Source organism: Pelodiscus sinensis, chromosome 2 (genome assembly GCF_052426305.1).
Source record: "Pelodiscus sinensis isolate ZL-2025 chromosome 2, ASM5242630v1, whole genome shotgun sequence".
In the NCBI taxonomy this organism is placed as follows: domain Eukaryota; kingdom Metazoa; phylum Chordata; order Testudines; family Trionychidae; genus Pelodiscus; species Pelodiscus sinensis.
Window position 1 is genome coordinate 262581571 of NC_143053.1, and position 572507 is coordinate 263154077.

Consider the following 572507-nt stretch of genomic DNA (forward strand, 5'->3'; position numbering starts at 1 on the left):
TCCCTTTCCAGCAGGATTTAGAACCGTTAACAACAACTCTCTGACTACGGTTATCCAGCCAATTATGCACCCACCTTATCGTGGCCCTATCTAAGTTATATTTGCCTAGTTTATCAATAAGAATATCATGCGAGACCGTATCAAATGCCTTACTAAAGTCTAGGTATATGACATCCACCGCTTCTCCCTTATCCACAAGGCTCGTTATCTTTTCAAAGAAAGCTATCAGATTAGTTTGGCATGACTTGTTCTTCACAAACCCATGCTGGCTATTCCCTATCACTTTATTACTTTCCAAGTGTTTGCATACGATTTCCTTAATTACCTGCTCCATTATCTTCCCTGGGACAGACGTTAAACTGACCGGTCTATAATTTCCTGGGTTGTTCTTATTCCCCTTTTTATAGATGGGCACAATATTTGCCCTTTTCCAGTCTTCTGGAATCTCCCCTGTCTGCCATGATTTTTCAAAGATCATAGCTAAAGGCTCAGATACCTCCTCTATCAGCTCCTTGAGTATCCTGGGATGCATTTCATCAGGACCTGGTGACTTGCTGACATCTAACTTTCCTAAGTGATTTTTAACTTGTTCTTTGTGTATCCTATCTTCTAAACTTACCCTCTCTCTGCTTGTATTCACTACGTTAGGCACACCTCCAGACTTCTCGGTGAAGACCGAAACAAAGAAGTCATTGAGCATCTCCGCCATTTCCAAGTTCCCTGTTACTGCTTCTCCCTCCTCGCTAAGCAGTGGGCCTACCCTGTCCTTGGTCTTCCTCTTGCTTTTAATGTATTTATAAAAGGTCTTCTTGTTTCCCTTTATGCCTGTAGCTAGTTTGATCTCATTTTGTGCCTTTGCCTTTCTAATCTTGCCCCTGCATTCCCGTGTTGCTTGCCTATATTCATCCTTTGTTAGTTGTCCTAGTTTCCATTTTTTATATGACTCCTTTTTTATTTTGAGATCATGCAAGATCTCCTTGTTAAGCCAAGCTGGTCTTTTGCCATATTTTCTATCTTTCCTACACAGCGGAATTGTTTGCTTTTGGGCCCTTAACAACGTCCCTTTGAAATACTTCCAACTCTCCTCAGTTGTTTTTCCCTTCAGTCTTGCTTCCCATGGGACCTTACCTACAAGTTCTCTGAGCTTATCAAAATCTGCCTTCCTGAAATCCATAACCTCAATTGTGGTGGTCTCCCTTCTACCTTTCCTTAAGATCATGAACTCTATTATTTCGTGATCACTGTCCCCTATACTGTCTTCCACTTTCAAGTTCTCAACTAGTTCCTCCCTATTTGTTAAAACCAAATCCAGAACAGCTTCTCCTCTGGTAGCTTTTTCAACCTTCTGAAACAGAAAGTTGTCTCCAATGCAGTCCAGAAACTTATTGGATAGCCTGTGCCTCGCTGTGTTAGTTTCCCAACATATGTCTGGATAGTTGAAGTCCCCCATCACCACCAAATCTTGGGCTTTGGATAGTTTTGTTAATTGTTTAAAAAAGGCCTCATCCACCTCTTCCACCTGGCTAGGTGGCCTGTAGTAGACTCCTAGCATGATATCACCCTCGTTTTTTACCCCTTTTAGCTTAACCCAGAGACTCTCTACACAGCTATCTCCTACGTTCATCTCCACTTCAGTCCAAGTGTGTACATTTTTAATATACAAGGCAACCCCTCCTCCCTTTTTTCCCTGTCTGTCCTTCCTGAGCAAGCCGTACCCTTCCATACCAATATTCCAATCATGCGTCCCATCCCACCAGGTTTCTGTAATACCAATGATATCATAGTTGTATTTATTGGTTAGCAATTCCAGTTCTTCCTGCTTATTACCCATACTTCTCGCATTTGTATATAGGCATCTAAGATACTGATTTGATCTTGCCTCCCTGTTGTGCCCTGACCCTCCTTTCTCCTTGCCATTATAGGCCGTAGTCCCCCCCATTTCCAACCCATCTCCCAGTCCCGCACATTCAGCACTTACCTGTGGGCTTTGCTCACCTGCCCCCGACAAACCTAGTTTAAAGCCCTCCTCACAAGGTTAGCCAGTCTGTGTCCAAACAAGGCCTTCCCGCTCCTGGAAAGGTGAACTCCATCTCCGCCAAGCAGTCCTTCCTGGAAGAGCACCCCGTGATCAAGGAAGCCGAATCCCTCCTGGCGACACCATCGTCGCAGCCAGGCATTCACCTCCAGGATGCACCTCTCTCTGCCCGGGCCCCTACCTTTGACAGGAAGGATAGAAGAGAATACCACCTGCGCTCCAAACTCCCTCACCCGTACTCCCAAAGCCCTGTAGTCACACTTGATCCGCTCAGTGTCACACCTGGCAGTATCATTTGTGCCCACGTGGATGAGTAGCATGGGGTAGTAGTCAGAGGGCCGGATAATCCTCGACATTGCCTCCGTAACATCTCGGATACGGGCCCCTGGCAGACAGCATACCTCTCGAGATGAGCTGTCAGGGCGACAGATGGGTGCCTCCGTTCCCCTCAGAAGAGAGTCTCCAACCACCACTACTCTACGTTTCCTCCTCGCAGTGGTGGCAGGAGACTGCTCAACCTTGGTGGTGCAAGGCCTGGTCTCCTCCACTGTGGGGGGTGACTCCTTGTCTCCTGCTGAAAGTAAAGAGTAACGGTTATGTAACAACACAGTGGGAGGGTTAGGAGCAGGGGTGGAACACTGCCTGCTGCCGGAAGTAACCAGCTGCCAGTGCTCACCCTGCACCACTGCCTCCTCCATAAGTGGCTGGTCAACAGTCCCACATCCTAGGACAGTGACCTCCGTGGACTCCACAGGAATACTGTCCAGGAATTCCTCATGGCTTCGAATGCTCCTCAGCCTGGCCACCTCCTCCTGTAGCTCTCCCACCTGCTGCCTGAGAGATTCCACCAGCAGGCACCTTTCACAACGGTTGTCTCCCCCAGCCTGGAGATCACTCAGTGGGAATTGCAAGCCACAAATACAGCAAGACCACACCAGGACCTGGGTAGAGGCATCCATGCTCAGGTTCTCTGTCTGGATACAGGCACAGGTGGAGGAGATAGGAGAAGTACTGGCACAAGCGCTTCGGGTCTTCATCACCATCAGTCACTCCCTCTGCCCAACTCCCTCTTCAACTCCCCTGTCTGCAGTCCCCTGTCCGCTTCGCTCCCCTGGTCGCACTACTTCTTCCCATTCCTGGAGGGCCTCGGAAGCGGGCCCACAATATCCATTGACACTCGGGCAAAGGCTTCCCCAGTAATGGGCAGAGGCTGCAGGGGCGCCTTGCGGGGCCCCCTAGATCCCTTCCGCTTCTGGCACAACTCGCAGCTTCGGCAATATTCCCTCACCGACCCGAACATGCGCGGCCAGTAGAAGTTCTGCTCCAGCCTGCCACAAGTCTTGCCCACTCCCAGATGCCCTGCGAACGGACCGTCATGGGCCACCCTCAATAATTCCTCCCTGTACGCCTCCGGCACCACCAGCTGCCTGCGCGTCGCTGCCTGGGGACCCTTCTTCCCCAGGGGGGGCTCCCTGTATAGCAGCCCCTCTTGTGTGAGAAATCTGCCCCTCTCCTCAGTAGCCAGGGTCTGGTTCTGGGCCTCCTCCCTGGCTCTCTCCAGGGACTCATCGCTCTGCTGGGCCTCCTGGAACTCCTGCTGTGTGCCCCTCAGCGCTGGAGCAGCATCCGCCCCCTCGGGCGCCCCCTCGACCTCCCCCGCCTGGGGCACACTCTGGGCCTGATCTCCCTCCGCCCCGCTGCTACCTGCCGGGGCATCGGCTTCACCCCCATATTCCTTCTGTGACCTGGTCACCACGTTAACCTGGCTGGGCATATCTGCTAGGTCGTTCCCCACCAAGACATCCGCGGGAATCAAGTCCCGGACAGCCACCAACACCTGCCCCCTGAAGTCCCCCCACTCAAGATGGACTCTAGCTACAGGCAGGCTCACCGAGTACTCCGACAAGGCCACTATGGTTATACTGTCCCCGGGCACCATGTCCTCCGGTCTCACCAGGTGCCCCTTGACTATTGTGATGTCCGAGCCAGTGTCCCGCCAGCCACTGCATCTAACTCCATTGACCTTCGCCTCCCCCATAAACTTCTCACTGCCCTTCCACGCCTCCGTCCTGACATACCGGGTGAGCTCACTGCCCCCCCTCACTCCTCCGTAGATTACATTGTTAACATTAGCTACTGCATCGCTCACATCTGGACTCAGGGCGGTGTCAGGGGCCTCGCTGGGGTCCAAGAGCCCAGCCTGCGTGCACACTGGAATTGAATTGGTGCTTATAGAACGGCTGGGAGCCCCCGGCCTGGGGCCGCTCCTTAGGTCTGGACAGTCAGACCTTATATGGCCAGATCGGCCACAGTGATAGCACTTGGCCTGCCTATCCCTGAGGGGGGCACCCCTGCTCTCGGGGCTCCTCTGCATCCCCTCGATGGATTCTGGGCCAGGTCTGCTCCTGAACCCCTCCCTCCGTTTAGACTGGGGGGATAGGAGCCGAGTCTTCCCCCCGGGTCTGTGCCCATCCCGCGCCCTGTTCTGGGTGTGGGCGTCTGCGATCTCTGCAGCCCGTAGGACCGACTCGGGCTCTCGATCACACACAGCCGCCCTGACCTCGTCAGGCACCACATTCAGAAACTGCTCCAGGGGGACCAAATCCAGCAGTTTCTCATAATCCCCGTTTACCTTCGCCCCCATCACCCACCTTTTAACAAAGCCCATCAGCTTATGGGCACATTCCACATAAGAACAATCATTGGACATCCTAAAACTCCTGAACTTAACCCGGTGGGACTCAGGGGTAACCCTGAACCGCCTCAGTGCATAGTCCTTGAACCGCCCGTCGTCCAACGCTTCCTCCTCCCCCATGTCATTGATACCTCCCTGGCCTTGCCAGTCAGTCTGGTCCTCAGGACAGGCCTGCGCTGCTCGTCTGGGATCCGGTTCACGTTGCAGATGCGCTCGAAGGTGGCCAAAAACTCCTCGATATCGTCATTATCGCTGTAGACGGGACAGATCCTCTCCCAGCTCTTGTTGGCAAGCAGGGCTGGGCTCGCAGGTTGCTGGACCCTTTGTTGTGCCTCCAGTATCTGGAGTTGGCGCCGCTGGGAACTCTCCTCCGCCGCCCTCTCCTCCATGCGCCGTGCGTGGGCCTCTCTCTCCACCTTTGCACGTATCTCTGCCAGGGCCCTCTCGTGTTCTAGCTCCCTTTCCCTCGCTGCCTGTTGCCTCTTGATTTCCTCCGTAACCGCATCTGTAGCCTCGGGTGGGGGCCGCTCCTTGACCCGCAGGTCGTCCTGCAGCAGCAAAATTGTCAGCTGCTGCTTAGTAGTCTTCTGTAGGAAGCCAATGCCCCTCTGTGAGCACAAATCCTTCAGAGCCTCTCTGCTCAGGCTCTCATATGGGCGCTGCTGACTCATTTCGGCTGCCCTTTACCCAACCGCACTCTCAGTACTAAAAATCAAATTTAGACAGCGTGGGGTCTTGATCCCAAAGCTCAATTGACCAAGATCTGTGGATCCTGCCAACTACGCCACTGTGACTGTCCGGGCCGTGTCTGGGCACAGCTGAGGGCGTCCACTCAGGGCGAATTGCTCGAATCTGGGGCTTCTTACAGCCCCCGATTTGTGACCTTTCCACACAGGCCACAAACCAGTCCCACAGAGCACTTCAGCTACCTGCCTGAAGCCTCCTGAGCAAAACCCCTCCGACACCCCAGCAATATCCGTGCCCCAGATGGCCCCGGGCCTATACACAGGTGGGGGGTCCTAGCACCCAATCCCACCTACCCCGAACAAGTTCTGTCCGGTTCCAAGAAACCAGCCACAGATCCCTGGTCAATTTACCCTCTGGACCTTACCCACAAATCACGCTGGGCCAATCCTTTAGAATCTATATCTAAAGGTTTATTATTACAAGAAAGAAAAGCATGAGAGTAAGGTTATTAAAGTACAGTACGTTACATGCACCGAATCTCCCAGTTCTCGATGCAGGCTCTAGCAGAGATGTTGCAGCTGCTGGTTTAAAAGTCCTTATTGCACATCCTACGATCAGGATGGGCCCACAGGTCTTCCGGGCTCTTCAATCCCTGCAGTGCTGCCTCTGAGATGAAGTGCTGAGCTGAGAACCAAAATGGCCTCGACCACATGGCCTCTTTATCTCCTTCCTGGCCTCTTCTGGTCTCAGCCGGTCACCTGGTCCTCAGCCTCTCTCTGCTGGCAGCTCTTGGGTCTCCACCCTCCTGCTTTAGGTGTGTCTTTGGGCCATCAAGGGCCATTGTTCTACAGGGCTTCACTACTCAGCCTGTCCATAGCCATGCTCAACCACATTCACAGAAATATTCAGCTTCCACACAGATTACAGATTCCTACCTACACACATAGACATTATACACTCACATAAATAGCGTACATAAGACCAACAAACAATTCAATCCCCATTCAATCCCCCCATACCAATTTCTGGGGCCAACACCCCCACCCAGGGGTGCAGCAGCGATCTGGCTGCTTCCCTCCAATTCAGCAACGTGACAGATGTTACTATAATAGACCCTGGTTTCAAATTTGTCACAAATATTCTTTCATTTTTCAAACGCTGATTTGAATAATGATTCCTTATTATACTTTCTCCTCCTCTTGCCACTTTCACACTTCTTCAATAGTCAGGAATGGTGTTTCAGTGCTTTGTCTCACCCTAACCTCCTAATTTTTTCTGCATTGGAATTTACATTTCTACCAGCTTCTTAGTTAGCCTTGAACTTGCACACCCTATGCTATGAAAGCAGGAGGAAAACAAGCTCTTAGCATTTCTTCTTTATTAACACTGCATGTTGGTTCCATTAAAGATTCTACAGCTATTAGATCTCTTCTAGAGCAAGAGTTAGAATAAGCTTGGATTGATGTATCATTGGGACCAATATTATTGTCAATATGCTGGTAAAAGTAGAACCTGTTTCTGTTCAGGAATCATGTACAGAAATCAGACTCTCTTCATAAAAATAACTATTCCTGTGTATTTACGGATCAGTTTGGATGAACAGGTCTCTGCTCATTGGCTGTTTGCGGGCAGTTCATTCTGACTAGTCAGTATTCACTATGTGTAACTTGTCACTGGCCACTTAAGTCAGTTAGGTTATGTCTACACTACAGAGTTTTTGTGGAAAAACAAGTGTTTTCCCACAAAAAGTCACGGAGCGTCCACCCTGCAAGCGTATTCTTTCGACAGTAAATTGAAAGAACAGAGGGGTTTGTCTGTAATTGGTATTCCTCATTCTATGAGGAAGAAGCCTTTTTGTGAAAGAGCGCTTGTACAAAAAGCCGGGTGTAGAAAGTCAGGAGAAATGGCCTCCAGGAAAAAGCACAGATGCTCTGGTGGACACTCCGTTAAACTCATCACTACTCTATAATCCTGCCTCCTGGCCCCTCCTAAAGCTGCAGGCCCTTGGACTAGCCTCATGGCAGGAAGCTGGACAAAAAGCAGCACCTCCCTGTGCAGCTCACCCTGCCACTGACCTGTTGATCCATGGCATAGCCACAAGCTCCCTGAGACTCCTCTGGCCTGCACAAAGAGCAGACCCAGGGGTCCCAGGACCCACCCGGGGGCGGGGGGGAGCAAGAGGCAGACACCCTCCTGGTCAGGCCCAGAGATAGAGTCCCTCCGGAGCTGTGGGGCCAGGAGGAGACTTTGCAGGATCCCCGGACCAAGCAGCAGAATGCCATCTCTTATGGCTGGATGGCGCAGTCCTTGGCAGAGTGCGGACACCCACACTGGACCTTGGAACAGCTCTGGAGTAAGGTCAAAGAACTCCACCAGGGATATGCCCACGCCACCAAGCATTCAGGGGCAGGACCCCAGACCTGCCCCTACCACCGGGAGCTGCATGCCATCCTGGGGAGTGGGGAAATGCCCTCCACATACACCTTCATGGACTCTGGGCTGCCAAACCCCATCATCGCCCAGCTGGGGGAGGAGCAGGAGTGGGAGGGCCAGGCAGCCGCGGAGTGAGAGAGGGGCGCTGTGACGGACCAGGCCAGGTCTGGGCACCACTGAGGGAATCCGCTCAGGGCGAATTGCTCTAACTCGGCTCCTTACAGCCCCAGACTGGAGACCTTCCCAAATAAGCCACAAACCAGTCACACTGAGCCCTCCAGCTGCCAGCCAGAAGCCTCACGAGCAAATCCCCTCTGGCACCCCAGCTCTTCCTTTGCCCCAATCAGCCCCGGGCCTAACACAGGAGAGGGGTTATAGAACCCAATCTCCCCTTCCCCAAACAGGTTCTTCCGGTCCCAAGAAACCAGCCACAGGACCCGATGGATTTACACTCTGGATCTTACCCACAAGACCACACTGAGCCAATCCTTTAGAATCTAACATCTAAAGCTACGTCTAGACTGGCATGATTTTCCGGAAATGCTTTTAATGGAAAAGTTTTCCATTAAAAGCATTTTCGGAACAGAGCGTCTAGATTGGCAAGGATGCTTTTCCGCAAAAGCACTTTTTGCGGAAAAGTGTCCATGCCAATCTAGACACGCTTTTCCACAAAAAAGCCCCGATCGCCGTTTTCGCCATTGGGGCTTTTTTGCAGAAAACAAGTCTGAGCTTCCTACCCTGGCCCTTTTGCGCAAAAGGACTTTTGCCTGAACAGGAGCAGCATAGTATTTCCACAAGAACACTGACAATCTTACATGAAATCGTCAGTGCTTTTGCAGAAATTCAAGCGGCCAGTGTAGACAGCTGGTAAGTTTTTCCAGAAAAGTGGCTGATTTTCCAGAAAAACTGGCCAGTCTAGACACAGCCTAAAGGTTTACTAAGGCTGTGTCTAGACTGCAGGGTGGTTTTTCTTTTGACAGTGGTACTCCTCATTTCACAAGGAAGAACGCTTTTTTTCTAAAGTGCTCTTTCGAAAAAAGGCGCTCTTGAATGCAAACAGAGCTTTTTCAAAAGAGGGCATCCAGACTGCCTGGGTGCTCTCTTTCGAAAAAGCAGCTCACTTTTTCGAAAGAAGAGGTTGCAGTCTAGATGCTCTTTTTTGAAAGAAGCTTTTTCAAAAGTATCTTTCGAAAAAGCCTCTTTCAAAAGAGGCTTGCAGTCTAGACGTAGCCCAAAAGAAAGAAAAGCAGAATGCTGTGTCTACACTGCACCCCTTTTCCATAAAAGGGGAATATCCCCCGCGGCAATTGCATTTACATGGCTGTCGCTTTTTTCCGGCTCAGGGTTTTTGCTGGAGAAAAGCGCCAGTCTAGACGTGATTTTCCGGAGAATAAGTCCTTTTCCGGAGGAGCCCTTATTCCTACTTTCAACCTCACTGCTTCCCCTCGCCACTTGGAATTACTATTTTAAACCAAGCCTCTGCTCTCCTTCCTCCTCCCCCACCCCACAGGGCCTTCAACACCAAGAAACATGGCACAGTAGCTGGCAGACCCCACATTGCAGCCATGACAGCCCGGGAGGTGGGGGGGGGGGGACATTTCTCTGGTTTAGAGCAGTTTAGATCATTTGGTAAACTGGCACAAGCAAACGATATGGCTGCGTCTAGACTGGCAAGTTTTTCTGCAAAAGCAGCCGCTTTTCTGGAAAAACTTGCCAACTGTCCTCACTGGCTGCTTGAATTTGCGCAACACTGATGATCTGATGTAAGATTGTCAGCGATCTTGTGCAAATGCTGCTCCCATTCGGGAAAAAGCCCTCTTGCGCAAATACATTTGCGCAAGAGGACCAGTGTAGACAGCACAGTACTGTTTTGCGCAAAAAAGCCCCGATGGAGAAAATGCCAATTGGGGCTTTCTTGCGCAAAACCGCGTCTAGATTGGCACGGACGCTTTTCCCCAAAAAGTGCTTTTGCGCAAAAGCATCCACGCCAATCTAGACGCTCTGTTCCGCAAATGCTTTTAATGGAAAATCATGCCAGTCTAGACGTAGCCTATATGTTTTAATATGTCTATATATTGGAAGCAAGAACACGGGACACACTTATAGGGTGGGAACCTCCACCCTGCGATGCTGGGACTCTGGACTAGATTTTTCAGTGTGGTGAGTAAGCAACTGAACTTGAGCTCCCAGTGTGTGGCCAAAGAGGCCGAAAGGGTAACCACCATCCTGGGCTGTATCAACAGGGGTATCTCAAGTAGGAAAGGAAACGTTATTTTTGCTCTCTCTCTCTAGCACTCATGAAACGATCGTATCTAGTTCCGATGCCCTCCATAATAGAAAGATGTTATTAAATTAGTGAGGGTTCAAAGAAGAGCCACGAGAAGTATTAAAAGGTTGGAAATCATGGCTAAAGTGTCAGATTCAAGACTAGACAAAGTGAGCGAGGCAATATCATTCAGTGGACCAACTTCTTTTGGTGGGTGTCATGGCTCCTTCCCCACTCTGGCACGATGAATGCAGAAGTGGGGGCCAGCAAGTACCCTAAAACCTTATCTACCTTATCTCTTTGTATAAAACTTCCCCCCAAAATTTTAAAACTCTAGATTTGGGGAATAAAACTTCTGCTGCCACCACTGAAGTATTGATGTAAAAAATCAGGGGAGAGATTACTTGGGAAATCTCAGCCCTAAAGTACAAAGCCAGGACACAACCATTAATCAATGCCAGGTTAATAAAAAGAGAAGAGAAAACTTTTATTATCACTGTAGGGAATAATTTCTGGACACACTGGGTGCAGGTGAAAACAAGCAGAGGATTTATTGGTTCACACAGCTGGTGGAGTACCCATCGGGGGTTAGCCTGGTGAGCACTAACTTAACCAAAACATACATTAGATTATATAGGTAGCAGATGGACAGAGGAAAAGTGATTTGATAGGACTGCAGCGGAAGTGAGATATGCACATAACCCAATGGTCTATGACAGTTACACAGTATCTCCGCCCATTGCCAATTAAACATGTTATCACTAATACAGGTAGTTATTCCTAACAAGCTAAATAAGTCAACATAAACAAAGACATGTTGATGGTCATTTTGTCGGCCGGAAATATAATGCATCTCCTGTGGGGGTGGTATTGCCTTGGCGCGATCTTTGGGATCCAAGCTTATTTTCTAGGAACAAAGCAGACAATGAAAAACAATCCTGCACGGTTGTTTGGTTGTTTGGTACCGGCCTTATCAAAGTGAGGCCCTTTTGGAACGTGGTTGCTAGGGGAACCAGGGTCACAATAATTGCTGTACTGTATGTTTCTCAGGGCTGGCTTAATACTTTCAGATTTGAGTTTGTCAGTTCTCAGCAAGATACGATGGGCTGCCTCAATTTACCCTACAATCACCACAATATTCCTGTTGCAAGCATAATGACTAGATGGAAAATTAACCAATAATATACTCATGGGCTGTGTCTAGACTGCATCCCTTTTCCATAAAAGGGATGCAAATTAGACACATCGCAATTGCAAATGAAGCGGGGATTTAAATATCCCCCGTGGCATTTGCATGAACATGGCTGCCGCTTTTTTCCGGCTTGGAGCTTTGCCAGAGAAAAGCGCCAGTCTAGACGGGATCTTTCGGAAAATAAAGCCTTTTCTGGAAGATCCCTTATTCCTGATTTTAAGAGGAATAAAGGATCTTCTGGAAAAGGGTTTATTTTCCGAAAGATCCCATCTAGACTGGCGCTTTTCTCTGGCAAAGCCCCGAGCTGGAAAAAAGCGGCAGCCATGTTCATGCAAATGCCACGGGGGATATTTAAATCCCCCACGGATTTGCAATTCTGAAGTGTCTCATTGGCATCCCTTTTCCGGAAAAGGGTGCTAATGTAGACACAGCCAATAAGTGTACTCTCTTTGAAGTCCAGATCTCTTGAACAATCCAGGCAGGTGCTCTTCTGCATCCCCGGGGAACTGGAGCCTGGGGGAGCAGAAGTGCTTGCAGTCGTCAGGATGTCTGAAGGAAGTCTGGAACTCATGACCTCATTTGCCACAATGTGTTGCTCTCTGGCAATGCTGGCCACCTGCAAAAGCCATTTTACTGTGGTGGGGGGAGAGTGGGCATTGAGCTCAGCAGGAGAAAAATTGTGGCAGATGTTGTGGCTGAGCCTCAGTCAGGGGGAGGGGCTACCAGAGCTATATAAGCCGGTGACTCAGCTACCAGGGAGTTTGCAAACAGGAACAGCTAACAGGAGAGTTTGGAGAGGGAGTTTAGAGGGCATTAGTGACTTCTCACCTTCTTTAAACATAACTATTATAATCGATATTCTAGACATTTAATAAGAAGCCCAGTTTATACTTAAACTTATTCATAAGAAAATTGGAGACAGAAGCCCAGCAGCAGACTGGGGGCTATCCTGTTTATTGCGTCGAGTGTAACATGTATGATTACCTGCCCTGTGGGCGGGTGGCGTATGTGTGCACTCATTGCAAGGAGCTCCTGACCCTCAGAGACCGAGTTCGGGCTTTGGAGGCCAGGGTGGCTGAACTGGAGGAGCTAAGGGAGGTAGAGAGCTATGTTGATGAGACTTTCCGGGACACTGTAGTACTGTCCCACCTCCAGTCTGAGAGCCCCAGTGTTTTTAAGGAGGATGAAAGTCTCGAGGGAACAGAGCATTCAATGGGAGCAGAGGGAAACCATCCCGTAGTTGGGACCCTCCTCCCAGAGGATGTTGCGGTCTCCTCTCACACTGAGGATACCTCTGAGGGGGAGGGAATGCCAGTTAGGAAGAGGCAGGTGTTAGTAGTGGGTGATTCGATCATTAGAAACATAGGGTATGTCTACACTACCCCGCTAGTTCGAACTAGGAGGGTAATGTATGCATACCGCACTTGCTAATGAAGCCCGGGATTTGAATTTCCCGGGCTTCATTAGCATAAGCGGGGAGCCGCCATTTTTAAATCCCCGCTGCTTCGAACCCCGTGCAGCGCGGCTACACGGGGCTCGAACTAGGTAGTTCGGAATAGGCACCCTAGTCCGAACTACCTAGTTCGAGCCCCGTGTAGCCGCGCTGCACGGGGTTCGAAGCAGCGGGGATTTAAAAATGGCGGCTCCCCGCTTATGCTAATGAAGCCCGGGAAATTCAAATCCCGGGCTTCATTAGCAAGTGCGGTATGCATACATTACCCTCCTAGTTCGAACTAGCGGGGTAGTGTAGACATACCCATAGATAGCTGGGTTTGTGATGACTGGGAGAACCGTATGGTCACTTGCCTGCCTGGTGCGAAGGTTGCGGATCTCTCAAGGCATCTAGATAGACTTATGTGTAGTGCTGGGGAGGAGCTGGTGGTCGTGGTACATGTAGGTACCAATGACGTAGGGAAGGGTAGGAGAGATGTCCTGGAGGCCAAATTTAGGTTGCTAGGAAAGAGACTGAAATCCAGGACCTCTATGGTGGCATTCTCAGAAATGCTTCCAGTTCCACGCACAGGGCCAGGTAGGCAGGCAGAGCTTCAGAGTCTCAATGCATGGATGAGACAATGGTGTAGGGAAGAGGGGTTTGGATTTATTAGGAACTGGGGACATTTTTGGGAGAGGGGGAGCCTATACAGGAAAGATGGGCTCCACCTAAACCAGGGTGGAACCAGACTGCTAGCACTAAAAAATAAAAAGGCCATAGAGCAGTTTTTAAACTAAAAGATGGGGGAAAGCCGATTGGTGCGGAGATGCACGTAAATTGGAGGGAGACTTCTCTTAGAGGAGAATCCATTGATAGAGATTATCTAAGCTGTAGTCGGAAAGAGAGGAGGGGAGAGGACAAACCATGGGCCAGAGCAGACAACCGCATACAAAGGAATCCAATGTATCAGGGAAGGGCAGACAAACAAGCAGTGGCAAATTTTTAAAGTGCTTCTACACAAATGCTAGGAGTCTGACTAATAAGATGGGTGAACTAGAGTACCTCGTATTAAAGGAGGAGATTGACATAATAGGCATCACTGAAACCTGGTGGAATGAGGAAAGTCTGTGGGACACAATCATACCGGGATATCAAATATATAGAAAGGATAGAGCAGGCCGGCTGGGTGGCGGAGTGGCACTGTATGTGGAAGATAATGTAGAATCAAATGAAATAAAAATATTAAGTGAATCAACATGTTCAATAGAATCACTATGGATAGAAATTCCATGCTCCAATAATAAGAAATTAGCAGTAGGGATATATTACCGACCACCTGACCAGGACAGCGATACTGACATTGAAATGCTGAGGGAGATTAGAGAGGCTACCAAAATAAAAAACTCTATAATAATGGGGGATTTTAATTACCCCCATATTGACTGGATATATGTCACCTCAGGAAGAGAAGTGGAGATAAAATTTCTCAATGGCTTAAATGACTGCTTCTTGGAGCAGCTGGTGCAGGAACCCACAAGGGGAGAGGCAATTCTCGATTTAGTCCTGAGTGGAGTGCAGGATCAGGTCCAGGATATAACCGTTACAGGACCGCTTGGGAATAGTGACCATAATATAATAACATTCACCATTCTTGTGGTGGGAAGAACACCTCAGCAGTCCAACACCCTGGCATTTAATTTCAAAAAGGGGAATTACACAAAAATGAGGAGGTTTGTTAAACAGAAATTAAAAGGCACAGTGACTAGAGTCAAATCCCTGAAAGCTGCATGGAAACTTTTTAAAGACACCATAATAGAGGCCCAACTTAAATGTATACCCCAAATTAAAAAACATAGCAAGAGACCTAAAAAAGAGTCACCGTGGCTTAACCATCATGTAAAAGAAGCAGTGAGGGACAAAAAGGTATCTTTTAAGAAGTGGAAGTCCAATCCTAGTGAGATAAATAGAAAGGAACATAAATACTGTCAAATCAAGTGTAAACATGTAATAAGAAAAGCAAAAAAAGATTTTGAGGAACAGCTAGCCAAAAACTCAAAAAAAATAACAAAATGTTTTTTAAGTACATTAGAAGCAGGAAGCCTGCTAAAAAACCTGTTTGTCCCCTAGATGATCGAGCTATAAAAGGAGCAATCAAGGACGATAAAGCCATTGCGGATAAACGAAATGATTTCTTTGCTTCAATCTTCACGGCTAAGGACGTTGGGGAGATTCCTGAATCTGCACCGTCCTTTGTGGGTGATGAATCTGAGGAACTGTCCCAGATTGAAGTGTCATTAGAGGAGGTTTTGGAACAAATAGAAAAACTTAATGTTAACAAATCTCCGGGACCGGGGGGCATTCATCCAAGGGTTCTAAAAGAACTAAAATAGGAAATTGCTGAGCTATTATCTGTGGTTTGTAACCTATCCTTTAAATCGGCTTCTGTACCTAATGACTGGAAGGTAGCCAACGTGACACCAATATTTAAAAAGGGCTCTAGAGGCGATCCTGGCAATTACAGACCGGCAAGTCTAACTTCAGTACCGGGCAAATTAGTCAAAACAATAGTAAAGAATAAAATTGTGAAGCATGTAGAAGAACATAATTTGTTGGACAAAAGTCAACATGGTTTCTGTAAAGGGAAATCCTGTCTTACTAATCTATTAGAGTTCTTTGAAGGGGTTAACAAACATGCAGATAAGGGGGATCCAGTAGATATAGTAAAATTGGATTTTCAGAAAGCCTTTGACAAGGTTCCTCACCAAAGGCTCTTGTGTAAATTACATGGCCATGGGATAAGAGGGAAGGTCCTTTCTTGGATTGAGAACTGGTTAAAAGACAGGAAACAACGGGTAGGAATAAATGGTAAATTTTCAGATTGGAGAGGGGTAACTAGTGGTGTCCCCCAAGGGTCAGTCCTGGGACCAACCCTTTTCAACTTATTCATAAATGATCTGGAGAAAGGGGTAAGCAGTGAGGTAGTAAAGTTTGCGGATGATACGAAACTGTTTAGGATAGTCAAGACAGAAGCAGACTGTGATGGACTCCAAGAAGATCTCACCAAACTCAGTGATTGGGCAGCAAAATGGCAAAAGCAATTTAATGTGGATAAGTGTAAAGTAATGCACATCGGGAAAAATAACCCCAACTATATGTACAGTATGATGGGGGCTAACTTGGCTACGACAAATCAGGAAAGAGATCTTGGAGTTATCGTGGATAGTTCTCTGAAAACTTCCACACAGAGTGCAGCGGCGGTCAAAAAGGCAAATAGGATGCTAGGAATTATTAGGAAAGGGATAGAAAATAAGACCCAGAATATCTTACTGCCCCGTATAAAACTATGGTACGCCCACATCTTGAATACTGTGTACAGATGTGGTCTCCTTACCTCAAAAAAGATATTTTGGCCTTGGAAAGGGTTCAGAAAAGGGCAACTAAAATGATTAGGGATTTGGAACAGGTCCCATATGAGGAGAGGTTAAAGCGACTGGGACTTTTCAGTTTAGAAAAGAAGAGACTGAGGGTTGATATGATATTGGTTTATAAAATCATGAGTGGTGTGGAGAGGGCCGATAAAGAAAATTTATTTATTAGTTCCCTAAATAGAAGAACTAGAGGACACCAAATGAAATTAATGGGCAGTAGGTTTAAAACTAATAAAAGAAAGTTCTTCTTCACACAGCGTGTAGTCAACCTGTGGAACTCCTTGCCAGAGGAGGCTGTGAAGACTAGGACTATAACAGAGTTTAAAGAGAAGCTAGGTAATTTCATGGAGGTTAGGTCCATAAAAGGCTATTAGCCAGGGGATATAATGGTGTCCTTGGCCTCTGTTTGTCAGAGGCTGGAGAGGGATGGCAGGAGACAAATCACTTGATCATTGTCTTCAGTCCACCCTCTCTGGGGCACCTGGTGCTGGCCACTGTTGGCAGACAGGATACTGGGCTAGAAGGACCTTTAGTCTGACCCAGTATGGCTGTTCTTATGTTCTAAAATGGCCACCGGAGCTTTCTTGCGCAAAACCACGTCTATACTGTGCGCAGATGCTTTTGTGCAAAAGCAAATCTTTAGCGCAAAGGCACTTTCCAATCTAGATGCTCTTTTGCGGAAATACTTTTAACGGAAAAGTTTTTCCGTTAAAAGTATTTCTGCAAAATCATGCCAGTCTAGATGCATCCCTAGTGTTTACTCAGATGCACTGGTACACATGTAGGACTGATTTTCAGTCTTCAGCTTCTGGTCTTCAGGTCTTATTGTTCTACTTGTGTGTGTGGATTGAAGTGCCCATCTTACACGTGTGGGCTACACATTTGCTCCAAGAGCTATAATATTACATTAGGAACTGAAATGTGCAGTGGTGGTTTGTGCACAGCTTGCCAGGAGATCCAGACTGCTCTGTATTAGTGATTTGCCCTCGCCACATTTTTGCCACATCCTCAATCTCTGTGTCATCTGACAATGTTATGACCAATGCTTTTATGTTTTCTCCCAGGGCACTGATTAAAATGACAGTGTCAGTGGGAAACAAACCTAAGTGATTATGGTTCTGTGTTTAGTCACAATTCCTGGTTCTAAGGCCTTTCACCCCACTGTAGCTCAGACCTGAGTCCATCCCATGCTTCTCAGTGCACTGGCTACCCACATTTCCTAGGCTTGCATATCAGCTAACACGTGACATAAATTCTCCCACTTCAAATTAAAGCGGTCTATGTTGTTAATACCCATACACATCCAAATCATCCTAGAGCTACCCCTCTTCCTTGCTGGATTTTCTGGCTTCCAGCTGAGAGCCATGGCAGATATCCAGCCAGTTATGCACCCACCTTACAGTAGCCCCATCTAGGCTGTTTTTCCCTAGTTTATTGACAAGCGAGACTGTATTAAAAGTTTTACTAAAGTTTAGGTATACCACATCCACCACTTCCCCCTTATCCACAAGATTTGTTATCCTATCAATGAAAACTATCAGATTGGCTTGATGTGATTTGTTCTTTACAAATCCATGATGGCTTTTACCTGTCACCTTATTACCTTCCAGATGTCTGCGGAGAGATTCCTTAATTATTTGTCCCATTATCTTCAGTGGCATTGAAGTTAAACTGACTGGGCTGTAGTTTCCAGTGTTGTTCTTGTTTTATAGATAGACACTAGATTTTCCCTTTTCCAGTCTTTTGGAATCTTTCCTGACTTCCATGACTTTTCAAAAAGATCAGAAGTTAATTTAATTTCCCAGAATTGTTATCAGATTGACAGGCCTATAATTACCCAAGTCATTCCATTGACCCTTTTAAAATATTGGAACAGCATGAATTTTCTTCCATAATTCTGGACCCTTCCCAGTGTTCCAAACCTTACTGAAAACCAACATTAAGAATTCAGTGAGCTCCTTGGTCAGATCTTAACACTCTTCTATGCAAGTTGTCCAGACCCCCTCATTTAAAATGTCTCTTGTTAGTTGCTGCTGCTTAACGTCCATATGTTATGACTTTATCCTCTGGCTTCTCTCATATAGAGAACAGAAATATTTACTGAACTCTTCTACCACATACACACACACCACTATATGGCCTACCATTTCCATATTGTAATGGAATAAAACCATTGTTAGGTTTGGGGTTTTTTTTGGTTCCTGTGTAATTTAAGAACTCCTTTTTGCCTTTAACTCAGCTAGCCATGGATTTTTCCTTTTATCATAGAATCCTAGGGCTGGAAGGGACCTCAGGAGTTATAAAGTCCAGCCACCTGCCCAAAGCAGGACTCAATCATCCCAGACAGGCCTTTGTCAAGCCGGGACTGAAACATCTCTAGGGATGGAGATTTCACCCCCTCCTTAGGAAACCCCTCCCAGAGCTTCCCCACCCGCCTAGGGAAATAGTTTTTCCTAATATCCAACCTAGACCTCCCCAACTGCAAATTGAGCCCATTGCTCTTCGTTCCGCCATCTGCCACCACTGAGAACAGCCTCTCTCCAGCCTCTTTGGAAATCTCAATTCAAGTGGTTACAGGCTGCTCTCAAATCACCCCTCACTCTTCTTTTTTGAAGATTAAACAAGCCCAAATCCCTCTGCCTCTCTTCTTAGGTCATGTGCTTCAGCCCCACTCATAATTTTGCTTGCCCTCCACTGGTCTCAGACCAATTCATCAACATCCTCTCTATAATGGGGGGTGGCGCAAAACTGGACACAATACTCCAGATGTGGCCTCACCAGAGCCGAATAAAGGGGAATAATGACTTCTCTGGATCTGCTGGCAATGCTCCTCCTAATGCACCCCAATATGCCATTAGCCTTCTTGGCTACAAGGGCGCCCTGTTGACTCATATCCAGCTTCTCATCCACCATAATCTCCAGGTCCTTTTCTGCCAAACTGCTGCTTAGCCAGTTGGTCCCCAGCCTGTATCTTTTTGGTTCCCTTGCAGTTTTTTTTGCAGTTCACAGCCTGTGATTTTTATTCATTAGTGTCTTCTTTCTTTCATTTGTGTGTGTGTGTGTGTGTGTGTGTGTGTCTATATATATAAACACACACGTACCTTCACTTCCCCTTGAAATCAGGTTATTGGGATTTTTTCGCTATCGGTGTGTCCTTCTTTCCTGATTATGGGTTTGTGGCTTTTGAGACATCTAGGAAAATGTTCTTAAACAGTTTCCACATCTCAGTCACATTCTTCTGGTCCAATTCACTTCTCCATGCTGATTTGCCTCATAATTCTGTCCGGTTTTGTGCAGGCCTCAGAGCTCTGGGCCATGCTCAGGTTTACGCTCCCACTGGGTGTGACAGGGACTCTGAGGTAAACTTCTTCCAGAACCAAGTCAGAGCTGCCACAGAGCTAGCTCCTGAACTGACTAGAAACCAGATCACACACTCATAGCCTGGGCAACAACTAAGGAGCCAAGTGCTCCCAGTTGAGAGACATCAGGGGAAGGAAATTCCACCTCAAAGCTCGGAATGTTCCTGCCCTCCCACCCCACCTCCGCCCTCATCAATTGTGCAAATGCTGCACAGTCACAGGGAAGAGGAAGAGAAACTCGTCTCTGGGGTAGGGAGCAAGGACCTGCAGCTAGAGCTGGTTAAGCCAGAGAAGGAACAGATGCCTCAGCAGAGCGTGACTGGCGACCACAGGCCCAGAAAGGTGGGTATGCAAGTGCTACACAGACACAACTCAGGCAGGGAAAGATCCAGGAACAGTGCAGATGCCCATCCCCCCTCAGCTATCACACTGAACCTAGAGACAGAGACAAAAGACGCAAACAGCAGCATGTTTAATTGTATTTCAGCAGAAAGAAGAAGACATTTCCCTCTCCGCCTGCCCTTTCAGACATCCCAGCGTGTGAGTGGACAAAAATGCATTTCAGGGAACACAGTAGCATGTTACAATGCCAGTCACCCGGCTCTCTCACTTCCTCAGATGACCAGGGGAACAGTGGAACTGGAGAGGTGGGTAGAACTGGCAAGGAGCCCTCGGATAAAAGGTAACAGAAGTGCTGGGGTTTACCTGCATTTTCAGAGGGACAGGGGAAACAGAGAAGCCAGGGAGCCGGGCAAAGTGTCCCAGAAAGCTGGTTGCCAGGAACATAGAGTCCACCCCTGTGAGAGGAGAGACGGAAGCAGGGGACTGGCAGGGAGCAAAGCTGAGAGAGGAGGAATCCAACAGGACTTTCTGGCACCTAAGTAAGTGACCAGAAACTGGTGATGCTGTAGGAAAGTCCAAACCCTTCCCCTGAGTTTTGGTCCTTGCATGCTCATCTGTGGCTGCAGCCTGCCCAACACCCTGGTTCCCACTCTCTGGTAACAACTTCCCACCACTTGGACTCTCATGGCTGTCAAAGCTTTCTGGAAAGGGCTATTCATGGATTTTAAGGCCAAAGAGACAGCTTTGATGATCTAGTCTGACTTCTCATTCAATGCTGTCACGGGACTTCACCCAGTGACTTCTAAAGAGCTTTGTCTGGAATTAGAACATCCATTTTAGAAAGACTGCCAAACCTGGTTTGAAGGTGTCGAAAAACTATATTGGCATTGGAAAAGTATCAGAGAAGGGCAACAAAAATGATGAGGGGTTTGGAACAGGTCCCATATGAGAGAGATTTAAAAGACTGGGACTTTTCAACTTAGAAAAGAGGAGATGGAGGGGGGATATGATAGAGGTCTATAAAATCATGACAGATACGGAGAAAGTGAGTAAGGAAGATATTTACTTATTCCCATAAGAACCAGGAGTCACCAAATGAAATGAATAGGTAGCAGGTTTAAAACAAACAAAAGAAGTTTTTCTTCATACAGTGCACATTCAACCTGTGGAACTCCTCGCCAGAGGATGTTATGAAGACCAGGACTTGAACAGGGTTCAAAAAAGAACTGGATACATTCATGGGGGGTGGGAGGGGAAAGGTCCATCAATGACTATTAGCTAGAATGGGTAGGAATGGTGTCCCTAGCCTCAGTTTGTCAGAAGCTGGAAATGGGTGACCGGATCACATCTGGCTCCTATTCCAAACTCCTAATCATTTTTGTCACCCTTTTCTGAACCTTTTCCAATGCCAATATAGCTTTTTTTAGATGAAGCAACCACATCTGTACGCAGTATGCAAGATGTGGGTGTACCACGGTTTTATAGAGAGGCAATAAGATATTCTCTGTCTTATCCTCTATCCCTTTGTCAGGGCTGTTTCCTACTCTGGCACTCCAAGTGCAGAAGATGGGGGCCCATAAAGAGCTCAAAAGAAAAAAAAATTGCCTCTATAGGCCCTGGTTACAACAACTTCCCCCCAGAATCACACCATACAGATTTTGGGGGATCACTGCCACCATCAAGTGATGTGTCCCTAAAACCAGGGGTGAACACTTGAAACCCCAAACTCTTTTGCCCCAAAAGAGCTTGAAAAAAGAAAAGAGAAAAACAAGCTGCCGTCTCTGGTAAATGACCTCTCAGTCAGAGGACTGCAGATACCCACAGACAGACCTTCCAGGACACAAGAATCAAATCATCACCTTAAGAAAAGTGATTTTTATTACAAAACAAAAGACATACTTGAGAAAGCAGACTTGGTTGCTAGGTGTTACAAAGCAACTGAGGAAAACAAATTAAAAACACAGAGAAAAATCTCTGGGACCAATGCTTAGATGGTAAAGGGGGAAGGGAGGCATAGATTCACACAGAGCAGTTCAAATCAAAGCACAAAATTAAGACACATTACCCTGAAAGCAATTGAATTCACTTTTCCTTTTACTTACTTCCAATTTTCTCTTTGTTCAGTCCACTCCCATGCCCCAAATTTCTTGGGGACATGGTAGTCCTGCCTGGGTATGTCTACACTAGCCCCCTAGTTCGAACTAGGGAAGCTAATGTAGGCATTTGAAGTTGCAAATCAAGCCCGGGATTTAAATATCTCACGCTTGATTTGAATCTTCCCGGTGGGTCGCCATTTCTGAAATTTACAAGTCCGGACTAATTGCCCGTGTCTATACGCGGCAGGGACCCGGTAGTTAGAATTAAAGCCCTAGCTCGAACTACCTGTTATTCTTCCTGTCGGTTACACCCTTTTTAAATGATTCCTAACATTCTGTTTCCTTTTTTTTAAAATTTTGATGGCTGCTGCACCCTGAGTGGGTGTTTTTCAGAGAGCTCTCCACAATGACGCCATGATCTCTCTCTTGAGTAGCTGTAGCTAAATTAGTCCCCATCATTTTGCATTATTTTTCCAATGTGCATTACTTTGCATTTATCAAAGATGATGGAAACTTCCGTATGCCCCCCGCTTGTGCCACCACAATGAGGCATCACTCACAGGAAATGGGGCACATTTGGGTCTCTCTCCTTCCTCAGGGTTTGACAGTTCACCATGCAGACATTTATATCATCAAGGCTGCACATCTGAGCGAAAGTCTCTCTGAGCTACATATGGCAGGACACACCCCACAAAGCGCTTGTCCCAGGCATGGCAGCAGATTCAGGTAAATGTTGCTGCATCATCATCTCTGAAAGGTTCTATCTGAAACCATAACCGTCAGAGAACTTCCCTTTTTCTAAGAAAACAATGAACGCTGAGGCAGTGGGGAACATGAGGGTGTATTCAGTAAAGCGCTGCTGTGGGCTCCTTCTGTTGAAATCAAAACAAAATCTCTCCTGGACTTCAGTCGGAGGAGCAGCAGGACCAAAGGAAGGAATTAATAAAACATGATGTTTTTTATTAACCTTGTGCAACCCTTCTGCTGGTAGCAATCGGCAGCCAGAAGGGCCGGGCTCAGTATCTAGGGGGGTTTTTTCAACAATGTAACCAAACCGGCTTAAGCCCCCATCTAGTAAACTGGGAAAGTTCCAACCTCCCCTGGGTACCTTTAGAAGCAATTCTTCCCCGCTTGCAAGCACCGAGTCAGAGATAGCAACAGCCTGTTTAATAACAGTCATCTAGCATCAATCTACGGAAACACACACAAAGAAAACCTGTAAGCAAGGTACCATCCCCGGAGTCTGCAGGGCAGAGTCCAACCCCCAACTCATAGAGTGCATCTTCCCTCCACTTCTAACAACCCACTCACAGCTGTGTCTAGGCAGTGCAGACCCAGAGCCCATAGGTACCCCATCAGGTCACCAACCCCCTTGTTAAGCATGTGGCGATGTCGCCCACTTGCTGCTCCTGCCGGCTGCCTGCCTACTGCTCCCGCCAGCCGCCCTCCTATTCCCGCTGCCCCTGTGATGGATTTGGCTCTGGGCCAAACCTAGTGATTTCAGCTCTTGGCCCAAAGCACAGTCCAGCCAGAGATTCCAGCATTCACTGGAATATATTTTAAGATAATAAAAAAATCCCTTATGGAGTCTGCTCTAGTTCTATCATTAGAAGGCAGGGGAGGCAGAGAGAAACAGGTTGAACCCATCGTATAGCTAACGCCTGCAGGGCATGCAGCCTGCTGGTTCAGAGCCCTGCCTTTCCCCCCAGTTGACTTCACAGAGTCTGACAGAGGAGGTCTTGTCCATCCACGATTCTTTACACGGACAGTTTCTCTCCTTTGAACTGAGAGAAGCACAGTCTGACTTTCCTGCTTTCCCGATAACGGCAAGTATTGGCAGTCATATCTTACAATTCCTGCATGTAGAGTTAACACAGTTTGTGACCCCAGAACAGCCGGCACCTTGGTGAGACCTCTGTGGCTTATACCCGTCAGTTCCCCTTCACTCTGCACTTCCTCCTAACCGGTCTGTCTCTGTTCTCCTTCCCCCACCTTACCTGAGGGGAAGCCTTTTATAGTGGCCCAGCAGGCTTTACCTGGCTGCAAAAGTCCCATTAGGCTGCTGCTGCAGGCCAGCTCTTAATAAGTTCCAGGTGCCAACCTGTGCTGCCTGCCTGGGCAGAGTCTCTGGCCACCTACACAGGGATCAGGAACCCGCTCACCCAACTCCCAGGGTACCTGCCACCACTCAACTCCTGCAGCCCATTGCCTTCGGCCTTCCCCACATTTCTAACTCAAGTTCTGTTTGTGACCAGTATAATCACCCAGGCCCTTTTCAGCGTGGCTCCCACCTCATCCAGCCATCCCCATCTGGACGCTGTGCAGCTTTTTCATCCCGGAAGGATGTATGTAACACGCGTCTTCTCTGATTTTTGTCTCATTGAATTCAGACCAATTCTCCAGTTTGTCAAGGCCATTTTGACTGTTAAACCTGTCCTCTGTAGTGCTGGCGACCTTTCCCGCATTGCTATCATCTGCCAGTTTCATAAGCATGCTCCCTACTGCATTAATGTTACTTGCCACTCCGACAATGTTTCGCACATTTCTTATGTGTGGTTAATTTCTGTGATCAGTTAACTGGCTTTCAATTCATCTTATATTGGCCACAATGAGCATAGTACTAATTTTTTTAGCAACATTTCATGCAAGACTGTCAAATCGATTGACTGGCAGTCCTTACTAGCCAATCAGTGAAGAGATTTATTTAATACTGTTAATGACCAATAACCATTGCATGATTATGGAAATAACATAACCATAACCAATCACAGAGTAGGGTTATTCATACTTAGGAAAAAATGTAGATACACTTCAGTGACAGTGCCGCACCCCAGTTCTCTAAGTGAGATTTTCCATTTCTGCATAATAAGTAATAAATACCGATGTGTGATTCTATTCATGCTGCTGGAGTTGCCCCATGCTACCATGGCTGTGAGGTTAGCAGAAGAATTAAGTGTACTATTTCAAACAGTGGGTGAATCTTCATTAATAACAAACCAGATTAACCACTGAGGAAAATGCAAACAAACACGATTCATTCACCACGAGTTCCACAAACTGTTAACATCCCAGCTCCAGTATGAACATAGTGATAGAGATGTAGCCGTGTTAGTCTGGTGTAGCTGAAACAAAATACAGGACTATGTAGCACTTTAAAGACTAACAAGATGGTTTATTAGATGATGAGCTTTCGTGGGCCAGACCCACTTCCTCAGATCAAATAGTGGAAGAAAATAGTCACAACCATATATACCAAAGGATACAATTTAAAAAAATGAACACATATGAAAAGGACAAATCACATTTCAGAACAGGAGGGAGTTGCGGGGGGGGGGGGGGGGGAAGGAAGGTGAATGCCAGTGAGTTAATGATATTAGAGGGGGGGAAGGGGAAATGTCTGTGAGTTAATAGAATTAGAGGTGATAATTGGGGAAGCTATCTTTGTAATGTGTAAGATAGCCGGGGTCTTTGTTAAGTCCGGTGCGGAGGGTGTCGAATTTTAGCATGAATGCCAGTTCAGAGGATTCCCTTTCAAGTGCAGATTTGAATGTCTTCTGAAGTAGGATGCAGGTTAGCAGGTCATTAAGGCTGTGTCCTTTCTGGTTGGAATGACAAGCAACTGTTTTTTCTTTGTGATCCTGTCTAATGTCTGTTTTGTGGGCATAATGACTCATACAGACTCCAAAGCATATTAAAGATGCTGTAACTGTTCTCAGCTGCTTCTCTGATTCGCCTTTGTTTTCCCTCATAACGTTTCCATACTCTTTCCAAATCTTCCAGCAGCTCTTGCTCCATGGCTTCCTGTTCTTTTTGTTTCAAATGTGTGAGCTACAGTAAAGAAGCTTCTTTCTCCTTCTCTTGACTTTCGAGTTTTTCCTTTAGTTCCTCTTCTTTCAAGTTGGACTCTTTCTTTATCCTGTCGCTGTTCTCCGTAAAGCACTGCATTATTTCTGCTCTCTTCCTTCCCATCTCTTCTCTGTACTGGTCTGCAAATCTCGCATTTTCGATTGGAACTTCTCCTCCACATATCGATATGGCTTGTTTGTATATCGGCCTCCATTCTCCCACACCACCCGCTCCACCATGTCCATCAGCTCTTTGACCTGGACATCCTGCTCTGCACCGGTGGCCTTGTTGTTGAAGGTGCAGTATCGGCCCCCACACGCAGCGAGCAGCCTGTGCAGATCGCTATTGGATTGGTGGGTCACATAGTCACTCAGTGACTCACCCCTTAAATCTTCCTTTCGAGTGAATAAAACGATGATGTGTTTCATTACCTCAGCTCCAAAAATCCCCTGCACTCGCTGGGCTGCGTCCTCGTCTTCTGCAGTGTAACGGCCCAGCTGGGTCACCAGCACCAGCGCGTGGGGGCCTGGGGAGGAGAGCACCACACAGCGGCTGATCTCCAGGGAGGTGTCATCATCTGGTACCTGTGTGTCAAAAATGGCAGCTGAATCAATAACCACGAGCTCCTTCCCCTTCCAGTGCCGGCTCTCTTTAGTGCACTTCCTAGTGACTGTCGCAGCTCCGAGTCTGGACTCAAACGTCTCCGGCCCAGGATGCTGTTCCCAGTCGCGCTTTTCCCAGCGCCAGTCTTACCAACAAGGATGATTTTCAGTTCCAGGGCAGGTTCGGCAGAGCATGGGCCTTCCTGGGGGTGGGCTGTGGGGAACAAACAGGACAGAATTGATGGGGGCTAATTTAGCTACAACTAATCAGGACAGAGATCTTGGAGTCATTGTGGATAGTTCTCTGAAGACGTCCACACACAATGTGCAGCGGCAGTCAAAAAAGCAAACAGGATGTTAGGAATCATTTGAAAAGAGATAGAGAATAAGACAGAGAATATCGTATTGCCTTTATATAAATCCATGGTACGCCCACATCTTGAACACTGTGTACAGATGTGGTCTCCTCATCTCAAAAAATATATTTTGGACTTGGAAAGGTTTCAGAAAAGGGCAACTAAAATGATTTGGGGATTGGAATGGATCCCATATGAGGAGAGATTAAAGAAACTGGGACTTTTCAGCTTGGAAAGGAGGAGACTGAGGGGGGACACGATAGAGGTCTATAAAATCATGAGTGGTGTGGATATAGTGAATAAGGAAGTTATTTACTTGTTCCCATAATAGATGAAGAGGAAGTTACTCGCCTTCGTGCAGTACCGATGGTTCTTCGAGATGGGTCCCTGTGGGTGTTCCACTCATGGTGTCGGGCTCGTCCCAGCGCTGCAGCTCGGAGGCTTTGCATGGCTGCTTTCAGCCAGGTCACACTCCCTCCCCTAGTGCAAGTAATAAAAGTCAAAAATAGACACTAGAGGATGAAGGGATTCCAACCTGTTAGGTCTTTGAGGGGTTGGTCTGGTTCCAGAGCTACCGCTGGGAACAAGGATTGTAGGCCCCAGGTACAGGGTGGGGGAAGCAGAGACTCTGACATTAGCGGGGGTTTGGTGGATAATCATTGGAACAGGAGCTCCCAGGATGATCCTCTGGCCAAAAGAGCTAATGGCGTCCTGGGAGGCATAACGAGGGGAATCTTGAGCAGGAGCAGTGGGATTATTTTACCTCTGCATGGGCACTGGTGTGACTGCTACAGCAATGGGCAGACCCCAGGAGTAGGAGGGGGAACTGAAATCACAGGGACACTGCACAGCAAGACTGAGGTCCATTGGCCCAGCAACAAAACTTGCACAAAGACGTTCTGCCCCATACCGGGCTCTATGCAGCTCCAGCATCAGTCTCTTCCTTTTCGTAATTCCAGAGTCATCCAAAATAAAACCAGCGCGTTTCTTAAACCTGCCATATGGCCAGAAGCACAGAACACCTGGTAGCCCTGGAAATCTGGATTTCACACTCATGCTTGAGGGGCTCCCATGGGATAGCCTAGTCCTATCTTGCGGGGCAGGGTGGGGCGGGGGCGATATTCCTCTGTTCTGGAGCCACTGCAGCCATGCAGGTAAGTACTGATATTGTTCAACTTGTTCCCCTCATAAAAGAACTAGGGGTCACAAAATGAAATGAATAGGCAGCAGGTTTAAACAAACCAAAGGAAGTTTTTCTTCACTCGGTGCTCAGTCAACCTGTGGAACTCCTCGCCATAAGATGTGGTAAAGACCAAGACCTTAATAGGGGTTCAAAAAAGAATTAGATAAATTCATGGAGGTTGGATCCATCAATGGCTATTACTCAGGATGGGTAGGAATGGTGTCCTAGCCTCTGTTTATCAGAAGCTAGGAACGGGTGACAGGGGAGGGATCACTGGATGATTCCCTGTTCCGTTCACTCCCTCTGGAGCAACTGGTATTGGCCACTGTCGGCAGACAGGACACTGAGCTAGATGGACCTTTGGTCTGACCCAGTCTGGCCGTTCTTATGTTTTTAATCCTATAGAAGCATGGAATTGGCAGGGACCTCAAGATATCAAGACCTGTCCCATACCCTCACATATGGACCAAGCACCATCTAGACCCACCCATTACAGGCAAAGAGCCAGAATAGTTGTTAATATTGTGCAAAGAGGCAGTGGGGGGGAGGGGAGGAGTTGTTGAGAAAAAAAAAGACTGCAAAAAAAAGGGCCTGTCCCTTTAAGAAACGCGTTTAGAGACTTTTTGGCCACATCAGGCTCCCACTGGCCAACACCATCTTGAAGATGCCATTTTTAATGGCGGTGCCAGATGGCTCTCCTGCTAGGAGGCAGGGACTATTTACAGGGGCACAGGGGTGGCTTCGCAAGCCGCACCCTGGGGGTTGAGGGAAGAGCTACATGTGGCTCGGGAGCCACGGGTTGGCCACAGCTGATCTAGACCCTCCCTGACAGGTGTCTGTCCAGCCTGCTCTTAGGCTTGCCAACAAGGAGAGGCAAAGGGGACAGTTACCTGGGCAGGCAGGAACTTTTTCCTAATGTCCACCTGAAACCTCCCTTGTTGCAATTTAAGCCCATTGCTTCTTGTTCTATCCTCAGAGGCCAAGGTGATCAAGTTTTCTCCCTCCTCCTTATGACACCCTTTGAGATACCTGAAAACTGCTATCATGTCCCCCCTCAATCTTCTCCTTTCTAAACTAAACAAACCCAATTCTTTCAGTCTTCCCTTCTAGGTTCTCTAGACTTTGCATCATTTTTGCTGCTCTTCTCTGGACCTTCTCCAATTTCTCCACATCTTTCCTGAAATGTGGGGCCCAGGACTGGACACAATACTCCCCGTGAGGACTAATCAGCGCAGAGTAGAGCGGAAGAATGACTTCTCCTGTCTTGCTTAGAACACTGCTGATAATACATCCCAGACTGATTTTTTTGACCCATTTAGCTTATGGTCCACTAGGACACCCGAGATGCCATTTTGCCATACTCCTTCCTAGACAGTCACTTCCCATTCTGTGTGTGTGAAACTCGTTATCCTTTCCTAGGTCGAGTACTTTGCATTTGTCATTATTAAACTTCATCCTATTGACCTCAGACCATTTCTCCAGCTTGACCAGATCATTCTGAATTGTTATAGAATCCTCAAAGCACGTGCCACCCCTCCCAGCTCGGTATGTCCTGTCAACATTATTTACTGTCTGGGACTTTCATTTCCACTACGGGGAAGGCTGTGTGGAGCATAAAGGCCACAGCGGGGTCACAGCAAGGGCGCTGACTTCGCTCTCTTACCATGGGAAAGTTCATCTCCTGACAGTTTTCTTCCTCATTTGCCTGAGCCATCTGTGGGAAAAGCACAGACCCTGTCACAAGCAGCTGGCCGTGGCGCTCAGCACAGGCTGGACGGACACGCAGACAGAAGAGAACCATCGAGTGCCTCTTTGTCACCTCCCTGCTCTTGTGGGAAGGGTCATGGCTGAAAACTGAACCTTCTCTGGGCTCTCCCCCTGCTGCCCTCCAGCAACGGCTGCCCACTAATACATCTCCTGCCACCTCAGCAGCTCTGCCCAGTGTTGTGCAGCTGGAGGGGACATTTCAGGCAAATAATGTAGCAGCACATCGGCATGGAAATGTGACCTGCCGCTCTGTGCTCTTGTGCTGGTTTAAGGAAAGGCGCTGTCCCGCCTGAGCTCTCTCGCGGCAGCGGGGCCCCTGAATGCGGGTTCTCCCCCCGAGCCATCGCTGGTCTCCAGAGAGGGGAGGAGACAAAGGCACAGAAGTCTGGCAAATCATCGAATCCCAGGGCTGACAGAGACCTCAAAGGTCATTGAGTCCAACCCCCTGCCCAAAACAGGACCAACCCCAACTCAATCATCCCAGCCAGGGGTTGGTCAGGCCAGGACTTAAACACTTCTAGGGATGGAGATTCCACCGCCTCCCTAGGGAACCCATCCCAGTGCTTCCCCACCCTCCTAGGGAAATCCTGTGGCCACAGTAAATAAACACTTCTGCCTGACCTGAATCTGTAAATCAAACTGTTTATTCCACGACACACCCCAGACTTTTGTCTTTTCCCCTCCCTTTATTGTTGATAAAGAGCCAGTGCGGACTCTGCTGTTTGTTTTGCTGAGAGAACTGGCTTCCACCAGTATCCCACCATACCTGCCCTGATGGCTCTGCTCAGTGTTCTGTGAGCTCTGCTGCCCTGAAGGTAGGCACCCCACCCCTTTCACAGCTCCAGGAAGTGTCTGGCAGCTGAGTGAGCTGCTCCCTTTGAGGAACCAACAGAGAGCAAATCATTGGAACACTCCTGTTCTGCCCTGCTAGGAAGCCAGCAACAGGCAGGCTGCTGTTACAGGGGAGGGCTGGAGAGATGGCTGTGCTGTTTTGACATTCCTCAGCATGGAGAGCTCACAGAGCTATGTGGGAATCCCAAGAAGTGCAGGGATCAGCTCTGCCTTCCCTCTACACTGCCCTGTGGGATGCTCATCCACAATGCTTTGTTCTGTCAACAGGGGAGCAGCCACGTGGCCATGGAAAACGGTTTCACCTGTTTTCACTTTTGCCGACTTTTGCATATTGAGAGCTCTTTTGTCGTCAAACCTTCCCTATGTTGACGAAACCCTAGTCACCCTTACTGTTGTGCATGTTGTGTAGAGGTGCCCACAGCTCACACAAGCTGCAGTGTTGCTGTGTGCCAGTGACAGGAGCGACTAGTGGCCCTGGTCACGACAGCCAGCCCTGTTTGCTAGGGGCTGTGGATATAGATGCAGTAAAATACAACCCGTGCTCAGAAGAGCTCACTGAACAACGGGACAGACAGGGCCAGCGGGAGCCAATGAGAGTGCAGGGAGGCCAGCGATCGGTACCTGTTATTAAACAGGCAAGTGAGGGCCCAGCTCGGAGAGTCTGTTTCCTTACTTCGGAAATAGATGGAGACTTCTGTGGTGGCAGGCCCAGGCCTGGGCTCCTGAAGGAATCTCTAGGCCGGGAGCACAAGGACCGATTTAGCTCCCTGGGTGGAAGCTGCTACTCGCTTTCCTGGGGCAGGACGTTCTCTGCCCTGTGGAGCCACGCGGCCCTGCCGGACCGCGCATGGAGGTGGGAGTGGGGAGAAGATAAGGGGGCAGAGCAAAAGCTTAGTCTCCTCTGTCTCCTTCCCCCCTCTTGTGGGGCCTTGGAGATTTGTTAACATTAAGTTTTTCTATTTGTTCCAAAACCTCCTCTTATGACACTTCAATCCGGGACAGTTCCTCAGATTCGTCACCCACAAAGGACGGTGCAGATTCAGGAATCTCCCCAATGTCCTCAGCCGTGAAGACTGAAGCAAAGAAATCATTTAGTTTCTCCAATGGCTTTATCATCCTTGATTGCTCCTTTTATAGCTCGATCATTTAGGGGACCCACAGGTTTTTTAGCAGGCTTCCTGCTTCTAATGTACTTTAAAAACATTTTGTTATTTCTTTTTGAGTTTTTGGCTAGCTGTTCCTCAAAATCTTTTTTTTGCTTTTCTTATTACATTTTTACACTTAATTTGACAGTGTTTATGTTCCTTTCTATTTATCTCACTAGGATTGCACTTCCACTTCTTAAAAGATACCTTTTTGTCCCTCACTGCTTCTTTTACATGGTGGTTAAGCCACGGTGACACTGTTTTAGGTCTCTTGCTATGTTTTTTAATTTGGGGTATACATTGAAGTTGGGCCTCTATTATGGTGTCTTTAAAAAGTTTCCATGCAGCTTTCAGGGATTTGGCTCGTGTCACTGTGCCTTTTAATTTCTGTTTAACTAACCTCCTTATTTTTGTGTAATTCCCCTTTTTGAAATTAAATGCCAGGGTGCTGGACCGCTGAGGTGTTCTTCCCACCACAGGAATGTTGAATATTATTATATTATGGTCACTATTCCCAAGCGGTCCTGTAACGGTTATTTCCTGGACCTGATCCTGCACTCCACTCAGGACTAAATCTAGAATTGCCTGTCCCCTTGTGGGTTCCTGCACTAGCTGCTTCAAGAAGCAGTCATTGAAGCCATTGAGAAATTTTATCTCTGCTTCTCTTCCTGAGGTGACATGTATCCAGTCAATATGGAGGTAATTAAAATCCCCCATTATTATAGAGTTCTTTATTTTGGTAGTCTCTCTAATCTCCCTCAGCATTTCAATGTCAGTATCACTGTCCTGGTCAGGTGGTCGGTAATATATCCCTACTGCTAATTTCTTATTATTGGAGCATGGAATTACTATCCATAGTGATTCTATGGAACATGTTGATTCACTTAATATTTTTATTTTGTTTAATTCTACACTATCTTTCACAAACAGTGCCACTCCGCCACCCACCCAGCCTGCTCTATCCTTTCTATATATTTTATATCCCGGTATGATTGTGTCCCACAGATTTTCCTCATTCCACCAGGTTTCAGTGATGCCTATTATGTCAATCTCCTCCTTTAATACGAGGTACTCTAGTTCACCCATCTTATTAGTCAGATTTCTAGCATTTGTATAGAAGCACTTTAAAAATTTGCCACTGGTTATTTGTCTGCCCTTCCCTGATGCATTGGATTCCTTTGAATGCGGTTGTTTGTCTGCTCTGGCCCATGGTTTGCCCTCTCCCCTCCTCTCTTTCTGACTACAGCTTATGTTCTTATGTTCTTCAAGGGAGCTTCTGGTGGCCCCCTAACCTCTGGGACTGGGGTGCAGGCTGGTCCCTGTGTGGGCTGTGCGGGTGGGGGCCTGTTTACTCCTTCCACCTTCTCATCTTAGAGCTGCTCTTCCGGCCGTGGCTGCAAGTTAAATGTCGACCCTGATACTGAGACGGGGCCTTCGGCTCACAAAGCCTCCTTAATCCTCATGTTTCCTTCCCCTGCCTGGGGCGAGTGAATCCATCCCAGAAACGCAGGGATTCCCTGCACAGGACTCCGCCCGCCTGAACAGTGAGTGAATGGACCAGCCTGCCTCAGCGTCCCTGTGAACAGGGACAATTCCCAAGGTGACTATTAGACGCGCACTTCTCGTGAGACCTTCCTGTGCGTTCTCGCTTCCCATTGAAACAGATTTGAATGTTCAGCACAAAGCTAAAGCCAAATTCTGCTCGGTTACACCACTGTAAATGGAGTGAGACACCAAACACAAGCAGAAACAACCTCTAATGACAGGTACAGAGGCATCGGAAAGCACCTGACGCCAACATAGACAGCCTGGGCAAAGGCAGCTGAGGGAAACGTCTCCCGCACTCTTTGTCTCCTTTGCGTTTTCTGCAACACTACGAGTAATGCGCCACCACTCACAGAAAGCGTTCGCTTCAGTGTTGTCCAGCAGCTAGCAAGCAGTCATGCGCTTCCTCAGTACCCCCCCTGCCCTCTATTTCTGGGGGGGTCTCCCCCCTGTGGGTGGATAATGTCGTCATGCAGCGGGTTCAGCCTGATGCTTTTATTTGCTCTTATCAGGGAATCTTTCTCCCCCCTCAAAAACAGGCTAAGTGGCAAAGATAAAGCACTGTTAAAACAGCCAGCAGTCCTACGCACCTTGGAGACTAACAAAAATACATAAATAGCATCATGAGGTTTCGTGGGCTAAATCCACTTCCTCAGAGGAGAAGATCTACAGATAAAACCCAGACGCTCCCAACTTGTTTTCATTCATGAGTGAGATAAATCCCAGGGGAGGTTATAAAGTAATTCTGGCATCAGAGTAAACCACAAAAAGCAGCCACGGGCCTGCTGCATTTGGCAACAGAGTCCTTCTTACAAAAACAACTGTCCCTTCACCCCTTTGTGAGCACACCCCACTTTCAACCTCTCTCCCCCCCCCCCCCGTGTCTGCCTGTTTGACTCCCCCCTGCACACCACAGTCACCGGGTAGGTCAACTGGCTGGTGCTGCCGCACAGAAATCCCGAACACCAGCTTCACTGCGGGGTCACAGCAGCCTCCTCAGCGTCGCCTCAGAGCTGTGGCACCGAGCGCAGAGCCTGGCCCCTCTCGCTGAAGAAGGACGTCTCCTAAAACCTGCTTCCCCACTGTGCCTGCCCCTCACCTGCAACTACACAACCCCATTCAAATGGGCCACTGGTACTTAAACACGTTGCCTCTGGGCGGCTGTCCCCTGGCACAGGACACTGCTTCACGCTTCTCCCAGGGCTGGCAGCTCCGCGTGAGCAGGAAACTGGTGTGTTAGCAGAACAGCCACTTGCAGTTCCACTCCACAGGCTTTTGGAGACTCTGAGAAAAATGCCTGTGACAACGGTGAGAGAAAACATGAGCTGTGATGTGTTTTCTATGGGGGCACACTGTTCCGTTACTGATTTAGAATCATCACAGTTCTCTGGATGTTATTATTTCGGCATCATGAAAAGGCATCAGTGAGACAAAGCTATATATGTGTGCATGAGAAAAAATGCACAAACGGATTCATCTGAGATCTATACACGTGTGTGTGTACATGTCGATACTACAGCTACACCTGCTTTTTCTCAGAGGATCAAAAATCTTTTCCGTGCCTTTTTCATAAGAAGGAAGTATGGATTGCACAGGAGGTGCCTTGGTGCACAGCAGTAGTAACACCTGAAAAAACTTACCCCCAACATTTCCTGTGGGCAAACACACAATAACAGCAACGACCACAAAGGGAGTCAGTATCAGGAGTTATGTTTTTCACACGTGTCCCACACTCACCGCCAAAAGCTGGGATTGTACCAGGGAACACTGGGGCCAGCTGAGTTTTTCAGATGCTACTTGCACAAAACCACTTCCTGTACAATTCAGACTTCTCTCTTCAGGGCGAGGCCGTTCTCAGTCAGGACATCAGCTCATTTCGCTGCATTCACTGAGAAACTTGGGTCCCTGGCTGATTCATTTTCGTTTTCAGAGCAGTTCCATCAGCTGTTCATATGAAGTGGCTGTGGAAGAGAAAAAACCTGACGGCTGCCAATATTTCGGTATAATATCACTGGCTGGGAGGACTGAGCAGAGGTTGGAAACATCTGCCCCATCTGAAGAGACATCACAGGTTTGGGCTCCAAACTGAGCTGATATTGAAAAGGGTGTGTGTGTGTGTGTGTGTGTGTGTGTGTGTGTGTGTGTGTGTATAAGAGAGGGGGGGGGGTGGAAGGCTGGCGGGGGGTGTATTTTAAACTGGCTACAAAGCTCACCAAGTGAAAATGCTCGTGAGTGTGCAAGAGGAAAAGCAGGGGACAAGCCGCTGTCTCTGTTTGATACTTGGGTGCCTAAAGTCACACCGGGGGTGGGCGCATGTGACCCGGGGAGGGAATAAAGTGATGACTGAGAAAGCTTGTAGTTTACAGATAATGCAACTTGTTTCCAACTGCTGCCCCCGCCCCCGCAAGGCAGCCGGGAGTAATCTTGGACCCAACGGGGGCTCCTCTCCCCTGGAGCGAGTCCAGCCCTGCCCTTGTCCATGCTAGGAGAGGAACAAAAGTATTATAAAGCCACCTTCTTCCCTACCCAGTCCCTTTGCTCTGTTGGGGTGCAGCAGCCCAGTCCCTCAAACCTTCCCTACAGGTGCTTAGCACCCCATAGGAACAAACCTCGTCTGACTGTCTAGACCAAGGCTGGGCAGTAATTTTTAATGGGGACCACTCCAAGATTTTTGCAAGTGGTCAAGGGCCGCACTTCTGTGCAGAGAGTGGGGGGTCTGGGGTGGAGGTTGGTGCAGAAGGGAGCCTGGGGCAGAGGGATGCAGTGTAGAAGAGTGTGAGGGGTCTGAGGGAGTGTGGGTGAAGGGGAGGATGGTGATCTGGGGCTGGAGCTTGGGTGCAGGGTCCAGGAGGGGGTATGGGTTCAGGAGAAGATTCTGGCCTGGGGGAGGAGTGTAGGAGGAGGTGCAGGGTTTGGCAGGGAGTTTGGACCTGGAGGTGGTGGGGAGAGGGGGTGCAGAGGATACGGGTAGTGACCAGGGCAGGAGAGGGTTGTGGCCTAGGTCAGGTAGTGCGGGGCAGGAGGGGTGCCAGAGACAGGCTCTGGCTGAGAGGTGCTTACCTAGGCAGCTCCCAGCCAGCAACCCTGCAGGAACCTGATGCAGGCTGTTTGCCTGTCTGCTGCAGTCCCAGGCTGTTTGGCTGGCTGCTCCATGTGGCTCTGCTCTGGGCAAGGGGGAGGGAAGGATGTTTCACATGCTGTCCCTGGCAAAATTTCTCAGCTCCTATTGGCTGGAAACTGGCCCATTAGAGCTGAAGGAGCTTTCTGGGGGAAGGTGTAGAACATAAGAACATAAGAATGGCTGTACTGGGTCAGACCAAAGGTCCATCTAGCCCAGTACCCTGTCTGCCAACAGTGGCCAGCACCAGGTGCCCCAGAGAGGGTGGACCGAAGACAATGATCAAGCGATTTGTCTCCTGCCATCCCTCTCCAGCCTCTGACAAACAGAGGCCAAGGACACCATTTTATCCCCTGGCTAATAGCCTTTTATGGACCTAACCTCCATGAAATTATCTAGCTTCTCTTTAAACTCTGTTATAGTCCTAGCCTTCACAGCCTCCTCTGGCAAGGAGTTCCACAGGTTGACTACACGCTGTGTGAAGAAGAACTTTCGCTTAGTAGTTTTAAACCTGCTACCCATTAATTTCATTTGGTATCCTCTAGTTCTTCTATTTAGGGAACTAATTAATAACTATTCTTTATCTGCCCTCTCCACACCACTCATGATTTTATAGACCTCTATCATATCCCCCCTCAGTTGCCTCTTTTCTAAACTGAAAAGTCCCAGTCGCTTTAACCTCTCCTCATATGGGACCCGTTCCAAACCCCTCATCATTTTAGCGACGAGGAGTCCTGTGGCACCTTATAGACTAACTGAAGTGTAGGAGCATAAGCTTTTGTGGGCAAAGACCCACTTCGTCAGATGCAGAGGATACGGGTGGGTCTTTGACGAAGTGCATCTGACGAAGTGGGTCTTTGCCCACGAAAGCTTATGCTCCTACACTTCAGTTAGTCTATAAGGTGCCACAGGACTCCTCGTCGCTTTTGCAGATTCAGACTAACACGGCTACCCCTCTGATACTCATCATTTTAGTTGCCCTTTTCGGAACCCTTTCCAAGGCCAAAATATCTTTTCTGAGGTGAGGAGACCACATCTGTACACAGTATTCAAGACGTGGGCGTACCATAGTTTTATACAGGGGCAGTAAGATATTCTGGGTCTTATTTTCTATCCCTTTCCTAATAATTCCTAGCATCCTATTTGCCTTTTTGACCGCCGCTGCACACTGTGTGGAAGTTTTCAGAGAACTGTGCACGATAACTCCAAGATCTCTTTCCTGATTTGTCGTAGCCAAATTAGCCCCCATCATACTGTACGTATAGTTGGGGTTATTTTTCCCGATGTGCATTACTTTACACTTATCCACATTAAATTTCATTTGCCATTTTGTTGCCCAATCACTCAGTTTGGTGAGATCTTCTTGGAGTCCTTCACAGTCTGCTTCTGTCTTGACTATCCTAAACAGTTTGGTATCATCTGCAAACTTTACTACCTCGCTGCTTACCCCTTTCTCCAGATCATTTATGAATAAGTTGAAGGGGATTGGCCCCAGGACTGACCCTTGGGGGACACCACTAGTTACCCCTCTCCAATCTGAAAATTTACCATTTATTCCTACTCTTTGTTTCCTGTCTTTTAACCAGTTCTCAATCCAAGAAAGGACCTTCCCTCTTATCCCATGGCCATGGAATTTACACAAGAGCCTTTGGTGAGGGACCTTGTCAAAGGCTTTCTGAAAATCCAAGTATACTATAACTACTGGATCCCCCTTGTCTGCATGTTTGTTAACCCCTTCAAAGAACTCTAATAGATTAGTAAAACAGGATTTCCCTTTACAGAAACCATGTTGACTTTTGTCCAACAAATTATGTTCTTCTACATTCTTTACTATTTTATTCTTTAGTATTGTTTCGACTAATTTGCCCGGTACTGAAGTTAGACTTACCGGTCTGTAATTGCCAGGATCGCCTCTAGAGCCCTTTTTAAATATTGGTGTCACGTAACATGCACCTCTCCCTCCCTCCCCAGCATCCAGAGCAGAGAGCAGCCAGCTGTTTAAAGCCTGAGCTGCTCTGTCCATAAGGCTCCTCCTGAGGTGTCCGTGGGCTGGACCCGGGGACTTGTTGGGCTGGATCCATCCACAGGCTGTATCTTGCCCACCTCTGCTCTAAATCACCTGTGGTACATGTCGAATCATCAGAATAGATGATGAAAGCACAATGGAAAAGTGAGATTTTGACTGATTCCAACAGTTCCTGGCAGAACAGAACTTTCTCAGTTCCTGCAGAATCATCCAGACCCTACAGTTTCATTCATTTCAGTGGACTGTAGGCACGTAATCTGCTTAGGTACTTTTGGAAATTGCACTCAGCGGCTGTCTGCCTTGTTAGGCAACAAAATACTGTTACAAATCCGGACCTTGATGCGTAAATCAGAATGTGTTAAGAACTTGCAGGGAGAAAGGTGATTCCCTTTGGAAGAGCTGCGTGGTGATGAAACGTGGGTATAGAATTCCACAGGAGATGTTGAATCCCAGCAGAACCAGGTGATTGGCAGCAAACATGTAAATCCCGAATGGACACTGGGTTTCTGGGGAATTCTTCGTGTGTTTCAAGTTTCCCAGATCCACCCAGTCAAGATGCCAGTCGCTCCCAACTGTGCAGATGTCCTGACTACAGCCAGATGTGCCCTGGGCTCCCTCTCAGTGGGTCTGAACATGTGCCAGGGCTCTGCTGTGCTAGTCACACTTCGGCCAGGTCTGCCCTATAGGGGAAGGTCAAATTCAGAGACGTGACTGCAGCTGCGTTAATCACGGAAATGGAGTCAACGTCCCTTCACTGGACTTTTTCCATCATTCCCACAGCAGGAGGCCAATGAGAGCAAATGCTCCCGTCAGCTTCCCTTACTCCTCGCCGGAGCGGGGCGCTGTGGGAAGTGTCCTCTGAGTTTGATTTAGCGGGTCTTTAGGAATCCCTGTTCCACCCCCTTCTCCTCAGGCACCGGGCAAGCCGGGAGCTGGTTTCTCCTGCCTCCTGGGGGATTGCCTCATCACTGGGCTAACGGGCACAAGGGAGCTGTTGGCCTCCTACCACCCGCCATTTTGGATAGAGCGAGGTTGGTGCCTCCGCCGCCTGACTTCAGACGAGTGGTTTCCAGCTGTGGGTTGCTCCACCTTGGGATTTAGACACCAAAGGCCTTCAGCAGGCCAGGCTTAAGGCTGCAGCCTTCTTGCCAGCAGTTCCACTGGCTCCATGCCGGCTTTGTGGCTTGCGGTCTCAGGTGCCGTCTCTCCCCATGCTGGGTGTAGAGAGCTGAGGCATCTCACCCGGCATGTGGGGATCCCAGGGATTTGCAAGCTGCCTCCACCTGAGCTGTTGCAACAATCAGCCCCTTTGTCTGTTGGTTTTCCAGGAAGAAGCTGTTTCTGGTCCCTGCTTCAGGGGAGGAATGGCTGACTATCAATCGTTTGGAAAAACTACCTGGGTAAGTACCAGCCATGGAGAAATCCACAGAGGTTCTCAGGTGCGGTTCCTGTGGTTCAGAACCAGTTCGATAGAGACACCAGTCTTGTGATCTCATGAGAACAGGCCCTTCTGTGACGGCCCGTGGTTGGTAAGCTTGGTAATAGGCTAGGACAGAGGCCTGCCACACCTGCTGGTACTGCAGCCCAAATTGGTCATCTCCTGCAGCAGCCAGCCTGGCCAGACTGAAGGAGCCGGCAGCGGGGAGGGGCTACAGGCTGAAGGGCAACAATTCCCCTTATCCAGCAAATTCCCTAATCTGGGATCAGTCAAGTCCCGAGGGTGCCGGGCCAGGGAGGTCCCACCTGTAACTGGGGGTTCCTCCATGCTCTGGTGGATCCCACTGCTGGAGCTGGACTGGAGCAGTGACAGATGCACAAAGAGCCGAGCTCCGGCACTGCTGGGAACGGGGGTCTCCAAGCTGGCGGGGGAGGGCGGACAGTGTTACCCGCAGCTGCTGCATGTCTAAAAGTCTGAGCAGGGAGCCATGTTAGCCTGTAACTAAAAAAAACGGCATAAACAACAACAGCTAAGGTGCTAGAGGACCGCTGCTGTTTTGCGGTTTCTGTTATGGGACAGCTTAGGGCACGGAGAAATCCAGGAGCAGCCCTAAGCTACAGATTGCTTCGGCCTATACTGGGTGCGTGATTCAGCCACGGACACTGCGCCATGCCTGCCAGCTCCGCAAAGTGCTGCCCTCGTCCAGTCCTCCCACCAGCTGGGTGCTCCAAGCACGGGGCTGCCCTGGCGGTGCTTCGGCCATATGCAGCAAAGGACAAACAGAGCAGCGCATCATCTGCATGTTGCTAACACTGGCAGCCCACTGGCGAGCACATGGGACAGGCCCCCTCTGTGCTGGATCCCCAGCAAATAGGAGCGTGGGTGGAGGCCGAGTCTTGGGCCAGCACCTGCCCCGTTCCCAGCCTATGTAAGCCCGGGGCAAACAAATGTGCCCTATCCAATCCAGGGGCCCCAGCCTGTGGGCCGGGCAGGCTGCAGTTGTAACCCTGTGTTCTTCCCTGGGTCACCCAGGGGCAGCCACACTCACCCATGGGCCTGGGCGCCAGATGGTTTCACATGAAAGGAGACCCTGAGTACCCCAGGGGTGATGTTGTTCAGTTGGGGATCCCCTCTCCACCCCTTGCTGCAGCCCCTTGCTCCTACAGGAATATACAGTGGTGGTGCCTCCACCTGCTGGCCCTGTACACACTTAAAGCTGCGCCTTGGGAGCCTCCAGGAACCAGCTTTTCCCAGTACTAATCTGGATTAATTCCAGACAACCATTATAACTAACACAGAGCTACTGGCTTACACTAGAATTAACCACGTTCAGTCACAGGGTGTAACAGACTAAATGCGAATAAGGTCGATTGACAAAGGACACTGAAATAAAGGGAACTTGTCTCAGGGGCATTTACACTGTCCCTGTTCATCCCTGCGTGTGCCCTGCTCCGGATCTCAGAGTCCCAGACTCGTGCTGGCCTGGGCGCTTACAGATCAGCAGCTGGAGGGGAGGGTGTGTGTGTGTGTGTGTGTGTGTGTGTGTGTGTGTGTGTGTGTGTGTGTGTGTGTGTGTCAGTCCAGCCTGAGCAGCCAGGCCAGGCCAACCAGCAGCTCTGGTTCCCTGGGCTGCTCCCCCTGACTCCCTCTGGACCCAGAGTCAGTCTGTTTGCTGGGCTCCGTCCCAGGCAGCCCTGGGCCAAACAGCCACAGTTACTCACAGCACCTTCCAGGCAGGGTTCTGCAGGCCCTGCCCAGCCACAGGCACCGCCAGGGTCCCTTCCCTCTGGGGACAATCCCCACCAGCCCCTGAAGTAGCCTGCTACATCCCAGCCACAGCAGGCTCCAGCTTCCAACAGCATCTCCAGGTCTGGAAAAGGCTCCACACCAGCCATCTGGCTCCTCTCCCTAAACTGGAGCCTCAACTCTCACCCTGCACTGCCTGGAAGAGAGCAAAAGTTTCCCTCCTCTCCCTCCCAAGGCATCCTGGGAGTTGTAGTCTCCAGGGCCAGATTGCAGCACCAAGGTTCCTCCCAGTAAATGTCAGAGGCTCCTTTAATAAAGGGTCCTACGCCGCCTGTAAGCCCAGCCCTTGGGGCCAGGCTAGGCAAACAAAAACCCCAGGGTCCCCTTCGGACAGGGCAGGGCCAACACACGAACACAGGCAGCAACAATTCTTGGGCCAGGCCCTAGCGCAGGGTGGTGCAGACAGTCAGACGCAGTTTGTAGTGGCAAGGGGGAGCAGCCACCCAGGAATTGGGGTGACAGGGGGGCACAGCCTCCCCACACACACTCCACTGCATCCCGGCCCAGGGCCCTGGCACAGGCAGGACTGGCTGCTATGGGGGTCAGCGGGGATCCAGCCCATAACACGCTGACTCCCTCCAGCACCATTAACTCAGCCTGACTCCCATTGGCTGGACCCCCTCCACGCTCTCCCTCAGGGTATACCAGGCTCCACGGCAGGTCGTCAGGGTCAGCAGGGTCCGATCCCTTGGGGAAGATCAGCAGGGTTCCCTCATCGGTCTGGGGGCCCAGCGGTCCGGGCCAGTCCTCAGCACCCTCCCAGCTTGGGAGCGTAGGGCTGGCCTCTCCTTCCTCTTAGGAGCCCTTATTTCTACAGCCCTCAGCTGGGCCCTAACTGGCTGTACCTGCCTCAGCAGGGGGCTTTGCTCTCAGCCCACCCCGCGCGCGGAGCGTTAACCCTTATGGGGCCAGTGCAGGGCAGACACCCTGTCATAGAGCACTGCGAAGACAATGCCGGCGCCAAAGCACAAGCTCCGTTCCCTCTGCCTCAGGGACCAGCCATCAAACTAGTTCCAGAGCCCTTTGCTGATGGAAACGTTGGTGTGTCCAAGGCTGCAGTAACAGGACTGACTTTCCCAGACTCCGTTTGAGCCGACCTGTACTTAGAACAGCCATTCTGCCCCATGCCGGCCCACACGCAGATGTGCTGCAAACACTGACGGTGGTTAAACATGAATATCAAGGTGCCATGTTCATGAGCTCCCTTCACTGACCAGAATCAAACTTATAGCAGTGACTAAGAACATAATCCAGCCAGACTGGGTCAGACCAACGGTCCATTTAGGCAAGTGTCCTGTCTGCCCACAATGGCCAATACCAGGTGCCCAGAGGGAGTGAACAGAACAGGAAATCATCTTGTGATCCCTCCCCTGGCATCCATTTCCAGGCAAACAGGCTAAGGAAACCATCCCTACCCATCCTGCCTAATAGCCAGTGACAGACCTAACCGCCAGGAATTTATCTAGGTATTTTTTGAACCCTGTTAAAGTCCTGTCTTCACCATATCCTCTGGCAAGGAGTTCCACAGGTTGACTGTGCACTGAATTAAGAAAAACTTCCTTTTTTTTTGTTTTATTCTTATTACTATTCATAATTGTCATTGATGCATTTTTCTAGGGAGTTATTTTGCCATATGTTGAGTTCCTTGGGTAAAGCATGTGTTTGAATAACACATTTTATTGCAACTATTTCAGAGCAAGACGGAGGAGGGGATGCAGAGAGGAGACGAAGGTAAGAGTTACCCAGGATTTGGTCAGCTCAGATGTCCCTGAACTGTAAAAGCGTGCCACCCATCATTATTTTAGAGGCCCCAGCATGGTTGCAGTTCCAGGGGGACTGGCAGTGACATGTCCCAGAGAACCCCCACAGAGAAAATCTTTCCCCCCAGGGTCTGTACTTCCATCCACATGTCGGGCTGCTGCAGGAGCTGCCCCTGTACCCAGCCCCTGCAGCTTGTGAGAAAGGGGATGAGAAGGGAGGCAGGGCAGGGCCTTGTCCCCGTCCAGGAAGAGTCTGTGTGCCAGCGATGTGCCATCCCCAGCTCTCTGTCATTTCCGCCGAGCTGGACAATGCTTGTTCTACAGACTCCAGCCCAGCACCGTGCAAACAAACACATGTGAGGCAGGCTGGCCCGTTCGCCCCGCTCCACAGCGCGAGGGAAGAGCATGAGGCCATTTGTAGCCAAGATCACCTGGCTCCCTGTGTGCAGCAACACAAGTGGGCTGTGCAGGGAGACTTTGGCGTGGGCACGGCAGGCGTTTGGCAGGGAGCCCAGCAAGGCCGCGCCCTGCCCCGGGGGATGAAAGAGGAAGGCCCAGAGCGGTTGTGCAATACTCTGAAAAACGCGTGTGAGGAGCGTTGGTGCAGAGGACGGGCTGGGACAGCGCAGGGGCTGGCGAGGAAGGAGGCGCAATGAGGGGGCGGCGTTCTACAGACATTTCTTGAGGGTGGCGAGAAGGAGCGGAAATACGCTGGGGAAATGCTCAGAGGTCTGAGAGGCCCGAGCTCCGTCCGGAGGAGGACGTGGCCTGACCAGAACAAGGGTTTCTTTGGATGCGCTTTGTGTTTGTATCTGACTCTCGGATCCAGGACAAAGAGCATCAACCCCAGGACCAGGGCTTATCTGTGTCCCACCAGAGACAGGTGCTGTGGTTGGACAGTGAGGAGTGTGGTGTAAGAACCGGCCCTGTTGGCCAGGGGCTGACTAGAGAGAGAGAAGTTGCAGGCTCAGCCCAACGGGGAAGGGAGACACATTCAGGGGCCATGTTGTGACTGGACAGAGGCCCTGGGGCGTGTTGGGGAGGCCAGAGAGGAGAACGGTGCATAATCCAGGCAGAACACATGGGCTCTGGGATGGAACTCGGAGGTCAGACTGGAGAGGGAAGGAAGCTTCTGGAGGGGCTGAGGGGAAGGACAAGGTGGATTTGCACGTGGCCGACGTGCGCAGAGTGAAGGTGGGAGAGGGCTCAACAACTGCCCCCAGATTGCAGGGTTGAGGGGTGGTGGGAATGGGGGGGGGGGTTGAGAAAAGTGTCAGAAGGAAGAAGAGACGTGCAGGAGAGAGGAGAAGGGGCTCAGGTTTGGTCACGTTCAGTCTAGAATGAGAGGACATCCACGGGGACAGAGCCAAGCAGAGATGTGGGGCGGGAGGGACATTAGTTACTCTGGGCCTCTCGGCCCCAGGGCACGCTGTGCACGTTAATTAGCAGTTGTATAAATAGTACATGTGTAGGACTTGTCTCTTTTATCTGTGCAATGACGCTCTGACTGTCCAACCTGTCGCCAGCAGCCACAGACGACGGCAGGAGATCCGAGCTCAGAATCATCCTCGTTGGCAAAATCGGAGCTGGGAAAAGTGCCACGGGAAACACCATCCTCGGAGAAAGAACATTTGAATCCAAACTTGGAGCAACACCAGTGACCCTGACGTGCAAAAAGAGGCGAAGGAGCTGGAAGGGGAGGGAACTCGTGGTGATTGACACACCTGCCATCTTTGACCAAAAGGCTCACGACATGATAACTTGTCGAGAGATTGTTCATTGTGTGAGGCTCTCCGCCCCAGGTCCCCACGTGCTGGTGCTGGTGACCCAGCTGGGCTGTTACACTGTGGAAGACATGGAAGTTGTGAAGCGAGTCCGGGAGATCTTTGGAGATGGAGCCATGAGGCACACAGTCGTCCTGTTCACCCGGAAAGAAGAATTAGGGGTCGGCTCCCTGCATGACTACGTGAGACACTCAGATAACAAAGATCTTCAGGCGCTGATTCAGGCGTGTGGGAACCGCTACTGCGCTTTCGACAACAGAGCAACCGGGGCAGAGCAGACGGAGCAGGTTTCGGAGCTGGTGGAAATGATCCAGAGAATGGTGCAGGAGAACGGGGGCGGGTATTACACCAATGAGATGTACCTGGAGCCCCGTTTAACTGAGCAGAAAGTGAGAGGTTACATTGGACTCAATAAGAGAACCGGGCTGCAGACCGAGGAAGCTGCTTGCATCAAGCACAGGAAAGAGATTTGGGGCGTCGTGGCAGTTGTTGCGCTTATTGTCGCACTTCTTCTGATGTTACTGTTTCATGCTTTCTGATTTTCCTCAGTTACTAACAGCCACTGATAGCGTCTCAGTGCAACCGAACCTGACTGCTTCCCAAACCTCGCACCTCGGCTTCTCAGCACCCGCACCGTCTCCAGTGCTGCCCATTCACACAGAACATGAACAGACTCTGTGCTCTTTATTAACTCTCTGCTCTTTAATAACAAAGTCGATTAGGATCGTTTCAATGTGCGGAGCCAGTTTCTATGCCCAGTGCTGAGCGCAGCAACGCCTAAATACGTGCAAAGTGGGTGTCTGCAAGGCATTTAACGTGGAGTCAGCCTTGGTTTTTTACGCATCTAGCAGCGACAATGCTAAGATTGTTTCCTTAGTTTACTTACAAATCTAGAACATAAGAATGACCAGACGGGGTCAGACCAAAGGCCCATCTAATTCAGTGTCCTGGCTGCCCACAGTGGTCAACGCCAGATAGCCTAGAGGGAGGGAACCATCATGTGATCCCTCCCCTGTGACCCATTTCCAGACAAACAGAGGCTAGGGACACCGCTCCTACCCATCCTGGCTAATAAGAGTTGATGGACCCTGTCATGGGTCCTTCCCCACTCTGGCATGATAAATGCAGAAGTGGGGGCCAGCAAGTGTACCCCAAAGCCTTATCTACCAGGCTTTGGTATAAAACTTTCCCCAAAATCTTAAAACCCTAGATCTTGGGAATAAAACTTCCGCTGCCACCACACAAATGTTGCTAAAGAAACCAAGGGAAAGATCATTTGGGAAATCTCACCCCTAAAACAAAAATCAGGGCACACCATTAACCACTGCCAGGTTAATAAAAAGAAAGGAAAGAACTTTTATTATTACAACAATATTCCTGTTGCAAGCATAATGACTAGATAGGAAGGTAACAAAATATACTCATGGAGAAACTCCATGGGCCTAGAACTTAGTTACAAAGAAAAGCCAAAACATCTTTTAAACAGTGCCAGATCTCAGATCCCAGACCCAACCCTTAAAACAATAAAACCTAACGAAACTGCCTAAACTTTACCCTACTTACAGAAAATGAGGAATGGTGTCTTGGAGAGAGAGAGAGAGATGCTTGTCCCTCTCTGTAGCTGCACAGAACTCACTCAGAGAGACAAAAGGAGAAAGGAAAAAACCCAAATTCTTTTGTCCCAGGTTGAAAGTCCCACCTACATTCCTATTGGTTACTCCAAATGGCTAGGTGTAGTTAACCCCTTAATCCTCAGGCTGCTGGCTAACCCTCATAATCATGACAGACCCAACCTCCATGAATTGTCTAGTATCTGTGATTATTAAATTAATTTCTCCTGCCAAATCCAGGCTGTGAAGCTAAGAAAACATGAGTCCCAATTGGCAAAGGGTCACTGTCCTATAACAGCAACTCCCATGTCACCTGGCTACCACCTGACACTCAGAGGCCTGGTTTACACTAGACCAGGCAGGTCAGCTTAGATACACAACTCCAGCTACACAAAACGCACAGCTGGAGTTGGCTTACCTTAAGCTGTGTCGTAGCGGTGTCCACATAGTGAGAGGCTCATGGGAGCACACATTCCTGTCAGCTTCACTTACTCTTCGCAGAAGGAGAAGTACCAGCCAGCAGGGGCTTTCTTCAGTGTTTGATTGAGCAAGTCTACACTAGACCCATTAAATCAAATGCCAGAAGATGGATTTTTGGAGCATCGATCTTCTTATAAGTGTAAAATGTATCTTTGTGAAGAAGGTCACATGAGTGATCAAATGAAAGCTTTTAGCACATTGGTCACTATAAGCATCACATGGTATGTACAGGAAATAATTCAGTCGTATGGATGTACTAAAGTGTGTCAAAGACAGGGTTTGACAAGGACAGTTGACGAAAGGCCTTTGCATTCATGAAAGTCAGATCTTGGCCATGTCAGCCAGTGATGCTGCGAAGTAGCTATAAGCAAGACACTGATTTGATGAAATTAAATTGCTGGAGTTGAAATCTAACTTTGTAGAGGCATAAGAACATAAGAATGGCCATACTGGGTGTGTCTACACTGGCCACTTATTCCGGAAAATCAGCCGCTTTTCCGGAATAACTTGCCAGCTGTCTACACTGGCCCCTTGTATTTCCGGAAAAGCACTGACGATCTACTGTAAAATCATCAGTGCTTTTCCGGAAAAAGTATGCTGCTCCAGTTCGGGCAAAAGTCCTTTTCTGGAAAACTGTTCTGGAAAAGGGCCAGTGTAGACAACACAGATTTCTTTTCCGCAAAAAAAGCCCCAATCGCGAAAATGACGATCGGGGCTTTTTTGCGGAAAAGCGCGTCTACATTGGCATGGACACTTTTCTGGAAAAAGTGCTTTTCTGGAAAAGCATCCTGCCAATGTAGATGTGCTTTTTCTGGAAATACTTATAACGGAAAGCTGTTCCGTTTTAAGCATTTCCGGAAAAGGGTGCCAGTATAGACGTAGCTGGTCAGACCAAAGGTCCATCTAGCCCAGTAGCCTGTCTGCTGACGGTGGCCAGCACCAGGTGCCCCAGAAGGGGTAGACTGAAGACAATGATCAAACACTTTGTCTCCTGCCATCCCTCTCCAGCCTTTGACAAAACAGAGGCTGGGACACAATTCCTTACCCCCTGGCTAATAGCCTTTTATGGACCTAACCTCCATGAACGTATCTAGCTCTTTTTTAAACTCTGTTATAGTCCTAGCCTTCACAGCCTCCTGTGGCAAGGAGTTCCACAGGTTGACTATGCGTTGTGTGAAGAACTTTCTTTTATTAGTTTTAAACCTGATACCCATTAATTTAATTTGGTGTCCTCTAATTCTTATATTATGGGAACAAGTAAATAACTTTTCTTTATTCACCTTCTCCACACCATTCATGATTTTATAGACCTCTATCATTTCCCCCCTCAGTCTCCTCTTTTCTAAACTGAAAAGTCCCAGTCTCTTTAGCCTCTCCTCATATGGGACCCGTTCCAAACCCCTGATCATTTTAGTTGCCCTTGTCTGAACTCTTTCTAAGGCCAAAATATCTTTTTTGAGGTGAGGAGACCACATCTGTACACAGTATTCAAGATTTGGGTGTACTACAGTTTTATAAAGGGGTAGTAAGATATTCTTCATCTTATTTTCTATAACTTTTTCAATAATTCCTAGCATCCTATTAGCTTTTTTGACTGATGCTCCTCCCCAGCACTACACATAAGTCTATCTAGATGCCTCGAGAGATCTGCAATCTTCGCACCGGGCAGGCAAGTGACCATACGGTTCTCCCGGTCATAACAAACCCAACTATCTATGTTTCTAACGATCGAATCACCCACTACTAACACCTGCCTCTTCCTAACTGGCATTCCCTCCCCCTCAGAGGTATCCTCAGTGCGAGAGGATACCACAACATCCTCTGGGAGGAGGGTCCCAACTATGGGATGGTTTCCCTCTGCTCCCATTGACTGTTCTTTTCCCCTGAGCCTTTCATCCTCCTTAACAGTGCTGGGGCTGTCAGACTGGAGGTGGGACAGTACTACAGTGTCCCGGAAAGTCTTATCAACATAGCTCTCTGCCTCCCTTAGCTCCTCCAGTTCAGCCACCCTGGCCTCCAAAGCCCAAACTCGGTCTCTGAGGGCCTGGAGCTCCTTGCAACGGGTGCACACATACGCCACCCGCCCACAGGTCAGGTAATCATGCATGTTACACTCGACACAATAAACAGGATAGCCCCCACTCTGCTGCTGGGCTGCTGTCTGCATTTTCTCCTATGAATAGGCAGGTTATCCTTTTGAGTGATTTGTACTTACTCAGAATCACTGAAATCTCTGTTTTTGTTAATAAACTTCTTGTTGCTCACAAGTACAACTCGATGTTGTAATAATGAAGCCAAGTGTGAACCCTCAGTTGAATCAAACAGGCTGGTGTGTACACTAGGAGGGCGGTGAAGCACTGGGCTGGGTTACCAAGGGAAGTGGTGGAATTTCCATCCCTAGAGGTGTTTAAGTCTCTGCTTGACCAAGTCCTAGCTGGGATGATTGAGTTGGGGTTGGTCCTGCCGTGGGCAGGGGGCTGGATTTGAGGACTCCTGAGGTCTCTGCCCGCCCTGGGGTTCTGTGAGTCTACAGTGTCTCCTTGGAGCCGGTGAACTTGGTGAGTCCAGGGAGAGCCCAGTGACCGGGGCTGGGCAGTGAAAGGAAATGTTCTTACTGGGGATTGGGGAACTGGGGTGCAGCAGGGTTCCCCACAAGGCAAGGCGGAGGCTCAGGCAGAGAGGTACCAACGTGACTCAGAACTCTTGGCGGCCTGGGAAAGCATCACAGTGAGGTCGCATTGGCAGGACTGGCACTTGGCTGAGGTCCCCGCTCCATGCCCTGGTCCATCAGAGTCTGCAAGAGTCCCGGCTGAGACGGCTGGAAACAGACCCCCCCACCACCACCAAAAGTTCCAGTTTTGCTCTTTTCTCTTTGCTGGTCTCGGGGGATAGCAGTGAACTCGAACAAGTATGTAACGCGCGGGGCAGAGAGACCGTGAGGCTAGAGCTGGCCAGACGGGGTTAGAGACGCGGGCGAGGAGCATGGGCAGGTGAAAGGAGCAGCCGAGCCGAGACGGAGGCAGAAACGCAGCAGCCAGTGGACGCCCACCAGACGGCCCTGGGACCAGAAGAGAGGAAGGGGGTGGGGGAAACCGCTCAAAATGCTGTCGACAGAGATGCAACCCCCCAAGCTGTGGTCAGACGTGTCCAGAAGCCTCCCAGACAGGACACGTCGTGCTGGAGTCACAAGGAAGTGATTGCGTGGGAGAGCTCCACATTGGGAAGAGTCTGTAACGTTCGGAACATTCCCGATAACCGTCCTTCTAAGCACTGCAGGGTGTTCAGTTGTCTCGGGGGGAGGGGGGAAGGTTTCAGCAGCAAAGGGCAGTTGGTGGCAGGTCCAGGAGTATTGGGGTGAGGATCAAGTCAAGTCCCTTGTCACATTTGAGGGTGACTTTGTCCCAAACGTCTTGCAGAAGAAGGTTGGAGCCACCCGAGAGGCAGCCCCTGAGCAGAGCGGAAGACAAGCCCTGCGTCCATGGCCCAGCAGAAAGGAAGGAGCCGCGCATGTGCAGTCACCCCCAATTCAGAGACTACAATGATCCAGGTTTCTGTGGGTATCACCAGGGTGGTGCATCCCCCAGGCCTGTGATACGCCAGCTGTCAACGAGATGGCCTCATGCCGAGGGTCCCAAACATTCCTGCTGCGGCCTCCTCCGGAGATTCCTGTCCCCTGCTTGCTCCCATCCGTCCATGCATGAGCAGGGTCCGCCTGAGCTTTCCCCGGCATCGATGGGACCGGGGTGAGAGGACAGCAGGAGCCTGCCAGGTTTGCACAGACCCAGCCGCTCTGCCAGGTCCTGGCTGTAAATCACTGTAGGACTCTGGCTGTCCTTGGCGCCCAATCTCGAAAGGTGCAGAAACGCCCCCAGGAGAGGGGTTATGAGGATCAAACACGAGTGCTGGTTGCCAGAGCCCGTAGCACAGGGGTCCCGATGGGTGAGTGTTCCCAGACTGCGCAACTGGCTAATGCTATGCCCAGCTCATGTGGCACCTGCTGGTGCTGGACATAATCATGGGTGGTGGGTGAAGGCCCCACTAGGGAAGGCAGCTGAAGCCCTGCCCCTTCTGCCCAAAGCCACACCCCTTCCCTGAGACCACACCCCTTCACAACCTTTCCCCCTGCCCCAGCCAAACCCCACCCAACCCCAGCTGAGGGCCAGGGCTGCCACGTGGCAGGGCCCTGGGCTTCCCCCAGCCTCCGGGGAGTCCGGCTGCCATGTGGCCTGGCGACTGCTCCTCGCAGGTGGCTGGGCAGTGCAGGCAGTTTTGGGAGGGCTATGCCTTCCCTTACCTACATTCCCTGCTGCCCAGGCTCAAAGGCCGCCCCCCCCTCAGGGGTTGGAGGTGGCTGCACCCCTGAACTCTGTGTCTTCTCAGGCCAAGGGCAGCCAATCAGCAGCGGGGTGCAGTGAGGACAGGCTCTCATCTGACTTTCACACACCAAGGAGGGAAACTGAGGACACCGCCCAGCACACCGGGCGGGGTGAGGTGCATGTTTGATCTGGCTCCCTGCTTTGGAATCGTGGGTCTGGTATTTTCCTCGGCCCAGGACACGCTCCAGGCATGTGGCCCCAGCAAACGCAGGGAGCCCCCCTCCGCCCCAGCACCGCACAGAGAGCGCCCAGGTGCCCCGGCCTCTCGCCTCTTCCTCCTTGTTCTCCCAGCAGGGCTGCAGAGGCGGGAGCTGAAGCAGGCTCTCCTGCCCCTCCTCCGGGGGTCCCACCTCCCAGGGTGCAATGCAGGGCTCTAATGGCCTTCCAGCCCGAGCTGCTCGGCACCCAGCCCCGAATGCAGAAACAGGAAGGGAAAGAGAAACTGGCCTGGAGGCGGAGGGGGGTCGGGGACAGGGAGCCTCAGTGGCAGCTGACCCAGGGGAAAGGGAACAGAAGCCACTGCAGCCTGTGGCTGGTGACCAGACGCCCAGTGGCGTCAGTGCCTGCTACGGGGACAAGACCAGGAATGGAGCTAGAAACCCACCCGGGCAGGTGGCCTCTGTCCCTGGGTTACTGCCCTGCAAAGAGAGCCTGGGCCAGATCCTGCACCGCACTCAGGACTACATCAAGAATAGCCTCTCCCGTTCTGGGTTCTGTACAAGAGGCTCCAGCAAGCCGTCATTTAAGGCATAGAGAAATGTTATCTCTGCATCTCGTCCTGAGGGGACATGTACCCAGTCAATATGGGGATAATAGAAATCCCCCATTATTACAGAGTTCTTTATTTCGGTAGCCTCTCTAATCTCCCTCAGCATTTCAGTGTCACTATCACAGTCCTGGTCAGGTGGTCGATAATAGATCCCTACTGTTATGTTCTTATTAGGGTATGGAATTACTACCCATAGGCTATGTCTACACTCGCGGCTTCTTGTGCAAGTAATATGCAAATGAGGCTAAGCATGGAATATTGCCAAGCCTCAATTGCATATCTAATGAGCCACCATTTTTTTCAGAAGAGGCTCTTGTGCAAGAAGGAGAGTCTACACTGCCCCTTCTTGCACAAGAAAAACCCTCTTGTGCAACGCCGTTCTTCCTGAGAAGTAATAGGTGTCACGGCGTTGCACAAGAGGGCTTTTCTTGCGCTAGAAGGGGCCGTGCAGACGCTCCTTCTTGCGCAAAACCCTCTTCTGAAAAAAATGGTAGCTCATTAGGTATGCAAATGAGACTCGGTGATATTCCACGCTGAGCCTCATTTGCATATTACTCGCGCAAGAAGCCGCGAGTGTAGACATAGCCATAGTGATTCTATGGAACATGTTGATTCACTTAAGACATTTACTTCATTTGAGTCTACATTGTCTTTCACAGATAGTGCCACTCCGCCACGCACACGGCCTATTCTGTCCTTCCGATATATTTTGTATCCCGGTATGATTGTGTCCCACTGATTGCTTTCATTCCACCAGGTTTCAGTGATGCCTATTACGTCAATCTCCTCCTTTAATACTAGGTACTCGAGTTCACCATCTTATTACTTAGACTTCTAGCATTTGTGTAGAAGCACTTGAAAAAATTGCCACTGCTTATTTGTCTGCCCTTCCCTGATATATTAGATTCTTGTATATGTGATTGTTTCTTGTCTGATCTGGCCCATACTTTATCATCTCCCCTCCTCTCTTTCCGACTGAAACCATCAATGGATTCTCTTCTAAGAGAAGTCCCCATCCGATCCTCTGCACCAATCAGCTTTCCCCCATTTCTTAGTTTAAAAATTAAGATGAATTTCTTAATTACATGCTCCATTATCTTCCCTGGCACAGAAGCTAAACTGACTGATCTGTAATTTCCTGGGTTGTTCTTATTTCCCTTTGTATAGATGGGCACTAGATTTGCCCTTTTCCAGGCTTCTGGAATCTCTCCCGACTTCCATTATTTTTCTAAGATGATAGCTAGAGGCTCAGATACCTCCTCTATCAGCTCCTTGAGTGTTCTAGGTGCATTTCATCCTAGGTGAAACTTGATGATTCCCTGTTCTGTTCAGTCCCTCCTGGGCACCCAGCATTGGCCACCGTGGGCAGACGGGATACTGGGATGGTTGGACCTTTGGTCTGACCCAGCCTGGCTGTTCTCACAAGTGCAGGTACCTGCAATAATCTCATTATCAGCTCTTGGAACTGCTCTAGGTGATCAGCCAAATGTAATCATGTCCTTTTCATCGCTGTTATTCTTACCCAGACACAGAGGGTATTTCTACATTACATGGCTCCGTCGACGGAGCCATGTAGATGAGCTTTGTAGACATAGCAAAATGAAGCGGAGATTTAAATAATCGCCACTTCATTTACATCAAAATGGCTGCCGCACTGTGCTGTTTTTCGGCTCAGCGTGATAGTCTGGACGTTCAGTGGTCGACTTCAAAAGCCTTTGTTGACTGCCCTGGTAAACCTCATCCCACGAGGCATAATGGGGCAGTCGACAAAGGCTTTTGATGTCGACCACCGAGCATCCAGACTACCGCGCTGAGCAGTCACACAGCTGATCGGCAGAGCGCGGCAGCATTTTCGGAAAAGCACAACTGAAGGGGAAGTACGAGAAGGCGTCTGGGGAGGTGCTGTCCACACAGAGCGTGGCTGAGAAGTTGTCTCAGGAATACGCTGCAGTGGAAGAGATACTAATGGAGTTTATTGATAAATCATCTCGCAACTTCCAACATCTGCAAGAAATCGCTCTGAAACCCAACCCGCTGTCCACCCCGGAATACATTGACCTGCTGATCATGTTGGAGCAACAGGAACTGAAGCCTGGGTACCAGGAAAGAATAAAATCACTGAAGGACATGAAGGAAATGGCAGAGATTGTAAGAAAGATTGCCAATAAGGAGCCCCTGCTGGAAGTAGAACACAGTCTGTACAGGAAGCTTGAAGAAAAAAAGGCTGTGTTCAAAAAATATGTGAAAGGAACAGTAAATTTAATTAAAAGCTTTTTCGATAATTACTGGCTGCAGCTCCCCATGCGAAAGAAGCAGCCGGTGTAACAAAGCCTGTAGCTTAGCCCGGATTCAGGACTGGCCTCCTCTGCTCTGTAACATTTTCCTGTAATATCCAGTGAACCTGAGCCTCTTTGCCTGGCCCCCTATTACTGCGCTGACTTCCATTTATTGCAGTGTAACTGGCAGCAGGACCTGGCCCACAACGTGAATGTGACGTCATAGTAGGAAACGGCGTCAGTGTCAGATGTTCACAGGGGGATGTCTCCGGTCGTGGCGAGAGCCCCATGCCCAGCCCATCATGCGCCCTCTTTCGACTGCCTGTGTTGGGACTGCACCAGTAAGTGCAAGTGCTAGCAGGGCCAACGCTTGGCTTTGTTATTTCTCTGAGCACCAAGCTCTCCCAGCGCTGGCGGAGCATGTGAGCCATTGGCAAGATGCCAGGACACAAGTCATCAGCGGGAAGACAAAACTGGCCCCAGAACTGAACCTTGGGGCACTCGGCTAGGAACTGACCAACCAGACACCACTGAACATTACCTGCCAAAACCCTGAAACCAGTGCGGCAGCCCTTCCTCAGGAAGCCCCCTCCAGTTCAGCGGCAGTGAGACAGCCCGTTCTCAGGGGGTCCCTCCAGTGTGGTGACCCTCTCTTGGGGGGCCCACTCTCACCTGGGGGGTCTGCCCCTCTGCCGCCTGCTTCCCCCATGAATCCCCTTGGGGTGGTCCTCTCACTCTGAGCCCCGGGGCCTCCACCCCCAGAGGGAATAGCGCCCCCCTGTTCTCTAGACATGAGCGACTCCCAGCCAGCCCCAAACAGGTGGGCTTATGGAGCTTTGAACAGAGCCAAGGATCCCTCAGGCCAGTCCTGGGCCCTCAGCCCTCACGTCAGTCTCCCTGCAGCCAGCTGAGTCCTGCCCGCCCTGCTCTCAGTCACCAAAAAACAGCCCCAGTCTCCCAGAAGAGCCCCCAATATCCCCAGAAACAACTCCTCCCCTGTCCATTATCTTCCCCCAGGTAACAGGGTCACCTGGGCCCCTCTTCTCCACCCCATCCTCCATCCAATGCTCTCCCCTTGCTGGGGTCAGCTGATCTGGTTGCTGGGGTCCCTCTCTGCAGCCCCTTGTCTGTCATCTGTCCGGACCCAAGGTCCTCTGAGCAGGGCTGGGGTCACCAGGGTACCAGACACCATAGCTCCAAGTCTAGGCTGTTCTCTGCAACAACAAACTCCCCCCCCCCCTTCCTCTTTGTTACATTAAACCAGTAACTTCTGGGCACTGAGCGCCCCCTTTCAACTATTTCCCTGGGAGGGTGGTGAAGCCCTGGGCTGGGTTCCCTAGGGAGGGGGTGGAATCTCCATCTCTAGAGGTGTTTACGTCCCGGCTTTACAAAGTCCTGGCTAGGATGATGGAGTTGGGCTTGGTCCTGCTTTGGGGAGGGGGCTGGACTCAGTGACGCCCGAGGGCTCTTCCCACCCCAGGATTCTATGATTCCATGTAGCTCCTATTGGCCAGAAACCATCCAATCAGAGCTGCAAGATTTTGCTGGGGGTGGGAACAGTGTGAGAAGCATCCTTCCCTCCTCCCCTGGGCTCCCAGGAGCTGTGGCCCTAGACAAACGCCTGGGAATGAGCTGTGGAGGCCGGGCCACATGGCTAGGAGGGGGGAGGGAAGGGTCACTAGCTAGGAGCAGCCCGTTGCAGGTAGGGGTGCAGTGATGGCCAGGGCTGGTGGCTGCTCAGGAGGGGCCTGCGAACAGGACCTGAGCCAGATGGCCCAAGGGCTGGGCAGTGGCTGCGGGATCTGCAGGTCCAAGGGAGAGAGGTCCAGTATCCAGTAATGTCTTTTACTGGCACATGACCCTGATCACCAGGTGCTCGTGACCTGTGGCAGAGGCAGCAGTAGCCAGCTGGGACAGAGGACCCCGGGATTCATTCCAGCATCAGTCCTGATGGCTCCGTAACTTCCTAAGAAATGATTTTGGAGGTTGAGAAATGGTGATAATTAACCCGCAAGTACTCCAGATCTGAGTGGGGGAGGGGTGTATTGAGGTCTGGATGGGGATCGGGGGTCTCCGTTCTGTTGGGCTGGCATTAGACTGAGGTCTGAAAAAGACACAAATGCCTGATTGGCAGCAAATCTGGTTTTATTGATCTATAAACTACGGCTCCGTGAGTGACTAAAACCACAGAATACAAGAGCACGTAGAGCCCCGAGTAAAGCTCGTCTGGTTATACAGGGGATTACTGCAGTGCGGTTCTGAACAGATGCAGGTAACTCGTTCCCAGCAGGGACGGGTCCGATCACCCAGCAAAGCGAATAACGCGCCTGAGCAGCTGGGCAGGGACGAGTACAATGTCCTCTGTGTGATTTCAGCGGGACCGGTCACTTCCCACCTGCTGGGAATCCTCGGATACGGCTGTAGCGGTCGGACTGTTCCAGACTCATCCTGAGTCAGAGCTTCATTACAGCTAGAGCATGAAATAGTCTTAATCAGCCTTTCAGCCACTCCCCTTTAACCCTCCTCAACCCAGACAGAACAGAACACGCACTAGGGAAGGGAAGAAGCAGAGAGGAGAGAAAATGCAGCTGCGCTTGGTGGTGCCAGCTTTGCTGTCTTGCTGCTGCTGAAAAGCCACTCACAGGCCTGATCAGCCCCTCCGAGCCCTGTCAAATTGGTACCAGCTGGAGCTGTTTCAGCCAAGAGGTGGGGAACAATTTTGGGGTCGGGACCAATGACCCACAGAAAAATCAACCGGGGGCTGCACACAAGTGAGAACATGAAACAAAACAAACAAACCCGTCACGGATGTGGCCCCTGGCTGGGAAGGAGAAAGATCCACCCCACATTCCCCACACCCCAGAGACTGGGGGTGCAGCCTCGTAGATTTTATGTACTCCCGCCCCGTGGCAGGGCAGCAGGGGGGCTGGAGCACCAGTGCAGGCTCCCCAGTGCCGGAGGGAGGGGGGGCTGAGACTCGGGGGCCAGATCCAAGCAAGCCAGAGGCCACTTCCAGATGCCAGGCTTGAGATTCATTATCCCTGGCTTAAGGCTTTGCTGGATGCCCTGGGACAGATTGTCCCGGGCAATGTTTTACAGAAGTGCCACCCCCTGTGCTTCAGCTGAGCTGCTCTGGTTTGCGGCAGCAGCAGAGAAGAGCCGGGGTCAGGGGGACGTTTCTTATGTCTGATGACTTGTGTCCTGGCATCTTCCCTACGGCTCACACACGCCACCAGCGCTGGGAGAGCTCGGTGCTCAGAGCAATAGTAAAGCCAAGTGTTGGCCCCGCTAGCACCTGCGCTTACACTGGTGCAGTCCCAATGCGGGCAGTGGAGAGAGGGTAAGTGACGGGCTGGGCATGGGGCTCTCGCCCCAATCGGAGACACCCCCTGCAAACATCTGGAACTGAAGTTGTTTCCTCCTACGTTGTAGCTTGTTCCATGTTCTCCCCCAGGTGGAGTGGGCCAGGTCCTGCCGTCAGTTTCACTGCAATAAATGGAAGTCAGCGCAGTCACAGGGAGCTCAGGGAAAGGGACTCAGGTTCACTGGATCTCACAGGAAAATGTTACACAGAGCAGAGGCGGCCAGTCCTGAATCAGGGCTAAGCTACAGGCTTTGTTAAACCGGCTGCTTCTTTTTCATGGGGAAATTGCAGCCAGTTATTAGTGAAACCAGCTTTTAACTAGATCCACTGTTTGCATACGATCCGCTTTTCCTTTTACAAAGTTTTTCAATGCAGCCTTTTTTTCTTCAGTCTTCTTGTACAGACCCTGTTCTCCTGGCAGCAGGGGCTCATTATTGGCAATCTTTGTTACTATCTCTGCCTTTTCCCTCACGTCCTTCAGTGATTTTATTCTTTCCTGGTACCCAGGCTTCAGTTCCTGTTGCTCCGACATGATCAGCAGGTCAATGTATTCCGGGGTGGACAGCGGGTTGGGTTTCAGAGCGATTTCCTGCAGACGTTGGAGGCTGCGAGATATTTTATCAATCAGCTCCATTAATATCTCTTCAACTGCAGCGTATTCCTGAGACAACTTCTCAACCACACTCTGTGTGGACAGCACCTCTCCAGACGCCGTCTCGTACTTCTCCTTCAGTTGTGCATAGGTCTGTTTCACTTTCACTACTTTGTATTCCCACTTGTACCTTTGATTGAAATGAACATTCCAGACACATCTCCCAGGGCACACCCTGCAACATCCTGTGTTCTTGTCCATAGCTGCACACCCGCGCTTATCAGCATCATTAGAGGACGAACAGGGATAGTGACACGTATAGTGACAGTTCTGGCAGTTGGTTATGTAGTTCCCTGTCCCAGAGATGTCTATTTGCTCTGGCACTGTTTTCACCACCTCATACTCAAAGTCTTTATTGGCCTCCATGTCACCCTTATGCTGCTCCAGAGCTTCCTGTGTCTTGCGCAGTTCTTCCAGCTTCACCAGGCTGGCTTTGATTTGGGGCTGCAGCCCTTCCACAGCCACCTCCAGCTCCTTCCGCTCCCTGAGAACCTCCTGCGTTAACATCAGACTTCTAGTTTCCAATTTTAATAAAACCCCAAAAAATGTCTGCATGCTCCCGGCTCCCATTCTCCAGAACATTTCATCAAAATTACTACTGCCCTCGTCAACTGCAGCATTACAGGCAAAGAGGACGGAGTTATTGAATTTGAAATACACAGGGTTGCCCTGAGCATCCTTAGCACAAGGGACATCAGCTGTTTTAATGGCCTCTAGCACAGGGGAGGTCTGCCCATCGGCGAAGGTGACCAGGATTAGGATGTTGTCTTTTATGTCCTTCCCAAACATGGAGAGCACCGAGTCAAACACGTACCTCTGGGCGTGGGTCAGACGAGCTAGTGAGGCCTGAACCACAACGCAGACGGCGTCAATGTGATCAATGGCCCCTGGGGTGGAGAAGAACTCTCGGACTTTCCTTATTATCTCCTTGTCATGTTCTATCCCTCTGGTGTCGCCAAATCCCGGCATGTCTATTATAGTCAGCGAGTAGGGGACTTGGAAGCCCTCTGTGTGATTAACTTCATAGGCCGTCACCTCGGATGTCTGGCTCTCAGCCTGGCTTCTTTTTGTTCTTTCATGGATGAGCTTGAACCTGAATTCGTCCTTCCATTGCACACCCAGGACGTAGTTGATCATCCTGTTGATGAGAGTCGTTTTCCCCGACCCGGTGGCTCCCATCACCATAATCACTTTGTTAGGGATCTCCAGGGTCTCCTTCCCCAGCCTGTACTTTGGATGTTCTGCGTTAGAATCAAACACCTTCTCTATGGGCAGTGCACACACCGTGGGCTGCCCTTCTTCTATCCGAGTGCTCTTCTTGTAGAAATCTTGTGCTAGTGTCTTTAATTCTGTTGTTGTGATTGACACCTCCTCCCCGGGGTCACTCCCAGCCCCATCTGCACACACGGCTGACACCTGGAATCTGTAGGGCGCCCCAGACCTCAGTCCATCAATGGTGCAGGACTCAGTTCTCTTTCCTGTCCTTCGCTCAAGCCATTTGGCTTCTCCAGACTCCTCTCTGTATTGCACCTTGTACTCGCTTATACTGACTCCATCTCCAATGACACATGGACTCTCCCAGGTCAGAGTGATGGCTGATGATTCTACTATGACTTTCTCTGGCTTCCCAGGGGGGCTGGTAGGAGGAAGCGTCTTCACCGTGTCGCTCACGTCGCTGCTCTCGCTGAGCCCTGGTTTGCTCACGGCCGCGTATCGGAACTGGTACTGGGTGTTTGGACGGAGCCCTGTGACTGTGAGTGTCTCTTGTGTGTTACTGACATTCACAGCCACCCAGTTATCCTGCCCGACAAGTCTGTACTCTGCCCAGTAGCCGCATATCTCAGCCTTGCCATAGGCTGCCGGCTTCAGCATGAGCTGCACACGGTCATGTCGGACTCCACCAATCAGAGGAGGAAGAGGCTTTGATGGAGGCTGGAAGTCAGTGCTGACCCGCTCTCCATCCTCATACAGGTAAATGGAAGTGCCTGGATTGTCCTTGTCTGGAACAGAGGCCACAATGAACCGGGTCTTCCTGTTAGATTCATTGACACGGGCAAAATCTGAAAAGCACTTTGCAGCTTTTCGAGCTTTTTTACGTATTTCCTTGTCCTCAAACCAGGCCTTGGATTTTGGTTCCTCACTGGCAGAACTGGCTGGTGCAGGATCCTGAGTGTCCTTAGTAGACTGGGTATGAAGCCAGAGATGCAAATCTGATAAATATGGCTCCTCGTCGTGTAAGGAGATGAATGTAAAAGAAACGACAAAGTCAAGCCTAGGGTCCAGCACTATTTTCTGTAGTTCACTCTTGGAGGTCACCACCTCTACATTGCTTAGGGCACTAAGGTAGGAATCCACATAATTCATCTCCCGCTCCTTTGAGTCCAGGAATTCATTAAGTTTCTGAGTGTTGAAGGGTGACAGGTTTTTGCGTGACAGAATGTCCACCAGGGCTCCTTCCTCTTCCCCCCCTCCACGGATGGAGGGTAAGTGTCCTGCCAGCTCTTTCTGGAAAGTCTGTCTGTGTTGCTTACACAGACCTTGGAACTGTTGGACTTTCCTCTGGATTTCAGGGAAGGTTCTGGCAATCGGATTCTTCCCCATGTCGTTGCATCGCATGTCCAGTTCTGCCAGGTCCTCCATTGCAGTCTGAGCATCAGAAATCAGCACTGTACTGATCTCACGCACCAGCCGAGCAGCTCTGGAATCCAGCTTGGTCAGCGGGTACAGCCAGACTCTCACGGGTACGGCCTTCTCCCCATTCTCACCCAGCCACGCTGGGAGGGTGGAATAAATGGTCATGGCATCTTGGAAATTAGTTGGATTTTTCTCAAGTGCAAAATCACCATGGAACTTGCAGTTAAATTTGTCAGCATTTGATTTGTCTTTTTTATCCATGTTGAGATCCCCTGCCCCTTCTGCAGAAAACAAGGGTAACTTTTTAATTGCAATCTGGAGCGATCCCTCGATCTCTCGTAGACTCTCAGTAGAAGAAACTTCTCGATTGAACACAAAGAAAGCCTGGGCGCCGTACAGCACAGCCGTGACCACGTGGGTGGCCGTGCCTTGGTCAAACACAGCAGGATAAGAGACGTTCTCTGCTCCTAAATGGCTCATCGTTAATTCCTCAAACCTTGTTGTGGTCAAGTACTGGAGAGTGACTCGGGCCTGGTGTTTGGATGTTTTGGTGTCATGTAAGTATTTGGCAGATCCACTTACTTCAACCAAGCCCCCCAGGAAACTGGCTTTGAGCGATGCCGTGACATTGAGGGCGCTGGCCTTGTCCTCAATGGTGTCAGATGCGATGATCTTATAGTTAGTCCAGGGCTGTGGTTTTGTGTTTACATCCATGCGAAGCTCTTCCAAGCCCCACAGCGTGATCCCTGCAATGTCAGAGAGAAGCACACGGTAATGTAGCTGATGGGATACCCAGCACACAGCGTCTATGCAGGGTTTAACTGTGTGTCATTTCTGAGACTGACAAGTAACGAGCGAGGGACACCACGTGAACTGGCCAAGTCACAAACGTGCCTAGTCAAGGCTGAACGACATGGCTAACGGCTAACAACCTCCTGTTACTCCTGCCTCCATACAGGACTTGGGAGGACGTCATCGTGTGTGATTTATTTTGAATAAAGCCCTCTCCAGAGTGACCGAGTTCATTCCCCATGCTGGGTTCGCTGATCCAGGGAGCAAGTGCTACACTTACGGTTGAAATGCCGCATCCATTAGAAACACCTGGCTCTTCAATTTAGGCAGCTCGGAATTGCCATGTTTGCCCTGGTCCGTGGTCTGTGTAGGCCAGTGATCTCTCTATGAGAGTGGCCAGCCCCGGGTCCTTCGCCAGAAGGTGCATGTAACCCTGCTCTACTCTGGGACAATCTGCCCTCATGAAGGTCTGGCTGCTCTCCTGGAAATTGACTTAAACCTTGGGCCTGAGGTTTTCTATCCCTTCCCCCACGTTTCTTTCATTGTTACAATCCCCCTATTCTGGCTACCCCCATGAACGTCCAGTCCCACCGAACGTCTAACCTGGCTCAGAGCACGTGGCCGGTGAGACGGCGGCAGCTGGCAGATGAAGGACGTTACCAGCTGCGTTTGTTCAGGCAGGACATCAGGGGGATGGGCTCTCTAACGTGACGGCTTTGCACAAGAAGACCCTGCAATGGCCCTTGCCAAGCCCACTGCTAGCCCTTGATCTGCCTGCACCTGGGGAGCCCTGACCAGACAAGGCCTCCTGGCTGGAGGTTTCTACCCAGACCCCCCTCCTCGCTGGCTGGGAATGCACCCGGCACATCCCTGTGAAACAGCCCAGCAGGGGGAACCCACCAGCAGGGACGTCCCCGGGGGAGTGGATGGTCAACAACAACCCTCTCTCCACTCCGGGACCCACCCCCACCCCACCTCTTCCCACCCTTCCCTTCTTCCATCCACACGATCCCAGGGGCATATTTCAGATTTTGCTGGGGACGGGGCGGGAATGACCTGTGCATGCCCTGATTGGGGGGAGAGAAAGTGAGAGCCTGGGGGGGGGGGGGGACAGCACCTTTCGCAGTGTTACTGAGCATGCTCAGTACAAGCCAAGCACCAAATTGGGGGGGACCAATTCTATTCACCTTGCACACACACACACCCCCATCACCTCTTTCTAGGGCTACTCAGGCACTGGGAAAATCTAGGGTTTTTGGCTGATAACTAAGCAGTGAGCTGAAAGGAGCACTGCATCTAATTCCTGTATAACAGAAAGAAAACTAAATAAACATTAGACCCACTCAGCACTAACACCAACATCCTCTGACATCCTGTGGCAAGTCACCTGAGGGACACTGGTTAGCTTCAAATGGCAATATATATTCCTACTTCGTTACTGACTCTGTGGAGATGGGCAGACCCAGTCAGGACTCGCGGACTCGGTCTCAGCGCTGGTAGGGGAGTGGGGTCTAGTGCGTTACAGCAGGGGCAGAGACATTTGGGCTCTATCTGAAAAAATAAGAATGACCCACTGGGTCAGAGCAAAGGTTCATCCAGGCCAGTGTCCTGTCTGCTGACAGTGGCCAATGCCAGGTGATTCAGACGGAATGAACAGAAGAGGGAATCATCAAAGGATCCATCCCCTCACCCGCCCGTTGTCCATTCTCTATTGCTTCTGGGCACCATTCCTGCCCATCCTGGCTAGTAGCCACTGATGGACCCAACCTCCTTGAACTTATTTTGTTCTTACTGGAACCCTGTTACGATTGGGCCTTTCCACCATCCCCTGGCAGAGAGTTCCACAGGTTGACTGTGAAGAAATAATTTGTTTTAAATCTGCTGTCGATGTATTTCATTGGGTGAGCATCTTGGCTTTGTCTACACTACGAAGTTTTTGCACAAGAAGCATTTTGCGGAAGAATTCTTCTGCAAAAACATCTTGCACAAAGGGGTGTCCACACCTCAAAAGCACACTGCAATGCGCTTTTGCGGAAGAGAGTGTCCACACTCATTGGATGCTCTCTCGCATAAAAACCCCTGGGAATTGGATCTAGCCGGGCCCTAGGTCAATAGTTGCTCTCGAGTGCTGTTGCCAGAGCCCTCCAGAGATGCATGCTTAAAGGGACTCCCCTGGATAGCCGCTTCTCTGTTTCTGCTGCCTGCTTGTTATCCTCTTTGTGAAAGCAAACCTTCAGCAGTGCCTGCTGTGTATGCTCTGTGCCATACTGGGTCAGATCTAAGGTCCATCCAGGCCAGTATCGTTTCTGCCGACAGTAGCCAATGCCTGGTGCCCCAGAAGGAGTGAATCGAACAGGTAATGATCAAGTGATCTCTCTCCTGTCATCCATCTCCACCCTCAGACAAACAGAGGCTAGGGACACAATTCCTTGCTCATACTGGCTAATCACCATTCTTTTAAACCCTGTTATAGTTCTAGCCTTCACAACCTCCTCAGGCAAGGAGTTCCACAGGTTGACTATGCGCTGTGTGAAGAACTTTCTTTTATTTCTTTTAAACCTGCTGCCCATTACTTTCATTTGGTGGTCCCTAGTTCTTATATTATGGGAACAAGTAAATAACTTTTCCTTATTCACTTTCTCCACACCACTCATGATTTTATAGACCTCTATCATATCCCCCCTTAGTCTTCTCTTTTCCAAGCTGAAAAGACCCAGTCTCTTTAGCTTCTCTTGATATGGGACCCGTTCCAAACCCCTCATCATTTTAGTTGCCCTTTTCTGAACCTTTTCTAATGTCAGTAGATCTTTTTTGAGATGAGGAGACCAGTATTCAAGATGTGGGAGTACCGTGTATTTATATAAGGGCAATAAGCTGATTTAATGTATTGGTTAATAGTTCCACACTTTTATAACTGAGTTTTTTCAGAACACGTGGGTGAATGCCACCTGGTCCTCATTACTTGTTACTGTGAAGTTTATGAATTAATTCCAAAATCTTCTCTGACATTTCAATCTGTGACAAATCCTCAGATTAGTCACCTTGGGTACGTCTAGACTACATGACTCCATTGATGGAGCCATATAAACTAGTTTCCTTGGCATCAGGGCCGGCCTTAGGCCGATTCGACCGATTTGGCTGAATTGGGCCCCACACCTAAGGGGGCCCCGCGCACTGCATCTGGAAGATGGCTTGGCTCCCCCTTGCCTGCGCATGCCGCCGACTGCTGCTGCCATGTGTGGCGTTTGCAAGTGGGTGGAGAGACGCCCGGACATGACGTGATGTCATGGCCCGGGATTTTAAAACTGAAAACTGCAGGCGGTTTGGAGTCCGGCCCCGCAAACTAGACGGCAGAAGGTAAGGGAGGGGGAAAACTAGGGGGAAGGGAAGCGAGAGGAAGGGGCAGTCAGTTCTGTCGGTTCTCGGTGGGCTCACATGCCTCGGTTTCCCCAAGGAAATGTGGCGCCCAGAACTGGACATGATACTCCAGCTGAGGCCTAATGTAGATGGCTCATTCCCTGCCTAGGGGACATGAGACTGGGCGGGTTAATTTTCCAGTCCTCGTGTTTATTCTTTTCCTAAGTCAGGTAGTTCTGACGGGGGCTCTGCAGGAAGGCAGACCGCACTGCCCCCTGCCTGAAACCGTATGCAGGTGTTAAACAGCTGTCTAGCCCACCCTAGAGGTGACTGCATTTCAGTGTGCCTGAAAAAACACAGCACCAGCAATGGAAAGGAGAATGGCTCCCAGGCATGGCTTGCTCATTACTGCTTCAGTCCCATTGGATGGACCTTAGCCTCTTTTTTTCCCCTCCCCTGCTTTGCAATGGGGCTGTAGACTCTGGGGGAGAGGGGCAGAGGCAGGCAGAGGTGTCTCCCTGCAGCAGATGTAGGCACATCTCTGTATTAATTCTCTCATTGAAGTTTTTAGCTTTGTAGTGAGTCATAGAATCATAGAATAATAGGACTGGAAGGGACCTTGAGAGGTCATCGAGTCCAGTCCCCCGCCCTCAAGGCAGGACCAAGCTCCGTCTACACCGTCCCTGACAGATGTCTATCTAACCTGTTCTTAAATATCTCCAGAGAGGGAGATTCCACCACCTCCCTTAGCAATTTATTCCAATATTTGACCACCCTGACAGTTAGGAATTTTTTCCCAATGTCCAATCTAAACCTCCCCTGCTGCACTTTAAGCCCATTACTCCTTGTCCTGTCCTCAGAAACCAAGAGGAACAAATTTTCGCCTTCCTCCTTGTGACACCCTTTTAGATATTTGAAAACCGCTATCATGTCCCCCCTTAATCTTCTTTTTTCCAAACTAAACAAGCCCAGTTCATGAAGCCTGGCTTCATAGGTCATGTTCTCTAGACCTTTAATCATTCTTGTCGCTCCTCTCTGTACCCTTTCCAATTTCTCCACATCTTTCTTGAAATGTGGCGCCCAGAACTGGACACAGTACTCCAGCTGAGGCCTAACTAGTGCAGAGTAGAGCAGCAGAATGACTTCACGAGTTTTGCTTACAACACACCTGTTGATACAACCATATTTGCTTTTTTTGCAACAGCATCACACTGTTGACTCATATTCAACTTGTGGTCCACTATGACCCCTAGATCCCTTTCCGCCATGCTCCTTCCTAGACAGTCACTTCCCATCTTGTATGTATGGAACTGATTGTTCCTTCCTAAGTGGAGCACTTTGCATTTCTCTTTATTAAGCCTCATCCTGTTTACCTCTGACCATTTCTCTAACTTGCTAAGGTCATTTTGAATTATGTCCCTATCCTCCAAAGAAGTTGCAACCCCACCCAGTTTGGTATCATCTGCAAACTTAATAAGCGTACTCTCTATCCCAATAGCTACATCATTGATGAAGATATTGAACAGTACGGGTCCCAAAACAGACCCTTGCGGAACTCCACTTGTTATCCCTTTCCAGTAGGATTTAGCACCGTTAACATCTGTCAACGGTTATGACTACGGTTATCCAGTCAATTATGCACCCACCTTATCATGGCCCTATGTAAGTTATATTTGCCTAGTTTATCAATAAGAATATCATGCGAGACCGTATCAAATGCCTTACTAAAGTCTAGGTATATGACATCCACCACTTCTCCCTTATCCACAAGGCTCGTCCTTTTACATGGAAACTTTGTATTACGTCTTGGTAGAACAATCCCTAGGACAAGTGAGGCAGAGACTGTCCCTGTGGGGTGAGTGACGTGGGAATGGATAAGGCGGAAGGTGAGCACCTCTGGCAGTTGCAAGGGTTGGAGAGGGGATTGAAGCCAAATCCAAGATCAATGAGCCCTGTGAAGTGGGCCCATTGAAAGGAGACTGGACCTGTGGATGCCTTGGGGGTCAGCAGCAAGGGCCTGTTTTGGGAAGCCCCCTCTTTGGAGGTGAATGTGGCAGCACTGAGACACCACCCAGAAGCAGGTGCCACAGACACTAACTGCAGAGTCATGGGACGGCTCTCACAGATCTTGCACATGCATAAGATGATAGATCTGCAGGAGAGGGGGCAGTGGTGTAGTGAGGGGGCGAGAGGGGTCAGTTGCCCCTGGGAGAAAAATAATATAACATTTAGTTAAAAATAGATGTCACACGCTTTTGTCTATTTTTGTCTCTTTAGGCCCCCAGTTAAAATTTTCAAAAGCACTTGAGTTCAAAAGCAACTCAAGGTGGTGGAATCTCCCTCTCTGGAGATATTTAAGAACAGGTTAGATAGACATCTGTCAGGGATGGTGTAGGTGGAGCTTGGTCCTGCCTTGAGGGCGGGGGGCTGGACTCGATGACCTCTCGAGGTCCCTTCCAGTCCTATTATTCTATGATTCTATGATTCTATGAGTGACTAAAGTCATTTTTGAAAATTGGACCTGGAAATCTAAGCTCAGATTTTCAAAGGTAATTAAGCTCCTAAAGAGGCAGCTGCCAACTCGGATCTTCAAAGATATCTATCTGATCTTTACGCACCTTTGAAAAACTGGTCATAAGTGTCCTAGTCAGTTCTGAACATGAGATGTAGGAGCTCAGTTCTAATTCCTTCAGGCTTTTTTTTTTTAATTTGAACATTTATCTACACTAGTTCCCCTCCTTTCTCTTTCACTATCCAATAAATGCATGGATCAAAATTATAGGTGCTTTGTGAATATGCTGACTTGAGAATGGAAAGATTTCATATTGTCATGTAAGATTCCTGGTAATCTATCTCAAATATGAAAAACTCCTGTTCATATCAGGAGCTGTTAAATTCAGGTCACCAATTGCAGTATCTCATTAGGATGTTTAGTGGAGAAGATACTGTGGTTTTTTTATTTATACTGGGCAAATCATGGGCTCATAAGAATTCCTCCATTGTTTTACCATGAGTCTCAAAACATTTGGGCTACGTCCAGACTGGCATGATTTTCTGTAAGTGCTTTTAATGGAGAAGGTTTTCCATTGAAAGCATTTGCGGAAAAGAGCATCTAGATTGGCATGGACGCTTTTGCACAAGCGGAAAAGCGTCCATGCCCATCTAGATGTGGTTTTGCGCAAGAAAGCCCCGATCGCCATTTTTGCCATCGGGGCTTTTTTGCGCAAACCAGTCCTGAGCTGTCTATACTGGCCCTCTTGCACAAATACATTTGCGCAAGAGGGTTTTTTCCTGAATGGGAGCATCATAGTATTTGCGGAAGAACACTGACGATCTTACATCAGATCTTCAGGGTTCTTGCAAATTCAAGCGGCCAGTCTAGACGCAGCCTTGGTGTTTTTCTAAAGGCCTGGAGTCAATTGATTATGTAGGAATGTCAGCTTTCATTTAAAAAAAGTTCTCTATACTTCTGGGCCTTACAGATAAGGAGGAAAGCTTTAAAACATGAACCCTAAATACTCAAGAAACAGAAGGCCAATAAAAATACAACATGTTTTATTTTTTTAAAAAAATCTTATGATTTGTAGACCATTCTCATAACTTTGTGTACGTGTTCCTTGTGATTTTCGGGTTGGCAATACTGCTCTTTGACTGGTGAATTTAGAGAGGTCTCTCCCTTCAGTTTCTCTTTCCACCCTCCTTTTTTGTCACAGGTCATCAGAGAATCATAGGGTATGTCTACACTAGCCCCCTAGTTCGAACTAGGGAGGCTAATGTAGGCATTCGAAGTTGCAAATGAAGCTCAGGATTTAAATATCCCAGGCTTCATTTGCATCTTCCTGGGCACCGCTATTTTTAAATGTACCTTAGTCCGAATTCCGTGCCCGCGGCTACACGCGGCACGGAGTAGGTAGTTCGAATTAGGATCTCTAATTTGAAGTACCATTACTCCTCGTTCCACTTGCCTGGTAACCTCAGTCGTGCAGATCGCAATGCCATCCACAGCCTCCGGAACAACTCTGACATTATAATCAAAGAGGCTGACAAAGGAGGTGCTGTTGTCATCATGAACAGGCCTGACTACCTAAAGGAGGCTGCCAGACAACTCTCCAATACCAAATTCTACAAGCCACTTTCCTCAGATCCCACTAAGGTATACACTAAGAAACTGCACCATCTGCTCAGGACACTCCCTAAACAAACACAGGAACAAATCGACACACCTTTAGAGCCCCGACCAGGGTTGTTCTATCTATTACCCAAGATCCACAAACCTGGAAATCCCGGATGCCCCATCATCTCGGGCATTGGCACTCTTACTGAAGGACTGTCTGGCTATGTGGACTCTCTGCTCAGACCCTACGCCACCAGCACTCCCAGTTACCTTCGTGACACTACGGATTTCCTGAGAAAACTACAATGCATAGGTGATCTTCCAGAAAACACCATCCTAGCCACCATGGATGTAGAGGCTCTCTTCTCAAACATCCCACATGCAGATGGAGTACAAGCTGTCAGGAACAGTATTCCTGATGATGCCACAGCACAACTGGTGGCTGAACTCTGTGAATTTATCCTCACACACAACTATTTCAGATTTGGTGACAACATATACCTCCAGACCAGTGGCACTGCTATGGGCACCCGCATGGCCCCACAATACGCCAACATTTTTATGGCTGACCTGGAACAACGCTTCCTCAACTCTCGTCCACTTACACCCCTTCTCTACCTACGCTACATCGATGACATCTTCATCATCTGGACCCATGGGAAGGAGACTCTGGAAGAATTTCACCATGATTTCAACAGCTTCCACCCCACCATCAACCTCAGCATGGACCAGTCTACACAGGAGGTCCAATTCCTGGACACCACGGTGCAAATAAGTGACAGTCACATCAATACCACCCTATACCGAAAGCCTACCGACCGCTACGCTTACCTGCATGCCTCCAGCTTCCATCCCGGACACACCACACAATCCATTGTTTACAGCCAAGCACTGAGGTACAACCGCATATGCTCCAACGCCTCCGACAGAGATCTACACCTACAAGATCTTCAACAAGCATTCTGTAAACTACAATACCCACACGAGGAAGTGAGGAGACAGATTGACAGAGCCAGACGTGTACCCAGAAGCCTCCTGCTACGGGACAAGCCCAAGAAAGAAACCAACAGAACACCACTGGCCATCACCTACAGTCCTCAGCTAAAACCTCTCCAATGCATCATTAGTGATCTACAACCCATCCTGGACAATGATCCCTCGCTTTCACAGGCCTTGGGAGGTAGGCCAGTCCTTGTCCACAGACAACCCGCCAACCTGAAGCATATTCTCACCAGCAACTACACACCGCACCATAATAATTCGAATTCAGGAACCAATCCCTGCAACAAACCTCGGTGCCAACTCTGCCCACATATATACACCAGCAACACCATCACAGGACCTAACCAGATCAGCCATACTGTCACTGGTACATTCTCCTGCACATCTACTAAGGTAAGATACGCCATCATGTGCCAACAATGCCCCACTGCTATATACATCGGCCAAACTGGACAGTCCCTACGTAAAAGAATCAATGGACACAAATTAGATATTAGGAATGGCAACATACAAAAACCTGTAGGGGAACACTTCAATCTCCCTGGACACACAATTGCAGATCTAAAAGTAGCCATACTGCAGCAAAAAAAACTTCAGGACCAGACTTCAAAGAGAAACTGCTGAGCTACAGTTCATCTGCAAGTTTGACACAATCAACTCTGGATTAAACAAAGACTGTGAATGGCTCGCTAACTACAAAAGCAGCTTCTCCTCTCTTGGAATTCACACCTCCAGATCAGCTGCTAGAAGTGGGCCTCATCCTCCCTGATTGGATCCACCTCGTCATCTCCAGCCTGATCCTGGCCTGCATATTTATACCTGCCTCTGGAAATTTCCACTACATGCATCTGACGAAGTGGGTCTTTCCCCACGAAAGCTTATGCTCCTACACTTCAGTTAGTCTATAAGGTGCCAGAGGACTCCTCACCGCTTGTCTAGAAAGGAATATGGCAGAAAGGGATCTAGGGGTTATAGTGGACCACAAGCTAAATACGAGTCAATAGTATGACACTGTTGCAAAAAAAGCAAACATGATTCTGAGATGCATTAACAGGTGTGTTGTGAGCAAGACACGAGAAGTCATTCTTCCGCTCTACTCTGCGCTGGTTAGGCCTCAGTTGGAGTATTGTGTCCAGTTCTGGGCACCGCATTTCAAGAACGATGTGTAGAAATTGGAGAGGGTCCAGAGAAGAGCAACAAGAATGATTAAAGGTCTAGAGAACATGACCTATGAAGGAAAGCTGAAGGAATTGGGTTTGTTTAGTTTAGAAAGAGAAGATTGAGGGGGGACATGATAGCAGTTTTCAGGTATCTAAAAGGGTGTCATGAGGAGGAGGGAGAAAACTTGTTCATCTTGGCCTCTGAGGATAGAGCAAGAAGCAATGGGCTTAAACTGCAGCAAGGGAGGTTTAGGTTGGACATTAGGAAAAAGTTCCTAACTGTCAGGTCGTCAAACACTGGAATAAATTGCCCAGGGAGGTTGTGGAATCCCCATCTCTGGAGATATTTAAGAGTAGGTTAGATAAATGTCTATCAGGGACGGTCTAGTCAGTATTTGGTCCTGCCATGAGGGCAGGGGACTGGACTCGATGACCTCTCGAGGTCCCTTCCAGTCCTCGTATTCTATGATTCTATGAACACCTTCTAACACCTCTCAGTCCTGGCCGTGAGTCTGCACCTCACCCACCTCAGCAGAAGGCCTCTGCTCCTCTGCGCGGACCTATCAATGTCTCTCCCTCTGCTGTTAGGGTTCTTATTTAGCTGTAACTTATGCCAGGCCACAAAGCATTCTGGGATGTTTGTCCAACAGAGCCAGGTAAATGATGGACCAGTTGAGGCCCTGCAGGGGGAGTAGTGTGTGTCACCTCCTGTGATGCAGTCACTACCAGCCCCCGTTAGGCCCTTGCATGGGACAAGCACACTCTAGGGGTGTGTCTAGACTACATGGCTCCATCGACGGAGCCATGTAGATTAGGCTGATCTGCAAAGGGATATGAAGCCGCGATTTAAATAATCGTGGCTTCATTTAAATTTAAACGGCTGCTCCGCTCTGCTGATCAGCTGTTTGTCGACTCAGCGTGCTAGTCTGGACACTCCGCACCGACCTGAAAGCCCTTTATCAACCTCCCCGTTATGCCTCGTAGGATGAGGTTTACCAGGGAGGTCGATAAAAGGCTTTCATTTCGACAGCGGAGTGTCCAGACTAGCGCGCTGAGCCGACAAACAGCTGATCAGCTGTTTGTCGGCTCAGCGCGGCAGCCATGTAAATTTAAATGAAGCCGCGATTATTTAAATCGTAGCTTCATTTCCCTTTACCAAACAAACAAATCTATATGGCTCCGTTAATTCGAACTAAACTAATTCGAATTAATGCATCCAGACTAAAAAACTAGTTCGAATTAGCGTTTTGCTAATTCGAACTAGCATGTCCACATTAAGTGTACCCTGAACCGGGGTTAAGGATGGCCGGAAGCAGTGCTGGCAGGGCATCAGAGGAGGACTTAGAGCGAGGAGCTGCTGTCTCAGGCTAGCCGAGGGCTGTGCTTAAAGGGACCCAACCCCCACCCCGGACAGACAGTTCTCAGGGGTGCCCCGCTTGCAAAGCAGTCCTGTCTTGGAGTGCCCAGGGTACCCACACTCGGCACATCATAGCACTCGGCCATCAACCCGGCTGCACTTGCCGCAGGCTGCCATCTGGGAAGAGGGTGCAATTGGGGGGCTGCAGGAGAGCTTCCACCCCCAGAAGCCCGCAGAGCCAGCCCAGTCCTCCCCATCGGGGGCTCGTGCCCCATTCCTCCCTCACCTCCTTCCACTTACCCCTCCCTAGCCCCCCTTCCTGATGTACAAAATAAAGAAAACGTGTGGTCAAAAATAGAAACTCTCTTTATTGAACAAAACTGGGGGAGACTGGGAAAAGGAGGTGGGAGAGGGGAAGAGAGAGGGTGGGAGAGGGGAGGGCAACTAAAATGATCAGAGGTTTGGAACAGGTCCCATATGAAGAGAGGCTAAAGAGACTGGGACTTTTCAGTTTAGAAAAGAGGAGACTGAGGAGGGATAGGATAGAGGTCTCTAAAAGCATGAGTGGGGTGGAGAGGGTGCATACAGAAAAGTTCTTCATTAGTTCCCATAATAGAAGGACTAGAGGACACCAAAGGAAAGGAATGGGTAGCAGGCTTCAAACTAGTAACAGAAAGTTGTTCTTCACAAAGCAAAGAGTCAACCTGTGAAACTCCTTGCTGCAGGAGGCTGTGAAGGCTAGAACTAGAACAGAATTTAATGAGAAGTGAGATAAAGTGATGGAGGTTGGGTCCATGGAGTGGTATTAGCCAGGGGGTAGGAGTGGTGTCCTTGCCCAAATTTTGTGGAAGGCTGGAGAGGGATGGCACGAGACAAATGGCTTGGTCACTGTCTTTGGTCCATCCCCTCCCGGGTCCCTAGGGTTGGCCGCTGTCGGCAGACAGGCTACTGGACTAGATGGACCTTTGGTCTGACCCAGTACGGCCATTGTAAGCTCAGGGCTCAGGGTTGGGGGTCTCAGTGGACCACCTTGATTTTCATGCACACCTGCTCCTGGGTGGCCAGGCTGGCAGCTCTCCTGCCCTAGACGGCCACTTTCCTGTGCCTAGTGTGGAGGTCGTGGACGAGGTCCACGATGTCTGCACTAGCCCAGGCGGGTTCCTGCCTCTTGCGGTCCCGGGCAAGCTCCCGGGAGCCGCCAGCCTGGTCCCGGGAAGAGGGGAAGGACTGGGGGGCATCGGGTGGGTGGCTCGATCTGTGCCAGGTGCAGGGTCTGCTGGCTGGGTGCTGGCAGGCTTGCACCTGGCACAGGCACCGTAGCCAGCCCGTGCCCCTTTAAGGGGTCCGGGGCCGGGAGGGGGGCAATAGAGTTTCCCTGGTGGTGCCCAGAGTGGCCACCAGGGAAAGCTGGGGAGGGCTAGCCTCCCACTAGTTCGAATTAAGGGTCTACACAGTGCTTAAGTCGAGCTAGTAAGTTTGAACTAGGCTTAATCCTCGTAGAATGAGGTTTACCTAGTTCAAACTAAGCGCTCCGCTAGTTCGAATTAAGTTTGAACTAGCGGTTTGCATGTGTAGCACCTATCAAAGTTAATTCAAACTAACATCTGTTAGTTCGAATTAACTTTGTAGTGTAGACATACCCCAGCAGGGGAACTGGGAGGGCAAAACAACCACTCTTCCCAGCTAAGAGATGGGCAGGGAAGGGGGGTGCTAAATTTGGGGGTGAGTTGGAGGGAGGTGCCAGCCACTCCTACCCTCTGGATTGGCGGCTCGGGAGGAGGGCACTGAACTTTGGGGGAGGGGGGAACAGAGGGAAGGGGGCAGCAGTCACTCATCCCCACTGGCTGAAGGCAGAGGAGGGCACAAAGCGAGGAGTGGTGGGGAGGGGAGACCAGAGGAAAAGGGGAAGCAACCGCTCCCTCCCGCTGAGTTGTTGTCAGGGAGGGAGGGTGCCAGCAAAGGAAGGGCTCTTGTAGGAAAACTGTGGAAGGGAAACTAGCAGCCACTCTTCCTCGTAAGTATGCGGTGGCGGGGGGGGGGGGGGCGCTAGGGCGGGGGTTTGCGAGTAGGGAGGGAAGGGGAAGGGGAAGGGGAAGGGAAAAGCAGCCACTCCCTCCCACTGGACTGTTTGCAGGAAGGGAGGGTGCTAGTGGGGGCTGGACACAAGTGGGGGAACCGTGGGTGTCTGGAGCCAGCAACCACTCCTGCCCGCAAGGCTGGAAGCAGAGGAGGAGGGTGCCAGCACGATGGGCAGGGGGCGAAGTAACGGGTGCAGGGCAGGGGCCGGCTCCTCCGGCTGCACTGGGTACAAAAGGATATTATGGGGCCATCGAGGGGGTGCAGTGTGCAGGGGGGCTAACTAAGAAGGGGAGGGGTACAAGCGTACGGGGCAGGGGCCACGTGCTCTGGGTAGAGGCAGAGGGCTACTGGGAGACTGGGGGAAGGGATAGTGCTGGGTGAGCATAGGTGGGGCAAGCAAGATGACAGGAGCAGACAAAGCTCAGTCTCAGTAAACAAACCCCCTCCACAGTCCAAATGGTGGTCACCTTCTTTTCCTCCTCGGCGGGGTGCAGGTGGTTCAGCAGCAGCAGGCGGGTGGCAGCCAGTCAGGGAAGGCCTCTGAGTGGTGGGTGCTGGTAGAGTTCTCTTCGCTTCTCCCTCTGGGGGGGAAAGGAGGGAGGCCGGCAGCCCCCCCCCCAGACAGCAGCAAGCTGTGGGTGGTTGTGGTGGCAGCAGTCCAGGGAGGGAGGAAGGGGCTCAGCTACAGCAGGGGGTGGGCTCTAGAGGACTTCCAGCAGCAGGCAGGGCAGGGGAGAGAGGGAGGGAAGGGCTCTCCAGAGCACAGGAGAGGAGAGCAGCCGCCACCTTCCTCCTCCTTCGCTGGGGCGGTTCTGAGTGGCCACCCACTGACCCCAAAGGGGAGGCGCCCCTCCCAGAGCTGACCAGCTTACACCCCTTCACCCAGGAAGCTTCCTGCCCTCCCTCGGCCCTCAGAGAAGCTGGGTGAGAACTGGCCAGGGCCCAGCCCATCAGATTCTGCCTCGCACCACCAGGTGCAGCATCCTCCGGTGCAGGAATGGGAAGGGGAAGGCCCACCCCCACTGCTGGGCTGACCAGGGGAAGGGCGCAAGCTGTGGAGACAAGAGCCAAAAAGGGAGATTTGCAGAGGCACAAGGGGCCACTAGGCTCCTAATTCCCATGGAAAGTCAACAGGAGTTAGGCACCAAACAGCAATGGGAGACTGTTACTCTGCCCTGAATTGCCCAGGTCTCCTGCTCACAGCTCCGACTCCACCCTCCAGAGCCTCCCTGGCCGTGCCGGGCTCTAGGATTTCCCAGCAAGGCAGGTATCATGCAGAAGGGGCATTGCTGGAGCTCCTGTCTCTAGATTTAAATCCCCCGCGGATTTCCCTATTACGATCTGAAAAATTAGCATGCCCCTTCCAGAAAAGGAGCCAATGTAGACGCAGCCTGGCTGCTTGAATTTCCGCAAGAACACTGATTTCTTACTGTCTGAAATCAGTGCTTCTTGCGGAAATACATGCTGCTCGCGTTCGGGCAAAAGTCCTTTTGCGGAAAGCTTTTGCGCAAAAGGGCCCATGTAAACAGCTCAGATTTGTTTTGCGCAAAAAAGCCCCGATCGTGAAAATGGCGATCGGGGCTTTTTTGCGCAAAAGCGCATCTAGATTGTCACGGATGCTTTTCCGTAAAAAGTGCTTTTGCAGAAAAGCATCCGTGCCAATCTAGACACTCTTTTCTGAAAATGCTTTTAACGGAAAACTTTTCCGTTAAAATCATTTGCGGAAAATCATGCCAGTCTAGACGTAGCCTTAGTGTGGGTCGCTGTCCCATGTAATGGCACTTAGAGCACTTAAAGCCAGAGATAAGAACAAGGGAGCTCTACATCCTAAGCTGAGTGCCCACTGGCTTTCAGCACAAGCTGTAGAGGCTCCTACAATAAGCTCCATAGGTCCCAGGTTCAAATCTGCTGGTGGTGGCTACACAGAGTTTGGGAGGGGTATGGGAGGCAGTTGTGATCTGGGGTGGGGGAGGAGGCTGCAGAGGGTTTGAGTGGTGATGTGGGGCAGGGGATTTGAGTGCAGGGTCCAGGAAGGGTAGAAGAAGGGGTGCAGGGTCTGGGAGGGGCAGGCTCTGGTCAGGAGATACTTACCTAAGCAGCTTCCTGCCAGCATCACTCTTAAGGGAGCTTCTGTGCCTGTCAGCAGCCCCCAGCTGGCTGTTCCATGTGACACTTTGCCCAGCCAATGAGAACTGAGAAATTGTGCTACACTGTCCCTGCCCCCAGCACAGTCTCTCAGCTCCATTTGGCCAGTTTGCAGCCAATAGGAGTTGGGATATTTTGCTGGGGCAGAAGCAGTGTGCAAAGCCTCCCCACTGCAGAGCAGAGTCACAGGGAGCAGCCAGCCACTTTGAGCGGTGCTGCTCTAGGTGACGGGCAGATTGGCTGGGTTAAAGGCTTGGCAGGACCCACCCAGCCTGGGGACCGTATCTTGCTCACCCTTGCTCTAGTAATACACAAAGTCCCAGGATAATGACCACAGACACCAACACAAAGTTTTATCTGTACAAGTTTTATTAAAGCAGTACGTAAGGTTTCAATGACCCAAGCATGTTGAAATCCTACAAAGCCCTGCACAATAAGTATAACTGTAGTCACTCACATCCCCAAAATTATTTGAGAATCCAATGAACCTATCGCCAACTGATCGTCAGTGGAGGGATACTTCCTGCTGGGGCTTTTCCCATGGATGATCCCACTTTCACCAAATCAGGGAACCCTTTATATACTGTAATTCTAACTCTGCCTAGCAGCTTATGTGTATCCCCGAACAAGTCAGCTCTCCTTCCCTTATCTGTGCTTTCACATCCCTTGCATATTGGGACACCATATATTTCATAAGTTGTTTGTAGCTCCTCTTATTCTCATGGTATGTACCCTACAGCTAAGACAGATAATCCAGGATATTTCAACCAAGTGTCCTCAGACAACATGTTGTGGTCTATTGCACTCACTTATTGGCACATTTTTATAGTAATCTTGTGACCTTTGGGACACAGGGCTATTCCTAGGTTACCCACTCATGTCCATCAATCATTCTTAAGCCTATAACCTAGTGCAGCTAAGTAAACATCTTACAGGTCTTAGCCTATAGGCCTGACATTTCAGCCAGGCTACACTTATATACTGATACATACACATCACTGCTAAATATTTAATTCTATATGTCTATAATTCTAAAGTTAAATCTAATCAGCAGACATTGATTATATATGAAATAGCATATAAATTAACCATAACATAGCATAATGATAAATGGGTGATAATATGAACTAATTGACTTCATAAATGATATTGGGATTAATTAATGTGTCCTAAAATTCAGCATGAAACTATGTTGAGTCAGCCCAGTCTAAAAACCCAAGTGCTCTCATGAAGTTAAAAACAAATAATATTTCTTTTCATAGTATCATTCATAATTCATGTAAATTATTTCAAGACAGTTCACAGCAAATCAGAAGCTACACAGGAAAGTGCAGTAGAATGACATTACCTAATTGCAGGTAGGCTATATCCACAGGTACGTTGTAGGACTGTGGAAGTTATGTGGAATTAGAACTAGGTGTGTATTTTAAAACTGGGAATGGGCAACAGGGGAGGGATCACTGGATGGTTTCCTGTTCTGTTCACTGCCTCTGGGGCACCTGGCACTGGCCACTGTCAGCTGACTGGACACTAGGCTATGTCTACACTACAGAGTTTTTGCTCAAAAACTTGCGGAGCGTCCACACTGCAAACGCGTTTTTGCATTAAGTAAACTTACATTAAATCAGAAGAAGAGAGGGGTTTTGCACAATAGTTACTCCTCTTTCTATGAGGAATAAGCCTTTTTGCGCAAGAGCTCTTGTGCAAAAGGGTGTGTGTAGATGGGCAGCAGGGTCTTTTTGCGCAAAAAAACCCTATTGAAAAAAGCACAAGTGCCTTGGTGGCAATTCTGTTAATGGCAATCAGAGCTTTCTTGCGAGAGAGCAACCATGCAGTGTGGACACTCTCTTGCGCAAAAGCGCAGTGCTTTTCCGGTGCACTTCTGCAGTGTGGACGTGCTCTTGTTCAAGAAGTTTTTGCGGAAGATCTCTTCTACAAAAAGCTTCTTGTGCAAGAAGCCTGCAGTGTAGACATAACCTAAACTAGATGGATCTTTGGCCTGACCCAGCCTGGCCATTCTTAGGTTCTTATGTAGTCACATAGGAAATGTCTACACTACAGGCTTTTTGCACAAGAAGTTTTTGCGGAAGTTTTTATGGATGATCTCTTCTCGCATAAGTGCGCGTCTACACTGCAAGAGCTCATCGCAAAAGCACTGTGCTTTTGCACAAGAGAGCAAACAGACTGCATGAACACTCTCAAAAGGAAACTCTGATTGCTATTTACAGAATGTCCATCAGGGCACCTGTGGTTTTTTTTATTGCCTCTTTTTGTGCAAAAAAACCCTCTTCCCTGTCCACACATGCCTTTTTGTGCAAGAGCTCTTGCACAAAAAGGAGTTATTCATTATAGAAAGAGGACTACCTAAAGTGGAAAAACCCCTCTGCTCTTTCAAATTTTTTTGCACAAAAATGCACGTGAGGTGTGGATGCTCCGCTAGGATGACTCTGTAGTGTAGACATAAACACAGGGTTTAATGAATAAAAAGGCAGAATTGAATATAAAAAAATTGTTAAACTTCAATGTTTCATGAATTTTCAGATTATTGGCTGAAATACCACATCATGCATCTTTGTTATTCTCCAGTTCGCTAAATTTCAATCTTGAAGCTGAAACAGTATAATATGATATGAGTGGCCAGTCACAAGTTACGCATGCTGAATACTGACTAATAGGGTGAACAGCCAATGAGCTTAGAACTGTTCATCCAAACCGATCAATGAATAAACATGAATGGTTATTTTTATGAACAGTTCCTGATTTCTGTAAACAATTCCTGAACAGAAGTAAGATCTATATTTACCACAATACTGATTGACAATATTTGCACAATGCATATACACACATCAACCCAAATTTATTCCAGCTCTTAGTTCAGAAGAGATCTAATAGCCATAGTCAGGATCTTTAAAGGATCCAACATGCAATCTTAATAAAAACAAATGCTAAGAGCTATATTTGCTCATGCTTTGCATGCAGTAGGTGTAGGGTATGAAAGCATGCGGTTAACTATAAAGCTGATGCAAATACAAACTTCCATGCAGAAATAATTAGCAAATAAATGTGTTCCAAATACTGATTATCCTGTCAGAACTACTGAAAAACTGGAAAAATGGCAAGAAAATACAAAAATACAGAAAGTCAATCATTACTCAAACCCGTGTTTCAAAATTGAAAATGTCTTTGAGAATGATTTATAAATAGCTCCTGGGATAGTAACATCCTCGTCAGCCCTTTCTCTGAGTTCTCGCAGTTGTTCCCGGTAGCGGTTGTTTATTTCCTCTAAATCTTTGTCCAATATTTGTCGCAGGGCCTCCTTCTTTTCTGTCAAAGTTTTATCATAAGAGCCTCCCTTTAATTCTTCCTCTATTTTTTTACATTCCTTCTCATACTGAGATCTCACTTCTCCTGTTTTTCTTTTCATCTCTTCCTTACAAGCTTCTTTGAGCATCTTGATTTTTTCTTGACGTTCCTTCTGTGCATGTTCATACATCTCATTAGTATAATGAGAGCCTCCATTCTGCTGCAACATCTTATCGATTATTGCAATCAGCTCTGACACCTGGGCTTCCCGCTCCTGGCCTCTTGCTTTGTTGTTGAAAGCGCAGCATCGATTCCTGCACCTTTTTATCAATGTCTCAAGATCTTTGTCATTAAACTCTTTTATATAATCATGTAAAGGCATTCCTTCTATGCCCTCTTTTCTGGTGAACAGGAGGACCATGTGCTGTGCAGCTTTGTCCCCAAAAATGTCTTGTATTCGTTCAATTGTTTTTTTTTCTTCTTCAGTGAAACGACCCAGCTGCATCACCAGGACGATAGCATGGGGGCCTGGGGTGGAGAGTGCGACACAACACCCGATTTCTTGCATAGTTTCCATTAAAGCGACTCGTGTGTCAAACAGACCAGGAGTATCAATGACAGCAATGTCCCTGCCCTTCCAATGCCCTTTCCTCTTAGTACATTTCACTACCAATGATTGTGCTGAGATTCTATACTCAAACACTTTCTCCCCAAGGATGCTGTTTCCTGTTGCACTTTTCCCAGCTCCCTTTTTGCCAACAAGAACAATCCGTAGTTCAGGTTTCTCGGTGCACTGTCCGGCAAATTGTGGGCCTGTAGGAAGGACATTGGAAAGGTAATAGAGTAATAGTGTGTGAGTTTAGGGATTTTCTTTTCTGTAAATATAACTGTTGTGAGGTCTAAGTTAACTGTCATGGAAACTAGGGGTGTTTGCATATAGTGGTTTAAACAATTACCCAATAAGCATAGGTTTATTGGTTCATCCAAACAACTACATAACCCCTCCCCCCCGTCCTCCAGCTGCCTCTGGGCTTGCTGCAAACAGAGGAAGTTCTGTGGGATGCTGGAGCCGCCTCTGAAGGCAGGGAGCTTGGACCCCCTTCCCCAGACAGGGGCAGCTGCAGGGACTTGCAAACTAGCTCCACCTCCCCAGGACGGGGCTGGAGTGATTAGAATCACAGAGCTAGAAGAGACCTCAGAAAGTCATCAAGTCCAGCCCCCCTGCCCAAGGCAGGACCAATCCCAACTAAATCACTGAGGGGATAGCTCAGTGGTTTGGGCATTTGCTTGCTAAACCCAGGGTTGTGAGTTCAATCCTTGTGGAGGCCATTTGGGGCAAATATTTGTCAGGGATGGTACTTGGTCCTGCTATGAAGGCAGGGGACTGGACTCAATGACCTTTCAAGGTACCTTCCAGTTGTAGGAGATAGGCAATCTCCATTAATTTAACCCAGCCAGGGCTTTGTCAAGCTGAGACTTAAACACCTCTAGGGATGGAGATTCCATCTCTCTAGAGAACCCATCCCAGAGCTTCCCCACCCTGCTAGGGAAATAGTTTTTCCTAATCTCCAACCTGGACCTCTCCCACCACAACTTGAGACCTGCCTCCACTGAGAACAGCCTCTCTCCATCCTCTTTGGAACCTCCCTTCAGGAAGTTGAAGGCTGCTCTCAAATCCCCCCTCACTCTTCGCTTCTGCAGACAATACAGACCCAACTCCCTCAGCCTCTCCTCATAAGTCATATGATCCAGCCCCCTAATAATTTTGGTTGCCCTCCACTGGACCCTATTCAATGAGTCCACATCCTTCCTGCATTTGGGGGCCCAGAACTGGACACAATACTCCAGATGTGGCTTCACCAGAGACGAATAAAGGGGAATAATCACTTCTCTGGATCTGATGGCAATGCTCCTACTAATATGCCATTAGCCTTCTTGGCTACAAGGGCACACTGTTGACTCATCTCCAGCTTCTCATCCACTGGAATCCCATGGTCTTTTTCTGCAGAACTGCTACTTAGCCAGTCGGTCCCCAGCCTGTAACAATGCTTGGGATTCTTCCATCCCAAGTGCAGGGCTCTACACTTGTCCTACATCGAATGCCAACATTAGCCTCCCTAGTTCAAACTAGGTGGCTAGTGTAGACATACCCAAAGATAATGGCTAAAGGCTCTTGAATGACATTTGCCAACTCCCTCAGTACCCTCGGATGCATTAAATCCCGGGCCCATGGATTTGTGTACGTTTAGCTTTTCTAAGTAGTTCCTAACCTGTTCTTTCCCCACCAAGGGCTATCCACCTTCATCCCATATTTGCGTCACCTAGTACATTTGTCTGGGAAGAGAGAAGCAAAGAAAGCACTGAGTACTTCAGCTTTTCCCATCCCTCCCTAGTCATCTGTTCAAGTTTCCACTTCTTGTAAGTTTCCTTTTTGTGCTTAAGTTCACCAAGGATTTCCCCTGTAAGCCAGTCCGGTCTCCTACCATGTTTGCCTCTCTTGCTACGCGTCGGGATGGTTTCTTTCTGTGCCTTCAGTAAGGCTTCTTGAAAATACTGCCAGCTGTCCTGGACTCCTTTCCCTTTCATGTTAGCATCCCAGGGGATTCTGCCCATCAGGTTTCTGAGGGAGTCAAAGTCTGCTTTTCTGAAGTCCAAGGTGTGTGTTTTACTACTCTCCTTTCTTCCTTTGGTCAGGATCCTGAAATCTACCATCTCATGGTCACTGCTTCCCAGGTTGCCACCCGCCTCTACTTCCCCTATTAGTTCCTCCCTGTTTGTGAGCAGCAGGTCAAGCTGCGCACAGCCCCTGATCGGTTCCTTCAACACTTGTACCAAGAAGTTATCCCCAACATTCTCTAAAAACTTCCTGGATTGCCTGTGTACTGCTGTATTGGTCTCCCAACAGATGTCAGGGGATTAAAGTCCCACATGAGAACCAGGGCCTGTGATCTGGAAGCTTCTCTCAGTTGTCTGAAGAAAGCCTCGTCTACCTCATCCACCTGATCCAGTGACCTGTAGCAGACACCAATCAGAACATCACTGCTATTGTTTGCACCTCTAAACATAACCCATAGACTCGCAACTGGCCTTTCTCCCTCTATATACTAGAGCTCTGAGCAATCATAGTGCTCTCTTACATACAGTGCAACTCCTCCTCCTTATCTCCCCTGCCTGTTCTTCCTGAACAGTTTATACTCTTTCATGACAGTGCTCCAGTCATGCGAGTCATCCCACCAAGTCTCTGTTGTTCCAATCAAATCATAGTTCCTGCACTGAGCCAGAGCCTCTAATTCTTTCTGTTTGTTACCCAGGCAAGTATTTTAGTAACTGTATAATTGATTAAAATTTTCAGTGGCTACACGATTGCTAAAATAAACATTATCTAACATCCCTCAAGACATTGCATTTTGGAGTGGAGCAGCACAGTGAGTGGGTCTTGGTGGCCTCTGTTCAGATCTGAGTGAGCTCTAAGCCGACATCAGGGCTACGTTTACACTGGCACCCCTTTCCGGAAAAGGGATGCTAATGTAGACTTTGGAATAGGCAAATCCGCGGGGGATTTAAATATCCCCCGCGGCATTTGCATTTACATGGCTGCCGCTTTTTTCCGGCTTGGGGAAAAGCCGGAGAAAAGCGCCAGTCTAGACGTTATTCTCCGGAAAATAAAGCCTTTTCCAGAGGATTTCTTATTCCTACTTTCAAGTGTTTCACCAACCTCACAGTTAGGAAGTTTTTCCTGATGTCCAGCCTGAACCTCCGGGTCACGTTATTGGATTTTAAGGGGAGAAGCCAGATCACTGCTGCATCCAGGGGAGGGGGAGTTGCCCTAAAGTCTGTACAAAGGGGGCCATGTGAGGTGTCAAATGAAAGCTTATGTCCTACTGATTGTATGTGTGCCACTCATGTACTTGTATGATATCTATGTAGAGTTATGAATATGGACTCTAGACTGCCTGTTGGAAAGAACAATTATTCAGCCGATGACTATGCTAATTAACAGTGCCCCGAGGACAATGAGTCTCAGAGAGGCCAATACACACCTGAGGAATGCATCTGGGAACATGCAAATCAGCCAGGGGAAAATGGCTGCTGGCATATGAAACAGGGACAGGTCACTCAACTGTGTTACCTGCTCCATTTGAAAGATACCAGGGATGGATATAAAGTGCCATGAGGCAGACTCCATCTTGTCTCCAATACTGCTACTGATCCCAGATGCAGCCTTTTGAGGGACAGAGAGCTGGGAAGAATTGCTGACCCATTCTGACATAGGATGTACACCAGAGACATCTCTGCAAGATGGTGATTCGATGCATGTAATGTATTCTCAACAACTTTATTCTCATGCTTTTCTTTCTTTCTTTCATTAATAAACCATTAGATTTTAAATTCTAAAGGATTGGCCAAGCATAATCTTGTGGGTAGAGGCATAACGAGGGTGTTATGCACCCAGGGGCAAAGGAAAAATTTTTACCCCCCCACATCCCTGCTGTCACTGCCACACTCCCCTCTGCCACCTCCCCACTGCCACTGCCATGCACCAGGGGTGATAGGTCCAAAGCACTCATGTAACATTGGACCACTGCTGTGTACTCACCTCGAGTGGAGCACCCTCGGGGACACTACTCAATGAAGAAAAGCGAGTTACTCACCCCGTGCAGTAACGTCTGTTCTTCGAGATGTGTGTCCCATAGGTACTCCATGTCCCACCATCCTCCCTGCTTCAGAGCTTCTATTTATATCTTTCAGGTGCTTCCGGTTGGGAGGAAACTGGCAGGACCGGACCACGCTCAGATGAAAGGCGCGAAGGGGAGCAGTCCGGTAGGGGGGCTACTGCTAATGAAAATTCCTCCGGTTTGCAGTGCTGGGACGAGCCCAGCACCTCAAGTGGAGCACCCATGGGGACACACATCTCGAAGAACAGACGTTACTGCACAGGGTGAGTAACTCTCTTTTTTGTTGCAGATTTTCCATCTCCCAGTCATAGCAGAGACTTGGGATTAATGTGGCTTTCTCAACTAAAAGTCTTACACATGTTTGGATGTTGTGATTGTGAACACCCGGAGAGGCAATCTGCTCAAGGCAAGATTGGCCTTGAATCTTGACATCTATGGCTTCAGTTGAATGGCTTGTGTGAAATTTGGAAGAGCCGATCAGAGAGACCTCTCTGCTTTACTTAATGGTAGAATCTCACGGCAGCCTGAAGGAGAAAGTCCTCAGGCAGACAGAAAGCCTCGCTTGCCGGGTATCCTCAGCCTTAGGCTATTTATTGCTTCAAGTACCTTTGAGAAAGTGAGGGTGATTCTTGTGTTGTGTGTTAGTTTTATTTAAAAAAATTTCAGAGTGTTATTTTAATAGGTAAATTAATCTCTTAGGGTATGTCTACACTACCCCCCTAGTTCGAACTAAGGGGGTAATGTATGCATACCGAACTTGCTAATGAAGCCCGGGATTTGAATTTCCCGGGCTTCATTAGCATAAAGCCGGCGCGCCATTTTTAAAAGCCGGCTAGTGCGAACCCCGTGTCGCGCGGCTACACGCGGCATGGACTAGATAGTTCGGATTAGGCTTCTGAACTATCTAGTCCGTGCCGCGTGTAGCCGCGCGGCACGGGGTTCACACTAGCTGGCTTTTAAAAATGGCGGCGCGGCTTTATGCTAATGAAGCCCGGGAAATTCAAATCCCGGGCTTCATTAGCAAGTTCGGTATGCATACATTACCCCCCTAGTTCAAACTAGGGGGGTAGTGTAGACATACCCTTACATTCTTAAGTCTCATGTAGTTTTTCACTGTGCGATAATGTGAAAAACAATTAGGTTAACTAAGTAAGTAAATGAGCAGTTAGGAAGCATTACAGATTGCTTACAATAAATGTATTAGGTATCTTGTTAGTCTTTAAAGTGCTACATGACTTTTTTTTCTTTTTATTTTACCAAGATCAGACTAACACGGCTACCCCTCTATTACAATAAATTTGATATGCTCAAAATCTTTTTTACTTTTTCTTCATTAAAGCAATGTGTTATTCATTTGCTGTAACAGTGGTTTTAAATGCTTGAATGAAATATAGTGATGAAATTCATATTTAGGTTGTATAACATTAATTTCTCTTGTGTTTTATAAAATTTACATATTTAAGGATTTGACATTTTTAATGTAAAAGACATGAACCTAATGAAAATGGGATATGAACAAATTAAAGAGACAAAAATATGTAGCAGAATGTAAACCACAACACTTGATAATTTATAAGTCTATAGTTAGTAAAATAAGTACAGTAGACTTCCGATAATCCGGAACCTATGGGACCTAGGCGGTGCCGGATTATCAGATATGCCGAACTATCAGGAGGTATTATAAGATGGTTATATATATACTGTATACATTATATACTGTATATAAAGTGTTCTTATCCCTTTTTACTGTACATACTGTATACAGTATACTGTAATGTTTTAGTTTTTTTAAGCCTTTTTTACCCTTTTTGCTCAGTTCAGCTGCTGCCGTTGTTACCTTGTGACTCATTTTTTGCCACAGCTCGCTCACTAGGCTCTTGCCATTTTGATGCCGGACTATCAGGAATGCCGGACTATTGGATGACGGACTATTGGAGTTTTACTGTAATTCATTAAACAATAAATATCCTAAGAGGCAGATTATTTACAGTGGTGTAGTGAGGAAGGCTGGAGGAGGGGAAGTGGCCCCTGGGTGCCACACTAGTGAGGTGCCAGAATAGTCCCCCTACACTCCCACTGTCATCCCTCTGCTCGCCTGCTCCTCCCCTGCCCACCACCACTGGCTGGAGCTACCTCCTTCCCCACCTTTCTGCCCCCAGCCCGACCCCCTCCACATCTGCCAGAGGGTTAGTGCTTGTGGGACTCAGCCCCAAACTGGATGGGGTTGGGTAAGACGCGATACAAGCTCCCCACACTCCTCCCAGGGTCGGGCTCAGCTGTGGGCCAGGTTCGGGGCCCCACCATTTGGTGGTGGGGGGGGTGCCAATTTTGCCTTTGCCCCCGGGCTCATAACACCCTCGCTACGGCTCTGGAACCCACTTCCCAGGGCTCATTGTTATTGGATCTGGCTTCCCTCCCCTCTCCAACCCTTGCAACTGCCCAGAGGTGTCACCTTCCGCCTTATCCATTACCACCTCACTCGCCCCACAGGGACAGTCTCTGCCTCACTTGTCCTAGGGACTGTTCTACCAAGACGTAATTCAAAGTTTCCATGTAAAAGGACTCAGTACAAAGCTAAACACTTCAATGAGAGAATGATGAATACAGAGACGTGTCTACATCTGCTGCAGGGAAACACCTCTGCCTGCCTCCAGCCCTCTCCCCCAGAGTCTACAGCCCCACTGCAAAGTGGGGGAGGGGAAGAAAGGGGCTGAAGCCCATCAACGGGACTGAAGCAGTCATGAGCAAGCCATGCCCGGGAGCCATTCTCCTGTCCATTGCTGGTGCTGTGTTGCTTCAGGCACGCTGAAATGCAGTCACCTCTAGGGTGGGCTGGACAGCTGTTTAACACCTGCACAAGGTTTCAGGCAGGGGGCAGTGCGGGCTGCCTTTCTGCAGAGCCCCCGTCAGAACTACTGTGCCCTCCTGGCTTAGGAAAAGAATAAACAGGAGGATTGGAAATTAACCCACCCAGTCTCACGTCCTCTAGGCAGGGACTGAGCCATCTACATTAGGTCCCAGCTAGAGTATCATGTGCAGTTCTGGGTGCCACATTTCAGGAAACATGTAGTGAAACTGGAGAAAGTCCAGAGAAGAGCAACACAAATGATGAAAGGTCTAGAGAACATGAGATATGAGGCAAGGCTGAAGGAATTGGCCTTGTTCAGCTTGGAAAAGAGAAGACTGAAAAGGGACATGAGAGCATCTTTCAAGTACCTAGAAGGGTGTCATAAGGAGGAGGAAGAAAAATTATTCTCCTTGGCCTCTGAGGATAGAACAAGAAGCAATGGGTGTAAACTGCAGCAAGGGAGGTTTAGGTTGGACATTAGGAAAAACTTCCTACCTGTCAGGGTGGTTAAACACTGGAATAAATTGCCTAGGGAGGGATTGTGGAATCTCCATCACTGGAGATATTTAAGAGCAGGTTAGACAGACACCTGTCAGGGATAAGCTAGGGTAACTCAATTTTGGAAGCCCCAGGTAGGTGCTGGTGCCCCCTAGAAGGGACAGATCCCCAGAGCCCATCCATACCTCCGTGAGCCAGCCTGTGCCCCCAGCCCTGGGACTGAACCAGAGCCAGCGCCCCCTAGAGAGGCCCTGTAGCCTCCAGTGCACCAGTGGGATTTTGGTGCCAGGCCCCTTCCTCAAATGGATCCCTTGAACTGGGGGTCAGGTCAGGCCCTGTTCTCTCCCGCACTGTGGGGTCCAGGGGCCGGGCCCTGTGGTACCTCTAGGCAAGTGTTGTGGCACGAGGAAAGTGAATTGGTTAGGTCCGAAGCATTCTCCCCACAGGGCTCAGTAAGCCTGGGGGTGGGGCTGAGCAGATGGGAGAAGCGGGGGCAGGGGGTGGCTGCTGGGTTTGTTTCTGCCCCTTGCTGTCATTAGTTGGGCTGCAGCGTAGGCTGGCGGGCAGCTCCCAGGACTGTCTCCTTTGAGCAAGGGGTGGCTTGATCGCAGCACGAGCTAGGCAGGGCATGATTGCTGAAGCCCCCCACCCCGCGGTTGTTCCCCACATTAGTCAGATGGCAGCAAGGCGGGTTATGCTGGGCTGTGCTGCAGTCACATCTTCACTACCCCTGTAGACAGCCCCTGAACCACTGGAAAGTGAGCTGCTAGTCCAGTCTGGTGTGTGACCTCAGGCATGTCACAGTCTCCATTGTGCCTCAGTTTCCCCAGCTGTAAAATGGGAACACTGCTGGCCTCCTTGGGAAAGCCCTCTGAGTGCTACCAATGGGGAGCTCAAGCACTTGGACCTGTAATCCCGCACCCTGCTGTTGTTGCCCCAATGGCACTAGCCTTGCCTTAGTCATGTGGGCTTGGTACTGTTCCAGTGGGTGGATGGCACCATCGGTTGCTTGACAGCGCTTTGTGTCCGTATGAAATCAAGTGAGGTGGTCCAGTGACAGGCGGGTGAGTGGCTGAAAGTCAGTGAGCAGGGAACCGAGTGCCAGGTGCTGAGTCACTGGCAAATTCAGCGTACGGGGAAGGGAGCTGCCCACACCTCAGCCCCCAGCACTTGCGGGCGGAGTTCACAAATGACAAAGCTCTTCTCACTTCTCCACCATCCAATCCATCACTTTCCTGCGGGTCCTTAGCACAGGCTGTCCTTTGCCTTGGCTGGGCACTGCTCTGGGGTGGGCCCAGCTCTCCAAGCCCAGAACCACAGAAGTGACCAAAAAGTGGGGCTGGGGAGCTCAAGCACCTGGACCTGTGATCCCCCACCCTGCTGTTGTTGCCCCAAGGCCCCACCCACACACTGTTCCTCCCTCCCAAAATGCTCCTGAGCTACCTCTTCCTCCCAAGACCCATCCCCACCCCCACTTGTGCTCTCCCCCTGCCATTGCCTGACCTTACATGCCTCTGGGGCCCCAACCCCTGCTCCTTGCCACCTGGCCCTGGCCAGCCTGACCATGGGCTGCCACTGGAGACTGGCAGGTTTTCTACCAGCTGATGCCAGAGCCAGGCATCCCTAGCACCTCCAACAACCAAATGCCCCTCCCTCAGAGCTAAGCAACTCCAGCCCTCCCATTCCCCTCCTTCAGAGCCAGGCACTGGAGGAACCAGTCCGGTAAGTTCATCTTACCAGCTGCCAGCTGCCTCTGCTCCCAGTGTGTTCCAGGGGCAGCACGTGGCCCAGCTGCCAGCTCACTGACCTGAGCATCACATGGTCCTGTGAGACATGCGCTACGCTCCCACCCCGGCCTGGCGCCCCCCTAGCCCAAGGCTGACTGGGGCACAGGGAGAGCTGGGGTATCAGAGGGGTTTTGCTCATGAGGCTTCCTGCTGGCTGGATTGGCAGCTGAAGCGCTTGGTGTGGCTGATGTGTGGCCTATTTGAGAAAGGTCTCCTGTCAGGGGCTGTAAGTCGTCCTGGTTTTGAGCAATTCACCCTGAGTGGACGCTGTCAGCTGTGTCCAGACCCAGCCCTGACTGTTACATTCCCTTGCTGCAGTTTAAGCTTCTTCTCTTATCCTCAGAGGCCAAGGAGAACAATATTGGTCCCTCCTACTTCTGAAACTCTTTTAGATACCTGAAAACTACTATCATGTCCCCTCTCAGTCCTCTCCTTTCCAAACTTGCAGGAGGAATAATGTTAGTTCGAATTAGGAGCTTTAATTCAAACTACCTAGTCTGTGCTGTGTGTAGCCGCGGGCAGTTAGTCTGGACGAAGGGGCATTTAAAAATGGCGGCGCCCGGGAACATGAAAATGAAGCCCAGGATATTTAAATCCCGGGCTTCATTTGCAAGTTCGAATGCCTACATTAGCCACCCTAGTTCGAACTAGGGTGGCTAGTGTAGACATACCCTTAATTACTTGCTCCATTACTTCCCTGGCACTGAAGTTAAACTAACTGGTCTGTAGTTTCCTGGGTTGTTCTTATTTCCCTTTTTATAAATGGGCACTAGATTTGCCCTTTTCCAGTCCTCTGGAATCTCTCCCAACTTCCATGATTTTTCAAAGATTATAGAAGAGGTATCTGAGCCTTTAGCTATTAGCTCCTTGAGTATTCTAGGATGCATTTTATGAGGCCCTGGTGACTTGCAGACACCTAACTTTTCTAAGTGATTTTTAACTTGTTCTTTTTTAAATTTTATCTTCTAAACTTACCCCCTTCCCACTAACATTCACTATGTTAGGCATTCCTACATCAGGCTTCTTGGTGAAGACCGAAACAAAGAAGTCATTAAGCATCTCTGCCATTTCCAAGTTTCCTGTCATTGTTTCTACATCCTCACTGAGCAGTGGGCCTACCTTGTCTTTGGTCTTCCTCTTGCTTCTAATATAATTGTGAAAAGTGTTCTCATTTCCCTTTATGTCTGTATCTAGTTTGAACTGATTTTGTGCCTTTTCCTTTCTAATCTTGTCCCTGCATTCCTGTATAGTTTGCCTATATTAATCCTCTGTAATTTATCCTACTTTCCACTTATGTGACTCCTTTTTTATTTTTTAGATCATGCAAGATCTCCTGGTTGATCCAAGGTGGTCTTTTGCCATATTTTCTATCTTTCCTACACGGCGGAATAGTTATCAGTCCATGAAAGGACCGGCGGTGGCACTAGGAGGGGTTCTGGAGTGCAGTGGGACTCTGGAAACAGGAAACCAGCACTGGGGGTAGTGGTCTGGTAGTTCTTCTGGCCTCCTGGCCACCATCCTTGCTAGCCCTTAGTCACCAGACACTGGTCAGCACTCCTCCTATCTATTACTAGAGATCAATAAACATGTGGACAAAGGGGATCCAGTGGCTATAGCGAACTTAGATTTCCAGAAAGCCTTTGACAAGGTCCCTCACCAAAGGCTCTTACGTAAATTAAATTGTCATGGGAAAAGAGGGAAGATCATTATGTAAGCGGGGGAATGATCCCGCTATTGTGGGGAACTTTCCTGGCTTCTATACACCCCGGTGAAATGAACCAGCGAAAGGATCTGAGTCCCCGCTCCCACTTCCTTTACCCCACGGCTCCCTGATCCTGAGGGCTCCCCCTCCACTCTCCTGAGTAGCAGAGCCCTTGAAACCCCAACAAGGCAGGGCCCAGGTTTCCTGGGGCTTAATCCCTGACCTTGTAGTCACTAGGGGCAGGAGTTAGGGTGTCCCCACTCCGAGGTGCTCTCTTTACACTGCAGGCCTTCTTGGCCCAGTGATCACTTCATAAGGTTCAAAGCAAATACAATTTATTAAACAACAACTGATTAAAGAGAATAAAATAAGACAAAATGAGAATGGTTAAATGAGAACACACAGCCCTGCTCTGTAGCACAGGGACATCAAAACAGCAGTCTGCAGGGTGTAAGGACAATTCACAGTATCTTTCTTAGAGGCCCTAGATATGCTGCAGGGGGGGCTACAGGCTGGACACGCTAGCTCTGGCAGTGACCACACAGTCTCAAGCTCGAAGTGGCCAGACCCCTCTCCCAGTCCAGAGCCTTTCCCCACACTTTGCTGGTCCCAGGTGCTCACCACATCCAGCTGCAGGCTGTGCTGCTTGGCCAGTTCCAGCTCCTTGTGTTGCTTCTCTGTCCCTTTTGGCTCTGAGCACTGCCAGTCTGCTGCTCAACACAGGCTCTGCACTCCCTGTGCTGTGTATGCCTGGCTCTGCTGCTGCAAAAACTGCCCCTCAGCACAGCTTGCACTCCTCTTAGCAGTGTCTCAGCTCTCTGTTCCTTTTTCAGGACTCCTTCATACAGCTTGCACTGCTCTTTTCAGCTCTCTTGTCTTTGCAGGACCTCTTCTGCACACAGCTTGTTTGTTCAGAGAGAGAGAGAGACCCAGAACAATCCCAGCTCACAGGGAGGACGGGGCCTGGCTTCTCCCCTTCCTCACTGGCCTGTCCAACCTGTCAATCAGGCTGAGCTGGAGAGTTGGCTGCTTTCCATTGTCTCTGGGGTCAGTCAGTCTCATGAACCCTTCCCCTTCAGATACAGTGAGCTGGCAAACCAAAAACTCCCACAGAGTTTTAGTAAGGGGTAACAGTCCCCTTACACTTTCATGGGCTAAGAACTGGTCTGGAATGGCTGCCATGTAAGGAGAGGTAAATAATACTAGGACTTTTCAACTTAGAAAAGAGGAGGCTGGGGGAGGGGGGGGGGCGGAGAGAGGATATGACAGAGGTGTGGAAAAAGTGAATAAGGAAACATTATTTACTTGATCCCATAATATAAGAACTAGAGTCTACCAAATGAAATGAATAGGCAGCAGGTTTAAAACAAAGAAAAGGGAGTTTTTGTTCACTCAGTGCACACACAGTCAACCCCTGGAACTCAATGCCAGAGGATGTGGTGAAGACCAGGACTTTAACAAGGTTCCAAAAAGATCTAGATAGATTCATGGAGGTTAGGTTCATCAATGGCTATTAGCCAGGGTGGGTAGAGATGGTGTCTCTAGCCTGTGTCTGGAAATGGGTGACAGGGGAGGGATCACTTGATAATTATGTTTTGTTCCCTCCCTCTGAGCATCTGGCATTGGCCACTGTCGATAGACAGGATAGTGGGCTAAAGGTAAATAAAATTAAGTTAAATAAGGACAAATGCAAAGTACCCCACTTAGGAAGGAACAATCAGTCTCAGACATACAGAATGGGAAGCGACTGTCTAGGAAGGAGTATGGCAGAAAGGGATCTAGGGGTTATAGTGAACCACAAGCTAAATATGAGTCAACAGTATGACGCTGTTGCAAAAAAAACCAAACATGCTTCTGGGATGCTGTGACGTAGTGGGGGTACTTGCTGGGCTGTGGTGACCCCTGCTGTCTGGAGCAAGACCCAGCAGGGAAAACCTCACTAGGCAGAGGTAATGCCAAACTTGTTGAACCAGTGGCCAGACACCCCCCATGGAGAGGAACAAAGGAAGGTGGAATGCTGCCCTGACTGGGGGGCAGGGCTGGTGGAGGGTTAGTTAGTTCCTGGCTGGAAGGCAGGGAATAAGGAGCTGGGGAGGGGGCTGGGACTCCCCTATCTCAAGGGGGGGCACTGAGGCCTCTTAGCCCCAGTTCCTGTAACCAGATTACATCTGTGCTGTGCTGTGCTGTGCTGTGCTGGAGGAGTAATAAACCACCCTCAATTCCACTGGCTGGTGCAGTCTGTTTGTGCCATTTCGGGGTGCAGGAGACGGGGAACCCCCAACGCACCGTCACAGATGCATAAACAGGGGTGTTGTGAGCAAGACACGAGAAGTCATTCTTCCGCTCTACTCTGCGCTGGTTAGGCCTCACTTGGAGTACTGGATCCAGTTCTGGGCACCGCATTTCAAAAAAAATCTGGAGAAATTGGAGAGGTTCCAGAGAAGAGCAACAAGAATGATTAAAAGTCTAGAGAACATGAGCCATGAAGGACGACTGAAAGAACTGGGTTTGTTTAGTTTAGAAAAGAGAAGACTGAGGGGGGACATGATAGCCGTTTTCAGGTATCTAAAAGGGTGTCAGAAGGAGGAGGGAGAAAAATTGTTCTCTTTGGCCTCTGAGGATAGGACAAGAAGCAATGGGCTTAAACTGCAGCAAGGGAGGTTTAGGTTGGACATTAGGAAAAACTTCCTGCCTGTCAGTGTGGTAAATACTGGAATAATTTGCCTAGGGAGGTTATGGAATCTCCATCTCTGGAAATGTTTAAGAGCAGGTTGGATAGACATCTATCAGATATAGTCTAGACAGTACTGGGTCCTGCCATGAGGGCAGGGGACTGTACTCAATGACCTTTTGACATCCCTTCCAGTTCTAGTGTTCTATGATTCTGTGGACCATTGGTCTCACCCAGCATGGCCATTCTCATGTTCTCTTGGGTGAAAGAAGTCAGCAGTCTAGACATAGCCTAAGTAAGCATGAAAGGGACAAAAATGTCTCTGTTTTTGGAGAACCATCTCTCTGCACTTCTAACATATGAATCCCTTTTGTAGGTGAAGTGGAGGCTGTGACACTTAGTCAGAAAGAATATTATAAGATTTGGGAATGGTACAGGAAAGGGCAACAAAAATGATTAGAGGTAGGGAACAGTTTCAATATAAGGAGAGATTAAAGAAACTTGGACTGGTCAGTTTGGAGAAGAGATGACTAAGGGAGGAAATACTAAAGGAAAAAGCGAGTAAAGAAATGTTGTTTATTTCTTTACATAGCACTAGGACAAGAGATCACCAAGTGAAATTAATATGTAAGGGTATGTCTACACTACAGCGCTAATTCGAACTAAGCTAATTCGAACTAACGCGTCTAGAACTAAAAACTAGTTCAAATTAGCGTTTTGCTAATTCGAACTAGCAAGTCCACACTGAGTGGACCCTGAACAGGGCTTAAGGATGGCCGGAAGCAGTGCCGGCAGGGCATCAGAGAAGAACTTAGAGCGTGGAGATGCTGTCTCAGGCTAGCCAAGGGCTGCGCTTAAAGGGTCCCGAACCCCACCCCGGACAGACAGTTTTCAGGGGTGCCCCGCTTGCAAAGCAGTCCTGGCTTGGATTGCCCGGAGTACCCACACTGGGCACATCACACCACTCGGTCATCAGCCCGGCTGCACTTGCCGCAGGCTGCCATCTGGTGAGAGGGGACAATCGGGGGGCTGCAGGAGAGCTTCCACCCCCAGAAGCCCGCAGACCCAGCCCAGTCCTCCCCATCGGGGGCTCGTACCCCATTCCTCCCTCACCTCCTTCCACTTACCCTTCCCTAGCCCCCCTTCTTATTGATGTACAAAATAAAGATAACGTTTCTTCCAACATTGACTCTGTCTTTAGTGAACAAAACTGGGGGAGACTGGGAAAAGGAGGTGGGAGAGGGGAAGAGAAAGGCTGGGAGAGGGGAGGGCAACTAACATGATCAGGGGTTGGGAACAGGTCCCAGATGAAGAGAGGCTACAGAGACTGGGACTGTTCAGCTTAGAAAAGAGGAGATGGAGCGGGGACAGGATAGAGGTCTCTAAAAGCAGGGGTTGGGTGGAGAGGGTGCATTCATAAAAGTTCTTCATGAGTTCCCATAAAGAAGGACTAGAGGACACCAAAGGAAAGGAATGGGTAGCAGGCTTCAAACTAGTAAGAGAAAGTTGTTCTTCTTCACAAAGCAAATAGTTATCCTGTGGAACTCCTTGCTGCAGGAGGCTGTGAAGGCTACAACTAGAACAGAGTTTAAAGGGAAGTGAGATCAAGTCATGGAGGTTGGGTCCATGGAGTGGTATTAGCCAGGGGGTAGGAGTGGTGTCCCTGCCCAAATTTTGTGGAAGGCTGGAGAGGGATGGCACGAGACAAATGGCTTGGTCACTGTCTTCGGTCCATCCCCTCCAGGGTCCCTACGGTTGACCGCTGTCGGCAGACAGGCTACTGGGCTAGATGGACCTTTGGTCTGACCCAGGACGGCCATTGTAAGCTCAGGGCTCAGGGTCGGGGGTCTCAGTGGACCCCCTTGATTTTCATGCACACCTGCTCCTGGGTGGCCAGGCTGGCAGCTCTCCTGCCCTAGACGGCCACTTTCCTGTGCCTAGTGCGGACATCGTGGACAAGGTCCACGATGTCCGCACTAGCCCAGGAAGGTGCCCGCCTCTTGCGGTCCAGGGCAAGCTCCCGGGAGCCGCCAGCCTGGTCCCGGGAAGAGGGGGTGGGCTGGGGGACATCGGGTGGGTGGCTCTGTGCCGTGCCAGGTGTAGGGTCTGCTGGCTGGGTGCTGGCAGGCTTGCACCTGGCACGGGCACCGTAGCCAGCCCGTGGCCCTTTAAGGGGTCTGGGGCCGGGAGGGGGGCATAGAGTTTCCCTGGTGTTGGCCAGAGTGGCCACCAGGGAAATCTGGGGAGGGCTAGCCTCCCACTAGTTCGAATTAAGGGGCTACACACCCCTTAATTCGAACTAGTAAGTTCGAACTAGGCTTAATCCTCGTAAAATGAGGTTTTCCTAGTTCGAACTAAGCGCTCCGCTAGTTCGATTCAAATTCGAACTAGCGGAGCACTAGTGTAGCGGCTATGAATGTTAGTTCGAACTAACGTCTGTTAGTTCGAACTAACATTGTAGTGTAGACATACCCTAACACGGTTAAATGAAAAGGGGAAATACTTCTTCACACAGCCCAGTCAACCCAGGGAACCTACTGCCAGGGAATATTGTGAAGGCCAGAAACAATTAGAGAAGTTCTCAGAGGACAGATCCATGAATGGCTATTAGCCAAGATGATGAGAGAGGCAACCCCAAGTTGTGTGTGTCCCTAACCTTTCTGCAGAAGCTGAGGGCAAACACTGGGATGGATCACTCTACGATTCCCAGATCGGTTTGTTCCCTTTTAGGCACCTGGCACTGGCCAGATGGAAGTCAAGGATGTTGGGTTACTGACTCCATATGGCCTTTCTTATGTTGAACCTCTCTTGGACATGGGCCTGGATCACTGGTCATCTAAGCCACCGAGTCCATGCACAGGAACCAGCTTAGGTGTTTCCCTGGAAGCTAGGATGTCTTTGTAATTTCATTCATTATCTGTATGGAAGCTGAGCCCACATTATACACCCAGATGATTTAGATTCATTCCCTTGGTAAGGAATCTCTTACCTGATCGAGTAGCTCCAGGCACAAGAGGCCTGTAGGGGAAGGAAGAACATGCTGGTTTATATCAATATTTACCTTTCTTTATTGTTGAGATCCAGCTCTCCTCACTCGGGTCACTCACAGCCCCGTCCGCACACACGGCCGACACCCAGAATCTGTAGGGCGCCCCAGGCCTCAGTCCATCAATGGTGCAGGACTCGGTTCTCTGTCCCGTCCTTCGCTCCAGCCATTTGGCTTCTCCAGCCTCCTCTCTGTATTGCACCTTGTACTCGCTTACACTGACTCCATCTCCAATGACACGTGGACTCTCCCAGGTCAGGGTGATGGCAGATGATTCTACAGTCGCTGCTACAGGTTTCCCGGGGGGGCTGGTAGGAGGAAGCGTCTTCACCGTGTCGCTCACGTCGCTGCTCTCGCTGAGCCCTGGTTTGCTCATGGCCGCGTATCGGAACTGGTACTGGGTGTTTGGACGGAGCCCTGTGACTGTGAGTGTCTCTTGTGTGTTACTGACATTCACAGCCACCCAGTTCTCCTGCCCGACAAGTCTGTACTCTGCCCGGTAGCCGCATATCTCAGCCCTGCCATAGGCTGCTGGTTTCAGCGTGAGCTGCACATGGTCATGTTGGACTCCTCCAATCAGGAGAGGAAGAGGCTTTGATGGAGGCTGGAAGTTGGTGCTGAGCAGCTCTCTGTTTTCATACAGGTAAATGGAAGCACCTGGATTGGCCTTGTCTGGAACAGAGGCCACAATGAACCCATTAGATTCATTGATATGGGCAAAATCCAAGAAGAAATTTACAGACTCTTGTGCTCTTCGGTGACTCTCTTTGTCCTCGAACCAGTGACTGGATTTGGGGGTTTCACATGCAGAACTGGCTGATGCTGGCTCATGGGTTTTCTCTGCATGTGAGGTCTGCAGCCAGGCCTCTAAAGCGGATAAATATGGCTCCTCCTCATGTAAGGAAGTAAATGTGAAGGAGATGATGTACTTATGCATAGAGTTCGACAGTAGCTGCTGGAGCTCAGTGGCGGAGGAGGCAACATCCACGCCACTTAGAAGAGTGAGGTACGAGTCCACTAACTTCATCTCCTGCACCTTTTTATCTAGATGTTCACTGAGTCGCTGAGCACTGAACGAGGATCGCTCTTTGCTGCTTAGCACGTCCAGCAGGGCCCCTTCCTCTGCTCCCCCGCCGCGGACAGAGGGTACGATTTCTGCCAGCTGCTGCTGGACCGTCTGTCTGTACCGATGACACAGAGCGTGGAACCGCTGGACTTTCCTCTGGAGTTCCGGGAAGGTTGTGGCCGGTTTGTCCATTGCCATGTCATTGCAGCGCATGTCTAGTTCTGTGAGGTGCTCCAGGGCAGCGTGGACACTGGGAATCAGCCCTACACTGACCTCACGTATCAGCTGAGGGCCGCTGGAATCTTGCCTGACCAGCGGGTACAGCCAGACTGTCACTGGAACGGCCTCCTCCCCGTTGTCTCCCAGCTCCTTGGGGAGGGCAGAATAAATGTTTATGGCTTCTTGGTAAGTAGCCGGCTTGTTCTCAAGCCCAAAGTCACCGTAGAACGTGCAAGTGATTTTTTCAGTGTTTTCTATTTCCTTAGTGTCCATTTTGGGTTCTCCGTCTTCTGAAATCTTGGGGATCTTTTTTACCAAAACTTTCATCTGTCCCTGTATCTCCTCCACACTCTCACACGAAGAAGCTTCCCGATCGAACACGAAGAAAGCCTGAGCCCCGTACAGCACAGCCGTGACCACGTGGGTTGCTTTGCCTTGGTCCAACACAGCAGGATAAGGGGCTTGCTGCCCTACATGGCTCATCGTCAGCTGCTCAGACCTTGTTGTCATTTTGTACTGGAGAGTGACTCGGGCCTGACGCCGGGATCGCCTGGTGTCCCTCAGATACTCAGCAGAGCCCTTCACTTCAACCATCCCGCACAGGAAACTGGTCTGCAGCCATTCACCCACCTGGAGTGCAGAGGCCTTAGCTGCAATCGTGTCCGAGTCAATAACCTGAAATTCAGCCTTGTCCTCTTTCTTTATGTTCACGTCCTTTCTAAGAGCCGCCCTGTCCATCAGCATGAGGCCTGCAAAATTCCAGACATATAGTGACTAATCAAGAAGCTTGGAAATCTTTTGCGAGTGTAACATGGACAGGGAGATCCAAATCTGGGACCTCTGGTGCTTAGTGTATGAGCTTCTTCCACTACTGCCTTCTCAGACTCTTTGGCCTGCAACCCACCTCCCACAATACAAACCTTTCCATGTATCATCAGCCAACCACGCATGACACAGAATGCCTTCACTTATAGCTAAATACCATAGATACCAAATTATTTATATTAGGGTACAGGAACTATTATGTAAGGGGGCATACGTAACCAATAAAAAAGGAAATATTATTAATCCAAAATTAAAATAATTAAATGGATAAAGAGATAAAGGGTATGTCTATACTACCCTCTTTGTTCGAAATAGGAGGGTAATGTAGGCACACCGCACTTGCAAATGAAGCCCGGGATTTTAATTTCCTGGGCTTCATTTGCATAAGCGGGGAGCCGCCTTTTTTAAAACCCCGCTCATTCGAACCCTGTGCCGCGTGGCTACACGGGGCACGAACTAGGTAGTTTGAACTAGGTTTCCTATTCCGAGGTGTACCGGTAGTTCGGAATAGGAATCCTAGTTACTCCTCATTTCATAATAACTAAATTTGATTTAATAACTCCCAATATAACAGAATTGAGCTAGTATGTCCCCACTATGAGGAGCCTTGAAATGAGTCCGAGGCAGGCTCTGTTAATGTGGATACTCTACCTCGACGTAGAGCCTCAGGAAGTGCTGAGGAGAAATTAGTTTGAATTACTCTGGGGAGTCGTTATTTTGAAATAGTGGCACCGGAGCATCCACATGACCCGCTGTTTCTAAATAACTATTTAGAAATAAGCATTATTCCTTGACGAAAGCAGGAGTAAATATTTCAAAATAATGGGCTTGGTAGTGGAGCTGATCTGCTGATATGATACTAGTATTATCTGCCCCATTGTGACGGTAGATGCATACTCAGGATGGTCTGGCAAGGAGGCAAAAGCAGATCTGGCTGCCATCCTGGCTAATAGCCATTGATGGACTTAACCTGCATGAATGTATCTAGTTCTTTTTTAAAACCCGTTATAGTCCTAGCCTTCACAGTCCTAGGCAAGGAGTTCTATGGGTTGACTGTGCACTGTGTGAAGAAGAACTTAGAACATAAGAACATAAGAATGGCCGTACTGGGTCAGACCAAAGGTCCATCTAGCCCAGTATCCTGTCTGCTGACAGTGGCCAGCACCAGGTACCTCAGAGAGGGTTGACCGAAGACAATGATCAAGCGATTTGTCTCCTGCCATCCCTCTCCAGCCTCTGACAAACAGAGGCCAAGGACACCATTTTATCCCTTGGCTAATAGCCTTTTATGGACCTAACCTCCATGAATTTATCCAGCTTCTCTTTAAACTCTATTATAGTTCTAGCCTTCACCGCCTCCTCTGGCAAGGAGTTCCACAGGTTGACAACACGCTGTGTGAAGAAGAACTTCCTTTTATTAGTTTTAAACCTGCTACCCATTAATTTCATTTGGTGTCCTCTAGTTCTTCTATTATGGGAACTAATAAATAACTTTTCTTTATCAGCCCTCTCCACACCACTCATGATTTTATAGACCTCTATCATATCCCCCCTCAGTCTCCTCTTTTCTAAACTGAAAAGTCCCAGTTTCTTTAGCCTCTCCTCATATGGGACCCGTTCCAAACCCCTAATCATTTTAGTTGCCCTTTTCTGAACCCTTTCCAAGGCCAAAATATCTTTTTTGAGGTGAGGAGACCACATCTGTACACAGTATTCAGGATGTGGGCGTACCATAGTTTTATACAGGGGCAGTAAAATATTCTGGGTCTTATTTTCTATCCCTTTCCTAATAATTCCTAGCATCCTATTTGCCTTTTTGACCGCCGCTGCACTCTGTGTGGAAGTTTTCAGAGAACTGTCCACGGTAACTCCAAGATCCCTTTCCTGATTTGTCGTAGCCAAATTAGCCCCCATCATACTGTACGTATAGTTGGGGTTATTTTTCCCGATGTGCATTACTTTACACTTATCCACATTAAATTTCATTTGCCATTTTGTTGCCCAATCACTCAGTTTGGTGAGATCTTCTTGGAGTCCCTCACAGTCTGCTTCTGTCTTGACTATCCTAAACAGTTTGGTATCATCTGCAAACTTTACCACCTCATTGCTTACCCCTTTCTCCAGATCATTTATGAATAAGTTGAAAAGGATTGGTCCCAGGACTGACCCTTGGGGTACACCACTAGTTACCCCTCTCCAATCTGAAAATTTACCATTTATTCCTACCCTTTGTTTCCTGTCTTTTAGCCAGTTCTCAATCCAAGAAAGGACCTTCCCTCTTATCCCATGGCCATGTAATTTACACAAGAGCCTTTGGTGAGGGACCTTGTCAAAGGCTTTCTGAAAATCCAAGTATACTATATCTACTGGATTCCCCTTGTCCGCATGTTTGTTAACCCCTTCCAAGAACTCTAATAGATTAGTAAGACAGGATTTCCCTTTACAGAAACCATGTTGACTTTTGTCCAACAAATTATGTTCTTCTACATGATTCACAATTTTATGCTTTACTATTGTTTCGACTAATTTGCCCGGTACTGAAGTTAGACTTACCGGTCTGTAATTGCCAGGATCGCCTCTAGAGCCCTTTTTAAATAAACTTCCTTTTATTTGTTTTAAATCTGCTGTCCATTAATTTCATTTGGTGATCCCTAGTTCTTATAATATGGAAACAAGTAAATAACTTTTCCTTATTTACTTTCTCCACACTACTCATGATTTTATAGACCTCTATCATATCCCCCCTTAGTATCCTCTTTTCCAAGCTGAAAAGTCTTTGTCTCTTTAATCTCTCCTCATATGGGACCTGTTCCAAACCCCCTAATCATTTTAGTTACCCTTCTCTGAACCTTTTCTAATGCCAGTATATCTTTTTTGAGATGAGGAGACCACATCTGTATGCAGATTCAAGATGTGGGCATACCGTGGATTTATATAAGGGCAATAAGATATTCTCCGTCTTATTCTATCCCTTTTTTAATGATTGCTAACATCCTGTTAGATTTTTGACTGCTGCTGCACACTGCGCGGACGTCTTCAGAGAACTATCCATGATGACTCCAAGATCTCTTTCCTGATTAATTGTTGCTAAATTAGCCCCCATCATATTATATGTCTAGTTGGGCTTATTTTTTCTAATGGCTACATCTAGACTGGTATGATTTTCTGGAAATGCTTTTAACGGAAAAGTTTTCCGTTAAAAGCATTTTTGGAAAAGCGCATCTAGATTGGCACGGATGCTTTTCGCAAAAGCACTTTTTGCAGAAAAGCGTGCATGCCAATCTAGATACACTTTTCCGCAAAAAAGCCCCAATTGCCATTTTCGTGATCGGGGCTTTTTTGCGCAAAACAAATCTCAGCTGTCTACACTGGCCCTTTTGCGCAAAAGCTTTGCTCAAAAAGGACTTTTGCCCGAATGGGAGCAGCCTAGTATTTCCACAAAAAGCACTGATTTCTTACAGTAGGAAGTCAGTGCTTTTGCTGAAATTCAAGTGGCCAGTGTAGACAGCTGGCAAGTTTTTCCGGAAAAGTGGCTGATTTTCCGGAAAAAGTGGCCAGTCTAGACACAGCCAATGTGTATTACTTTACACTTATCCACATTAAATTTCATTTTCCATTTTGTTGCCCAGTCACTCAGTTTGGTGACATCTTTTTGAAGTTCTTCACAGTCTGCTTTGGTCTTAACTACCTTGAACAATTCAGTATTGTTTGCAAACTTTGCCGCCTCACTGTTTACCCTTTTCTCAGATCATTTATGAATAAGTTGAAAAGGGTTGGTCCCAGGACTGACCCTTGGGGGACACCACTAGTTACCCCTCTTCATTCTAAAAATTTAACATTTATTCCTACCCTTTGTTTCCTGTCTTTTAACCAGTTCTCAGTCCATGAAAAGATCTTGCCTCTTATCCCATGGCAACTTAATTTACGTTAGAGCCTTTAGTGAGGGACCTTTTCAAAGGCTTTCTGGAAATCTAAGTACACTAGATCTACTGGCAGGGGCAGATGAGAGTTTTGCGTGGCCCAGGTTACGGGGCCTATTGAAGTGCAGGGCCCCGGGCAGCTGCCCTGCTTACCCTGCCCTATATCCGCCGCTGTCTCATGGATTCCCCTTTTCACATATTTGTTGACACCTTCAAAGAAAGCTAATAGATTAGGAAGACATTATTTTCATTCACAGAAACTATGTTGCTTTTTGCCCAACAAATTATGTTCTTCTATGTGTCTGACAATTTTATTCCTTATTATTGTTTTAACTAATTTGCCCGGTACTGACGTTAGACTTACCGGTCTGTAATTGCCGGCAACGCCTCTAGAGTCCTTTTTAAATATTGGCATTACATTAGCTATCTTCCAGTCATTGGGTACAGAAGCTGATTTAAAGGATAGGTTACAAACCATAGTTAATAGTTCCGCAATTTCACATATGAGTTCTTTCAGAACCCTTGGGTGAATGCCATCTGGACCCAGTGACTTGTTCTGTTAAGTTTATCAATTAATTCCAAAACCTCCTCTAATGACACTTCAATCTGTGACAATTCCTCAGATTTGTCACCTACAAAGGATGGGTCAGGTTTGGGAATCTCCCTAACATCCTCAGCTGTGAAGACTGAAGCAAAGAATACATTTAGTTTCTGTGCAATAACTTTATCATCTTTACGTGCTCCTTTTGTATCTCAATCCTCCAGAGGTCCCACTGGGTGTTTAGCTGGCTTCCTGCTTCTGATGTATTTAAAAAAAACTTTTTGTTATTACCTTTTGAGTTTTTGGCTAGTTGTTCAAATTCCTTTTTGACTTTTCTTATTACATTTTTACACTTTATTTGGCAGTGTTTATGTTCCTTTCTATTTACCTCACTAGGATTTGACTTCCACTTTTTAAAAGATGTTTTTTTATCTCTCACTGCTTCTTTTGCATCATTGTTAAGCCACGGTGGCCCTTTCTTTGTTCTTCTACTGTGTTTTTTAATTTGGGGTATACATTTAAGTTGGGTCTCTATTATGATGTCTTTGAAAAGTGTCCATGCAGCTTGCAGGGATTTTACTTTAGTCACTCTCCTTTTAATTTCTGTTTAACTAACCTCCTCATTTTTGCATAGTTCCTCTTTTTGAAATTAATGTTATTATATTATGGTCACTACTTTCAAGCGGTCCTATTATAGTTACGGCTTGGACCAGATCCTGCACGCCACTCAGGGTTATATTTTATCTTTTGTCCATGCTGTAACAAGCCGTTTGCAAGATCAGCAGAGGCTAAGGTTTGCAGACTTACGTGCTTGAAACCCAGTCTCAACCAGATACTGGTCATAACTTATTTATGGTTTCCCGGGCCTGAAGAGGGGGAACTTAGGTCTGGACCTTTCACCCACACAGGATGGCCAGAAAAATATCCTCAGACTCAGCAGAAGTATTATTAAATATAAGTCCCAAATAACTGGTTCAGGCTAAGTAAAGTAATCAGACACAGGTTGCAATAGATAATCACAAAGACCCAGGGCAACAAACTGATGTATATGGGTATGTCTACACTACAGCGTTATTTTGAAATAACCTCATTCCTCATTTGAAATAGTTAATTCAAAAAAGTTATTTCGAAATAACGCGTCTACACACAAAATGCATTTCAAAATAGCGTTTTGCTATTTCGAAATAGCGCTTCTGCACTGAGTGGACGCTGAATCACATTTAAGGCCGGTCAGAATCAGGTCCAGCAGGGCATCAGGTCAGGAGTTACTTTGTGTGGCTGCTGCCTGAGGCTATCTGAGGTCTGTGCTTAAGGGGCCTCCCCTTTCCAGACAGCTGGTTCTCAGGTTTCCCTGCTTGCTTGCCTACCTCGATGAGGGACAGCAAAGCATTGTGTCTCTGCAGGCCCTGGTTGCCCTCACTTGGGATACCACAGCACTCTGCAACATGGAGCCAGAGCTGCCCCTGGGCACTCTGGTGCTTCTTGTGGACACATTGCTGTGAGCCTGGATGCACTTTCTGCAGGCTGCCATCCAGGAGGTCCATCAGGGGGCTGTCAGTATCCAGGAGGTCCTGCAAGAAAGCTTCCACCCTGAGGAGCACTAAGAGCCTCCCTGGTCTGCCCACTGGGGGCTTGTGCCTCATTCCTCCCTCACATCCTTCCACTTACCTCTCTCTACCCCCCTCCCCTTCCTGATGTCAAATAAAATACACCTATTTTCTTGAACACAAACTCTCTTTATTTAACAAAACTGGGAGCGGGAGAGGGAGGGTGGGTCACCCTAGGAAGGCTGGTGGCCCCCTATTTCGAAATAAGTGTCTACACAGCACTTATTTCAAAATAGTTATTTCAAATTTGGCATTATTCCTCATGGAATAAGGTTTACCAAATTCAAAATAAGCGCTCCACTATTTCAAATTAATTTCAAAATAGCGGTTTGGCTTTGGAGATGCTAGTAAAGTTATTTCGAAATAATGGCTGTTATTTCAAAATAAATTTGCTGTGTAGACATACCCTAAGATAATAAGTTAAGAGAAATGATACATTGACCAATAGGAAAAAAAACCTTCATCATTAGAAATGTTCTCTATTGAATATGCATAAAACATATTATCGTCAGGGTCACTTGGTATGAAAGTGGGACCCCAGCCAAGAGGCAATGGGGAGGAGAAGATGTAGTCCTTGGAAGGACTAGAATGATGGCCCCTGGTGATGATTGGGAAGGTGAAGGTAATGAGAAAGATGATGGGCTAACATCTAAGATTGTTCTAGAAGGAATGATGTAAGTATATGGTAAGGAAATATGGATGTACATTCCCTATCTTATGAAACTGAGGTGTTTGTGACTGTGCTAACTGTATTAATAAACTATAAATATTGTAAATATTCAAGAGTTTCTATATTGTGAGTGTTAGTACCGTGCACATCAGAGTTCCAATCATAGAATAATTGAACACTGGGCCTGATCCTTGGACAGAGAACCTGTAAAACCCAAAGGTGGGTAATTAGAATTTAATATAATCTTAAATCAGGCTACACCAGGCCAACAAGCCCCCAACTGAAGTACAGGATCTGCCGAAAAAGCTCCCTGATGTCGGCAGAGCTGCGGCTAGACTTTAATTTCACTTTCGAAATGGTGCTTTATCGGCACAGCGCCAGAACGTGAATATGCAAATGAAATCCGGGATATTTAAATCTGGGCTCATTTGCACTTTCAAATGGCAGAGGGATGTAGCCTACATGTAGCCTGAGAGTGAGTAAGGGCTGTGGACAGCAAATGATGGCAAGGAGGGGAACAGAAAGGCTTGGGCCTCAAGGAAGTCTTGGGGAAGGGATGGAGTAGATCTTGGCTTGTCCTGACATTTACAAAATGATCTTGGGTGTAAAAAGGTTGGAGACCACTGCCATACGGAGTCTCTTTGTTATTTTGAACTATTGTTCCAGTGGAAGCTGGAGTCTTTTGGCTAGCCTAGGCGGTGGGCTGAGAGCTGAAATCACTGAGGGTATGTCTACACTAGCCACCCTAGTTCGAACTAGGGTGGCTAATGTAGTCATTCGAACTTGCAAATGAAGCCCGGGATTAAAATATTCCGGGCTTTATTTGCATGTTCCAGGGCGTCGCCATTTTTAAATGCCCCCTAGTTCAAACTCCGTACCCACGGCTACACACGGCACGGGCTAGGTAGTTCGAACTAAAGCCCCTAATTCAGACTAGAATCATAGAACCATAGAATAATAGGACTGGAAGGGACCTCAAGAGGTCATCGAGTCCAGCCCCCCGCCCTCAAGGCAGGACCAAGCTCCGTCTACACCATCCCTGACAGATGTCTATCTAACCTGTTCTTAAATATCTCCAGAGAGGGAGATTCCACCACCTCCCTTGGCAATTTATTCCAATATTTGACCACCCTGTGGTCATTGCAGGAGGAGTAACGGTAGTCCAAATTAGGGGCTTTAGTTCAAACTACCTAGCCTGTGCCGCGTGTAGCTGCGGGCACAGAGATCGAACTATTGGGCATTTAAAAATGGCGACGCCCTGGAACATGCAAATAAAGCCCGGAATATTTTAATCCCGGGTTTCATTTGCAAGTTCAAATGACTACATTAGCCACCCTAGTTCGAACTAGGGTGGCTAGTGTAGACATACCCTGAGAAACTGACAAAGAGCTGAAATCACTAGGTTTGGCCCAGAGCCAGACCCATTGTGGAAGCAGGAGCCAGTGGTCAGAAGGGTGACTGGTAGGAGCAGCAGCAGGTGGGAATGAGTGGACAACAGGAGCAGCACACAGGTGGCATTGCCACATGTTCAATGAGTGAAGACATCAGGGTGATGTGTCTGGTCTGCACTGCCTGGACAGAGCTGTAAGTGGGGTGTTTGAAGTGGGGTTGGACTAAAGGCTTTGTGCTGCAGACTGGGCATGGCACCTTGCTTACTGATTTCTTTCATGTTATGGGTTTTCTTTGTTTATGTGGGGTCATGTGGGTTGACGCTAGATTACTGTGATTAAACAGACTGTTTCTATCTCCGACTCAGTGCTTGTGAGTAGGGGAGAATTGCCTCTAGAGGCACCCAGTGGGTAGACTGGAATTTTTGGAGTTTACTGGGTGGGGACTCGAGCCAGATTGTCACCTTATTGAAAGAATCTCCCTAGATACTGAACCCAGCCCTTCTGGCTGCTGACTGCTACTGGCAAAAGGGTTCTAGATCTAGATCTAGAGCTGGATTTCTTAAACTATAGTCAAGTACAGGCAGTCCCCGGGTTACGTACAAGATAGGGACTGTAGGTTTGTTCTTAAGTTGAATCTGTATGTAAGTCGGAACTGGCGTCCAGATTCAGCCGCTGCTGAAACTGACCGCCAGTTCTGACTTACATACAGAATCAACTTAAGAACCCCAGGCGTCCCCAAGTCAGCTGCTGCTGAAACTGATCAGCAGCTGATTCCAGGAAGCCCGGGGCAGAGCAACTCTGCCTGGGGCTTCCTGTAGTCAGCGCTGGTCAGTTTCAGCAGAAGCTGACTTGGGGACGCCTGGGGCAGAACAGCTGGGGTGCTGCTGGGTTGCTCCAGTAGCGCCGCTCCTGGGTGCTACTGGACCAACCTAGCAGCACTCCATCTGCTCTGCCCCAGGCGTCCTGATTCAGCCGCTGCTGAAACTGACCAGCAGCGGCTGAATCAGGACCTGGGGCAGAGCAGCTGGGGTGCTGCCGGGTTGGTCCAGTAGTGCCCAGAGCGGGCGCTGCAGGACCAATCAGCAGCGCCCCAGCTGCTCTGCCCCAGAGTCCAAAACAAAAGCCTGGTCTGCTGGGGGGGGGGGAGCACACTAGCTGCCCCCCCCCCCCCAGCAGACCAGGGACACGGGGAGCAAAGCCTCAGAGGCGCGGGACCCCCCTGCGGCTGCGGCTTCAGTCCGGGAGCCTGTGGTCTGCTGGGGGGGGGGCAGCTAGTGTGCTCCCCCCCCCCCAGCAGACCAGGCTTTTGTTTTGGACTCTGGGGCAGAGCAGCTGGGGCGCTGCCGATTGGTCCTGCAGCGCCCGCTCTGGGCACTACTGGACCAACCCGGCAGCACCCCAGCTGCTCTGCCCCAGGTCCTGATTCAGCCGCTGCTGGTCAGTTTCAGCAGTGTCTGAATCTGGACGCCAGTTCCGACTTACATACAGATTCAACTTAAGAACAAACCTACAGTCCCTATCTTGTACGGAAGTCGGGGCGAGAAAGCCCCGTTCGTAAGCTGCTCCGGTGCCCCTGGTCTGCTGGAGACCGTCTCCAGCAGACCAGGGGCACCGGGCGGGTTCCCGCGCTTCTGAGGCTTTGCTCTAGCAAAGCCTCTGAGGCGCGGGACCCCCCCGCGGCTGCGGCTTCAGTCCGGGAGCCTGTGGTCTGCTGGGGACGGTCCCCAGCAGACCACAGGCACCCAGATTGAAGCGGCAGCAGCGGCGGTTCCCCGCACCTCTGAGGCTTTGCTCTGGCAAAGCCTCAGAAGCGCGGGAACCCGCCCGGTGCCCCTGGTCTGCTGGAGACGGTCTCCAGCAGACCAGGGGCACTGGAGCAGCTTACGAACGGGGCTTTCTCGCCCCGACTTCCGGGGCGAGAAAGCCCCATTCGTAAGTGCGGATCCGACATAAGTCAGATCCGCGTAAGTCGGGGACTGCCTGTAGTAAGTGTTGTATTTATTATTTGCTATCAGTTCTGCCACTTTACATTTCATATTAATTTAGATGGTATTTCCTTAATGATAACTACTCAAACTATGTTGTTTATCATTTATCTAGAAATGAGATCTCCTAGAATTTTATATTTCATTAAGCAATATAATTTCTTTCTTTACAGTCAGTGTACTATTAATTTAATATTCTTATTTCGTTGTTCAATTTTAATTTCCAATTTGATAAAAAAAAGGATTTTTATGTTATGCTTCAATAAACAAATTTCTTTATTCAATTATTAAATTTTCTTGTCTATCTTTAGTCACAGTGCATATGAAATGAACTCTTATGCACTTATTTACTGTAAGATAAAGAAGGTTTTCTAAAAGGTGTCAGCTAATATGGTTTTAAAAATATCTTTTTTTCCTAGTTGGGAAATCTCTTAGGTGATAAAGTGAGAGACATAATCCCTGGAATAGTGTGATAGTTATTGTCTCCTCACATTAGCAGTTTCACATTTTTAGTATTTACAATTATTTGTCATCCAACACTAACTTACTACACAGAGGGGTCCAACGAGCAGCCCACAGGTTGGATTCATCTTACAGGATGATTCCATCCTCTTTCCTAATCTGTCCACCCACAGAGCAGATGTGCTCTGCAAAATGGGGTCCTCTGCCCAGCATGGCCTCGCATGCACCGTATGTGTCAGGTCACATCACATGGAATCTTACCCCACAATAAATCACTGGGATCCGTGTTTTGTAGAGTTACCTGGGAGGATGGAGTCTGTGCGGCGGTCGTACAGCATCCCCAGCTGGAAAGGACGGCCCAGCGCCGGCATCGCAATGGCTGCTTCCTCAACCGAGGCCAGGCTTGTAACTGGGAGATTTGCCCACACCTAGAACACAAGGCCAATGTATTTACAGCTCACAGCACAGACCCTCGTGACGGCCCAGTTATCTGTATACGAGAGGTCTGCTTCCACTGCTGTTCATTATTCCGCACCTCACTACCATTACATCAGAGTGGAATGCACTGGCAGGGCTTGAACTATAGGCTGGTCTTTTTAAAAGTTATTGAAAAGTTTTGACCTGAAAGCAGGATAAAGAAGGCTGAGAGCAGCAGAGAACAATTTCAATCAAGTGTCATTGATATGAGTCAGGTAGCATAATATAGTAAAATCTAATTCCATGGACAAATTAGTGATAGACAAACCAGGAAGGTGTCATTTGATTTGTAAAACTCTACAGAATCATAATTTTAATGGCATCACCCTTTATGGTGTCGCAGAAGTGACTCTCTGTCTACTTGGCTCCCAGCCACAAGGCCGTCAGTTGGCAGACATTTTCATAATACAAAGTTGTCAGAAGTAGAATAATAGAATCATAGAATACTAGGACTGGAAGGGACCTCGAGAGATCATCGAGTCCAGTCCCCTGCCCACATGACAAGACCCAGTACTGTCTAGACCATCCCTGATAGACATTTATCTAACCTACTCTTACATATCTCCAGAGATGGGGATTCCACAACCTCCCTGGGCAATTTATTCCAGTGTTTGACCACCCTGACAGTTAGGAACTTTTTCCTAATGTCCAACCTAAACCTCCCTTGCTGCAGTTTAAGCCCATTGCTTCTTGTTCTATCCTCAGAGGCCAAGATGAACAAGTTTTCTCCCTCCTCCTTATGACACCCTTTTAGATATCTGAAAATGGCTATCATGTCCCCCCTCAATCTTCTCTTCTCTAAACTAAACAAACCCAATTCCTTCAGCCTTCCCTCATAGCTCATGTTCTCTAGACCTTTCATCATTCTTGTTACTCTTCTCTGGACCCTCTCCAATTTCTCCACATCTTTCTTGAAATGCGGTGCCCAGAACTGGACACAATACTCCAACTGAGGCTAACCATCTCAGAGTAAAGCGGAAGAATGACTTCTCGTGTCTTGCTCACAACATACCTGTTAATACATCCCAGAATCATGTTTGCTTTCTTTGCAAGAGCATCACACTGCTGACTCATATTCAGCTTGTGTTCCACTATAACCCCTAGATCCCTTTCTGCCGTTCTCCTTCCCAGACCGTCACTTCCCATTCTGTATCTGTGAAACTGATTGTTGCTTCCTAAGTGGAGCACTTTGCATTTGTCTTTATTAAACTTCATCCTATTTATCTCAGACCATTTTTCCAATTTGTCCAGGTCATTTTGAATGATGACCCTATCCTCCAGATTAGTTGCAATCCCTCCCAGCTTGGTATCATCTGCAAACTTAATAAGCGTACTTTCTTTACCAATATCTAAATTGTTGATGAAGATAGTGAACAGAGCCGGTCCCAAAACAGACCCCTGTGGAACCCCACTTGTTATACCTTTCCAGCAGGATTGTGAACCATTAATAACTACTCGCTGAGTACGGTTATCCAGCCAGTTATGCACCCACCTTATAGTAGCCCCATCTAAGTTGTATTTGCCTAGTTTATTGACAAGAATATCATGCGAGACCGTATCAAACGCCTTACTAAAGTCTAGGTATACCACATCCACCGCTTCTCCCCTATCCACAAGACTTGTTATCCTATCAAAGAAAGCTATCAGATTGGTTTGACATGATTTGTTCTTTACAAATCCATGCTGGCTGTTCCCTATCACCTTGCCACTTTCCAAGTGTTTACAGATGATTTCCTTAATTACTTGCTCCATTATCTTCCCTGGCACAGAAGTTAAACTAACTGGTCTGTAGTTTTCTGGGTTGTTCTTATTTCCCTTTTTATAGATGGGCAGTAGATTTGCCCTTTTCCAGTCCTCTGGAAAAGTAGTTGTAGTTTGTATCACTCAGTGACGCTGTTGGATTCCAATACGATCACACAAATCATTGTTGCAACCACTGTTCTATGTTTGCCCCAAATCATGTACAAAGTGGGCCAAGTGAGGTTCTATTGAAAGCTGGAGCTTCACTGAATCTCTTTATATTATCCATGTGCATGTGTCCTTTTTGTATTTGAAGTTATGACTCTTGAATTTACTTGTGGTTCAGATGTTTGCTTCTGGGAGACACCAAACAGGAAGCTTGTCCAGCCTGTTGTGTCCTGTGAATAGAAGTACTCGACTGACAATGGGCCATGGGAGGTGCCAGTCCTCATCTGAGGAGCTTTTCTGAGAATGTTGAGGCCAGCGGGGGAAGAATAGCTGCTGCCTGAAAAGGGCTGAGTCATGTCTGGGTAGAGGACATGCTCATGTGACAAATTCCATTTTATGGCTGCACTTTTCCACAGAGAGCAATGGGCTTCCCTCCACATGGCCAAGGATACCAAAAGGGCCCTGAAGTTTCCTACATTTTGTCTTTAATTAGGATTCTCCACCTAGAATCATGGAACCATACAGCTGGAAGAGACATCAGGAGGTCATCAAGTCCAGCCCCCTACCCAACACAGGACCAGTCCCAACTAAATCATCCCAGCCAGGGCTCTGTCAAGCTGAGACTTAAAAACCTCTAGGGATGAAGATTCCACCCCCTCCCTAGGTAACGCATTCCAGTACTTCACCACCATACTAGTGAAATAATTTTTCCTAATATTCAACCTACATCTCTTCCTCTGTAACTTCAGACCATTGCTCCTTGTTCTGCCATCCATTTCTACTGAGAACAGCCTTTCTCCATCCTCTTGGGAACCTCCCTTCAGGAAGTTGAAGGCTGCTATCAAATCCCACCTCACTCTTTGCTGCTGCAAACTAAACAGACCCAAATCCCTCAGCCTCTCCTCGTAGGTCATATGCTCCAGCCCCCTAATCAGTTTGGTTGCCTTCTGCTAGACCCTCTCCAATGTGTCCACATCCTTCTTGTAATTGCTCCAGATGTGGCCTCACCAGAGCCAAATAAAGGAAAATAATCGCTTCCCTAGATCTGCTGGCAATGCTCCCTAGGGAACCCAGCCCAGTGCTTCACTACCCTCCTAGGGAAATGGTTTTTCCTAATATCCAACCTGGACCTCTCCCACCACAACTTGAGACCATTGCTCCTTGTTCTGCCATCTGTCACTACTGAGAACAGCCTCTCTCCATCCTCTTTGGAACCTCCCTTCAGGAAGTTGAAGGCTGATATCAAATCCCCCCTCACTCTTCTCTTCTGAAGACTAAACAACCCCAAATCCCTCAGCCTCTCCTCATAAGTCATATGCTACAGCCCCCTAATCAGTTTGGTTGCCCTCCGCTGGACCCTCTCCAATGCGTCCACATCCTTTTTGTAGTGGGGGGCCCAGAACTGGACACAATACTCCAGATGTGGCCTCACCAGAGTCGAATAAAGGGAAATAATGACATCTCTGGATCTGCTGGCAATGCTCCTCCTAATGCAATCTAATATGCCATTAGCCTTCTTGGCTACCAGGGCGCCCTGTTGACTCATGTCCAGTTTCTCATCCACTGTAATCCCCAGGTCCTTTGCTGCAGAACTGCTACTTAGCCATTCAGTTCCTAGCCTGTAACAATGCTTGGGATTCTTCAGTCCAAAGTTCAGGATTCTACACTTGTCCTTATTGAATTTCATCAGATTTCTTTTGGCCCAATCCTCTAATCTATCTAGGTCACTCTGAACCCTATCCCTGCCCTCAGGGTATCCACCTCTCCCCCTAGCTTAGTGTCATCCACAAACTCGCTGATGGTGTATTCCATCCGCTCACCCAGGTCATTAATAAAAATGTTCAACAAAACTGGACCTCGAACTGATCCTTGGGGCTCTCCACTAGAAACCAACCACCAACCTGACAGTGAGCCATTGATCACTACCCATTGGGCTCGACAGTCTAGCCAGCTTTCTATCCATCTTATGGTCCATTTATCCAATCCATATTCCCTTAACTTTCTGGCAAGAATATTGTGGGAGACCGTATCAAAAGCTTTGCTATAGTCAAGGTATATCACATTCACCAACTTTTCCATGTCTATAGAGCCAGTTACCTCATCATATAAGCTGAGAAAATGTGATGGAGTCTAGTTGAGCTCCTACAACCTTGAGAGCCCGTTTGGGCAGCAATTTGGTTTTAGACGGTTGATATGGAATCCAAGGCTGAGTAGTAGAGTGATAGTCTTGTTGACCATGTCCTGGGTATCTCGATATGATGTGCCTTTGATAAGGTGATTGTCCAAATACAGAATGATTATCACCCCTACACCTTGGAGGTATGCTACTACGACAGCTAGGGTTTTTGAGAAGACTCTTGGTGCTATTGATAAGCCAAATGGAAAGACTTGATATTGTTGGTGGTCAGTTCCTTATGTAAGATGTAGGAAATGTCTGTGTGCTGGGTGGATCATTATATGAAAATAGGCATCTTGGAGGCTGAGGGCTGAGAATCAGTCTCTGTTGTCTAATGCCAATATGAGATCATCTTGAACCTTCAATATATTATGTATTTGTTGAGTTTTCTGAGCTCTAATATGGTCTTCACCCCATGTCGTCTTCTGTGTGAGGAAGTATTTTGAATAAAACCCTCCTCCTTGTTAGCCCAAAGGGACTGGTTCTATGGCCTTGATTTGTAGCACCTGTTGAACCTCTGATTGTAGGAGGTTTTTGTGAGGGGGTCCCTGAAGAAGGACAGGGAAGGAGGTGGGTAGGGGAAATATATGTGAAAAGTAAGGAGTAGCCCAGACTGATGATATCTAAGACCCACTGGTTGGATTTTATCTCAGGTCATTGTTAGAAAAAGGACCATAGCCAATGGGTAAATTGAAGGTTGGATGCTGTAGATGGTGGTTTAGTGGGGATGTTTCTTGAGCCCTCGACTAAATCTTCAAAACTGCTGCTTTGGCATGGATGGTTGATTTACATAAGATTGTTGCTGATTATGTAGTCTGTGCTTTTGTTGTCTGTGCCTTTGTCTGAAGTTGTATGGCCAGTTAGACTGCTTATATGACTCTCTTGGCCTTGAGATGGAGGTATTCCTCTGGCATTTATTTGGCAGGGTATACATCCCCAGTGTCATAATGGGATAAGAGGGAAGGTCCTTTCATGAATTGAGAGCTGGTTAAAAGACAAGAAACAAAGGGTAAGAATACATGGTAAGTTTTCAGCATGGAGAGCTAGGGGGACCCTCAAGGGTCAGTCCTGGGACCAATCCTATTCAACTTAGAATCATAGAATCATAGAATAATAGGACTGGAAGGGACCTCAAGAGGTCAACGAGTCCAGCCCCCCGCCCTCAAGGCAGGACCAAGCTCCGTCTACACCATCCCTGACAGATGTCTATCTAACCTGTTCTTAAATATCTCCAGAGAGGGAGATTCCACCACTCCCTTGGCAATTTATTCCAATATTTGACCACCCTGACAGTTAGGAATTTTTTCCTAATGTCCAATCTAAACCTCCCCTGCTGCACTTTAAGCCCATTACTCCTTGTCCTGTCCTCAGAAACCAAGAGGAACAAATTTTCTCCTTCCTCCTTGTGACACCCTTTTAGATATTTGAAAACCGCTATCATGTCCCCCCTTAATCTTCTTTTTTCCAAACTAAACAAGCCCAGTTCATGAAGCCTGGCTTCATAGGTCATGTTCCCTAGACCTTTAATCATTCTTGTCGCTCTTCTCTGTACCCTTTCCAATTTCTCCACATCTTTCTTGAAATGTGGCACCCAGAACTGGACACAGTACTCCAGCTGAGGCCTAACTAGTGCAGAGTAGAGCGACAGAATGACTTCACGAGTTTTGCTTACAACACACCTGTTGATACAACCTAGAATCATATTTGCTTTTTTTGCAACAGCATCACACTGTTGACTCATATTCAACTTGTGGTCCACTATGACCCCTAGATCCCTTTCCGCCATGCTCCTTCCTAGACAGTCACTTCCCATCTTGTATGTATGGAACTGATTGTTCCTTCCTAAGTAGAGCACTTTGCATTTCTCTTTATTAAACCTCATCCTGTTTACCTCTGACCATTTCTCTAACTTGCTAAGGACATTTTGAATTATGTCCCTATCCTCCAAAGAAGTTGCAACCCCACCCAGTTTGGTATCATCTACAAACTTAATAAGCGTACTCTCTATCCCAATATCTACATCATTGATGAAGATATTGAACAGTACGGGTCCCAAAACAGACCCTTGCGGAACTCCACTTGTTATCCCTTTCCAGCAGGATTTAGAACCGTTAACCACAACTCTCTGACTATGGTTATCCAGCCAATTATGCACCCACCTTATCGTGGCCCTATCTAAGTTATATTTGGCTAGTTTATCAATAAGAATATCATGCGAGACTGTATCAAATGCCTTACTAAAGTCTAGGTATATGACATCCACCGCTTCTCCCTTATCCACAAGGCTCGTTATCCTATCAAAGAAAGCTATCAGATTAGTTTGGCATGACTTGTTCTTCACAAACCCATGCTGGCTATTCCCTATCACTTTATTACCTTCCAAGTGTTTACATATGATTTCCTTAATTACCTGCTCCATTATCTTCCCTGGGACAGACGTTAAACTGACCGGTCTGTAGTTTCCTGGGTTGTTCTTATTCCCCTTTTTATAGATGGCCGTAATATTTGCCCTTTTCCAGTCTTCTGGAATCTCCCCTGTCTGCCATGATTTTTCAGAAATCATAGCTAAAGGCTCAGATACCTCCTCTATCAGCTCCTTGAGTATCCTGGGATGCATTTCATCAGGACCTGGTGACTTGCTGACATCTAACTTTCCTAAGTGATTTTTAACTTGTTCTTTGTGTATCCTATCTTCTAAACTTACCCTCTCTCGGCTTGTATTCACTACGTTAGGCACACCTCCAGACTTCTCGGTGAAGACCGAAACAAAGAAGTCATTGAGCATCTCCGCCATTTCCAAGTTTCCTGTTACTGCTTCTCCCTCCTCACTAAGCAGTGGGCCTACCCTGTCCTTGGTCTTCCTCTTGCTTTTAATGTATTTATAAAAGGTCTTCTTGTTTCCCTTTATGCCTGTAGCTAGTTTGATCTCATTTTGTGCCTTTGCCTTTCTAATCTTGCCCCTGCATTCCCGTGTTGCTTGCCTATATTCATCCTTTGTTATTTATCCTAGTTTCCACTTTTTATAGGACTCCTTTTTTATTTTGAGATCATGCAAGATCTCCTTGTTAAGCCAAGCTGGTCTTTTGCCATATTTTCTGTCTTTCCTACACAGCGGAATTGTTTGCTTTTGGGCCCTTAACAACGTCCCTTTGAAATACTTCCAACTCTCCTCAGTTGTTTTTCCCTTCAGTCTTGCTTCACATGGGACCTTACCTACAAGTTCTCTGAGCTTATCAAAATCTGCCTTCCTGAAATCCATTACCTCAATTGTGCTGGTCTCCCTTCTACCTTTCCTTAAGATCATGAACTCTATTATTTCACGATCACTATCTCCTATACTGTCTTCCACTTTCAAGTTCTCAACTAGTTCCTCCCTATTTGTTAAAACCAAATCCAGAACAGCTTCTCCTCTGGTAGCTTTTTCAAACTTCTGAAACAGAAAGTTGTCTCCAATGCAGTCCAGAAACTTATTGGATAGCCTGTGCCCCGCTGTGTTAGTTTCCCAACATATGTCTGGATAGTTGAAGTCCCCCATCACCACCAAATCTTGGGCTTTGGATAGTTTTGTTAATTGTTTAAAAAAGGCCTCATCCACCTCTTCCACCTGGCTAGGTGGCCTGTAGTAGACTCCTAGCATGACATCACCCTAGTTTTTTACCCCTTTTAGCTTAACCCAGAGACTCTCTACACAGCTATCTCCTACGTTCATCTCCACTTCAGTCCAAGTGTGTACATTTTTAATATACAAGGCAACCCCTCCTCCCTTTTTTCCCTGTCTGTCCTTCCTGAGCAAGCCGTACCCTTCCATACCAACATTCCAATCATGCGTCCCATCCCACCAGGTTTTTGTAATACCAATGATATCATAGTTGTATTTATTGGTTAGCAATTCCAGTTCTTCCTGCTTATTACCCATACTTCTCGCATTTGTATATAGGCATCTAAGATACTGATTTGATCTTGCCTCCCTGTTGTGCCCTGACCCTCCTTTCTCCTTGCCATTATAGGCCGTAGTCCTCCCCATTTCCCCCATCTCCCAGTCCTGCACATTCAGCACTTACCTGTGGGCTTTGCTCACCTGTCCCCGTCTAACCTAGTTTAAAGCCCTCCTCTTACTTATTTATAAATGATCTAGAGAAAGGGGTAAACAGTGAGGTGGAAAAATTTTCGGATGATTCCAAACTGCTCGAGAGAGTTAAGACCAAAGCAGACTGTGAAGAGCTTCAAAAAGATTTCACCAACCTAAGTGATTGGGCAACAAAATGGCAAATGAAATTTAATGTTGATAAATGTAAAGTAATGCACACTGGAAACAAATAATCCCAACTATACATACTATATGATGGGGACTAATTTGGCTACAATGCCTCAAGAGAGAGAGAGATCTTAGAGTCATTGTGGATAGTTCTCTGAACACAGCCACTCAGGTTACGTCTACAATATGGAATTTTTTGCGGAAAAGCAGATGGGCTCTTTCGGAAGCTCTGTAAACCTCGTTTCACGAGGAAGAAGGGCTCTTCTGAAAGAGGTTTTTCTGAAATTTGGCCCAACATAGATGGGCCAAATTTTGAAAAAGCCACTTCTGAAAAAATAACCAGAAAAAGGTACACAAATTGTGGAATGCAATTTGCATACCTTTTTCCAAAAAAGAAGTGTAGTGTAGACGTATCCTCAGTGTGCCGCAGCAGTCAGAAAAGCAAATAGAATATTAGGAATCATTTAAAAAGGGACAGAGAATAAGACAGAAAATATGTTTCTATATAAATTCATGGTTCACCCCCATCTTAAATACTGTGTACAGATGTGGTTGCCTCATCTCACAAAAGATCTATTGGCATTAGAAAAGTTTCAGAAAAGAGCAACAAAAATGATTAGGGGTTTGAAATGGGTGCCATATGAGGAGAGACTAATAGGGCTGTGATATTTCAGCTTGGAAAAGAGAAGACTAAGGGGGACATGAGAGAGGTCTATAAAATCATGACTGGTGTGGAAAAAGTGAATAAGGATGTAGTTGGGGGGTAGCAGGAGTGGCTTTGTGAGCTGCACTTTTGGGGGTTGAAGAGCTGCATGGGGCTTGCAAGCCGAGGGTTGGCCACAGCTGATCTAGATGATCGTGACTCCCAGGGAAGGTGTCTCTGTGCTAGTGAGGAGAGTTGGGACAAAAAAACTTTGTGATGCTGTGTCTGCCTCACTCATTGATATTGATGGTGCTGGAGATCCGGGGGAAAATATTGAATGGACAGACGATGCCGGTGAATGCAGTGCTCATCAGACATCAGCCTGAATATGCTGACTGGGTACCGGGGTGTGTCTTGGTGCATGCTTATGTGGTGCCATCTTGGTTGGTGCCAATGATGGTTCCATCAGAGCCAGAGGCAGCATTGGCGTCGGTGCCCCAGGAGGTGGCAATCGGCACAGGTCAGCTTTGATGCCGTCTTCTGTGCTGATTTCGTTGTAGTTTTAGGCGCCGCATCAGGTGTCGGTGCTGATATTGATGCCAGTGCTGAGGACTGGTGCCTAGATTCTGAAGCACACATTTATGAGGTGCACTGTGCTTCGTCAGCACGGTGCTGGAAGTGCTGGGCTTATTGGCAGACCTTGCTCCAGAGGAGCTCAGTGCCAAGGCCAGGGGTCTGTCTGGAGAAGTCCTGGCCTTTGTCTTTGCCCTGTCTGATGAGGAGGAGGGATGGTTCTTGTCTGAGATTGGGAGATTTTCCCTCTCTTGAGTCCTCGTTGAAACAGGGGAGTCGTCTCGAGCTGTCTGGAGGGACTTTTCATAGGGGAGAGTCTTAAAGCTGGGATTTAGTTGAGATTGGTCCTGCCTAGGGAAGCGGGCTGGACTTGATGACCATCTAAGGTCTCTTCCGGTTCTATGGTTCTATGATTCTAAGGTGGTTGGCTCAGTCCTGTCTTGTTTATGTGGTGAGATTAGAGCAATGAGGGCACCTCTGGGAGCCATGGCATTATATACAAGAGGAATGCCTTCCTCTCCTTCTCTCAGGCATTGTATACAAGAAGAATGCCTGTTAGAGACAGGCACAGTATCTCTGCATGAGTCACATCTCTTGAATCCTGATGAGCCAGACATCTTCAACTGGAGAGAGTGCAGGAAAACCAACTTTAATTTTTTTTAAAAAAAATTAAAGAAAAAATAGGGAGAAGAATTCAAAAACTTGGAAAAGAATAAAAACTAAAGAAGTTTAACTTTTTTGATGTTTTACATCTGAGGAGGGTGACTGCAAAGGAGCTCCTCTGCTGTCGAGGATAATAATAAGTTCTTCAATCCATCAGAAAAAGGTCGAACATGATCCAATGTCTGGAAGCTGAAGACAGACAAATTTATACTGTACGTTTTTAGCAGTGAGAGTAATTAATCAGTGGGACAATTTATGAAGGACTGTGGTGGATTCTCCATCTCGAACCATTTTTAAATTAAAACAGGATGTTTTCCAAAAGATATGCTCTATACTGTGGAACAGGTCTCTAGCTTGTGTTATACAGAAGGTCAGACCAGGTGATCACAGTGGTCCCTTCTGTTCTTGGAATCTAAGAAGCTGTGGTTTAGCCCTTTGTTCCTAGCTATCTCATCTTGAAATTATAAGATAAAGCTTGGCATCCATCAATTTTACCCTATAGAGATAAACCAAGAAAAATACTTACATTGATAATAGCAATTTACAGATAGGCAAAACAGGAAAAATGCTCTGGACATTATATTAGTGTTGATTTGAATAAATATACTTTGCATATTTTGACACATGATGTTGGATCCCATATAATTTTGCACAACTATAAACATTTACACAAATGAAAGTTGCAAAACAATGCTTGACAATTAAAAATCATTATCCATAGGAATTAAAGAAACATAACAATTGAATTCTGCTAAGTCTATTGATTTATGGGCTTGTGTTTGGCTGTGTCTAAACAAGCCCTCTGCGGAAGCCTGGTTCTCAGGAGAGTCAAGTTCTTTTGCTTGCCTAAACAATGACAGAGCTGCATATGGCTCTGAGGGAGTAGAGAGTGACCTTGTCATGGAGGATGCCAGGATGACGATAGGGTCTCCACCAGACGTGCAAGAGGAGGGAGAGAGGGAGGCTGGCAGGGAAGGCCAGTTGTGTGAGGGGGGAAACAGAATGAAGAATGCCTGTGACACAGTCAGGCTGGAGAGCTGCAAGAGGGCAGATCTGTTAGCCACAGGGGATACGTGTAGACGACACGGCTCTGTTGACGGAGCCATGGAATCTAGACACACCCAGGATGTGAAAGGCCTCTTCAGTATTAGCTGAAATGGGACCACTCAGGTCAGTGAGGGACACCTGATGTCTATTATGGCCTGCTGAAGCCTTTAACCCCCATCCTTTGGGCACAGATGGAGGGGGAGGGAGAGACAGGGGCAATGAGAGGCTGTGCTCTTCCCACAGGAGAACAGCCACACCGGAGTCTCTGCTGCAGGAAGAGCTGACACCCCAGGGCAACTGACAGGATGACGCCCTGCACCAGTGAGAAGACAACAAAGGGTTCTCCTGTGGGCTTTTGTTCATGAGACTGTTTCCTTTATGTCTGGTGAAGTGCCACCCCCTTAGGCCAACTTTTAGGTCTTCCCTAAATGAGCACAGCCAGGGAAAGGCAAACCCTGCCCTGAGTGGGGGCTGTTTACCCCAGGCCCACCAACACCAGAGGGGGAAGTGACAATGTGGTAAGAGAAAGCAGGTGCCTTGCTGTCACCGAATGTGGGGGAGTCACCAGGCCCCGCACCCCCATCCACAGCCAGACGTGACTCTCAGGCAGCAGGTAGAAGAGAAGTGTTATTGGTTCCCAGGGACACAGCATAGCACTGACTTGTTGTTAGAGGGACTAGGAGCAGATAATACAACCCATCTTGGGGGCAGGGGGCCCAGAGCCCCAGACCTAGGCCCCTACCCCAGCCCACCAGGCCAGTGAGGCTCCCTTCTCCTTAAACCAGCTGAAAACTAACCTACACCCCCAGCAACTGGCACAGCACCCAGGCTGCCTCCCCTTTGTTCAGAGTTCCAGGCAAGGCGTCACCTGATTGAATTCTCCAACTAGCTCAGGTGTCAGGCCAGCCAGGGCCATTGCCTGCGGGCTTCCCGTTAGGAGGCCTTCCCCCAGAAACCCATCCCCCGTTGGGCACTGCGCACGCACGCGTGCACACACACACACACACACAGAGTCAATGGAGAGCCGCACAGGACAGTAAGATTCATGGCACAATGAAGCAAGCGGTAAATGTAAAACAGAATGACATTGTGGCTACACAACTGAATGCAGTCCCTGCTACATCACACTTGGCACATGGTGAAGAGGACAGAGAGGGGAGACAATGACTGCGTCAGTGCAGGCGATGGAAGAGTGGGAGGAGAGGGCAGCCTGGAGAAGAAGAATAGCCCCCAACACTGATTGGCTGGAAAAGACACGAGGACCAGATGCCAGGATGAGAGGCAGTGAGCAGGCAGGTGATATTGGAAATGTGCGCTTAAAGTTATACGTATGCACATTTATTGCATTTTCTCTTACCTTTGGAGTTGAAATAGATGTCTCCTCACTTGGGTCACTCACAGCCCCGTCTGCACACACAGCCGACACCCGGAATCTGTAGAGCGTCTGAGCAGTCAGGCCTTGTATGGTACAGGACTTGGTTCTCTGTCCCGTCCTTTGTTCCAGCCATTTAGATTTTCCCTCATCACTCTTGTCTCCAGCCTCCTCTCTGTATTGCACCTTGTACTCGCTTACACTGACTCCATCTCCAATGACACATGGACTCTCCCAGCTCAGGGTGACGGCAGATGATTGTACAGTCTCTGCTACAGGTTTCCCAGGGGGGCTGGTTGGAAGGGTCTTCACTGTGTCGCTCACGTCGCTGCTCTCGCTGAGCCCTGGTTTGCTCACGGCCGCGTATCGGAACTGGTACTGGGTGTTTGGACGGAGCCCTGTTACTGTGAGTGTCTCTTGTGTGTTACTGACATTCACAGCCACCCAGTTCTCCTGCCCGACAAGTCTGTACTCTGCCCGGTAGCCGCATATCTCAGCCCTGCCATAGGCTGCCGGTTTCAGTGTGAGCTGCACACGGTCATGTCGGACTCCACCAATCAGGAGAGGAAGAGGCTTTGATGGAGGCTGGAAGTCAGTGCTGAGCAGCTCTCTGTTTTCATACAGGTAAATGGAAGCACCTGGATTGGCCTTGTCTGGAACAGAGGCCACAATGAATCGGGTCTTCCCGTTAGATTTGTTGACCTGGGCAAAGTCAGAGAAGGACTTTACGGCTCTTTGGGCTTTTCTCCTTATCTTGTCATCCTCAAACCACTTTGCGGAGTTTGGCATTTCACCAGCAGGACCAGCTAGGGCTGGATCGAGAGTTTTCGTCACAAATTGTCTCCGCAGCCACAGATTCAGTTCTGAGAAGTAGGGTTCCTCGTTGTGCAATGAAGTGAGCGTGAGAGACACCACGAAGTTGTGCCTGGGGCTGAGAACTACGCGCTGTAGCTCACTCCTGGAGGATACAATTTCCACCCCCTCCAGCTCGGCAAGGTAGGAACTGACAAAATCCAGCTCTTCCTGTGTCTTATCCAGAAATTCATTGAGTTGCTGGGCACCAAATGGAGATTGCTCCTTGCTGGTTAAAATCTCCACCAGAGCCCCTTCCTCTGCTCCACCCCCACGGATTAAGGGCAAGGTTCTCGCGAGCTCTTTCTGGAAGCTCTGTCTGTGCTGTGTGCACAGCTTTCTGAACTGCTGGATTTTCCTCCCGATCTCGGGGAAGGCTGTAGCCGCTCTGTCTTTCACCATGTCATTGCACTGGATGTCGCACTCAGTCAGATGCTCCAGGGCACTTTGTGCATCATCAACCAGCACCGAGCTGATCTCACGCACCAGCTGAGTGGCTCTGGAATCCAGCTTGCTCAGGGGGTACAGCCAGACACGTACTGATACAGCCTTTTCCCCAGAGTCACCAAGCAGCTTAGGGAGAGTCGAATAAACTCCCAGGGCATCTTGATAAGAAACCGGATTGTTCTCCAGAGCAAAATCACCGTAAAATTTGCAACTGAAATTTTCATTTTTTTCTATTTCTTTGTTCTTCATTTCTCCAGACCCCTCTGCTACTCCAGAAACCTTTGGGATCTTTTCTACCATCAGCTTCATTTCTACCTCTACCTCTCTCACACTCTCTGATGAAGAAATTTCTCGATCAAAGACGAAGAAAGCCTGTGCCCCATACAGCACGGCCGTGACCACATGGGTGGCCGTGCCTTGGTCAAACACAGCAGGATAAGAGACATTCTCTGGTCCTAAATGGCTCATACTCAGCTCCTCGTAGCTGGTTGTTACTGCGTAGTAGAGAGCAACACGAGCTTGGTTCTTTGATTTCTTGGTATCACTTATAAATGCGGCAGATCCACCTATTTCCACCAACCCGCCCAGGACACTGGCCTTCAGGGACCCAGACAAATTGAGGGCAGAGGCCTTATCTTCCATGGTGTCAGATGCAATGATCTGGAATTCAGTCTTGGGATTTGGCTTTGTCACCACGTCATTCTTAAGAGCCTCGATGCCCCATAATGTGACACCTGGAAAATACCCCCCAAGGACATTGTCAGTGACCACTGGAGAGAATGAGAAATATTTTCAATTTATTTTAATAATATGACTGCATTTTTAAGACATGTAATGAGCAGAAAATACCATCCCTGGAGGCTCAAATCACTGTTGCCTGTTATCTGATTCTCTGTTTAGGGTGACCATATTTCCCTCCACCAAATACAGGACACCTGGCAAATTGCTTTGATTCAAGTGAATCCAACAGCAACCAATCAGCTTTGTAGCACTGGCTTTTAAAACAGCATTAAGCTGGCACAGACACCATTGAAAAACACACTGCATCATAAGAACATAAGAACGGCCGTACTGGGTCAGACCAAAGGTCCATCTAGCCCAGTATCCTGTCTGCCGACAGCGGCCAGCACCAGATGCCCCAGAGAGGGTGGACCGAAGACAATGATCAAGCGATTTGTCTCCTGCCATCCCTCTCCAGCCTCTGACAAAGAGAGGCCAAGGACACCATTTTATCCCCTGGCTAATAGCCTTTTATGGACCTAACCTCCATGAAATTAACTAGCTTCTCTTTAAACTCTGTTATAGTCCTAGCCTTCACAGCCTCCTCTGGCGAGGAGTTCCAAAGATTGACTATGTTCTGTGTGAAGAAGAACTTTCTTTTATCAGTTTTAAACCAGCTACCCATTAATTTCATTTGGTATCCTCTAGTTCTTCTATTAGAAGGTGGATTTTGGAAAGCTCAGAGATCTCATAGGTAAGGTTCCATGGGAATTGAGAATGAGGGGAAAAACAACTGAGGAGAGTTGGCAGTTTTTCAAAGGGACATTGTTAAGGGCCCAAAAGCAAGCTATTCCGCTGTGTTGGAAAATACGGCAAAAGACCACCTTGGCTTAACTACGAGATCTTGCATGACCTAAAAATAAAAAAAGGAGTCATATAAAAAATAGGAAGTTGGACAAATTACAAAGGATGAATATAGGCAAAGAGCACAGGAATGCAGGGGCAAGATTAGAAGGGAAAGGCACAGAATGAGCTCAAACTAGCTACGGGAATAAAGACAAACAAGAAGACTTTTTATAAATACATTAGAAGCAAGAGGAAGACCAAAGACAGGGTAGGCCCACTGCTCAGTGAGGAGGGAGAAGCAGTAACAGGAAACTTGGAAATGGCGGAGATGCTCAATGACTTCTTTGTTTCGGTCTTCACCGAGAAGTCTGTAGGAATGCCTAACATAGAATCATAGAATACTAGGACTGGAAGGAACCCAAGAGGTCATCGAGTCCAGTCTCCTGCCCTCATGGCAGGACCAAATACTTTCTAGACCATCCCTGATAGACATTTATCTAACCTACTCTTAAATATCTCCAGAGATGGAGATTCCACAACCTCTCTGGGCAATTTATTCCAGTGTTTGACCACCCTGACAGTTAGGAACCTTTTCCTAATGTCCAACCTAAACCTCCCTTGCTGCAGTTCAAGCCCATTGCTTCTTGTTCTATCCCCAGAGGCCAAGATGAACAAGTTTTCTCCCTCCTCCTTATGACACCCTTTTAGATACCTGAAAACTGCTATCATGTCCCCTCTTGGTCTTCTCCTTTCTAAACTAAACAAGCCCAATTCTTTCAGCCTTTCTTCATAGGTCATGTTCTCTAGACCTTTAATCATTCTTGTTGCTCTTCTCTGGACCCTCTCCAATTTCTCCACATCTTTCTTGAAATGTGTCAGCCGCTTTTCCGGAAAAACTTGCCAGCTGACTACACTGGCCGCCTGAATTTCTGCAAAAGCACTGACTTCCTACTGTAAGAAATCAGTGCTTTGTGCAGAAATACTATGCTGCTCCCATTCAGGCAAAAGTCCTAAGTTAGTTCGAATTAGTGCTGTAGTGTAGACAGGTGCCACAGGACTCCTCGTGGCTTTTGTTTTGCCATGGTAAGAGCAGGTCTCATGCTGGTATCCTGATGCCTCAGGGCAGGGGAAGCCATTCACAAAGTTCCAAGAAAGTGTCCTTCTGCATTCAGAAGTTCTGCAGCCATTGCCGCCGGCCCTGCTTCCCCTGCTGCTTTTCTGTACTTACCGCTTTTTAACCCTGAGGCACCCACTACCTAGCTCAATCATTTGCAAGGGGATGTCTTTGCCCTTTTTACATGCATTTTTCTTCCCCGCTCTGTCTTTTAATATTTCAGAATAACTCTTCTTTACTCGCAGTATATTTACCATTTAAAGCTTTTCTAAACATTTCTCTCTTTACGCACCTTTATAGAATAAGCCTTTTCTCTAAAGCTTTTTATCATGTGCTTACTAAACAATCTCCACTTTCTAAGGGTATGTCTACGCTACAAAGTTAATTCAAACTAACAGCCGTTAGTTCGAATTAACTTTCATAGGGGATACACATACAAACCGCTAGTTCGAATTTAATTTGAACTAGGTAACCCTCATTCCACGAGGACTAACGCCTAGTTCGAATTAACTAGTTCAAATTAAGGGCTGTGTAGCCACTTAATTCGAACGAGTGGGAGGCTAGCCCTCCCCAGCTTGCCCTGGTGGCCACTCTGGGCCAAACCAGGGAAACTCTTCTGCCCCCCTCCTGGCCCCAGAGCCCTTAAAGGGGCATGGTCTGGCTATGGTGCCCGTGCCAGTTGCAAGCCTGCCAGCACCCAGCCACCAGACCCTGCACCTAGCATGGGATGAGCCAGCCACCCGCTGCCACCCAGCCCTCCGCCTCTTCCCGGGACCAGGCTGGCGGCTCCCGGGAGCCTGCCCGGGGCTGCAAGTGGCGGGCGCCCACCTGGTCTAGTGCAGAGATCGTGGACCTCATTGAGGTTTGGGGGGAGGCCGCCAATGCCCACGATCTCCGCACTAGGCACAGGAACGCAGCAGTCTACAGCCGCATGGCTGCCAGCCTGGCCACCAGAGGCCACATGCGCAGCCAGGAGCACTTGCGGCTACTGGAGCAGCAGCTCCACACCCAGGAGCACTGGGTCTGCGAGGACCTGTGGCTGCGGCTGCGGCAGCGGAGCTTGCATGTGCTGGAGGAGCAGGGCCATGCCCTCCGAGGTCACCTCCAGATCCTGGTGGACAGGTTCCTGACTCCTCCTGCTCCAGCCACTGTGGCTGCCCCAGCTCTTGCTCCTCCTCCCACCCATGCTCCCCCTCCCTCTTCCTCCAAAACCCCCATCCCTCCTGCCCCACGCTCCACACCCACTCCCCCCTGATGCCCCCGCACCCACAGTGCTGTGAGATGGGAGGGCCAGCAGGACCCCAAACCCTGAGCTTTCCCTTCTCTTCCCTTCTCTTCCCTTCCTCCCCCTTGCAGCTTCCTCCTCCCAGGTTTCCCGCTCCCCTTTCCCACCCTCTCTTTCCTCCTTTCCCCTGTCTCCCCAGAGTTTCATTCCCCCTCCCCAGTTGTATTAAATAAAGAGAGTTTCTGTTTTTGAAAATGTCTTTTATTTGACATCAGGAAGGGGGGGCTAGGGAAGTGGAAGGACGAGAGGAGGAATGGGGCACAAGCCCCCCAGGGGGCAGACTGGGGAGACTGTTAGCACTCCTCAGAGTGGAAGCTCTCCCGCAGCGCCCCTGGATCCTGACATCCCCTCGATGGTCCTCCCGGATGGCAGCCTGCAGACAGTGCACCCAGGCTGCTGGCAACGTGTCCACAAGATGGAGCAGAGTCCCCGGGGGCAGGTCTGGTTCCATGTTGCAGAGTGCTGTGGTGCCCCAAGGGAGGGCAAGCAGAGCACTCCGACACAAACGCTTTGCTGTTCCTCAGCGAGGTGGACCAGCAAGCAGAGAAACCTGAGAACTGTCAGTCCGAGATGGGGGGATCGGGTCCCTTTAAGCACAGCCCTCAGCTAGCCTGAGGCAGCAGCTCCACGCTCTAAGTCTGACCCTGATGCCCTGCTGGCACTGGTTCCGGCCATCCTTACCTTCGATTCAGGGTCCACTCAATGTGGACGTGCTATTTCGAATTAGCAAAACGCTAATTCGAATTAGTTTTTAGGTCTAGATGCACTAATTCAAATTAGTTTATTTCGAATTAACTAATTTGAATTACATTAGTTCGAATTAGCGCTGTAGTGTAGACATACTCTAAACTATTTTGAAAGTTCCTTTTTTTCTGCCATGTTTTCTCTTTGAATTTCAAAATAACTCTTTTAAATGCTCTTTTCTTCACCTGCATTTTTATTTAATAAATTTAAAGGCTCCTCTCCCAACTTATCTTTAAATTTAATATTTTATAGCTTTTTAATTGCCCCAGGAAGATCTGAGTTACATGCTGACCTATCTGTGTGACTCGTCTCTTCAGATCTGAAGAACACTTAGTTTGATGAAACTGGTTTTCATCAACCACTCATCATAACATCTAGTGCAGGGCTGGGGAACTGTTTTTTGGACAGAAGGTTGATGACCCCCAGAAAAACCAGTCAAGGGCTGCTCTCAAGTGAGATGCCCACAAAACCCAAAATTCCTCTCTGACATGACAGTCCCCACATTCCCCTTGCACATGAGAGCCTGGGGGTCGAGCCTATTAGATTTTGTGTGCTTCAGTCCCATGGAAGGATTGAGGGGGTCGAGTCCTGAGCCTTGGAGGCCAGAACCTGGCACGCTTGGCAGGGGCGGATGAGAGTGCCGCGGGGCCGCGGGCAGCAAAATTTCACGGGCACCCCCCCTTTGACACAGCGCATATGCCGTGGTGCCAAGGCGCATGCACAGGGCCTCGGGAAGCGCGGGGTCCAGGGCAGCCGCCCCGCTCGCCCTGCCCTAAATCAGCCGCTGACGCTCGGGACTGCATCCAGCTGCCACACCTTAGGCTTCCTACCTCTGATCTAGTGTCTGGGAGGTGAGATGAGGACTGGGACTGCCTATGGAGCCGGCATTTCTGACTCTTTGTTAATCAGTGTGGCAAGATAGAAGTTGACTTTTGGTTTTGGTTTGGTATAATGTAATTATAGAAACCCCACCTGTGTGGAGTGAGTCTGTGCTCCAGCTCTGCTGTTTGCCCTGAGTCTGGTATTCTCAGCTGTGACCCACTGAGGCACAGTGACACCATCCCAAAGGAGCAAAGGCTTAAACAGGTTCTTCTGCTGAAAAGGCCCTGCAGGGTGGCTAAAGCCAGAGGTCTGTAAACAAGAAATACAAGTGGTGTTCAGTGCATCTGTACCTGGTATGAAAGCGTCGCTGCGGCAGTCGTACAGCATCCCCAGCCGGAGAGGGCGGCCCAGGGCTGGCATCTCAATTGTGGAATCTCCAATGTTAGCCATGGTGGTAGCTGAGAGGTTGATCCAGCCCTAAAACACACCAGCAGCCCAGTTACACAGACACAATGTGATCTCCTATCATTGTTCTCACCGTGTGAATTTTATCCTCTATGATCTTCAGATTCCTGTGGCACCTTATAAACTAACAGATTTATTGGTGCATAAGCTTTTGTGAGCAAAGACCCACTTTGTCAGATGCACGTAGTGGAAATTTCCAAATCTGACGAAGTGGGTCTTTGCCCACGAAAGCTTATGCGCCAATACACGGGACTTCTCATTGCTTTTGCAGACTCAGACTAACCCGGCTTGATCTTCAGATTGTTACAGAGTGAATCCATCAAGGATAACAGAAGGTGCAGCATCATAACAGCCAATCCATGGAGTTTGCTGAGCTACAGGTATTTCTCTAACCTGTGTTTAAAAACTTCCAGTGCTGGAGATTCCACAGCTGCCCCAAGCAATTTATTCCAATGTTCAACCACCCTGACAGGAAGCTTTTACTAATGTCCAACTGTCACAGACTCACAGGACTTGTGCTCACTCTTGGCTCTGTACACTCCCTGTTCAGTTCAGTGAGGGTACGTCTAAACTACATGGCTCCGTTGATGGAGCCATGTAGATTTGTTTGTTCGGCAAAGGGAAATGAAGCCGCAATTTAATTAATCGCGGCTTCATTTAAATTTACATGGCTGCTGCGCTGAGCTAACAAACAGCTGATCAGCTGTTTGTCGGCTCAGAGCGCTAGTCTGGACGCTCCCCTGCCGACATGAAAGCCCTTTATCGACCTCCCCGGTAAAGGGTTTTCAGGTTGACATGGGAGCATCCAGACTAGCGCGCTGAGCCGACAAACAGATGATCAGCGCGGCAGCCTTTTAAATGTAAATGAAGCTGCGATTATTTAAATCGCGGCTTCATTTCCCTTTGCCGATCAGCCTAATCTCATATGTTGACTCATATTCAGCTTCTCCTTTCCTTCAGAACTGTCACTTAGCCAGTTGATCTGCCTGTGGCAGTTCTTGGGATTCTTCTGTCCAAAGTGCAGGACACGGCATTTGTTCTTAGTGAACCTCATCAGATTTCAATTTGTCACTCTGCTCTCTCTCCCTACCCTCCAGTATCTATCTCTCGACCCAGTTCAGTGTCTTTCACAAACGTGCTGAGGGTGCAATCCAGCCCCTCATCCAGATTATTAATGCAGATAAAAGTTCAGATGGGTTGCCGTGTTAATCTGTAACTTTAGAAACAACAAGTAGTCCTGTAGCACCTTAGGGTTTGTCTACACTAGCCTGTCCGGTCACCATTTTTAAACCCCCTTAGTCTGAACTAACTGCCCGCGGCTAGACGTGGCAGTTAAGCGTTAATTTGAACTAAGCCCTTAGTTCGAATTAACTATTACATCTGATTCCATGAGGAGTTCCATGTTACACCTCATTCCATGAAGAGTAACAGTTAATTCAAACTAAGGGCTTAGTTTGAATTAACGTTTAACTGCTGCGTCTTGCCGCGGGCAGTTAGTTCGGACTAAGGGATTTAAAAATGGCAACCGGATGGGAATATGCAAATAAAGCCCAGGATATTTAAATCCCGGGCTTCATTTGCAATTTCGAATGCCTACATTAACCTCCATAGTTCGAACTAGAGGGCTAGTGAAGAAATACCCTTCGAGACTAACAAAAATACCATTATATAGTATCATGAGCTTTTGTGGGCACAACCCTCATCTTCAGATAAACAGTGTGGAGAGAAAATCACCTCCCAACCTTCTCATGTCCAGACCCTGCATGCCCATCCCCCTCATGTACTCTCCCTCCCTCCCAGATCACACACCTCCCGCAATAACAGTTTAAATACAGCACATTAAGGATTTCTCTTACGCCATATTGTCCATGTACAGTACCCTACAATGCTTTACAAATACAACAGCTTTAGTAATAGACTTTGTTTGCCCTTCATTATGGCAAACACCCAGGGTCTGGAAAATTCCATAATCTGGCATAGCCCATTTCCTAAAATTGCTGGATTAAAGAGCTTCAAGTGTGTAATCAGGAGACAATCCTAAGTGCAGAAGGAATTCAAAGTAAAGCACAGGGGCAGCAGGATAAACAACATGCACAAAAGAGAATTCAATGCAATGGATTGTATTAAAGATCCAGCTGCCCCTCCCTCCAGAAAACTAGACACACAGCAGCCTCTGGAATAACGTATTCCATCCAGCACTAAACACAAACTCTCGGGCTTAGTTAACTCTACATTTCTACAATTGGGAGAAAATGCAGTTTAGCTCCCAACACTTACTGCGCTGCTTTCTACAAAAGAATTGAAAGTCCAGCAGCTCGTCAAGACCTCGAGGCTGCATTAAACAGCCCAGCCCCAGAGCTGAGTGGCTCAGAGTTATTCCTGGAGACCAAGCTGTCCACAGGGAAGGAACAAGCACTGAATTCAGAAGTTTGCAGAGGCCATTAGAGTTACATTTGGATACAGGTATTGGCATCAGTCCTTACCTGGAGGGTCGATCCCCCGGCTTTAGTAGCACGAATAGGCAGAGTTCAGGGAACGTCACTGCTTTCTCAGCTGCTTCCCACTGCTCAGAGAAGGCAAAGAGCAAAACTGAAAGTGTAACTTGTCCTTGCATAAACTTAAAAAACAACCAATGGTCTGGTAGCACTTTATAGACGAACAAAACATGTACGTGGGATCATGAGCTTTCATGAGGACTGCCCACTTCTACAGATGACCAGAGTTTTTGCACTGTTTCTCAGAACGCCCTTAGTCACACAGCAGCTCTGTCCTGCTGAGGGTGGGGATGTGAAACCTAGTGAGACAAAGGTTCTGTCTGAAGGAGACCACCCAGAAGAATGTGCCTGGATACAAACCCCAAATCACAGAGGCACCAATGAGCTGGTAGGGTCACAATCCCAACCCCGCAACAGGTAGAGTAGGGTCAGTGTGTGAGGGTGGCAGAGATCAGAGAGATTCCAGGGTTTGATAAAATGGTGACAGTGGGAAACTTCAGATCCTAATACATGGACTGACCCAGAGTGCCATGAACAGGCCATCCCTGTGGGGCGTCTCAGCACTGACTCTGGCCCTGGCATCTTTCCTGATGCATTTTCCTTGTTTGGGATATTTTGTCATTCCTTTTCTCCTTGGCCATCACCAGGGCCCTCATCACTGCATTCACTTCTCCTGGATCAGGGACTTACACAGCGCACGTCTGTCAGCCTGTCAGCGCCAATCACAGTAAAGGGATCAATGCTGCTCATTGAATCATAGAATACTAGGACTAGAAGGACCTCGAGAGGTCATCAAGTCCAGTCCCCTGCCCTCATGGCAGGACCAAATACTGTCTAGATCATCCCTGATAGACATTTATCTAACCTGCTCTTAAATATCTCCAGAGATGGAGATTCCACAACCTCCCTGGGCAATTTATTCCAGTGTTTCACCACCCTGACATCTTTTAACAGCCTCCTGAAAATACCCCAGAGTTCATAACAAATAGTCTAATGCCCACCATAGACACCTTCACCGCTCCAGTCAACAAGCTGACTAATGAGATACCTGAGCCATTAGCCAATATATCTGAAAAGTCATGTAAGAGTGGAGAGATTCCAGAAGACTGGAAAGGGCCAAATATAATGTTCATCTATAAAACATGAAATAAGAACAACCTGGGAAACTACATTCTGTGCCAGGAAAGGTAATGGAGCAAGTAATTAAGGAATTAATCTGCAAACACAGCCAGCATGGATTTGTCAAGAACAAATCATGTCAAACCAACCTGATAGTTTTCTTTGACAGGATAACAAGCTGGAAAGGACTGTTTAACCAGCCCAGGCTGACAAGGGGGCACCTGCCCCAATGCCCTTTATAACTAAAAGACAGAAACACCAATGCCTGAGATGATGGGGCATCCAGGATTTCTAGTATCAGGTGACACTATGCAATAGCACATTTTTCACCTCAAAGCGCATCGCAGAAGTGATGTGCTTTTGTGCAAGAGATCATCCACACTGCATGGACACTCTTGCACAAGACAGCTCTGATGGCCATTCACAGAATGTCCATCAGAGCTCCTGTGCTTTTGCCAATAGGGGTTTCTTGTGCAAAAACCCCTCTGGAGCATCCACACCTGCCTTTTTGTGCAAGAGCTGTAGTGCAAAAAGGAGTTATTCCTTGTGGGGAGAGGAATAACTTTACCAACAAAATCCCTCTGTTCTGACAATTTTCTTGCACAAATTGAGGTGTGGACGCTCCACTGGTTTTTGCCCCCAAACAGCTGTTCTTGTGCCAAAACCTTGTAGTGTAGATGTAGCCCAAGGGAATAGGAGAAAGACAGTTCCTAAATTATGGGGCTTTCTTTTCTGGCTTGAGCAGGAAGTTTGCAACACATATGGAGTGCAGAGGGGAGGGAGGGGCTGTCATATTATGTGTCCTTTGCAGGAAGCATTAAGACCAGCATTAGCAAACTAGGGATGTAACTTCACCCTCATACAAACTCTAAGCAGTTAATATATCCCAGGAACTTTTTGTTCTGTTTACATTGCATCTTTAAGATAAGATTGTTGTTTGCAACGCACCCAGGCTGTCAGCCATGCAAATGTTTTCTCTGCTATCTACCTATGTCCCTTTTGAAATAAACAAACTCATTTTTCCCCTAGATCCTATTTACTCTCAAAGAGCCAACAGGATTTTGAAAAAAAAATTCTTAAGTCTCGTAAAGACCATCTCAGGATTTTGGAGTCTGTAGATGGTGTGACAAAGTCCCTTGGTAGCTCCCTGGGGTTCTACCCTTCTTGGAAGTTACTTGGGTGCCTCAGAGACTCACTGAGCCCCCTTTGTTGCCCTGGGATTTCCCTAGAGGCAAGGGTCCCTGCTTAATGAGTCATTCTCATCACAGGCCACTCGGTGGGGTGGGGTGGGGTGGGGTGGGGTGAGGTTGGGTTCGGTTCGGTTCGGTTCGGTTCAGTTCAGTTCAGTTCAGTTCAGTTCAGTTCAGTTCAGTTCAGTTCAGCCTTGTGCACCTCCCAAAAACTCTCCCCTCTGCTGCCTGGGAGGAATGCTTTTATAGGAACCCAGAGGCCTTAACTGGCAGCAGGTGCTTAATTAACCCCAGCTGCAAGCTGCCTCCTACTTAGGCTTGTATTCCCTACCCTGGCTGCTGGGCTGTGTTGAGGGGAGGCTAATTGGAAAACAAGAAAGCATTAACCCACCTCCCAGTGTGGCTGCCTTCTATAAGGCTATGTCTATACTGGTGGATTATTGCGCAAGAACGTCTGTTCTTCTGCAGAGCATCCACACTGCCTGCCCGTTCTTGTGCAAGAAGATTTAAAGTGAAGAGTGGGAAGAAAGGGCTTCGTGCACAAGAGCTATGCTCTTTTCTAACAAGGGGTCAACAAACATGTAGTCAAGGGGGATCCAGTGGATATAGTGTACTTAGATTTCCAGATAGCTTTGACAAAATCCCTCACCAAAGGCTCTTAAGAAAAGAAAGTTGTCATGGAATAAGAGGGAATGACCTTTCATGAATTGAGAACTGGTTAAAAGACAGGAAACAAAGGGTAGGAATAAACGGTAAGTTTTCAGAATGGAGAGAGGTAACTAGTGGTGTACCCCAAGGGTTCATACTGGTGAGGAAAACGTGAATAAGGAAAAGTTATTTACTTGTTCCAATAACATAAGAACTAGGGGCCACCAAATGAAATTAATATATAGCAGGTTTAAAACAAACAAAAGGAAGTTGAAGCAAAATGCAGGACAATGTAGCACTTTAAAGACTAACAAGATGGTTTATTAGATGATGAGCTTTCGTGGGCCAGACCCACTTCCTCAGATCAAATAGTGGAAGAAAGTAGTCACAAACATATATACCAAAGGATACAATTAAAAAAAATGAACAAATATGAAAAGGACAAATCACATTGCAGAACAGGAGGGGGATGCAGGGGGGGGGGAGAAAGGAAGGTAAGTGTCTGTGAATTGATGATATTAGAGGTAGGGAGAGTGGGATGTTTGTGAGTTAATGGTATTAGAGGTGATAATTGGGGAAACTATCTTGGTAATGGGTGAGATTGTTCAAATGTTTGTTGAGTCCTTTTTGGAAAGTGTGGAATTTTAACATGAATGACAGTTCAGAGGATTCCCTTTCAAGTGCAGATGTAAAAGATCTATGTAGCAGAATGCAGGTGATTAAGTCATTGAGAGAGTGTCCTTTCTGGTTAAAATGGCAAAAACTCACGGAGCATCCACACTGCAAGCGCATTTTTGTGCAAGAAAATTTACAGTAAATCAGAGGAAGAGAGGGGGGTTTGCACAATAGTTATTCCTCTTGCCCAAAAGAGGAATTGAAAAAGGCTATGATTGAAAAAGGCCTGTATGTACAGCAAACAGGGGTTCATTGTGCAAAAAGAGCCTATCAAAAGAAGCACCGGTGCCCTGACAGCCATTCTGCTAATGGCAATCACAGCTCTCTTGTAAGAGCGCATCCATGCAGTCTGGACACGCTCTTGAGCAAAAGTGCATCACTTTTCCGACGTGCTTTAGCAGTATGGACGTGTTCTTGCCCAAGAAGTTTTTGCGGAAGATCTCTTCTCCAAAAAGCTTCTTGAGCAAGAAGCCTGAAGTCTAGATGTAGGCAGGGAGAGGCACTTGCCTGGTTTGAAGGCTTAGCTTAAAAAGGAACAGTTTTAGGGTGAGTTTGTAATACATTTGCACTGACATTTCAGTGGTAGAGTTAGCTCAGCATTTTCTGTTATTTTGAGTTTGTGATCTACTTTACTCTGCCTGCTCACACTTATTATCACTTACAACCTACTGCTTGTACTTCATAAAATTACTTTTATTTACTATCAAGCCCAGTGTAAATAATTGTTACCTGGTGGAGCCCCCCATTCATTGCTAATGGGGGGCTCACTTCTATAATTCATGTGGAGTTCTGATCCCATCTGGGGAGTGGTATTCTGGGAAGCTGGGCCCTAAACTGGATTTTCCTTGGACCTGAAGAGGTTCAGTGTCTGTGCTGCTTGGCGGAGGCAGGGACCTCATCTCTGGGTCTTGGCTGCAGGAGATCAGGGAGCTGGCCCAGCAGGACTGGGTGGTGAGAAGCCCCAGAGACCAGGAAAGGCAAGTGGCAGTGGCCTTGTCAGCACCCTGGGGAGCCTCCCAAGGGGGTCTTCTGTGACTACATCTCATTACAGATGCACTGGAGAGGGTCCAGCGGAGGGTGGCGAAAATGCTGAGGGGACTGGAGTGCATGACCTACGAGGAGAGGCTGAGGGATTTGGGTTTGATCAGTCTGCAGAAGAGAAGACTGAGGGGGGATTTGAGAGCAGCCTTCAACTTCCTCAAGGGAGGTTCCAAAGAGGCTGGAGAGAGGCTGTTTTCAGTGGTGACAGATGGCAGAACAAGGAGCAATGGGCTCAAGTTACAGCGGGGAAGGTCTAGGTTGGATATTAGGAAAAACTATTTCCCTAGGAGGGTGGGGAAGCACTGGGATGGGTTCCCTAGGGACGTGGTGGAATCTCCATCCCTACAGATTTTTAAATCTCGGCTTGAGCCCTGGCTGGGTTGATTTAGTTGGGATTGGTCCTGCCTTGGACAGGGGGCTGGACTTGATTATATGATTTTAACTCATGGAAGCGATTGCAACTCGTAAAAGGGATCTTTTACATGAAAACAATAATCCCATCAGAGGAACAGATCCAACAAGTTGTGCTGCCAGAGAAACTCCAGAGAGAAGTGTTCGAGGCTCTGCACCCAGACCTGGGACACATGGACATTGATCATACAGTGGACCTCATCTGCACTCTGTTATTGGCCAGGCATGCAGTCCACTGTCCAGAAGTGGTGCCTCTCCTGTCCAAGGTGCTGTCTAAATAGGAGGTATCTTTGGAAGCAGAGCTCAACTTGTCTCAGTCCATACCAGTAGGCCCCTGGAGCTAGTATGTATTGACTTTCTCACCCTGGAACCATCCCAGGGGGGCATCGAAAATATCTTTGTAACTACTGATCACTTCAGTTGCCATGTTCATGCATAACCTACTCGTGACCAGCGGGCATCTACCCTGGCCAAGGTGATGTGGAAACAGTTCATTTGCAGCTACGGCATCCCCAAAAGGAAACATGAAGACCAGGGGATGAATTTTGAAAGTAATCTCCTTGTTCAGCTCTGGAAACTGTTGGGGATCTCAAAAAGCAGAACCGCCCCCTACCACCCACGGGGGAATGGGATTACTTAGCAGTTCAACCGAACACTCATGAATATGCTGGAAACCCTGTGTGCAGAGCAAAAGGCAAACTGGAAGGACTATGTTGAGACTATGACTCACACCTACAACTGCACTCGACATGCGTCTACTGGGTTTTCCCCATTCTTCTTGATGTTTGGCCAGCACCCAAAGCTGAAGGTAGATTTGGCTCTTGGTCTCCCCCTCTGAGGAATTGAGGGGTTAAAGGTGGAGGAATACATCTCCCAGCTCAGAGAATGACTAGAGAAAGAATACCATTGGGATGCACAGGCATCTGAAGCTGCCAAGCATGACCAGAAGAAGTACTATGACCACCAGACATGAAAAACCCCATTGATTCCTGGAAATTGGGTGCTAGTAGCCAAGGGAAAAGAAAGGGAGAGAGAAAGTAGGAGACAGATGGGAACCAACTCCCTATATTGTGATAAGAAGACAAGGGGACTTGCCTGTCTATGTAGTGCAGTCAGAATCAGAAGGGAGAGGGAGGGTAACTGTAACTGAATTATGCCGTGCCTGTTTCTACCTATCGGTGGAGTCAGTCAACCAGCTGGCAGGGAAAGTGACATGCAGGGAACCTTGCCAGAACTTAAGGGAAGCCTCCCGTTGGAGGCAGGGGCAGGAATAGAACTTGCTGAAGGCTCTGTAGATAAGCCAGGGCGCTGTAGAGGAAAGAAAACTCATAGGGGGATGACATACACAGGGGATACCTGGGGGATGGGCAGTTCAATGAATGGGAGCCAGGATAACACTGCAGTGAGTCCCCAGAACCAGCCCATTTTGACTCAGACTCTCAGTGCTCTGACCTGGAGGAGCCCGACCAGACCACGGGGGCAACAGAAGAGGCCGACCAAACTGAGGAGAGTCTGAACAACCCAAATTGGATCAGAGAAGGGCAGACTGAGAGGGACCAGACTGAAGTGGTGCCTGGAGAGAACCCACCAGCCCCACGGCACTCAACAAGACAGCACAGGGCACCTGCCCAGCTCATTTTGGAACCGAGGGCTGCCTGACGGAAGAAGAGTAGAGACGGGGGCTTGGCCACAGCTGCCGTGGGAAGCTCTTGGAAATACGAACGTATGGAAAGAGAGGCTGCAGGTAACATTCAGCTGAAGGGGTTTTCTCACTGAGGGAAGGGACGAGGTCGCCCTTTCAGTAAGTGGGGGAAGGTGCAGCCCAAGGCCCCGGGCGCTTCAGCAGCAGCCCTGGAGCAACAAGTTGTGGGCTACAAACCGGCGTGTTGGGAGAGCTGCCTGGTCGCTGCCAGGACGGACCCTCTGCCCCAGCAGGGCTCAGCAGGGACTGAGCTGGGAGCAGCCGCAGGCTCATGCAGAGAGGAGGCTGCTGGACTGTGATCCTGGTCCATGGTTTTTACAGAATAAAGCCTGTTCCAGGGTGTTGTGTGAATGGGGCTGGGTTGAGGTGCAGACACACAACACACAACACACAACACACAACACACAGCACACCATGCAGCCTCAGGACCCGCCTTGCATGGCTGTGTAAGAACTCACAAGGTTCCCCCTGTGCTGCACAACTTCACACTGGGCTAGCAAATAAGAGGAGTTACATATGGACCATAGCAAGGTGCTGGCAGGCAGAGACTGTTGCCGGTCACGTAGTCAGAGCTGCCTCCTTCCTGGCGTGTGCTCCCCCTCGGGCTCTTTATACATCTGTGGGGTCCTGATGTAGAGATGCAGTGAGAGCCCTTTGCGCCAGGGGCACTGTGTTGTGCTGTTTGTGCTGGCCCTAGCGCAATGGGGCCCTGGGCTCTGAGGTGCTCCAGCCCCACGAATAGGAAATAATCACAATAAAACCACCCAGGAAGAAAATCAAAAAACCCCAAAAGTCACTTGTCTTGGGATTTTTAGGGCCTGACTCCTGGTGCTGGGTGTGTGACGTTGGGGACACTGTAGCTGTAGGTTTCCCATATTCTCATCTAGCTCACTTTGCCTGCGTTCCCAGCTGGAATCACACCACAGTCCGGCAGCGTCCCACTCCCTAACTGTTGGGTGTTGTGGGGGAGCTGCAGGAACAACACACTACACACCACTGTTGTGTTACATGACATGCACCCACAGGATTTCATGTGCTAGGATAGCTAAAAATCCCCCAAAGATTTGTGCATAATAACGTGGAGCTACATAGTCAGGTCTCTCCTGCCCAGATACCTGCTCTGTGACAGCGGAAGGGCGGTGATTAGCGACACTGTGCTAGTTCCACTTTCCCTTCCTGTTTTTGTATCTGTATCCTGCACAACACACACGTCTCTGAGTGGCTGGGTCCCCACCTGCCCTCTGCTGCGGTTTCTGCTCCCTCTCCCCTGCGGTCGCTGCCTCAGCAGCAGCTACAGGCTCTGAGTTCCCCCTCAGATGGGTTTCTCTTTCCCCTCCTGCCACTGGTGTGTGTGTGTGTGTGTGTGTGTGTGTGTGAGAGAGAGAGAGAGAGAGAGAGAGAGAGAGACAGGGACAGACTGACCCATTGAGTTGGCATTTGTGTCCTTGCTGTCTCTGCAGTGGGAGCACATGCTTGTGTCCAGGTGCTTTCTTTCTGCCCAGGCTGCTGTCACTCTAAGGGTACATCTACACTAGCCCCCTAGTTCGAACTAGGGAGGCTAATGAGGGTGACCAAAATTGCAAATGAAGTGTGGGATTTAAATATCCTGTGCTTCATTAGCATGTTCCCGGGAGGTCGCCATTTTGGAAACTGATAGCTCCCCATGGAATGAGGTTTAACAGCTAATACGAGTTAAGTGGTTTACTTCGAACTCCCGTTTCTCTGCCGCGTGTAGACGCGGGCAGTTATTCCGGGCTAGTCAGTTTCCAAAATGGTGACCACCTGGGAACATGCTAATGAAGTGCGGGATATTTAAATCCCACGCTTCATTTGCAATTTCGATCTCATTAGCCTCCCTAGTTCGAACTAGGGTCTAGTGTAGATGTACCCTAACAGTAGGCCTGGATCCACTCAATGAAGCCACACCGGGTGCATAAATATAAGGGGGTTTATTGTCCAGACATATTGCACTTCACAGTCTTCATGTGTAACTAAATCTGTGCCTCTCAGTGTGGAGAAACAAGCAGCAAATCAAGCAAGCCAGCAGGCAAGCACAAATCCAATCCTTACGCCCCTTCTGCTACAGACAGTCCCAGACCCTCCATCTGTGCTCTTGAGGGCTAGTAGCGGGTGCTGCTCCAGTGTGGGGAGTCCCTGGGTACCCACACGGCCTAGGTCCATGGGAGAGACTGTTCTCCCGATCCGTGCCTTTCGGTCTCTTAGAATTATTCGTTTCTTAGGGGCCTAACTATCTGTAAGGAAGCCAGCCGGCTCCACCCTCCCAGGATCCCCGATAGTGCGGGGTTCCTTCACCCCATCGCAATATCCACAGGCAGATTCTGGCAGGAAACACCACCGCTATTTAGTTCTCATATCTCATGTCCTTGGGTCTAATTATCTCGCAACTTGTTTATGTTGCTAAGGAGGCCAAGAGCCAGCTCATCACCGGTTAAAGCCAGCTCACCACTGACTCTAGCCGGACCTTGTGCGATAAGGTGCAGGGTAACTGGCGGTCAGCCCTGACACTCCAGCCCTTCTTTCCTGGTAGAATCGTGCCTGTGGAGGGCCATATATGGCCTCATGATAGGCCATAAGCATTTGCAAATGCTGGGCCATTTGTTTGTTGCAACAGCACAAAACAACCCACAAATAAAGCAGCCCCCTATTACTACAACAACAACAATTGGATGCAGCATCAATTTTAAAACATCTGTGGCCTTTGGAGACCACCCATAAAATATATCCCACCAATGATGAAGAGTCAAAAATGCCTCCAGGGACAGCCCTGAGCTGAACCCGGGGAAGCCTTTGAAGGCCTGGAAGACAACGGTCAATCTCAGAGAGCCAGGAACAAGCCTTGTACTTGTCTTCAAGGGGCTTCATCACTGTTTTTACTCTGTTGCTGCTATTTTATTTGTGTTCCAGTAGCTCCCACAGTGCACTAGCCATGGTCTAATTCAAATGGAGAAGATAGGACGATCAACTGGTTACCTGAAGTGTTTGTACACTAATGCGAGAAGCCTGGGCAACAAACAGGGAGAACTGGAGGCCCTGGCCCAGTCCAAGAAATATGATTTAATTGGGATAACAGAGACTTGGTGGGATGACTCGCATGACTGGAGTGCTCTGGCCAAGGTACTCTCATGTCGAGGCTGCACATGGGAAGCACCCAGGCACAGACCCAGCGAGGAGCAGGCATCCTGGTTTCTGGGATGGGGCGGTTCTGCTGGCCCACAGAATTCTAATTCTGGACAGAGTTCGGAGGCTGCTCAAGATCATGGGCAGCTCAGGAGCTTTGCTGCTGGGTCGTCCTTTATCCACCCACCACTACTGCACCCCATGTTCAGCCATGGACTGCACCGAGTGGCCGTATGGGATGAGAACTAGGCAGAGGCTCAGACTGAGCCCAGTGCAGCAGACGCCTCCGCCTGTCTCCCTCTGAGCTCAGCAGTGAACCCCATCTCCCCCACAGCTGTTCTGCAGGGAGGGGAGTTCACCAAAGGAGTCTCCTGGGCTGCAGATGGGGCAGCTGCTGGGGAGGGAGGGCCAGTGGGGGCCAGGTGAATCATAGAATCATAGAATCATAGAATAATAGGACTGGAAGGGACCTCGAGAGGTCATCGAGTCCAGCCCCCCGCCCTCAAGGCAGGATCAAGCTCCGTCTACACCATCCCTGACAGATGTCTATCTAACCTGTTCTTAAATATCTCCAGAGATGGAGATTCCACAACCTCCCTTGGCAATTTATTCCAGTGTTTGACCACCCTGACAGTTAGGAACTTTTTCCTAATGTCCAACCTAAACCTCCCTTGCTGCAGTTTAAGCCCATTGCTTCTTGTTCTATCCTCAGAGGCCAAGATGAACAAGTTTTCTCCCTCCTCCTTATGACACCCTTTTAGATATCTGAAAACGGCTATCATGTCCCCCCTCAATCTTCTCTTCTCTAAACTAAACAAACCCAATTCCTTCAGCCTTCCCTCATAGCTCATGTTCTCTAGACCTTTCATCATTCTTGTTACTCTTCTCTGGACCCTCTCCAATTTCTCCACATCTTTCTTGAAATGCGGTGCCCAGAACTGGACACAATACTCCAACTGAGGCTAACCATCTCAGAGTAAAGCGGAAGAATGACTTCTCGTGTCTTGCTCACAACATACCTGTTAATACATCCCAGAATCATGTTTGCTTTCTTTGCAAGAGCATCACACTGCTGACTCATATTCAGCTTGTGGTCCACTATAACCCCTAGATCCCTTTCTGCCGTTCTCCTTCCCAGACCGTCACTTCCCATTCTGTATGTGTGAAACTGATTGTTGCTTCCTAAGTGGAGCACTTTGCATTTGTCTTTATTAAACTTCATCCTATTTATCTCAGACCATTTTTCCAATTTGTCCAGGTCATTTTGAATGATGACCCTATCCTCCAGATTAGTTGCAATCCCTCCCAGCTTGGTATCATCTGCAAACTTAATAAGCGTACTTTCTTTACCAATATCTAAATTGTTGATGAAGATAGTGAACAGAGCCGGTCCCAAAACAGACCCCTGTGGAACCCCACTTGTTATACCTTTCCAGCAGGATTGTGAACCATTAATAACTACTCGCTGAGTACGGTTATCCAGCCAGTTATGCACCCACCTTATAGTAGCCCCATCTAAGTTGTATTTGCCTAGTTTATTGATAAGAATATCATGCGAGACCGTATCAAACGCCTTACTAAAGTCTAGGTATACCACATCCACCGCTTCTCCCCTATCCACAAGACTTGTTATCCTATCAAAGAAAGCTATCAGATTGGTTTGACATGATTTGTTCTTTACAAATCCATGCTGGCTGTTCCCTATCACCTTGCCACTTTCCAAGTGTTTACAGATGATTTCCTTAATTACTTGCTCCATTATCTTCCCTGGCACAGAAGTTAAACTAACTGGTCTGTAGTTTTCTGGGTTGTTCTTATTTCCCTTTTTATAGATGGGCAGTAGATTTGCCCTTTTCCAGTCCTCTGGAAAAGTAGTTGTAGTTTGTATCACTCAGTGACGCTGTTGGATTCCAATACGATCACACAAATCATTGTTGCAACCACTGTTCTATGTTTGCCCCAAATCATGTACAAAGTGGGCCAAGTGAGGTTCTATTGAAAGCTGGAGCTTCACTGAATCTCTTTATATTATCCATGTGCATGTGTCCTTTTTGTATTTGAAGTTATGACTCTTGAATTTACTTGTGGTTCAGATGTTTGCTTCTGGGAGACACCAAACAGGAAGCTTGTCCAGCCTGTTGTGTCCTGTGAATAGAAGTACTCGACTGACAATGGGCCATGGGAGGTGCCAGTCCTCATCTGAGGAGCTTTTCTGAGAATGTTGAGGCCAGCGGGGGAAGAATAGCTGCTGCCTGAAAAGGGCTGAGTCATGTCTGGGTAGAGGACATGCTCATGTGACAAATTCCATTTTATGGCTGCACTTTTCCACAGAGAGCAATGGGCTTCCCTCCACATGGCCAAGGATACCAAAAGGGCCCTGAAGTTTCCTACATTTTGTCTTTAATTAGGATTCTCCACCTAGAATCATGGAACCATACAGCTGGAAGAGACATCAGGAGGTCATCAAGTCCAGCCCCCTACCCAACACAGGACCAGTCCCAACTAAATCATCCCAGCCAGGGCTCTGTCAAGCTGAGACTTAAAAACCTCTAGGGATGAAGATTCCACCCCCTCCCTAGGTAACGCATTCCAGTACTTCACCACCATACTAGTGAAATAATTTTTCCTAATATTCAACCTACATCTCTTCCTCTGTAACTTCAGACCATTGCTCCTTGTTCTGCCATCCATTTCTACTGAGAACAGCCTTTCTCCATCCTCTTGGGAACCTCCCTTCAGGAAGTTGAAGGCTGCTATCAAATCCCACCTCACTCTTTGCTGCTGCAAACTAAACAGACCCAAATCCCTCAGCCTCTCCTCGTAGGTCATATGCTCCAGCCCCCTAATCAGTTTGGTTGCCTTCTGCTAGACCCTCTCCAATGTGTCCACATCCTTCTTGTAATTGCTCCAGATGTGGCCTCACCAGAGCCAAATAAAGGAAAATAATCGCTTCCCTAGATCTGCTGGCAATGCTCCCTAGGGAACCCAGCCCAGTGCTTCACTACCCTCCTAGGGAAATGGTTTTTCCTAATATCCAACCTGGACCTCTCCCACCACAACTTGAGACCATTGCTCCTTGTTCTGCCATCTGTCACTACTGAGAACAGCCTCTCTCCATCCTCTTTGGAACCTCCCTTCAGGAAGTTGAAGGCTGCTCTCAAATCCCCCCTCGCTCTTCACTTCTGCAGACTAAACAGACCCAAGTCCCTCAGCCTCTCCTCATAAGTCATATTAATCATTTTAGTTGCCCTCCGCTGGACCCTTTCCAATGCGTCCACATCCTTTTTGTAGTGGGGGGCCCAGAACTGGACACAATACTCCAGATGTGGCCTCGCCAAAGCCTAATAAAGGGGAATAATGACATCTCCGGATCTGCTGGCAATGCTCCTCTTAATGCAACCTAATATGCCATTAGCCTTCTTGGCTACAAGGGCACATTCTTGACTCATATCCAGCTTCTCATCCACTGTAAACCCAGGTCCTTTTCTGCAGAACTACTACTTAACTGGTTGGTCCCCAGCTTGTAACTATGCTTGGGATTTTTCCGTCCCAAGTGCAGGACTCTGCACTTGTCCTTGTTGAACCTCATCAGATTTCTTGTGGCTCAATCCTCCAATTTGTCTAAGTCACTCTGGACCCTATCTCTCCCCCCCAGCTTAGTGTCATCTGCAAACTTGCTGAGGGTGCAATCCATCCCCTCATCCAGGTCATTAATAAAGATATTGAACAAAACCGGTCCTAGAACCGAACCTTGGGGCACTCTGCTAGAAACCGACCGCCATCCTGACATCGAACCATTGATCACTACCCGCTGGGCCCAGCCTTCTAGCCATCTTTCTATCCATCTTACCGTCCATTTATCCGATCCACATTCTCTTAACTTGCTGGCAAGAATATTGTGGGAGACCATATCAAAAGCCTTGCTAAAGTCAAGACTTTCCCAAGTCCACAGAGCCAGTTACCTCATCATAGAAGCTAATCAGATTAGTCAGGCACGATTTGCCCTTTGTGAATCCATGATGAGTATTCGAAATCAGTTTCCTCTTTTCCAAGTGCCTCAAAATGGATTCCTTAAGGATCCCTTCCATGATTTTTCCAGGAACCGAGGTAAGACTATAGTTCCCTGGATTGCCCTTTTTCCTTTTTTTTGAAGATGGGCACTACATTTGCCTTTTTCCAATCTTACGGGATCTCTCACGATCTCCACGACTTTTCAAAGATAATAGCCAAAGGCTCCTCAATGACATTTGCCAACTCCCTCAGTACCTTCGGATGCATCAAGTCCGGACCCATGGACTTGTGTATTTTTAGCTTTTTAAAATAGTTCCTATCCTGTTCTTTCCCCACCAAGGGCTGTCCACCTTCCTCCCATACTGCATCACCTAGTACATTAGTCTGGGAGCTGACCTTGTCTGTGAATACAGAGGCAAACAAAGCATTGAGTACTTCAGCTTTCCCCACATCATCTGTCACTAGGTTACCTCCTTCATCCATTAGGGGCCGCACCCCCTCTCTGATCACCTTCTTCTTGTTAACATGCCTGTAGAAACCTTTCTTGTTATCCTTCACATCCTTAGCCAGTCGCAATTCCATTTGCGCTTTCGCCTTCCTGATAACCCCCCGGCATTCTCGAGCTAGACATTTAAACCCCTCCCTGGTCATGTGTCCAAGTTTCCACTTTTTGTAAGCTTCCTTTTTGTGCTTAAGTTCACCAAGGATTTCCCCTTTAAGCCAGTCCGGTCTCCTACCATGTTTGCCTCTCTTGCTATGCGTCGGGATGGTTTCTTTCTGTGCCTTCAATAAGGCTTCTTTAAAATACTGCCAGCTGTCCTGGACTCCTTTCCCCTTCATGTTAACATCCCAGGGGATTCTGCCCATCAGATCTCGGAGGGAGTCAAAATCTGCTTTTCTGAAGTCCAAGGTGTGTATTTTACTACTCTCTTTCCTTCCTTTGGTCAGGATCCTGAAATCTACCATCTCATGATCACTGCTTCCCAGGTTGTCACCCACCTCCACTTCCCCTATTAGTTCCTCCCTGTTTGTGAGCAGGTCAAGCTGCGCACGGCCCCTGGTCGGATCCTTCAGTGTAGCCGCGGGCACGGAGTTCAGACACAGGGGAATTTAAAAATGGCGGCGCGCGGGAACATGCAAATGAAGCTCGGGATATTTCAATCCCAGGCTTCATTTGCAACTCCAGTTGCCCTCATTTGCCTACCTACCTCTTACTAACGAACTAGTGTAGACATACCCTGAGCGAAGCTTCCAGATCGCAGGCCCTGGTTCTCGTGGGGGACCTTAATCACTCTGACATCTGCTGGGAAACCTATACGGCAGGACACAGACAGTCCAGGAAGTTTTTGGAGAACGTTGGGGATAACTTCTTGACACAAGTGCTGAAGGATCCGACCAGGGACCGCCCCACACTCCTCTGGGCCCTACTGTCAGAGATCTGTTTGCCAGCTCCTTGTGCCTCTTCACTGTACCCCTCTCACTGCCCCTTCAGACTCCCCAGCTCCTCGCGCCTATTCCCTCCACTCCTCTCACTGGGCCCCTCAGACTCTCCAGCCCCGTTCTCAGCCCTGCCCTGCCGTGGGAGAGCTGGGTGAGTTACACTGTGACTGGGCTGGTGCCCCTGAAACGGGTCCCTACGACCTCATATGCTGGGGGCTGGAAGGGCAGGCTGAGAGGAAACGGCCATTTTGTTTGGGGTGACACACAGGGAGGTACCTTCCTGGCTGAGTCTCTGGCCTGACTCTAGCTGCAGGGTGAGAGCTGGAGAATGGGATGTTACCTGCTCTGCTCTGGCCTCTCTTGGCCTTCCTGTGTGTGTCACTGTGATACGTGCCTGGAAATAGCTGTGAAGAGTTGTGGTCACCAGCCCCTGCTGTGAGGCTTCTACTTCCTCTCCCGAACCAGCAGCAACTTCCGATCTCGCTCTGTTTCTCGCACTCAGAGCAATTTCTCTTTCAAGCTTTGTTACTCGCAGTCAGATGTGCCCCCATCCAGATTGCACAAAGGCGCACTCAACCAGAGCCATGGCTACCTCTCTAGCATTCCTCCACAAAGTATCCATAAGAGACATTTGTGTAGCTTCTACATGGTCCTCTGACCACATGTTTGCAAAGCACTACGCACGTACGCAGGGGCCTCTCTACAGCCTGAAACTAGCTAAAGTGTCTCTTTCCACCACTTTTCTGACAGATCTGAAGTCCCTACCTCTCTAACCAGAAATAGCTTTGTAGTCACCTAATGTGGAGCACCCACGGGGACCTCTCTCTCCCTCGAAGAGGAGGTTACTCACCTTGACAGTAACTACATAGTCCTGTATTTTGTTTCAGCTACACAAGACTAACATGGCTACATTTCTATCACTTGACAGTAACTGGCGTTCTTCTAAATGAGTGTCCCTGTGGATGCTCCACAACCCTCCCTTCCTCCTCTCTACTTCAGGATCCTGGTCTTCTCTTAGGTGTTGTTCCAGGGTAGAGAAGAAACTGAGGAGTGTGTGTGGGAGGAGGAGGCTCACGCATGCACAATGCCAGCCACCTAAGAGATACGCGGCTGTAGATGCACGCATGCATGACTCCAAGGACACTTCTCTGAAATCTCTGATCTAAAGCTCAGCAGTGGCGCACCAACCTAATGTGGAGCACCCACAGGAACACTTGTCTGGAAGAATGTCAGTTACTATCGAGGGAAGTAACCACCTCTTTTTTCACCTTCGTCTACAGCATGCAGCAAAGGACATTTGCAGATTTACACTGCTGCAAATGGTGTCTTCTCTGTAACTTGGAGTCTTTTAACTGAGGTTTGAGCACATCGGCCACTCAGCCAGAAGTGAGGGGTTACACCCAGTACTGTATGAGTGGGGTTCTATGACCTGCAGCGGGCATGAGATCAAGTAGATCCCGATGATCCCTTATGCATATCTGAGTAAACTCTGCATTATAATTTTAAACATAACCAGTGTTGCTTAAGTGACTTGTCACAAAACTTCTGTGCAAGGAAAGATAATGGAGCAAGTAATTAAGGAAATCATCAGCAAACACTTGGAAGATAACAAGGTGATAGGGAACAGCCAGCATGGATTTGTAAAGATCAAATCATGTCAAACCAATCTGATAGCTTTCTTTGATAAGATAGCGAGTCTTGTGGATAAGGGAGAAGCGGTGGATGTGGTATAACTAGAATTTAGTAAGGTGTTTGATACGGTCTCGCATGATATTCTTATCAATAAACTAGGGAAATACAACTTGGGTGGGGCTACTATAAGGTGGGTGCATAACTGGCTGGATAACCATACTCAGAGAGTAGTTATTAATGGTTCACAATCCTGCTGGAAAGGCATAGAATCATAGAATCATAGGACTGGAAGGGACCTCGAGAGATCTTCGAGTCCAGCCCCCCGCCTTCAAGGCAGGACCAAGCTCCGTCTACACCATCCCTGACAGATGTCTATCTAACCTGTTCTTAAATATCTCCAGAGAGGGAGATTCCACCACCTCCCTTGGCAATTTATTCCAATATTTGACCACCCTGACAGTTAGGAATTTTTTCCTAATGTCCAATCTAAACCTCCCCTGCTGCACTTTAAGTCCATTACTCCTTGTCCTGTCCTCAGAAACCAAGAGGAACAAATTTTCTCCTTCCTCCTTGTGACACCCTTTTAGATATTTGAAAACTGCTATCATGTCCCCCCTTAATCTTCTTTTTTCCAAACTAAACCAGCCCAGTTCATGAAGCCTGGCTTCATAGGTCATGTTCTCTAGACCTTTAATCATTCTTGTCGCTCCTCTCTGGACCCTTTCCAATTTCTCCACATCTTTCTTGAAAACAAGTGGCATAACAAGTGGGGTTCCACAATGGTCCATTTTGGGACCAACTCTGTTCAATATCTTCATCAACAATTTAGATATCAGCATAGAGAGTGCATTTATTAAGTTTGCAGATGATACCAAGCTGGGAGGACTAAAGGGGGCTTACCCAATTCTTTCGGGTTTGATCCCATTTGGGGAGAGGGATCCCAGGAAGTTGGACCTTGAACTACACTTTCCTCAGGCCTGAAAACCAAAGCCTGCACCTCTCACCCCCTCCCAGTGCTTTTTGAGGGAGGGGGGGGCGGTATGCCCCATGACCATGTACTGGCACCTATTTTCCCCTGGCACGGCTTTTTTTTCCAACAACCACCACCACCGGTACATGGCTCTTCCCACTCTATCCACCACTATTTTGGCTCTTCGTCTGGCCACCCCTGCCATAAAGGCTGCATGTAACATTCAGCTGAAGGGGTTTTCTCACTGAGGGAAGGGACGAGGTCGCCCTTTCAGTAAGTGGGGGAAGGTGCAGCCCAAGGCCCCGGGCGCTTCAGCAGCAGCCCTGGAGCGACAAGTTGTGGGCTACAAACCGGCGTGTTGGGAGAGCTGCCTGGTCGCTGCCAGGACGGACCCTCTGCCCCAGCTGGGCTCAGCAGGGACTGAGCTGGGAGCAGCCGCAGGTGCATGCAGAGAGGAGGCTGCTGGACAGTGATCCCGAGCCGTGGTTTTTACAGAACAAAGCCTGTTCTGGGTGGTTTGTCTGAGGGGGTGGCTGGGTGACGTGGAGCACACAAGGAGCCTCAGGCTTCACCTCCCACAGCTGGCGTGTGCTCCCCTCAGGCTCTTTGTAGCCCTCTCTGGGGTCCTGATGTAGAGATACAGCGAGAGCCCTTTGGGCCAGGGGCTCCATGTTGTGCTGTTCGTGCAGGGCCTAGCGCAATGGGGCCCTGGGCTCTGAGGTGCTCCAGCCCCATGAATAGGAAACAATCACAATAAAACCACCCAGGAAGAAAATTAAAAGACCCCAAAAATCACTTGTCTCAGGATTTCTAGGGCCTGACTCCTGGTGCTGGGTGTGTGAGGTTGGGGGCACTGTGGCTGTAGGTTCCCCATATTTCTACCTAGCTCACTTTGCCTGCGTTCCCAGCTGGAATCACACCACAGTCCGGCAGCGTCCCACTCTCCTAACTGCCGGGTGTTGTGGGGGAGCTGCAGGAACAACACACTACACACCACCATTGTGCTACATGACATGCGCCCACAGGGTCTGATGTGCTGGGACAGCTCAAAAGCACCCAAAGATTTGTGCATAATTACATGGTGCTACATAGTCTGGTCTCTCCTGCCCGGATGCCTGCACTGCGACAGCGGAAGGGCGGTGATTAGCGACACTGTGCTAGTTCCACTTTCCCTTCCTGTTTTTGTATCTGTATCCTGCACAACACACACGTCTCTGAGTGGCTGGGTCACCAACTGCCCTCTGCTGCGATTTCTGCTTCCTCCGCCCTGTGGCCTCTGCCCCAGCAGCAGCTACAGGCTCGGAGTGTCCCCCACAGGCGGGTTTCTCTTTCCCCTCCTGTCACTGGTGCGTGTGTGTGTGTGTGTGTGTGTGTGTGTCAGAGACATACAGACCCTCACTGAGCTGGTGTTCGTGTCCCTGCTGTCTCTGCACTAGGAGCACACGCTCCTGTCCAGCTGCTTCCTTTCTGCCCAGGCCATGTGCAGGGGCTCTGGTTTCCAATCGGTTCGGGAGCTGGCTCGGTGGTGGGTTCTCTCTTGGCTCTGAGGAATTTCACCTCAGCGTCCCTGCCACACACCCCAGGAGCTTAAAACTGAGCATGGCCCTGAGCCGAGACCTGCACCTGACAGGCCCCTGGCTGCTCTGTGCTGCCGAGACCTTCCCACGTCACTGCTGCCAGACCTAGTACCCTCCCCTCAGACCAGCCTCTCCCCCCCAAACATCCCCTCACACCCTCACGCAGGGACAGGTGCCCTGGCCAGCTGTCACTTCCTGCCTCAGCTCAGCTGGGGTCCCTCGCTCGCTGGAGCAGCCCTGGTCCCCCATGCAGGATTTGATGTGGGATTGTGCATCCCTGTTCACTGTCCCAGTGGGGGGTTGTTCAGGGTAGAGGAAGCTTGTGAGTGTTCACATAACCCTGGGAGACTCTTTTTGATATTTGAAAACCGCTATCATATCCCCCCTTAATCTTCTTTTTTCCAAACTAAACAAGCCCAGTTCATGAAGCCTGGCTTCATAGGTCATGTTCTCTAGGCCTTTAATCATTCTTGTCGCTCTTCTCTGTACCCTTTCCAATTTCTCCACATCTTTCTTGAAATGTGGCACCCAGAACTGGACACAGTACTCCAGCTGAGGCCTAACTAGTGCAGAGTAGAGCGGCAGAATGACTTCACGAGTTTTGCTTACAACACACCTGTTGATACAACCTAGAATCATATTTGCTTTTTTTGCAACAGCATCACACTGTTGACTCATATTCAACTTGTGGTCCACTATGACCCCTAGATCCCTTTCCGCCATGCTCCTTCCTAGACAGTCGCTTCCCATCTTGTATGTATGGAACTGATTGTTCCTTCCTAAGTGGAGCACTTTGCATTTCTCTTTATTAAACCTCATCCTGTTTACCTCTGACCATTTCTCTAACTTGCTAAGGTCATTTTGAATTATGTCCCTATCCTCCAAAGAAGTTGCAACCCCACCCAGTTTGGTGTCATCTGCAAACTTAATTAGCGTCCTCTCTATCCCAATATCTACGTCATTGATGAAGACCTTGTGAGGTCACAAACCCCAGTGCAAGCTGGGTGTAAAATAGGACTCCTCTGATTGGGCGGCGTTTCACACCCCTCTCACCTCCCTCTGCTCTGGTGTCTCCACAGCGTGCAGAGCTGCAGTGAATCTGGTCCCTCGTGCTCACCCTCCAGGCCCTGCTTGTCCTTCCCTGCCTGCATCTCCCCTCCCGCTCTCCCCGACCCTCCTTCGTGCTGTTTCCCCGGGCTCCTCCCTGCTGAGAGCCTGAGTCTCCCCTGCCTCCTGCTGGGGTCATTCCCGACACCTGTGCAAAGGATTTCACACTCACTTTTCAGCTCGGTGACAGCCCCAGAGGAAAGCAGAGGAGAATCAGGCCTCAGTCTCTGCACCAGCTGCCTCATCCTGCCCAGCCATCTCCTCTCGCCCTTCCACTCCCTCCTTTAACTCCACTTCTCCCAGCCGCCCTTCCCGGGCTGAGCTCCCCAATGAGCTGATGCTGCAGCCACAGGGCCAGCACCTCCCACCCAGAGCTCTGCTCACACTGGCCAGTGGGACCCCGGCGTCTCACAGTCGTGACAGTGACGCACCCAGGAGTGAACCCAGCCCTGTGGCCGGGCTCCACAAGGGCGAGTTCCCGCTGGGGTAGGAGGACAGGCCTAGAACCTTCTAGTCCCATTAAGGGAGGGGTAAGTGGAAGGAGGTGATGGAGGAATGGGGTACGAGCCCCCGATGGGGAGGACTGGGCTGGCTCTGCGGTCTTCTAGGGGTGGAAGCTCTCCTGCAGCCCCCCAATTACCCCCTCTCCCCAGATGGCAGCCTATGGCAAGTGCAGCCGGGCTGATGGCTGAGTGGTGTGATGTGCCCATTGTGGGCACTCAGGGCACTCCAAGCCAGGACTGCTTTGCAAGCGGGGCACCCCTGAGAACTGTCTGTCTGGGGTGGGGGTCGGGACCCTTTAAGCGCAGCCCTCGGCTAGCCTGAGACAGCATCTCCACGCTCTAAGTCCTCCTCTGATGCCCTGCCGGCACTGCTTCCGGCCATCCTTAAGCCCTGTTCAGGGTCCACTCAATGTGGACAGGCTAGTTCGAATTAGCAAAACGCTAATTCGAACTAGTTTTTTAGTCTGGATCCGTTAGTTCGAATTAGCTTAGTTCGAATTAACTAATTCGAACTTAAGTTAGTTCGAATTAACGCTGTAGTGTAGACGTACCCCTGGAGATTGCCTTAAACCAGTGGTCCCCAACGTGGTGCCCGCGGGCGCCATGGCACCCACTGAGCCATTTCTGGCACCCGCCAAGTAATCGGGGCCAGCCCCGCCCCTGGGCACGCAGCATAGGCGCGGTGCCAGCCCCAGGCACACGGTGTATGGGCATCCCTGCCTCTGGGCGCGTGGCACAGGAGTGGAGCCATCCCCAGGCGCGTGGCACATGGGTGCTGCCAGCTCCTGGGCGCGCGGTATATGGGCAGCCCTGCCCCTTGGCACGCGGCACAGGAGCGGCACCGGCCCCGGAAGTGCGGCGCATGTGTGGTGCAAGCACTGGGCATGCGGCGTAAGGGTGGCTCTGCCCCTGTGTGCCCAGCGCATGAGTGGTCCCGCCCCCGGGCGCCCGGCAGCCCCAAAAGGTTGGGGACCACTGCCTTAAACCTTGGGCCTCAGGTTTTCTATCCCTTCCCCCATGTTTCTTTCATTGTTACAATCCCTGTATTCTGGCTACCCCCATGAACGTCCAGTCCCATCGAACATCTAACCCTGGGGCTATGTCTACACTGCAGAGTTTTTTCAGACAAATGGTAATCGCATTCTTTTGAAAAACCATTGGAAGTACAGAGGGGTTTTTCTGACACTGGTAAACCTCTTTCTACGAGGAAGAAGCCTTTTTGCGAAAGAGCTCTTTCAGAAAAAGGCGAGTGTGGACGGGGAAGGGGGAGTTCTTTCGGAAGAAGAGGAACGAGGAAAAAGCACAGGTGCCCTGGTGGCCACTTGATCCATAGCAATCTCAGCTGAGATGTGACAGAGTGTCCAGTCAGTGTAGTCTCTAGCTTTAGAAAAAGCAGGAGTCTGTTTCGATGCGCTTTGGCAGTGTGGACTCTCTTTCAGAGGAAGATTTTTCGGAAGATCTCTTCTGGAAAAGCTTCTACCAAAAGGAGCCTGCAGCCTAGACATAGCCTGGCTCAGGACATGTGGCCAGTGAGAAGGTGGCAGCCAGCAGACGAAGGGAATTACCAGCCATGTTTGCCAGGGCAGGAAGGCGGGGGCAGAGGGAGGGGAGGGGGGTTCTTTAACATGAAGGCTTTGCACAAGGAAGACCCTGCAATGGCCCTTGCCAAGCCCACTACTAGCCCTTGATCTGCCTGAGCCTGGGGCGCCCTGGTCACACGAGGCCTCCTGGCTGGAGGTTGCTACCCAGACCCTCCTCGTCGCTGGCTGGGAATGCACCCGGCACGTCCCTGTGAAACAGCCTGGCAGGGGGAACCCACCAGCAGGGACGTCCCCAGAGGGGTGCAAGGTCCACAACAACCCTCTCTCCACCCTGGGGCCCACCCGCACCCCGCCTCTTCCCACCCCTCCCTTCTCCCACTCCACATGGTCCCAGGGGCATCATTCAGATTTTGCTGGGGGGGGGGAGGGGCCGTGCATGCCCTGATTGGGGGAAGAAAGTGAGAGCCTGGGGGCAGACTGAGGACAGTGGCTTCAGCAGTGTTACTGAGCATGCTCAGTACAAGCCAAGCAGCAAACTAGCGCGATGTGTGGGGGGGAGGGGGAGAGACTGATTCCACACCCATCACCTCTCTCTAGGGTGACTAAGGCACCGGGGAAGTTGTTTTTTGGCAGATAACGAAGCGGTGAGCTGACAGGAGTGGAGAGACAGACCCCCAGGACTGCTGGGCTCTAGCTCAGCTCTGGCAGGGGAGTGGGGTCCAGTGGGTTACAGCAGGGGGCAGAGACATCTGGGCTCTATATAAAAACATTAGAATGGCCAGACTGGGTCAGACCAATGTCTCTCCTAGCCCAGTGTCCTGTCTGCCCAGCATGGCCAATGCCAAGTGCTTCAGAAGGCACCAACAGAAGAGGCAGCCAGCGAATGATCCACCCTCTATTCATCCCCTGTTGCTTCTAGCACACAGAAACCAGGGGCGCCATCCCTGCCTGTTCTGCAGCCTTTGATAGACCTGTCCTCCTTGAGCTCATTTTGTTCTTATTGGGACCCTGTTATGTTTGGGCCTTTCCACCATCCCCTGGCAGAGAGTTCCACAGGTTGACTATGAAGAAATAATTTGTTTTAAATTTGCTGCTGATGCATTTCACTGGGTGAGCATGTTGTATTGTTGGTTAAGGAGTTGTTACCTACCAGCCCTGTGCTTTTGGGATCCAGGGAGTGACATTCATGGAAAACCTTCCCCCCTTCACCTAAGCCTTTGCTGGAATCAAAGCAATGAAAAGGCCAGGGCAGACACACACAAATTGATCAAGGAAACACCTCAGCCTCATCTGCATTGAAGATAGAACTCATTAGCATACAGAATGGAGAGCAGCTCTTCCAAGGCAGGAACCGCAGTGAACTATGGGATACCGAAAGCAGAGAAGCACTGCCTGATGGGAAATCTCTACTCCAGATGCTAATGAACCCAGGCCTGCTCACATCCAAATTAGTCATTATCAGACCAATTCTAGTAACGATCCTATTGACATCTAAAATACTGACACTGCCTAGTTGCATTGTGAGCTCGTTCAAGGAACATCCCCCATAACCAGGGGTGATCAGTCTCTATTGTCTCTCCTCTTTCTCTTTGAACTATCTCTATAAAACTCCTCTCCTTGCCCCAAGAAAACTGTTCTGATACCTGGACTTAAACTGCATCAGTTCCATGGAGACTTCTTCATCTCCTGTCTGATCGTGCTGGGGGCTCTGTCCTGCTTGTCTCCTGCCCTCTGGACCCCCGGCTACCATCATCATCTGGGAACCCCGATCAGTGCAAGCTCCGTGGAGTGGTGAGGTCTCTCCCCCCCCCCCCCCCGCACTCCCCCATCCCTTCATCAACTACCTCTCTAAGCATAGCCTCCTGACCCTGCCCTATGTAAACTGTTCTATGGTTACCTAACATTTGTAATCAGTTTCCATTTAGATTTAATATTGTAACTGTTTGATATCTATTCACTACTCAGAAATAAATCACTTTCATTGGTAAGCTGGTTGTTTCTCTCTCTTTCTTTCTCTTTTGCTCACTCTTCCTGAAGGGGTGTTGTTTTGGCTTCCTCATTCGCTCTGCGACAACGCTTCTTGTACCCAAGCAAAAGATCCCTGTGGTGCCCAAAATCCTGTGGGGTTTGCTCATCGTGTGGTTTACCAGTGAATGACTGTGGTGTGAAAGTGGGGATAGGGGGTGCTGAACTTGGGTGTTTATGAGGATGGCAGCTTAACGTGCTGTTTAATCCAGCCCACGGAGTCCAAAGGCACATGAGGGTGCAGTGTGGCATTGCTGTGAAACCAGCCAGCTGAGACTAGCTTGTGAGTGCTGATCAGTCCTCTCAGACGTGCTCTGGTAGTGTGTGAGAGTGTCTGGGTGTGTCGCTAAGTTGGGAAGAACCCAGCCTTGAGGATCTAGTTCATGCAGGAGAGCTCCGGTGGGAGGGGGAATTGGCAGCAGGGAGAATTCAGCTCCATATGAGAGCACAAGTAGCACAAGCAGCACACGAATAGAATTGTTAACCTTCCCCCAGTCCCATAAGGGTAACCCTGATAAATGAGCATACCCCAGAGTACTGGGCAAATCTGGTAACAGAGTCAATAGCATTTCCTTATTCCATTTTCCTGCAACAGTCGTGATTGTCTGGACCTCTAACATATCTCCCCAACCCTTCAGTCATTCCTTTTCCAAGCTGAAAAGTCCCAGCTTTGTTAATCTCCCCTCATAGGGAAGCTGGTCCTTACCCCTCATTATTTCTGTTGCCCTTTCTGGACCTTTTCCAAATCCAGTAGATCTTTTTGGATGGGGTGCCTGGATGTGCCACTGTATTCAAGATATAGACACACCATGACTTGATATAGATGCAATATGATCTGTTCTGTCTTATTATCCGTTCCCTTTCTAATGATTCCAACATTCTGTTGGTTTTATAGTTTTTTGGCTGCCACTGCACACTTAGAGTGTGCCTAGACTATAGGGTTTTTTTTGTTTTTGTTTAAAGTGGCCTTTTTTCAAAAAAACTTCCCCTGCATCTAGACTGCTGCTGCGTTCTTTCGAAAGTAAATTGAAAGAACGTGGAAGTTTTTCGGCTGCGGAAAACTTCATTTTACGAGGAAGAACACCATTTTTCAAAAGTGCTCTTTGGAAAAAAGGCGCTATAGAATGCAAACTGGGCTTTTTCAGAAGTACTGGTTGTTGTCTAGACGCTCTTTTTCGAAAGAGGCTTGCAGTCTACACGCAGCCTGAGTGGATGTTTTCAGGGATCTGTCCACAATGATTCCAAGATCTCTCTTGAGTGGTAACAGCTAATTTAGACCCCATCATTTTTGTATGTTGTGGCAAGGGCCCCTCTTCCCCAGGCCACTGCTGGGGCCAGCCTCTCACTCCCAGCCCCAGAGTTCGGGTTTGCAGCAGGTCTTGGTGGTAGGGAGCCTGGCGGCACTTCCTTAGGCTCCCTCCCTGGCTGTTTCTGTTCTAGTGCTGGTGTAAATCGCTCTTGAACCTTTTCCTGCCCGTCTCTCCTTCACCTCCCTCCCATCCTCTCACTCTCCCTCCAGCCTCCAACTGCTGAGGCTTTGAAAGGCCTTCAGCCAGCCAGCAGAGGGGTCAGCTGGCCCCCATCCGCCCTAGCCAGCTCCTCCCCAGCTGCATCTAATTGTCCTGCTGCCCCCTGCTTCTAATGACAGGGGTTACCCTTTGGGGCTGCCTTGTCCCCTCTGCAGCAGCTGTCTGGCCTGGCCCTGCCACAGCGTAGAGTTGGGATTTTATTTTCCCATGTGCACCACTTTGCATTTCTCACTGAATTCCATCTGCCCCTGTGTTAACCAGTCACCCAGTTTGGTGAGGCCCCTTTGTGACTCTTTGCTCCCTGCTTTAGACTTAACTATATTGAGTCATTTTGTAGAATCTGCAAATGTTGCCACCTCACATTCCACGAGGAGTAACGGAAGCCTAGTTCAAACTACCTAGTTCGTGCCCCGTGTAGCCGCGCTGCACGGGGTTCGAATGAGCGGGGATTTAAAAATGGCGGCTCCCCGCTTATTCAAATCCCGGGCTTCATTTGCAAGTGCGGTATGCATACATTACCCCGCTACTTCGAACTAGGAGGGTAGTGTAGACATACCCTTCTTTAGTGTCCCATTGAACCCTCCCACCAGCCCGCTGGACTGGAGTCGATATGAGCCAGATCCCGCACTTCTCCCACAAGCACCAGAGCAGGGTGGACATGAAGTTGGACCCCTGGTCCGTGAAGACCTCCTTGGGAAACCCCACCCTGCTGAAAATGGCCAGCAGCGTGTCTGCGCCGTATCTGCCTTGGTAGAGGGCAGAGCCACGGCCATGGGGTAGCAGGGAACGTAACCCACCACTACCAGGATGTATAACTTTCCCGACTGGGTCACCTTGCTCAGAGGCTCCACTAGATTCATCACCAGCATCTGGAAAGGCTCCTCTATGATGGGCAGGGGCCTCAAGGTGGCTTTCTTCTTGTCCCGGGCTTCCCCCACCCTCTGGCAGGAGTCTCAAGCCCGGCAGTACCGCTGCACAGCTGCAAAGACCCCGGCCAGTAAAAGTTCTGCAGTAACCTCTGCCAGGTGGCATAAACAAAGCTGATAATTAACCTCACTGAACAGCTTCCTTCTTCTTCTTTTTTCCTTTCTTTTTTTTGCCAGTGAAGGTGTGACGTATTGGGGGTACCTGGCTGGTTTCTATGCTGCTGGCTCTGGGGTAACCCCCACTGGCTGCCGTGGGTACCACGACCCAGCAAAACAGGATGAGTCACTATGCAAACCAGTGGCCAGACACCCCCCATGGAGAAGAACAAAGGAAGGTGGATGCTGCCCTGGCTGGGGGGCAGGGCTGGAAGAGAGTTAGTTAGTTAGTTGGCTGCTGGCTGGGAGCATGGAGGAGACAGCCTAGGGAAAGGGGCTGGAGTTTAGGGGCCCAGTCTCCCCCATCTCAAGGGGGCCTGAGGCATCCTAGCCCAGCTCTGTGACCAGATTCCATCTGTGCTGTGCTGTATCCTGGAGAGGCAATAAACTTCCTCTATTCCACCGGCTGGTGCAGTCTGTTCGTGCCATTTCGGGGTGCAGGAGACGGGGGACCCCCAACGCGCCGTCACAGAAGGCAAATCAACTTGGTCTGTTTTTTCATTTATTGCAAGCTGCAACTTTATAAATGTTATCAGATGTGCAGCCTGGAGGGTGAGGAATAATGTAATTTATTATCTGGGTACAGCTCCCCTAATGGGACTAGAAGGTTCTAGGCCTGTCCTCCTACCCCAGCTCACAGAGGTGGAGGGCGATAAAGTTCTGTTTCTGGAGGTAGATGTGGGGCCCACAACAGCAGCCACACTTAGGATTGTACCAACTTTTATTATGACCGTATTAAGACGGAAAACAACACAAAGCTCACAGCACTGATCACACAGATTAATTCAATCACCACGGAGGGCAGCATTAACAAAGCGTGGTTATATAATTGTACTTATCTAAGCATACAGATATAGTTAACTAACACAGAACCGTACTCACATACCCTCTCCCAGGAGCCCTGGGCATTGGAAGGCTCAGCCTCCCTCCCCTGGAGGCACTTGGATCTCAGTGGGATGTGAAGTACGGAAAACTCAGAAGCAGAGAAACTTGGAACGAATAAGCAGCGCAAAGCAAAGGGCTTCAAAATACGTGAACGTTAAGGAGGGAAATGTTTGATGAGGAAGAAGATTCCTGTCTCTCAACTTCTGCCATTCCATTGTGCAGGCCTTTTTGTATCGTCCATACCCGGCCCCTAACTGCCAAAACAGATTTCCGCACCCTGAGAGTTTGTGGGTGCAGACTTGACTGGCTGGTGATACTGGGACACTTTCTCAATATGCATGAATAAGATCACTTGATGCCCTTCTTAGACCCCTTCCCTGAAGTGGGAAAGGTGGGAACCTGCGGTTAAGTAAAAGGCCTTCACATCTCCTTCTGTTTCCTTGGTCAGGGTATCACTTTGGCTGGGTCTTGCAATTTCAGACCTAGTTGAGGTCTCACGAGGCACTGACTCACATACATCACCTGTCTGGCCCTTATGTGTGTTCTGGCCCAAGTGAGGATTCACTGCAAAGACTTTTTAAAACTTCTAAAAAGATTTTAGAGGCTATTAAGTTAAATTCTAAAAAGATATTAACCCTTATCACACTGCATTACTGCTACAGCTAACTGCACACAGGATACATTCCTGCTAAAGTATAATAGAAGGGATAAGAGAGGAAAGTACAGAGCTTTGCAGGCTACTGAGGGCAGGTGTCATGTTCTGAGCATTAACCGATAACATTACCTGAAATGGAGGGCTGCAATGCAGCTTTCTGAGGGCTGCACATCTGACATACCCGTGGTAAGCTCTACATTTATAGCTATTGGCTTTTACTGTTTTTTCTTAAGATACAGCTACATCTTTGTTCTAGGTTTGCCATGCTTGGTACCACTGCATGCCTGGGAGAAAGGACCCCAAGAGATACTCAGCTCAACCCATTTCCAACAACAGTGTCACCAAAAAGTCCACCAACCTTGGAGGACCTCAAACTGAGCGAGTGAGCAACTTGAATGAGGACATGATTAGAAACTATCCCTGTGATGGGGTGGACTAGGCCTGAAGCCACCGCTGGAGGCTGGAGGCCTTGCCCCGCCCCGCCCCAGGGAGCAGCTACAGTAAGGGAGTAAGAAGAAGCCTGGTTCCATGTGACCAACCAGAAAAGTCATTCGGGACCCTCCTCCCAGCGCCAGTCGGGGCAGAGAAGTTGTGGATGCGCCCTCAGCCACAGAGGGGCACCCGTGAGAGGGTGAATCCCTTCCTAAGGTCTTTTAGTGACCCACTCGGACAATTGAGTCTCTTTATCTGCACAAAGGGAGCCTAAGGGAGCCCCTGGACACAGCTGTGATGGGTGGAGAGGAAATTACAGAGGCAGGTATAACTACATTAGCACACAAAAAGAAGGGTGTTACCTTGTCACATGAAGGACCAGTGCTAACAAGCCCAACTCAGTCAGGGTAGCTACAGCCATTCCCAACCGATATTCTCTCTCCATCCATGTGCTTGGAGGCACAGACTTAGCTGTGTTGGTTTGCTAATGGGAAAGCCGCACAAGTGCCCAGTTTACAGGGAACACTGTTCTCAACATCAGCTGTCGAGGTGTGAATACCAAGAGAGGGAAAATTGCTTTTGGAATGAGCCACCCATTCCCAGTCTGTATTTAAGCCCAATAGTCAAGATTGCAAATGAATGCAACTCTGCGGGTTCTCTTTGAAGTCTGATGTTGATGTTTGTTGTTGAAGGATGGCCAATTTATATCTGGCACGGAGTGTCCCAGGAGATAGAAATGTTCTCCTCTTGGTTTTTGGATATTGTCATTCTTGATGTCTCATTTGTGTTCATTTACTTTTTTTGTATGTAGAGACTGTTTCATTTGTCCGATGTACATGGCAGAGGGACATTGCTGGTGTAACCCACACACCTAGGCTATGTCTACACTCCAGGTTTCTTGTGCAGAGAAGCATTTTGCAGAAGAGGTCTTTTACAAAAATGTCTTGCACAAAAGTGCATCCACACTACAAAAGCTCATCATAAGAGCAACGTGCTTTTGTGCAAGAGAGCATCCAGACTGCATGGACACTCTCTCTCAAGAAAGCTCTGATTGCTAGTCACAGAATAGCCCCCAGAGCACCTGTGCTTTTTTTCCATTGGCACTTTTTGTGCAAAAACCCCCTGTTGCCCATTGGCACACACCTTTTTGTGCAAGAACTCTTCCGCAAAAAGGAGTTATTCCTCGTAGAAAGAGGGGGTATGTCTACACTACCCCCCTAGTTCGAACTAGCGGGGTAATGTATGCATACCGAACTTGCTAATGAAGCCCGGGATTTGAATTTCCCAGGCTTCATTAGCATAAAGCCGGCGCCGCCATTTTTAAAAGCCGGCTAGTGCGAACCCCGTGCCGCACGGCTACACGCGGCACGGGCTAGATAGTTCGGATTAGCTAGCTATTCCGAACTATCTGTACGCCTCATGGAAAGAGGCCTACAGATAGTTCGGAATGGCTAGCTAGTTCGAACTATCTAGCCCGTGCCGCGTGTAGCCGCGCGGCACGGGGTTCGCACTAGCCGGCTTTTAAAAATGGCGGCGCCGGCTTTATGCTAATGAAGCCCGGGAAATTCAAATCCCGGGCTTCATTAGCACGTTCGGTATGCATACATTACCCCCCTAGTTTGAACTAGGGGGGTAGTGTAGACATACCCAGGAATACCTACAGCACAAAAACCCCTCTGTTCTGTCAATTCACTGTAAATTTTCTTGCACAAAAATGTGCTTGAGGTGTAGATGTGCCACATGTTTTTGTGCAAAAATGTCTGGTTTTGTGCAAAAACTCTGTAGTGTAGACATAGCCCTAGTGTGGGTCACACTTCTTTTGTGTAGAGACTGTCAGGTTTGTCTGATGCACGTGGCAGACACATTTCTGGCACATGAGGCAAATATCCCATTAACAGGCTTGCAGATGAATGAGCCTCTGATGGAGAGGCTGATGTGATTAGTACCACCGTGAGGACAAGAATTTCGGAAGCTTGGATTTTTGTTTTTTCTCATAGGATTCCTGCGTCTTCATCAACTCTTTCAGCTCAGCCTCCTCCTGTTTTCCCAATATACCTGTTCCTTCATCTCTCTCACAGCATGCGGCTTTTAGTTTCGGAAGCTTCTCGACCTTTTCATACACCTCATTCGAGTAGAATGGTCGATCTCTGTGCCTCCCCTCCATCTCCACAATCTTTCCCAGCAGCTCATCCACCTGGGCATCCTGCTCCTGCCCTGTAGCTTTGTTGTTGAACGCGCAGTATTGGCCAGCACACCATCCAATCAGCTGTCCAAGCTGCTTGTTATCTCGGTGGTAGAGATACTCCTCCAGGGTCCCACTCTGCAGGTCTTCTCTGCGGGTGAATACTATGATCACGTATTTCATGGCCTCAGAGCCAAAGATCTCTTGTACTCTCCTCACTGCATGCTGGTCTTCCGCAGTGTAACGGCCCAGCTGGGTCACCAGCACCAGCGCGTGGGGGCCTGGGGTGGAAAGCGCGACACAGCGACTGATCTCACGGGTGATTCGTTCAGAGTCGTGCAGGTCAAAAATAGCTGGGGTGTCGATAACCAAAACCTTCCTTCCTCGCCAGGTCCTGCTGCCTCGGCTGCAGCTCTCAGTGACGGGTATTGCTTCAAGTTCAGACTTAAACGTCTCCTCACCCAGGATGGTGTTTCCTGTGGCACTTTTCCCGCCTCCCGTCTTACCGACGAGGACGATCCTCAGCTCCGATTCTCCAGGGAGGTGTCTGCTGGTCCCCAGCCCTGCTGAGAGCAAATGTGACAGATTCAGAACATCCCTGGCCAGACCCCAAGGGGACGGGTGAGAACTACAACATGTGGCCCTGTGCTCACAGGTGTGTTGCTGCTTTCACTGCCAGTGGCAGGGTAAGTGGTGGCCCAGGCGGTTACTGAGCTAGTCCTTAACTACTGGCGGCCTTGGGCCCAAGCGAACGCTGCAACAGAGCCGTGTGCTCATCTCAGCCTAGTGGCACGTCCCTGCCCAGGACAGCACATTTACCCAGCTGGCTAGGGCAGAGCGAGCCGCGAGGACTAGTCAGTGCTGCAGTTCAGGACATAGCCTGCTCATGGAGCCATGCTGCCCGAGACTGCAGCAGCAGAGGACTGGGGGGTTGTGGCATTGCCGTGGAGCCAGGCCTGGAGAAGTGCAGGTCATGGCGGGTTGGGGCTGATTGGAAAGGAAGGCTGGGCCAGGCTGCCCGGAGGTATCAGGGTGGGCAGGACTGGAAGAGGACGGGCACTGGGAGGTCAGAGTGCAGCTCATAAGCAGAGCCTGGCCTCACATCACTTGACCCCGCGCCCAACACTGGGCATGAAAATCCCTAAGAGCAGGCTGGGCACTTCCTGAGAGACTCAGAAGCATCAAAAGCAGATCCCCCGGCACCCGCCTAAGCAAGATAATCCTGCCATGCCCAGGAGCCTCCCACTCACCTGCAGGCTCTGGGTCTCATAACACCATAAGGGGGAGAAGCTAGCCCTGGAGCGGAGACAGCGCCTATCAATGACCTCCTCCAACCCAGGTCTGCCCCTCCCCTGGGCCAGGCTGTGGAGCTGGGTGTCACTGAGCCCAGCACATGCTGCCTGCAGGCTCAGTGCTGGGAGCCCCCTGTGTCAAGCTCAGCATCACCCACACTAGCCCCCTTCTCCCCGATACCAGGGCGGGGCAGGACAGGGAATGGGAGGAGATGCACACAAGGGAGGAGAGCAGAAGGACGGGACAGTGGTCCCTGAAAGCCGGGCACTCACTACGCAGGAAAGATTCCAGTGCTGCCCAGCTGATTAGCAGAGCCCACACCCAGGTTGTGTTTCTCCTGGTGGTGCACATTTGCACATCCCTTGGCACAAAAATGAAAATTGATTCTCCATATGGTTGGAAACGATTAGAGGGAACAGTGGGGCAGGGTGGGGCTGGTAACTGATGCGAGAGTGAAGGGGTCACAGGGAGAGGAGGGAATGGAGGCTGAAGGAGGAGCATGTGGCTGAGAGAAGCTGCCTGGCTCCCAGCCTACCACTAGGGCATACTGAGCTGCTCCTGGACGGGACTGTCCTGGCCATTGCTCAGGGTGCAGGTGGAGGGTCAGGCCTTATCTCCTGCAGGCAGCAAGAGGTGAGGAGGCAGCGGAAGGAGGAGCTGGGGATCACACGGGTAACCTGGAAGCAAGTGGGGGAAAAGAGTGAATGATCGGGAAGGAGAGGCGATGGCAGTGAGCATTGGGGTGGAATGAGCAAGGCGGGAGCAAGGGGGCTGGAGCACAAGTGTTGCTGGCAGAAGGGCAGGATACAGAAAGAGGCAAGAGAGAGAAAGGGGGGCTGTTGTGAGCTTGAACAGAGCCCCTCTGCTGCTACTCCCACTCCCCAGAGCTGGGGGTCCTCCCTGGGGATCCCTGCTACCACCAGCTCTGTGACTCAGGGGTGGGGGCACGTGTGTGACCTGCTCCCCGCCTCCCCTTGTCTACATTGGCTACTCAGGGGCCTGGGCTGGGGCCAGGGCCAGATTTCCAGCCACACATGCCTAGAGGCGCCAGCTTTCGAGGGGCACCTCCATTTAGAAGTGGGTTAAAAGGTTCATCATTCTGGAAGACACAAGGGTCAGCCATGGGGACCACTGAAGTTGCTGCAACTGGGGGCACAAAGTGGAAATCTATCCCTGAGAGGGGCAGCAGGCACTTTGCTCGGAAGGGGGGGGGGTGAATCCTCCCAGGCAGGACCCATCTGCCTGAAGACCAGAAAAGGGTTAGAAGCAATGGCAGAACCCACCAGCCCAGCAGGGAAGCTTGTGCAGCTGGTCCCTCCCTGCCCCATCCTAGAGCAGGGCTGCTGGGGCACAGACCCACAGGAGGTGTGGCTAGGACCCTGGGTGGCTGTAACCTGGCCCCAGTTACTGCTCTGGGAGGGTTTCAGAATGCAGATCCATGAGCTGGGGGGCTCAGGAGGCAACAAATAATGGTGGATCAATGGAATGACTTTGGATGCATGTGGGTGTGACTCAAGGAAGATGGAGGGGGGTGGGGATAATGAGGTGGATGTTTTGTGGCTGTGGAGCTGGTGGAAGCTAGAGAAGAGGCAGGAACTGATGAGGAAGCAGGGAAGAGTAGGAGAGCTAAAAGACTGACATGCAGATCTGGGCACCCTTTGTGTGGGAATAACACCCCGTGAGGTCCAAACAAGAGATGGCCAGAGGGGTGGCAGAGAGAGGGAGAGAAGAGTTAAACCGAGAGAGAGGAAAGCGTGTCACGAAAGAATTGATGGTGAGAAAGCCCAAAGCAGTTGCAGAGAAGACGCACTTAGTTCCTTAGAGCAAGACTCAGGCCTGTGTTCTGCGGCAGGGTGCTAGAATCACTAGGAGATGTTTGCATGCTCTAAGGAGAGAATAGGGCCTCTGCCAGGCATGTGCATTCCATCTGTCAGCAGTCTGGGCCAGGAGTTCAAGAAGAAGAAAACTATTTTTTAGGGCTGTCAATTTATCACAGTTAACTTATACGATTAACTCAAAAATTAATCATGTTTAAACAAATTAATCAGTTTTAATCACACTGTTAAACTATAGAATACCAGTTGAAATGCATTAAATATTTTTGGATGGTTTCTACATTTTGAAATATATTGACTTCAATTATAACACAGAATAGGAAGTGTACAACACTCACTTGACATGATTGTTTATCACAAATGCCCTGTAAAACCGATAAAAAAGTTGTATTTTTCAATTCACCTCATACAAGTATTATAACACAATCTCTTAATTAACATGCAAATGTAGAATGATTTGTTACATAATTGCACTAAAAAACAAGACGGCTGTGTCTAGACTGGCAAGTTTTTCCGCAAAATCATCTGATTTTGCGGAAAAACTTGCCAGTTGTCTACACTGTCCGCTTGAATTTCCGGAAAAGTACTGACGATCTCCTGTAAAATCATCAGTGCTTTTCCGGAAATACTATGCTGCTCCCGTTCAGGCAAAAGTCTTTTTCCAAAAGACTTTTGCGCAAAAGGGCAAATGTGGACTGCATAGTACTGTTTTCTGCAAAAAAGCCCCGATTGCGAAAATGGCGATCAGGGCTTTTTTGCAGAAAACCGCGTCTAGATTGGCCATGTATGCTTTTCCACAAAAAGTGCTTTTGCAGAAAAGCATCCTGCCAATCTAGACATGCTTTTCTGAAAATGCTTTTAATGGAAAACTTTTCCGTTAAAAGCATTTTTGGAAAATCATGCCAGTGTAGACGTAGCCAACAAGTCCACTCAGTACTGCTTCTTGTTCAGCCAATTGTTCAGACAAACAAGTTTATTTACATTTTTGGCAGATAATGCTGCCCACTTCTTATTTGTAATGTCATATGAAAGTGAGAATAGATATTTGCATGGCACTTTGGTAGCAGGCACTGCAAGATATTGACATGCTAGAATGCTTACAAAAACAGTTACAGACCCTTTTGTAACTGTTCAAGACATGTTGTTCATATCCATTCCGATCAGGTGTCTGTCTGTGCATGTGCATGTTTACTTGAAGATTTTTTCTTGTAGCAGCTAGTTATAGGGTCTTTCTGGGTGCCCCAGATGCTGAAATTGCATCCAAGACAAAGCCCTTCCAATTTCCTGTCCCCTTTACTTCCTTCTTGCTGGCTACTCCAGCAGTGGGAGGAAGGGCAGGTATTGGAATGGACATGAAGACCACATCAGGAAGAACAATGGCTAAGAAAGGTTTGTGACTGTTTTTTCATCGTGCAGTGTCCATGCTTGTGCTTTCCAATGAGGTGAGCGCCAACCCAATTCAGAAGGTGAGGCGGGAGCCCTGACTGACTGGAGCGCTGCTCTTCCAAATGCTGCATCACCTCTAGACTGGTGAGTGAGCACGTCATGGGCAGTGAGCGTGTGAGTGGGGGAGCATGTTGCCGCTCTGCAAACGTCCTGGGTAGGAATCTGGGCCACAAGGCTGCTGAGGCAGACCGGGATCTGGCAGAGAGCACAGAGAGCAGCAGAGGAGATCTCCCTGCCAAACTAGAGCATTCCCTGACACACGAAACTACCCATGAAGAAATACACTGGGCCGAAACAGGTTGGCTCTTTGTGCTGTCTGCTAGTGTGACACACAGTTGGGTCAACTTCCTGAATGGACATCCAGCACTCCGGTCATCTGAAGAAGTGGGCTGTGCCCATGAAAGCTCAGGATCCCATCTACATGTTCTGTTAGTCTGTAAAGTGCTACCAAACTATTGGTTGTTTTTAAGTTTTCCCTGTTACAGAACTCAGCTTTTGAATGGCTTAGTTCTTTCAGTGCAAAAGACCAGAGCTCATCTTACACATAGAAAATGGAGTCTCTGCTGGCATGAGTTGGCATGTGGTTTGGGAGAAAAATGTCTTGGCTCAGATGGACATCACCTTGGGAGGGAAAGCTGCACCTTGTCCTCATAGAACACAGTATAACACGGCTCGGAAGTAAAGGCCTTCAGCTCAGAGTCTCCTAGAGCAGGCTATCGCCACTAGAAATGCTGCCTTGAAGAAAAGGTGGAGCAGGGAGCACCTGGCTACTGGCTCAAATGGGTGACCCATAAATTTGAAGAGGACTAAATTCAGGTCCCAAGGAAGGACAGGGGCCCTGACAGGTGAGTAAAGTCTATTGAGGCCTTGTAGAAAACAGGGACCATTGGGTCAGTGAACACAGAGGAGCCCTGTAACCCCTGGTGCAAAGCTGAAATGGTGGCCAAATGCACCTGGATAGAGGATCTTGAGAGACCTTGTTGTTTGAGATGCAAGAGAGAATCCAGGATCAAAGGAAGAGATGCCTGCATGGGGGAAGAGCATCCAATTGGGGCATCTCTTCCATTTTGCAACACAGTTAGCTCTTGCAAAGAGGTTTCTACTGTCCAGGAGGACCTCTCATTTGCTCTGAGCAAGACAGCTCTATAGGGTTTAGCCACGGAGCTTCCATGCTCTGAGGTGGGGAGACTCAAGATTGTGTGAGGGGGTTAGGCATGGCCCTGGGCCAGCACGTCTGGAACCAGGGGAAGCACTTCCAATTGTGTTGAGTCAGAAAGAGATCTGTCTGGGGAGAGCCCCAGCTCCAGAAAATTGGATGGAGGGACAACTCATGAAACTAAAAAAATGGCTGAGTGTTCTCTAAGTTGCTCTGTGTCCCTGGGAGGTACTTTGTTTGAAGGTTTATCAACTGGCCTACATAGAAATCCATACCAGACTTCCAGACAGAGTAGAGAAGGACGCACCCCCTGTTTGTTTCTATAATGCACCTTTGTTTTACTGTCTGTTAAAACCAGGACACAGTGGCCCAACAGGTGGGATCTGAATGTTTAGCACCAAGTGGACTGCTCATGAGAACAGCCAGACTGGGTCAGACCAACGGTCCATCTAGCCCCGGGTCCTGTCTGCCCACAGAGAGCCCTCAGCTCTCTGCAATTTATGCACAGAGCTCGGTCCCCCATGGTCCATAGACCCTGAGTTCTGAGGCCCCCTAGGTGAGCTCCCCACCCCAGGTCTGAGGCATCTGTCACCAGAGTCAGTGAGAGGTGTCGGGCTGTGACGGGCACCCTCGAGCAAACTTGTTCTTGTTGGAACCACCAAAGGAGGGAATCCCACACCGCTGGCAGTAGTCACTAGTCCCTGCAGTCTGTCCCTGGGACGCAGATACTAATCGCAGCTGTAGAGGTCTGTGCTGAGTCGTGTATAATGTATGATGTACGTTCACAAGACCATCATGTGAAAGAAAAGCTTGAGCCAATTTCTGTCCTTGGTCATAGGAAACTGTGTGAGGCACCAAAAGTCACTGGACATGGTCTGAAAATGTTCTGGGGAAGGCATTTCCTCACCTGGGACTGCTCCTATAAACCTGATCCTCTGCACTGAGCAGGAGGCCAAACTTGTTGTCACTTGAGTCTGTACCTGGCCTCTGGGGCTGGCCTGGATGAGCCAATCAGCCAGACAGGGGCACACCTGAACGTGTTGCCTGTGTAGGAGAATAAATCTTAGGTGCTTCCTGGGAGGGTGGCAGATTTCAGCATGGAAGTACGCATCCCTCAAGGCAGCAATGTATCACTTGTCTGGATCCAGAGCGGGGATAATAGATGCCACGGAAACCAAGCCCACCTTTGGCTATTGGGAAACAGGAGGAGTAGAACCTTTGCCCCTGTAGTTCCAGAGGACCCTGGAGATAGGAGCATGCACCACCTGAAGCAGGAGCTGCTTGTGATAAGGGTGCCTGAAGAGGGGCAGGGAAAGTGGGCAGGAGGCGGGGAGAGAGGAAACTTGGCTTATGAGCAGGACCCAAAGATCTGTGGCAATAGGGTTCTGTGCATAGTAAAAATGGGATAACCGAAATGGGGAGGATGTGTAGTGATGACAGGCACAGCATCCTCAACCACACTTCAGAACTGCGGCTTACGACCGGGGTGGGCTTCAATTGACCAGAACCCTAGTCCTGCTGAGAGGACTGATGCCCGGCTACTCCTATTTCTCCGTTGGGATCCATATGGCCTGTTTTGAGGTGCATACGGTCTGAATGGAGGACCAAGTATAAAACGCCTTCTCTGAGTGGAGGGGATATGTAGGTCCAGCGACCTCAGTGTTTGTCCGTTAGGCCATGAACCCTTTTGTCCTTTTCTAAAAACTGGGTGTGGCCTTCGAATGGGAGGTCCTGAATGATCCGTTGCAGTCCAAAGGGCAAACCAGAAACTTGTATCCATGCTCCCCTGCGTGTGGCTATTCTTGTGACCATAACCCTTGTAAGGAAGCCCTGGACACCAGTCAACTCTCTTCTACTAAAGCAGAGAAATACGCTCCGGAGTCTTAGGGGAGCAGCTCCAGGAACTTGTACGATGAGCTGCAAGTATTAAACCTACTGCTTCTAACCAGCTCCTGCTGGTTAGCAATACCGAACTGTAGGCCCCCAGTGTGGTAGATCTTCAGTCCATATAGGTCCAGACTTTTGGCATCTCCATTTTTGGGCAACAGGCCTCGAAACCTGTTTCTCCCAGTGGTTCGCTGCACCGATTACCAAGAAGTAGGGAGGCAGGTGAGTGTTTAAATACTGAAAACCTGAGATAGCACAAAGTCCCGTCTTTCTTCCTTTCAGCATTTAGTGGTACAAAGACTGGGCATTTGTCACAGAGCTCTGCTTGTGTCTGTGACCGATTTTATCAGTGGGAGTGCAATTTGTCCCAAAGCTGAGGAGGACAAAATGTCCACCACTGGACCTGTATCCTCCAAAACTTCTGCCTGCACACTGAGGGGCTGTTGAAATGCCCTATTGTCCTCCAAGATGGGCCAGAGTGGAGTCAGCCACCACTTTACTGGGGGAAAAGAGGTGGAGACCAGTGGAACAACTGACTATATCCAGGTTCCATGGTTACCGCTGGGGCCGTTGGCACCAACCTTCTGGTGCCAGCAGTGGACATGGTGCCTGCACCAGTGCTGAGAATATCAACAGTGCAGGTATCCATGTTGGCACCAGGTCCCCATCAGTGCTGGAGCAGATGTTGGTAGCAGAGTTGAAGCTGGCACTGATGTCAGTGCTGGCGTTGGTGCTGGGCTGCACAGGAGGGGCTGGGGTCAATACTGCTGGTGGTGCTGAAGCACAAATCGGCATCTGAGCAAGGGTTCCCAGTGCCACGGCTGACGGTGTCGACAGTAGCACAAAAATGGCCGATACCAGTGAAGATGCCCTGCCGAGGTGCCCTTGACTGTTCTCCTGGCTCTGATGACAAACCAGGGGGTTCAAAAAGGCCGTTGTGGTGCTGTATGGTGCTGCTGTTGTTTATTCAGTGTTGATGCCCAGCTCCTGTTCAGTGTCGATCTTCCTGAATGCGACTCCAAGGGGTTTATACAGGACGAGCAAGGAGGAGCAGAAGTTCTCAGCAGTGACTCCACATGGGAAGTCATCCTGGTCTGGTGGACCTGCAGCACGGGGGGAGCATGGTGCTGGGGAAGGAGATGACTGAGACATCACATTAGAGACGGTGCCTTTGGCGGGGCCGGGTGGCTAAGGGAAGGGTGCCTTGGGGTGAAGGAGCCTGAGCAGTCTGGGATGCTTCAGGAGTAGAAGGAACAGAAATGTCACTAGGCACCTCAGGGGAACGAGGCTGAGGAGGTGTCTGGTCTTCTCAGTGGTGCTGAGGGACAGTTGTGGAAGGCTGGTGGCCTGATTCGGGTGGCAGCTTTGGCCCATCTTTGGCAGGGACCTGTCCCTTTCTGACCTGTTCTTACACTGTGATGCTGGTGGCGGGGCTCGGTGCTGGCAATGGGAGCCTCGACTGAGCCTATAAGGAGCCGAGAGCTCTTGGTCGGGGCTTGTCCATGTGCTGATGGCAATGGTGCACTGCGGACCAACGAGGTGCTGCTCGGTGCAGTGTCTGTCATCACACAGTCAGGCTGAGGCCTAAGAGCCACCTCTGTTACCAGAACTGTGATGGGTGCACCAGCCCCACATTGAACAAGCAGGGTTTAACCAGGCTGCCCTGGCTGGAAGAGCCCTGCCCCTGAAGCCCTGTCGGGCATGCTCAGACTGTACCCTGCTATAAAAGCCTGGAGCGAGGCTCCATCTGGGCTGGCGGTTGGAGGAGGAGGACCACTTGAGCTCCTGAGCAGCAGCAGCCAGCCACCTGAACTGAGAGGGATGGAGGCATTGAGAAAACACCACAAACATAGTTCAGAACAAAACCACAAGTAAACATCCCAGCTCGAATAGGCTGGGCAGTGTCCTTTTGGCGGGAACGCAACCCCAGCAGATTCCCAGTGATACGTGGCACCCAGAGAACCAGAGGACCTGGCTACTATGTGGGATGTCGGCCTGTCGGATCTGGTAGGAAGTTGCCCAGGGAGGGTGCAGGAGCGGCCTCTCCCATCCCGAGACCCTTGGTGTGCTCCAGTAGGATTTCCCTGCCAAGGGAGTGGTGAACCGTTCCACCATGCACAGGGCCCTGGCCTGGGACCCAGTGGAGTAGGGTGGCCCTGGGTCCCCCTGCCGGGGCACAGCCCTTCTCCCTCTGTGAATCTGGCCAGTGGGCAGTCCAGCTCTGTGTTAAAGGGCCAGCTTTGACTTTCGTTTACAGACTCTGGCTGCCAGACTATCCAGCCCTGCGGGGAGGGGCCTAACTCCAGGTGTTTTACAGGTCATGCGGGGTGGGGTGCAGACTCAGACAGCCCAGGGACATGGGATCCTGCCCCCGGGAGAGAGAATGGAGGACTGCCCTGTGACAAGGACCTTCAAGTGCTGATCCCTGCCTTTGCCATACGGGGCTGGATGGGCTCACAAAGAGGGCTGAGATCTTTTTCCCAAACACTTTACACAAGAAGTGAGAAGGTCACTTTGGGGCACACACTTGCCGCAAGATCCCCAGGCTTTAAAGTTTGGAATCTCAGGCATGGCCTGATGCCAAAGAACATGGAGGGAGAAAACCTGCCACTTAACTAATTTTCAAACAAATGACTTAATATTCAGAGTGGGAGCTGTGTTAGTCTGTAACTGGAAAAACTTAAAAAACAATGAAGAGTCCTGCAGCACCTTAGAGACTCACAAAACATCTAAACCACTAAATGTAACCCTTCTGCCAGGTGGCACCAGCAGCAGCAAGGGCCGGGTTCAAGATCTAGGGATTTCTCTCCAGCCATCCAGCACAGAACAACAGCCCCCACCCAGTAGCCTGGGAAATTCCCACAACACCCCTGCGAGGGCAGGCTTCCCCACTCACAAGCACAGAGTCTGAGTGTGGAAAACAATCTTTTAATAAAGGGGCGGGAAGTAACATGGCATTGAGAAAACACCACAAACAGAGTTCACAATCAAGCCACAAGTAAACATCCCAGCTCGAGTAGGCTGGGCAGTGTCTTTTTCAAGGCTCTCCAGTCCAGCTATGTAATGTCCCTTCCCATGCCCAGCCCTTCTTTGCACCCCACTGAGTCCCGGCCCTTGGTCAGGGCACACCAGAGCTCAGAGGGGATCTGCAGAGGTCCCCTCCCCTCCTAGGGGGGTAGGAGGCATCTCCCCCACTGTGCTGTCACTCGCCAGCCACCTGCTCCCTGATCTCTGGTATCGCCCTGCTGGCCAGTCGTCGCCCTCTCACTGCCGCCGCTCTGCTGGCTGCTCCTCACCTCTCCATCACCTCCCTGCTGGCCGCTCCTCCCACCTCTCCATCACCACCCCGCTGGCTGCTCCTCACCCCTCTCCATCACTGCCCTGCTTGCAGCTCCTACCACCTCTCCATCACCGCCCCGCTGGCTGCTCCTCCCACCTCTCCATCACTGCCCCGCTGGATGCTCCTCCCACATCTCCATCACTGCCCCACTGGCCGCTCCTCACACGTCGCCATCACCGCCCTGCTGGCTGCTCCTCACCTCTCCATCACCTCCCTGCTGGCCACTCCTCCCACCTCTCTATCACCACCCCGCTGGCTGCTCCTCACCCCTCTCCATCACTACCCTGCTTGCAGCTCCTACCACCTCTCCATAACCGCCCCGCTGGCCGCTCCTCCCACCTCTCCATCACTGCCCCGCTGGATGCTCCTCCCACCTCTCCATCACTGCCCCACTGGCCGCTCCTCACACGTCGCCATCACCGCCCTGCTGGCTGCTCCTCCCACCTCTCCATCACCGCTCCACTGGCCGCTCCTCACACGTCTCCATCACCACCCCGCTGGCTGCTCCTCACACCTCTCCATCACCGCCCTGCTGGCTGCTCCTCACACCTCTCCATCACCGCCCCGCTGGCTGCTCCTCACACCTCTCTATCACCGCCCCGCTGGCTGCTCCTCACACCTCTCCATCACCGCCCCGCTGGCTGCTCCTCACACCTCTCCATCACTGCCCCGCTGGATGCTCCTCCCACCTCTCCATCACCGCCCCGCTGGCCCCTCCTCACACGTCTCCATCACTGCACCGCTGGCCGCTCCTCACACCTCTCCATCACCGCCCCGCTGGCTGCTCCTCCCACCTCTCCATCACTGCCCCGCTGGATGCTCCTCCCACCTCTCCATCACTGCCCCACTGGCCGCTCCTCACACGTCGCCATCACCGCCCTGCTGGCTGCTCCTCCCACCTCTCCATCACCGCTCCACTGGCCGCTCCTCACACGTCTCCATCACTGCACCGCTGGCCGCTCCTCACACCTCTCCATCACCACCCCGCTGGCTGCTCCTCACACCTCTCCATCACCGCCCCGCTGGCTGCTCCTCACACCTCTCCATCACCGCCCCGCTGGCTGCTCCTCACACCTCTCTATCACCGCCCCGCTGGCTGCTCCTCACACCTCTCCATCACCGCCCCGCTGGCCGCTCCTCACACCTCTCCATCACCGCCCCGCTGGCTGCTCCTCACGCCTCTCCATCACCGCCCCGCTGGCTGCTCCTCCCACCTCTCCATCACCGCCCCGCTGGCCGCTCCTCACACCTCTCCATCACCGCCCCGCTGGCTGCTCCTCACACCTCTCCATCACCGCCCCGCTGGCTGCTCCTCACACCTCTCTATCACCGCCCCGCTGGCCGCTCCTCACACCTCTCTATCACCGCCCCGCTGGCTGCTCCTCACACCTCTCCATCACCACCCCGCTGGCTGCTCCTCACACCTCTCCATCACCACCCCGCTGGCCGCTCCTCACACCTCTCCATCACCGCCTGCTGGCCGCTCCTCACGCCTCTCCATCACCGCCCCACTGGCCGCTCCTCACACCTCTCCATCACCGCCCCGCTGGCTGCTCCTCCCACCTCTCCATCACCGCCCCGCTGGCTGCTCCTCCCACCTCTCCATCACCACACCGCTGGCTGCTCCTCACACCTCTCCATCACCGCCCCGCTGGCTGCTCCTCCCACCTCTCCATCACCGCCCCGCTGGCTGCTCCTCACACCTCTCCATCACCGCCCCGCTGGCTGCTCCTCCCACCTCTCCATCACCGCCCCGCTGGCTGCTCCTCACACCTCTCCATCAGCGCCCCGCTGGCTGCTCCTCATGCCTCTCCATCACCGCCCCGCTGGCTGCTCCTCGCGCTGCCACCTCGTCCCATCTCTCCGCCAGTTCTCAGCCTCCATCCATTCACTGCTTCTGCCAGCTTGTGGTGGGTTTGGCTGTGGGCCAAGCCTAGTGATCTGAGCTCTCAGTGACCTCAGCTCTTGGCCCACAGCACAGTCCAGTGACAAGAGAACCCAGCATTCACAGGAGAACATTTACATGCTATCAGAGATGCCTTATGAAGCCTTTCCTCAACTCAATCAGTGAAACAGTGGGGAGAAACAGGTTGAGCGAATCTTACAGCTCACGCCTGGAGGGCCATGCAGCCTGCTGACTCACCTCCCTCCCCAGCTTCATCTATAGGGCTCTGATAATTGAGCCTCTGTCCATCCAAGTATATTTACATGTCCAGCAGCTCTCTCTCTTTTGTGCCAGGTTGAGCACAGACTTTCTTTTTGTGTATCCCCCCAATAATAGCAGACATTGCAATTAGTGTTGACAAAATTTGTGATCCAACACGAGCCCAGTTGATTACAATGAGCAAAACACAATTCCATCCACTGACTATCTAACACATCTCAGTGGAGCAGGGTCAAACTGTATACACATAGACACACCCAGGGTTTCTCTCCCATTCCAGAAAGCTGTAACGGAAGCCTTCATTCAAACCCTGCTTACTAGAAAACATTTTTAAAATTAACTGTAACTAACTGTAACTGTAACTATAACAGTAACTATGTAAAGGATGAGGAAGAAGAAATGAGCCCTTGCTAATGAGCAACGGGGAGTCCCAGCTAACTGTGAGAGGCAGAAAGAAGGAACTGAAGTGATGCATTAGGTGGAGCATTGCCAGCAGACCCAGAGATGTCATTATTCCCCTTTATTCAGCTCTGGTGAGGCCACATCTGGAGTATTGTGTCCAGTTCTGAGTTCCCAAATACAGAAAGGATGTGGGCACATAGCAGAGGGTCCAGCGGAGGGCGACCAAAATGCTTAGGGGGCTGGATCACATGACCTATGAGGAGAGACTGAGGGATTTGGGTTTGTTTAGTCTGCAGAAGAGAAGAGTGAGGGGGGATTTGAGAGCAGACTGCAACTTCCTGAAGGGGGTTCCAAAGAGGATGGAGAGAGGCTGTTCTCAGTAGTGACGGATGGTAGAACAAGGAGCAATGGGCTCAAGTTACAGCAGGAGAGGTTTAGGTTGGATATTAGGAAAATCTATTTCCTTGGAAGGGTGGTGAAGCACTGGGCTGGATTCCCTAGGGAAGTAGTGGAGTCTCCATCCCTAGAGGTGTTTAAGTCTTGGCTTGACAGAGCCCTGGATGCGTTGATTCAGTTGGGATTAGTCCTGCGTTGGGCAGGACTTGATGACCTTCTGAGGTCTCTTCCAGCCCTTTGATTCTAAGAGGGGAGGGTGTGCAGGACTCTGTATTGGGTTCCATTTCAGCCACTTCAGGGGGCATCCAGTCCAACCCTATGGCTCGCCTCAAGAGACAAAATCTTTCAGCTAATGTGTATGCAGAGACACCTAATTGGAATGCACATGAACAAACTCTTGAAGGAGAAATGTGTTCGCGTCTTCGTGCTTTGGCCACCACTCCAGAGAACATGCTCCATGTTGATGACGCTTGTTAAAAAGGGAAAGTGCTAATTAAATTTGTGACTGAACTCCTGGGGGGTGGGGAGAACTCTATGGCTCCTTCTCTGTGGTTTTACCCACATTTTGCCGTATGTTCCATGTTGCAACAGCCTCTGATGATGACTCAGCACATGTACATTTTAAGAACACTTCCGCAGCAGATTGGTACTCGCTTTGCATTTTGTCCAATCTGAGATGTCTCAAGACAGCAGTGACACTCAGATTATGGCTGAAGAATCTGAAGTGTCTTCCAAAATCTGAGAAGCCTGTTTTCACTTGCAGGTGACACTGTAAACAAGAAGGCAGCAGTGTCTCCTTCAAATTGTAATCAACTTGGTTTGACTGAGTGACTGTCTGAACAAGAAATAGGGCAGAGTGGATGTGTAGACTCTGAAGTTATACACTGTTTTCTTTTGAGTGCATAATTCAACATTTGTAAGTTTAATTTTCGCAATAAAGAAATTGGACTACAATACAGTAAAACTCCATTGGTCCGGCATCCAATGCTCTGGCACTCCTGATGGTCTGGCACCATCAGGAACCCAGAAGTGCTCCGGGCAGCCGGATAATTGGAGCTGCTCTGCACCGGTTCCCCAATTCAGCTGCTGTTGAAACTGACCAGCAGCTGAATCAGGGAAGCCAGGGACAGAGCAGCTGGGGTGCTTCCCGGTTGGTCCCGTAGAGCTGCCCCTTGGGGCTGCAGGACCAACCCAGAAGCATTCCAGCTGCTCTTGGGGATGCTTGGGGCAGAGCAGCTGGAGGGCTGCCTGGTTGGTCCCACAGCGCTGAGGGGTGGCGCTACAGAACCAACTCGGCAGCACATCAGCTGCTCTGCCCCAGGCATCCCTGATTCAGCCGCTGCTGAAACTGACCAGCAGCTGATTCCAGGAAGCCGGGGGCAGAGCCGGACTATCGAAAGGGGGGGCTATGTGAGGTCTGGGGTGGCATCCCCCTCCACCCCACCCCAGACCCCTCATAGCCCCCCCCCTTCCGATAGTCTGGCATATTTGATAATCCGGCATCCCCTGGGTCCTAAAGGTGCCGGATTATTGGAAGTTTACTGTATTTGTAAGAGGAGAATTGAAATAAAGGTTGGATCTCCCTGGTCCAGCACCCTCAGGACCTGATTGGTCCCAGAGGAAGGATTTTTCTGGATCAGAAGAGGTCATCTGCCTGGCCCCCTGAGCCCTGGACCCACTGCAGGCCCCACTGTCCTGCTAGTCCACATACTCTCTTGCCTCCCACACCAGCCCTGCTGCAGCACTGGGGCACACCCGGCAGTCCAGCTGTGGGGAACTGGGCTCCTCGCCTTGCTGGCAGCTTGCTGCCAACAGCCTGCAACACCAGTGCTCCACTGGGACTCTCTGGCCCTGGAACATCCGTGGTCCAATGTTGCTGGACAGGAGGGTGCCGGTTTACAGAGGTTCCACCTGCACTGTTCCTTTTGCTTTGTTTTTACAGTGCAAATATTTGTAATAAAAATAAAGTTAGCCCTGAACACTTGGTATTCTGTTTTGCAATTGAAATCAATGAAAAAATGTCAACAATTAAATAAACATATTCAATTAGTAACGAGGGACCCCTAGTTTTTTCATTTTATAATTAGGGTAGAAGATGAAATTGGGAAAGGAGGGGTCCAAAAAGAAGGGTGAGAATGGCTATGACAACTGGGCACGCGTGTTCTAGAACCATGACAGTACTAGTGAGTGATCACAGTTTGTTTGGTCAGTGAGAAAAGTTAAACTCTTACAAACAGTTGCTAAAAATGCTGGGGAGAAGGGCAGGAGACGGTGAAGGAGGGGGGATCTTGGGAGGGTTTTGGGAAAGGATGAGGACAGGCACTATGAGGGGAGTTATCAGTGTACCATGAATGGCGATTGCTGCAATAAGAAACACACCTGGCAGGAAGTCATAAAAGAGCTACATGAGTTTAGGGTGACATATTGCGATCATGCAAGGCATGGAGGTCAGGTCCATCAATGGCTATTAGCTGGGATGGCAGAAATGGTGTCCATGGCCTCTGTTTGTCAGAAACTGTGAATGGGCGACAGGGGAGGGCTCACGGAGGGTTTCCTATTGAGTTCCCTCCCTCAGAGGTTCCTGGCGCTGACCACTGTGGGCAGACAGGACACTGGACTGGATGGACCTTTGATTTGATCTAGGGTGGCCGTTCTTATGTTCTTAATCCTTACCCGGGGATTCACACAACGGAGTACACAGTCAGGGGAATGGCAAGCCCAGCCAGTCTAATGGTTCTTTGTCTAGCACTTCAGCTTTACATCTGGGTGCTGTGTTTGTTTCCTCCCCACCAACAGAAATTAACGTACCCCTCCCGTCATTGAGCGCAATCTCACAGGCCTGTCTATAATTAACTGACATCAAAGGGAGGGACGCTTCTCTTAAACACCTTTCAAGAGTGGGACAGACTGGTTGCTTAACGGAAATAGCTGTTTAATATTGGTAGAATTGAATTGGGTTCTGTACTTTTGGGAATTTTTTCAAGATCTGTTTGTCTGATAAGTTGCTCTTTTGCAAAGGATTCTCTGTCTATGATGTTGGTAAAGAACAACTGCTAGTTTCATTTACTGATCCTTATAAAATGTTCTATCCTGGTATAGTCTACACTGGAAAGTTAGGTCACCTCCTTAAATCACTCAGGAATGAAATAGCCGTACCTCACCTAAGCTCCAGTGTAGCTAATACTTGGTCAATGGAGTCTCAGAGGGGGAGCTGAGCACCTGAAAGTAAGTAACACCCAATGAAACCTACCTTTGTTGTCTTCTGTCTGACGTTTTGTTTTTTTCCAGTGGGACTTCTCTGTTTCCATGGATGGCTGCTCTTTTTCCTGAGCTCTTTCTAGTGTTTCCATTAGCATATCAACTTCCATTTCATCCTTGGGAGCCTTTTTAGAAGGCCCCAGAGATTGTTTACACACTGGATATTGTTCATTCTTCTCCACCATCTCCACAATCTTACCCAGCAGCTCATCCGCCTGGGCATCCCGCTCCATCCATGTAGCTTTGTTGTTGAAAGCACAGTATCGGTCGTCGCACTCTCTGATCAGGCTCAGAAGCGGTTTGCTATCCTGGCAGGAGAGATACTCCTCCAGGCTCTCACTGCCTAGATCTTCTCTGTGGGTGAATACGACGATCGTACATTTCATGGCCTCAGAGACAAAGATCTCTTGTACTCTCCTCACTGCCTGCTGGTCTTTCGCCGTGTACCGGCCTAGCTGAGTCACCAGCACCAGTGCATGGGGATCTGGCCTGGAAAGTTCCAGACAGCGACAGATCTCACGTGTGGTTTGTTCATCAGAGTCATTGGTGTAAAAAATAGCAGGGGTGTCGATAACCAAAACCTTCCTTCCTCGCCAGGTCCTGCTGCCTCGGCCGCACCTCTGAGTGACGGGTGATGCCTGGAGTCTGGACAGAAATGTCTCCTTACCCAGGATGGTGTTTCCTGTGGCACTTTTCCCGCCTCCCATCTTACCGACGAGGATGATCCTCAGCTCTGGTTCCCCAGGGATGTGGCTGCCAGTCCTCAGACCTGCTGGGAGCAAATGTGACAGATTCAGAACATCCCTGGCCAGACCCCAAAGGGAGGGGTGAGAACCACAACATGTGGCCCTGTGCTCACAGGTGGCTTGTGGCTTTCACAGTCAGTGACAGAGTAAGTGGTGGCCAGGGGGCTACTGAACTAACTCTTAAATATTGGAGGTCTTGGGTCCATCTGAGTCATGCTGGAAGTGAAGTGACCCTTTACCACATTGGATAGACATAGCACAAGACAGCACCTTTGACTGTCTGGTTAGGACACACCAGGAGCAGAGGACGAGGGAGTTCTGCATTCGGGGCTGAGCCCGGTAAATGGAGCTGTGTTGGACCCCGGACTGAAGCAGCAGGTGAGGAGTGGCAGAGCCACTAGTGGCAGAGCCCTGGGATCTGGGAAGCAGCAAGGTGGTGTGGTTTGAAATGAGACTGGAACAGGGTAAATTGGAGATAAGGAGGGACGTTTGGAGCCCCAGGACTGAAACAGGAGGGGTTGCTGAGAGTTCACGCTGAGGTTCATGATTGGAGCTTTGAGACACATTTGCATGTCATGTGATTCAGTGCTCATAAGGATCCCTGGGCTTGTATCCAGTTCCAAACATGAAACCAGCTGGCCCTGCCATGAATTCTACTCCAGCTCGTCAAGAGTTCAAAACCACACAATATCTGGACATCTGTTTGGGGAAAACAGATGGCCAGGAGAACAGGGGCATACTGCAGTTCTAGACCAAAGGTACAAAAAGAGCCATGTAGGACGCCCGAGGACTGAAAGAGGAAGCTGGGGAGGACTGAAGTTCATGAGCCAAACTGCAAGAAAATTTTGATTCTCACTGAAGAGCTCTGGCCTGTTATGCTTGGTAGAATGGTGGTCCCTTTGCTTAGCAGTGGCTTGTGGTGGGAGGCAGTCCTGTGCAAAAGGGAGGGCAGAAGACTGGCAGCCTGTGGGGTAGTGTTAGGCCTGATACACAGAAGCTGAAGTCATGATAAAGTGTGTATCCATGGCTGGAGGAGTAGAGATTACTGCCAAGTGGTTTAACTGTTATTCAGCTTCAGGGGGTAGCTGAGTTAGTCTGCTACAGAAAAAAATAAACCAATGGTCTGGTGGCGCTTTATAGACTAACAAAACATGGAGATGGGATCATGAGCTTTTGTGGGCACAGCCCAGTTCCTGTATGTATGTATTTAGCTTTTGGGGGATTTTGAGCCCACATCTCCACTATGAAATTAGGTTGAATTTATTATGGTTGATTTCTTACCACCCGATTGTGTAAAGGTGAGTGTGTATATCCCCACTGTGTGCAAGAATTCAACACACTCTGAAGTAGAGCCTCTCTAGTAAAGAGGCTACTATTGACTTTGAGAGGGATGCACTGTGGGTAGCTATTGTGCAGTGCCTGTGCCCCTTTGCATTCTGGGTTCTGCTCCCAGTGCATGCTGGGACCAACAATGAGCAGCAGATGAGTCTGGATGCATGTCTTCAGTGTCCCATAATGCACTAATCTATGCCCCCTCCTCTCCTTGAGAGCAATGGCAAGCAGCCTTTTTGCATCCTTCCCCCCGTTACCCACACAGAGGCCGTAGAAGTCTAACTATGGACCCAGGGGCAGTCACTGCAGCTGGGGTTGGGGAAGGCAGGCCCTCAGCTCCACCTACTGCCCTGCTTCCTCCACTGAGGGGAAGAGGAGGAGCAGTGTGACAAGTGAGTGTGCCCCCCCTCACTGTAAGGAGGGGAAGAGCACACACGCGTGTGCCCCAGCATTCCTGGAGCAGTGCACACTGAAGCAGCTGCATGGCCTGAGCCAGCCCAAGCCTCCCTGGCCCTGGGAGTAGCAGGAAGGGAGGTGTCCACACGGCCCAAGCCGGCCCAAGCTTCCCCAGCCCCTGGAGCAGTGGGGAGAGAGGCAGCGTGTGGCCCGAGCCAGCCCAGAACACAGGGAGCTGGGCACTCAGGGCCAGAAACACTCTGCCCCCAGCACACTGGCAGCAGACATTCGGGGAGGAGGGGAGGAGTGTGGGTGGGGCCAGGCTGGCAGGGTGGGAAGGTAGAGCCCACACACTGCGTAGACCGCCTGTGACAATGCAAAACTGTGCACAGACGACCAGTTGCCAATGAAAACTCACTATTAATTACATAATTACACCTGAGCCATTTTGCTAGTGTTGCAGCCGGGGAGAACAGTTTAACTTAAATTAGAATAAATGTTTTAACTTTCCCATGTTGGTTTATCAAACTTAGAATCAGACTCATAGAACACTATGGCTGTGTCTAAACTGGCATGATTTTGCACAAATACTTTTAACTCTCCAATTTCTCCACATCTTTATTGAAATGCGGTGCCCAGAACTGGACACAATACTCCTAGGCTACGTCTACACTGGCACCCTTTTCCGGAAATGCTTGAAACGGAATAGTTTTCCATTATAAGTATATCCGAAAAAAGTGCGTCTACATTGGCAGGATGCTTTTCCGGAAAAGCACTTTTTCTGGAAAAGCGTCCACGGCCAATATAGCTGCGCTTTTCTGGAAAAAAGCCCCGATCGTCATTTTCGCGATCGGAGCTTTTTTGCGGAAAAGACTACTGTGCTGTCTACACTGACCCTTTTCCGGAACAGTTTTTCTGGAAAAGGACTTTTGCCCAAACGGGAGCAGCATAGTTTTTCCGGAAAAACACTGACAATTTTACAGTAGATCGTCATTGCTTTTCTGGAAAAGCAAGCAGCCAGTGTAGACAGCTCGCAGCTTATTCCAGAAAAGCAGCTGCTTTTCCGGAATAAGTGGCCAGAGGAGAAGAATGACTTCTTCTGTCTTGTTACTACATCCCAGAATCATATTTGCTTTTTTTGCAACAGGGTCACATTGCTGACTCATATTTAGCTTGTGGTCCACTATAATCCCTAGATCCCTTTCTGCCGTACTCCTTCCTAGACAGTCGCTTCCCATTCCGTGTGTGTGAAACTGATTGTTCCTTCCTAAGTGGAGCACTTTGCATTTGTCTTTATTAAACTTCATCCTGTTTTCTCCAATTTGTCCAGATCATTTTGAATTATGATTTACTATGAATTATTTAAAACTTCAGTTTAAATAATGTAAAATATTATGTCCATAACAAAAGGTTTCAATATTTCTTTATGGCAGGAGTGGAGAACCTGTTTTGGGTTGGGAGTCACTCACCCCACAGAAAAATCAGTTGCAGAATGGCACAAGTGAGAACCAAAAAAAACCTCTTCCCCAAACCCCCAACCGAGATACCTCACCCCTCTGTGCTCTAGCCCTATGGAGTGAAGGAAAGGGACAGGGAGGACTGAGGTTCAGGGTTTCCCATATGTCAGTTTTACTTTTCTGGGGTTCAGGATTTAGTGGTTTTTGGGGATCCCTTTGGGCTCTACAGAGGGGACAAAAATGAGGGGTTCAATGTGTGGGACAGAACTGCCAGTGAATGGGATGCAGGACAGAGTGAGGAGGGCAGGACCTGGAAGGGAGTTTGGTGGCAGGAGAGGTGTGGGGCAGAGGGTATGAGAGCAAGACTGGGGGAGAGAGGAGTTGGGGGAGTAATGCAGAATAGGTGCGAGGGGGAAAATGCAGCCAAAGGGCTAGTTGGGGAGGGAGGCAAAGAAGTGGGCAAGTAAAGGAAAGTGCAGCTTCTGCAAAGTAAAATTGTATCCCCCTCACATCTTCCCTCTGCTCCAGCCTCGCTCCCCTGAGCCCCATGATTTCCCTCAATCTTCTGCATCACCTATGCCCCCCAATGCAAGACCTGCCCCCTCCAATCCTGGTGTTTTGCTAATTCGAACTAGCGCATCCACACTGATTGGACGCAAGGGGGCATTTAAGGGTGGCTGAAACCGGTTCCAGCAGGGCATCAGGTCAGTAGTTGCTTTGTGTGGCTGCTGTCTGGGGCTATCTGAGGCTCGTGCTTAAAGGGACCCCTGGACAGCCGGTTCTCAGCTTTTCCTGCTTCCTTGCCAACCTCGCCAAGGAACAGCAAAGCGTCGGTCTCTGTGCCCGTCTGTGTCGGTGCTTCCCTTCGGAGCCGCTGCCGCAGGTGGCAACATGGAGCCAGAGCTCGCCCTGCACCTTCTGGTGCACTGTCTGGACTTGATGCTGCAAGCCTGCCAGCAATGGCTCGAGGCTACCTGGGTGCACGTCAGCCCCCTGGAAAAGGACTTTTGCACATCCTGGTGCATGTCAGCCCCCTGCCTCTCTGCCTGGCCGCCCTGGGGGCCGTGGAGGAGGCGTGGCGGTGCCCCGGCACCGGCATGCCCTGCCGCATCTGGCGTCTGGACACCAGCAGCGACTGGTGGGACCGCATCGTCCTGGAGCGCTGGGAGGACCGACAGTGGACCCAGAACTTCAGGATGAGGAGGGACACCTTCCTGGAGCTCTGCGAGTGGCTCGCCCCTGCCCTGTGCAGAAGGGACACTCGCATGAGGCCCGCCATCCCCCTCCAGAAGTGGGTGGCCAAAGCGCTCTGGAAGGTCTCCACGCCGGACAGCTACCGATCAATCGGGAACCAGTTCGGCGTGGGGAGATCCACCGTCGGAGCGGTGCTCATGCAAGTATGGCACTCGTCGGCCACTGCGCCGGGCAGGAGGGGGGGCTGCGAGGAGGGGATGGGCCGCCCCAGGGACAAAGGGGGGGGGTGAGAAGAGGCGAACGCGCCCCGCACCGGAGGGGTCGGTCTGTCCCGGTCGTACTACACGCCGCCAGGGGGGTTGCTTCCAGGAGTGGGGCACGGGGCACTGCCAGGGCACGAACGCTCCCAGCCACCCGGGCGCCCCATTGATTGGCGCTTTGCTGTGTCTCTCCGCAGGTGGTCAAGGCCATCAACCGGGTGCTGCTCCGCATGGTGGTCCGCCTCGCCGACCCGGACGCCGTCATCCAGGGATTCGGCGCCCTCGGCTTCCCCAACTGTGGGGGGGGGGGGGCATCGACGGGATGCACATCCCCATCCGTGCTCCGGAACACCAGGCGTCCCGGTACGTCAACCGCAAGGGGTACTTCTCCGTGATCCTGCAGGCCGTGTGTGACCACCGGGGACAGTTCACGGACATTAATATGGGCTGGTCCGGCAATGCACACGACGCCCGGGTGTACCTCAACTCCTCCGTGTGCCAGCGGCTGCAGGACGGGACCTTCTTCCCCGACCGCCACATCAGGGTCGGGGACGTGGACATGCCTGTGTCCCTGGTGGGGGATGCCGCCTACCCACTGCAGCCGTGGCTGATGAAGCAGTAAATGGGGCACCTCGATCCCTCCCACCAGGCCTTCAATGCCAGGCTGACCAGGGCCCGCATCGTGGTGGAGGGGGCCTTCGGGCGACTGAAAGCCCGCTTTTGATGCCTCCTCACCCATCTGGACCTGGCCGAGCACAACATCCCTCCCGTGGTGGCAGCATGTTGTGTGCTCCACAATTTGTGTGAGCGAAAGGGGGAGGCTTTCCTGCCAGCCTGGATGGCTGAAGCTGACCGCATGGCTGGACACTACGGTCAGCCCCACACCATCCGGATCTGGGAAGCCCTGCGAGAGAGCTTCCAGGTGGAGGAGGAGGACTGACCTCTCCCTTGCATGCCCCACTGGGGCCTTCTTCCACCCTACCCTCCTTCCCCTTTCCCCTCCCTACCTACTGTCAAATAAAGACACTTGTTTATTTCACATAACTGGGGTGGGGGGAGGGAGGGAGGAGGGTGGGAGAGGGGAGGGGGAAACCTGGGACGAGGGAGCTGGAAGGGGAGGGAAGGGAGGAAGGGAAAGGAAAGCTCAGGGGTGGGAGTCCGGCTGCCTCTCCCGTCTCGCCACACTGCGAGTGGGGAATGGTTGTGGAGGGTGGGGCAGGAGGGACAGGAGGTGTGGAGGAAGCAGGAGCGGAAGCAGGAGGGGGAGCTGGGGGAGCAGGGGGAGCAGGGGGAGCAGGGGGAGCAAGAGGGGGAGCAGGAGGGGGAGCAGGGGGAGCAGGAGCAGGAGGAATTAGGAAGCGGTCGAGCAGGCTCTGGAGGTGGCCTTGCAGGGCACGGCCCTGTCCTCCAGGGCCTCCAAACTCCTCTGGCGCAGCCTCAGGTCCTCCTGGACCCAGTGGTCCTGGAGACGGAGCTGTTGCTCCAGGATCTGGAGGTGCGGCCTCTGGTACTTCTCCTGGTTCCTGGATCTCCTGCTGGCCTGAGGCGTGGGCGGCTGCTGCAGGCGAGGTGGTGCGCCCTGCAGGCCCCGGTGCTGCAGCTGTGGTGCAACAAGACCAGCGGTCAATTACCCTAGGGGCCCAGGTGTGTGAAACCCAGCTCCCCTCTGCAAGGCCAGGGCCCCTGCAGGATCCCCAGCTGCTGCTCCGTGGTGGGCAAGGCCCAGGCGCACGGTCCCTGGGCTCCCTCTCACCCCAGCCCCCTGTACACATAAGGGGAGCATGATGGTACTCACATGTGGATGCCTCCCCGGCCTCGGACGACACAGGCGAGTGGCTCTGTGGGGTGCCTCAGGGGTCCCAGGTCCTGGGCAGGCTTCCGGCAGGCTCCTGGCTCTTGGAGCCCTCCTCCTCCTCCTCCTCCTCCTCCATCTCTGGGAGCGGTCCCTCTGCCCCGGGGTCTATCACGTCCCGGGGGCAGGGACGGCATGAGCTCCCAGGAGGTGGTCCAGAGCCTGGAAGTGGGGGCAGGCCTCCGGGTCAGCCCCTGGCAGGCAGGCCCGGGAGTAGGACTGCCGCAGGTCTTTGATTTTGCAGCGCACCTGCTCCCGGCTGCGCTGGTGACCCCTGGCGGCCAGGCTGTCAGCCATGCGGCCATAGACTGCCGCGTTCCTGTGGCTAGTGCGGAGATCATGGACATTGGAGGCTTCCCCCCAAACCTCGATGAGGTCCACGATCTCTGCACTAGACCATGCGGGCGCCCGCCTCTTGCGGCCCCGGGCAGGGTCCTGGGAGCCGCCAGCCTGGTCCCGGAAGATGGGGAGGGCTGGGTGTCATCGGGTGGCTGGCTCGTAGGTGCCAGGTGCAGGGTCTGCTGGCATGGGTGCTGGCAGCCTTGCAACTGGCACAGACTGTGTAGCCAGCCCGTGGCCCTTTAAGGGCTCCGGGGCCAGGAGGGGGGCAGACAAGTTTGCCTGGTGTTGGCCAGAGTGGCCACCAGGGCAAGCTGGGAAGGGCTAGCCTCCCACTAGTTCGAATTAAGGGTCTACACAGCCCTTAATTCGAACTAGTAAGTTCGAACTAGGCTTAATCCTCGTAAAATGAGGTTTACCTAGTTCGAACTAAGCGCTCCGTTAGTTCGAATTAAGTTCGAACTAACGGAGCGCTAGTGTAGCGCCTATGAAAGTTAGTTCGAACTAACGTCCGTTAGTTCGAACTAACTCTGAAGTGGAGACATACCCTAAGGGGCTAACTCAGGGACCTAGAAAAGATGTTGGCTAGGGTGGGTTCGGGCAATTAGCCAATAACAATGCAGGTAGTAACATCAAACTAGGACTGGGCGTTTTTTTCTCTCTCTCTTCTTTGTTTGAGGTCAGAACAGTTTCTCTCAGAGATTGGGGGAGTGGGAGACACTTCTCTCTCCAAAAACAGACTCCTTGAAATGTGTAAGTAGGGAAAAGTTTAGATAGTCCATCACACTTTACCGTTTTCCTTGTTTGGAAATCATTGTCTGAGCTGGGTGATTGTTTTTGTCTTTTGTAACTAAGGATTACAGCCCAGGGACTTTCCCTGAGTCTGTGTCATTTCATGGCTATTTACCACCTAGTCAATTTACTATGCTTGCAGCAGTAGTTTTGTTTTAATAATAAAAGATTGTTTCTTTTCTAATTAACCACTATTGGTTGATTGTTGTGTCCTTAGGACTCACTGCCTAGTCACAAGGAAAGATTCCATTGCTGTCTGTGGATTCCTTCTGTTTGTTTTCCCAATGCCAAGCAAAATGGAGGTTGGGCCAGAGGGGAGCTGTGCCTTAGGGAGGGGATTTCCAAGTGATCTCTTCCCTGATTTTCTTGGAATCACTTGGGTGGGTTCAGCCGGAACCAGTCTTGTCTTTTTTGGATCTCAGTAATCAGAGATCGAGTAAGTTTGTCTCTGGGAATCACAGAGACAGGTTCTGCAGAGATTATTCAGGTAGCGGACCCATCTCTGCACACAGAGTGTCAGGTTGGGGGATTGAGCCATGACAGAGACCCACTCTGGCAGTGAAGCGAGTAGCAGTTGCCCTCTGGAAGCTTGCAACACCAGATAGCTACCAGCCAGCTGGGAGTAAATTCAGAGGGGGGAAATCTACAGTGGGGGCTGTAGTGATTCAAGTGGACAAGGCAATCAATACTCTCCTGCTATGGAGGGCAGTGACTCTGGGAAACGTGGGTGCCATTGTGGAGGGCTTTGCTGAGATGGGGTTCCCCAACTGTGGTGGGGCGATGGATGGAATGCACATCCCCATCTTGTCTCCCAACCACCTTGCCACAGAGTATATACACTGCAAGGGCACTTCTCCATGGTGCTGCAGGAACTGAGGGATCACAAGGGCTGTTCCACTGACATCAGCATTGAATGGACAGGAAAGGTGCATGAGGCACACATCTTCAGGATCGTCTGTCTGTTCGCACTAGGTTAGTCCTCAGTCCTAGATAATGGTCTAGATCAAGAGGGGCAATAGAGCTTCTGTGGGCGTGATCTGGTCCACCAAGTGGTTAATCCAGCCTGTAGATGCCCTGCCACTCCCCCATTCCCAGGCCAATGAAGGCCTGGGAACGGGGAAGCATATGAAGTTCATTCTAAGTGCTGCACTCCCCTTGCAGGGTGGGAGCAGGAAGTGAGAGACTTTGCGTCCTTCCCCTGCCCTCAGGCCCTGATTGATCTGTGGGAAGGAGGAGCACGCAAAGTCTCCTCTCGCCGTCAGGAGCGCAGGCGCGTAGAGGGAGCTGCCAGCTGTTCTGAACAGCTGGCAGTTCTCTCTGGGAAGAGAGGGTATGTCTACACTACCCCGCTAGTTCGAACTAGGAGGGTAATGTAGACATACCGCACTTGCAAATGAAGCCCGGGATTTGAATTTCCCGGGCTTCATTTGCATAAGCGGGGCTCCGCCTTTTTTAAATCCCCGCTCGTTCGAACCCCGTGGCGCGCGGCTATACGGGGCACGAACTAGGTAGTTCGAACTAGGCTTCCTAGTTCGAACTACCGTTACTCCTCCATTCCATGAGGAGTAATGGTAGTTCGAACTAGGAAGCCTAGTTTGAACTACCTAGTTCGTGCCCCGTGTAGCCGCGCGGCACGGGGTTCGAACGAGCGGGGATTTAAAAATGGCGGAGCCCCGCTTATGCAAATGAAGCCTGGGAAATTCAAATCCCGGGCTTCATTTGCAAGTGCGGTATGCCTACATTACCCTCCTAGTTCGAACTAGGGGTATGTCTACACTACAAAGGTAGTTCGAACTAACAGACGTTAGTTCGAACTAACTTTAATAGGCGCTACACTAGCGCTCCACTAGTTCGAATTTGAATCGAACTAGCGGAGCGCTTAGTTCGAATTAGGTAAACCTCATTTTACGAGGATTAAGCCTAGTTCGAACTAGCTAGTTCGAATTAAGGGGTGTGTAGACCCTTAATTCGAACTAGTGGGAGGCTAGCCCTCCCCAGGTTTCTCTGGTGGCCACTCTGGCCAACACCAGGGAAACTCTATGCCCCCTTCCCGGCCCCGGACCCCTTAAAGGGGCACGGGCTGGCTACGGTGCCCGTGCCAGGTGCAAGCCTGCCAGCACTCAGCTAGCAGACCCTGCACCTGGCACGGCTCAAGCCAGCCACCAGATGCCCCCCAGCCCACCCCCTCTTCCCAGGACCAGGCTGGCGGCTCCCGGGAGCTTGCCCTGGACCGCAAGAGGCAGGCACCTGCCTGGGCTAGTGCGGACATCGTGGACCTCGTCCACGATCTCCGCGCTAGGCACAGGAAAGTGGCCGTCTAGGGCAGGAGAGCTGCCAGCCTGGCCATCCAGAAGCAGGTTTGCATGAAAATCAGGGTGGTCTAGTGAAACCCCCGACCCTGAGCTTAGAATGGCCGTACTGGGTCAGACCAAAAGTCCATCTAGCCCAGTAGCCTGTCTGCCGACAGTGGCCAACACTAGGGACCCTGTAGGGGATGGATCGAAACAATGACCAAGCCATTTATCTCGTGCCATCCATCTCCAGCCTTCAACAAACAGAGGCCAGGGACACCACTCCTACCCCCTGGCTAATACCACTCCATGGACTCAACCTCCATGACTTTATCTAACTTCTCTTTAAACTCTGTTCTAGTTGTAGCCTTCACAGCCTCCTGCAGCAAGGAGTTCCGCAGGTTAACTATTTGCTTTGTCAAGCTGAACAGTCCCAGTCTCTGTAGCCTCTCTTCATCTGGGACCTGTTCCCAACCCCTGATCATGTTAGTTGTCCTCCCCTCTCCCAGCCTTTCTCTTCCCCTCTCCCACCTCCTTTTCCCAGTCTCCCCCAGTTTTGTTCAATAAAGACAGAGTCAATGTTGGAAGAAACGTTATCTTTATTTTGTACATCAATAAGAAGGGGGGCTAGGGAAGGGTAAGTGGAAGGAGGTGAGGGAGGAATGGGGTACGAGCCCCCGATGGGGAGGACTGGGCTGACTCTGCGGGCTTCTGGGGGTGGAAGCTCTCCTCCAGCCCCCCGATTGCCCCCTCTCCCCAGATGGCAGCCTGCGGCAAGTGCAGCCAGGCTGATGGCCGAGTAGTGTGATGTGCCCGGTGTGGGTACTCCGGGCACTCCAAGCCAGAACTTCTTTGCAAGCGGGGCACCCCTGAGAACTGTGTGTCCGGGGTGGGGGTCGGGACCCTTTAAGCGCAGCCCTCGGCTAGCCTGAGACAGCATCTCCATGCTCTAAGTCCTCCTCTGATGCCCTGCCGGCACTGCTTCCGGCCATCCTTAAGCCCTGTTCAGGGTCCACTCAATGTGAACTTGCTAGTTCGAATTAGCAAAACGCTAATTCGAACTAGTTTTTAGTTCTAGACGCGTTAGTTCGAATTAGCTTAGTTCGAATTAACGCTGTAGTGTAGACGTACCCTAGGAGGGTAGTGTAGACATACCCAGAGGAGGCAAAGACTTCACACACTTGCCCACCCGAAGGCCAATCAGGGTCTGTGGGTGAAGGGAGAATGGAAGTGTTCTGGCCCCACCCCTTCTGCTCGAGGCCCCACCCCTTCCAAGGCAGCCTGTAGCCACTTCAGAAATTTGTGAATCACCCCTTCACCCCCATCTAAAATTATTGCCCACTCCTGTCTAGATGGACATTTGGTCTGACCCAATGTGGCCATTCCTTTGTTGTTGTATTGTGAGTCTGGGAGGAGGTTTTAATCTGGGCCACAGGAAATGGGTCAGGAGCAGATGTCCATTTCTGGTTTGCTGGCATAGGGCTGGTAGGTATAGTCATATTTGCAGTTCAGACTGACCAGAGACAAAGTGTGGAGTGAAAAGGGGAGGGGCATGAGGACCCAGCTTTGGGCTACCCTCAGAGAAAGGAGGTGGTGGGGAGAGAGAGGCTTACCCTCTGGCAGACACTCTGAGCGAGTGATTAGAGGGGTGGGAGAAGAGGAAGAGATTGCAGATGGCCAGGGAAGTCAGGTTTCCAGAAGAGCACAGCTGACGGTGCTGAAGGCAGGGAGCTAGTTGAGGGGTGGGTGATTGGAGTCCTGGTTCTGAGCTTTGGCCAGGCAGTGGTCATCACAGACCTTGCTGAGAGCAGCTTTGGTGACGTGCAGCTGGCAGAAGCCAGATTAGAGAGTCTGGGATGAAGCTGGAGGAGGGAAACTGCACAGCAACTGTAACCATCCCCATCAACGAGCGTAGGGACGACAGGGAATGGGGTGGCAATAGAGAAGCAAGAGGGGTCTTATTGAGACTGAAGCTTGTTGGTCTGTGAGGGGAGGGGCCGGAGAAGGTGAGAGGCTGAGCACCAGAGTAACAGAGGGGATGGGTGCAGGGCATCAGGAGATGCTCTGGTTCCTGTCCCGAGGGGCTGGGCCTGACTTCCTGCTCCAGGTGCTGTGACCCACCGAGTGGGGTTGCAGTGACAGTCACTTTTGGCCCAGCTGCCCTGCCCTGCAGCATGATTGAGGGAGTGAGGGGGAGGCAAGAGGTGGCTGGGACAGGTAAGAGTGGCTTTGTCACCTGTCAGAGGGGTAGCCGTGTTAGTCTGAATCCGCAAAAGCGACGAGGAGTCCTGTGGCACCTTATAGACTAACTGAAGTGTAGGAGCATAAGCTTTCGTGGGCAAAGATCCACTTTGTCAGATGCATGTAGTGGAAATTTCCAGAGGCAGGAATAAATATGCAGGCCAGGATCAGGCTGGAGATGACGAGGTGGATCCAATCAGAGAGGATGAAGTTTTTTGCTGCAGGATGGCTACTTTTAGATCTGCAATTGTGTGTCCAGGAAGATTGAAGTGTTCCCCTACAGGTTTTTGTATGTTGCCATTCCTAATATCAGATTTGTGTCCATTGATTCTTTTACGTAGGGACTGTCCTGTTTGGCCGATGTATATAGCAGTGGGGCATTGTTGGCAAAAAAACTTCAGGACCAGACTTCAAAGAGAAACTGCTGAGCTACAGTTCATCTTTAAGTTTGACACAATCAACTCTGGATTAAACAAAGACTGTGAATGGCTCGCTAACTACAACAGCAGCTTCTCCTCTCTTGGAATTCACACCTCCAGATCAGCTACTAGAAGTGGGCCTCATCCTCCCTGATTGGATCCACCTCGTCATCTCTAGCCTGATTCTGGCCTGCAGTTAGTCTCTAAGGTGCCACAGGACTCCTCGTCGCTTTTGTCACCTGGGGTCCCTCTGTCAGGAGGGAAGGGTACCCAGGCCTAACATGAGTGACACTGACCCTGTGCTCCAGGTTGTGATGCCCAGAGAGAGGGGGCAGGCCCAGATGTCTGTGGGTGCGTGATTCTCACAGACCTTCCCGGGAGCTGTCACTGGCTGGGACCACTCCTAACTGTGTTTTTACCGGTATAGCTTCTGACCAACAACTCTCCTACAAGAGTCACTAGGCCCACACCAGGGGCTGCACTAATTTAATTCAATCTTTTCATTGCACTGGTACAAATGTTGAGTGTGAACCTGTTTCGGAGTGTGCAGGTGAACACCAGCCTCCAGACGAACTCCAGGAGCTTCCACGACAGGCTTCTGACCAGTGCTCTGGGGAACATGACAGTGAATCTACCCCTCTGCGGTATTACTTCTGCCTCGTAAAATACACATAGGTCATTGGAGAGCCTAAGCTCTCCCGGTGCACATATTGGGTACGTCTAGACTATAGGGTTTTGTTGACAGATACTGTTGACAAAGCTTCTGTCGACAAAGAGCGTCTAGACTACATTCAGTTCTGTCGACAAAGCAAGCTGCTTTGTCGACATAACAGTGTGGATGCAAAGGACAGTTTAGATGTAATAATGCCTTCTGTCGTAAAATGAGGTTTACCAGCGTCGACAAAACTGCTGAGTTCTGTCGACGTTATGTCGACAGAACTCAGCGGTAGTGTAGACGCAGGTTTAGTTTTGTTGACAAAAGTCCACTTTTGTCGACAAAACCCTGTAGTCTAGACACACCCATTTAGTCCTAACAGTCTTTAATAAGCTTCAGAGGGGTAGCCAAGTGAGTCTATAACATGAAAAACTTAAAAATCAACAAATAGTCTAGTAGCATCTTAAAGACTAATAAGAACCATTAGTTTGAACTTGGCAAGAATTCTGGGCCCCCGCACTACAGGAAGGATGTGGACGCATAGAATCATAGAATCATAGAATAATAGGACTGGAAGGGACCTCGAGAGGTCATCGAGTCCAACCCCCCACCCTCAAGGCAGGACCAAGCTCCGTCTACACCATCCCTGACAGATGTCTATCTAACCTGTTCTTAAATATCTCCAGAGAGGGAGATTCCACAACCTCCCTTGGCAATTTATTCCAATATTTGACCACCCTGACAGTTAGGAATTTTTTCCTAATGTCCAATCTAAACCTCCCCTGCTGCACTTTAAGCCCATTACTCCTTGTCCTGTCCTCAGAAACCAAGAGGAACAAATTTTCTCCTTCCTCCTTGTGACACCCTTTTAGATATTTGAAAACCGCTATCATGTCCCCCCTTAATCTTCTTTTTTCCAAACTAAACAAGCCCAGTTCATGAAGCCTGGTTTCATAGGTCATGTTCTCTAAACCTTTAATCATTCTTGTCGCTCTTCTCTGTACCCTTTCCAATTTCTCCACATCTTTCTTGAAATGTGGCGCCTAGAACTAGACACAGTACTCCAGCTGAGGCCTAACTAGTGCAGAGTAGAGCGGCAGAATGACTTCACGAGTTTTGCTTACAACACACCTGTTGATACAACCTAGCCAATTATGCACCCACCTTATCGTGGCCCTATCTAAGTTATATTTGCCTAGTTTATCAATAAGAATATCATGCGAGACCGTATCAAATGCCTTACTAAAGTCTAGGTATAGGACATCCACCGCTTCTCCCTTATCCACAAGGCTCGTTATCCTATCAAAGAAAGCTATCAGGTTAGTTTGGCATGACTTGTTCTTCACAAATCCATGCTGGCTATTCCCTATCACTTTATTACCTTCCCAGTGTTTGCATATGATTTCCTTAATTACCTGCTCCATTATCTTCCCTGGGACAGACGTTAAACTGACCGGTCTGTAGTTTCCTGGGTTGTTCTTATTCCCCTTTTTATAGATGGGCACAATATTTGCCCTTTTCCAGTCTTCTGGAATCTCCCCTGTCTGCCATGATTTTTCAAAGATCATAGCTAAAGGCTCAGATACCTCCTCTATCAGCTCCTTGAGTATCCTGGGATGCATTTCATCAGGACCTGGTGACTTGCTGACATCTAACTTTCCTAAGTGATTTTTCACTTGTTCTTTGTGTATCCTATCTTCTAAACCTACCCTCTCTCTGCTTGTATTCACTACGTTAGGCACACCTCCAGACTTCTCGGTGAAGACCGAAACAAAGAAGTCATTGAGCATCTCTACCATTTCCAAGTTCCCTGTTACTGCTTCTCCCTCCTCACTAAGCAGTGGGCCTACTCTGTCCTTGGTCTTCCTTTTGCTTTTAATGTATTTATAAAAGGTCTTCTTGTTTCCCTTTATGCCTGTAGCTAGTTTGATCTCATTTTGTGCCTTTGCCTTTCTAATCTTGCCCCTGCATTCCCGTGTTGCTTGCCTATATTCATCCTTTGTTAGTTGTCCTAGTTTCCATTTTTATATGACTCCTTTTTTATTTTGAGATCCTGCAAGATCTCCTTGTTAAGCCAAGCTGGTCTTTTGCCATATTTTCTATCTTTCCTACACAGCGGAATTGTTTGCTTTTGGGCCCTTAACAACGTCCCTTTGAAATACTTCCAACTCTCCTCAGTTGTTTTTCCCTTCAGTCTTGCTTCCCATGGGACCTTACCTACAAGTTCTCTGAGCTTATCAAAAACTGCCTTCCTGAAATCCATTACCTCAATTGTGCTGGTCTCCCTTCTACCTTTCCTTAAGATCATGAACTCTATTATTTCAGGATCACTGTCCCCTATACTGTCTTCCACTTTCAAGTTCTCAACTAGTTCCTCCCCATTTGTTAAAACCAAATCCAGAACAGCTTCTCCTCTGGTAGCTTTTTCAACCTTCTGAAACAGAAAGTTGTCTCCAATGCAGTCCAGAAACTTATTGGATAGCCTGTGCCTCGCTGTGTTAGTTTCCCAACATATGTCTGGATAGTTGAAGTCCCCCATCACCACCAAATCTTGGGCTTTGGATAGTTTTGTTAATTGTTTAAAAAAGGCCTCATCCACCTCTGCCACCTGGCTAGGTGGCCTGTAGTAGACTCCTAGCATGATATCACCCTCGTTTTTTACCCCTTTTAGCTTAACCCAGAGACTCTCTACACAGCTATCTCCTACGTTCATCTCCACTTCAGTCCAAGTGTATACATTTTTAATATACAAGGCAACCCCTCCTCCCTTTTTTCCCTGTCTGTCCTTCCTGAGCAAGCATTGGAGAGGGTCCAGCGGAGGGCAACCAAAATGCTGAAGGGGCTGGAGCACATGACCTATGAGGAGAGACTGAGGGATTTGGGCTTGTGTAGTCTGCAGAAGAGAAGAGTGAGGGGGGATTTGATAGCAGCCTTCATCTCCATGCAAGGGGGGTTCCAGAGAAGCTGGAGAGAGGCTGTTGTCAGTAGTGACGGATGGCAGAACAAGGAGCAATGGTCTCAAGTTACAGCGGGGAAGGTCTAGGTTGGATATTAGGAAAAACTATTTCCCTAGGAGGGTGGGGAAGCACTGGGATGGGTTCCCTAGGGACGTGGTGGAATCTCCATCCCTAGAGGTGTTTAAGTCTCGGCTTGACAAAGCCCTGGCTGGGTTGATTTAGTTGGGGTTGGTCCTGCTTTGGGCAGGATGCGATGACTCCTGAGCTCTCTTCCAGCCCTGGGATTCTATGATTCTAATGGTTCTTATCAGTCTTTAAGATGCTACTAGACTATTTGTTGTTTTTTAAGTCTTTCCTGTTACAGATTCACTCAGCTACCCGCCTGAAGCCTCTGTCTTTTTTTCTTCCTCCCCTTCAATTTTTTCCTCCCTCCCTCCTTCCCTTATTTATTTTTGGATCTGGACTTCCAACACTATGCTCATCTGAAGAAGTGGGCTGTGACCATGAAAACTCATGGTCCCATGTACATGTTTTGTTAGTAATTAATAAACGAGCTGTATAAATATCTTAGTGCCAGATATCTTGCCTGAAGAGGAGATTACTCACCTTCCTGTAACTGATGTTCTTTGAGATGAATGTCCCTGGGGGTGCTCCACATTGGATACTGAGCATCCCAGTGCCTCTGGACAGATTTGTCTCTAGCAGTGCATTGGAGGCCATGCATGTGCAGTGCGCGGGGACTTTCCCCGGTGCCATTGCACATGCTCCCCTCCCCCCGTCAGTTCCTTCTCTATCTGGAACCTGGCAAAAGAGATTGTTGATATCTTATTATTATAGTTTTCTGAAGTAGAGGGGAGGAAGAGAGGGTATTAGAGCACCCTCAGGGATGTTCATCTTGAAGAATGTCAGTTACAGGAAGGTGAGTAACCTCCTCTTCTTCTAGAGGTGTCCCTGAGGGTGCTCCACATTAGGTGATTAGAAAGCAATATATTTTTATGGAGGTAGGGACTTCAGATCCGGTAAGTACGCCATTTGTAAAACAGCTTTTGCTAGTCTAGTGTACTGGAGGGGTCTTGAGGCAAGTGTGAAGTGTCTTTCAAAGGTGTATTCTGAGGTTCACATGGCTGCTGCACGTATGTCCTCAATGAGAACTTTCCTCAGATAAGCAATCGACATGGCAACCATTCTTGTCATGTGCGCTTGGATTGAAACCAGCAGAGGTAAGTCATTCAGCGAATAGCATGTAGCAATGCAGTCTGAGATCCAATGTGATAATCTCTGTGATGATATTTGTTTTCCCTTGCTGTGATCTGCAATGGAGACGAAAAGTTGTGGAGACGAGCTGAAAGGTTCAGTTCTATAGAAGGAAAGTGTCCTTCTGACATCTAGGGTGTGTATCTGTGCTTCAAACACATTGGCTTTGGAAAGAATATAGGCAAGTATATCATTTGATTAAGGTGGCAAGAGGAGCGCATCTTAGGTAAAAACTTAGGATGTGGGGACATGGAGACTATATCTTTGAAGAAGACAGTAAAAAGTGGGTCAGCCAAAGGGCTGACATCATGCTCATGCTACATGCTGAAATTATTGCCACCAGGAAGTGGCATAGGGAGCATGTAGCCTTAGGTTCAACTGGTGGCTTTGTCAGTACCATGTGCAGGTCCCATGGTTCTTGAGGGGCTGCAACGTCTGGATATAGAGCCTGTAGACCTTTTAGGAATTGCTTGGTTATAGGGTATGCAAACACTGTGGTGTTGACCACTGGTATATGGAAGATTGTAATAGGTGACAAGTGTATTCTGATAGAGCTGAGAGAGAGTTGTGATTGTTTGAGGTGTGGTAAATATTTTAAAATTGCAGGGAGCATAGCATCCTGTGGTGGTATATTATGGGAAATCACCCAGTGTGTGAAGCAGATCCATTTATTAATGTATGTTTTTTCTCATTGTAGGAGCCCTGCTTTGTAATAGGACATCACACACCTGTTGTGAGCACTGTAATTCTATGCCCATGAACCATCGAGGTACCATGCCTTGAGGTGGAGTGTTGGGAATTGAGGGTGAGGAGACGTGAATCCCGGTTGGTATAGAATGTTTGGATCGTGTGGGAGCGTGATCGGGTGGTGTCGTGCCATCTCGTGTAGGACGGGAAACCATGGTTGGTGAGGCCAACAAGGTGCAATGAGAATGACTTTGGCTTTGTCTGTCAGTGTCTGAGGACTCTTGAGGTGGGGAAACGGGGGAAATGCAAAAAGTAGGGGAGCACTCTATTTTAGGAAGGGAACATCCCCGAGAGACTGTTTCCTCATGCCTGCCCTGGAGCAATACATTGGGCATTTTTTTTGTTGGCTCTGGTGTTAAATAGGTCTAGGTATGGGAAGCCCCATTGACTGAATATGTTGTTCAGGACTGTATAATCGAGTTCCCACTCACGGTCCCACGGTAGAGCTCTGCTGAGGGCATCTGCTGTCTAGTTGAGGACTCCAGGGAGGTGGCATGTGATTATGGGGATGTCAAGGGCTAGACACCAGTTCCAAAGCGCAATAGCTTCCTTGCAGCGAGTCTGTGATTGGGTAGCACCTTGCCTCTTTATATAAAACGTGAATGCCGTGTTTTCCGTATATATTCGGATACGAATCCCCATGTTATGGGGGAGTAATTTTTGACATGCTAGTGGAAACTCCCTGAGTTCAAGGACATTTATGTGAAAGATGGGGGCGGCTGAGGACCATAGGCCTTGTGCTGTTCAGCCTTTCATATGAATGCCCCATCCAGTTAATGAGGCATCTGTAGCAATGATTACTGGGGGGTCTGGGATTTGAAAAGGTATGCATGTGCATAGGTTGGATGATTTTGTCCACCATTGTAGGGATACCTTCACTGCATGTGGGAATGTTAACGTTTTGGTCATCTGATGTATGTGTGGCTTGTATTTGAGTCTGAGCCAGCCTTGGAGACATCGCATGAATAGTCGAGCATTGGGCACCACGGTGTTAAACATATGACCTAGGAGTTGTAAATAGTCATGAGCTATGCCTGATAGCATCTCTTGGAGGGGCGTAAAGACAACTTAGGTCCATGAGAGTATGTTGGTGGCACTCATGTTTGGTCCTTGCTTTGATAAAACACTCATCTAAATAAGTGAGACAAATGGCGACAAGTGCTAATACCCTGGAAAATACCCTGGGTAGCCCAAAGGATAGGAGTGTGTATTGGTAATGTTGTGGACCTAAGGTAAAACAAAGGAAATGTCTGAGAGTCAGTCATATTGATATGTGGAAGTATACATTCTGTAAGTCAAGAGATGAAAACTAGTTGACAATCTCCACAGGCACATGGAATGGAAGTCCATCAACTTCATAAAGAAACTCGCACAAGCACATCCTAAACTCAAAACTCTGGTCATCTGAAGAAGTGGGCTGTGCCCACAAAAGCTCATGATCCCATCTACATGTTTTGTTAGTCTAGAAAGTGCCACCAGCCCATTTGCTTTTTTTAAGTTTATTCAATAAATGTGTTAAACTTAGCATAGTCGTTAAAATTGCATTTGCTGAGTAATGCAGAGTAGTTCAGTACTCTCATTTGAAGTGTAGCTGAGGTGTAAACCTCTTTGGATTCATTCATCAGTCTTTTATTGTCCTTCTCAAATGGAGTGGATCTGTTCGCTTTATTTCTCTGCTGTGCAGCATCCACTAAAAAGGAGTTGGGCAGAGATTATGTAAAAAGAAATTCAGAGCCTTTGGGAGGGACATAATATTTCCAATCTGCATTTTTGCATATAGGTGGGATGAAGGCAGGTGTCTACCATAAGGTTTTAGCTGGTTTAGGCATGGCTGGATTGATTGGTAATACTATCTTTGTGGATGGAGTTGCTTGGAGGATGTTTGTGAGCTCATGGTGAGAGTCCTGTACCACTTCCATGGTGATATTTAAGTCAGGTGAGACTCTTTTAAGAGGTCTTGGAAGGAAGAAGCAAAATGCAGGACAATGTAGCACTTTAAAGACTAACAAGATGGTTTATTAGATGATGAGCTTTCGTGGGCCAGACCCACTTCCTCAGATCAAATAGTGGAAGAAAGTAGTCACAACCATATATACCAAAGGATACAATTTAAAAAAAATGAACAAATATGAAAAGGACAAATCACATTGCAGAACAGAAGGGGGATGCGGGGGGGTGGGAAGGGGGAGGAAGGAAGGTAAGTGTCTGTGAATTGCTGATATTAAAGGTAGGGAGAGTGGGATGTTTGTGAGTTAATGGTATTACAGGTGATAATTGGGGAAACTGTCTTGGTAATGGGTGAGAAAGTTCAAAGACTTGTTAAGTCCTTGTTGGTAAGTGTCGAATTTTAACATGAATGACAGTTCAGAGGATTCCCTTTCAAGTGCAGATGTAAAAGGTCTTTGTAGCAGAATGCAGGTGGCTAAGTCATTTAGAGAGTGTCCTTTCTGGTTAAAGTGGCAAGAAACTGTTTTCTCTTTGTGATCTTGTCTGATATCTGTTTTGTGGGCATTAATCCTTTGGCGAAGTGTCTGAGATGTTTGTCCAATGTACATAGCAGACGGACACTTTCGGCACATGATAGCGTAGATTATATTTCTGGATGCGCAGGAATATGTGTTCTTGATCTTATAACTCACTTGGTTAGGTCCAATAATGGTATCAGCAGAATGAATATGTGGACAAAGCTGGCAACGGGGTTTGTTGCAAGGGAAGGTACCAGGGTTGGTATTAGTGTGGTATGTCCTGTGGTGGTTGGTAAGAATCATCTTGAGGTTAGGTGGTTGTCTATAGGAGACTATGGGTCTGTCTCCCAGAGCCTCTTTGAGTATGGTATCCTGTTCCAATATAGGCTGTAGTTTATTGATAATGTGTTGGACAGGTTTAAGTTGGGGGTTGTAGGTGATGACAAGTGGTGTTCTATTGTTGGTTTTCTTGGGTCTGTCTTGAAGTAGATGGTTTCTAGGTATTCGTCTGGCTCTTTCAATTTGCTTTTTTGTTTCTCTGGGTGGGTAGTTGAGATTTATAAATGCTTGGTAGAGATCCTGAAGCTTCTGGTCTCTGTCAGTGGGGTTAGAGCAGATGCGGTTGTATCGAAGGGCTTGGCTATAGACGATGGATCGTGTGGTGTGTTCTGGATGGGAGCTGGATGCATGTAGGTAACTGTATGAGTCAGTGGGTTTTCTGTAGAGAGTGGTGTCTAATTTTCCATTGTTGATTTGTACGGTGGTGTCCAGGAAGTGGATCTCTCGTGTAGAATGGTCCAGGCTGAGGTTGATGGTGGGGTGTAGGTTGTTGAAATCTCTGTGGAATATCTCCAGTGTTTCTTGGCCATGTGTCCAGATCATAAAGATGTCATCGATGTACCGTAGGTAGAGGAGGGGTGAAAGGGGACGGGAGTTGAGGAAACGTTGTTCTAGGTCAGCCATAAAGATGTTAGCATACTGTGGGGCCATGCGTGTACCCATGGCTGTGCCGCTGATCTGGAGGTATAAGTTGTTCTCAAACCGGAAATAATTGTGGGTGAGAACAAAGTTACATAGGTCTGCTATCAGGTTGGCAGTAGTGTCCTCTGGGATAGTGTTTCTAATTGCTTGTAATCCGTCTTCATGTGGGATGTTGGTATATAGAGCTTCTACATCCATGGTGGCAAGGATGGTATTATTGGGGAGGTTATCGATGTTTTGTAGTTTCCTTAGGAAGTCAGTAGTGTCTCGGAGATAGCTGGGGGTATTGGTTACGAAGGGTTTGAGAAGAGTGTCTACATAGCTGGATAGACCAGTAGTGAGCGTGCCAATACCAGAGATGATGGGACGTCCGGGGTGCCCAGGTTTATGGATCTTGGGAAGTAGATAGAACAAACCTGGTCGGGGGTCAGAAGGTGATTCTGTGAGGATTTGTTCCCGAGTAGCTGTGGGGAGGCTTTTAAGGAGACAGTGTAGTTTCTTTTGGTAGTCCAAGGTGGGATCAGAGGGGAGAGGTTTGTAAAATGTGGTGTTCGAGAGTTGTCTGGTTGCCTCCTGGTTATAGTCGGCCTTATTCATAATGACCACAGCACCCCCTTTGTCAGCTGGTTTGATTACAATGTCCAGGTTGTTTTTGAGACTCTGGATGGCATGGTGTTCAGCGCGGCTAAGATTGTGTGTCGCTTGTTGTCGTTTGCGAATAATGTCAGTCTGTGCGTTGTTGCGGAAGCTGTGTATATAGAAATCCAGATTGTAATTCCGACCGTCAGGGGGAGTCCATATAGAATTATTTTTCCTTTGGTGTTGGTAGGAAGAAACATTCTCCATATTGTTAGAGGATGGTGGTAGGATTGCTTCCTCCCTGGCAGAAAGTGAGTTAGCCTGAAGTAAAGTTGCAGAAGATGAATGTGGGGAATATTGATCCACAATATCATTTCTATCAATAGGCATTTGAGGTGATTGGGTCAGGGAAGAGCGAGGTTTCATCGTATGTTTGGTTTTAAATGGCCTCTTCCTATGTTGTTCGGGCCATTGGTTCCACATTTGCCGCTGTGGGGGGTTGAGGGACGGGCAGATGCATACATGGATATGGCACCTAAGGAGCCATTCGTGCTCTGATGAAATCTGGTTGCGCAGGATTAACTGGCATTCCTGACCTCTCTGAGTATGTGCGGATAGCTGAGGTGAAAACACAGCCAAGTCATCTCTCTCTTCCATTGAGAGGGGGAAGGTGAATCTGTATGATCAGAAAATGGAGAGTGGAGATATCTATTGTCACTCAGAATAGGAGATTGGAATGTAGAAGAAATTGCTAAGTCTTTGTGCTCCCTGCAATTCACGACAAGCGTGTGTGGCATGGAGAGAAGTGGTATGGCTGTAGAAGAAGAGCTCGCAGCAGGAGGGGATGCCCCTGACAACAGGGGGAGGAGAAGTACCGAGTGGGTACCCAGAGCCCCGCGAGTGCTGTGGTGTCCTGCTGCACTCCTGAGGCGTTGCTGGAGCTGGTACTGAGGCAAGCAGTGCCTTGCTTGGTGCTGCATTGTTCAAAGCTGGCACAATGTGGCCTGTTGCCTCTGAGGGGGGCAGCTGTTTTAGTGCTTTTTCGTTTGATGTGCTGTTTGCCTGAGGTACCTGGGTGGTCAAAAGTGCTCAGGTGGCATTTATCAGAGGGAACCAATTGACAACCAGCACAGTGCCTCTTAGGCTAATGCTGAAGCAGAGAGTTTGACTGTTTCTTTGTGGTTTTAGGGGATTTATCCCTTTTTGCCACATTACTCTGTTCCGAACCCAGGTCAGAGGAAGGGTGTTCGCACCTGTCAGTCATAAGGAACGATCAGTTTCACACATACAGAATGGGAAGTGACTCTCTAGGAAGTAGTACGGCAGAAAGGGATTTAGGGGTCAGAGTGGACCACAAGCTGAATATGAGTCAGCAGTGTGAAGCTGTTGCAAAAAAAGCAAACATGATTCTGGGATGGATTAACAGGAGTGTTGTGAGAAAGACACGAGAAGTCATTCTTCCGCTCTACTCTGCGCTGGTTAGGCCTCATTTGGAGTATTGTGTCCAGTTCTGGGCACCGCATTTCAAGAAAGATGGGGAGAAATTGGAGACAGTCCAAAGAAGAGCAACAAAAATGAGAACATGACCTATGAGGGGAGGCTGAAGGAATTGGGTTTGTTTAGTTTGGAAAAGAGAAGATTGAGGGGGGACATGATAGCTGTTTTCAGGTATCTAATAGGGTGTCATAAGGAGGAGGGAGAAAACTTGTTCATCTTGGCCTCTGAGGATAGAACAAGAAGCAATGGGCTTAAACTGCAGCAAGGGAGGTTTAGATTGGACATTAGGAAAAAGTTCCTACCTGTCAGGGTGGTCAAACACTGGAATAAATTGCCCAGGGAGGTTGTGGAATCCCCATCTCTGGAGATATTTAAGAGTAGGTTAGATAATTGTCTATCAGGGATGGTCGAGACAGTATTTGGTCCTGCCATGAGGGCAGGGGACTGGACCCGATGACCTCTCGAGGTCCCTTCCAGTCCTAGTATTCTATGATTCTATGATAAGCATTTTGAGCCTGAGCTCTCCATCCTCATATGCCTGCACTCTGAGCTTCGTGTAATGTAGACAGTCTTCAAGAGTGCAAGTAGCCAAAGCACTTGACACAGTTTGTGTGTCCATCTGATGCTGGCATTACCTGATTGCAGAGCCTGCAGCATTTGAAACCAGGTGATCTCATGGCATGATTATGATCTGAAGAACTGTCTGCAGTCCAAAGGTTTTTTAAATGCTTAGTGTTACTAATACAACACTAACACAGCTTCCAAAAATTTCAATTATGTCCACACTGCAATAGCGTTCTTCTGAAGGAAAATCAAAAGAACAGAGGGATTTTTCCAACAGCAATAATCCTCATTCTATGCGGAAGAAACCTTTTTCCAAAAGAGCTCTTTCAGAAGAAGGCATGTGTGGACGGGGAAGAGGGAGTTCTTTCGCCAGAAGAGGAAAGAGGAAAAAGCACAGGTGCTCTGGTGGCCATTCTGCCCATAGCAATCATAGCTGACATGTGATCATTCAGTGTGGATGCTATCTTTTGAAAAAGCAGATAACTTTTTTGATTTGCTTTTGCTGTGTGCACAATCTTTTTGGAAGAAGTTTTTAGGCTGAAGTCTAGACATAGCCTAAGTAAGCATGAAAGGGACAAAAATGTCTCTGTTTTTGGAGAACCATCTCTCTGTACTTCTAACATCTGAATTCCTTTTGTAGCTGAAGTGGAGGCTGTGACACTGAGTGAGAAAGAATATTATAAGATTTGGAAATGGTACAGGAAAGGGCAACAAAAATGATTAGGGGATGGAACAGTTTCTATGTCAGGAGAGATTAAAGAAACGTGGACTGGTCAGTTTGGAGAAGAGACGACTAAGGGAGGAAATGCTAAAGGAAAAGGTGAGTGAAGAAATATTGTTTATTTCTATACATAACACTAGGACAAGAGATCACCAAGTGAAATTAATAAGTAGCAGGGTTTAAAGAAAAGGGGAAATACTTCTTCACACAGCCCAGTCAGCCCAGGGAACCTGTTGCCAGGGAATAGTGTGAAGGCCAGAAACAATTAGAGAAGTTCTCAGAGGACAGATCCATGAATGGCTATTAGCCAAGAAGATGAGGGAGGCAACCCCAAGTTGTGTGTGTCCCTAACCTCTCTGCCAGAAGCTGAGAGCAAACACTGGGATGGATTACTCTGAGATTCCCAGATCTGATTGTTCCCTTTTAGGCACCTGGCACTGGCCAGATGGAAGACAAGGACGCTGGGTTAGCTGGCTCAATATGGCCTTTCTTATGTTGATCCTCTCTTGGACATGGGCCTGGAGCACTGGTCACCTAAGCCACCCAGTCCATGCACAGGAACCAGCTTGAGTGTTTGCCTGGAAGCCAGGATTTCTGTGTAATTTTATTCATTATCTGTATGGAAGCTGAGCCTGCATCAGACACCCAGATGATTTAGATTCATTCCCTTGGTAAGGAATCTCTTACCTGTTCGAGTAGCTCCAGGCACTAGAGGGCTGTAGTGGAAGGAAGAACATGCAAGTTTATATAAATATTTACCTTTCTTTAGTGTTGTGATCCAGCTCTCCTCGCTTGGGTCACTCACAGCCCCGTCCGCACACACGGCCGACACCCGGAATCTGTAGGGGGTCCCAGACCTCAGTCCAGGAATGGTGCAGGACTCGGTTCTCTGTCCCGTCCTTTGCTCCAGCCATTTGTTTTCTCCAGCCTCTTCTCTGTATTGCACCTTGTACTAGCTTATACTGACTCCATCTCCGATGACACATGGACTCTCCCAGGTCAGGGTGACAGCAGATGATTGTACAGTCATTGCTGCAGGTTTCCCAGGTGGGCTGGTAGGATGAAGCGTCTTCACTGTGTCGCTCACGTCGCTGCTCTCGCTGAGCCCTGGTTTGCTCACAGCCGCGTATCGGAACTGGTACTGGGTGTTTGGACGGAGCCCTGTGACTGTGAGTGTCTCTTCTGTGTTACTGACATTCACAGCCACCCAGTTCTCCTGCCCGACAAGTCTGTACTCTGCCCGGTAGCCGCATATCTCAGCCCTGCCATAGGCTGCCGGTTTCAGCGTGAGCTGCACACGGTCATGTCTGACTCTGTCTATCTTGGGAGAAAGAGGCTTTGATGGGGGCTGGAACCTGGTGCTGAGCAGCTCTCTGTTTTCATACAGGTAAATGGAAGCTCCTGGATTGGCCTTGTCTGGAACAGAGGCCATGATGAACCGGGTCTTCCCATTAGATTTGTTGACATGGGCAAAGTCAGAAAAGGACTTTATGGCTTGTTGCGCTTTTCTTCTTATCTCGTCATCCTCAAACCATTGTGCGGAGTTTGGCATCTCACAGACAGGACTGGCTAGGGCTGGATCGTGAGTTTTCTTCACAAATTGTCTCCGCAGCCACAGGTTCAGTTCTGAGAAGTAGGGTTCCTCGTTGTGCAATGAAGTGAGCATGAGAGACATCACGAAGTCATGGTTGGAGCTGAGAACTACGCGCTGTAGCTCACTCCTGGAGGGTACGACTTCCACCCCCTCCAGCTCGGCAAGGTAGGAACTGACAAAATCCAGCTCTTCCTGTTTCTTATCCAGAAATTCATTGAGTCGCTGGGCACTGAATGGAGATTGCTCTCTGCTGGTTAAAATCTCCACCAGGGCCTCTTCCTCTGCGTTGCCCCCACGGATTGAGGGCAAGGTTCTCGCGAGCTCTTTCTGGAAGGTCTGTCTGTGCTGTGTGCACAGCTTTCTGAACTGCTGGATTTTCCTCCCGATCTCGGGGAAGGCTGTAGCCGCTTTGTCCTTCTCCATGTCATTGCACCAGATGTCACACTCAGTCAGGTGCTCCAGGGCACTTTGTGCATCATCAACCAGCACTGAGCTGATCTCACGCACCAGCTGAGCAGCTCTGGGATCCAGCTTGCTCAGGGGGTACAGCCAGACGCGCACCGGTACAGCCTTTTCCCCAGAGTCGCCAAGCAGCTTAGGGAGAGTCGAGTAAACTCCCAGGGCATCTCGGTAAGTAACCGGATTGTTCTCCAGAGCAAAATCACCGTAAAATTTGCAACTGAAATTTTCAGTTTTTTCTATTTCTTTGTTCTTCATTTCCCCAGATCCTTCTGCTACTCCTGAAACCTTTGGGATCTTTTCTACCATCAGCTTCATTTCCCCCTCTACCTCTTTCACACTCTCTGATGAAGAAACTTCCCGATCAAATACGAAGAAAGCCTGCGCCCCGTAAAGCACAGCTGTGACCACGTGGGTGGCCGTGCCTTGCTCAAACACAGCAGGATACGAGATGTTCTCTGCTCCTAAATGGCTCATACTCAGCTCCTCGTAGCTGGTTGTCACTGAGTACCACAAAGCAACTCGAGCTTGGTTCTTTGATTTCTTGGTATCACTTATAAATGCGGCAGATCCACCTACTTCCACCAGCCCCCCCAGGACACTGGCCTTCAGGGACCCAGACAAATTGAGGGCAGAGGCTTTATCTTCCATCGTGTCAGATGCAATGATCTGGAATTCAGTCTTGGGATTTGGCTTTGTCACCACGTCTTTCTTAAGAGCCTCGATGCCCCATAATGTGACACCTGGAAAATACCACCCAAGCACATAATCAGTGACCACTGGAGAGAATGAGAAATATTTTCAATTGATTTCAGTAGTATGATTGCATTTTTAAGGCATGTCATGAGCAGAAAATAAAATCCCTGGAGGCTCAAATCACTGTTGCCTGTTATCTGACTCTCTGTTTAGGGTGACCATATTTCCCTGTGCCAAATACAGGACACCTGGCAAATTGCTTTGATTCAAGTGAATCCAACAGCAATCAATCAGCTTTGTAGCACTGGTTTTAAAACAGCATTAAATTGGCACAGACACCATTGAAAAACACACTGCATCATAAGAACATAAGAATGGCCGTAATGGGTCAGACCAAAGATCCATCTAGCCCAGTAGCCTGTCTGCCGACAGTGGCCAGCACCAGGTGCCCCAGAGAGGGTGGACCGAAGACAAAGATCAAGAGATTTGTCTCCTGACATCCTTCTCCAGCGTCTGACAAACACAGGCCAGGGACATGATTTCTATCCTCTGGATAATAGCCTTTTATGGACCTAACTTACATGAAATTATATGAACTTACATGACCCATGAAGGAAGGCTGAAAGAATTGGGTTTGTTTAGTTTAGAAAAGAGAAGATTGAGGGGGGACATGATAGCAGTTTTCAGGTATCTAAAAGGGTATGATAAGGAGGAGGGAGAAATCTTGTTCATCTTGGCCTCTGAGGATAGAACAAGAAGCAATGGGCTTAAACTGCAGCAAGGGAGGTTTAGGTTGGACATTAGGAAAAAGTTCCTACCTGTCAGGGTGGTTAAACACTGGAATAAATTGCCCAGGGAGGTTGTGGAATCCCCTTCTCTGGAGATATTTAAGAGCAGGTTAGATAAATGTCTATCAGGGATGGTCTAGACAGTACTGGGTCCTGCCATGGGGTCAGGGGGCTGGACTTGACGACCTCTCGAAGTCTCTTCCAGTTCTAGTATTCTATGATTCAATGAAACACCCCTGCTGCCCCCCACCCCTGGGAAGGGAAAGAGGGAGAAAGAGAGCTCCTGTAAGCCCCCACTGCCCGAACAGGGGCAAGGGGAATGGAAGTGAGCCCTCTGTCTCAGAAAGTGCTGGGGGGAAGGAGAGTCTCCCCTATGCTGGGCTGGGGGGAGGGAGAGGGCCCCCACAGGTCCCCAGGGACAAGCTGGAAACTGGGGTGCACAGTCCCTGTTGACTTTTGACACCCCTGGTTAGAAACAAGCAGGATCCCCTGCCCGGAGCCCGCCCCCACCCTTTGCCCTGAGTCCTGCACCTTCCCATACTCCCTCTGCCCGGAGCCCCCCTCAGGTCCCCAAGATCTTCCCTGACTCCTACACCCCCACACTGTGAGCTTGTTTCCATGAAGGACCTGAGTAGCGCAGGGTAAGTCTTCTAGGTATCATGAGAACTAAGGCACTGATCACCATGGCTGTGTCTAGACTTGCAAGTTTTTCCAGAAAATCAGCCACTTTTCTGGAAAAACTTGCCAGCTGTCTACACTGGCCGCCTGAATTTCCGCAAAAGCACTGACTTCCTACTGTAAGAAATCAGTGCTTCTTGCGGAAATACTATGCTGCTCCCATTCAGGCAAAAGTCCTTTTGCGCAAAAGGGCCAGTGTAGACAGTTCAGATTTTTTTTTCTGCAAAAAAGACCCGATTGCGAAAATGGCGATCGGGGCTTTTTTGCGGAAAAGTGCATCTAGATTGGTCACGGACGCTTTTCTGCAAAAAGTGCTTTTGCGGAAAAGCGTCCGTGCCAATCTAGATGCTCTTTTCTGAAAATGCTTTTAACAGAAAACTTTTCCATTAAAAGCATTTTTGGAAAATCATGCCAGTCTAGACGTAGCCAATGGTGTATAAGTGCAAGTAGTGATGTCATCTCAGCATCAGCAAGAGTTTGGTCAGACCAGGTGTGCTGCACCCTAGTTCAGAGAGCAAGGAGGAGAAAGGACTAACAATCTATGGATGTTTAAAAAGGAGGGTTCATTTAGTAAGAAGAAATTTTATTTGAGCATATTAGAAATGTTCTTTTCCTCACATCACAAAAGTCACAGCTCTGATTCGCTGAGCATGTCTAAAATAAAAATGGTCGCACTGGGTCAGACCAAAGGTCCATCCAGCCCAGGGTTCTGTCTGCCGACAGCGGCCAATGCCAGGTGCCTCAGAGGAAGTGAACAGAACAGGGACTCACCAAGGCTTGGCCTACACTAGGACTTTACATCAACTTTTGCTGCATATGATCGATTTTCTAAGTGATACATCTACATTTTCAAACCTGTTACATCACCTTCTGAGGAGCTGTGGAAGTCGATGTCTGTACTCCTGCTTTTCATCAGGAGGAATGTTATTCCTGACCTTGCATAGTCAAAGTGATGCTAGTGTAGACACAACATTGCCAGAAATGTGATGTTATTGGCCTCTAGGAGACCCCTTCACAGTTGTCTGCTTTGACTGCTCTGGCCACAAATTCTGCCATTTCTATTCTCCCACTGAGCTTAAAAAGCCCTGGGAATAGTAGAGTGGCCTGTCCCATGTAGCCATGTAGTCTGTTGCTGTCTGTTGATGTACACCAAGTCACAGTGGTCAGGGGCTAGGATGGGAATGTGTCTGGCCTCACCACAGTTAGGGAAGCCCATTGCAGCAAAGCTGTCTACTGTGTTGTCCATGTTCCCCACAGTCAGCACCTTCCATAGCAGAAGGGTATTGATGACCGTGGCAACTTGTAGGAGAGCAGCCCCCACTCCAAACTGTTTCCTGACTGAGCGGTACCTGTCTAGCATGGCATGATTCCATAGGGCAATTGCCACTTGCTTTGCCATGGTAAGAGCAGGTCTCATGCTGGTATCCTGATGCCTCAGGGCAGGGGAAGCCATTCACAAAGTTCCAAGAAAGTGGCCTTCTGCATTCAGAAGTTCAGCAGCCATTGCCGCCCGCCCTGCTTCCCCTGCTGCTTTTCTGTACTTACCGCTTTTTAACCCTGAGGCACCCACTACCTAGCTCAGGTTTGCAAGGGGCTGTCTTTGACCCATTTACATGCCTTTTTCTTCCCCGCTCTGTCTTTTAATATTTCAGAATAACTCTTCTTTACCTCGCAGTATATTTACTATTTAAAGCTTTTCTAAACATTTCTCTCTTTACGCACCTTTATAGAATAAGCCTTTTCTCTAAAGCTTTTTATCATGTGCTTACTAAACAATCTCCACTTCCTAAGGGTATGTCTACGCTACAAAGTTAATTCAAACTAACAGCCGTTAGTTCAAATTAACTTTCATAGCGGCTACAAATGCAAACCGCTAGTTCGAATTTAATTGGAACTAGCAGAGCGCTTAATTTGAACTAGGTAAACCTCATTCCACGAGGACTAAGCCTAGTTCGAATTAAGTAGTTCAAATTAAGGGCCGTGTAGCCCCTTAATTCGAACTAGCGGGAGGCTAGCCCTCCTCAGCTTGCCCTGGTGGCCACTCTGGCCAACACCAGGGAAACTCGTCTGCCCCCCTCCCGGCCCCGGAGCCCTTAAAGGAGCACGGCCTGCCCACAGTGCCCGTGCCAGGTGCAAGCCTGCCAGCACCCAGCCAGCAGACCCTGCACCTACCATGGGATGAGCCACCCACCCTCTGCCACCCAGACCTCCACCTCTTGCCAGGACCAGGCTGGCGGCTCCCAGGAGCCTGCCCGGGGCTGCCAGAGGCAGGCGCCCGCCTGGTCTAGTGTGGAGTTTGTGGACCTCTTCAAGGTTTGGGGGGGAGGGGCCTCCAATGCCCATGATCACCGCACTAGGCACAGGAATGTGGCCGTCTACAGCCGCATGGCTGCCAGCCTGGCCACCAGAGGCCACATGCGCAGCCAGGAGCACCTGCGACTACTGGAGCAGCAGCTCCGCACCCAGGAGCACTGGGTCCGCAGGACCTGTGGCTGCGGCAGTGGAGCTTGGAGGTGCTGGAGGAGCAGGGCCGTGCCATCCGAGGTCACCTCCAGACCCTGGTGGACAGGTTCCTGCCTCCTTCTGCTCCAGCCCCTGCGGCCGCCCCAGTTCTTGCTCCTCCTCCCCTCCCTGCTCTGCCCCCCTGCTTCCTCCACACGCTCCGTCCCTCCTGCCCCACACTACACACCCACTGCCCCCAGATGCCCCTGTACCAGCAGTGCTGCGAGACAGGAGAGCTAGCAGGACCCCAAACCCTTCCTCCCTGTTCTAGCTCCCTCCTCCCAGGTTTCCCCCTGCCCTTTCCCACCTTCTCTCCTACCCTCTCCCGCCTCCTTTCCTCTATCTCCCCAGAGTTTCATTCCCCCTCCCCAGTTGTGTTAAATAAATAAAGTTTCTATTTTTGAAAATACGTGTCTTTTATTTGACATCAGGAAGGGGGGCTAGGGAAGGGTAAGTGGAAGGATGAGAGGGAGGAATGGGGCACAAGCCCCCAGTGGGGCAGACCAGGGAGACTGTTAGCGCTCCTCAGGGTGGAAGCTCTCCTGCAGGGCCCCATGGATCCTGACAGCCCATCGATGGTCCTCCCGGATGACAGCCTGCAGCCAGTGCAGCCAGGCTGCCGGCAACGTGTCCACAAGATGCAGCAGAGTCCCCGGGGGCAGGTCTGGTTCCATGTTGCAGAGTGCCGTGGTACTCCGAGTGAGGGCAAGCAGAGCACTCCAAGACACAAATGCTTTGCTGTCCCTCAGCGAGGTAGACAAGCAAGCAGAGAAACCTGAGAACTGTCTGTCCGAATTAGCGCTGTAGTGTAGACATACTCTAAACTATTTTGAAAGTTCCTTTTTATCTGCCATGTTTTCTCTTTGAATTTCAAAATAACTCTTTTAAATGCTCTTTTCTTCACCTGCGTTTCTATTTAATGAATATAAAGGCTCCTCTCTCAACTTATCTTTACATTTAATATTTTAAAGCTTTTTCATTGCCCCAGGAAGATCTGAGTTACATGCTGACCTATCTGTGTGACATGTCTCATAGACTCATAGATTCATAGACTTTAAGGTCAGAAGGGACCATTATGATCATCTAGTCTGACCCCCTGCACAGCGCAGGCCACAGAATCTCGCCCTCCCCTCTTAGAATAATCCTCTCACCTATGTCTCAGATATTGAAGCCTTCAAATACTTTGAAGGCCCCAACATGCAGAGAGTCCTTCAGCTGTGATCTGTGCCCAATGCTACAGAGGAAGGCGAAAAACCTCCAGGGCCTCTGCCAATCTACCCTGGAGGAAAATTCCTTCCTGACCCCAAATATGGCGATCAGCTAAACCCTGAGCATGTGGGTAAGACTCACCAGCCAGACACCCAGAAAGTTCCCTATAATGAATGGTCAATTAGTTACCAAGATCATGTTATTTCATCCAACCATCCCCTTATCATAGAATCATAGAACTGGAAGAGACCTCAGAAGGTCGTCAAGTCCAGCCCTCCGCTCTAGGCAGGACCAATCCCATGTAAATCAACCCGGCCAGGGTTTTGTCAAGCCGAGACTTAAACACCTCTAGGGATGGAGACTCCACTACTTCCCTAGGTAACCCATTCCAATGCTTCACTACCCTCCTAGTAAAATAGTTTTTCCTAATATCCAATCTGGACCTCTCCCACCACAACTTGAGACCGTTGCTCCTTGTTCTGCCATCTGTCACTACTGAGAACAGCCTCTCTCCATCCTCTTTGGAACCTCCCTTCAGGAAGTTGAAGGCTGCTATCAAGTCCCCCCTTACTCTTCGCTTCTGCAGACTAAACAGACCCAAGTCCCTCAGCCTCTCCTCGTAGGTCATATGCTCCAGACCCCTAATCATTTTGGTTGCCCTCCGCTGGACCCTCTCCAATGCGTCCACATCCTTTTTGTAGTGGGGAGCCCAGAACTGGACACAGTACTCCAGATGTGGCCTCACCAAAGCCGAATAAAGGGGAATAATGACATCTCTGGATCTGCTGGCAATGCTCCTCTTAATGCATCCTAATATGCCATTAGCCTTCTTGGCTACAAGGGCACACTGTTGACTCATATCTAGCTTCTCATCCACTGTAACCCCCAGGTCCTTTTCTGCAGAACTACTACTTAACTGGTTGGTCCCCAGCCTGTAACTATGCTTGGGATTCTTCCATCCCAAGTGCAGGACTCTACACTTGTCTTTGTTGAATCTCATGAGATTTCTAGTGGCCCAATCCTCCAATTTGTCTAAGTCACTCTGGACCCTATCTCTGCCCTTAAGCGTATCTACCTCTCCCCCTAGCTTAGTGTCATCTGCAAACTTGCTGAGGGTGCAATCTATCCCCTCATCCAGGTCATTAATAAAGATATTGAACAAAACCGGTCCTAGAACCGAACCTTGGGGTACTCCACTAGAAACCGACCGCCATCCTGACATCGAGCCATTGATCACTACCCGCTGGGCCCGGCCTTCTAGCCATCTTTCTATCCATCTTACCGTCCATTTATCCAATCCACATTCCCTTAACTTGCTGGCAAGAATATTGTGGGAGACCGTATCAAAAGCCTTGCTAAAGTCAAGGTATATAACATCCACTGACTTTCCCATGTCCACTGAGCCAGTTACCTCATCATAGAAGCTAATCAGATTGGTCAAGCACGACTTGCCCTTTGTGAATCCATGCTGACTATTCCTGATCACTTTCCTCTCATTCAAGTGTCTCAAAATGGATTCCTTTAGGATCCCTTCCATGATTTTTCCAGGAACCGAGGTAAGACTGACCGGCCTATAGTTCCCTGGATCGTCCTTCTTCCCTTTTTTGAAGATGGGCACTACATTTGCCTTTTTCCAATCATCCGGGATTTCGCCCGATCTCCACGACTTTTCAAAGATAATGGCCAAAGGCTCCTCAATGACATTTGCCAACTCCTTCAGTACCCTTGGGTGCATTAAGTCTGGACCCATGGATTTGTGTACATTTAGTTTTTCTAAATATTTCCTAACCTGTTCTTTACCCACCAAGGGCTGTCCATCTTCTTCCCATCTTGCGTCGCTTAGCACAGAAGTCCAGGAGCCGACCTTGTCCGTGAATACAGAGGCAAAGAAAGCATTGAGTACTTCAGCTTTCCCCACATCCTTTGTCACTAGGTTACCTCCTTCATCCATTAGGGACTGCACACCCTCTCTGATCACCTTCTTCTTGTTGACATGCCTGTAGAAACCTTTCTTGTTATCCTTTACATCCTTAGCTAGTCGCAACTCCATTTGCGCTTTCGCCTTCCTGATAACCCCCCAACATTCTCGAACTATACATTTAAACTCCTCCCTAGTCATTTGTCCAAGTTTCCACTTTCTGTAAGCTTCCTTTTTGTGCTTAAGTACACCAAGGATTTCCCCTGTAAGCCAATCCGGTCTCCTACCAGGTTTGCCTCTCTTGCTACGCGTCGGGATGGTTTCTTTCTGTGCCTTCAATAAGGCTTCTTTAAAATACTGCCAGCTGTCCTGGACTCCTTTCCCCCTCATGTTAACATCCCAGGGGATTCTTTCCATCAGATCTCTGAGGGAGTCAAAATCTGCTTTTTTGAAGTCCAAGGTGTGTATTTTACTACTCTCTTTCCTTCCTTTGGTCAGGATCCTGAAATCTACCATCTCATGATCACTGCTTCCCAGGCTGTCACCCACCTCTACGTCCCCTATTAGTTCCTCCCTGTTTGTGAGGAGAAGGTCAAGCTGTGCACGGCCCCTGGTCGGATCCTTCAGCACTTGTACCAAGAAGTTATCCCCAACATTCTCCAAAAACTTCCAGGATTGCCTGTGTACTGCCGTATTGGTTTCCCAACTGATGTCAGGGTGATTAAAGTCCCCCATGAGAACCAGGGCCTGCGATCTGGAAACTTCGCTCAGTTGTCCGAAGAAAGCCTCATCTACCTCATCCACCTGATTTGGTGGCCTGTAGCAGACACCAACCACAACATCACTGCTGTTTGCTCCTTTAAACCTGACCCATAGACTTTCAACCAGTTTTTCTCCCTCTTTATACTGGAGTTCAGAGCAATCATAGTGCTCTCTTACATATAGTGCAACTCCTCCTCCTTTTCTCCCCTGCCTATTCTTCCTGAACAATCTATACCCTTCCATGACAGCGCTCCAGTCATGCGAGTCATCCCACCAAGTCTCTGTTATCCCAATTAAATCATATTTCTTGGTCTGGGCCAGGGCCTCCAGTTCTTCCTGCTTGTTGCCCAGGCTTCTCGCAGTAGTGTACAAACACTTCAGGTAACCAGTTGATTGCACTATCTTCTCCATTCGAAACTGGGGTCCCTTCAGATCTGAAGAACACTTGGTTTGATGAAACTGGTTTTCATCAACCACTCATCATAACATCTAGTGCAGGGCTGGGGAACTGTTTTTTGGACAGAGGGCTGATGACCCACAGAAAAACCAGTCAAGGGCTGCTCTCAAGTGAGATGCCCACAAAACCAAAAATTCCTCTGACATGACAGTCCCCACATTCCCCTCGCACATGAGAGCCTGGGGGTTCAGCCTATTAGATTTTGTGTGCTTCAGTCCCATGGAAGGATTGAGGGGGTCGAGTCCTGAGCCTTGGAGGCCAGAACTTGGCACGCTCGGGACTGCATCCAGCTGCCACACCTTAGGCTTCCTACCTCTGATCTAGTGTCTGGGAGGTGAGATGAGGACTGGGCCTGCCTATGGAGCTGGCATTTCTGACTCTTTGTTAATCAGTGTGGCAAGACAGAAGTTGACTTGTGGTTTTGGCTTGGTATAATGTAATTATAGAAACCCCACCTGTGTGGGGTGAGCCTGTGCTCCAGCTCTGCTGTTTGCCCTGAATCTGGTATTCTCAGTTGTGACCCATGAGGCAAAGGACACCATCCCAAAGGAGTAAAGGCTTAAACAGGTTCTTCTGCTGAAAAGGCCCTGCAGGGTGGCTAAAGCCAGAGGTCTGTAAACAAGAAATACAAGTGTTGTTCATTGCATCTGTACCTGGTATGAAAGCGTCGCTGCGGTAGTCATACAGCATCCCCAGCCGGAGAGGGCGGCCCAGGGCTGGCATCTCAATTGGGGAATCTCCAGTGTTAGCCATGGTGGTAGCTGAGAGGTTGATCCAGCCCTAAAACACACCAGCAGCCCAGTTACACAGACACAATGTGATCTCCTATCATTGTTCTCACCGTGTGAATTTTATCCTCTATGATCTTCAGATTCCTGTGGCACCTTATAAACTAACAGATTTATTGGTGCATAAGCTTTTGCGAGCAAAGACCCACTTCGTCAGATGCATGTAGTGGAAATTTCCAAATCTGACAAAGTGGGTCTTTGCCCACAAAAGCTTATGCGCCAATACATCTGTTAGTCTATAAGGTGCCACGGGATTTCTCATTGCTTTTGCAGACTCAGACTAACCCAGCTACCCCTCTGATACTTGTTACAGAGGGAATCCATCAAGGATAACAGAAGGTGCAGCATCATAACAGCCAATCCATAGAGTTTGCTGAGCTACAGGTATTTCTCTAACCTGTGTTTAAAAACTTCCAGTGCTGGAGATTCCTCAGCCTCCCCAAGCAATTTATTTCAATGTTCAACCACCCTGACAGGAAGTTTTTACTAGTGTCCAACTGTAACGGACTCACAGGACTTGTGCTCACTCTTGGCTCTGTACACTCCCTGTTCAGTTCAGTGAGGGTACGTCTAAACTACATGGCTCTGTCGACAGAGCCATGTAGATTCGTTTGTTCGTCAAAGGGAAATGAAGCCACGATTTAAATGATCGCGGCTTCATTTAAATTGAAATGGCTGCCGCGCTGAGCTAACAAACAGCTGATTAGCTGTTTGTCAGCTCAGCGCGCTAGTCTGGACGCTCCCCTGCCGACATGAAAGCCCTTCATCGACCTCCCCGGTAAACCTCATCCTACGAAGCTTAACGGGGAGGTCGATAAAGGGCTTTCAGGTCAGTGCAGGAGCATCCAGACTAGCGCGCTGAGCCAACAAACAGCTGATCAGCTGTTTGTCAGCTCAGCGCAGCAGCCATTTAAATTTAAATGAAGCCGCGATTATTTAAATTGCGGTTTCATTTCCCTTTGCCGATCAGCCTAATCTACATGGCTCCATTGATGGAGCCATGTAGTTTAGACACACCCTGACAACCCTTCTTGGGAATCCACTTTCATTTGGAGGTTAACAAAAATACCTGTATATAGTATCATGAGCTTTCGTGGGCACAACCCTCATCTTCAGATAAACAGTGTGGAGAGAAAATCACCCCCCAACCCTCTCATGTCCAGACCCTGCATGCCCATCCCCCTCATGTACTCTCCCTCCCTCCCAGCCCATACACCTCCCGCAATAACAGTTTAAATACAGCACATTAAGGATTTCTCTTACGCCATATTGTCCATGTACAGTACCCTACAATGCTTTGCAAATACAATAGCTTTAGTAATAGACTTTGTTTGCCCTTCATTACGGCAAACACCTGCCAGGGTCTGGAAAATTCCATAATCTGGCATAGCCCATTTCCTAAAGTTGCTGGATTAAAGAGCTTCAAGTGTGTAATCAGGAGACAATCATAAGTGCAGAAGGAATTCAAAGAAAAGCACAGGGGAAGCAGGATAAACAACATGCACAAAAGAGAATTCAATGCAATGGATTGTATTAAAGATCCAGCTTCCCCTCCCTCCAGACAACTAGACTACTACTCACCCCGCAGCCTCTGGAATAATGTATTCCAACCAGCACTAAACACAAACTCTCGGGCTTAGTTAACTCTACATTTCTACAGTTGGGAGAAAATGCAGTTTAGCTCCCAACACTTACTGCGCTGCTTTCTACAAAAGAATTGAAAGTCCAACAGCTCGCCCAAGTCCTCGAGGCTGCATTCAACAGCCCAGCCCCAGAGCTGAGTGGCTCAGAGTCATTCCTGGAGACCAAGCTGTCCACAGGGAAGGAACAAGCACTGAATTCAGAAGTTTGCAGAGGCCATTAGAGTTACATTTGGATACAGACATTGGCATCAGTCCTTACCTGGAGGGTCGATCCCCCGGCTTTAGTAACACGAATAGGCAGAATTCAGGGAATGTCACTCCTTTCTCAGCTGCTTCCCACTGCTCAGAGAAGGCAAAGAGCAAAACTGAAAGTGTAACTTGTCCTTGCATAAACTTAAACAACCAATGGTTTGGTAGCACTTTATAGACGAACAAAACATGTACATGGGATCATGAGCTTTCATGAGGACTGCCCACTTCTACAGATGACCAGAGTTTTTGCACTGTTTCTCAGAATGCCCTTAGTCCCACAGCAGCTCTGTCCTGCTGAGGGTGGGGATGTGAAACCTAGTGAGACAAAGGTTCTGTCTGAAGGAGACCACCCAGAAGAATGTGTCTGGATACAAACCCCAAATCACAGAGGCACCAATGAGCTGGTAGGGTCACAATCCCAACCCCGCAACAGGCACAGTAGGGTCAGTGTGTGAGGGTGGCAGAAATCAAAGAGATTCCAGGGTTTGATAAAATGGTGACAGTGGAAACTTCAGATCCCAATACATAGAATCATAGAATCACAGAATAATAGGACTGGAAGGGACCTCGAGAGGTCATCGAGTCCAGCCCCCCGCCCTCAAGGCAGGACCAAGCTCCGTCTACACCATCCCTGACAGATGTCTATCTAACCTGTTCTTAAATATCTCCAGAGAGGGAGATTCCACCACCTCCCTTGGCAATTTATTCCAATATTTGACCACCCTGACAGTTAGGAATTTTTTCCTAATGTCCAATCTAAACCTCCCCTGCTGCACTTTAAGCCCATTACTCCTTGTCCTGTCCTCAGAAACCAAGAGGAACAAATTTTCACCTTCCTCCTTGTGACACCCTTTTAGATATTTGAAAACCGCTATCATGTCCCCCCTTAATCTTCTTTTTTCCAAACTAAACAAGCCCAGTTCATGAAGCCTGGCTTCATAGGTCATGTTCGCTAAACCTTTAATCATTCTTGTCGCTCTTCTCTGTACCCTTTCCAATTTCTCCACATCTTTCTTGAAATGTGGCGCCCAGCACTGGACACAGTACTCCAGCTGAGGCCTGTGCCATGAACAGGCCATCCATGTGGGGCGTCTCAGAACCTGGCATCTTTCCTGATTAATTTTCTTTGTTTGGGATATTTTGTCATTCCTTTTCTCCCTGGCCATCAGCAGGGCCCTCATCACTGCATTCACTTCTCCTGGATCGGGGACTTACACAGCGCACGTCTGTCAGCCTGTCAGTGCCAATCACAGTAAAGGGATCAATGCTGCTCATTCAACTATAGAGTACTAGGACTGGAAGGGACCTCGAGAGGTCATTGAGTCCAGGCCCCTGCTCTCATGGCAGGACCAAATACTGTCTAGACCATCCGTGATAGACATTTATCCGCTCTTATGCAAGAAGATTTACAGTAAAGCGTGGGAAGAAAGGGCTTGCACAAGAGCTATGCTCTTTTCTAACAAGGGGTCAACAAACATGTAGTCAAGGGGGATCCAGTGGATATAGTGTACTTAGATTTCCAGAAAGCTTTGACAAAATCCCTCACTAAAGGCTCTTAAGAAAAGAAAGTTGTCATGGGATAAGAGGGAATGACCTTTCATGGATTGAGAACTGGTTTTAAAAGACAGGAAACAAAGGCAGGAATAAATGGTGCATTTTCAGAATGGAGAGAGGTAACTAGTGGTGTTTCCCAAGGGTTTGTACTGGTGAGGAAAACGTGAATAAGGAAAAGTTATTTACTTGTTCCAATAACATAAGAACTAGGAGCCACCAAATGAAATGAATAGGTAGCAGGTTTAAAATGAACAAAAGGAAGTTTTTCTTCACTCAGCGCACAGTCTACCTGTGGAATTCATTGCCAGAGGATGTGGTGAAGGCTAGGACTTTAACAGCTTTAAAAAAGAGATAGATAGATTCATAGAGGTTAGGTCCATTGATGGCTATTATCCAGGATCGGTAGGAATGGTGTCCTCTCTTTTTCTGGAAATGGATGACAAGGGAAGGATCAAGTGCTGATTACCTGTTGTGTTCACTCCATCTGGGACATCTGGCATTTGCCACTGTCGGCAGACAGGATACTGGGCTAGACAGACCTTTGGTCTAACCCAGCATGGCTGTTCTTATGTTCTGAAGTTATGTTTAAGCTCGCAGAAAAGGGACAAATGTTTGAGTAGATTAACCCATGCCCAGAAGCCTTTCTAAAAGTAAAATAGATGCTTGTATCTGCAGCAATATTGGGCTCTCCAGATCCCCAACTACCATCCTAAATAGAGATGCCAGCAAAGTTGGCACTGGCAATACTTTGGCTCATCCATTTGGAGACAAAGAAAGAATATGTGCGTATGCCAGCATGACCCTGAACAAAACAATGCAGAATTACTTCACAACAAAAGGAGACTTTCACCAAACATTTTTACTCAAGGCATTCAAAATCAGCACTCATAAAGGTGTCCTCAGACTTTTCTTGAATCCCAAGAACAACTGGCTTGGTGGCTTGAACAGCTGGCTCCATTCCCAATACATAGAATCATAGAATCATAGAATAATAGGACTGGAAGGGACCTCAAGAGGTCATCGAGTCCAGCCCCCCGCCCTCAAGGCAGGACCAAGCTCCGTCTACACCATCCCTGACAGATGTCTATCTAACCTGTTCTTAAATATCTCCAGAGAGGGAGATTCCACCACCTCCCTTGGCAATTTATTCCAATATTTGACCACCCTGACAGTTAGGAATTTTTTCCTAATGTCCAATCTAAACCTCCCCTGCTGCACTTTAAGCCCATTACTCCTTGTCCTGTCCTCAGAAACCAAGAGGAACAAATTTTCACCTTCCTCCTTGTGACACCCTTTTAGATATTTGAAAACCGCTATCATGTCCCCCCTTAATCTTCTTTTTTCCAAACTAAACAAGCCCAGTTCATGAAGCCTGGCTTCATAGGTCATGTTCTCTAAACCTTTAATCATTCTTGTCGCTCTTCTCTGTACCCTTTCCAATTTCTCCACATCTTTCTTGAAATGTGGTGCCCAGAACTGGACACAGTACTCCAGCTGAGGCCTAACTAGTGCAGAGTAGAGCGGCAGAATGACTTCACAAGTTTTGCTTACAACACACCTGTTGATACAACGTAAAATCATATTTGCTTTTTTTGCAACAGCATCACACTGTTGACTCATGTTCAACTTGTGGTCCACTATGACCCCTAGATCCCTTTCCGCCATGCTCCTTCCTAGACAGTCGCTTCCCATCTTGTATGTATGGAACTGATTGTTCCTTCCTAAGTGGAACACTTTGCATTTCTCTTTATTAAACCTCATCCTGTTTACCTCTGACCATTTCTCTAACTTGCTAAGGTCATTTTGAATTATGTCCCTATCCTCCAAAGAAGTCACAACCCCACCCAGTTTGGTATCATCTGCAAACTTAATAAGCGTACTCTCTATCCCAATATCTACATCATTGATGAAGATATTGAACAGTACGGGTCCCAAAACAGACCCTTGAGGAACTCCACTTGCTATCCCTTTCCAGCAGGATTTAGAACCGTTAACAACAACTCTCTGACTACGGTTATCCAGCCAATTATGCACCCACCTTATCGTGGCCCTATCTAAGTTATATTTGCCTAGTTTATCAATAAGAATATCATGCGAGACCGTATCAAATGCCTTACTAAAGTCTAGGTATATGACATCCACCGCTTCTCCCTTATCCACAAGGCTCATTATCTTATCAAAGAAAAGAAACTGGACTGACCCAGAGTGCCATGAACAGGCCATCCATGTGGGGCGTCTCAGCACCTGGCGTCTTTCCTGATTCATTTTCTTTGTTTGGGATATTTTGTCATTCCTTTTCTCCCTGGCCATCAGCAGGGCCAGATAAGGCACTGCCCAGGGAAAGGACCCACTAATACTGATGCACTGTCTAGGAAACCAAGTCTGGACAGCTCAGTGAGGAAACCAGGACTGGAAAACAAAAAGCTGCACAGCAGCTCCCTGCTGAGGGCAGAGCAGTGAGTGTCTTACACCCAGTAAGGACAGAGGGGATTCTGCAAAATAGTTTGTTCATGTGCACTGGAACGACCCAGGAATCTTTATAGAGATTGTCTCAAGGACGTATTTTTGGAGGTGGTCGATGTTCCCCTAATTTTTGCCATCCGTGTGTGGAATAAATTTTGGTATGAGCACCAAGGCCTGGGAGGATACGCCCCACCACTTGAAACACATGCTGCCAGCTTTGGGTGCTGTGGACTCTCTGCCAATCAGTTGGTCAGCAATTCAGTCTCTCCTGAGTAGCCACACGCTTCCATGATGTTAATGGAGGAGGGGCAGGGCTGGGATGGAGGTTGGCTGTAGAAGGGAGCTTGCGGTAAGGGATTGGGGTGCAGGAGGGACTGTGGGGTCAGGGAGGGAGTTTGGGTGAAGGAGGCAGTTGTGACATGGCACTTGGGAATGGGGTGCAGAAAGGAGTATAGGGGTTGGGCTGTGACCGGGGCAGGGGATTGGGGTGGTGGGTCTGGCGGGAGGTATGGGTTCAGGAGGGGGACAGGCTTATGTGGAGTTGGGGGCAGGAATGGAGGGTCGGAGGGATGGAAAGGGCGGGGCTGGGGTGCCAGAGGTGACTCCTGGTCAGAAGCCTAGCATGTTTCTCAGGCAGGCTCCCTGCCTGCTCTGCCCCTCACATAAGAGCCTGGCGGGGAGGGGTGCTTCACATGCTGCCTGTATGAAGAGCAGGCAGCTCCCATTGGTTAGAAACCAGCCAATGGGATTGTGCTGGAGTCGGGGACAGCACATGGAGTCTCTCCCCTCTGTCCTGGCTCACAGCTGTGAAACACAAATGGCCCAGCAGCTGCTTTTCTGGGTGGCAGGGAGGGACAGGCAGGGAGTCTGCCAGGGTACGTCTACACTACAAGGTTAGTTCGAACTAACGGACGTTAGTTCGAACTAACATTCATAGGCGCTACACTAGCGCTCCACTAGTTCGAATTTGAATCGAACTAGCGGAGCGCTTAGTTCGAACTAGGAAAACCTCATTTTACGAGGATTAAGCCTAGTTCGAACTTACTAGTTCGAATTAAGGGGTGTGTAGCCCCTTAATTCGAACTAGTGGGAGGCTAGCCCTTCCCAGGTTTCCCTGGTGGCCACTCTGGCCAACACCAGGGAAACTCTATGCCTCCCTCCCGGCCCCGGACCCCTTAAAGGGGCACGGGCTGGCTACGGTGCCCGTGCCAGGTGAAAGCCTGCCAGCACCCAGCCAGCAGACCCTGCACCTGGCACGTCACAGAGCCACCCACCCGATGTCCCCCAGCCCACCCCCTCTTCCCGGGACCAGGCTGGCGGCTCCCGGGAGCTTGCCCGGGACCGCAAAAGGCAGGCACCTTCCTGGGCTAGTGCGGACATCGTGGACCTCGTCCATGATCTCCGCACTAGGCACAGGAAAGTGGCCGTCTAGGGCAGGAGAGCTGCCAGCCTGGCCACCCAGGAGCAGGTGTGCATGAAAATCAAGGGGGTCCACTGAGACCCCCGACCCTGAGCCCTGAGCTTACAATGGCCGTCCTGGGTCAGACCAAAGGTCCACCTAGCCCAGTAGCCTGTCTGCCGACAGCGGCCAACCCTAGGGACCCTGGAGGGGATGGACCGAAGACAGTGACCAAGCCATTTGTCTCGTGCCATCCCTCTCCAGCCTTCCACAAACTTTGGGCAGGGACACCACTCCTACCCCCTGGCTAAGACTACTCCATGGACCCAACCTCCATGACTTGATCTCACTTCCCTTTAAACTCTGTTCTAGTTGTAGCCTTCACAGCCTCCTGCAGCAAGGAGTTCCACAGGTTAACTATTTGCTTTGTCAAGAAGAACAACTTTCTCTTACTAGTTTCAAGCCTGCATTCCCATTCCTTTCCTTTGGTGTCCTCTAGTCCTTCTTTATGGTTACTCATGAAGAACTTTTCTGTATGCACCCTCTCCACCCAACCCCTGCTTTTAGAGACCTCTAGCCTGTCCCCGCTCCATCTCCTCTTTTCTAAGCTGAACAGTCCCAGTCTCTGTAGCGTCTCTTCATCTGGGACCTGTTCCCAACCCCTGATCATGTTAGTTGCCCTCCCCTCTTCCAGCCTTTCTCTTCCCCTCTCCCACCTCCTTTTCCCAGTCTCCCCCAGTTTTGTTCAATAAAGACAGAGTCAATGTTGGAAGAAACGTTATCTTTATTTTGTACATCAGGAGGGGGGGCTAGGGAAGGGTAAGTGGAAGGAGGTGAGGGAGGAATGGGGTACGAGCCCCCGATGGGGACGACTGGGCTGGCTCTGCGGGCTTCTGGGGGTGTTAGCTCTCCTGCAGCGCCCCAATTGTCCCCTCTCCCCAGTTGGCAGCCTGCGGCAAGTGCAGCTGGTCTGTTGGCCGAGTGCTGTGATGTGCCCAGTGTGGGCACTCAGGGCACTCCAAGCCAGGGCCGGTTTTCAAGCGGGGCACCCCTGAGAACTGTCTGTCCGGGGTGGGGGTCGGGTCCCTTTAAGCGCAGCCCTCGGTTAGCCTGAGACAGCATCTCCACGCTCTAAGTCCTCCTCTGATGCCCTGCCGGCACTGCTTCCGGCCAGCCTTAAGCCCTGTTCAGGGTCCACTCAATGTGGACTTGCTAGTTTGAATTAGCAAAATGCTAATTCGAACTAGTTTTTAGTTCTAGACGCGTTAGTTCAAATTAGCTTAGTTCGAATTAACTAATTCGAACTAAGTTTGTTCGAACTAACTCTGTAGTGTAGACATACCCCCAGAGGCTCCCCCCTGTGTCCGCAGGCTGGATCTGGTATTTTGCCCAGCCCTGCCCTGCCTGAATGGGTGAGATAACAGCTAAAATAACTACTCTTTATGGAAAGTGATGCCAGTTCAATGCTATATGCACATGTTTAATGCCCACGAGCTGTCCCCCCATATTTCCCCAATTCTTGCTAGTATGTGCTCATCATAAGGGGCTGTGAAGTAGTCTAGAAATCCCAAGACGTGAGAATATAGAAATGTTACCGTATGTGGATGAAGGGAGGTGAAGTTTGTGCAAAAAGTTTCCATTTATCTCATAAATAGACTCACAATCGTAACTTGTGAAGATGGAAATGTGGCTTTGCGGGTCTCTCCATCCACCCCGGTGAAGCATCTCAGTCAGATAATGCAGTTCTGGGCACAGCATTCAGGAAACCAGCCCCATAATGGTATCAAACCCCCAAACAAATCCATCTTTCACTGTGTGAGAGTTTCCCATGTCGAAAGCCCTTTCAGGTAAGCCCCCTTTAACAGTGAAAGGAGGGTGTACCCACTGATTGCTCCCCCAGGGAACATGGCAGCTCTAAGGCTCTGAGTCCCATCACTGCCCTGGTGTGCAGGCTATAGCCTGTGTCCGGGTCACCCTGTGTCCTTGGACATGTACTGTACCAGCCTGGTGCCCTGGTGCTGGATGCTGGGTGTTGATGCCAGTCTCAGGTCTGGATCCACGTGGTCCAGTCACAACATGGTGCATCAAGGGACTCAAAACACCTGGGACCCTGCTTGCAAGAGGTGGGATGGAACCATAAACACCAGGCCCAGCTCCTGATCTCAGTGGGGCTGTGGCTCCCACTCAGTGCCTGGCGAAGGGGCTCTGCCTGGACAGAGGGGCTGTGGGAGTTGGGGACATGACGGGGAGAGGGGCGGACAGCAGCCCAGAACACTACAGCTCTGACAGCATCAGGCTCACAGAGCAGAGGGCTCTCTGGTTCCCAAGGCCTTTCAACACAGGGCCTGTGGCAGGCAGTGGTCCAGCCTGGTACAGGACAGATGGAGGGAATGAGGAGCTGCCAGTGAGTGATGGTGCCTCCCAGCCACTCAGACACAAGCCGGAGGCCATCAAACCCACCAGCCCCAGCTACTGCTGGTGGTGTGTGCCCCAAGAGAGCCAGAGGGCGAGAGCGAGCACCAGCAGCAGCCATGAGAGGAGGGGGGAGCCAGTGTGAGATGGGGCGCAGAGGGGAACTCACTGCCCTAACCGTAGTCCTGCGCTCTCTCACTGGGCCTGGGTGGCTTCGCTTGGCAATAGAGTATTAGCCGGGCTCTGCAGAGTTTCCTGCTCTGGAGGTGGGTGGGGGCTGGACAGGCCTTTGCCATTTCGAAGGGCTGGTAAATCTCCCTCCAGAAGCATCTCTCCCCACAAGGGCAAGGCAGAGAAACCAGATCTCTCTGTGCTGGGAGCATCTGGGCACTCGTCACTGGGGGCTGGGGCCATCGTGTGGCCTCTTCCTTCCCCAGGTCAGGCTGGGGCATTGTCAGTGTTGATCCAGCTGCTATTACCTCACTAACAGTAGGAGAGAGAGAGAGATGTTCTTCACTGCATGTGCCAGGTCCCTGGGGTCCCACGGGTGGATCCTGGGCTGTTTCACATAACAGCACTAATACAGACAGGGGACAAAGACAAAATGAATTTTGGTAACTGCAGGGTCTGATTCTGAAGGAACAAGCGGCCAGTTGGCTCGGAAAGCAGCCGCACACCCAGGAGAGCAGAACTTGTCTTCCTTTGTCTCTTGTGCAGCATCCGCCAATGAACCGCCAGCAAGGACTAAACCCAGGTCTCTGACATGAAACCAGGAGTAGCAGCAGCTCACCAAGGAAGCAGAGACACAGCCAGGCCCTAGCATATACTGAACACATCTCTACAGTCTGGAAAGAAGTGGTGAGCAGTGGTTAGTCGTGGCGCTCAACAGTTACACTGAGGAAAAATCAATTAGGTCTACTTCAAAGGCTCCATCATGGCCTATTGTTGGCCTATGGACACCCAGCTGTCAACAGAAGGCCTGGGACTGTATAAAGGTGTCTTAGGTCCTGATCCTTTTTATCTCAGTTCTGTTTGATGCTTTATGCAGGGGAAGCTTGAGCCCTAAGACTGAGATTTCTGGCCCTGAGTTGGACGGTTGCTGCTGCTGCAGCGCAGAGACTTAGAGAGTTTTTGGCGGGAAACTCTGAGGAGATGGAACCCTCAGGCCGGTCTCTGGCGGGAAGAACCGGATCGATCTGGTTCCAGCAGGCCCAGGCCAGACCCAAAGGCCCTTTGTGGCTGAGGTAACAACAATATGGAGCTCACGGTCTCTGTGTCTAGACTCCATTTTGGTTTCACAAAGGCAGGATCATGGCATATAAAACCCACAACAATTAACATTATGAAATGATTAACAGTGATTAAAAACAAAATATATTTAATCCGACCAAAAGCAACAGTCACCTCCTCCTGTGGCGTTAGATGCAGAGCCTCTAGGAGCTCATGAGAGGATGGACAGTGACACAGACATTCACAAGTACCATGTCTAGTCTGTATTATACATTTTATTAGAGACAAGCACAGTTACAATTACCCAAGTGTATAGAAACCCTGTGAATTCCCATGCCCAAGTGATCAGTGTTGTCACACTCATAACCTTACAGATACCCCTCGAGTGATGGATTCCTCTCCACTGAACATCAGGAGAGGGATGGTTCCCTGGGGCTCCTCCAGTTTTACTCACCCCAGGAACCACGTCTAACTCTGCCCACATGCACGAAAGTGTCAGGCCTCTTTTTCCTTGTCTGTAGAAACATTGGGATGCCTTGTTTTCCACAGACTGTCTGTAGTTCCTCTTATTTCCAGTAGCATCTATGCACAACATGTTCCCTGTGGTCAGGACGCGTATTGTGAATGAAATTACAGTTAGGGATGTGAATGGTTAAATAGCTAACTGGTTAGCCTCACCCTTAGTGGTTCCAGTTAACCAGTGGGGGCTGGAACAGGGGAGCTCCAGCCTGGCCAGAGCAGCCAGGGAGACCACCCACCTGCCTCCCATTTAATCAGTTAACCGGTCGAACATTACATGTAACTGGTTAATCAATTAAATGGGATTTCACACTCCTAGATACAATGAGGCACCTCGTTATCTCACACAGACACTGAATTAGGGGCCCCCTTCCTGGCACGTGTACCAGTGCATGGGCCATGCCCCAGAGATGGTTCCTGTCCTGGGACAGAGAATCTCATGGACTTCCCAAGGATTTCCTAAGGAGACTCCACGGACACAGAACTCTGATCCAGCTCTGTGTGCTGTGCCAGGCCCCTGCAACTCCTCCTTCCAGCTGTTCAATTCGTTACCCATCCTCCATCCCTCCCCCATCCCTCCCTCCAATCCCCCCCTCTTCCCCTGGCTGTTTTTCTGAAAAAAAATCTCTGTAGTATAGATGCACCCCCAGTCACAGGGATGCAGGGTCAGCTGGGTTCCTCGGCTGCTGACCCAAAAGAAAGGGAAGATTTTCTCCCCATTGAAAGAAAGTGAAGGTTGCAGCCAGATCATCAGCATCATTCAGTGTCACCAGCCCCCCTTCACCATCTGGAGAGACCTGAACCCTTCTGAGTTCTCATCTCAATGGAGGCAGGGCAATAGACATCCCGTGGGCCTCATTGGTTCTGGTCCTGTCCCACTGCCACATCCATCCCCAGGTCCCTTTCTCAGGCTTAAACTCAACCTCTCCATCCCTCTGCAGACTCCCAAGTGACCCCCACAGCCCATCTCCGGTGCCCCCTCCCTCCAACCTTTACCTCCCAGGAATGTTCCCCCGAGGTGAAGCCCTCAGAGCCAGCACACAGAGCAAATTACCGAATCTCCCCTAATTGTCAGGCAACGTCTGGCTCTTTTCTCCCCGGCTCATACTTCTTAAGTCTGCAGACAGGACAAGCCCGGGATCTGCTGTGGCTGGATACAAAGTTAGGGTATGTCTACACTACCACCCTAGTTCGAACTAGGGTGGTTAATGTAGTCATACAAACTTGCAAATGAAGCCTGGGATTTGAATTTCCCGGGCTTCATTTGCATGTTGCCGGGCGCCGCCATTTTTAAATGTCCGCTAGTGCGGACTCCGTGCCCGCGGCTACACGCGGCACGAACTAGCTAGTTCGGACTAGGCTTCCTATTCTGAACTAGCTGTACACCTCATTCCACAAGGCGTACAGCTAGTTTGGAATAGGAAGCCTAGTCTGAACTAGCTAGTTCTTGCCGCGTGTAGCCACGGGCACGGAGTCCGCACTAGAGGAAATTTAAAAATGGCAGCGCCCGGCAATATGCTAATGAAGCCTGGGAAATTCAAATCCCGGGCTTCATTTGCAACTCCAGTTGCCTACATTACCCTCCTAGTTCAAACTAGGGTGGTAGTGTAGACATACCCAAAGGGCTTTTAACCACCATCCTCCTACCAACAGGGATTAGTTTGGACCCCACCAACCCCCCCTCATGCAACTATCCTGCAATTGCATTAACCCAATGTGTGTGACATTAACTCGGGGGCAGAGAGGCTGGGGGAAGTGTTCCCTCTAAGGCTATATCTACACTTGCGGCTTCTTGCGCAAGTACAGCCACTCTTGTGCAAGAACCCACAGAGCATCCATACTGCCCGCCTGCTCTTGCGCAAGGAAATTTACAGTACGGCGTGGGAAGAGAGGGTGTCTTGTGCAAGAGCTACTCTCTTTTCTAACAGGTGTAAGCTCTCTTGTGCCAGAGGGCAGTGTGGATGCTCGGCAGGGATTTCTTGCACAAGAAACTCATAGGGGCTAGCTAAAATGGCCATTGGAACTTCCTTGGGCAAGAGAGCGTCCACACACTGCCATGGATGCTCTTGTGCATAAGCACAGCTCACACACAGAAGTGAGGACATGTTCTTGCACAAGAACCCTTGTGCAAGATGTTCTTGTGCAAGAAACTGCCAGTGAAGACATAACCTAAGAGTTTCCTCACATGAGCAGAATGAATTTTGTGTTGTGCACCAGTACTGAGTTCATGTGGCTTGTTTGGATGTGCCACTGTGGTACCCAAGTTATTAATAAATATTTTTAAACCTTTACCTTTTCTCTCTGCTGCCATGTCTCCTCCCCTTGCTCCATCAGCTCCCCTGGTGCCTGCTGCCCCCCAACCCCTCTGCTGTCCTTACTCCTGCCCTTCTCACTGCCCTCAGCCCTCTTGCAACCTGCCCCCTCCCCCATCCCTTCTCTCCCCCTTGTGTCCACTCCTCCAGTAGCCCCACTCTGATCACATGACCTACCCCTCCTCATCCCCTCTCCTAACACCTCCCTCTACACCCCTGCCCTGCCTCTCTCCTCTGGTGCTGGTCCCTCCACTGCAGGTGTCTGCCCTTCTGCTTCACCCCAGAATCCCCTGGCACCTGCACCTTCCCTTAGCCATGCACCCTCCTGGTGCCTCCCCCTTCCCTCACTGCCCCTGCCCCTTTTTCCCTGATGCCCCTGTGCCCTCACACATGACTTGCTCCATCCCCACCTTTCTCATGCCCACCCCTTCTTTCAAGACTTCTCCCAGAACCTTCCCCTCCCCCCTCTAGCCCCCAATGCCCTTCCTCTCTCCTCTCCCAGCATCACCCTGTCCCCCTCCCACTGACACCTCCCCTCCTGCCCTTTTCCTTATTGTCCCCCCCAGCATTTGTGTCTCCTCCACCCTGTCCGTTGGTGCCTGCCCCTTTCTTCTCCTGACCTGCCCCCTTCCCCTCAGCACCAGCCCCTTCCTCTCCCACCCCTTGCTCCTGTTTTTCCCCCTTCCCCTCCCCCACCTTTTGCCTTCCAGTTTGCGGGGCTGGAGTCTGCGATCAGGCCCTGCCGCCCCTCTGTCCATCGAGGGGGTTTAGGCCACTCTGGAGTCCGCTGCCCATTCCTCCTGGGGCTGCGGAGTCTGGGTGTCCACCCCGCGGGGTTGCTCGCCGGGTCCTGGCTCCTGCAGGAGGGTGGGCGCTTCCCTGAGCTCACCGCCCAGGTCCCAGGTAGACCCCGTCCCCGTTGCCTGCCATGCCGCCAGCATTTAAAATACCCAGCACGTGGCATAAGCATGCGCTGCAAGCGTGCGGGGGCGGGGCTGGCCTGCCGTGCCCACTTGCTGAAGCGTCCGCCCGGGGCGAGGCCTTCGCATACCGTCACCCCTGTCTTGCCGTGGCATCTGTGGGGGCCGGGGTAGGAGGATGCGTCGGCAGATGGGGGCCAGGGCCCACTCCAGGCAGGGCCGGGGGCTAGACCCAGCTCCAAATATTGCTGGAGCAGGGCCCCTGGCTCTGAATATTGGTGGAGCATGGGTACCACGAGCCCATATAACTCGCAACCCATGCCCATGATCCCTGGTGCAGGCAGGGCCGGCCCGAGGTATTCTGGTGCCTTAGGCATGGGCGCGTGGCACCACCCCGCATGCGCAGGCCCGCCCGTGGTGAGCAGGCCCGACCCCTAGGGTGCGCAGGCGTGCCCCCGGGGCGCACGGCACATGCACGGCCCAGCTACAGCTGCTGGCTCGCAGCCGAGGGCCCGCCCCCGGGGTGCATGGCGTATGCACGGCCCAGCTACGGCCGATGGCACGCAGCCTGGGTCCCGCCCTTAGAGCACACGGTGCAAACGCAGCCCAGTCCAGCCTGACCGCCACAGCTGGCACGCATTCCTGGCTGTGTAGGGCCCCGCAGCTGTGGGGGAAAGGGCGTTGGTGGCCGGCGCCATAGAAGCCAGGCGCGCAGCGCCTGATGGCAGCCATAAGGGATGCAGCGCGCCCCTTACAGCTGCCATCAGGTGCCCCCCATCGGTTGGTGCCCTGGGCAGCTGCCCGGCTCGCCCATGCCTCCGTCCAGCCCTGGGTGCAGGGTTAACACCATCACTACCTGCTGCAACATGCTGCAGAGTGAGGGGCAGCAGCCAGTTCTCTGCTCCTGCCTCCACTTCTCCCAGCTCACAAGGATTTCAACAACTTCCACCCTACCATCAACCTCAGCCTGGACCAGTCCACATGGGAAATCCACTTCCTGGACACTACAGTACAATTAAATAGTGGACAAATTTCCACCACCCTATATCAGAAACCCACCGACCGCTACACTTACCTTCATGCTTCCAGATTCCATCCCAGACACATTTCTCAGTCTAGTGTCTACAGCCAAGCCCTAAGATACAACCGGATTTGCTCCAACCCCACAGACAGAGACAAACACCTACAGGATCTTTACAGAGCATTTCTAAAACTGAAATACCCACCTGGGGAAGTGAAAAAACAAATCGACAGAGCCAAAAAAGTACCCAGACATGAACTACTTCAAGACAGACCCATCTCTAGGGTTTCCAGGTGTCCGGTATTGACCCCAACAGTCCAATATTTTTGCCTCCTGTCCAGTAAAAAAATTCAGAAAATACCAGACACCTAAAATATCCGGTATTTTCTGATTTCCCCCTCCCCCCCAGCCAGGAGGCAAAAATACCAGACACCTGGCAACCTACAAACACTCAGCCCCCAGGCTTCCCTGGCCCCAACACCCCCATCTCCCCGCTCAGACCCCCTGCTTACCTGGTTCCTGCATTCTTGCTTGATCAAAAACACAAAATGACTGCCAGCAAAAAGCCTAAAGACCAAGGGGAAGCCATGCCTCCCCTGCGTCTTAGTGCTCAACCGCTCCCCTGTTCCTATCCCTATTCTGACTGCACTCACTCTGAAAGGGGCCATGCTGTTTTAATAGTGCAGTTTTATTATTTAATTTTTTTTAACTGTCTGAGTCATTTCTTTTCTTTTTTTTTTTTGTTCAACAACTTTGCCCCCCCCCAACAGAATTTTTTTTCCCGTGGTTTTTTTTGAGGGGGGGAGGATGTTCGGTATTTTTGGTTAAACCATCTGGCAACCCTATCCATCTCCTCTGCACCATCCTGCCTCACATTGGGGAAGCAGCAGCAGCCCCCCACCCACTCCAACAAAGAGAGTAAAACTTCTGAGCCAGTCAGGGAAGCAGGAGGACAAGGCCAATTGCTCAATTTAAAGGTCTCCCCCCAACAGCCCTAAGTGTTATACCCCTCTCCCCAGCCAGTAGCCCAGCTTTCCTCAGTTCCCCTATGGGGCTTTTAGGGGGAAAGGGGAAAAAAAGCGGGAGGGACTGACCCACACCTGCTCCACAGTAGCACATACCCAGATAGCAGGGTTGCTCCAAACCCCAGCCAGCCAGTGCACAGAGGAAAGATGCGCACACAGACACAATTCTTCAATCCCCACTGCACTAAAATTCGTGTCCCTGCAAAAGAGGCCTGGTTTGGAGCCCCTGGTCTCTAAGATGGTGGTGTTCTCTGGCTGAAAGCTTTCCCAGAAATGCAGTAACAGGGTGGGGTGGTGACGGCTGTGCTGATGGTTTCACTTTCAGGTTTGCTGAAGTGCTACATTGTCCTGCATTTTGTTTCAGGTTTGCTGAAGATTCTGTGGCAAGCTGCTGGAGAAAGTAGTAAAGTTTCCTGAACTCCTCTGCTGAAGTTGTATGAATAGAGTCAAGAGACTGATCCAGGTAAGAATTTAAGCAAGTCGCTTCGTCAGAATGGAAGCTATGGGCCTCTGCAAACTTTGGAATTTTTTTTTTATTAGATTGTTCTTTTCCTGGTGACACTTTTATCTGCTATTTAACGGAGTCTGAGGGTTTGTGTGTAGTCCAGAAGCTTTTTGTATTCTGGGAAGAGTCTGCATTTCTCCGGGGGCAGTATATTTCAATGCTGTTCGTTACAATCACATGGATTTGTGCATGTTGATTGTACTGATGCCTTAGTGAGTTGGGCTGCGCTATGTGAAGGGGCGTTCAGTCCCTGAGCCAGACAGGAATTGCGCAAGGAATCCCCCTGGAAATGAGCAGCCTCTCCCCCCACATCTCCCAGTCATGTCTGTGGAGGGGTGTTCCAGGTGTGGGACGTGGGGCTCTGAGCTGGGCTGCTCTGGGGGAAGCGGGATGCTGAGACCCAGCAGAGAGGCCTGGCAGAGAGCAGGTCCCATTCCCTTGCCCAAAGGAGGGGCCGAGACCCCAGAGGTGAAGGGGAGCGAGGAGCTACTTTGTCAGTCCCAGGCCCAGTGTGGCCTGCGGGGCAGAGGTGAGGTCACTTGCCCATGGTGCAGCGCTGGAAGCTGGAGAACTGGCTCACCAGTCAGTGCATCTCTGACTGTGACAGGTCAGGCCGGCACCCGGTCACCGAGATTTATAGTAAAAGACAGGGATGGATCCCAGTCTCCAGCCCTGACTAAGCCGGGGGAAGAGGGGTCACTGCTGGGGACACCGTTGCTGCTGGAGGCCCAGGAGCCACTGCTCAGGCAGCCCCAGAGCCGGCAGCTCAGAGCAGCTCCAGGAGCAGAGGGCAGAGATGGTTGCAGGGCCGCCAATGCACTTGGCTGCAGAACCGCTCCAGCAGTGACAGGGAAGTTTGTCCCTGTGGCCATCCCAGCAGCTCGCCCTGGGGCCAGGCCTGGGCAGCCATGAGGTCAGCCAGAGCAGCCAGTGCAGAAGTCACTGTGTCTACACAGCACTTATTTCAAAATAACTATTTCGAATTTAGCGTTATTCCTCGTAGAATGAGGTTTACCAAATTCGAAATAAGTGCTCTGCTATTTCGAATTAATTTTGAAACAGCGGTTTGGTTGTGTAGATGCTAGTAAAGTTATTTCGAAATAACTTTGCTGTGTAGACATACCCTTGAGCCACTTTCAGACGCCCCTTCAGGATGCGCCTGCCTCCACAGCCAGTCGTCAGGCCTGTCAGGGTCCAAACCCTCAGGGAAGGTCAGCAGAGTTTCCTCTCTATCAACCTGTCTATTGGATAGACACCTGTCAGAGATGATAGCTGGTGCTTAGACCCACTGTGAGGGCAGGAGACTGGACTCGATGGCCTCTCAAGGTCCCTTCCAGTTCTAGGATTCTATGATTCTCTCCGGTTTGGGGGTACAGTTGCCTGGGCCCATCCCCAGTGTACACCATGTCCCCAGCATCCTCCCAGCTTGGAAGTATAGATCCGTCCTCTGCTTCACCTGGCATCTGGGCTCTTACTGAGCTCCTGGCCAGGGTTTTTATACAGGTAGTCCTGCCCCTGACTTCCAGCCAGGTAAAGGGATGGGGCTAGGGTCAGCCCAACAGGACTCAGAGATTGGTTCTCTCCCCTCTTGGTCTGTGAGTGACCACGCCTGCTCACTACACACATACCCCTTAAGTACAGCTCCTGGTGTCCAGGGCTGGGTCCATGATCCTCCCCCAGGCAGGTTAGAAAGTTTGCATTACTGTACTCTGTCCCTGATCTATGCTGCATGATAAAGACAGCCTGTTGCACGGGGGAGGGACCACCGCATCACCCTGGCATTGGTTCCTTTCATTGCATGCAGCCATTTAGGGGCTCTTGAACTACTGAGATACTAAAGGAGCACTCAAAGATGATCAAGTTATTGCAGAGAAGCTAAATGAATTCTTCGCTTTGGTCTTCACAGCTGAGGATATTAGGGAGATTCCCAAACCTGAGCCATTCTCTTTAGGGGTATGTCTAGACTACATGGCTCCATCGACGGAGCCATGTAGATGAGTCTACTAGACATAGGAAAATGAAGCAGCAATTTAAATAATTGCCTCTTGGTTTACATCAAAATGGCCTCCACACTGTGCCGATCAGCTGTTTGGCAGCACAGTGGGGCAGTCTGGATACACCAAGGTCAACAAGGGAAGCCTTTGTCAACTGCCAGAGTATGTATTATGATGCAGTGGGAGCGATAGCTCAGTGGTTTGAGCATTGGCCTGCTAAACCCAGTGTTGTGTGTTCAATCCTTGCAGAGGCAATTTGGGGCAAAAATTTGTCAGGGATTGTAGTTGGTCCTTCTGTGAAAATAGGGGACTGGACTTGATGACCTTTCAAGGTCCCTTTCAGTTCTAGGAGATAGACGATCTCTGTTAATTAAATGTAATAAGTGGTTAAAAGACAGGAAACAAAGGGTAGGATTAAATGGTCAATTATCTGAGTGGAGAGAGGTAACTAGCAGGGTCCCCCGCAGGTCTGTCCTGAGACCAATTTTATTTATAAATGATCTAGAGAAAGGGGTAAACAGGGAGATGGCAAAATTTGCAGATGGTACCAAACTGCTCAGGATAGTTAAGACCAAAGCAGCCTGTGAAGAACTTCAAAAAGATTTCACCAAACTAAGTGACTGGGCAACAAAATGGCAAATGGAATTTAATGTGGATAAGTGTAAAGTAATGCACATTGGAAAAAATAATCCCAACTATACAAACAGTATGATGAAGACTAATTTGGCTTCAGCCACTCAAGAGAGAGATCTTGGAATCGTTGTGGATAGTTCTCTGAAAACATCCACTCCATGTGCAGCGGCAGTCAAAAAAGCAAATAGAATGTTAGGAATCATTTTAAAAGGGATAGAGAAGAAGACAGAAATACCTTATTGCCTCTATATAAAACCATGGTACGCCCACATCTTGAATACTGCATACAGATATGGGCACCTGTTAGCCAATGCCCAGGTGCCAGCTAATGATCGGGTGAGGCAAGGTGTATGCCACTCAATAACAACGCTAGGCAGTCAGGACAGGCGGGGGTTCTTTTGTTTGTGTTCGGTTCTGGTACAGAAGCATAGGTTCAAGTTAGAAACTTGACACACACTTGCTTATTTGTAGGAGAAAGAAAGAGAAAGAAAGGAAAGAAAACTTGGTTCAATATATAAAGTGAATGAGGGCACAAACTTATTTTTACTATAATTTAGGCAGCAGTCCGAAAGCAAACAGGGTGGCAATTTGATTGACAGAACAATGATTTCTTGGGGCTTTAAAAATGGCCGCCCAATTTATGAATGAAGCAAAATGGCTGCTGCACCTTTGATTGACAAGCTAATGATTTTTCTGCGGTCTGATTGGATAATTGCTGACCGCAGGTCTCCAATGAAACAAAATGGCCACCTGCAGTGCTTCTATTAAGGAGAAAGTTTCTTAAATATGATTGACAGCCTAACAAGATACTGGAGTTTACATAGAAGGGAACAGCTGTTCATGGTTTCTAATAGAAGTTAAGTGTTTATTGCAGTTTACAGGTAGATACAAAGACTCCCTGCGGTTTGATTGACAAATTAATTGGGTTCCACAGTTTATAGCTAAATCCAGGGGTGGATATAGGGCAGGGCGAACGGGGCGGCCGCCCCGGGCCCCGCGCTTCAGAAAGCCCCGCACATGCGCCGTGGCACCACTGCGCATGCGCATGGCGTCACTGCGCATGCGCCGTGGCAAAGGGGGGGCCCCGCAGAGTTATACTGCCCGGGGCCCCGCAAAACGGTCATCTGCCCCTGGCTAAATCACAATACCAAAGGCAGTTTTACAATAGAAATGAAACAGTTGACTTAAGAAACTATAATAGAGTAACTAAACTTATAACATAGTAACAATTAAAGTGTACACATAAAGACACACATTGCAGGTATAATTCTCACCCCTGCATTCCAGACTTGGCGTGGCCAGCGTCTTTCTCTCAATCCCTAGGGAAGAAGTAGGGCGAGGTTGGGCATCCCATGGACCTCGGGAGACAATCAATACCTGCCAGCAGGTGTAGGTGATTGGAGCTCAAATGGGGTGGGCTACTAAACCCCTCTTTATACCCCTTTGGTCACGTAGGCTTCTTCCTGGTCTCAAGTGGCCAATTAGGAAAAATGGCTTTGAATGCCAAGTTTCCCATGAAGGGTGCAAAGCATAATTCACACCTAGGAAAATGCAGACAATGGGGATTTCTAGTATGTGATGGGCGAAGATTCCTCTCCTGGGACAGTGCAGGCGTGTCAATTACTGGTACTAGCCATCAGGGCGATGGGAGGCCCCCGTCAGCTATCCCATTTAATGTCTGGTTTCTGTTTATGGTAGAGTCAGGGACAGGCAGCACACCTGCATTCCCAGGGCATCAAACTCTGACTGCCTTTCTCTTGCTTTCGGGGGGAGGGTGGAAGGGAGAAAACAAGATGGGGTTCATGTCTGGCTACATCACCTCATCTCAAAAAAGATATTTTGGCATTGCAAAAGGTTCAGAAAAGGGCAACAAAAATGATGAGAGGTTTGGAACAGGTCCCATATGAATAGAGATTTAAAAGACTTGGACATTTCATCTTAGAAAAGAGGAGAATAAGGTGGGATTTGATAGAGGTCTATAAAATCATGACTAGTGTGGAAAAAGTATACAGGCAGTCCCTGGGTTACGTACAAGATAGGGACTGTAGGTTTGTTCTTAAGTTGAATCTGTATGGGTATGTCTACACTACCCCGCTAGTTCGAACTAGCGGGGTAATGTATGCATACCGCACTTGCTAATGAAGCCCGGGATTTGAATTTCCCGGGCTTCATTAGCATAAGCGGGGAGCCGCCATTTTTAAATCCCCGCTGCTTCGAACCCCGTGCAGCGCGGCTACACGGGGCTCGAACTAGGTAGTTCGGACTAGGGTGCCTATTCCGAACTACCGGTACACCTCGTTTCACGAGGAGTAACGGTAGTTCGGAATAGGAACCTAGTCCGAACTACCTAGTTCGAGCCCCGTGTAGCTGCGCTGCACGGGGTTCGAAGCAGCGGGGATTTAAAAATGGCGGCTCCCCGCTTATGCTAATGAAGCCCGGGAAATTCAAATCCCGGGCTTCATTAGCAAGTGCGGTATGCATACATTACCCCGCTAGTTCGAACTAGCGGGGTAGTGTAGACATACCCTGAGTAAGTCGGAACTGGCGTCCAGATTCAGCCGCTGCTGAAACTGATCAGTTTCAACAGCGGCTGAATCTGGATGCAAGTTCTGACTTACATACAGATTCAACTTAAGAACCCCAGGCATCCCCAAGTCAGCTGCTGCTGAAACTGATCAGTGGCTGATTCCAGGAAGCCCGGGGCAGGGGCTTCCTGTAGTCAGCCACTGGTCAGTTTCAGCAGCGGCTGACTTGGGGACGCCTGGGGCAGAGCAGCTGGGGTGCTGCTGGGTTGGTCCAGTAGCGCCGCCGCTCCTCGGCGCTACTGGACCAACCCAGCAGCACCCAAGCTGCCCTGCCCCAGGCGTCCTGATTCAGCAGCTGCTGAATCTGACCAGCAGTGGCTGAATCAGGATGCCTGGGGCAGAACAGCTGGGGTACTGCCCGGTTGGTCCAGTAGCGCCCAGAGCGGCGCTACGGGACCAAGTGGCAGCGCCCCAGCTGCTGTACCACAGGTGTCCGGAGCAAAGCCACGGAGCACGGGGGCAGCGGGACAGCCCAGACACGCCGTGGCTGTCCTGCTGCCCTCGGGCTCCGTGGCTTTGCTCTGCTTTGCTCCCTGTCCCCCGGTCTGCAGACCAGGGGGATGGGGAGCAAAGCGGCGGAACACGCAGGCAGCGGACAGCCCAGACGCGTCTGGGCTGTCCACTGCCCGCGCGCTCCGCGGCTTGGCTCTGCTTTGCCCCCCGTCCCCCTGGTCTGCAGACCAGGGGGACGGGGGGGGGGGGAAACAGAGCCAAGCCGCGGAGCGCCCAGCCAGCTGACAGCCCAGATGCGTCTGGGCTGTCAGCTGACCGCGCGCTCCGCGGCTTGGCTCTGTTTTGCTCTGCTTTGCCCCCTCCCCGTCCCCCTGGTCTGCAGACCAGGGGGACGGGGCGGGGGGCAAAGCAGAGCCAAGCCGCGGAGCGCGTGATCAGCTGACAGCCCAGACATGTCTGGGCTGTCAGCTGGCCGGGCGCTCCGCGGCTTGGCTCTGTTCCCCCCCCCCGTGCCCCTGGTCTGCAGACCAGGGGGACAGGGGGGGCAAAGCAGAGCCAAGCCGTGGAGCGCGTGGGCAGCGGACAGCCCTGTCCGCTGCCCACGTGTTCCGCCGCTTTGCTTCCTCTCCCTGGTCTGCTGGGGACCAGGGAGAGGAACGGCCCCGTTCGTAACTGCGGATCCGACATAAGTCGGGGACTTCCTGTATAAAGAAAAGTTATTTACTTATTCCCACGATAAAAGAACTAGGGGTCACCAAATCAAATTAATAGGCAACAGGTTTAAAACACACACAAGGAAGTTTTTCTTCACTAAGTGCACCTTCAACCTGTGGAACTCCTTGCCAGAGAATGCGGTGAAGGCTAGAATTTTATCAGGCTTCAAAATAGAGCTAGATAGATTCATGGAGGTTAGGTCCATCAATGGCTGTTAGCCAGGCTGGGTAGGAATGGCATCCCTAGCCTGTTTGTCTGTTGGTGGGTGACAGGGGAGGGATCATGTGAGAATTATTTGCTGTGATCCCTCCCTCTGGGGCATCTGGCATTGGCCACTGTTGGCAGACAGGACACTGGGCTAGATGGACCTTTGGTCTGACCCAGTCTGGCTGTTCTGATGTTTCTCATGTGGGGGGAGGGGGGGAGAGATTACACCATTATCGTACATAGTGTCCCAGTAATGTTCATGTGTCAACTGACTTGCCAGAGCAGAGCAGGTTAGATTCAGGTAAAACTTGTCACTCTCAGGCCATGTCTTCACGAAAGAGAAGACTGATGCTGCTGTGATTGATCTTCCAGAGTTCTATTTAGTGAGTCTAGTTAAGACTCGCTACATTGAACTCAGAAGGTACCCCCATTGGTGGCTGGTTCTCCTGGGCCTGCGAGATGGAAGGGAAGCCAATGGGAGCATTTGCTCCCTTCCTCCCCTCCCCCCATGGGGATGGTGGGAAAACTCAAAACAAGGTATGTTGACACCATAACTAATGTAGCTAAAGTTGCTTATCTTGATTTGACCTTCCCTTGCAGTGTGGGCCTGTCCTCAGCCATTTGGAGAAGAGTGGTCAGTTCAGGAATGCAGGGCAGATTTAAAGATTCCTTTATACCTTGAATGGCTAATGGTCACTAGACCAATGTGGGCACAATGTTGTCACTTCTGGGCCTCCTCCCACCTACAGTAAAGCATGCCAGACAGGAAGCTCCCCCCCTTGAATGCCGAATCAGAAAGAGACACAAGAGTATGACTGAGGAGCTTAGGCTGTGTCCAGACTCAGGGGTTTTTTCGAAAAAAGTAGCCTTTTTCGAAAAAAACTTCACCTGCGTCCAGACTCAAGCCGCGTTCTTTCGAAATTAAATCGAAAGAACGCGGCTTTTCTTTCGATGGCGGTAAACCTCATTTCACGAGGAAGAACGCCTTCTTTCGAAAGTTCCTCTTTCGAAAGAAGGCGTTCTTCAATGTAAATAGGGCTTCTTCGAAAGAGAGCATCCAGACTCACTGGATGCTTTCTTTCGAAAAAGCAAGCCGCTTTTTCGAAAGTTCAACGTGCAGTCTAGACGCGCTCTTTCGAAAGAGGCTTGCAGTCTAGACATAGCCCTAGTGTGGGAAAGAGAAACCAGGAGGGTCCAGCTCTCAGTTTATTCCGGCCATTGAAACAAAGTCTCTCTTTGGGAGAACACACCCACAGTGAGCAGAGGAGAGCTCTGAACTCAGAGCTCCTATAATCACAGGCAAGTTCCCAAACTACAGAGCTCTGCAGAGAATCTCGCAATGTTGTGTCTGCCACTTTCCCTTCCTCCTGCTGCACCTGCGCTCTATTACATGAGCATCTTTCAAGGGTCTCAGTTTAATTCTGCACTGGAACCAAACCCCACTTCAAACCCTCACTGTGTCACAGAACAGTCTGCTGTTCTCTGGCCAGCCCTGCTGGGGGAGATGTTTGCTCCATGATGTGTCATGTGCAGAGAACGAAGAGGGGATAAAAGTCAAATAGGGAGAACATAAGAAGAGATCACATTTTCAACAGTGTTACTGGTGTGTTTTAGGGGCTGGAGGAACAGCTGTTACCAACATGGCTCAAAGTCAAACTGCAGCTATTGAGGTGCCGGCACTGGGCCGCCCTCTCCGGCTGGGGATGCTGTACGACTGCCGCACGGATGCCCTCATCCCAGGTACAGTAACAGTTGCACCAAACACCACTTTGCATTTTACATTTGGTGTAATTTACATATATCTGTCTTGTCAATTCATCCACACAGCTAAATCTTTGCAACAGACAATCCAGCTCACTTGTTAGACTTTACGTTGAGTTGCATAATGTGTTCCCTCGAACATCATAGAATACTAGGACTGGAAGGGAACTCAAGGGATCATCAAGTCCAGTCCCCTGCCCTCACGGACCAAGCACCATCTAGACCTGTGGTGGGCAATAATTTTTGCCGGGAGGGGGGGCACATTTACAAATGTTGCTGTGTGATTACAGGTCAGCTCTGGGTCCCCTGGCATGGTAAGGGCCTTGAGTGGAAGGGGTGGGGCTGGAACTACAGAGAGAGAGAGAGAGAGAGAGAGAGAGAGAGTGAAAGAGAGACCCTCTCTGTGTGAGAGAGAGACTTTGTGACACAGTTTGAATGTGTGTGGCACAGAGATGGAAGAATGTGTGTGGTAGTGTATGTGTGGAGGTGATTGTGTTTGTAGTACAGAGACAGAGTGGCACAGATTGTGTGTGTGTGACAGTGATACAGAGTGTGTGTGCTGGCTGCTGCTGTCTAAGGGTATGTCTACACTTGATTCCTCATTCGAGGGAGGAATGCAAATGTAGACATCCGAAACTGCAAATGAAGCAGGAATTTAAATATCCTGCACTTCATTTGCAGAATTGCGGACTGGCGCTATTGCAAAATAGCGCTATTACGAGAGAAATAACCCTTAAACCTCATTTTTTTTGAAGAGCAAGGGTTATTTCAAAGGAAGGATTTTGCATCGAAATAACCCCATTTTTTCTCTTACAATAGCACTATTTCGCAATAGCGCCAGTCTGCAATTATGCAAATGAAGCGTGGGATATTTAAATCCCCGCTTCATTTGCAATTTAGGATGTCTACATTTGCATTCCTCCCTCGAAGGAGGAATCAAGTGCAGACATACACTAAGTTTCTGAGGGTATGTCTACAGTACAAAGTTAATTCAAACTAACAACTATTAGTTCGAATTAACTTTAATAGGCGCTACACATGCAAACCGCTAGTTCGAATTTAAATTGAACTAGCAGAGCGCTTAATTTGAACTAAGTAAACCTCATTCTACGAGGAGTAACGCCTAGTTCGAATTAAGTAGTTCGAATTAAGGGCTGTGTAGCCATTTAATTCGAACTAGTGGGAGGTTAGCCCCTCCCAGCTTGCCCTGGTAGCCACTCTGGGCCAAACTAGGGAAACTCTTCTGCCCCCCTCCCGGCACCGGAGCACTTAAAGGGGCATGGTCTGGCTACCGTGCCCGTGCCAGTTGCAAGCCTGCCAGCTACCAGCCAGCAGACCCTGCACCTGGTATGGCACAAGCCAGCCACCCGCTGCCACCCAGCCCTCTGCCTCTTCCCAGGACCAGGCTGGCAGCTCCCAGGACCCTGCCCAGGGCTGCAAGAGGCGGGCGCCCGCCTGGTCTAGTGCGGAGATTGTGGACCTCATCGAGGTTTGGAGGCAGGCCTCCAACGTTCACGAACTCCACACTAGGCACAGGAACATGGCCATCCACAACCTCATGGCTGCCAACCTGGCCACCAGAGGCCACATGCGAACCCAGGAACAGGTTTGCATGAAAATCAAGTTGGTCCAGTGAGACCCCCGACCCTGAGCCCTGAGCTTAGAAAATAAGAACATAAGAATGGCCGTACTGGGTCAGACCAAAGGTCCATCTAGCCCAGTAGCTGTCTGCTGACAATGACCAAGCCATTTGTCTCATGCCATCCATCTTCAGCCTTCCACAAACAGAGGCCAGAAACTCCATTCCTACCCCCTGGCTAATAGCACTCCATGGACCCAACCTCCATGAATTTATCTAACTTCTCTATAAACTCTGTTATAGTTCTAGCCTTCACAGCCTCCTGTGGCAAGGAGTTCCACAGGTTGACTATGTGCTGTGTGAAGAAGAATTTTCGCTTATTAGTTTTAAACCTGCTTCCCATTAATTCCATTTGGTGTCCTCTAGTCCTTATATTATGGGAACTAATGAATATTTTTTCTTTATTCACCCTCCACACCACTCATGATTTTATAGACCTCTATCATATCGCCCCTCAGTCTCCTCTTTTCTAAACTGAAAAGTCCCAGTCGCTTTAACCTCTCCTCATATGGGACCCGTTCCAAACCCCTAATCATTTTAGTTGCCCTTTTCTGAACCCTTTCCAAGGCCAAAATATCTTCTTTGACGTGAGGAGACCACATCTGTACACAGTACTGAAGATATGGCGTACCATAGCTTCTTACTTCCCCTCCTCCTTCTTCCCCTGGCTTCCCCCTTCCAGATCTGAGGAAGTGGGTCTGGCCCACGAAAGCTCATCATTTAATAAACCATCTTGTTAGTCTTTAAAGTGCTACATTGTCCTGCATTTTGCTTCAGCTACCCCAGACTAACACGGCTACATTTCTATCACTATTCTTTACCTTAATCATTCTTTGGGGCTATAACATTGTACTAAGGTCCATACAAAGTTTTTTGTATAAAAAAGATTTAATACAAAGTTTCTATAAAAAGACCTAATGCAAGGTTATATGAAAACGATACAGTTATATGAAAATGCTTAATACAGAGATTTATCTACATTCTCACTACCCTGTCATGCTGGACCAGATCTCCTGGTCTCAGAGCTGAGATCACATCCCTACCCAAAAAACACCACCACAGATGCTGAACCTCTTCAGGTCTGAGGAGAATGCACTTTGGTGCACAGCTTCCTGGAAACCACTCCCCAAATGGGATCAAACCTCCAAATAAACCATTCAGGTAGGCCCCCCTTTGACAAGGAAAGGGGGGATGTACACACTGATTACACCTCCAGAGAGCAACTGTTTACACTGAGCTTGATAGTAAATAAAAGTGATGTTATTAAGTACAAGCCATAGGATTTAAGTCAGGGCTGGGGAACCTTTTCTGGATGGTGGGCCACTGAAAAAAAATCACTCAGGGGCTGCACACAAGTGAGAAGTGGAAACAAATTCTCAGAGTGGCACTCAACTGAGAAGCAGAAAGACCCTCCCCACAATCCCCTCACATAGCAGAGCCTGGGGCCCAGCCTAGTAGATTTTGTGCAATCCAGCCTCCAGGGAGGCAGAAGAGGGGCTAGAGCACCAGCTCAGGATCATCCAGGCAAGCTGAGGACTGCATCCAGCCCCCTGGCCTGAGGTTCCCCGTCCCTGATTTCAGTGGTTGCAAGTGAAAACAGGCAGAGCAAAGTGTACTACACATTTAAAACAACAAATGCCACATAGCTAGATCTAAAACACAGTCAGGCTTATTAGAAACTCACCTTATTCCAGCTAATCCTCCAAACCTGGGATGTTCCTCTTTCCCCTGGGGTCTTTAGTTATCATTTTGGGTGTGCTACGTCAGCCAATGACCAAGAACTAAAAAACTTTGCATCTTAAATAGCCTCCCTTTTGGTAATTAATATCTAACAGCTTGTGATCTTTGGTTGTGGATTGCATCTCAATACTCTCTAATGATTGCAAATGTCCACCATACTGTGTGCATAAAAATCTCTTTCACCAGTTTCGCCAGCATTTATTCCCTTTCATTGGCTATATATATTTTAACCTGGTGGGTGTGAGGTTTCTGGCCCTCTTTTCCAGACAAAAACTCTTTTCTTTAGAGTAATTAGTCTATCCACATTTTTTTCTCTGTGTGTCATAAGGACAGTTTTTGGTTAGGAAAACTGTCAGCAAAGATTGATATATATTAGTAATAATTTTTGTATTCTGGCTGATCAGACTCTATCACTTCTATTAAAGTTGGCTTTCTGTATCAAGCATGTTTTCTAGAAGTTTAAGAAACATAATGCCTGACTTGAAAGTACTGGTAGCCGTGGAGAGTGGGCTAGGTAATGTTAGTTTTGATCTCTAAATGAATTAGAAAAAACTGTCCAACTGTGTTTATTCCATGGCTTTCCAAACCTGGAAGTTCTCTGGTTCAGAATCCGAGTTCAGATTAGAATTATTTGCAACAGGTGTCAGTCATAATATTGTCTCCAGTTCTATCCCATACAGTGCTCACAGATTATTCTCTGCTAAAAGATGTGCTTACATTTCTGGCAGACATGATTTTTTTATTAATCCCTAGTAGCAGTGTTCCCTCTAAGATTTTCCATCCATGAGCGGAATGAGTTTTATCTTGTGCGCTAATGCTGTGGTCACGTGCACTTGTTCAGATGGGTGCCACCACAGCATCCAAGTTATTAACAAATATCTGATATCTATTTTCAAATGTTATGGAAGCAAGAATATTAAAACATGGGATAATTAACAAGGGGTATGGCTTGAAATGTTTATTTAATATGAAGTCAAATAAAAAGAAAATGAATACTGCTGGGCCCAGTTGCTGAATGTGTGTAGGGTTGCCAGGTGGTCACTATTTTTGCCTCCTGGCAGGGAAAAAAATTAGAAAATACCGGAAATTGTGTGTCTGGTATTTTCTGAATTTATTTACCAGACAGGAGGCAAAAATTCTGGACTGTCCGGGTCAATATGGGACACTGGGAAACCCTATATAGGGGGAGGTGTTCACTGCTTAGCTCCCAAGAGCTGTGCAGCCAGACTGTAGCCCCAGAGACGTGCGCACGTCTCTCCTGCCCTCTCTCCCCCAGCAGTTCCGGCCCCCACAGCAGCCTCATTCCACCATACGGCCCTGCCAGCTGGGCCGCATGGCTGCCACAGAGCTGTGTGGCTTCCCCCAGCAGGGACAGCCTCACCATTGCTGAGCTGGAATGCACCACTCACCCTCCAGCAGGAAAGTGAGTGGTGCGTGCTGCTGTGTGGCTTGGCAAAGGAGGTGGCTGGGCTTAGAATTTTTTGTGTGTGGCTGTGCAGGTGTGCACCTGAGAAGAAACGCTGCCTATTTGTAACAGCTGGTCCACACCGGTCAGTGCAAAGTGTCTGGTCTCAGTCTTAGTCTTTTCTTATTCCATATAAATTCCAGTAGCGTCCTCTGTATTCCTGCTTGGGTTCTGAGATCATGAAATAAGAAAAATATCCTTGGCACAATAATCATTTGGACGGTAGCTATTCTCTCCTACCAAGAGATTGCACAACTGCTAGTCCTTTGTCAGTTGCTGAAACAGTGCTCTGTGTAGTTTTAAAGGATGACACAGTAAACATAAAACACTTTAATTCCTTGTGCCATAGATGATGGGAAGTGAAAACTTTCCTTCTTATATTGCCTCAGATGGTGTTCGAATTCTTCATTCTGCTATCTACGCTGCTGATATACTAGCATTCCAAACTCACAATAACTGTAATATAACGTCAATAGGTGTTACCGGCCCTTAGACACAATGATGACAGAGGCCAAAGAATACTAGGAAAGACAGACAGTCCTTCCACAAGAGCACAGTCTTTCTACACATCTTACTAGTATTGTGTTATTTTAATGTGAGACAAATTAAATGAGACGGTTTTCATATCACACTCTGGTCACTAACTGGGTGTTTGTGGCATTCTCAGGTATCACACTATGGAACACTGATACTCTTAACAAACAAGTGGGGACAACGATGCAGCACAAGACTGAATTTCAAATCATCGCTTCTGACACCATAGAAGCTAAGGCCTCTGCTCTCAACCTCTCAGGATCCCTGAAGGCCAGTTTCCTGGGTGGCCTAGTGGAAGTGAATGGATCAGGAGCCTTTTTAAATGACACCAAGAAATCCAAAAATCAAGCCCGAGTTACATTGCAGTATTCAACAACAACCAGGTTTGAGCAGCTGGCCATAAGCCATTCAGAGTGCCAGAATATCTCTTATCCTGCTGTACTTGACCAAGGCAAAGCAACCCACGTGGTCACGGCTGTGCTGTACGGAGCTCAGGCTTTCTTTGTGTTTGATCGGGAAGTTTCTTCATCAGAGAGTGTAGTAGAGATTCAGGGACACATGAAAGCTATGATAGAAAAATTACCAAAGATTTCAGCAAGAGGGGAGGGGTCTGTGAAAAAGGAGAACAAGAAAGAAGAAAAGGCTGAAAATTTCAGTTGCACATTCTATGGTGACTTTGCTCTTGAGAACAATCCAGTTACTTACCAAGATGCCATGGAAATTTATTCCAGCCTCCCAAAGCGACTGGGTGAGAAGGGGGAGAACTGTGTACCAGTCAGAGTCTGGCTGTACCCGCTGAAGCTGCTGGATTCCAAAGTTGCTCAGTTGGTGTGTGAAATCAGCATAAAACTGATCTTTGATGCTCAAACAGTCTTGGAGCAGCTGACCGAACTGGAGATGCGATGCAACGACATGAAGAAAAATCCAATTGCCACAACCTTCCCAGAAATACAAAAAAAAAATCCAGCAATTCAAAGATCTATGTCAACAACACAGACAGATTTTCCAGCAACAACTGGCAGGAATCTTACCTGCTATCCGTGGAGGTGGAGCAGAAGAAAGGGCCCTAGTGGACATTTTAAGAAGCAAAAAGCAATCACCGTTCAATGCAGATAGACTCAGTGAATATCTGGATACAAAAGAACAAGAGATGAATAACGTGGATTCCTATCTTTCTGTGCTAAAGAATGTGGATGTCATATCCTCAAAGAGTGAACTAGAAAAGGTAGTACTCAGCCCTGAGCATGATTCTGTTGTGTCTTTCACACTCACTTCATTGCACAACAAAGAACCATATTTATCAGATTTGAATGTTTGGCTGGAGAACATTCATGATTCAGCATTGGCCAGTTCTCCCTCTGGGAAATCAAATGACAAACAGTGGTTTGAGGATGAAAAGATAAGAAAAAAAGCACGAAAATTCGCAAAGTCCTTCTTAGACTTCACCAACCTGAATAAATCTCAAGAAAAGACCCGGTTCATTGTGGCCTCAGTTTCAGATGAGGGCAATCCAGGCACTTCCATTTACTTGTATGCAGATGGAGAGCTGGTCAGCACCAACTTCCAGCCTCCATCAAAGCCTCTTCCTCCTGTGACAGACAGAATCAGACATGACCGTGTGCAGCTCACGCTGAAACCGGCAGCCTATGGCAGGGCTGAGATATGCGGCTACCGGGCAGAGTACAGACTTGTCGGGCAGGAGAACTGGGTGGCTGTGAATGTCAGTAACACACAAGAGACACTCACAGTCACAGGGCTCCGTCCAAACACCCAGTACCAGTTCCGATACGCGGCCGTGAGCAAACCAGGGCTCAGCGAGAGCAGCGACGTGAGCGACACAGTGAAGACGCTTCTTCCTACCAGTCCACCTGGGAAACCTGTAGCAGCAACTGTAGAATCATCAGCCATCACCCTGACCTGGGAGAGTCCACGTGTCATTGGAGATGGAGTCAGTATAAGCGAGTACAAGGTGCAATACAGAGAGGAGGCCGGAGAAGCCAAATGGCTGGAGCGAAGGACGGTACAGAGAACCGAGTCCTGCACCATTGAAGGCCTGACTGCTCAGACGCCCTACAGATTCCGGGTGTTGGCTGTGAGTGTGGACAGGGCTGTGAGTGACCCGAGTGAGGAGACATCTGTATCAACTCCAAAGGTAAGAGAAAATGCAATAAACGTGCAAAAGTCTAACTCTAAGCGCACATTTACAATATCACCAGCCTGTCCTCTGCCTCTCATCCTGGCATCTGGTCGTAGTGTCTTTTCCAGCCAATCAGTGTTGGGGGTTTTCTTCTTCTCCAGGCTGCCCTCTCCTCCCACTCTTCCATCGCCTGCACTGACACAGTCATTGTCTCCCCTCTCTGTCCTCTTCATCATGTGCCAACTGTGATGTAGTAGGGACTGCATTCAGTTGTGTAGCCACAGTGTCACTATGTTTTACATTCACCGCTTGCTTTGTTGTGCCATGAATCTTACTGTCCTGGACAACTCTCCAGTGACTGCATGTGTGTGTGCGTGTCCGTGTGAACGCACAGTGCCCAGTGGGGGATGGGGTCTCTGGGGGAGGGCTTCTGAGGGGAGTCTCACAGGCAACAGCCCAGGCTGGCCTGACACCTGAGCTAGGTGGAGGATTCTATTGGGTGACTCTTGGCCTGGGACTCTGAACAAAGGGGGGGGGGGCGGGGCGGCCTGGGTGCTGTGCCAGTTGCTGCAGGTGTGGATTAGTTTTCAGCGTGTTTAAGGAGAAGGGAGCCTCGCTGGCCTGGGGGGCTGGGGCAGGGGCCTATGTCTGGGGCTCTGGGCCCCCCTTCTACCAAGATGGGTTGTATTATCTGCTCCTTGTCCGTGTAACAAGTCTGTGCTACACTGTGTCCCTGGGAACCAATAAACCTTCTCTTCCACTTGCCGCCTGAGAGTCACGTCTGGCTGTGGATGGGGGTTCAGGGCCTGGTGACTCCCCCACATTCGGTGACAACAAGGCACCTGCTTTCTCTTACCAGATTGTCACTTCCCCCTCTGGTGTTGGTGGGCCTGGGGTAAACAGCCCCCACTCAGGGCAGGATTTGCCTTTCCCTGGCTGTGCTCATTTAGGGAAGACCTAAAAGTTGGCCTAAGGGGTGACACTTCACCAGACATAAAGGAAACAGTCTCATGAACAAAATCCCACACGTGTATCTTTTGCTGCCCTCTCACTGGGTCAGGGTGTCTGTCAGTTGCCCTGGGGTGTCAGCTCTTCCTCTAGTAGGGACTCAGTTTTGGCTGTTCTCCTGTGGGAAGGAGCATAGCCTCCCATTTCCCTTGTCTCTCCCTCCCCCTCCATCTGTGCCCAAAGAATCATTAGGATCTCTAATTCGAACTACCTACTCCGTGCCGCGGCGCCCAGGAAGATGCAAATGATATTTAAATCCCAGGCTTCATTTGCAATTCCTGTTGCCCTCATTTGCCTACCTAGCTCAAACTACCGAGCTAGTGTAGACATAGCCTAACTGACCTAAGTGGTCCCATTTCAGCTAATACAGAAGAGGCCTTTCACATCCTGTGGCTAACAGATCTGCCCGCTTGCAGCTCTCCAGCCTGACTGTGTCACAGGGATTCTTCATTCCATTTCCGCTCACACACAACTGGCCTTCCCTGCCAACCTCCCTCTCTCCCTCCTCTGGCACATCTGGTGGAGACCCTACCATCATGCTGGCATCCTCCATTACAAGGTCACTCGATCCTCCCTCACTCCGTCATCGGCTGGGCAGTCAACAGAACTTGAGTCTCCTGAGACCCAGGCTTCCAAAGAGGGCTCGTTTAGACACGGCCAGATACAAGCCCATAAATCAATAGACTTAGCAGAATTCAATTGTTATCATTCCTTAATTCCTATGGATAATGATTTTTAATTTTCAAACATTGTTTTGCAACTTTCATCTGTTTAAATGTTGTGCAAAATTATAGTGGGATCCAACATCGTGTCAAAATATGCAAAATATATTTATTCAAATCAACACTAATATAATGTCCAGAGCATTTTTCCTATTTTGCCTATCTGTAAATTATCAATGTAAGTATTTTTCTTGGCTTATCTGTATGTGGTAAAATTGATGGATGCCAAGCTTTATCTTATAATTTCAAGATGAGATACGGAGGAACAAAGGGCTAAACCACAGCTTCTTAGACTCCAAGAACAGAAGGGACCTCTGTGATCATCTGGTCTGCCCTTCTGTATAGCACACGCCAGAGACCTGTCCCATAGTAAGTCCTCCAGCAGTTCTTTTGGAAAATATCCTGTCCTAATTTAAAAATTGTTAGGGATGGAGAATCCACCACAGTCCTTCATAAATTGTCCCACTGATTAATTACTCTCATTGCTAAAAACGTACAGTATAAATGTGTCTGTCTTCAGCTTCCAGCCATTGGATCATGTTAGACCTTTTTCTGCTCGATTGAAGAACTTATCATATATATAGTAGCCCAGTGTTTGTGAGTCTGTAACACTGAAATGCTGGCTGTTCCCTCTGGGCGGCCCGTGCTGCATGGGAAGTGCGGGGCCCAAATGGCTGCTTGCTCCACTTGCTCCCCCGCGGTGGCCCAGCTGAGTGGTGCAGAAGTCAGATGATCACCTCGGCGGGAGGAGAAGGGGCGCGGGGCAGTGACCTGCGGCGTGAGAGCGGCTCCAGGCCCTGCCCCCTGGCCGTGAATGTCACCGCCCCGCCCCCCTTCACCTCCCACCATGGCACTCGGCTGAATTTTGCGCCGCTCAGCCATGTAGGAGCAAGTGGCGCAAGCGACCGTTTGGGCTCCGTGCTCCTCATGCAACACAGGGAGTGCAGAGCCCAAATGGCCATTTGGGCTCCATGGTCCCCTGAGTGAGAGGCAGGAGGGGGAGGAGAAGTGAAAGAGAGAGGCAGGAGGCAGAGGAGAGCTGAGAGAGAGGGAGGGGGAGGCAGTAGGTGGAGGAGAGAGAGAGAGACGGAGTGAGAGACCGGAGGCTCAGGAGAGAAGACCGACATGGAGGAGAGACCAGAAAATCTCGTCTTATGATGGGCTAATTGGCTAGTTATTAAATATTTGTTCTTCTTTGAGTGATGTCCCCATGGGTGCTCCACTCTAGGCAGTGCTGGCCCGAGTCATTCGTGTGCCCTGGACCTTGGGAGTGTGGGACGGCCTCCGGGAGTGTGACGCATGTGTAGCCCCGCCGTGGGCACCTGGAGCATGCATAGTGCCACCCCCGCCTGGCCCAGTAGCCCTGTGTGGTGCCCCTACAATGGGGTGCCCCGGGCGGTAGCCCGCCTCACCCATACCTTGCGTCGACTCTGACTCTAGGTGCTGGTGCATCCTCATGCCACTGATCAGAGATCTTTTCAACAGTGCCTTGCTGTACTACACATGTGCAGTTAGTTGTGCACATGGTGTGGAGCCTCAGTTCCTCCTCTACCGCCATCAACAGCAGATGGAGCTCCTTTGCTGTCACTCTCCTCAGACCCAAAACATCAAAAAAGTTAAAAACTTCTTCAGTTTTCATCCTTTTCCAAGTTTTTGAATCCTTCCCCCTATTTTTTCGTCAAAAATTAAAAAAAAAAAAGTTTGTTTTCCTGCATTCTCTCCAGTTGAAGATATCTGGCTCACCAGGATTCAAGAGACGTGACTCATGCAGAGATACTGTGCCTGTCTCTAACAGGCATTCCTCTTGTATATGTAACCCTTCTTCCGGGTAGGCCTGGCAGCAACCAGGGCTGGGTTCAATATCTTGGGGTTCATCTCACACAGAACCGGCTCAAACTCCCACCCAGTAGCCTGGGAAATTCACACACCCCTGGGTGCCTCTGAGAGGCAATGCTTCCCCACTCGCAAGCACTGAGTCTGAGTGAAACATTTAATGAAAGAGAGAGAGAAGTCAAACGGCATTAACTTGGGAAAATACCACAAACAGAGTTCATAGCCCAAACATGAACTAAGCCCCCCCCCAGCCAAGAATCGCCCGAAGTCCCAAAGTCCAACACCCCTAAAGTCTCTGTCCCTGGTCAATGCTGCCCAGAGTTCAAAAGGTCACCTGCAGGTTTTTACCTCCCAACCTGGGTGGAAATGGGGGTGGGGGAATAGATACGGGCACCTTACATGGTCCGAGGCCGACAGCCCCACCTCTCCGTAGGTTCTGCTGCAGTCTTTTACGTGAGCCACTCCGCCACGCTCCACTGGATGCTCTGCTGGTCGCCTGCTGCTGCTCCTAACAGCTGCGCCGTGCCACTGCTTGCCTGCCGCCACTCCTACTAGCTGCCTGCCAGTCGATCCCACCAGCCACTCCACTGGCCGCCGCCACTCCTACCGGCTGCCCACCACTTCGCTGGCTGCAATGGGTCTGGCTCCCAGCCAAAGCAGTGATTTCAACTCTTTAGACACCTCCTAGACTGGCAAAGGAATCCAGCTTCCACTGGACTAGCAAAAAGACTCCTCATGGAGTCTGCTTTAGGTCTGTCCTTAAAACAAAGGGGCAAAGGTGCATGTTGGGCCAGTCTTACAACTCACACCTGGCAGGTGTGAGGCAGACTGACTCAAGCCCTTTAGCCCTTCCTATGCAGCTGAGTCCACTCAACTCTGGAAGCAGGGAGGCTTGTTCCTTGGAGGCCTCTTACAGTGATGGTGTCTCTCCTGCAAGCACTGGTGGCATATTTTACAGTTTCCACATTTAGGGGTAGCATGGTTTGTGACCCCCTCAACAGCCCCAAATTAGTTACAGTTCTCCACATTCCATTCCAACACTGATCCTCCATCAGCCCTGGCTGAGTTGGATTTACATAGCCACACCTCGGATTCCTTCCCCATCTCGACATGAGCTGTATTTACATATCAACAGTTAACAGTTAATTATCTTGCAGAGCTAAACAATTGTAGTGGGCTCACCCACGCCCTGGGCAGCTTTCTCCTTTTAGCTGACTGATAGCAAGCAGCAGTTCAGCCCCTGCTTACATATAAAATGCCCCATTGCTGTAATCTCACCACATGAGCAAGACAGGACCGAGCCAACCACCTGAAGATTCTTCCTATGAAAAGTCCCTCCAGCCAGCTCAAGATGACTCGCTTGTTTCAGCAAGGACTCAAGAGAGGGAAAACTTCCCAATCTCAGATAAGAACCATCCCTCCTCCTCATCAGACAGGGCAAAGACAAAGGCCAGGACTTCTCCAGACAGTCCCCTGCCCTCGGCACTGAGCTCATCCAGAACGAGCACTGCCGATAAGCCCAGCACCTCCGGCACCGTGCTGATGAAGCATAGTGCACCTCGTAAATGTGTGCTTCAGAATCTAGGCACCAGTCCTTAGCACTGTTATCAACATCAGCACTGATGCCTGATGCGGCATCTAAGACCACACCAAAATCAGCACAGAACATGGCATCAAAGCTGACCCATGGGCTGTGTCTACACTGGGCCACTTATTCCGGAAAATCAGCTGCTTTTCTGGAATAAGCTGCGAGCTGTCTACACTGGCCCCTTGAATTTCCGGAAAAGCAACGATGCTCTACTGTACAAAATCAGCCTCTATTCCGGAAAAACTATTCTGCTCCAGCTCGGGCATAAGTCCTTATTCCGGAACACTGTTCCAGAAAAGGGCCAGTGTAGACAGCCCAGTAGTCTTTTCCGGAAAAAAGCCCCGATCGCGAAAATGGCGATCGGGGCTCTTTTCTGGAAAAGCGCATCTACATTGGCCACAGACACTTTTCCGGAAAAAGGGCTTTTCCGGAAAAGCAGCCTGCCAATGTAGACGCTCCTTTTCCAGAAAAACTGAAAATGGAATAGTATTCCGTTTTAAGCATTTCCGGAAATTCATGCCAGTGTAGACACAGCCCTCCTGATTACCATCTTCTGGGGCTCCGACACCAATGGTGCCTCTGGCACTGACTGCACCATCATTGGCACCAACCAAGATGGCACCACAGAAGGATACACCAAGACACACCCTGGTACCCAGTCAGCATATTCAGGTTGATGTCTGATGAGCACTGCATTCACCGGTATTGTCTGCCTATTCAATATATTCCCCTGGATCTCCAGCACCATCAATATCAATGAGTGAGGCAGACACGGGATCACAAAGTTTTTTGTCCCAACACTCCTCATCGACACAGAGACACCTTCCCTGGGAGTTACGATCAACTAGATCAGCTGTGGCCAACCCGTGGCTTGCAAGCCACATGTGGCTCTTCCCCCAAAAAATGCAGCTCACAAAGCCGCTCCTGCTCCCCCCATTGGCCCCAGCTCTTCCCACCCCCAGCCCCTGGCGATTCAAAATGGCACCCAAGATGGCGGCCATCACCTGCACAGCGCTCCAAGTGGCCTTAGACATCATGGATCCTGCTGCACATAGCAGTGCCATGGCAATTGTCATGCACGGGGCCTCTTGAGCAGTTTGGAAACCTTTGCAGATTTTGCCTTTCACTATTTACTTCTTTATCTAGATCATTTATAAATAAGTTGAATAGGATTGGTCCCAGGACTGACCCTTGGGTGATCCCCTAGCTCTCCATGCTGAAAACTTACCATTTATTCCTACCCTTTGTTTCCTGTCTTTTAACCAGTTCTCAGTCCATGAAAGGACCTTCCCTCTTATCCCATTACAACACTGGGGATGTATACCCACCAAATAAATGCCAGAGGTATAACACCTACTCAAGGCCAAGGGAGTCATAGAGTCAGTCTAATAGGCACAGACAGTAAAAGCACAGACCTCATCATCAGCAACAATCTTATGTAAATCAACCGTCCATGCCAAAGCAGCAGTTTTGAAGATTTGGTTGAGGGCTCAAGCAACATCCCCACTATACCACCATCTACACCATCCAACCTTCAATTTACCCATTGGCTATGGGCCTTTTTCCAACAGTGACCTGAGATAAAATCCAACCAGTGGGTCTTAGATATCATCAGTCTGGGCTACTCCATACCTTTCACATATATTTCCCCTACCAACCTCCTTCCCTGTCCGTCTTCAGAAACCCCCTCACAAAAACCTCCTACAGTCAGAGGTTCAACATCTGCAAAAAATCAAGGCCATAGAACCAGTCCCTTTGGGCTATCAAGGAGCAGGGTTTTATTCAAAATACTTCCTCACGCAGAAGAAGACACAGGGGTGGAGACCATACTAGAGCTCAGAAAACTTAACAAGCACATAATATATTGAAGGTTCAGGATGGTCATATATTGGCATTAGACAACAGAAACTGGTTCTTAGCCCTCGACCTCCAAGATGCCTATTTTCATATAATGATCCACCCAGCACACAGATGTTTCCTACACTTTATGTTAGGAACTGACCACTAACAATATCAAGTCTTTCCATTTGGTTTATCAGCAGCACCAAAAGTCATCTAAAAAACCCTAGACATCATAGCAGCATACCTCCTAGGCGTAGGGAAGATAGTCATTCTGTATTTGGAAAATCACCTTATCAAAGGCACATCATATCAAGATACCCAGGACACGGTCAACAAGACTATCACTCTACTACTCAGCCTTAGATTCCATATCAACCATGTAAAACCACATTGTTGCCCACACAGGCTCTGAAGATTTTAGGTGCTCCATTAGACTCCATCACAACTTCTCAGCTTGTATGATGAGGTAACTGGCTCTGTGGATATGGGGAAGTCAGTGGATGTAATATACCTTAGCTCTAGCAAAACTTTTGATACCATCTCCCACAATATTCTTGCCAGCAAGTTAAGGGAGTATGGATTGGATAAATGGACTGTAAGGTGGACAGAAAACTGACTAGACTATTGGGCCCAATGAGTAGTGATCAATGGCTCGATGTCAGGTTGGTGGTCGGTTTCTAGCAGAGTGTCCCAAGAATCGGTTCTAAGGCCAGATTTGTTCAACATCTTTATTAATGACCTGGATGAGGGGATGGATTGCACCATCAGCAAGTTTGTGGATGACACTAATCTAGGAGGAGAGGTAGATACTCTCAAGGGTAGGGATAGGGTCCAGAGTGACCTAGACAAATTGGAGGATTGGGACAAAAGAAATCTGATGAGATTCAACAAGGACAAGTGTAGAGTCCTGCACTTGGGAGGGAAGAATCCCAAGCATAGTTACAGGCTAGGGAATGAATGGCTAAATAGCAGTTCTGCAGAAAAGGACCTGGGAATTACAGTGGATGAGAAGCTAGATATGAGTCAAGAGTGTGCCCTTGTAGCCAAGAAGGCTAATGGCATATTAAATTGCATTAGGAGGAGCATTGCCAGCAGATCTGGAGAAGTCATTATTTCCCTTTATTTGGCTCTGGTGAGGCACAACAGGAGTATTGTATCTAGTTCTGGGCCCTCTGCTATAGAGAGGATGTGGACACATTGGAGAGGGTCCAGCGGAGGGCAACCAAAATGATGAGAGGGCTGGAGCACTTGACCTATGAGGAGTGGCTGAGGGATTTGGGTTTGTTTAGTCTGCAGAAGAGAAGAGCGAGGGGGGATTTGAGAGCAGCCTTCAACTCCCTGGAGGGAGGTTCCAAAGAGGATGGAGAAAGGCTGTTCTCAGTAGTGACAGATGGCAGAACAAGGAGCAATGGGCTCAAGTTACAGTGGGGGAGGTCTAGGTTGACTATTAGGAAAAACTATTTCACTAGGAGGGAGGGGAAGCACTGGAATCAGGGCTGACTTATAAAATCAGAAGTAGAAAAAAGAACTTTTAGGGTCGAAGAAAATGTTTTAATTTTTTTCTCACATCAGAAATCTATTAATTTTTGCCCAAAACAGAAATAAAATAAAATGTTGAAGTATTTAAAGTTATATCAAAAATAATTTTTAATATTTTTTTTATGGAGGAAGGGGCCCACAAAGGCAAATGTGCCAAAGTGCCTAGGGCCCACGAAAGTCATAAAGCGGCCCTGACTGGGATGGGTACTCTAGGGAGGTGGTGGAATCTCCATCCCTAGAGGTTTTAAAGTCTCAGCATGACAAAGCCCTGGCTGTGTTGATTTAGATGGGATTGGTCCTGCCTAGAGCAGGGGGCTGGACTTGATGACCTCCTGAGGTCTCTTCCAGTTCTATGACTATATGACTCTATGACAAACAGAACAACACTACTCGAACACAGGTTCAAGTCACTCACTACCCTCAAGTACAGGCTTTGCTAAAGTGACACGGAGTCCTGTAGCACCTTATAGACTAACAGATGTATTGGAGCATAGACCCACTTCGCTTTTGCAGATCCAAACTAACACTGCTACCTCTCTGATACTTGAGTACAGGCTTTGTCAGTTACAACAGTATGCAGCTGTTATGAAATAGTTGGTCACATGATGGCCACAACATAGGTGGTGAGACTAGCCAGACTCCATATGAGATGCCTTCAAGCATGATTGGCCACTGTTTACATCCCTTACAAGGACTTGCTACACAAAACAGTCAATATACCACCACAAGTTCTGGTGACACTACACTGGTGGACACAGCCATACAACATGCTAGAGGGCATTCCATTTCAACAATCTTCCCCACTGATTACCATAACTACAGACATTTCCTTATGAGCTAGGGAGCACATCTGGACTCCTATACAGTGCAGGGCTAATGGTTTTATCATGAACAATAACTTCACATCAACCTCCTGGAGTTAAGAGCAGTACGCTACAACCATGCCTCTATTTTCTTCCACAACCATGCCTCTATTTTCTTCCATCAAAAGCAAGACCATCCACATCCTAACAGACAACACATCATGCATACACTACATCAATTGCCGGGGAGGAGCATGGTCCAACTCCCATTGCACTGAGGCAAGGAAACTTTGGCACTGGTGCATACAACACCACTTCACATGCATGGTGTGGCAGGGCACTGCTAGAAAATATCTCTGGTCACCAGTGCGAGGATGTACCAGCACCTAGAGTGGAACATCCATGGGGACACACATCTCAAAGAACTCCCATTACTGCACAAGGTAATGCTCTCTGCCCCATATATATCTGTAGACTGTCATCAAGTGCCCCTTTAGCCTTCTGTTATGGGGTCCACGGGCTCACACCGCCCCGAGCAGGCCCGCCGCCCTGTTCGCTGTCTCAGTCACTCCTGGTCTTCATTAAACGGTGCCCGGTCAACCCTCCCTTCGGTCGCCCAGACGATCCCTTGAGCGAGGAGGTGAGGGGAGGTCCAGGCCCTCCCTCTCTCCAGACCCCAGCCCAGGGCCCTAAGGTGGGGGAGACTAACCTCTCTCCCCCAACCTGGCTGATGGGGCAAAGAGCCTCAACACATCAGCCCGCGGGCTCCTGTATGCACCCGCCCTGGGCTGCTTCCTCACGCTCTCGCTCGTCCGCTCACCAGTCGGCTTGTCCCGTTGCTTCCTCGTGCCTCTCAGTCCCTTCATCCAAAGTCTTCCTCCTCACCTCCCCCTCCCCTCCTGACTCTGTGGGTTTTATACCTGGGGAGGGTGCCGCCTCCACCCCTCCAGAACGCCTGCACCGGTTTTCGCCCGCGGCTCCACCTTCTCCTCCCCAGCTGTCTCCACTCACCCCCGGCATCCTCCTTGCCGCCAGCATCAGTGGGGAATAAGGCTGATTGGGGACGTCTGCGGGGCCGCCCGCTCCGCGGCTGGTGGAGTGGCGTTCCTCCCCCATTGCCACCGTCTCTCCCAACGTGGGGGGCACTTCCCCTACGGTGCTCAGGGCTGCGCCGGTTAAGCCGCCTGCCAAGCGGTGCGTCCCGGCTGCCCCGCCGACTGTGTCCTCGGCGGCGGCGAGAAAAGCCGCGCCGCTTCTCCCTGCCTCACTGGGGGGGGCACCCTTAGCATGGGGTTGCCTCACCCCGTCACCCCCCACGGTGCTCGGGGCCGTGCCGGTTAAGCTGCCTGCCAAGCGGTGCGTCCCGGCTGCCCCGCGGACCGCGTCCTTGGCAATGGCGAGCAAAGCCGCGCCACTTCTCCCTGCCTCGCTGGGGGGGGGCACCCTTAGTGCGGGGTTGCCTCACCCCATCACACCTTCCCTTTGTTCACGTAAAGAGAGACTTGGCCCACTTTGTACGTGATTTGGGGAAAACATAGAACAGTGGTTGCAACAATGGGTTGTGTGATCATATTGGAATCCAACAGTGTCACCGAGTGATACCCACTACACCCATTTCTGACAACATTGTATTATGAACATGTCCACCAACTGAAGGCCCTGGGGTTGGGAGCCAAGTAGACAGAGAGTCCCTCCTGCTACACCATAGAGAGTGATGCCATTAACATTGTGATTCTGTAGATTTTTACAAATCAAATGACACCTCCCTGATTTGCCTATCACTAATATGTCCATGGAATTAGATTTTATAACATTATGCTCCCCGACTCATATCAATGACACTTGATTGAAATTGCTCTCTGTCGCTCTCAGCCTTCTTTATCCTGCTTTCAGGTTAACATAAAAACATAAGAATGGCCGTACTGGGTCAGACCAAAGGTCCATCTAGCCCAGTAGCCTGTCTGCCGACAGTGGCCAGCAGCAGGTGCCCCAGAGGGGGTGGACTGAGACAATGATCAAGTGATTTGCCTCAAGCCATCCATCTCCAGCCTCTGACAAACAGAGGCCAGGGACCCATTTCTATTCCCTGGCTAATAGCCTTATATGGACCTAACCTCCATGAAATTATCTAGCTTCTCTAAACTCTGTTAGAGTTCTAGCCTTCACAGCCTCCTCTGGCAAGAAGTTCCACAGGTTGACTACACGCTGTGTGAAGAAGAACTTTCACTTAGTAGTTTTAAACCTGCTACCCATTAATTTCATTTGGTGTCCTCTAGTTCTTCTGTTATGGGAACAAATAAATAACTTTTCTTTATTCACCTTCTCCACACCACTCATGATGTTATAGACCTCTATCATATCCCCCCTCCGTCTCTTCTTTTCTAAACTGAAAAGTCCCAGTCTCTTTAGCCTCTCTTCATATGGGACCCGTTCCAAACCTCTAATCATTTTAGTTGCCCTTTTCTGAACCCTTTCCAAGGCCAAAATATCTTTTTTGAGGTGAGGAGACCACAAGGTTAAAACCTTTCAATAACTTTTCAAAAGGCCAGCCTATAGTTCAATCAATGCCTGTGATAGTCCCTAGAATGCATTCCTCTCTGATGGAATGGTAGTGACTTGCAGAATAATGAACAGCAGTGAGATCAGCGCTCTCATGCAAAGAGAACGGGGCCGTCACGAGGGTCTGTGCTGTGAGCTGTAAATACATTGGCCTTGTGTTCTAGGTGTGGGCAAATCTCTCAGTTACAAGCCTGGCCTCGGTTGAGGAAGCAGCCATTGCGATGCCGGCACTGGGCCGTCCTTTCCAGCTGGGGATGCTGTACGACCACCGCACAGACTCCATCATCCCAGGTAACTCTATGGAACACGGATTCCAGTGATTTATTGTGGGGTGAGATGCTATGTGATTTGACTTGACAGGTACGGTGCATGCAAGGCCATATTGGGGAGATGACACCACTTTTCTTAATGGTCTTAGTCTAACCCCACTTAAAACACCCCAGGTACAGTTTTGTCCAGTCAGTGTAGACCAGACACATCACCCTGATGTCTCCATTCATTGAGCATGTGACAGTGCCACCAACAAGTGCTCCTGTTGGCCATTTGCTCCCGCCAGCCACCCTGCTGGCTGCCTGCTACTGCTCCTGCCAGCCGCCCTGCTGGCTACCTGCCCCTGCCATCTACCCCTCTGGCCGCCTGCTGCTGCTCCTGCCAGCCAACCTGCTGGATGCCTGCTGCTGCTCATGCCAGTAGCCCCACTGACCCTCTGCTGCTGCTTCTGAGATGGGTCTGGCTCTGGGCCAAACCTAGTGATTTCAGCTCTTTGTCAGTTTCTCAGTGATTTCAGCTTTCAGCCTACAACCTAGGCTGACCAAAAGATTCCAGGTTACACTATTTCAAAATAATAAAGTGATTCCTTATGGCAGTGGTCTCCAACCTTTTTACACCCAAGATCACTTTTTAAATGTCAGGGAAAGCCAAGATCTACCCCATCCCTTCCCCAAGACCCCATCCCTTCTGTGAGGCCCTGTCCTCTCCATTCCCCTCCTCTCCATCACTTGCTATCCTCAGCCCTTATACGGGCTCACTGGGTTGAAATAAGATGTGCAAGCTCTGGGGTGGGAATGAGGGATTTGGGTGTAGGAAGGGGTGAAAGGTTCAAGATCTGGGAGGGAATTTGGGTGCAGAAGGTGGAGAAGGGGCTCCAGGCTGGGGAGTGTTGGGGTCAGGTGGAGGATTGGGGTACTGAGCAAACCACAGGCTTGCAGATGTGGGGGTGCAGGAGTTTGGGTTGGCGTGTGTGAGGGGCTCAGGACAGAGAGGTTGGGAGTATGATGGGCTCAGGGCACAGGTTTGCAGTGAGTGGGTGATGCACAAGATTGGGGATGTGGGGTACAAGTGTTTGACAATGTGAGGGGCTCACGGCAGGGGGTTCAGGTGTATGATGGGATCAGGTTTGTGGCCTGGAGGCAGTGCAGGAGTGTTATGATGCTGCGGCTAGATGGGGGCTTGGCCCCAATTGGGGGCTTGTTGGCCAGGCTTCATTTTTAAATAAAATATTATGTCAAACACAAAATGTTTCAGTGTTGTATTTCTTTATGACAGGGGCAGGGTACCTGTTTTGAGTCAGGTGTCACTGACCTACAGAAGAGTCATTTGCGGACCACACAAGTGAAATGCAAAAAAAACCCCTCCAAACCCCCCAAGTCTCACTAATGTGCCCCCAACTGAGACACCTCCCTCCCCTGGCATCCAACCTGATGGGGAGGGTAAGTAGGACTGAGGTTTAGGGCTTCAGGCCAGATTAACTCTTCTGGGGTCCCAGGGTTAGTGGAATTTGTGGGCCTCTCTACATTCTGAGATGGAGCCAAAAATGAGGGATCCAGTGTGCGGGACAGGGCTTTCAGTGAGTGGAATAGGGATGGGGGTGTAGAATCTGGGTGGAAAATAGGGTACCAGAGCAAGGTGGGGGTAGGTGTCTGGCCAGGAAACAGGGGGCAGAAGCAGGGTGCCAATGGGTTTCTGGCCACGAGGCAGGAGCGGGGGTGCTAGCGGGTGTCTTGCCATGAGGTAGGTGCAGGGGTGCTGGTGGGGGCCTGGGCAGGGGGCAGGTGTCGTATGGTGTCTGGCTGGGGGAAGGGTGCTGGTGAGGGCTGGGGCAGGGTACTCGTGGGGTCTGGCTAGGGGAGAAGACAGAGACAGCTCAGCTGGTACCCAGGGATCCCGCAGCTGCATGCCAAGTCTGGGGTCTCAGGCTGCTCCTCCCGTCCCCTAAACAGCCGAAAAGCTTCATGAAAAGCTGAGTCTGTCGCACCCCCAGGGACTTTCTTTCCCCTGCCGCCTGCCTTTCTTCCTGTGTGGAGGGCAGAGAGAGGACTAGGAGTCCTGGGACTGCACTCCAGCTCCAACTTCTCAGGAAGCGCACACACCGCTCCTCCGCTCCCCAAACAGCCAAGAGGTGTCTGTCATAAAGAACATTTGAGAATACACTGGAAGACTTGAGAAGGGTGGGTTTGCGGTGGATCCCATGGTGGCCTAATGCATAAGTCTGTAAAACGTGGGATTGTGGGTTTAAATCCCACCCCAGGGACAGCTGCCTCTAGCTTTTCCCCAGTGGTAGGGAGGTGGGTTACCAGCTTTCCCCAGGGCTGGGGCTGGCAGAGATGAGCAGCTGACTGTGGGGCTCCTTGCGCTGGCTCAGCAAGCAGAGCAGTGACTGTCACGCCGACTGATCCCACTGGGACAGAGCTCCAGGGCCTATAGCAGGGGTTATTTATTTTATCAAAAGTTTCAGAGGGGGAGCCGGGTTTGTCTGTAACAGGAAACACTTAAAAAACAACAAATAGTCTGATAGCACCTTATAGACTAACAAAACATGGAGATGGGATCATGAGCTTTCATGGGCACAGTCCACTTCTTCAGATGACTGGAGTGTTAGAAGTCCAGATCCAAGAATAAAAAAGGGAAGGAGGGAGGGGGGTAGAATTGGGGGAAGGGTGTGTGTGAAAAAAGACAGTGGGTAGAACATTATCAACCAAACAAACAATGAAGGTGCCAATGGTTCTTGTCTGTGTAGAATCTGGTGTTAGTTCTCTTCCTTTCCCAGTGCAAAGTAATGGTTCTTATCAGCCTCTTTTAACTATTTAGTCCTTAAGGTGCTAATACACTGTTGGTTGTTTGTCAACTTTTTCCTTTTACAGACTGGCTTGGCTATCCCTTTGAAACATATCTACCCACTGTCTTTTTTCACACACACACCCCTCCAATTTTTTTCCCTCTTCTCTTCCCTCCCCCACCCTCACCCTCCCTTATTTATTCTTGGTTCTGGACTTCCAACACTCCTGTCATCTGAAGAAGTGGGCTAAGCCCACGAAAGCTCTTGATCCCATCTACATGTGTTGTTAGTCTCTTAGGCTATGTCTAGACTGCAGGCTTCTTTCGAAAGAGGCTCTTTCGAAAGCATCTTTCGAAAGAGCCTCTTTCGAAAGATCGCGTCTAGACTGCAGGCGGATCTTTCGAAAGAGCAATCCGCTTTTTCGAAAGAGAGCACCCAGCGAGTCTGGATGCTCTCTTTCGAGGAAGCCCTATTTACATTGAAGAATGCCTTCTTTCGAAAGAGGAACTTTCGAAAGAAGGCGTTCTTCCTCGTGAAACGAGGTTTACCGCCATCGAAAGAAAAGCCGCGTTCTTTCGAAATTATTTCGAAAGAATGCGGCTTGAGTCTGGACGCAGGGGAAGTTTTTTCGGGAAAAGGCTACTTTTCCCGAAAAAAACCCTGAGTCTGGACACAGCCTTAGGGTATGTCTACACTAGCCCCCTAGTTCGAACTAGGGTGGCTAATGTAGCCAATCAAAGTTGCAAATGAAGCTCGGGATTTAAATATCCCGGGCTTAATTTGCATCTTGCTGGGCGCCGCCATTTTAAAATCCCCCTTAGTGCGGACTCTGTGCCCGCGGCTACACAAGGCATGGAGTAGGTAGTTCAAATTAGGCTCTCCAGTTTGAACTACCGTTACTCCTCGTGCTCTGTCCTGTACCATTTCCAAATCTTATAATATTATTTCTGACTGAGTGTCACAGCCTCTACTTCAGCTACAAAAGGAATTCAGATGTTAGAAGTACAGAGAGATGGTTCTCCAAAAACAGAGACATTTTTGTCCCTTTCATGCTTACTTAGGCTATGTCTAGACTTCAGCCTAAAAACTTCTTCCAAAAAGATTGTCCACACAGCAAAAGCACATCAAAAATGTGATCTGCTTTTTCAAAAGATGGCATCCACACTGAATGAACGCTCTCTCACATGTCAGCTATGATTGCTATGGGCAGAATGGCCACGAGAGCACCTGTGCTTTTTTTTTCTTTCCTCTTCTTGCGAAAGAACTCTCTCTTCCCCGTTCACACGCGCCTTCATCTGAAAGAGATCTTTTGGAAAAAGGTTTCTTCCTCATAGAATGAGGATTATTGCTGTTGGAAAAATCCCTCTGTTCTTTTGATTTTCCTTCAGAAGAACGCTATTGCAGTGTGGACATAATTGAAATTTTTTGGAAGCTGTGTTAGTGTTTGCTTAGTGTTACTAATTGTAAGGCGCCCCACAGACGAAAAAGGGGGGGCCCCCCCTTAGCCGCTCTGTCGCCGAGCACGCCCCTCCTGTCCCCCAAAGGTCCCGCAATTCCGGCTAGTCCCGCCGGGTTACGCAAAGCACCAGCTACCCCACAGCCTTGGTAGCTGAAACACATGGGGGGGGGGAGAAAGGGGGTCCGGGCCTGCCCTCGCTCCGGACCCCGACCCAGGGCCCTGGAGTCAGGACACTGGTCCTCACTCACAACGGGGGTGGGGTGGTGTCTGCGAACCCTAAACTCCCCCACTCACGGGTTCCGCGGTCCCGCCCTGGGCCGCTTCTTTCTCCCCCGGTCACGTCGCTCTTTAGTCTCGGCCCCCTGGGTTTAGTCACACCCAGGGCCGCCAGTACCCCGTCTTTCTCGGCTCCTCCAGAGCTGCTCCTTCCCTCCGCTCGCCTCCTCCTCCTGCGGGTGCAGCGGCTATCTTTAAATCCTCCGCCCGGTGCGGGTCGATGATGCCTCGCCCCACGTCATCAACAAGCGCCCCGCCCCCGCGACACGCTGGTGACGTCACGCTCGGCGTGGGCCCACGCAGGTGCCGATCCTCCCTGGCGCCCGGACCTCCGGGTCCTAATGGCGTCCCTCCGGGTTCGGGGTGCCCCCGTGCCGCGTCTGTTTCCGGGAGTGGCGGGGTTACCCCGTCACACACCTTCCCCCTCAAGTCTGGGTCCCTCCTTACCGTCTCACCCCTCGGTGTCTCGGTTATTCATGACAGGCAGTCCGCATTTCCGTTCGCGATTCCTGCCCGGTGTGTCACCTGAAATTGATATGGTTGTATGATGGGATCAGGTTTGTGGCCTGGAGGCAGTGCAGGAGTGCCGTCTTGACGCAGGAGGAGGGGGGTGATGGGCACCCTATCTTATATCTGAGCCGCAAACTTTTTCCCCGGGAGAAGGGGTACGTGACAATAGAGAAGGAGGCCCTGGCCCTAAAATGGGCAATCGATTCATTACGATATTTTCTTTTAGGGAGGAAATTTACCGTGGTGACGGATCACGCTCCCCTCCAGTGGATGCAGAATAAGAAAGAGACAAAACCCCGAATATTGCGATAGTACCTCAGTTTAACGTCTGTCCCAGGGAAGATAATGGAGCAGGTAATTAAGGAAATCGTATGCAAACACTTGGAAAGTAATAAAGTGATAGGGAATAGCCAGCATGGGTTTGTGAAGAACAAGTCATGCCAAACTAATCTGATAGCTTTCTTTGATAAGATAACGAGCCTTGTGGATAAGGGAGAAGCGGTGGATGTCATATACCTAGACTTTAGTAAGGCATTTGATACGGTCTCGCATGATATTCTTATTGATAAACTAGGCAAATATAACTTAGATAGGGCCACGATAAGGTGAGTGCATAATTGGCTGGATAACCGTAGTCAGAGAGTTGTTGTTAATGGTTCTAAATCCTGCTGGAAAGGGATAACAAGTGGAGTTCCTCAAGGGTCTGTTTTGGGATCCGTACTATTCATCAATGATGTAGATATTGGGATAGAGAGTACTCTTATTAAGTTTGCAGATGATACCAAACTGGGTGGGGTTGCGACTTCTTTGGAGGATAGGGACATAATTCAAAATGACCTTAGCAAGTTAGAGAAATGGTCAGAGGTAAACAGGATGAGGTTTAATAAAGAGAAATGCAAAGTGCTCCACTTAGGAAGGAACAATCAGTTCCATACATACAAGATGGGAAGCGACTGTCTAGGAAGGAGCATGGCGGAAAGGGATCTAGGGGTCATAGTGGACCACAAGTTGAATATGAGTCAACAGTGTGATGCTGTTGCAAAAAAAGCAAATATGATTCTAGGTTGTATCAACAGGTGTGTTGTAAGCAAAACTCGTGAAGTCATTTGCCGCTCTACTCTGCACTAGTTAGGCCTCAGCTGGAGTACTGTGTCCAGTTCTGGGTGCCACATTTCAAGAAAGATGTGGAGAAATTGGAAAGGGTACAGAGAAGAGCGACAAGAATGATTAAAGGTCTAGAGAACATGACCTATGAAGCCAGGCTTCATGAACTGGGCTTGTTTAGTTTGGAAAAAAGAAGATTAAGGGGGGACATGATAGCGGCTTTCAAATATCTAAAAGGGTGTCACAAGGAGGAAGGAGAAAATTTGTTCCTCTTGGTTTCTGAGGACAGGACAAGGAGTAATGGGCTTAAAGTGCAGCAGGGGAGGTTTAGATTGGACATTAGGAAAAAATTCCTAACTGTCAGGGTGGTCAAATATTGGAATAAATTGCCAAGGGAGGTGGTGGAATCTCCCTCTCTGGAGATATTTAAGAACAGGTTAGATAGACATCTGTCAGGGATGGTGTAGACGGAGCTTGATCCTGCCTTGAGGGCGGGGGGCTGGACTCGATGACCTCTCGAGGTCCCTTCCAGTCCTATTATTCTATGATTCTATGATTCTATGCAGGGGCCCTGGCCTTGCAGAGGGGAGCTGGGTTTCATACACCTGGGCCCCTGGGGTAATTGACCACTGTTCTTGTTGCACCACAACCGCAGCACCTGGGACTGCAGGGCGCACCACCCCGCCTGCAGCAGCCGCCCACGCCCGGGCCAGCAGGAGAGCCAGGAACCAGGAGGACTACCAGAGGCGGCACCTCCGGTTCCTGGAGCAACAGATCCGTATCCAGGACGACTGGGTCCAGGAGGACCTGAGGCTGCGCCGGAGGAGTTTGGAGGCCCTGGAGGAGCAGGGCTGTGCCCTGCGAGGCCACCTCCAGAGCCTGCTGGACTGCTTCCCAAATCCTCCTGCTTGTGCTCCTGCTCCCACTGCTCCCACTGCTCCCCCTGCTTCCCCTCCTGCTCCTGCTTCCTCCACACCCCCCGTCCCTCCTGCCCCACCCTCCGCAACCATTCCCAACAACGCCCCTGGACCCACAGTGTTGCGAGACGGGAGAGGCAGCCGGACCCCCACCCCTGAGCTTTCCTTTCCCTTCCTCCCTTCCCTCCCCTTCCTGCTCCCTCGTCCCAGGTTTCCCCCTCCCCTCTCCCACCCTTCTTCCTCCCTCTCTCCACCCCAGTTATGTAAAATAAAAAGACGTTTTTGTTTGAAAATCAGGTGTCTTTATTTAACAGTAGGTAGGGAGGGGAAAGAGGAAGGGGGGTAGGGTGGAGGAAAGCCCCAGTGGGGCATGCAAGGAAGAGGTCAGTCCTCCTCCTCCACCAGGAAGCTCTCCCGCAGGGCTTCCCGGATCCGGACGGCCCCCCACTGGGCTTCCCGGACGGCGGCGGTGTGGGGCTCACCACAGTGTCCAGCCATGCACTCACCCTCAGCCATCCAGGCTGGCAGGAAAGCCTCCCCCTTTCTCTCACATAAATCGTGGAGCACACAACATGCTGCCACCACGGGAGGGATGTTGTGCTCGGCCAGGTCCAGGCAGGTGAGGAGGCATCGAAAGCGGGCTTTCAGTCGCCCGAAGGCCCCCTCCACCACGATGCGGGCCCTGGTCAGCCTGGCATTGAAGGCCTGGCGGGAGGGATTGAGGTGCCCTGTGTAGGGCTTCATCAGCCATGGCTGCAGTGGATAGGTGGCATCCCCCACCAGACAGACGGGCATGTCCACGTCCCCGACCCTGATGTGGCGGTCGGGGAAGAAGGTCCCGGCCTGCAGCCGCTGGCACACGGAGGAGTTGTGGAACACCCGGGCGTCGTGTGCTTTGCCGGACCAGCCCACATTAATGTCCGTGAACTGGCCCCGGTGGTCACACACGGCCTGCAGGATGACGGAGAAGTACCCCTTTCTGTTGACGTACCGGGACGCCTGGTGTTCCGGGGCACGGATGGGGATGTGCGTCCCATCGATGGCCCCCCCGCAGTTGGGGAAGCCGAGGGCGCCGAATCCCCAGATGACGGCATCTGGGTCGGCGAGGCAGACCACCCTGCAGAGCAGCACCCGGTTGATGGCCTTGACCACCTGCGGAGAGACACAGCAAAGCGCCAATCAGTGGGGCGCCCGGGTGGCTGGGAGCATTCGTGCCCTGGCAGTGCCCCGCGCCCCACTCCTGGAAGCAACCCCCCTGGCGGCGTGTAGTACGGCCGGGACAGACCGACCCCTCCGGTGCGGGGCGCTTTCGCCTCCTCCCTCCCCCCCCCCTTTTTCCCTGGGGCGGCCCAACTCCTCCTCTCACTCCGGCTCGGTGGCCGACGAGTGCCGTACCTGCATGAGCACCGCTCCGACGGTGGATCTCCCCACGCCAAACTGGTTCCCGACGGATCGGTAGCTGTCCGGTGTGGAGAGCTTCCATAGGGCGATGGCCACCCGCTTCTGGAGGGGGATGGCGGGCCTTATGCGAGTGTCCCTTCTGCGCAGGGCAGGGGCGAGCCACTCGCAGAGCTCCAGGAAGGTGTCCCTCCTCATCCTGAAGTTCTGGGTCCACTGTCGGTCTTCCCAGCGCTCCAGGATGATGCAGTCCCACCAGTCGCTGCTGGTGTCCAGACGCCAGACGCGGTGGGGCATGCCGGTGCCGGGGCGCCGCCGCGGCTCCTCCACGGCCCCCAGGGCGGCCAGGCGGAGAGGCAGGGGGCTGACGTGCACCAGGTGGTGCCAGGCAGCCTCGAGCCATTGCTGGCAGGCTTGCAGCAGCAAGTCCAGAAAGTGCACCAGAAGGTGCAGGGCGAGCTCTGGCTCCATGTTGCCACCTGCGGCGGCGGCCCCGAAGGGAAGCACCGACACAGACGGGCACAGAGACCAACGCTTTGCTGTCCCTCGGCGAGGTTGGCAAGCAAGCAGGAAAAGCTGAGAACCGGCTGTCCAGGCGGGTCCCTTTAAGCACGAGCCTCAGATAGCCTCAGACAGCAGCCACACAAAGCAACTACTGACCTGATGCCCTGCCAGAACCGGTTTCAGCTGCCCTTAAATGCCCCCCTGCGTCCAATCAGTGTGGACGCGCTGGTTCGAATTAGCAAAACGCTAATTCGAATTAGTTTTTAGTTCTAGACGCGTTAGTTCGAATTAGCTTATTTCGAATTAGTGCTGTAGTGTAGATGTACCCTGAGACAGGTTCACACTCAACATTTGTACCAGTGCAATGAAACTGGTCAATGAAAAGATTGAATTAAATTAGTGCAGCCCCTGGTGTGGGCCCAGTGACTCTTGTAGGAGAGTTGTTGGTTAGAAGCTATACCGGTAAAAACACAGTTAGGAGTGGTCCCAGCCAGTGACAGCTCCCGGGAGGGTCTGTGAGAACCACGCACTCACAGACATCTGGGCCTGCCCCCTCCCTCTGGGCATCACGGCCTGGAGCACAGGGTCACAGTGTCACTCATGTTAGGCCTGGGTACCCCTCCCTTCTGACAGAGGGACCCCAGGTGACAGAGCCATTCTTACCTGTCCCAGCCACCTCTTGCCTCCCTCTCACCCCCTCAATCATGCTGCAGGGCAGGGCAGCTGGGCCAAAAGTGACTGTCACTGCAACCCCACTCTGTGGGTCACAGCACCTGGAGCAGGAAGTGAGGCCCAGCCCCTCGGGACAGGAACCAGAGCATCTCCTGATACTCCCCCCCACCTGTCCCCTGTTACTCTTGTGCTCAGCCTCTCACCTTCTCTGGCCCCTCCCCTCACAGACCAACAAGCTTCAGTCTCAATAAGACCCCTCTTGCTTCTCTGTTGCCACCCCATTCCCTGTCGTCCCTACGCTCGCTGACGGGGATGGTTACAGTTGCTGTGCCGTTTCCCTCCTCCAGCTCCATCCCAGACTCTCTAATCCGGCTTCTGCCAGCAACACTTCACCAAAGCTGCTCTCAGCAAGGTCTGTAATGACCACTGCCTGGCCAAAGCTCAGAACCAGGACTCCAATCACCCACCCCTCAACTAGCTCCCTGCCTTCAGCACAGTCAGCTGTGCTCTTCTGGAAACCTGACTTCCCTGGCCATCTGCAATCGCTTCCTCTACTCCCACCCCCTAATCACTCTGCCAGAGTGTCTGCCAGAGGGTAAGCCTCTCTCTCCCCACCACCTCCTTTCTCTGAGGGTAGCCCAAAGCTGGGTCCTCATGCCCCTCCCCTTTTCACTCCACACTTTGTCTCTGGTCAGTCTGAACTGCAAATATGACTATACCTACCAGCCCTATGCCAGCAAACCAGAAATGGACATCTGCTCCTGACCCATTTCCTGTGGCCCAGATTAAAACCTCCTCCCAGACTCACAATACAACAACAAAGGAATGGCCACATTGGGTCAGACCAAATGTCCATCTAGACAGGAGTGGGCAATAATTTTAGATGGGGGCGAAGGGGTGATTCACAAATTTCTGAAGTGGCTACAGGCTGCCTTGGAAGGGGTGGGGCCTTGAGCAGAAGGGGTGGGGCCAGAACACTTCCATTCTCCCTTCACCCACAGACCCTGATTGGCCTTCGGGTGGGCGAGTGTGTGAAGTCTTTGCCTCCTCTCTTCCCAGAGAGAACTGCCAGCTGTTCAGAACAGCTGGAAGCTCCCTCTATGCGCCTGCGCTCCTGACGGCGAGAGGAGACTTTGCGTGCTCCTCCTGCCCACAGATCAATCAGGGCCTGAGGGCAGGGGAAGGACGCAAAATCTCTCACTTCCTGCTCCCACCCTGCAAGGGGAGCGCAGCACTTAGAATGAACTTCATATGCTTCCCCGTTCCCAGGCCTTCATTAGCCTGGGGATGGGGGAGTGGCAGGGCATCTACAGGCTGGATTAACCGCTTGGTGGACCAGATCAGGCCCGCAGAAGCTCTATTGCCCCTCTTAATCTAGACCATTATCTAGGACTGAGGACTAACCTAGTGCGAACAGACAGATGATCCTGAAGATGTGTGCCTCATGCACCTTTCCTGTCCATTCAATGCTGATGTCGGTGGAACAGCCCTTGTGATCCCTCAGTTCCTGCAGCACCATGGAGAAGTGCCCTTGCAGTGTATATACTCTGTGGCAAGGTGGTTGGGAGGCAAGATGGGGATGTGAATTCCATCCATCGCCCCACCACAGTTGGGGAACCCCATCTCAGCAAAGCCCTCCACAATGGCACCCACGTTTCCCAGAGTCACTGCCCTCCATAGCAGGAGAGTATTGATTGCCTTGTCCACTTGAATCACTACAGCCCCCACTGTAGATTTCCCCCCTCTGAATTTACTCCCAGCTGACCGGTAGCTATCTGGTGTTGCAAGCTTCCAGAGGGCAACTGCTACTCGCTTCACTGTCAGAGTGGGTCTCTGTCATGGCTCAATCCCCCAACCTGACACTCTGTGTGCAGAGATGGGTCCGCTACCTGAATAATCTCTGCAGAACCTGTCTCTGTGATTCCCAGAGACAAACTTACTCGATCTCTGATTACTGAGATCCAAAAAAGACAAGACTGGTTCCGGCTGAACCCACCCAAGTGATTCCAAGAAAATCAGGGAAGAGATCACTTGGAAATCCCCTCCCTAAGGCACAGCTCCCCTCTGGCCCAACCTCCATTTTGCTTGGCATTGGGAAAACAAACAGAAGGAATCCACAGACAGCAATGGAATCTTTCCTTGTGACTAGGCAGTGAGTCCTAAGGACACAACAATCAACCAATAGTGGTTAATTAGAAAAGAAACAATCTTTTATTATTAAAACAAAACTACTGCTGCAAGCATAGTAAATTGACTAGGTGGTAAATAGCCATGAAATGACACAGACTCAGGGAAAGTCCCTGGGCTGTAATCCTTAGTTACAAAAGACAAAAACAATCAGCCAGCTCAGACAATGATTTCCAAACAAGGAAAACGGTAAAGTGTGATGGACTATCTAAACTTTTCCCTACTTACACATTTCAAGGAGTCTGTTTTTGGAGAGAGAAGTGTCTCCCACTCCCCCAGTCTCTGAGAGAAACTGTTCTGACCTCAAACAAAGAAGAGAGAGAGAAAAAACGCCCAGTCCCAGTTTGATGTTACTACCTGCATTGTTATTGGCTAATTGCCTGAATCCATCCTAGCCAACATCTTTTCTAGGTCCTTGAGTTAGCCCCTTAGTCACTGGGTACTGGTCAGTGCTCCTAACCATGACAGTCTCATTCTGGTTTTCTTACGCTTCAGAGTAGAGCAGGGGTCGACAACCCCCAGCATGTGATCTGATTTCCAGAGGCACGTGGGGCAGAATCTCAGCCCCCTCCACCCCGCACAGTGGGGAGCCAAAGCTGTGGCTCCAGCTCAGCCATGCAGCTGCAGCTGGCGCAATAGATCTGGCTTCCTGCTGAAAGAGGGGGCAGGAGAGGCATGTGTGTCCCTGGGGCTGCCCCTGCCTGACCAGGGCATGCAGATCCCAGAACCTAAGGTGTTAACACCCCACTCCCAGCTTCAGACTTCCTGCTTCAGGAAGGAATGGGACTGGGCAGCTGGCACATGTGATGTATCGGGGCCTGTGCTGCTCTCCATGGGCTCTTTGCAGAGTTAGGGAGTCCCTCCCTCAGTGTCCCTCTGCGCCCAGCAAGGTTAGAGCCAGCCCTGGGAAGCCCGGGCTCTGCCTCTCCCATCCTTGGAGCTGCAGGCAAAGAGCTGGTTTGGGGAGAAAAGAGACTCTGGCCCCCTTCTCCACCATCTCTCCTTGCTCTAGCACTGATGTCCTGTGGGTGAGTGTGTTGCGGGCACAGGGATCTAGGGGTAGGAGCGGGGGATGAAGGAGGATGCAGAGGCAGGATGCGAGGGGGCAGGGCTTGCATTGGGGGGCATAGGTGATGCAGAAGATCGAGGGAAATCATGGGGCTCATTCACTGGCAGTTCTGTCCCACACATTAAACCCCTCATTTTTGTCCCCTCTCTAGAGCCCAAAGGGATCCCCAAAAACCACTAACTCTGGAACCCCAGAAAAGTAAAACTGACATATGGGCAACCCTGAACCTCAGTCCTCCCTGTCCCTTTCCTTCACTCCATAGGGCTAGAGCACAGAGGGGTGAGGTATCTCGGTTGGGGGTTTGGGGAAGAGGTTTTTTTTGGTTCTCACTTGTGCCATTCTGCAACTGATTTTTCTGTGGGGTGAGTGACTCCCAACCCAAAACAGGTTCTCCACTCCTGCCATAAAGAAATATTGAAACCTTTTGTTTTGGACATAATATTTTACATTATTTAAACTGAAGTTTTAAATAATTCATAGTAAATCATAATTCAAAATGATCTGGATAAATTGGAGAAAACAGGATGAAGTTTAATAAAGACAAATGCAAAGTGCTCCACTTAGGAAGGAACAATCAGTTTCATACATACAGAATGGGAAGCGACTGTCTAGGAAGGAGCATGGTGGAAAGGGATCTAGGGGTTATAGTGGACCACAAGCTAAATATGAGTCAGCAGTGTGACCCTGTTGCAAAAAAAGCAAATATGATTCTGGGATATAGTAACAAGACAGAAGAAGTCATTCTTCTCCTCTGGCCACTTATTCCGGAAAAGCAGCTGCTTTTCTGGAATAAGCTGCGAGCTGTCTACACTGGCTGCTTGCTTTTCCAGAAAAAAAATGACGATCTACTGTAAAATTGTCAGTGTTTTTCTGGAAAAACTATGCTGCTCCCGTTCGTACAAAAGTCCTTTTCCAGAAAAACTGTTCCAGAAAAGGGTCAGTGTAGACAGCACAGTAGTCTTTTCTGCAAAAAAGCTCCAATCGCGAAAATGACGATCGGGGCTTTTTTCCCGAAAAGCGCAGCTATATTGGCCGTGGACGCTTTTCCAGAAAAAGTGCTTTTCCGGAAAAGCATCCTGCCAATGTAGACGCGCTTTTTTCGGAAATACTTATAGTGGAAAACTGTTCCGTTTCAAGCATTTCCGGAAAAGGGTGCCAGTGTAGACGTAGCCTAGGAGTATTGTGTCCAGTTCTGGACACCGCATTTTAATAAAGATGTGGAGAAATTGGAGAAGGTCCAGAGAAGAACAACAGGAATGATGAAAGGTCTAGAGAACATGAGCTATGAGGGAAGGCTGAAAGAATTGGGTTTGTTTAGGGACACGATAGCAGTTTTCAGGTATCTAAAAGGCTGTTACAAGGAGAAGGGAGAAAAATTGTTCTCCTTGGCCTTTGAGGATAGAACAAGAAGCAATGGGCTTAAACTTCAGGAAGAGGGGTTTAGGTTGGACATTAGGAAAAACTTCCTGCTTGTCACAGTGGTCAAACACTAGAATAAATTGCCTCGGGAGGTTGTGGAATCTCCATCCCTGGAGATATTTAAGAGCAGGTTGGACTGACACCTGTCAGGGATGATCTAGACAGTACTGGGTCTTGCTGTGAGGTCAGGGGACTGTATTTGATGACCTCTTGAGGTCCCTTCCGCTCGGCGGCTGTGTCTACATTGGCAAAAAATCTTGCTGCCTGTCTACACTGGCCGCGAGAATTTGCGCAAGAACACTGACTTTATACTGTACAAAATCAGTGGTTCTTGTGCAAATACTCTGACGCTCCCGCTCAGGGATAAGCCCTCTTGAGCAAGAATACTTGCGCAAGAGGGCCAGTGTAGACAGGAATGTTAATTTCTTGTGCAAGAAAACCCAATGGCTAAAATGGCCATTGAAGCTTTCTTGCGCTAGAGAGCATCTACACTGGCACAGATGCTTTTGCGCAAAAGATGTATTTTGCGCAAAAGCATCTGTGCCAGTGTAGACGTTCTTTTGCACAAATACATTTAATGGAAAAACTTTTCAGTTAAAAGTATTTGTGCAAAATCATGCCAGTTTAGACACAGCCATAGTGTTCTATGAGTCTGATTCTAAGTTTGATAAACCGACATGGGAAAGTTAAAACATTTATTCTAATTTAAGTTAAACTGTTCTCCCCGGCTGCAGCACTAGCAAAATGGCTCAGGTGTAATTATGTAATTAATAGTGAGTTTTCATTGGCAACTGGTCGTCTGTGCACTATTTTGCATTGTCACAGGCGGTCTACGCAGTGTGTGGGCTCTGCCTTCCCACCCTGCCAGCCTGGCCCCACCCACACTCCTCCCCTCCTCCCCGAATGTCTGCTGCCAGTGTGCTGGGGGCAGAGTGTTTCTGGCCCTGAGTGCGTGGCTCCCTGTGTTCTGGGCTGGCTCGGGCCACACGCTGCCTCTCTCCTCACTGCTCCAGGGGCTGGGGAAGCTTGGGCTGGCTTGGGCCATGTGGACACCTCCCTTCCTGCTACTCCCAGGGCCAGGGAGGCTTGGGCTGGCTCAGGCCATGCAGCTGCTTCAGTGTGCACTGCTCCAGGAATGCTGGGGCACACACGTGTGTGCTCTTCCCCTCCTTACAGTGAGGGGGGGCACACTCACTTGTCACACTGCTCCTCCTCTTCCCCTCAGTGGAGGGAGCAGGGCAGTAGGTGGAGCTGAGGGCCTGCCTTCCCCAACCCCAGCTGCAGCGACTGCCCCTGGGTCCATAGTTAGACTTCTAGGGCCTCTGTGTGGGTAACGGGGGGAAGGATGCAAAAAGGCTGCTTGCCATTGCTCTCAAGGAGAGGAGGGGGCATAGATTAGTGCATTATGGGACACTGATGACATGCATCCAGACTCATCTGCTGCTCATTGTTGGTCCCAGCATGCACTGGGAGCAGAACCCAGAATGCAAAGGGGCACAGGCACTGCACAATAGCTACCCACAGTGCATCCCTCTCAAAGTCAATAGTAGCCTCTTTACTGGAGAGGCTCTACTTCAGAGTGTGTTGAATTCTTGCACACAGTGGGGATATACACACTCACCTTTACACAATCGGGTGGTAAGAAATCAACCATAATAAATTCAACCTAATTTCATAGTGGAGATGTGGGCTCAAAATCCCCCAAAAGCTAAATACATACATACAGGAACTGGGCTGTGCCCACAAAAGCTCATGATCCCATCTCCATGTTTTGTTAGTCTATAAAGCGCCACCAGACCATTGGTTTATTTTTTTCTGTAGCAGACTAACTCAGCTACCCCCTGAAGCTGAATAACAGTTAAACCACTTGGCAGTAATCTCTACTCCTCCAGCCATGGATACACACTTTATCATGACTTCAGCTTCTGTGTATCAGGCCTAACACTACCCCACAGGCTGCCAGTCTTCTGCCCTCCCTTTTGCACAGGACTGCCTCCCACCACAAGCCACTGCTAAGCAAAGGGACCACCATTCTACCAAGCATAACAGGCCAGAGCTCTTCAGTGAGAATCAAAATTTTCTTGCAGTTTGGCTCATGAACTTCAGTCCTCCCCAGCTTCCTCTTTCAGTCCTCGGGCGTCCTACATGGCTCTTTTTGTACCTTTGGTCTAGAACTGCAGTATGCCCCTGTTCTCCTGGCCATCTGTTTTTCCCAAACAGATGTCCAGATATTGTGTGGTTTTGAACTCTTGACGAGCTGGAGTAGAATTCATGGCAGGGCCAGCTGGTTTCATGTTTGGAACTGGATACAAGCCCAGGGATCCTTATGAGCACTGAATCACATGACATGCAAATGTGTCTCAAAGCTCCAATCATGAACCTCAGCGTGAACTCTCAGCAACCCCTCCTGTTTCAGTCCTGGGGCTCCAAACGTCCCTCCTTATCTCCAATTTACCCTGTTCCAGTCTCATTTCAAACCACACCACCTTGCTGCTTCCCAGATCCCAGGGCTCTGCCACTAGTGGCTCTGCCACTCCTCACCTGCTGCTTCAGTCCGGGGTCCAACACAGCTCCATTTACCGGGCTCAGCCCCGAATGCAGAACTCCCTCGTCCTCTCCTCCTGGTGTGTCCTAACCAGACAGTCAAAGGTGCTGTCTTGTGCTATGTCTATCCAATGTGATAAAGGGTCACTTCACTTCCAGCATGACTCAGATGGACCCAAGACCTCCAATATTTAAGAGTTAGTTCAGTAGCCCCCTGGCCACCACTTACTCTGTCACTGACTGTGAAAGCCACAAGCCACCTGTGAGCACAGGGCCACATGTTGTGGTTCTCACCCCTCCCTTTGGGGTCTGGCCAGGGATGTTCTGAATCTGTCACATTTGCTCCCAGCAGGTCTGAGGACTGGCAGCCGCATCCCTGGGGAACCAGAGCTGAGGATCATCCTTGTCGTTAAGATGGGAGGCGGGAAAAGTGCCACAGGAAACACCATCCTGGGTAAGGAGACATTTCTGTCCGGACTCCAGGCATCACCCGTCACTAGGTGGTGCAGCCAAGACATCAGGACCTGGCGAGGAAGGAAGGTTTTGGTTATCGACACCCCTGCTATTTTTTACACCAATGACTCTGATGAACAAACCATTGAGGAGATCTGTCGCTGTCTGGAACTTTCCAGGCCAGATCCCCATGCACTGGTGCTGGTGACTCAGCTAGGCCGGTACACGGCGGAAGACCAGCAGGCAGTGAGGAGAGTACAAGAGATCTTTGGCTCTGAGGCCATGAAATATACGATCGTCGTATTCACCCACAGAGAAGATCTAGGCAGTGAGAGCCTGGAGGAGTATCTCTCCCGCCAGGATAGCAAACCGCTTCTGAGCCTGATCAGAGAGTGCGACGACCGATACTGTGCTTTCAACAACAAAGCTACAGGGGAGGTGCGGGATGCCCAGGCGGAGAAGCTGCTGGGTAAGATTGTGGAGATGGTGGAGAAGAATGAACAATATCCAGTGTGTAAACAATCGCTGGGGCCTTCTAAAAAGGCTCCCAAGGATGAAATGGAAGTTGATATGCTAATGGAAACACTAGAAAGAGCTCAGGAAAAAGAGCAGCCATCCATGGAAACAGAGAAGTCCCACTGGAAAAAAACAAAAAGGCAGACAGAAGAAACCAAAGGTAGGTTTCATTGGGTGTTACTTACTTTCAGGTGCTCAGCTCCCCCTCTGAGACTCCATTGACCAAGTATTAGCTACACTGGAGCTTAGGTCAGGTACGACTATTTCATTCCTGAGTGATTTAAAGAGGTGACCTAACCTTCCAGTGTAGACCAGCCCAGGATAGAACATTTTATAAGGATCAATAAATGAAACTAGCAGTTGTTCTTTACCAACATCATATACAGAGAATCCTTTGCAAAAGAGCAACTTCTCAGACAAACAGATCTTGAAAAAATTACCAAAAGTACAGAACCCAATTCAATTCTACCAATATTAAATAGCTATTTCCATTAAGCAACCAGTCTGTCCCACTCTTGAAAGGCTTTTAAGAGAAGCGTCCCTCCCTTTGATGTCACTTCATTGTAGACAGGCCTGTGAGATTGCACTCACTAACGGGAGAGGTAAATTAATGTCTGTTTGGTGGGGAGGAAACAAACACAGCACCCAGATATAAAGCTGAGGTGCTGGGCAAAGAACCATTAGACTGGCTGGGCTTGCCATTCCCCCGTCTGTGTACTCCGTTGTGTGAAACCCAGGGTAAGGATTAAGAACATAAGAGCGGCCACCCAGTGTAAGACCAAAGGTCCATCCAGCCCAGTGTCCTGTCTGCCAATACTGGCCAGTGCCAGGTGCCCCGAGGGAGGGAACAGAACAGAGAACCATCATGTGAGCCCTCCCCTGTCGCCCATTCACAGTTTCTGACAAACAGAGGCCACGGACACCATTCCTGCCATCCCAGCTAATAGCCATTGATGGACCTAACCCCCATGACTTGCATGATTGCAATATGTCACCCTAAACTCATGTAGCTCTTTTATGATCTCCCGCCATGTGTCTCTTTTATTGCAGCAATAGTCATTCATGGTCCATTGATAACTCCCCTCCAAGTGCCTGTCCTCATCCTTCTCAAAAACCCTCCTAAGATCCCCCCTCCTTCACCATCTCCTGCCCTACTGCCCAGTGTTTGTAGTGATTGCTTGTAAGAGTTTAACTTTTCTCACTGACCAAACAAACTGTGATCACTCACTTGTACTGACATTGTTCTAGGACACACATGACCAGTGGTCGTAGCCATTCTCACCCTTCTTGTTGGACCCCTCCTTCCCCCATTTCACCTTCTACCCTAATTATAAAATGAAAAAACTAGGGTTCCAGCACATTGTTACTAATTGAATATGTTTATTTAATGTGTTGACATTTTCCATTGATTTCAATTGCAAAACTGAATACAGAGTGTTCAGGGCTCACTTTATTTTTATTACAAATATTTGCACTGTAAAAACAAAGCAAAAGGAACAGTGCCCATGGAACCTCCATAAACTGATTCTCTCCTGTCCAGCAACATTGGACCATGGATGTTCCAGAATCAGAGAGTCCCAGTGGAGCACAGGTGAGTCTCTGGTACTTAAGAGACCTATTGTCCCTGGAGCCTTGCTAATTAGCATGTCCATAGGCTGAGCCCGTTGATCAACCACACACAGAGTACATATTCATAACTCCACACACAGACATTATACCGATATATGAAGAGCATATACAGAATGGGTACGTCTACACTGGCCCCTTTTCCAAAAGGGGCATGCTAATTTTCCAGGTCGTAATAGGGAAATCCGCAGGGGATTTAAATATCCCCCGCGGCATTTAAATAAAAATGTCTGCCGCTTTTTTCCGGCTTGTAGAAAAGCCGGAAAAGAGCGTCTAGACTGGCCCCGATCCTCCGGAAAAAAGCCCTTTTCCGGAGGATCTCTTATTCCTACTCTGCATACACATTAGCTGGAAGATTTTGTCTCTTGAGGTGAGCCATAGGGTTTGTCTGGATGCCCCCTGGAGTGGCTGAAATTGAACCCAATACAGAGTCCTGCTCACCCTCCCCTCTTAGAATCAAAGGGCTGGAAGAGACCTCAGGAGTCATCAAGTCCAGCCCCTACCCAAGGCAGGACCAATCCCAACTAAATCAACCCAGCCAGGGCTCTGTCAAGCCGAGACTTAAACACCTCTAGGGATGGAGACTCCACTACTTCCCTAGGTAACCCATTCCAGTGCTTCACCACCCTCCTAGGGAAATAGTTTTTTCTAATATCCAACCTAGACTTCCTCCACTGCAACTTGAGCCCATTGCGCCTTGTTCTGCCATCTGTCACTACTGAGAACAGCCTCTCTCCAGCCTCTTTGGAACCTCCCTTCAGGAAGTTGAAGGCTGCTCTCAAATCCCCCCTCACTCTTTGCTTCTGCAGACTAAACAGACCCAACTCCCTCAGCCTCTCCTCATAAGTCATATGCTCCAGCCCCCGTGTCCAATCATTTTGGTCACCCCTACTGGACCCTCTCCAATGCGTCCACATCCTTTCTATAGTGGGGATCCCAGAACTGGACACAGTACACTAGACGTGGCCTCACCAGAGCCGAATAAAGGGGAATAATCATTTCTCTGGATCTGCTGGCAATGCTCCTCCTAATGCAACCCTTCAGTTCCTTCTTTCTGCCACTGACTGTTAGCTGGGACTCCCCGTTGCTCATTAGCAAGGGCTCGTTTCTTCTTCCTTGTCCTTCACATAGTTACTGTTATAGTTACAGTTACAGTTAGCTACAGTTAATTTTTAAAAATGTTTTCTAGTAAGCAGAGTTTGAATGAAGGCTTCTGTTACAGCCATTTGGAATGGGAGAGAAACCCTGGGGCTACGTCTAGACTGGTATGATTTTCCGCAAATGCTTTTAACTGAAAAGTTTTTCCGTTAAAAGTATGTGAGGAAAAAAGGTCTAGACTGGCATGGAGTTATCGTTATAACGATGCGCTTTTGCGCAAAAGCACGTCTACATTGGCGGTGCACTTTTGCACAAAAGCAGAAGCCTGGAACCATTTTGCAGAGGGCAAAAGGGCACCAGCCCTTTCCGGGGGCGGGGCTGGAGCTCCGTTCAGACACGTGCTTAAAGGGGTCTCGCCGGGCAGCCGTTTGTCTCCTGCTCCCTGCGTTAGGACCTGTTGCAGGGACTGACAGCCCCTAGCAGGTTTGGTGGTTTCCCTCTGACTTTTGGACACCACTGCCTTTTGCCACCTAGTGCTTTTGCCTGTTTTTTTGTCTTTTTCCTTGTTTTGTCTGCCATGGAGCCAGGGGTGGCCCTGTGCCCGCTCTGGCCCCTGTCGGCCATTTTCGAGTGCCTGCAGCTGGTGCTCCAGGCTGGTGCCCTCCTGTTCCAGGACATGGAGGCGCAGATCACTCTGGACTCCCTCACCAGGGAGCCCATGGCGACCCTGTGGCATCTCCACCCCAGCGTGGAGAGGCCACTCTGGAGACTGGACACCAGTACAGACTGGTGGGACCGGCTGGTCCTGGGGCAATGGGACGACCAGCAATGGCTCCGGAACTTCCGCATGCGAAAGCGGACCTTCCTGGAGCTGTGTGCCTGGCTCACCCCTGCGCTCCAGAGAGCCACCACCCGGCTGCGGGCACCCATCCTCATCAACAAGAGAGTCGCCATCGCGCTGTGGAAGCTGGCCACCCCGGACAGCTACCCATCGGTGGCACAGCAATTCGGGGTGGGCAGATCCACCGTCAGTGTCGTCGTAATGGAGGTAAGTCCCAGGGGTAGTGGGGAGTGGGGTGGGGGTAGGGTGCTGCACTCCATGCCATGGGGCAGCCAAGACTCCAGGCTGGGTCACCCAGAGGTTTGGGCCGTCCCTCCCTTGCAAAGGACTGCTGGTGGGGATTTGGGGGGCTGTGAGACGAGGGGGCCCTGGTGTGTGTGTGTGTGCGTGTGCATGCATGAGGACAGAGGGAATCACGGGGGGGGGGCCCAAGGGAGCGCACACTCACCCCTGGCTGTATGTGATGTGTTCTCTTGTGTTTCTCTGCACCCTTCTGTAGGTCGTCCACGCCATCAATGATGTCCTGCTCCCAAGAGTCATCCGCCTGCGCGACGTGGACACTACGCTGGCCGGCTTCGCTGCCCTCGGGTTCCCCAACTGAGGGGGAGACCTGGATGCAACCCACATCCCCATCCGGGCCCTGAAGCATCGAGCAACCCATTTCACGAACAAGAAGGGGTACGGCTCGATTGTTCTCCAGGCCCTCGTGGACCACTGGGGCCGCTTCCTGGACGTCTACGCGGGCTGGTCCAGCAGGGCACACGACACCCACATCCTCCGCAACTCCGGACTGTTTTGCAAGCTGGAGGCGGGCACCTACTTCCCTCGGTGGGAATTGACGGTCAGGGATGTGTCTATGCCCATCTGCATCATCGGGGACGCAGCCTACCCCCTGCTGCCCTGGCTAATGCGGCCCTACACGGGGCGGCCGGACCAGAACCGGGCCCGGTTCAACGACCGCCTCAACTGGGCCCGGTATCAAGTGGAGTGTGCCTTCGGCTGCTTAAAAGCCCACTTCCGTTGTTTGCTCACCCGTCTCAAGATGGGTGAGCGGAATGCAACAGAGGTACTGGCCGCATGCTGCATGCTCCACAACATTGTGAAGCAGAGTGGGAAGGCCTTCCTCCCTGCATGGGTGGCAGGCACAGATGTTTGAACAGCCCCACACACCTGCCATCCGCCAGTCGCACCAGGATGGGGTGCGCATCTGAGAGGCCCTAACGGTCATGTTCGCACAGGCCTCAAAGTAGGGTCACCTCGGTCTCCCCATACAACTCCCTCCTATCCTCTATCCTTCCCCGACCCCTCCCCTTACCTCCTAATTGTACATTTACTGCATTCAACAAACAAACTTTGGTTATACTTATTTGTGTACGAAGACTCCTGGTAGTCTTGTCTGTCAGGTCAGGTCAAGTGGAAGGCTTGCACCTACCAATTTAAATTGAGTCCAGAGTTAGGTTTAGTTAAATTAGCTATCGTCATCGTGACTGTTCATCAGGCAGTGTTGGTTCGAAGCATATCGGCCGTCATCGTGCATGTTTGTCGGGTTTGTCAGATGTAGTTCGGGTTTTTCTTTTTAGTTTAGGCTAGGGTTTAGGCCACCATCGCCTGTCCAAGCTGTCCCGAAGAACAGGAAGAGGATTCGTGGTTCGTGCGGAAGTCTTGAGTCAGCGTACCCGATTCCAGTCGTCTTCGAGGGATCTTCTGGTAGTTCCTCATCTGAGGCCTGGAAGGACCAAAGGATTGAGGTCGCCAGAAACACTACAATCGTCCCTGCGTCTAGACTATGTACATGTTCTTTGTGTTTGTGTTTTAACCTTTCTTGCTTGTTTGTGATCTATGTTAATATAGTCTTGTGGTTTAAATTTTACTTACAGTGTCAGTATTTATATATGTGCCACAAACCACTGACCAATTAAAGGAATGACCAGTGATAGATATGGTATTTGGTGTCCGCATTTTGTAATCTTCTTAAATTTAGTTGGCTAATTGGCATCTCAAATCAATTATTTAAGTTACCTTGAGTAACACAATAACCAACACAGTTTTGTTTAACAGAAAAACTTGTATGTTTTTATTTACAAGGGAGAGAGGGGGAGGAGACCTTCAACTGGGAGGGGGAGGAGCTACTCCTTGGAGGGGTGGCCCCTGCGACCACTCCTGCGGGGGCAGACCTGGACATGGGGGGCAGTCCTCATCGGGGCAGGCTGCACGGGGAGGTGGGCAGAAGGGGCAGGAGCAGGGGCAGGAGGGGCCATTGCAGGAGGGCATGGGCAGTGCTAGGGGAGGGATGGCGGGGGCGTGGGGCAAGGCCATGCCCAATGTGAGGGTGGAGATGGAGTCGGCCATCCTTGTGCACTGGGCCTGGAAGGTGGCCCAGGCCTCCTGGCGCCATTGCAGGTCCGCCTTGATGCGTTGCGTAATGGCCGCCTCGATGCGCTCGACAGCCTGCACGTGGCACCGAAGGAGCTGGTCCCAGTGGCGAAGCCTCTGCCTGGATGGTTGGGCAGCTGGGGATGCTGCTGCTGCCACTGCTGCTGCCGGACTGGAGGGTCCCCAGCTTGTGCTTGGTCCCACTGCAGGGAAGAGAAGAAAGGATGGGTCAGTCAGGCAGGCTGGCCACTGTCCCCGCACCTCATGCCCTCCACCCCTGAGCCCCAGTGACCCCACAGTAGTGGGGCTTGGGCCTACTCGGTTCTTCCTCCTGCCCCCTGTGTGGTATGTTTGCAAGGAGGACCGCCCCTGGAGTAGGGTTCTCCTCCGTGTATTGTAACCACCGGTCTGTGTCCTGGCCCCGTGGAGGGCAGGAGGGCACTTGTGTTGCGTTAACCTGTGGAACTCGCTGCCGGTTGAGGCTGTGAGGCTTTGGGCTAATCGCTGGTGTTTGACAGGGAGCGAGATGAATCCCTACACAGTACCTGGGAGCACGTCTGGCAGAGGCGGTCTGGGCTCTCAGATCCCCATCGCGTGGGATATCTCCTGGATGGAACCAGGAGAGTGACTGGGGGGGTGTCTCATCCTTGCAGCAAAACTCAGGCAGCCCTAGGGGCGTCCCAAGCACTTACCCCCTTCTCCCTCCCACTATCCCTCACACATGGTAGCCCAGGGACATGTGTGGCCCCAGTGGGGACTTCTCTCGGGGAGCCAGCCAAGGCACCGGGAGCAGGCGAGGGGCTCGGTGGGGGCCACGCTCACAGGACTGTGATGCTGCGGTTTACCCAATAGCAGCTGGCTGTGCCTCACAGCCAGGCATGGGGCAGTGTGCCGGTCTCCGTGCTGCACCCTTGCGGAGGTGCGGGCTCTGGCCTGAGTCCCTGGGGCCCTGGCTGGTCCTGCCAGATGTGTGTGAGCAGCACGGTCCAGGCGTGCCCTGCAGCTGCCTGCTGTGGCCACATGCCACTCCGTCACCAGGCTGCAAGTGGTTGCACATGCTGCTTCCTGCCTAATGCTACACAGCGTGCAGCTCATGTGGCCTGAGTGACGTGTTCTCCCCTCCCCCCTCCGGGCTCCTGGCTCTCTTCCCGCCCGCCCTTGTGAGTGCAAAGTGCAACACTCACCGGTGGATCCTTCCCCGGCCTCCGAGGACGCGTGGGAGACATCGGGGCTGCCGGAGGGGACCTGCTTGGTGGCACTGCTGGCCTCGTCCTCCGATGCACTGCTGCTGCTGTCTCCCTCCCCTGTCGTGGTGGTCCTGGTGATTGGGGGGCACACACAGGTGTCTGCTGTGACGTCTGGGGCTTGCGGGGCTGGCTGGCCCAGGATGGTGTGGAGCTGGTCATAGTGGGGGCAGGTGTCTGGTCCTGCCCTCTGGCCCTTGCTGGCCCGCACATAGCCCAGGCGCAGTTCTTTCACTTTTGCCCAGACCTGTTCCAGGTTCCAGGCTGGATGTCCCTGCTGGGCTAGCGTGTGGACCACGTGGCCAAAGATGTCAGCGTTGCGGCGCCAGGACCGGGTGTCGTGGAGGCCCTCCTCCTCCTGCCACAGGTCCAGGAGGGTCTCCAGCTCCCCCGAGGACCAGGATGGGGCTCTTCTTTTGCGGCCCCTGGGGGCCTCCTGCGCTGGCGGTGCGGGTGGCTGAGCGTCTGGAGCTGCCATGCTGAGCTGCGAGGTGGCTGCTGGGCACGGCAGGGGCACCATGGCAGACCTCAGGCCAGAGGTCTGAGGCACCCTCCTGCCACGTGCGCTCAGCAGCCTGCGTCTGCTTTAAGAGCTTGGGTTACCAGGAAGTCCAGGGCGGCTACGGGGTCTCCCAGCGTCCAAATGGCTTTTTTCCGTTTAGCCTGCTTTTGCACAAAAGTCTCAGCTGACTGTCTACACTGGCCCTTTTGCACAACAGTTTTCCGCAAGAAGCACTGATTTCGGACAGTAGAACGTCAGTGCTTTTGCAGAAAATCAAGCAGCCAGTGTAGACAGCTGGTAAGTTTTTCCGGAAAAGCGGCTGATTTTCCGGAAAAACTGGCCAGTCTAGACACAGCCTGTGTGAACTCGCCTTGAATTTGCCAAATGTTTCAGATGGATTTTTCTTCAAACTAGTCAAAATGTTTTCATTCAAAATAACTTTTTCTTTCAAAATTTGCTTTCATTTTCTTTATTTATGTCGGCTATTTAGCCCATTAACAGGCGGATCTAGTAATTGTTGCAAAAATGAGACGAAGAGATCGAGTATCTGATCCCAGACTCCACTTCTGGCAATTTCAGGAGGTCTTTCAGCTAGGAAAGTGCAGATTCCATCCTCTTCTTCTTAAGCTATAAGGAATTCCTGGCTCAGCTGTCCCAGTTCTCCAAGGGCTTACTGAGTGTGCATAGAACACTAGGACTGGAAGGGACCTCGAGAGGTCATCGAGTCCAGCCCCCCGCCCTCATGGCAGGAGTGTTGAACACTCTTAAGTAACCCAGGGAGAAAAGCGTTCCTGAAAGGGCAATGGTGAAATACATTAAAAAAACAACAACTTTCGCTATAAGCCGCCCTGACTTAGCCTGGGGGTGTCACTGCTGGGGACACCGTTGCTGATGGAGGCCCAGGAGTCATCGCCAGGTCAGGCTGGCACTCAGTCACCGAGATTTATAATAAAAGTCAGGGACGGGTCCAAGGCACCAGGCACAAATGCCACGTTACTTCTCTCTTTCTTTCATTAAAAGTTTCTTTTCTACACTCAGACTCTGTGCTTGTGAGTGGGGAAGCATTACCTCTCAGAGGCACCCAGGGGTGTGTGAACTTCCCAGGCTACTGGGTGGGGGCTTGAGACAGTTCTGTGTGAGATGGAGGAAAAGGGACCCCTAGATATTGAACCCAGCCCTGGCTGCTGCCGGTGCTACCTGGCAGAAAGGGTTACACTGCAAAGTTCCAAAACCTCCTCTAATGACACCTCGATCTGGGATAATTCCTCAGATTTGTCACCTACAAAGAATGGCTCAGGTTTAGGAATTTCCCTAACATCCTCAGCCATGAAGTCTGAAGCAAGGAATTCATTTAGTTTCTCCCCTGGTCTCTAGGACGGTGGTGTTCTGTGGCTGAAAGCTTTCCCAGAAATGCAGCAACAGGGCGGGGTGGGGAGGGATGTAATGATGGTTTCACTTTCAGGTTTTCTGATGATTGTGTGCAAAGCTCCTGGAGAAAGCAACAAAGTTTCCTGAACTCGCCTGCTGAAATTGTCAAGGGACTGGTCCAGGTAAGGATTTAAGCAAGTCGCTTTGTCAGTATAGAAGCTATTGGCCTCTACAAACTTTGGAATGTTTTGTTTGTTAGATTGTTCTTTTCCTGGTGACACTTTTGTCTGCTGCTTAACAGAGCTTGAGGGTTTGTGTGCAGTGCTGGGTGGGACATGTTATTCTGGAAGCTTTTTGTGCTGGGGAGAGTCAGTATATTTCTTTCAATGCTGTTCATTACAATCAGGTGTATTTGTGCATGTTGATTGTACTGATGCCTTAGTGAGTTGGGCTGCGCTATGTGAAGGGACGTTCAGTCCCTGAGCCAGACAGGAATTGCGCGAGGAATCCCCCTGGGAAGGAGGAACCCCTCCCCCCGCTTCCCCAGTCATGTCCGTGGAGGGGTGTTCCAGGTGTGGGACATGGGGCTCTGTGCTGGGCTGCTCCGGGGGGGGGGGGAGGGGAGCTGGATGCCGAGACCCAGTGGAGAGGCCTGGCAGAGAGCAGGGCCTCTGCTCCTGCCCAAAAGAGGGTGAAGGGACCCCGGACGGGAAGGGGAGCGAGAAGCTACTTTGCCAGTCCCAGGCCCAGCGTGGCCTGTGGGGCAGAGGTGAGGTCACTTGCCCATGGCGCAGCGCTGGCAGCTGGAGAGCTCCTCCCCCCCTCCTCCCTCTGCTGCCACTTCCTGCTGGATGGGAGGGAGCAAACGCCCCCCTGTGACAAGCAGCCCCCCGCCCGCTTGTGTCCCTGTGCACAGATGTGCTGAGAGGGGCCTGCGGCAGGGCCTGTCCCTGCAGGGTGAATGCAGACGAGTCCTGCTGCCGACCGATTGCCGGGTGCGGCCGTGCACGTTAGGCAGAGAACGGGCTCACCGGTCAGTGCATCTCTGACTGTGACAGGCCGGCTCTCAGTCACCGAGATTCATAATAAAAGTCAGGGATGGAGCGGAGGCACCAGGCACAAATCCCCAGCCTGGGACCTGTCGGGACTTTTGCTCTGAACAGCCCTGACTAAGCCCGGAGGGGGGGGGGTCACTGCTGGGGACACTGTTGCTGCTGGAGGCCCAAGACCCATCGCACAGGCAGCCCCCAGGCCGGCTGCTCAGAACAGCTCCAGGAGCAGAGGGCAGAGATGGCTGCAGGGCTCCCGGTGCGCTTGGCTGCAGAACTGCTCCAGCAGCAATGGGCGTGTCCGTCCCTGTGGCCGTCTGAGCAGCTCGCCCTGGGGCCGGGTCTGGGCAGCCCTGGGGTCGGCCACAGCAGCTAGTGCAGAACTCACTGAACTCGTGAGAGATTTCTGCAACCTCCTTGAAAGACACAAAACTCTGTTCCTGTTTGTGCTGCTCTGAAGTGGTGTCAGCGCCCCCGGGCGTTCTGAGCCCACGGCCTCCCCACTGCAAAATCAGCTCTACAATCATGAGACTGCACAATGGGCATTTATTGGCATTTTTGTTTCTGAGCCCTCAGGACTCAGGATTTCTCTGCACTCGCAAAGTCTAGAACCTTGTCTAACAAGGAAAGCTCAGGTTCTCAGGTGGCTCTGGGACCTGGCACTGAAATCAGACACCAGATCTCGTGAACCCAGCAAAGACTTAAACACCTCTAGGGATGGAGATTCCACCCCTCCCTAGGGAACCCAGCCCAGCGCTTCCCCACCCTCCTCAGGAAACAGTTTTTCCTAATCTCCAATCTAGGCCTCCCCCACTGCAAATTGAGACCATTGCTCCTTGTTCTGCCATGTGCCACCACTGAGAACAGCCTCTCTCCATCCTCTTTGGAACCTCCCTTCAGGGAGTCGAAGGCTGCTCTCAAATCCCCCCTCACTCTTCGCTTCTGCAGACTGAACAGACCCAACTCCCTCAGCCACTCCTCATAGGTCATGTGCTCCAGCCCCCTCAGCATTTTCGCTGCCGTCCACTGCAGAAAAGAACCTGAGGGTCTTAGTGGATCAGACCCGCAGCTAAATACGGGTCAATAGAGTAACACTCTTGCAAAATAAGCAAACACCATTCTGGGATGTGTTAACTGGAGTGATGGAAACAAGGAACTAATATCAGAGGGGTAGCCGTGTTAGTCTGAATCTGCATAAACAACGAGGAGTCCTGTGGCACATGTTAGTCCAGGGGTGGCCCACCTGTGGCTCCAGACCCACATGCGGCTCTTCAGAAGTTAATAGGTGGCCTCCTGCATAGGTACCAAATCCAGGGCTGGAGCTACAGGTGCCAACTTTCCACTGGGCTGGAGGGTGCTCACTGTTCAACCCTCAGCTCTGCCCTAGGCCCTTTCTCCCTACGGTCCTGCCAGGTCCCACCCTCTCCCCTGAGCCTGTCACACGCAGGTTTCCCCCTCCAGTGTCTCCCATGGAGAGAGAGCTGATCCCAGTGGGCAGGCGAAGGAGGCGCTGACCAGTGGGGCTGCCAGTGGGTGGGATGTTCTGGAAATAGGGGTGGGGAGATGATCAGGGCTGGTGACATAGAACAGTTGCTCTTTGGTAATGTGCATTGGAAAATTCTGGCTCGTTCTCGGGTTCAGGTTGGTCACCCCTGTTCTAGACTAACATTTATTGGTGCCTAAGCTTTTGTGGGCAAAGACCCACTTCATCAGATTTATGAGTGACATGTCTAGGGGGAAGGATAGCTCAGTGGTTTGCGCATTGGCTTGCTAAACCCAGAGTTATGAGTTCAGTCCTTAAGAAGGCTGATTGGGGCAAAAATCTGTCAGGGATGGTATTTGGTCCTGCTGTGAAGGCAGCAGACTGGACTTAATGACCTTTCTAGTAGATAGGCAATCTTTATTCATATTTAAAAAAAGCTTATGCTCCAAGGAACTAGTAGAAATTCTTCCATGCTGATTAATCCTCAGCTAAGAATCAAGGCCCATTTTGGGTGCACGTTTCAGGGGAGGGGTGGGCAAAGTAGAGAAAGTCCAGAGAAGGACAACAAAGATGAGTCCAGTCTAGAATGACCTGTAAGGGGAAATTAAAACCCCGGGATTTGTTTTCTTTGGAGAAGGGAAGACTGAGAGGGGACATGGCCACAGCTGTCAAGGGTTATAGAAGAAGGTGCAGAAAACTCATTTTTATCGACCTCTGAGGACAGGACAAGAAGCAAAAGGGCCAAAACTGCAGCCAATAAGATTTAGGCTGATGTGACAACGTGGCATTTCTTGTTTTTTTCACTGGTTTGCGCACAGAGAGTGCAGGACTCAGGTTCACTGGATATTGCTGGTTTAATGAGGTGGTGGGGCAGGGAATTTAGTCCTATAGATCAGTGGGTTGCAACCTTTTTTAAGCACGACCCCCACAGCTAGGCCCAGCCATTGGTGGCTGCGAGGCACAGCGCTCAAATCTGGGTGGCTGGGAGCAGAGCCTGGCTATTGGTGGCCACGTGGCACTCAGATCTGAGAGGCCAGGGGCTGGGCCCAGTTGTTGGTGGCCACATGGCGTAGTGCAGTGATCCCTCAGAAAGTCATTTGCAACCCATGAGCTCCACGGGTTGAGCACCCCGTTATAGAGGACCAGCAACGGAACTTAGTACTTAGCCAATGCCTTGGAGAATCAATACTGCAACGACTAGTGACCAGGTGACCAAGAGACCCAGCTAGAATTCACCCAGCTCTGGTCAGTGTTAGGACAATGGTCTGCGGAGGGAGAATCTCAGTGAAATTATTTAAAATGCTAAACACCTTGAGGGATGGAGAGTCCACCCCTTCCCTAAGTAACCTGCCCCAGTGCTTCCCCACCCTCCCAGGGAAAAAGTTTTTCCGAATATCCAACCTAGACCTCCCCCACCACAGCTTGAGACCATTGCTCCTTGTTCTGCCATCTGTCACCACTGAGAACAGCCTCTCTCCAGCCTCTTTGGAACCCCTCCCCTTCAGGAAGTTGAAGGCTGCTCTCAAATCCCCGCTCACTCTTCTCTTCTGCAGACTAAACAAACCCAAATCCCTCAGCTTCTTCTGGTAGGTCATGAGCTCCAGCAACAAATCATAAAAGACGAACTTTTTGTTTAGGCTACATAAAAGGGAAAATTGCAAGAGACAAGTAAAAAATATTCTTTTGTACAATTGAAAGGTGTGACAATCACTAGCTTGTGGGTAACAAAGGCAGCCGCCTTGTCCTAAGATACTTTCTGTCCTAACCTGCCTCCCTGTGGGGCTGGAACACAGAAAATCTAGTAGCCTGGCCCCTGTCCCCAGGCTCTGGTGTGTGAGGGGGATGTGGGGAGGGTCTTTCTGCTTCGCAGTTGGGGCCACTCTGAGGGGTTATTTCTGCTTCTAACTTCTGTGTGGCCCCCAACTCATTTTTCTGTGGGTCAGCAGCCCCTGACCCAAAAAAGCTTCCCCACCCCTGAGAGGTGTCTGTCCAACCTACTCTTCAGTATCTCCAGGGATGGAGATTCTGCAGCCTCCCCGGGCAACTTATTCCAGTGTTTCACCACCCTCACAGGTAGGAAGTTTTTCCCTCATGTCCATCCTATTTCTCGCAGGCCAGAGAGACGAGCGAGCGTCTGGGTGCAGAACAATGGATGGGTCAGGAGACACGATTGAGATGCCGGCGCTGGGCCGCCCCTTCCAGCTGGGGATGCTGTACGACTGCCGCACGGACGCCCTCATCCCAGGTAAGTGTCGCCAGGAGCAAAGGAGGCGTTTGGCACCTGTTTGTTTTCGGCACATTTGGGTTGGGATTTGAGCTGGGGGAGAAAAGGGAAACTGCCCATCGGCTCCCCGGCCACGGCAGCGTCAATGCAGCGCCCTGGCAGCGCTGTCAGACTAGGAAAAGGGGCAGAGCCTCTGATCTGGCTCCTCCCTCCCCCATTTCGCTGTCAGAGGGGGCAGGTCTCGTTGGAAAGGGCCCGCTCTGCTCACAGCCCTTTGGGGCTCACTGGGAGGTGCCGGAAGGAATAGCTCCTGCTACGCACACACCTCCTGGTGCCCATGGTAACAGTAACCACCCGGGAAAGGCCACCACATGACACCACATGATCCCAAGGGTTTTATGTACATAACTCTCCTGCCAGGGGGAGCTGGCAGCAACCAGGGCCAGGTTCAATATCTAGGGGTGCATGTTCAAGAGTGCAGCACAGAACCGGCTCCAGTGGAGTAACTTGGGAGAATTACACCTCACCTCAGACATCTATAGGAGACAATTCTTACAATCATAGAACCCTGGAGCTGGAAGAGACCTCAGGGGTCATCGAGTCCAGCCCCCTGCCCAAAGCAGGACCAATCCAACTAAATCAGCCCAGCCAGGGCTTTGTCAAGCTGGGACTTAAAAAACTCTAGGGATGGAGATTCCACCCCCTCCAGGGAATCCATCCCAGCGCTTCACCCCCCTCCTAGGGAAATAGTTTTTCCTAATATCCAACCTTGCATTGATCGTTTTTGTTGTCTCCTCTCATCATAATTGTCATCATCATCGTCGTTCACACCCACTGGCGCTTAGGACAGTAACTTGTGTCTGCCGCTGGCCAGCCTCCCAATAGTGCCCCAACTGTGATTCGTGCTCTTCATTTCTACTTCAACGGTCCGGTGCCGTGGTGTCTTGGGTCCTCCTCCTTTCTGCTTCCCCTCAGGGGTCCTGTGTTCAGCAGCCTTTGTGATGGAGCTTCCATCTTTCCTGAGCACGTGCCCAATCCATCTCCAGCGTCTCCTCTGGACTCTCCAATTTCTCCACATCTTTGCTGAGCTGTGGCTGCTACAGATTCGTGGGGACCACGCTCCAGCACTGCTCTGTCAGGACTCGGGGCAGCCCCTCCTCACTCGGAGCTTGCTGTCACCAGCCAAGAACCTTCCCCAGCCTCAACCCTCCTGGGTCTCACCTCAGAGCACTCAGCATCCTTCTCTGCACGCGATTCCCGCAGCGCGTCTGCCCAGGCAGGGTCCAGGGGAGCCAGAGGCTGCGCCCCACTTTGCAGCCAGCAGGGACTCAGCCAGCGTGTCAAACGGAGGGGTTGTTAGTCGACAGGGACACAGCGCAGAGCAGAGCTTGTGAGCCCAGAAATCCAGAGCAGTCGGTAAGGTCCATCTTGGGGGGGAGGGGAGTCAAGAGCCCAGGCTCCAGCCATCGCCCTGAACCCGCAGCCAGCCACGACTGATTTGCTTCCAGTGGTCTGGCCCCTGACACACCCATTGCTCCTCCTCCGGCCTGTGTTACCTGGTCGCATCTCTCCCTGTGACTCAGGCTACACAGAGCAGTCATTTGAGGCATGTTAGCCATCAGGTAGTAGAATAGCCAAGTAACAGCGTCAAATCTTAGCAGCCAATCGCTCCTGGCCCCACTGCCAGGGAGCCCCCTGCCACCTCATGCTGCTACCTCTGTATCAGAGACAGCAGCGCAGGGTAGAAAGAGAGCTGGTTGGCCAGGGCAACCATTTAAAAACCAGCTCCCCACGCAGTACGGCTGCCTGTCGCCCTGTGCTGCTGCCTCTGATACAGAGGGAACGTGTGGGGTGGCAGAGACCAGAGCAGCCCCTGTCTGCATGGAGCCTGGACCCCGCGGACAGAGGCTGCTTCACATCAGTCTCCCTTTCCTTCCCCTCCCCCCCACACTGCTGCCTCTGACAGAGCTCCTGGTGAAGTCCCCTTGTCCTGCTACTTTCCCTTCACATCAGGGGAGTTTGCATTTGTGCCTTTAAAACTGTCTCCCTGAGAACCTGCCAGCTCTGCTGGACGCCTCTTTCGCTTCAGACTTTTCCCCTGGCGACCTCACTAGTCTGTTTTTTACGTCTGTTGTTTTAATTCTCCTCTTGCTCTTTCCTTTCCTGACAATAGGAAATAAGCCCCAGCTACATCAGCGCTCTGGGCGGGTCGCTTTCCTGATTCTTCCCAGTGGGCTTTTATCCCCAGCTCCTCGGAGACTGGCTTTCAGCCCTGTTCTCTAGACTGGCCAGTCAGTGCTCGGGGATGCTCGGCCCCTTCCTGGTCCGATAGACCCCATCTCTTCCCAGCCGGTTTCCTCCTGGAACCGAACCCCCGGGCTTCGGAAGCCCTGGTCGGCCATTAGACACCACTGGCCCCGCCGTGCACCATCCCCGGGCTGCGTGTCTCTGCCTGGCCCTCACCCTCGGCCAGGCAGACGGAGAACACACCGTGACCCTGACTCCTTTGCCCTCCCCCCACGCCCTGGACCCGCTGCTCACCTGAGGGTCAGGCTGAGAGCACCGTCAGCACCCACACTGGTGAGCAGCATGTGCAGTGGCCAGAGGCGTCTGGGAGCCTCCCCGCTGTGGGAGCAGGCGTCTCCTCTTCCTCAGCTGCCCTGGGGTCTGCTCTTCTCCTGCTGATGCCAGTTCATCTGCCCGTTCTCACTCTCGCTGGCTGGGGAGCCAGGGTGGGAAGGGAGCCCAGTGGTGCGGCCTCCCAGCTGTATCGCTTTGGGGAGGGGCCTCAGGCAAGGGCCGCACCAGGGCTGGGGAGCAGAGCAGTATGGTGGGGAGCTGGCAGGGCAGAGTGGGCTGGGATCGGGTTGCTCTGCTCCCCATCCCCACCGGTGAGTGTTGGGCAGCCCAAACCCTGATGCCAGCACAAGGCTCCCCGCTGATCCCTGGGCCATGTCGCTCAAGGGAGAGGGCTGGGGGGATGGGCAAGGGTGCCATTGGGTGGAGGGTTGGGGGCAGTAACCCCCCCCACCTGGATTTCATACCTGAGGTCCCCGGGCCATGAGGGAACAGGCAGGGGCACCACTGGGGGAGGGCTGTGAGTTCTGCTGGAAATTAGAGATCCTAATTCGAACTACCTACTCTGTGCCGCGTGTAGCCGCGTGTAGCTGCGTGTAGCCGCGTGTAGCCGCGGGCACGGAGTCCGCACTAAGGGGGATTTAAAAATGGCGGCGCCCGGCAAGATGCAAATGAAGCCCGGGATATTTAAATCCCAGGCTTCATTTGCCACTTTGAATGCCTACATTAGCCACCCTAGTTCGAACTAGGGTGGCAGTGTAGACATACCCCACAGAGGGAGGAGTAGCAATGAGGGTTGTGCTGCTGGGATTTGAATTTGGATCTGTGCTGCTCATGTTTTACATGGTCTTGACAAGGGGTAAATTTTGAGGTGGCAACATCTGCAGATTCTACAAAATTACTCAATATAGCTAAGTCCAAAGCGGGGCGCAAAGAGTCACAAAGGAACCTCACCAAACTGGGTGACTGGTTAACACGGGGGCAGATGGAATTCAGTGAGAAATGCAAAATGATGCACATGGGAAAATCAAATCCCAGCTCTACGCTGTGGCAGGGCCAGGCCAAACAGCTGCTGCAGAGGGGAAAAGGCAGCCCCAAAGGGTAACCCCTGTCATTAGAAGCAGGGGGCAACAGGACAATTAGATGCAGCTGGGGAGGAGCTGGCTAGGGCAGACTGGGGCCAGCTGACCCCTCTGCTGGCTGGCTGAAGGCCTTTCAAAGCCTCAGCAGTTGGAGGCTGGAGGGAGAGTGAGAGGATGGGAGGGAGGTGAAGGAGAGATGGGGAGGAAAAGGTTCAAGAGTGATTTACACCAGCACTAGAACAGAAACAGCCAGGGAGGGAGCCTATGAACTCTGGGGCTGGGAGTGAGAGGCTGGCCCCAGCAGTGGCCTGGGGAAGAGGGGCCCTTGCCCCAACATACAAAAATGATGGGGTCTAAATTAGCTGTTACCACTCAAGAGAGATCTTGGAATCATTGTGGACAGATACCTGAAAACATCCACTCAGGCTACGTCTAGACTGCAAGCCTCTCTCGAAAAAGAGCGTCTAGACACCAACCAGTACTTCTGAAAAAGCCCAGTTTGCATTCCATAGCGCCTTTTTTCCAAAGAGCACTTTTGAAAAATGGTGTTCTTCCTCGTAAAATGAAGTTTTCCGCAGCTGAAAAACTTCCACGTTCTTTCAATTTACTTTCGAAAGAACGCAGCAGCAGTCTAGATGCAGGGGAAGTTTTTTTGAAAAAAGGCCACGTTAAACAAAAACAAAAAAACCCTATAGTCTAGGCACACTCTAAGTGTGCAGCGGCAGCCAAAAAACTATAAAACCAACAGAATGTTGGAATCATTAGAAAGGGAACGGATAATAAGACAGAACAGATCATATTGCATCTATATAAAGTCATGGTGTGTCTATATCTTGAATACAGTGGCACATCCAGGCACCCCATCCAAAAAGATCTACTGGATTTGGAAAAGGTCCAGAAAGGGCAACAGAAATGATGAGGGGTAAGGAACAGCTTCCCTATGAGGGGAGATTAACAAAGCTGGGACTTTTCAGCTTGGAAAAGAAATGACTGAAGGGTTGGGGAGATATGTTAGAGGTCCAGACAATCACGACTGTTGCAGGAAAATGGAATAAGGAAATGCTATTGACTCTGTTACCAGATTTGCCCAGTACTCTGGGGTATGCTCATTTATCAGGGTTACCCTTATGGGACTGGGGGAAGGTTAACAATTCTATTCGTGTGCTGCTTGTGCTCTCATATGGAGCTGAATTCTCCCTGCTGCCAATTCCCCCTCCCACCGGAGCTCTCCTGCAGGAACTAGGTTCCTCAAGGCTGGGTTCTTCCCAACTTAGCGACACACCCAGACACTCTCACACACTCACAGAGCACTCCTGAGAGGACTGGGTACTCAGCACTCACAAGCTAGTCTCAGCTGGCTGGGTTAACAGCAATGCCACACTGCACCCCCATGTGCCTTTGGACTCCGTGGGCTGGATTAAACAGCACTTTAAGCTGCCATCCTCATAAGCCCCCAGGTTCAGCACCCCCTATCCCCACTTTCACACCACAGTCATTCATTGGTAAACCACATGATGAGCAACCCCACAGGATTTTGGGCACCACAGGGATCTTTAGCTTGGGCACAAGAAGCGTTGTTGCAGAGCGAATGAGGAAGCCAAAACAACACCCCTTCAGGAAGAGTGAGCAAAAGAGAAAGAAAGAGAGAGAGAAGCAACCAGCTTACCAATGAAAGTGATTTATTTCTGAGTAGTGAATAGATATAAAAAAGTTACAATATTAAATCTAAATGGAAACTGATTACAAATGTTAGGTAACCATAGAACAGTTTACATAGGGCAGGGTCAGGAGGCTAAGCTTAGAGAGGTAGTTGATGAAGGGATGGGGGAGTGCGGGGGGGGGGGGGGGAGAGAGACCTCACCACTCCATGGAGCTTGCACTGATCGGGGTTCCCAGATGCTGATGGGAGCCAGGGGTCCAGAGGGCAGGAGACAAGCAGGACAGAGCCCCCAGCACGATCAGACAGGAGATGAAGAAGTCTCAATGGAACTGATGCAGTTTAAGTCCAGGTATCAGAACGGTTTTCTTGGGGCAAGGAGAGGAGTTTTTATAGGGATAGTTCAAAGAGAAAGAGGAGAGACAATAGAGACTGATCACCCCTGGTTATGGGGGATGTTCCTTAAAGGAGCTCACAATGCAGCTAGGCAGTGTCAGTATTTTAGATGTCAATAGGATCGTTACTATAATTGGTCTGATAATGACTAATTTGGGGGTGAGCAGGCCTGGGTTCATTAGCATCTGGAGCAGGGATTTCCCATCAGGCAGTGCTTCTCTGCTTTCAGTATCCCATAGTTCACTGCGGTTCCTGCCTTGGAAGAGCTGCTCTCCATTCTGTATGCTAATGAGTTCTATCTTCAATGCAGATGAGGCTGGGGTGTTTCCTTAATCAGTTTGTGTGTGTCTGCCCTGGCCTTTTCATTGCTTTGATTCCAGCAAAGGCTTAGGGGAAGAGGGGAAGGTTTTCCATGAATGTCACTCCCTGGATCCCAAAAGCACAGGGCTGGTAGGTAACAACTCCTTAACCAACAATACAACATGCTTACCCAGTGAAATGCATCAGCAGCAAATTTAAAACAAATTATTTCTTCATAGTCAACCTGTGGAACTCTCTGCCAGGGGATGGTGGAAAGGCCCAAACATAACAGGGTCCCAATAAGAACAAAATGAGCTCAAGGAGGACAGGTCTATCAAAGGCTGCTAGGCAGAAAGTGCAGGGATGGCGCCCCTGGCTTCTGTGTGCCAGAAGCAACAGGGGATGAATAGAGGGTGGATCATTCGCTGGCTGCCTCTTCTGTCGGTGCCTTCTGAAGCACTTGGCATTGGCCACGCTGGGCAGACAGGACACTGGGCTAGGGGAGCCATTGGTCTGACCCAGTCTGGCCATTCTAATGTTTTTATATAGAGCCCAGATGTCTCTGCCCCCTGCTGTAACCCACTGGACCCCACTCCCCTGCCAGAGCTGAGCTAGAGCCCAGCAGTCCTGGGGGTCTGTCTCTCCACTCCTGTCAGCTCACCGCTTCGTTATCTGCCAAGAAACGACTTTCCCAGTGACTTAGTTGTCCTAGAAAGAGGTGATGTGTGTGTGTGTGGAATCATTCCCCCCCGCTGGTTTGCTGCTTGGCTTGTACTGAGCATGCTCAGTAACACTGCTGAAGCCACTGTCCTCAGTCTGCCCCCAGGCTCTCACCTTCTCCCCGCCCCCAATCAGGGCATGCACAGCTCGCCCCCCCCCCCCCCAGCAAAATCTGAACGATGCCCCTGGGATCATGTGGAGTGGGAGAAAGGAGGGGTGGGAAGAGGCGGGGTGCGGGTGGGCCCCAGGGTGGAGAGAGGGTTGTTGTGGACCTTGCACCCCCCTGGGGACGTCCCTGCTGGTGGGTTCCCCCTGCCGGGCTGTTTCACAGGGACGTACCGGATGCATTCCCAGCCAGCGATGAGGAAGGTCTGGGTAGCTACCTCCAGCCAGGAGGCCTCCTCTAGCCAGGGCGCCCCAGGTGCAGGTAGATCAAGGGCTAGTAGTGGGGTTGGCAAGGGCCATTGCAGAGTCTTCCTTGTGCAAAGCCTTCATGTTAAAGAACATCCCTCCCATCTCCCTGCCCCCGCCTTCCTGCCCTGGCAAACATGGCTGGTAATTCCCTTCGTCTGCTGGCTGCCACCTTCTCACTGGCCACATGTCCTGAGCCAGGCTACGTCTAGGCTGCAGGCTCCTTTTGGTAGAAGCTTTTCCAGAAGAGATCTTCCGAAAAATCTTCCTCTGAAAGAGAGTCCACACTGCCAAAGCGCAACGAAACAGCCTCCTGCTTTTTCTAAAGCTAGAGACTACACTGACTGGACACTCTGTCACATCTCAGCTGTGATTGCTATGGATCGAGTGGCCACCAAGGCACCTGTGCTTTTTCCTCGTTCCTCTTCTTCCGAAAGAACTCCCTCTTCCCTGTCCACACACGCTCTTTCGCAAAAAGGCTTCTTCCTCGTAGAAAGAGGTTTACCAGTGTCAGAAAAACCCCTCCGTACTTCCAATGGTTTTTCAAAAGAATGCGATTACCATTTGTCTGAAAAAACTCTGCAGTGTAGACATAGCCCCAGGGTTAGATGTTCAGTGGAACTGGACGTTCATGGGGGTAGCCAGAATACAGGGATTGTAACAATGAAAGAAACGTGGGGGAAGGGATAGAAAACCTGAGGCCCAAGGTTTAAGGCAGTGGTCCCCAACCTTTTGGGGCTGCCGGGCGCCCGGGGGTTGGGCCACTCATGCGCTAGGCACACGGGGGCAGGGCCACACACCGCCCGGGGGCAGGGCCACCCATACGCCGCGTGCCCAGTGCTTGCGCCACACATGCGCCGCACTTCCGGGGTCAGCGCCGCTTCTCTGCCGTGTGCCAAGGGGCGGGGCTGCCCATACACCGCGCGCCCAGGAGCTGGCAGCTCCCATGTGCCACACGCCTGGGGATGGCGCCACTCCTGTGCCGCGCGCCCAGAGGCAAGGATGCCCATACACCGTGTGCCTGGGGCCGGCACAGCCCATGGACTGTGTGCCTGGGGGTAGGGCTGCCCATGCGCTGCGCGCCCGGGGCTGGCGCCGCACCTATGCCGCGCGCCCGGGGGTGGGGCTGGCCCTGATCACTTGGCGGATGCACAGAAATGGCTCAGTGGGTGCCATGGCGCCCACGGGCACCACGTTGGGGATCACTGGTTTAAGGCAATCTCCAGTGGTATGTCTACACTACAAAGTTAATTCGAACTAACAGCCGTTAGTTCGAATTAACGTTGATAGGCACTACACATACAAACCACTAGTTTGAACTTAATTCGAACTAGCGGAGCGCTTAATTCCAACTAGGTAAACCTCATTCCACGAGGACTAACACCTAGTTCGAATTAAGCAGTTCGAATTAAGGGCTGTGTAGCCACTTAATTCAAACTAGTGGGAGGCTAGCCCTCCCCAGCTTGCCCTGGTGGCCACTCTGGCCAACACCAGGGAAACTCTTCTGCCCCCCTACCGGCCCCGGAGCCCTTAAAGGGGCACGATCTGGCTACGTTGCCTGTGCCAGGTGCAAGCCTGCCAGCACCCAGCCAGCAGACCCTGCACCTGGCATGCCATGAGCCAGCCACCCGCTGCCACCCAGCCCTCTGCCTCTTCCCAGGACCAGGCTGGCAGCTCACAGGAGCCTGCCCGGGACCGCAAGAGGCGGGCACCCTCCTGGTCAAGTGTGGAGATCGTGGACCTCATCGAGGTTTGAGGGGAGGCCTCCGACATCCACGATCTCCACACTAGCCACAGTAATGCGGCTGCTAGCCTGGCTGCCAGAGGCCACATGTGGACCCGGGAACAAGTCCGCTGTAAAATAAAGGACCTGCGGAAGTCCTACTCCCAGGCCTGCCAGCCAGGGGCTGACCCACAGGCCTGCCCCCACTTTGAGGCCTTGGACCACATCCTGGGGGCTCACGCCGTCCATGCCCCCCGGGTGGTGATCGACCCCAGGGCAGAGGGACCCGTCCCGGACACGGAGGAGGAGGAGCAGGAGGACGCTGAGAGCCAGGAACCTGCAGAGAGCCTGCCCAGGACCCCCGAGGAACCCCACAGAGCACATTGCCTGTGTTGTCCGAGGCCGGGGAGGGCTCCTCATGTGAGTACCATCATGCTCCCCTTATGTGTACGGTGGCGTGGGGGGAGAGGGAGCCTAGGGACCGTGCGCCTGGGCCTTGCCCACCATGGAATAGCAGCTGGGTGTCATGCAGTGGCCCTGGCCTTGCAGGGGGGGGGCTGGGTTTCACCCACCTTGTCCCCAGGGAGAACTGACTACTGCTCTTGTTTCACCACAGCCGCAGCACCTGGGACTGCAGGGCGCACCACCCTGCGTGCAGCAGTCATCCACACCCGGGCCAGCAGGTGCGCCAGGAACCAGGAGGACTACCAGTGGTGGCATCTGCGGTTCCTGGAGCACCAGCTCCGCACCCAGGACCTTTGGGTCTGGGAGGACCTGCGGCTGTGGCAGCGGAGTTTGGAGGCGCTGGAGGAGCAGGGCCGTGCCTTCAGAGGCCACCTCCAGACCTTGGTCGACAAGTTCCTGCCGCCTCCTGCTTCAGCCCCTGTGGCCGTCCCAGCTCTCACTCCTCCTCTTGCCCCTGCTCCCCGTCCCACTTCCTCCGCATTCCCTCCTGCCCCACCCTCCACACCCGCTCTCCCCCGACGCCCCCGCACCTGCGGTGCTGCGAGACGGGAGAGCCAGCAGGACCCCCAAGCCTGAGATTTCCCTTCCCTTCCTCCCCTTCCACCCCTTTCCAGTTCCCTCCTCCCAGGTTTCCCCTCCCCTCTCCCACCCTCACTCCTCACTCCCCCCACCTCAGTTATGTAAAATAAAATAAAAATGAGATTTTTGTTGGTAAAACAGGTGTCTTTATTTGACATTACAAAGGGGTGTAAGGGAGGGGAAGGAGGGAAGGTGGAAGAAGGCCCCAGTGGGGCATGCAGGGAGAGTTCAGTCCTCCTCCTCCACCTGGAAGCTCTCCCGCAGGGCTTCCCGGATCCGGACGGCCCCCCGCTGGGCTTCCCGGACGGCAGCGGTGCGGGGCTGGGCGTAGTGGCCAGCCATGTGCTCAGCCTCAGCCATCCAGGCTGGCAGGAAACCTCCCCCTACCTCTCGCACAAATTGTGCAGCAAGCAACATGCTGCCACCATGGGAGGGATATTGTGTTCGGTGAGGTCGAGGCGGGTAAGGAGGCACCTAAATCGTGCTTTCAATCATCCGAAGGCCCCCTCGACCACGATGCGGGCCCTGGTGAGCCTGGCATTGAAGGCCTGGCGGGAGGGGTTGAGGTGCCCTGTGTACGGCTTCATGAGCCAGGGCTGTAGGGGGTAGGCCGCATTCCCCACCAGGCATACAGGCATGTCCATGTCCCTGACCCTGATGTGGCAGTTGGGGAAGAAGGTCCCGGCCTGCAGCCTCTGGCACATGGAGGAGTTCTGGTACACCCGTGCATCGTGTGCCTTGCTGGACCAGCCCACATTGATGTCCGTGAACTGGCCCCGGTGGTCACACACGGCCTGCAGGATCATGGAGAAGTACCCCTTGCGGTTGACGTACTGGGAGGCCTGGTGTTCTGGGGCACGGATGGAGATGTGCGTCCCGTCGATGGCCCCCCCCCCGCAGTTGGGAAAGCCGAGGGTGCCGAACCCCTGGATGACGGCGTCCGGGTCGGTGAGGCGGACCACCCTGCAGAGCAGCACCTGGTTGATGGCCTTGACCACCTGCAAAGAGACACAGCAAACCACAAATCACTGGGATGCTCGGGTGGCTGGGAGTGTTCGTGCCCTGGCACTGCCCCATGCCCCACTCCCGGAAGCAACCCCCCTGGGCGGTGTGTAGTATGGACGGGACAGACCGACCCCTCCCGTGCAGGGCACTTTTGCCTCCTCCCCTCGTCCCCCCATTTTCCCTGGGGCGGCCCATCCCCTCCTTGCAGCCCCCTCCCCCCCAGCCCAGTGGCCGGAGGGTGCCGTACCTACATGAGCACTGCTCCGACGGTGTATCTCCCGACGCCGAACTGGTTCCCGACGGATCGGTAGCTGTCCAGCGTGGAGAGCTTCCAGAGGGCGATGGCCATATGCTTCTGGAGGGGGATGGCGGGCCTCATGCAAGTGTCCCGTCACCGCAGAGCAGGGGCGAGCCACTCGCAGAGCTCCAGGAAGGTGTCCCTCTTCCTCCTGAAATTCTGGGTCCACTGTCTGTCTCCCCAGCGCTCCAGGACCATGGGGTCCCACCAGTCGCTGCTGGTGTCCAGACGCCAAATGCAGCGGGGCACGCTGGCGTCCGGGCGCTGCTGCGGCTCCTCCATGGTCCCCAGGGAGGCCAGGTGGAGAGGTAGGGGGCTGACGTGCACCAGGTGGTGCCAGGCAGCCTCCAGCCATTGCTGGCAGGCTTGCAGCAGCAAGTCCAAAAACTGCACCAGAAAGCCCAGGGTAAGCTCTGGCTCCATGTTGCCAACTGCGGTGGCAGCCCCAAAGGGAAGCACCGACACAGACGGGCGCAGAGAAAAACACTTTGCTGTCCCTCAGCGAGGTAGGCAAGCAAGCGGAAAAGCTGAGAACCGGCTGTCCAGGGGGGTCCCTTTAAGCACGGGCCTCAGATAGCCTCAGACAGCAGCCACACAAAGCAACTACTGACCTGATGCCCTGCTGGAACCGGTTTCAGCCACCCTTAAATGCGACCCAGCATCCAATCAGTGTGGACGCGCTAGTTTGAATTAGCAAAACGCTAATTCGAACTAGTTTTTAAGTCTAGATGCGCTAATTCGAATTAGCTTAGTTCAAATTAACTAATTCGAACTAAGTTAGTTCGAATTAGCGCTGTAGTGTAGACATACCCTAGGAGACCAATGAGACCTTCATGAGGGCAGATTGTCCCAGAGTAGAGCTGGGTTACTTGGACCTTCTGGTGAAAGATCTGGGACTGGCCACTCTCATAGAGAGATCACTGGGCTAAATGGACCATGGACCAGGGCAAACGTGGCAATTGTGAGCTGCCTAATTCAAAGAGACAGGTGTTTCTAATGGACGTGGCATTTCAGTCATACTTGCTCCCTGGAACAGCAAAGCCCAGCGCGGGGAGTGAACTCAGTCATTCTGGAGAGGGCTTCATTCAAAGAAAGGGATCTAGGGGTTATAGTGGACCACAAGTTGAATATGAGTCAACAGTGTGATGCTGTTGCAAAGAAAGCAAATATGATTCTAGGTTGTATCAACAGGTGTGTTGTAAGCAAAACTCGTGAAGTCATTCTGCCGCTCTACTCTGCACTGGTTAGGCCTCAGCTGGAGTACTGTGTCCAGTTCTGGGTGCCACATTTCAAGAAAGATGTGGAGAAATTGTAGAGGGTCCAGAGAAGAGCAACAAGAATGGTTAAAGGTCTAGAGAACATGACCTATGAAGGAAGGCTGAAGGAATTTGGTTTGTTTAGTTTAGAAAAGAGAAGACTGAGGGGGGACATGATAGCAGTTTTCAGGTATCTAAAAGGGTGTCATAAGGAGGAGGGAGAAAACTTGTTCATCTTGGCCTCTGAGGATAGAACAAGAAGCAATGGGCTTAAACTGCAGCAAGGGAGGTTTAGGTTGGACATTAGGAAAAAGTTCTATCTAGGATAAATGTCTATCAGGGATGGTCTAAACAGTATTTGGTCCTGCCATGGGGGCAGGGGACTGGACTCGATGACTCTCAAGGTCTCTTCCAGTCCTAGTGTTCTATGATTCTATGAAAAGAAATCACAAAGGGTCACATCTTCCAAAGTCCTGTAAGAAGCTCAGGAATAAGAGGAGGTTGTTAGCTATGTCCTTCAGCCTTGACTAGGCACGTTTGTGACTTGGCCAGTTCACATGGTGTCCCCCGCTCATTTTTGAGTCTCAGAAATGACACGCAGTTAAACCCTGCATAGACGCTGTGTGCTCTGTATCCCATCAGCTATGTTACCGTGTGCTTCTCTCTGACATTGCAGGGATCACGCTGTGGGACCTGAAACGGCTTCGCATGGATGTAAACACAAAACCTCAGCCCAGGACTGAATGTGAGATCATCGCATCTGACACCATTGAGGACAAGGCCAGCGCCCTCAATGTCTCGGCATCGCTCAAGGCCAGCTTCCTGGGGGGCTTGGTTGAAGTCAGCGGATCTGCCAAATACTTAAATGACACCAAAACATCCAAACAACAGGCCCGAGTCACTCTCCAGTACTTGGCCACAACAAAGTTTGAGCACCTGACCATGAGCCATTTAGGACCAGAGAATGTCTCTTATCCTGCTGTGTTTGACCAAGGCACGGCCACCCACGTGGTCACGGCTGTGCTGTACGGCGCCCAGGCTTTCTTCGTGTTCGATCGAGAAGTTTCTTCTTCTGAGAATGTCCGCAAGATCGAGGGATCGCTCCAGATTGCAATTAAAAAGTTACCCTTGTTTTCTGCAGAAGGGGCAGGGGATCTCAACATGGATGAAAAAGACAAATCAAATGCTGACAAATTTAACTGCAAGTTCCATGGTGATTTTGCACTTGAGAAAAATCCAACTAATTTCCACGATGGCATAACCATTTATTCCACCCTCCCAGCGCGGCTGGGTGAGAACGGGGAGAAGGCCGTACCCATGAGAGTCTGGCTGTACCCGCTGACCAAGCTGGATTCCAGAGCTGCTCGGCTGGTGCGTGAGATCAGCTTAATGCTGATTTCTGATGCTCAGACTGCAATGGAGGACCTGGCAGAACTGAACATGCGCTGCAACGACACGGGCAAGAATCCAATTGCCAGAACCTTCCCTGAAATCCAGAGGAAAGTCCAGCAGTTCAAAGGTCTGTGTAAGCAACACAGACAGACTTTCCAGAAAGAGCTGGCAGGACTCTTACCATCCATCCGTGGAGGGGGGAAAGAGGAAGGGGCCCTGGTGGACATTCTGTCACGCAGAAACCTGTCACCCTTCAACACTCAGAAACTCAATGAATTCCTGGACAGAAAAGAGCGAGAGATGAATTATGTGAATTCCTATCTCAGTGCCCTAAAGAATATAGACGTAATGCCCTCTCAGAGTGAACTAGAGAAAATAGTGCTGGACCCTGGGCTTGACTTTGTCGTTTCTTTTACATTCACTTCCTTAAATGACAAGGAGCCATATTTAGCAGATTTGCATCTCTGGCTTCACACCCAGTCTATGAAGGACACTGAGGACCCTGCACCAGCCAGTTCTGCCAGTGAGGAACCAAAATCCAAGGCCTGGTTTGAGGAAAAGGAAATATGTAAAAAAGCTCGAAAAGCTGCAAAGTGCTTTTCAGATTTTGCCCGTGTGAATGAATCTAACGGGAAGACCCGGTTCATTGTGGCCTCTGTCCCAGACAAGGCCAATCCAGGGGCTTCCATTTACCTGTATGAGGATGGAGAGCTGCTCAGCACCGACTTCCAGCCTCCATCAAAGCCTCTTCCTCTCCTGATTGGTGCAGTCCGACATGACCGTGTGCAGCTCACGCTGAAACCGGCAGCCTATGGCAGGGCTGAGATATGCGGCTACCAGGCAGAGTACAGACTTGTCAGGCAGGAGAACTGGGTGGCTGTGAATGTCAGTAACACACAAGAGACACTCACAGTCACAGGGCTCCGTCCAAACACCCAGTACCAGTTCCGATACGCGGCCGTGAGCAAACCAGGGCTCAGCGAGAGCAGAGACGTGAGCGACACAGTGAAGACGCTTCCTCCTACCAGCCCCCCTGGGAAACCTGCAGCAGCGACTGTAGAATCATCGGCCATCACCCTGACCTGGGAGAGTCCACGTGTCATTGGAGATGGAGTCAGTATAAGCGAGTACAAGGTGCAATACAGAGAGGAGGCTGCAGAAGCCAAATGGCTGGAGCGAAGGACGGGACAGAGAACCGAGTCCTGCACCATTGATGGACTGAGGCCACAGACGCCCTATGGATTCCGGGTGTTGGCCGTGTGTGCGGATGGGGCTCTGAGTGACCCAGGGGAGGAGGTCTCAATTACAACAGCAGGGGAAGAATTAAAGACACTAGCACAAGATTTCTACAAGAAGAGCACTCGGATAGGAGAAGGGCCACCCGCGGTGTGTGCACTGCCCATAGAGAAGGGGTTTGATTCTAACACAGAACACCCAAAGTACAGGCTGGGGAAGGAGACCCTGGAGATCCCTAACAAAGTGATTATGGTGATGGGAGCCACCGGGTCGGGGAAAACGACTCTCATCAACGGGATGGTCAACTACGTCCTGGGTGTGCAATGGAAGGATGAATTCAGGTTCAAGCTCATCCATAAGACCACAAACAGAAGCCAGGCTGAGAGCCAGACATCTGAGGTGACGGCCTATGAAGTTAATCACATGAAGGGCTTCCAAGTCCCCTACTCGCTGACTATCATAGACACGCCGGGATTTGGTGACACCAGAGGGATAGATCATGACAAAGAGATAATAAGGAAAGTCCGAGAGTTCTTCTCCACCCCCGGGGCCATTGATCACATTGACGCCGTCTGCTTTGTGGTTCAGGCCTCACTAGCTCGTCTGACCCACGCCCAGAAGTACGTGTTTGACTCGGTGCTCTCCATGTTTGGGAAGGACATAAAAGACAACATCCTAATCCTGGTCACCTTCGCTGATGGACAGGCCCCCCCTGTGCTAGAGGCCATTAAAACAGCCGATGTCCCTTGTGCTAAGGATGCTCAGGGCAACTCTGTGTATTTCAAATTCAATAATTCCGTCCTCTTCACCTGTAACGCTGCAGCTGACGAGGGCAGTTGTAATTTTGATGAAATGTTCTGGAGAATGGGAGCCATGAGCATGCAGACATTTTTCGGGGCTTTATCGAAACTGGAAACCAGAAGTCTGACATTAACACAGGAGGTTCTCAGGGAGCGAAAGGAGCTGGAGGTGGCCGTGGAAGGGCTGCAGCCACAAATCAAAGCCGGCCTGGTGAAGCTGGAAGAACTGCGCAAGACACAGGAAGCTCTGGAGCAGCACAAGGATGAAATGGAGGCCAATAAAGACTTTGAATATGAGGTGGAGAAAACAGTGGCAGTGAAAACAGACATCTCTGGTGCAGATTACTACATAACCAACTGCCAGCAGTGTCACTATACGTGTCACTATCCCTGTTATGTCGCTAATGATGCTGATAAACGTGAGTGTCCAGCTATGGACAGGAACACAGGACGTTGCCGGGTGTGCCCTGGGAAATGTTTCTGGAATGTTCATTTCAATCAAAAGTACAAGTGGGAATACACATTAGTGAAAGAGAAACAGACCTATGCACAACTGAAGGAGAAGTATGAGGGGGCATCTGGGGAGGTGCTGTCCACACAGAGAAGGGTTGAGAAGTTGTCTCAGGAATACGCTGCAGTGGAACAGATATTAATGAAGCTTATTGATAAATCATCTCGCAGCCTCCAACGTCTGCAGGAAATCGCTCTGAAACCCAACCCGCTGTCCACCCCGGAATACATTGACCTGCTGATCATTTCGGAGCAACAGGAACTGAAGCCTGGGTACCAGGAAAGAATAAAATCACTGAAGGACATGAGGGAAGTGGCAGAGATAGTAAGGAAGATTGCCAATAAGGAGCCCCTGCTGCCAGGAGAACAGAGTCTGTACAAGAAGCATGAAAAAACAAAGGCTGCATTCAAAAATGTTAAAGGAACATCGGATCTGGTTAAAAACTGGTTTCTCAACTAACTGGCTGTAGCTCCCCCATGCAAAAGAAGCAGCCGGTTTAACAAAGCGTGTAGCTTAGCTCTGATTCAGGACTGGCCTCCTGTGCTCTGGATCTTTTCCTGTACGATCCAGTGAACCTGAGTCCCTTTCCCAGAGCGTCCTGTTACTGCGCTGACTTCCGTTTATTGCAGTGACACTGACGGCAGGACCTGGACCAATCCATCTGGGGAAGACCAGGACACAAGACCCACAACGTGAATGTGACATGATAGGAGGAAATGGCTTCAGTACCAGATGTTCGCAGGGGGATGTCTCTGATCGGGGCTAGAGCCCCACGCCCGGCCCGTTGCTTGCCCTCTCTGCTACTGCCTGTGTTGGGACTGCACCAGCGTAAGCACAATAGTGAGCGGGGACACTTGGCTTTGCTATTTCTCTGTGCACAGAGCTCTCTCAGCGCTGGTAGCATGTGAGCCTTGGCAAGATGCCAAGACACAAGTTATCAGCCAGAAAAAACGTCCCACTGACCCCGGCTCTTCTCTCACTGCCACAAACCAGAGCGGCTCAGCTGAAGCACATGGGGCAGCACCTCTGTAAAGCATTGCTGGGACAGTCTGTCCCAGTGAATTGAGCAAAGCCTTAAACCAGGGGTGGGGAATCTCAGCCCTGGAAGTTGGAAATGGCCCCTGGTTTGCCTGGATCTGGCCGCCGAGGCTCAGCCCCACCTCCCCCCATCACTGGGGAGCCTGCGCTGGCGCTCCAGCCCCCTGCTGACCTGCCATGGGGCGGAAGCCCTCACCAGCTGTTAGGCTGGCACCCCCAGGCTCTGGGGTGTGGAGAATGTGGGGAGGGTTTTTCTCTTTCTCAGCCGGGGTCCATGTCCCTGAGGGGTTGGTTTGTTTGTTTTGTTTCATGTTCTCACTTGTGTGCATCCCCCGGTTGATTTTTCTGTGGGTCATTGGTCCTGACCCCCAAATTGTTCCCCACCTCTTGGCTGAAACAGCTCCAGCTGGTACCGAGATGCCAGGGCTCAGAAGGGCTGATCAGGCCACGTGAGGGGCTGTTTCAGCAGCACCAAGACAGCAAAGTAAAGCTGGCACCACCAAGTCAGCTGCGTTTTCTCTCCTCTCTGCTTCTTCCCTTCCCTAGTGCGTGTTCTGTTCTGTTCTGTTCTGTTCTGTTCTGTTCTGAAGGACACAGCACTGGACTCCAGCCATCACAGTGGCTATGTGAGAGCATCTAGGTAGCCTTTTTCTCTACGCCCAGAAAGGTACAGTCGAGCCCATCTCTGACACCCTCTCAGACCATGGCTACGTCTAAACTGCACGTCTTTTTCGACAGAGGCTTTTTCGAAAGTGCCCTACAAGGGGTGAGAGCCCTGCTTGGCGCAGTTTGAATTACCAGGCAGGGAGCTCCGTGCTGCCAGCCTAGCGCTGGGAAGAGCCCAGAACGAGAGGCTTCCTTGAGAAACAAGAGCAGGGACAGAATTCAGGGTGTGGTTGCTACTGGCAGCAGTGGGCGGAAAAGGAGGCAGTGGGTCCTTGAAGAGCAGGGGAGATAGGAACTCCCAACATGTTCCCTGCTCACGGACCAGGGGTCAGCTCTGCCAGGGGCATGAGACCAGATGAACCCAGCTCTGAGGCAATGCTCCTAGACTGGAGGCAGAGGCTGGTGGGGCGGGGTGCGGGGGGAGAAGAGGGAGAAATGGTAGTGGCTGAAAGGCTGATTAAGGCTATTTAATGATAGAATCATAGAATACTAGGACTGGAAGGGACCTCAAAAGGTCATCAAGTCCAGTCCTCTGTGCTCATGGCAGGACCAAATACTGACTAGACCAGGGTTTCCCAACCTGGCGTACGCGTACCCCCAGGGGATACGAGAAGCTTGTCAAGGGGGTACGGGGAATATTTGGTAAATAATTAGATTATCCTAATTGAAATATTCCAAAAGTAGTCGTGTTAGTGAAAAAAGTTGTGGATTCTAGAGTCTAGAATTTATTTCTTTTCATATTGAATAGGGGGTCCGGGAAGGTTTACTAAAAGCCAAGGAAGTACAGAGACAGAAAAAGGATGGGAACCCCTGGTCTAGACCATCCTGATAGACATTTATCTAACCTACTCTTACATATCTCCAGAGATGGGGATTCCACAATCTCCCTGGGCAATTTATTCCAGTGTTTGACCACCCTGACAGGTAGGAACTTTTTCCTAATGTCCAGCCTATACCTCCCTTGCTGCAGTTTAAGCCCATTGCTTCTTGTTCTATCCTCAGAGGCCAAGATGAACAGGTTTTCTCCTTCCTCCTCATGACACCTTTTTAGATACCTGAAAACGGCTATCATGTCCCCTCTCAATCTTCTCTTTTCTAAACTAAACAAGCCCAATTCTTTCAGCCTTCCCTCATAGGTCATGTTCTCTAGACCTTTCATCATTCTCATTGCTCTTCTCTGGACCCTCTCCAATTTCTCCACCTCTTTCTTGAAATGCGGTGCCCAGAACTGGACACAGTACTCCAGCTGAGGCCTAACCTGCAGGCTACATCTACACTGGCATGATTTTCTGGAAATGCTTTTAACAGAAAAGTTTTCCGTTAAAAGCATTTTTGGAAAAGCATGTCTAGATTGGCAGGACGCTTTTCCACAAAAGCACTTTTTGCGGAAAAGCGTCCGTGGCCAATCTAGACGCGCTTTTCCGCAAAAAAGCCCCGATCGCCATTTTCTCCTTTCAGAAGACTGAAGAAAAAAAGACTGCATTCAAAAACTTTGTTAAAGGAAAAGGGGATCGTATGCAAACAGAGGATCTGGTTAAAAGCTGGTTTCACTAATATCTGGCTGCAGCTTCCCCATGAAAAAGAAGCAGCCTGTTTAACAAAGCGTGTAGCTTAGCCGTGGTTTAGGACTGGCCTCCTGTGGTCTGTGTAACATTTTCCTGTGAGATCCAGTGAACCTGAGTCCCTTTCCCTGAGCTTCCTGTGACTGCGCTGACTTCCATTTATTGCTTTGTAACTGATGGCAGGACCTGGCCCATTCCACCTGGGGGAGAACATGGCACACAACCTACTACGTAGGAGGAAACAACTTCAGTTCCAGATGTTTGCAGGGGGTGTCTCCGATCGGGGTGAGAGCCCCACGCCCAGCCCGTCACTTGCCCTCTCTCTACTGCCCGCATTGGAACTGCACCAGTGTAAGCACAGGTGCTAGTGGGAACAACACTTGGCTTTACTATTTCTCTGTGCACCGAGCTCTCCCAGCGCTGGCGGCGTGTGTGAGCCGTAGGCGAGATGCCAGGACACAAGTCATCAGCCAGAAGACACGTCCCCCTGACCCCGGCTCTTCTCTGCTGCTGCCGCAAACCAAAGCGGCTCAGCTGAAGCACGGGGGTGGCACTTCTGTAAAATGTTGCCCGGGACAATCTGTCCCAGTGCATCTGGCAAAGCCTTAAGCCAGGGGTGGGGAATCTCAGGCCTGGGATCTTGAAGTGGCCCCTTGGCTTGCTTGGATCTGGCCCCCGAGTCTCAGCCCCTCCCCCTGGCATTGGGGAGCCTGCACTGGCGCTCCAGCCCCCCTGCTGCCCTGCCATGAGGCGGGAGTACATAAAATCTATGAGGCTGCCCCCCCAGGCTCTGGGGTGTGGGGAATGTGGGGTGGATCTTTCTCCTTCTCAGTAGGGGCCACGTCCCTGAGGGGTTGGTTTGTTTTGTTTCATGTTCTCACTTGTGTGCAGCCACCGGTTAATTTTTCTGTGGGTCATTGGTCCCGACCCCAGAATTGTTCCCCACCTCTTGGCTGAAACAGCTCCAGCTGGTACCAATTTGCCAGGGCTCGGAGGGGCTGATCAGGCCTGTGAGGGGCTGTTTCAGCAGCAGCAAGACAGCAAAGCTGGCACCACCAAGCGCAGCTGCATTTTCTCTCCTCTCTGCTTCTTCCCTTCCCTAGTGCGTGTTCTGTTCTGTTCTGAAGGACACAGCACTGGACTCCAGCTATCACAGCGGCTGTGTGAGGGTGTCTGGGCAGCCTTTTTCTCCTTCCCTCAGAAAAGTACAGTCAAGCCTGTCTCTGACACCCTCTAAAGCCATCCCTACACTGGTGATAAAAGTGCTGTTGCCATGCAAAAATCGGCAAAATTGAAAACCCCTCAGACCAATTTTTTTGCCTCGCATTGTCGACATTTAATGGGCACATGGCTAGCACCCTGTTGACAGAGCAAAGCATTATGGGTAAGGATCCCACAGGGCAGTGCGATTGGGAGGCCGAACTGATCCCTGACTTGGAATTCCCTTGTAGCTCTCAGAGCTATCCATGCTGAGGAATTTCAAAGCAGAACAGCCATCTCCACAGCCCCCCCCCCCCCCCCTCGCAGCAGCATCCTGCCTGCCACTGGGCTCCTAACAGGCAATACAGGAGACTTCCAATGATTTGATCTTCGTTAGTTCCCCAAACACTTCCTGGAACATTGAAAGGGGAGGAGCACCTGCCTGCAGGGCTGCAGAGATCACAGAACACTGAGCAGAACCAGCAGGGGAGGCACAGTGGGAAACTGGTGGAAGCCAGTTCTCTCTGCAAAACAAACAGCGGAGTCCACACTGGCTCTTTGTTGACAATAAGGGGAGGGGAAAAGACAAAAGTCTCCTTGGCGCTTTGAGGCCAGGCCAAGCTTCTGCCCTACAAGGGATGAGTGCCCTGCCCGGATGCAGTGTGAATCACCAGGCGGGGAGCTCCACCCTGCCAGCCCACAGCTGGGAAGAGCCCGGAGCGAGAGGCTACCCTGAGAAACAAGAGTAGGGACAGAATTCAGGGTGTGGCTGCGCCTGGCAGCAGTGGGCAGAAAAGGAGGCAGTGGCCCTTTAAGAGCAGGGGAGATAGGAGCCCCCAACAGGCTCCCTGCTCACGGACCAGGGGTCAGTTCCACACCTCTAGTCTCAAGCATGAGAGCAGAAGAACCCAGCTCTGAGGGGATGCTCCTAAAATGGGGGCACAGACTGGGGGGTGGGGGGGAGAGGGCAATCGGAGTGATTGAAAGGCTGATTAAGGCTATTTTATGCTCTGGCTGTAATGAAGCTCTGACCTGGGATGGGTTTGGAACAGTCCGACCGCTACAGCCGTATCCCAGGGCTCCCGGCAGGTGGGAAGCGACCGTTCCCGCTGAAATCACACGGAGGACATTGTACTTGTCCCTGCCTACCTGTTCAGGTGCGTTATTCACTTTGCTGGGTGATCGGACCCATTCCTGCTGGGAACGAGTTACCTGCATCTGTTCAGAACCGCACTGCATGTAATCCATGTATAACCAGACGAGTTTTACTCGGGGCTCTACGTGCTCTTGTATTCTGTGGTTTTATTCACTCCTGGAGCCATAGTTTTATAGATCAATAAAACCAGATTTGCTGCCAATCAGGCATTTGTGTCTGACTTTTCCAGACCTCAGTCTAACACCAGCCCACCAGAATGGAGACTTCTACTCACATCCAGACCTCAATACACCCCTCCCCCATTCAGATCTGGAGTTCTTGAGGGTTAATTATCACAATTTCTCAATCTCCAATATAATTTCTTCGGAAGTAACGGAGCCATCAGGCCTGATGCCAGAATGAATCCCGGAGGCCTCTGTCCCAGCTGGCTACTGCTGCCTCTCCCACAGGTCATGAGCACCTGGCTATCAGGGTCACGTGCCTGGGCCTCAGAGAGATAAGGGAGGCCAGTAAAAGATATTACTGGATACTGGACCTCTCTCCCTTGGACCTGCAGATCCCGCAGCCACTGCCCAGCCCTTGGGCCATCTGGCTCAGGTCCTGTTCGCAGGCCCCTCCTGAGCAGCCACCAGCCCTGGCCATCACTGCACCCCTACCTGCAATGGGCTGCTCCTAGCTAGCGACCCTTCCCCCCACTGCTCCTAGCCATGTGGCCCGGCCTCCACAGCTCATTCCCAGGCGTTTGTCTAGAGCCACAGCTCCTGGGAGCCCAGGGGAGGAGGGAAGGATGCTTCTCACACTGTTCCCACCCCCAGCAAAATCTTGCAGCTCTGATTGGATGGTTTCTGGCCAATAGGAGCTACATGGAATCATAGAATCCTGGGGTGGGAAGAGCCCTCGGGAGTCAGAGAGTCCAGCCCCCTCCCCAAAGCAGGATCAACCCCAACTCCATCCATCCAGCCAGGGCTTTGTAAAGCCAGGACTTAAACACCTCTAGAGAAGGAGATTCCACCCCCTCCCTAGGGAACCCAGCCCAGTGCTTCACCACCCTCCCAGGGAAATAGTTCAAAGGGGGGTGTTGCATACAGAGGGGCGCTCGGTGCCCAGAAGTTACTGGTTTAGTGTAACAAAGGAGAAGGGGGGGGGGAGTTCGTTGTTTCAGAGAACAGCCCAGACTAGGGCTATGTCTAGACTGCAGGCTTCTTTCGAAAGAGCGCGTCTAGACTGCAATGCCCGGATCGAAAGATCGATCTGCTATTTCGAAAAAGAGCGTCCAGACTGCTGGACGCTCTTTCGAAATTGAAAGCCACCCGGAACTGCTTCTGCCAGGGCATGGGGGTAGCATTTCCTTCCGGGTGCTGCCTGCCTGCCCTTTGCAGAGACGCGTGGTTAAAGGGACACTCCTGAACACCCGTTGCTCTGCTCCTGCAGCTGCCTTTGCTGTCCCTTGAGGACTTTTGCAAGGCATTGCAGTGCTGGTTTGGAGTGGTCAGCTTCCTGGGACACCCCAGCAGCTTTTTTCTTTTGAGGTTTTTCTGCTTGCAGACCCTTATTTTTGGCATGGAGCCAGAGCTGCCCCTGGGCAGGCGATGGCCCCACACCACCATACTGCAGCTGTTGCTGCATCTTCATGACACAGTCATGAGGCTCCTTCCCGAGCTGCTCCCAGACCAGAGGGACGAGGGGTTCCTCCGTCAGGCAGCCGCACTGCCCTTGCCTCCGAACTTTTTCGTGGACAGGCGTGTTTGGAGGTTTGACACCAGCTCTGAATGGTGGGACCGGCTCGTGATGGAGATCTGGGATGAGCAAGACTGGCTACGGAACTTCCGCATGAGAAAGACCACTTTCTAGGAGCTGTGTACCTGGCTCGCCCCTGCTCTGCAACGGCAAGACACCCACCTGCGGCCCGCCATCCCCCTGGAAAAGAGGGTCGCCATTGCCCTCTGGAAGCTGGCAACCCTCGACAGCTACCGCTCCGTGGGACACCAATTTGGCGTGGGGAGATCTACTGTCGGGGCCGTCTTGATGGAGGTAAGTCATTGTCTGGGGACAGTCACAGTTTGGGGTGGGGGGAAGGGAGACTGTCAGGAAGGGCCAAGTGGAGTGGGAGTGGGAGGGAGCTCCTCCACTCACCCTGAATTGTGGGGGGGGGGTTCTGAGGAGGGGATTCCTGGGGTGTTTGAGAGGGAAGGTGGGCGGTGGGTTCTCCTCCTAAGACATAAGGCACCCCTTCTAACACTTTGTTGTCTGTCTCATTCTGCAGGTGGTGAGGGCCATCAATTCGGAGCTGCTCAACAGGCTCATCTGTCTACCGGATCTGGACAGCGTCATGGCCGGCTTTGCTGCCCTCGGCTTCCCGAATTGCGGAGGAGCGCTCGATGGGACACACATTGCCATCCGTGCACCGCCCCATCGAGCAGCCCAATTCATCAATAGAAAGGGCTACTTTTCTATGGTCCTCCAGGCCCTGGTCGACCATCGTGGCCAGTTTTCGGACATTTGTGTTGGGTGGTCAGGGCGGGCACACGATGCCCGCATCTTCAGGAACTCGTACCTGTACCGGAGGCTTCAGGCAGGAACATTTTTCCCCCATCGCGAGTTTGCGGTTGGGGATGTGCACATGCCGGTGTGCATAGTGGCTGATGCCGCCTACCCCCTGATGCCGTGGCTGATGAAGCCCTACACCGGCCAGCTGGATGCGAGCAAGGAGCAGTTTAATTCTCGCCTTAACCGGGCTCGCAACCAGGTCGAATGTGCGTTTGGCCGTTTAAAGGGCAGATTCCGGTGCTTGCTCACACGCCTCGACATGGGGGAGACCAACATCCCCGAGGTGGTGGCCGCGTGTTGCGTCCTCCATAACCTCGTGGAGAGGAAAGGGGATGCCTTCCTACCAGGGTGGGGGAGAGCTGCTGATGCCCAGGAGAGGCTCTTTGCCCAGCCCCGGACAGCTGCCATCCGCCAGGCTCACCAGTCTGCAGTTGGCATCCGGGAGGCCCTCCGGGAGCAATTCTCCAGTGGAGGCCACTGAGACTGAGTGCACTGAGGGGCTTCTGCCTGGGGACTGGGCCCTGGCCCAATAGAAGCTTCCCTCCACAACCCATCTCCTGACCCAGTTTGGACACATCACTTACACCAGGGTGTGTTTCAAAATAAAATGTTCTCTTTACTTGTTAGGTAATATGTACAAAATTATAAATGTTGCAAACATAACAAAAATTTTTTTCATTTTTGTTGTTGCCAAACTATATACAATAAAGAAACAGTTCGTTTAACCCTTTGTTTGTGCTTTATAACTGGGGTGATGGGGGTGATTGAAACCTGGAGGGGGGAAGGGGACTGGAAACCTGGAGGGGGGAAGGGGATCAGGTTGAACGGGGCTTGGCAGATTTCCCTTTCCTGCCTGGGCCTCGTGTTTGGGGTGCTCCCCGGCTACGGGATCGGGTGATGCACCTGTCGGTTGGCTGGCTGCTGGGGGGCTCTTGGGACGTGGAAGCCTGGGGGAGAGGAGGGCCAGGGGGAGAGAGGGGCTGGGGAACTGGGGGGGCTGGGGGAGAGGGAGGTCCAAGGGGGGAAAGGGATGCTGTTGTGGAAGGGGGGTTTGGTGGGGTGGGGTCATGGGGTGCTGGAGGAGCAGGACCAGGCACAGCAGCAGGCAAGCCGCTGACCTCCCTCAGGGTGGTGTACAGCACCATGCACTGCAGGACCAGCTTGTTCATGAGCCGATCACGCCAGCGCTCCTCTGCCTCCGCCCTCTGTCGCAGGATGGAGTTCTGCTCCTGCACAGCCTCGACGTGCTGCCGGAGGATGTCGGCGTAGACACGCCTGTGTCTGCGGCTCCCATGTCTCCGAGATGGAGATGGAGATGGAGGTGGGGCTGGGGTGCTGCGGCCCTCTTCCACGGCTGGTCCGGCTGTGGAGGAAAAGAAGAAGACACAATCAGTCCTATAAACTGGACTCTGTAGCACTTACAATACTAACAGGATGGTTTATTAGGGGATGAGCTTTCCTGGGCCAGACCCACTTCCTCAGATCAGAGTAACATGGCTACATTTCTATCACAATCAGTCATGTGTGCAACAGCTGTCCAAAAGGGCATGCCCTCTCCTTGAGACAGGGGAATCAGACATTCTGAAGGTAACACTGTGTGTGACCTGGGCATCAGCCTGAGCATGACAGGTTTCCCTTGTGCATCACCCACTGTGCACCCACCTACCTCCCCCCCCCCCCCCGGGTGTGACACAACCTCACTGTACTCACCTGCTGCTTCCTCTCCTGCGCCAGATGACGCCTGGGAGGCCTCTGAGGTCTGGGTGACTGGCTCCACGGTGGTGAGGGTCGCCGTCTCCTCGCTGTCCTCCTCCTCCTCTGGGACCATGTCCCCATCTCCAGACTGCTGTAGCTCCTGCTCTGGAGCGTCCACCACGGGGTCTGCCAGTCCGGACTGCACGAACCTCCTTGGTGTGCGTGCTTCTGCACTGCCACCCAGGATCTGGTCCAGCTCTGGGTAGTAGGGGCAGTAGTGGGGGGCTGCCCCAGACCGGGAGCTCTCCTCCCTGGCTTTGGCGTAGCCCTGCCGCAGCTCCTTCACCTTGGACCGCACCTGGTCCTGTGTGCAGGGGTAGTGGCCCTTCTGGGCCAGGGCTTCAGCCATGCGGCCATAAATATCGGCATTTTGCCGCCGGCTTTGGAGGGCCTGTAAGGCCTCCTCCTCTCCCCACAGCTCCAGCAGGCTCTTGATCTCTGCGCCAGACCAGGATGGTGCCCGGCGCTTGGAGCCCTTGGCTGGGTCCCCAGAAGGCTCAGTGGAAGGGCCAGGATGGTCTTGGGGCTGGGACATGCTGCAGCAAAGTAGCCGTGTGCTCTGGCTCCTTCTCTGCAACAAGTGGCTGTGAGGGTGCGCCTGTCCCTTTAAGGAATGGCTGCAGCCAGGAACCACAGACGTGCAACCCATGCCCCAGATTGTCCACCAGGGCTTCTTTCTGGAGGCCAATAATTTCGAAAGAAAGGGCTCCCCCCGTCCACACTCACGTTCTTTTGACAGATCTCCCTCGAAAAAGGCGTTCTTCCTCGTGAAATGAGGTTTACCACCGTCGAAAGAAAAGCCGCGTTCTTTCGATTTACTTTCGAAAGAACGCGGCTTGAGTCTGGACGCAGGGGAAGTTCTTTCGAAAAAAGGCTACTTTTTTCGAAAGAACCCCTGAGTCTGGACACGGCCTCAGAGAACTGAAGGGCACGATCCCCTGGGATGCTAACAAGGTGTATGTCTACGCTAGCTCGTTAATTCAAGCTAAGTAGGCAAAGCAGGTGACGGGAGTTGCAAATGAAGCCCGGGATTTAAATAGGGAAAAGAGGAGTAACAGCTGAATGAGGAGTAACATGGAATGAGGAGTAACAGTTAATTCAAATTAAGGACTTAGTTCGATTTACCGTTTCACTGCCGCGTGTAGCCGCACGGCAGTTACTTCGGGCTAGTGGAATTTCAAAATGGCGACCAAACGGGAACATGCAAATAAAGCCCAGGATATTTAAATCCCGGACTTCATTGCAACTCCAGTCGCCTGCTTTGCCTACCTAGTTTGAATTAACAAGCTAGTGTAGACATACCCATGAAGGGGAAAGGAGTCCAGGAGAGCTGGCAGTATTAAGAAGCCTTATTGAAGCCACAGGAGTGAACATCTTGATGGGCAGTAGGAGAAGCAAATATGGCAGGTGACCAGTTTGGCTTAGCAGTGAAATCCTTGGCGAGCTTAAACACAGAAAGGAAACTGACAAGAAGTGGATTCCATGATTCAGTGATTTGTATGGACTCCCTCTCCCTCGGGGCTGTGTGGCACAATGGTCACGCTTTGTATGGCTGCCGTGTTTCTCAGGGCTGTGTGGCACAATGGTGAGGGTAAATTACTCCTCTCTCAGTCCCCCTGGGACACAGCTCAAGTGCTCAGAATCTCCCCACAGACACACACACACTGCACCCAGCCAGAGCAAGGCAGGGGCTGCGGCTGTGGGGGGAGGTTTCTAGCAGCAGTATTGGGGGAGAAGGCAGGCTGAACCTTTCCCCAGTGACTAACGGGGAAGCTGTAAAATGGCCGCCCCAGTCTCTTTTGGAAGTTCCGATTTATCTTTGATTTATCTAGCCAGAGTCCCAATTCGCACGTACGCGATGCGGTGATTCAGAAGCTAGAGAAGATGCTTCAGCCTGGGCTAAAGAGCTGTTCCTATTAATGATTTAAACACTATAAATACCAATACAATTGGCCATTCCACCTGTTACACAGCAGAGCCCCATTGGTCATAGGAAATTGGGGCATTATGAAAACAAAAATTGTATGAGGAGAAAGGGGAAGTGTGAGGCTGCGTCACCATCTACGGCCGCAGGAGGAACCCTGTGCCTCTGGCCCTGCGTACACTGGGGCAGCATTTCTTCTTGGGATTTGCTTCTGTGCTGGTTGACGCTGTTTGCCATCACTTGTACCTGACTGTTCAAAGGAGCAGAAGGAGATCCTGTAATATTATGTATCCCGCTTTTAAGAAAAATCATGGCGTGCCTGATGTTAGTAGTTAATGTGGAATATCTGTAATTGTGGTGGATGTTTATGACTACATGTTCATGATCTTAATGTTGAACCAGTGATTTGATGTAAAACAAAATGGAGTCGGGTCCCTTTGACCCCTGGGCTCCATCTTGGGCTTTGCCCTCCCCCTGTGGGACATTCAGTGACCGTTGGGAACCGGTTCCAACCGGATTTTCCCGCCTTGCTGAGAGTTCCGCTCCCCTCAGGTTTCCCGCCAAGCAGCCTGGGAGTGGCGCCCGGCGCTGCGTCCGCCCCAGAGCCTCTGTGGGGCCCACGGGCTGACGGCCCCGAGCCGCTTCCAGCCGCAGCCCCATCGGGCACTAGAGCAGATCTTTGTACGGGGGTCTCCTTGCCCTGCCTGCCCTGGCAGGGCCGGGGTTTGCCCCGCGGGGCCTGGGCTTCAAGCCCCCAGAATGAGTCGCTGGGTCGCTGTTTTCTCTGTTGTTTGGCTTACCGGGCTGTCACCTCTCGACCCCAAATCCCCTGAATTTGTCTCATCCTCTCACACACCTTATCCTGGTTCACTTTATGCACAGCCCCCCCTTTATCTGGGGAGGGGAAGGGGGTTACAGGGCACTGGGGCAAAGCGCAGGGGACAGACCCTGGATCTGTGGAACGGGGCTGTGACCTTCAGCACAGAGAAATCAGTCAGGGTACGTCTACACTAGCTCGTTAGTTCAAGCTAGGTAGGGTAATTAGGGCAAGCGGAGTTGCAAATGAAGCCTGGGATTTAAATATGCCGGGCTTCATTTGCATGTTCCTGGGTGCCGCCATTTTTAAATCCCTCTTAGTCCAAACTCCATGCCCGCGGCTACATGTGGCACGGACTAAGTAGTTTGAATTAAAGATCCTAATTCGAACTATCATTACTCCTCATTCCCGGGCCTCATTTGCAACTCCGCTTGCCCTCATTACTCTACCTAGCTCGAACTAGTGAGCTAGTGTAGATGTACCCTCAGACATCAAATATCCACACACCTTATTAACCTTTTAAATTCTCTGTGCTAACACCCCCCACCCCATCCTACCCCAACCCCTCACTGTATCCCTCCCTGGTCCATCCAGTCCTGGGGCACTTTATGTCCTTTGAAGCTCTGTCCTACCATCCCCAGGCGCCTCACCCCCCTCCACCCTTGCACCCCATTCACCTCTGTACATGACTGCACCCACATTTTGTGCCTGTACTCTCCTGTTCCCGCACATCTGTATGCATCTGCAGCCTCCAGCTTCCCCTCTACCCCTAACCACCCCACATAACCACACAGTGTTCCCTATAAACTGGGCATTTTTGTGGCTGCTCAGGAGAGATTCAGTTGCTGCCCAGCAATTTAGCAAAGTGCCCACTGCTTAAGGCACACACACCTTGGTGAACCTAAAAAAGTTATTCTGCACATGGATGGAAAAGATTAGAGGGATCTCCCCCCCCCCACCCCACATACACAGAGACCCTCCCTTCGTTCTCTTTTCTCTGCTCCCTCTCACACCCATCCTGCTCACATCCTTGGCCTCTGTCACTCTCTCCCCTTCCCCCCCCTTTTCCCTTCCAGCCCCCCATCCACAAACTGGGTGACTTAGCCAGCCCCTGGAAATGTGTCTCTCTGCAGGCAAGTGTGCACAGGCAGGCAGTGTCCGTGTGCAAGAGATGGCTCTGAGCAGTTTGGTTTCAGGTGCTTTGTTCGCTGGCCAGGTACATTCACTATTTCCAGGGTCTGTGCGGTGCCACTTCTGGGCAGTTCTCTCCCTCCCCTGGCAGCCAGTGACCTGCCCCCCGGTTCTCCCGCGCACACACTTTCTGCCGGGCTTTGGATCCAAAACTGTCAGCAGCTCAGAGACTCTGTCCCACAGGGACACAATGAGCTGCCAGAGCCGGGTCCCTTTATTGAGCCCTGCCCAGAGGCTCAAGGCCCCCCGCAGGGCACTCAGCTGGCGGCTGGTGGAGGTGCCTTCTCCCTGAGCAGCAGCCGCTGCCTGCTGGAAATGGAGGAGCTCCCAGAGCAGGTAGGGAGGGAGGAATAAGTGGGGAGAGTTATAGGGTAGGGGAGTTTGGGGTGATGAGGAGGAAGGGAGGGGGAATTGCTGGGGGTAGCCACAGGGGTCAGTTTGGGGAGTCCTGTCTTGCCTGGGGAGGAGAGAGAAGCCGAGGTAGAGACAGAAACCAGCACTGCCCTCAAGCCTCCTAGGCTGGGAAGTGGGGTGGGGGGAAGCTGACTGAATGGGGTAAGTAGGGGAGATAGAGGGTGGGTGGCTGCCGGCATTGGGGTGAGGAGGGGGTGGAGAGTTTGTGCTTTGTGTCCTGGGCTGAAGTGGAGAGTTTGTGCCATGTCCTGTAACTCCCAGCTAGGCTGCTAGTGCCTGCAAGTCTGAGAAGCAGGATTTATCCCAGCCCCTGGCTGGACTGGGGGGAGCAGATTGCAGAGGGATAGGTGGGGAGAGAGGGGGTGGGAGGTGTTGGCATTTGTGCAGTGAGGTAAAAGCAGGGGAATTTGTTTGGGGTGTCCTGACTCGCTTGCTGCAGTCCAGATGGGAGAGTGAGACTCTCTGTATGGCCGGGTTGCAGGGAGGGAAAGCAGGCGACATGGGGTGTTAGTGTGCTGGGACATTTGCATGATTATATTTAAAAGAAAATTTACATTAGTGTTAATGGCTTCAGGAAGGAAGGAAGGAAGGAAATAAATTCTTTTAACAGAATCTTTTGGCGTGTTGAAGATTATCTAAATCTAAACTCTGATATTAATTTTCTTTAATCTTGTGTTACTAATTAATACATGGTAAATTGTATTGCAGTAAGACCAGATCTTTGCTATCTGGCAGAGTTCTGGCTCTTATGAGTCGGAAGTAGCAATTACTGTGCGTGATGCTAGCTGCTTTGTAGGATGAAACCTTATTTACAAGCTCTTTGAAACATGTCCACAAACTCTGAAGCTGGGTGTTAGTTTCCTCTGGGGCTTCTCTGTGAATTAGTGATACACACGCCAAGATCTTTAAGTTGTTAAGTGAAGGGTGTGTTCATTTTAATGTAATCAATTAAATGCATATTATTTATAATTGTTGTCCTGGAGCTAGATCCAGATTATTGATGCAGTAGTTTGGATATTAGGATAATACAATGCATGTGTCCAAAGAAATGTGCATTCCTTCCTAGTTTAATGTCTATACTGTCACATTAGGTATATCAATTTGTACACAAGGGCTACGTCTAGACTGGCATGATTTTCTGCAAATGTTTTTAACGGAAAAGAGCATCTAGATTGGCACAGACGCTTTTCCGCAAAAGCACTTTTTGTGGAAAAGCATCCCTGCCAATCTAGACGCGCTTTTGCGCAAAAAAGCCCCGATCGCCATTTTTGCGATCGGGGCTTTTTTGTGCAAAACAAATCTGAGCTGTCTACACTGGCCCTTTTGTGCAAATCATTTGCACAAAAGGACTTTTGCCTGAACGGGAGCAGCATAGTATTTCCGCAAGAACACTGACAATCTTACATGAGATCATCAGTGTTCTTGCAGAAATTCAAGCGGCCAGTGTAGACAGCTGGCAAGTTTTTCCGCACAAGCAGCTGCCAGTCTAGACACAGCCAAGATGTAATGTTTCTGTCATGTTCACAGAGTTTTCATGTATCCTTATCAAAGTGACAAACCGATTATTCAGAGCCACCTTAACACTGTGTACCTAATATTACGTTTTCCCCCTCATTCTTTTCCTATAAAGAATGTTATTAATCCTTCCGCCCCCATTACAAAAAAAATGTGGCTGCATTGGAGAGGATCCAGTGGAGGGCAATGAAAATGATGAGGGGACTGCAGCACATGACCTACGAGGAGAGGCTGATGAATTTTGGCTTGTTTAGTCTGCAGAAGGGAAGAGTGAGGGGCATTTGCTAGCAGCCTTCAACTTCCTGAAGGGAGGTGTCAAGAAAGATGGAGAAACATTTTCTTAATGGTGGCAGATGGCAGAATGAGGAGCAATGGTCTCAAGTTGCAGACAGGGAGGCCTAGTTTGGATATTAGGAAAATCTCTTTCCCTAGGAGAGTGGGGAAGCACTGGGATGGGTTCCCTGGGGAGAAAGTGGCATCTCCATCCCTAGGGGTGTTTAAATCATGGCTTGACAAAGCCCTGGTTGGGACAATTTAGTTGGGTTTGGTCTTGCTTTGGGCAGCGGGTTGGACTCGATGACTCCTGAGGTCTCTTCCAGCCCTTTGATTCTGTGTTTCTAAGATTCATGAAGCAACAGTCACCTCTGCTTGTGGCTTTCGATGCAGAGTCTCTAGCAGCTCATGAAGACCATGGACAGTGACACAGACATTCACAAGTACCACGTCTGGTCTGTATGATACGTTTTATTAGAGACAAGCGTGATTACAGTTACTCAAGCGTATAGAAGCCCTGCCAATTCCCATGCCCAAGTGACCAGTGTAGTCGCACTCTCAGCCTTACAGATGTTCCTAGAGTGATGGATTCCTCCCCCACTGAACATCAGGAGAGGGATGGTTCCTGCTGGGGATTTTCCCTGGGATGCTCCAAGTTCTGCTCACTCTGTGAACCTGCTTTTCAATTGTTATTTTGACCACATCTAACATACTCCACATGTGCATGAAGGGGTCAACCCTCTTTGTCCTCATATGTATTTCCATCCCCCAGAACTACAGGGTGCCCTGTTTCCCACAGGATCTCTCTAGTGCCTCTCATTTCCAGTGGCACCTGTGCACAGTGCACACCCTGCGGTCAGGACGTGCTGTGATCCATGTTACAGTGAGGTACAATCTCATTATCTCACAGAACATTGTGGTCGATTTTCCGTAACATCACCTGTGGGCCCGTCTCTCCAGGCATCTTGGGCTCTTACGGGCACAGGGTCCTTCTGCAGTCACTTGTTCACGTCAAACTTTCCTATCCCCATGGCAAAGCTGAAATCTCACAGGCCTCAGCCTGCAGGCCTTGCGTTTCTGCTTCACTTTACTGATACAGCTAAGGCTGAGCATCTCTCTGATAGTCCTGGAACCCTACAGCTGGCATCCAGCTAGCACCCCCTCAGTCTGCGTAACTGAGCATCGTAGTGACTCCTCGCCTCACACAGCATCCTGTGATGGGGATAGTGACATGACATGATTGGTTTCCCCTTGTTCCTCCAGCTCATTCTGTGTCCGTCTTCAGCCACAGCTGTTCTAGGATGGGGTGGGAATCACACTGCCAGTGGCAGCCTGGCACTGCCTACAGGTCCCTGTGCTTTCCCTCCTGCCATCGGCGCCATGTGCAGCCCAGCCAGACCCTCGCACAGACACTGCCTAAGGGACCCTTCCTGCCATGGGCCCCGGAGCCTGGGCCATGACCCAGAGATGGCTCCTGCCCCGGGACAGAGAATCTTAGGCCAGGCCTACACTATGAACTCACATCCTATAACTTAGTTGCTCAGGGGTGGGAAAAATCTGCTCCCCCAAGTGATACCCCTGCTGTGATGAAAAAAGGGAGTTTTGGAGGTTTGGGGGGGGGCTCATACAGAAGAGGGCGCTCAGTGTCCCAAGATGTTACTGGTTCAATGAGAAGAAGGAGAGGGAGTTTGTTCTTACAGGGAACAGCACAGAACTGGGGTCCCAGCGCCTGGTGCCTGACAGATCAAGCTCGGGGGGCACAGCTGGGTGTGGCCGGAGGGAGGCCAATGGGCTGCAGAGAGGAGACCTTGGTTCCCTGCCCCACTGGTTCCAGCCAGGGGAGAACAAAGGGCAGAGGAGAGGGAGAAGGAAAAGGGGGGCCCTGGTGACCCTGCTACCTGGGGAAAAGACAAGGCCGGGGTGGGGCTGCTGGAGAAGACTATCAAGGCTTGGCTGGATATCCTTCTGAACAGGACAGGGAGGGGGTAGGACGAGCCCCCTTGGCTGCAGGGGAGACTTAGACGTGGGGGGCTGGGAGAGCCAGGTCGACAGGCCTGAGGGATCCTTTGCTGCATTCAAAGCTCAATAAACCCTCCTGTTGGGTGCTGGATGAGAGTCGCTCTGGGCCGGGGACCAGGGCTGTGCTGTTCCCTCTGGGGGGGGGGGCTCAGAGCGAGGGGAGTCCCCCAGAGGCCTATGGAAGAGACAGGGTAAAGGCTCCGAGAGTCCCAGCCCAGGAGGTGGGGGACGGGCTCCGGGAAGAGATGGGCTCCCTGAGAAGGGAGGAGGGATCAGGCCAAGTGTGGGCCTGACCTGTGAGGCCGCGACACGTGCACGACCCAACCCGTGTAGCCGGCGCCGTGTCGACCTAACTGCAGCCCCTTGGGCAGGTGCAGTAACCACGGGTATGTCTAGACTACATGGCTCCGTCGACAGAGCCAGGTCGATGAGTTTACTAGACATAGCAAAATGAAGCGGCGATTTAATGTGGGGCACCCCTGGGCCTCACTGTCCCCCCACCTGCCTCTTCCCACCCCTGTTCTGTGGCTTCCTTGGAGAGGGTCCAGTGCACTGAAAAGGGGCCCAGCCTGCCAGAGCTGTAGGAAGCAGCACTCAGCCTGTGACAGCACTGTTGAAGTGGCAATGGAGCCATTCCACAGGCATCTAGACTGCCGGGGCCTAGACGGCCGGTTTCTCAATGTGCCGTGAGAGTCGACAGGACTGGAGATTAACATTTGCTTTAAAACTATTTCATTAGCGTGTTGCTGAGGATTATAACATTGCAGCTCGAAAAAATCATCCTCCCCTCTCCCCCGCCCCTGGCTGCCGTTGGGCAGGGGGGCCCTGGTTTCATAGCGCTGCGTAGGGACCAGAAATCTTAAGGATGGCCCTGGCCAGAGCCAGGCAGCATGAGGACAAAGCAGGCTGGGCAGGATCTGCAGACCTTGCATGGGTGTATCCAGCCTGCTTTGGCAGGGCCCGGCTCAGGGGCAGAGGGTCAGCTGGAAGCCTGAGCCCCACACCCAGAGGAAAGGGAAGATTTTCTCCCCATTGAAACAGGCCTGTTGGAAAGTGAAGATCGGGGCCAGGTCATCAGCATAATTAAATGCCACCTGCCGCCCTTCATAGTCCAGGGAGACCAAGATCTCGCTGGGTTCTCTGCTCAAGGACAGGCGGGTGATAGGGGAGGTGTGAGCCCGGTAATCTATGGCACTGCCCCACTTCTGCACCACCCAGAACCCCTCCTCAGGGGTGAAGCCAACCTCTTCATCCCTTTGCACAGACTCCCTAGCCACCCCCACAGCCCAGTCTGCAGTGAGCCCTCCCTCCACCTTCACCAACCAGGAATGTTTCCCAGAGGGGAAGCCCTCAGAGCCCAGCACACAAAGCAAATAATCAAATCTCCGTGGATTGTGAGGCACCATCTGGCACTTTTCTCCCCGGCGCACGCTTCTTCCGTCAGCAGACAGGACGAGCTCAGGATGTGCTGTGGCTGGATCCAGAGACAAATTCACTGGGGAGAGACGGAATGGGAGTGTTTAGAGGCGGACATGGGTCAATGACGGAGGAATCAGGCAGTGTGACGTGTGTTAGCATGGGCCTGTTGGTTCTGCACTTTGTATTAGCTAAAGAACTACCCAGAGAGCGAGATTACATGGCAACACTTCACTGACCCCGCGATAAGATGCCTGCGGATACCTGGTGCCCCACAAGAAAGCCAAGTTCAGCAACACTGAACTGTGTGAATGCCAGGAGGTAGCAAGTTCAGGTAAATGCCCTCACAGCCTTAACTCTGCCCCCTGGAGCTGGGAATAGCCTCTGGGAATTAGCTGCCTGCATGCACTGTGCTAGGTATCACTGTGCTGACCGATGGAGGAATAAGTTGGTGCAGGGTGGGTGGAGATTGCGTCTGGCAGGTGTGGGGCGCTGCTTTCCATTACAGCACGAAGACAGAGTATGAGTCTGTGTTATGGGTGCCCTGGGGCATCGCTCAAGGGGGGCAGAGTTAAGGTTGTCCGGGCATTTCCCTTAGCTTGGTGTTTCCTTGTTTTCACAGAGGTGAGTTTTGCTGCCCTTGATGCTCTGGAAGGACGTGATTTGTCCCCAGGCAGCCTCAGCCCAGGGTTAATGACGTTTTCTGACATTTGATTTCCAAGATGTTTTTCAGCAGAAGGAGAATTGTTGGTGGGACAATCCCCACGTATTTACCTCCCCATAATGTCCCCTCCCGTGGCTGATCCCCCAAACACTCTCCCCTATTCCCCTGCCCCAGCCCCTCCCCTCCAACCAAACATTCATGGGACCATTTCTTCCCCAAAACAACAAGAAAAGATTTCCTGTCTTGGGGTCCTCTTGGCGCTGATTGGCAGAGGGCCCAGAGGCACATGAGGGTTGCAGGGCTCTCCTGGATCTGTTCTTTGCATTCTGGTTCACAGACAGTGTCCCGCGAGGTCCCTGCGGAAAGCCTGTGGCACGCTGGTTGCTGGAATCGCTGTGGGATGTGAATGTGGCTGAGAGGTCGGGGAAGCGTGGGTACCCTCACAGTCATGTCACTGTCTTCAGTGTTCTGCTGCATTCATGTCAATATACGTCCCATGTTAAATCCAGGCCAATATGCTTAGGAGCCAGGCAGTGTGACATGTGTCAGCGTGGGCCCCTCAGTGCTGCTCTTTGTATTAGCTAACGAGCTACCCAGAGAGTGAGATTACGCTTATTAAGTTTGCAGATGATACCAAACTGGGTGGGGTTGCAACTTCTTTGGAGGATAGGGACATAATTCAAAATGACCTTAGCAAGTTAGAGAAATGGTCAGAGGTAAACAGGATGAGGTTTAATAAGGAGAAATGCAAAGTGCTCCACTTAGGAAGGAACAATCAGTTCCATACATACAAGATGGGAAGCGACTGTCTAGGAAGGAGCATGGCGGAAAGGGATCTAGGGGTCATAGTGGACCACAAGTTGAATATGAGCCAACAGTGTGATGCTGTTGCAAAAAAAGCAAATATGATTCTAGGTTGTATCAACAGGTGTGTTGTAAGCAAGACTCGTGAAGTCATTCTGCCGCTCTACTCTGCACTAGTTAGGCCTCAGCTGGAGTACTGTGTCCAGTTCTGGGCGCCACATTTCAAGAAAGATGTGGAGAAATTGGAAAGGGTACAGAGAAGAGCGACAAGAATGATTAAAGGTTTAGAGAACATGACCTATGAAGCCAGGCTTCATGAACTGGGCTTGTTTAGTTTGGAAAAAAGAAGATTAAGGGGGGACATGATAGCGGTTTTCAAATATCTAAAAGGGTGTCACAAGGAGGAAGGAGAAAATTTGTTCCTCTTGGTTTCTGAGGACAGGACAAGGAGTAATGGGCTTAAAGTGCAGCAGGGGAGGTTTAGATTGGACATTAGGAAAAAATTCCTAACTGTCAGGGTGGTCAAATATTGGAATAAATTGCCAAGGGAGGTGGTGGAATCTCCCTCTCTGGAGATATTTAAGAACAGGTTAGATAGACATCTGTCAGGGATGGTGTAGACGGAGCTTGATCCTGCCTTGAGGGCGGGGGGCTGGACTCGATGACCTCTCGAGGTCCCTTCCAGTCCTATTATTCTATGATTCTATGATTCTATGGCAACAACACTTCACTAACTCTGTGATAAGATGCCTGGGGATACCTGGTGCCCTGCAAGAAAGTCAAGTTCAGCAAAATTGAACTGTGTGAATGCTGGAGGTAGCGAGTTCAGGTAAATGCCCTCACAGCCTTAACTCTGCCCCCTGGAGCTGGGAATAGCCTCTGGGAATTAGCAGCCTGCACTGTGCTAGGTATTGCTGTGCTGTACTGAAGGGGGAGAAATATGTTGATACAACTTGGAAGAGCTGTCATATGATAGAAGGGGAACTGGGGGCTGTGGCCCTCTGAAGTGTGTGTGCATGCGTGTGTGCTTGTGTACCTGTGTGCACGCTCTTCTCCCTAGCCCTTGTGCTGGTGATCAGAGGGAAGAGGTCACCTTGGAAGGCAATGACAATGCTGAGGGGGCTGGAGCACATGACCTATGAGAAGAGGATGAGGGATCTGGGTTTGTTTAGTCTGCAGAAGAGAAGAGTGAGCGGGGATTTGAGAGCAGCCTGCAACTCCCTGAACGGGGGTTCCAAAGAGGCTGGAGAGCGGCTGTTCTCAGTGGTGGTAGATGACAGAATGAGGAGCACTGGTCTCAAGTTGCAGTGCAGGAGGTCTAGGTTGGATATTAGGAAAAACTATTTCCCTAGACGGGTGGGGAAGCGCTGGGCTGGGTTCCCTAGGGAGGGGGTGGAATCTCCACCCCTTGAGGTTTTGAAGTCCTTGCTTGACAAAGCCCTGGCTGCGCTGATTGAGTTGGGGTTGGTCCTGCCTTGGGCAGGAGTTGGACCTGGTGACTCCTGAGGTCTCTGCCAGCCCTGGGATTCTGTGTGAGCATTAGGGTGCAGTGACAGTGAAAGGAGGGGAGGGATTGTGAGGTTTAGCAGCCCCTGTTCTCTCTGTAGGGTGGATGGAGATCGCGTAAGGCAGGCGGGAGGAGCTGCTCTCCCTTAAAGCACAGAGTGTGAGTCTGTGTTATCATGGGTGCCCTGTGGCATCGCACAAGGGGGGCAGAGTTAAGGCTGTCTGGGCATTCCCCTTCGCTTGGTGGCATTTGCTGCACTTGATGCTCTGGAAGGACGTGATTTGTCCCCAGGCAGCCTCAGCCCAGGGCTAATGACGTTTTCTGCCATTTGATTTCCAAGTTGTTTTTCACCAGAAGAATTCTTGGTAGGACACGGTGGCCAGTCAGGCTGTTGTAATAATCATGTATGTGGCCCCCCCAGCCAACCCCAGGTATCCACCGCCCCATAATGTGCCCTCCCCTGGCTGATGTCCCAAACTGCTGCGAAAAGCCTGTGGCACACTGGTTGCAGGAATCACTGCAGGGTGTGAATGTGGATGAGAGGGCAGGGGAGGTGGGGGTGCCCTCGTAATCATGGAACTGTCTCCAGTGTTCTGCTGCCTTCATGTCAGTCAGTGTGCCATGTTGAATCCAGGCCGACATGCTTTCTCCGGAGACTGATCTCAGTGCTGTGTTAAGCAGAGCTGGGTTCCACCTATGGGCTGCTGGTTTTCGCCCGTTGGGAATGTGGCTCTGCTCATTCCCCGGGTGTCCAGCGGAGCAGGGACTGGACACTGCAAGTCGATGCTCAGGGGACTGGAGCATGGGGAGGCATAAGGATCTTCTGCAAAAAGGATTTTTGCGCAAAACAGACCCATCCACACTGCTTGTTGTCATGCAAAAACCCCTTGCGCAAAAACAGACCGGAAGAGATTATGCAAATGAAGCATGAGAAAATGCTAATCTGCGCTTCATTTGCATTGCCTCTTCCAGCAAAACTCGTAGTGTAGAGTTAGCCCAATTGAGGATCCCTACGAGCAAGAGGAGAGATGGCTCAGACTCAGCGTATGGGGCAGTGTTGATGATCAGAGGCACAAACTGAGACTTTGGTGAAATACATCTCAGATTATGGCAGCTCTCAGTCTCTTCTTACTGTGTTTGTGTGGACTGAACTGTTCACATTTTACTTTTAGTTTTTCTTATGGTTACTGTAACCGTGAACAATATCCGTGGGTTATAAATAGCTGTGTTCTGTTATGAGAATTAGATTATTTGTTTCTTCATAAGATTTTATAAAGTTCTTAAATTCAATTCATTTCTTCCGTTTCTTTTGGAATGTGAAGGTAGGGAGGCTGGCACTGGCAGTCCTTGCTGAAATTCCTTACAGCAAGTGAAACTCTGTCTCCACTACTGCTGTGGGAGTGGGGTAATTTTCCACATTGGAGAAGGGAAGGAAAGCTCTTGCCCATGTCTATTCCATATTAAGTGACTCCCAAACAACATCCATGCAGGTAATTAAGGAAATCATAGGCAAACACTTGGAAGGTAATAAAGTGATAGGGAATAGCCAGCATGGGTTTGTGAAGAACAAGTCATGCCAAACTAATCTGATAGCTTTCTTTGATAGGATAACGAGCCTTCTGGATAAGGGAGAAGCGGTGGATGTCGTATACCTAGACTTTAGTAAGGCATTTGATACGGTCTCTCATGATATTCTTATTGGTAAACTAGGCAAATATAACTTAGGGTATGTCTACACTACCCCCCTAGTTCGAACTAGGGGGGTAATGTATGCATACCGCACTTGCTAATGAAGCCCGGGATTTGAATTTCCACGAGGCGTACAGATAGTTCGGAATAGCTTGCTAGTCCGAACTATCTAGTCCATGCCGCGTGTAGCCGCGCGGCACGGGGTTCGCACTAGCCGGCTTTTAAAAATGGCGGCGCCGGCTTTATGCTAATGAAGCCCGGGAAATTCAAATCCCGGGCTTCATTAGCAAGTTCGGTATGCATACATTACCCCCCTAGTTCGAACTAGGGGGGTAGTGTAGACATACCCTCAGGTAGGGCCACGATAAGGTGGGTGCATAATTGGCTGGATAACCGTAGTCAGAGAGTTGTTGTTAACGGTGCTAAATCCTGCTGGAAAGAGATAACAAGTGGAGTTCCGCAAGGGTCTGTTTTGGGACCCATACTGTTCAATATCTTCATCAATGACGTAGATATTGGGATAGAGAGTATGCTTATTAAGTTTGCAGATGATACCAAACTGGGTGGGGTTGCAACTTCTTTGGAGGATAGGGACATAATTTAAAATGACCTTAGCAAGTTAGAGAAATGGTCAGAGGTAAACAGGATGAAGTTTAATAAAGAGAAATGCAAAGTGCTCCACTTAGGAAGGAACAATCAGTTCCATACATACAAGATGGGAAGCGACTGTCTAGGAAGGAGCATGGCGGAAAGGGATCTAGGGGTCATAGTGGACCACAAGTTGAATATGAGTCAACAGTGTGATGCTGTTGCAAAAAAAGCAAATATGCTTCTAGGTTGTATCAACAGGTGTGTTGTAAGCAAAACTCATGAAGTCATTCTGCCGCTCTACTCTACACTAGTTAGGCCTCAGCTGGAGTACTGTGTCCAGTTCTGGGCGCCACATTTCAAGAAAGATGTGGAGAAATTGGAAAGGGTACAGAGAAGAGCGACAAGAATGATTAAAGGTTTAGAGAACATGACCTATGAAGCCAGGCTTCATGAACTGGGCTTGTTTAGTTTGGAAAAAAGAAGATTAAGGGGGGACATGATAGCGGTTTTCAAATATCTAAAAGGGTGTCACAAGGAGGAAGGAGAAAATTTGTTCCTCTTGGTTTCTGAGGACAGGACAAGGAGTAATGGGCTTAAAGTGCAGCAGGGGAGGTTTAGATTGGACATTAGGAAAAAATTCCTAACTGTCAGGGTGGTCAAATATTGGAATAAATTGCCAAGGGAGGTGGTGGAATCTCCCTCTCTGGAGATATTTAAGAACAGGTTAGATAGACATCTGACAGGGATGGTGTAGACGGAGCTTGGTCCTGCCTTGAGGGCGGGGGGCTGGACTCAATGACCTCTTGAGGTCCCTTCCAGTCCTATAATTCTATGATTCTATGATTCTATGTATAGGAGTTCAGGCACACGTTGCTTGTAGCACAGCACTGACAAAGCAGGGTCCTCCCTGGCTTGCAGATTAAGGGCATAGTCAATCATGAACATGTATACAGAAGACCATGTCATAGACCACAGATGTCCTGAGTCAGGACAGGAGCAAGGTATGCACTCAGTGCCTGCATACTTGTTGAGTGAGCCTTTACAACTAGTGGTGCCAAATCATAACATGCCATGATGCAGGAGGTAACTCCATGTGGAGACTGGAAGGTAACTCAATGTGGAGACTGGAAGGCACTGCATCCTGTCTGCAGTTGCTAGGAAGAGCTAGGTTGATATCTTAAAGGGCCTGGTACACTCCAGATAAAAGCCAGGGCATGCCAGATGCCCAAATCATGAAGCCTCCTCTCCTTGCTGTTGGTTTGTGGCTTACAGAAGAAAAAGAAGAGGAAAATATCCTGGTTAGCATGGAAGAACAAAACCATCTTTGGTAAAAAAAAGCCAGGTGGGGTTGGAACTGGACCTTATCCTTAAAAATACTGTGTATGGTGGTTCCAAAGTTCAGGTTTTAAGCTATGATCCCAGTCTGGGTGACGTCACCACCACAAGGACGGCAATCTTGCATGACAAATGAGTCGAAGGTGGATGGATAGGAGTGCTGTCCTTTTCTGGGCATTCCAGCATTTGGTGACTAGAGGGTTAAACGCAGATAGCTAGAAGGTGTTGGCAGGAAGCTAGGAGAGCCAATGGGAAAAGGTGTTGAGATTTGAATGGAAAGGAACCCTGCTTGCTTCTTTTGTGTGTGTGTGTGTGTGTGTGCGCGCGCGAGCGCATAAGTTAAAGCCAGGAAATGGGTGAATAAGATGACTTGAAAAAGGCAGGATTCCGATGCCACAAACATAGAAATGGACTGGACCTTGAAGCATGAATCCATGTGTAGATAGGCAATGTCTATTTTGACATGATCAGATGATTTTCTTTGTTTTGAGGAGTTCTGTGGCACCTTATAGACTAACAGATGTGTTGGAGCATAAGCTTTCATGGACAAAGCCCCACTTCGTCAGATGCACGTAGTGGAAATTCCTGAGGCAGGTATAAATACACAGACATATAAAATGTGGGCTCAGTGCCTATAGATGAGGGGCAGCATATGGTGCCATGGAACCATTGTTGTTCATGTTAGCTGCGTTCAGGAGTGGTGCAGGGCCAGGGCAGGGATAAGCCGCCTTAACCTCACTACTCCACTGTCACGTTGCTGGATCTTGAGGGGAGCAGCCAGATCACTGATGCACCCATAGCTGGGGGTGTTGGCCCCAAAAATGGTATAGGAGGGGGCCATGTGAGGTATTGAATAGAAGCTTATTATCTGATAATCCTATGTACGCTGTTCATGAGTTTGTATAATGTCTGTGTGTGCAATTATTAGCATGTACTTGTATGGACACTGAAGATTTCCCTGCATGTGGTTGAGCATTGGGCAGGGCCGGGCCTGTGGACATGCTAATTACCGAGGCCCTGTGGGACAATGGCTCTCAATGGGCCGAGGACACACCTAAAGAATGGGGGCTGTCACCTGAGATTGGCCTCTGTCCAGGTGACCTGCTACATACTAGAAGAGGCCAGGAAGGAGGTATAAAGAGGCCATGCGGTCGATGCCATTTTGTTCTCAGCTCAGCACTTCATCCCAGAGGCAGCAGTGCAGGGATCGAAGAGCCCGGAAGACCTGTGAACCCATCCTGATGCTAGGATGTGCAACAAGAACTTTTAAACCAGCAGCTGTAACATCTCTGCTAGAGCCTTCATCGAGGACTGGGAGATTCGGTGCAGGTAACATAATAATCTTTAACAACCTTACTCTCATGTTTTTCTTTCTTGTGATAATAAACCTTTAGATATAGATTCTAAAGGATTGGCCCAGAGTGATTCGTGGGTAAGATCCAGAGGGTAAATTGACCAGGGATCTGTGGCTGGTTTCTTGGAACCGGACAGGACTTGTTTGGGGTAGGTGGGATTGGGTGCTAGGACCCCCCACCTGTGTATGAGGCCCGGGGCCATCTGGGGCACGGATATTGCTGGGGTGTCAGAGGGGTTTTGCTCATGAGGCTTCAGGCAGGCAGCTGAAGCGCTCTGTGGGACTGGTTTGTGGCCTGTTTGGAGAGGTCACCAGTCTGGGGGCTGTAAGGAGCCCCGGATTTGAGCAATTCGCCCTGAGCGGATGCCCTCAGCTGTGCCCAGACACGGCCCGGTCCGTCACAGTGAAATGGTGCCTAGTCAGAGCCTGCTTCCTGAATCTCTCTCCCAACCTGAACTTCCCCCTGCACACAAACTCCTTCTCTGAGCTTGCACCCTGAATCTTCTCCTGGATCCCAATTCCCCACCCATGGCTAAGCCCAGAGCCCACCCAGGCCAAACACCTTGACCCAAGACCAGAGCCTGCACCCCAACCTTCTGTCCCAGCCTGCTGCAAGTCAGTGAGGCTCAAAGGGGGAAGGAGGAGTAGGATGAGGCCTTGGAGAAGGGGTGGAGCTGGGGCAGGGACTCAAAGAAGAGGCAGGAAGGAAGCGGGGCAAGGGGATTTGGGTTTGAAGTAGATCTTACATTGCACTTCAATTGAAAAAGTGATCCTGTGTTTAAAAAGGTTAGAGACCCATTCCATAAACCATTCCCCACTCCATATACCTAATATTACACGTAGGAATGATACACACACCAAAATAAGATCAACAGATCCAGCAGATCATGACATGAAGATTGATAGATTAAATGAGGTATTTTGTCCCAAGCATCCTAGAGTTATGCATATCTGTGTCTATAGGTCCGTTTAATAAAGTGCTGGATGATGTCCATCACAATTCGCACATTATCACCTAGGATCAATCAATTTCCTTCCAGTGATAAATACAGCTTTACCTAAATTAGTTACCTCAGGGTCCTGTGCTAGGGAAGGGAGGGGGAGAATGTGCAAATATATTTAAATGTTACCTTTCTTTAGTGTTGAGATGTGAACCTCCTCGCTTGGGTCACTCACAGATCCGTCTGCACACACGGCCGACACCCGGAATCTGTAGGGCGTCTGTGGCATTAATCCATCAATGGTGCAGGATTCGGTTCTCTTTCCTGTCCTTCGCTCCAGCCATTTGGCTTCTCCAGCCTCCTCTGTGTATTCCACCTTGTACTCGCTTATACTGACTCCATCTCCAATGGCACATGGACTCTCCCAGGCCAGGGCCAAGGCAGATGATATTACAATTGATGCTACAGGTTTCCCAGGGGAGCTGGTAGGAGGAAGCGTCTTCACTATGTCACTCACATCACTGCTCTCGCTGAGCCCTGGTTTGCTCACGGCCGCGTATCGGAACTGGTACTGGGTGTTTGGACGGAGCCCTGTGACTGTGAGTGTCTCTTGTGTGTTACTGACATTCACAGCCACCCAGTTCTCCTGCCCGACAAGTCTGTACTCTGCCTGGTAGCCGCATATCTCAGCTCTGCCATAGGCTGCCGGTTTCAGCGTGAGCTGCACACTGTCACATTGGACTCCACCAGTCAGGAGAGGAAAAGGCTTCGATGGAGGCTGGAAGTCAGTGCTGAGCAAGTCTCCATCTGCATACAGGTAAATGGAAGCACCTGGATTGGACTCGTCTGGAACAGAGGCCACTATGAACCGGGTCTTCTTGTTAGATTCATTAACACGGGCAAAATCTGAAAAGCACTTTGCAGCTTTTCGAGCTTTTTTATATATTTCCTTGTCCTCAAACCAGGCTTTGGATTTTGGTTTCTCACTAGAAGAATTGGCTGGTGCAGGATCCTGAGTGTCCCTCATAGACTGGGTGCGAAGCCAAAGATCTAAATCTGCTAAATATGGCTCTTCGTTGTGTAAGGAGGTGAATGTAAAAGAAACAACAAAATCAAGCCCAGGGTTGAGCACTATTTTCTCTAGCTCACTCTGGGAGGGCACCACGCCTACATTGCTTAGGGCACTGAGATAGGAATTCACATAATTCATCTCTCGCTCCTTTGTGTTCAAGAATTCATTGAGTTTCTGAGTATTGAAGGGAGACAGGTTTCTGCGTGACAGAATGTCCACCAGGGCCCCTTCCTCTTCTCCTCCTCCACGGATGGACGGTAAGTGTCCTGCCAGCTCTTTCTGGAAAGTCTGTCTGTGTTGCATGCACAGACCTTTGAACTGTTGGACTTTCCTCTGGATTTCAGGGAAGGTTCTGGCAATTGGATTCTTCCCCATGTCGTTGCATCTCATGTCAAGTTCTGCCAGGTCCTCCATTGAAGTCTGAGCATCAGAAAGCAGCGTTAAGCTGATCTCACGCACCAGCTGAGCAGCTTTGGAATCCAGCTTGGTCAGCGGGTACAGCCAGACTCTCATGGCTACGGCCTTCTCCCCGTTCTCACCCAGCATCTTTGGAAGGGTGGCATAAATGTTCATGGCATCTTGGAAATTAGTTGGATTTCTCTCAAGAACAACATCACCATGGAACCTGCAGTTAAATTTGTCAGCATTTTTTTTGTCTTTTTCATCCATTTTGATTTCCGCTTTCCCTTCCAGAGAAACAAAGGGTATATTTTTAATTGCAATCTGGAGTGATCCCTCAATCTCGCGGACATTCTCAGAAGAAGAAACTTCTCGATCAAACACGAAGAAAGCCTGGGCGCCGTACAGCACAGCCGTGACCACGTGGGTGGCCGTGCCTTGGTCAAACACAGCAGGATAATAGACATTCCCTGCTCCTAATTGGCTCATGGTTAGGTGCTCAAACCTTGTTGTGGCCGAATACCGGAGAGTGACTCGGGCCTGTTGTTTGGATGTTTTGGTGTCATTTAAGTATTTGGCAGATCCACTTACTTCAATCATGCCCCCCAGGAAGCTGGCCTTGAGCGATGCCGTGACATTGAGGGCGTTGGCCTTATCCTCAATGGTGTCAGATGCGATGATCTCAAATTCAGCCCTGGGTTGTGGTTTTTTCTTTACATCCCTTTCAAGATCATTCGGGCGCCACAGAGTGATCCCTGCAATGTCAGAAAGAAGCACACGGTAATGTTGCTGATGGGTTACACAGCACACAACATCTATGCAGGGTTTAACTGTGTGTCATTTCTGAGACTGAAAAATAATGAGACAGTAAGGTTACCAGAGGGTTCAAAAAAATACCAGACACACTTGATCTCAGGTGGATTGTGGGAAGGGAACAGCCAGGAGGGAAGCAGGGCTGGCCAGGAGGAGGTTGGGGGGAACAGGTTGACTGAGGGAGATTGGCAGGTGGAGGGAACTAGCTAGCAGACAGCAAGGCTGTCTGGGAGGAATTTAGGGGAGAGCGGGGCTGGCCGGGAAGAGGAAACAGGGAGGGGAAACTGGCCAGCGGGGAGCTGGGCTGGTCAGGAGGGAGGTGGGAGAATCATAGAATCATAGAACCATAGAACTGGAAGAGACCTCAGAAGGTCATCAAGTCCAGCCCCCTGCTCTAGGCAGGACCAATCCCAACTAAATCAACCCGGCCAGGGCTTTGTCAAGCTGAGACTTAAACACCTCTAGGGATGGAGACTCCACCACTTCCCAAGGGAACCTATCCCACTGCTTTACCACCCTCCTAGGGAAATGGTTTTTCCTAATATCCAACCTGGAGCTCTCCCACCGCAACATGAGACCATTGCTCCTTGTTCTGCCATCCATCACTACTGAGAACAGCCTCTCTCCATCCTCTTTGGAACCTCCCTTCAGGAAGTTGAAGGCTGCTATCAAATCCCCCCTCACTCTTCTCTTCTGCAGACTAAACAGACCCAACTCCCTCAGCCTCTCCTCATAGGTCATGTGCTCCAGCCCCCTAATCATTTTGGTTGCCCTCTGCTGGATCTTCTCCAATGCGTCCACATCCTTTTTGTAGTGTGGGCCCCAGAACTGGACACAATACTCCAGATGTGGCCTCACCAGAGCTGAATAAAGCGGAGTAATCACATCTCTGGATCTGCTGGCAATGCTCCTCTTAATGCAACCTAATATGCCATTAGCCTTTTTGGCTACAAGGGCACACTGTTGACTCATATCCTGCTTCTCATCCACTGTAACCTCCAGGTCCTTTTCTGCAGAACTACTACTTAGCTGGTTGGTCCCCAGCCTGTAACAATGCTTGGGATTCTTCCGTCCCAAGTGCAGGACTCTGCACTTGTCCTTGTTGAACCGCATCAGATTTCTTGTGGTCCAATCCTCCAATTTGTCTAAGTCACTCTGGACCTTATCTCTTCCCTCAAGCATATCTACCTCTCCCCCTAAATGGCTGGCAGGGAACTAGCTGGTGGGGAGCGGGGCTGGCCAGGAGGGGGTTGAGGGAAGTGGGCCTAGCTGGGGGGAACCAGCTGGCGGGGAGTGGGCCTGGCCGGGATGGGGTTGTTGGGAGCTGGGCTGGCTGTGGTGGAACCAGCTGGTAGGGAGCAGGGCTGGCCGGGAGGGAGTTGGGAGGAGCAGAGCTGGCTAGGTAAGGAGCTTGGGAGGGGGAGAACCTGCCAGGAAGGAGTGGGGCTGGCTCGGGTGCATACAGACCCCAGAGTGCTGCCCGTCCCACGCACAGTCCTGGCAGGGCACATGAGTGAGTCTGGCCCCAGGCATTTCATCCCACCTTGGTCCTGGCCCCCTCCTCTCTATTGTGTAGCTGCATACTGCCTGGCTTACGCAGTATTACTCACGCAGTGTGAGCATGTCTACCAACCAACTACGGACATGCTGATACTCATAATAATAATAAAACTTACTTAATTAGAAAATATCAGACATTTATATTTTCTCAATTCATTTCCTGGACAGAAATCTCAAATACTGGACTGTCTGGTTCCAAACTGGACACCTGGCAACACTATAAGCGAGGGACACCAAGTGAACTGGCCTGGTATCACACAAACATGCCTAGTCAAGACTGAACAACATGGCTAACAACTTCCTCTTACTCCTGCCTCTATACAGGACTTTGGAAGACATGATCCTGTGTGATTTATTTTGAATAAAGCCCTCTCTGCAGTGACCAAGTTCACTCCCCACGCTGGGTTCGCTGTTCCAGGGAGCAAGTGCTACACTTACAGTTGAAATACCACGTCCATTAGAAACACCTGGCTCTTCGATTTAGGCAGCTTGGAATTGCCACATTTGACCTGGTCCATGGTCTGTTCAGCCCAGTGATCTCTCTGAGAATGGCCAGCCCCAGACCCTTTGCCGGAAGGTGCATGAAACATACTTTCTGTCAAAAAAGTGGCTTGCTTTGTTGACTGAACTGGCTGTAGTCTAGACACTCTTTTTCAAAAGAGGCTTTGTCGACAGTATGGCTGTGTCCAGACTCAGGGGTTTTTTCAGGAAAAGTAGCCTTTTTCCGAAAAAACTTCACCTGCGTCTAGACTGCAGCCGCGTTCTTTCGAAATTAAATCGAAAGAACGCGGCTTTTCTTTCGACGGCGGTAAACCTCATTTCACGAGGAAGAACGCCTTCTTTCGAAAGTGCTTCTTTCGAAAGAAGGCGTTCTTGAATGTAAATAGGGATTCTTCGAAAGAGAGCATCCAGACTCACTGGGTGCTTTCTTTCGAAAAAGCGGCTTGCTCTTTTGAAAGTTCCGCGTGCGGTCTAGACGCTCTCTTTCGAAAGAGGCTCTTTCGAAAGTATCTTTCGAAAGAGCCTCTTTTGAAAGAGGCTTGCAGTCTAGACATAGCCTATCTGTCGACAAAGCCTCTGTTGACAAAAGCCTGTTGTCTAGACGTACCCAAAGTGTCCAATCAGCTCTTGGAATATGTGAGACACAACTTCCTGTTTTGGAAGAAGGAGAAATAAGAAGGGGGCAGCCATTTTAGACTTAATTCTGACTAAAGGGGAGGGATTGGTTGCAACTCTGAAGGTAAAAGGCAATTTTCTAATATATTGATCTTCAGGAAAGGAAAGAGTAAGAGCAGAATAAAAATAATAGATGTAAAAAACAGACTAGTAAGGTCACCGGGGGAAAAATCTGAGGAAAAAGAGTAGTCTAGGAGAGCTGACAGTTTCCTGGTAAGACAGTATTAAAGGCACAAATGCAAATTCTCCCAATGTGAAGGAAAATTAGCAGGAGAACAATGTGACTACACCAGGAGCACTGTCAGAGGCAGCAGTGGGGGGGAGTAGGGGAAGGAAGGGGAGACTGACGTGAAGCATCCTCTGTCCATGGGGGTCCACATTCCCCATAGACAGGGGTTGCTCCGGCATCTCAGGGAGCAGCCTCTGTGTGTGGGGAGTTTAGACCCCTGCAGACAGGGGGTGCTGCCACACGCACTGCTCCCTCTGTATTAGAACAGCAGCATGGGGCGACAGGCAGCCGTTCTGTGTGGGGAGCTGGTTTTAAAACTGGTTCCCCTTCTGACCAGCTCTGCTTTCTACCCTGCAGCAAGGGGTTGTCTGGGGTCTCCCTGGGAATGGGGCCAGGAGCAATTACCTGCTGCCCTGCCCCCAGGGACTATCAAATAGTTCTGTACCCACTAAGATTTGATGCTGTTACTCGACTGTTCTCTTACCTGATGGCTAACATGCCTCACAATGACTGCTCTTCGTAACCTGAGCCACAGGGAAGATGCAATCAGGTAACACAGGCTGGAGGAGAAGCAATGGGTGTGTTAGGGGCCAGGCCGCTGGAAGCAAATCAGTCTTGGCAGGCTGGGGGTTCAGAGCAATGGCTCCCCTCCCCCTGAAGATGGACTTTACTGAGTGCTCCGGATTTCTGGGCTCCCAAGCTCTGCTCTGCTCTGCTCTGCTCTGTGTCCCTGTCGACTAACAAACCTGCCATTTGACATGCTGCCTGAGTTCCTGCTGGCTGCAGAACTGGGCACAGCCCTCTGGCTCCCCAGGGCCCTGCCTCGGCAGACTCACTGCGGGACGCGCAGTGTAGAGAAGGTTGCTGGGTGCTCTGAGGTGAGACCAAGGAGGCTGCGTAAGGTTCTTGCCCTGGGGACAGCACGCTCTGAGTGAGGAGGGGCTGCCCCGAGTCCTGATAGAGGAGTCAGTTCTGGAGTGTTTTCCCCACAAATCCATGACAGTTACAGCACAGGAAAGATGTGGACAAGTTGGAGAGTCCATAGCAGAGCAACAAAACCGATCAATGGTTTAGAGTCCATAGCAGAGCAACAAAACCGATCAATGGTTTAGAGTCCATAGCAGAACAACAAAACCGATCAATGATTTAGAGTCCATAGCAGAACAACAAAACCGATCAATGGTTTAGAGTCCATAGCAGAGCAACAAAACCGATCAATGGTTTAGAGTCCATAGCAGAACAACAAAACCGATCAATGGTTTAGAGTCCATAGCAGAGCAACAAAACCGATCAATGGTTTAGAGTCCATAGCAGAGCAACAAAACCGATCAATGATTTTTCACCTTTGAGCAGAGGTGGAAAACCAGGAATGGTCAGTCCAAAGAGAAAACGACCGAGGAGAGCCCTGATAACAGTCTTCACATTGGTCACAGGCTGTTAAAAAGGGGAGGGTGAACTGTTCTTTGTCCCTGCTGAATGGGGAGGGAAGCGGGAGAACAAAAAGTAACCCTGGTACAGGTGTCCAAGGGAAGTTGTGGAATCCCCGTCACTGGAGGTTTTGAAGTTCAACAAACACCTGCCAAAGGTGGTCCTGGTGCATCTATTCCTTCCTCGGTGCAGGTAGCGGGACTAGATCCCCTTCCCAAGTCCCTACCAGCCCTACATCTCTGATTCAACTAGCTGGGGGCAGACACTTCCTCATGCTCATCACATCACTTTAAGTGTATTTCCTTTGTTCACATTAGCTGCATTTTAAATTCATTGAGGACCCTTTGTTCTATGAGAGAGTAAATCGGTGCCATGCTGCCCCACTCGTTGTTCTGCCACCCGGTAGCATATCCCCCCACTTCTCTCTCTAGGAAATGTTCTATCTTGTGACTCCTGCATCTGTGAAATCCTCTCCAGGCTGCAGCCAGTCTCATCACCAGTCTCTGCCCCTCCACTTCTGCCCCATGCTCTGTGATGGGCTGGCCAGCACTGGTGCAGCTTCCTGGGGAAGGTGGATGGAAGCAGGATTTGCACAAGCTCTCCACTATCACTCGCAGGGGAGGGGCAAAGGCTTCAGGACCAGGCTGTGTCCAGGAACACACCCACTCTGCCTCGGGCCCCAGCAGACTGAGCTATGTGGCCCAAGGGATCCATCTGGCTGGCGTGGGACACAAATCACTTTGTATTGAATGCAGGGGCAGTGACATGGGCTTATCCTCATGGTCTGCGGGAAGGGGAGCAGGACGGTGCTCAGCCTGTGCTGCCTGAGGGTCGTCACCCTCCACAGAACAGAACTTGCTATTCCGGGGGTGTCAGATGCCAGCCGCCTGCGACAGTCCGAGGGGACAGGTGTCCTGCTTGAGGGGATGCTGCCCAAGGGTGCAGGCCATGTCTTAACCCACTCACAGACAGGGCCAAGCAGGCACCATGTGGAATCTCTTGTGTTGTTCAGGGATCACTAGCTCTGAAATCACCGTTGTGGGGCCGTGGTCCTGCCCAGCCTGACAGTCACTGGGAGCTGGAGGAACCTGCAGAGACCGACCTGCAGGGCTCACAGGGAAGAGGCAGATGCAGCAGAAGTGATGTTGTGAACTGATGGGGGCTGCCAGGTCAGGTGATGGAGCAAAGGGGGAGGGGCCGGCAGGGCCACCAAGGGAGCAGAAGGGGAGGGGCTGGAAGGGCAGCTGAGGGAGCAGAGAGGTCAGTGATTGCTTGAGCATGCAGGGGAGTTATCAGGAAGGCAAAAGCACAATTAAAATTGCAGCTAGTAAGGGATGTGAGGGGTAACAAGAAAGGTTTCTACAGGCAAATTAGCAATAAGAGGATGATCGGAGAGGGGGTAGGGCCCTTACTGGATGCGGGAGGTAACCTAGTGACAGATGATGTGGGGAAAGCTGAAGTACTCAAGGCTTTCTTTGTCTCTGTCTTCACCAATAAGGTCAGCTCCCAGACTACTGCACTAGGCAACGTAGTATGGGAAGGAGGCAGGCAGCCCGTGGTGGAGTAAGAGTAGTTTAAGGGCTATGTCTAAACTACACCATCTATCGTCAGAGGCATGTAAATTAGATGTATCAAAAGTGCAAATGAAGCTGTGATTTAAAAATCCTGTGCTTCATTTCCATAATGGTGGCCGCCACTTTTTTCCAAAATGGGGCTTTTTGAAAAAAATTGGCAGTTTAGACAGGGCATTTTCGACAGCAATGCCATTTTCAAATATCCTGTAGGAGGATAGACTCTTTCGAGATGGGGCATTGCTGTCGAAAATGCGCCATTTAAACTGCCAGTTTTTTTCAGAAAGCCCCATTTCAGAAAAAAGTGGTGGCCACAATTATGGAAATGAAGCACAGGATTTTTAAATCACAGCTTCATTTGCACTCGATACATCTAATTTCCATCCCTCTGACGACAGACAGGTGTGATTTAGGTGTAGCAAAGGACTATTCAGAAAAGCTAGACATACACAAATTCATGGGTCAAGATTTAATGCATCCATGTGTACTGAGAGAGTTGGCAAATGTCATTGCAGAGCCTTTGGCCATTATCTTTGAAAATTTGTAGAGATCCTGAGAGATCCTGCATGACTGGAAAAAGGCAAATGTAGTGCCCATCTTTAAAAAAGGGAAGAAGGACGATCCAGGGAACTACAGACCAGTCAGCCTTACCTCAGTCCCTGGAAAAATCGTGGAGGGGATCCTGAAGGAATCCATGTTGAGGCACTTGGGAGAGGGGGAAGTGATCAGGAATAGTCAACATGGATTCACAAAGGGCAAGTCATACCTGAGTAATCTGATTAGCTTCTATTATGAGGACATGGGGAACTCAGCGGATGTGATGTACTTTGACTTTAGCAGAGCTCTTGATACAGTCTCTTGCCACCAAGGTACGGAAGAATGAATTGGATGAAGGTGGATAGAAAGCTATCTAGACTGTCAGGCCCAATGGGTAGTTATCAATGGCTTGATGTCAGTTTGGTGATCAGTTTCAAACAGAGTGCCCTAAGGATTGGCTCTAGGGCCAGTTTTGTTCAACTTTTCTATTAATGATCTGGATGAGGGGATGGATTGCACCCTCAGCAAGTTTACAGATGACAATAAGATGGGGGGAGAGGTAGATAGCAGCCTTCAACGGTATGAAGGGAAATTTCAGAGAGGATAGAGAGAAGCTGTTCCCAGCGGTGACAGATGGCAAAACAAGGAGCAATGGTCACAAATTACATTGATGTCTTAGTTGGATATTAGGAAAAATTATTTCCCTAGGAGGGTGGGAAAGCACTGGGATGGGGAGGAATCTCCATCCCTAGAGGTGTTTAAGTCTCAGCTTGACAGCCCTGGCTGGGCTGATTGAGTTGGGATTGGTTCTGCTTTGGGCAGGGGGCTGGACTCAATAACCCCGGAGGTCTCTTCTAGCCCCAAGATTCTGTGATTCTACGAATTGTCTCCCAGTGGTGCCCAGGGTGAGGTGTAATTGTCCAAAGTCACTGGCTGGGGGCTGGAGCCGGTTCTGTGCTGCACTGTTGAACATGCACCCCTAGATATTGAGCCCAGCCCTGCTTGCTGCTGGCTCCACCTGGCAGGGGGTTACATACAGTGCCCTTGGGGTCGTTTGGTGGCATTTCCATCCCATTCCTCCTGCCCCTCGCACCCTGGCTTGGGCTGCCCCCGCACAGAGCGGGTGTTTGCACTGAGCTGGGCACAGCCTGGCCCAGGCCTTTCCTGGGGGTTACCATTGCTGTGGAGCACCAGGAGGTGTGTGCGTAGCTGGAGCTATTCCTTCCAATGCCTCCCAGTGAGCCCCAATGTGCTGGGTGCAGAGAGGGGCCTTTCCAATGAGACCTGCCCCCTCGTACAGGGAATTGGGGAGGTAGGAGCCAGGTCTGTGGCTCTGCCCCTTTTCCTAGCCTGACAGCGCTGCCAGGGCACTGCATTGATGCTGCCATGGCCGGGGAGCCGATGGGCAGTTTCCCTTTTCTCCTAGTGCCCTGAGAAGGGCCAGCTCTGCAGGGCCCGTTCCTCCCCAGCGACAGGTACCTGGGATGAGGGCGTCCGTGCGGCAGTCGTACAGCATCCCCAGCTGGAAGGGGCGGCCCAGGGCCGGCATCTCAATCGTGTCTCCTGACCCGGCCATCGTTCAGCACCCAGACGCTCGCTCCTCTCTCTGGCCTGCGAGAAATAGGTTGGACGTTAGGAAAAACTTCCTACCTGTCAGGGGGGGTTAATCACTGGAATGAACTGCCCAGGGGGCTGTAGAATCTCCAACCCTGCAGATATTGAAGAGCAGGTTGAAAAGTCAGGGATGGGCTGGATCAGGGTTGGGGAACCTTTTCTGGGCTGCTGACCCACAGGAAACTCAGTTGAGGGCCACACAGAAGTGAGAAGCAGAAAAAAACCCCAGCGTGGCCCCAACAGAGAAGCAGAACGACCCTCCCCACATTCCCCTCGCACACCAGACCCTAGATTTTCTGTGCTGCAGCCCCACAGGCAGGCAGCAGGGGGACTGGAGCACCAGCGCAGACTCCCCAGTGTTGGGGGGCGGAGGGGCTGAGCCTTGGGTGCTGGATCCTGGCAAGCTGAGGGCTGCATCCTAGGCCTGAGGCTCCCCACCCGTGGTCTAGACGGTGCTGGGTCCTGCCGTGAGTGCAGGCGACTGGACTCGATGAGCTCTCGAGGTCCCTTCCGGTTCTAGTGTTCTGTGAGTCTGTGAACTAATTGGGTTACACTTCATGATGATTCTAACTGTTCCATTTTAAAGGCTTCAGGGTGTAGCCGAGTTAGTCTGTACAGGGTGAACTTCAAAAGCAACACCTGGCTAACCACACATGTAGATGGGATCGTGAGCTTTCGTGGGCTGCCGGTCATCTGAAGAAGTGGGCTGTGCCCACGAAAGCTCATGATTTGTCTTGGGGCAATTCGTAAATTCAGGTGAGAGCCTGCAATAAGCAGGGAGATCCTGTCGCATGCAAAATGATTTCAGATGCATTCGGAGGGTGTGTGAACAGGTGCCATTGGTTCAGTGTTTGCATTGGGAGGAGAGCTGTCTCTGGACGCATGGAGGGGGCTCAGGGCACCAGACCCTGCCCCTACAAACTCCAACATGGTCTGAACTTGGCTTAATAAACACACATTGCCAGAAAACCAAGCTAGTTCCAAAGCGTCACATTAGCGCTCATCAGGAACCTGGCTGCTCAGGCTACGGAGCTAAAGGCCTTTTGTCCGCAGCTACAGTCACTGGCATGAACCAGACTCACTCAGGAGGTGAGACAGCAGATCTAGAGAAGTCATTATTCCCCTTTATTGGGCTCTGGTGAGGCCACATCTGGAGTACTGTGTCCAGTTCTGGGCCTCTCACTATAGAAAGGATGTGGACCCATTGGATAAAGTCCAGCGGAGGGCAACAGAATGCTTAGGGGGCTGGAGCACATGACCTACGAGGAGAGGCTGAGGGATTTGGGTCTGTTTAGTCTGCAGAAGAGAAGAGTGAGGGGGGATTTGAGAGCAGCCTGCAACTTCCTGAAGGAGGGTTCCAAAGAGGCTGGAGAGAGGCTGTTCTCAGCCATGACGGTTGGCAGAATGAGGAGCAATGGTCTCAAGGTGCAGTGGGGGAGGTGTAGGTTGGATATTAGGACAAACTATTTCCCTAGGAGGGTGGGAAGCACTGGGCTGGGTTCCCTAGGGAGGGGGTGGAATCTCCATCCCTAGAGGTGTTTAAGTCCCAGCTGAACAAAGCCCTGGCTGGGATGATTTAGTCGGGGTCAGTCCTGCTTTGGGCAGGGGGCTGGACTCAGTGACCCCTGACGTCTCTGCCAGCCCTGGGATTCTATGATTCTAGGATTCAGAGAAAACCTGAGTCCTATAGGTTCAGAAACAATAATGTAAATAAATCACCATTGTACGGTCTCATGATTGTAGAGCCGATTTCGCAATGGGGAGGCCGTGGGCTCAGAACGCCTGGGGGCGCTGACACCACTTCAGAGCAGCACAAACAGGATCAGAGTTTCGTGTCTTTCAAGGAGGTTGCAGAAATCTCAGCGAAATCTCTGACTTCAGTGAATTCTGCACTAGCTGCTGTGGCCGACCCCAGGGCTGCCCAGGCCTGGCCCCAGATCGAGCTGCTCAGATGGCCACAGGGACGGATACGCCCGTTGCTGCTGGAGCAGTTCTGGAGCCAAGTGCACTGGTGGCCCTGCAGCCATCTCTGCCCTCTGCTCCCACAGCTGCTCTTAGAAGCTGGCCCAAGGGGGTGCCTGAGTGATGGCTCCTGAGCCTCCAGCAGCAGTGGTATCCCCAACAGTGACACCCACTGCCCTTCCCCTCCTCCCTCCCCCTCCCCCAACGCTTAGTCAGGGCTGTTCAAAGTCCTGACAGGTCATGGGCTGGGGATTTGTGCCTGGTGCCTCTGATCTGTCCCTGACTTTTACTCATGTAACCCCCATTTTCCTTCCTGGGTCCTTGAGAGTAGGTCACACTCACAGGCGTGCCTGGGCACCTGATGGTTTTAACATAGAAGGAGATCCTGAGTACCCCAGTGGTGATGTTGTTTAGTTGGGGAATCCCTATCCAGCCCCTTGCTCATAAAGAACATACAATGGCAGTGCCTCCACCTGGCATGCCCTGTACACACTTAATGGTGTGCCTTGGGAGCCTCCAGGAATAAAATTATTCCAGTAATAATCTGGATCTAACCCCTGGACAAATGATTATAAATAATATACATCTAACTGCTTACATTAAAATTAACCCACCTTCATATAACAACTTAAAGAAACAGGGTTTAACAGATTAACAGTGAATAACATCAATTAACAAAGTACACAGAAGTAATAGGAACTGATCTAGCTGCATTTGCACTGCCACCGTTTATCCCACCCCAGGGTATGTCTACACTACCCCGCTAGTTCGAACTAGCGGGGTAATGTATGCATACCGCACTTGCTAATGAAGCCCGGGATTTGAATTTCCCGGGCTTCATTAGCATAGGCGGGGAGCCGCCATTTTTAAATCCCCGCTGCTTCGAACCCCGTGTAGCGCGGCTACACGGGGCTCGAACTAGGTAGTTCGGACTAGGGTGCCTATTCCGAACTACCGGTACACCTCGTTTCACGAGGAGTAACGGTAGTTCGGAATAGGCACCTAGTCCGAACTACCTAGTTCGAGCCCCGTGTAGCAGCGCTGCACGGGGTTCGAAGCAGCGGGGATTTAAAAATGGCGGCTCCCCGCTTATGCTAATGAAGCCCGGGAAATTCAAATCCCGGGCTTCATTAGCAAGTGCGGTATGCATACATTACCCCGCTAGTTCGAACTAGCGGGGTAGTGTAGACATACCCTCAGTCCCAGGCAGTAGCTGCAACACAACAGCTCCTGGACTGGATAAGGCTCCTCCACAGCAGCCTGGCTCCTCTGTCCCAAAAATGGAGAGCCCCCAGGCTCCTGAGACCCTCTCTCCACATGCCTGGACAAGCCTTCCCTTCCTGGTTTTCTCAAGGGCTCATGGGAGTTGTAGTCTGTAGGGCTAGATTTCAGCACACAGATCCTCCCAGAAAAAGCCAGAGGCACCTTTAGTAAGGGGACTACACTAAAAATATCTGTGACTTAATTACAGCCTGACCTGTCACATGTCAGAAATGTACTGACCGGTGTTCAAGTTATCTGCCCCAGTGTGTCACTTGGTGCATGGTGTGACAGACCGGGCCGGGTCTGGGCACAGCTGAGGGCATCCGCTCAGGGAGAATTGCTCAAACTTGGGACCTTCCCAAACTGGCCATACACCAGTCACACCGAGCCCTCCAGCTTCCTATCCAGCCAGCCTGAAGCCTCATGAGCAAAACCCTCTGACACCCCAGTTCTTCCTGTGCCGCAATCAGCCCTGGGCCTGCACACAGATGAGAGGTTTTAGAACCCAATCTCACCTACCCCGAACAGGTTCTTCCTGTCCCCAGAAACCAGCCACAGGTCCCAATCAATTTACACTTTGGATCTTATGCACAAGACCACTCTGGGCCAATCCTTTAGAAGCTAAAATCCAAAGGTTTATTAATAAAAGAAAGGAAATCATGAGAGTAAGGAGAATACATTACATGCATCGAATCACCAAGTTCTCAATGCAGGCTCTCAGCAGAGATGTTCTAAACTGCTATTTTAAAAGTCTCTGGTGTACATCCTATGTCAGGACGGGTCCACAGTTCTTTCTGGCTCATGGTTCCCTGCAAGGCTACACGAAAAGCTTCCGGAATAATGTATCCCACTCAGGACTACACACAAACCTTCAATCTCCATTAAATAGCAGACAGAAGTGTCACCAGGAAAAGAACAATCTAACAAACAAAAACTTCCAATGTTTGCAGAGGCCAATAGCTTCCATTCTAACAAAACGACTTACTTGAATCCTTACCTGGATCAGTCCCTTGACTCTAATCATAAAACTTCAGCAGGCGAGTTCAGGAAACTTTGCTGCTTTCTCCAGGAGCTTGGCACAGAATCTTCAGCAAACCTGAAAGTGAAACAATCATCACGTGACACTCATACCCGCCTCCACTAGCACCGGGTTGTTGCATTTCTGGGAAAGCTTTCAGACACAGAACATCCCTGTCCTAGAGGCCAAAGGCCCCTATACTCCAAACCAGGTCACTTTTGCAGGGACACAATTTCTAGGGAGATAAAAGCAATTTCTAGATAAAAAGGATCTAGAGCTAACAGCCCTGTTTGAAGAGGAGCACACTCTAGAATGTGTTTACAAAACTGATTTTTGAAAGAAGGGGGTTTGGGCTGAAAAATGTGCATTTGGGTCACTGAAACATTGTGTGAACTCACCTTGAATTGGTCAAATTGTTTCAGCTGGATTTTTTTCAAACTAGTCAAAACTTTTTGATTCAAAATAACTTTTCCTTTCAAAAACGACAAGGAGGCCTGTGGCACCTTATACACGGAGGTATGTCTACACTACACCGTTAATTCTAACTAACTTAATTCAAATTAGTTAATTAAAATTAAGATACATCGAATTAGCGCATCTATACACAAAAACTAATTTGAATTAGCAAAATGCTAATTCGAATTAGTGCGTCCACACTGATTGGACGCTGGGTTACATTTAAAGGCAGCTGAAACCAGTTCCAGCAGGGCATCAGGTCAGTAGTTGCTTTGTGTGGCTGCTGTCTGAGGCCAACTGAGGCTCGTGCTTAAAGGGACCCCCCTGGACCGCTGGTTCTCAGCTTTTTCGCTTGCTTGCCAACCTCGCCGAGGGACAGCAAAGCGTCTTCCTCTCTGCCTGTCTGTTTTGGTCGTTCTCATTGGGAACACTGAAGCACTCGGCACCATGGAGCCAGAGCTGCACCTGGGCATTCTAATGTAGTTTTTGGATTTGTTACTGCAAGCCTGGCACCAATGGCTGGAGGCTGCCTGGCATCAGCTAGTGCACGTCAGTCTCCTGCCCCTTTCCCTGGACTCCCTGGGGGCCATAGAGGAGCCACAGCAGCGCCCAGACGCCAGCATGCCCCGCCGCATTTGGCGTCTGGACACCAGCAGGGACTGGTGGGACCACATCGTTCTGGAGCGCTGGGGAGACCAACAGTGGACCCAGAACTTCAGGATGAAGAGGGACACCTTCCTGGAGCTCTGCGAGTGGCTCGCCCCTGCTCTGCAGCGATGGGACACTCGCATGAGGCCCGTCATTCCCCTCCACAAGTGGGTGGCTATCGCCCTATGGAAGCTCTCCCCGCCGGACAGCTACCAATCCATCGGGAACCAGTTCGGCGTGGGGAAATCCACCATCAGAGCAGTGCTCATAGAGGTATGGCACTCACTGGCCACTGGAGCGGCAGGGGGAGGAGGGCTGCAAGGAGGAGATGGGCTGCCCGAGGGAAAATGGGGGGGAGGAGGCAAAAGTCCCCTGCACTGGAGGGTTTGGTCTGTCCCGACTGTACTATACACCACTCTCGGCAGCCAGGATCACAGCGGGGGTTGCTTCTGGGATTGGGGTGTGGTGCAGTGACAGGGAACGAACACCCCAGCCACCTGGGCACCCTAGTGATTCTCGGTTTCGTGTGTCTCTCTGCAGGTGGTCAAGGCCATCAACCGGGTGCTGCTCCGCATGGTCATCTGCCTCATCGACCTGGACCTGGTCATCCAGGGGTTCAGTGCCTTGGGCTTCCCCAACTGCGGAGGGGGGGCAATCAATGGGACGCACATCCCTATCCGTGCCCTGGAACACCAGGCCTCCTGTATATAAACTGGAAGAGCTACTTCTCGGTGCTCCTGCAGGCCGTGTCTGACCACCGGGGCCAGATCATGGACATCAATGTGCGCTGGTCTGGCAAGGTACACAACACCAGGGTGTTCCACAACTCATCTGTGTGCCAGAGGCTGCACGCCAGGACCTTCTTCCCCAACCGCCACATCAGGGTCAGGGACGTGGACATGCCCGTCTGCTTGGTAGGGGTTGCAGCCTACCGCCTACAGCCCTGGCTGATGAAGCCATACACAGGGCACCTCAAACCCTCCTGGCAGGCCTTCAATGCCAGGCTCACCAGGGCCTGCATTGTGGTGGAGGGGGCCTTTGGATGCCTGAAAGCCAGATTTAGATGCCTCCTCATCCGCCTCAACCTCGCCGAGCACAATATCCCTCCCGTGGTGGCAGCATGTTGTGTGCTGCACAATTTACGTGAGAGGAAGGGGAAGGCTTTCCTGCCAGCCTGGATGGCTGAGGCAGAACACTTGGCTGGCCTGTATGCACAGCCCCGCACCGACGCCGTCCGGGAAGCCCAGCGGGGGGCTGTCCAGATCCGAGAAGCACTGCGGGAGAGCTTCCAGGTGGAGGAGGACTGAACTATCCCTGGAATGCCTCACTGGGGCCTTCTTCCACCCTCACCTCCTTCCCCTTTCCCCTCCCTAACCCTCCTTCCTAATGTAAAATAAAAACACCTTTTTGCCCACATAAATCTCTGTTTATTGCACAGAACTGAGGTGGGGGGAGGGGGAAATGAGGGTGAGAGAGGGGAGGGGGAAACCTGGGAGGAGGGAGATGGAAGGGGGAGGCAAGGGGGGGAAGGGAAGGGAAGGGAAAGCTTAGGGTTGGGGGTCCTTCTGGCTCTCCCGTCTCACAGCACTGTGGGTGCAGAGGTGTCAGGGGGAAGTGGATGTAGAGGGTGGGTTGGGGGAGGGGGTGGAGGAAGCGGGAGAGGGAGCAGGGGTGGAAGGAGGAGCGAGAGCTGGGACGGCCGCAGGGGCCGGAGCAGGAGGAGGCAGGAACCTGTCCACCAAGGTCTGGAGGTGGCCTCTGAGGGCACAGCCCTGCTCCTCCAGCACCTCCAAGCTCCACTGCCGCAGGTCCTCCCGGACCCAGTGCTCCTGGATGCGGAGCTGGTGCTCCAGTAGCCATGGGTGCTGCTGATGGTACTCCTCCTGGTTCCAGGTGTGCCTGCTGGTCCGGGTGCGGGTGGCTGTTCTAGACAGGGTGGTGCACCCTGCACTCACAGGTGCTGCAGCTGTCATGAAACAAGAGCAGTGGTCAGTTCTCCCTGGGGACACAGTGGATGAAACTCAGCCCTCCTCTGCAAAGCAAGGTCGGTGTGTGGGGAACAAGCCAGGGCCCCTGTATGACACCCAGCTGCTGCTCCATGGTGGGCAAGGCCCAGGCGCATGGTCCCTGCACTCCCTCTCCCTCCCTCCCCCCCGCCCCACATGAGGGGACCATGATGGCACTCATGTGGAGCCATCCCCGGCATCAGACGACACAGCTGATGGGCTCTGTGGGATGACTCGGGGGTCCTGGGTGCTGGGAAGGCTCCCTGCAGGCTCCTGGCTCTTGGCATCCTCCTCCTTCTCCTCCGTGTCAGGGACGGGTCCCTCTGCCCCAGGGTCGATCACCACCTGGGGGGCATGGACTGTGTGAGCCCCCAGGATGCGGTCCAGGGCCTCATAATGAGGGCAGGTGTCTGGATCAGCCCCTGGTTGGGAGCCCCTGATGTAGGCCTGCCGCAGATCTTTAATTTTGCAGTGCACCTGCTCCTGGCTGCACATGTGGCCTCTGGTGGCCAGGCTGGCAGCCATGCAGCTGTAGATGGCCGCATTCCTGTCCTAGTGCGGAGATCATGGGCATTGGAGGCCTCCCTCCAAACCTCAATGAGGTCCACGATCTCTGCGGGTGCCCATCTTTTTTGGCCCCTGGCAGGCTCCTGGGGGCTTCCAGCTTGGTCCTGGGGAGTGGTGGAGGGCTGGGTGGCAGCGGGTGCCTGGCTCATGGTGTGCCAGGTACAGGGTCTGCTGGCTGGATACTGGCAGGCTTGCAACTGGCACAGGCACTGTGGCCAGAATCTGCCCCTTTAAGGGCTCTGGGGCTGGGAGGGGGGCAGAAGAGTTTTCCTGGGCTGGTCCAGAGTGGCCACCGGGGGAACCTGGGAAGGGCTAGCCTCCAACTAGTTCAAATTAAGTGGCTACACAGCCCTTAATTCAAATTACTTAATTCAAATTTGGCGTTACTCCTCGTAGAATGAGGTTTACCTAGTTCAAATTAAGCGCTCCACTAGTTCGATTTAAATTCGAACTAGCAGTTTGTATGTATAGCCACTATTAAAGATAATTTGAACTAATGACTGTTAGTTTGAATTAACTTTGTAGTGTAGACATACCCTTACAGATTTATTAGTCCCAAAGGTGCCACAGGATTCCTCTTTGCTTTTGCAGATCCAGACTAACATGGCTACCCCCCTGATACTTTTCCTTTCAAAATGTACTTGCATTTTCTTTCTTTATTTAAAAGGTAGAACGATGTAGAAAATGGAAAGAAACATGGTGTTCTAAATTAATTGTTTTGGGGGGGGGTTAAATTTTATTTCACTATTACCTTTTGAGGAAACAGCTGCCTGGGTTACTTAAGATCAGTCAGCATTCAGTAATCTCTTGGGGAAATGAAACAGCTGAGCCAGCAATTTTTTAACGGTTAAGAGGAAGAGTGTGGAATTCGCCCTTTTCTAGCTGGAAGACCTCCTGAGGTTGCCAGAACCGGAGTCTGGAATCAAATGCTTCACCTCTTTGTCTCAGGCTATGGGTACATCTAGACCAGTGGTCACCAACCAGTCGATCGGGATCGACTGGTAGATCTTGGAGCCTCTGGCAGGTGATCCTGACTGGTTTGGCCAAGAGGCTGTCAAGTGCCGGCACTTCAACTGCCCTTCCTCACACTGTTGCGCAGCTCCTGTCCTTTGTCTTGGAACTGCCCCTTCCCCTGGGGAGCATCCTGCTTTCTGCACAGGGCAGGGAAGGAAGAGGAGGATGCTGATGTCAAGATGCCCCCTCCCACTCTGTATCCTTTCTCCGCAGAGCAGAGAGGGGGCACAACAGGAGTTGGGATTGAGAAAGTTTGCTGATTGCTTTTGAGAGTGGTCCATGGCCAGGACAGGGGGGAGCCTGTCTTAGCCCCACTGCACCACCACCCAGGAGCCACCAGGGGAACTCTTACCCCAGTCATTAACCCCCTCCTGCACTCCAAGCCCCGAGCACCCCTGCATCCAAACACTGTCCCAGAGCCTGCACCTAGAACCCCCTCTCCTACATCCCAACTGCTTGCCCCAAGAGCAGCTCAGAGCCCCTCTCACACTCCAGATCCCTTAATCCAAGACCAGAGCCAGCACCCCAACCCTCTGCTCCAGCCTGATGAAAGTGAGGGAGGATGGGCAATAGAGGGATGATGGAGTGAGCAGGGGCGGGGTTTCGGAGAAGGGACAGGAGGGAGGCGGGACAAGGGTATTTACATTTGAGGTAGATCCTGGACTGCACTTACATTCAAAAAGTGATCTTGTGCTTAAAAAGGTTGGAGACCACTGATCTAGACTGCAGAGTTTTTTTAGAATACCAGAGGCATCCCAGAAAAACTCCACTGTGTCCAGGGAACACGATGCTCTTCTTGAGTGTGTGTGTGTGTGTGTATGTGTAGAAGAACACATGCCTCGTTTTATGAGGAAGAAGGGCTCATCCAAAAAAGGAGGCTTTTCTGCCATTTGGCCCCATCCACATGGCATTTTGCATACCTTTATCTCATAGATCCTTGTAGTCTAGACATACCCTATGTCTACACTACTGCTTTTTCCAATTGTTGCTCCGGAAAAGGCTTTTCCAACATTTGGGGACAAATGGCAGAAAAGCCTCCTCTTTTGCAGGAGCCCTTATTCCTTGTAGAACGAGGTATACAGGGCTCCCCGAAGGACGCGTCTGCTCTTCCGTGAAAAAATGCAGAAGCACAGATGTGTTCCCCGGATGCAGCAGGGTTTTTCTGGATACCTGAAAGCACTCCTTCCCTTGTAGCGTGGACATAGCCTCATTTTTGCAACAATTACTAGATCAGTCTGTCAATGTGCTCCATACCCGTACATCTTTGCATAATAGTTACACACTTCCCTGAATTTTTTCACCAAATTGTGACAATCGTCCTACTGACAGGAAACATCTTTACTCTGTCATTAGATCACTCCTTTCCTTTCTCAGCTCTGAAATGATCTAGACAGTGCTTGGTCCTGCTGTGAGGGCAAGGGACTGGACCTGATGACCTCTAAAGGCCCTTTTCAGTTCTTGTGTTTTATGATTCAATGGAAAGAAACGGGTTGTCCTAAATGAATTGTTTTACTCTTTTTTATTTCACCATTGCCATTTCTGGTATTGCTGCAATGTCTGGTTACTAGATGACTGGGAGACCCAGCTAGGATTCCCCCATCTCTGGTCAATGTTAAGACCGTGGTCTGTGGAGAAAGGACCTCAGTGACATTACCAACTTGAGAAAATATAACATAAGAATATCAGAGTGGCCAGGGTGGGTCAACCAAAGGTCCATCCAGCCCAGCGTCCTGTCTGTCCACAGTGGCCAGTGCCAGGCACCCCAGGGAATGAACAGAACTGGGAATCATCCAGTCATCCCTCCCCTCTTACCCATTTCCAGGCACTGACAAACAGAGGCCAAGGACCCCATTCCTACCCAGCCTGGCTAACAGCCATTGCTGGTGTTGTCTGATCAAAGATTGCTCATGAATTTCCAGCTACCACCTTTAGGGTTGACAGCTTCTTTGTGCCAGGATCAGGCCCAGTGTTGGCTTCTTCTGTGGTTAGGAACTCTGATGGGCACAGATGCAACACTCACACTATAGGAACTCCTGCTCATTTGCAAATATAGTTTGTTCATAAATTTAGCAGAGTCACAAATACTCATATTTCATAAGACGAATAGGGAATGTGAATCTGTATTTCCATACCACAGACTCACCCCGTTCCTCCTAGAGCAACCCGACGTGTTAGCCATCATCTTCCTTATCAGCACCAAGGGCCTCATTCTGGCACCTCCCAAAGATGGCATCTCCTCCTACCGCCCCGGGTTGGGATGCCCCTCTTATCATCTCCCACGCTGACTTTATGTTAGATGCACATTCAGTCGGGGATGTTTCCTTTCTCTTTATTTGTATTTCCTCACCTTACTAATGGGGAATTGTCTTTTCCAATAGTTCAAGATGTCATCGAACTCAACTTACTATCATACGCGTCAGTTCGTTACCATGGGCCACTTGTGGTTGTCTGTCACATTTATTATTTCTGTCTTACCTCATTATTCCGTCTGGTCTCAACCTGTTATTTCAGGTTTTTCTCGAAGTAATGATGTATCTGCTACATTTGAGCGGATTCCTGAAAGCACCCCATAGAACGTCACCCTCCCTTATCACCCAATTTATGCACTCTGATTATAACTAGTGTGATACCACAAAATTATTATTAATATTTATCTTGTGCACACTTGTGTGCAAAAACCAGCCTTCTCTGCTGAAATATCCTCATTCGCTGGGCATCTTTTAAAGATGCCACTACATGTCAAAGGACCTGTCCAAGTGCTGATTGGACAATCTGGGAAGCTATTTAATGCATAGGATATTAGTTACACAGTCTCATAGGACAAGCCAGAATACCTGCTTTATTTGTACTGTACTTTTATTGTGCAGTAAAGTTCTATCAAATATTAAGTCCTAAAATATTAACTATTTGTTTAAATGATGTAAAAGAGGAAGCGGCAAGAGAAAGTCAAATACATTCTTTTGTAAAATGTAAACTTGTAACAATCTCTAGCTTGTGAGTAACAAAGGCAGCTGAGATACTTCCTGTGGAAAGCAGAAGGAATACACGTTGCTGGTTTCTTTTACTAGATGAGGTATGATTGAAATCGCAACTAACTCAACTCCCATTTTTTTGTCATGATGTGCAGCAACAGAATCAGAGCCGATGTTTGTGATTACATCTGGCCAATACAAACATATATAATTAACAATATTAATACCTGTATGTCACCTAAGGGTGAAATTACCCTCCATCCCTTAGTGACACGTGTTTCCTTTCCTATTGCCTCCCACTTACAGAGTTGGGGAAAGGGGCCATGCTGGGCAGGAGTTTGCTTTCCTTCCCCAGGGAGTCAGTCCCAGGTGGGGGCCTAAAAGCTAAGTCCTGACACTTTGGGCTTCGGCCCAGGTCATGGTGCTCTGGCTGCAGACCCAGGCTCTAGCAAATTTCAGCAGGTCTTGGTAACCCCACTGCCATGGGGCACAACCCACTAGACTCCTGATTTGGAGACACATTTTATCTTGAGCCTGTTTACCGAACCACTGCGCACCGGGTATTTATGGCTTCCTGAGTCCTGGGAGACACCCGGCTTGCTGGCCTGTCACAGCATTCTTGTAACCTGCCCAGAAGAGTCCAGCATGGCTGCAAAATACAACCGGGGGTTGCTTCTTGGCTCCTGTCTCTCTAACCAGCAGCAAATTATAATTATGTCCCTTTCTTGCTAAAAGCAACAAGCCCTTTGAAATGTAACAGTCAGAACCATCATTAAATGTAACCTGGTTATTTCATAGACTCACAGAACACTAGGACTGAAAGGGACCTCAGGAGATCACTGAGTCCAGTCCCCTGCCCTCATGGCAGGACCCAGCACCATCTAGCTCAGGGGTGGGGAGTCTCAGGCATGGGGGCCAGATATGGCCTTCAGCTTGACTGGATCTAGCACCGGAGGCTCAGCCCGCCCCCCCTCCCCCCATGGTGCTGGATCCAGGCACAAAATCTACTAGCCTGGCCCCCCAGGCTGTGGTGTGTGAGGGGAATGTGGGGAGGGCCTTTCTGCTTCTCAGTCAGGGCCACACTGAGGGTTTTTTCTGCTTCTCACTTGTGTGCGGCCTCTGACTGATTTTTCTGTGGGTTAGTGGCCCCTGACTCAAAAAAGGTTCCCCAGCCCTGATCTAGCCACCCCTGACAGGTGTCCGTCCAACCTGCTTGTGACGGGGGAACTCACCCCCGCACTCCCAGCTTTGGGAACTGAGGCCCCACGCCCCACGCACAGGATCCGCCGGCGCCGAGAGCATGGCGTGGTACGGCGGCAGGGGCAGCGGAGCCAGGGCTGACCGGCTTGGTCCCCGCGCATGCGCCGGCCAGCCAGGGTGGAAGCTGGTGGGCGCTAGGACCCAGGAGACCGGGGGCAGCCCCAGCTGGGGTAGAGAGCGTCAGGACGCTGGGCGGGGAATTCAAAAGGGAGGCGGGGAGGGCACGAGAAGGGGGGGCAGTGGGAGAGCAGGGGGATTCTGCTCTCAGCCTCCTACACAGTGCCAGCGAGGAACCCTGATGGTGGCAGTGCGGTGCAGGGAGCAGGAGGGGAAGAGATTGGCGCCGGCAGATGGCAACCAGGAGAGGGGGATCAGACGGAGGAGCCTGGGGGCGGAGGCTTCCAATGGGCAGCAGTGTTCGAGCGGCCACACAGAGGCACTGACGCCGACCGAGGCAACCGGACAATAGAGCCCTCGGGGAGAAGGTCGCAGGGAGTGGACCATGGGAGTGGAGCGGTAGAGGCCAGGAATAGGGGCTAATCGGGGCCAGCCGGGGCAGTGTCCCCTGAACTGAAGGCGCTCCTGAGCCCCTGAGAGATAATGAAGAGCAGGTTGGACAGACACTTGTCAGGGATGATCTACAGCAGTGGTCTCCAAACTTTTTTATGCCCAATGTAAATCACTTTTTAAATGTCAGGACAAGCCAAGATCTGCCTCATCCTTTCCCCAAGACCCCACCCCTTCCTTGAAGTCCTACCCTCTCTGTTTTCCCCCCTCTCCAACACTTGCTATCCCCAGCCCTTCTACACTTTCAGGGAACAGCTGCACTACCACTTTTTTTCAATCCTTCTGTTGAAGGTTTTTCCAACATTTGGCCAGTCTAGACTGTGTGGGTACGTCTAGACTACAGGCTTTTGTCGACAGAAGTTTTGTCGACAGATACTGTCGACAAAGCTTCTGTCAACAAAGAGCGTCTAGATTACATTCAGTTCTGTCGACAAAGCAAGCTGCTTTGTCGACATGGTAGTGTAGACGCAAAGGACAGTTTACATGCAATAACACCTTCTGTCGACAGAATTCTGTCGACAGAAGGCGTTATGCCTTGTAAAATGAGGTTTACCAGCGTCGACAAAACTATTGCGTCGACAAAACTGCTGAGTTCTGTCGACAGAACTCAGCGGTAGTGTAGATGCAGGTATAGTTTTGTCGACAAAAGTCCACTTTTGTCGACAAAACTCTATAGTCTAGACACACCCTGTAAGTGTGTGAGTGCCCGAGGGCAGGAATAAATGTGTGTGAATGAATGGAGGGGTACGTGTGTGTGTGTGTGTGTGTGTGTGTGTGTGTGTGTGTGTGTGTGTGTGTGTGTGTGTGAGAGAGAGAGAGAGAGAGAGAGAGAGAGATCTGATTCCCCTTTAGTTTAAACATTTGGTGACAGCTCTATCCTCTTTAGCTCTACTTTTGTAGTGCAATAGTGAAGTGCTAATTCCTCAAGCAATAAACCCATGCTAGTGTAACCCTAGGCGGTCTCCAGTGGGAATTTTTGGGGGTAACACAATGTTCCCCTGAATCTTTTCCATCCATACATGCAATGCTTTTTATTTTGTGCACTGGAGCATGTGTGAATTTTTATAGATGGGCATTATATTTGCCCCTTTCCAGTCTTCTGGAATCCCAGTATCCATTATTTTTGAAAAGTGGTAGCTAAAGGCTCAGATAACTCCTCTATCAGCTCCATAAGAATTCTAGGACACATTTCATCAGCCCTGGTGACTTGAAGACATCTAACTTTTCTAAGTAATTTTAATTTGTTCTTTTTTTTATTTTAATTTCTAAACCTACCCTATTTCTACTACCACACACTGGCTACATCTAGACTGGCCCCTATTACGAAATAGCCATGCTAATTTCCAACTTTGGAATAGGGAAATTCGCGGGGGATTTAAATATCCCCCGTGGGATTTAAATAAACATGTCCGCCGCTTTTTTTCCGGCTTGGGGAAAAGCTGGAAAAAAGCGTCTAGACTGGCGCGATCCTCCGGAATAAAGCCCTTTTCCGGAGGATCTCTTATTCCTACTTTCAGGTACACAAAAGGAGGGGATAGGTGAAACTGGTTTGAACCTGTTGTAAGGCCTGCAAAGGGACTGTGAAGGGACAAATAATGATTGGAGGGAATTTGGTGCAAAGGGGCGTGACCTGTATATGCATTCATTTGTAAGTGGTCAGTGAAAAAGGGGTAATTACCATGCAAGGCAGTACAAAAGACCTTGCCTTTTGTTTGGGCAGTTGCAAAAACTTTTTCCTGAGTATCCTAGAGATTTTTGCCCTGGAATGCATTCCTGAATAAAGCTGGTTGCTTAAGAAAGGGTGCCTGGAATTGATTTGGTAGGGGTTTTGGGCCCCCATCCGAACCCTCGGATTAAATTCTCCATCAGTCTCTATCTAGACTCTGCCCTTCTACTATTCCCTGCATACTTGCATTTATTAGCTTATATGCATCCTTTGTAATTTGACCTAGATTCCATTTTTATACAACTACTTTTTTATTTTATATCCTGTAAGAGCTCCTGGTTACACCAAGGTGGTCCCTTGCCATACTTTCTATCTTTCCTATGCAGTGGAATAGTTTGCTTTTGAGCCCTTAATGTCCCTTGAAAAACTTCCAACTCTCTTCAGTTATTTTTCCTCTTAGCCTTGCTTCCAAGGCTCCACTTGACCTGCTGCTCACAAACAGGGAGGAAATAGTAGGGGAAGTAGATGTGGGTGGCAACCTGGGCAGCAGTGATCATGCTTTGGGCAGAGGACTGATGACTTCTGAGGTCTCTTCCAGCCCTAGGATTCTATGACGTTATGAGTTCAGGATCCTGACCAAAGGAAGAAAGGAGAGCAGCAAAATAGAGACCCTGGACTTCAGAAAAGCAGATGATGATTCCCTCAGGGAACTGATGGGCAGGATCCCAAGGATGCTAACATGAGGGGGAAAGGAGTCCAGGAGAGCTGTCTGGTTTTTAAATGGCTTCTATGATTCCATGATTATTATGGCCGCCCTCTCCCTCAGGGCTGTGTGGCACAATGGTGAGGGTAAATCACTCCCCTCTCACTCCCACCTGGGACACAGCTCAAGTGCTCAGAATCTCCCCACAGACACACACACACTGCACCCAGCCAGAGCAAGGCAGGGGCTGCGGCTGTGGGGGGAGGTTTCTAGTAGCAGTATGCAGGAGGAGGCAGGCTGAACCTTTCCCCGGTGACTAACGGGGAAGCTGTAAAATGGCCGCTTAGTGACTGGGTCTGAGCGACGGCCCCTGCTGACTGACTCCTCCACTTCTCCCAGAGCAGGCCCAGCCTGGGCAGCAGCAAAACTGTCTCCCTGCAGCCTGCGTGCCCCAGCCTAGCCTGCTCAGTTTGCCATGGCCCAGTCAGCCCCAACTCAGGGAGCTGCTGTGAAGGGGGCAGCTTGAAATGGTGGCTCCGGGGACATGGTGTGTGGGGTCCCTGGTGGAAAATCCTCTCATCTGTGCTCCAGCAGCCTGTTCTCCCAGCACCAAAGGACAAGGAGGAGTGTAAAGCCCTGGGGAGACCCAAACACACCCCTGGCCTCTCTTATTCACACCCCACTGTGGGCTTTGTCTCCAACCATTTCTTGTTGCTCTGGACTAGACATTTTAGCACATTTCAGATGTCTTGGTGCTCAGCCCCATGAAACAGCCCTTTCCCCTCCACACTGGCTTTGCTGCCCGTTCCCTCACCCAGACTCACTGCTGCCAGGAGTTACACAAGTGTCTCTCTGCCACTGGCCAGACTGGGGTGTGAAGGACAGAGGTGGGAATGCCCTGAAGAGGTCCCACAGCAAGATGAGGGCAGGGCCAGAGAGAAAAACCAACAGTTCTCACACTTGTTCTCACCAGCAGACAACAACCCCCCAGAAGCAGGACCAGAGCCAGAAATTGAGAGGGAGGGAAATTTGAATTCAAACAGTTTCTGTTAGAAAGTCCTGTGAATGTTAAACAGGTTTAATATTTGAAATCAGGAATTGATTTGGATGAAAATTCTTTAGAAACTTTTATTTTATTCCAAAACAAAAACATCTCCTAGTTGTTACACGCAGTTACATAGGCTAATGTTTGGAAAAGCAGATGCATTTTTTCGGCATCCCTATGAACTTCATTTCACTAGGAAGAAGGGATGCTCCAAAAGAAGGTTTTTTTTCTTGAAATTTGGCCCCATGTAAACGGGCCAAATTTCAGAAAAGTCTCTTTTGGGAGTTCCAATTTATCTTTGCAGTGTAGCCTTAGCCATAGTCTCATTGCACACAATATGCGATATGGTGATCCAGAAGCTAGAGAAGATGCTTCAGCCTGGGCAAAAGAGCTGCCCCTCTTAATGATTTAAACACTATAAAATACCAATACAATTGGCTATTCCACCTGTTACACAGCAGAGCCCCATTGGTCATAGGAAATTGGGACATTATGAAAACAAAAATTATATGAGGAGAAAGGAGAAGTGTGAGGGTTCGTCACCATCTAGCAGCCACAGGAGGAACCCCGTGTTTCTAGTCCTGCGTGTGCTGGGGCAGCATTTCTTCTTAGGATTTGCTTCTGTGCTGGTTGACGCTGTTTGCCATCACTTGTACCTGACTGTTCAAAGGAGCAGAAGGAGATCCTGTAAGATTATGTATCCTGCTTTTAAGAAAAAATCATGGAGTGCCTGATGTTAGTAGTTAATGTGGAATATCTGTAATTGTGGTGGATGTTTATGACTATATGTTAATGATCTTAACGTTGAACCAGTGATTTGATGTAAAACAAAATGGAGTCGGGTCCCTTTGACCCCTGGGCTCCATCTTGGGCTTTGCCCTCCCCCTGTGGGACGTTCAGCGACCGTTGGGAACTGGTTCCAACCGGATTTTCCCGCCTTGCTGAGAGTTCCACTCCCCTCAGGTTTCCCGCCAAGCAGCCTGCCCACGCCTGGGAGTGGCGCCCGGCGCTGCGTCCGCCCCAGAGCCTCTGTGGGGCCCACGGGCTGACGGCCCCGAGCCGCTTCCAGCCGCAGCCCCATTGGGCACTAGAGCAGATCTCTGTACGGGGGTCTCCTTGCCCTGCCTGCCCTGGCAGGGCCGGGGTTTGCCCCGCGGGGCCTGGGCTTCAAGCCCCCAGAATGAGTCGCTGGGTCCCTGTTTTCTCTGTTGTTTGGCTCCCTCGGATGTCACCTCTCGACCCCAAATCCCCTGAATTTGTCTCATCCCCTCACACACCTTATCCTGGTTCACTTTATGCACAGCCCCCCCTTTATCTGGGGAGGGGAAGGGGGTTACAGGGCACTGGGGCAAAGCGCAGGGGACAGACCCTGGATCTGAGGAAGGAGGCTGTGATCTTCAGCACAGAGAAATCAGTCAGACCCCTCACGTCACACACCTCATTCACCTTCTAAATTCTCTGTGCTAACACCCCCACCCCATCCTGCCCCAACACCTCACTGCATCCCTCCCCTGGCCCATCCTGTCCTGGGGCACTTTGTGCCCTCTACAGCTCTGTCCTACCATCCCCAGGCACCTCACCCCCCTCCACCCTTGAACCCCATTCACCTCCGTACACGGCTGCACCCACATTTGGTGCCTGTACTCTCCTATGCCCCCATATCTTCATGCATCTGCAGCCTCCAGCTCCCCTGTACCCCTAACCACTCTACATAACCGCACAAGTTCCCTATAAACTGGGCATTTTTGTGGCTGCTCAGGAGAGATTCAGATGCTGCCCAGCAGATTAGCAGAGTGCCCGCTGCTCAGGTTTGTGTTTGTACTGGTGGTGCACATGCACACACGCCTTGGTGAACCTAAAAAAGTTATTCTGCACATGGATGGAAAAGATTAGAGGGATCTTCCCCCCCCCCCCCACACACACACAGACATACACAGAGACCCTCCCTTCGTTCTCTTTTCTCTGCCCCCTCTCACACCCATCCTGCTCACATCCTTGGCCTCTGTCACTCTCTCCCCTTCCCCCCTCTTTTCCCTTCCAGCCCCCCATCCACAAACTGGGTGACTTAGCCAGCCCCTGGAAATGTGTCTCTCTGCAGGCAAGTGTGCACAGGCAGGCAGTGTCCGTGTGCAAGAGATGGCTCTGAGCGGTTTGGTTTCAGGTGCTTTGTTCGCTGGCCAGGTACATTCACTATTTCCAGGGTCTGTGCGCTGCCACTTCTGGGCAATTCTCTCCCTCCCCTGGCAGCCAGTGACCTGCCCTCCCTCTCTTCCCCCCACACTTTCTGTCGGGCTTTGGATCCAAAGCTGTCAGCAGCTCAGAGACTCTGTCCCACAGGGACACAATGAGCTGCCAGAGCCGGGTCCCTTTAACGAGCCCTGCCCAGAGGCTCAGAGCCCCCCGCAGGGTTCTCAGCTGGCGGCTGGCAGAGGTGCCTTCTCCCTGAGCAGCAGCCACTGCCTGCTGGAAACAGAGGAGCTCCCAGAGCAGGTAGGGAGGGTGGAATAAGTGGCTGTGGGGGGGAGAGTTGTAGGGTAGGGAATTTGGGAAGATGAGGAGGGAGGGGGGAATTGCTGGGGGTAGCCAGAGGGGGGCAGTTTGGGGAGTCCTGTCTGCCTGGAGAGGGGAGAGAAGCCGAGGTAGAGACAGAAACCAGCACTGCCCTCAAGCCTCCTGGGCTGGGAAGTGGGGTGGGGGGAAGCTGACTGCATGGAGTAGGTAGGGGAGATAGAGGGTGGGTGGCTGCCGGCATTGGGGTGAGGCAGGGGTGGAGAGTTTGTGCTCTGTGTCCTGGGCTGAAGTGAAGAGTTTGTGCCATGTCCTATAACTCCTAGCGAGGCTGCTGGTGCCTGCAAGTCTGAGAAGCAGGATTTATCCTAGCCTCTGGCTGGACTGGGGGAGCAGATTGCAAAGGGGTAGGTGGGGAGAGAGGGGGTGGGAGGTGTTTGCATCTGTGCAGTGAGGTAAAGGCAGGGGAATTTGTTTGGGGGTGTCCTGACTCACTTGCTGCAGTCCAGATAGGAGTGAGACTCTCTGTGTCTGTCCCGGTTGGAGGGAGGGAAAGCAGGCTACATGGGTTGTGAGTGTGCTGGGACATTTGCATGATCACATGTCAAACAAAATTTACAGTGGTGTTAATGGCTTCAGGAAGGAAGGAAGGAAGGAAATTCTTTTAATGGAATCTTTTGGAATGTTGAAGGTTATCTAAAACTCTGATCTTAATTTTTTAAAAATCTTGTGTTACTAATTAATACATGGTAGACTATATTGTATTGCATTAAGGACAGATCTTTGCTATCTGGCAGAGTTCTGACTGTTATGAGTCAGAAGTAGCAAGTCCTGTGTGTGATGCTAGTTCTTTTGTAGGATGAAACCTTATTTGCAGACATGGATCTGTCTTTAAACCCAGAAGCTGGGTGGTAATTTGCTCCGGGGCTTCTACTCTTTGAATTGGTGAAATACTACAATGAATGTTTCAAATCAGGAGAACTTTTATGTGTTTTTACAGTTCTCTGATTCACTAATTCTTGCACAGCATGGATCCTAAACATTCCCCAGAGAAACTGTATATGAGCCTCTGATATGGTGGCCGATGTGGTTGGGTCCAGTGATGAAATTGCTGGTGTAGACGTGTGGACAGAGTTTGCCCCGGGCCTGATTGCAGGGCTGGATGAGTACCAAGGAGGTGTGCTACATGGTTACTGGAAGGAACTTGTTTGAGGTCCAGGGGTTGTCTATAGGTGAGGATTGGCCTGTCCCCCAAGGCCTGTGAGACTGAGGGGTCATTTTCGAGAATAGGTTGTAGATTATGGCCACTGCGCTGCAGGGGTTTAAGTTGGGGGCTGTAGTTGATGACAAGTGGTGTTCTGTTGTTTTCTTTTCTGGGCATGCAGCCTGGCTGACTCATCTCCCTACCCAGTTTAATCTATAGGGCTCTGGCAGTGGAGCCTCTGTCCATCCAAGTGTATTTCCACTGACAAGGTCTCTCCTTTGAACTGAGTTAAACATGGTGTGACGGAGTGAGACAGCCCCACACTGAATCCGCAGGGCCCAGCTAGGTTTACCTGGCTGCAGAGGCCCCTGCCCCGCAGCCCTACTGAGCTTGCCCAGGCTGCAGCTCAACTATAAAAGCCTGGGGAAGGGCTCAGTGTGGGCTGATGACCGGAGGAGGAGGACCTATGAAGGAAGCTCTTGACCAGAAGAAACCCAAGACCCCAGGAGAAGCAAGCAGAGACGCCGAGGTGAGTTGGGACATTGCAGAGGCTGCCCACCAAGAAGACATCACCCCAGGGAGGGCAGCAAACCTGACCAGTACGTGGAAAGTAGCTGCAGTGAATCAGGTAGGAAGTGGCCTAGGGCAAGAGCGGGAGCCGCCTCTTCCGCCCCAGGAACCTCGACGCGTTTCGGCAGGACTTCCCCACTGAGGGAGTGGCATGACGTCTTGTCACTCACGGGACCCTGGGTCAGGACCCGGATGAGTAGGGTTGCCCCGGATCCCCCTACCAGGGGTGTGACTCTGCTATAACCCTTATCTGCCAGTGCAGGCCTTGCCTTAAAGGGCTGCCCTTTGAGACTATGTTTGTGGACTCAGGCCGGTGAGCCAGGTTCTAGAGAGGTAGACGGTATCTGAGATCGTGGACTCAGTGGGAGCAGGAGGGAGCACCCCACCACACATGGTCTGACCTTTCTTCATTCCCACAATAGCTTCAAGCATTGCTGGACATCTCCCGCAAGTCCTCCATGTAGTGCTAACACAATTTGTGACCCCACAACAACTAAAGTGCTTAGAAGAGGCAAAACACCAGGGAAGCAGGAGCAACTGCATTTGCATAACCACACCCAGGATTTCTTTCTGTACAGCTGTCTGTAATGGAAGCATTGATTCAGACCCTGCTTACAACTATGTGTTTTGTGTTTGTACTGGTAATACACACCCACACACTACCTCAGTATTACACATACAAAAATTCAACCTGCCCAAGGATAGGAGATATTAGGGAGAACTCTGTTCTAGAGTTCTGGTTGCTTTTCACTTTCAGCTCCCGCTTCCCCAACACCCAGCCATCTGAAAGAAAAAACACAGCCTATCCTGGCCCTTTTTTGGAGCCGTAATAGGATTTTAATTATGTATCATGTTTTGTTTTCATTGTCCCTACCCTTTCCATAATACACAATGCATGTGTCAAAAGAAAACGCACATTCCTTCATAGATTAACGTCTATAACATCACATTAGGCATATCAATTTGTACACAAGGTGTAATGTTTCTATCATGCTCACAGAGTTTTCATGTATTCTTATCAAAGTGACAATCCACTTACTCAGAGCCGCCTTACCACTGTGTCCCTAATATTACCTTTCCCCCCTCATTCTTTTCCTATAAAGAATGTTACCAATCCCTCTACCCCCATTACAGAAAAGGTGTGGCTGCATTGGAGAGGGTCCAGTGGGGGGCAATGAAAATGATGAGGGGACTGCAGCACATGACTTAAGAGGAGAGGTTGATGGATTTTGGCTTGTTTAGTCTGCAGAAGGGAAGAGTGAGGGGGCATTTGATAGCGGCCTTCAACTTCCTGAAGAGAGGTGCCAAGGAAGATGGAGAAACATTTTTCTTAATGGTGGCAGATGGCAGAATAAGGAGCAATGATCCCAAGTTGTAGACAGGGAGGTCTAGTTTGGATATTAGGAAAATCTCTTTCCCTAGGAGAGTGGGGAAGCACTGGGATGGGTTCCCTAGGGAGAAAGTGGCATTTCCATCCCTAGGGGTATTTAAATCATGGCTTGACAAAGCCCTGGTTGGGACAATTTAGTTGGGTTTGGTCTTGCTTTGGGCAGGGGGTTGGACTCAATGACTCCTGAGGTCTCTTCCAGCCCTTTGATTCTGTGTTTCTAAGATTCATGAAGCAACAGTCACCTCTGCTTGTGGCTTTCAATGCAGAACCTCTAGCAGCTCATAAAGACCATGGACAGTGACACAGACATTCACAAGTACCACGTCTGGTCTGTATGATACGTTTTATTAGAGACAAGCGTCATTACAGTTACTCAAGCGTATAGAAGCCCTGCCAATTCCCATGCCCAAGCGACCAGTGTAGTCGCACTCTCAGCCTTACAGATGTTCCTAGAGTGATGGATTCCTCCCCCACTGAAGGTCAGGAGAGGGTTGGTTCCTGCTAGGGATTTTCCCTGGGATGCTCCAAGTTCTGCTCACTCTGTGAACCTGCTTTTCTATTGTTATTTTGACCCCTTCTAACATACTCGGCATGTGCATGAAGGGGTCAACCCTCTTTGTCCTCAGCCGCATTTCCATCCCTCAGAACTACAGGGTGCCCTGTTTCCCACAGGCTCTCTAGTGCCTCTCATTTCCAATGGCACCTGTGCACAGTGCACACCCTGCGGTCAGGACGTGCTGTGATCCATGTTACAGTGAGGTACAATCTCATTATCTCACAGAACATTGTGGTAGATTTTCCGTAACATCACCTATGGGCCCGTCTCTCCAGGCATCTTGGGCTCTTATGGGCACAGGGCCCTTCTGCAGTCACTTGTTCACGTCAAGCTTTCCTATCCCCGTGGCGAAGCTGAAATCTTACAGGCCTCAGCCTGCAGGCCTTGCATTTCTGCTGCGCTTTACTTATCTAGCTAATGCTGAGCATCTCTCTGATAGTCCTGGAACCCTACAGCTGGCATCCCGCTAGTGCCCTCTGAGTCTGTGTAACTGAGCATCGCAGTGACTCCTCGCCTCACACAGCACATCTGTACAGGGCCAATGACATGAGCTGATTGGCTTCTTCACCCCCTTCCAGCTCATTGTGGGTCAGAGCCTCCAGGTGCAGCTGTTCTAGGATGGGCACAGATCACACTGCCAATGGCAGCCTGGCGCTGCCGACAGGTCCCTTCACTTTCCCTCCCGCCATCTGCGCCATGCGCATCTCAGACTGACCCTCATACAAAGACTGTCGAAGGGATTCTTCCTGGCTCTTACACCAGTGCCTGGGCCATGCCAAGAGACAGCTCCTGCCCTGCAACAGAGAATCTCAGGCCAGGTCTACATTATGCTACACACCAGCCTATAACTTTGTTGCTCAGAGGCGTGAAAAATCTGCTCCCCCAAGAAATACCCTTGCTGCGATGAAGAAAGGGAGTTTTGGTGGCTCAAGCAGAGGGGAGAACTCAGTGTCCCAGAGTGTTACTGGTTTAAGAAGGGGATGGGGAGGGGGTTTGTTCTTACAGGGAACAGCACAGAACTGGGGACCAGCGGCTGGTGTCCAGCACACCCAGCTCAGAGGGCACGGCCGGGTGTGGCCAGAGGGAGGCCAATGGGCTGCAGAGAGGAGATCTCAGTACCCTGCCCCACTGGTTCCAGCCAGAGGACAACAAGGGCAGAGGAGAGGGAGGTGGAGAAGGGGGGCCTTGCCTGGGGAGAAGACAAGGCCGGGGTGGGGCTGCTGGAGAAGACTATTAAGGCTCGGCTGGACAGACTCTGACAGGACAGGGAGGGAGCAGGCAGAGCCCCCTTGGCTGCAGGGGAGACTTAGACGTGGGGGGCTGGGGGAGCCAGGCCGACAGGCCTGTGGGATCCTTTGCTGCATTCAATCTCCATAAACCCCCGTTTGGTGCTGACTGGGAGTCGCTCTGGGCTGGGGACCAGGGCCATGCTGTTCCCTCTGGGGGGGGCGGCAGGGGCTCAGAGTGAGGGGAGTCCCTGAGGGTCAGAGACAGGCTGGAGGCTCTGAGAGGCCCAGCCCAGGAGGCGGGGGATGGGCCCCGGGAAGAGCTGGGCTCCCGAGAAGGGGCAGTTGCACAGCAGCAGGTGCTACCCAGGGACCGTACAGGCCAGCGTGGGCCTGACCTGTGAGACCGCAATACGTGCACAACCCAGCCCGTGTAGCCGGCGCTGTGTTGACCTAACTGCGGCCCCTTGGGCAGGTGCAGTAACCACGGAAGACGCTGTCCCCTTGGCACAGCAGCATCTTCACTGAGGCGCTGCAGCCATGCGGGTGCACCAGGGCAGCTTTTGGGAGGAGACAAGACCCCCCACTCGAGCCCAGAAGGAGGAGTGACAGAACCCCTAGCTCTTCCAGAGGGAAATATGCAGCTGTGTGGGACACTCAAAAATGTGGGGCACCTCTGGGTCTTACTGTCCAGCCACATGCCTCTTCCTACCCCTCTTCTGTGGCTCTGATTCCTATTGCCCCCCCCCCCCCTCGGGCCCTGGTTTCATAGCGCTGCGTAGGGCCCAGAAATCCCAAGGACGACCCTGGCCAGAGCCAGGCAGCGTGAGGACAAGCAGGCTGGGCAGGCCCTGCGGATCCTGCATGGGTGTATCCAGCCTGCTTTGGCAGGGCCCCGCTCAGGGGCAGAGGGTCAGCTGGAATCCTGTAACCCACACCCAGAGGAAAGGGAAGATTTTCTCCCCCTTGAAAGAGGCCTGGTGGAAAGTGAAAACTGGGGCCAGGTCATCAGCATAATGAAATGCCACCAACCCCCCTTCATAGTCCAGAGAGACCCGGATCCTGCTGAGTTCTCTGCTCAAGGACAGGCGGGTGACAGGGGAGGTGTGAGCCAGGTAATCTCTGGCACTGCCCCACTTCTGCACCACCCAGAACCCCCCCTCGGGAGTGAAGCCAACCTCTTTCTTCCTCTGCACAGACTCCCTAGCCACCCCCACAGCCCAGTTTCTGGTGGGTCCTCCCTCCACCTTCACCAACCAGGAATGTTTCCCCGAGGTGAAGCCCTCAGAGCCCAGCACACAGAGCAAATAATCAAATCTCCCTGGATTGTGAGGCAATGCCTGGCTCTTGTCTCCCCGGCTCACGCTTCTCAGGTCTGCAGACAGGACGAGCTCAGGATGTGCCGTGGCTGGATCCAGAGCCAGAGTCTCTGGGGAGAGACAGAATGGGAGTGTTAGAGGCAGGCACGGGTCAATGATGGAGTGAAAATGTCACCTGGCCCAGAGCTGAGATTCAAATTTTTCCCCCTGCACACACCTGCTTAGGAGCCAGGCAGTGTGATGTGTTAGCATAGAATCATAGAATCATAGAATAATAGGACTGGAAGGGACCTCGAGAGGTCATCGAGTCCAGCCCCCCGCCCTCAAGGCAGGATCAAGCTCCGTCTACACCTGCCTTGAGGGCGGGGGGCTGGACTCGATGCTGCTCTTTGTATTAGCTAACGAGCTACCCAGAGAGCGAGATTACATGGCAACAACAATTCACTGACCCCGTGATAAGGTGCCTGGGGATACTTGGTGCCCCGCAAGAAAGCCAAGTTCAGCAACACTGAACTGTGTGAATGCCGGGAGGTAGCGAGTTCAGGTAAATGCCCTCACAGCCTTAACTCTGCCCCCAGGAGCTGGGAATAGCCCCTGGGAATTAGCTGCCTGCGCTGCACAGTGCTAGGTATCACTGTACTGATGGGTGGAGGGATACGTTGGTGCAATGTGGAAGAGCTGTGATGTAATTGCCAGCTGCTTTCAAGAGTGGTGCAGAGACAGGGCAGGAGTGAGCTGCCTTAACCTCACTGCTCCACCACCTGGAAGCCATCTCAGTTAAATAGTGCCCAGCCAGAGCCTACTTCCTAAATCCCTGTTTCAGCCCTGAACCTCCTCCTGCACCCAAGCTCCTTCCCAGAGCTTGTACCCTGCCCTGGGCTAAGCCCAGAGCCCCTCCCACATGCCAAACACCTTGGCCCAAGACCAGAACCCGCACTCCAATTTCCTGTCCCAGCCTGGTGCAAGTGAGTGAGGATCAGAGGGGGAAGGGAGAACAGGGCAAGACCTTGGAGAAGGGGTGGAGCAGGGGCGGGGCCTCAAAGAAGAGGTGGGAAGTGTGGGGGAAATCTCGCTCCCCTGGGGTACAGAGCCCCCAGAAGGGTCTGAGGCTGGAAGTCAAATCAGTGAGGCAGGAGAGAAACCTAGAAGGAAAAACTGTATTATGTATGCATGCAGGCTGACAGCTACCAGAGAACAATAGCAGTCAGCCCCGAGATACAGGTTTAGGAATTCTTTCTACAGTATGTTCAGACAGTTCAGTTGTTGATTGTTTTCTTTAACATATCAAAGTCTCAGCAGAAGTACTCTGAGACATTTCTGTTCACACCAGGAGTGCTAGAAGTAAGTTTTACAGAACAAAGCCACATCAGAACTTGAGTGGAGAAGTCTACAAGGCAAACTGTGACAAAAATAAGGGTTTACAGGACAAATTGTGACAGACTAGGAGTATCCATGAACTTGAGAGAGGCATTGTAAGGGTCTTGATTAGAGCTAATTTGATTTCTCTCTGTTACAGGGAGCGAGGCCTGGAAAACTTTTAACCCTTACAGCAGTTTTCTTTTAGAGAATTTTGATTTCCTTCACAGTCCCTCCTTTAGACACAATTGGAGTTATTTGATTTTTCTCCCACAGAAGGAAGTGAGGCAAGGGGATTTGGTTTGAGGTAGAACTTACATTGCACTTCAATTGAAAAAGTGATCTTGTGCTTAAAAAGGTTGGAGACCCGTGCCATAAACCATTCCCCACTCCATATACCTAACACTACACAGAAGAATGATACACACACCAAAATAAGATCTACAGATCCAGTAGATCAGGACATGAAGATTGATAGATTATATGAGGAGCTTCTCCTAAGCATCTTAGAGTTATTCATATCCCTGTCTATAAGTCCATTTCATAAAGCGCTGGGTGGTGTCAATCACATTATCCACCTGGGATCAAGCAATTTCCTTCCAATGATAAATACAGTTTCTCTAATTAGTTACCCCAGGGCTGTGTTCTAGGGAAGGGAGGGGGAGAATGTGCCAATATATTTAAATGTTACCTTTCTTTAGTGTTGAGATGCGAATCTCCTCACTCGGGTCACTCACAGCTCCGTCTGCACACATGGCCGACACCCGGAATCTGTAGTCTGTTTGTGGCCTCAGTCCATCAATGGTGTAGGACTCAGTTTTGTTTCCTGTCTTTTGTTCCAGCCATTTGTCTTCTCCAGACTCCTCTCTGTATTCCACCTTGTATTCACTTATACTGACTCCATCTCCAATGACACATGGACTCTCCCAGGTAAGAGCAAGGGCAGATGATACTACAGTCAGTGCTACAGGTTTCCCAGGGGGGCTGGTAGGAGGAAGCGTCTTCACTGTGTCGCTCACATCGCTGCTTTCGCTGAGCCCTGGTTTGCTCACGGCCGCGTATCGGAACAGGTACTGGGTGTTTGGGCGGAGCCCTGTGACTGTGAGTGTCTCTTGTGTGTTACTGACATTCACAGCCACCCAGTTCTCCTGCCCGACTAGTCTGTACTCTGCCCAGTAGCCGCATATCTCAGCCCTGCCACAGGCTGACGGTTTCAGCGTGAGCTGCACACGGTCATGTCTGACTTCATCACATGATGGAGGAAGAGGCTTTGATGGAGGCTGGAAGTCAGTGCTGAGCAGCTCTCCATCCCCATACAGGTAAATGGAAGCGCCTGGATTGGCCTTGTCTGGAACAGAGGCCACAATGAACCGGGTCGTCCCATTAGATTCATTGGCATGGGCAAAGTCAGAGATGCACTTTGCAGCTTCTCGAGCTTTTTTACGTATTTCCGTTTCCTCATACCAGGCTTTGGATTTTGGTTCCTCACTGACAGAAGTGGCTGGTGCAGGATCCTGAGTGTCCTTCATAGACTGGGTGTGAAGCCAGAGATGTAAATCTGATAAATATGGCTCCTCGTCGTATAAGGAGGTAAAAGTAAAAGAAACGACAAAGTCAAGCCCAGGGTCCAGCACTATTTTCTCTAGCTCAGTCTGGGAGGACACCACTTCTATATTCTTTAGGGCACTGAGATAGGAATTCACATAATTCATCTCTCGCTCCTTTGTGTCCAGGAATTCATTGAGTTTCTGAGTGTTGAATGGTGAAAGATTATTGCGTGACAGAATGTCCACCAGGGCCCCTTCCTCTTTCCCCCCACCACGGATGGACGGTAAGAGTCCTGCCAGCTTTTTCTGGAAAGTCTGTCTGTGTTGCTTACACAAACTTTGGAACTGTTGGACTTTCCTCTGGATTTCAGGGAAGGTTCTGGCAATCGGATTCTTCCCCATGTCGTTGCATCGCATGTCCAGTTCTGCCAGGTCCTCCATTGCAGTCTGAACATCAGAAATCAGCGTTAAGCTGATCTCATGCACCAGCTGAGCAGCTCTGGAATCCAGCTTGGTCAGTGGGTACAGCCAGACTCTCATGGGTACAGCGTTCTCCCCAAACTCACCCAGCAACTTTGGAAGGGTGGAATAAATGGTTATTGCATCTTGGAAATTAGTTGGATTTTTCTCAAGAGCAAAATCACCATGGAACTTGCAATTAAATTTGTCAGCATTTAATTTGTCTTTTTCATCCATTTTGAGAGACCCTGCCCCTTCTACAGAAAACGTGGGTAACTTTTTAATTGCAATCTGGAGTGTTCCTGCGATCTCTTGCACACTCTCAGAAGAAGAAACTTCTCGGTTGAACACAAAGAAAGCCTGGGCGCCATACAGCACAGCCGTGACCACGTGGGTGGCCGTGCCTTGCTCAAACACAGCATGATAAGTGACGTTTTCTGCTCCTAAATGGCTCATCGTTAATTCCTCAAACCTTGTTGTGGTCAAGTACTGGAGAGTGACTCGGGCCTGTTGTTTGGATTTTTTCATGTCATTTAAGTATTTGGCAGATCCACTTACTTCAACCAAGCCCCCTAGGAAGCTGGCCTTGAGCGATGCCGTGACATTGAGGGCGCTGGCCTTGTCCTCAATGGTGTCAGATGCGATGATCTCACATTCAGTCCTGGGCTGTGGTTGTTCCTTTACATCCATTTCAAGCTGTTCCAGACCCCACAGCGTGATCCCTGCAATGTCAGAGAGAAGCACATGGTAAAGTAGCTGACGGGATATCCAGCACACAGCGTCTATGCAGGGTTTAACTGTGTGTCATTTCTGAGATTGAAAAATAACAAACGTGGTGTCACTAATCATGGGTAGTGTGAATGGTTGGCATGAGTGAATGAACAGTAAGTGAGCTGAAGACAGGCCATACTAAGATTCAAGACAGTGCCCTGGAGGATTATGGACTTGCTTACAACTTTGAGAGAAAGGGCTGTGTGAAAGAAGAAACTGTGTGCGCTGAGGAGACAAAATAGTACAGAAGGAGGCAACGTTCCCAGATAAGAAGGAGTAACAAGGGAGAGACCTAGTCAAGGATAGTCTATTGTTTATCACTCATGTGAGGCAAACGGCATTGGGTGTTGTAAGCAGGACTCTCCAAGATCGGTCGGGAGAACACCTGAAGGAGGAGAATGCGTCCTATGGACATCACCCCACACGGACTGCGTGTAACCAATGGATATCACTCCACATGGACTGATTTCCACCTCCCCCAAGGGGATATAGACCACACCATTTTTCACTGGGAGTTGGAGTCTATTGATTCGGCATATTGGGGTGATGTGCATGTCAGACTTCCGCCTCCATCAAATTAACCAACATTACCTGGGGTTTGGCCAGCCCCAGAGGGTGAGTGGTATGCGTGAATGTGTTTATGAGAGTGTGTGTTACCATTGGGTTGAGAATTAGACTGTTAACTATTCAACTTAAGTTTAATTGATTTTAACCTGCCTTTTAAATGACTAATTACTATATATCGCTTTTAAAACTAAAACTACTCCTGAACAATTGCTGGCAATAAAACTTGTTAAAGGTACATTTGAGCTACTGTGGATCTTGGTTCTGTGTCACTGATTAAATGCCTGGTGTGCAACCTGATCAACCATACAACAGCGTCCTCTTGTGACAGTAGGACACCAAGTGAACTGTCTTGGTATTACACAAATGTGCCCAGTCAAGGCTGAACTACATGGCTAACAACCTCCTCTTACTCCCGCCTCCTTCCAGGACTTTGGAAGATGTGACCTGTTGTGATTTCTTTGGAATAAAGCCCTCTCTGGAATGATCAAGTTCACTCCTCACACTGGGGTTCGCTGTTCCCGGGAGCAAGTGCTACCCTTATGGGTGAAATGCCACGTCCATTAGAAACACCTGGTTCTTCGATATAAGCAGCTCGGAATTGCCATGTTTGATCTGTCTCCATCTAGCCCAGTGTTCTGCCTCTGAGGGCGTGTCTAGACTACAGGGTTTGTTTTTTTAAAAGTGGCCTTTTTTGAAAAAACTTCCCCTGCGTCTAGACTGCTGCTGCACTCTTTTGAAAGTAAATTGGAAGAACGCGGCAGTTTTTTCGACTGCAGAAAACCTCATTTCACGAGGAATAACCTCTTTTTTCGAAAGTGCTCTTTTGAAAAAAGGTGCTATGTAATGCAAACTGCTTTTTCGAAAGACAGCATCCAGACTGCCTGGGTGCTCTCTTTCGAAAAAGCAGCTTGCTTTTTCAAAAGTACTGCTTGTAGTCTAGATGCTTTTTTTCAAAAGAGGCTTTTTTGAAAGTATCTTTGAAAAAAGCCTCTTTCAAAAGAGGTTTGCAGTCCAGACGTACCCTGGGAGTGGCCAGCCCCAGATCCTTCGCCGGAAGGCATATGAAACCCTGCTCTTCTCTGGGACAATCTGCCCTCATGAAGGTCTCACTGGTCTGGAGATTGACTTCAACCTTGGGCCTGAGGTTTTCTATCCCTTCCCCCACGTTTCTTTCATTTTTACAATCCCCGTATTCTGGCTACCCCCATGAACGTCCAGTCCCACCGAACGTCTAACCTGGCTCAGGACACGTGCCCGGTGAGAAGGCGGCAGCTGGCAGATGAAGGGGCGCGTTTGTCCAGGCAGGACATCGGGGGATGGGCTCTCTAACGTGAAGGCTTTGCACAAGGAAGAGCCTGCAATGGCCCTTGCCAAGCCCACTACTAGCCCTTGATCTGCCTGCACCTGGGGAGCCCTGACCAGACGAGGCCTCCTGACTGGAGGTTGCTACCCAGACCCTCCTCCTCGCTGGCTGAGAATGCACCCGGCACATCCCTGTGAAACAGCCCCGCAGGGGAAACCCACCAGCAGGGATGTCCCCGGGGGGGTGCAAGGTCCATAACAACCCTCTCTCCACCCAGGGCCCCACCCTCACCCCGCCTCTTCCTTGTCCCACTCTGCCTGTTCCCAGGGACATATTTCAGATTTTGCTAGGGGAGTAGAGGGGCTGTGCATGCCCTGAGGGGGGGGAGAAAGTGAGAGCCTGGGGGAAGACTGAGGGCAGCAGCTTCAGCAGGGTAACTGAGCATGCTCAGTAAAATTCAAAAAGCAACTGGGGGGCATCCTCCCCCCCGCACACACACATGCCACCTCTTTCTAGGGCTACTAAGGCACTGGGAAACTGTGTTTTTTGGCAGATAACTAAGCAGTTAGCTGACAGGAGCACTGTATCTAATTCCTACATAAAAGAAAAAAATTAAATAAACATTAGACCCACTCAGCTCTAACACCAACCTGTGACAAGTCACTTAAGTGACACTGGTTAGCCTTCACATTTTAATATATAGTCTTACTTTGTTACTGATTCTGTGGAAAAAGACAGACCCCCCCCACCCCCCCCACCCCCCGCCAGGACTTTTGGGCTCTGTCTCAGCTCTGGGTTACAGAAATGGGCAGATACATCTGGGCTCTATATAAAAACATAAGACCGGCCAGACTGGGTCAGACCAATGTCTCTCCTAGCCCAGTGTCCTGTCTACCCAGAGTGGCCAATGCCAAGTGCTTCAGAAGGCACCAACAGAAGAGGCAGCCATCAAATGATCCACCCCTTGTTCACCCTCTGTTGAAAGTAGGAATAAGAGATCCTCCAGAAAAGGGCTTATTTTCCGGAGAATCCCATCTAGACTGGCGCTTTTCTCCGGCTTATCTCCAAGCCGGAAAAAAGCGGCAGCCATGTAAATGCAAATCCCGTGGGGGATATTTAAATCCCCCGCGGAATTTGCAATTCCGACGTGCTACATTAGCATCCCTTTTCCAGAAGGGATGCCAGTGTAGACACAGCCTCCATGAATGACCTCAGGTTGAGAGATGACTCAGTCACTGCAAAGGGTTGCTCTCTTCTCACAGGGATCCTCTTCAGGCAGGAATCAGGCTGCTTCGGTCCCAGAATTTCCCCTCCCCGCGAAGGGGTGCAGGGCTCAAGATGCAGACCACACAACTGCACCAAAATTCAAACTGTAGCCTCTCAGCACAGTATTCAGATCCACACAGCAGGCAGCAGCCCTGAACTCGCTGCTAGAGCAGAGCTGACCATGTGGTGACTCCTCTCACCCAAGGAGCTGAAGCCAACTCCTCCTGGCAGGGGAAGCCTCCCAGCAAACTCCACAAACTGGGAATCAACAGTGGAGACATAAAACCCAGCTGAGGGATCCTGCCGTCAGGTCCCTAGAGGCCAGTCCTCAGGGGGAACCCTGCATGCAGGCCTGGGGCTTACTAGGTCCCACACAGCCAGTCCCCCCCGCACACACTTGTCGTGGCTGTCTCCAGACTCCCCTCAACAATGATCTCTCCTTCCCCCTGGAGGGGCATCTCACTCCCTATGGGTTGCAGGGCAGACTCGGACCCTGGTAGGGAGGGGGAGCCAAGGCAAACTCAGAGCCTCTCCCTGATTACCTCAGTAATCTCCTTGGGGGTTACATTAGTGAAGAAGTAAATAGCATTTCCGTATTTTTTTTCCCACAGCAGTCATGATTTTCTAGACCTCTACCATATCCCCCTGCCCTTTGGTCATTTCTTGTCCAAGCTGAAAATCCCAGGCTTGTTAATCTCGCCTCATGTAGAGGCTGTTCCTTGTCCCTCATCATTTCTGTTGCCCTTTCTAGACCTTTTCAAAAAAATCCACTGGATCTTTTTTTAGATGCGGTGACAAGATCTGCCTACAGTAGTCAAGATATGGGCACACTGTGACAGGGCGTTTGCACTGCACTGGCCCTTTAAGGGCAAAAGCCCAGCTCTGAGTGAGGGCTGAGAGCAACGCCCCAGCTGAGGCAGTTCTGGCTAATGAGGGCCCAGCTGGGGGCTCTATAAAGAAGGACTCCTTGCAGGAAAGGGGGAGCTCACTGCTGCTCTGCAGAGTTTGCAGTAGTAGTAGGGCTCTGACTGCCAGGGAAGTAGGAGGCTTCCTGGAGGTAGAGCAGGGCTGGGGAAGTCAGGAAGAGCTGGGGAAGCTTCGGCCAAGCAACCCCCAGGCTGCAAGGCCTGAAGCTACTAGGGCTGTAGAGAGGCAGCCAGGTTAGGCAAAGGCAGCAGGTCCACACCCCTTTGCCAGTGATGAGTGGCCATTACAGACTGCGGTTTTGCTGAGGCAGGGGCTAGATGAAGATTGGACCTGGGTCACTGAGGCAAGGTGGGAACAGGGAAACTGGGGTGTTCCTGGGAGGAGAACCAGGAGCCCTGGGGAAGGGAGGACCCTGGAGTGCAAGCAGGATAAACGCCCACCCCCCAGAAGGGGGTGCAGAGAGACTGGCATGGGCACTGCTGGAGGGCCATGTCCTGAAGCAGACACCATGGTCAAAGAGAACACAGGGAGACACCAGCTAGAAGGAGGCATCCAGCGAGGCAAACAAGCTAATTCCTAGAGCAACCAGCTGGAGGCACCATGGGAAAGAGTCGGCCCTATGACACCCACCATGACCATATATAGATGCAATAGGATGTGTTCTTGTCTTAGTGTCCATTCCTCTCCTAATGATTCCCAACAGTCTGTCAGGCTATGTCTACACTGGCAGCTTCTTGCGCAAGAACGTCTTACACAAGGGTTCTTGTGCAAGAAGACGTCCACACTCCCATGTGCGAGCTGTGCCTTTGCGCAAGAGCACCCATGGCAGTGTGGACATTCTCTTGCGCAAGAAACCTCTGATGGCCATTTTAGCCATAGGGGTTTCTAGCACAAAAAACCCCTGCTGTGCATCCACACTGCCCTCTGCGCAAGAGCTCCTGTGCAAAAAGAGCTTACACTTGTACGAAAAGAGCGTAGCTCTTGTGCAAGAAGCCCTCTCAGAATGGAGAGAGGTAACTAGTGGTGTCCCCCAAGGGTCAGTCCTGGGACCAATCCTTTTCAACTTATTCAGAAATGATCTGGAGAAAGGGGTAAGCAGCGAGGTGGTAAAGTTTGCAGATGATACCAAACTGTTTAGGATAGTCAAGACAGAAGCAGACTGTGAGGGACTCCAAGAAGATCTCACCAAACTGAGTGATTGGGCAACAAAATGGCAAATGAAATTTAATGTGGATAAGTGTAAAGTAATGCACATTGGGAAAAATAACCCCAACTACACGTACAGTATGATGGGGGCTAATTTGGCTACGACAAATCAGGAAAGAGATCTTGGAGTTATCGTGGACAGTTCTCTGAAAACTTCCACACAGTGTGCAGCGGCAGTCAAAAAGGCAAATAGGATGCTAGGAATTATTAAGAAAGGGATAGAAAATAAGACACAGAATGTCTTACTGCCCCTGTATAAAACTATGGTACGCCCACATCTTGAATACTGTGTACAGATGTGACCTCCTCACCTCAAAAACATATTTTCACCTTGGAAAGGGTTCAGAAAAGGACAACTAAAATGATTAGGGGTTTGGAACGGGTCCCATATGAAGAGAGGTTAAAGCGACTGGGACTTTTCAGTTTAGAAAAGAGGAGACTGAGGGGGGATATGATAGAGGTCTATAAAATCATGAGTGGTGTGGAGAGGGCGAATAAAGAAAAGTTATTTATTAGTTCCCATAATAGAAGAACTAGCGGACACCAAATGACTGGATAACCGTAGTCAGAGAGTTGTGGTTAACGGTGCTAAATCTTGCAGGAAAGGGATAACAAGTGGAGTTCCTCAAGGGTCTGTTTTGGGACCCGTACTGTTCAATATCTTCATCAATGATGTAGATATTGGGATAGAGAGTACGCTTATTAAGTTTGCAGATGATACCAAACTGGGTGGGGCTGCAACTTCTTTGGAGGATAGGGACATAATTCAAAATGACCGTAGCAAGTTAGAGAAATGGTCAGCGGTAAACAGGATGAGGTTTAATAAAGAGAAATGCAAAGTGCTCCACTTAGGAAGGAACAATCAGTTCCATACATACAAGATGGGAAGCGACTGTCTAGGAAGGAGCATGGCGGAAAGGGATCTAGGGGTCATAGTGGACCACAAGTTGAATATGAGTCAACAGTGTGATGCTGTTGCAAAAAAAGCAAATATGATTCTAGGTTGTATCAACAGGTGTGTTGTAAGCAAAACTCGTGAAGTCATTCTGCCGCTCTACTCTGTACTAGTTAGGCCTCAGCTGGAGTACTGTGTCCAGTTCTGGGCGCCACATTTCAAGAAAGATGTGGAGAAATTGGAAAGGGTACAGAGAAGAGCGACAAGAATGATTAAAGGTCTAGAGAACATGACCTATGAAGCCAGGCTTCATGAACTGGGCTTGTTTAGTTTGGAAAAAAGAAGATTAAGGGGGGACATGATAGCGGTTTTCAAATATCTAAAAGGGTGTCACAAGGAGGAAGGAGATAATTTGTTCCTCTTGGTTTCTGAGGACAGGACAAGGAGTAATGGGCTTAAAGTGCAGCAGGGGAGGTTTAGATTGGACATTAGGAAAAAATTCCTAACTGTCAGGGTGGTCAAATATTGGAATAAATTGCCAAGGGAGGTGGTGGAATCTCCCTCTCTGGAGATATTTAAGAACAGGTTAGATAGACATCTGTCAGGGATGGTGTAGACGGAGTGTGGTCCTGCCTTGAGGGTGGGGGGCTGGACTCGATGACCTCTCGAGGTACCTTCCAGTCCTATTATTCTATGATTCTATGAAATTAATAGGTAGCAGGTTTAAAACTAATAAAATAAAGTTCTTCTTCACACAGCACGTAGTCAACCTGTGCAACTCCTTGCCAGAGGAGGCTGTGAAGTCTAGAACTGTAACAGAGTTTAAAGAGAAGCTAGATAATTTCATGGAGGTTAGGTCCATAAAAGGCTATTAGCCAGGGGATAGAAATGGTGTCTCTGGCCTCTGTTTGTCAGAGGCTGGAGAAGGATTGCAGGAGACAAATCGCTTGATCATTGTCTTCGGTCCACTCTCTCTGGGGCACCTGGTGCTGGCCACTGTGGGCAGACAGGCTACTGGGCTAGATGGATCTTTGGTCTGACCCAGTACGGCCGTTCCTATGTTCTTATGTTCTCTTACCACGCCGTACTGTAATGCTACGTCTGCACTGGCGCATTCTCACGCAAAAACTCTTCCAGAAGAGAGTGTCTACACTGGCATGTGCTTTTGCGCAAGAGCATCCAAGCCAGTGTAGATGCTCTCTTGTGCAAGAAAGTTCTGATGGCCATTTTAACCATAGGGCTTTCTTGCACAAGAAATTCATCTTGCCTGTCTACACTGGCCTCTTCTGGAAGAGCTCTTGTGGAAAAGGGCTTCTTCCTGAGCAGGAACATCAGAGCTCTCACTCAAGAAGCCCTGATTTCATACATTAGAATGTCAGTTTACTTGCGCAAGAACACATGGCCAGTATAGACAGGCAGCAAGTTTTTACACAAGAGAGGCCGCTTTTGCGCGGGATCGCGCCAGTGTAGACACAGCCTAAATCTCCTTGCGCAAAAGCGGGCAGGCAGTGTGGACTCTCTGTGGATTCTTGTGCAAGAATAGCCATTCTTGCACAAGAACCCACCAGTGTAGACATAGCCTTAGTGTTTCTGTTTTTACACTGCCCTGCCCATTGAGTGGGTGTTTTCAGGGAAGTATCCACAATTGACTCCAAGATCTTCCTCTTGGATGGTAAGAGCTATGTTAGACCCCCTCATTTTTGTATGTCTAGTTGGGATTATATTTTCCCATGTGCATTGCTTTGCATTTATCAGCACTGCCCCGTGTTGCCCAGTTATCCAGTTTGGTGAGGTCCCTTTGTGACTCTTTGCACCCCTCTTTGGACTTAACTATATTGAGCCATTTTGTAGAACCTGCAGATGTTGCCACCTCACAATTTACCCCCTTGTCAAGAACACGTAGAACTTATGAGCACAGATCCAAATTCAAATCCCAGCAACACAACCCTCATTGCTACTCCTCCCCCTCCTCCCCCACCTCTGTGAAGTACCAGCAATGTTTCCATGATGAACTAAGGATCCTTCAACTACTTGACTGACCAGCCTTTGGTTCTTCTCAATCGCCTGCCTCCCTCCTTTGATAACAAACTCCCTGCCCAAAGGCAAAGCTGCAGGCAGCTCAGACTCTGTCACAGCTAAGAGCTGCCTCTGGAGCCAAGGGCTGCAGCTTCCAGCAGAACCCACAACCCTCCCCCAGTGGTGCCCTTGCCTGTTCACCCATAGCCATGGGGGAGATGCGACCAGTTAACACAGGCTGGAGGAGGAGCAATGGGTGTGTCAGGCTGCTGGAAGCAAATCAGTCTTGGCTGGCTGGGGGTTCAGGGCGATTGCTGGAGCCTGGGCTCTTGACTCCCCTGCCCCCCCAAGATGGACTTTACCTACTGCTCTGGATTTCTGGGCTCCCAAGCTCTGCTCTGCTCTGTGTCCCTGCCGACTAACAAACCTGCCATTTGACAGGCTGGCTGAGTCCCTGCTGGCTGCAGAGTTGGGCGCAGCCTCTGACTCCCCTGGGGCCCTGCCTGGGCAGACGTGCTGAGGGAAGCGCAGTGCAGAGAAGGATGCTGAGTGCTCTGAGGTGAGACCCAGAAGGGTCGAGGCTGTGTAAGGTTCTTGACTGGTGTCAGCAAGCTCCGAGTGAGGAGAGGCTGCCCCGAGTCCCCGACAGAGCAGTTCTGGAGTGTTGTCCCCACAAATCAATGACAGTCACAGCACAGGAAAGTTGTGGACACTTTGGAGAGTCCAGAGGACAGCAACAAAACTGACCAACGGTTAGAGAATGTCACCTTTGAGCAGAGGTGAAAAACCAGGTATGGTCAGTCCAAAGAGAAGATGACTGAGAAGAGTCCTGTTGCAGTCTTCACGTAGGTCACAGGCTGTTACAAAGAGAAGGGTGAACAAAACTGTTTTCTGTCCACACTGAATGGGGGAATAGGGAGAGCAGGGAGGACAAAAAGTAACTAGCTTATGGAGCCAGCTTGTGGAAAATCCATCCCTGGAGATATTTAAGAGCAGGTTAAATAGCTTCAGGACCAGGCAAAGGCTTCAGGACCAGGCTGTGTCCATGAACACACCCACTCTGCCTCGGGCCCCAGCAGACTGAGCTGTGTGGCCCAAGGGATCCATTTGGCTGGTGTGGGACACAGATCACTTTGTATTGAATGCAGGGGCAGTGACATGGGCTTATCCTCATGGCCTGCGGGAAGGGGAGCAGGACGGTGCTCAGCCTGTGCTGAAAGCGTCATTCACAATTGTACGGGACTCAATACACTGGGGGGGGTCAGATGCCAGCCCCCTGCAACGGTGAGAGGGGACAGGTGTCCTGCTTGAGGGGATGCTGCCCAAAGGTGCAGGCCATGTCTTAACCCACTCACAGACAGGGCCAAGCAGGTGTCATGTGGAATCTGTTGTGTTGTTCAGGGATCACTAGCTCTGAAATCACCGTTGTGGGGCCGTGGTCCTGCCCAGCCTGACAGTCAATGGGAGCTGGAGGAACCTTCAGAGACCGACCTGAAGGGCTCACAGGAGAGAGGCAGATGCAGCAGAAATGATGGTGTAAACTGGTGATGGATGGCAAGGCGGGTGAGGAAGCAGAAGGAGGTCTGCTCATCAGGGCGGATGGGGGGGGGAAGATGGCAGGGTGACTGATGGAACAGACCAGGGAGGGTCTGGTAGGGTGGCTGAGGGAGCAGAGCTGTGATGGAGCAGAGCGGTGATTGCTTGGACAGATGACTAGGGAGGAATATAAATATCTTGCTCAAGAATGCAGGGGAGTTATCAGGAAGGCGAAAGCGCAATTGGAATTGCAGCTGGCAAGGGATGTGAAGGGGAACAGGAAAGGATTCTACAGGCATGTTAGCAATAAGAGGGTGATCAGAGAGGGTGGGGGGCCCCTACTGGATGAGGGAGGTAACCCAGTGACCGATGACGTGGGAAATGTTGAAGTACTGAATGCTTTCTCTGCCTCTGTCTTCACAGACAGCTCAGCTCCCAGAGAAATGCACTAGGCAACGCAGTAGGGGAAGGAGGTGGGCAGCCCATGGTGGGGAAAGAACAGGTTAGGAACTACTTAGAGAAGCTAAACATACACAAATCCATGGCCCGGATATAATGCATCTATGGGAGTTGGCAAATGTCATTGCAGCACCTTTGGCCATTATCTCTGAAAACTCGTGGAGATCGGGAGAGATCCCGGATGAGTGGAAAAAGGCAAATGTAGTGCCCATCTTTAAAAAGGGGAAGAAGGATGATCCAAGGGATGACAAACCAGTCAGCCTTACCTCAGTTCCTGAAAAATCATGGAGGGAATCCTCACGGAATCCATTTTGAAGCACTTGGAAGAAGGGGAAATGATCAGGAACTGTAAACATGGATTCACAAAGGGCAAGTCGTGCCTGACCAACCTAATTAGCTTGTATGATGAGGTAACTGGCTCGGTGACCTCTCAACCAAACTTGCAGATTGGGCAGGGCATAATGGCTACTTACATGTGAAACAGAGACAGGTCACTTGATCATGTGACCAGCTCCAGTTTGGGAGACACCAGGGATTTAAAGGTGCCATGAGGCGGACTCCATCTTGTCTTCAGTCTTGTTACTGATCCCAGATTCAGCCTTCCTAGGTACAGCGAGCCGGGAAGGATTGTTGACCCATCCTGACAGGATTTACACCACTGACTTTTAAGATAGCTGTTTATAACATCTCTGCTAAGAGCTGGATCAAGAACTTGGTAATTGATTCAGGGGGTAGCTGTGTTAGTCTGTACAGGAGAAACTTAAAAGACAACAAATAGTCTGGTAGCACTTTAAAGACCAACAAAACATGTAGATGGGATCATGGGCTGTGCCCATGAAAGTTCATGATACCATCCAAGGCTGCGTCTAGACTGGCATGATTTTGCAGAAATACTTTTAACGGAAAAGTTTTTCCATTAAAAGTATTTCCGCAAAAGAGCGTCTAGACTGGCACGGATGCTTTTGCACAAAAAGTGCTTTTGCGCAAAAGCATCCGTGCCCAGTATAGATGCGCTTTTGCACAAGAAAGCTCCAATGGCCATTTTTGCCATCGCACTTTCTTGTGCAAGAAATTAAGGTGCCTGTCTACACTGGCCCTCTTGCACAAGTATTCTTGCTCAAGAGGGCTTATCCCTGAGTGGGAACACCAAAGTATTTGTGCAAGAAGCACTGAATTCTTACATTAGAACATCAGTGCTCTTGTGCAAATTCAAGCAGCCAGTGTAGACAGGCGGCAAGTTTTTGCACAAAAGCAGCAGCTTTTGCGCAAAATCTTGCCAGTCTAGACACACCCCAAATGTTTTGGTAATTGATGTATATCATGTATTCTCCTTAACAATCTCACTCTCAACTTTTTCTTTCTTTTGTTAATAACCCTTTAGATTCTAAAGGACTGGCCCAGCGTGGTCTTGTGGGTAAGATACAAAGTATAAGTTGACTGGGGACTGTGGTTGGCTCTTTGGGACCAGGAGAACCCATTTGGGGTAGGTGAGATTGGGTTCTATAACCCCTCACCTGTGTGCAGGCCCGGGGCTGGGTGTAGCACAGGGAGAGCTGGGGTGCCTGAGGGGTTTTCCTTGTGAGGCTTCCTGCTGGCCGGATTGGCAGCTGGAGCGCTCGGTGTGACTGGTTTGTGGCCTATTTTGGGAAAGGTCTCCAATCGAGAGCTGTAAGGAGCCCCGGTTTTGAGCAATTCACCCTGAGCGGAGGCCCTCAGCGGTGCCCAGGCTTGGCCCAGTCTGGCACACCAGTCAAAAAACAACAATAACCCACTTTGCAAACAGTAACAGCAGTAACAACCGTGCACGTGTGTGTTGGGTGGGGAGATGCGAGGGAAGGTCAGGGCGTGTTTGTGAGAGTGACAGACACACGCAGTGTGTGTGTAACAGAGATTTGCATCGCCAGGCTCCCTCCACCCCCTCCTCTCTGTGTGGAGACAGGGTACCGGAGTGGGGGGGGACACCCTGACATCAGCCCCCCTCCTTTTCTCCCTCCCACCCCTGCCCAGCAAGCAGAAGGCTCCCAGGGGGCAGCTCCAAGGCAGAGGTCAGGAGCAGCAAGACAGCAGGGTGAAGGGCAATGGAAGTGCCAGCGCTTGAGAGCTTCCTGGCCAAACCAGTCAGGATCCCCCGTCAGAGGGTCCACGATCTACCGGTAGATCCTGATCTATTGGTTGGTGATCACTGCTGTAGTGAAACTCAGAGTCCTGCTGGCCCTGGGGATCTGATCTCAGCCCCAGAAATATCTCGTCCCCTTCAGTAGGGTTGTACAGGACTCCATAGTGCCTGCTCCTTGGGTTGGCTGGGAGCAAAGGTGGATGCAACAACTTCAAAAATAAGAGGAGGAGTTGCTAAGTAGCCTAGCTGGGTGCTGGGTGTTGCTTCTGTCACCTTAGGTGGGTGTGGAAGAAAACATTGTCCCCACTCTGCGTTTGTAAGCAGCAAGTAGACAGAGGCAGTTTTATTACGAGCTGCAGCAAGGGAAAAACTGGTTCAGATGGGGGGAAGCCCCCCTCCTTCCGAGGCAGATCTTCGAATAGGAGCAATTCTGAAGCAGTATCTATACTGTCTATTAGATATAATAACAATAACAATTCGTCTCCTTCCCATTACAAACACCTATGACTAACAGTTATTTAGTTCCACCCAGATGCTCCCAGATGCCAGAGTCAGCGTCCTACCCTTATCTCCGTATGGAGGCGAGAGGCGAAGGCAGCGTCTAATTCCAGATCTCGCCTTGTCAGGCCACAGACTTAGCCTGACTCTTGCTCTCTTGTTAACAAGACCAAGATGGCTGCACACAAATTCCCTTATTCCCTTTTCCTATCTCCACACGGGCTCGACATCACTGCCCTTCCCAAGTGCTTTAAAACACCCCACTCCTGTAGAAAGTAGCTGGGGACCCAGAGCTCAGTGGTTGGATGGGCAGCAAGCATTGCCCAGGGCCAGCCTCCCTACATTCAAGTCCCCAGAGAAACTAAAGAAAGGAATGTAACTAAATAACGTTAAACAATCTTATGATGAAGAAACAAATAATAATCTAATTCTTACCGCACAACCCAGCTATTGTATAACCCACAGACCCACGCGGGCTGGGAGTGGCAGCCTCACGCAGGGTGGAAGTGGCAGTGGGAGGGTAGGACGGCTGCTCCTGGGGAACTCAGGGTGATGCTTGTAGTAAGTTGAGGGTCGGTAACATGGAGTGAGCAGGCCTGAGTAGACCTGTAACATAAAAACAGAAGCAGGCCTAGAATATAGTGAGCAAGACTTTGGTTCAGTAACACGGCAGCCAAGAAAGAGGCCCTAGGGATAACTGTCTGATTGTGTACATTTGGTGGAGCATGGAAGGACACAGAGAGGCACCGAGTACAGACTATAAGCCAAAGGGGAGTAGCGGAACATCTGAATGAGAAATGCACCTACTGACCTAGGTTCAGGACTGGGTCGAAGTTGACAGCATGAAGGATAGTGAGTCCCCCTTCTGTAAGCTGAGGGGTGGTAACGAGGCAACAGAAGGTAGCAACCTGGTACATAAAGAAGTGATGGAAGTTGTTTGCACCTATCTATAGAAGGGCACTGCAAATGGTGAACACCGACTGACCTGGGGGGGGGGGGGGAGGGTGCATTAGGCACCTGAAACAGCAGGTGGCATTGCTGAGACTTACAGAATGCACAGGGGCTTAACACTGGCTCACCACTGTTAATATCTGTCATTTGGAAATAGCCCTGCTATGTGTTGGTACCTTGTCAATGCTTGTAGCATGCACAGTGGCTCAGTGTTGAGTCTTTTCTGTGGACCACTGTTACTGCAGAGCATTTGGCAATAAACCTGCAAGATTGATTTCATCCTTGCCCGAATCTGTCATTTCCAGGGGCTCTCAGAGATCTCCTGTGTTGCCCCAAGTGCACAGAATCTTACCATTTTAGATGAAGGGAGCACACACACACACGTGCATACAGCCGAAAGTTTATCATCACAGATGGATTGGAGGTCCTGTCAGGAGTGCACCAGGACAGCCTTGCAAACCTTGACAGACAACACTGACTGTTGACAATGCTTATGGGTAACTGGTTAACTGGTTACCTGTTTACATCCCTACTAAAAATAATAATAATCAATCAAACACCAGTTCTGAATGCAGGAGGGGTTTAGTGAGGTCTGGAGCGGGGAGGGCGGGTCTCCCACCTGGGGGTTTCGTGTTAGACTGAACTCTGAAAAAGACAGACACAAATGCCTGATCCAGATCAAATCTCATTTTATTAAACTAAAACTACGGCTACATGATTTAATAAAAACTCATAATACATGAACACACGGGGAATGGAGCAGAACACACTGCATGTGGATACACAGGGTAACAAATAAAGCCCATTTAGCTACAATGGGTATGAAATGCGCATTGCTGAAAGAATAGAGAAATGCTGCTTCTGTCACTGGTGCCGACTTTCCCTCCCCAAATTCCAGGGACCAGATTCTGCTGTTAGAAACACTGGTGCGAACTGAAGTCAGTGGAATAAAAAGTGGGGTAAGTGAGGAGAATCAGTGTTACTGATTATTAATAGAAAATGTTATAAAACCAGCAAGAGACCCTAGTCCTGGATCACGGCGAAGCTACATGCTTTGGTTAAACTGCCTATTAGGTTTCCATGAGGAAGCTGAAAATGTTTTTAAAGAAACCAACTTCTAACCATCCCCACTTTTCCTTTCACAAATGTTTTGAATGAAGACCGTTTTTCCTCAAGCCTCTTGTACAGATCCTTCTCGCCTGGCAGCAGGGGCTCCTTACTGGCAATCTTTCTTATTATCTCTGCCACTTCCCTCACTTCCTTCAGGGTTTTTATTCTCTCCTGGTACCCAGGCTTCAGTTCCTGTTCCTCCGACAAGATCAGCAGGTCAATGTATTCCGGGGTGGACAGCGGGTTGGGTTTCAGAGCGATTTCCTGCAGACGTTGGAGGCTGCGAGATGATTTATCAATAAGCTTCATTAATATCTGTTCCACTGCAGCGTATTCCTGAGACAGCTTCGCAATCACGCCCTGTGTGGACAGCACCTCCCCAGACGCCTTCTCGTACTTCTCCTTCAGTTGTGCATAGGTCTGTTTCACTTTCACTACTGTGTATTCCCACTTGTACTTTTGATTGAAATGAACATTCCAGAAACATTTCCCAGGGCACACCGTGCAACATCCTGTATCGCTGTTTATAATTGCACACTCAAGCTTCTCAGCATCATTAGGGATCATACAGGGATAGTGACACGTATAGTGACACCGCTGGCAGTTGGATATATAATCACCTGTCCCAGAGATGTCTGTTTGCACCGGCACTGTTTTCTCCACCTCATACTCAAAGTCTTTATTGGCCTCCATGTCATCCTTACGCTGCTCCAGAGCTTCCTGTGTCTTGCGCAGTTCTTCCAGCTTCACCAGGCCGGCTTTGATTTGTGGCTGCAGCCCTTCCACAGCCGCCTCCAGCTTCTTCCGCTCCCTGAGAACCTCCTGCGTTAATGTCAGACTTCTGATTTCCAGCTTCGATAAGGCCCCAAAAAATGTCTTCATGCTCATGGCTCCCATGTCCCAGAACATTTTATCAAAATTAAAACTGTCCTTGTCAGCTGCAGTATTACAGGCAAAAAGTGCGGAGTTATTGAACTTGAAATGAACAGGGTTGCCTTGAGCATCTTTAGCACAAGGGACATCGGCTGTTTTAATGGCCTCTAGTACAGGGGCGGGTTGTCCATCAGCGAAGGTGACCAGGATTTGGATGTTGTCTTTTATGTCTTTCCCGAAAATAGAGAGCACCGAGTCAAACACGTACATCTGGGCGTGGGTCAGACGAGCTAGTGCAGCCTGAACCACAACGCAGACGGCGTCGATGTGATCAATGGCCCCTGGAGTGGAGAAGAACTCTTGGATCTGCCTTGTTATCGCCTTGTCTTGCTCTATCCCTCTGGTGTCGCCAAATCCCGGCGTGTCTATTATAGTCAGTGAGTACGGGACTTGGAAACCCCTTGTGTGATTCACTTCATAGGCCGTCACCTCAGATGTCTGGCTCTGGGCCTGGCTTCTGTTTGTTATTTCATGGATGAGCTGGAACCTGAATTCATCCTTCCATTGCACACCCAGGACGTAGTTGATCATCCCGTTGATGAGAGTCGTTTTCCCCGACCCGGTGGCTCCCATCACCATAATCACTTTGTTAGGGATCTGCAGGGTCTCCTTCCCCAGCCTGTACTTTGGATTTGTTGCACGAGAATCAAACACCTTCTCTATGGGCAGAGCATACACCGTGGGCCGCCCTTCTCCTATCTGAGTGCTCTTTCTCAAGAAATCTTGTGCTAGTGTCTTTGATTCCTCTCCTGCTGTTGTAATTGAGACCTCCTCCCCGGGGTCACTCACAGCCCCGTCCGCACACACGGCCGACACCCGGAATCTGTAGGGCGTCTGTGACCTCAGTCCATCAATGGTGAAGGACTCGGTTCTCTGTCCCGTCCTTCGCTCCAGCCATTTGTCCTTCTGCTCACCCCCGGTTTCCTCTTTATATTCTACCTTGTACTCGCTTATACTGACTCCATCGCCAATGACACTTGGACTGTCCCAGGAGAGGGTGATGGCTGATGATTCTACTATGGTTTTTTTTGGCTTTCCAGGTGGGCTGGTGGGTAACGTCTTCACAGGATCACTCATGTCGCTGCTCACACTTCGCCCTGGTTTGCTCACTGCTGCGTATTGAAACTCATACACGGTGTTTGGATGGAGCCCTGTTACTGTGAAGGTCTCCTGGTTACCGTTTGTACCCACAGCTGTCCAATTCTCCTGCCTTACAATCCTGTGCTCTACACTATAGCTGGATATTTCCTTACATCCAAAGGCTGCCGGTTTCAGCGTGAGCTGCACACAGTCATGTCTGACTCCACCAATCAGAAGAGGAAGTGGTTTTGAGGGAAGTTCATAGTTAGCGCTGACCAAGTCTACATTTTCATAGAGGTAAACTGAAGCTCCTGGATAATCCTCATCTGGGACAGAGGCCACAATGAATCGAGTCTTCCCATTAGATTTATTCACACGAGCAAAGTCTGAAACAGATTTTGCAGCTTTTCGGGCATTTCGGTTTCTTTCTTTGTCCTCAAACCACAGTTTGGGTTTCTCACGAACAGAACTGGCTGATGCAGGATCTTGGGAATTCTTCAGAAACTGGGTCTGAAGGCAGAACCTTAACTCTGATAAATATGGTTCTTGTACATGTAGTGAAGTGAACACAAAGGCTACGACAAACTCATTCGCAGGATCCAGAACTATTTCATCCAGTTTGTTTTGGGAGGACACCACTTCCACATCCCTTAGGATAGAAAGATAGGAACTGACAAAATTCATTTCTCGTTCTTTTTTATCCAGAAATTCGTTGAGCTGCTGGGTATTGAATGGTGACTGGTTTTTGTAGGTTACAATGTCCACCAGGGCCCCTTCTTCTTTTCCACCTCCACGAATGGAGGGTAGGATTCTTGCTAGTTCTTTCTGGAAAATCTGTCTGTGTTGCATGCACAGATCTTTGAATAGCTGGATTTTCTTCTGCATTTCAGGGAAAGTTCTCATTTTCGGATTCTTCACCAAGTCGTTGCATCGCATGTCCAGTTCTGTCAGTTGCTCCAGGGCCATTTGAACATCAAAGATCAGCGCTGTGCTGATCTCACGCACCATCTGAGCAGCTTTGGAATCCAGCTTGGTCAGCGGGTACAGCCAGACTCTCACCGGTACGGCCTTCTCCCCGTTCTCACCCAGCAGTGCTGGGAGGGTGGAGTATGTTTTCATGGCATCTTGGTAAGTAAGTGGATTGTTCTCAAGAGCAAAATCTCCATAAAACTTGCAACTAAATTTTTCAGCCTGTGCTTTTTCTTTGTCATCCATTCTGAGAGTGCCTTCTCCTTCGATGGAAACGAGAGGTATCTTTTTAATGATAACATGTAGGTTTCCCTGTATCTCTTGTACATTCTCAGATGAAGAAACTTCTCGATCAAAGACAAAAAAAGCCTGTGCCCCGTACAGCACAGCCGTGACCACGTGGGTGGCCGTGCCTTGGTCAAACACGTCAGGGTAAGAAACATTCTGGCGACCTATATGGCTCATAGTCAGCTGCTTGAACTGTGTCGTAGTTGAGTACTGGAGAGAAACGCGGGCTTGATGCTTTGATGTCTTGGTATCATTTAAATACTCTGCAGAGCCGCTCACTTCCACCAGGCCAGACAGGAAACTGGCCTTCAGCGATGCAGTGACATTGAGAGCTGATGCCTTGTCTTCAATGGTGTCCGATGCAACAATCTGAAATTCAGTCTTGGGCTGTGGCTTTGCATCTATATCATTTCGAAGCGTCTCCAGGTCCCATAAAGTGATGCCTAGAACAGTAGAGATGGGCACATGGTCAGTGGCAGAGAGGGTAAGAGACCTTTCTACTCTGTAACTGCCAGGTGTTTTCTAACATCACAATAAGAGCTGAATGTCCCTGAACAAAGTGTCAGATCTGGCTTCTTCTAGTGTGTCCGTGTGTGAGATGAAACATACATTAGTGAACACTGAGAGACTTAAGTCCACGAATTCTTTGCAACACCAAAGCTTTGGATCTCTACTAAGAAAGTCGTTGTAGAACTGTACTCATGTCTGTATGTAAACAGATCTTTTAACCAATACTCACTTTTCCAATACATTTCAGTTTAGCTAAAATGTATTCTTAGCTTAGTAAGAGTTGGCTGTAAGTTTGTATTTGGGTAAGATCTGAAACATGCATTAGCCTAGGAGGTGATGTGTCCAATCCTTTGGGACTGATCGAACTTTCAATCTGACCTTTGTCTCTGGGGACGAGCCCAAGATTGGGTTGCTATGGAAACAGTTGCTGGCTTCTGAGTAACCACTAAGGTATCATAGAGGCTGCTTTGCGCTAGCTTGGTAAATCCAAGCGGCCAGCTTTGGGGAGTGTCTGACCCATTCTTTGCAGTTTGCTCTAACTGAGCAATCGCAGCGTGCTTCCTTGACCCCAGTCATGGGGTGTGATTTACAATTTCATGGGGCTGTTTTGAGCCCTACCTTAATAATGTTTCTGTTGTGCTTTTGTAGGCCAAGATTATCACAAGATTAAATCAGGGTTTAAAAAAGAGCAAGATAAATTCATGGAGCTTAGGTCCATCAATGGCTAGTAGACAAAATGGGTAGGGTTAGTGTCCTTAACGTCTCTCTGTCAGAAGTTGGAAATGGAGGACAGGAGAGGGCTTGCTAGAGGATTCCCTGTTCTGTTCTTTCCCTTTGAAGTACCCGGAATTGCCCACTGTAGGCAGACAGGATACCAGGCTAGATGGACCTTTGGTCTGACCCAGTGTGATGTTTCAGAGGGGGAGCCGAGTTAGTCTGTGACTGGAAAAGTGTAAAAAAAACCCAAACTGTCCTGCAGCACCTTAGGGTATGTCTACACTACCCCGCTAGTTCGAACTAGAGGGTAATGTAGGCATACCGCACTTGCAAATGAAGCCCGGGATTTGAATTTCCCGGGCTTCATTTGCATAAGCGAGGAGCCGCCATTTTTAAAACCCCGCTGGTTCGAACCCCGTGCAGCGCGGAAGCCTAGTTCGAACTGCCTAGTTCGTGCCCTGTGTAGCCGCGCTGCACGGGGTTCGAACCAGCGGGGTTTTACAAATGGCGGCTCCCCGCTTATGCAAATGAAGCCCAGGAAATTCAAATCCCGGGCTTCATTTGCAAGTGCAGTATGCCTACATTACCCTGCTAGTTCGAACTAGGAGGGTAGTGTAGACATACCCTTAGAGACTAACAAAACATGTAGATGGGATCATGAGCTTTCGTGGGCTCAACCCACTTCTTCAGATGAATGTTGCAATATTCCCTATGCCTTATGCAAATATGCCTAGAATATGAATGTCATGACTATGATATGCCTTATTCAAGATACCTCATGTTACATATCATTGGAAAGGTTAAGAGTCACTGAATATGATTATTCCACTTGTAAGCATGTGTCCTTTTTGCAGAAGAACTTAAGAATATTGACCCAAGTACTTGAAATTTCATATTTGTTGCTTTGGGACACTCCTGCTGCTTATGCTCAGTTTGACGGACCGGCAGGACGAGATAATGACCAGTAAAGGAACGGAACCTTTCTGCGCCTGTGGGTCAGCCAGTGAGGAATGGCTACGGGGCCTTTCAGAGACAAGTGACCCTGTCAGCTGATAGTGGAACCCAGCTTGAATTCTGTACTGATCCAGGGCTACGTCTAGACTGGCATGATTTTCCGGAAATGCTTTTAACGGAAAAGTTTTCCTTTAAAAGCATTTTCGGAAAAGCACGTCTAGATTGGCAGGATGCTTATCCGCAAAAGCACTTTTTGCGGAAAAGCGTCCGTGGCCAATCTAGACGCGCTTTTCCGCAAAAAAGCCCCGATCGCCATTTTTGCGACCGGGGCTTTTTTGCGGAAAACCAATCTCTGCTGTCTACACTGGCCCTTTTGTGCAAAAGTTTTTCGGAAAAAGACTTTTGCCCAAATGGGAGCAGCATAGTATTTCCACAAAAGCACTAACAATCTTACATGAGATCGTCAGTGCTTTTGCTGCAATTCAAGCGGCCAGTGTAGACAGCTGGCAAGTTTTTCCACAAAAGCAGATGATTTTGCGGAAAAACTTGCCAGTCTAGACACAGCCCAGGAGTGGCTGGGAGGGGTCAGAGTAGGGAACGGAGGACTCCCGCCTTGTGCAAATCCTATTGATGGGTGGGAAGTGGGAGATCCTGGCCATCGGTTCTCCCGGTTACCCCCACCCAAGAGGACTGCTGGAAACAGCTGGGACTGAACTGGAGGAAGAGACAGGGATCAGGCTGGAAGGGCATCTGGCCTGTGAAGAATATTACTAGAACCCCCATAGGGTGAGATCATCTGTGTAACTAGTTTCTTTAGTGTACCTCCCTTAGATGTGAGCTGTGTGTTATTTTCTTAGTAACCTTCCTTGTTTTGTTGGCTGCGTCTCTGGCCACTTAAACACGACTTTTCCCAGGTGGCACCCTGACTTCTGGTTTATAAGATCGCAGAGTCTATGTAATTTCTAACTCAGGGGCCGTGTAAGAGGCTGTGCCTCCCTTCCTTCACGCTGAGGAAAGAGCTGAACTTCATTTACATTGATGTCAGTGCTGCAAAGGGTGAGGGGAGGAACATCTGGGTGCTGCATTAAATCCCAGAGGTGTTCTCAGCGTCTGTACTTCAGCAGCGGAGTGTGGGCCTGCTTCTGTCTTTGCTGGAGGAGGCTGCTGGCCCTGGTTCAGCAAGGCCAGGCAATAGCAGGCCCAGGCTGGCAGAGAAGGAATCTCAGTGGGGTCGAAGTAGCTGAGATGAGTCCCAGGGACCCTGCCCCACCACACCCAAGATGGCTGCTTTTACGCAAAGTATTTGTAACGTGGTCCAGAGGGGTAGGAACAGAACATGGACCCTGGCTACAAGGCTCACCCAGACCCAGCTCTGGAGCTCAGGGCTGCCCTGGGGTTACCTGGGATGAGGGTGTCATTGCGGCAGTCGTACAGCATCCCCAGCTGGAAGGGGCGACCCAGGGTGGGCATCACAATCGTGTCTCCTGACGCAGGCATGGCAATGTCCTAACGCTCTCCTTGGTATCGGCCTGCAAGAAATAACTTGTGTCACACCTGGGCCAGTGTCTGATCCATCCCCCTGGCTGTGGGCTCCACCCCTCTGTGACCGGGGGCGTTGGGTTCATCCCACCGGCCGTGTGGGGGTGTGAGTGTGGGTCTGTGTCACGCTCAGGGGCATCGTGCGCAGGGCTCAGAACCCGATTCCCAGCGGGAACTCGCCCTTGTAGAGCCTGGACACGGGGCTGGGTTCACTCCTGGGTGCGTCACTGTCACGACTGTGAGACACTGGGGGTCCCACTGGCCAGTGTGAACAGAGCTCTGGGCGGGAGGTGCTGGTGCAATGTCGAAAGCTCCTACTTTATAGGAATGTGCTACAGGTAGCACTTTCGTATTGGTACGATCACATGACACTGGCCCTGTGGCTGCGGCATCAGCTCGCTGGGGAGCTCAGCCCGGGAAGGGCGGCTGGGAGAAGTGGAGTTAAAGGAGGGAGCAGAAGGGCGAGAGGAGATGGCTGGGCAGGCTGAGACAGCAGGGACTGAGGCCTGACTCTGCTTTCCTCTGAAAGCCTCTTGTCTTCCCTGCTGATCTCCGACATGCAGTACTGCCCCTCCCCTCTTGGCTCTGCAATCCCACAGTGCTACTCCCCAGTGCAAATGGGGCTGCTAGAACTATCTTCCCAGCCTGCCGCTCTGAGCAGACCCATCCTCCTTCGCTCGGTCCCTCCTGGGGCACGTCTCTGCTTCACTGCATCTGTTCAAACCTTTCGTCCTCAGCTTCACTGCCCTGCCCAATGCAGCCCCGGCTGCCCCCAACTCACCCCGGACCAATCCCCGCATCCTCGCTGCTGCGCCAGTAACGCCGGTCTCAGTTCAGCCGCTGCTGTCCAGCCGGCTTTGTGCCTGCTCCCGGGGTCCCCTCCCCACGGGGAATCAGCGCGCCATTTCAGATTGTGATAGGAGGGGAGACCTGTGCATGCTGTGACGGGGCGGGGGAAGGAGAGAGTGAGAGCATGGGGCAGCGGGGTGGAGGAGGGCAGATGGAAGACAGAGGCTTCAGCGTGTTACTGAGCATTGGCGGCTCCGCTGGGTCCAGGGAGAGCAGGGTCAACCCCCACTAGATGAATCCACCTGATCAGCTCACCCGGAGCTGGGGCCCTGCTTCGCCTGCAGCCTCGGAGCACTTGAAGCAGGATTGTCCCAAGATGGACGGTAGCTTTGTACAGACAGAAGCCTCAGCAGTCGGGCTGGGGGCTGGGCTCTCACAGGACGGGGATGGGGAGGGGCACCCGTCCTCTGTATTAGCAGAAAGCCCTTCCCCAAGGAGAGCAATCCCTGTGAGGTGGAGAGAGAGGTCATCGCCATTCAATGGGCAATGGAATTCCTATGCTACTAGCTCCCCCCCTCGGACTGCTAGTCACAGACCGTGCACCCTACAGTGGCTGCACACAAGGAAAGGCCCAGTGCCAGGCCGTGCGCTGGTACCTCCCCTGCAGCCCTGCCTGTTTCTGATCCAGCACGGGGCAGGGAGAGAGAACGCTAACGCAAACTGTCTGTCCCGCCCGGGAGTGGATCAAGGGCCCAGCCCTAGAGACTGGGAGCTGCACTTGCAGGTGGGGGGCGAGGTATGTTCTGATTAGGGGTGGCCGCTCACTGACCCAGAGTGGGGAGAACCCCTCCCCGAGCCCTGGTAGGCCAAGCCTAGCCCCGCCCCTTTACTTGACTGGAAGGCAGGGGGCGGGACTACCAGTATAAAAGCCCAGGCCAGGAGCTTAGTCAGGCCCCAGCCACTGGAGGAAGCAGACGCCCGTCCCAGGCTCCCAAGCTGGGAGGCCACTGGGGACTGGCACAGACCACCAGGACCCCAGACTGCCGAGGAAACCCTGCTGAGCTTCCCCAAGGATTCAGACCCTGATGACCCCCAGGACTGGGTTGGGGCCAGGTGCATCCTGAGAAGGAGTCCAGAAGTGGCTTGGGGCAGCCAACGATAGTCAGGCTGAGTTAATGGTGCTGGAGGGAGTCAGAGTGTTGTGGGCCACCTCTCTGCTGACCCCCGTGGCAGCCAGACCTGCCTCTGCCAGCGCCCCGGGTGAGGATGCAGTGGAATGGGGGGGGGGGTTGTGCCCTCTGTCAGCCCAGTCTCTGGGTGTCTGCTCCCCCTTGCCACTACGAACTGTGTCTGACTGTCCTGCCCTGTACGAAGGGCCTGGGCTTGAAGGGGAACGTTGGGTGTTTGAGTCATGTGTCTGGCCATGTCCCAGGGGCTGCACTTACAGGCTGGGGTCCAGCCAGCCCACAGGGTGGGGGCCCTGGATTGGATAGGGAACAGTTGCTTGCCCCTGGGCATACAAAGGCCAGGAATGGGGTGGGTGCTGGCCCAAGCATAGGCCTGAGCCGCAGGACAGAGCTGTTGGCCTACACCCCACGGCTAGCCTCTGAGGGAGGAGAAGACACTGAACAGGGCTGACGGCCCATCAGCAAAGCCGGTGGAAACCTTTCAGTTGGCTTGTGGGGAACAGCTGCTGTGAGCCAGCAGGAAGGAACCTGTGGCATCAGACTCCTTTGGGGTGGTGCTGTGGTTTGACACTGCTGGGAACTGAGCTAAGTGAGGTCTCATAGGGTACGTCTAGACTACAAAGCCTCTGTCGACAAACAGCGTCTAGAGTACAGCCAGTTCTGTCGACAAAGCAAGCCGCTTTGTCGACATGAGAGTGTAGACGCAAAGGACAGTGTAGACGCTGTAATGCCTTCTGTCCACAGAACTCTGTCGGCAAAAGGCGTTATTCCTCGTAGAATGAGGTTTACCACCCTCGACAAAAGTGCCACGTTCTGTCGACTTACTGGTGACAGAACTCAGCGGTAGTCTAGACGTAGGTATAGGTTTGTCAACGAAAGTCCACTTTTGTCGACAAAACCCTGTACTTTAGACACACCCATAGTGTCTGTTTGGGAGCCTGAACCTTTGCATAAAGGTCCCCAGGCTGCAGCACTTGGCCGCTCTGCTTTCAAGAGGCGCTGGGCCAAGCTACATCCCTGTGTAACCCCCACTACCCAGCAAGCCCCTCACCTCCCTACTGGGGAGCCCACAGAGAGAGATTCAGGAGTCTGCTACTATCTCCCCTAAGAGGAATGGCCATTGAGCTCCAGGCTCTGTTCGTAGCTCTAGAAATACCCGATTCATTCCCAGAAGGTGACCCAGGCCAGGTTCTCCTTCCGCTTAGGTTCTCTGACTCTGCCCACTAGGCATTCTTCTCCCAGCTCCCACAAACGAATCCAGAATCCTGGCACAAACGCCCTAGTGCGAGCCCACAGCTAGTAGTGCAACCCTGTGGAGCTAGGACCTGCCATCAGCTTACTCCTGGTGGAGTGAAAAGGTTCTGTGCTGCAGAACCAGGGCAAGGCTGAGGGCTCAGACCTGGCTGGGGCAATCCATGCATCCAGGGGAGAGCCTGCAATGACCAGGGAGATCCTATCGCATGCTAAACGATTTCAGATGCATTCGGAGGGCATGTGGGAGTGTGAACAGGTGCCATTGGTTCAGTGTTTGCATTGGGAGGAGAGCTGTCTCTGGACACAGGGAGGGGGCTCAGGGCGCCAGACCCTGCCCCGACAAACTCCAGCATGGCCTGAACTTGACTTAATAAACACGCATTGCCGGAAACAAACCCTAACTCCCCATGGCGTCACATTAGCGCCCACAAGGGACCTGGCTGCCTCAGGCTAACGAGCTACCGGCCTTTTGCTCATGTGGCAGTGGCAGGTACCCCCTGACCCTGCACCCCATCTGCTACAAGTTGAGACTCCACCAGCCAGTCGAACAGGGAGGGTTTATTCCTTCCGCGCCGTACAGCACAGCCCAGGTTCAATGCGGGCATCGAAGTGAGGGGCCAGGCAACCTCAGACCCTTTGGGGTGGGCTCCACAGGGCCCCGAACTCCAGTGCTCAGCTCAGCCTCTTCTCTTCGTGTTTTCCTGTCCAGACTGACTGTTCTCCAAGCCACCCCCTCCCTTCGTTCAGACCCCTTTCCTTCCCAGGTGAGAACTGTTGGGTCACTGTCTACATGGGCAGTGCTTACAGACACAGGCCAGTAGGGGTCACCCAGAGCCCACAGCCCAAACATAGCGACCAGTGAGTGTACAGCCCCCCCACATCACAGTCTGCAGCTACAGTCACTGGTATGAACCGGGCTCACTCAGGAGGAGTTAGAAGTTGTTCCAGTCCCGTGGTTATTTGGGCCCCGTGATTTGAGATGGGTTTGGGGTGTCCCATTCCAGTTCCCCCGCCACAGGCTCGGCCCCGCACTGTCCCCTAAGGAGCAGGAACAGCAGCGGGGCCAAGAACTGCCTGGGCCAGGGGATGAAAGCCCTGTAACCTCTAGTGCAAGGGTCACCAACCAGTCGATCGGGATCTGCCAGAATATCTGGGAGCCTGTGACGGGTGAGCCTGGCTGGTTTGGCTGGAAGCTCTCAAGTGCCGGCACTTCACTTGCCCCTTCCCCCACTGTCATGCTGCTCCTGCCCCTGCCTTGGAGCTGCCCCCCTGGGAGCCTCCTGCTTGCCGTGCAGGCTGTGGGAAGGAGAAAGGGGGAGGAGGGCGCTGATTTCAGGGTGTCCCTCCTCCTCTCACTCCTGTACCCTGTCGCCACACAGAGAAGGGGATGGAGGGAAGCAAATCTGCACTCACAGGGTATGTCTACACTACCCCGCTAGTTCGAACTAGGAGGGTAATGTAGGCATACCGCACTTGCAAATGAAGCCCGGGATTTGAATTTCCCGGGCTTCATTTGCATAATCTGGGTGCCGCCATTTTTAAATCCCGGCTAGTTCGAACCCCGTGCAGCGCGGCTACATGCAGCACGGAGTAGCTAGTTTGGACTAGGCTTCCTCATTCCATGAGGAGTACAGCTAGTTCGGATTAGAAGCCTAATCCGAACTAGCTACTCCGTGCCGCGTGTAGCCGCGCGGCACGGGGTTCGAACTAGCCGGGATTTAAAAATGGCGGCACCCGGATTATGCAAATGAAGCCTGGGAAATTCAAATCCCGGGCTTCATTTGCAAGTGCAGTATGCCTACATTACCCTCCTAGTTCGAATTAGGAGGGTAGTGTAGACATACCCACCAAGGCTGTGTCCAGACTCCATGCCTCCGTCGACGGAGGCATGTAGTTTAGCCAGATCGGAAGAGGGAAATGAAGCCGCGATTAAAATAATCGCGGCTTCATTTAAATTTAAATGGCTGCCCCGATCTGCCGATCAGCTGTTTGTCGGCAGATCGGGAGAGTCTGGACGCGATGCCCCGACAAAGAATCCTTTCTTCATCGACACAGGTAAGCCTCGTGAAACCAGGTTTACCTGTGTCGATGAAGAAAGGCTTCTTTGTCGGGGCATCGCGTCCAGACTCTCCAGATCTGCCGACAAACAGCTGATCGGCAGATCGGGGCAGCCATTTAAATTTAAATGAAGCCGCGATTATTTTAATCGCGGCTTCATTTCCCTCTTCCGATCTGGCTAATCTACATGCCTCCGTCGACGGAGGCATGGAGTCTGGACACAGCCAAAGTGTGTGTGTGTGTGTGTGTGTGTGTGTGTCAGTCTCATACACACACACGGGGGGAGAAGTTGTTAGTTCTTTTATTGCTTACAAAGTGAGTTCTTTTTAGTTTGGCTGGTCCATGCATTTCAGAATTTTCATTTCTCTCTTACGCTGACATTTAATTCTTTGGGTAGCGAGTTTTAAAATGCCTAACAACCTGCAGTGGCTGAGGTCATTCACCCTGTGGCAATTGCTGCTCCTGGAAGTAGCTGGCATGTCCCCGCGGCCCCTGACAAAGGCCAGATCAGTGGGTCTCCACGTGCTGTCCTAGTCTGCAGACACCAGACTGCAAGTCCCATTGATCAGACGGGGAACTGTGGCCAGTAGCAGCTGTGGGCTCTGTGCCTGTAGAATGAGGAGCGAGGAATGAGAAGTAATAGTTAATTCAAACTAAGGAGTTAGTTCGAATTAACATTTAACTGCCACGTGTAGCTGTGGGCAGTTAATTTGGACTAAGGGGGATTTAAAAATGGCAGCGCCCGGGAACATGCAAATGAAACCCAGGATATTTAAATCCTGGGCTTCATTTGCAACCCCGGTTGCCCTCATTTGCCTACCTAGCTCGAATTAACGAGCTAGTGTAGACATACCCTAATAGTCCTAGCCTTCACAGCCTCCTCTGGCAAGGAGTTCCACAGGTTGACTACACGCTGTGTGAAGAAGAACGTTCTTTTATTAGTTTTAAACCTGCTACTCATTAACTTCTTTTGGTGTCCTCTAGTTCTTCTATTATGGGAACTAATAAATAACTTTTCTTTATTCACCCACTCCACACCACTCATGATTTTATAGACCTCTATCATATCCCCCCTCAGTCTCCTCTTTTCTAAACTGAAAAGTCCCAGTCGCTTTAACCGCTCCTCATATGGGACCCATTCCAAACCCCTAATCATTTTAGTTGCCCTTTTCTGAACCCTTTCTAAGGCCAAAATATCTTTTTTGAGGTGAGGAGACCACATCTGTACACAGTACTCAAGATGTGGACGTACCATAGTTTTATACAGGGGCAGTAAGATATTCTGTGTCTTATTTTCTATCCCTTTCTTAATAATTCCTAGCATCCTATTTGCCTTTTTGACCGCCGCTGCACTCTGTGTGGAAGTTTTCAGAGAACTGTCCACGATAACTCCAAGATCTTCCCTGATTTGTCATAGCCAAATTAGCCCCCATCATACTGTACGTATAGTTGGGGTTATTTTTCCCGATGTGCGTTACTTTACATTTATCCACATTACATTTCATTTGCCATTTTGTTGCCCAATCACTCAGTTTGTTGAGATCTTTTTATGACTCTGGCCACAGTGCCTGAGCCAGTTGCAAGCCTGCCAGCACCCAGCCAGCAGACCGTGCACCTGGCACACCATGAGCCAGCCACTTGCTGCCCAGCCACCTGGCCCTCCACCGCTCCCCAGGACCAGGCTGGCGGCTCCCAGGAGCCTGCCAGGGGCCGCAAAAGGTGGGCCCCTTCCTGGTCTAGTGCGGAGATCGTGGGCCTCATGGAAGTTTGAGGGGAGACCTCCAATGCCCACGATCTCTGCACTAGGTGCAGGAATGCGGCCGTCTACAGCTGCATGGCTGCCAGCCTGGCCACCAGAGGCCACATGCGCAGGCAGGAGCAGCTGCGCAGCAAAAGTAAATAACTGTGGCAGGCCTATTCCAGAGCCTCCCAACCAGGGACTGACCCGGAGGCCTGCCTGCATTTTGAGGCCCTGGACTGCATTCTGGGGGGTCAGACAGTTTGTGCCCTCCTGGTCATCATCGACCCCGGGGCAAAGGGCCCTGCCACTGACACAGGGGAAGAGGAGGACGACGGCAGCCAGGAGCCTGCAGGGAGTGTGCCCTGCACCCAGGACCCCTGAGCCACACCGGAGAGTCCGTCAGCAGCCTCATCCAAGTCTGGGGAGGCCTCCAATTGTGAGTGACATCATGGTCCCCCTAATCAGGGCTGGGAGGGAGGGGAAGCCCAGAGACCGTGCGAGTCGGCCTTGACGACCACAGAGCAGGTGGCAACCTGTGCATCTGCCGTGCCATCCAGGACATGTGGCCCCAGCTGGGTGCCATGCAGGAGCCCTGGCCTGTTCCCCACATGCGTCTACGCGTGAAGGCACATGACAGGCTCATGACCCCGGGGAGAGACACTGCACACTGCCCTTTCTCCAGATGCCCCCTATACACAGAGGCAGGGCACATCTCCCCTCTTCCCCCCCCCCCCCACACACACTATAGGCAGCACAGGGGCTGGGGTGCAGTCCTGGGCCAGCTCACACTCCCGGGGATAGCACCTGCCATCCTCGCCTTGCAGAGAGGGCTGGATTTCACCCACTGTGTCCCCAAGGAGAACTGACCACTTCTCGTTTCACTGCAGCACCTGCGAGTGCAGGACACACCACCCCGTCTGGACCATCCACCCGCACCCAGGCCAGCAGGCGCACCTGCAACCTGGAGGAGTTCCAGAGGCAGTAGCTGTGGTTGCAGTGATGCCAGGTCCACAGCCAGGAGCAGTGGGTGCAAGAGGATCTGCAGCTGCGGCAGGAGAGCTTGCAGGAGCTGCGGGAACAGGGCCGTGCCCTCCGCGAGCACCTGCAGGCCCTGGCGGACCGATTGTGCCTCCTGCTGCTCCATCCCCTGCAGCTACCCCAGCGATCGCTCCTCCTCCCACCCCTGCTCCCCCTCCTGCTTCTTCTGCACCCCCCCGTCCCTCCTGCACCACCCTCCACACCCACTCCCCCCCAGGAAATCCGAGGCCCCCGCACCTGCAGTGCTGCAAGACGGGAGGGCCAGCAAGACCCCCCAATGCTGAGCTTCCCCTCCCCCTTCCAGCTCCCTCTTCCCAGGTTTCTCCCCCTCCCCCCACCCCAGTTATGTTAAATAAAAAGAGTTTTTTGTGGCAACACGGGTGTTTTTATTGTATATCAGGAAGGGGGGTTAGGGAGGGGAAAGGGGAAGGAGGTGGGAGTGGAATGTAAGGCACATGGCCCCAGTGGGTCACGCCAGGGGGACTTCAGTCCTTGTCTGCCTGGAAGCTCTCCCACACGGCTTCTCGGATGTGGACAGCCCCCCGAAGAGCCTCCCCGCTGGCAGCCGAGCGGGGCTGTGCATATTGGCCAGCCAGGTGGGCAGCCTCTGCCATCCAAGCTGGCAGGAAAGACTCCCCCGTCCTCTCGCATAAATTGTGCAGCACACAGCATGCTGCCACCATGTGCAGAATATCATGCTGGGAGAGGTCGAGGCGGGTGAGGAGGCATCTAAATCATGCTTTCAGTAAGTTGAAGGGCCTCCACCACGATGCGGGCCCTGCTGAGTTTGGCATTGAAAGCCTGCCGGGAGGGGCTGAGATGCCCCGTGTAGGGCTTCATCAGCCAGAGCTGTAGGGGGTAGGCGGCATCTCCCAGCAGGCACGCTGGCATGTCCACGTCCCCGACCCTGAAGTGGTGGTCGGGGAAGAAAGTCCTGGCTTGCAGCCTCTGGAACACAGAGGAGTTGCGGTACACCCTGGCATTGTGTGCCTTGCCGGACCAGCCCACATTGATTTCCATGAACTGGCCCCAGTGGTCAGACACGGCCTGCAGGATCATGGAGAAGTACCTCGTTCTGTTGATGAAGAGGGAGGCCTGGTGGTCCGGGGCACGGATGGGGATGTACGTACCGTCGATTGCCCCCCCCCCCCTGCAGCTAGGGAAGCCCAGGGTACCAAAGCCCTGGATGACCACGTCCAGGTTGGCGAGGCAGACGACTCTGCAGAACAGCACCCTGTCGATGGCCTTCCCCACCTGCAGAGAGAGACACAAAACCGAGGGTCACTGGGGTGCTGGGGTGGCTGGGAGTGCTCGTTCCCCACCACTGCCCCTCGCCCCACTCCCTGGAGCAACCCCCCCTGCAATCCTGGCCACTGCAGGTGGTCTGTAGCGCGGTCAGGACAGACTGAACCCTCCCGGAGAGGGCACTTACACTACCTCCCCCCCCTGTTTTCCCTGGGGCAGCCCATGTCCTCTGTGCAGCCCCCCCTTCTGGCCCAAAGGCTGGTGGGTGCCATACCTGCATGAGCACTGCTCCGATGGTGGATCTCCCCACACCGAACTGGTTCCCCACGGATCGGTAGCTATCCGGCATGGAGAGCTTCCAGAGGGCTATGGCCACCCGCTTGTGGAGGAGGATGGAGGGCCTCATGCCTGTGTCCTGTTGCTGCAGAGCAGGGGCGAGCCACTCGCAAAGCTCCAGGAAGGTGTCCTTCTTTATCCTGAAGTTCTGGGTCCACTGTTGGTCTCCCCAGCACTCCAGGATGATGAGATCCCACCAGTCCCTGCTGGTGTCCAGACGCCAGATGCGGCGGGGCACGCTGGCATCCGGGTGCCGCTCCTCCAGGGCCAGGGGGCTGGCCTGCAGCAGAAGGTGCCAGGCAGCCTCCAGCTATTGCTGCCAGGCTTGCAGCAAGACATTTAACATGAGTACCAGAGTGCCCAGGGGAGGCTCTGGCTCCATGGTGCTGACTGCTGCGGTGTCCCAAACGAGAGCGACCGAAGCAGGTGGGGAGGCAAATGCTTTGCTGTCCCTCAGCGAGGTAGCCAAGCAAGCGGGAAAGCTGAGAACCGGCTGTCCAGAGGGGTCCCTTTAAGCACGAGCCTCAGCTAGCCTCAGACAGCAGCCACACAAAGCAACTACTGACTTGATGCCAGTTTCAGCTGCCCTTAAATGCGATCCAGCATCCAATCAGTGTGGAAACACTATTTCGAAATAGCAAAGTGCTATTTCTAATTAGATTGTGTCAAGATGCGTTATTTCGATTTATCTTATTTCGAATTAAGTAATTTGAAATAAGTTAATTCGAAATAGCGCTGTAGTGTAGACATACCCTAGTAAGACATGATTTCCCTTTACAGAAACCATGTTGACTTTTGTCCAACAAATTATGTTCTTCTACGTCCCTGACAATTTTATTCTTTGCTATTGTTTCAACTAATTTGCCCGGTACTGAAGTTAGACTTACCAGTTTGTAATTGCCAGGATCGCCTCTAGAGCTCTTTTTAAATATTGGTGTCACGTTAGCTACCTTCCAGTCATTAGGTACAGAAGCTGATTTAAAGCATAGGTTACAAACCACAGATAATAGTTCAGCAATTTCCCATTTGAGTTCTTTTAGAACCCTTGGATGAATGCCATCCGGTCCCGGAGATTTGTTAACATTAAGTTTTTCTATTTGTTCCAAAACCTCCTCAGATTCATCACACACAAAGGACAGTGCACATTTAGGAATTTCCCCCTCATCCTCAGCCGAGAAGACTGAAGCAAAGAAATCATTTAGTTTCTCCGCAATGGCTTTATTGTCCTTGATTGCTCCTTTTGTATCTCGATCATCTAGGGGACCCACAGGTTTTTTAGCAGCCTTCCTGCTTCTAATGTACTTAAAAAACATTTTGTTATTTCTTTATGAGTTTTTGGCTAGCTGTTCCTCAAAATCTTTTTTTGCTTTTCTTATTACATTTTTACACTTGATTTGACAGTGTTTATGTTCCTTTCTATTTATCTCACTAGGATTGGATTTCCACTTCCTGAAAGATACCTTTTTGTCCCTCACTGCTTCTTTGACATGGTGGTTAAGCCACGATGACTTTTTTTTAGGTCTCTTACTTTGTTTTTTAATTTGGGGTATACATTTAAGTTGGGCCTCTCTTATGGTGTCTAAGAAGTTTCCATGCAGCTTGCAGGGATTTGGCTCTAGTTATTGTGCCTTTTAATTTCTGTTTAACTAATGACGGAGAATTTAATCTGAGGGTTCGGATGGGGGCCCAAAACCCCTACCAAATCAATTCCAGACACCCTTCTTAAGCAACCAGCTTTATTCAGGAATGTATTCCAGGGCAAAAACCTCCAGGATACTCAGGAGAAAAAAAGTTTCTGCAAAGTTTCTGCAAATGCCCAAACAAAAGGCAAGGTCTTTTGTACTTTCTTACATGGTAATTACCCCCCTTTTACTGACCACTGACAATTGCATGCATACACAGGTCATGCCCCTTTGCACCAAATTCCCTCCAATCATCATTTGTCCCCTCACAGTCCCTTTGCAGGCCTTACAACAGGTTCAAACCAGTTTCACCTGTCCCCTCCTTTTGTATACCTGTGTTCAAGCACGTACCTCTTTACAAAGACCAGACTTTATCAGCAGGGGTCATACTGACAACAGTTAAGTTTATCCTTCACTAACCTCCTCATTTTTGTGGAATTCCCCTTTTTGAAATTAAATGCCAGAGTGCTGGACTGCTGAGGTGTTCTTCCCACCCCAGGAATGTTAAATGTTATTATATTATGGTCACTATTCCCAAGCGATCCTGTAATAGTTCTCCTGGACATGATCTTGCGCTCCGCTCAGGACGAAATCGAGAATTACCTTCCCCTTGTTGGTTCTTATACCAGCTGCTCCAAGAAGCAGTCATTTAAGCCACTGAGAAATTTTATCTCTGCTTCTCTTTCTGAGGTGACATGTACCCAGTCAATATGGGGATAATTAAAATCCCCCATTATTATAGAGTTCTTTATTTTGGTAGCTTCTCTAATCTCCCTCAGCATTTCAATGTCAGTATCACTGTCCTGGTCAGGTGGTCAGTAATATATCCCTACTGCTAATTTCTTATTACACTGGTCTACAATTTTTTAGAAGTTGTCTGCTTCAGAGATATAATGTGTGATTTATTATGTATTTTGATGTGCTGAATTCAAATATGACAATTAAAACAACTGATTTGCTACTGTTTCCAAGATATTTACATTTTTACATTTTACATCTATGTATATTGTGTAGATAGTAGAGATTTAATCATAAATTGTAAACCTAGGTCTTTTCATGTGTTTATGGTTGCTTTATATGATAATGTTTCACTTGTCCTGTTTATGTAACACTTTAAAAATCAGCAAAAGGGTTACATAAATAAAATTTATTATGAAACAAAAGGCAAAAAACTATTATGTACATAGTTCAGTCCTATTCAGTGTCTACTCGGCGCTTCTTGGCTTGTCTCTTGTATTCATTAAATGGAGCGTCTCTTGTCACTGTCCAGCAATAGTCTGCAAGTATTGATGGGCTCCATTTGCCCTGATAGCGTTTCTCCATTGTTGCAATGTCCTGGTGAAATCGCTCGCCGTGCTCGTCGCTCACTGCTCCGCAGTTCGGTGGATAAAAATCTAGATGAGAGTGCAAAAACTGTATCTTTAGTGACATGTTGCAACCAAGGCTTTTGTATGACTTGAGGAGGTTTTCCACCAACAACTTGTAGTTGTCTGCCTTGTTGTTTCCAAGAAAATTTATTGCCACTAACTGGAAGGCTTTCCATGCTGTCTTTTCCTTGCCACGCAGTGCATGGTCAAATGCATCATCTCGAAGAAGTTCACGAATTTGAGGACCAACAAAGACACCTTCCTTTATCTTAGCTTCACTTAACCTTGGAAGTTTTCCACGGAGGAACTTGAAAGCTGCTTGTGTTTTGTCCATGGCCTTGACAAAGTTCTTCATCAGAACCAGCTTGATGTGTAAGGGTGGTAACAAAATCTTCCTTGATTCAACAAGTGGTGGATGCTGAACACTTTTCCTCCCAGGCTCCAATGACTGTCGGAGTGGCCAATCTATCTTGAGGTAGTAGGAATCTTTTGCACGACTATCCTATTCGCAGAGAAAACAACATTACTTTGTGTATCCAGTCTTCAGACCAAGCAAGAGAGCAACAACCTTCAAATCGCCACAAAGCTGCCACTGATGTTGGTCATAGTTTATGCACATCAAAAGTTGTTTCATGTTGTCATAGGTTTCCTTCATATGGACTGCATGACCAACTGCAATTGATGGCAAAACACTGCCATTATGCAGCAAAACAGCTTTAAGACTCGTCTTCGATGAATCAATGAACAGTCTCCACTCATCTGAATCAATGAACAGTCTCCACTCATCTGGATCGTGAATGATGTTGAGGGCTGCCATCACACCATCGATGTTGTTGCAGGCTACAAGATCACCTTCCATGAAGAAGAATGGGACAAGATCCTTCTGACGGTCACAGAACATGGAAACCCTAACATCACCTGCCAGGAGATTCCACTGCTGGGCTACGTCTACACTGGCCCCTTTTCCGGAAGGGGCATGTAAATTTCATGAGTCGTCGTAGGGAAATCCGCGGGGGATTTAAATATCCCCCGCGGCATTTAAATAAAAATGTCCGCCGCTTTTTTCCGGCTTTTAAAAAAGCCGGAAAAGAGCGCCTACACTGGCCCCGATCCTCCGGAAAAAGCGCCCTTTTCTGGAGGCTCTTATTCCTACTTCGAAGTAGGAATAAGAGCCTCCGGAAAAGGGCGCTTTTTCCGGAGGATCGGGGCCAGTGTAGACGCTCTTTTCCGGCTTTTTTAAAAGCCGGAAAAAAGCGGCGGACATTTTTATTTAAATGCCGCGGGGGATATTTAAATCCCCCGCGGATTTCCCTACGACGACTCATGAAATTTACATGCCCCTTCCGGAAAAGGGGCCAGTGTAGACGTAGCCCTGTAGTCTGGAGCCCAACGGCTCTGCCTTATTCTTGGGTAGTTCCAAATCCCTGACAAGGTCATTCAGTTCACCTTGTGTTATGAGGTGAGGTTCAGAGGAGGAGGATGGGAGAAAATGTGGGTCCTCTGACATTGATGGTTCAGGACCAGAAGTTTCATCCTCATCCTCTCCCTCGTCTGACTCAAGTGAGAATGATTCTGGTGCATCAGGAACCGGCAGTCCTCCTCCGTGGGGTACTGGGTGTACAGCTGATGGAATGTTTGGATAATGCACAGTCCACTTTTTCTTCTTTGACACACCTTTCCCAACTGGAGGCACCATGCAGAAGTAACAATTGCTGGTATGATCTGTTGGCTCTCTCCAAATCATTGGCACTGCAAAAGGCATAGATTTCCTTTTCTTGTTCAACCACTGGCAAAGATTTGTTGCACAAGTGTTGCAGCATATGTGTGGGGCCCACCTCTTGTCCTGATCTCCAATTTTGCAGCCAAAATCAAGGTGATAGACTTTCTTAACCATAGTGGTTATACTGCGCTTTTGTGATGCAAAAGTCACTTCACCACAAACATAGCAGAAGTTATCTGCACTGTTCACACAAGTACGAGGCATCTCTGCTCACTTTGGCTAAACAGAAATGTGTCCCTTTGCAAAATCAAACACTGACAAATGAGAGAGCACGACACTGTATGATTTCTAGAGCTGATATAGGGCAATTTGTTCAGCAGAGTGATGTGAGCTTCGTTATGATTGAATCATCCATGCCTTCTAGGAATAACATGATGCAATTCATATCATGTATGATGCAATACCAGCTTCAGATTGCATCATTCATTGTTTTGCCTAAAAAGCAAGTACTGTCCAAACCCAGTCATAGATTTATTCATAGATCCAGTCAAAGATGTATTTTAGTCATTTCTGGTTTAAATTGAGATCCCTTCCCTTTATAACTCACTTATCCTCCGCCATTCGCAAGTCAAGGGTCGTATATACTGACCCAATAGCATATCTTGAAAACTAGAGTCAATCAACAATTTTAAGCATCATTTTCGTTCTCAGTGACCCAGAATTAGTAAAGTTTGACTACATTAATTTCAGAAGCATTTTGGCTGTAGAGCAGTGTTATTGGAGCATTGAATTACTATCCATAGTGATTCTATTGAAAATGTTGATTCATTTAATATTTTTATTACATTTGATTCTACATTTTCTTTCACATTCAGTGTCACTCTGCCACCCACCCAGCCTGCTCTATCCTTCCGATATATTTTATATCCTGGTATGATTTTGTCCCACAGATTTTCATTGCAGGAGGAGTAACGGTAGTTCGAATTAGGATCTGTAATTCGAACTACCTGCTCCGTGTCGCGTGTAGCCGTGGGCACGGAGTTCGAACTAAGGGGGATTTTAAAATGGCGGCGCCTGAGAAGATGCAAATGAAGCCCAGGGTATTTAAATCCCGGGCTTCATTTGCAACTCTGGTTGCCCTCATTAGACTACCTAGCTCGAACTAACGAGCTAGTATAGCCTTACCCTAATAGATTAGTAAGACATCATTAAAAAATGGAAACTAGCATTCTATGATTCTATGAATTTCCCTTTACAGAAACCCATGTTGACTTTTGCCCAAAAAATTATGTTCTTCGATGTGTCTGACAATTTTATTCTTTACTGTTGCGACAAGGAGTCCTGTGGCACCTTATAAACTCACAGATTTATTGGAGCATAAGCTTTTGTGGGCAAAGACCCATACCATCAGATGCATGTAGTAGAAATTCCAGAGGCAGGTATAAATATACAGGCATAAGAAGAGTTCCAATCAAGAGTAAAGTTAGAGATAATGAGGTCAATTCAGTCAGGGAGGATGAGGCCCACTTCTAGCAGCTGATGTGAACATCAAGGGTGTGTATAAACTATACCCCTCTGTGGGCAGAGGAATGTAAATTAGACACATTGAAAGTGCAAATGAAGCCGTGATTTAAATATCCCACACTTCATTTGCATAGTGGAGGCCGCCACTTTTTCAAAACAGGGCATTTTAAACACCCCCCCCCCCCCGCCAGCAGTTTAGATGGGGATCTTTCAACAATAAATCCCTTTTTTGAAAGATCCTGTACGCCTCAAAAATTGAGGTTTACAGTATGTTTCAAAAAAAGGTTTTATTTTTGAAAAATCCCCATCTAAACTGCTGGGTTTTTTCGAAAAGCCCCATTTTGAAAAAAATGGCAGCTGCCATTATGCAAATGAAGCATGGGATACTTAAATCCCAGCTTCATTTGCAATATTGACATGCCTAATCTACATCCTTTTACCAAAAAAGGGATGGAGTTAAATCACACCCCAAGAGAGAAGAAAGTGTTTATAGTTTGCTAGCCATTCACTATATGGCAGGACCAAATACTGTCTAGACCAGTGGTCCCCAACACAGTGCCAGTGGGAGCCATGGCGCCCGCGGGGGCATTCGTGTGCGCCCGCCAAGTGCTCAGGGCTGGCCTGGCCCCAGGCATGTGGCGCATGCATGGTGCTAGAGCGGGCCCTGGGTGCATGGCGCACAGTGAGCGCTGGCCCCGGGAGCACCGTGGATTGGCCGCCCCCGCTCTGGGCGCGTGGCGCATGGGAGGAGCGCCAGCCCTGGTCCCGGGCGCACGGCACTTGGAGGGGGGTCGCCAGCCCCGGGCGCGCAGTGCTTTGGGGGGGGGCTCTGGTCCCAGGCATGCGGCCCTTGGAGGGGGCCCTGCCCTCTGGCACCCGGTGGGTGAACAGCCATGCCCCCTGGTGCCCGGCAACCTCAAATTGTTGGGGACCACTGGTCTAGACATCCCTGATAGACATTTATCTAACCTACTCTTAAATATCTCTAGAGATGGGGATTCCACAACCTCCCTGGGCAATTTATTCCAGTGTTTGCCCACCTTGACAGGTAGGAACTTTTTCCTAATGTCCAACCTAACCCCCCTTGCTGCAGTTTATGCCCATTGCTTCTTGTTCCATCCCCAGAGGCCAAGATGAACAAGTTTTCTCCCTCCTCCTTATGACACCCTTTTAGATACCTGAAAACGGCTCTCATGTCCCCCTCTCAATCATCTCTTTTCTAAACTAAAAAAACCCAATTCCTTCAGCCTTCCTTCATAGGTCATGTTGTCTAGACCTTTAATTGTTCTCGTTGCTCTTCTCTGGACCCTCTCCAATTTCTCCACATCTTTCTTGAAATGCGGTGCCCAGAACTGGACACAATCCTCCAACTGAGGCCTAACCAGTGCAGAGTAGAGCGGAAGAATGACTTCTCGTGTCTTGCTCACAACACACCTGTTAATGCAGCCCAGAATCATATTTGCTTTTTTTGCAACAGCATCACACTGTTGACTCATATTCAGCTTGTGGTCCACTATAACCCCTAGATCCCTTTCTGCCGTTCTCCTTCCTAGACAGTCGCTTCCCATTCTGTGTGTGTGAAACTGATTGTTCCTTCCTAAGTGGAGCACTTTGCATTTCTCTTTATTAAACTTCATCCTGTTTCCCTCAGACCATTTCTCCAATTTGTCCAGGTCATTTTGAATGATGACCCTATCCTCCAGAGCAGTTGCAACCCCTCCCAGTTTGGTATCATCTACAAACTTAATAAGCGTATTTTCTATGCCAATATCTAAATTGTTGATGAAGATATTGTACAGAGCCAATCCCAAAACAGATCCCTTCAGAACCCCACTTGTTATATCTTTCCAGCAGGATTGTGAACTGTTAATAACTACTCTCTGAGTACGGTTATCCAGTCAAAATGATGGTGTCAAATCTCCCTGGACACAGAGAATATTTAAATGTAGCCATCCTGCAACAAAAAAACTTCAGACTTAAAAGAGAAACTGCTGAGCTACAGTTCATCTGCAAATTTGACACCATCAGTTTAGGATTAAACAAAGACTGTGAATGGCTAGCCAACTAGAAAAGCAGTGTTCAAACCTCCACATCAGCTGCTTACTCTTGATTGGTACTCTTTTCTTATGCCTGTACATTTATACCTGCCTCTGGAATTTCCACTACATGCATCTGACAAAGTGGATCTTTGCCCACGAAACTTATGCTCCAATACATCTGTGAGTCTATAAGGTGCCACAGGACTCCTTGCTGCTTTTGCAGATCCAGACTAACACTGCTACCCCTCTGACTTTTTACTATTGTTTCAACTAATTTGCGTGGTACTGTCGTTAGACTTACCAGTCTGTGATTGCCAAGATCGCCTCTGGAGCCCTTTTAAAATATTGGTGTGACATTAGCTATTTTCCAGTCATTGGTACAGACTCTGATTTAAAGGATAGGTTACCAACCACAGTTCATAGTTCCACAGTCTCCCATTTGAGTTCTTTCAGAACTCTTGAGTAAATGCCATCTGGTCCCCATGACCTGTTACTGTTCAGTTTATCCAAAACTTCCTCTAATGACACTTCAATCTGGGACAATTCCTCACAATTGTCACCTAAAAAGGATGGGTCAGGTTTGGAAATCTCCCCAATATGCTCAGCCCATTTAGTTTCTCTGCAATGACTTTCTCATCTTTAAGTGCTTCTTTTGTAACTCCATCATCCCAGGGCCCCTCTGGCTGTTTAGCAGCTTTCTGCTTCTGCTGTACTTAATAAACATTTTGTTGTTACCTTTGGAGTTGTTGGCTAGCTGTTCTTCAAACTCCTTTTTCATTTTTCTGATTACATGTTTACGCTTAATTTGGCAGTGTTCATACTCCTCACTAGGATTTGACTTACCTCAAGGGTCCAGTATTTGCTCCTCCTTCACCAGGCAACCTCTCTCTCCAAACTCCCTGTTTGCTGCCTCTGTTTGCAAAGCTCCCTGGTCACTTACTCTCCGGCTTTATAAAGCCCTGGCCTTCCTGATAGCACCACCTCCTGACTAAGGCTCAACCAATGAACAGAGATTTCAAACCTTGTTTGGAAGTTCACAGCTTCCAATTGTTGGCCACAGAACATGGTCCTTCAAACAAAAAGACAGACAAAAACTCCACACAAAGCAAGTAACCCCCAAGCACACACCACAGACATCCACTTCTCTCAAGAGTCCTGTATTTGCTCCTTCTTCCCCTGGAGAATTCCCTCTCCAAACTCCCTGTTAGCTGCCCCTGTTCTCAAAGCTTGGCTCTAATCATATCACTTAGGCAGGAGAGTTCAAGAAATTGTGCTGCTTTCTCCAGCAGCTTCGCACACAATCTTCAGCAAACCTGAAAGTAAAATAATTATCAAGCACACACACACCACCCCTACTTGCTGCATTTCTCGGAAAGCTTTCAGTCACAGAACACCACCGTCCTAGAGACCAGGGGCCCATATGCGCCAAACCAGGCCACTTTTTCAGGGACAGGAATTTTGCTGAGATAAAAGCAAAGGATCTAGAGATAACAAACCTGTGTGAAGAGGAGGACACTCTAGAATGTGTTTACAAAACTGGCTTTGCTTCTTTGTTTGCTTTAAAATGTGTATTTGGGTCACTAAAACGTGTGAACTCACCTTGAATTTGCCCAATTGTTTCAGCTGGATTTTTTGCTCAAACTAGTCAAAATGTTTTGATTCAAAATAATTTTTCCTTTCAAAATTTACTTTCAATTTCTTTCTTTCTTTAAACGGTAAAATAACCTAAAAATGGAAAAAACCACCGTGTTCTAAATGAATTGTATTCTTTGCTTGTTTTTAATTATTTCACCATTGCTCTTTCAGGAAACCTTTTCTCCCTGAGTTACGTAAGAGCAGGGAGCACTCAGTAAGCCCTTGGGGAACTGGAACAGCTGAGCCAGCAATTTCTTAAAGAGGAGGAGGAAGAGGGTAGAAACCCAGCTGAAAGACCTCCTGAGATTGCCAGAACTGGAGTCTGGGAGCAGATACTCGACCTCTTCATCTCATTTTTGCAAAAATTACTAGATCAGCCTGTTGATGTGCTAAATAGCCATAAAAAAAGGGGGGGATGGAGAATAAGATGGAGAATATCTTATTGCCCTTTACATAAAATAAGCGGTAGGGGTTGCCAAATGAAATTGATAGGTAGCAGGGTATTTTTTTTAAAGGCAGTATCTTCACACAATGCACAACCAATCCGTGGAACTCCTAGCCAGAAGATGTTGTGTAGTCCAAGACTATAACTGGGTTCCAAAAAGAACTAGATACATTCATGGAGGTTTTGTTCATCAAAGGCTCTTAGCCAGGATGGGCAGGAATGGTGTTCCTAACCGCTGCTTGTCAGAGGCTGGAAATGGGTGACAGGAGAGGGATCACTTGATTACCTGTTCACTCCCTCTGGGGCATCTGGCATTGGCTCTGTGGGCAGACAGGACACTGGGCTGCATGGGCCTTTGGTCTGACACAGGGTGGCCGTTGCTATGTGATATGTTTAGCGAATGTGAAGGCGAGAGCTAGTTTTGCCGATACAATGTACATGTAAAGCAATGCTCTTTGGCCGCCCTTCCTAGCCTGCAGTCAACATCAAGCAGCTAGAACTATGGCCTTTCTGTCTGACCGTGACGTGAAGAGGCCTCTCCGGGAGCCTCTGTGAGACTGGCTCTTGCCTGCCCATCACAGAGGTGGGCCATAATTTTTGCAGAGAGGCCACTCCAAGAGTGTTGGTAAGCACATTCCTCTGATATTAAGGGAAGGGCTGGGGGCAGAGGTTGGGTGCAGCAGAGGTGCAGGGATGTAGCAGGGGAAGCAGTGTCTGGGATGGAGTTTGGGTGCAGCCCCAGGTCAAGGGAGCTGCAAGAGCAGCTGGCGGTCCAGAAGTTGTGGGCTACAGCCTGTGGCATGTTGGGAGACGTGCCTGGTTCCTGCCAGGACAGGCCTTCTGCCCCAGGTGTGCGCGCAGGCTGCAGGCAGAGAGGAGGCTGCAGGGCCGTGACCCTGCTCTACGGTCTGCACAGACCAGAGCCTGTTCCTGGAGCTGTCAGAGTGGGGCCGGTCTGAGGTGACACACACTGACACAACACGCAGGGCACATAAAGGAACACACTGACACGACGCAGAGCACACAAGGGGACGTGCTGATACACAGCACACACTGACATGCAACGCAGAGCACACAAAGGAACACACCGACACACAACACAGAGCACAAAGCACCCTCAGGCCCAGTCTCCCCGAGCTGTGTAAAAAGTCACAAGCTTCCCCTACCCTGAACAACCTCTCGCTGGGCCAGTGAACGGGGGTGGAGGGGTTTCCAAATGGCTCAGCAGCTTCCTGCCCAGGCTCTCAGAGATGCGGCCCTTGCATACAGAAGGCTGCAGAATCCCCCATCACGTCCCGCATGTGGGGCCAGGGCTGCTCCGGCGAGTGAGGGACCCCAGCTGAGCTGAGGCAGGAGGCTGCATCCGGCCAGGGCACTTGTCGCTGAGCGTGGGCGTGAGGGAATGTTGGGGGGCGGGGATGGGCTGGTCTGAGGGCTCAGTACAAGGCCTGGCAGTGGTGAGGCTGCTTTTCACAGGGGCAGTGGAGCAGGAAGATTTCAACAGCACAGAGCAGCCGGGGGCCTGTCAGGTGCAGGCCTCACCCCTGGGCTCTGCCCAGGTTCAAGCTCCTGGGGAGTGTGGCAGGGACTCTGAGGTAAAAGTCCTCAGAGCCAAGTGAGAGCTGCCACGGAGCCAGCTCCCGAACCGACTAGAAACCGGAGCCCCCATTCACGTCCTAGGCAGAAAGAAAGGAGCTGGACACGAGTGTGTGTGTGTAACCCACACACCTAGTGTGGTTACTGAGCAATGCAGTGGCCCCGAGCCCACAGCAACAGCTAAGCTCAAGAGACCTCTACAGCAGGGGCTGGGAGCCAGCTGGCTTTTAGCTCAGAGGGTCAAATCCATGCAGAGACAGCAGGGACACAAACGCCAGCTCAGTGCAGGTCTCTGTCTCTGTCACACACACACACACACACACACACACACACGGGACAGTGACAGGAGGGAAAAGAGAAACTCGCCTGCAGGGGACACTCCGAGCCTGTAGCTGCTGCTGGGGCAGAGACCGGAGGGCAGAGGGAGCAGAAACCAAGCAGAGGGCAGCTGGTGACCCAACCACTCAGAGACGTGTGTGTTGTGCAGGATACAGATACAAAACCAGAGAGGAAATGTGGAAACAGCACAGTGTAGCTACCACCACCCTTCCGCTGTCGCATTGCAGGTATCCGGGCAAGAGAGACCAGACTGTGCAGCTCCATGTCATGGAATCATAGAACCATGGAGCTGGAAGAGATCTCCGGAGGTCAGCAGGTCCAGCCCCTGCCCAAGGCAGAACCAATCCAGACAAATTCAACCCAGCCAGGACCTTCTCAAGCTGAGATTTAAAAACCTCTAGGGATGGAAAATCCACCACTTCCCTAGGGAACCCATCCCAGTGCTTCACCACTCTCTTAAGGAAAGAGTTTTTCCTAATAGCCAACCTAGACCTTTCCCACTGTAATTTGAGACCATTGCTCCTTGTTCTGTCAACCATCACTACTGGGAACAACCTCTTTCCATCCTCTTTGGAACCTCCCTTCAGGAAGTTGAAGGCTGCTCTCAAATCCCCCCTCACTCTTCTCTTCTGCAGACTAAACAAACCCAAATCCCTCAGCCTCTCCTCATAGGTCATGCGCTCCAGCCCACTCATCAGTTTAGTCACCCTACACTGGACCCTCTCCAATGCGTCCACTTCCTTTCTACAGTGGGGGGAGGAAGGGGCCAGAACCGAACACAATATTCCAGATGTGGTCTCAACAGAGTCCAATAAAGGGGAATAATCATTTCTCCAGATCTGCTGGCAATGCTCCTCCTAATGCACCCTAATATGCCATTAGCCTTCCTGGCTACAAGAGCGCCCTGTTGACTCATCTCCAGCTTCTCATCCACTGTAACCCCAGTTCCTTTTCTGCAGAACTAGTACATAGCCAGTTGGTCCCCAACTGTACCAATGCTCGGGATTATTCCATCCCAAGGGCAGGACTCTACACTTGTCCTTGTTGAACCTCATCAGATTTCTTTTGGCCCAATCCTCTAATCTGTTTAGGTCACTCTGGACCCTATCTCTGCCCTCCAGCGTATCTACCTCTCCCCCTAGCTTAGTGTCGTCTGCAAACTTGCTGGAGGTGCAATCTATCCCCTCAGCCAGGTCATTAATAAAGATGTTGAACGAAACCGGTCCAAGAACAGATCCATGGGGCACTCACTGGAAACCGACCACCATCCTGACATTGAGAACCAATCCAGACAAATTCAACCCAGCCAGGGCTTTGTCAAGCTGAGATTTAAAAACCTCACTACCGGCTAGGCCTGACAGTCTAGCCAGCTTTCTATCCATTTTACCGTCCATTTATCCAATCCACATTCCCTTAACTTGTTGGCAAGAATATTGTGGAAGACCGTATCAAAAGCCTTGCTAAAGTCAATGTACCATATATACCGGCGTACAAGACAACTTTTGATGTTAAAAAACATCCCCCAAAAATCGGGGGTCGTCTTATACGCCGGTTATACAGGCGGCGGGGCATCCCAGGCGCGCCTAGGCTGCCCCGCCGCCCGAGCCCCTCCGCGGCTTTGCAAAGCCTCGGGGGAAGCCAGTGGCGGGGGCTGTCCCGCCCAGTCGCCTTATACGCCGGAAAATATGGTATATCACATCCACTGACTTTCCCACGTCCACAGAGCCAGTTACCTCATCATAGAAGCTAATCAGATTGGTCAGGCATGACTTGCCCTTCATTAATCCATGTTGACTATTCCTGATCACTTCCCCCTCTCCCAAGTGCCTCAACATGGATTCCTTCAGGATCCCCTCTATGGGTATGTCTACACTACCCCGCTAGTTCGAACTAGCGGGGTAATGTATGCATACCGCACTTGCTAATGAAGCCCGGGATTTGAATTTCCCGGGCTTCATTAGCATAAGCGGGGAGCCGCCATTTTTAAATCCCCGCTGCTTCGAACCCCGTGTAGCGCGGCTACACGGGGCTCGAACTAGGGTAGTTCGGACTAGGGTCCTATTCCGAACTACCGGTACACCTCGTGAAACGAGGTGTACCGGTAGTTCGGAATAGGCACCCTAGTCCGAACTACCTAGTTCGAGCCCCGTGTAGCCGCGCTACACGGGGTTCGAAGCAGCGGGGATTTAAAAATGGCGGCTCCCCGCTTATGCTAATGAAGCCCGGGAAATTCAAATCCCGGGCTTCATTAGCAAGTGCGGTATGCATACATTACCCCGCTAGTTCGAACTAGCGGGGTAGTGTAGACATACCCTATGATATTTCCAGGGACTGAGGTAAGGCTGACTGGTCTGTAGTTCCCTGGATTGTCCTACTTCCCTTTTTAAAAGATGGGCACTACATTTGCCTATCTCCAATCAGCCAGGATCTCTCCCAATCGCCATGAGTTTTCAAAGATAATGTCCACACTGAGCACTCAAAAAACGGGGCCCGAAGCTGAAGACCTGTTGAATGCCCAGGAGATACCCATGGTTCACCCTGTCGAACTCCAGGGACAGGAGGATGAATGACGGACAGTCCCTACACCCAAGCTCCAAGAGATCCCAGAAGAACTATAAATTATCAAAGATGCTGTGGCCCGGGATTTTGTTGGTCTGGTTGGGGGGGATCATGTCCACCAGCATGGACTGCAGTTGCAACAAGATGGCCTTTTCTATGACCTTTTAGTCTGTACTGATGAGCAAGACGAGACGCCAATTCCGAAGGTCACGGAGGTCCCCCTTCTTCGGCAAAAAGGTGAGCGCACCTCACATGCACTAGAGGAAGGACCCTGCTTGCCAAGGACTTGGCCCAGATGGTGACATGTGCACGAGACGGAGGGAATCTTCATGGGAATGAGACAGAGGGAATGTTCATGGGAATGAGACGGAGGGCTTCCGCGAACTCGGCCAGAGTGAGAGGCAGCTCTAGCCGGAGGCCATTGGAGGACCTGGGCATACGGGTGGACCTACCTCCGTCCTGCCCTTCCTCCAATGGACCTGGATCCCTGTGACTCTGCAGGAGACCTATGCTACTGCTAGGTACGCGCTGAGGGGGAGGAGGGAAGGGGACAGCATGGAAGTAGACATGCCCGGATTAGCGTGTTTCAGGCTGGAGTGCCTGCTGATCCAGCAGCAGTGAACTGCTGCCTCTAGGGCCCTGGGCCAGAGCACAGTGGAGTGGGCAGTCCTGTGCCACCCCCCCCACCACCACCACCACCTACCGCTTGGGTTTTAGCCTCCCCCTCTCCACCATTGCCGGCGAGCTTCCTGCAACCCTCATGAGCCAGGAAGCCTGAATTGTGTAGATTATTTACAGACTGACTTCCTGCAGACACACCCTATGCCAGAGCTGGGCCTTGATAACCTCCTGGGCCTTATCAACTGTTTGCTGGCTGCCCCACCCTGATCAAGAGCTGGGCCTTCCTAAACCGAGGCTTGGCAGCCTGCCCTGAACTGCGGCCTGGCCCCTGACTGTCATTTGCCGGCCTGTCCGAAACCAGGTTATTGTTCACATTTGTCACCCTGCCCTGAGGCAAGAGTGGGGACCCCGGACTGCTCATCGGATGTTAATTCCCCCCAGAGACTGAGCCTGGTGTAGTTGGGTGGAGTGGCCACCCACTGACCCCGAAGCGGACGCATCCCTCCCGCAGCTGACTAGCTTACACATGGTGGAGAACGTGGGCACTGAGCCAACTCCTGACAGCCAGGGGATTAGCCACACCTCGTTAGAAAGAAAGAAAGAAAGAAAGAAAGAAAGAAAGAAAGAAAGAAAGAAAGAAAGAAAGAAAGAAAGAAAGAAAGAAAGAAAGAAAGAAAGAAAGAAAGAAAGAATAAATATTTATATATATCAATCTGGAGAAAATGGATCTGGAAAAAAAATGTAAGCATTGGATGGAGAGCCAGCAGAAACAGCACCAGCAGCAGGAGCAGCAGCGACAGTCCTTGCAAAGGCCGGCTACTCAACAGCAGGAACTCCAGCTACAAGGATTCCAGCAGCTGGCCGCCCTATCGGTCCAACCCGACCGACCAACCCCAGGGGCTACTGGAGAGCTGCCGCAGCTCACCGCACCCATACGGCTTGCTAAAATGATTAGGGGTTTGGAGCAGGTCCCATATGAGAAGAGGTTAAAGCAACTGGGACTTTTCAGTTTAGAAAAGAGGAGACTGAGGGGGGATATGATAGAGGTCTATAAAATCATGAGTGGTGTGGAGAGGGCGGATAAAGAAAAGTTATTTATTAGTTCCCTAAATAGAAGAACTAGAGGACACCAAATGAAGTTAATGGGTAGCAGGTTTAAAACTAATAAAAGAAAGTTCTTCTTCACACAGCGTGTAGTCAACCTGTGGAACTCCTTGCCAGAGGAGGCTGTGAAGGCTAGGACTAGAACAGAGTTTAAAGAGAAGCTAGATAATTTCATGGAGGTTAGGTCCATAAAAGGCTATTAGCCAGGGGATAGAATTGATGTCCCTGGCCTCTGTTTGTCAGAGACTGGAGAGGGATGGCAGGAGACAAATCGCTTGATCATTGTCTTCGGTCCATCCTCTCTGGGGCACCTGGTGCTGGCCACTGTCGGTAGACAGGATACTGGGCTAGATGGACCTTTGGTCTCACCCAGTGCGGCCATTCTTGTGCTAAGATGGGGACTGACGATGACTCAGAAGCTTTTTTGGGGACCTTTGAACGGGTGGCACTGGCCGCTGGCTGGCTGCTAGAGCCATGGGCTATGCTTCCGACCCCCTACCTCGTGGGAACTTCCAGACCGCAAATCAAGGGCTTCCTACTGGGGAGGCCCAAGACTATGGATGCGTAAAAGCCGCAATCCTGGACCCCCTGAGACTTTTCAGCAGCGCCACGGGGTGGTAACTATCCAGCTGGGGCCCGACCCAGGGCAGTCGCCCTCACCATTGGAAGCCTCGCTCGACGGTGGCTGTGCCCGGAGCAGAAGTCCATCGAGGAAATTGTGGCTCAAATTCCTTTAAAGCAGTTTCTCCAAACCCTCCCAATGCAAAGCCAAGCGTAGGAAGCCTAGTCCGAACTACCTAGTTCATGCTGCGTGTAGCCGTGCGGCACGGGGTTCAAACCAGCCGGGATTTAAAAATGGCGGCGCCCGGCTTATGCAAATGAAGCCCGGGAAATTCAAATCCCGGGCTTCATTTGCAAGTGCGGTATGCCTACATTACCCTCCTAGTTCGAACTAGCGGGGTAGTGTAGACATACCCAGATGTCCCAGAGACATTGTGGGCAGCCCACGTGAATGAAGTGGGGTTGCTAGCCTTTGCAACACCAGTGCAAGTAATATACAAACACAACAAGCCTTTCCTGAGGGTACCCCAGTATCCATTGTCTAGGGAGGCAGAAGAGGGCATTAAGCCTGTAATCTCTTTCCTCCTTGAACAAGGGATACTTGTTTATACAACTTCACCATGTGATACACCTATACTACCTGTGAAAAAGGAGGAAAAATTTGACAGACAGGGTAAGCAAATCTATAAGAGCCATTAACAAGTTTGTAATCCCTAGATTTCCAGTAGTGCCTAACCCTCCTACTATTCTTTCCTCTATTCCACCCACTTCTAAATGGTTCTCTGTAATAGATTTATGTTCTGCCTTCTTTTCTATTCCAGTGCATAAGAATTCCCAGTTTCTCTTTGCCTTTTCCTTTCAGGGTCGTCAATTAACCTGGACACGTTTTCCCCAAGGTTATTGTGAAAGCCCTACTCTGTTTTCCCAGTTTTTAAAAGCTGACCTTAATTCTATCCTTTGGTATATATGGTTGTGACAATTTTCTTCCACTATTTGATCTGAGGAAGTGGGTCTGGCCCACAAAAGCTCATCACCTAATAAACCATCTTGTTAGTCTTTAAAGTGCTACATTGTCCTGTATTTTGTAGCAAAGAAGTTACTGAAGGAGATCATTCCTAGGTTTGGAATACCCTTACGAATTGATTCTGACAGAGGGAGCCACTGTACTGCATCCCTTATGATGGCCATCTGCAAGGCTTTGACTATCTCTCAACAGTTCCATACCCCGTCCCACCCACAGGCTAGCGGCCACACGGAAAGAAGAAACCTAGACATAAAACGACGGTTAGGAAAGGTCTGCGCTGACACTGGACTGAAGTGGCCAGAGGCCCTACCTTTAGTGCTAATGCATCTTAGAAATACACCCAACAGAAAACACAATCTCACACCTTATGAAATAGTCTTTGGCCGACCCATGGCAGTGGAGCTATCTCCCCCAAGGGCTGTAAAAAGCCTAAGTGAGGAGTTCGACTCCCTGACTGAGTATGTTATCCAACTAACTAAGCTTGCTTCTAGCTTGCACCTGCAGGTGAAGGAAGCCCTCCCAGTACCTACTGATGTACCGACCCACAACATCCAACCAGGTGACTACATGTTTGTGAAGGAACATCGCGGAAAGAATTGCCTGGCAGCCCAGTGGGAAGGACCGTTCCAAGTGCTGCTCATCACCCACACAGCAGTAAAGGTGAAGGAGGGCCCCTCGTGGATCCACACAAGTCATGTACGCCGAACTGCAGATCCAACAGAGCTGATTGACCCCGTCACCCAGGACCCCTCCCCGGAGGAATCACCTGAGGACGAGGTTCAGCGGACCGAGGTGGCAGACTCTCAAACCAGACTGTTACCAAACCGGCCTCCACCAGGAGCTTCAAGATACAACCTGAGAGGTAGGACTGTGCCAGCAAAGACCTACAGGTGAGCCTGGAGCCCCGTAGCTCTCACAAAGGGGAATCCATTCCAGTATTGAGTGAACTAAGAGACTACGAAATCTCGAAGAGCGCCTGCAGAGGCAAGCCAAACAATACTAACTGATTAAGCTTAGTTAAAGAGACTGCTTTGCTAGTTGCTCTAATTACTGTATTATTATTATCCTTCTACTTTAGAGACTTAAGATACTATAATAAGATGGGGATTGTTTTCCTTCTTTTAGTAGTCAGAATAGCCTTAGTATATAACTTTCCCCACCCTCATCGGGAAGCCCTGCAGAAGGTTGTGTCCCTCACCAATGCAAGTGACTGTTGGATATGTGAACAGCTTATCAAAGGCTCTGGAGGCCTTTTACCATTACAGTTTATCCCAACTCCTGCGTCCCTGTGGGCCAGACCCCTAAAATTCAGATTTCCTGGTAGTCAGTACTCTACAGGAGAGCGGGAGTGGGTAGATGCCCAGGATGAAAACACTGTGCCAGGAGTACATAGTCATGGGGGGAACAGGCAGATTTGGCGTAACAATCTAATTGCCTCAGGAATTCCCCTAAGTCAAGCATTACATCCATCAGGGACTATGTTTCCATTGTGTTTTGAAAGCAAATTTGGCAGTGGTAAAGATCTGGGGTGGATCCCAGAAAATACCTGCTATCGTAGATAAGGTTAAATCCAAAAAATGGGCAGTTGGCCATTTACCCAGCTGATAAAGAAAACCTCCCTCTAAGATGAGAATTATCCATCACCTTCCACATGACCACTACACATACCTATCCTCTGAACAACATTACTATCAAACCCATAAGATTTAACTCCCCCTTGTGGGCAAATGAAACTAAAAATTGGTATAATCACTCCCTGTTCCTAATTGTGGATAATGGAGCCTTATCTGCCAATTCCAGGAAGGCACCGAAATGCTCAAAGGAGTCCCTAATCTCTAACATGGCTCTGGAATGGATTCATCTTCTCACCTTTTGTGCATATAACCTGATGCAGGGCCACAATGCCTCAGGATGGCCTCAGTTCCGTAGGCTCTGTGATGCTCTCTATATAAAACAAGGCATAAGGATTGAAGGCATGTGGTATAGGGATAACATTTTAACTCTGATCCTCAGTGAGCCTCGTATGTTTTTCATATGTGGAAACTTTGCTTATAAGGCTTTACCACCCGGATGGAAGGGCAGATGCACGATAGGCTACGTAGCATCGGTAGCAGCATTAGTTAAGGATCTCCAGGCAGATACCATTACAAACCTAGGCAGTTTTGTGCACAGAGTAAAGCGTGATACATCCAATGCTGTTAACGCATTAGTAGAATGGCCCACTCTTTTTCATTCCATTGTACATGCTATACTTCCAGGTGTGGGTGTTAATGAATTGGAACGTGCCATTTGCAACATCTCTAGGGTATTGGAACAGAGCTTTAACGCCACCTTTGAAGGTATCCAATCCCTAGAAAGGGAAATAGATTCTGTAGCAAAACTAGCCAGTCAAAATCGACAAGCACTGGACTTACTCCTGGCTCAGCAAAGAGGAGTTTGTGCTATTGTTAACACCTCCTGCTGCTTCTATGTTAATAAAACAGGCATTATAGAATAAGATCTTTTGAGAATAAAGTCAGCAATCAAGGTATTAAAAAGGACCGGTGAAGTCCAAGCAGGGGAACCCTTGAATTGGCTCCCAGATATTGGAGGGTGGTTCGGAGGAATCTTAAAAGCCTTGCTGAAATATAGTGATAGGAATGTAGCCGTGTTATTCTGGGGTAGTTGAAGCAAAATGCAGGACAATGTAGCACTTTAAAGACTAACAAGATGGTTTATTAGATGATGAGCTTTCGTGGGCCAGGCCCACTTCCTTGATCTGAGGAACTGGGCCTGGCCCACGAAAGCTCATCATCTAATAAACCATCTTGTTAGTCTTTAAAGTGCTACATTGTCCTGCATTTTGCTGAAATATCTGATAATCATTATTGTCATATTTGTGATAATATATGTGCTCATTAACTGTTGCATTACCTGCACTAAATATACTTTGAGACAGTGCAATAACAAATCCCAAAGATCTGCTCACAACAGAACCAAAGAAAAACTAAATGTTAACAAAAATCTGAGGAACTGTCCCGGATTGAAGTGTCATTAGAGGAGGTTTTGGAACAAATAGAAAAACTTAATGTTAACAAATCTCCGGGACCGGATGGCATTCATCCAAGGGTTCTAAAAGAACTCAAATGGAACATTGCTGAGCTATTGTCTGTGATTTGTAACCTATCCTTTAAGTCGGCTTCCGTACCTAATGACTGGAAGGTAGCCAACGTGACACCAATATTTAAAAAGGGCTCTAGAGGTGATCCTGGCAATTACAGACCTGTAAGTCTAACATCAGTACTAGGCAAATTAGTCGAAACAATAGTAAAGCATAAAATTGTGAAGCATGTAGAAGAACATAATTTCTTGGACAAAAGTCAACATGGTTTCTGTAAAGGGAAATCCTGTTTTACTAATCTATTAGAGTTCTTTGAAGGGGTTAACAAACATGCGGACAAGGGGGATCCAGTAGATATAGTATACTTGGATTTTCAGAAAGCCTTTGACAAGGTCCCTCACCAAAGGCTCTTGTGTAAATTACATGGCCATTGGATAAGAGGGAAGGTCCTTTCTTGGATTGAGAACTGGTTAAAAGACAGGAAACAAAGGGTAGGAATAAATGGTAAATTTTCAGATTGGAGAGGGGTAACTAGTGGTGTCCCCCAAGGGTCAGTCCTGGGACCAATCCTTTTCCACTTATTCATAAATGATCTGGAGAAAGGGGTAAGCAGTGAGGTGGTAAAGTTTGCAGATGATACCAAACTGTTTAGGATAGTCAAGACAGAAGCAGACTGTGAGGGACTCCAAGAAGATCTCACCAAACTGAGTGATTGGGCAACAAAATGGCAAATGAAATTTAATGTGGATAAGTGTAAAGTAATGCACATCGGGAAAAATAACCCCAACTATACGTACAGTATGATGGGGGCTAATTTGGCTACGACAAATCAGGAAAGAGATCTTGGAGTTATCGTGGATAGTTCTCTGACCACTTCCACGCAGTGTGCAGCGGCGGTCAAAAAGGCAAATAGGATGCTAGGAATTATTAGGAAAGGGATAGAAAATAAGACCCAGAATATCTTACTGCCCCTGTATAAAACTATTGTACGCCCACATCTTGAATACTGTGTACAGATGTGGTCTTCTCACCTCAAAAAAGATATTTTGGCCTTGCAAAGGGTTCAGAAAAGGGCAACTAAAATGATTAGGGTTTTGGAACGGGTCCCATATGAGGAGAGGTTAAAGCGACTGGGACTTTTCAGTTTAGAAAAGAGGAGACTGAAGGGGGATATAATAGAGGTCTATAAAATCATGAGTGGTGTGGAGAGGGCCGATGAAGAAAAGTTATTTATTAGATCCCTAAATAGAAGAACTAGAGGACACCAAATGAAATTAATGGGTAGCAGGTTTAAAACTAATAAAAGAAAGTTCTTCACACAGTATGTAGTCTACCTGTGGAACTCCTTACCAGAGGAGGTTGTGAAGGCTAGGACTATAACAGAGTTTAAAGAGAAGCTAGATAATTTCATGGAGGTTAGGTCCATAAAAGGCTATTAGCCAGGGGATAAAATGGTGTCCTTGGCCTCTGTTTGTCAGAGGCTGGAGAGAGATGGAAGGAGACAAATCTCTTGATCATTGTCTTCGGTCCACCCCCTCTGGGGCACCTGGTGTTGGCCGCTGTCGGCAGACAGGCTACTGGGCTAGATGCACCTTTGGTCTGACCCAGTATGGCCGTTCTTATGTTCTTAAGGTACTGTGCATTCTGCAAGTTTAGGCAATGACACCTGCTGTTCAGGCACCTAGGGTACGTGAGCCATGTAGATTTGTTGTTTTGGAAAAAGCAAATGAAGCCACAATTTAAATGATCGTGGCTTCCTTTAAATTTACATGGCTGCCGCGCTGAGCCGACAAACAGCTGATCAGCTGTTTGTCGGCTCAGCGCGCTAGTCTGGACGCTCCCCTGCCGACATCAAAGCCCTTTGTCGGCAGCCCCGGTAAACCTCATCCCACGAGGAATAACAGGGCTGCCAACAAAGGGCTTTGATGTCGGCAGGGGTGCGTCCAGACTAGCACGCTGAGCCGACAAACAGCTGATCAGCTGTTTGTCGGCTCAGCGCGGCAGCCATGGAAATTTAAAGGAAGCGGCGATTATTTAAATCGCCGCTTCATTTCCCTTTGCCTACAACCCTAATCTACATGGCTCCGTCGATGGAGCCATGTAGTCTAGACACAGCCCAAGACAGGACTGCTTTGCTGTCCCTCCACCGAGTTAGACAAGCAAGTGGGGAATCCTGAGAACTGTCTGTCCGGGGTGGGAGTCGGGTCCCTTTAAGCACAGCCCTCGGCTAGCCTGAGGCAGCAGCCCCACACTCTAAGTCCTAATCTGATGCCCTGCCGGCACTGGTTCTGGCCAGCCTTAACTTCGGTTCAGAGTCCACTCAATGTGGACATGCTATTTCGAATTAGCAAAACACTCATTCAAATTAGTTTTTAGGTCGAATTAGCTTATTTCGAATTAACTAAATTGAATTAAGTTAATTATTTGAATTAAGTTAGTTCGAATTAGTGCTGTAGTGTAGACATACCCTGGGTGGCTAGAAAGGCTCTGAACAGGGCTTGCTCCCCTTTCACATCCCATCAGGTGTGTTGGCAACGTCAAACTGCACCCTGGCTCTTCTCCGGTACTGGTGTTTCCAAAGGACCCTACGTATGATCCCTGTGTGACACAGACTGTTGGAAATGACGATTGAAACACAGCCTGGGGACCATCGCTGACTGCTTGGGGGTGACGATTCTGTGATTCAGGCGCCCCCTAGAGAGAGGAGTCCCCATGCCCTCTGCCCCCATCTTGCAGCTGATCTGTATTGTTATGCTTAAATGAAGCACACAAGATCTTTTATAGGGAACAATGCAGTACGCTGCATTCATTGAGAATACAATAGTTGCATATGCTTTTTTGTCACACACACACAAACAGCACATACACACAGTATCACCAGACGAAGTTATAGTTACCAGTCCAGAGTCTGTATCAATCTAGTGGTCAGTTATGTCAATCACAGAGGGGGAGCTGGAACTTCGTCAGTTGCGATCCGATGCTCTTGGAGTTGGTGGCAAGACGAACCCAAAGTTCCATAGCAAAGCACCCTGCTTTTATAGTCCTTTTCTCTGTTGAAATCAATGGATCCCGCTGTGTCAGCCTGTGACCAGAGTGTTATCTCTTGCTCCCAAAACATCTCCAAAGCTCATCCTGGAATCAATTGTCTTTCAGGGGTGCTAGCTCCACTTTAAGGCCATCAATCTGCCAATAATCCAATCATCCTGTGAGTAGGGGTATGCATCGATGGTTATAGAAGATCCTTCCTTGACTCCGAGTAGTCTAGTTTTCGCCCATACTCACCCCTTCTTCTTCGGCCATCTGGTTTCTGAGCAATAACTTTTGCACCTTTATCTCGATACATACATACCACTTTCACACGTAAACAATCTTTTACAAGGAGGAAGAGCATAACAACAATATCAGCCCTGGGCAAAGCAAAAAGACATTATGAATCAAACAATTAAGGTCTTAGCCTTCAACATTCCTCTAGTCTCATTAGCACAGACACAATACCAAAACTCTCTCTACTTAAACCAATTACTAACTCACTAAACTTTAGAACAAGGAAATATCTGTGTCTCACACAGAATGGGAAGCAACTGTCCAGGCAGGGCCCTGCAGAAAGGGATCCAGGGGGCAGAGGGGACCACAAGCTAAATAGGAGCCAACAGCCGCAGTGCAACAGATTTGGATTAAATCCCAAGAAACACGTGGGGAGTATGAGCACAGTGGGGCAGTGGGACAGACGGGCAGGTGGTGGGGCAAGTAAAATCTATTTCTTACCTGGGCAGGGCAGGGAAACCAACGTGACCTCCTCCCATGGCCCTCCCTGTGGCTCCACCACAGGAGGCCCCACACGCTTCCCCTGCACATCCCACGTTACAGGGGTCGGGGAGGGCAGGGGTGATACCACGGCCAGAGATACTGCTGGCAGTTCTGCTCCTCTCCCTGCTGCCTGCCCCTGCCAGCTGGAAAAGGAGCAGAACACCCCACCCTGCCAGCAGCCCCTCCATGCAGTGAGGATAGGACTGGAGGGCAGGTAGTGCTGCCAGATGGTTTAACAAAAAATACCAAACACCCCCACGCCCTCCATCTCAGTGCACTTACCCCTGCCTCAGAGCCAAGCCACCTGCAGCATCCCCCGTCTCAATGCACTCACCCATGCCTCAGAGCCGGGCCCCCTACAGTGTTCCCCATCCCAATGTACTAACCCCTGCCTCAGACCCAGGCCTCCCTAGTGCCCCCCCATCCCAGTGCATTCATCTGTGCCTCAGATCCAAGCCCCCTTAGAGCCCTCTCATCCCAATGCACTCACCCCTGCCTCAGAGCCAGGCCCCCTGCAGCATCCCCCACATGCACCCACGCCTTGATGAACTTAAAAAAGTTATTCTGCACATGGATGGAAAAGATTAGAGGGATCTTCCCCCCACCCCACATACACAGACACTCTCCCTTCATTCTCTTTTCTCTGCCCCCTCTCACACCCATCCTGCTCACATCCTTGGCCTCTGTCACTCTCTCCCCTTCCCCACTCTTTTCCCTTCCAGACCCCCATCCACAAACTGGGTGACTTAGCCAGCCCCTGGAAATGTGTCTCTCTGCAGGCAAGTGTGCACAGGCAGGCAGTGTCCGTGTGCAAGAGATGGCTCTGAGCGGTTTGGTTTCAGGTGCTTTGTTTGCTGGCCAGGTACATTCACTATTTCCAGGGTCTGTGCGCTGCCACTTCTGGGCAATTCTCTCCCTCCCCTGGCAGCCAGTGACCTGCCCCCCGGTTCCCCCACGCACACACTTTCTGCCGGGCTTTGGATCCAAATCTGTCAGCAGCTCAGAGACTCTGTCCCACAGGGACACAATGAGCTGCCAGAGCCGGGTCCCTTTATTGAGCCCTGCCCAGAGGCTCAAGGCCCCCCGCAGGGCGCTCAGCTGGCGGCTGGCAGAGGTGCCTTCTCCCTGAGCAGCAGCCGCTGCCTGCTGGAAATGGAGGAGCTCCCAGAGCAGGTAGGGAGGGAGAAATAAGGGGGAAGAGTTGTAGGGTAGGGGAGTTTGGGGAGATGAGGAGGGAGGGAGGGAGGGGGGAAAAACTGGGGGTAGCCACAGGGGGGCAGTTTGGGGAGTCCTGTCTCTGCCCGGAGAGGGCAGAGAAGCAGAGGTAGAGACAGAAACCAGCACTGCCCTCAAGCATCCTGGGCTAGGAAGTGGGGTGGGGGGAAGCTGACTGCATGGGGTAGGTAGGGGAGATAGAGGGTGGGTGGCTGCTGGCATTGGGGTGAGGCAGGGGTGGAGAGTTTGTGCTGTAAGTCCTGGGCTGAAGTGGAGAGTTTGTGCCATGTCCTGTAACTCCCAGCGAGGCTGCTGGTGCCTGCAAGTCTGAGAAGCAGGATTTATCCCAGCCCTGGACTGGGGTGCGGGGGACAGATTGCAAAGGGGTAGGTGAGGAGAGAGGGGGTAGGAAGTGTTGGCATCTCTGCAGTGAGTTGGAGGCAGGGGGAGATTGTTTGGGGTGTCCTGACTCACTTGCTGCAGTCCAGATGGGAGAGTGAGACCCTCTCTGTCTGGCCGGGTTGGAGGGAGGCAAAGCAGGCTACATGGGGGGGGGGGGAGGTACTAAGACATTTGCATGATTACATTTCAAACAAAATTTACATAGATGTTAATGGCTTAAGGAAGGAAGGAAGGAAGGAAGGAAGGAAATTCTTTTAACAGGATTTTTTGGAGTGTTGAACATTATCTAAAACTCTGATTCATTTTTTTAATCCTGTGTTACTAATTAATACTTGGTAGACTATATTGTAATTCATTAAGATCTTTGCTAGCTGGCAGAGTTCTGGCTCTTATGAGTCAGAAGTAGCAAGTCCTGTGTTTGATGCTAGTTGTTTTTGTAGGATGAAACCTTATTTGCAAGCTCTTTGAAACATGAATCAATCCACAAACCCTGAAGCAGGATGTTAATTTGCTCTGGGGCTTCTACTCTTTGAACTGGTGACACAAGCACAAGGTGAATGTTTCAAATCAAGAAAGCTTTATGTGTTTTTACAGTTCTCTGGTTCACTTGGTCTTGTACAGCATGGATCCTAAACATTCCCCAGAGAAACTGTATAAGCCTGAGTGAATGCCTTTTACTCTCCTTTCCAGTGTCAGTAAATATTATATTATTTGCAAGAAGATCATGACTGTTTCTAGTTGACTCATACATTTGTTTAGCATCTTAAAGATGAGCAATGTGTGCATTTTGGTGTGTTCACTCGTTTGTGTTGTTAGAAAGGATGATAATACAATGTACTCCAAGGGTAGTGTTAATGTTCTTTTTATTTGATTTCATATTAAACAATCATAAGCAAATAAGCATTGTTCCTTGGTAACTATCCCTTGTTTTAATACTGCGTCTTCCACACCCATGGAGCGTTTAATATACAAAAATGTAACTTTTCTGCCACATAGCACAAGCAGCAGCCAGGGCCAGGTTCAATATCTAGGTGTTTCTCTCAAGGCATCTGTCATGGCTCCTTCCCCACTCTGGCACGATAAATGCAGAAGTGGGGGCCAACAAAAGTACCCTAAAACCTTATCTATCAGACTTTGGTATAAAACTTCCCCCAAAATCTTAACCTAGATTTTGGGAATAAAATCTCCGCTGCCACCACCCAAATATTAATAAAGCAACCAGGGAGAGACCACTTGGGAAATCTCACCCCTAAAGTACAAACCAGGACACAAAAATTAACCAATCCCAGGTTAATAAAAAGAAAAGAGAAAGAACTTTTATTATCCCCACAATATTCCTGTTCAAGCATAATGACTAGCTGGAACAGTAACAAAATAATATAGTCATGGAGGAGAAATTTACCATAGGCCAGGAACTTAGTTACAAAGGAGAGCAAAACCCATTTTTAAATGCACAGACACTAGATCCCATTTTCCAAACCATAAAACAATAAAACCTAATGAATTTATCTAAACTTTATCCTACTTACAGACTGTGAAGAGTATTTTCTTAGAGGGAGACATCCTGTCCCCTTCAATAGCTGGACAGAGAAGCTCTCCAGGGACAAAGGAGGAAAACCCCAAAATTCCTTTGTCCCACTTTGAAATTCCTACCTACTTTCCTATTGGCCAACTCTACCTGAGTTAGGTACGGCTAACCCCTTAATCCCCAGGCTGCTGGACATCTCTCATGATCATGACACCATCCTACACAGAACTGGCTCAAGCCCCGTCCCAGTAACCTGGTAAATTCCCACAATACCCCTGAGTGCCTCTGGGAGACCATGCTTCCCTATTCACATGCCCAGCCCTTCTCTGCACCCCACTGAGTCCCGGCCCTTGGTCAGGGCAGACCAGAGCTCAGAGGGGATCTGCAGAGGTCACCTCCCTTCCTAGGGGGGTAGGAGGCATCTTCCCCACTGCGCTGTCACTCGCCAGCCACCTGCTCACTGATCTCTGGCGCCGCCCTGCTGGCCAGTCGTCACCCTCTCACTGCTGCCACTCTGCTGGCTGCTCCTCCCACTTCTCCATCACCACCCTGCTGGTTGCTCATCCCATCTTCTACTGCCTTGTGTGGATTTGACCAGGGATAGGCAAAAGGGCCAAGCAGGTGGATCTGACCCATGAAGGCCCTGTTGCTCCAGTGCCCTCAGGCCAATTAGGGCCTGGGGTCGAGGGAGTGTGCAAAGCCTCCTCGCACCCTGCCAAGCACGCGCACCGCATGCAGGGCAGGGATGGGGGAGAGTGGAGGAGGTTTTGCACACTCCCCAGCTCCCTGACCAATTAGGGCCTGGGGACGGGGGAGCTGCGTGAAGCTTCCTTCACCTTGCCCCAGCCCTGCAAGGATCCCACAGCACTTCAAAGTGCCACAGGCTCCTTGCAGGGTGGGAGAGGGCTTCCTGCGCTCCCCTGCCTCCAGGCCCTGATTGCCCTGGGGGTGAGGGAGTGTGCCTAGCCTCTTCCAGGGCATGGGTGCCTAATGGGAAGTGAGGGCACAGGGGCTCCCCAACCCCCAGACCAATCATGATCTGAGGGTGGAGTAACCCCTCCCCCTTCCCATTTAGGCTCCAGGCTTCCTGTTTAGGCCTTGCTCCTTCCGGGGTGTCCAGGGGCTACTTCAAAAAATTTAAGTGGCCTCCAGGCAAAAATTATTGTCCACCCCTGGATTTGACTCTGGACCAACCCTAGTGATCTCAGCTTTCAGTGATTTCAACTCTTAGTCCAAAGCAGAGTCCAGCCACATGAGATCCCAGCATTCACTGGAGTACGTTTACGTACACAAGGGACTCCATATGCAGCCTTTCTTCAACTCTCTCATTGAACCAGTGGGGAGGAACAGGCTGAATGGGTCTTACAGCTCATGCCTGGAGGACAAAAGCTTCAGAGGGGTAGCTCTGTTAGTCTGTAACAGGAAATCTTAATAAGCCATGAATAGTCTAGCAGCACCTTAGAGACTAACAAAACAAGCAGATGGCATCATGAGCTTTCATGGGCACAACCCATTCTCAGATTAATGGAATTATTAAAGGTCCAGTTTCTAACTAAATAGTGAATGGGGGAGAGAGAGGGGAAAAGAAGGGAAAAAAGGGAAAAGAATAGTCCATGCTACATGAAGCTGATAGAGAAGGCACTAAGTGTTTTATGTACCTATTGTTTGGTTTTTTATGTGTAGTCCCCTTACTAAAGGTGTCTCTGACTTTATTTCTGGGAGGAGCCTGTGTGTGGCAATCTAACTCTAGGGACTAAAATTCCCATGAGCCCTTGAGGAAACCAGGCAGGAAGTTTTGTCTGGGGCTCTCCATGTGGAGAGAGGGTCTCAGCAGTCTGGGGACTTTCCTTTTTGGAACAAAAGGAGCCAGGCTTCTGTGGCAGAGCCTTATCCAGTCCAGGAGCTGTTATGTTGCAGCTACAGCCTGGGACTGAGAGCCTTTGGGACTTGGATCGAGCAGGCTGCTTCTTGGGCAGCTGATTGCCCTAGAGAGGAAAGACTTTGGCTGTGCGTGTGGCTCAGAGGAATGACACTGCAACCAGCACGGAGGAGGGGGCTGTAAGTAACTGGGCTCTTTGGGAAAGTGCTGCCTGGGACAGACCTCAGAGATGTAGACGAACTCTGGGTCCAAAGAGAGGCAGAGTGGCCAGCCCAGGGAACCAGACCTGCTGGCATTTGGTGGAACCTGCTCCAGTGGCAGAGGGAGTTTGCAGCTGGCTGCACAGCGTGGGCTCACCCACGCACAACCTACAGAGAACCTCCACTACAGCTGCAGATCTTCAAGTGCACCCATGCAAGCATCTGGGATTCTGAGCCCAGAGGAAGGCACACTCTGGGGTGGGATAAATGGTGGCAGAGCAAATGCAGCTAGATCAGTTCCTATTACTTCTGTGTACTTTGTTAATTGATGTTATTCACTGTTAAGCTGTTAAACCCTGTTTCTTTAAGTTAAGTAAAGGTGTTCTCATTTTAATGCATATTATTTATAATTGTCCTGGAGTTAGATCCCGATTATTGGTGGAATAATTTTATTCCTGCAGGCTCCCAAGGCACACCATCAAGTGTGTGCAGGGCCACCCAGGTGAAGGCACTTCCATTGTATGTTCTTTATGAGCAAGGGACTGCAGCAAGGGGGTGGATAGGGCTTTCCTCAACTAAACAGCATCGCCACTAAGGTACTCAGGATCTCCTTTTATGTTAAAACTCTCAGGTGCACAGGCATACCTGTGAGTGTGACCTGCTCCACAGTGACCCAGGGAGGAAAAAGGGGGTGATATATATTGTTAGGCTGTGGAATGCAGCGGGCCATCCACCCAGTGTCTTTGTTCATACCTCTGTTGTAAAATCAAACTTATAAATAAAGTTGAGCTTTGAGGCCTCCCCATGGAGTTGGCTTGTGAAATTGGCTTGAAACAATAGGGTGGCTCTGAGATTCATTAGTGAGTGCCCAGGCAAGTTAAAATGTTCCCCAACAGCTTTCTCTGTGTTGCCTTTTTGGAGATCTGATTTGTGTCAATTAATTCTTACTCATAGAGACTGTCCAATTTGGCGAATATACATGGCAGAGGGTCATTGCTGGCATTTGATGGTACAGATCATATTGGTGGGTGCACAATTATATGAGCCTCTGATGTGGTTGGGTCCAGCGATGAAATCGCTGGTGTAGATATGTGGGCAGAGTTGGCACCAGGGCTGATTACAGGGGTGGGTTCCTGGGTGAGTATGATGGAGGTGTGCTTTGTGATTACTGGAAAGTGTTTGTTTGAGGTTCAGGGGTTGTCCGTAGGTGAGGACTGGCCTGTCTCCCAAGCCCTGTAAGAGTGAGGGGTCATTTTCGAGACTAAGTTGTAGATTGTTGCTAATGCGCTGCAGGGGTTTAAGTTGAGATCTGTAGGTGATGGATGACAAGTGGTGTTCTGTTGTTTTCTTTTCTGAGCATGAAGCCTTGCCTACTTACCTCCCTCCTCAGCTTAATCTATAGGGCTCTGGCAGTGGAGCCTCTGTCTGTCCAAGTGTATTTCCACTGACAAGGTCTCTCCTTTGAACTGAGTTAAACACAGTTTGACTTTTCTACATTCCTACAATAGCTGCAAGCATTGCTGGTCATCTCCCGCAAGTCCTCCATTTGGAGTTAACACAATTTGTGACCCCACAACAGCTAAAGTGCTTAGAAGAGGCAAAACACCAGCGAAGCAGGAACAACTGCATTTACATAACCACACCCAGGATTTCTTTCTGTACAGCTGTCTGCAATGGAAGCATTGATTCAGACCCTGCTTACAACAATATGTTTTGTGTTTGTACTGGTGATGCACATCCACACACTACCTCAGTATTGCACGTACAAAAAGTCAACCCTCCTATGATAGAAGATGTTAGAGGGAACACTGTTCCAGAGTTCTGGTTGCTTTTCACTTTCAGCTCCCGCTTCCCCAACACCCAGACATCTGGAAAAAAAAAGAAACCACAGCCTATCCTGGCCCTTTTTTGGAGCCCTAATAGGATTTTAATTATGTATCATGTTTTGTTTCCATTGTCCCTACCCTTTCCATAATACACAATGCATGTGTCAAAGGAAAATGCACATTCCTTCATAGTTTAACATCTATAATGCCTATAACATCACATTAGGTGTGTCAATTTGTACACAACGTGTAATGTTTCCATTGTGCTCGTGGAGTTTTCATGTATCCTCATCAAAGTGACAGTCCGATTATTCAAAGCCACCGTAACGCTTAGTGTTCCTAATATTACCTTTTTCCACTCATTCTTTTCCTGCAAAGGATGTTATCAATTCCCCGCCTCCGTTCCTCCCTGCCCCCACCACTCCCACACACAATTACAGAATGGATGTGGATGCATTAGAGAGGTTCCAGTGAAGGGCAATGGAAATGCTGAGGGGGCTTGAGCACATGACCTACGAGGGGAGGCTGAGGGATTTGGGTCTGTTTAGTCTGCAGAAGAGAAGGGGGGGGGGGGGGTTGAGAGCAGCCTGCAACTGCCTGAAGGGAGGTGACAAGCAAGATGCAGAAAAGTTGTTCTTAGTGGTGGCAGATGACAGAACGAGGAGCAATGGTATCATATTGCAAAGGGGGAGGTCTAGTTTGGCCTAGGAGGGTGGGGATGGGTTCCATAGGGAGAGGATGAAATCTCCATCTCTAGGGATATTAAAATCATGGTTTGACAAAGCCCTGGTTGGGACAATTTAGTTGGGTTTGGTCTTGCTTTGGGCAGCGGGTTGGACTCAATGACTCCTGAGGTCTCTTCCAGCCCTTTGATTCTGTGTTTCTAAGATTCATGAAGCAACAGTCACCTCTGCTTGTGGCTTTCGATGCAGAGTCTCTAGCAGCTCATGAAGACCATGGACAGTGACACAGACATTCACAAGTACCACGTCTGGTCTGTATTACACGTTTTATTAGAGACAAGCGTGATTACAGTTACTCAAGCGTATAGAAACCCTGCGAATTCCCATGCCCAAGTGACCAGTGCAGTCGCACTCTCAGCCTTACGGATGTTCCTAGAGTGATGGGTTCCTCCCCCACTGAAGGTCAGGAGAGGGATGGTTCCTGCTGGGGATTTTCCCTGGGATGCTCCAAGTTCTGCTCACTCTGTGAACCTGCTTTTCTATTGTTATTTTGACCCCCTCTAACATACTCCGCATGTGCATGAAGGGGTCAACCCTCTTTGTCCTCATCTGTATTTCCATCCCCTAGACCTACAGGGTGTCCTGTTTCCCACAGGCTCTCTCTAGTGCCTCTCATTTCCAATGGCACCTGTGCACAGTGCACACCCTGCGGTCAGGACGTGCTGTGATCGATGTTGCAGTGAGGTACAATCTCATTATCTCACAGAACATTGTGGTCGATTTTCCGTAACATCACCTGTGGGCCCGTCTCTCCAGGCATCTTGGGCTCTTACAGGCACAGGGTCCTTCTGCGGTCACTTGTTCATGTCACAGATGTTCTCCCCTCAACACAGCAGCATCTTCACTACGGGTATGTCTACACTACATGGCTCCCTCGAAGGAGACATGTAGATGAGGGTTGTAGACATAGCAAAATGAAGTGGTGATTTAAATAACTGCCAGTTCATTTACATCAAAATTGCTGGATAATTGGCAGTCGACATTAGAAGCCTTTGTCTACCGCCCCATTATGCCTCGTGGGATGAGGGTCCAGTGCACTGAAAAGGGGCCCAGCCTGCCAGAGCTGTGAGCAGCGCACTGAACCTGTGACAGAGCCGTTCAAGTGGGAATGGAGCCATTTCACAGGCATCTAGACTGCCGGGGCCCAGACGGCCGGTTTCTCAATATGCCGTGTGAGTCGACAGGACTGGAGATTAACATTTGCTTTAAAACTATTTCATTAGCGTGTTGCTGAGGATTATAACATTGCAGCTCGAAAAAATCATCCTCCCCTCTCCCCCAACCCGGGCTGCCGTTGGGCAGGGGGGCCCTGGTTTCATAGCGCTGTGTGGGGACCAGAAATCTTAAGGACGGCCCTGGCCAGAGCCAGGCAGCGTGAGGACAAAGCAGGCTGGGCAGGATCTGCAGACCTTGCATGGGTGTATGCAGCCTGCTTTGGCAGGGCCCGGCTCAGGGGCAGAGGGTCAGCTGGAATCCTGAGCCCCACACCCAGAGGAAAGGGAAGATTTTCTCCCTATTGAAAGAGGCCTGTTGGAAAGTGAAGATCGGGGCCAGGTCATCAGCATAATGAAATGCCACCTGCCGCCCTTCATAGTCCAGGGAGACCCAGATCTCACTGAGTTCTCTGCTCAAGGACAGGCGGGTGATAGGGGAGGTGTGAGCCCGGTAATCTATGGGATTGCCCCACTTCTGCACCACCCAGACCCCCTCTTTGGGGGTGAAGCCAACCTCTCCATCCCTCTGCACAGACTCCCTAGCCACCCCCACAGCCCAGTCTGCAGTGAGCCCTCCCTCCACCTTCACCAACCAGGAATGTTTCCCCGAGGTGAAGCCCTCAGAGCCCAGCACACAGAGCACATCATGAAATCTCCGTGGATTGTGAGGCACCATCTGGCTCTTTTCTCCCCGGCTCACGCTTCTTCCATCAGCAGACAGGACGAGCTCAGCATGTGCTGTGGCTGGATCCAGAGACAAATTCACTGGGGAGAGACGGAATGGGAGTGTTTAGAGGCGGACATGGGTCAATGACAGAGCAAAAGAGTCACCTGGGCCAGAGCTGAGACTCAAACTGTTCCCCCTGCACTCACCTGCTTAGGAGCCAGGCAGTGTGACGTGTGTTAGCATGGGCCCCTCGGTGCTGCTCTTTGTGTTAGCTAACAAGCTACCCAGAGAGCGAGATTACATGGCAACACTTCACTGACCCCGCGATAAGGTGCCTGGGGATACCTGGTGCCCCACAAGAAAGCCAAGTTCAGCAACACTGAACTGTGTGAATGCCGGGAGGTAGCAAGTTCAGGTAAATGCCCTCACAGCTTTAACTCTGCCCCCTGGAGCTGGGAATAGCCCCTGAGAATTAGCTGCCTGCGCTGCACAGTGCTAGGTATCACTGTACTGATGGGTGGAGGGATACGTTGGTGTAGGGTGGGTGGAGATTGCATCGGGCAGGTGTGAGGAGCTGTTCTGTTACAGCACAAAGACAGTGTGTCTGTGTTATGGGTGCCCTGGGGCATCGCTCAAGGGGGGCAGAGTTAAGGTTGTCCGGGCATTTCCCTTCGCTTGGTGTTTCCTTGTTTTCACAGAGGTGAGTGTTGCTGCCCTTGATGCTCTGGAAGGATGCGAGTTGTCCCCAGGCAGCCTCAGCCCAGGGTTAATGATGTTTTCTGACATTTGATTTCCAAGATGTTTTTCAGCAGAAGGAGAATTGTTGGTGGGACAATCCCCACGTATTCACCTCCCCATAATGTCCCCTCCCCTGGCTGATCCCCCAAACACTGTCCCCTATTCCCCTGCCCCAGCCCCTCCCCTCCAACCAAACATTCATGGGACCATTTCTTCCCCAAAACAACAAGAAAAGATTTCCTGTCACTCGGGGTCCTCTTGGCGCTGATTGGCAGAGGGCCCAGAGGCACATGAGGGTTGCAGGGCTCTCCTGGATCTGTTCTTTGCATTCTGGTTCACAGACAGTGTCCCGCGAGGTCCCTGCGGAAAGCCTGTGGCACGCTGGTTGCTGGAATCGCTGTGGGATGGGAATGTGGCTGAGAGGTCGGGGAAGCGTGGGTACCCTCACAGTCATGTCACTGTCTCCAGTGTTCTGCTGCCTTCATGTCAATCCACGTCCCATGTTGAATCTAGGCCGACATGCTTTCTCCGGAGACTGATCTCAGTGCTGCGTTAAGCAGAGCTGGGTTCCACCTATGGGCTGCTGGTTTTCGCCCGTTGGGAATGTGGCTCTGCTCATTCCCCGGGTGTCCAGCGGAGCAGGGACTGGACACTGCAAGTCGATGCTCAGGGGACTGGAGCATGGGGAGGCATAAGGATCTTGTGCAAAAAGGATTTTTGCGCAAAACAGACCCATCCACACTGCTTGGTTTTGCACAAAAACCCCTTGCGCAAAAACAGACCGGAAGAGATTATGCAAATGAAGCATGAGAAAATGCTAATCTGCGCTTCATTTGCATTGCCTCTTCCAGCAAAACTCATAGTGTAGAGTTAGCCCAATTGAGGATCCCTACGAGCAAGAGGAGAGATGGCTCAGACTCAGCGTATGGGGCAGTGTTGATGATCAGAGGCACAAACTGAGACTTTGGTGAAATACACCTCAGATTATGGCAGCTCTCAGTCTCTTCTTACTGTGTTTGTGTGGACTGAACTGTTCACATTTTACTTTTAGTTTTTCTTATGGTTACTGTAACCGTGAACAATATCCGTGGGTTATAAATAGCTGTGTTCTGTTATGAGAATTAGATTATTTGTTTCTTTATAAGATTTTATAAAGTTATTTAATTCAATTAATTTCTTCCGTTTCTTTTGGAATGTGAAGGTAGGGAGGCTGGCACTGGCAGTCCTTGCTGAAATTCCTTACAGCAAGTGAAACTCTGTCTCCACTACTGCTGTGGGAGTGGGGTTATTTTCCGCACTGGAGAAGGGCAGGGAAGTCTAGCCCATGTAAGGTTACGGGCTAAATCTGCCCGTAACCACTAAGATATGTTAAAGTAAAACAGTAAAAATGTAAACCTCATCCCACGAGGAATAACGGGGCTGCCAACAAAGGGCTTTGATGTCGGCAGGGGAGCGTCCAGACTAGTGCGCTGAGCGGACAAATAGCTGATCAGCTGTTTGTCGGCTCAGCGCGGCAGCCATGTAAATGTAAATGAAGCCGAGATCATTTAAATCGCAGCTTCATTTGACTTTGCCTATGTATCTAATCTACATGCCTCTGCTGACAAAGGCATGTAGTCTAGACACAGCCACAGTGATCACAAAGTTCCTGATACAGGCTCTTAGCAGAGATGAACTAAACTGCTATCTTACACGTCTCTGGAATTCATCCTATGTTAGGGTGGGACAACTATCCTTCCCGGCCCTTTGTTCATACCAAAAAGGCTTCCTCGTTGGGCATAACAACTAAGTGAAAGAAGCACTGGGAGATAAAAAGGCATTGTTTAAAAAGTGGAAGTTTAATCCTAGTAAGGTAAATAAAAATGAGCATAAACTTTGTGAATGAAGAATAAAAATACAATTCAGAAGGCCAAAAAGGAAGTTGAAGAACAGCTATACAAAAGCTCATAAAGTAATTGAAAACATGTTTTAAGTACATCAGAAGCTGGAAGCCTGCTAAAAACTAGTGAGGCTCTGAATGATCGAGTTGCTAAAGGAGCCCTCATAGGAACATAAAAATGGCCATAAAGGGTCAAACCAAAGGTCCATCTAGCCCAGAATCCTGTCTTCCAACAGTGGCCAATGCCAGAAGCCCCAACGACAATGAACAGAACAGGGAATGATCATGTGATCACTTTCCTGTCACCCATTTCCATGAAGCTCTGACAAACAAAGGCTAGGGACCCCCTCCCTACCCATCCTGGCTAATAGCCACTGATGGATCTGAACCACTCTTCTTAGATGACAAATCTGAGGAATTGTCCCAGATTGAGGTGTCATTAGAGGAGATTTTGGAACAAATTGATAAAGGTAACAGTAACAAGTCACGGGAGCAGACGGCATTCACTCATGCGTTCTGAAAGGACTCAAAAGGGAAAGAATAGCATTTTCAGTCACACAGAGGAACGTAATTTGTGGGGAAAAGACAACATGGGTTCTGTAAAGGGAAATCATAGCTTACGAATCCACTAGAGTTCTTTGAGAGTGTCATCAGTTATGTGGACAAGAGAAATTTGCACTTTGAAAACTATAAACCAGTGGTAACCAGCCACTAGATAAGGACCCTACAAGTAGATCTTGTAGCCTCTGACAGGGGATCCTGACTAGTTTGGCCATGAAGCTCTCAAGTGCTCCAGCACCCAAAAGCCATCTCAGTTAAACAGTGCCCAGCCAGAGTCTGCTTCCTGAATCCCTGTCCCAACCCTGAACCCAAACTCCTTCCCACCGCTTGCACCCTGAATCCCCTCCTGGACCCCAATCTCTCACCCTGGACTAAGCCCAGAGGTCCTCCCCGACACAAAACCCCATGGCCCAAGACCAGAACCTGCTCCCCTGCAAGTGAGTGAGGATTGGAGGGGAAAGGAGGAGCAGGGTGAGGCCTTGGAGAAGGGGTGGAGCCTGGGCGGGGCCTCAAAGAAGAGGTGGGAAGGAAGCTAGGAAAGGGGATTTGGTTTGAGGTAGAACTTACATTGCACTTCAATTGAAAAAGTGATCTTGTACTTAAAAAGGTTGGAGACCCCTGCCATAAACCATTCCCCACTCCATATACCTAACACTACACAGAAGAATGATACACACACCAAAATAAGATCTACAGATCCAGAGGATCATGACATGAAGACTGACATTAAATGAGGTAGTTTGTCTCAAGGAAGTGCGAGTTATGCATATCTCTGTCCATGAGTCCATTTCATAAAGCGCTGGGTGGTGTTCATCACAATTCCCACATTATCCATCTCGGATCCCTCAGTTTCCTTCCAATTATAAATACAGTTTTACCTAAATTAGTTACCCAGGGCTCTGTGCTAGGAAAGGCAGGGGGAGAATGTGCCAATATATTTAAATGTTACCTTTCTTTAGCGTTGAGATGCGAATCTCCTCGCTTGGGTCACTCACAGCCCCGTCCTCACACACGGCCGACACCCGGAATCTGTAGGGCGTCTGTGGCATCAGTCCATCAATGGTGCAGGACTCGGTTCTCTTTCCCGTCTTTCGTTCCAGCCATTTGACTTCGCCAGCATCCTCTGTGTATTGCACCTTGTACTCACTTATACTGACTCCATCTCCAATGGCATGTGGACTCTCCCAGCTCAGGGCAATGGCTGATGAAGCTCTAGCAGCTGCTACAGGATTCCCAGGGGGGCTCGTAAGAGGAAGCGTCTTCACCGTGTCGCTCACGTCGCTGCTCTCGCTGAGCCCTGGTTTGCTCACGGCCGCGTATCGGAACTGGTACTGGGTGTTTGGACGGAGCCCTGTGACTGTGAGTGTCTCTTGTGTGTTACTGACATTCACAGCCACCCAGTTCTCCTGCCCAACAAGTCTGTACTCTGCCCGGTAGCCACATATCTCAGCCTTGCCATAGGTTGCCGGTTTCAGCGTGAGCTGCACACGGTCATGTCGGACTTCATCAATCAGAAGAGGAAGAGGCTTTGATGGGGGCTGGAAGTCACTGTTGACCAGTTCTCCATTCTCATACAAGTAAATGAAAGCACCTGGATTGGCCTCGTCTGGAACAGAGGTCACAATGAACCGGGCTGTCCCATTAGATTTATTGGCACGGGCAAAATGTGAAAAGCACTTTGCAGCTTTTCGAGCTTTTTTATATATTTCCTTGTCCTCAAACCAGGCTTTGGATTTTGATTCCTTACTCTCAGAATTGGCTGCAGGATCTTGAGTGTCCTTTGTAGACTGGGTCCGAAGCCAGAGATGTAAATCTGCTAAATATGGCTCCTCATTGTGTAAGGAAGTGAATGTAAAAGAAACGACAAAGTCAAGGTCACCATCAAGCCCAGAGTTGAGCACTATTTTCTCTAGTTCACTCTGAGAGGGCACCACTTCTATATTTTTTAGGACACTAAGGTAGGAATTCACATAATTCATCTCTCGCTCCTTTGTGTCCAGGAATTCGTTGAGTTTCTGCATGTTGAACAGTGACAAGTTTTTGCGTGTCAGAATGTCCACCAGGGCCCCTTCCTCTTTTCCTCCTCCACGGATGGACGGTAAGAGTCCTGCCAGCTCTTTCTGGAAAGTCTGTCTGTGTTGCTTACAGACATCTTTGAACTTTTGGATTTTCTTCTGGATTTCAGGGAAGGTTCTGGCAATTGGATTCTTCCCCATGTCGTTGCATCGCATGTTCAGTTCTGCCAGGTCCTCCATTGCAGTCTGAGCATCAGAAATCAGCGTTAAGCTGATCTCACGCACCAGCTGAGCAGCTCTGGAATCCAGCTTGGTCAGCGGGTACAGCCAGACTCTCATGGGTACGGCCTTCTCCCCGTTCTCACCCAGAAGCTTTGGGAGCATGGAATATGTTTTTATGGCATCTTGGAAATTAGTTGGATTATTCTCAAGAGCAAAATCACCATGGAACTTGCAGTTAAATTTGTCCGCATTTAATTTTTCTTTTTCATCAATTTTGACAGACCCTTCTCCTTCCACAGAAAACAAGGGTATCTTTTTAATTGCAATCTGAAGTGTTCCCTCAATCTCGCGGACATTCTCAGAAGAAGAAACTTCTCGATCGAACACGAAGAAAGCCTGGGCGCCGTACAGCACAGCCGTGACCACGTGGGTGGCCGTGCCTTGCTCAAACACAGCAGGATAAGAGACATTCTCTGCTCCTAAATGGCTCATGGTTAGGTGCTCAAACCTTGTTGTGGTCGAGTACTGGAGAGTAATTCGGGCCTGTTGTTTGGATTTTTTGGTGTCATTTAAGTATTTGGCAGATCCACCTACTTCAACCAAGCCCCCCAGGAAGCTGGCCTTGAGCGATGCCGTGACATTGAGGGCGCTGGTCTTGTCCTCAATGGAGTCAGATGCAATGATCTCAAATTCAGTCTTGGGTTGTGGTTTTGTGTTTACATCCATGCGAAGCCGTTCCAGGCCCCACAGTGTGATCCCTGCAATGTGAGAGAGAAGCACACGGTAACGTAGCTGACGGGATACACAGCACACAGCGTCTATGGAGGGTTTAATCTTGTGCTATTTCTGAGATTGAAAAATAACGGGTGTGATGTCATGAATCATGGGTGGTGTAAGTGGTTGGCATGAGTGAATTAACAGTAAATGAGCTGAAGAGAGGCCATACTAAGGTTCAAGTCAGTGCCCCCAGAGGATTATGGACTTGCTTACAACTTTGATAGAAAGGACTGTGTGAAAGAAAAGACTTTGCGTGCTGAGGAGACAAAAAGGTGCAGAAGGAGGCAACGTTCCTAGATAAGAAGGAATAACAAGGGAGAGACCTAGTCAAGGATATTCTATTGTTTACCAGTCATGGTAAGGCAAGCAGAATCGGGTGGTGTAAGCAGGACGTTCCAAGATCAGTTGTGAGAACACCCGCAAAAGGGTGTGTGTGCAACCTACGTACATCACCCCACCCATACATGGACTGTGTGTAACCAATGGATATCACTGTACATGGATATATACCACACCGTTTTGTGCCAGGAGCTGGAGTCCATCAATTCGGCATACTGGGGTGACATGCACGTAGGACTTCCGCCTCAACCAAATTAACCTACATTACCTGCGGCTTGGCCAGCCCCAGAGGATGAGCAGTATGTGTGAATGTGTTCACGAAAGTGTGTGTTACAATTGGGTTGAAAATTAGACTGTTAACTATTCAACTTAAGTTCAATTGCTTTTAACCTGCCTTTCAATTTTCTAATTACTATATATCGCTTTAAAAACTGCTCCTGAACAACTGCTGGCAATAAAACTTGTTAAAGGTACATTTGAGCTACTGTAGATCTTGGTTCTGTGACGCTGATTAAATGCCTGGCGTGCAACCTCATCAACCGTACAACAGCATCCTCTTGTGGCAGAGGGACACCAAGTGAATTGACTTGATATCCCACAAACGTGCCTAGTCACGGCTAAATTACATGACTAACAACCTCCTCGTACTCCCGGCTCCTTACAGTACTTTGGAAGACGTGATCTTTTGCAATTTCTTTTTTATAAAGCCCTCTCCAGAATGACTGAGTTCACTCCCCATGCTGGAGTTCACTGGTCCAGGGAGCAAATGCCACATCTGTGGTTATAATGCCACGTCCATTAGAAAGACCCGGTTCTTTGATTTAGGCAGCTCAGAATTGCCACGTTTGATCCATTTTTCTACGTCTAGTTGGGATTATATTTTCCCATGTGCATTGCTTTGCATTTATCAGCTCTGTCCCTCTGTTGCCCAGTTATCCAGTTTGGTGAGGTCCCTTTGTGACTTTTTGTACCCTGTTTTGGACTTAACTATATTGAGCCATTTTGTAAAATCTGATAATGTTGCCACCTCACAATTTACCCCCTTGTCAAGACCAGGTAGAACTTTAACAGCACAGATCCAAATTCAAATCCCAGCAGCACAACCCTCCTTGCTACTCTTCTCCCTCCCCCTCTCTCAAGTACCGGCAATGTTTTTATGATCCTTCAGTGACTGGCATACCCAGCCTTTTCTTCTTTTTAATCACCTCCCTCTCTCCTTCGATAACAAACTCCCTGCCCAAAGGCAAAGCTGCAGGCAGCTCAGACTCTGTTACAGCTAAGAGCTGCCTCTGGAGCCAGGGCCTGCAGTTTCCAGCAGAACCCACAACCCTCCCCCAGTGGTGCCCTTGCCTGTTCCCCCCCCCCCCCCCCCATGGCTCAGGGACAGTGGGAAGCCTGGTGCTGACAACAATACCAACCCAGTCCCAGCCTGCTCAGCCCTGCCAGCTCCCAGCTCCCAGCCACATTGCTCTGCTCCTGGCCCCTGGTGCTGCCCTCCCTGAGGCCCCCTCTCCCGAGTGATTCAGCTGGAAGGCCACAGGACGGTGTTTAAGTCTCAGCGGGTATGTCTACACTACCCCGCTAGTTCGAACTAGCGGGGTAATGTAGGCATACCGCACTTGCAAATGAAGCCCGGGATTTGAATTTCCTGGGCTTCATTTGCATAAGCCGGCCGGCGCCGCCATTTTTAAATGCTGGTTTGTTCGAACCCCGTGCAGCGTGGCTACACGCAGCATGGGCTAGATAGTTCGAACTAGCAAGCCAAAATTCAAATCCCGGGCTTCATTTGCAAAGTGCGGTATGCCTACATTACCCCGCTAGTTCGAACTAGCGGGGTAGTGTAGACATACCCAGCTTGACAAAGCTCTGGCTGGAATAATGGAGTTGGTGTTGGGCCTGCCTTGGGCAGGGGGCTGGACTCAGTGATCCTGAGGTCTCTGCCATCCCTGGGTTTCTATTCTTCTAAGAATTGTCTCCCAGTGGTGCCCAGGAAGAGTTGTAATTGTCCAAAGTCACTGGCTGGGGGCTGGAGCCGGTTCTGTGCTGCACTGTTGAACATGCACCCCTAGATATTGAGCCCAGCCCTGGTTGCTGCCGGCTCCACCTGGCAAGGGGTTACGTACATAAAGCCCTTGGGATCGTTTGGTGGCATTTTCCATCCCATTCCTCCTGCCCCTCGCACCCTGGTTTGGGCTGCCCCAGTGCAGAGCCGGTGTTTGCACTGAGCTGGGCACAGCCTGACCCAGGCCTTTCCTAGGCTTACTATTAGTGTGGGGGACCAGGAGGTGTGTGCGTAGCTGGAGTTATTCCTTCCAATGCCTCCCAGTGCACCCCAAAGGGCTGTGTGCAGAGCGAGGCTTTTCCAAAGAGACCTGCTCTCTCTGACAGGGACACAGGGGACCCAGCTCTCTCCTTTTCCTAGGATAAGCAAAACTCGTTGTAAGCAAAACTCGTGAAGTCATTCTGCCGCTCTACTCTGCACTAGTTAGGCCTCAGCTGGAGTACTGTGTCCAGTTCTGGGCGCCACATTTCAAGAAAGATGTGGAGAAATTGGAAAGGGTACAGAGAAGAGCGACAAGAATGATTAAAGGTTTAGAGAACATGACCTATGAAGCCAGGCTTCAAGAACTGGGCTTGTTTAGTTTGGAAAAAAGAAGATTAAGGGGGGACATGATAGCGGTTTTCAAATATCTAAAAGGGTGTCACAAGGAGGAAGGAGAAAATTTGTTCCTCTTGGTTTCTGAGGACAGGACAAGGAGTAATGGGCTTAAAGTGCAGCAGGGGAGGTTTAGATTGGACATTAGGAAAAAATTCCTAACTGTCAGGGTGGTCAAATATTGGAATAAATTGCCAAGGGAGGTGGTGGAATCTCCCTCTCTGGAGATATTTAAGAACAGGTTAGATAGACATCTGTCAGGGATGGTCTAGACAGTATTTGGTCCTGCCTTGAGGGCGGGGGGCTGGACTCGATGACCTCTCGAGGTCCCTTCCAGTCCTATTATTCTATGATTCTATGATTCTATGATAACAGCGCTGCCACGGTGCTGCATTGATGCTGCTGTGGCCGGGGAGCCAATGGGCAGTTTCTCTTTTCTCCTAGTGCCCCGGGGCCATGAGAAGGGCCAGCTCTGCCTCTGCAGGTTTAGGTGCCATTTCCTCCCCCAGCTCAAATCCCAACCCAAATGTGCCGAAAACAAACAGGCGCCAAACGCCTCCTTTGCTGCAGTGGGAAGGGGGCCAATTCCTCCCCGGCGACAGGTACCTGGGATGAGGGCGTCCGTGCGGCAGTCGTACAGCATCCCCAACTGGAAGGGGCGGCCCAGGGCCGGCATCGCAATCGTGTCTCCTGACCTGGCCATCGTTCAGCACCCAGACGCTCGCTCCTCTCTCTGGCCTGCGAGAAATAGGTTGGACATAAGGAAAAACTTCCCGCCTATTAGGGCTGTTAATCACTGGAATGAATTGCCGAGGGAGGTGGTGGAATCTCCATCCCTGATGATATTTAAGAGGAGGGTGGACACGTACCTGTCAGGGCTGGGGAACCTTTTTTGGGTTGGGGGCTGCGGACCCACAGAAAACTCAGTTGGGGGCCAGACACGACTAAGAAGAAGAAAAACCCCTCAGAGTGGCCCCAGCAGAGAAGCAGAACGACCCTCCCCACATTCCCTCGCACACCAGACCCTAGATTTTCTGTGCTCCGGCCCCACAGGCAGGCAGCAGGGGGACTGGAGCACCAGCGCAGACTCCCCAGTGTTGGGGGGCGGAGGGGCTGAGCCTTGGGTGCTGGATCCTGGCAAGCTGAGGGCTGCATCCTAGGCCTGAGGCTCCCCACCCATGGTCTAGACGGTGCTGGGTCCTGCCGTGCGGGCAGGGGACTGGACTCGATGAGCTCTCAAGGTCCCTTCCGGTTCTAGTGTTCTGTGAGTCTGTGAACTAATTGGGTTACACTTCATGATGATTCTAACTGTTCCATTTTAAAGGCTTCAGGGTGTAGCCGAGTTAGTCTGTACAGGGTGAACTTCAAAAGTAACACCTGGATAACAGCACATGTAGATGGGATCATGAGCTTTCGTGGGCTGCCGGTCATCTGAAGAAGTGGGCTGTGCCCACGAAAGCTCATGATTTGTCTTGGGACAATTCGTAAATTCAGGTGAGAGCCTGCAGTAACCAGGGAGATCCTGTCGCATGCAAAACGATTTCAGATGCATTCGGAGGGTGTGTGAACAGGTGCCATTGGTTCAGTGTTTGCATTGGGAGGAGAGCTGTCTCTGGACGCATGGAGGGGGCTCAGGGCGCCAGACCCTGCTCCTACAAACTCCAACATGGTCTGAACTTGACTTAATAAACAGGCATTGCCAGAAAAGAAATCTATTCCCCAAGGCGTCACATTAGCACCTGGCTGCTCAGGCTACGGAGCTAAAGGCCTTTTGTCTGCAGCTACAGTCACTGGTATGAACCAGACTCACTCAGGAGGAGTTAGAAGTTGTTCCAGTCCCATGGATATTTGGGGCCTGGGTTTGGGGTGTCCCATTCCAGCTCCCCTGCCACAGGCTCAGCCCCGCACTGTCCCCTGAGGAGCAGGAACAGCAGCAGGGCCAAGAACTGCCTGGGCCAGGGGATGGAAGCCCTGTGACCTCTAGCACAGTGATCACCAACCAGGAGATTGGAACCTTCCGGTAGTTCGTGGACCCTCTGACAGGGGATCCTGACTGGTTTGGCCGGGAAGTTCTCAAGCGCTGGCACTTCCATTGCCCCTCCAACCACTGCCCTGCTGCTCCTGCCCTCTGCCTTGGAGCTGCCCCCCGGGAGCCTCCTGCTTTCTGGGCAGAGTGTGGGCGGGAGAAAAGGGGGACACGGATGTTGGGGTGTCCCTTCTGTCATGTTATTGGATTTTAAAGGGAGAAGCCAAATCACTGAGGCACCCATGAGAGGGTGTTTGCCCCAAAGTCTGTACAAAGGGGCCATGTGAGGTGTCGGATGAAAGCTTGTGTTTTACTGACTCTGTATATGCTAGTGACGTACTTGTGTGATACCGGCATGGGGAGTTAGAAATATGGAATTTGTGCTTATACTGGAACATTCTCTGTCCGAGACTAGCACGGCCTTGAGCGATGCTGTGACATTGAGGGCGCTAGCTAATTAGCACGGCCCCAGGGACAGTGGATCTCAAAGTGCAAATACACCTGGGGAATGCGTCTGGAAATCTGGGTACCTGCAAACCAGCCAGTATTGGATCACCACCAACGTGGGACACAGGGATAGGTCACTGGGCCATGTCACCTGCTCTGGCCAGAAAGATGCCAGGAGAGGGATATAAGTGCCCTGTGGCAATTTCCATTTGATCTGCAATTCTGCTCCTGATCTCAGGTACAGGCTGGCAAGGAACTGAGAGCCAGGAAGAACTGTGGACCCATCCTGACATAGGATGTACACCAAGGACTTTTAAGCCAGCAGCTATAATAGCTCTGCTAAAAGCCTGTATTGAGAACTGGGAGATTTGATGCATGTGATGTATTTTCTTTAACAACCTCACCCTCAGGCTTTTCTTTATTGTAGTAATAAACCTTCAGGCTGTGTCTAGACTTGCAAGTTTTTCCGCAAAATCATGTAATTTTGCGGAAAAACTTGCTAGCTGTCTACACTGGCCGCTTGAATTTCCAGAAAAGCACTGACGATCTCCTGTAAAATCACCAGTGCTTTTCCGGAAATACTATGCTGCTCCCATTCAGGCAAAAGTCTTTTTCCAAAAGAGTTTTGCACGAAAGGGCCAGTGTAGACAGCTGTAGGGCCAGTGTAGACAGTATTGTTTTCCACAAAAAAGCCCCGATCGCGAAAATGGCAATCGGGACTTTTTTACGGAAAACCACGTCTAGATTGGCCATGGACACTTTTCCGCAAGAAGTGCTTTTGTGGAAAAGCATCCTGCCAATCTAGACGTGCTTTTCCGAAAATGCTTTTAACAGAAAACTTTTCCGTTAAAAGCATTTTCGGAAATTCATGCCAGTGTAGACGTAGCCTCAGAGTTTAGATTCTGAAGGATCAGCTCAGCGTGGTCTTGTGGGTAAGATCCAGAGTGTAGATTGACTGGGATCTGTGGCTGGTTTCTTGGGACCGGACAGACCTGTTTGGGGTAGGTGAGATTGGGTTCTATAATCCCTCACCTGAGTGCATGCCTGGGGCTGATTGTGGCACAAGAAAAACTGGAGTGTCTGAGGGGTTTTGCTCACTGTTTGTGGCCTGGTTTCGTTCTGCCTGGTCCCAGATACTGCATCTCACTTTGGACAGTTTGCCTGGAAGAGCTCGAGGGCTTTGCCCACTGACGGAAATGGCTGCTAGCCGCATGCTGCTTGGCTCCCAGTTTCGGTGCTAAGAAAGCCAGAGGGGCTGAGACACTGAGGCTGGTGGCTGCACTTTCTGTAATCATGTAGCCCTGTGCGGGGAGGGGCTGTCATGATCATGAGAGATGGCCAGCTGCCTGGGGACTAAGGGGTTAACTACACCTAGCCAGGAGGAGTGGCCAACAGGAATGTAGGTAGGACTTTCAAACTGGGACAAAGGAATTTGGGTTTTTCCCTCCTTTGGTCTGAGTGTTCAGACGTGCCTCTCTCTCCAAGAAAAAAATCTTCACTTTCTGTAAGTAGGGTAAAGTTTAGATAAATCATTAGGTTTTATTATTTTATGGCTTGGGAAATAGGATCAGATGTTTTGGCTTTCCTTTGTAACTAAGTTCTAGGCCTATGGAGTTTCTCCATGACTATATTTTGTTACCTTTCCATCTAGTAGTATGCTTGCAACAGGAATATCATGGTGATAATAAAAGTTTTCTCTTTTCTTTTATTAACCTGGCATTGGTTAATGGTTGTGTCCTGGTTTGTACTTTAGGGCTGAGATTTCCCAAGTGATCTCTCCCCGGATTTTCCACATCAATATTTGGGTGGTGGCAGTGGAAGTTTCATTCCCAAAATCTAGGGCTTTAAGATTTTGGAGGGGGGAAGTTTTATACCAAAGCCCGGTAGATAAGGGTTTGGAGTATGTTTGCTGGCTCCCACCTCTGCATTTATCGAGCCAGAGTGGGGAAGGAGCTATGACAGGGACTCTGGGAAAATGAGTGGAGACTGCAGCATCTTTGCATTAATGAAGCCAGAGCCCTGAGCAAGGATCTGTCCTAGCCAGAGCAAGAAACAGGCAGCACCAAACCCAAGAACTTTTTCACCTCTCACTTGAAAGTAGGAATAAGAGATCTTCCGGAAAAGGGCTTATTTTCCGGAAAATCGCGTCTAGACTGGCGCTTTTCTCCGGCATAACCCCGAGCCGGAAAAAAGCGGCAGCCATGTAAATGCAAATGCCACGGGGGATATTTAAATCCCCCGTGGATTTGCAATTCCAAAGTGTCTCATTAGCATCACTTTTCCGGAAAGGGGTGCCAGTGTAGACACAGCCAATGTGTCTGGCCTCCCAGCTCCCAGTCCTCATGTTCTTCTCATGAGCTTCAGGAGATCTGAGGTCTGTTTAAGTGCCTGCTCCCTGAACCATGTGAGAACCTCAGCCCTTGTTAGACACAAGTTGCGAGTCCTTGCGAGTAGCATTGGGCTGCATTAAGAGGAGCATTTCCAGCAGATGCAGAGGTGTCATTATTCCCCTTTATTCAGCTCTGGTGAGGCCACATCTGGAGTATTGTGTCCTGTTCTGGGTCCCCCACTACAGAAAGGCTGTGGACGCATTGGAGAGGGTCCAGCGGAGGGCAACCAAAATGATGAGGGGGCTGGAGAATATGACTTATGAGGAGAGGCTGAGGGAGTTGGGTCTGTTTAGTCTGCAGAAGAGAAGAGTGAGGGGGGATTTGAGAGCAGCCTTCAACTCCCTGAAGGGAGGCTCCAAAGAGGATGGAGAGAGGCTGTTCTCAGTAGTGACAGATGGCAGAACAAGGAGCAATGGGCTCAAGTTACAGTGGGGGAGGTCTAGGTTGGCCATTAGGACAAACTCTTTCCCGGCAAAAGTGGGGGAAGCACTGGGATGGGTTCCCTAGGGAGGAAGGTGGAATCCTCATCACTAGAGGGCTATGTCTAGACTGGCATGATTTTCCGGAAATGCTTTTAAAGTAAAAGTTTTCCGTTAAAAGCATTTTCAGAAAAGCACGTCTAGATTGGCAGGATGCTTTCCCGCAAAAGTGCTTTTTGCAGAAAAGCGTCCGTGGCCAATCTAGACGTGCTTTTCCGCAAAAAAGCCCCGATCGCCATTTTCGTGATCGGGGCTTTTTTGCAGAAAACTACTGTGCTGTCTACACTGGCCCTTTTGCGCAAAAGTCTTTCGGAAAAAGACTTTTGCCCGAACAGGAGCAGCATAGTATTTCCGGAAAAGCACTGATGATTTTACAGGAGATCGTCAGTGCTTTTCCGGAAATTCAAGTGGCCAGTGTAGACAGCTGGCAAGTTTTTCCGGAAAAGCGACTGATATTCCAGAAAAACTTGCCAGTCTAGACATAGCCGAGGTGTTTAATTCCTGACATGCCAAACAAAGCCCTGGCTGGGATGATTTAGTTGGGGTTGGTCCTGCTTTGGGCAGGGGGCTGGACTCAGCGACCTCTGAGGTCTCTGGCAGTTCTGGGATTCTATGATTCTGTGATTGAGAGAAAACCTGAGTCCTACATGCTCCGAAACAAAACTGTAAGGAAATCAGCATTGTGCAGTCTCATGATTGTAGAGCCGATTTTGCAGTGGGGAGGCCGTGGGTTCTGAACGCCCGGGGGTGCTGACACCACTTCAGAGCAGCACAAACAGGATCAGAGTTTCGTGTCTTTCAAGGAGGTCGCTGACTTCCCACGAGTTCAGTGACTTCAGCACTGGCTGCTGTGGCCGACCCCAGGGCTGCCCAGGGCTGCCCAGGGTGAGCGGCTCGGGTGGCCATAGGGACAGACACGCCCGTCACTGCTGGAGCAGTTCTGCAGCCAAGTGCACTGGCGGCCCTGCAGCCATCTCTGCCCTCTGCTCCCGCAGCCGCTCTTACGAGCTGTCCCAGGGGTCTGCCTGAGCGATGGTTCCTGAGCCTCCAGCAGCAGTGACTTCCCCCTCCCCGAAATGCTTAGTCAAGGCTGTTCATAGAAAAAGTCCCAACCAGTCATGGGCCGGGGATTTGTGCCTGGTGCCTCTGATCTGTCCCTGACTTTAACTCATGTAACCCCCATTTTCCTCCTCGGGTCACTCGGAAGTAGGTCACACTCACAGGCGTGCCTGGGCACCTGATGGTTTTCACACAGAAGGAGATCCTGAGTACCCCTGTGGTGATGTTGTTTAGGGGATTCCCTATCCACCCCCTTGCTGAATCCCTGGCTCATTAAGACTATTCAATGGCAGTGCCTCCACCTGGCTGGCCCTGTACACACTTAATGGTGTGCCTTGGGAGCCTCCAGGAATAAAATTACTCCAGCAATAATCTGGATCTAACCCCAGGACAAACAATTATTAAGAATATACATCTTATTGATTACATTACAATTAACCCACCTTCATGTAACAACTTAAAGAAACAGGGTTTAACAGCTTAACAGTGAATAACATCAATTAACAAAGTACACAGAAGTAATAGGAACTGATCTAGCTGGCGTTTGCTCTGCCACCATTTATCCCACCCCAAAGTGTGCCCTCCTCTGCACTGCAGACGCTTGCTTGCATGGACACACTTGAAGATCTCCTGCTGGAGTGGAGATTCTCTGTAGGATGTATGTGGGTGAGCCAAGCTGTCCAGCTAGCTGCAAGCCCTCCCTGCTACTGGAGCCAGCAGCCAGCACTCCACCGAATACCAGCAGATCTGGTTACCTGGGCTGGACACTCTGCCTCTCTTTGGACCAAGAGACGATCTATTTCTCTGAGGTCTGCCCCAGGCAGCACTTTCCCAAAGAGCCCAGTTACTTACAGCCTCCTCCTGTGTGCTGGTTGCAGTGTATCCTTCTGAGCCACAAGCACAGCCAGAGTCTCTCCCCGCTAGGGCAATCAGAAGCAGCCTGCTCGATCTAAGTCCCAAAGGCTCTCAGTCCCAGGCTGTAGCTGCAACACAACAGCTCCTGGACTGGATAAGGCTTCTCCACAGCAGCCTGGCTCCTCTCTCCCAAAAATGGAGAGCCCCCAGGCTCCTGAGACCCTCTCTCCACATGCCTGGACAAGCCTTCCCTTCCTGGTTTCCTCAAGGGCTCATGGGAGTTGTAGTCTGTAGGGCTAGATTTCATCACACAGATCCTCCCAGAAAAAGCCAGAGGCACCTTTAGTAAGGGAGCTACACTAAAAATATCCATGATTGAGTGCTGGCCTGACCTGTCACACGTCAGAAATGTACTTACCGGTGAGCCCCTTCTCTGCTCTAATGTGTCACTCGGTGCACGGCCGCGCCCAACACTCGGTCGGCAGCAGGACTCGTCTGCGTTCACCCTGCACACACCCTACAGGGATAGGCCCTGCCACAGGCCCCTCCCAGCACATCTGTGCACAAGGACACCAGAAGGGGAGGGGCAGGCTGTTTGTCACAGGGGGGGCATTTGCTCCCTCTTGTCCAGCAGGAAGTGGCAGCAAAGCTGGGGTCATGTGGGGAGAGCTCTCCAGCTGCCAGCGCTGCTCCATGAGCAGGTGACCTCACCTTCACCCCCCAGGCCTCGCTGGGCCTGGGACTGGCAAAGTAGCTTCTCGCTCCCATTCACTTTTGGGGTCTCAGCCCCTCCTTTGGGCAAGGACATAGGCCCTGCTTTCTGCCAGGCCTCTCCGCTGGGTCTCAGCATCTACCTCTGTACCCAGAGCAGCCCAGCACAGAGCCCCATGCCCCACACCTGGAAACCTACACCCCCCACTCCTCCGCAACATGACTGGGGCTATGACCACACTGCTGGGTTTTTTTTGAAAAAAGGTATGCAAATTGCACCCTTTTTCCGACTCATTTTTCGGAAGAGCTTTCTTCACCATTTGGCCCTTTTACATGGGGGAAAATGTGGGACAATCCTCTTTAAGGAGAGGAATACAGAGCTTCTGAAAGAACACATCTGCTTTTTTGGAAACCAATCTGAAAAATTGGACGTGCTCCCTGGATGCCATAGAGTTCTTCTGGGATACCTCTGGTATCCTGGAAGAACTCTGTAGCGTAGACATAGCCTGGGAGATGCGGTAGGGAGGGTTTACCCCATCCCAGAGTGGTTCCTTGCACAATTCTTGTCTGCTTCACGGACTGAACGTCCCTTCACATAGTGCAACCTAGCACTCAAAGGCATCCGGACAATCAACATTCACAAAATACATGTGATTTTAATGAACAGTATTAAAAAATACTGGCCCCAGAGAAATCCAGACTCTTCCCAAAGCAAAAAAGGCTTCTGGAATAATGTATCCCTCCCAGCACTACACAGAAACCTTCAACCTTTGTTACATAGCAGCCAAAAGTGTCACCAGAAAAAAAAACAGTTATAGCAAACAAAAACTTCCAAAGTTTGTAGAGGCCAATAGTTTCAATTCGGACAAAGAGACATACTTAAAAACTTACCTGGATCAATCCCTTGACTCTAATCATACAATTTCAGCAGGGGAGTTCAGGAAACTTCCCTGCTTTCTCCAGCAGCTTGGCACAGAATCTTCAGCAAACCTGAAAGTGAAATTATCATCACACGCCCATGCTCCCCACCCCTTCCACCTGGTTGCTGCATTTCTGGGAAAGCTTTCGGCCACAGAACACCATCCCAGAGACCAGGGGCCCATATGCTCCAAACCAGCTCACTTTTCAAGGAACACAAATTCTAGTGTGATAAATGCAAAGGATCTAGAGATAACAACTCTGTTTGAAGAGGAGCACACTCTAGAACGTGTTTACAAAACTGGTTTTTGAAGGAGGGGGGATTGTGCTGAAAAATGTGCATTTGGGTCACTGAAACATTGTGGCTACGTCTAGACTGGCCCCTTCTCCGGAAGAGGCATGCTAATTTCTAACTTTGGAACAGGGAAATCCGCGGGGGATTTAAATATCCCCCGCGGGATTTAAATAAACATGTCCGCCGCTTTTTTTCCGGCTTGGGGAAAAGCCGGAAAAAAGCGTCTAGACTGGAGCGATCCTCCGGAATAAAGCCCTTTTCCGGAGGATCTCTTATTCCTACCTGAAAGTAGGAATAAGAGATCCTCTGGAAAAGGGCTTTATTCCGGAGGATCGCGCCAGTCTAGACGCTTTTTTCCGGCTTTTCCCCAAGCCGGAAAAAAAGCGGCGGACATGTTTATTTAAATCCCGCGGGGGATATTTAAATCCCCCGCGGATTTCCCTGTTCCAAAGTTAGAAATTAGCATGCCTCTTCCGGAGAAGGGGCCAGTCTAGACGTAGCCTGTGTGAACTCACCTTGAATTTGCCAGATTGTTTCAGCTGGATTTTTTGCTCAAACTAGTCAAAATGTTTTGATTCAAAATAACTTTGCCACGGAGAACAACAGAGTTCAAAATAGCTGCCCTTAAAGGGGCAGGCGACTTTTATTTTTCCTCAATAACTTTCCCTCCAACTTTTTTTTTTCTCAACAAAAAATCCTTGGTGTTCCTCATAAAAAAAATTATTGTTTGGTATTCCTCAGTCTTAAAAACTTTAAGAAACACTGGCCTATATCATAGAATGTCATTCTCTTATCACCCGAATTATACACTCTGTACTGTAACAATAATGGTACCACAAAATTATTATTAATGTTTATATTGTGCACAGTTTGTGTGCAAAAACCAGTCTTCTCTGCTGCAAGATCCTCATTCTCTGGGAACCTTTTAAAGGTGCCACCATGTGTCAAAGGATCTCTCCAAGTGCTGATTGGTCAATCTGGGAAGCTATTTAATGCCTAGGATGTTAGTTACAGTTTCACAGGACAAGCCAGAATAGCTGCATTATTTGAACTATACTTTTATTGTTCAGTAAAATTATTTAAAATATTAAATCATAAAAGATTAACTTTTTGTTTAAGTGACATAAAAGGGAAAACGGCAAGAGATAAGTGTCCAGGTGTGCCCCATTGTGACGTAGTGGGGGTACCTTGCTGGTTGCTATGCTGGGCGGTGGGCTGTGGGTGACCTTCGCAGGCTGCTATCTGCAGCACGGCCCAGCAGGGCAGGGGATGAGTCATTATGCAAAGGGGGCTCCGAACCTGTCCGACCAGTTACCTCCCAGGGAGCGGAACAAAGAAAGGAGGGTGAGGTCAGCCCTGGCTGGTGGGCAGCACTGGAGGGGAGTGGGGGAGTTTTTCTGTCTGGTAGGATGGAGGAAGCAGCCTAGGCAACAGGCTGGAATTTAGGAGCCCAATCTCCCCCATCTCAATGGGGGCTGAGGCATCCTAGGCCTGCCCTGTAACCAGATTCCATCTGTGCTGTGCTGTATCCTGGAGAAGCAATAAACTCCCTCTGTTCTACTGGCTGGTGGAATCTATCCGCACCCCTACAGGGGTGCAGGAGACGGGAAAACCGCAAGGCGCCGTCACACCCACAGGAACAATAAACCCCAGGAAAGGCCTGGGCCAGGCTGTGTCCCACTCAGTGCAAACACTCACTCTGTGCACAGGGACAGACCACACCAGGGTGCGAGGGGACAGGAGCAATGGGATGGAAAATGCCACCAAATGGTTCTGTGATCATCTTTCACAGGGGTTGTAGACTCTGAAGTGGCTGATGAGGCCGATCCTTGAACCACAAGTTCTGTTACAGTGAGGACAGATGTTTCCAGGTACAGCAGGAGGCTGCTGACCATGGCCAGAAGCCAGTCTCCCTTCCTCCTGCACCTCTTCTCTTCCTTAGCACGTTGGCAGGCAAGTTCCAAATGCAAGAAGCCATCACATAGGACTTGTCTCCATTTTCATCAATCCTAGGCCAGAGTCTCCCAAGCATCAACATCAAGCCCTTTTCTGGAGGATCTTATTCCTACTTTGAAGGTCCTCTGACTTTGAAGTAGGAATAAGATCCTCCGGAAAAGGGCTTTTTTTCCGGAGGATTGGGGCCAGTGTAGACGCTCTTTTCCGGCTTTTCTAAAAGCCGGAAAAAAGCGGCGGACATTTTTATTTAAATGCCGCGGGGGATATTTAAATCCCCCGCGCATTTCCCTATTGCGATTTCAAAAATTACCTTGCCCCTTCCGGAAAAGGGGCCAATGTAGACGAGCCCCTTGTGTTCCACTATAACCCCAAGATCACTTTCTGCCATATTCCTTCCTAGACCATCGCTTCCCATTCTGTATGTGTGAAACTGATTGTTCCTTCCTAAGTGGAGCACTTTGCATTTGTCTTTATTAAACTTCATCCTGTTTCCCTCAGACCATTTCTCCAATTTGTCCAGGTCATTGTGAATTATGACCCTATCCTTCAGATTAGTCGCAACCCCTCCCATTTTGGTATCATCTGCAAACTTAATTAGCGTACTTTCTATGCCGATATCTAAATCGTTGAGGAAGATATTGAACAGAGCCGGTCCCAAAACAGACCCCTCCAGAACCCCACTTGTTATACTTTTCCAGCAGTATTGTGGAAGGATATACTGTAAGAGCATGACAATGGAACCAGTCGTGAAGTAAAACAAGTAGATGACTTGTGCATGACACTGCAAAACTCCTGAAGTTGGGACTTACAAAGTCTGATTTTTGTTTGGTTCCAGTCAACATATAGGAGACCTACAAATGGACACTTTGTTGGTATACGTGACTTCTTTTATCAGGCTGTGATAAGCATACTTGTGAATCACAAGAGAGCGGAAATTGCATGACATTCAATTTGCATGTTATCTGTCAATCAGGAAGAAAAATGAGTTTATTGAGCTGTGTGGGACCTTTGTTCAAGCAATAATTCTTGAAGAGATATGGCATGCAAATTATTTTTCAATTATTGTCATGCAAGTCCAGACTATTCTCAGGAAGAAGAGATGACCTTGGTTGTTCAGTATGTCAACATTGCAGGAAGTTCAAGTTTTCCACTGAAGAACGAATCATTTTGTTTCATAATTTCACAAGAAAAATGGAAAAGAAAGCACTGGAAGGCTTCCAAGTGTGTATTGGCCAAGCCTGTGACAATGGAGCCAATATGGCTGGGAAGTACAACGGTGTGCAAGCAGTCCTCCTTGAGCAGAATCCAAACTGTATTTTCTCCAGTTGTGGCCACCACATACTAAATCTTGTTGGATTTCATTGTGCAAGGAATTGTGCAAGGAAGCAATCACATACTCAGGAACAATCCATCAATTGTACAACCTCTTCAGTAGCAGACCTCGAAAATGGGAAATTCTGAAGCAGCATCTGCCTGTTTCCCTTCATGGCATATCAACAACGAGATTATCAGCACGAACTGATGCCATTAAACCAGTTGCACAACAGTTGGATTTTGTGAGAAAGGCTTTAAGTGAATTTGAATCTCTTACTTTCACAACAGAGGCTTGCACTGAGCTTAAGTCAATTCAGAAGTTTACATCCAAATTTGAATGCATTTTAATGTCGTCCATGTGGATGAAGCTGCTAAAAATGATCCACTAAACTAATCTAGTAATTGAAGCCTGCAGTGCTACATTAGATTTGAGAAGGATGGTGTGGAATGACTTCTTAAATATATTCAAAAGATTCGTGATCAATGGGATGCAACCTGTAGGGTAAAAATTACTGAGGCTGCCTATGATATTCTGTTCAGAACCCCTATTCTAAATTTCTTGTCTGGAACTGGCACACAAACACAGTACTTGATCGTTACCCTCTTCTCTCCCTTACTCCTCCGCCCCTCCCCCCCAGGCCGCTCCCATTCTCCATCGGAAGAAGGTCATCATAGAACAAATGACTTAGGGTGAGAGACAGGACATGATACATTCAATGGTTCTAGGAACAAATGCTCAATTGTCAAGTAGTCCTTATGTCTCTGCTTTAATCCCCAGGTGCATCAATAGATCACATACCTGCAAAGATACCTTCCTGAAGCTTACCTATTGTCTGGCAGTGTTCACCAAACATAACAGGCGAAGTGATACTCCACCAGCATTGTGTGTTAAAAAACCCTTCTGCTTGCTTTATACATGGTATCCCGATTCTGTTCCTACACAGTCCTCTCTGAGTCCAAAACAGTAGAACAATGGGACATGAGCGTTAGAATGGGCTCACAGTGCTTAACATTCACAGTGATGTTGCATGTAAATTAGATTTTTCTTCAATTCTTCAACAAGTCTGCACACAGCAAGGCCAGAAAAGCATTCCGAAAGTGAAGGGTTTTGCTTGCAGTGGAAACTCACAATTAGAATTATATTTTTAATATACATGCTAGATTGACTTGATTGTGTAATGGCTTGCTAATAAATAAGTATCACAAGTGGTCACTTTAATACATTGCTTTGGTTTTAGTATGACCTTGTGGGTGAGAAATTAGATACATTGGGGGCCTGGAGGTGGGGCTGGGCTGGGGCCTCTATCCTCAAAGCAGCCCAAGTCTCTGTGGGTATGTCTACACTACCCCGCTAGTTCGAACTACGGGGGGTAATGTAGTCATACGGAGTTGCAAATGAAGCCCGGGATTTGAATTTCCTGGGCTTCATTTGCATAAAGCCGGCCGGCGCCATTTTTAAATGCCGGCTAGTTCGGACCCCGTGCCGCGCGGCTACACGCGGCACGGACTAGCTAGTTCGAACTAGGGGGGTAGTGTAGACATACCTTGTCATTCTCAGAAAGGCCCTGCAAGGATGGAGCAGAGAGGACAAAGATGGGAAGATGAGAGCAACATGCAGCAGGAGACACCTCCACTTCTCAGGTAACAAATAGACATGTGGCAGATGCTTGTTGACTTTCAGTTTCAACAGTCCCTGTGCTCACCTCCTTCTGTAGCTCATAGGCTGTGTCCAGACTCCATGCCTCCGTCGACGGAGGCATGTAGATTAGCCAGCTCGGAAGAGGGAAATGAAGCCGCGATTAAAATAATCGCGGCTTCATTTAAATTTAAATGGCTGCCCCGATCTGCCGATCAGCTGTTTGTCGGCAGATCGGGAGAGTCTGGACGCGATGCCCCGACAAAGAAGCCTTTCTTCATCGACACAGGTAAACCTGGTGGTTTACCTGTGTCGATGAAGAAAGGCTTCTTTGTCGGGGCATCGCGTCCAGACTCTCCCGATCTGCCGACAAACAGCTGATCGGCAGATCGGGGCAGCCATTTAAATTTAAATGAAGCCGCGATTATTTTAATCGCGGCTTCATTTCCCTCTTCCGAGCTGGCTAATCTACATGCCTCCGTCGACGGAGGCATGGAGTCTGGACACAGCCATAGAGAACTGCATTCTAGGACCTCCCGTCTCCCTTCCTTCAACGTTCCACACGTTGTCCTGGGCCACCGCAGTTTCCTTACCTCTTCGCCCTGGGGAAGTGGACAGGCAATCACAGCTGCACATACATTGATCTGTTGTGACGGTGCATCAGGGAGACCCTAACCCTAAAACCTCATCCGGAGCAAGATGTGACTCTGCCGGCCAATAGGATAGAGAGAGTTTATTGCTTCTCCAAGTTACAGCACAGCATAGGACCGATGCAGGCATAAGATGATAGGCAGACAGCCCTAGTTCCCTTGGGGGAAGGGGTTCACAGGCCCTTGAACCCCCATTCACTGGTTAGTCTTTTTCCTCCATGCTTCCACCTGCTCTGACTGTCCTCCAAGCCACACCCCTTCCCTTATTCACACCCCTTCCCTGGCCACATGAGAAACAGTTGGGCCATTGTCTACATGATGGTCCTCAGGTGCGACCTCCCGCTGGGGAGTGCTTACAGAGACAGGCCAGTAGGGATCACCCACAGCTCAACCCAGGAACCAGTGAAAGCCCAACCAGAGTGGACAGCACCCCCCACGGCGTCACATCTGTGAGAGACAGGTGTGTGTTGGTGAACTGGAAATGGTTGTTCTTTCCCCTTGAAAAGTTCTTTCCCCTTCACCGAGTTAGTTTTATTCAGTTACAATTGTGTCTGTTGGCATGGGCGTTGAAGAGAAGTCTATTAATGGAAATGTAATCTTTATTAGTACATAGCTTAGGGTGGCTGGGACTGATATCACTTGCAGATAATATTGCATTTATTGCAGATAAAAAGTGCATTTGCAGTGTTAAACCTCATTGCAGGAGGAATAACAGGTATTTCGAAATAGGGCTTTATTTCGAAATACCATTTCACTGCCGCGTGTAGACACGGGCAGTTACTTTGGGCTTGTACATTTCAAAAATAGCGACCGGCTGGGAAGATTCAAATCAAGCGTGGGATATTTAAATCCCGGGCTTGATTTGCAACTTCAAATGCCTACATTAGCCTCCCTAGTTCAAACTAGGGGGCTAGTGTAGACATACCCTTCCGGAGCAGAATAACTCTATGCTGGGCTCTGATAGCCCTGCTCCAAATCAGCCACTCTCCCTCTGCCCTCCCACCACTGTGGAAAATTTCCCTCCTTTGGCTTTACAGATATCATGCAGGATGCCACATGCAGCTATGACCATCATCTATTTTTTTCATGGAGGTCCAATCTTCTGAGTAGACAGTGCCAGCAACCTTTTGTCATTCTGCAGTGGCTGAACTGGTAATTGAAATGTTCCTTCCTACTCTTGCAGTGGCCTCTTTATGCCTTCATGTGGTAGAGTGGAACTCACCAGATCCCTGTTAACAGTTCAATATCTCTGTGGCAATCCTATGGTCTGGAAAGGAAGTCCTTGCCTCCAGCTTTCTGATTTGGCCTATGTTCTTAAAGAAGCACACATCATGCTTTTTCCTGGCCAGCCCACACTGCTGTCAATGGGTACGTCTAAACTACATGCCTCCATCGACGGAGGCATGTAGTCTAGATATACCCAATATGGTGTTCTTGGTGTTCCACCCATGCTTGCAATACAGTAAAAGAATAACACTTTCTGTTGCTGTGACAAAATAGGGATATGCCTGTGATCTGCTGCCCCAACCCTGTTCAGGAATCCTATTGGTGCAAATCCACCCACTATAACTTGTGCATTACCCAGAGTCACAATCCTTCATGGCCGGATGAAATTAAAGGCCTTTACATTTGCATCACAGCAGCCCCCTGGTGGATTTCCCAGCTCCAGATTGACTTTTGACTGTCCCGGAGCAATTTGGCACTGCAAGTTCTCACCGCGCAATCCCCGCTTCTTGTTCCATTGTGAGCGTGGCTCTCGTTTTCATGCTGTCATGCTGGAGAGATGGTAGGAGCTCTGCACAGAGATCCGCAGATGTGGCATTGGGCATATGAACACTCTGTAGCCACTGAAACCATCCCACCCGTCGGTGCGTGTTTCGCAGGCCCAGTGGAGCTTCACGGTCTGCAACTACTCTATGTACATTGCCAACAACTTGGAAAGAAAGAATTCAATGTCCTACAGCAATCTAGCTTCCAAGGAATCAGCATGTTTGTGATGGGTGCAGCACAGAAGACCCCTCGGGGGTGCTTCCCAGAGTGCTGTCAAAGACACTGCCACTCACCTTCCTGCTCTTTGGAACTCCCTCCACCCTCTCCAGCTGGGCCAGATCTTCCGGTCTCCCTCAGACAAGGCACAGAGCTATCAACACCCCTTCCCCGCACACCCACCAAAAAGCAATGCAGACACTGAATCACTTCAGCCCTGAGCAGACTGCAGTTCCAGGCACAGCATTCAGGAAACCAGCCCCAGAATGGGATCGAACCCCCAAACTAATCCATCTTTCACAGCGTGAGAGTGTCACATGTCGGAAGCGCTTTCAGGCCAGCCCCCTTTAACAGGAAAGGAGGGTGTACACACTGATTGCTCCCCCAGGGAACATGGCAGCTCTGAGATTCTGAGTCCCATCACTGCCCAGGTCTGGAGAGAGAGCTGTGCGGGAGAGAGAGAGGACTTCTTCACCGCATGTGCCAGGTCCCGGGGGCCCCACGGGTGGATCCTGGGCTGTTTCACATAACAACACTAATACAGACAGGGGACAAAGACAAGATGAGTTTTGGTAACTGCAGGGTCTGATTCTGCAGGAACAAGTGGTCAGTTGATTCTGAATGCAGCCATACACCCAAGAGAGCGGAACTTGTCTTCCCCTTGTTTCTTGTGCTGCGTCCCTGAAGGGTATGCATATCTTCATTTTAAATAAAATGTGGTTTGGAAATTGGGTATGCATGGAGAGGCATGCTGTGGCTCACCACCCTAGCAACAGCCTGGGGGAGGCCAAGGGGAGGGGGGTGAGCTCGGCATATGGACTGGAGAGGTGCGGGCATGTGACAAACAAAGCCATATATGGAAAGGTTGAATCTGATTGGTTAAGAAGTTTGTGTTATGTAACCTGTAACCATGTGCTATAAAACAGCAAGGGGAGGGGCTCCTTGCTCGAGGGGCTCTGGCTGATTTTAGTACCAGGGGCTCTCCCTTTGTGCACATTGAATAAAGTATTAAATTAAATTGAATCGAATTGAATTGAATCGAATTGAATTGAAGACCCTTGATTCTGCCCAGCACCTGACTCTCTGGGAACCACAAAATCCCAACAGTTTCTTGGCGCAGTGAGCAGGGTGAGAAATATCCTTCAGGATCAAGACCTACAATCAAGTTAGAGGGTGATTTTGTTCATTTTTCATTTGGTTGTGTGTCCCTGACCTGACTGGTGACTCTCACACCTTTTGTAGTAAGTGAATCTGGGTGCTGGGGAATTTAAGGGGTTTGTTGCAGTTTTGAAACATTTTGGTTGCAGTCTTAAGACACTGTACTTGGTGTGGGGGCGGGTTAAGCTGTAAGTTCCTCTGACTAAGTGTTGTTGAAGTGGGAAATCAAAGAGGCCATAAGGACCAACAGTTAATGTAGGGGCAGGTATAGCCATAAGTACCTCTAGTTAATGTGTTGGCTGGCCCAGATCTCCTAATTGGAAATTGTTATTAGTTTGTAAACAGTATTGTATTTAAAGATTTTGAGATTGGAGGATATTTAGGTTAAAAAAAGGGGGGAAAGATGAAGGGATTTAGTGATCCACAATATGAAGAGTGTTTAATTAGTGCTTTTATCACTATTGTAGCAGTAAGTTTATTAGTTTTCTTGTTGAGATATCTTGGCTGTATGACTTGTAAGCAGGGTCAGGGTAAACTCTATCCTGACATCTAGTGGCGAACTGTGGCAAGTGGTGCAAAGAGACTTCAGGGGCTGAGCCCAATTTGCATAGACACACCCACCCTGTCTAGTATGTGCCACAGCAGCCCAAATCGTCACTTTGGCCACTGTGGGAGCCCCAGTCTCTCTGTTATTGAGGCAGGGGGGATAAAAGTGTTGTTACCCTGATTATGCGAATCAAGGACAATGGAATGGTGGAACTGTTTATGACAGAGGGATTCGCCATAAACTAAGTAGCACTCGCTAGACAAGGGGCATGGGTTCCAAACCCAGTCAAATTGAGAGAGGTTGGGGACAGGTCTTGGTACCTGGTGGTGGGGCCCTGTCTGAGGGCCCAAACAACACTGATTGCACTCCCTCCTCTCTCCACTGTGGAATATCAGAGTTAATTTAGATTCCATTAGGAGTCTAGTTGTGAGCTGTGGAGCTAACTTTGCTGTGGGCCAGTGCTAAGGCTCCTCTGTTATGAGCTGAAATCACTGTGTGCTGAGCTGTGGACAAGAGCTGAAGTCACTGTTGCTGAGCTGTGGACAAGAGCTGAAATCACTGTTGCTGAGGGGAGCCTGGCGCTGTGCTGCTAGCAGAGCGGTTTGCAAGGGGCAACCAGCAAGCGCAGGCCGACAGTAGATGCAGCTGGCGGGGCGACCTGACAGCAGAGCAGCTGACGGCGGCCTGCGGCTGGTAGGAGCGGCAGCTGGCGGAGCAGCAGCAGGAGCAAACCAGCTGGCAGCCCGGAGCGTGGACAGAGACGGTTGGTGGATTTGCGGAGCCGGACAGTGGAGGCGGCTTACCTGACGACAAGTGGAGTGTGGCGGAGTGACTCGCGTTGACGGCGGCGGCACGGAGAGGCGGAGCCACCGCCGGGCCACGTAAGGTGCATCGATCCCCACCCCCCCCAGGTTGGGATGGTGAAACCAAGATTTGTGGCTGGGGGGAGGGCCTTTGCTCATTGTTTGGTTGGTAAATCCGAGTTGTGGTGTTTCCCCAATTTAATGCAGATGTCGGTTACCTCATGTTAAAGGTTTGCTACTATACTGAGGCTCTGTGCTTGCGAGAGAAGAATTGCCTCTTTGAGGCACCCAGAGGTGTAAGTAAGATTTCCCAGGTCACTGGGTGGGGGCTCGAGCCGGTGTATTACCTCGTTGGGAGGAGACCCCTAGATACTGAACCCGGCCCTTGCTGCTGCTATTTACTCTGCCTGGCAGAAGGGTTACAGACTGAAAGAAAGAAAGAAGGATGACCAACCCCCATTACAAGTGGGCAACACTGATTTTGTGCATAAAACACAATATTTATCAAAGGACACATTGGCTGGTATGTGTTTAATTGTTGATTATGAACAACTGGTTAGAAAGTGTGATATGCTAAAAGGAAGGGTAGGAGAGTTAGAAGCAGAGGTAGAAAAACTGCAAACAGAAGCAAAAAACTATAAAGAAACAGCCTTGCAGGAGAGATCTTGTCCCTCAGCACCTTTGGACCCTACATGTGGTATGTGGGGATATCAGTCTGGTTTTATGGCTCCAGTGAGAGTGCACACTGTCCCTAATCCTAATCAAGGGGAAGGGGACCCTGCTACTGTGAGTCGCCTAGAGCACACTCCTATGAGTCCATCTGACTTGCGGAGCATGTTAAAAGAATTGCCATCTTTGCAGCTTAATAACCCAAACCTACCCTTCTGGGAAAAGGTGCAGGAGTGGATGGTCATGGGAGGCCTGCATGCTTTTGATGTTTTCACCATGGTAAAAGCAAAATGTCCTGTGCACCCTGACAGTCAGTTTTGGTTTGCATTTACTGTTAAAGGGAAGCAATATACTTTTACTCGCCTAAGCCAGGGTTTTCATAACTCACCTACTTTGTTTCATAGAGCATTAGCTGACGTGCTGGCAAAGCTGCCAGACATGGCTTCTTCTGTTGTACAGTATGTTGATGATCTTCTTATCTCCTCACCAGATCACCAAACGCACATGAAAGACTTAGAAGTGATCCTGCAGCACTTGGCAGACAGTGGGGTAAAATGTAATGCTAGAAAGGCTCAGATTGCAAAGGGGGAAGTATCATATCTGGGGTACCTAATATCCAAAGCGTTTAACTGTTGACCGCACTGAGGCTATTAATGCATGCCCACAACCAACTACGGTCACGGGAGTTAGGAAAGTGTTGGGGCTATTCAATTTCTGCCGAACTCAAATCCCCAATTATTCAAGGATTGTCCAGCCTCTTAATCTCCTGAAGGGTGCTGGTGGACCACATGAGGCAATTGAATGGACACTTGACTGTAAACAGGCATTTACCACACTGAAACAAAGGCTAAGTACTGCCCCAGGGTTGGGACTTCCTAATCCATTAATGCCTTTTACATTGTACACGCATGTCAGTGAGGGACATATGGCAGCAGTATTAACGCAAAAACATGGGGATAAACAGCGCCCAGTAGCATACTACTCTTCTAAACTAGATGCTGTCGCTCAAGCAATGCCACCATGCCTTCAGGCAGTGGAAGGAGCTTCTATGGCACTAAATCAGGCCACACCACTTATTGGTTCACAGGATGTAAATATTGTTGTACCTCATGCTGTGCTTGCTATTTTATCAGGGAACAAATCCTCAGCAGTCCATGTGGCAAGATGGACTCGATGGGAAATGAGCTTGCTAATGCCTTCGGTACATCTGCAAAGAGCATCATCGTTAAACCCTGCTACCTTCATGCCTACCCCAGATGAGGGACACCCACATCATTGTTGCCTTGAGGAAGAGCCCATGGACGTTCCATTGGTAAAAGAAACTGAAATACCTGGTGCCCCTTGCCTATATGTGGATGGTTCTTCCTTCTATGTGGATGGCAAGCGACACACAGGATGGGCCGTTTGTACTCAAGATGGACAGCTGGTGGCACACGGCAGTTTGCCTGGGGCATCTGCAGAACTGCAGGCATTAGTTGCAGCATGTGAAGCTGCAAAAGGTCATGCTGTAAACATATATACTGATTCTAGATATGCGTTTGGGGTTGTACATGATTATATTAACTTGTGGGTAAATCGGGGATTCCTGACGAGTACAGGATCCCCAATACAAAATGGGGGAATAGTGGAGAAACTTCATGAAGCCATGCAGAAACCTACTGAATTAGCAGTGATAAAAGTGAGGGCCCACACAAAAGGGACAGACCCTCATAGTAAGGGGAACCGAAGGGCAGACGAACTAGCTAAACGAGCAGCAGTGGAAGGTAAAGAGATGCAATTGATTGCTGCAACACAGCCTCTCATAAAAACCCCAAACTTTTTTGAATTACAGGACATCCAACACGCTGCACCAAGGGCAGAAAAGTGGTTATGGATGGATAATGGGGAAAAACACTTGGAAAGGCCCAGGAAACACATTAGTGTTACCAAATGTGCTGATGGGAACTATGATACAAATATATCACATGTTGGGACATGATGGAGCACGGAGGGTGATCCACCGGATGTCGGACACCTGGTGGCATCCTCAGCTTAATGCAAATGTGCATGATTATGTGAGGAGGTGTGTAACATGTGCTCAATGTAATTCTGCTCCCACAGTGAAAATGAAAATGCAACATCAGCCAAGACCAACACAGCCCTTCACACAGTTACAAGTAGATTTCATTGGACCCCTGCCAAGGTGTAGAGGGAAAGACTATGTTCTCGTGATCGTGGATCACTTTACTAAGTGGGTAGAAGCTTTCCCAGTGGCCAAGGCCACTGCGTCTGATGTAGCTAAAATATTGATGACCGAAATAATTCCCCAATGGGGATTTCCATGCGTCACTGATAGCGACCAAGGTATCCACTTTACAGGGAAGGTGATGAAAACAGTATGCATGTCACTGGGGATCAAACAGAAATTCCACTGTCCCTACTATCCCCAGAGTTCGGGATTAGTAGAAAGAGCTAACCGAACCATTAAAAACAAACTAACCAAACAGATGTTTTCTGCTACAGGGAAAGACTGGGTCACCAATTTACCAGTGGTTCTCATGTCTATGAGATCCAGTCCTACTAATCCACATTCCTTATCTCCTTTTGAAATGCTGACAGGGCAGGCGATGAGGACGCCAGGAAATCTGTGCATTGGAGCGGGGGAATTGTATGTCATGGGTAACCAGCTTGCTGAATATTGCAAATTGTTATCTCAGTGTGTCTCACAGGACCCCCAAACTGAACCAGACCCAAAGGCTAGCGAAGAAGACACATGTAAGGTGCAGCCCGGTGATCAGGTACTGGTAAAAGCCTATAGAAAACGAACCTTTGAACCAGCCTGGACTGGACCTCACATGGTTCTCCTGGTAACTCCGTCAGCGGCCCGGGTCACTGAAATTCCAGTTTGGGTGCACCTGTCACGAGTAAAAGTATACAAGGGTGACACTCAACATAGGGCACAATAATCTCTGTTTACCCTATGGACGCCTTGAGGGCCATTCTCAGTATTGTTAAGTGTTTTATTGATGTAGTCACCTGGGGAGGAGCCACTGGATCAGTTGTAAATGCCATTACTCAAGCTATCAAATCTCATAATAGGGACTGGGTTGAAAACTTGTTAGTAGCAGGGATGACAGTTTATTGTGGTGAGAATAGGGCTCATGTCTAATTAATTAGATATCACCTTAACTCAGCAACATAGTTGGTTAGGTCCTCACTGTTGTACTCAGCCATCTATTAAAAACTACTAAAATGTCTGAGCAAGCATTGGTCTGGAATGGTGTTATCATACTGGCATGGTGTTAACATGAAAGTCGTAGCCCTGATAGGAGACTTGCTCGTGTCACAGGTGCCCTGTTGGGTGAGAGCCGCAGTTCTCAAAGACTGAATGTCTTCACCTTGCATGATGGCAGGGGAGTGGTCTCTATTGATAATGGGCATTTTAGAATGATCATTCCATCTTTGGAGAGGTGTTAATTCCTGTGGGTTGGTCTCCTGGATTGGAGGCTCAGCCCTTCCACCCACTCCCATTCTCATGTCATAGACACCTGTGTAGCTGAGTATGTAATAATGGCTGGAGATAACTATATAGCTTTCCCATGGGACCAATGTTCCATCCTGGGAGGATGGGTTTTGCATATAAGAAACATGGAGTCAGGACAAGCCCTATCTCAAATGTTGGGACCTGACTTAATGGTGCATGTAATGTTTAATTTAATGGATGATATAACAGTGAAGAAAGACTCCACTACCTGGTGTGGATTTGGGTATTTAGCTTTGGAAAGTAAGCCTGGCTTGAACATCTTGTACTTCCTATTGTGGAAAATATTATGAAATAAGTGGTAAGGCAATTACAGTGATTCCGTGTATAGAAGAGTTTGCTATTGTGGGAACAGAGATTCCCTGGGGATGGATTTCAGTTGTGTTTTCGCAATGGATATGGGGACTTACTATTACTTTTAGTGTAGATACCATTATGTATTAAAGGTTAAATGTATTGTTTAATTCTGTTACCAAAACTGCAGTTAAGTGTTGATAAGGTCCCTTATAGCTCATAATAAATACAAGGAAGTGGTGTTAGTGGGGTCTAAGAATTGTTCTTAGCCCCAAAACCAAATGGGGGAGCTGAAGGGTATGCATGTCTTCATTTTAAATAAAATGTGGTTTGGAAATTGGGTATGCATGGAGAGGCATGCTGTGGCTCACCACCCTAGCAACAGCCTGGGGGAGGCCAAGGGGAGGGGGTGAGCTCGGCATATAGACTGGAGAGGTGCGGGCATGTGATAAACAAAGCCATATATGGAAAGGTTGAATCTGATTGGTTTAGAAGTTTGTGTTATGTAACCTGTAACCATGTGCTATCATAGAATCATAGAATAATAGGACTGGAAGGGACCTCGAGAGGTCATCGAGTCCAGCCCCCCGCCCTCAAGGCAGGATCAAGCTCCGTCTACACCATCCCTGACAGATGTCTATCTAACCTGTTCTTAAATATCTCCAGAGAGGGAGATTCCACCACCTCCCTCGGCAATTTATTCCAATATTTGACCACCCTGACAGTTAGGAATTTTTTCCTAATGTCCAATCTAAACCTCCCCTGCTGCACTTTAAGCCCATTACTCCTTGTCCTGTCCGCAGAAACCAAGAGGAACAAATTTTCGCCTTCCTCCTTGTGACACCCTTTTAGATATTTGAAAACCGCTATCATGTCCCCCCTTAATCTTCTTTTTTCCAAACTAAACAAGCCCAGTTCATGAAGCCTGGCTTCATAGGTCATGTTCTCTAAACCTTTAATCATTCTTGTCGCTCTTCTCTGTACCCTTTCCAATTTCTCCACATCTTTCTTGAAATGTGGCGCCCAGAACTGGACACAGTACTCCAGCTGAGGCCTAACTAGTGCAGAGTAGAGCGGCAGAATGACTTCACGAGTTTTGCTTACAACACACCTGTTGATACAACCTAGAATCATATTTGCTTTTTTTGCAACAGCATCACACTGTTGACTCATATTCAACTTGTGGTCCACTATGACCCCTAGATCCCTTTCCGCCATGCTCCTTCCTAGACAGTCGCTTCCCATCTTGTATGTATGGAACTGATTGTTCCTTCCTAAGTGGAGCACTTTGCATTTCTCTTTATTAAACCTCATCCTGTTTACCTCTGACCATTTCTCTAACTTGCTAAGGTCATTTTGAATTATGTCCCTATCCTCCAAAGAAGTCGCAACCCCACCCAGTTTGGTATCATCTGCAAACTTAATAAGTGTACTCTCTATCCCAATATCTACATCATTGATGAAGATATTGAACAGTACGGGTCCCAAAACAGACCCTTGAGGAACTCCACTTGTTATCCCTTTCCAGCAGGATTTAGAACCGTTAACAACAACTCTCTGACTACGGTTATCCAGCCAATTATGCACCCACCTTATCGTGGCCCTATCTAAGTTATATTTGCCTAGTTTATCAATAAGAATATCATGCGAGACCGTATCAAATGCCTTACTAAAGTCTAGGTATATGACATCCACCGCTTCTCCCTTATCCACAAGGCTCGTTATCCTATCAAAGAAAGCTATCAGATTAGTTTGGCATGACTTGTTCTTCACAAACCCATGTTGGCTATTCCCTATCACTTTATTACCTTCCAAGTGTTTGCATATGATTTCCTTAATTACCTGCTCCATTATCTTCCCTGGGACAGACGTTAAACTGACTGGTCTGTAGTTTCCTGGGTTGTTCTTATTCCCCTTTTTATAGATGGGCACAATATTTGCCCTTTTCCAGTCTTCTGGAATCTTCCCTGTCTGCCATGATTTTTCAAAGATCATAGCTAAAGGCTCAGATACCTCCTCTATCAGCTCCTTGAGTATCCTGGGATGCATTTCATCAGGACCTATAAAACAGCAAGGGGAGGGGCTCCTTGCTCGAGGGGCTCTGGCTGATTTTAGTACCAGGGGCTCTCCCTTTGTGCACATTGAATGAAGTATTGAATTGAATTGAATTGAATTGAATTGAATTGAATTGAATTGAATTGAATTGAATTGAATCGAATCGAATCAAATTGAATTGAAGACCCTTGATTCTTCCCAGCACCTGACTCTCTGGGAACCACAAAATCCCAACAGTCCCCCAATGAACCATCAGCAAGGACTAAACCCAGGGTGTGGACACCTAAAACCAGGAGTGGCAGCAGCTCGCCAAGCAAACAGAGACACAGCCAGGATCCTAGCATGTTCTGGACATACCCCTATGGTCTGGCAAGCAGTGGTGAGCAGTGGTTAGTCATGGCACGCAGCAGTTATACTGAGGAAAAATCAATTCTGTCTACTTCTAAGGCTCCATGATGGCCTACTGTTGACCTATGGACACCCAGCTGTCAACAGAAGGCCTGGGACTGTATAAAGATGTCTTAAGTCTTGATCCTTTTGATCTTGGTTCTCTTCAATGCTTTAAGCCAGGGAAGCTTAAGTCCTAAGACTGAGATTTCAGATCCCACTTGTATCATCCTGAATATGAACAGAGGGCTATAGCCTGTGAACGGATTCTGAAAGAACTCCTTGAAACTATGAATCTTCCCATTTCTACTATGAATCTAACCCCACACATCTTTTTCTGTAAAAGCTTTTACGGAAAAAGGGTTCTTCCTCGCAGAATGAGCTTTACTGTCGTTGGAAACAGCCGTCCGTTATTTCAACTTTCTATTGAAATAATGCAATCACAGTGAGGGCGCTAGTATTGTTTTTCCAGAATAACGGCCTTTACTCCGGAAAAATGCTGAACTGTAGACGTACCCTTTGATCAAGTTCTATTTGCAGAGTCTGTGTCATTACATGCAACTGGAAGTCCACAGGGAATCGGTACCTGAGACTCCGAAGATGTTTCATTATAGCAAGACTGGAGATAGAGAAGCTTGAATAGAATTGCTGGATGTGATGGAAGAATAAACTAATCCCACAGAGTGCCTAACACAGGCACCCTCAGCAATGTCAAATAAGAAACAAAGCATCACCAGAGTAGGACCACTAGAACAAAGAATCAGAGAACACAAGAACTGGAAAGGACCTTAGGATGGCATAGAGTTCAGTCCCTTGCTCTCCCGGTAGGACCAAACACCTCCCTGACAGTTGTCTGTCCAACCTACTTTTATTATCTCCAGTGATGGAGACTCCACAACACTGCAGACACCGTGATTAACAGGGACACTGTGATTTACAAGTATCTACTCAGACAGAGCAGGGGAGTGAGCTGGCTGGGTGAGAGATCACAGATGGAAGAAAGGTTCAGATTACCTGCTACTACAACAGGCTTGGACCCTAACTGGGCCCTGAGCAATGTCAGACCTGAGTCAGAGCAAAGAGTTTGTATCCCAGGCCAGAAAGGATGGCATGTTTTCTAGTGAGCACAGCCAAGTCTTGAGGCAGCAAATCCAAACATGGTCTTAGCAAAGGGAAGTAAGCTCAGTGATGAAGCAGAATCATTGGGGGTCCCCTCACCAACACAATGTACCCTAAAGAGTGGAGGTGAACCTGCAATGGAGCCAGAGCCAACGGGGCCTGAGGCCACAGAGAAAGTGCAGAACCCCAAGCTGGATGCAAGATGTGCACATGGACTGGTGTTGGATGTAAGGACACTTCAGTTATCAGAGAGGAGGGCAATGTGACGAGTACATGAAGCAGGGTGGTACATTTCCCTGCAGCCTCAGTCCTGTATTCACTGCTCAAGAGAAATATCTTACATAAGAAAGAAAGAGATCAATGAATGGCCCCTTTGCTCACCAGCACTTTGAGGTAACAGCTGTGCCTTGGGACAGATTTGGGGGATTCTCAGGTTTTACGTCTGAGCTATTGTCAGAATAAAGTCAGAGCCCTGAAAAGATGGTGATTGGACAACAAGCGTGTGGAGTCTCTGTAACAGGGCCTTGAAGAGGGAGTCTAAAGGGCAGAGCAGGTCAATCACCCCAGCCACAAGAAGAGGTGTGAGGCCAATTGAGTCATCTGCAAGAGTGTGACGGACCCGACCCCTGCCCCCACGCTTTCTGAAATGGCCTTATGGACACAAAAATGCATCACTTGAAGATGCTTTGGACAAAATATGCCATGTAATCTGCCAATCTTAGTGTCTTAGCCCGCTGGATCTGTAGATCTTATCTTGGTGTATGTATCATTCTTGTATATAAAGAAGCTTCAGGGAGTAGCCAAGTTAGTATGTACAGAAAAAAACAACAAATGGTCTGATAGCACTCTATAGACTAACGGCCCAAAACTCTGGTCATCTGAAGAAGGGGGCTGTGCCCATGAAAGCTCATCATGAAAGCTCGTCGACATGTTTTGTTAGTCTATAAAGTGCTACGAGACCATTGGTTGTTTTTTTCTTGTATGTAAATGAATGGTTTATGATCTTCAAAATGCAAAGGCAAGCCATCGAGGGTGTTTTCCTCAAGGTCTGGTCAACTGTAAACAGCCTCTCTTGTCCTTTAAACATTAGCCGTGGTTGGTCCGAGGGAGTCATGTGATCTCTCCAACTGGTAGGGTCTGACCAATCACCTGTGATTTTCTATGGAAGGGTGGAATGTAGAAACAGAATTCCTGCCCTAAGGAGGATTCTATAAAACAATGGGAAGCTAGCAGTGTCTTTGTCTTTGGCTGGCATGGCACACCTAAGAGGATGAACCAAAGACCCTAGGGATAAGGATTTTCCCTGGCTTGGAAGTTTAGCTAAAATAAGAACAGTTTGAGGGTAAGTTTGCACTGTGGTTTCAGTGTTAGAATTAGCGCGACATTTTCTGTTATTTTAAGTTTGTAATCTACTTAGCTCCGCCCCTTCTCACTTACATCCTCTTCACTCCTCCTGCTTGTACTTAATAAAATCACTTTTATTTACTATCAAGTCCAGTGTAAATAATTGTTACCTGGGGGAGCAATCAGTGAGCACATCCCGCTTTCATTGCTAAAGGGGGTTAACCTCAATAATTCTTTTGGGGTTCTGATCCCATTTGGGGAGTGGTTTCTCAGGAAGCTAGGCCCGGACCTGCATTTTCCTTGGATCTGAAGAGATTCATTGTTTGTGCTGCTTCTTCAGGTGAGGGAGGAGGGGCAGTGATCTTAGCTTGGTGCCTTGGCTGGGGAGACAAGAAGATCTGGACGAGGAGGAAAGAGGAGTGAGAAGCCCCAGGGAGCAGGAAGCAGAGTGGCAGTGACTTTGTCAGCACCCCAGGAAGTCCCCCAAGGGGTCTTCTGTGATCTCATCCCATCACAAAGGGATTCACTGAGCACAGCCTCAAGCCCATCTCTAACATGCAGAATCTTACGGACAACATTCCCGGTAAATCAGTAAACTCTTGGAATATGGCTGTAAAACAGAAATCAAGAGTCATTGAGCCCCATTTCTGCAGCTTATCTAAAGGTGAAAGATGTGAGAAATAACTATCTTCTAAGGCCAGTAACTCTGCACATTGTTTGCAGTGTCTCTCTCCTCCCTTCCAGCAACGTTGCTATTTAACGTTTACACTGCTGACTCATCTACCTCCAATTATTTAGATTCGTTCATGAAACCATTCACTGTTCAGCTAATCCAAAGGTAAGTAACCCATTATGAAACTGGTCCCTGGCCCTGCCTCTGTGCTTAGGATGTGACCAAAGCTTACCTGCTTCCTAACAGCTCTTCAGCTGACCTAGACTCCCCAGCTGTGTCTACACTGGCAAGTTTTTCCGGAAAATCATCTGATTTTCCGGAAAAACTTGCCAGCTGTCTACACTGGCCGCTTGAATTTCTGGAAAAGCACTGACGATCTCATGTAAAATCATCAGTGCTTTTCCGGAAAAACTATGCTGCTCCCGTTCGGGCAAAAGTCTTTTTCCAAACGACTTTTGCCCGAAAGGGCCAGTGTAGACAGCATAGTTCTGTTTTCCGCAAAAAAGCCCCGATCGCGAAAATGGCGATCGGGGCTTTTTCGTGGAAAAGCGCATCTAGATTGCCACTTGAGACCATTGCTCCTTGTTCTGCCATCTGCTCCCACTGAGAACAGCCTCGCTGAAACCCCTTCCAAGTAGCTAAAGGCTGCTATCAACCCCCCTTTTCTTCTACAGACTACAGAAGCCCATTTCCCTCAGCCTCTCCTTGTAAGTCATTTGCCCCAGTCTGCTAGTCACTTTTGTCAGCCTCTCCAATGTGCCCTCCTTTTTTCTGTAGTGGGGGTCCCAGAACTGAAGGAAGTTTTCCGGATGTGGCCTCGTTGATGCCGAGGAGAGTATGACAATAACTTCCCCAGATTTCATCCTACTAATGCGTCTACCAAGCCCCACGGCCCCAGGGCTCTGGCAAGGTTCCCTCTAAGCTGCGCGGTAGCACGGCCCTGCAGCTGCTTAATGAGCCCTGCCTCGCCGGGGGCTCAGGGCTCTACACACGAAGCTGCCTGACTCGGTGAGGGGTACTTCTCCCTCAGCGACAGCAGCAGCTCAGTGCTGAGGGCAGAGCAGTGAGCCTCTCCCACCCAGTAAGGACAGAGGGACTGTAGCCAGACGTGAACTCCCATTTAACATCCATCTTTGTCTGCTTGAAACCATGCAGGGCACATAAGAGCAGGAAAACAGCATATTCTTTGAAAAACCTTAGAGCAAGAGGTTTAGATATGCTGGCTCAGTGACCATGACCAACAGTAAGCAGAGATAAGAGGGTGGTCAAACTGAGAGGCTGTACATCGTGCCCATATTGATACGAACACATAACCGTCCGCGGGAGAAAGAATCTCCCGCCCAACAAGAACATCCGGCAGTCCTAATTTAGTTATCTTCCTCTCTTACAAGTGTAAATTAACTTGTAACCTGCTTGTAAGAACTGGCACCACAAAACGGACCAGTACAATTTGGCCTCTTAAGATAAGAAAGAGAATACGGGCCCCCAGGGGTATAAAGATGAGTCCAGCAGCACACTGACTTTGTGTGTCAATCTACCACCTATCTGCTGGTCAGGTTTAGTGTTTGATCTCCCGAGGTTCCAGAGGGGACGCCCACCTCGTATTCGTCTTTCCGAGGAATTGAGAGACCGGCCCTGGCCTGACACGCTGGAGTCGAGAGGCACAGAAGAGGATAAAAATTGTACCTAGATGTAGTCCTTTGTTTAAGTATCTATACATAGTGTTAGAGCTCTTTAAAGATTAAGCTGTCACTTAGTACCATTATTTCTATTTTCTATCTTTACCTTTTTCCTGTAACCACTTTTAAGATCTATCTATATTTTACTAGCATTTAAGAAATAGAGCAATAGCCATTGTAACCATATAATTTATAAGTCTTTTAATAAACCTGTAACTGTTTAAGTTTTAACTTGACTCCTTCAATTGCTGTAATAGAACCAAGCACAATTTAAAAGAACTTCAGCCGGTCATAAAAAGGCAGACATAAAGAGAGCTTAAGCGTTTAGATCTGTGTCACTCCCAGGTGACAAGATCCGTTGGGGCACCTTTCCAGCCTTTCCCAGGCTGCCCGCTGCGAAGGAACTTTGTGTTCTAGCAGCTAAAATCTAAAGTGTAATAAGCTCTTCCTACACACAGGGCGTCTGTTGGCCTGCTGGACACCCTCTGCGACGGGACCCCAGTCCTAGCAGTAAAGACACAGACGTTAAACCTTTTCTCAGAAACATACCCACACACACTGCCCTGACCGTTGGCTGACAGGGACGCTGCAGAGCAGTTTGTTTATGTGCACTGCAATGACCTGTGAATCTTCCAAAGAGATTGTCTCAAGGAAAAATTTTTGGAGGTGGTCGATGTTCCCCTAATTTTTTCCATCCAGGTGTGCAATACATTTTGTTTTGAGCACCACGGCCTGGGGGGATACGCACCATCACTTGAAACGCATGCTGCCGTCTGTGGGTACTGTGGGCTCTCTACCAGATGGTTGGGCAGTGTTTCATTCTCTCCTGGGTAGCCACCCAAGCGCTCAGCTTCCAGGAAACACTGGAGGTAGTCTGCTCTCCTCTGCTGAAGGTTTCTGGGGGCAGCTGCCTTATTTCTTCTACCCCACCAGGACACTTTCCTGCACCACCCAACTATCACTTCAGCTGGCACCATTACAGCCCTGAGATTTCCAGCATGGGACCCTGGTCCTCACGGAGGTGCTCTTCCCTTTCAATTTCCCTTACATTAATGCAGGGGTGAGCAATAATTTTTGATGGGGGGGCACTTAAAAAATTTGGAAAGTGCTCAAGGGCCGCACTTTTTCCCATAATGTTAATGGAGGAGGTGCAGGGCTGGGATGGATGATGGCTGTAGAAGGGAGCTTGCGGTAAGGGATTGAGGTGCAGAAGGGTGTGTGGGGTCAGGGAGGGACTTTCGGTGAAGGAGGCACTTGTGACATGGCACATGGCAATGCGGTGCAGGAGGCAGTACAGGGGTTGGGTTGTGGCCAGGGGCTGAGGATTGGGGTGGTGGGTCTGGGAGGAGTTATCAGTTCAGGAGGGTGATAGACGTATGTGAGGTAGGGGCCATGAGTGGGGGGATGGGTCAGAGGGTTAGAGGAAGGGTGGGAGGGGCTGGGGTGCCAGAGGTGAAGCCAGCACGTTTCTCAGGCAGCCTCCCTGCCTGCTCCGCCCCCTGACAGGTGGCAGGGGCCATGGGCATCTGTGAATGAGAGCCTGGCAGGGAGGGGTGCTTCACATGATGCCTGTTTGAAGAGCAGGCAGCTCCCATTGGCTAGAAACCAGCCAATGGGATTGTGCTGGGATCGGAGGCAGCACATGGAGTCTCTCTCCCCTCTCTCCTGGCTCACAGCTGTGAAGCACAAATGGCCCAGCAGCTGCTTTTATGAGCAGCAGGCAGGGGTAGGCAGGGAGTCTGCCTCAGGCTCCCCTCTGTGACCGCAGACTGGGTCTGGTGACCTGGAGGCCGTATTTTGCCTCACCCTGCCTTAATGGGTGAGATATCAGCTAGAATAACTACTCCCTGTGGAAAATGAGGCCAGTTCAAATGTTATATGCACATATTAATGCCCAAAAGCTACCCCCCATATTTCCCCAATTCCTGCTAGGACTTATTCATCAGAACTGGCACTGTGAAATACTCTAGAAATCCCAAGGAGAAGTGAAAATATAGAAATTTTACCTCATGTGGCTCAAGGGACGTAAATTTAGTACTATTAGTTTCCATTTACCTCCTAAATAGACTCCCAGGCTATGTCTAGAATGCAGGCTTCTTTCGAAAGAGGCTCTTTCGAAAGCAGCTTTCGAAAGAGCATCTTTCGAAAGATCGCGTCTAGACTGCAGGCGGATCTTTCGAAAGAGCAATCCGCTTTTTCGAAAGAGAGCACCCAGCGAGTCTGGATGCTCTCTTTCGAGGAAGCCCTATTTACATTGAAGAACGCCTTCATTCGAAAGAGGAACTTTCGAAAGAAGGCGTTCTTCCTCGTGAAACGAGGTTTACCGCCATCGAAAGAAAAGCCGCGTTCTTTCGAAATTATTTCGAAAGAACGCGGCTTGAGTCTGGACGCAGGGGAAGTTTTTTCGGGAAAAGGCTACTTTTCCCGAAAAAAACTCCTGAGTCTGGACACAGCCCCAGTTGTAACTCCGGCAGATGGCAATGTGGCTTTGAGGGTCTCTCCATGCACACCAGCAAAGCATCTCAGTCAGATAAAGAGAAAGACAAGCACCATGTTTCAAAGGATCCTCCAGGTTCCTGCCATTTTGAATACCCAGCACAAGTCTTGGAGGATCATCCTCTCAGAGAGCATAAGCAGGATGCAGGCCCTATCAGAGTATAGGACGGGTGTGGGGTGGGGTAAGAGGGCCATTTGGCCCAGGCCTCAGGAGACATACGGGCTTCACATTTTCACATTTTTCTACCAAGTCCTTTCCATTTAACATACACTTTGCTGTTATAACAGAGACAAGAAGAGAAGCTCCATAGCGCTACCAAAATATTGACAACTCTAAAGCAAAGGCATACACCATGAATGAGATTGGCGGACGAGATAAACCAGCTGCAGTCGCTCCCAGGACATTCGTCGAAATACTGAAGGAACATGACAATGGAAGCAGACACAAGGTAAAACGAATAGATGACTTCTGCATGACACTGCAAAGCTCCTGAAGTTGGGATGTACAAAGTCTTGGTTTTGTTTGGTTCCAGTCAACATACTGGTGACCTACAAATGGACTCTTTGTTGGTATACATGACCTCTTTTATCAGGCCGTGATAAGCATATTTGTGAATCACAAGAGAGAGTGGAAAATGCACGAAAATCTGTCTACCAAAGTGCAAATTGAGTTTACTGAGCTGTGTGGGACCTTTGTGCAAGTAATAATTCTTGAAAGAAGATATGGCATGCAAATTACTTTTCAATTATTGTCGTGCAACTCCAGACTATTCTCAGGAAGAAGAGATGACCTTGGTTGTTCAGTATGTCAACATTGCAGGAAGTTCAAGGTTTCCACTGAAGAACGAATCATTTTGTTTCATAATTTCACAAGAAAAATGGAAAAGAAAGCACTGGAAGGCTTCCAAGTCTGCATTGGCCAAGCCTATGACAATGGACCCAATATGGCTGGGAAGTACAATGGTGTACAAGCAGTCCTCCTTGAGCAGAATCCAAACTGTATTTTCTCCAGTTGTGGCCACCACACACTAAATCTTGTTGGATTTCATTGTGTTGAATTGTGCATGGAAGCAATCACATAGTCAGGAACAATCCATCAATTGTACAACCTCTTCAGTAGCAGACCTTGAAAACGGGAAATTCTGAAGCAGTGAAAGCCCAACCAGAGTGGACAGCAAGCTTATGTGTAAATAAATCTGTTGGTCTATAAGGTGCCACAGGACTTCTAGTCGCTTTTGCAGATTCAGAAAAGGGCACCTAAAATGATTAGGGGTTTGGAACGGGTCCCCTATGAAGAAAGGCTAAAGAGACTGGAACGTTTCAGTTTAGAAAAGAGGAGACTGAGGGGGGATATGATAGAGTTATATAAAATCCTAAGTGGCGGGGAGAAGTGAATAAAGAAACGTTATTTACTTGTTCCCATAATATAAGGACTAGAGGACACCAAATGAAATTAACGGGAAGCAGGTTTAAAACTAATAAAACACACTGCACACTTAACCTGTGGAACTCCTTGCCAGAGGAGGCTATGAAGGCTAGGACTATAAGGCTGTGTCTACATTGAAACCCCTTTCCGGAAAAGGGATGCTAATGTGAGACTTCTGAATTGCAAATCCGCAGGGGATTTAAATATCCCCCGCAGTATTTGCATTTACATGGCTGCCGCTTTTTTCTGGCTTGGGGATAAGCCGGAGAAAAGCGCCAGTCTAGATGCGATTCTCCGGAAAATAAGCCCTTTTCCAGAGGATTTCTTATTCCTACTTATTCTTAATAAGCTGAGGGGTGGTAACGAGGCAACAGAGGGTGGCAACCTGGTACGTAAAGAAGTGATGGAAGTTGTTTGTACCTGTCTCTAAAAGGACAATGCAAATGGTGAACACCAACTGACCTTCGGGGGAGGGTGCACTAGGCACCTGAAATGGCAGGTGTCATTGCCGAGACTTACAGAATGCACAGGGGCTTAGCACTGGCTCACCACTGTTAATATCTGTCATTTGGCAATAGCCCTGCTATGTGTTGGCACATTGTCAATGCTTGCAGAGTGCACAGTGGCTCAGTGTTGAGATCTGACATGTGATCTGACAACTGTTACTGCAGATCATTTGGCAATAAATCTGCTAGATCAATTTTTTCCTTGCCCGAATCTGTCATTTCCAGGGGCTCTGAGGGTACGTCTACACTACAGTGCTAATTCGAACTAACTTAGTTCGAATTAGTTAATTCGAACTAAGTTAATTCGAACTAGTGCATCCAGACTAAAAAACTAGTTCGAATTAGCGTTTTGCTAATTCGAACTAGCATGTCCACATTAAGTGGACCCTTAGCCGGGGTTAAGGATGGCCGGAAGCAGTGCCGGCAGGGCATGAGATGAGGACTTAAGAGCGTGGAGCTGCTGTCTCAGGCTAGCCGAGGGCTGTGCTTAAAGGGACCCGACCCCCACCCTGGACAGACAGTTCTCAGGGGTGCCCTGCTTGCAAAGCAGTCCTGGCTTGGATTGCCCGGAGTACCCACACTGGGCACATCACAGCACTCGGCCATCAGCCCGGCTGCACTTGCCGCAGGCTGCCATCTGGGGAGAGGGGGCAATTGGGGGGCTGCAGGAGAGCTTCCACCCCCAGAAGCCCGCAGAGCTACCCCTGTCCTCCCCATCGGGGGCTCGTACCCCATTCCTCCTTCACTCACCCCTCCCTAGCCCCCCTTCCTGATGTACAAAATAAAGAACAATTGTGTTCAAAAATAGAAACTCTCTTTATTGAACAAAACTGGGGGAGACTGGGAAAAGGAGATGGGAGAGGGGAAGAGAGAGGTTGGGAGAGAGGAGGGCAACTACAATGGTGAGGGGTTTGGAACAGGTCCCATATGAAGAGAGGATAAAGAGACTGGGACTTTTCAGCTTAGAAAAGAGGAGATGGAGGGGGGATAGGATAGCGGTGTATAAAAGCATGAGTGGGGTGGAGAGGGTGAATAAAGAAAAGTTCTTCATTAGTTCCCATAATAGAAGGACTGGAGGACACCAAAGGAAAGGAATGGGTAGCAGGCTTCAAACTAGTAACAGAAAGATGTTCTTCACAAAGCAAAGAGTCAACCTGTGGAACTCCTTGCTGCAGGAGGGTGTGAAGGCTAGAACTAGAAGGGTATGTCTACACTACAAAGTTAGTTCGAATTAACAGACGTTAGTTCGAACTAACTTTCCTAGGCGCTACACTAGCGCTCCGTTAGTTCGAACTTAATTCGAACTAACGGAGCGCTTAGTTCGAACTAGGTAAACCTCATTTTACGAGGATTAAGCCTAGTTCGAAATAGCTAGTTCGAACTAAGGACTGTGTAGCCCTTTAGTTCGAACTAGTGGGAGGCTAACCCTCCCCAGGTTTCCCTGGTGGCCTCTCTGGGCACAACCAGGAAAACTCTTCTCCTCTCCCCCAGCCCCGGGCCCTTAAAGGGGTAGACTCTGGCCAGAGAGCACTAGAGTCAGCCAGCCCTACCAGCATCTCTGCCCCTGAGCCAGTGGCTGCATGATGAGCCAGGCAGCCAGTGGCAGTGAGCCGTCCCCTGCCCAGTCCCCAAGCACCCAGGGGCCAGCCAGGGGCTGTAGACGGCGCGCGGCCTCCTGGTCTAGTGCGGAGGTCATGGACCTCATTGAGGTTATGGGGCAGGCCCCCAAGGTCCATGATCTCCGCACTAGGAGGAGGAGCGTGGCCGTCTATGGCCGCATAGCAGCCGCCATGGCCAGCAGGGGACACAGGCGCACCCAGGAGCAGGTGCGCATTAAAGTTAAACAGCTGCGGCAGGCGTACGCCAGGGCCACAAGGGGCGGTGCCGCTGCACAGGCTGCCACCTGCCCCTACTTCACTGCCCTCCACCAACTATTGGGGGGCAGGGCGGTCCGTGCCAGCCCGGGGGACATCGAGCCGGGACTAGAGGGCCCTGACCTGGGCGCACCGGAGGGGCCACCGCCAGCTGTTCCAGCAGGGTCGTCCAGGGAGACCGTACCGGGTAAGTAGTTTGAATTAAGTAGTTCGGGGGGGAGGTGGGGAGGTGGGAGGGAGACCAGGGACTGCGCGCGTGGGCCATGCCTCCCACGGATCACGCAGACACCTGTGCACGTGCGAGCACATGCCATGCCACCCTTGGGCAGGTGGCTCCAGCTGCATGACACCCAGGGGCCATGGCCCAATAGGCACATGCTTGTGCAAAGAGACGTGACATGCTCCCGACCCCGGGGCAGGACCCAGCAGGATGCTTTCCCTTCACATGGCCCCTCTACACGGAGGCAGGGGACATCTCCCCCTCCCCCCCGCCGCCCCGGCCACACTATACATGGCACAGGGACATGGGTGCGGTCTTGGGGCAGCTCCCAGTCCCGGGGAGAGCCAGACATCCTGACCATGGCCTCTGTACAAGCACAGCGGCTGTGACGGTGCAGGACATGGTCACCCTCACGTTGTGGGGTGGGGGAGGGGGCTGGGCATCATCCTCTGCGTCCCCAGGGAGAACTGACCCCTTCTCTTCTTTCTCTACAGCTGCACCAGCTGCTCGTGCAGGGCGCACCACCCCGCCCAGGACATGCTCCCGCACCCGCGGCCTGCTCCGGACCACCACCACGGAGCAGGAGTACTGGGACCAGCACCTGGGGGCCCTGCGAGCCCTGCACCGCACACTGGAGGCCTGGATGCGGGAAGACCTGCAGCTCCGCCACGAGCTGCTGGCTGAGGTCCGAGGGCTGAGCACAAACCTGCAGCTCCTGCTGCAGAGCATGGTGCCCTGTGCTGGTCCTGTGCCTGCTGCCCCCCCAACTGCTGTCCCTCCTCCCACTCCTGCCCCCCCTCCCACCTCTTCCTCCTCAACCCCCACAACCTCTTCCTCAATGTCCACACCCCCCACCTCAACCTCCTCACCCTCCACCCCATCCCCCCGGGGACGCCGAGGCCCCCTCCCTCGCCGTGCTGGGAGGCGGTCGGCCCGGCGAGACCCCCACCCCTGATCCTTCAGTTTCCCCACCCCCTCCTTTCCCTTGCTTCCCCCTTTCAGCTCCCTCCTCCCAGTTTTCCCCCTCCCCTCTCCCAGCCTCTCTCTTCCCCTCTCCCACCTCCTTTCCCAGTTTCCCCGAGTTTTGTTAAATAAACAGAGTTTCTATTTTTGAACACACGTGTCCTTTATTTTGTACATCAGGAAGAGGGGCTAGGGAAGGGTAAGTGGAAGGAGGTGAGGGAGGACTGGGGCACGAGGCCCCAATGGGGAGGACTGGGCTGGCTCTGTGGGCTTCTGGGGGTGGAAGCTCTCCTGCAGCCCCCCAATTGCCCCTTCTCCCCAGATGGCAGCCTGCGGCAAGTGCAGCCGATCTGATGGCCGAGTGCTGTGATGTGCCCAGTGTGGGTACTCCGGGCACTCCAAGCCAGGACTGCTTTGCAAGTGGGGCACCCCTGAGAACTGTCTGTCCGGGGTGGGGGTCGGGTCCCTTTAAGCGCAGCCCTGGGCTAGCCTGAGACAGCAGCTCCACGCTCTAAGTCCTCCTCTGATGCCCTGCCGGCACTGCTTCCGGCCAGCCTTCAGCCCAGTTCAGGGTCCACTCTGTGTGGACATGCTAGTTTTTTAGTCTAGATCCGTTACTTCGAATTAGCTTAGTTCGAATTAACTAATTCGAACTAAGTTAGTTCGAATTAACGTTGTAGTGTAGACGTACCCGAACAGAGTTTAAAGAGAAGTGAGATAAAGTGACGGAGGTTGGGTCCATGGAGTGCTATTAGCCAGGGGGTAGGAGTGGTGTCCCTGCCCAAGGTTTGTGGAAGGCTGGAGAGGGATGGCACGAGACAAATGGCTTGGTCACTGTCTTCGGTCCATCCCCTCCAGGGTCCCTAGGGTTGGCCGCTGTCGGCAGACAGGCTACTGGGCTAGATGGACCTTTGGTCTGACCCAGTACGGCCATTGTAAGCTCAGGGCTCAGGGTTGGGGGTCTCAGTGGACCACCTTGATTTTCATGCACACCTGCTCCTGGGTGGCCAGGCTGGCAGCTCTCCTGCCCTAGACGGCCGCTTTCCTGTGCCAAGTGCGGAGGTCGTGGACGAGGTCCACGATGTCCGCACTAGCCCAGGCGGGTGCCCACCTCTTGAGGTCCCAGGCAAGCTCCCGGGAGCCGCCAGCCTGGTCCTGGGAAGAGGGGAAGGGCTGGGGGGCATCGGGTGGCTGGCTCGAGCCGTGCCAGGTGCAGGGTCTGCTAGCTGGGTGCTGGCAGGCTTGCACTTGGCACGGGCACCGTAGCCAGCCCATGCCCCTTTAAGGAGTCCGGGGCCAGGAGGGGGACAATAGAGTTTCCCTGGTGTTGGCCAGAGTGGCCACCAGGGAAACCTGGGGAGGGCTAGCCTCCCACTAGTTCGAATTAAGGGGTTACACACCCCATAATTCGAACTAGTAAGTTCGAACTAGGGTTAGTCCTCGTAGAATGAGGTTTTCCTAGTTCGAACTAAGCGTTCCGCTAGTTCGAATTAATTTCAAACTAGCGGAGCGCTTGTGTAGCGCCTATCAAAGTTAATTCGAACTAACGTCCGTTAGTTCGAATTAACTTTGTATTGTAGACATACCCTCAGAGATCTCCTGTGTTGCCCTAAGTGCACGGCATCTTACCATTTTAGATAAAGGGATTACACACACACATGCACGCAGCTGAAAGTTTATCATCACCGATTGAGTAGAAGTCCTCTCAGGAGCACAACAGGACAAACCCAAAACCCCTGACAGACGACATTGATGCAATGCTTATGGGTAACTGGTTAACCTGTTCACATCCCTACCAAAAATAATAAGCAATCAAACACCGGATCTGAGTGCAGGAGGGGTTTAGTGAGGTCTGGAGTGGGGAGGGCGGGTCTCCCACCTGGGGGTTTGGTGTTAGACTGAACTCTGGAAAAGACAGACACAAGTGCCCGATCCAAATCAAATCTTGTTTTATTAAACTACAAAACTACGGCCACATGATTTAATAAGAACTCATAATACATGAACACACGGGGAATGGAGCAGAACACACTGCATGTGGATACGCAGGGCAACAAATAAAGCCCATTTAGCTACAATGGATATTAAATGCGCATTGCTGAAAGAATAGAGAAATGCTGCTTCTGTCACTGGTGCCGACTTTCTCTGCCCAAATTCCAGGGACCAGATTCTGCTGTTAGGAACACTGGTGCAAACTGAAGTCAGTGAAATAAAAAGTGGGTAAGTGAGGAGAATCAGGGTTACTGATTATTAATAGAAAATGTTATAAAACCAGCAAGAGACCCTAGTCCTGGATCACGGCGAAGCTACATGCTTTGGTTAAACTGGCTATTAGGTTTTCATGGGGAAGCTGAAAATGTTTTTAATGAAACCAGCTTTTAACGATATCCAGTTTTCCTTTCACAAATGTTTTGAATGAAGACCGTTTTTCTTCATGCTTCTTGTACAGATCCTTCTCGCCTGGCAGCAGGGACTCCCTATTGGCAATCTTTCTTATTATCTCAGCTACCTCCCTCACTTCCTTCAGGGATTTTATTCTTTCCTGGTACCCAGGCTTCAGTTCCTGTTGCTCCGACATGATCAGCAGGTCAATGTATTCCGGGGTGGACAGTGGGTTGGGTTTCAGAGCGATTTCTTGCAGACGTTGGAGGCTGCGAGATGATTTATCAATAAGATCCATTAATATCTGTTCCACTGCAGCGTATTCCTGAGACAACTTCTCAACCACGCTCTGTGTGGACAGCACCTCCCCAGACGCCTTCTCATACTTCTCCTTCAGTTGTGCATAGGTCTGTCTCTCTTTCTTTAGTATGTATTCCCACCGGTACTTTTGATTGTAATGAACATCCCAGACACAGTTCCCAGGGCACACCATGCAACATCCTGTATCGCTGTTTATTGCTGTACACCCACGCTTGCTATCATCATTAGGGATTCCACAGGGATAGTGACATGTAAAGAAACACCGCTGGCAGTTGGTTATATAAGCACCTGTCCCAGAGATGTCTATTTGCTCTGGCACTGTTTTCTCCACCTCATACTCAAAGTCTTTATTGGCCTCCATGTCACCCTTATGCTGCTCCAGAGCTTCCTGTGTCTTGCGCAGTTCTTCCAGCTTCACCAGGCCGGCTTTGATTTGGGGCTGCAGCCCTTCCACGGCCACCTCCAGCTCCTTCCGCTCCCTGAGAACCTCCTGTGTTAATGTCAGACTTCTGCTTTTCAGTTTCAATAAAGCCCCAAAAAATGTCTTCATGCTCATGGCTCCCATTCTCCAGAACATTTCATCAAAATTACAACTGCCCTCGTCAGCTGTAGCGTTACAGGCAAAGAGGGTGGAGTTATTGAACTTGAAATGAACAGGGTTGCCTTGAGCATCTTTAGCACAAGGGACATCGGCTGTTTTAATGGCCTCTAGCACAGGGGGGGTTGTCCATCGGCGAAGGTGACCAGGATTTGGATGTTGTCTTTTATGTCTTTCCCGAAAATGGAGAGCACCGAGTCAAACACGTACCTCTGGGCGTGGGTCAGACGAGCTAGTGAGGCCTGAACCACAACACAGACGGCGTCGATGTGACTAATGGCCCCTGGGGTGGAGAAGAACTCTCGGATCTGCCTTGTTATCGCCTTGTCTTGCTCTATCCCTCTGGTGTCGCCAAATCCCGGCGTGTCTATTATAGTCAGCGAGTAGGGGACTTGGAAGCCCCTTGTGTGATTCACTTCATAGGCCGTCACCTCAGATGTCTGGCTCTGGGCCTGGCTTCTGTTTGTTATTTCATGGATGAGCTTGAACCTGAATTCGTCCTTCCATTGCACACCCAGGACGTAGTTGATCATCCCGTTGATGAGAGTCGTTTTCCCCGACCCGGTAGCTCCCATCACCATAATCACTTTGTTAGGGATCTGCAGGGTCTCCCTCCCCAGCCTGTACTTTGGGTGTGCTGCATTAGAATCAAACACTATGGGCAGTGCATACACTGAGGGTTGCCCTTCTTCTATCTGAGTGCTCTTCTTGTAGAAATCTTGTGCTAGTGTCTTTAATTCCTCGCCTGCTGTTGTAATTGAGACCTCCTTCCCAGGGTCACTCACAGCCCCGTCCGCACACACGGCCGACACCCGGAATCTGTAGGGCGTCTGTGGCCTCAGTCCATCAATGGTGCAGGACTCGGTTCTCTCTTCTGTCCTTCGCTCCAGCCATTTGTCCTTCTGCTCACCCCCGGTTTCCTCTTTATATTCTACCTTGTACTCGCTTATACTGACTCCATCGCCAATGACACTTGGACTGTCCCAGGAGAGGGTGATGGCTGATGATTCTACTATGGTTTTTTTTGGCTTTCCAGGCGGGCTGGTGGGTAGCGTCTTCACAGGATCACTCACGTCACTGCTCACACTTCGCCCTGGTTTGCTCACTGCTGCGTATTGAAACTCATACACGGTGTTTGGATGGAGCCCTGTTACTGTGAAGGTCTCCTGGTTACCGTTTGTATCCACAGCTGTCCAATTCTCCTGCCTTACAATCCTGTGCTCTACACTATAGCTGGATATTTCCTTACATCCAAAGGCTGCTGGTTTCAGCGTGAGCTGCACACAGTCATGTCTGACTCCATCAATCTGGAGAGGAAGTGGTTTTGAGGGAAGTTCATAGTTAGCACTGACCAAGTCTCCATTTTCATAGAGGTGAACTGAAACTCCTGGGTTGTGTTCATCTGGGACAGAGGCCACAATGAATCGAGTCTTCCCATTAGATTTATTCACGCAAGTAAAGTCTGACACGGATTTTGCAGCTTTTCGGGCATTTTGGTTTCTTTCTTTGTCCTCAAACCACAGTTTGGGTTTCTCACGAACAGAACTGGCTGATGCAGGATCTTGGGAATTCTTCAGAAACTGGGTCTGAAGGCAGAACCTTAACTCTGATAAATATGGTTCTTGTACATCTAGTGAAGTGAACACAAAGGCTACGACAAACTCATTCGCAGGATCCAGAACTATTTCATCCAGTTTGTTCTGGGAGGACACCACTTCCACATCCCTTAGGATAGAAAGATAGGAACTGACAAAATTCATTTCTCGTTCTTTTTTATTCAGAAATTCATTGAGCTGCTGGGTATTGAATGGTGACTGGTTTTTGTAGGTTAAAATGTCCACCAGGATCCCTTCCTCTTTTCCACCTCCACGAATGGAAGGTAGAATTCTTGCTAGTTCTTTCTGGAAAATCTGTCTGTGTTGCATGCACAGATCTTTGAATAGCTGGATTTTCCTCTGCATTTCAGGGAAGGTTCTCACTTTCGGATTCTTTACCAAGTCGTTGCATCGCATGTCCAGTTCTGTCAGCTGCTCCAGGGCCATTTGAACATCAAAGATCAGCGCTGTGCTGATCTCACGCACCATCTGAGCAGCTTTGGAATCCAGCTTGGTCAGTGGGTACAGCCAGACTCTCACTGGTACGGCCTTCTCCCCGTTCTCACCCAGCCGCACTGGGAGGGTGGAATAAATTTTCATGGCATCTTGGAAGTTAGTTGGATTCTTCTCAAGAGTGAAATCTCCATAAAACTTACAACTAAATTTTTCAGCCTGTGCTTTTTCTTTGTCATCCATTCTGAGAGAGCCTTCTCCTTCGATGGAAATAAGGGGTATCTTTTTAATGATAACCTTCAGGTTTCCCTGTATTTCTTGTACATTCTCAGATGAAGAAACTTCTTGATCGAACACAAAAATCGCCTGTGCCCCGTACAGCACAGCCGTGACCACGTGGGTGGCCGTGCCTTGGTCAAACACATCAGGGTAAGAAACATTCTGGCGACCTATATGGCTCATAGTCAGCTGCTTAAACTGTGTCGTAGTTGAGTACTGGAGAGAAACGCGGGCTTGCTGCTTTGACATCTTGGTATCATTCAAATACTCTGCGGAGCCACTCACTTCCACCAGGCCACACAGGAAACTGGCCTTCAGCGATGCTGTGACATTCAGGGCAGAGGCCTTGTCTTCAATGGAGTCAGATGCAACAATCTGAAATTCAGTCTTGGACTGCGGCTTTGCATCTATATCATTTCGAAGCGTCTCCAGGTCCCATAAAGTGATGCCTAGAACAGGAGAGACGGACACATGGTCAGTGGCAGAGAGGGTAAGAGACCTTTCTGTTCTGTAACTGCCAGGTGTTTTCTAACATCGCAATAAGAGCTGAGTGTCCCTGAACAAAGTGTCAGATCTAGTAACAGGCTTCTGGTATCGTGTCCATGTGAGGTGAAACATAGATTAGTGGATGTTTAAAAGTCTCACATAAACGGAGACCAACTCCATCTCTCTCTGCTACATAGAATCATAGGGCTGGAAGGGACCACAGGAGATCATCAACTCCAGCTCCCTGCCCAAAGTAGGACCAATCACGATTAAATCAACCCAGCCAGAGCTTCGTCAAGCCGAGACTTAAAAACTTCTAGGGATGGAGATTCCATCATCTCCTTGGGTAACCCGTTCCAGTGCTTCACCACCCTCCTAGGGAAATAGTTTTTCCTGATATATAACCTAGACCTCCCTCACTGCAACTTGAGACCATTGCTTCTTGTTCTGCCATCTGTCACTACTGAGAACAGCCTCTCTCCAGCCTCTTTGGGACCTCCCTTCAGGTTCCAAATCCTGCAGCCTCTCCTCATAGGTCATGTGCTCCAGGCCCCTAATCATTTTGGTTGCCCTCCGCTGGACCCTCTTCAATGCGTCCACAGCCTTTCTGTAGTGGGGAGGGCCCAGAACTGGAGACAATACTCCAGATGTGGCCTCACCAGGGCTGAATAAAAGGGGAATAATCACAGATCTAGATCTGCTGGCAATGCTCCTCTTAATGCAACCTAATATGCCATTAGCCTTCTTGGCTACAAGGGTGCCCTGTTGACTCATATCCAGCTTCTCATCCACTGTAACCCCCAGGTTTTTTTCTGCCCAACTGCTACTTAGCCAGTCGGTCCCCAGCCTGTAACAATGTTTGGGATTCTTCCGTCCCAAGGGCAGGACTCTGCACTTGTCCTTGTTGAACCTCATCAGATTTCTTTTGGCCCAATCCTCTAATCTAGCCAGGTCACTATGGATTCTATCCCTGCCCTCCAGCGTATCTACCTCTCTCCCTAGTTTAGTGTAATTTGCAAACTTGCTGAGGGTTCAATACATCCCCTCATTCGGGTCATTAGTAAAGATGTTGAACAAAACTGGCCCTAGAACAGATCCTTGGGGCACTCCGCTAGAAACAAATCACCATCCTGACATCGAGCCGTCGATCACTGCCAGCTTTCTATCCGTCTTACTGTCCAGTTATCCAGTCCATATTCCCTTAACTTGCTGGCAAGAATATTGTGGGTAACCATATCAAAAGCCTTGCTAAAGTCAAGGTATATCCACAGAGCCAGTTACCTCATCATAGAAGCTGACCAGATTGATCAGACAGGACTGTCCCCAACATTCTCCAAAAGCTTCCTGGATTGTCCATGTACTGCTGTATTGGTCTCCCAACAAATGTCTGGGTGAGAACCAGAGCCTGTGATCTGGAAACTTCTCTTAGTTGTCTGAAGAAAGCCTCGTCTACCACATTCACCTGATCTGGTGGTCTATAGCAGACACCAACCACAACATCATCCCTGTTGCTTCCACCTCTAAACTTAACCCATAGACTCTCAATAGGCTTTTCTCCCTCTATATACTGGAGCTCTGAGCAATCATACTGCTCTCTTACATACAGTGCAACTCCTCCTTTTCTCCCCTGTCTGTTCTTTCTGAACAGTTTATACCCTTCCATCGCAGTGCTCCAGTCATGCGAAGCAAAATGCAGGACAATGTAGCACTTTAAAGACTAACAAGATGGTTTATTAGATGATGAGCTTTCGTGGGCCAGACCCACTTCCTCAGATCAAATAGTGGAAGAAAGTAGTCACAACCATATATACCAAAGGATACAATTTAAAAAAATGAACAAATATGAAAAGGACAAATCACATTGCAGAACAGAAGGGGAATGCGGGGGGGTGGGAAGGGGGAGGAAGGAAGGTAAGTGTCTGTGAATTGCTGATATTAAAGGTAGGGAGAGTGGGATGTTTGTGAGTTAATGGTATTACAGGTGATAATTGGGGAAACTGTCTTGGTAATGGGTGAGAAAGTTCAAAGACTTGTTAAGTCCTTGTTGGTAAGTGTCGAATTTTAACATGAATGACAGTTCAGAGGATTCCCTTTCAAGTGCAGATGTAAAAGGTCTTTGTAGCAGAATGCAGGTGGCTAAGTCATTTAGAGAGTGTCCTTTCTGGTTAAAGTGGCAAGAAACTGTTTTCTCTTTGTGATCTTGTCTAATATCTGTTTTGTGGGCATTAATCCTTTGGCGAAGTGTCTGAGATGTTTGTCCAATGTACATAGCAGACGGACACTTTCGGCACATGATAGCGTAGATTATATTTCTGGATGCGCAGGAATATGTGTTCTTGATCTTATAACTCACTTGGTTAGGTCCAATAATGGTATCAGCAGAATGAATATGTGGACAAAGCTGGCAACGGGGTTTGTTGCAAGGGAAGGTACCAGGGTTGGTATTAGTGTGGTATGTCCTGTGGTGGTTGGTAAGAATCATCTTGAGGTTAGGTGGTTGTCTATAGGAGACTATGGGTCTGTCTCCCAGAGCCTCTTTGAGTATGGTATCCTGTTCCAATATAGGCTGTAGTTTATTGATAATGTGTTGGACAGGTTTAAGTTGGGGGTTGTAGGTGATGACAAGTGGTGTTCTATTGTTGGTTTTCTTGGGTCTGTCTTGAAGTAGATGGTTTCTAGGTATTCGTCTGGCTCTTTCAATTTGCTTTTTTGTTTCTCTGGGTGGGTAGTTGAGATTTATAAATGCTTGGTAGAGATCCTGAAGCTTCTAGTCTCTGTCAGTGGGGTTAGAGCAGATGCGGTTGTATCGAAGGGCTTGGCTATAGACGATGGATCGTGTGGTGTGTTCTGGATGGGAGCTGGATGCATGTAGGTAACTGTATGAGTCAGTGGGTTTTCTGTAGAGAGTGGTGTCTAATTTTCCATTGTTGATTTGTACGGTGGTGTCCAGGAAGTGGATCTCTCGTGTAGAATGGTCCAGGCTGAGGTTGATGGTGGGGTGTAGGTTGTTGAAATCTCTGTGGAATATCTCCAGTGTTTCTTGGCCATGTGTCCAGATCATAAAGATGTCATCGATGTACCGTAGGTAGAGGAGGGGTGAAAGGGGACGGGAGTTGAGGAAACGTTGTTCTAGGTCAGCCATAAAGATGTTAGCATACTGTGGGGCCATGCGTGTACCCATGGCTGTGCCGCTGATCTGGAGGTATAAGTTGTTCTCAAACCGGAAATAATTGTGGGTGAGAACAAAGTTACATAGGTCTGCTATCAGGTTGGCAGTAGTGTCCTCTGGGATAGTGTTTCTAATTGCTTGTAATCCGTCTTCATGTGGGATGTTGGTATATAGAGCTTCTACATCCATGGTGGCAAGGATGGTATTATTGGGGAGGTTATCGATGTTTTGTAGTTTCCTTAGGAAGTCAGTAGTGTCACGGAGATAGCTGGGGGTATTGGTTACGAAGGGTTTGAGAAGAGTGTCTACATAGCTGGATAGACCAGTAGTGAGCGTGTCAATACCAGAGATGATGGGACGTCCGGGGTGCCCAGGTTTATGGATCTTGGGAAGTAGATAGAACAATCCTGGTCGGGGGTCAGAAGGTGATTCTGTGAGGATTTGTTCCCGAGTAGCTGTGGGGAGGCTTTTAAGGAGACAGTGTAGTTTCTTTTGGTAGTCCAAGGTGGGATCAGAGGGGAGAGGTTTGTAAAATGTGGTGTTCGAGAGTTGTCTGGTTGCCTTCTGGTTATAGTCGGCCTTATTCATAATGACCACAGCACCCCCTTTGTCAGCTGGTTTGATTACAATGTCCAGGTTGTTTTTGAGACTCTGGATGGCATGGTGTTCAGCGCGGCTAAGATTCTGTGTCGCTTGTTGTCGTTTGCGAATAATGTCAGTCTGTGCGTTGTTGCGGAAGCTGTGTATATAGAAATCCAGATTGTAATTCCGACCGTCAGGGGGAGTCCATATAGAATTATTTTTCCTTTGGTGTTGGTAGGGGGGATCTGGTAGGTCAGATTGATGTTCAGTGGTGGTTTGGAAATATTCTCGGAGACGGAGGCGGCGAAAAAAAGCCTCAAGGTCACCACAAAATTGTATCCAGTTTGTGGGGGACGTGGGGCAGAAAGAGAGACCCCGGGACAAGACAGACTCTTCTGCTGGATTGAGTTTGTAGCTGGAGAGGTTAACAATATTATCCGGTGGGTTGAGGCAGTTGCTGTTGTAGCCAGTGGTATGGAGCAGGTTAGAAAATTTATTGTCTTTTCTTTGTTGTAGGGAATAGAAGTGTGTATAGTAGATTTCTTGTCTGGTGGAACAAAAGTCTTGCAAGGTGTCAGTCGGTGTGGATGTTTGTCTTGAGATGAGACGATCTAAGTTAGAAATGTCATTCTTGATGGTTTTCTGTTTCTTGTATAAAATACTTATCAGGTGGTTCATCCCACCAAGTCTCCGTTATTCCAGTCAAATCATAGTTCTTTGACTAGGCCAGGGATTCTAATTCTTCCTGTTTGTTTCCCAAAGACCACTTGCACTTCAAATTCCTTGATCCTTCTTCCCAATCCTACATTATCTGCTGTGACCCACTCAAGGTCATTCTTGGCCGTATCGTTAGTTCCTATATGGAGAAGCAGGAAGGCATCGCAATCTGAAGGTTTGATCAGTTTTGGAAGACTCTTGGTCACATCCTGAATGCGAGCTCCAGGTAAGCAGCACACTTCGAGATTCCAGGTCTGGACAGCTGATGGATGACTCAGTCCTTCTCAGGTGGGAATCCCCGACAACCACAACCCGTCTTCTTCTTCTGGGGGTGGTGGTCATGGAGCCCCCATTCGTAGACCTACACATCCCATGCCTTATGGTAGATGGTGCTCCCTTCTGATTTCCTCCCTGAGAGGTCCCTGCCAACGCATCCTCCACCGCAGTGCCTGTGCAGAGAGCCTGAAAGCAGTTACTTACCTCTACAGGAATGGGGGATACCTGAGTTGGCCTTCTTCTTCCAGAGGTTACGTGCTGCCAGTTCTCTTCCTTGTCGTGTACTGCCCTCTCTGGCTCTTCATCCTCTGATGGAACATTGGGTCAATACTTGGGCCTCCAGTCTTCTAATTTTTTCTTCCAAAATGGCGACCAGCTTGCACTTAGTGCAGATGAAATCCCTTCTTTCTTCCAGGAAGCAGACAAACATGGCACATGCTGTGCAGGTAACAACAACAGACCCATCACCATCCATACCTGCCTTTCCTCTGAGAGATTCCTCGGCTGTAATTAAATGCCTCCTTGAAGAGCAGAAATTTAGTGAAATATTTTAAATAATGGCGAGTGTATCTCACCCCCTACCCACTCCCCTTACAAATGGCATCTCAAAACTCCCTGTTCACAAGCTCCCTAGTTGCTGACTCACTCCTTTATAAAGCCCTGGACTTTATAATCAGAGGGAGGGACTAAGGCTCAACCAGTGAGCAGAGGCTTCTAGATTTCAAACCCTGATTTGAAGCTCACAGCTTCCACCTTCCAGCCACAGCACACACTCCTGGCAGGGGGACAGGAGGAAAGGGAAAGGAAAAAAGCCAAAGAAACCCAAACAGCCAAACACAAGCTCAGCATGCAGCAAGAACTCCCTCTTTTGTGACACCCGTTTTTGTAACGTTTTCCAATGGTTGAATGAGATCTCCCAGTTTGATGCATATCCCATACCACGCATCGACAAGCTGGTAGACTGCCTGGGCTGAGCACCATACCTGACCACCCTGGACTTAACAAAAGGCTACTGGCAAATCCCATTGGCTGAGGACATCAAGGAGAAGATGGCCTTTGCTAGCCTAGAGGGGCTGTTTCAGTACACAGTCCTCCTGTTCGGCCTCCATGGGGCACCAGACACTTTTCAGCGCCTCATGGACAAGCTGCTGCGGCCCCATGCTGCCTAATCTGCCGCTTACTTATGTAGCCCAAGGTCCAGTGTGTTTCAGCAGCAGCCCTGGGAACTACAAGTTGTGGACTACAAACTGCGGCATGTTGGGAGAACTCCCTGGTTCCTTCCAGGATGTGCCCTCCGCCCCCATCAGGGTCTCAGCAAGGACTGTGCTAGAAGCAGCACACAGGCTGCATGCTGAGAGAAGGGGCTGCTGAACTGTTTTCCTCTTCTATGTTTTTTACAGAATAAAGCCTGTTCCTGGTGATTTGTCGGAGTGGGTCTGTCTGAGGTGCACTCACACACACACAATGCAGAGCACACCAAGCAGCCTCAGGCCTAGCCCTCCCCCCACAGTGGTGTAAGAAGTCACAAGCTTCCCCTATGCTGAATAACCTCACACTGGGCTAGCCAACAGGAGGGGTTACACTTAGATGACATCATTGTCCACCCAGTGGATCGGGACACCCACCTGAAGAGGGTTGAGGCTGGTTTAGACTCCTTTAGGCGGGCTGGCCTCACGGTAATTCCAGCCAAATGTGCCGTGAGGTTCAGGGAGGCTAAATACCTCATATATGTGGTAGGAAAAGGGGTGGTAAAACCCCAGTTAAATAAATTAGAGGCCATCCAACAGTGGCCTAAACAAAAGAAACAAGTTCTAGGAGTAGTGGGCCATTATTGATGATTTATTCCCCATTTTGCAACATGGGCCACCCCCCTGACAGAGTTGGTGACAGCCCGGGGGCCTGACCCAGTTAAATGGTCCGAGGCAGCAGAGATCGCATTTGAGGACCTTTGGACTGCTCTCTGTAGCAACCCAGTATTCATATCCCCAGACTTCTCTAAAGAGTTTATCCTACAAACAGACGCATTGGATGTGGGGTTGAGGGTACTCTTATCACAAACAACTGGGGAAGAAGAACACACAGGGTGCATCTAGACTGGCAAGATTTTGCGCAAAAGTGGCTGCTTTTGCGCAAAAACTTGCCAGCTATCTACACTGGCCGCTTGAATTTGCACAAGAGCACTGACTTTATAATGTACAAAATCAGTGCTTCTTGCACAAAAACTTTCACGCTCCCGTTTGGGAAAAAGCCCTCTTGCACAAGAATACTTGCACAAGAGGACCAGTGTAGACAGGGAAGAACTGTTTTGCACAAAAAAGCCCTGATGGCTAAAATGGCGATCGGGGCTTTCTTGTGCAAAAGCGCGTCTAGACTGGCCACGGATGCTTTTGTGTAACAGCACTTTTTGCGCAAAAGCATCCGTGCCAATCTAGACGTGCTTTTGCGGAAATACTTTTAACGGAAAAACTTTTCCATTAAAAGCATTTCTGCAAAATCATGCCAGTCTAGATGCAGCCAATGTGTTGTATCTTAGCAGGAAAATGCTCCCAAGGGAACACAAGTACGCGGTAGTTGAGAGGGAGTGCCTTGCCATAAAATGGGCCATGGAGGCGCTACGCTAGTACCACCTAGGGCGACGTTTTGTATTGGTGATGGACCATGCCCCACTGCAGTGGCTGCAGAGGAATAGGGAAAAGAATGCTAGGTCACCTGGTGGTTCATATCCCTACAACCTTTCCAATTTAGGGTGCAGCACAGGGCTGGAACTCAGCATGGGAATGCGGATGGGCTATCCCTCATGCACTGTCTGGCTCAGTGGCAGATTTAGGGCAGGGCGAGCGGGGCGGCTGCCCCGGGCCCCGCGCTTCCCGAGGCCCCGCGCATGCGCGGTGTCAAAGGAGGGGCCCTGCAAAATTTCGCTGCCCGGGGCCCCGCGGTGCTGCCCTGGGCCCAGCGGGACTCTCATCCGCCCCTGGTTTGGCTTCCCAAGTTTCCCAACCCACTGGTGTTGGGTGGGGGGGAGGATGTGTGACAGACCACAGCCTGCAAACTGCAAAACTCTGATAGAAGGCAGCCATATTGGGAGATGGGTTAATGCTTTCTTGTTTCCAAATTAGCCTGACCTGAACACAGCCCAGCAGCCAGCGTAGAAAATAGAGGCCTAATTATCAGTCAGGTTGCAACTGGGGTTTATTAAGCACCTGCTGCCAATTAAGGCATCAAGGTTCCTATAAAAGGATTCCTCCCAGACAACTGGGGGGGGAGGGGTTTGGAAGCAAGAGCAAGAGCAAGAGCAAGAGCAAGAGCAAGAGCAAGAGCAAGAGCAAGAGCAAGAGCAAGAGCAAGAGCAAGAGCAAGAGCAAGAGCAAGAGCAAGAAAATGCTGAATCCCAAGGACGGGCCTGTGTTGAGAATCATAAAGTGATAGAATACTAGGACTGGAAGGGACCTCGAAAGGTCATTGAGTCCTGCCCCCATGGCAGGACCCAGCACTGTCTAGACCATCCCTGATGGACATTTATCCAACCTACTCTTAAATATCTCCACAGATGGGGATTCCACAACCTCCCTGGGCAATGTATTGCAGTGTTTGACCACCCTGACAGTTACGAAGTTTTTCCTAATGTCCAAACTATATCTCCCCTTGCTGCAGTTTAAGCCCATTGCTTCTTGTCCTGTCCTCAGAGGCCAAGATGAACAAGTTTTCTCCCTACTGGATGCTGCAGTAAATCCCAGAGCTGTTTTCAGCCCCTGTATTTCAGCAGCTGAGTGTGGCCCTGAACCACGACATACAATGTGGCCGCTTTTGCGCAAAAGTTTGCTGCCTGTCTACGCCGGCGGGGAGTTCTTGCACAAGAACACTGACGTTCTAAGGTATGAAATCAGTACTTCTTGTGCAAGAACTATGATGCTCCCACTCAGGAATAAGCCCTCCTGTGCAACTGTTCTTGTAGACAGGCAACATGAAAGTAGGAATAAGAAATCCTCCGGAAAAGGGCTTATTTTCCGGAGAATCGCGTCTAGACTGGTGCTTTTCTCCAGCTTATCCCCAAGCCAGAAAAAAGCAGCAGCCATGTAAATGCAAATGCCGCAGGGGATATTTAAATCCCCTGCGGATTTGCAATTCCAACTCGTATCATTAGCATCCCTTTTCCAGAAAGGGATGCCAATGCAGACGTAGCCTATGAGTCTATGGGTTAAGTAACTTACGTTATTAAGTTACTAAATGTCAGGGAAGGGGTGTTTGGAGTCTCTTGGCTGGTGGGCGAGGATACCAGGGGGTAGCCTTCCGGAGAAAAGATCCGGAGAAAATAGCCCGTCCCATGGGGGCAGTAGGTAGTTCCATTTCCTCAGGAACACATGATGTTTTTGGTCACTATGACCTAGAACAAACAGTAGCAGGTCACCCGCCCAGGGCACGTTCCCCTCCGCCCCAGCCACTTACCTCACTCCCCGATGTTGGGGTGTGCGCAGGTCTGTTCCCCTAGCACCCATCCCCAGGCCACCCCCAGCCCAGCTCAGTCTCAGGGATGAGAGGTCGGACTGTGGCCCTTCCCTTCTTTCCCGCCGGAGCTCAGGGCTGCCTTGGGGTTACCTGGAATGAGGGAGTCATTGCAGCAGTCGTACAGCATCCCCAGCTGGAAAGGGCGGCCCAGGGTCGGCATCTCAATTGTGTCATCTGACCTGGGCATGGCGAATGTCCAAACGTTCTCCTCGGTGTCAGCCTGCAAGAAATAACTCACGTCACACCGACGCCCTCCTGGGCCACAGTCCGATCCCTCCCCCTGGCTGCGGGCTCCACCCCTCTGTGACCAGGGGCGTTGGGTTCATCCCACCGGCCGTGTGAGTGTGGGTCTGTCACTGCCTGACACGCTCGGGGCATCGTGCGCAGGGCTCAGAACCCGATTCCCAGCGGGAACTCGCCCTTGTAGAGCCTGGACACGGGGCTGGGTTCACTCCTGGGTGCGTCACTGTCACGACTGTGAGACGCCGGGGTCCCACTGGCCAGTGTGAACACAGAGCGCTGGGCGGGTGGTACCGGTGCAATGTCGAAAGCTCCTACTTTATAGGAATGTGCTGTCCAGCCGGCTTTGTGCCTGCTCCCGGGGTCCCCTCCCCACGGGGAATCAGCGCGCCATTTCAGATTGTGATAGGAGGGGAGACCTGTGCATGCTGTGACGGGGCGGGGGAAGGAGAGAGTGAGAGCATGGCGCAGGGGGGAGGGATGACGGAGGACAGAGGCTTTACCAGTGTTACTGAGCACACTCAGCACAAGCCAAGCACCAAATTGTGGGGGGCCGATCCCCTCCCTGTATACACAGATCACCTCTATCCTGGGGCTCAGGGCCGTCCTGAGGATTTATGGTGCTCTACGTGGGATTATTAAACTGGTGCCCCTAGGCCTGACTTGCTCTTCCACCCCTCCCCCTCCTCTTCCCAGAGACCCCAGCAGCCGATCCCCTCCCTCAGACTGTGCTGCAGGCAGTGCATTCGGCTCTCTAGGGCCCAGCCCTGCTGTTCCATGCTCCGCCGCTTCCTGTCATAGGCGTGCGCAGCACATTTCAGTAGGGTGTGCACCCAAAGAATTTTTTTAAATGTACTCTCTGACCCCCATTAGCCACACCCCCTGACCCCCATTAGCCAGGCCTCTGGAGGCAACACTCTCGGGGCAAGATGGATACATGACCAAAAGTAAAAGGTGTCATGTGACACACACCCCCCCCCCCCCCCAAGGACTTTTCCCACCATCCTTCTACCAATAGGGATTATTTTGGCCCCCACCAAACCCCCCCTCATGCAACTATCCTGCAATTGCATTAGCCCAACGTGTGTGACGTTAACTTGGGGGGCGGAGAGCCTGGGGGAAGTGTCCCTCTAAGAGTTTCCTGCCATGAGCAGAATGAATTTTGTGATATGCAAAATTACAAAATCAGTACTGAGTTCATGGGGCTTGTTTGCATGTGTCACTGTGGCACCCAAGTTATTAATAAATATCTTATAAACCTCAACCTCTTCCCTCTGCTGCCATGTCTCCTCCCCTTGCTCCATCAGCTCCCCTGGTGCCTGCTGCCCCCCAACCCCTCACCCTCCTCTGCTGTCCTGACTCCTGCCCTTCTCACTGCCCCCTACACCAGCCCTTCTCTCCCCCTTGTGCCCACTTCTCCAGTAGCCCCACGCTGATCATGTGAGCTACCCCTCCTCATCCCCCCTCCTAACACCTCCCTCTACACACCTGCCCTGCCTCTCTCCTCTGGTGCTGGTCCCTCCCCTGCAGGTGTCTGCCCTTCTGCTTCACCCCCAGAATCTCCTGGCACCTGCACCTTCCCTTACCTCTGCACTCTCTTGGTGCTTCACCCTTCCCTCACTGCCCCTGCCCCCTTTGCCCTCTTTTTCTCTGATGCCCACCCCCTCACCCCCCCTCTGCCCCCATTACCCTCCTGCCCCTCTGTGCCCTCACACATGTCTTGCTCCATCCCTGCCTTCCTCATGCCCACTCCTTCTTTCGAGGTGTACCAGTAGTTCGGAATAGGAATCCTAGTCCGAACTACCTAGTTCTAGCCCCGTGTAGCCACGGGGTTCGAACCAGTGGGGTTTTAAAAATGGCGGCTCCCCGCTTATGCAAATGAAGCCCGGGAAATTCAAATCCCGGGCTTCATTTGCAAGTGCGGTATGCCTACATTACCCTCCTAGTTCGAACTAGCGGGGTAGTGTAGACAGACCCTTACAGATTAGTTTGGCATGACTTGTTCTTCACAAACCCATGCTGGCTATTCCCTATCACTTTATTACCTTCCAAGTTTTTGCATATGATTTCCTTAATTACCTGCTCCATTATCTTCCCTGGGACAGACGTTAAACTGACCGGTCTGTAGTTTCCTGGGTTGTTCTTATTCCCCTTTTTATAGATGGGCACAATATTTGCCCTTTTCCAGTCTTCTGGAATCTCCCGTCTGCCATGATTTTTCAAAAATCATAGCTAAAGGCTCAGATACCTCCTCTATCAGCTCCTTGAGTATCCTGGGATGCATTTCATCAGGACCGAAAGAAGAACTTTCGCTTATTAGTTTTAAACTGCTGTCCATTCATTTCATTTGGTGTCCTGTAATCCTTCTATTATGGGAACTAATGAAGAACTTTTCTTTATTCACCCTTTCCACACCACTCATGCTTTTATAGACCTCTATCATATCCCCCCTCAGTCTCCTCTTTTCTAAGCTGAAAAGTCCCAGTCGCTTTAGCCTCTCTTCATATGGGACCTGTTCCAAACCCCTAATCATTTTAGTTGCCCTTTTCTGAACCCTTTCCAAGGCCAAAATATCTTTTTTGAGGTGAGGAGACCACGTCTGTACACAGTACTGAAGATATGGCGTACCATAGTTTTATACTTCCCCTCCTCCTTCTTCCCCTGGCTTCCCCCTTCCAGCTCCCTCCTCCCAGGTTTCCCCCTCCCCTCTCCCACCCTCTCTCTTCCCCTCTCCCTCTTTCTTTTCCCAGTCTCCCCAGAGGTTAATTCTCCCCCCCCCGTTTTTGAACACACGTGTCCTTTATTCTTTACAACAGGAAGGGGGGCTAGGGAGGGTAAGTGGAAGGAGGTGAGGGAGGAATGGGGCACGAGCCCCCGATGGGGAGGACTGGGGTGGCTCTGCAGGCTCCTTGGGGTGGAAGCTCTTCTGCAGGGCCTCCTGGATCCTGACAGCCCCCCGATTGACTCCCCCGGATGGCAGCCTGCGGCAAGTGCAGCCGGGCTGATGGCCGAGTGCTGTGATGTGCCGAGTGTGGGCACTCAGGGCTCTCCAAGACAGGACTGCTTTGCTGTCCCTCAATGAATTAGACAAGCAAGTGGGGAACCCTGAGAACTGTCTGTCCGGGGTGGGGGTCGGGTCCCTTTAAGCACAGCCCTCAGCTAGCCTGAGACAGCAGCTCCACACTCTAAGTTCTAACCTGATGCCCTGCCGGCACTGCTTCCGGCCAGCCTTAACCTCGGTTCAGGGTCCACTCAGTGTGGACATGCTAGTTCGAATTAGCAAAACGCTAATTCGAATTAGTTTTTAGGTCTAGATGCACTAATTTGAATTAGCTTAGTTTGAATTAACTAATTCGAATTAAGTTAGTTCGAATTAGTACTGTAGTGTAGACAGACCCTAAGATGCCACAGGACTCCTCGTTGTTTATGCAGATTCAGACTAACACAGCTACCCCTCTGATATTTGTTCTTTTTGGGACCTTATTATGGTTTGTGCTTTCCTACCATCTCCTGGCAAAGAGTTCCACAGGTTGACTATGAAAAAATAATTTATTTTGTTTATTTTAAATCTGCTGCCTATACATTTCTTTGGGTCAGCTCCTTGCGTTACATTAGGGAAGGAATAAGGAAGGTATAACATTTCCTTATTCTATTTTTCCCACACTATTCCTGATTGTCTAGGCATCTAACATATCCCCCAAACCTTTAGTCATTTCTTTTCCAAGCTGAAAAGTCTCAGTCTTGTTAATCTCTTTCCTTATGGAAGCTGTTCCTTACCCCTCCTCATTTCTGTTGCTCTTTCCATGCCTTTTCCAAACCCAATGGATCTGTTTCTAGGTGGAGTGACCCAGTCTGCATACAGTATTCAAGATGTGGACATACAATGACTTAATATAGATGAGTTTATTTAAGACGAAAATGCTTGTGTCCGGAACTACATGCGTGTATGCATGCATATGTGCGCCCAGTGTCTCTGTGCAGCATCTAACACAACGAGGCCTCAATTGTGATAAAAAATAAACACAAAATTCCTATTATGTGCCTCAAACGTGCAGCTGTCTGCTACTAAGCCACCAACTGATCCCCTGGCTGTAAATTTCCTCTCTCTGGGCTCCCTCCCCTCCTACTGTTGGTTACTCCTATTGCTCACATCATTCTAGCCTCAGACTGTATCTGTCTGAGGTGGGAAACTAAGTTCTTCTACTTGTAGCCCAAGAGTAGTAAATTACTCGATAGCTCCCATCGCCGTGTACTTTTGACAGGTGCGCCACCCTTCACTTCCAGTCTGGCATCATGTTGGCAGCTATGTTGACACAGGCTGGCCAACATGGCATCTTTCTGGGCAGGGCTAAAGATTAGGGTGGTATAAAGGAGTGAGTGTCTGAGGATAAAAGAGGCTGCGTGGAGCGGGGCGGGTCTGAAAAATTGAATAAAAGTAAATTAAAAACGTAATATAATGAGCTGTAAAAGAAATCAGCAAGAAAATGATACTTAGGAGTGGAGAAGGGCATGAAACAGTGAATAAAAGAAAAAATTAAAACAGGGAATAAAAGAAGTCAGAATAAATAAAAAATCTAAATAAAATGCTGGTTGCTAGAGAAATCAGCAAGAAAGGGATCGTTAAAAGAAGGATTTTATTCATTTATTCAGTCATATCCCTCTCTTCTTTTAACTATCCTATTCTTGCTGATTTCTTTAGTAGCCATCATTTTATTTCATTTGATTCATTTTATTTATATTTTATTTCTTTTATTTCATTTTAATACCCTTTTTCTCTAAAACCCTTCCTTTTATTTTAAAATTTCATTCAGTTTTCATTTCATTTTATTTAGATTTTATTCAGTCATACCCGTCTCTCCCAGAAATCCTTTTCTTGAGGATTTATCTAGTGGTCATCATTGTATTTATTTTATCTGCTTTTATTCTGTTTTATTCCCTGTTTCATGCCCTTCTCTCCTCCTAAGTACCCTTGTCTTTCTGATTTCTCTTGTAGCTCATTTTATTCAGTTTTATTCAATTTCTCAGTTCCCTCTCTCCACCCGGCCTATCTTACCTTCAGACCCTCGCTCCTTAACACCACCCTAACCTTTAGCTCTGCCCTTGAAAGACACCATGCTGACAGCCATGTGTGCCAAACCAAAAACCAGAAACGGGGAGCAGCGCACCTGTCAAACGAACACAGTGATGGATGCTATCGAGCCATGTACTACTCCCAATATTTTCAGAAGCAAACAGTGACTGATGGTCATTGTAGGTTCAGCAGTTTTTAGATGACCAACTGGATATCCTTAGAGGGGCCTGATTTCCAGGGGTGGGTGCTCAGCTCATTTGGATATCCAGGTTCTTTTTAGGTGTGTTACGCTGGACATTCAGACCCCACGAGTAACTTTTGAAATTCTTGGCCATAGTGCCAAGATCCCAGAACTTTGGAGCCATCAAAATAACAATTCTTAACAAACCACCAATGAGAATTTTCAATGCATTTGTCACTATTACAAGCTCTTCTTCTACAGATTGCACCCACGTTTCAAACACACAGAAAGCACTGTACCTTGGTGCTGCTAATTCAACTTGGAGAAGCAACGTGTGTTCTTCCTTCACCATCTGCTGGTCTCTGCAACCTTTAACGCTGCCCACTGGAGCCATGGTACTTTCAGAGAAAAGCTGAACTTTTATATCGTTTCATCTCTTCATCATTCAGTTTCAGATCTCTCTTTCACAATTAAATGCTTGTTTTCCATTTTAGTTTCTATCTGGAATCATGCCCAAGACCCTTATGAGTTACTTGGTCAGCAAACTCCATTTATAAGGAAGCAGGCTGGAGCTAGTTTACCAGAGTTAATTTCTCACATCAGCAGATCTCAGAAAATGAGAACTCAGGAGAAACTCTGGCAAGTGCAGCTTGGGTCGTGGATACTCCTACCTGGGTGTGTCAGCAGCAGGGACCTGTAGGATGAGGGGCCCTCTGAGCACCCAGCTTCTTCTTCGAGTGATGTCCCCATGGGTGCTCCACTGTAGACGTTGGGTCCATCCCAGCACCACAGATCAGAGTCTTTGATAGCAGTAGTTGGCCGGACCACGCATACACAGTCAGTGTCTCACGGTGTTTACGCCCTTGCTCTCATGCATGGTCCGGTTCCCGCCACTTCCTTCGTTGCTGCCCTCGGTCGCAGATGGAACGAGCTCTTCTCCTCAGCTGTTAACTAATAAACTTTGAATTTTTTTGTTTAACTCAGTGTTATTGTACATAGTTTGTAGTTCCTTTTTTTAATACTAGCTAGTTATAGTTAATCAAGAGAGAGAGAGAGAGAGAGAGAAGGTTCTGCTGTTTCTTTCCTTGGGGCGGGCGGGGGAGAGGGGATACAAAAAAGACAGAAGAAAGAAAAGGAAAGTTGAGATGAACTCTTGGTAGCCTCCCTCATCCCATGCTTGGATTGCCAGGCCTAGGCACTCTCATAATCATAGGCCTTTCAATTAGATTAAATATAAGGGGAGAAATGTCCTATTGCCTGTACACCTAATACCAGCCACTTTAATTTTGGCTCTTGAGAGTGGAGCACTGTGTGAGCAATTCATGGCACTTCATTCTAAAATAAGAAAGTGGGACCGATGACAAAGAAAGGCCCATTTACACACCAGGGGCTGTGTCTACACTGGGCCACTTATTCCGGAAAAGCAGCCGCTTTTCCGGAATAAGCTGCGAGCTGTCTACACTGGCCCCTTGAATTTCCGGAACAGCAGTGACAATTTACTGTAAGAAATCAGCTGCTTTTCTGGAAAAACTATGCTGCTCCCGCTCGGGCAAAAGTCCTTTTTCCGGAAAACTGTTCCGGAAAAGGGCCAGTGTAGACAGCACAGTAGTCTTTTCTGCAAAAAAGCCCCGATCGTGAAAATGACAATCGGGGCTTTTTTCCAGAAAAGCGTGTCTACATTGGCCACGGATGCTTTTCCGGAAAAAGGGCTTTTCCATAAAAGCATCCTGCCAATGTAGACGCGCTTTTTCCGGAAATACTTATAATGGAAAACTGTTCCGTTTTAAGCATTTCCGGAAAAAGGTGCCAGTGTAGACACAGCCCAGGTGAACAAAGCCATCAGGAGAGCGAGTAGAGCCAGGTAATCACTTAATTTCAACAGGGATGGAGACTGCACTGGGAAGCCTTCCTGCCTCTCGAGACAAGGTAGGTGAATTTGAGAACACAGTAGGACACCTACACCCTCACAAGAGAGAAACTTTGTTTGGGCTTTCTCCCCAAAAAATACATTTCAAAAAGTTACTGGAGTATAAAAAGAAAGGGGAGAGACCCCCAAACTTATCTGTATCTTGAGGGACCGAAGAAACCAGCACTCTGATTCTGTAAGATTGGATCCTGGCTGGAACAGCCAGTCATGTAGGAGAAGTTGCTGCAGGTAGGGAAACCATCTTGAACAAAAACTTTAGCTGATTCAGTTAAATTTTAGTCTCAGAAGCATTTTTTACTTCTTTTGCTTTGTTACCATTTTTATCTCCATTTAAACCTAAGCTTTTTAACAAAATGACATGTTTTACTTTTACCATTAGCTGACTCAGGGCTTTGACTAACATGGAGCATTTGTCAGCTCCAGTGATATTAATAAGTTGCAGTGCCTGGTCTCTTAGGGTACGTCTAGACTACCGGGTTTTGTCGACAGAAGTTTTGTCGACAGTATCTGTCGACAAAACTTCTGTCGACAAAGAGCGTCCAGACACAATGAGTTCTGTCGACAAAGCAAGCTGCTTTGTCGACAGAACCCTGTAGTCTAGACGCAACCCTACAGGCAATAACACCTTCTGTTGACAGAACTCTGTCGACAGAAGGTGTTATGCCTCGTAAAATGAGGTTTACCAGCGTCGACAAAACTGCTGAGTTCTGTCGACGTTATGTCGACAGAACTCAGTGGTAGTGTAGACGCTGGTATAGTTTTGTCGACAAAAGTCCACTTTTGTCGACAAAACTCAGTAGTCTAGACACACCCTTAAGGAGCAGCAATTTTAACTTCTGCAAGTGTCCAACAAGGGGGCTGGACACTACAGGGCAGACAGCACTGAAGAAATCTGAGATTGAGTGGGTGTTGGGGTCACCCTGAAAAAAATAACCAGGCCATGGAAGACAGGGAATGACCTGAACGCTTGTCTGCCAGCTGTTGGTGTCAGGGCTGTGAGCCGCAGAAGCATTTACTAAACCCAGTTTCAGGGCAGGCAGTGGCACTACCCCTTTGGGGGCTAGGTTGAACCCCAAAGTATCACAGTGGGTAACCCAAAACATTGCACACACAAGGAGGGTATGTCACGGGGGGGCAGCACTCCCCTCCCTCGAGCACCCCTATTTAGCGAAATGTGTTTGCCGGCAGTGTCTCTGGCTGCATCATACCCTGTGTGAGATACAAGCTCCTTCCTGGGCCCATCTCTGTGCCCTCTTGCCTAGTGTCTCCCTTGGATCGGTTTCCCCTCTGTCTGTCTCTGTCCCCGGCTCTGAGAGGGTGGTGCGGGCAGTGCTTCCCCTCCTGGAGAAGCTTCCACAGCCAGCCAGCCTGACAGCCTGCACTGATTGAGCAATTGTAATACCAACAGGAGGAACTGAACCTGGGACCTCTGCTGCTTGGTGCATGAACCTCTGCAGCCTGAGCTAACAGCCAGCTGGGGCTGGGATGGGGACAAGCTTCCGGAGTGCTTGAGTGCAGCAAACAGCCCTGGCCCGCCAGCCCGCTTTTTAACTCTCTCTTCTCCTCACCCCCTTAGAACCCCCAGAACCCCTCTTCTCCCCCAAGCAGTGCCCAGGGCTCTGCTTCCTGGGAGTAGTTCCTCCCCTGTGCTGAGCCAGTCAATGGGAGATGCACCTGCCTGACGGTGGGGGGGTGGGGGGGAGTATACGGGACCCACACACCCGGCAGCCCCTAACACTGGCAGCCAGCCATGCCAGCTCGACTGCTTTCCTACAGGCCGCACTGCAGCTAGCAGGGAGTCTGTGGTGCTGTAAACTGGACATTCAATGGCTTGGGGAGCAGTGGTGACGGCAGCTTCAATGGCTTGGGGAGCAGGTGTTCCAATCCAAAACCAGACACCTGGCCACTCTCAGCCTTCCCTGTCTCCCCTCCCCCATCCCTACACCCCTCACTGCTCCCCTCCTGTTAGTAGTTATTGTGGAATATCTATAACTGTGTTGCATGTCCATGACCACATGTTAATGATCTTAATGTTGAACCAGTGATTTGATGTAAAACAAAATGGAGTCGGGTCCCTTTGACCCCGGGCTCCATCTTGGGCTTTGCCCTCCCTCTGTGGGACGTTCAGTGACTGTTGGGAACCGGTTCCAACCGGATTTTCCCACCTTGCTGAGAGTTCCGCTCCCCTCAGGTTTCCCGCCAAGCAGCCTGCCCATGCCTGGGAGTGGCGCCCGGCGCTGCGTCCACCCCAGAGCCGCTGTGGGGCCCACGGGCTGACGGCCCCGAGCCGCTTCCAGCCGCAGCCCCATCGGGCACTAGAGCAGATCTCTGTACGGGGGTCTCCTTGCCCTGCCTGCCCTGGCAGGGCCGGGGTTTGCCCCGCGGGGCCTGGGCCTCAAGCCCCCAGAATGAGTCGCTGGGTCCCTGTTTTCTCTGTTGTTTGGCTTACCGGGCTGTCACCTCTCGACCAGTGTTCCCTCTAAGATTTTCCATCCATGAGCAGACAGAGTTGTTGTCTTGAACACCAGTATTGATGTTGTGCACTTGTTCAGATGTCTGCCACGTGGCACCCACCAGTTACTGACAACATTTTGTATACGATCGTTACATAAGAAAAATACTAAAACGGGATAAATACCAATGACTCTGCACCCACCCACCCTAAAACACACCCAGCGTGGGACCTCTCAAACTGGACCCAGGGACAGTGAGAGGGCCAGGGGGAGTGAGGATTGCAGCTGAATAGAGGAAGGGGCTGCCCTGGCTGAGCGGCAGAAGAAGAGGACACATGAGGAGAAGATACTGGAGTGTGGTACAGAAAATCTCCCAGCAGAGAGGGTGGTGGAGACGCACTCTAGGAAGGGGTTTATGGACTATAGGTGCTGGAAGAAGGAGCTGGACTAAGTTTGGAACTTCTGTTGGGACTTCAATTAAATTTAATTTTGGTGGTTAGTGGACCCCAACGAGGAATATTATTTAGGCAAAACACCCTGAAGTGGATTTATTCAAGATACTGCTGGGGGAAATTGAGGTAGGTGTGCATGTCATACCACAGCATGGCAAAGGGGTCATGCCGGGTGAGGCCACTATGATATACTTGCCTTCCTATTTCACCATGCAACCCTTTCAGTAGAAGTTGCCAGGCATCTGCTCAATGAGCTATACCACTTTGCCAGCTTTCGATGATTTTTTTTAACCAAAGTATTTCCTTTTGAATAAAATGGCTTTTTATGGTCAAAACAGGTAATAAGTGTTTTTAGAAATTTTCAGTATTTAGAAATTTTCAGTATTTGTTTATCAAATTGGAAAATGATGAATTGAGTAATTTTCGCGATCGGGGCTTTTTTGCGGAAAACAAATCTGAGCTGTCTACACTGGCCCTTTTGCACAAAAGTTTTGCGCAAAAGGACTTTTGCCCGAACGGGAGCAGCATAGTATTTCCGCAAGAACACTGACAATCTTACATGAGATCGTCAGTGCTTTTGCGGAAATTCAAGTGGCCAGTGTAGGCAGCTGGCAAGGTTTTCCAGAAAAGCAGCTGATTTTCCAGAAAAACTGGCCAGTCTAAACACAGCCTTTATGAAAGCCTTCGATAGTGTGGACAGGCAGTCCATCTGGACCATCATGCAACATTACGGAGATCCAGGCAAACTGATTACCATCATCAAGAAACTGTATGAAGCATACTCTTGCCAGGTCATCCATGATGGAAAATTGTCGGAAAAAATCCAGGTCACAGCAGTGTATGCCAAGGCTGCCTTCTTTCACCATTACTCTTCCTGATTGTCCTAGACTGGGTCACAAAACCAGCATATGCTGACTCAGGAAGTGGGGGTGCTGTCTGCTCTGTAACCCCGTGTCCCCCTGAGTTGTGATGTGTGATTCCCACTGACTCACCCAAATGTGTATTAACCCAGACACCTAGGCTCAGCCTAACGAGTGTGGCAGAGTGGCTCACAGTCAAGGCTGCAGCGGAACACTACGGAGAGGCGGGGTCATCAGCCTCGGACCACATAAGGTGCCTCTTAAACCCTACCTCCCCCATTCTACCCAGCTGACTTTTGGGGTGTTGGACTCTCTACCAAGAGACTTTTGGAGTGTTGGACTTTTGGGGAATTCAGGTGATTCTGAGCTGGGGTGGGTCTTTGCTCATGGTTTGGTCTACGAATACTAGTTATGGTGTTTTCCCAATTTAATGCTGATGTCAGTTACCTCATGTTATTAAAGATTTGCTGCTCTACTGAGGCTCTGTGCTTGTGAGAGGGGAAGAATTGCCTCTTTGAGGCGCCCAGGGGTGTATGTAAGATTTCCCAGGTCACTGGGTGGGGGCTTGAGCCGGTGTTGCATTACATTGTTGGGAGGGGACCCTAGGTACTGAGCCCGGCCCTTGCTGCTATTAACTTAGCCTGGCAGAAGGGTTACATTTATAAATCCATGTTGGCTGTTCCCTATCACTTTACCACCTTCCAAGTGTTTACAGATGATTTCCTTAATTACTTGTTAGATTATTTTCCCCGGCACAGAAGTTAAACTAACTGGTCTGTAGTTTCCTGGGTTGTTCTTGTTTTACTTTTTATAGATGGGCACTAGATTTGCCTTTTCCAGACTTCTGGAATCTCTCCTGTCTCAGATACTTCCTCTATCAGTTCCCTGAGTTCAATGGTAGTGATCAATAGCTTGAAGACTGGTTGGTGGTTGGTATGAGACGGTGTGCCCTAAGAGTCGGTTCTGGGACTCATTTTGTTTGTCACCTTTATTAATGACCTGGATGAGGGGATGGATTGCACCCTCAGCAAGTGTGCAGATGACACTAAGCTAGGGGGAGAGGTAGATACGCTGGAGGGCAGGGATAGAGTCCAGAGTGACCAAAACAGATTACAGGATTGGGTGAAAAGAAATCTCATGAAGTTCAACAAGGACAAGTGCAGAGTCCTGCCCTTGGGATGGAAGAATCCCAAGTATTGGTACAGGCTGGGGACCAGCTGGCTAATTAGCAGTTTGGCAGAAAAGGACCTGAGGGTTACGGTGAATGAGAAGCTGGATATGAGTTAACAGGGGGCCCTTGTAGCCAAGAAGGCTAATGGCACATTGGGGTGCATGAGGAGTTTTGCGCAAATGGGACTTGTGCCTAACGGGAGCAGAATAGTATTTCCGCAAGAAGCACTGATTCTTACACTAGGAAGTCAGTGCTTTTGCAGAAATTCAAGTGGCCAGTGTAGACAGCTGGCAAGTTTTTCTGGAAAAGCGGCTGATTTTCCGGAAAAACTGGCCAGTCTAGACACAGCCAGGGAGTAGTTATTAATGGTTCTCAATCCTGCTGGAAAGGCATGTAGAAACCATTTCCTATTTAGCTAGAAGCCATTCTGTATAACAAAAGCCATTTCAGTTTCTTGTGTCTGCACGTATACTAGGGGGAGTGAACTGGCCTTCACCGAGGTGGGGGGAGGCCAGAAGGATGCGCTGTTGGAATGTGTTAATGAACTATTTTGAGCTGAAGCTCAAACTCCCTCTAAACCTGTTTCTTTCTTTGCTGATAATAATTCCTCTTTGAAGTTCGCTTTGATTTCTTGCCCTGATGTCAGACTTGTTTGGTTAAGGATATAAAATACTAGAATTGATTGTATTAGCCAGCCTCACTGGGCCTGGCTCTGCTGGGACCACGTTTGGCTCACTTTGCTTTTATTGGCCAATAAAACTGTCTGTTTAGCCACGTAAACTGAGTGAGGCTTTTGCTTCGACAATTTGGAGGTTCCACCGAGATTCCTAACGCGCCACTTGCCCGTATGGACGGACCGGCACTCCACTTCCAAACCTCTCAGAGCGCTCAATAGAAGGTAAGGGGATACCTGTTACGAAATCTCCTGGTGAGGGCTTAGGATTTGGAGTGACGGCCGGCCATTGGGGTAAGGGAAGCTATGGAATTCAATTTTGTGGAGCGGCTAACTTTTTGTCTGTCTGTGTCTGTCTTTGTCTATTAAGCCTGTCTTATGTGTCACAGTTCCAAAAGGGCACACCGGTGTCTCTAGTGAGGCAGCCATGCACTGGACCCTCTGTGTTCGGACGCTAAAAGCTGGTGTGGTGCCATTACATTCTCTCGGCACACGGAACTGTGGGAAAGCTTTGTCGTCTCTTTCTGTTACTTGTGGACGTAGTACTGACCTCTGAGGTTAACCCCAGGCCATAGGATTTCCCCATTCCGTCAGGCTGTCTCCAGGCGCCAGGACGTGGTGTTCTGTCGGGCTGGGATGGGTGCCGGAAATCCCTGTGAGTGGGTGGATTTTGGTCCAGCGTCTCAACAAAAAAGGGGGGGTATCAGTGCAAGCAGGCGGATTCTGATTCGGTGACTCGCAGAAGAGAAGAGTGTAAGCAGGCGGACTTTTGGTTCGGTGTCTTACAGGATCTTTTAAAGCACACGCAGAATATGGGGGTAGGTCAGTCTACAGGAATTCCAGTGCTCTGGTTTTCCCTGGTATAGGATTCTAATGAAGTCAGATATTAAGTTCCGGGTGTCTTAGGGCAGCGCCACTTAATAAAAAAAACCCATGGGAATTGGACTATAAAGAAAGATGTATCTAAATGTGGAAACTATAGGAAAAATGTGAAAAGAAGAAAAAAATGTGTGTGGAAAATGAGTATGAATGTAATTGTCATGGGGCACACGCCCCCCCAGTAGCCTCAGTGCCCCCTGACTGTCTTCACATGGCCCATCTCAGGGCAAGTTACAGTCTGTATGGGTTGCTCATCATCGGCTTCACAGCAGTTTATACTGGCCCTTTAAACAGGCCGAGTCTACAAACAGATTCTCGTCGTAGCTGGGCACCCCCGGTAGGGGGACCTGGGCCCACCCTACTCCACCGGGTCCCGGCCCAGGGCCCTGCGAGCAACCAGGTATAGGGTCACTCCCTTGGTGGGGCTAGCTAGCCAAAACCCACCAAGTCTCTCGGGCAAAGAGGGGCACCTCCCGCTCCTGCCCTGGGCCACTTCCTACCTGGCCTTGCCCAGCTGGCTGCGATCTCCAGGCCGGTGTACCCTCGGCAGGTAGTCTCCAGGTGACACCAACTCGCCTCTGCTTTCCTCCAGGCCTCTCCTGGAGTCCCCGGCAACTGCTGAGGGAGAGCTTCCCTCTCCAGTCCCTCTCCTGCAGCTGTATCCCTCCCAGGAGCTCAAGCTGCCTCTGCAGTCAGCCCTGCCCTCCCTCTCCAGCAACTGGGCCTCTCCTTTTATAGCTGGCAGCTGGGCTCATTAGCCTAACCATCTCAGCTGGTCTTCCAGCTTCCCTCAGGCTCGGGGCCTGAGCCTTGGGCTTAAAGGCCCAGTGCAGGGCAGGCGCCCTGTCACAGTAATGAGTGAAGAATGAATGCCGCTGCATAGGTCTGAGACTTGAGCTGATCCCAGCTGCACCAGGGCTCTCCCACGAGGGAGCTCTGAATGCAAAGGGGGGGGGGGGTCAGCTGAACCTCGAGACCCAGCGGATATGTGAGGGAGTGACGACTCCCCTTATTTCATGAGCTGCTAAGGTCTGACACTCTAGACCCGGCAGACTCTTTCTTTGGAGTGTGTAGAGTTAGTTTAGGTGGGGGTTAGTCTAAACATCCCCCCCACACTGCCGAAAGGCACCCCTGTATACTACATGTACCTGCATAATGGTCCAAGGACCTGTAAGCATTTAACAGATTGGAAAAAAGGAAAAATTAAAGCCCGGAGGGATGAAAGTGAAGCTCAAAAAAGCAAAAATCCGCCCTGCAGTGAGATAGGTAACTTACAAACTTGCTGCAGCGCCTCTGTGCCAAAATAATGCACAAGAAGTGGGAAAAAAAAGAAATTTCTCAGTAGGCACACCCATATCAACCAAGCTTGGGGGAGAAATTCGGCACAACATCACCCCTCTACCCCTCTTTATAACACATACACAGATAGAGAGAAAACACACACAAAAATAACTGAAAGGAATTAGCTCTTCCCTTTGAAAACACGGGCTCCTGTAACAAACTTGCCTGATCCAAAGCAAAACACCAAGTTTAAAATAAGTTTAACAGCTTAAGGGAAGTGTTCCTCCAAATCCTAAGGGAAAAACAACCAACCTGCTTTAAGAAATGACTCCTTGTTTCTTGCAGCCTCTTTTAATCATCTAGGCAAAAAAAAACAATCAAGTTTAAACATTTGGCTACAGACACTTCGTTAAATCTCTTAAAGGGAAAATAAGGAATTCTACTGAAACTTAATTGATTAACTGCATAAAAGAATAAAATCTATACATTGTACATTTGTAAAACCTGCACCCTAAGGGTTAAATGTGTCTTCCAAGGAAGCTAATTATTGTTTTAAAAATCCAAGCCCAGAAACTTCACGGTGTTTCTGCTCAAGGCTGAATTGATAGCACTTTTGGCTTGCTTTCAGATCCAAGGTTGTGTGTGTCTGCAAACTGCCTGTCTGTTCTGGAAGAGGAAGGGTGGGCACTGTCCCCCATAAGTAAGCCTGTAACATTGCACGTGATTCTTTTCAGGAAAAAAAAAACCTATTTTGCTTGCTGGAATAGTAACTAGCAAGCGCCTTACGCTAAGAAAAAGTTTCTGTGGCAGTAAATCATTTGAAGCTTCACACATTAAAAAAAGCCTGGTCTGTAGTACAAGAGGGAAACTGAGGCATGCCACCTTTACCTTAATAATTAAACAATGAAGTAATTTACTCAAACCCTCTGAAGCTGGTGTGCAAAATAAAAGCATATCATTGGGTAACAACAGGCTAATCAAAAATTAGCAAAAAAAAACTGTAAAACAAAAGTATTCTAAAATATAATGTGCCACCCCAATGGGGGTACAAGTGTTTTCTTTGTCCTTCAGATCATCAAAAAGCGCTCATATCAGCTGAAAATTAACTGAGGAAAATTGACTAAAAAAAAAAACCATGGTTCTGTGTCATGACATAATAAGTTTGTGTTCTGTTTTCTGTCCAAATTTGTCTTGTGTGTCTTAATTGTGATACATGTATTTCAAACATTGTCGTGTGTACAATATTGTTGTTTTAATGAAAAAATAATTTCAGTCCCTTGAATAATCCTGACTTTATGCTTTATATAAATGGTTCTTGCCTTTATAATTCTAGTGGAGTTTTAGTAGCAGGCTATGCAGTTTGGACTGTCTGGGATATAGTGAAATCTGCCCCTTTACCTGCTGTTTTTTTCTGCATAGGTGGTTGAATTTATGGCTCTTATGCGTGTTTATTATATTGCTGCGGGAGCTTCTGCTACTATTTACACTGACTCCCGGCATGCCTTTGGCATAATTCATGATTTTGGTACACTCTGGAAGCAGCGAGGTTTTCTTACCTCCCCTGGCCACTCTATAAAGAATGGACCTTATGTAGCTGCTTTACTTGATGCAGTTCTTTTACCTTCAGCTCTTGCTATTAAGTGTAAAGCCCACTCCTCTTCCTCTAATAAAGTTGCATTAGGAAATGACATGGCCGATCGGGCTGCTAAGGCAGCTGCCCTATGTCCTCCTCGGGCTGAAGCATTGTACCCTTCTCTCCCACCACCACCAGCTCCTTTGCCGTCTCTTTCAGAACTGGCCCTCCTGCGAAACCAAGCCCCAGAATCGGAAAAGCAGGAGTGGAGACTGGCAGGGTGCACCTTGCACCCAGACCACTTGTGGTGCAGCTCTGATGGCCACATTGTTGCCCCAATGGTCTTGTTACCTCACCTTGCCTCCGTGCTCCATGGATTGTCGCACGTTGGCAAAGGGGGGGGATGGTAGCAATCCTTAAAAAAAAATTGGGTTGCTCCCAAATTCTCCCAAGCAGCCAAAGATTATTGTCTGGCTTCCCCTGTCTGCCAAGCCCACAACGTGGGTAAACCTGTAAAGACAGTTCCGGCAACCAGACCTCTGCCTTTGGGACCATTTCTGAATTTACAAATGGACTTTGTTCAATTGCCTAAATGTCAATCTTTTAAATAATGTGCTGGTTATTGTTTGCTTGTTTTTGAGATGAGTAGAAGCTTATCCCTGCAGGAAAACCGATGCCATCACAGTGGCAAAGAAACTTCTAAATCATTACATCCAATCATGGGGAATACACCTTGTGATCTCCAGTGATAAAGGTACCCACTTTACTCGACAAATTGTTCAAAAACTGGCAAAGTACTACTCTATCAGACAAGCACTGCACTGTGCATGACACCTGGAGAGCGCAGAAGCAGCAGAAAGATGAAACAGGATTTTAGAGAACAAACTTGCTAAAATATGTGAGAACTCTGGCTTAACATGGGCTTCATTTGCATAAGCGGGGAGCCGCCATTTTTAAAACCCCGCTGGTTCGAACGAGGAGTACCGGTAGTTCGGAATAGGAATCCTAGTCTGAACTACCTAGTTCGAACCCCGTGTAGCCGCGCTGCACGGGGTTTGAACCAGCGGGGTTTTAAAAATGGCGGCTCCCCGCTTATGCAAATGAAGCCCGGGAAATTCAAATCCCAGGCTTCATTTGCAAGTGCGGTATGCCTACATTACCCCTCTAGTTCGAACTAGCGTGGTAGTGTAGACATACCCTGATTTACTAGTTAGTTAGCTCACAAGTGAGTGAGCAGACTTAAAGAAACCCTGTTTCCAGAAAACACAAAACCTAAAAAACTGGAACTGACTCTCTTCCCATTGCTCCATTCACAGGGGAGCTGAAGAATCGCACTGATGGAGAAAATGACTAGAACAGTTTAGCTAAAATCCAACCAGCATTTAAAGCCAACAGTGAACACAGAAGAATCATAGGACTAGGACTGGAAGGGACCTCGAGAGGTCATAGAGTCCAGTCCTCTGCCCTCGCAGCAGGACCCAGCACTGTCTAGACCATCCCAGATAGACATTTATCTAACCTACTCCTAAATATCTCCAGAGATGGGGATTCCACAACCTCCCTGGGCAATTTATTCCAGTGTTTGACCACCCTGACAGCTAGGAACTTTTTCCTAATGTCCAACCTAAACCTCCCTTGCTGCAGTTTAAGCCCATTGCTTTTTATTCTATCCTTAGAGGCCAGGAAGAACAATTTTTCTCCCTCCTCCATGGGACACCTTTTAGATACTTGAAAATTTCTATCATGTCCCCTCAGTCTTCTTTTTTCCAAATTAAACAAGCCCAATTCTTTCAGTCTTCCTTCTTAAGTCATGTTCTCTAGACCTTTCATCATTCTTGTTGCTGTTCTCTGGACCCTCTCCAATTTCTCCGCATCTTTCTTGAAATGCGGTGCCCAGAACTAGGCACAAGACTCCAACTGAGGCCTAATCAGCACAGAGTAGAACGAGAGAATGACTTCTTGTTTCTTGCTCACAACACACTTGTTGATGCATCCCAGAATCATGTTTGCTGTTCTTGCAATAGCGTCGCACTGTTGACTCATACTTAGCTTCTGGTCAGGAGCGGCCGGAGGCCGGCTGCAGCAGCTGGTGCCCTAGGCGGGATGGCGCAATCACCGATCCTGCCTGCACGGTCATCAATGTCCGTGACGTCATCATGGGCCGCCCCTGCTTCTGGTCTGCTATAACCCCTAGATCCTTTTCTGCCGTACTTCTTCCTAGACAGTCACTTCCCATTCTGTAATAGTCTGTGTCTACATTGGTGTGATTTTGCGCAAAAACATGCTGCCTGTCTACACTGGCGGGGAGTTCTTTTGCAAGAACACTGACGTTCTAATGTGTGAAATCAGGGCTTCTTGTGCAAAAACTATGATGCTCTCGCTCAGGAATAAGTCCTCTTGCACAACTGTTCTTGCGCAAGTGGCCAGTGTAGACAGGTGACATGAATTTCTTGAGCAAGAAAGCTCAATGGCTAAAATGGCCATCGGAGTTTTATTGTGCAAGAGAGTGTCTACACTGGCACGGATGCTTTTGCGCAAAAGCACAACTCTTGTGTTAAAAGTATTTGTGCAAAATCTTGCCAATGTAGAGGTAGCCTACGTGTGAAACTGATTGTTCCTTCCTAAGTGGAGCACTTTGAATTTGTCGTTATTAAACTTCATCCTGTTTATCTCAGGCCATTTCTCCAATTCGTCCATATCATTTTGAATTATGACCCTATCCTCCAAAGCACTTGCAACCCCTCCCAGCTTGGTATCATCTACAAACTTAATAAGTGTACTCTCTATGCTGAAATCGAAATAATTGATGAAGATATTGAAAAGAACCAGTCCCAAAACAGACCCCTGCGGAACCCCACTTGTTATGCCTGTCGAAGCAAAAGCCTCACTCAGTTTACGCGGCTAAACAGAAAGTTTTATTGGCCAATAGAAGCAAAGTGAGCCAAACGTAGTCCCAGCAGAGCCGGGCCCAGTGAGGCTGGCTAATACAATCAATCCTAGTATTTTATATCCATAACCAAACAAGTCTGACGTCAGGGCAAGAAATCAAAGCGAACTTCAAAGAGGAATTATTATCAGCAAAGAAAGAAACAGGTTTAGAGGGAGTTCGAGCTTCAGCTCAAAATAGTTCATTAACACATTCCAACAGCGCATCCTTCTGGCCTCCCCCCACCTCGGTGAAGGCCAGTTCACTCCCTCTAGTGTACGTTGTGACAGACCAGGCCGGTCTGGGCACAGCTGAGGGCGTCCACTCAGGGTGAATTGCTGAAATCCGGGGCTTCTTACAGCCCCCAGATTGGTGACCTCTCCAAACAGGCCACAAACCAGTCCCACAGCACTTCAGCTGCCTGCCTGAAGCCTCCCATGCAAAACCCCTCTGACACCAGCAATATCCGTGCCTCAGATGGCCCCAGGCCTCATACACAGGTGGGGGGGGGGTTCTTAGCACCCAATCCCACCTTCCCCGAACAAGTTCTGTCCGGTTCCAAGAAACCAGCCACAGATCCCTGGTCAATTTACCCTCCGGACCTTACCCACAAATCACGCTGAGTCAATCCTTTAGAATCTATCCTCCAAAGGTTTATTACCACAAGAAAGAAAAGCACGAGAGTGAGGTTGCTAAAGAATCATACATTACATGCATCGAATCTCCCAGTTTTCGATGCAGGCTCTAGCAGAGATGTTACAGCTGCCGGCTTAAGAGTCCTTGTTGTACATCCTAGGATCAGGATTGGTCCACAGTTTTTTCCAGCTCTTCGATCCCTGCACTGCTGCCTCTGGGATGAATTGCTGAGCTGAAGACAAAAGATGGAGTCCACCACATGGCCTCTTTATCCCTCCTTCCTGGTCTCTTCTTGGCTGCAGCAGGTCACCTGGTCAGCAGCCTATCCCTGTGTTCCCTGTTGGCAGCTCTCAGGTGTCCGCCCTCATGCTTTAGGTGTGTCCTTAGCCCATTGAGTGCCATTGTCCCCCAGGGCCTCGCTAATTAGTATGTCCATTGGCCGGGCTCTGCCCAATGCTCAACCACATGCAGAGAAATATTCAGTCTCCACACAGACTACAGATTCCTAACTACATACGCAGACATTATACAATCACATGAATAGCGTACACAGGATCAGCAGACAGTAAGCTCCTATTCAACACCCCACATGGCCCCTTTTATACCATTTTTGGGGCCAACACCCCTCCACGGGTGCAGCAGTGATCTGGCTGCTCCCCTCAAAGTCCAGTAATGTGACATACGTGCAGACACAAGAAACTAAAATGGCTTTTGTTATACAGAATGGCTTCTAGCTAAATATGAAATGGTTTCTACAACTCCCCCCTTTTAACCTTTTAAAGGCTAACTTTGAAGCCATTTCATGCCTCCATTTCCATCAAAGCCTTTATATACATTTCTTGTTCCTTTCTCTGCTCATTATATTTTAACATCATTACTTCCACATTCCGTTTAGTAAGGGTCAGTTTTGTGTTTTCCAGAATATAAGAAATACAGCATTTGATTAACAAGAAGCAAAAATAAACACAAAAGAATATAGCCAATACTAAAACTACACTTTGCAGAATCCAAGTTCCCACATGTCCAAACCAGCCTCCCAACCAACCCCAGAGGGTCCAGTTTTCCTCCTGTTTTAGGCTTTCCACAGGTTTTTTTCAATCTCTGAGACATCTTTCTCTATTTTCTTGCTGGTGTCAGTGATATACACATGGCATTTTTTCCCACTGTGGCACAAACCCCGCCCTTACTAGCTAGGACGTAGTCTAGGGCCATTCGGTTTTGGCTTTTTCCCACCCTGGCTCCTGAATCATTACATGTCCAGCTGTACTTTCCAATTGGGGTCAAGGCTAGGCGGATATACCCTGGGTTAGTAAACCCTTTATCCTGCCAAGTATCATTTGGCTTTAGTTCACTACACAGTGTGCCATATTTGAGTGTTGTTTGGTGAGACTGGAATTATTGGGATGCCTTCTTCTGAATGTACAGGACTGTGAGCACATATCCAGCAACCTGTGGAATTAAATTCTTGGGAAACTTGGTTCATTAAAAGCATAAACACATTTGAACCATCTAGGTTATAACTGCTAGGTATTAAAAACAAGATTAAGCATAAGCTCAACATGAATTGTTTGTCCAGCCTCATGCTGGCTGTTCTTCAGGACTTCGTAGTTTGCTTCACCTATCGCTGGCAGGTCCTTCTGGGCCGCAGCTGGTACCTTGGCCTCGGTCTCTTAGGATCGTCTGCTTCTGGGCCTGGATTGCTGGTACCAGGCCTATGCTGATCCCCGTCTACTTCTGGACCTGGGTCTCTGGTACCAGGTCTGCGATGCTCCTTTTTGGGGCCGACCTCTGTAGGGGCTGGAACCAGTTTGCAGTGAGAGGTGTGAATCCAGGTGGGCAATCCCTCGCACTTTACAGCAGTATGAGTGGTAAGAAGGACTTGGTAGGGACCCTTTCACCTGGGTTCCAGGGCAGTTTTTCTTTGGTGAACCTTTACACAAACCCAGTTTCCTGGTTGTAGTTTATGGCACGGCTCAGTCGGGGCCTCCTGGAAGGCGTCCTTAACCTGTGAATGATAGGACTGTACACACCTCATAAGTTCCTGACAATACTTGACTATGCTTCCTTTAACAAGTGTGGCATCAGCCAGGTCAATGTCTGGGCTGCTTAACAATTTCATAGGTCGGCCACATGCAATTTCATGTGGACTGAGTCCAGTTTTCCGATTAGGAGTGGCTCTCATGCTCATTAGGGCATTCGGAAGTGCTTCTACCCATGTTAAGCCAGAATTCTCACATATTTTAGCAAGTTTGTTCTCTAAAATCCTGTTTCATCTTTCTGCTGCTTCTGCGCTCTCCAGGTGTCGCGCACAGTGCAGTGCTTGTCTGATAGAGTAGTACTTTGCCAGTTTTTGAACAATTTGTCCAGTAAAGTGGGTACCTTTATCACTGGAGATCACAAGGTGTATTCCCCCTAGTTCGAACTAGGAGGGTAGTGTAGACATACCCTCAGTGAGCTGGCTGCCTAGCAGTGACCACAGCCGGGGAAGAGTCTGCCTGGACTCCAACGGAGGATCCCTACAAGCAAGTGGAAAGATGGTTCAGATCAGGGTATGGTGCAGATTTGATGATCAGAGGCACAAACTGAGACTTTGGTGAAATACATCTCAGCTTTTGGGAGCTCTCAGTCTCTTCTTACTGTGTTTGTGTGGACTGAACTGTTCACGTTTCACTTTTAGCTTTCTCTTTGCTGATGTTTCCTGTGACCGTGGACAGCATCTGCGGGTTATAAATAGCTCTGCTCTGTTGTAAGAATTAGATGATTTGTTTCTTCAGAAGATTTTATAACATTACTTAACTTCATTTCTTCCATTTCTTTTGGAATGTGAAGGTAGGGAGGCTGGCACTGGCAGTCCTTGCTGAAATTCCTTACAGGCTGAACTCTGTCTCCACTACTGCTGTGGGAGTGGGGTTATTTTCCACGCTGGAGAAGGGCAGGGAAGTCTAGCCCCCTCAAGGTTACAACAGGCCCAGTTCAGGAGTTTATATCATTGAATTTTAACTCTAACAAATGCTCTGGAAGCATTTTCTTGCTTTCCCTACCTGTCAATCACGAATTATTACTGATGGAAATCTTGCAGGAGTTCTGTGAATTCAGCTAATTTCTAAGTTATTTGCCAACAAGCAAACATAAGAAAAAACAAAATAAACCCAAATCCCAGAGATGTCAGGTGCCTAAGTATCCTCTGGAATCATTAAAGTTGCCTTCTCCAGCCCCACCACAGTCTGAACTGGCCCCCGTGGCAAGTCAGGAGGGGCCAGAGGGCTGCAGGGGGCCACATGTACAAGATGTAGCCCCCATCTGGCAGCCATGAGATGCTGACCAAACACCAGGCCTAAAGGGCCAGGGCTGGGCAGCAAGGGAGCTGCCGGGGCTTCTGCAGAGCAGCTCCAACGCTGGAGGAAGAACCCTCTGAAGGGCGAGGGTCACACTCAGGATTTTTTGCCCACTGTTTCATTTCACAATCTGATGTGATTCCAAAACTGCAGCTGTTTTCCATGTGCCAGCCTTGAGGGGAAATATTTAATCCCGGGGTGGGGACCTTTTCTGGGTCGGGGACCACTGACCCACAGACTAATCAGTCGGGGGCCGCACACAAGTGAGAAGCCAAAACCAACCAAACAGAACCCGCCCTGACGTGGCCCCAGCTGAGAAGACAGACATTCCCCTCGGCCGAGGATCTCGGCTGGCGAAGTCGGTCACAGGGCCGGCTTGCTTCCTCCGTCTCTGGGGCGGCGGATCTCTCTCCCTGTTAGTGCGGGCCGCTGCGGGTCCGTCACACCCCGTTACCTACGATTCCCTCCAGCTTCAGTGGCTCTTCTAGCCCAGCTCTCAGAGCACGACCATCTCTCCCCTACCCTGTGCTCTGCCTAAGGCTCTACCTGGGATTCCTCCAGCACTGCCCTGACCTCACCCCACCCACCTGCAACTCAGCTGCCTCCTGCCGCAGCCTGTGGCACTCTCCCACCCTCCCTCGCTTGTGCCCTGCGTTGGCCTGACCCGGCTTTCAAGCTCCCTTCAGCTTTGTCTGACTTCACACCCCCCTTCACCTAGAGCCTCTCCTCCCAAGCAGGCCCCACGGCCCCGCACAGGCTGCTCTACCTCGTCCCCACTGCTCCCAGAGCTGCCCCAGGCCAGGAACGCACCAGACCGGCAAGTCCAAAGCCACCGGGCTCCTGCACAGAACCAGCCCCCATTGCACTTCTGTGTCTTCCCGCAGCTCCTGCTCTTTGGACGCAGACTCTGGTCCTGCCTGTCTGGGCCCAGCAGCTAGGGCAGCCAGATGGTCCCTCAGAAAATACCGGACACGGGGTATTTTGGTCAAAAAAACCCAACGCATAATAAGTACTGCTGCTCCCAGCCACTCCCCCCTCCCCACCCTTCTGATGGGCCCAGACGGGCGATTGCAGCCCCACCTCTCAGCCTGGACTCCCATCTGCTCCCCCTGCCCACGCCAGGCTTCCGTCCGGTGCACAGCCAGAAAAGTCAGAGAATACCGGACACTGCACATTGCACATTGCACACTGCACACTGCACACTGCACACTGCACACTGCACATTGCACACTGCACACTGCACACTGCACATTGCACATTGCACACTGCACATTGCACACTGCACACTGCACACTGCACACTGCACATTGCACACTGCACACTGCACACTGCACATTGCACATTGCACACTGCACATTGCACACTGCACACTGCACACTGCACACTGCACACTGCACACTGCACATTGCACACTGCACACTGCACACTGCACATTGCACATTGCACACTGCACATTGCACACTGCACACTTCACACTGCACACTGCACACTGCACATTGCACACTGCACACTGCACACTGCACATTGCACACTGCACACTGCACACTGCACATTGCACACTGCACACTGCACACTGCACACTGCACATTGCACACTGCACACTGCACACTGCATGTGTCCAGTATTCTCTGATTTTTTTTACCAGACAGAGAGCGCAAATACCGGACTGTCCAGTAGACTCCCAGACACCTGGCAACCCTACACCGCCCCCGCCCCAAGCTGCAGAGCAAACAGTGGACTCAGAAGCGGCTCTGAACCCTCGACCAGCCCTGGCAGCACCACCAGCCCCACGTTAAAACAGCCCCACGCTGGGCCCCTGACTCCGGCACAGACCCATCGCACTAGCAGGCCCTGCCCCTCGGACCTACAGATCTCAGCCCCTTCCTGCCCCGGCCTGGACCCAGGAGGCACAAGGCGCTGTCGGCCCCCAAGATCAGTCCCCGGAAAGGCCTGTGACCCCTGTGGGGCAGGGCAGAGCCTGGAGCCAACAGGCCTCTCTGGGTGCCCCACACACAAGAACAAAGCAATGTCCCCCCATTGCCAGGAGCCCCAGAAGCATCTCCCTGGGGAGAACCAAGACACCCCCTCTTCCCCCAGGCCAGTGACAGGCTGGGGCTGCAGAGCAGCTGCCACTGTGGCCGGGCCGGGGAGAAATCGCCAAGGCGCCCGGGATCACCCCAAACCCCCGGTGTGAGCCTGCCCTGAGCACAGGCCCCATGGCCAGTCTCCCCAGTGCCGGGTGCACAGCCCCACCCCTTCCCTTGCGGGTGCCCAGGGCAAATCACATACACACACCCCTCAGCAGGGCCTGGCCAGGCCTGGCTTTGCACCCAGCAGCATCGAGAGAGCTGATCGTCCCCCTCCCCCCACCTGGGAACCATTTCACCCCTCGGTGGGCGGGTCCCCCCATTCCACGCTCCCACTGAACCCGACAGACCTTCCCTGGGGCCTCAACCCACCTCGCTCCCACCCGCCCTCCGGCAGGAATTGTTCCCGTGCAACCTAGTGCCAGGGGAGGGAGTGTCCCTGGCTGAGCCTGTTTCTGTATTTCCACGATTTCCGAGAAATAGAAAGTAGAATTGTTTCTGTGCAGCCTGTTTGCTGCAGCTGCCCGGTGCTGGGGGAAGGGGCATCGCTGGCTGGTCCTGTTTCTGTATGTCTGTGATTTCCGAGAAACAGAAACTGATTCTTCCCCTGCAATCACTGTGCCCCTCCCCTGGCCCCATCCCCACGCCGGGCGGCCGGGGGCCTGCTCTGCCCCCCAGAGTTAGGTCAACGCAGCCACCTTGATAGTCGACCTGGCTGTGTGCGTGGCTGCCGTCAGTGGGTGTCACAGCGAGGGATGGCGAACGGGGAATGTTTCCCTAATCGACGTGGCAACGGGTTCTCTGTCGACTGTTCAATTGGTCAACAAGGGGCAGTTGTGGCGCTCAGTCTGGCTCGCACCGATTCACAGCGCAACCCCCCAGCTCCCGCTCCGCATTCCCCAGCCCAGGGGAGCCGAGGGAGGCGCTCGCTCGGCCCTGCCCCACAGGTCTCTTTGTTCTGAGAATGACAACTTTGGTCTGGTGAACACAGAGGGTACGTCTAGACGGAGCCATGTAGATTTGTTTGTTCGGCAGAGGGAAATGAAGCCGCGATTTAAATAATCGCAGCTTCATTTAAATTTAAATGGCTGCCCCGCTCTGCCATCCTACGAGGCAAAACGGGGTCGATAAAGGGCTTTCAGGTCGGCGCGGGAGACCAGACTAGCGCGCTGAACTGACAAACAGCCGATCAACTGTTTGTCGGCTCAGCGCAGCAGCCATGTACATTTAAATGAAGCTGTGATTATTTAAATCGCGGCTTCATTCCCCTCTGCCGATCAGCCTAATCTACATGGCTCCATCAATGGAGCCATGTAGTTTAGACACACCCAGAGACGCGCAGGGCAGGGGCTGAACTGGCACCTCCCTCGGCTCCCCTGGGCTGGTCAGTGCAGAGCGGCGGAGGCGGGGGGTGGTATTGTTAGCGGGGGGGTTACGTTGCTGAATGAAGTGACCCATGGAGCCGGGGTGACTAAGGCGTTTTGGCAGCTCCCCTGGGCTTTGCTGTGGAGAGCGGCAGCTGGGGAGAGGAGCAACTAGTCGATGGTGCTAATTGAGACGCTCCTGCTCACCGACTCGTCGACTAGGCGCCGACATGTCTTGTCTCCCTGAGTCAGCCACATGCGCGCCCGGGGCAGCACCGAGCCAGGACCAGTGGCTGAGGTCGAGGAGACGAGAGCGTAGAGACCACATTGCCTGTATCCGCCCTACCAGTGTGGAGGTGGATGGGCCACGGGCTTGGGCCCCAGTCCTGACTGGATATAAGCAGGGATAAGCAGAGATAAGTGGTTGGGGGAGGGAGGAGGTGTAATAGTCCGAGGAGAGGGAGTTTAGAGAGTCCCCTCTGTGCCAGGAGAGAGGGGGGCAGAGACAGAAACCCCGCCCTCTCCAGCCTCCTGGGCTGGGCAGGGAGCAGTAAGGGGCTGACTGCATGGGGTGGGGAAAGAGGGGAGGGTGAGGTGTTTGTGCTGTGCCCTGTAGAGGCAGGACTGAGCAGATGGCAGAGGAGTGGGTGAGTGCCGGCATTGGGGTGAGATGAGGTGGAGAGTTTGTTTGTGCTCTCTGTCCTGGGCTGACATGGAGAGTTTGTCCAGGAAGACGTTTGCATGGTTGCATTTCAAACAACGCTTACCCAGTGGTTAATGATCTATGCCTTCAGTTAAGACAGAAAAAGTTTTTTTTACAGATGTGTTTTGCAGTGTTGCTGGTATCTGAAATTCTGGTCTCAATGATTTCTGTAAAATCCCGTGGTACTGATTGATACATGGCAATTGTGTTGCATTCAGGCCAGATTCAGGCTACCTAGGGGTATGTCTACACTACCACCCTAGTTCGAACTAGGGTGGTTAATGTAGTCATTCGAAGTTGCAAATGAAGCCCGGGATTTAAATATCCCTGGCTTCATTTGCATCTTGCCGGGTGCCGCCATTTTTAAATCCCCGTTAGTGCGGACTCTGTGCCCACGGCTACACGCGGCACGGAGTAGGTAGTTCAAATTAGGCTTTCTAATTCGTTCCACGAGGAGTAACAGTAAATTAGAAAGCCAAATTCGAACTACCTACTCCGTGCCGCATGTAGCTGTGGGCACGGAGTCCGCACTAACGGGGATTTAAAAATGGCAGCGCCCGGCAAGATGCAAATGAAGCCCGGGATATTTAAATCCCAGGTTTCATTTGCAACTTCGAATGCCTACATTAACCACCCTAGTTCGAACTAGAGTGGTAGTGTAGACAGACCCTCATAGACTTCTGGCTCTTATGAGACCAAAGTGGCAAGTGCTGTGTGTGTTGCTAGCTGTTTTGTAGGATTTATTGAAGCCTTATTTGCAAGCTCTTTGAAACCCAGATCCATCCACAAACCCTGACGCTGGGTGTTAATTTGCTCGGTGGCTTCTATTCTTTGAGTTGGTGACACAAACACAAGGTTCAAGTTTCAAGCCAGGAGAACTTGTAGGAAGGATGATGAGACGTGCTCCACGGACACTGTTCATTTTTTATTTGATTTGATATTAAATATTGTAAGTGCTGCTCCTTGTTAACTATCCCTTGTGTGTTGATATATTTTCTGCTATACCTATGGACTGTTTAACACACTACCACTACCTCAGTGTTGCTGGTGCACATAAGAAATTTCACCCCGCCCAAGGACAGAAGATGTTGGACGGAAGGACACTGCTCCTCTCCCCTCCTCCCCTTTGCTCACTGCAGTGAAAGAAATGCGGGTTCACCAAAGCTCATCAAGCCCAACAAAGCACAGTGTGGCTGGGACACCCAATCCCCATCCTGCCCCTGCACCCTCCCTCCCGGCCCCACTCTGCACCCTCCCTTGCTCTCGCCCCCTCCCTCTGGCCAGACACCCTGCTCCCATCCTGCCCCTGCACCCTCCCTCCCTCCCGGCCCCACTCTGCACCCTCCCTTGCTCTCACCCCCTCCCTCTGGCCAGACACCCTGCTCCCATCCTGCCCCTGCACCCTCCCTCCCTCCCGGCCCCACTCTGCACCCTCCCTCTGGCCAGACACCCTGCTCCTATCCTGCCCCTGCACCCTCCCTCCCTCCCGGCCCCACTCTGCACCCTCCCTTGCTCTCACCCCCTCCCTCTGGCCAGACACCCTGCTCCCATCCTGCCCCTGCACCCTCCCTCCCTCCCGGCCCCACTCTGCACCCTCCCTCTGGCCAGACACCCTGCTCCTATCCTGCCCCTGCACCCTCCCTCCCTCCCGGCCCCACTCTGCACCCTCCCTTGCTCTCACCCCCTCCCTCTGGCCAGACACCCTGCTCCCATCCTGCCCCTGCACCCTCCCTCCCTCCCGGCCCCACTCTGCACCCTCCCTTGCTCTCACCCCCTCCCTCTGGCCAGACACCCTGCTCCCATCCTGCCCCTGCACCCTCCCTCCCTCCCGGCCCCACTCTGCACCCTCCCTTGCTCTCACCCCAGCCCTCTGGCCAGACACCCTGCTCCTATCCTGCCCCTGCACCCTCCCTCCCTCCCGGCCCCACTCTGCACCCTCCCTCTGGCCAGACACCCTGCTCCCATCCTGCCCCTGCACCCTCCCTCACTCTCTCCCCTCCTTCACTCCACCTCCTGCCCAGATCCTGCATCCCCGTCCTCACCCCACTCGCTGGCAGCCCTGTACCACACACTGAACCCCTCATTTTTGTCCCCACCCAGAGCCTGGGGGGGTCCCCAGAATTCACTAACACTGGGATTTTGCTGTTTATTTTAAAATTTAGAACAAAACCTTAGAATGTAGCTCTACTTGGAATCTGTTATGTTTTTTCTTTCTCTAACAATCAGTAACACTCTGGCTATGTCTACACTGGCGGCTTCTTGCGAAAGGACATCTTGCGCAAGGGTTCTTGTGCAAGAAGTCTTGCGCAAGAACACGTCCACACTGCCATGAGCGAGCTGGGCTTTTGCGCAAGAGCACCCATGGCAGTGTGGACACTCTCTTGAGCAAGAAAGCTCTGATGGCCATTTTAGCCAGAGGGCTTTCTTGCGCAAGAAACCCCTGCTGAGCGTCCACACTGCCCTCTGCACAAGAGGGCTTACACCTGCTAAAAAAGAGCTTAGCGCTTGTGCAAGAAGCCCTCTCTTAGCACACCATACTGTACATTTCCTTGCACAAGAGCGGGCAGGCACTGTGAACACTCTGCAGATTCTTGCGCAAGAACGACCGTACTTGCGCAAGAAGCCGCAAGTGTAGACAGAGCCTCTGTGTGTTGGTTAATTTCTAAGTTATCGCCTGCAAAAAAACAATTGTGACTTTTCAGGTGCCTATGTGGCTTCGGGAAAGGAGTCCTGGGCTAAGCTCCCCCCCCCCCCCACCTGAAATTGTGTTGCTCTCCTGGGTGTGGGATGGAGAAGCGAGTGAAGTGAACAGAGATCTGGGCCCCCCTGGACCTCTGCGGGCTGAGCATGGACACACGGAGCTCTAGGAGCTGACTGTGTAGGGGCCCCAGAGAAAGCTGTGCCCCGAGGGCCAGGGCGCTTCAGCAGCAGCCCCGGGAGCGACAAATTGTGGGCTATGGGCTGCGGCATGTTGGGGAGCTGCCTGGTCCCTGCCAGGACGGACCCTCTGCCCCAGCAGGGCTCAGCAAGGACTGAGCTGGGAGCAGCCGCAGGTGCATGGAGAGAGGAGGATGCAGGACCCTGGTCCATGGTGTTTACAGAACAGAGCCTGTTCCGGGGGGTTGTCCAAGTGGGGCTGGGTTGAGGCGCACACACAACACACAGCACACACTCTAACACACAGCACAGAGCACACAAGCAGCCTCAGGCCCCACCTCCCACAGCTGTGTAAGAACTCACAAGGCTCCCCCCGTGCTGCACACCCTCGCACTGGGCTAGTGAGCAGGAGGGGTACAAAGTTCCCCTGGCTGTTCCTCTGATGTGGAGCCAGGACTCTGGGGCCTCAAGAGGGGCGTGGGCCGTCATTGCCCCCCCCCACAGGTCTAGAACCCCATCGCTGCAAATGCCCCTCTGGGGTCGGGGTCTGTCGCACCAGAGTCCTGGTTCCCGTCCCTGCAACGGGCCCTTTCCCGGGGTGAATGAACTCGGGTGAATTACTGCGGAGCAGCGGCTCAGGCTGGGACTCACGAGCTGTTTGACAGAGAATTCTCTACGTGCTCCACTTGCCTGAGCTTCCGCCCCTCGCCCACACAAACTACCCCCTGGGGATCACCCTGAAAGCACCGCGTCTCTCTGCTTGGCAGTAAGTGCCTCCTGCCCGTGTCACTTCCCATCAGTACAGAACAGCAGCCTCCCTCTCAACTGGACTCAGCCCTGTCCAAGCCCTGCCTTTCAATTTCACTTTCCATCAGTTAGGTAACAGCAGAATCCCTATAAATTGGACTCAGCCCTGCCCTTGCCCTAGGAGCCTGGCAGGATGCAGAGCAGAGGAAGGAGTCCCAGAGGCAGCGGGAGGAGCACTGAGGTACCGTTGACTTATTGTCCTCAAAGTGGCAGCAATGTCTGACTATAGAATTTGTGATGCTGAAGATCTGTCCCTGAAAATGCTCCTGGCTGTGACAGATCTCGCCTCTCCCTCTCTCTGCCTCTCTCTCTGCCTGTCTCTCTCCATCTCTGCCTCCTTCAGTCCAAGTGATATTTGCACAAGATCAGGCTGACACTAACTTGGGAGAGGTTTGATGAATGTGGTTCTAGTCTGGTCTAGTCTCATGCTAGGCTGGAAGCTCGTCAAGACATTTAGTGTCTTCAGCATCACGTTGCGGAGGACACCCCTTCCCAAGAGATGCTGTCAGCAGGAATTCAGGGTGGTCAGGGGTATCGGGCTGTTAGTTCCCTCCCTGCTGATGATGGCTGGTCAGACCGTTCTGTGCCAAGTGAATTAGGAACCTGTGATGTTTACGTGGGTGTCTCACTCCCGACTTGTGCACGTGCCTTTGTTGTTTGCAAACTGCTCCAAATCCTCAGCATGAAACACTTTCTGGCAGGAGTGCATTTGTATCCTCTTCACTTTGATGTTTCTCATTCCAGTGCGGTTCCAAGTGCGGCGCGTGTGAGCGAACGCTCAGTGAGTGTTTGCGAGTTGTGAACTTTTAAATAAATAACGCAGAGTTGCCTGAATACGTGTAGGGGGGAGGGAACTTCCTGACCCCTAACCAGCTGAAGTTGGGGCTTTTCTTCATCAAAGCCATGCGGAACCCCAGACCTGCTATCTTGGAAACCAGCCGCTGAGCAGTGGGGACCAGGAATCAGGTCAGACTGGCTGGGGAGATTCTAATGTTGCTGAATCGATAGGAGGAGCTGAAAGTTGCACTGGTGTCATTTGTAAAGTCACATTTTCAAAAGTAAAAAATGGTTGAAAACTTAAAAACTGGAGCCTGACAGACTCTGTGTCCCAGGGAGGAGGGAACCGGGGCTATTCGGAGCCAAAGGAGCTCTCGGCCCGGCTCACAGGACTTCCCATCGCCTCCCACTGGCTCAGACAGACTCAGTTTCAGAGAGATGTCTGAGGCCATGGGCGGTGGGTGATGCTCCCAGCCCACCTCTTCTGCCTCTGGCCCCACCCACCCTCCACCCCCACTCTATCCCAAGCTCCGCCCCCTTTCTGTTCAGCCCCACCTCTTCCCACCATCCCCCTCCTCTTTTCCCTCCCCTTCCCTGCTCACCCCCTTCTGGCCAAATCCCTGAACCCAAACAAGCAAGCGCCGTTTGAAAAAACGCTCCTCTGCCATCTCTCTCTCAAGAACATGAAGCATCACTTTATGTAGCCTCTATAACAAGAGACACGCTAGTGAAATGTCACCAACTTCAAAAAAAAGATTCCAAAGATTGTTGGTATAGCCAGTAATTCCGGTCCCCGGGACAGAGCAATCCATAGACCCTCCCCCTTCCTCAGTAGGACCTAGAGATGTTAAAGACTAGTTGACTATCCGATAAACAAATGCTTCTTGGACAGTCAGTCGACTAGTTGATTCTCCCTCCCCCCTTGCTTCCTCTATCAGACAGAGGCGGCAAAGGGGGGAGACGAAGGGGTACTTGAAAGCAGCAGCGCCGCACAGCTGAGCCTGGGCTGGGGACTCTTGTACATTTCAAAGCTGGCACCGCATGCAGCCCAGAGTCAGCGGGACTTCCCTCTGGCCCCGGGCTGCAGGCGGAGTTCCACATCCTCCTTGCAAATGCACGAGAGCCCCAGTGGAGGCCCAATGGGAGGCTCTTGTACGTTCCCGAGGAGGAACGCGGAAGTGCCTGTCGATTACTCGACTTGTCAATTAACCGCAATTTAACATCCTTGGTAGGAGCCAGAAGCCCTGGGTGCCCGCCCCACCCCGGCCAGAGGCCCCCTGGCCACAGGCCAATCACTGTCCTTGTTCCCCTGCCCGGAGGAGCCGCCAGTCAGCTGTAGCAGTTGCTCCCTTCCCACACCCAACACCCTCCAAAGATGCTTTTGGTCTGCCCTGGTTCTGAGCTAGCACCTGCACAGGGCACATCAAAAGATCTCTGGAGAGACTCCCCCCCCCCCCCCACTGGAAGATGGATCTGGGGAAGAGAGGGACACATGGCTGCGGCCAGGCTGGGGTTCCTTGGGGCAGGAAGGGGAACCCAGCAGAGACTGGCCTGGGATTTCCCTTTGGCCAGGAGTGAGGAGGCGCTCGAGGTTTCTCTGGGCGGGGCAAGGGTTGTGTCTCCCACTGGGGAGGAGGGGAGGATCTCGCGGGTGGAAGGAGAGAAGTCAGAAAGCGAGTCTCCCCCAGGGCCAAGCTCCCTCACAAACACCCCACACTGGTATGAGAGCACAGGCCTCTTCCCCAGCGCCCCTGATGCACGTCCCTTCGGGAGAGCCCTCTGTCTCCTCGCCTGATGCCATCCCCCACGGGCGAGCGAGGTGGCAGCATCCGGCACGGCTTTCTCACCTTCTGCGGCGTGGTGAGTTCCACCCCCTCCTCCGTGGGAACGGCCCGAGAGTCACCGAGGAAGACGCCGGGAGGAAGAAAAGATGGTGCCCTGCTCTGCTGGCTGTTCATTCAGAGGCCTGGCTCATGTCCAGTCCAAGCTCCACCCTCCTCCCCTGTTGGCCTATCCCAGCAAGCAGCGGAGCCGCCGGCGGGCCAGCAGTGGCATATTCACACCGCCACAGCGCTGCCACGCCAGGGGCTCCACAGCCCATCGGTTGGGCCCCCGGGGTAAAGCTTTGGCAGGGTTGTGCACTCAGCTCGCACCCCCCGACTGGAAGGGACTCGAGCAACACGCCCCAAAGAACAACAGTCACCTGAGCTAGGAAACCGTCTTTTCCACGTGCCAGCCCCACCCCACTCCTCAAACGGGTAAACAGAATTGTGCCATTGAAAAGGCCTTGCAAAAAGAGATGAAAACCGATGTAAAACTGAAAACAAAACGTTAGTTTTCTCCAGGTTTCAGTGGTGTTGACCACCGCTCAGGGTGCTCGTATCACTAGCTGAGAAACACTGGTGTAAACAACTGCAAAAACGAGATTAGAATACAAGGTAAACCAAGCCGCTAAGCACATACATACAAAATGATACAGGCAAAAAGCCACTCATTCTAGTCTATTAAAGGCCCCAAACAAGATATTACAGCTAGGCTGTGTCTAGACTGGCCAGTTTTTCCGGAAAATCAGCCGCTTTTCTGGAAAAACTTGCCAGCTGTCTACACTGGCTGATTGAATTTCCGCAGAAGCACTGACGATCTCATGTAAGATTGTCAGTGTTTTTGCAGAAATACTATGCTGCTCCCGTTCAGGCAAAAGTCCTTTTGCACAAAACTTTTGCGCAAAAGGGCCAGTGTAGACAGCTCAGATTTGTGTTCCGCAAAAAAGCCCCGATCACGAAAACGGCAATTGGGGCTTTTTTGCGGAAAAGCGCGTCTAGATTGGCACGGATGCATTTCTGCAAAAAGTGCTTTTGCGGAAAAGCATCCATACCAATTTAGATGCTCTTTTCTGCAAATGCTTTTAACGGAAAACTTTTCCGTTAAAAGCATTTCCGGAAAATCATGCCAGTCTAGACGTAGACTGTCACGTTGCTGAATTGGAGGGAAGCAGCCAGATCGCTGCTGCACCCCTAGGTGGGGGTGTTGGCCCCAGAAATTGGTGTGGGAGGAGCCATGTGGGGTATTGAATGGGAGATTATTGTTTGTTGATCTTATGTACGCTATTTATGTGAGTGTATAATGTCTGTGTGTGTAGGTAGGAATCTGTAATCTGTGTGGAAGCTGAATATTTCTGTGAATGTGGTTAAGCATGGCTATGGACAGGCTGAGTAGCAAAGCCCTGTGGAACAATGGCTCTCAATAGGCTATGGACACACCCAAAGAATGGGATTTGTCACCTGAGGGCAGCCAGCAGGGAACATAGAGATTGGCCTCTGACCAGGTGACTTGCTGCATACAAGAAGAGGCCAGGAAGGGGGTATAAAGAGGCCATGTGGTCGATGCCATTTTGTTCTCAGCTCAGCACTTCATCCCAGAGGCAGCATTGCAGGGATCGAAGAGCCCGGAAGACCTGTGAACCCATCCTGATCGTAGGATGTGCAATAAGAACTTTTAAACCAGCAGCTGCAACATCTCTGCTAGAGCCTGCATCAAGAACTGGGAGATTCGGTGCATGTAACGTACTGTACTTTAATAACCTTACTCTCAGGCTTTTCTTTCTTGTAATAATAAACCTTTAGATATAGATTCTAAAGGATTGGCCCAGCGTGATCTGTGGGTAAGGTCCAGAGGGTAAATTGACCAGGGATCTGTGGCTGGTTTCTTGGAACCGGACAGAACTTGTTCGGGGTAGGTGGGATTGGGTGCTAGGACCCCCCACCTGTGTATAGGCCCGGGGCCATCTGGGGCACGGATATTGCTGGGGTGTCGGAGGGGTTTTGCTCGGGAGGCTTCAGGCAGGCAGCTGAAGCGCTCTGTGGGACTGGTTTGTGGCCTGTTTGGAGAGGTCACCAGTCAGGGGGACTGTAAGGAGCCCCGGATTTGAGCAATTCGCCCTGAGCGGACGCCCTCAGCTGTGCCCAGACACGGTCCGGTCCGTCACATAGACCTAAATTTTAAAAAAAATCATCGAATCCCAGGGCTGGCAGAAAGCTCAAGCGTCATCAAGTCCAGCCCCCTGCCCAAAGCAGGACCAACCCCAACTCAATCAACCCAGCCAGGACTATGTCAAGACGAGACTTAAACACCTCTAGGGATGGAGATTCCACCACCTCCCTAGGTAACCCATCCCAGTGCTTCACCACCCACCTAAGGAAATCACACTCTCAACTCCAAATAAAGAGCCCCTATTTCAGGATTAACCGTCTTAGCCCACTGGCGTACCGTATTAAAAAAAGCCCATCAAACTCAAGTGGGTTCATTGTTCACAAAGAGAGGGAGAGAGAGATGGTTTTCCTAATTTGTCTGTGTGTAATTGCTATAGGCATGGACCTGAGGCGTACACCTGCCAGTTAAAAGTCCAAGAAACACAACTATTCCTGCACCCCCATAACAGTGTACATGCACACTGCTTAATCTATTAAAAAGTCCTGCAAAAGCCTGCTAAACGCAAGCACGCCCACTAAAGCATGCAATGTTTTGTGTGGATATTGTTATTTTATTTTAGCTTGTAAAATTAAAGCAATACTCTGTACGGAACTTTTGCAAAAATCAGATTGCAGACCTGGGTCAGCATACCCAGCAAAAATCATAAATGTGTCATAAAAGTACCAACCCCAGAGGGGAGGGCATTTGTAATTTTTTATTCCTTTTATAAATCCACTGAACTACTCACCTTCCCGTCTTTTACACCAAAACCATTCCAGATGGGTACAGTTACCATGTGGGTAAATAAAACAATTTTTGTAAAAAACCTAAGTACTATTTTTAAACAGCGCACCAGTTATTTAGAGAAACTTTACCCACACTTGCTTAGTAAACAGGTGTTCCTTAAAGCGTGCATAGAATCCAGGATAGCAACCCTACGTATTGCAGCTCATTAAATAATTAATCATGTAACCCTCCTAGAGACAGCACACAGTATGATACTAAAATGCAAATATTAAATTCTGTAAAGTATTAAAAACCAAGGCCGGTGCAGTGGAAGTTTTACACCACACCACACAAGAACACAAAAGCAAAACCATGACATTACCAAATCAGTACAGACAGGGGTAAGTACACAACATTCACAATGGCACACTTGAAACCACATCAACCCTCATTTTAAGCTCAATATGCAAAACACAGCTAATAAAACAGCAACAGCTATATGGTGCCCAAACAGCTCTTAGCCATTGTCCTCGCAAGAGAAATTAAATTCAAGGCAAAACCATCTCTGCTTTAATGCCCTCCCTCCCCGCCCTTCTCAGCACACATACAAATAATTGTTTCCTCCCTTATGTTCCAAAATGGTTATTATTAATTATTATTATTATTGGTAGTCCGTCATATCTGAGGATGATGTCTTGAGCTTGCACAGCTTGCACACCAAAATGGTATAAATTTATAAAATCCCGCCTTTCCCCTGCACCTCTCACTTCCCTGGGCCGCCTCAGGCAGATAGCGAACACCACACCAGACGTCTGCCACGCAGACAATTCAGTGTCTATCGGGGTAAACTTCCAGCAAGGCAAGATTCCAATTTTTCTCCCCCTCTTGCTTTCTGTTTGGCCCCAGCTGATACAGTGGTATTCTCAGCTGTACCGTACGATCACTTTATTGCAATTTAACCAACCCTCACATACGGTAACAAATACCTAACCAATAGTATCCCACCACCTGAATTAGTTTACATCCAGCAGAATTAGCTATGCAGAGTGAAACAATGAAGGAAGCAGGCAGAGCGCGTACTGAGAAGCAACAGAGCCGTGGGAACCAGAAAGACAAGACAATAAAGAAGTGAGGGTCTCACACTCACAGCTATTGATAAAACAACAAGGAGTCCTGTGGCACCTTATAGATGAACAGACTTATTGGAGCCTACGCTTTCGTGGGTAAAGACCCACGTCGTCAGATCCAGGCTGGGTCAAAAGTCTGGGTCCCCTCTGCTAGGGCAGATGAAGCCTGAGAGACCTAGTTCCAAACACCTCAGCGTACCACTGACCAAGCCGGGTCCGACTCTAAAGTGGGCTTCCCACCAGCCTGGGAGCAGGGTTGCTGTCAGGTAGGAGAGCTAGGGGGGACCCGGGCCCTCCCTCTCCACCAGGTCCCAGCCCAGGGCCCTGTGGGCAGCGTTCCAGGGTGCTGCAGGCTCAGTAGGGTCCCTCCCAGGGCGAGACCTGGTCCCCGGGGGGAGGGGAAGGGGGGAGGCTGAGGGTGTTCTCACCAGCCTAGGCTGTCGCTGGGGCTGAGTCGGTAGCTGCCCACCTGGCTGCTCCAAGGCCTGTGGCTGCTGTGGCTCTGGTGGCAACTGTTCCCCAGTCTGCTGTTGTGAGTGACATCCGCGGCAGTGAGTTCAGGCTAGTGAAATTTCAAAATGGCAACCGGACGGGAAGATTCAAACAAAGCCCGGGATATTTAAATCCTGGGCTTCATTTGCAACTCCGGTCGCCTCATTTGCCTACCTAGTTGGAATTAATGAGCTAGTGTAGACATACCCTGAGGCTGTATGTTGCTGGTTTTCCAAGACGGGGAAAGCGAACGCTCAGCCGACAGCTGCCCAGCAGTGCAGGACCCGCTGTGGGGAATGAGCCCCATCCCAGAACCCATATTGCGGTAACGCCTTGAGCCAGACGGGTCAGACCCTAGATGTGCCGTGTGCTGTACAAACGGGTTTGGTCCATCTACACTCGGAGCTAACAGAAACGTGAATGGCCGTGCCGGGATCCCAGCTCCAGCGCGGGCAGAGCCCTCCCAAAGTCACAGCCCTGAAAAACCCGGCACTGGCATGAACCCCGGCTCCCTGGAATTCCGGACTCTGGGCACTTCCCCCTGGCTAAGCAGCGTTTTGCAAACCGGGGGCTGCGACCCAGAGAGGAGGTTGCGAGGCCATTGCAGAGGGCTCAGAGCTCGGCCTCTCTGAGGCCTTTGGTGCTGCCAGAACTGGGCAGTCGGGCAGTGGCGGCTTCTGGCAGAGCGCTCAGCTGTGAAGGCGGCGCCAGCAGCAGCGGCGCACGAGTGGGCGGGGGGCTGGGACCGTGTAGGGGGCTGTCCTGGGCTGGAGATCCCGAGCTGTTTCCACGTACACATTTGTGCTTCGATACATCACCACGACTTTTAAAACTGAAACCGTGAAATTCAAGCTTGTTGAAAGGCTGTGACGCTGCCATTGACAAAGACGAAAGGTGACGGTGGCAGGGCCGGGAGAAGGAGGCTTCCGTCTTGGATGCTCACGATCTAAACCCGCTGTGGAACCCCAGGGACGGGGAGCTCTCTGCGGAAGGGGAGTCCTAGCATACAGGGAGGTGCCTGCTGAGCTCGCTATCCACCCTGCTGAGCGGTGTCATCTCAGAGCTGTCTGGTGCTCCCCGGCTGTCCCTGGCTGGTGTCTTTTATCCAGCACGGATATTGTCACCTGTGGGGGGGCAAGGACTCTCCTCCAGGTTTGTGTGTGTCCAACACTCCGCACAGTGGGGGCCTGGCTCATAAACGGGGCCCCTAAACGCTGCAACACAAGGAGCAATACAAGGGGATCAGGCCGAGAAAACACCGTCCGTCCGTCTGTCCGTCTGTCTGTCTACCTGCTGCCAGGCATTTCTGAGCTCAGGTATGATACACTTGGGCATCACTGAAAGGACACGTCAGCCTCACCCAGCTGTGGGCTAATGGGATGCACCAAAGTGCCTGGCCAGGAAACGTTTGACACCTGCGACCAAAGAGCTGGGTTTGAATCTTCTCCCTGCCCGGCCTCAGTTTAACTCCTCTTATTCCCTGCAGGTGGGACGCAGAGGGAAGCCTTCGGGCGTTAAACCTTCGGTTACGTCAAATGACATGATTGCGATGCCGGCCCTGGGCCGCCCTTTCCAGCTGGGGATGCTGTACGACTGCCGCGACGACGCCCTCATCCCAGGTACTGCTCTTAGCCCCGGAGATGGGGAGGGGACGGGACATGCCCTGAGGCACTTTGTGTGACGAGGTGCAGTCACAGATGACCCCTCAGGGGTGCCTCCTAGGGTGCTGACACGGCGCCAGCCACTTGCCTTCCTGACCTCTGGGACTCCTCACCACCCAGTCCTGCTGGGCCAGCTCCCTGGTCTCCCCCAGCCAAGGACCCGAGCTGAGGTCCCTTCCAGTCTGAGTATTCTATGATTCTACAGCCAGACTGGGTCAGACCAAAGGTTCATCCCGGCCAGCATCCTGTCTGCTGACAGTGGCCAATGCCAGATGCCCCAGAGGGAGGGATCACAACAGGTAATCCTCACATGATTGTTCCCTTCCAGAAAAACAGAAGCTAGGGACAGCATTCCTACCCATCCTGGCTAATAGCCATTGATGGACCTAACCTCCATGAATCTATCTAGCTCAACCTGTTTTTTGAACCCTGTTAAAGTCCTAGCCTTCACCACATCCTCCGGAAAGGAGTTCCACAGGTTGACTGTGCGCTGTGTGAAAAAATACTTCCTTTTGTTTGTTTTAAACCTGCTGCCTATTCATTTCATTTGGTGACCCCTAGTTCTTATATTGTGGGAATAAGTAAATAACTTTTGGCATAAAGGGAAACAAGAAGACTTTTTATAAATACATTAAAAGCAAGAGGAAGACCAAGGACAGGGTAGGCCCACTGCTTAGTGAGGAGGGAGAAGCAGTAACAGGAAACTTGGAAATGGCGGAGATGCTCAATGACTTCTTTGTTTCGGTCTTCACCGAGAAGTCTGGAGGTGTGCCTAACGTAGTGAATACAAGCAGAGAGAGGGTAAGTTTAGAAGATAGGATACACAAAGAACACGTTAAAAATCACTTAGGAAAGTTAGATGTCAGCAAGTCACCAGGTCCTGATGAAATGCATCCCAGGATACTCAAGGAGCTGATAGAGGAGGTATCTGAGCCTTTAGCTATGATCTTTGAAAAATCATGGCAGACAGGGGAGATTCCAGAAGACTGGAAAAGGGCAAATATTGTGCCCATCTATAAAAAGGGGAATAAGAACAACCCAGGAAACTACAGACCGGTCAGTTTAACGTCTGTCCCAGGGAAGATAATGGAGCAGGTAATTAAGGAAATCCTATGCAAACACTTGGAAGGTAATAAAGTGATAGGGAATAGCCAGCATGGGTTTGTGAAGAACAAGTCATGCCAAACTAATCTGATAGCTTTCTTTGATAGGATAACGAGCCTTGTGGATAAGGGAGAAGCGGTGGATGTCATATACCTAGACTTTAGTAAGGCATTTGATACGGTCTCGCATGATATTCTTATTGATAAACTAGGCAAATATAACTTAGATAGGGCCACGATAAGGTGGGTGCATAATTGGCTGGATAACCGTAGTCAGAGAGTTGTTGTTAACGGTTCTAAATCCTGCTGGAAAGGGATAACAAGTGGAGTTCCTCAAGGGTCTGTTTTGGGACCCATACTGTTCAATATCTTCATCAATGATGTAGATATTGGGATAGAGAGTACGCTTATTAAGTTTGCAGATGATACCAAACTGGGTGGGGTTGCGACTTCTTTGGAGGATAGGGACATAATTCAAAATGACCTTAGCAAGTTAGAGAAATGGTCAGAGGTAAACAGGATGAGGTTTAATAAAGAGAAATGCAAAGTGCTCCACTTAGGAAGGAACAATCAGTTCCATACATACAAGATGGGAAGCGACTGTCTAGGAAGGAGCATGGCGGAAAGGGATCTAGGGGTCATAGTGGACCACAAGTTGAATATGAGTCAACAGTGTGATGCTGTTGCAAAAAAAGCAAATATGATTCTAGGTTGTATCAACAGGTGTGTTGTAAGCAAAACTCGTGAAGTCATTCTGCCGCTCTACTCTGCACTAGTTAGGCCTCAGCTGGAGTACTGTGTCCAGTTCTGGGCGCCACATTTCAAGAAAGATGTGGAGAAATTGGAAAGGGTACAGAGAAGAGCGACAAGAATGATTAAAGGTTTAGAGAACATGACCTATGAAGCCAGGCTTCATGAACTGGGCTTGTTTAGTTTGGAAAAAAGAAGATTAAGGGGGGACATGATAGCGGTTTTCAAATATCTAAAATGGTGTCACAAGGAGGAAGGAGAAAATTTGTTCCTCTTGGTTTCTGAGGACAGGACAAGGAGTAATGGGCTTAAAGTGCAGCAGGGGAGGTTTAGATTGGACATTAGGAAAAAATTCCTAACTGTCAGGGTGGTCAAATATTGGAATAAATTGCCAAGGGAGGTGGTGGAATCTCCCTCTCTGGAGATATTTAAGAACAGGTTAGATAGACATCTGTCAGGGATGGTGTAGACGGAGCTTGGTCCTGCCTTGAGGGCGGGGGGCTGGACTCGATGACCTCTCGAGGTCCCTTCCAGTCCTATTATTCTATGATTCTACTTGTTTCCACACCCGTCATGATTTTATAGACCTCTATCATATCGCCCCTCCCCCCCTTACTCTCCTTTTCTCCAAGTCAAAAAGTCCAAGTCTTTTTAATCTCTCTTCACATGGGACCCATCCCAAACCCCTCTCAATTTTTTGCTCTTCTCTGACCTTTTCCAATGCCAGTGGATCTTTTTTTAAATGAGTCGACCACATCTGTAAGCAGTATTCAAGATGTGGGCGTACCATATATAGGGGAAGTAAGATATTTTTTATTTTATTTTCTATCCCTTTTTTAATTATTTCTAGCCCCCTGTTTGCTTTTTTGACTGCCGCTGCACACTGAGTGGATGTTTTCAGAGAACTCTCTACAATGACTCCATGATCTCTCTCTCGGGCTACGTCTGGACTGCAAGCTCCTTTCGAAAGAGGCTTTTTCGAAAGATACTTTTGAAAAAGCCTCTTTTGAAAAAGAGTGTCTAGACGACAACCAGTACTTTCGAAAAAGCAAGGCACTTTTTCGAAAGAGAGCACCCAGGCACACATTTCACATTACATAGCACCTTTTCAAAAAAAGGTGTTATTCCTCATAAAACGAGGTTTTTCTGTGGTTGAAAAAACTTCTGCATTCTTTCAAATTACTTTCAAAAGAACATGGCAGCAGTCTAGACGCAGGGGAAGTTTTTTTTTAAAAAAGGCCACTTTTTTCTAAAAAACCCTGTAGTCTAGACACACCGTTGAGTAGCTGGATCCAAATTAGTCCCCGTCATATGATATGTATAGTTGAGATTATCTTTTCCTATGTGCATTACTTTTTCAGTCTCAAACCAGGAGATCTTGCATGATCTAAAAATAAAAAGGAGTCAATTAAAAATGGAAACTAGGACAAATATAGGCAAACAATATAGGAATGCAGGGGCAAGATTAGAAAACCAAAGGCACAAAACGAGCTCAAACTAGCTACAGACATAAAAGGGAAACAAGAAGACCTTTTATAAATACATTAAAAGCAAGAGGAAGACCAAGGACAGGGTAGGCCCATTGCTTAGTGACGAGGAAGAAAAAGTAACAGGAAACTTGGAAATGGCAGAGGTGCTTAAAGATTTCTTTGTTTCAGTTTTCACCAAGAAGACTGGTGGTGATCAGATGCCTAACATAGCGAATGCCAGTGAAAATGGAGTAGGTTTAGAAGATAAAAATTTTTAAAAAGAACAAGTTAAAAATCACTTAGAAAAGTGAGAAGTCTGCAAGTCTCCAGGGCTGATGAAATGCACCTAGAATACTCAAGGAGCTGATAGAGGAGTTATCTGAGCCTTTAGCTATCATCTTTGGAAACTCATGGGAGACAGGAGAGATTCCAGAAGACTGGAAAAGGGCAAATCCAGAGCCCATCTATAAAAAGGGAAATAAGAACAACCCACAAAACTACAGATCAGTCAGTTGAACTTCTGTGCCAAGAAAGAAAATTGAGTAAGTAATTAAGGAAATCATCTGCAAACACCTGGAAGATAATAAGGTGCTAGGGAACAGCCAGCATGGATTTGTAAAGAACAAATCATGTCAAACCAATCTGATAGCTCTCTCTGATAGGATAATGAGTCCTGTGGATAAGGGAGAAGCAGTGGATGTGGGATACCTAGACTTTAATAAGGCGTTTGTTACGGTCTTGCATGATATTCTTATCAATAAACTAGGCAAATGCAACTTGGATGGGGCTACTATAAGGTGGGTGCATAACTGGCTGTATAACCATTCTCAGAGAGTAGTTATTAACGGTTCACAAACCTGCTGGAAGGGCAGAACAAGTGGGGTTCCACAGGGGTCTGTTTTGGGACCAATTCTCTTCAATATCTACATCAACGATTTAGATATCGGCATAGAGAGAACGCTTATTAAGTTTGCAGATGATACCAAGCTGGGAGGGGTTGCTACTGCTCTGGTTCATAATTCAAAATGATCTGGACAAATTGGAGAAATGGTATGAGGTAAACAGGATGAAGTTTAATAAAGACAAATGCAAAGTGCTCCACTTAGGAAGGAACAATCAGTCTCACACAAACAGAATGGGAAGCGACTGTCTAGGAAGGAGTACGGCAGAAAGGGATCTAGGCGTCAGAGTGGACCACAAGCTAAATATGAGTCAACAGTGTGATGCTGTTGCAAAAAAAGCATACATGATTCTGGGATGCATTAGCAGGTGTGTTGTGAGCAAGACACGAGAAGTCATTATACCGCTCTACTCGGCACTGATTAGGCCTCAGTTGGAGTATTGTGTCCAGTTCTGGGCATCGCATTTCAAGAAAGATGTGGAGAAATTGGAGAGGATCCAGAGAAGAGCAACAAGAATGATTAAAGGTCTAGACAACATGACCTATGAAGTAAGACCAAAAGAATTGGGCTTGTTTAGTTTGCAAAGGAGAAGACTGATGGGGGACATGATAGTGGTTTTCAGATATCTAAAAGGGTGTCACAGGGAGGAGGGAGAAAACTTGTTCATCTTGGCCTCTGAGGATAGAACAAGAAGCAATGGGCTTAAACTGCAGCAAGGGAGGTTTAGGTTGGACATTAGGAAAAACTTCCTAACTGTCAGGGTGGTGAAACACTGGAATAAATTGCCCAGGGAGGTTGTGGAATCCCCATCTCTGGAGATATTTAAGAGCAGGTTAGATAAATGTCTATCTGGGATGGTCTAGACAGTATTTGGTCCTGCCATGAGGGCGGGGGGCTGGACTCGATGACCTCTCGAGGTCCCTTCCAGTCCTAATGTTCTGTTATTCTATTCAGGGCTCACACTCTACTGTTTGTGCTTGTAAGGCTGCAGCATTCTGTGATGCTAAAGCTGCACTGGCACACTCAGATGCCAGATTATCCTGAACTACAGCCACCTTGAATGTGTCACCCTCCTGTTGCCTTTCCTGGAGTGCGACCGCAGTTGGAATGATTGGTGTGCATTTTCCATGATGCCTTGGCTGCGGCTGCTTTCATAGCCTTTTGCTTCCGTTAAGCAGAATCCAGGCCAGCCCTCCCCTGGAGAGGATCTTGTCCCCATGGGCATGGACCCCGTTCTGCTACCCATTTAGCAAAGAGAGGGGGCTCCTCAGCCAACGCCCCCCGACACTTCCTTTGTTTTGTTTTCTTTCCCTGCTATTTCTTCAGGGTGAACATGCTGCCAAGCAGGCAGTGGCCCTTTGACACAATGCCACAAGTACTCTGCGATTACTGTGTTTGGCTGGACCAATTCGATCCAAATGCCCTTAGGCTGCCGCATTCTCCACCAAATTTGTTACCCACACAAATGTCTCTATTCCTTCCACACTGTAGGGGCACGCTCCTTTCCCCGGTTCCTAGGGCTCAAGGTGCAACCCTGTTAATTTACACACCCACCCTTACCCAATTCCTAGGGCTCAGGGTGGAACTTCCTGTGGGTTTGCAGGACATCCATAGTCAAGACAATCAAAGATACAATTGCATAAGCCAGATGCCAGAAGCTGGGAATGGGTGACAGGGGAGGGATCACTTGATGATTATCTGTTCTGGCATTGGTTACTGTCGGCAGACAGGACACGGGGCTAGATGGACCTTTGGTCTGACCCAGTCCGGCCGTTCTTATGTTCTTAATTTTACTTTGTGTATTAACTAATCTGCACTTGAATTTCTAATAGAGTCCTTGAGCATAATATTGTTCCCAGCTCAGATTCTTACCCCTTCTGTCACTAACCCTACATCTCCCTGTAATTTTCCAGGGATCACTTTATGGGACCCGGACATGCTCCAAAACCATGTGGACACCAAACCACAACCAAAGACTGACTCTGACATCATCACATCTGACACCATTGAAGACAAGGCCAAAGCCCTCAATGTCACGGCATCGCTGAAGGCCAGTTTCCTGGGGGGGCTTATTACAGTAGATGGATCTGCCAGATACCTCAGTGACACCAAGAGCTCTCAACATCAGGCCCGAGTTGTCCTGCAGTATTCAACAACAACTAAGTTTGAGCAGCTAACCATGAAACATTTAGAACATCAGAACGTCGCTTGCCCGGAGGTGTTTGAGCAAGGCACGGCCACTCACGTGGTCACGGCTGTGCTCTATGGGGCTCAGGCTTTCTTTGTCTTTGACCAAGAAGTTTCTTCATCTGAAGATGTACAAGAGATACAGGAAGACCTCCAGGTTTTGATTAAAAAGTTGGTTTCCATAGAAGGGCAAGGAGATCTCAAAATGGATGAAAAGGAAAAAGCAAACATTGAAAAATTTAGTTGTAAGTTTCATGGTGATTTTGTTCTTGAGACCAATCCAACCACTTATCAAGATGCCATGAAAATATATTCTACCCTCCCAACGCTGCTGGGTGAGAACGGGGAGAAGGCTGTACCAGTGAGAGTCTGGCTGTGCCCACTGACCAAGCTGGATTCCAAAGCTCAGATGGTACATGAGATCAATACAGCGCTGATCTTCAATGTCCAAACAGCCCTGGAGCAGCTGACAGAACTGAACATGCGATGCAACGACTTGGAGAAGAGTCTGAGTGCCAGAACCTTCCCTGAAATCAGAAAGAAAATGCAACAGTTCAAAGATCTGTGTAACCAATACAAACAAACTTTCCAGAAAGAGTTGACAAAAACCATACCATCTATTCGAAGAGGCAGAGCTATTGATGACGCCCTCATGAATATTTTAATCAGGAAAGAGAAATCACCATTCAGTAACCAGTGTCTCTTAGAGTTTCTGGATAAAAAGGAAGAAGAGATGAAATTAGTGGAGTCTTGCCTTACCACATTCAAGAAAGTGAAAATTGTATCTTCCAAAAGTGAGCTAAATGAAGTTTTACTAGACCCCACAATTGAGTTTGTCGTCTCATTTACATTCACCTCATTACAAGACGAAGAACAATATATAGCAGAGTTAGAATTCTGGTTTCAAACCCAAATGGAAAAGAAAACAGGTGATCCAAAAAGAACCAGATATGTGTCCAAGAAACCAATATCCAGACCATGTGTCAGCCCTCTGCCGAGGTTCAGAAAAACTGCAAAATCCTTCTCAGATTTTGCTAGTGTTAATATGTCCAATGGGAAGACTCAGTTCATTGTGGCATCTGTTTTAAATAAGAACATAGTAGGAGCATCAATTTACCTGTATGAACATGGAAAGCAAATAAACACCACCTTTGAGCCTCCATCAAAGCCTCCTCCTCTCCTGATTGGTGGAGTCCGACATGACCGTGTGCAGCTCACACTGAAACCAGCAGCCTATGGCAGGGCTGAGATATGCGGCTACCGGGCAGAGTACAGACTTGTCGGGCAGGAGAACTGGGTGGCTGTGAATGTCAGTAACACACAAGAGACACTCACAGTAACAGGGCTCCGTCCAAACACCCAGTACCAGTTCCGATACGCGGCCGTGAGCAAACCAGGGCTCAGCGAGAGCAGCGACGTGAGCGACACAGTGAAGACACTTCCAACCAGCCCCCCTGGGAAACCTGCAGCAGTGACTGTAGAATCATCGGCCCTTGCCCTGACCTGGGAGAGTCCATGTGTCATTGGAGACGGAGTTGTTATAAAGGAGTATAAGGTGGAATATAAAGAGCAGGCTGGTGGCATAAAGCAGAAGGGGAAGGACAAATGGCTGGAGCGAAGGACGGGCCAGAAAACCGAGTCCTGCACCATTGAGGGACTGAGGCTTCAGACACCCTACAGAGTCCGGGTGTCAGCTGTGTGTGCGGACGGGGCTGTGAGTGACCCGAGTGAGGAGACACTGACTTCAATACCAAAGAGGAAAGAAACAAAGAAGCAGCCACCTCACTCCCCTAAGGAAAGCCCTGTGACAGGGGACGAACAACCTCCAACATCACCCACAAAATCACAGACAATAACACAACATTTTCTGAAAGAAGAGTTTCTGATAACAAAAGAGCCCCCCGCAATTTATACTCTTCTATTAGAGAAGACAGAATTATATCCTAATGCATCCTACACAAAGTACAGGCTGGGGAAGGAGACCCTTCAGATCCCTAACAAAGTGATTATGGTGATGGGAGCTACCGGGTCGGGGAAAACAACTCTCATCAACGGGATGGTCAACTATGTCCTGGGTGTGCAATGGGAAGATGAATTCAGGTTCAAGCTCATCCATGAAATAACTAACAGAAGCCAGGCTGAGAGCCAGACATCTGAGGTGACGGCCTATGAAGTTAATTATAAAGATGGTTTCCAAGTCCCCTACTCTCTGACTATAATAGACACGCCGGGATTTGGTGACACCAGAGGGATAGATCAAGACAAAGAGATAATAAGGAAAGTCCGAGAGTTCTTCTCCACCCCAGGGGCCATTGATCACATCGACGCCTCCCTAGCTCGTCTGACCCACGCCCAGAGGTACGTCTTTGACTCGGTGCTCTCCATTTTCGGGAAGAACATAAAAGACAACATCCTAATCCTGGTCACCTTTGCCGATGGACAGACCCCTCCTGTGCTAGAGGCCATTAAAACAGCTGATGTCCCCTGTGCTAAAGATGCTCAAGGCAACCCTGTTCATTTCAAATTCAACAACTCCGCGCTGTTTGCCTGTAATGCTGGAACTGCTGCGGCTGTTTGTAATTTTGATGCGATGTTCTGGAAAATGGGAGCCATGAGCATGCAGACATTTTTTGAGTCTCTAGGTAATTTAGATACAAAAAGCTTAACATTGACGAAGGAGGTTCTCAGAGAGCGGATGGAGCTGGAGGCGGCTGTGGAAGGGCTGCAGCCCCAAATAAAAGCCGGCCTGGTGAAGTTAGAAGAACTGAGAAAGACACAGCGAGTTCTGGAGCAGCACCATGATGATATGGAGGCCAATAAAGATTTTGAATATGAGGTAGAAAAAACAGTTCCAGTGAAGCAAGAGGTTACTGATGGTTATATAACAAACTGCCAACAATGTCATTACACGTGTCACTATCCCTGTTCTTATGCTGATGATAAAGACAAGTATAAGTGTTGTGCAATGGACCGTTCTGGACAATGCACGGTGTGCCCTGGAAAATGTCAATGGAATGTTCACTTCAATCAAAAGTACCAGTGGGATTATATAGTAGTGAAAGAGAAACAGACCTATACACAACTGAAGGAAAAGTATGAGAAGGCATCTGGGGAGGTGATGACAACTGAGAAGATATTTGAGCAGCTTTTCCTGGAATACGATATCGTGGAAGAGACAGTGCTGGAGCTGATTGAGAGATCATCTCAGAGTCTCCAACGCCTGCAAGTAATCGCCTTAAAACCCAACCCGCTGTCCACTCCAGAGTACGTTGACCTGCTGATCATGTCAGAACAACAGGAAGCAAAGCCTGGGTACCAAGAACGCATACAATCCCTGAAAGAAGTGAGAGAAACAGCTGAGATAATAACCAAGATCGCCAATAATGAGAAATTGCTGCCGGCAGAGCAGGAAATATATAAGAAGCGTAGAAAAAAGCAATCTCGAGTCCAGCTATTTGTTGATAGGGTAAAAGGATGGTTCACACTCAAATAATGAAAATATTTAGAGCTTCTTGCATTTTCTAGGCCTGATTCTCCATTGCATTGCACCTTGTGTTGTCTCATATAGATCTGCAAAGTGGGCTCAAATTGTATATCACCTGCAGCCAGGTTGGAATGGAATCCACTCTGCACTCACTTTGCACAAGGGCAAAGACCACAAGGTGCAGGGTAAGGGGAAAATCAAGGCTCCTCCTTTTTCCAAAATCTTGGCCAATATCTGTAACACACGCAGGGCCCTCAATTCTGATTTGGATGAACGTTCTTCTGTCCCCTGCAGCGTCCAAGCTTCCCTCCGGGTAGAGACACAGGGTTTTATTTTCAAAAACTGAGTGCTATAAGAAAGGTTTCCCAGCAGAGGGAAATGTGTGAGCTCTCTTGAATTTAACAAACCTGAAATATAGTTTGAAAGTTTCTCAGAATCCCAAAATGCATGAAGGTCATTCCAATCCAAGTACCTGCCCTGCTGTTTTCTCCCAACAGGTAGCACTTTTTTGTAAGCTACGCATCTACTCTACTTCCACTTTTGCTTTGGGATTTACCTGCACTGTTGGGCCGAACCTTGCCTCATTTCTTCCTGGTCTCTTCTCTCTGCCCCCCAGCTCGTCCCGCATTTTACAGAATGTTCTTTGGTTTTCTCTTTCCCCCTTTTTCTCACGTGTTTTCAGCTCCGTGTATCCTTCTCTCTCTCTCCGGTTTTGGCCTGGTCTAAAAAGATTGTTAGTGTCAAGTTCTCTCCTTCAGCTTCTATTCTAGAGCTTCTTTTCCAGAAGAAGCTGCATTTGCAGAAGAAGCCCCCTTCTGCTGCATTTGCCTCCCCAATCTAAGGGTCTCCCCCACGCACTCCCACTCAGCAATTCGCCCCACTCCAGTCCCAGTCTCTTCCCTCCCCTCCTGACTTGGCAAGCCTGAAATTCCTGGCTGCAGGTCTGTCTTAGTCTGAGGATGCTACAGCCCTGCTGTCACTGAGCGGCTGTAGCTGATTCCCCAGTGGCTCTAGGCAGCGCCCTGGTGAGCGAAGGTCCCTCTGCTCCCTACACAGGTGAGTGGGCGGAGGGAGGAGGGGGAATGAGTCGCTGCTGCCACCTGGTGGCAGGAGAGGGTGTCGCTGTGTTCGTAAGGGCCGTGCTAGAGCTCGGGGCTGACAAGGGCTAGCCTAGGCTGCAGTGTTCTATTGGAAAACACAGTGGCTGTGTCTACACTGGCCCCTTCTTCGGAAGAGGCATGCTAATTTCTAACTTTGGAATAGGGAAATGTGCGGGATATTTAAATATCCCCTGCGGGATTTAAATAAACATGGCCGCTGCTTTTTTTCCGGCTTGGGGAAAAGCCGGAAAAGAGCGTCCAGACTGGCGCGATCCTGCAGAATAAAGCCCTATTCCGTAGGATCTCTTATTCCTACTTCACTACTGAGACCAGCTTTTCTCCATCCTCTTTGGAACCTCCCTTCAGGAAGTTGAAGGCTGCTCTCAAATCCCCCCTCACTCTTCACTTCTGCAGGCTAAACAGACCCAAGTCCCTCAGCCTCTCCTCATAGGTCATATGTTCCAGCCCCCTCATCATTTTGTTTGCCCTCCGCTGGACCCTCTCCAATTTGTTCCAGTGCTTAATCACCTTGAGAGGAAGTTTTTCCCCATGTCCAACCTAAACCTCCTTTGCTGCAATTTAGGCCCATTGCTTCTTATCCTATCGTCAGACAGTGAGAACAATTGTTCTCCTTCCTCCTTGTAACAAACTCTAAGGTACTTGAAAACTCCTATCATGTCCCTTCTCAGTCTTCTCTTTCCAGATTAAACAAGCCCAGTTCTTTCATCCTTCCCTCATCACTCATGTTCTCTAGACCTTTCATCATTCTTGTTTCTCTTTTCTGGACCTTCTCCAATTTCTCCACATCTTTCTTTAAATGCGGTGCCCAGAACTGGACACAATACTCCAATTGAGGCCTAACCAGCACAGAATATACTGGAAGAATTACTTCTTGTAAGAAAGATACTCCTGTTAATACAATACTCCTGTTAATACATCCCGGAATGAGGATGTTCGCTGTTTTTGCAAGTGTCACACTGTTGGCTCATGTTTAGCTTGTGGTCCTCTCTGACCCCTAGATCCCTTTCAGCAGGACTCCTTCCTAGACAGTCACTTCCTATTTTCTTTGTGTACAACTAATTGTTCCCTCCTAAGGGGAGTCCTTAGACCATTTCTGAAATATAAACCTATACGCCAAAGCACTTACAACCCCTCCCAACTTGGTATCATCTACAAATTTTATAAGGATACTCTCTATGTCAATATCTAAATCGTTGCTGAAGATATTGAACAGAACTGGTCCCAGAGTTAATCCCTGCACAACCCCACTAGTTCTGTCCTTCCTGCATTAGTATGAATCTTCATAATTACTCTATGGGAACCGTTATCCAAGTAATTCTGCACCCACCTTATAGTAGCCCCATCTAGGTTGTATTTCCCTAGTTTATTAAAGAAAAGATCCAATGAGATTATACCAAATGCCTTATTAAAGTCTAGGTATATCACGTCCACCGCTTCCCCCTTATCAACAAGACTCAGGGGTAAACCCCTCTTCCCATTTTGTATGTGTGAAACGGATTGTTCCTTCCTAAGTGGAGCACTTTGCATTTGTCCTTATTAAATTTCATCCTATTGACCTCAGACCAATTTACATCTAGTTTGCCCAGATCAGTTTGAATTATGGCCCTCTCCTCCTAAACACTTGCAGCCTCTCCCAGGGTATGTCTACACTATCCCGCTAGTTCGAACTAGCGGGGTAATGTAGGCATACCGCACTTGCAAATGAAGCCCGGGATTTGAATTTCCCGGGCTTCATTTGCATAAGCGGGGAGCCGCCATTTTTAAAACCCGCTGGTTCGACCCCGTGCAGTGCGGCTACACGGGGCTCGAACTAGGTAGTTCGGACTAGGCTTCCTATTCCGAACTACCGGTACACCTCGTTCCACCGGTGTACCGGTAGTTCGGAATAGGAATCCTAGTCCGAACTACCTAGTTCGAGCCCCGTGTAGCCGCGCTGCACGGGGTTCGAACCAGCGGGGTTTTAAAAATGGCGGCTCCCCGCTTATGCAAATGAAGCCCGGGAAATTCAAATCCCGGGCTTCATTTGCAAGTGCGGTATGCCTACATTACCCCGCTAGTTCGAACTAGCGGGGTAGTGTAGACATACCCCCAGATTGGTATAATCTGCAAACTTAATAAGCATATTCTCTTTGACTTCTCTAAATCACTGATGAAGATATTGAACAGAACTGGACCCAGAACTGATCCCTATAGAACTCCACTCATTATGCTCTTCCAGCAGGACTTGGCATCGTTGATAACTTTCTTGGAATAGGTTTCCCACCAGATCTGTACCCTTCTTATAGTAACAACATCCAGGTTACATTTCCCTAGAAATACAGTCTACTGTTGGAAGGTTGCCCCACGACCTGTCATCTGGAAGCAGCTGGTATTCCTGTATCAGATGTTCATGGCAGATTGAAGTGCTCACTCCAGCTGGGATGTTTCACTAAAACCTGCTTGTTATCTTTGTTCATTATTTGCTTTTGCTGGTTGATAAGGCCAGTTTTTGCTGGGACTGATTTGCCTGCTTTTGAATATAAATATTTTGAGTGCCTCAGGAGCTAATGACTAGTTTGCCTCATTGCTAATTCCATAGATCCCTGTATTCTCTAATCAGAACGCCAACCTATATAACTTGTGTTCAGTGACCAGTATAGCCATGCATGGTGTATGCTAGTCCTGTGTAGTCACTGATTGCAACTTTCTTATTTTTTAGCTTGGAGTAGTAATTTTATATTTTAATAAAGAGCTTCGATCTGATTCAAGAATCTGTGTCCATCTTTTCCAGACCTCAGTCTCTAACCACACCTCACTACAATGGCTAGCCCTTTTTATTCACCTTGCACAGATCTGGACTGATGGAATGGCTCTTCCTGTATATTGGTGAAAATGAAAAATGAATTTAAAATTACTCTGCAAAACTGGGGGGGTAATGGGCTGGGAGGGCAGTGGGCTGGGTGCAGTCTGGCCAGGTGGCTAAAGAGCAGGGGCAGGCAGAAGGCAAAAGCTCTTCTCAGAAGCCTGTTGAAGCCGGCCAGAGACACCCCCAGCAAGAGGCGTAGAGGCCAACAGACCCAGCCACCAACGGGCCTGATTTCCAGATCCCTGGCCATGAGGTGCAGCCTGACAGCCCCACTGTGCCCAGCACGCTGGAGCCACATCCTACCCATGTGCCATAGAGTTGCACCGTCACCCAGACATCGAGCCAGCCGGCCCCAACCAGAGAGACCCCAGCGAACGAGAGCAGCAGACAACAACCCCCCAGAAGCAGGGCCAGAGCCCAGGTATTGAGAGGGAGGGAAATTTGAATTCAAACAGTTTCTGTTGGAAAGTCTTGTGAGAATTAAACAAGTTTGATATTTGAAATCAGGGATCGATTTGCATGAAAATTCTTTGCAAACTTACATTTTATTCCAAAACAAAACCATCTGCTGGTTGTGACACACAGTTACATAGTCTCATTGCTCAGAAAGGGGAGACGCTAGGATTCAGATGCTAGAGAAGATGCTTCAGTCTGGGCTAAAGAGCTGCCCCTCTTACTGATTTAATCACAATAAAATACCAACACAATTGGCTATTTGTTACACAGCAAAGCCTCGTTTGTCACAGGAAATTGGGACAGCATCAGAAAAAATTGTATGAGGAGAAAGGGGAAGTGTGAGGCTGCGTCACCATCTAGCGGCTGCAGGAGGAACCCCGTGCCTCTGGCCCTGCGTACACTGGGGCAGCATTTCTTCTTGGGATTTGCTTCTGTGTTGATTGACGCTGTTTGCTATCACTTGTACCTGACTGTTCAAAGGAGCAGAAGGAGATCCTGTAATATTATGTATCCCGCTTTTAAGAAAAATCATGGAGTGCCTGATGTTAGTAGTTAATGTGGAATATCTGTAATTGTGGTGGATGTTTATGACTACATGTTAATGATCTTAATGTTGAACCAGTGATTTTCTGTAAAACAAAATGGAGTCGGGTCCCTTTGACCCCTGGGCTCCATCTTGGGCTTTGCCCTCCCCCTGTGGGATGTTCAGCGACTGTTGGGAACCGGTTCCAACCGGATTTTCCCGCCTTGCTGAGAGTTCCGCTCCCCTCAGGTTTCCCGCCAAGCAGCCTGGGAGTGGCGCCCGGCGCTGCGTCCGCCCCAGAGCCGCTGTGGGGCCCACGGGCTGACGGCCCCGAGCCGCTTCCAGCCGCAGCCCCATCGGGCACTAGAGCAGATCTCTGTACGGGGGTCTCCTTGCCCTCCCTGCCCTGGCAGGGCCGGGGTTTGCCCCGCGGGGCCTGGGCCTCAAGCCCCCAGAATGAGTCGCTGGGTCCCTGTTTTCTCTGTTGTTTGGCTCCCTGGGATGTCACCTCTCGACCCCAAATCCCCTGAATTTGTCTCATCCCCTCACACACCTTAGCTTGGTTCACTTTATGCACAGCCCCCCCTTTATCTGGGGAGGGGAAGGGGGTTACAGGGCACTGGGGAAAACCACAGGGGACAGACCCTGGATCTGAGGAAGGAGGCTGTGACCTTCAGCACAGAGAAATCAGTCAGACCCCTCACGTCACACACCTCATTCACCTTCTAAATTCTCTGTGCTAACACCCCCACCCCGTCCTGCCCCAACCCCTCACTTCATCCCTCCCCTGGCCCGTCTTGTCCTGCTCCTGACACCTGTGCCCCTTACAGCTCTGTCTCACCATCCTCTCCACCTCCCAGAGCCACCATCCCCAGACAACTCACCCCCACACCCTTGTACCCCATTCACCTCCGTACACGGCTACATCCCATTTGGTCCCTGTACTCTCCTGTGCCCCCACATCTTCATGCATCTGCAACCTTCAGCTTCTCCTGTACCCCCATCCACCCCACATACCCAACCAGTGTTCCCTGTAAGTTGGGCGCTTGTGCGGCCACTCAGAAAAGATTCAGATGCTGCCAAGCTGATTAGCAGAGTGCCCCCTGCTCAGGTTTGTGTTTCTACTGGTGGTGCACATGCACACACGCCTTGGTGAACCTAAAGAGTTATTCTGCACATGAATGGAAAAGATTAGAGGGATCTTTCCCCCCCCCCCACACACACACACACTCCCCCTCCCTTTATTCTCTTTTCTCTGCCCCCTCTCACACTCATCCTGCTCATGTCCTTGGGCCTCTGTCACTCTCCACCCCTCTCCCCATCTTTTGCCCTCCAGCAGGGAAATATCCAGTATCCATACAAGTACATGCTTATAACTGCACACACAGACATTATACAAACACATAAACAGCATCCATAGGATTAGCAGACAGTGAGCGTCTATTCAATACCTCACATGGCCCCCTTCTATACCAATTTTGGGGCCAACACCCCCACCTATGGGTGCATCAGTGATCTGGCTGCTCCCCTCAAGATCCAGCAACGTGACAGCATCTCCCCCTTTTCTTCAGCTTCCCTTTTCTCCTGTTTCTTTTATTTTTCTGGTGCTAGCTTTGCTGTTTCTCTCCCTCTCCCCTATTTTCTCTCCCCCCAGTTTCTCTCTCTGATGCTAGCTTCACTCTGCTTCTCTCTTTTTAGCCAAATAAGCCTTGCCACGCTTATTCCATTACCCCCCTTTTCTCTCCCCCCCCCCCCAGTTTCTCACTCTGGTGCTTTTTCTTCAGCTTCTCTCTCGCCCCCTTTTCCTTCTTGAATTTTTAGCATCTCCCCCTTTTCTCCTGTTTCTTTTCTCTCTCTGGTGCTAGCTTTGCTCTGCTTCTCGCTCTTTTTAGCCAGATAAGCCTGCCACTCTTATTCCATTTCCACCCCTTTTTTCTCTCCCCTTTTCTTCTATTTCCTTTCTCTGATGCTTTTTCTTCAGCTTCTCTCTTATTCCATTTTTCCCTCTCTCTGCTATTTCTTTTCTTTTTAGACGGATCAGCCTGCCACTCCTATTCTGTTTTTTCCCTCCCCTTTCCTTCTTGTATTTTTAGCATCTCCCCCTTTTCTCCTGTTTCTATTTAGATGGTAAGCCAGCCTCTGTTTTCCCTAACCTGGAAAGCGCGTGTCCAACATAGCACTGTCCTGCCATCTTGAAAGCCTCATGGTGGAGGGGCAATGGGGGGGTTAGGTGGCATCATGGGAAGGGGCGTTGTAGGGGCGGGGTGGAGGGAGGGAAGGGGAAATCAGGGGAGGGGCTGGGGGCGGGACAAGGGCAGGGAAAGAGGCAGGGCACCTGTCAAAACTGTATGGTGATGAAAGCTATTGAGGCATTAACTACTCTCGCCTTGCTGCCCTCCGCGAGATGACTGGGTTGGGTCTCTGGGACCATGGCCAGGCCTCAGGGACTGTTCCAGGAGGCTGCAGAAACCCCTCCTAAGGCCTGAGATCTACCGTGGGACCCTGACCAAGCCTGGAAAAATGGGCTGGACCTCCTGGACCTCTGCCTGAGCCAGCCCCAGAACCTATGGACACCCTGCCAGCTCCTCCGCCTCCCGCAGAGCCTGCTGACAGCCATGGAGCCAGGTAGGACCCCTGGGGGAGCCGGGGAGCAGCCCAGGGGGAGCCAGCCTGGGACATGGAGGTCAGCTGGGCTGTGGGTTGCGATCCAGATCCCTGCTAACCCATGGACTGGACCGGGATGTTGCGGCCAGGATCCGCGCTGATCCCGTGGCAGCTGGTACTGCCGCTGTTGGGGCCCTGGGTTGGGACGCAGTGGAGCAGGTGGGCCTGCGTCCCTCGTTCCACCTTTCCCTTGGGTGGCAGGTTCCCCTTGAAGGGACGAATCACCTGCAATTGTCAGCCCTCTGCTTATGAGGAGGCCCACCCTGGCTCCGCCTGCGACCAGACTGGAGCTTTGCAATGTTTAATTGTTCATCCCACCCTGATCCCAGGGCCTAGCTCTGTAAACTGTCACTGTTTGTCTCCTTCCCAACCCGGCCTGGGCCTGGGCCGAGAGTTAGGAGAAGGTAACACTGCTTGTCTGTGCGCTTGTCACCCCGCCTGGACCCCACACCGGGGCTCTGAGACTGGTTGCAGGAAAGAACATGGCTCCCCACGGCCTGAGACCATCACAGGACGGAAGAATCCCAAGCATTGATACAGGCTGGGGACCGACCGGCTAAGCAGCAGTTCTGCAGAAAAGGACCTGGGGGTTACAGTGGATGAGAAGCTGGATACGAGTCACCAGTGTGCCCTTGTAGCCAAACAGGCTAATGGCATATTAGGGTGCAGTAGGAGAGGCCAAGGGGGGCAGGTCCAGTATCCACTAATGTCTTTTACTGGCCTCCCTTGTCTCTCTGAGGCCCAGGCATGTGACCCTGATCTCCAGGGGGTGGGGACCTGTGGCAGAGGCAGCAGTAACCAGCTGGGACAGAGGCCTCCGGGTTTCATTCCAGCATCAGGCCTGATGGCTCCGTAACTTCCAAAGAAATGATTTCGGAGGTTGAGAAATGGTGATAATTAACCTGCAAGTACTCCAGATCTGAGTGGGGGAGGGGTGTATTGAGGTCTGGATGGGGATCGGGGGGGTCTCCGTTCTGGTGGGCTGGCGTTAGACCGAGGTCTGGAAAAGACACAAATGCCTGATTGGCAGCAAATCTGGTTTTATTGATCAATAAACTACGGCTCCATGAGTGAATAAAACCACAGAATACAAGAGCACGTAGAGCCCCGAGTAAAGCTCGTCTGGCTATACATGGATTACATACAGCGCGGTTCTGAACAGATGCAGGTAACTCGTTCCCAGCAGGGACGGGTCCGATCACCCAGCAAAGCAAATAACGCGCCTGAGCAGGTAGGCAGGGATGAGTACAATGTCCTCCGTGTGATTTCAGCGGGACCGGTCACTTCCCACCTGCCGGGAGCCCTCGGATACGGCTGTAGCGGTCGGACTGTTCCAGACCTGTCCCAGGTCAGAGCTTCATTACAGCTAGAGCATTAACAGCCTTAATCAGCCTTCCAGCCACTCCCATTCCCCCTCCCCCCACCTTTCCCCCCAGTCTAGGAGCATCTGCTCAGAGCTAGGTTCATCTGCTCTCATGCCCCAGAGCAGAGGTGCGGAGCTGACCCCTGGTCCGTGAGCAAGGAACATATTGGGGCTCTTATCTCGCCTGCTCTTAAAGGGCCAGTGCCTCCTTTTCCACCCTCTGCTGCCAAGAGCAGCCACACTCTGAATTCTGTCCCTGTTCTTGTTTCTCAGCGTAGCCTCTCGCTCCAGGCTCTTCCCAGCGCTGGGCTGGCAGCAGGGAGCTTCCTGCCTGGTGATTCACACTGCACCGAGCAGGGCTCTCACCCTCACAAGACTGGCCTGGCCCCAAAGAGCCAAGGAGTGGGGCAGGGCCTGGTACCAGCCAGACGGCACGCACTGCCATTTCCCTGCCCCAGAGCAGTGACAAGGGGGTGTCCAGGCAGACAAGGGATACGCTCCGAATGCCAAAGGGAACAAAGGTTTCACCAATAAACAGTGCCATGAGGTCTGGGGCGTCACGTCAAGTTTCCCCTGATAACTCCAAAACAATCGCCATTCACAATGGAACCTTTCACTGAAGACCCAGGCACAGAAAGGACAATGGATAAAGCTTTGGAAATGTAAAGGGATAAGTACATTTCCATGCTGGCCAGCTCCCTGACCCCCTGTAGCTGTGGAGAGCTTTACATGTGGGTAGAGGGACCACTTCCCTGACAGTGTCTTAGGCCTCATCTACACTGGCACATTTTGTCACCAACAACTGACTTTTATCGAAAAACAATGAGAGCGTTTACATTACAATGTGACTTTTATCAGGGAGAACACCCCACTTCGGTGACAATGAGCATCCATCCCACAAGAGACTTTTGTCTTTTCCCTTCCCTTTATTGTCAACAAAGAGCCAGTGCGGACTCTGCTGTTTGTTTTGCCAAGAGAACTGGGGTCTGCGAATTTCCCACAGTGCCTGCCCTGCTGGCTCTGCTCAGTGTTCTGTGATCTCTGCTGCCCTGCAGGCAGGCACCCCTCCCCTTTCATAGCTCTGGGAAGTATCTGGCAGCTGAGTGAACTGCTCCCTCACTCAGGGCAGAACAGGAGGGCTCCAATGATTTGCCCTTTGTTTTTTCCCCAGTGGCAGGCAGGCGGATGCTGCAGGGGGAGGGCTGGGGAGACGGCTGGGTTGTTTTGACATTCCTCAGCATGGGGAGCTCCCAGAACTACAAGGGAATCCCAAGAAGTGCAGGGGTCAGCTCTGCCTTCCCACCGCACTGCATTGTGGGATGCTTCCCCACAATGCTTTGCTCTGTCAACAGGGAGCTGGCCATGTGGCCATGAAATGTGGACAGTGGGAGGCAAAAAAACTGGTCTGTCTAGTTTTGTCTTTGGGTGACTTTTGCTTGTTAACAGCAGATTTGTCTCCACAGCTTCCAAACGGGGGGCTGCACACAAGTGAGAACATAAAACAAAACAAACAAACCCGTCATGGACGTGACCCCCGAGACAGACCCTCTCCACACTCCCCTCGCATCCCGGAGCCTGAGGTGCCAGTGTAGCAGCTGGTGTGGGCTCCTGTCACGTGGCAGGGCAGCAGAGGGGCTGGAGCGCCAATGGAGGCTCTCCAATGCTGGGAGGGGAGGGGGCTGAGCCTCAGGGGCCAGATCCAGGCAAGACAGGGGCCACATCCAGCTCCCAGGCCTGAGATTCCCCACCCCTGGCTTAAGGCTTTGCTGGATGCACTGAGACGGGCTGGCCCAGGCAATGTTTTACGGAGGCGCCACCCCCTGTATCTCAGCTGAGCCACTCTGGTTTGTGGCAGTGGGAGAAGAGCCGGGGTCAGGGGGACGTTTCTTCCGGCTCATGACTTGTGTCCTGGCATCTTGCCAATGGCTCACACGCCACCTGTGCTGAGAGAGCTCAGTGAAGAAAGAAATAGCAAAGCCAAGCGTTGGCCCTGCTTGTTCTTGGGCTTACGCTGGTGCAGTCCCAACCAGGGCAATAGTAGAGAGGGCACATGACGGCCCTGTGAACATCAGGTACTGATGCCGCTTCCACCTACGATGTCACATTCATGTTGTGAGCCAGGTCCTGCTGCCAGTTTCACTGCAATAAATGGAAATCAGTGCAGTCATAGGGAGCCAGGCAAAGAGACTCCGGTTCACTGGATCTTACAGGAAAATGTTAC

At 50.0% G+C, this 572507-nt stretch overlaps 13 protein-coding genes and 2 pseudogenes across 20 annotated transcripts in view; 5 read left to right on the forward strand and 10 right to left on the reverse strand.

Annotated features, from left to right (window-relative positions):
- Nucleotides 1-25607: 25607 nt before the first annotated feature.
- LOC142825169 (GTPase IMAP family member 1-like) lies at nt 25608-26652 on the reverse strand (annotated as a pseudogene).
- A 13059-nt stretch (nt 26653-39711) lies between these two features.
- On the forward strand, nt 39712-49617 carry LOC149525496 (GTPase IMAP family member 2-like). 2 transcript variants are annotated; one of them, XM_089775962.1, is made up of 3 exons: nt 39712-39805; nt 43344-43380; nt 44936-49616. In XM_089775962.1, the coding sequence occupies exons 1-3, from the start codon at nt 39770-39772 to the stop codon at nt 45730-45732; spliced, it is 870 nt and encodes a 289-aa protein (XP_089632088.1). In that variant the 5' UTR covers nt 39712-39769; the 3' UTR covers nt 45733-49616. The 2 variants fall into 2 exon arrangements, with proteins under 2 accessions (XP_089632088.1, XP_089632089.1); XM_089775963.1 differs by having other exon boundaries at nt 39716-39805; nt 44939-49617.
- Nucleotides 49618-57669: 8052 nt separating this feature from the next.
- On the reverse strand, nt 57670-356203 carry LOC112545555 (stonustoxin subunit alpha-like). 3 transcript variants are annotated; one of them, XM_075916916.2, is made up of 4 exons: nt 356053-356194; nt 351696-351827; nt 341621-343657; nt 329440-332625 (listed from the first exon to the last, which is right to left on the reverse strand). In XM_075916916.2, the coding sequence occupies exons 2-4, from the start codon at nt 351790-351792 to the stop codon at nt 332096-332098; spliced, it is 2664 nt and encodes an 887-aa protein (XP_075773031.1). In that variant the 5' UTR covers nt 351793-351827; nt 356053-356194; the 3' UTR covers nt 329440-332095. The 3 variants fall into 3 exon arrangements, with proteins under 3 accessions (XP_089632072.1, XP_089632071.1, XP_075773031.1); XM_089775946.1 differs by lacking the exons at nt 329440-332625; nt 341621-343657 and adding an exon at nt 57670-62100 and having other exon boundaries at nt 356041-356203; XM_089775945.1 differs by lacking the exons at nt 329440-332625; nt 341621-343657 and adding an exon at nt 57670-62100.
- Nucleotides 77623-125874, reverse strand: LOC149525497 (uncharacterized). Of its 2 annotated transcripts, none has more exons than XM_089775943.1 (4): nt 123893-125874; nt 110879-111005; nt 97907-99925; nt 77623-81476 (listed from the first exon to the last, which is right to left on the reverse strand). In XM_089775943.1, exons 1-4 carry the CDS (start codon nt 125630-125632, stop codon nt 80509-80511), a joined length of 4854 nt encoding a protein of 1617 aa, XP_089632069.1. In that variant the 5' UTR covers nt 125633-125874; the 3' UTR covers nt 77623-80508. The 2 variants fall into 2 exon arrangements, with proteins under 2 accessions (XP_089632069.1, XP_089632068.1); XM_089775942.1 differs by having other exon boundaries at nt 123677-125874.
- On the reverse strand, nt 164734-183114 carry LOC149525498 (GTPase IMAP family member 8-like). The gene is made up of 3 exons (XM_089775913.1): nt 183078-183114; nt 182146-182922; nt 164734-165539 (listed from the first exon to the last, which is right to left on the reverse strand). The coding sequence occupies exons 1-3, from the start codon at nt 183112-183114 to the stop codon at nt 164734-164736; spliced, it is 1620 nt and encodes a 539-aa protein (XP_089632039.1).
- LOC112543715 (stonustoxin subunit alpha-like) lies at nt 207976-235528 on the reverse strand. The gene is given in 3 exon segments (XM_089775914.1): nt 207976-210688; nt 219609-219735; nt 235523-235528. Coding segments are annotated over 3 exon segments (2292 nt in total). The 3' UTR covers nt 207976-208529.
- Nucleotides 236826-253109, forward strand: LOC149525499 (stonustoxin subunit alpha-like). Its single transcript, XM_089775915.1, is given in 4 exon segments — nt 236826-236956; nt 245199-245324; nt 250857-251677; nt 251679-253109. Coding segments are annotated over 3 exon segments (2352 nt in total). The 5' UTR covers nt 236826-236956; nt 245199-245224.
- LOC149525500 (GTPase IMAP family member 1 pseudogene) lies at nt 278895-284140 on the forward strand (annotated as a pseudogene).
- Nucleotides 291981-321969, forward strand: LOC149525501 (uncharacterized). 2 transcript variants are annotated; one of them, XR_016348593.1, is made up of 4 exons: nt 291981-292071; nt 296535-296666; nt 309791-320706; nt 320939-321969. XR_016348593.1 is itself a non-coding variant. In XM_089775947.1 (3 exons), exons 2-3 carry the CDS (start codon nt 296570-296572, stop codon nt 313510-313512), a joined length of 3819 nt encoding a protein of 1272 aa, XP_089632073.1. In that variant the 5' UTR covers nt 291981-292071; nt 296535-296569; the 3' UTR covers nt 313513-320729. The 2 variants fall into 2 exon arrangements, 1 of the variants encoding a protein (XP_089632073.1); XM_089775947.1 differs by lacking the exon at nt 320939-321969 and having other exon boundaries at nt 309791-320729.
- A 20789-nt stretch (nt 356204-376992) lies between the features above and the next one.
- On the reverse strand, nt 376993-377918 carry LOC149525502 (butyrophilin subfamily 2 member A2-like; the record flags this gene model as incomplete). The annotated part of the gene is made up of 1 exon (XM_089776039.1): nt 376993-377918. A coding segment is annotated over one exon (588 nt), but the record flags the coding sequence as incomplete, so codon positions are not given.
- Nucleotides 377919-379709: 1791 nt separating this feature from the next.
- Nucleotides 379710-458833, reverse strand: LOC102445749 (stonustoxin subunit alpha-like). 2 transcript variants are annotated; one of them, XM_089775951.1, is made up of 3 exons: nt 457962-458261; nt 452296-454341; nt 446267-448266 (listed from the first exon to the last, which is right to left on the reverse strand). In XM_089775951.1, exons 1-3 carry the CDS (start codon nt 458056-458058, stop codon nt 447737-447739), a joined length of 2673 nt encoding a protein of 890 aa, XP_089632077.1. In that variant the 5' UTR covers nt 458059-458261; the 3' UTR covers nt 446267-447736. The 2 variants fall into 2 exon arrangements, with proteins under 2 accessions (XP_089632078.1, XP_089632077.1); XM_089775952.1 differs by lacking the exons at nt 446267-448266; nt 452296-454341 and adding an exon at nt 379710-381834 and having other exon boundaries at nt 457962-458833.
- LOC102447044 (uncharacterized) lies at nt 393253-423117 on the reverse strand. 2 transcript variants are annotated; one of them, XM_075916927.2, is made up of 4 exons: nt 422547-423117; nt 404828-405018; nt 403585-403713; nt 393253-400446 (listed from the first exon to the last, which is right to left on the reverse strand). In XM_075916927.2, exons 3-4 carry the CDS (start codon nt 403679-403681, stop codon nt 396725-396727), a joined length of 3819 nt encoding a protein of 1272 aa, XP_075773042.2. In that variant the 5' UTR covers nt 403682-403713; nt 404828-405018; nt 422547-423117; the 3' UTR covers nt 393253-396724. The 2 variants fall into 2 exon arrangements, with proteins under 2 accessions (XP_075773042.2, XP_075773041.2); XM_075916926.2 differs by lacking the exon at nt 404828-405018.
- A 38930-nt stretch (nt 458834-497763) lies between the features above and the next one.
- Nucleotides 497764-517685, reverse strand: LOC102449435 (uncharacterized). Its single transcript, XM_089775948.1, is given in 4 exon segments — nt 497764-499239; nt 499242-501887; nt 511262-511391; nt 516963-517685. Coding segments are annotated over 3 exon segments (3810 nt in total). The 5' UTR covers nt 511359-511391; nt 516963-517685; the 3' UTR covers nt 497764-498172.
- Nucleotides 517686-551127: 33442 nt separating this feature from the next.
- LOC142825176 (uncharacterized) lies at nt 551128-561366 on the forward strand. Its single transcript, XM_075916943.2, has 2 exons — nt 551128-551377; nt 557557-561366. The coding sequence occupies exons 1-2, from the start codon at nt 551299-551301 to the stop codon at nt 561321-561323; spliced, it is 3846 nt and encodes a 1281-aa protein (XP_075773058.2). The 5' UTR covers nt 551128-551298; the 3' UTR covers nt 561324-561366.
- Nucleotides 561367-569499: 8133 nt separating this feature from the next.
- Nucleotides 569500-572507, reverse strand: part of LOC149525503 (uncharacterized) — a 16274-nt gene continuing 13266 nt past the window's right edge. Inside the window, exon 3 of the mRNA XM_089775956.1 lies at nt 569500-572507. This exon is cut by the window's right edge and continues 2473 nt beyond it. The gene's annotated coding sequence lies outside the window, so the exon portion shown is untranslated.

Bases quoted from the DNA above. Each gene is read 5' to 3' on its own strand.
- LOC149525498 (XM_089775913.1), bottom strand. From the start codon at position 183,114: ATGACTCAGATGGACCCAAGACCTCCAATATTTAAGA. The intron at 182,923-183,077 runs GTTAGTTCAGTA...TGCTCCCAGCAG, and splicing joins AAGACCTCCAATATTTAAGA to GTCTGAGGACTGGCAGCCAC. The intron at 165,540-182,145 runs GTAGGTTTCATT...TGCTCTCAGCAG, and splicing joins TCAGACAGAAGACAACAAAG to GGCTGGGGACCAGCAGACAC.
- LOC142825176 (XM_075916943.2), top strand. From the start codon at position 551,299: ATGATTGCGATGCCGGCCCTGGGCCGCCCTTTCCAGCTGGGGATGCTG. The intron at 551,378-557,556 runs GTACTGCTCTTA...GTAATTTTCCAG, and splicing joins CGACGACGCCCTCATCCCAG to GGATCACTTTATGGGACCCG.
- LOC149525501 (XM_089775947.1), top strand. From the start codon at position 296,570: ATGGATGGGTCAGGAGACACGATTGAGATGCCGGCGCTGGGCCGCCCC. The intron at 296,667-309,790 runs GTAAGTGTCGCC...CTGACATTGCAG, and splicing joins CACGGACGCCCTCATCCCAG to GGATCACGCTGTGGGACCTG.
- LOC112545555 (XM_089775946.1), bottom strand. From the start codon at position 351,792: ATGGCCGGGTCAGGAGACACGATTGAGATGCCGGCCCTGGGCCGCCCC. The intron at 62,101-351,695 runs GTACCTGTCGCT...CTGACATTGCAG, and splicing joins CACGGACGCCCTCATCCCAG to GGATCACGCTGTGGGGCTTG.
- LOC102445749 (XM_089775951.1), bottom strand. From the start codon at position 458,058: ATGGCCAGGTCAGGAGACACGATTGCGATGCCGGCCCTGGGCCGCCCC. The intron at 454,342-457,961 runs GTACCTGTCGCC...CTCACATTGCAG, and splicing joins CACGGACGCCCTCATCCCAG to GGATCACACTGTGGGGCCTG. The intron at 448,267-452,295 runs GTAACATTTAAA...GTCTCTCCCCAG, and splicing joins CATCTCAACGCTAAAGAAAG to TGAATTTGTCTCTGGATCCA.
- LOC102447044 (XM_075916926.2), bottom strand. From the start codon at position 403,681: ATGCCTGCGTCAGGAGACACGATTGTGATGCCCACCCTGGGTCGCCCC. The intron at 400,447-403,584 runs GTAACCCCAGGG...CTACTGTTCTAG, and splicing joins CAATGACACCCTCATCCCAG to GCATCACTTTATGGGACCTG.
- LOC149525497 (XM_089775942.1), bottom strand. From the start codon at position 125,632: ATGGAAGATAAGGCCTCTGCCCTCAATTTGTCTGGGTCCCTGAAGGCC. The intron at 111,006-123,676 runs GTAAGAGAAAAT...CTTGTGTTCTAG, and splicing joins CATCTATTTCAACTCCAAAG to GTGTGGGCAAATCTCCCAGT. The intron at 99,926-110,878 runs GTAACTCTACAA...GGAATTTTGCAG, and splicing joins CACAGACTCCATCCTCCCAG to GCCTCATGCTGATGGACAGG.
- LOC149525496 (XM_089775962.1), top strand. From the start codon at position 39,770: ATGGCTGACTATCAATCGTTTGGAAAAACTACCTGG. The intron at 39,806-43,343 runs GTAAGTACCAGC...CAACTATTTCAG, and splicing joins CGTTTGGAAAAACTACCTGG to AGCAAGACGGAGGAGGGGAT. The intron at 43,381-44,935 runs GTAAGAGTTACC...ACCTGTCGCCAG, and splicing joins GATGCAGAGAGGAGACGAAG to CAGCCACAGACGACGGCAGG.